The 576,716-nt window shown below is 43.4% G+C and overlaps 2 protein-coding genes across 12 annotated transcripts; one reads left to right on the forward strand and one right to left on the reverse strand.

The window, feature by feature from the left end:
- Positions 1-19,636: 19,636 nt before the first annotated feature.
- On the reverse strand, positions 19,637-368,460 carry LOC117352366 (semaphorin-4D-like). Of its 11 annotated transcripts, XM_033928889.1 has the most exons (21): positions 368,029-368,460; positions 284,239-284,300; positions 209,282-209,382; positions 153,587-153,977; positions 149,641-149,786; positions 137,491-137,553; positions 135,339-135,437; positions 126,433-126,526; positions 123,462-123,575; positions 119,959-120,110; positions 118,695-118,870; positions 118,435-118,591; positions 93,760-93,982; positions 87,368-87,483; positions 84,661-84,833; positions 84,043-84,086; positions 65,067-65,402; positions 62,554-62,757; positions 38,589-38,792; positions 30,082-30,176; positions 19,637-20,275 (listed from the first exon to the last, which is right to left on the reverse strand). In XM_033928889.1, exons 4-21 carry the CDS (start codon positions 153,675-153,677, stop codon positions 20,246-20,248), a joined length of 2,517 nt encoding a protein of 838 aa, XP_033784780.1. In that variant the 5' UTR covers positions 153,678-153,977; positions 209,282-209,382; positions 284,239-284,300; positions 368,029-368,460; the 3' UTR covers positions 19,637-20,245. The 11 variants fall into 11 exon arrangements, with proteins under 11 accessions (XP_033784780.1, XP_033784789.1, XP_033784727.1 ...); XM_033928898.1 differs by lacking the exon at positions 62,554-62,757 and having other exon boundaries at positions 19,640-20,275; positions 368,029-368,459; XM_033928836.1 differs by lacking the exons at positions 19,637-20,275; positions 30,082-30,176; positions 38,589-38,792; positions 62,554-62,757 and adding an exon at positions 224,574-224,727 and having other exon boundaries at positions 63,000-65,402; positions 368,029-368,457.
- A 103,180-nt stretch (positions 368,461-471,640) lies between these two features.
- On the forward strand, positions 471,641-473,610 carry GADD45G (growth arrest and DNA damage inducible gamma). The gene is made up of 4 exons (XM_033958489.1): positions 471,641-471,808; positions 472,331-472,432; positions 472,564-472,777; positions 472,943-473,610. The coding sequence occupies exons 1-4, from the start codon at positions 471,756-471,758 to the stop codon at positions 473,051-473,053; spliced, it is 480 nt and encodes a 159-aa protein (XP_033814380.1). The 5' UTR covers positions 471,641-471,755; the 3' UTR covers positions 473,054-473,610.
- Positions 473,611-576,716: the final 103,106 nt, after the last annotated feature.

The following is a 576,716-nucleotide window of genomic DNA, read 5'->3' on the forward strand; positions in this document are numbered from 1 at the left end:
ATACCCCCTCCCTCCACACCACCCCTTGGGTCTAACTTCTCTCCCTTTCTTTTCCCTTCCCATTATCTCCCATCTCTCCCCCCTTTCCTCTGTTTACAGGCCCATTATTTCTTCCCTTTCACCTCTCCCCCACCCTCAGTTTAGCATATCCCTCTCTCCTATCTGTGTACTTCAAGAGCTTTAGGGTTTAGGGTAAACAGGGCAGTTGCCCTCGGCCCCATGGCTTTACGGGGTACCATGAAGGCTGGCATGCTTCCCTCTTGTCTCTACCCTTGTCCAGTGTCCCCCTGGCCTTTCCGGTCTAACTTTGAAAGTAATTATGGCCCGCAGAGGATCACCGACGCTGCAGGGATACTAACAAGCTGCCCAAGGCCTGCACTGCACTGCACTTTTCCTCTGTCACAGTCCCTCCTCTGACGTAACATTCTGTTTTGGACTGGGACGTACTGCGGCAGACGTAAAGTGCAATGGAGGACGCGGGCAGCTTATTAATATCCCTGCAGCGCCGGCAATTCTCTGCGGGCCATAATTACTTCTCAAATTTAGACCGGGAAGGCCAGGGAGATACCAGACAAGAGTGGAGACAAGGGGGGAAGCATGCTTTCCTTCGGGTTGCCTCTGAAAGCTGTGGGGCTGAGGGCAACTGCCCTGTATGCCCCCCCCAACACCATCCCTGTGGTCTTGTGATATCCCCAAAATATTGAGGGTGCTCAGGCACCCACAGCACCCAGAGAGCTGTGCCTATGCTGGGAACTTCTGCTGCAAAACTGCCAGTTTATCCAGTACTAGTAAGGACATTTAGTCAAGAACTGGTTTTCTGCCCACGTACAATGCGATATTTTTATTCCTTGATTCTACCCATTAAAATCAGCACTGCAGGACCCATAACACATCAGGACAAATTCTCATAATCCAAACCTGTCCTGAATTGTTCCTATTGGAAATGAGTAGGTTAGCAGCTTTGTTGCTGCTCACCGAGTTTATATCTGTCCGATCTACTCCTTTGCTATTCAGTTTAGTTAACACTTTATTTAACCCCTCCTTTACAAAGCTGTGCTAGCGTTTTTAGTGCCGGCTGCCGCGGTAACAGCTGAGACGCTCCTAGGAATTCTATGAGCATCCGCGGCAGTGGGCGCTAAAAATGCTAGCGTGGCTTTGTAAAGGAGGGCCTTATTTAATTTATTTAAAAATGTATTACTCGAAACCATCAAATTCTGAGCACGGTACAAACATACATTAAAACAATGTCACAGACAACTAATAAACATCAAACCAAATCATTTCATCAACAATAAAATTCTTCCTGACTCTTATTTACCAAAAAAGAAAAAAACACCCCACAGAATAAAAAGGATTTACCTAAATAATTCTTAAGTCAATCGATTATGGGAAGCATTTCTGAAAAATCCAAGTTTTGACCATTTTCCTGAATTGATATAAACTGGTAGCATTCTTTATATCCAATCTTCTACGAGTATTCAGAACAGTCATAAAAGCCTCACTTTAGTCACTAACCCCCCACCCCCACCCCTTTTACAAAACCACAATAGCGTTTTTTAGCGCAGGCCGGCATGCTGAATGCTCAGTGCTGCTCCTGACACTGATAGAATTCCTATGAGCATCAAGAGCAGCGCACCAGCCTGTGCTAATAACAGCTATTGCGGTTTTGTAAAAGGGGGGTAACTCTGGCTTTTAGAAAACTAAAGTAGAGATTTCTATTGTGAACCAGTGAGGTAAATGCTCTGATACTCATAGGACTTCTATGAGTGTTGGATCACTTACCTCTTCTGTCCAGAGTAGAAACATCTACCATGGCTTTGTAAAAAGAGCCCTAAGACATCTAAAACCCTCTTTAAAAAAAAAAATAAAAAAAAATTATTCCTTCAGTCATGCATTGACGTTTCTGGTAAGACATAAAGGCCCTGATTCTCCAAAAGTGCGTCCCGATTTTAGGCAGCTGTAGGCGTCCTACAGCTGTCTAATCAGCCAATCGGGATGCACGTTTTTTAAAAAAAATGCTCCCCAGGCAGGCCTGAAGGCGCCTCCGGGAGCCAAGGGAGACCCGCAAGACGCCTATGCTCGCCTAAGGGCCTTAGGCGGGCCTTAGGCGAACCTAGGTGGCCCTACGTGTCTCCCTAGTAGAGGAAGAAACCTTAAAATATAGGCCAGCAAAATGCTAGTCTACATTGTAAGTAGACGCAGCCGCTATACTTATCACGACAAGGGATCTCTCTGCCGCTATAAGTATAGCGGGCCGCGGCCTGTCCGATCAGATGCCCCCCCCCTCCGACACTACCGACTGCCCCTCCCCCAACATTACCGATCTCCCTCCCACCCCGACACTACCGATTGCTGGCAGGAGGGTGTCCAATCCCTCCTGCCCGAAGATGCACTCCCCCAGGCCCCCCCGGCGCTAACAACCCCCAAACCTCCAAACTAACCTGTTCTTCAGGCCAGATGGTTCTTGGCCGTCCAGCCTGTAGGCCCGCCTGGTCGAAATGAGGCGGGCTCGCCCCTTCCCGGCCCATCCCACCGAAGCCTAAGGCCTGATTGGCCCAGGTTCTAGAAGCCTGGACCAATCAGGCCTTAGGCATAGCGGGTCCGCCCATCCCCACTAAGTCTAAGGTCTGATTGGCCAAACGTGCATCCCGATTGGCTGATTAGACAGCTGTAGGACGCCTACAGCTGCCTAAAATCGGGACGCACTTTTGGAGAATCAGGGCCAAAATGCCTCCCCTTCTTTGCCATACATACCTCCAAAAATGCCACTATCTTTGACAGGTGCTTAATACATACCCTTTATTTTCTTCAGTTCTTCTTATATTATGCTGGCTTAGTTCCTTGACCAATCAAATTTCCCTATGTGGGCTGTGGCATTAATTTCACTTATCGATGACTTATTTGCAAGGGAACACCTACAAACCTTTGTCAAAAAAGTCAGAGAACATAAATTAAAAATTTCACCAAGCTCAGGGAGAACATGCCCCACTGCCCACAGTAAATCAGTTTTGTTTTTTAAGTCTTTATTTATTTTTAAAACTTTCAACAAGTGTAACATAAGATATAATCATTTTATACTTTTAACATCACTTAATATACCATCAAAGTTTAACTCACATCAAATACCCCTTCCCCTCTTATACTCAAAATTGTACTTAAGCATAATAAATCATAAAATATTCCCTCCCCCCTTCCCCATCCTGGATATCTATATAATAAAACCGTAGGCGGCGCATGCGCATTCTTATCGGCGTGCTTCCATGATCCGTAGGTCCGTGGCCGCCAACAGTGCAGCATGCCCCGCGCTTACTACGGCCCCACGCGCAGCTGAGAAATTTTACAACGCATTGCTCTCCTGCAATACCATTTTCGGAACGGCGGTTTCCCCAGATAGGGGAAGTCGAACAGCTCACTCCCGGCTCTCCTCGGCACGGCGGTTTCCCCAGATAGGGGAAGCCGAACAGCTCACTCCCGCCTCATGGTCCTGCCGCCGCTCCTGTTCACAGCGGCCTGCACGTCGACGACTCCCCCCCCCCCCATCCTCCCGCAATAGCCACTACCGCTCATGTTCAAAGCGGCCTGCTGAAGTTCACGGCCGGCTGTAGCGAACCTCTCAGGCCACTCTCCACATGGTAGCACGTTCCCTCTGACGCGATCGTGTCAGAGGGAACATGCTACTGAGGTGGACAGCGGCCTGCGAGATTCGCTACAGCCGGCCATGAACCTCAGCAGGCCGCTTTAAATAGGAGTGGCAGCGGTGGCAGAAACCATGGATGCAGGGAGGGGAAGAGGAAAAAGAAGGGCATGGAGCAGACAGGAAAGGGGGCTGTTTTGGTGGGAGGGTTGTGATGAGTGCAGACAGCAATCATGGGGGGGGAACAGAAAGGGACCATGGAGAAGGTAAGCATTGCAGAATAGGGGGAGAGGGAAAGGGGCTGCTTTGGGGGGAAGGGTGTGCTGGGGGCAGATAGTAATCAGGTGGGGGAGGAACAGAAGGGGGCCACGGAGCAGGTAGGCATTGCAGAACAGGGGGAGAGGGAAAGGGGGCTGTTTTGACAAGCAGGGGGGCTAGGGAGACAGACAGAAAGAAAGACGGACAGACAGAGGACCAGGGAGACACACAGACACAAAGAATGACAGACAGACAGCGTCCAGGGAGAGAGAGACAAATTAAAAAAAAACAAAAAACATACAGACATCTACTCTGGGCGGCGGGAGGAAGGCAGTACGGAGTGCTGCTGGAAGTGGCTGCTGGGAGGAGGGCTTCGAGCCGCAGAAGACTGTTCACAAAGCCCCTGAGTTGGGCCAACCTCTCCTTCCTCACCGACGCTGAAGAAGTTGCAGGCCCCCGCTCCCTCTCGCGCTCTGAGCACTCACGATTGGCTGAAGGGTGTCGTGCCGATGCTGCAGGTACAGGGGGATGCTTTTGTTGGAGAGGTTTGCTGGGGGCCAGACAGCTTTGCTCGGAGGGGGGGGGGGGGAAGGGGAAGACAGAAGGGGGCCATGGAGAGACAGTCAGGGAGAGGGGAAGGGGTATGCTGGGGGCAGACAACTTTGCTCTGGGGGGGTGGGGCAATGATACAAGGACACAGACACAAAGAATAACACACAGGGGGCCAGTGAGACAGACAGAAAGGAAGACATTCAGGCAGCGTCCAAGGAGAGACAGCCAGCGTCTAAGGAGAGACAGCCAGTGTCCAAGGAGAGAAAAACAAATAAACATAGACAGACAGACAACGGTCAAGGGGAGAGAGAGAAAGAAAGAAAAACAGACACACACATCTATTCTAGCACCCGTTAATCTAACGGGCTTAAACACTAGTGTATGAATAAAGGGGAAAAAAAATAATATTCATTCTGTACAATATTTTGTTAATGGCTCCCAAACATCCCTAAATTTCTCAAAATGCCCCTGCTGTATGGCTAGTACCCGTTCCATTTTAAAGATTTGGCATAACGAATTCCACTCAAAATTATAATTCAGCCGATCCCAATTTTTCCAGTTTTTCATAATTTGCTGTTTGGCAACCCCTGAATGATGAGCAAAAGTTTATTATTATTAGAAGAGATTAGACTCTTGGATCTTATGGAAGTACCAAATAACACAGTGTCACATGATGATGCCACCGGATTTTCCAGTAGATTATTCACTTGCCCACAGTAAATCAGAAGAAATAGCAAACAGTTTAGAAATTTCTAACTAACATTTCAAAATGTTTCAGGCCTAATTTTAAATATGTTATAAAATCTCAGGCCTTTTACTCTTTGGTGACCAACTTTATGCTTAATGCTAAATACCACGCATAAAAGACAACACAAAGAGTCAAAGTACACTAAACAAGTCTAGCAAAAACAGCACAACGGGCTTCAATGAACCAACCTGTGCAGTGTTTCGGCATATGTCGTCTGCATCAGGGGTTGGCCAAGTTCCTCAAATGTCTAAAAGAACTGCAAAACACGGTGGTCAGCAATTGTTGTACCACAGACTGGAGCACAAAACCTTAGAGCAAATGTTGTCTCCCCAACAAAAATGTCAGTAAACTATTTACAGCAAGACTAGTTATTTGAAGCCCTTTGTGCTTTTCTTTGCTTGTAGTGTTAAACACCAATATTTGCACTAGCACTAGCATGCGCTTCCCATAGCTTAAAATGGCTTACTGCAGAAAGCCTGTGTACATCCTGTCAGTGGCATAGTAAGGTGGGGTGGACTGCCCTGGGCACCATTCTGGTAGGGGTGCCAACACTTCTCTGCCTTCCCCCCCCCCCCCCCGGCACATACTTCTAAATCTTCTCCAGTATGAGCAGCTTCTCAGGTCTGCTGCTCGTGCTAGCCTGGATCCCCTTTGAAATCACTTCTGGATCGTGAGGCCAGGAAGTGACATCAGAGGGAAAGTCAACGCCAGTGTTAGCAGCAGGCAGGAAAAGCTGCTCACGCTAGAGAAGATTTAAAGAGGTATTGGAGGAAGGAGGGTGCGTGTGTGGCGTGGGGGGCAGGGAAGGAGCAGGGGAAGGAGAGGAGGGGGCGGGGGGCACCACTGCCCCAGGTTTCTCCTATTTTTGCTACGCCAGTACATCATAAGAACATAAGCAGTGCCTCCGCCGGGTCAGACCATAGGTCCATCCTGCCCGGCAGTCCGCTCCCGCGGCGGCCCAAACAGGTCACGACCTGTCTGAATCACCAGAAGGGGCTCCCTTGCCACCTTGGTTTCTCATTGAAGTCCTATCTTCCCATCGTAGTCCTAACCCTCCGGTCTTGCACATGCACGACCTGTTGGGTTTCTATACTTATTACCTGGTTAGCTTTCTATACCTGTGCTACATCCCAGCACCTCTCTCAGTATCCCACAATCCCTTTATCCCTAAGGAATCCGTCCAATCCCTGTACCGTACTCTGCCTGATCACTTCCTCCGGTAGCGCATTCCAAGTGTCCACGACCCTTTGGGTGAAAAAAAACTTCCTTGCATTTGTTTTGAACCTATCTCCCTTCAGTTTCTCCGAATGCCCCCTTGTACTTGTTGTCCCCTTCAGTCTGAAGAATCTGTCCCTATCCACCCTCTCTATGCCCCTCATGATCTTGAAGGTCTCTATCATATCTCCCCTGAGCCTCCTTTTTTCCAGAGAGAAGAGCCCCAGCCTATCCAACCTCTCGGCGTATGGGCAGTGTTCCAGCCCTCTTACCAGTTTCGTTGCTCTCCTTTGGACTCTCTCAAGTACCGCCATGTCCTTCTTGAGGTACGGCGACCAATACTGAACGCAGTATTCCAGATGTGGACGCACCATCGCTCGATACAATGGCATGATGACTTCCCGCGTCCTGGTTTTTATGCCCCTCTTTATGATGCCCAGCATCCTGTTGGCTTTTTTCGAGGCTGCTGCGCACTGTGCAGATGGCTTCAGTGATGCATCCACCAGCACACCTAAGTCCCTCTCAAGACCGCTGTCTCCCAACAATGCACCCCCCCAATTTGTAGTTGAACAACGGATTCTTTTTCCCTATATGCATGACCTTACATTTTTCCATGTTAAAGCGCATTTGCCATTTGTTTGCCCAGTCTTCCAGCTTGTCCAGGTCCCTTTGCAGGTCCTCACACTCCTCCCTGGACCTAACTCTGCCGCACAGTTTGGTATCGTCTGCAAATTTTATAACCTCGCACTTTGCCTCCTTTTCTAGGTCATTGATGAATATGTTGAAAAGTAACGGCCCCAGCACCGATCCCTTGGCACACCGCTCGTGACTCCCCGCCAGTCAGAATATTGGCCCTTTACTCCGACCCTCTGCAGTCTACCCGACAACCAGTGCTTGATCCATCTGTGCACATCCCCTCCCACCCCGTGGTTCCACAGCTTCCTAAGCAGCCTTTCATGTGGCACCTTGTCGAAAGCCTTTTGAAAATCGAGGTAAATGATGTCTATGGGTTCCCCATTGTCCACCCGACTGCTTATTCCCTCAAAGAAGTACAGAAGGTTCGTTAGGCATGACCTTCCCTTACAGAATCCGTGCTGGCTTGTTCTCAGTAGGCCATTTCTCTCGATGTGATATCTTAGAGATTTGCATGGGCAAATCACATATTAAAAACAATTTTAATTATTTCTATGGAAAGGGAATTCTGGGGTGGAGAATGGACATCAGAGTAGCTACATTATTGCACGCTGATGAGCACAGGATTGGCATATGGGCCCAGATTCTATAAACGGCACCTGAATTTAGGCACCTAGATTGGCGTGCCTAGCCAATCTAGATGCCTAACTTAATTTTTTAATTAGCTTAATTGGTGCTGTTAATGAGCAATAATGAGCTCGTAATTAGCAAAAATTATGGATTAATTGGATGGTAGGCGCCTATTGCTTGTGGGGAAGTGCCTAGCTCGAGGTGCCTACCAGAAAGTGAGCATGGTCAGGGGTGGATCATGGGTAGAACTTGGGCAGGTTAGTGTCTAGGCACTGAAACTGAATTAAGGCACCAGTATTTAGGCCAAAAAGCCCTGGCATAAATAGGAGGTGCCTAAGATTTTGATACTTACCGGCACCCCATACCACTTAGGAAATCGCTAGGCATGATTCTATAAATAGTGCCTAACTGAAGATTGACAAGCGCTTTGTGCCACATTCCTCAGGCACCGTTTATAGAATCAGGACCATGAACCCTTAGCATCTACAAAATAAGTGTCGGTAAATACTTGCATGCTAATTTTTTTAAAATGGCAGGTGTGAATGGCAACATTAGTGTTTTAGCACATAGGAAAACCTGCAAAAAGCTAAGACCACTTTCTACTGCAGTTTAGTGACAGGACCCCTAAATGCACCTGAGAGAGAGACGTCAATGTAAAGGGATCGTTCTGGGCATTTGTTGGGTTTTGAGGCATCGCATTTATGCAATTGATTTTTTTTCTTGGAAGTGGATGGAGAGGATTTTGCTGTCCAGGTTGGTTTGTAGGATTTTTTGGTTTCCTTGTGAGGCAGTGAGCACGTTTATTGTCTGTGAGAATAGGTTTCTTGATCTATTTGGAGCTTTCTGTAGGAGATTAGTATAGTAAGTTGTTTTTGCATCATGGATGGATAGTTTGTACTCATCTAGCAGTTTTTTCCAGCAGGCTTTGTACTTTTTGTCTTTGGTTCTGCACCAGTTTCTATTGGCTTTTCATAGTTCTCTCTTATTTTTTCCCCGAGGTCATCCGTAAACCAGGGAAAGGAGAAGTTGTGAGTGTTGTTTTATTTTCTTGGTTTCCACTAGCTTTTCGTACAGGGTCTTCACTTCCGTGTGCCAGTTTGATGCAGCTTCTTCAATGGGTATCGGTTCGGGCCCAGTTGTTTTGGCTATTTTAGAGATGCAGGATGATAGCTTTCTTAGATCGACCGAGTTAGGGTTGAGCATATTCTTGGGTGGAGTGGTGTCCTTATCAGGGGTTCTGTAGCTGAGTTCACAAGATGGAACGTGGTGGTGGTCAGACCAGGGTAACTTGTATAATCCTTCAAAAGCAATCCTTTCACATCTCACAGCTCCTCAGCTTCATTCAAAATGGTGGCCACATGAAAAGAATGTGAGACATTGAAATGTTTTAGTGGAGTTTAAAAATTTTTTTTTTTTTTATTACCAATGGAGTTTTAATACCAGTGGAGTATTTATGACAAATGACGATAAGAGCTCTTGAAGATTGATAGCTTGAGAAATGTGTGCGATGAATGCAGGTCTGTCCTAGTAAGATTTTACTAGCAGAGCATTGTTTTGTTGGTTTGTGAAATATTGTCGTCTGCATCCAAAATTTAAGTGGCAAGTATGCAGTCAATCAATAATTGTGCCTGGTATTGTACTCTTTTAAATAGCACCTTATAAATTAAGCAAAAATTGAGCAGAGGGGATCTTTATTTGTGAAAGATGAAAAGAAGAGAAAGATTAACTATGGTTTTAGGAATTGCAATCTTTTGTACACTGTGAAGACGTTCTGTTTTAAGCATATTATACAAATATGTTGGTATGTTTTCAAATTATATAAAATTTTTCAAAATGATTTGCTCTTTACTAAAGGAAAGAATTTAGAACTGATTACATCTGCAGTCTGGAGAAGGTAGAATGATGTGTCTGGCATTTAACGCGGATGAGTGGCCATCATCCAGGTGGAAAATGTTCTGCTTGTTCTTTGCCTTTGATCATAAAAGATTTTGACCTCGCCATAGATATCATATTCCATCCCTTTAGGTATAGTGTTAGTACAATTTGTTATTATTTATCTGACTGTGCAGGCTAGGACAGATGTGAAAAGCCAGCGTGTTCCATGAAAATTAGAATGAAAAAACAGGAGAAATTGGACCCTAGAGGTTCCAAAAGTGCCGAACTAGATTAGGAATGATCAGAATATAAATGGTATGAAATTCTTGGAGAGATAATGTTATAAAGAACTTGAACATTTAGAAGAGTGTTTTATACAATCAAGTAGATGCTTATAAAATTGCTCTAGGGTGTGCAGGCCACTGGAAAGCAGTACCTGTTTTTGTGAGACAAACATATGGGCATTCCAAGAGGCATTGAATAGAAGGCATTGGGAGAGGTTCAGCACCTAAAGGGCAAGTGAGCAAAATAGATGCTGACATTTATGCATGCATTATGTATGTAAATATTTAGAATACTAATATATTAACATGTATGAGAGGCATTCAATAATTTATCTACCCAAGTATGAAAGAAAGTAGTAAGTGTTTTGATGTCTGTGCATGTTGTGAAATGTCTCAATGTTACTCATACAAAGATGTGCCCTTTTACTTTAGCTGTTTCCTTATAGGGACCCAGCCTTGAAAAAGCGTTTGTCGCAAAACATGTTGGCAAAAGCAGTCCCTAAACAGTGACCACAAAAATAAAGCTATGTATTTATAAATTAGAATAAATTAAGTAAGAAATAATATTTATAGAGTTAAAACAAGTATTTAAAATTAAAAATGAAATTGATCCAGGGAAGATTCTGCACATCAAGCTTAGCGTGATGAAATTGTTTGAACGTGGAGTAGTGCATCTGAGGATTAAAGTTAGCATTCAGTTGGCTTAATTCTGAGGGGGATCTGGTCTATGTGATGCTTCTATAGAACAAATGCTTACGAAGTACAGTGGAACCTTGGTTTACGAGCATAATTCGTTCCAGAAGCATGCTCGTAAACCAAATTGCTCGTATATCAAAGCAAGTTTCCCCATAGGAAGTAAGGGAAACTGCTTTGATTGGTTTCACCTCCCCCCCCCCCACGAGGCTACTGGCGCTGCTCCATTCTCCCCCCCCCCTTGAAGAATCCGACGCTGTTCCAAACTCCTCCCCGCGATCCAGCTTTCCCCCCACTCGCGTTGCCCCCCCTCCACCGCGATCCTACTTTCCCCCCTCCCGAGCAGTCAATGACACCCTTTATCTGACTTGGCACCAGTGCCGGTGCCCGAAGATCCTCCCTCTTCTGGCGTGGCTGGGCGGTGCGTCGGAGATCCTCCTTCTTCTGGGCTTGGCTGGGCTGGACTGGCTTTGAGCATTTGCGCATGCTCAAAGCCTTCTGGTCTCGCTCTCAATCTCGGAGAGAGCGAGACCAGAAGGCTTTGAGCATGCGCAAATGCTCAAAGCCAGTCCAGCCCAGCCCAGCCCAGCCCAGAAGAAGGAGGATCTCCGACGCACTGCCCAGCCCAGGCCGCGCCAGAAGAGGGAGGATCTTCGGGCACCGGCACTGGTGCCAAGTTGGGTAAAGGGTGTCATTGACTGCTCGGGGGGGAGGGGGGAAAGTAGGATCGCGGTGGAGGGGGGGCAACGAGAGTGGGGGGGGATGCCGGATCGTGGGTGGGGGGCACTCGTATAGCAAGGCAAGCTTGGTTTACGAGGCACCAAGTTTGCAAATGTTTTGCTCGTCTTGCAAAACACTCGCAAACTGGTGCACTCGTAAACCGAGGTACCACTGTATACAAATTTTGAATAGTGCGGTATTATTGATCAAATATATTAATAAGGCATATTTATATAAAGTGGTTTTTGAGAAAGTATGCAGGCACACTTTCTCTCTTTTCCTTTTTTTTTTTTTTTTTGCCTTTTTCTGTCCTCTTTGTATGATTGTATAGGAGTTTCCTATATATTATGGAGTTCTTTTCTTTTGTTACATGTGTTTTTAATGTTAGACACTGAGAACTGTTGTAAGCTTCAGTGGATATCAAATTTTAATAATCATTAACATATAGGTGACACCTGCAGGCATAAGGACTACTGGAGTAGAAGACAGGTGGTTCTAGAAGGTTTTGGAGGGCACCCCATATAATGTAAGGGGGGGTTATGGTGAAATGTGGACCTGGGACCCTTTATGTGAAGTTCACTGCATGCCCCCTAGGGTGCCCTACTGCTGTGCTGGGATGTCTGTGTGGCCAGTCTACTAAAAATGTTGGCCCTTTTCTACATCCCAGTGGCTTGTTTTGTGCGCTTTGCATTTGGACGTTTTGTTTTAAAAAAAATGATAGATGCACTAAGGATGAACATGTCTACAGGTCATTTTTGAAAAAACAAGGTAGACTCTTTGCAGTTTCGAAAATGGCCATTTTCTCTACTTAATTTTTGGATGTAATTCTCAAAACAACCAAACTCGGATTTAGGCATCATATCAAAAATGACCCTCTCTCTATATATATACATACATGTAAAGCAACTTTTTATGGTTTAGTAATTTAAAAAGTTTGAAATCACAATTTTTTTTAAACTTTAACTTTTGAGTAATTTTTTTTTAATCTTTATTCATTTTCAAACTTACAATAAGTGTGTCAATATGTTAAAACAGTTTAACAATAAATATATCACTTAATAATCATCAATAATACAAATGATATGCTCTTATCTCCCACCCTTTCCTATCATATAATCAAATATCTTGTACAATATGTAATAATAAAATTACCCCTCCCCCTCTCATAATTGAACCTGTAAATTTAAGGGAAAAAATGTCATCTAATCAGTACAATATTTTGGTAATGGCTCCAACACGTCTTGAAATTTCCTAAAACATCCTCGCTGTAGTGCAATAAATCTTTCCATTTTATAAATATGACACAAGGAATTCCACCAGAAATTATAATTTAATCTACTCCAGTTTTTCCAGTAATTTGTTGAATGGCAACCCCAATCATTAAGAGTAATAATTTGTTATTATTTGAAGAAATCTGACTTTTTGCTCTCATTGCCATACCAAACACCACAGTATCATATGACAATGCCACTGGGTTGTCTAATAAACAATTAATTTGGCCATTTTTATACAAAAATGGTACAGTATTTTGTACAGAAAATCTACTCTTTGTAGCAAACAAATATTATCTATAACATCCCTGCAGAGTACAGCAGAGTAGTTGCTTTATGCTTAGAACAAGAGGCTAACTAACAGTTAAGCCAGGATTATTTCTCCAGCTACTATAATCCCTGCCGACAACCACTGAGAATCAGGATTAGGGATGGAGCCTTGAAAAAGCGGTTTACGCGAAACATGTCGGCTGTGACATCCCCAACGGCATTGACATCTCTAGTAGAGACTACTTAATTAAAAGCTAAGTACCAGCTTATTGAATTAACTGTTTAAATAGAATGAAAAAGTTATGTAGCTAAACACAAAGTTCTTGATAAGAGATAAGTAAACAGACCCAGTGACGAGCTGGCACGTAAAGCTTAGAACTGTGAGAAGTTTGAGTTCTGAGTGGTGGTGCTGAGGGCCTGATAAGCTATAGTAGCTGGAGAAATAATCCTGGCTTAACTTTAGTTTGAATGGTGTAGCTACCTTGAATAGTAAATAGTGCATTTATCTGATTGATAGAACAAGAGACTAAGCATCAGGAAAATCAGAATTTAAATCCTGTTTCTTCCACTCATGCTCCATATGAGCTTGGGAAAGTAATTTCCATCTTTATTGAAATAAATTTATTTAATTCATTTTCTATCCCATTCTCCCCAATGAACTCAGAATGGGTTACAGGTTAAACCTACATAATATACTAGTCCTTTTACTAAGGTGTGGTAGCCGTTTTAGCGCATGCTAAATGTTAAGGCGTGCTAAGGTATGCTAACACACCCATAGGATATAATGGACATGTTAGCATGCCTTAGCGTGCCTTAACATTTAGCGTGCACTAAAACGGCTAGCACACCTTAATAAAAGGACCTGTTAGTGTCAAAATGGGTTACAATTTGTCACGTTTACTTATAGTTTCATTTACTAACCTATGGCACCTATTTACTATAAAGAGGTAATTTAATAAAATATTTTTCACGCACCAGTATACGTATGCTGTTATACAAACATAAAAGCCCTTTTCTAAATTAAAATTACCTCATGTGTAAAAGTATTCTTACTATGATTAGGCATGAGTTACATGTAACATTAAAGAATAGGCGTGTTGTAGGGAGGACTTTGGGTGGGAAGCATGAGCAGTCATGATTTATACATGTATTTTATAAAAGATATGTGCATTCTTTTCATTCTTGCATTTATGTCTGCTCCTGAGCAGGTTTGAATATAGTAGCAATTTCTCCAGGATTTATGCAAGTATTTTATTACAGAAAAAAGCAGATGGATCAGTATTTTAGAAACGGCATACAAATGGGACTTGAGATGCTTAGGTCAAGATATCTCAAATTCTGCCAAACTTAGAACATAATCCACATCCGTTGTAGAAAATTGAACATCTAAAATTCAACGGGGCAACACAGGAAAATAAGTTTTGCTGTGGCAGTATATGAATGTCTATGCTATGAAATGATAAATGTTTATGGCCTGAAAGATAACATATATGTCAGCCATTTTGGAATCATAGTTGTTTATTTTTCCCAAAGCTGTCACAGAGCTGTTATCTCTTACCAGATTTGTTTTTGAGGGGAATACCAACTCCTGGGGATAAAACTCTTTCCAGTACAACACCTCTTGCCCTTGGGAGGGGCCTTAGGTATCTGACCCAATTGGGGCCTTAAGCTCTTCCCCGTGCATCACATGATGCACCAGGAAGGGGAAGGCCTTCCATTTTGGAGTGGCGGGCCTCATAGCAGGAGTGACTAGCATCCCTCCTGCTCTCAACTTCTGAACAGGTATGAGGGGAGGTTTTGGGGTAGGGGTGGGGAGGTGTTAGGAGGGAATGGGCATCGCAACTGTCAATTTTCGCTGGTACAAGGAGGGGTTCCCAGTGCCAATTCATCAGGGGGTTGTTTGGGAGGGCTGTCATCAGTGTATGTGTGTGAGGGGGGAGGGGGCCGGCACGGCATTATTTTTTTATGGGTCAGATAATGTGCATGTGTATCACATGCACAATATCTATGCCATAAAAAAAGAACCCCCCCCAACAGCTTTGGGGCTTTCCCTGCCATTCAAATCCCCCCACTAAACCAGCTCTGTGCATGTGTCAGTCGCTCTCACAGTGACTGATCAGACGGGGATTACCACAAACCTTCATGCAAATAATTTGCATGGAGGTTTGTTGAAACATCAATCACTGTTCCAGAGTTGGCCAAAAAAAATGGCCAAGAGCGATTCACATGATCTTAAAGACTGTGTTTTATGCATCTAGCCCCTAGTGGCAGAAATCATCTAAATTGCAGGCACAGACATTTACACCTGCCCTGGAGTACGTTAAATATCTACACCTTTAATTTTTTAAGTACATAAGAACATAAGAAATGGCTTTGCCGGATCAGACCCTAGGTCCATCCAGCCCAGCGACCCGCACTCGCGGAGGCCAAGCAAGGTGTTGCCTGCTGAGAAACCTTGTTTACTCGTATCCCTCAATGTGATTTGCGAGAAGGTGTGCATCCAACTTGCCCTTGAATCCCGGAATGGATGACCAAGCTTTGTTTGGGAGAGTGAGTTGTTAAGTATGATAGGATTGTTGTTTGGGTTATGAGAGATCAATATTTAGGGCTCCTTTTACAAAGCCGCGTTAGCGGCTTTAGTGCGTGTGACTTTTAATCACGCACTACCCCCGCGCTAGCCGAAAAACTACCGCCTGCTCAAGAGGAGGCGGTAGCGGCTAGTGCATCTGGCGGTTTAGTAAGCGCCATTATGCACGTTAAACCGCTAATGCGGCTTCGTAAAAGTTCTTAGTCCTGGTTTTCCCTTTAGCTTATTGATTGACTACGTTTCCTTAGAAATGTCTGATTAATGGGCTGCAGGGCAGGGGGAGGCAGGATCACTAGCTATAGAGAAAATGCCTTAGCAACTTTGAGTCTTGTTTGTGTTCCTTCTGCCTATTGGCTGGCTAAGCTTTATTAAGTGTCTGACCAATGGGCAGCAGATACCTTTGTATCAGTTTTAATTTCAGCTGTGTTCTCCCTTTTACATTTCATATTTCTTCCCTTAGCCTCTGTTTCCCTCAGAACCCCTTAGCTACAGATCCCTGCAGCCTATAGGCTGGCTAAGTTTCTTTGTCTGACCAATAGGCTGCAGCTGGAGGCAGGATCAGAAAAATCCATTTGACCACCCAAATGAATTTTACCGAACTTCAGACCTAGCTAAATTGCTTTCGTGCACAAAAAAAGCAGATTGATCAAATTTCATCAAAATCCTTAAGAGCTGTTTTCCAGATCACAGTCAGAGCTACAGAGGAGGCCACACTTGGAATATTGTGCTCCATTTTGGAGGTCCTATTTGGTGAAGGATATAAGACAACTTGAAATGGTCCAAAGGAAGGTGACAAAAATGTTAGGGGTTTTGCACCAAAAGATGTACTGTATAAGAAGAAACTATTAGTGTGGATAGAACACTTTTTTCTAGCAAAAAAGGTGCTGATATTCAAATACTAATTCATTCTCCAGGAATGGGCTAATCACTGAGGGACCCACCCCACAGTAGCCAGACCCCACAGTAGCCAGACCCCCTGCAACCAGCCAACAGGCAGATTGATAAGCTTAAAATCAATAAATCCCCGGGACCGGATGGCATCCATCCAAGGGTAATCAAGGAACTGAAAGGGGCTATAGCTGAACTGCTCCAACTAATAGCCAATCTGTCAATCAAATCAGGAAGGATTCCGGAAGACTGGAAAGTGGCGAATGTTACGCCAATCTTCAAGAAAGGTTCGAGGGGAGAACTGGGAAACTACAGACTGGTTAGTCTGACCTCAATACCGGGAAAGATGGTAGAGGCGCTGATAAAGGACCACATCATTGATCACCTAGACGGACACAATCTGATGAAGACCAGCCAGCACGGCTTCAGCAAAGGAAGATCTTGCTTGACGAACTTGCTGCACTTCTTCAAGGGAGTAAACAAGCAGATAGACAAGGGTGACTCGGTTGCCATTGTATATCTGGATTTTCAGAAGGCGTTTGACAAGGTCCCGCATGAAAGACTACTTCAAAAAATTGCAAGCCTTGGAATCGAGGGTGAAATACTCACATGGATTAAAAACTGGTTGGCAGATAGGAAACAGAGAGTGGGGGTAAATGGATAATACTCAGACTGGAAAAGTGTCACGAGTGGAGTGCCACAGGATTCGATGCTTGGACCCCCTGCTCTTCATTTATAAACGACCTGAAAATTGGTACAACGAGCTAGGTGATTAAATTTGCAGATGATACAAAGTTATTCAGAGTAGTGAGGACGCAGGATTGCGAAGATCTTCAATGTGACATAAACATGCTCGAGAAATGGGCTGCGACATGGCAAATGAGGTTTAACATGGATAAGTGTAAGGTGTTGCATGTCGGTAACAAAAGTCTTATACACGAATACAGGATGCTGGTGCAGTACTTGGAGAGACCCCCAGGAAAGAGACATGGGAGTACTGGTCGACAAGTCAATGAAGCTGTCTACACAATGTGCGGTGGCGGCAAAAAGGGTGAACAGAATGCTAGGAATGATTAAGAAGGGTTTCACAAACAGATCAGAGAAAGTTATCATGCCGCTGTACCGGGCCATGGTATGCCCCCACCTGGAATACTGCGTCCAGCACTGGTCGCCGTATATGAAGAAGGACACGGTACTACTCGAGAGGGTCCAGAGAAAACTGCCAAACAGTAAGAGATTAGAGAAACTGGGCCTCTTCTCCCTTGAAAAGAGGAGACAGAGGGGGCATGATTGAAACATTCAAGATAATGAAGGGAATAGACTTAGTTGATATAGACAGGTTGTTCACCCTCTTCAAGGTAGAGAGAATGAGAGGGCCCTCTCTAAAGCTAAAAGGGGATAGATTCCTTACAAACGTAAGGAAGTTCTTCTTCATACCAAGGGAGTGGTAGAAACCTGGAACGCTCTTCCGGAGGCTTTTATAGGGGAAAATACCCTCCAGGGATTCAAGACAAAGTTAGACAAGTTCCTGCTGAACCAGAACATACACAAGTAAGGTCTTTGAACTAAGGGCCGCCGCGTGAGCGGACTGCTGGGCATGATGGACCATTGGTCTGACCCAATTATTATGTTCTTATATTCATATAATCCAAGATAAGGCATGAGGGAGAATAAGGCGACAACCTTCATGAGAGACATTGGGTTAACTGAATTAAACTTACCCAAGCCTTATGAACAATGCAAAAAGTGAATATTTTTCTGTCAGTACAAATAATACTTTTGCAAGAGAACTTTATCTTTGCTCTAGAAACTAGCAAACACCTGCTGACTGACCGCATTAGATGTTCTGGGACTTTCCAAGAAAGTGCTTGGGTCACAGGCAGCACCAAGTTTACAGAACCTAAGCTCTTTTTATTAATACAGTCAAACCTTGGTTTGCGAGTAATCCAGTTTGCGAGTGTTTTGCAAGACGAGCAAAACATTCTCGCAAATCTTGTCTCGCAAACCGAGTGTTGACTCGATTTGCGAGCACCCCCCCCCGATAACCGGCATCGTTCCCCCTCTGCTCACACAGGCCCCCCGCATGAACCGGCACCCCCCGCCTGAACAACTTCAAACTTACCCCCTGTCTGGCACCGGCACGCAGCCCACAGGATGTGCCGGTGCCGCTTGAATAAGTTCCTGCCTCTGCTGGGCCTTGAGCATGCATCTGCGCATGCTCAAGGCCATCTAGTTCTCCCTCTCGCCGAGAATCTCAGCGAGAGGGAGAACTAGATGGCTTTGAGCATGCGCAGATGCATGCTCAAAGCCCAGCAGAGGCAGGAACTTCTTCAAGCGGCACCGGCATGTCCTGTAGGCTGCGTGCCGGTGTCAGACATGGGGTAAGTCTGAAGTTGTTCGGGCGGGGGGTGCATGCCGATGCCAGACAGGGGGTAAGTCTGAAGTTGTTTGGGTGGGGAGTGCCGGTTCGCGCAGGGGGGGAGCGATGGCAGTTCTTGGGAGGGGGGGAGCAGCACCGCTGGCCTCAGGGGGGTGGGAGTAGGAATGTATCAAGCGAGTTTCCCTTAGTTCCTATGGTGAAACTTGCTTTGATATACGAGTATTTTGGTTTACGAGCATGCTTCTGGAATGAATTATGCTCGTAAATCAAGGTTCCACTGTACTTGGGGGTCCATGTGTCATTTTTATCAAGCAACGGAAAAGGTGTCAGTATGTAGTACCCCCGAGTACCTCCTCAGTAAAAAAGCCCTGGTTCTGACCAAGCTGGAGATGCAAAAGGAAAAGAAAGACACTTTTGAACATTATCCTATGTACCGCATGTTAATTGCACTATGCATACAGTTTTCTTCAAACTTTGTCAGCTTTGAATTGTTCGCCATTTGTATAGACTCAAACACTTTTCAATTCTGGTTCAAGTTCTCATTTTTTAAAATCTCACTTAGAGGCATATTTTCAAAGCATTTAGACTTACAAGTTACATAGGAACCTATAGAACTTTGTAAGTCTAAGTGCCCCTTTTTTGCCACTTATGCCTGTTTTGACTTGGTCTAAGTCAAAACGTATAAATGCTGACTAGGCAACCTGTTCAAACTTTTGGTTATACCTGCTGTACGATTATGTCTAGGTCGGCCCACCTTCCGCTCCAACCTCCTCTAAAAATGCCTCTATTTCGCTCTATGCGTTTAGAGGCAGAGGAAAGGCCTAAGCTGGTTTTAGATACATCCAACACCATCTTTGATTATCGGTACTTGGCCGATATGGCTTTTTGATCGTCCAAGTACCGATTTAGGTCACTTTTTAGATGTTTTTTTGTTTTGATTATGAGCCCCTTACTGTATTTGTTTTGAAAATTCTTATTATGATCTTTTTTGCTATTTATATATATATATATATATATATATACATATATATTTTAATTGTTGTCCATTTGAACCTTCTTTTGGGAGCTGGCAGAATACAAAAGCTATGTTACATTACATAAAAATAGTCCAACAGGCTAAAGGAAATGCAAGCAGCAACATTTACTGAGCCAGCCTTTTACAAATGTTCAATCCTCATTTAATCCACTCTAACAGTGTTCCTTTAAATTATCCATATAGCAGTTACAATAAGCATAAATAATTCCAATACCCACTGTTGGGACATGTACACAGCTTTACTGTCATAAACACAACACACTAAGGCTATTTTCTAAAGTGGAACTTGCACCAACTTGATTCTTAAAAAAGCATTTTTAAAGCATATTCCTCAGGGGTGATGGGAAAGGGAGGAGAAATCTTGTGGCGACTCTTGTGGCGATGACAGAAACCTCTCTTCATGCCCCTTCCAATGTCGGTGAGCTTGCCAGATCGAGCACCTAGGCTGCCAGACTTCCAACTGCAGATCCACTGCATCCGTCTGCTCATGGGCTGTCTTCGGAATCCAGACCAGTGTTCAAGTAACTCCGACGTTAATTCTTCCTTCAAATGTACTCTTAGCCATCCTCTCCTAGTGAACGTTCTTCTTCTTGCAGCTCTCCTGAGAAGTAAGGGGCGGGGAAGAAAGAGAAAATGGTAGCCCATGAAGATTTCATTATTATGATGACAATTCTATAAATTGACTCCAAGATTTAGGTATCTCAGTGTTATATGTTTAGTGCCAATTCTATGCCAGCATCTGAACACATTTTGTTGTAGAGTGCACCAAATCGGTTAGTGCCCCTTTGTAAATTTCCCTCTAAATATTCTATGAAGTGCTCATAACTTATAATATTCTATTAAGTTGTGTGTGTACCTCACACATACCCATGACCCTTTCAGTCTCTTCACATGTGTGCACTCCCCCCTCCCTCCCTTAAAACATAGTAACATAGTAGATGACGGCAGATAAAGACCCGAATGATCCATCCAGTCTGCCCAACCTGATTCAATTTAAATTTTTTTAAAATTTTTTCTTCTTAGCTATTTCTGGGCAAGAATCCAAAGCTCTACCCGGTACTGTGCTTGGGTTCCTACTGCCAAAATCTATGCACTAAATGATTTTTTTCCACATATTTTATAGAATAGCACCTAACACTTATTCATGTAAATGTCAATTTGTGGCACCAATCACACATGTAATTGCTATTACTCTATTACTTAGGCACCAATTGATAAAACTGAATGTCTTTACGCTATTGAGAAGGAGTTGGTAAATTGCATTTGTTTATTGCTAACACCCAATCTAGCCGTGTAGCCAGATTATCTTGTTTTGAGGGGGCCTGAGTCCACAGTGGGAGCGGAGGCATAAAAGTTTACTCCGCCCACTGATCTCTGTGCTCCCCCTCCCTTCCATAACCTCAAATTCCTTTCACTGATGGCAGAGATCCCCAAGATCTGCCAGTCAAAGAGGTTCTCCACCAGTGTTCTGTCTGTCGGTGGTGCTTTCTATGGGCCCAGTAACCAAACTGGCAAGCAGTCCACAATTTCCAAAAGGAATAAAGACATTGGAGCAGACACAGCAATAAAAGGAAGCAGGAAACTTTTTAAATAAATAAATTACAAAGTGTGGCCTTAGCCAGAACCAGAAACTTATAATATTCAAAAGATTGGTTTCTTGGATAACAAGTATTGCACCAGAGATTTTCCTGCATTTGATTACACTTCTGTGTTTAATTGATCTTTTATTGAATTGCCTTATAGTTTTCCCAAATATATACAAGTCCATATGAACAGATGTCTGCATAATCATTGCAAACTGCATAAAACTTCACTGTCCTGCGATATATAATCTGATATTATTATTATTACATTACTCAAGCACTTCTACAATTTGAAAATTGTCTCAATATAAACTCATATCCAGATTGTGGGTCTACAAAGGATTTGCATTGCATGTTTACTCCACATAGCGAACAGCCTCTACATCTGTAGTGTCCTTAAGATATTTGTCATTGTGTCTTTCTTGGTCAATGGCAATGCACAGGGGACCAAGTTACATCCTAATCTAATCTAATCTTCCATTTGTGAGTCACACATTAATCTTGTTGCTGAAGTGATCAAGGTGCTGTATAATGTGCTAGTTTCAAGTTAATTCATGGCTTGAAATACCGACCATCACATGTATCTGGGCGGTTTACAATATTACAAATTAAAAAGATTTAATATAAATAGGTAAAATAAAATAATATGGGGTAAACCTAAAACTATGACAATTGAAACTGATTAGAAATGAGAGGATTTTGGGGGGGATAGGAAAGTATTAATTGAAATGATAAAAGTAGTGCTAGTGCTTCCTAAGGATCCTAGCAATGTCACTTAAAAGGCACCACTTTGCATTTGTCCAAATTTAATGTAAAGTGAGGCACATTGGGAAGAATAATCCAAATCACAGTTACTGGATGCTAGGGTCCAGCTTGGGGGTCAGCACTCAAGAAAAAGATCTAGGTGTCATCATGGACAGTACGCTGAAATGTGCGGCGGCAGCCAAGAAAGCAAACAAGATGCTAGGAATTATTAGAAAAAGGATGATAAACAAGAATAAGAATGTTATAATGCCTGTGTATATAGCTCAATTGTGTGACCTCACAGTATTGCGTTCAGTTCTGGTCTCCTTATCTAAAAAAAATATATAGTGCAAGGTTCAAAGAAGAGCGACAAAGATGATAAAGGGGATGGAACTCCTCTCATATGAGAAAAGACTAAAGAGGTTAGGTTTCTTCAGCTTGGAAAAGAGATGGCTGAGGGGAGATCTGAAGTCTATAAAATCCTGAGTGGTGTAGAATGGGTATAAGTGGATTGATTTTTTACTGCATCAAGATTTACAAAGACTAGGGTTTGCCATTGCAGCAAGAGGAACTGGGCACTCCTTCAGCGGACAGTTGGGGTGGGGCTTCAGGGGTTCCAAAAGAAGGGTTTGGGCATCTCTCCTGCTAGTTGACTTTACATGGGGGACGGGTTCCCTGATGTGGCCGCTAAACTTATCGCGGCAGGTAGATTCCCTTGCCGTGATTAGATCAGCGGCAATGCGATTCTCTACTTGGCACCTGTGAAATGGACGCCGGTTAGAAAATTGGGGTGGTTATATGGGGTTAAGCGTCTGTCTGTCAGGACAGACGTGATTCTATATAGGATGCCCGTGTGTGATTCTCAAAAGCTGCTTAGGTGGCTGCAGAGACTGGGCATCCTATATAGAATCAGGCCCCGAATGTCTCCAGTTCAGACCTTGATCAAGGATCAATCAGAATTAAGAGCAAATATACTGGATTCCAGGGTGTTCCACTGAAAGACAGAATATCTGGATCCACTGGAGGGTTATGGGAAATTTTGGGTTGATGTCAATGACCTCCATGCATCCAGTTTCTTAAGAAGATTCTTTGCAAGATAGCCTATAAGACATTTGGAAAGCATCCCAAAGTGGGGTGAAGGACATTGCTATAAGGCAGTTTTGTCTCACACCAGTAGAGGCCACTGTGGGGCCAGCAGGGGCAAGCTCATAAATGTAATATTTGCATGCTAGCTGCATGCCCAGGGGTATTTTAAAATAAGGGTAAGCAAATCACAACTGGATTCTATAAATGGCAACCTAGCGACACCTAACTTTGAATCGGTGCACAACATTTTTTTAAAATTGGCTTAATTGGTGTGGTAAATGACCATGCCAGTTTTTAGTCAATAAAAATTAAAAATTACTAATTAAGAGTTCCGCGTAGAACTCTTAGACTGCCTAGTGACATCTAAGTGGAGGTGCCCTCCAAAGCTTAACAATGCCTACCTGAAAAGTAGGCGTGGTTATGGTTGGAGAATAGGCATGGTTTACTTAGGCGTCGCTAAATATCAGAAATAGGTGCCAGTAAATTAGACCTGGTAAAATGTGGCCTAATATACCAGCACCTACATCACGAAAGCTTAGCGACGCCTAAGTCTACTTAGGTGCTGCTAGGTATAATTCAATAAATTGTACCATGTGATTGACAAACGCCTACAATGTAGGCGATGCCAGGCGCTGTTTATAGAATCCAGCCCCATAGTGCATAAATGTAAAGGAGTGTGAACACGGCGAGCTGCAAAGGTAGGGAATAGGCCCGTCACACATTTACATGGCTTGGGTATGTACAATTCTTGCATTTATGAACAACAGTGCTACAATATTGCTATTGAAATGGCTTAAGTGGACAAGACTAAATGTTAGCGCGTAAAAGCCAACTTATGCCAGTATTCTATAATGGAATCAGGGAACTGACCCTTATGTGTGGACCCACATAAAGGAGAATTCAATACATGGTACGGAATGTTATGAGGCTACTTCCCACACTGAATTTTTGGTGCGGGAAAGAGTTCATTTCAGTGCAAGGCATTGAAAATGGGGCAGAAACGGCAGATCCACACAAAAACACACTTTGAGGGAAATTCTATAAATGGTGCCTAATGGTGTTTAAGTTAATTGGGAACAATTAAACATTAAATTTAAAGTGTCTACCAGTGCCTAAACAAAAGGCATCGGAATCATGCCTCCAGTGGGCGTGGCTAACACTGGAAGTGGCATTAGGTGCCATAAAGTACCTATGTAGGCACAATTCACTGGAAAGATAGGCGCCAGAAATGTAGGCATTGAAAACCCTGGCTTACATGCCAGGTGCACATCTCTCCCGGAGGTGCGATTCTTTATACGGCGCCATCGTGTGATTGACACGAGATTGGCAGCCGCTGATATTGGTGCCATATAGAGAATCCAGGCTTGGTACCCATTTATAGGATAGTGCCTAAATGTTTCCACATGGATCTGCAAAGGGCAGTGGCGTGGCCATGGGTGGTGCTTAGGCAGGTCAGGGGCATTCCCTTAAAATGTACACAGTGTTATAGAATAGAGTATATCTGCTCCCAGTTTGCGCACGGGGATTTACCTCTGTTTCAGTTGGTGCAACTTCTCATGCCCAAAGTTGACTGAAGAGACCTCAGAGCTACATGCTGTTTTATGAAGAGTGCCTATGCCCGAACGACCATTATAGAATACTGTTCAGTGTTGATTTTTGAGCGCCGTTTACTGAATCGAGCCTATAGTTTATAAAATACTCACATACATCACAATTTCACACAAACTGTAGCCCTGAAACTGCCTATACACACATCATATACAAATAAATGCACTCTTTCCTTGCGTCAGCCATTCAGAAAGAGGCATGGGCCCAGGCAGCAGCACAGAAAGCATGCTCCTGCCGGCCCATACACCGCTGGACCACCAGGCTTAAGGGGCATTTAAAAAGGTACTGTGGGGAAGATTGTATACAATTGCTGCTGTAAGGAGGAACATGAGGATGGGGAAGAGCAGGAGGAGAGGAAAGAAAGGGACTGCATTGGAGGAAGGAAAGAGGAAAAAAGATGCAAGCATCAGGGGGGGGGGAGAGGCAGGCCGGGAAGATATGTGGCTTTGAGGTGAGGTGAGATGGGGTGGGGGGAGGAGATCTTTAGAAGAAGGGAAGAGACAGGGGAGAAGCTGAACATGGGGAAAGATAAGAACATAGAAGAGAGATGCTGGGTGAGAAGGGACCGCAGGGTCAGGGATGCAGACTGTCAATGGGGTAGGAACAGTGGAACATAGAGGCAATGCTGGAAAATGGAGGAGATTAGGACACTGAGGGACAATGCTGGAAAAGGGGCAGATGGGGACACAGGGAAAATGCTGAACACAGAGGTAGGATAGGGATAGGGATAGGGACAGAGAAGGAAGATGCTGAGTAGGGCAAATAGGGGTGCAGAAGGGACAAGGATGGTGGATCTGGAAATAGAAGAAATGTCAGAGGGACAGACAGAAGAAACAGATAAAAACAGAAAAGAGACACATGGAATCAAAGTAAATTGCAAAAAAAAAATATGTTCAAACAACAAAGGTAGAAAAAATATTTTATTTTGCAATTATTAATTTAAATGTTAGCTTTTTGAAATAAACATCTCTGATATCTTACATAAAAAAGGTACTGCTGGGCAGGGGTGTTTTAAAAGGGCGGGTGGGGATGTTTTAAAAAGGTACTGGGGTGAGGGGGGCAGGTTACATTTCAGGGCAGTGGAACAGGGTACAGAGCCTAGCAGGGAAGGGGGGACAGGGTGTAGAGCCTGGCAGGGAGGAGGTGGACAGGGTACAGAGCCTGGCAGGGAAATGGGACAGGGTGCTTAGCCTGGCAGGGAAGGGGGAACAGGGTGCAGAGCCTGGCAGGGAAGAGGGGGCCAGGGTGCAGAGTGCAGAGCCTGGCAGGGAGGAGAGCCTGACAGGGAGGGGGATTGGGTGCAAAGCCTGGGAGGGAGGACAGGGTGCAGAGCCTGACAAGGAGGGGGAAGACAGGGTGCAGAGCCTGACAAGGAGGGGGAAGACAGTGTACAGAGCCTGGCAGGGAAGGGGGACAGGGTATAGAGCCTGGCAAGGAGTGTGGGGTTGAGTGCAGAGCCTGGCAGGGAGTGAGGGAGGCTGGGTGCACAATTTGGTTCAGAATGTTTTTTTTCTTGTTTTCCTCCTCTAAATCTAGGGTGTCTCTTATAGTTAGGTGCGTCTTATGCGAAAAATATGGTAATTTTATAAGAGCTCTTTTATTTGTTTAGTTAGTTTTCTATCCCGTCCTCCCCATGGAGCACAAAATGCGTTACAAGCTAACGTACGTACATAATATACAGTGCAAGATTTTTCAATACAAGTTTTTATCCTAACGCGATACATACGAAGGATCTTATATCAATATGCATTTAGTTGTGGGTGGGTGAGCTAGGTGAACAGGTGTGTTTTTATTGCTTTTCTAAAGTTGAGGAATCCTTCGAGGGATCTAATCTGTGGGGGCAGTAGATTGCAGTGGGTTGGTATGAAGTGGGAGTAGGAACGTCGTTTGGCAGTTTGTAGTTGAAGGGCATGACCGGGGGCGTTTTGAGGCGTATTTCATCTTGGGAGCGCAGGGACCTGTTAGGCATGTGCTTTTTAAAAAAATTATAAGCTGTTTAGTTAAACGATTTGTGGGATATCAAAAATTAACAAACTTTAAACTTTTCCACATTGAATACATTTTTTTCATGTATAAGATACTTAATAAAATTACCACCTAACAGTATGAAATTCTGAGTTTCTATAGTCTCAGAAAATTACATTCAAAATAGCTTACTATTTCTTTATAAAGATGAAAAATATGACATTTGCACTTTTGGAAGGTTATGAATATACTTCATCAATAACTATATAATAATTTTTGATGGGAAAATGTGTTGATCTTTATATAGTCTAAGGATTTTAAGTGATGTATAAAATGTATTTTTCTTGTATTCACTTAATGAAAGTATTAAAAATGAATAAAGATATTTAAAAAAAAGAAAATCACATTCAAAAGAGCACCAACTAAGCTAATGAAGATAATGAAGGATTTGATCTGTGCTGGAAGCCTTTACACTTGTTTTATTTTCTTTATAGACTGAGAAGGATTCATTATTGATGCTGTGGATTCTAAATGGATCCTGCAAAGATCCGGCATGTTTTTAAATTTTTTTTTTTTAAGTTCCTGGAAAAACAAGTGAATGAGAGACAGCCTAAATCCTTAATAGAAAATAACGTACACATTTCTCCTAGTCAAAGATGTAGGGAAACTACGAAACATTATATCAGCAGAAAAAAAAAAATCAATGCTTACATAAATCAATAACATTAAAACAATTGACTGGTCTTTGGAGGAAATTAATATGATGTACAGTATTGCACACAATACTAATCTTTGAACTCTATATATGGTGCTCAAAGTTAGGCAAGGCTTTCTGAATGTGGTTTCCATTTCTTATGTAACTAATTGTGTCTTAATTGGCACTAAGGATCAATGAATTGACCTTAGCTAATGTTAATTGGAGTTAATTCATGGTTACATGTGGAAATGCCTTAAGCCTTGTTCTATAACCCCATGTCTAATTTCCATCACACTTAATTCCAAAGTGGACTTGACCATGGCAGAAGTGGTTATGGCCATGGGAGAGAGGCATGGGCGAATTAGGCACATGCCTGGAAATTAGGCGCAGGAGTTATAGAATACCTACAGTTCCACATCTACCTGCTATTAGCTGGGTGTGAACATTTATGCCTGCCAAAGTTAGGCACGACGTGTGCCATGGGCATCGGAATAGGGGAAGCCACAGCCTCACCAAGGATTGGCGGTCACCAGTCGGCTCCCTCCCACCCACTCCCCCCCCCTTCCTGGCGCTGTAATTTTAAATCTTTAGGCAGCCACCATGCAGCATCAATGAGCAGGCCTGCCCCGGAACCCTTCATTCTACTTCCGGAGGCAGGCCTGCTCACTGACGCTACGCAGCGACTGCCCAAATATTTAAAAGTACAGCGCCAAGAGGAGGTGGGTGGGAGAATCAGGAGCTGGTGAGAGGCTGTGCCGCAGGATTCTGCTGGCTAGGGCGGAGCCCTTGGCCCCTCCCCCTTCCAACAAAACAGCATTCTGCTGCTTATGACTTGTGCACTAAACTAGTTTTCTGTAAAGGCAATTCTGCAAGAAACTATCATTGTAGAATGTATGCTTACCCCTTAATTCTATAAAATGCACAAAAAAATTGGCACACAATTTTGGTCATGTTCCCAAATTGAGTGCGCCATTTAACTGAATAACAAGCTAATTAGCACCAATAACACTGGTCAACAAAAAAAAAAGTTTTTCTTTGCTACTGAGAACTTAAGAAGTGTTCTTAATTTAATGACGCTGATTTTAGATCTGTAATTGAAATTCAGCTAGCACGTCAGGTTTCTGAGATACACGTTACTGATTTTTTTAGACAGTTTGCCATATCGGCACAATATTGCTAGTATGAACTGTGTCCCACCAAACTTGCGTTAAGGAGTTTACTCTGAAAACAAACACGAAAACAACAAGGAGACATGTTACAGCATCTAGTTACACCTCTCTTAACTCACACAATTCTGCTTTCTCCTTTGACAGTGACAAGTCTCTAACCAGATCATTAAGATCTTCTTGAGTTAGCAGGTGAAGTTGTTTTTCATCCACTTCAGGTTCATCCAACTCCTCCACAGCAGCAGAGGCACATTCTTTATCTGAACTTTTGGCACATTGTGCTACAGATGTGGAAGGAGGAATTTGAACTGGATTCTCCGAGTCATGAGGGTTTAATTGCTGACGGGCAATCAGGATACACCAATTTTTGATTTATTCCTCTTTGTGAATCCAGCAATTTTTGTCATGCAAAAATAACAGTCTGAGTAATGATTTGGTGGTTCACGCCACACCATGGGTACAGCGAAAGGCATCTTTTTCCGTTTCCCATTCAGCCACTGTGTTAATCCGGAATAGCAGACAGTGCAGCAGACATGAGGTGCCCACGCTTTATCTCGGTCGCCCACTTTACAACCAAAATAATGCTTGTATGCACTTTGAAGTCTGCTTGATAGACTACGAGTATTTCGCTGACCTTGTGCAGTAAATTGTCCGCAGACATAACAGAAATTATCAGGATGGTTAACACAACCTCGTCTGTTCATAATAATTATAATATCTTAGACAAAAACAAACAAAATATAAAAATTCACAGGTAGAAAAAGCAGCACAATCACTTTTCAGTATAAACTTTCAAATTACTGGTATATGTGATCAATGAGTTGTCCTAAACTGCAATATTTTGTTACAGAAACAGTAAAATATCAATGCTTCACGGTTGCGTTATTGACGAAAATGATATAAACACAAACTGACGCATAACTTAAAAACAGGATGTGATAAATGAAAACTGTTTTCAGATTTAGAGTCAGCATGTGGCCCTTGTTAAGGTACAGGTGACGGAACTCCAGTAGCAAAATGCTTGGTGACCAGTGTAATTGCTATTTTAACAAACAAGTTTAAAAAAAGAGGGGAGGGGCGGAAATGGGAAGATCGGGGGCATTCCTTTATATTACACATGTAATTGCAGGATTAGGGGCATTTGTACCACATTTTCATGTTTCTTGTGTGCAAACACTATTCTATAAACTGCGCTTAATAAGTGCCGCTTACAGAAAAGCACTTTTTCAGCCCTGATTTTTTGGCCACTATATATAGAATTCAACCCTTAGTGGGCATTACCCAGTGCCTAATTCTGGCTGACCTTTACTGAATTCTCCCTTAAACATCTGAGGTAGACACTCGTGTCAACAACCATATTTGGGATCAGAGAGAAATCTTCTTACCCTGGGCAGCTGAACTGACTACTGATTCACTATATTTTAGCAACCATCCTCTGTATACTACATACAGTTTTACAGCAGATAAGGCAGACAGAAGAATGATAGGCAGCACAGGACTGTCTTCCAAACTAATTGTATAAGTACAAATGGTTTGACTAAATAAAAAGGTTCCATACCCAAGTTTTCTTCCAGCCTTGCATCACGGTGTCATGTTCGCTAACTGCACTCTTCCAGTTTGCAAAGTCCTTTGTCCAGTCTGTCCTGCTAACATCTGAAAATGTAAAACAAATGCGATACATGTCAGCATGGGATACGGCTACAACGCTGCTGGATGGAGGGCTACCTTCTACTGGAGAAAGGGATAGTGAGAATTTGGCTGTGGTAGGGGCAGGGGCTCGGGCCCAGATGCACTAAAGTCAGCGATCGTCTAACGATCGTCGTTACACTGGTTTAGCGACGATCAGATTTGCCGACCCGATGCACAAAACGGCTCACCACGTGGTTTTCTGCACAATTGCTCATTCTCTGATCTGGCCATGCAAATAAGGTCATTAATATTGAAATGCCATGTAAGCTAGAAGAGCGATTGATGCTCTAACATTGCTTCGCGATGCACAAAAGTGATAACTTTTAGCGATCTGAAAAAAGCCTGTCATACTGATAGTTCAGACCTGAAATTAATATATTTATAACATTTACCATACCTTTTTTATTTTTATTTAAATGGGCATATATGCTGTGCGTGTGTTACACATACACAATATCTGCCCCATTAAAAAAAAATGCGAGATGAGATGCCCCCCGATGACAACCGCTGGTCCACAAACCCCTGACGATGACTACCTCCCCCGTGACAGTGATGCACCCAAAGAGACAGGAGGGATGTCCACTCCCTCCTACCTCTGCAACCTGATTGTTCATCTGGGCCACCTGGATGCCCCCCCCCCACGACTCTACCCCCTGACTCTTCCCCCAGCACTCCCCCACACTCCCCCCAGTATCCTCTCACCCTACACAGAGATCCACCTTCCCACCACCCCACCAATACCCCAAAAGACAGCCCTGGTGAGCTGGTGGGGTCAGCTCATCTCCCCCCCCAGCTCAAGCCATTTTGAAGCTGGGAGGGGAGTGAGCATTCCTCTTTCTGGCTTTTACAATGAGGTACAAGGAAGGGGCTGAAGTGTTTGCTTTAGTGGGGGGTGGGGTCTGTGCTGACTCCCTTATGGGGTCTTGTTGGTGGGGTGGTAGGAGGGGGTATCTTTGTGTAGGGGGGGAGAGCATGGGGATATGCCGGGAGGAGGAGGAGAGTTGTGGGGAGTGCTGGGGGGGTCCAGGTGGCCCAGATGCACACTCGGGTTGCTGAGGTAGGAGGGAGTGGGCATCCCTCCTGTCTCTCTGGGTGCTTCGCTGTGGTATGGGTGGCTGTCATCGGGGGGGAGGGGGGGTCAGGGACCCACAATTGTCATCGGGTGGGGGTGTGCGTGTGTAACGGCTGTGGTTGGGAGCTGGGCTGGTAAGACTTTTTTTAATGGGAACAGATATATACGTGTGTAACATGCATAACATCTGTGTCCATTAACAAAAAAAGGTTTCTTGCTCCAAACAGCTGAGTGGCAGGAGGCTGCTTCAGGGCTTCCCCTGCCGGCTCTGCGCATGTGTGAGTGTCACTCTCGCAGCAATTCATCGGCGGGATCAGACGGGGATTATAATAATACTAACTTCGATCTCACAGAGCAAAGGAACTGGGCTTCTGGCTCCGCGGAAAACGAAGAACTGAGGCCACGAGGAGGAGACGCGCCCCCTAGTCTGCACAGGAAGGCACCCATGCATGCGCGGAACTCTCACAAGCTTGAAGATCTTCAAGCAAGTTTGCTTGCGAGAGTGTCCGATCGGGGTTCCGTAGATGACATCACCCACATGTGGAGAATATCTGCCTGCTGTCCCTGGATAACACCTGTTACGGTAAATAACTGTGCTTATTCTTTTATACCGCCATAACCAAAAGTTCTAGGCGGTTTACACTAAAGAGAGCTGGACAATCAACGAAATACAATCATGCAGTAAAAATACAAACATTCAGTAAAAATACATTTGCATGCAGTAAAACACTTATTAGGTAATAAATTTATCGAACAAAGTGGTCTTAATTAATTTCCGAAAAGAGCAGTAAGACATAGCTTGGTAAATACATTTACCTATCGTGCATGCAAACTTGTTTGAGCATCAGCCGCTCTTCTGGAATTGGCCAAAAATCTGACCGCAGCGGACCCACATGGTCTTACCGACCCTGTTTAGTGCATCTAGGCCTCAGGGACTATTGAGTGCAGACTTGGATATTGAGTTGGAAGGGGAGGAGAGATCAGGGACTTGTTGATTGGTTGGGGGAGACTGAAGATTGGGTGCAATGAAAGACAGCCCAAGCATGCCAGTTTGTCCAGGAGACTTCCGGGTTGCCTCTTCTGCATTCTGAATTACAAGATCTGTAGGGCAGGGAAATATCTTTACCTGATTGTAACTTCCTAGAGTTTGGATTTGAAAAGGTCAGATAATAAATCTAATACCCACATTACAGAGACAGCTCATAACCCCATCATTTCTTCTCCCAGTCTCTGAAGGACAGCCACAGTTCTTTGGATTTGGGAATAGAGAATGTGTACAAGTGCTTGCTGTATCCACAAGTACCTTCTGCCCTCTCTTCCAAGTGCACTTCTAGATTGAATGAAAGCAACAAGGAGAGGAGGGGTGAGCAAATACAGGGACAGTGAGCATTGTGTACATTCTCTACTCTTGTCCTTAAGGAGACACAACATAACTTGACTTGTGCAGTGCTGTTTTCTCATAGGAAGGTAAGCCAGGATTGAAACGTCTAAATTGCCAAGTCATCCATCTGGCATGGGGGCATGTTTGAGTAGGATGGAGTCCTGGAAGTTAATGCTGTTTTTGTTTGACAAGTTTTCTACATATGTGCCGAGTGTGTTTTTTGCAGGGCGCCAAATTATTTCACAATGTGTCTGGCAGCAGGGGGAAATGTGTTCTATAGTTAATGAGTGATAGTAGCTATAAGAAGGGTTTTTTATTTTTTTTATTAATAAATTAGATTTTCAAAGTTTCAATAAAGAAACACACACACAAAAATAATTATTAAAAATAGACTAAAATCAAAAGGATACGCCCTAATGAAAAATATTGTAGATACTGGTGTCTCAACTCCAAGCCCTCATTAAGGGCATAAAAATGACTAAAAAAGAGAAAGGCAAAAACAAACAAGGGCACCCCCCTCCACCCCAGTTCAAAGCTGCTGAGCTCAAGAAATGTACCTTGTTTCATTGGAAGCTACCAGATGAAAACCTAAGCTAAGTGCTGTGTTTTTGGGGGCGACGGCTGGGGGGTTCCCACAGCAGGGATCTCTGCTGTTCTTTAAACACACTTGAGTGATTTGAAAATTTGTATCACATATATTTAATATTTCACTATTATTTATTATTTGATATATCACTTTTGGTTGTTTTGAGCAAATGCGACATGTCCAGTGACGGTGTGCAGGTGAAGTGCGTCAATGCTCACTTCCCGGTCGCGTTAAGCGCTGGAGAAATTTCTCCCTTCGCTGGCTCCTCACACTGAGAACACGTCATTCTCACATTATAAAATTATTTGGGTTAGTAGCCTTTTGTGCGTTGCAGAGCCCCTGCTGCGAGAACCTATTGACTTTCACTGTTTTAATATTATATCTGTTGCAGTTCTTTTGGAGATTTTTTGGTGGATTGGTATTATATTAACCAGTATAGAAGGTCACTGATATAAGAAAGTAATTATACATCGACAGGGAAACATCTTGCGCTACAAATGAGTGACCCTAGCCACATCAGGGAATATTTATTAGGGTATTCAGCCACAGTGGCCAGTGGGATTTAAGCTGCTTAGAGACACAGGCCAAATTAATTTATATATTCCATGCAGGGCCAAGTCCAGGCTCTGTCATTGAATGTTTGGGTAGGTGCAGTCATCTAGAAGTTAACTGGGCATCAGCCAATATTCAGACTGGTGCCTGGTTAGCTTGGCAGATAAAAAGCTAAGAAGTCTTTTTTTTGCTGTCCTAACTTTGGGTTTCTTTTACTAAGGTATGCTAATGGATTTCATGCGTACTACGACAGACATGGGGGAAGCCACTGCTTGCCCTGGATCAGTAGCATGGAATGTTGCTACTATTTTGGTTTTTGCCAGGTACTTCTGACCGAGATTGGCCACTATTGGAAACAGGAGACTGGGCTAGATGGACCATTGGTCTGACCTAGTAGGTGTCAGGTCAAAAGTGCGCCGGGACAAAGGCGCGAGCAGACAACTGAGCGCAGCGTGGAGGCACGCGCCGAAGAAAAAGAATGTTTTTAGGGGCTACGACGGGGGGTGTGGGGGGGAACCCCCCACTTTACTTTATATAGATCGCGCCGCGTTGTGGGGTTTTTGGGGGGTTGTAACCCCCCACATTTTACTGAAAACTTAACTTTTTCCCTGTTTTTAGGGAAAAAGTTACGTTTTCACTACAATGTGGGGGGTTACAACTCCCCAAACCCCCCACAACACCGCCGCGATCTGTATTAAGTAAAGTGGGGGGGGGGCTCCCCAACAAAAACCCCTGTCGCAGCCCTTAATAACAGTCTTTTTCTTCGGCGCGCGCCTCCGTCTTGCGCTCAGTTGTCGGCGCGCGCCTTTGTCTTCCGCGTTACCGTCTATGAACCGACCTAGTATGTAGGGTTGCCAGACGTCCAGATTTACCTGAACATGTCCTCTTTTTAAAGGACTGTCCAGGCATCTGGACGGCTTTTCAACACCTGACACTTTGAAAAGCTTCCAGCTTGGGTTCACATCAAAAGGGCATCTGCATATGCGCAGATGCAACATGGTGACGCACGCCATGCGCGCCTGAATGCGATATCATCACGTCACATCTAAGCATGCGCAGATGCTCTCTGTTGCGGCTCCGAGCACAAGAAGAGGTCAGGGATAGGGATGGCGCTGGGGGGCGGAACGAGGCATGACTTGTGCAGAAAAGGGCAGGGCTGGGGGCGAAACTGGGCGTGTCTGTGGGTCCGGATTATACAATCTTAAAATCTGGTAACATAAGAACATAAGCAGTGCCTCCGCCGGGTCAGACCATAGGTCCATCCTGCCCAGCAGTCCGCTCCCGCGGCGGCCCAAACAGGTCACGACCTGTCTGAATCACCAGAAGGGGCCCCTTGCCACCTTGGTTTCTCAATAAAGTCCTATCTTCCCATCAAAGTCCTCACCCTCTGGTCTTGCCCATGCACGACCTGGTTGGCTTTCTATACTTGTGTTACATCCCAGCTCCTCCCTCAGTATCCCACGATCCCTTTATCCCTCAGGAATCCGTCCAATCCCTGTTTGAATCCCTGTACCGTACTCTGCCTGATCACTTCCTCCGGTAACCCTACTAGTATGGCTGCTCTTATGTTCTTATAAGGATTAGCATGGGGGAACCACGTGAAACCTTGAGCTGACAGGATGCAGGTCTTAGCTGCTCTGGGGCCCCACACTTTGTTTTGTCTCCTTGTATAATATTCTGACTTTATCTCCGGCAGTTATTGGTTGCTGGCTACTCCGAACACATTTTATGGACAGATTTGTGCCCAAAGTTGGTGCTGAAAGTCTAGAAAATTGAATAAAAAGGAAAGAAGAAAGTCACAGGGAAGAGAAGATAAAATGGTCCTCTGTTACTCGACAAAACATCAATTCTGCTCAAAATGCTTTCCCGCTCTTTCATGCAATCAGTTTGCTCTGTGCAGAACTGATGTTTTGTTGAGGACCAGATGTTTTCAGTTTGATGATGACAGACTCCTGATGAAGGCGCATTACTGTCAAAATACGGATAGTGTCGAGTCTACGCATGTCAATATTTTTCACAAATAATTTGGTTTTTGTCTAAGTTTTGATTCCCATGTGAAGGTCATCTTTCAATCCTCACTTTCTGTGGATTTGCTGTTTGCATTCTGGGGATTTCTCTTCTGCTTTTTGCTCATTTTATTCAATTGTGGAAGTCATATCTTGCTAAGGATACCAAAAGTGGTTCAGGGAAAGGTGACAAAAATGATATAGGCCTTGGGTCAAAGATATATTAGAAGAGACTTGAAGATCTCAATATGTATAGCCTAGAGGAAAGGAGGGATGGAGGATAAGATACAGAAATTTAAATACTTAAAAGGTATTAATCTGAAAACTAATCTTTTTCAGTCACAGAGAAATGGCAGAAATGGAGGTCATGAGTTGAGATTGTAGGGTAGGAGACTTAGCAGCAACATATAGAAATTGTTTTTCATAGAAAGGGTGGTGAATGCCTGGAATGTTTTCCCGTGGGAGCAGTGGTATAGTAAGGGGGGGGGGCAGACTGCCCCAGATGTCTAATTGTGGAGGCTTCGACAACTCTCTGTCCCCCATGCCATATTCACGCCCTCCCCTTTAAATCTTTGTTAGAGCGAATAACTTCTCTGGCCTGCTGTTTACGCCGGCCTGGCTCCCATCTGAAATCACTTCCTGGTCACGGGGTCAGGAAGTCATGTCAGAGGGAAAGCCTACGCTGGTGCTCGCACTGGCGAAGATTTAAAGAGGTATGTGGAAGGGAGGATGCGAGTGTGGCATGGTGGGTGAATAAGGAGCGGGAGGGGGGTATAGAAGAGGGCACAGGGGGATGCCACCACCCTGGGCTCCTCCTACCCTCGCTATAACACTGTTTGGGAGGTTGTGAAGACAAAAACAGTGATAGGAATTCAAGAATGCCTGGGATAAACACAGTAACACTTTATAGAAAAAGGATGGAATCCAATTCAATCAAAACTTAAATGACCTCATAGCTGGCATGAGCTTTGACAGAAGCTTCAAAGGTTGGGAAAGCCATTGTTGAACAGACTTTTATGTCTGGGTCCCATAAATGGAAAAAACAAAACAGATCAGTATCAAGGCTGGAGTGGACTTTGATGGCAATTCCAGTAAGCTGGGAGGTAGGACCGGTGCTGGGCAGACTTCCATGGTCTGTGCCTTAATATTAGCAGGGAGAGACGGAGATTAAGTATATCAGTGCTTAAACATGAAAAAGTGGCCACCTTTGCTGGGCAGACTGGATGAACCTTGCAGGTCTTATCTGCTCAGGATGAAATCAAGTCTTCAAGATGTCTCAGAGTGAATGTATATTACAGGAGCTACAACTTGGAAGATGGATCTGTATACGAGTTGGAAAGTAAGGAATAAGCCAGTTGTAAAAAGTGGAGGGAGACCAAAATAGGTTTGATGAGTAAAAATAAGAGTTTTGAAAGGTATACTGTTTGCTATGTTTATTCAAGCTTATATATTGTTATTAATGACTGGAACCAGTCAAATCCGAGTGGTTTACTTGAACTTTTACAATGGTGTCACAAAGCATGAGATTCTGTAGTGGTATAACAATATGGGGAGTTAATGTTCATTGTAGAGGAAGGGAGACAACCTATCAAATATATTAGCTCTAAAAGTGCAGTTTGATAAGAGGTGTTGCAAACAATTTGTAGACTGTGAAGTTGCAAATGTGGGAGACATGAAATGGGGAATTACAATAATCCAAATAACATATGATTAGAGAGTACAGTAAGAGTCATAAGACATTCCTGCCAATTACTACTACTAATACTATTAATTATTTCTATAATGCTACCAGACACACGCAGCGCTGCACAGAGTCACTAAGAGTAAGAAAACAGTCCCTGCTCGAAAGAGCTTACAATCTAAACAGGCAAGACAGACAAACAGGATGTTATGGATACAGTTAAGGGGAACGGTTAATCAGCGGGCTGAGTTGGAGGGCAGAGGAGTAGGCATGTTGTAAGTAGGCATGCCTAACATTTTCCACACCAATGCGGCTTTGTACTAATGTTCTATAACAGCTTAGTGTTGCTTCAAATGAGATGCCAGCCACCTTACAGAACTACCACTATCAACGGATCTATTCCTTTCAATGCAGAGAAATGTCAGAAGCCTTCACTTAGTTGCTGACCTCCCCGACTGCATCAATTCTTTGGGGGAAAAAACACACCCAGACCAACTGGAGCCAATATATTTTTCAGCCAGTCAGAAGATGTAAGCTGCAGGAGGCAGGCTCAGGACATCAGACTGGATTAATCAAACCAGTTTTGCAGTATGGACCTGATTGTATAAACACTGCCTAGCTCAGTAGGCACCTACCAAGTCATTCAAAAGTTAGGTGTCATTTATAGACTTGCACCTAGCAGAGTCTAAATCAAATTAGGCTGCAGTAGGTATCTACAACTTAGGTGCTAGTAAATTAGGCCAGGGGTTTCTTGGCCTAAAATACCGGCAACTAACTCAATTCACACCCAAACTCTGCCCCCAACCACACCTATTTTCCAGGTAAGTGCCTCAGAGTAGATGCCTACATCAAAGTTGTATGCACCTACTGAGTTAGGTGCCTACTGGCTAATTATTTTTTTAATTGGTCTTTTAATCAGTTTTTAATGGCGCTTTCAATCATCAGCACAATAAATTAAATAAAAAAATTAATTAAGCTAGGTGCCCACATCGGTAGGTGCTGTTTATAGAATCAGGGCCCATGTATTTAAATTCTCAACAAAATACGAGAAGGGGAAAACAAGGAAAAAGATACATTTAGCCATAATACTAATTTTACCTTCTACTGTGATGATGACTTTGGAGGTCTGATTTCCAGATTTGGAGGTGACAGAACAATGATACTCCGCATCTACTGTTGCAATGTCTTTCAGCCAACTAAGGACATGCACATTACCACCAGCCAGCATGTGCGATTGCTCAGTGACACAGTGAGCTATTTTTTTTCCATTCTTTTCCCAGACAAAATGAGCATCTTTAGGACCTGTTGGAATAAATTATTATTCCATATGTAGATATATATATATGCTGTATATTAACATTTTTTTACAATGTGAAAAATAGCTTTAATATGGAATTGCAGTTTTTGTTTGCAACCATTAAAACTGCCAAGAAAAGCTTAAAGTACTTGTACTTAAGTATTTTTCAAATTCAAAAGGCATATCATTTCCATGTTTTCTTATTTTTTTTTTATCCAAGTAACATAACATAACATAACATAACATAACAGTAATCTTATATACCGCTACAACCTCACAGCTCAGCGCAGTTTACAAGAAAGAGAACTGCGAATACGAAGGGAAATGACAATCACTAATAATAAAACCCTAAGCGCGCATGCGCACTTCAAACTTTGTGTTCCCTGCGTCTGTGATCTGTAACTCCGTGCCAGAAGAACGCTACTGCATTCAGAGTTTGGCGACCACGGACGCGGAGAACACACCAGCGACACCCCCCTCCTGCCCTCACTCACTCGCTCATGCCCGCCAGACAACAAGCTGCTGCTGCTCTTCGTTGCGTCTGCCCTTCTCTTCAAGGCAGCCTGCTGAGGATCACTGGCCAGCTGAAGCGAACCTCGCAGGCTGTTCTCCACCTCGGTAGCATGTTCCCTCTGATGCGATCCCATACTAAAACTTCTTGGAGTTCTGATCAGCAGAGGCCGTACCATGCAACCACAAATCAACAAAGTAATAAAAACATCATTCGTGATTATGGGAAACCTAAAACAAATCTTTAAATTCTTCGACAGGAAACAATTCCAACTTTTGGTACAATCTCTTATCCTTAGACTAATAGACTACTGCAACCTGCATCCCCTGCCCAGCAACCATAATAAAGCAATTACAAACAATACAAAATACAGCCCTAAGACTCATCTACTCATTAAAAAAATATGATCACATCACAGAAGCATACCACGACTCACACTGGCTCCCAATACAAGCAAGAGTACACTTCAAATTCTACTGCCTACTATACAAAGCTATTAATGTAGAAAGCCCAACCTACAGAAACAACCGACTAACCCAATCCACCTCAACCAGTCACAGGAGAACCCACTCACTATTCACACACTCACCAACCAAAAATGTCAAAAGAGGAAAACTTTATGACAACCTAATGGCCACCAAAGCAGCTAAACTAGAGAGACAAATCACCAATCTGCTATCTACGACCACAGACTACAAAACCTTCAAAAAAGAAACTAAAACCCTACTCTTCAAAAAAAAAAACATAAAACCTGTTTAACATGACCAGTTCCTTCCATAACTCCACCTACCACACACTCCACCCATATCCCATCTAAAATGTTTCAAATTACCCAACATGGTGCTCCTTAAGTTCTCGACAATTCTTATGTAATTCTTAAGTTCGACAATTCTTAGGTAAATCCTTAAGTTCTCAACAATTCTTATGTAATTCTTATGTAATGCTTACAACAATTTTTATGTAATGTTACAACTCTTGTAACCTCCTGACGACTCTTTTGTAATCCGCCTTGACCCGCAAGGTAATGGCGGAATAGAAAACACTAATGTAATGTAATGTAATACGTCAGAGGAGGTGCAGGATTGCGTCAGAGGGAACGTGCTACCAAGGTGGAGAGCGGCCTGTGAGGTTCGTTACAGCCGGCCGGCGATCCTCAGCAGGCTGCTTTGAAGAGGAGGGCAGACGCAACGAAGAGCAGCAGCTGTGGCAGCGGTTCGTGCCGGTGGGCCAGAAGAGACCAGGAAGCTGGGGTGGAGAGAGGATAAGAACGGCGGTTTGGGAGCAATACAGGCAGGCAGGGAGCCAGGGGGAGAGGGAAAAGGGGCTGCTTTGGGGGGGAGGGGTGTGCTGGGGGGGGGGGCAGTCAGCAATCATGCTTTGCTCTGGGAGGGGTGGAACAGAAGGAGGCCACAGAACAGGCAGGCATGGCACATCAGGAGGCCAGGGGGAGAGGGAAAGGGGGCTGCTTTGGGGGGGGAGGGGTGTGCTGGGGCAGACAGCAATCATGCTTTGCTCTGGGAGGAAGGAAACATAAGGGGGCCACGAAGCAGGCAGGCATGGCACAACAGGGGGCTGCTTTGGGGGGAGGATTGTGCTGGGGGGCAGACAGCAATTATGTTTTGCTCTGGGAGGGGTGGGGGGAACAGAAGGAGGCCACGGAGCAGGCAGGCATGGCACAACAGAGAAATACAGGCTGGCAGGGGGCCAGGGAGAGACACAGACAGAAAGAATAACAGACAGGGGCCAAGGAGAGATAGACAAAGAAAAAAATATAGACAGCGGCCAAGGAGAGAGAGAGACAAATAAAAAAAAGAGACAGACAGCGACCAAGGAGAGAGAGAGACAAATAAAAAAAGACAGACAGACAGACAGCGGCTAAGGAGAGAGAGAGAAAGAAAGAAAGACACACACACACACATTTATTCTAGCACCCGTTAATGTAACGGGCTTAAAGACTAGTTCTATATAAAGAATTCAAAGGGAAAAAAAATGGAAATATGAGATACTAAGAATTTTACATGAGTTTTTAATAATTTCCTGAAGTTAATGTAAGATTGAGAACTGGAGATCAACTTACCAAAGATCTTATCCCAAAGGGCAGCTTGGTAAGCTAAACTTCAGCTGAAAAATCTTTTAAATCGGCAACTCCTAACCACAGGAATTGATGTGTGCATATGTTAGTGCAGGCATTTAGGCCTGGTTATAATTGATTTAAAAACTTAGGCACCATTTATAGAATCAGGTCCTTAGGCCGATTCTCAAAATGACACTATTCGGAAGGTGAACAGCGCTTAAGTGTTTTAATTGGCCATTAACGATGCAGTAATTGACCACACCATTAAAAAAATTAAAATCTAATTAGGGGAAAAAAAAGTAGGTGCCTGAATCTTACTGGCACCAAATGTCAAAAAAGGTGTGGTTATAGGCAGGGCTGACGTTTGGCACCACTAAGCCTACCCTGGCCTACATTTCTGGCACCTATCTTCAACGCAGACTGCAATTCTCAAAATGGCACCACAGTTTGAGTGACGTGCGAGCGGTGCCATTTTTTCAGGCATTGGATGATTCTGGCACCATTTTGGGAATGTGGGCCTAAGTGCCTCCTTAATAGGAGGTGATAAGTGTTCTTGTGTTAATTTTTTGTGGGTAGCGTGTGATAATGCAAACAGCACATGACTTGCAAAATAGATTTGAAAAAGCTTTAAAAATTGGCCACAGAAAATTTGCTTAGTACATGGGAAAGGCCTTGTTAGAACGTGCTAAGCCCAGGTTTCAGCACACCTTAGATATACATTACTTGCAGTATATCAAATTTAATTGAACCAAGAAAATGAAATGTGATATACTGCTTTTCCTTTTTTTTTGGGTTACAAGTCAGCAGAGAAATCCTCCTGGACAAGTAAGAATTGTTCCAGCAGAAATATTCTGTTTGGGAGAAACTAGGCTGTTTTGGCAATTAGTATAATGACAATACTTAGAGAAACTAAAAGGTTACCGAACAAATGTATTTCAAAGAGCCCTTATTTTACACTTAGTGACTCTACAGCCAAAGAGAGATGCAATGTCTACATATTCAGTAGGACAACTGCCACTATAAGATGTCTCCATAAGTTCAGGAGGCACCTTCAGCCTCATTCCTTCCCTTCCACCCCCCCCCCAATTAACTTTCAGACCTCTAATCTGTGCTTCTGCCCCCCTTCCCTCCCCCCTCAGACACATACTTGACAAGTTTACCTAAACTGTGATCCCCTGTTCTAAACTTGGTGGAGGTCTGTGTTTTGCATGTGAAGTTATTTAAAGTTGCTTTATGTGTGGTAGTAATGGTAGTTTGGAAGAAAGTACATGGAGGGAACCCCTCCATAATTTCTGACTTGGGCTCCATCATATCTTAACACCAGCCCTGACATTATGCACAGCCTAACTGTACGTAGTGCTACATAAATCCTGGCTTGGTTTCAGGCAGGACCCAAGAAACATGGTCAGTACACACCCCTGCACCCAATAAGGATCATGATATAAAACAAACTAGCAATTGCCTTCTAAAACAGCTGTTGACGCCTGGTATTTTCTCCTGCAGAACTTCCCGCATTTGCTTCTGGACACTGGTTGGATAGTCCTTGAGGCTTATTGATCTGTGAACTGCTCAATTCCAACAACTTTACATCATGAGCAGTCAAATATACTTAGACTGCAAACTGCCTATAACTTAAGTCAGATCCTGGCACCCCAATGAGGCTTGTCTTCATTATTAATGAAAACAATTCTCTCTAGTTCAGTCCAATTGGCATATTAAAATCTAGAGTCTTGGAAAATGACAAATGCTTTTAGTTTGCCTACATAAAATGCCACTGCCTTTCCAGGCTAATTCATGTTAATAAGATGACATTTAGTTTCAGCCTTTTCCATATGAATGTGTTTAAAGCTCCATGACAGATCACACTGGCTGCATATGGCTTAAAATCAATCCCTTAGAATATATGAAGCAATCTATAAAGCATGTCTCTCTCAGCTACACATTTTTATTATACTGCCTTTCATTAGCCCATGATATCAAGCTAAGTATTTTATTATACAAAGTACTGCCCACATATCTAGTGCTGTATTAGATAATTCACATGGTTAACAGTTCTTGAACCAAAGAACTTACAATCTAAATAATAAGTTTGAAAAAGGCAAGAATGAGTGACTTTAGGTCACACCATGAGAGGTGGAAAGGGGAAGTGAAAGATGGCCCACAACTCTACACTCTAGCTATCACTAACTCTCTAGCCAGTAGAGAAACTAAATGAACTTTTGCAAGAGCTCAAGTGGCCACCAAGGTTTTGTCAGCTATTTTTGCTTTTGGCCATCCCTACTTCATTTCTGAAGCAGTGAATCAAATATTTCACATATTCCCATTCCCCCCAGTTTCCTGATTTTGGTGGGAAGGAAGCAGCGGTTGGCAACAGCTCTGTGGTTTCATACACTGAACTTCCTTGAAAAAAAAATCTTATCTCTGTGAAAAACACAGTATTTAAGTAATCTGCTTGGAGGAAAAAAAAAATACCGTAAGTAACTTTTATCAAAGGACTCACAGATTATCAGTCCTTTTATCAGTGGTTCAGAGTTCTAGTGGTTCTGGAGTGTATTCTACACAGGCTGATAGATTTATTGGAACAACAAAGTTATTACCTGGAGAGAATGATGTATATGACCTTCTAAACCATACAGGGGACAATTCTACGACCGAGTACCTCCATTTAGAAGCTACAAAGATACACAGTAGAAGCCTATTCTATAAAGAAACCTAGATGCCTAGGTTCCATTATAGAATTCTAGCATTGTCCAATATTGGCACACCTAACATTTAGGTGCCTGCATGTATGCCAGACAGAGTGCCTAAATACAGCAGGTAACCCCATACTTAGAGAAGCATGTAATTTATGCATATAAATGAGAGTACTTCCTATGTTCTGCCCATGCTCTACCCCTTGTTATGTTCCCCCTTGCAAATACACAGTATGCAAGTTAAGTGGGTATTTGCAGAACAGTGAATAGGCAGAAGTTTTGCATTTATGGGCAACTGTATGTGCCATTAATCTAACGGCCTCTTTTACAAAGCTGCACTAGCGGCTGCCCTGCGCTAACAGCCCCGAAGCCATATAGATTTAAAGGGCTTCAAGGCTGTTGCCACGCGGCTTTGTAAAAGAGGCCGTAAGTTTTATGCATGTGACATGTGTAAATGTGGGCACCTAAGTTAGAGTTGCCTTTATAGGGTCTATCATTGTTGGCAATGCTAACCATTTTAGTGTTACAGAATGGAGACTTGACTTGCCGACAACTATTTTAGCCCAAAAGCCTTAGAGGTGACACAGTGAGATAAAAGTAAAGTTGCTTACCTGTAAAAGGTGTTCTCCGTAGACAGTAGGGGAATGCAGCCACACTTATTCACCCTCCATTCCCTCAATACAATTTGTTAACTAAGCTAAAGACATAACTGACAGCTAAGGGGTGGAGCTTGAGAGGCAAGGTGCCTGCACATGCTCAGTAGAAAAAAAAAACAAACCAAAAAAATCTACTGAGAGCACCGGAAAGCAGCTCAGTAAGAGGACTTCACCAGCAAGTGTGCCTTCATTTCCCTTGCTTGTCTCCAGAGAAAGCACAGTTACTTACCGTAACAGGTGTTATCCAGGGACAGCAGGCAGATATTCTTAACACATGGGTGACATCACCGACGGAGCCCTCGGTACGGACCTTTTTAACTAGAAGTTTCTAGTTGGCCGCACCGCGCGTGCGCGAGTGCCTTCCCGCCCGATGGAGGAGTGCGTGGTCCCCAGTTAGTATAAGCCAGCTAAGAAGCCAACCCGGGGAGGTGGGTGGGACGTAAGAATATCTGCCTGCTGTCCCTGGATAACACCTGTTACGGTAAGTAACTGTGCTTTATCCCAGGACAAGCAGGCAGCATATTCTTAACACATGGGTGACCTCCAAGCTAACAAAGAGGGAGGTGGGGTGGTTGGCCATTAGGAAAATAAATTTTGTAACACAGATTGGCCGAAGTGTCCATCCCGTCTGGAGAACGCATCCAGACAGTAGTGAGTAGTGAACGTGTGAACTGAGGACCAAGTGGCCGCCTTGCAGATTTCCTCGATGGGCGTGGAGCGGAGGAAAGCTACAGAAGCAGCCATAGCTCGGACTCTGTGGGCCGTGACAGTTCCTTCCAGTGAGAGACCGGCCCGAGCGTAGCAGAAAGCAATACAGGCAGCAAGCCAATTTGAAAGTGTCCGTTTGGAGACAGGACGACCCAAACGGTTGGGGTCGAAAGACAAAAAGAGCTGAGGGGCTGTTCGGTGAGCTCTGGTACGATCAAGGTAGTAAGCGAGGGCACGCTTACAATCCAGCGTGTGCAACGCCTGTTCCCCAGGATGCGAGTGAGGCTTAGGGAAGAAGACGGGCAGCACAATGGACTGGTTGAGGTGAAAAGCTGAGACCACCTTGGGAAGGAATTTAGGGTGGGTACGCAGAACAACCTTGTCATGGTGAAAAACAGTGAAAGGTGGGTCGGCAACCAGTGCATGCAGTTCGCTAACCCTCCTGGCAGAGGTGATGGCAATTAGGAAAAGCACCTTCCAGGTAAGAAGTCTGAGCGAAGTTGTGGCAAGAGGCTCAAACGGAGGTTTCATGAGAGCTGAGAGAACCACATTCAGGTCCCAGACGACAGGAGGAGGCTTGAGAGGCGGTTTGATATTGAAGAGTCCTCTCATGAATCTGGAAACCAGAGGATGAGCCGTGAGGGGTTTTCCGAGAATAGGCTCATGAAACGCAGTGATGGCACTGAGGTGGACTCTGATGGAGGTAGTTTTGAGGCCAGCATTGGACAGTGAGAGCAAATATTCCAAGACAGTTTCCACCGCTAAGGAGGTGGGTTCCTGATGATGCCGGAGACACCAGGAGGAAAATCTGGTCCACTTCTGATGGTAACATTGGAGAGTGGCCGGTTTCCTGGAAGCGTCCAAAATGAGGCGGACCGGTTGAGATAGATTCTCCGGAGAGGTCAGCCCGAGAGAAACCAAGCTGTCAGGTGGAGCGAAGACAGATTGGGATGTAGTAGAGACTGATGCTGTTGCGTAAGTAGAGTAGGAAACACAGGAAGTAGAATGGGTTCCCTGGAGCTGAGCTGGAGCAGGAGTGAGAACCAGTGTTGGCGAGGCCACCGAGGTGCGATAAGAATCATGGTGGCGTGGTCTTTGCGGAGTTTGGACAAGGTCCGCAACATCAGAGGAAGTGGAGGGAAGGCATACAGGAACCGATCCCTCCAATCGAGCAGGAATGCATCCGGGGCCAGACGGTGAGGAGAGAAGAGTCTGGAGCAGAATTGGGGCAGCTGATGATTGTGAGGTGCTGCAAAGAGGTCCACCTGCGGAGTGCCCCATCGAGCAAAGATGGAGAGCAGAGTCGGAGGGTCCAACGTCCACTCGTGAGGTTGAAGGATGCGGCTGAGATTGTCGGCCAGAGAGTTCTGTTCGCCCTGGATATAGACCGCCCTGAGAAAGAGATTGCGGTCCGTGGCCCAGGTCCAGATGCGCAGAGCCTCCAAACAAAGGGGGCGAGATCCGGTGCCGCCTTGCTTGTTTATGTAGTACATGGCGACTTGATTGTCTGTGCACAGGAGGAGGACTTGAGGGCAGAGAAGATGTTGGAAAGCTTTGAGGGCATAGAACATGGCTCTGAGTTCCAGGAAATTGATGTGATGACGACGCTCCTGTGGGGTCCAAAGTCCCTGGGTGCGTAGATCTCCTAGGTGAGCTCCCCACGCATAGGGGGACGCATCCGTGGTGATGATCATAGAGTGAGGGGGTAGATGGAAAAGTAGACCCCTGGAAAGATTTGAGGAGTTCAACCACCATTGGAGAGATTGCTGAAGAGATGATGTCACAGAGATGGGATGAGAAAGAAGATCCGTAGTCTGTGACCATTGGTTGGCGAGAGTCCACTGAGGCGTGCGAAGGTGGAGACGTGCCAGAGGAAGGACATGCACCGTCGAGGCCATGTGACCTAGGAGGACAATCATCTGTCGGGCAGGAATGGAGGGATGCATGAGCACCTGACGACAGAGGTGGAGCAGGGTCCGCTGACGATCGGAGGGGAGAAAAGCCCTCATTAGTGTGGTGTCCAGAACTGCTCCAATGAATTGAAGTCGCTGGGTTGGAAGCAGATGCGATTTGGGGTAGTTGATCTCGAACCCCAGGAGGTGGAGGAGAGAGATGGTGTGATGAGTGGCTTGTAGCACGAGTTGAGATGAAGGTGCTTTCACCAACCAATCGTCCAAGTAGGGGAACACCTGGAGGTTGTGAGACCTGAGGAAGGCCGCTACCACTATAAGGCACTTGGTGAAGACCCTGGGTGAGGAAGCTAGGCCGAACGGTAGCACCTTGTACTGATAGTGGTGGTGCAGTACCTGGAACCGTAGGTAGCGGCGAGAATTCTGATTGATGGAGATGTGAGTGTAGGCCTCTTTGAGGTCCAGGGAACATAGCCAGTCGTGTTGAGAAAGAAGAGGGTAAAGCGTGGCAAGGGAGAGCATTCTGAACTTCTCCTTGACCAGACACTTGTTGAGGTCCCTTAGATCGAGAATGGGACGGAGGTCTCCCGTCTTTTTGGGAACCAGAAAGTAGCGGGAGTAGAATCCCTGACCCCTTTGATCTGGAGGTACTTCTTCGATGGCATTGAGAAGGAGGAGGGATTGAACCTCCCTCAGGAGGAGGGGGGTTTGAGATGAGTGTGAAGCAGACTCTACGGGAAGGTTGTCCGGAGGCAGAGTCTGGAAGTTGAGAGAGTAGCCGTGGCGGATGATGTTGAGGACCCACTGGTCCGACGTGATGACTTCCCAACGGCTGGAGAAAATGGTGAGACGACCTCCGATGGGCTGTGGAAGAGGTAGCAAGGGTGGATGACTGGCTATGCCCTGGAGAGAAGAGTCAAAAGGGCTGAGATTGTTTAGCAGGCTGAGGAGGCTTAGAGGGTTGAGTGGCCTGAGATCTAGCCTGGGCATGATGTTGCTGTTGACGGGGTCGCCGAGATTGCTGGGGAGGCGGGTTGAGTGGTCTGGCTGAGAACCTCCGTTGATAAGATGTTTGAGGCCGATAGGGTCGGGCAGGCGGAGCCTTCTTTTTCGGCTTGATCAGGGTGTCCCACCTGGTCTCATGGGCAGAGAGTTTCTGGGTGGTGGAGTCCAGCGACTCTCCAAAAAGTTCATCCCCGAGACAGGGAGCGTTGGCCAGACGATCCTGGTGGTTGATGTCCAGGTCGGAGACTCTGAGCCAGGCCAAGCGACGCATGGCTACGGCCATGGCAGAGGCCCGAGAGGTGAGCTCGAAGGAGTCGTATATCGAGCGGACCATATACTTGCGCATTTGGAGAAGGCCAGAGATGTGTTGTTGGAATAGCGGGACCTTGCGCTCAGGAAGGTACTTCTGGAGGGCAGACAGTTGTTGGACCAAATGTTTCAGATAGAAGGAAAAATGGAAGGAATAGTTGTTTGCCCTGTTTGCAAGCATGGCATTCTGGTAAAGCCTCTTGCCAAACTTGTCCATGGTCTTACCTTCTCTGCCAGGAGGGGTAGAGGCATAGACACTGGAGCCCTGAGTCTTTTTTAAGGTGGATTCGACCAGAAGGGACTCATGGGGCAATTGAGATTTGTCGAATCCAGGAATAGGGATGACACGGTAAAGGTTGTCCAGCAGGATGTCATGCACGGGAAGCTTGAGGAACTCCTTAGGAGGCTGCTCAAAGTCTAAAGCCTCTTTGAGTCCGATTCTAGTGGAAGGGACAGGGCAGCAGACATTTCTCTTAGAAATTTAGAAAATGAGGACTGCTCTGGTTTAGAGGTAGCATCGGGTGCCGATGGTTCCTCATTAGATGAGGAGGGATCCTCCTCGGTACCGAGAGGAGTTTCCTCCCATAAGTCAGGGTCCCGGACCTCTGGTGCATGTCGAGACACCGGGGTGGAGGGCGCGGTATGGCGAGTCTTGGACAAAGACTTTCCAGAGCGCACCGAAACGGTACCAGGGGAGGACGACCGGCGTCGATCTCGGTCCCGAGAAGAATGCCGTACCGCCTGGTGCCGGGGAGGATCCAGTGTGGCCTGAGAATGAACCACCGGATCGCCATGAAGTTGTTGGGCCGAAAGGATCGGCATGGAGGTGTTCACCGGTACCGAAGGGGTGGACACCGGGGGCTCGGTACGGGGCTCGGGCCGGTCTGGTACCGGAAGGAGCGGTGCCAGGATAGTGGGCAACAGTTGTTCAAGTTGTTTCTTCAACTGCTCCTGGAGTTGAGCCTTTAAGATGGCCGAGATACGGTCATCTAGGGGTGGCATCGGAACCGCTTTCTTTTTCTTCGGTTCCTTGGATGCCGCTCCACGCCCCGGCGATGAGGAGGCCGATGACGAGGCACTCACCGAGATCGGGGCGGAGCGTTTGCGGGACCGGTGCGATGCCGGTAGGGACGGTGTCGCCACCGTAGCTGGAGGGCGCTCGAGGGAAGAGGAAGGCTTCTTAGCCGGCTTACCTGGCGCCAGCGACGCCGATGTGGGGTCGGCCGGTGTCGAGGTCGACGGTGCCGATTTTTGAGGTACCGCCGTTGAAGGTGAGGAGTCCATCGCCGACTCGGTGCCGAAGAGAAGAGTTTGTTGAATTCTTCGGTTTTTAAGTTTCAAGTTTCAAGTTTATTAAAAGTTTGATTAATCGCTTAATCTACATTCTAAGCGATGTACATGTTATTAAAATTACAATAAAAAAAGGGGAATCATATACTAAATAAGACTGAACACATTATTGACAGAAAAAATACAAAACGGGACAAAACATGATACATAAGGAAAAGGGGGGGTAAAAGTTACAATATATATTAAAGATAGAAAAAAACAAGTAAGGAAAATACATGAGGAAGGGAAAAAAAACTGAGTATTTCAGTAAAAGATTAGAGGTAAAAGAATTGTTGTTAATTTGTGTAGAGAGGATTAAATAGAAAAGGCATCTTTAAAGAGAAAACTCTTCAGGTTACCTTTGAATTTTTCAATGTTTGTTTCTTCCCTTAGATAGATAGGGAGAGAATTCCAGATTTGGGGTGCTGAAACAGAAAAGGGTTCTCTTTTGAAGAGTGGCACAGCGGGTGCAGGAGTCCGCCCGATGCTCCGGACCCAGACACTGCAAACACCAATTGTGTGGGTCAGTTATGGAGATCGGGCGTGCACACCGCTGGCACTTCTTAAAACCGACCTGCGGGGGCATGAAGGGGAAGATAGCCTCCGCAAAATCGAAGCCCGAGGCCTGTATACTGGCAACAGGCCCCGCCGGGGCAAAAACGAAAGAAAAAAGGGAAAAAAGCAAAGTTTTTTTTTTTTTTTTTTTGCAAATCAAAGAAAAATAAACCCGAAGGTAAAGAGAGGAAAAATAAGGAAAAAAGCGCGAGCGGGAAGGCAAAAAAGTGGTTTCAACGGCCGTTGAAAAAACACACGCGTCTTCTTCGCTCCGCGGAAACGAAGAAACTGGGGACCACGCACTCCTCCGTCGGGCGGGAAGGCACTCGCGCACGCGCGGTGCGGCCAACTAGAAACTTCTAGTTAAAAAGGTCCGTACCGAGGGCTCCGTCGGTGACGTCACCCATGTGTTAAGAATATGCTGCCTGCTTGTCCTGGGATAAACATGTTTATAGCAAGGAACTGAACTCAAGATTTTCATAGGAACTTTGTCTACCCCAGCTCAGTCTGTGATGCTCATGTACATAATAACGCTATATGCATTTATCTTAAAGATTCTGCAAACTGTTAGAACATGTGGAGGCGTATTTTCACATCAATTAGATACACAGAGTTCCATAGGTTACATAACAATCACAAAGAAAATGAATCTAACAACTGAAATTAAGAAAGGAGAGAATTAAAAAGGTATTTCTATATTGTGCAACATGTCAACAAGATTGTACCCTTAAAGGGGACCATGAAATAATACTTACACTTTGACACTATTCACTCCTTTTGAATGCTTGTGTGAGTGAAAAAGAAATAAGGTTAATGAAGAAACTCACACAGTGTTGTTAATAACACATTGAAAGTGGCTACAAGTCTTCAAACCCTCACACAGTTTTCACATTGTGCTTTCTAAAATACATCATTCAAAACGCACTGAAGAAGGAATAGCTTTGGCCATCACCTTTTCAATCTGTTTGGCTACCTTAAGATCATCAAAAACTAAATCACCCCAAGTCCTACTCTTCTTTCATGAACAGATGTACTTCACCCCCTATATTTTTTTAAATGTATTTTTATTATTTTTTATATATACCACTTATCTGCTAAGCAAATTACATTTAATAATAATCAGGTACTCTAAGGCAGTGATTCCCAACCCTGTCCTGGAGGAACACCAGGCCAATCAGGTTTTCAGGCTAGCCCTAATGAATATGCATGAGAGAGATTTGCATATGATGGAAGTGATAGGCATGCAAATTTGCTTCATGCAAATTCATTAGGGCTAGCCTGAAAACCCAATTGGCCTGGTGTTCCTCCAGGACAGGGTTGGGAACCACTGCTCTAAGGGCTCCTTTTATCAAACCGCACTAGCGGGGTTAACGCGCGTGACTTTTCATCACGCGCTAACCCCCGCGCTGGCTAAAAACTACCGCCTGCTCAAGAGGAGGCGGCAGTGGCTAGCGCGGCTGGCGGTTTAACGTGCATTAAACCGCTAGCGCAGCTTGATAAAAGGAGCCTTAAGTATTTTCTCTATCTGCCTGGCGGGATCACAATCTAACTATGATACTACTTCCTAAGGTTTCTGCAGCCCAAGTGCATGATTGCATTTTTTAGCATTAAATCTTGCTAATTTCTGGACAAATCTAGCTTCACTAGATCCTTCCTCATGCTATGCACACCATTAGGAATGTCTATCCTATTACAAAGTTTGGTATCAAGAGGCATAGAGCTAGGGTTCCAATCGGAAAATCCAGACCCACCCCCAGGCCTGCCCAGTTCTGCCCATCCCCGCCCTGTAATGCCCTAATCCTGCCCCCGGTCCCACCCTAGCCCCACCCCCTGCTGCCTGCTCTTGTCATTGAGTGGCATCCGCACATGCACGCACTTCCTCCCTGCCTGATGCAAATTGAGGCTTTTCAAAACCCAGACAAAGTGCTGGGTTTTGAAAAGCCATCTAGACCCCCGCACATGTCTTCAAAAGGAAGACATGTTTGGGAAAATTTGGCCGTCTGGTAACCCTACATAGAGCCCTTTCACAATATCACTCACAAAGTTAAAAAGAACCAGACGGTCAAAGGACCGAGCCCTGTAGCATGCCACTGGTAACATCTTTTTCCTCAGAGTGAACTCCATTTACCACTTCTCTCTCTTCTCCTTCCACTTAACTAGTTTCTAACCCAGTCAGTCACTTTACAGCCCAGACCCCAGGCACTCAGTTATTTATGTCTACATGAAATTACATCAAAAGCTTTGCAAAAATCTAAATACATATACCAAAATCACACAGACATGTATCCCTTTAAACCCAGCAAACAATGGCGGAGATGTAACCACCTGTAATAATATGACAATCCTAAATCATACTCCACAGAAGGCTTAAACTTACCACTACTCATGAGTTGAGTAGTATACCATATGCTCTTATCCTGCCAATCAGCCCAACTTATCATAGCTGCCTGAATTATTATGTCAGAATTGTGCCAGATAGATATAAAATCTGAATCAAGCCACAAGAGACATAAGCCTTCTGCCAAGTATCTAAATACTCATGGTACTGCCTGCATTACTAAAGAAAAAGGCACTACCCTTGAAACCTGCATAGTACACACACAAATAGGAACACTAAAGCCCACTCCAACTGCAACTACTGAGGGCTTTCCATGTCCCCTTCCGGCATAAACCATTTTTACTTCCCTGGCCCGAGGCTGCTGCCCGCGTCATCGGTGCTCTCTTCAACGTCTTCCAGGACCCTCGCCTAGGAAGTGACGTCAAAGGGCAAACCGACACTGACGTGGGCATGCTGCTCATGCTGGAGAAGTTAAAAGGTTGGGGGGGGGGGGGTTGGATGTTGAATGGGGTGATCTCCTGAAGAAACAACAGGGGGTCCTCTCTTGGAGTGCTCAGGTTTCTGGGGTTTGGGGAAGGGCTGTGGGGTTTTGTTTGAGAGCGGGTATCGGGTTTATTGTTGCGCTGTTGGTCAGCGCTTTTTGAGCTTTCTTGGTATGCTGATTGTATTTTGGTCTCATCACTGTTTTGTATTTCTGCTGTTACTGATATCCATGTTTGCTGTTTTATATTTCAAATTTTTCAATAAAAATCTAATAATTTAAAAAAAAGGTGCGGGGGAAAGGGAAGGGGGTGCAAGGGGCACCACTCTCCCCTACATCACTGCTTGTTGTCTAGAGGTGAGAACTTTTAAACATGCTATATACTTGCATCAATGTGCAATAGTTTTGGAGGTCTGTATAGGTAAGAATCAAAACTATTTTTCATTTTAGGGTGGCACTTACTTATAAGCTTATAGTTTTGTGGTCTGCGGCTTTGCCCCCAATTTTGCATAAAGCTGAGGCAAAGTTGTTTGATATATTAATGGGGCTAGCAATACAACATATTTCATCTGAATGAAAGAATAATTTGTTTTATCTGAGTATGCATGGTGGAATACTGTTTGTTTAGTACAGAAGTATGAGGAAGTGGCTGCAGTAATACGCTTACTTCACTTTAAAAGGGTTTGGGGTTTAATAGATCTGTATTTTCAGTCTGATGTATGAGTTTGTTAGGGACCTGGCTATAAGGGTGTTATGTTACTGCTGTTGTTTATTACTCTAAAATTAATAAAAAGTGAACTGAAAATTTTTTTTACAACATTTTTAGTGGCATAACATAGTAAAATCTATAGGAAATGAATGAAACATAAATACATTTTCTGAGATCCGAGTATTATTCCTAAAAGCCGGAATACCCTTAATGAGGGCAATATTATTTGTCTGCAAAGATGTATTATTAGCCTTACATCTTTGGAAATACTCATCATGCTCCCCCCAGTTGTTACAGGCTTTTGGGAAGACAAACATAGGTGGGTCTACGAAAGGGCTGGGGTGGGCTAGCAGGGACTGTGCCAAACTATCCCCACTTTTACAAAACCAGTGTTTTTTAAGAGCCTTTTTTTTTTTAGCATCAGAGCTGTTACTGCCATGGCTAGCACTAAAAATTATGCTATGGCTTTGTAAAAAAAAAAAAAAAAAAAAGGGGGGGGGGAGTTGGCCCTGTCTGACTTGCCTACTGGTGCCCCCTTGCCCTTATTTTTCCACTGCCAATGGGAGGGGATAGTGGGCTAGGAGCAATTTTTATGCCTCACTTGCATTGCTCTTGGTGCAGTGCTGGGGGCTAGATTACGGTGGGATGGGATATGGCGAGGCAAATCTTAGTGTGTGTATAGGGGGGGGGGGGGGAGCAATACTCATTTCAGCAATAGAAAGATGGGTGAGCACTGTTGAATACAGCAGAGAAAGACCACTTCATGGTGATGTTCCTTTTCAAAGCAAATGGACATCTTATAATGGCCAAAAAAGGTCCATCTGCTAAAAACATCCAAATTGCAATTTTTGAAAGGCAAAATGTGGACATTTTACACTGTACTTCGTCACAATAGCAAGGGAGTGGGTTGAAGATGTGTTTTGGTTAGGACTAAGTTGGGCCCAAAATTAGGACATCTAACAGCAATAATAAAATGGGAAGAAGTGTCCAAGGCAAAAAAAAAAAAAAAAACCTGCAAAATCCTGTTTTTCTCTAGAACTATTTGTCATGTCCAGCGTACAAAAAGGTGTCCTGATTGAGTAGCTGATCACTGGAGGGATGAAAGCATGACCCCCCTCCTTAACCTCCCGTGAAGTGAAAGTGACAATGGATACCAGGTTCTATGACAGCTTAGGTATTACGGCCATTCCTAACAGAGCATCAAGAGTAAGAAGTGGCCTAGTGGTCAATAGATTATGAACAAAAGGACCCAGGTGCGACTCCCACTTTAACTCTTATTTTTGTAAAAATGTGAGCTCTGCTTTGGAAAACACATGAGAAATGATAAAGGGGAAACTTGGGGGTGGGGAAGAGGAATGGGTGGTCTTCTGGATAACAGATTGCAGACCTACTTCTCTCTGCTTCTGCGACTCGCCTTTTTTATGTGACTCATTGGGCTCTTTGGACACCATATAAGGTGTCTAAGGATAGGACTAATGAGTGTTGGTCTTGTCATCAGTGGTGTAGTAAGAGGGGTACCGGGGGAGGCAGTTTACTCCGAGCGCGGAACCCCTCCTTCTCTCCTTGCCGTGCACATGCACTCCCTTGTTTCTCCTATACCTTTTTAACTTCCCTGGCCCGAGGTTGCTGCCCACATTGGCATCGGTGCTCTCTCCAATGCCACTTCCAGGACCCACGCTTAGGAACATGAAAATACCTACTCTACCTGAATATATAAATATGCAAATGTGATGGCTATTGTAGTGGTGTACCGTTAGGTACAGTAGATTTTTATCTGTTCCAGGAGGATTCACAATAGCATATAACAGAATTAATATAGGATTTGTATTTCAGTCGTTTTAAGTCCACTGTACTGACCACTAGGCTGCCTCGGCTCTGCAGGGACATCTGTGTGGTCATTTTTGTACAAATGACACCAGATACACATTTCTGTGCCTGTTTTTTTGCTGTTCCTATTTTTGATGTTTCATTTTGGAAAACAGCTGTTCATTTTGGAAGTTTTCAGCGCAAAAATATCCTCTTCATGTATTTTTGAACAGGAAACATAGAAACATGACAGCAGATAAAGGCCAAATGACCTATCTAGTCTGCCCATCCGTAGCATCCACTATCCCCTTTCCTCTCCCTAAGAGATCTCACATGCCTGTCCCAAGCTTTCTTGAAATCAGTCTTTGTCTCCACTACCTTTACTGGAAGACTATTCTACGCATCTACCACCTTTCAGTAAAAAAAAGTATTCCCTTAGATTACTCCCGAGACTATCACCTCTTAACTTCATCCTATGCCCTCTCACTCTGGAGTTTCCTTTCAATTGAGACTTGCATCATGTATTTATGCCAGAAGATATTTAAACATCTCTATCATATCTCCCCTCTCCTGTCTTTCCTCCAAAGTATACATAGTGAGATTTTAAGTCTGGACCAACTCCATGCTGTTTATGTCTTTTTGAAGGTACGGCCTCCAGAATTGTACCCAATATTCTAAATGAGGTCTCACCAAAGTCTTATACAGGGGCACCAATACCTCCTTTTTCCTACTGACCATTCCAGTGCATCCAAACATCCTTCTAGCTTTCACAGTTGCGTTTTCAACCTGTTTGGTCACCTTAAGATCATCACATGCTATCCCAATGTTTTCATTGTTTGAAAATGACTGAGAAATTGACTTTTTTTTGACATTATGAGCAGGATATACCAATTCTGACTTGGATGTTCTTTCAAAAATGCCCTTGTGTCTCTGGTACAGCTGAACCAGTTGCTTCCTCTAGTATTTCTCTTATTGGTGACAATATGCAAACCTAGAGAGCAGCATGAGAACAGAGCAGACGGGAATCCTGTGGAATTGGTGGGGAACCTGCAGGGTTCCCCCTGGGTCCATGGGGATCCTGTGGGGATGGAAGCACCTGTTGAGTGGCTCCCACGAGTGTGTTACTTTGCTCGTCCAAGCAGTGCCTCCTTCTTCCTGCCATACTTGCTTCTTCACAAACTCGCAAACAGCGTTTCCTGTATGCTGTCCAGGTCAGTCACATGCAACATGTAAGAACCATTGCCTGCGACTTTGTGAAGAAGTGCGGATGGAAGGCAGGAAGGAGGCTTATTTGGACAGTTCTGGTACATACCCATGGGAGGTGGCATGAACTTGGGACACAGGAGTGTATCTGGACAACAGAAGGGAGGAGCCACAAACTTGGGAAACAGGAGGGAGAAAGGGGGCATAAACCTGGGACATAGGATGGAGGGAGGGAAAGAGATGCTGAGGTGGGGAGTGAACAGAAAGGGAGAATTGTTGGGCATGGGTGTGTAACAGGGAAAAAGACGGTACACATGGGGAAAGGAAGAAAGAGGAGATTATTGGACATGGTGGTGGAAGAGAAGGAGGAATGCTGGACATGGTGGTGGAGGGATTGATATGGAATGGTGCTAGAGAGGGGTAATAGAAGAAATGTTGGGCATGGGGCTAGTTTGCAGGGGTGAAAGATGCTGCACATGGTCTGGGAGATAAGAGAGGGTGAAATGTTGGATGTGGCAGTAGAGAGGGTGGGATACACCCTAGATCCCTCTCTTTGCCCCCCACTCCCTTTGCAGCAAGGGAGGGAGTGAGAAAGAGAGATGATGGACAGCGAGAGGGTGGAGGAAAGAGGAAGAAATGCTGTGCAAGGGTGAGGAGGGCAAAAAGGAGAAGAATGATCCAGGATGGAAGGGAGTGAGGATGCTGCACAATGGATGGGAGAGAAGAGAGAAATGCTGGATCATGGTAGGAGGAACCAATGGACAGTTAACTGCTTGAAGAAAAATTTGCAGAAGACAGGAACGCAGAAAAAAAGAGAAAATGGAAGCAACTTGATGTATAAATAAATCTCCAGACAACAAAGGTGAAAATGGAATTTATTGACTGAATTATTTTAGCTTTGGGAAATTTATATAGCAGATTTATTTATTTATTTATTTAAAACATTTATATTCTGCTTTTAGCCAAAGTGGCTCACAATTCAACATATATAATCTTTAAAACACAGAAATGTCTTTGTATTGTGTTGAACAGAAAAAGAAATGCATTTCTGGATTTATTTCTCCAGTGTTGAAGTACTTGCTGACCCTTGCTGTAGCTGGTGGGGATCCCCAAGCACTGCCAGCTGAGGACCTCCTCCAAAGGTAGCCAGAACTCCTTTCTACAAAGTGTAGAAATCACTGGCATCAACCTTGAGCCACTGGGGTGTCAACATCTGTGGCTTAGGAGTGCTGCTGCTGATGCTGCCTGCCAAGCTTGGTAAAAAGGATTTTTGGCCATCTTCACTTCAGCTGGACTATTTATATTTACATTAGAGGCTCTGGCAGAGACCCATTTACAAAGTATATATCCTTCCCTATTGATATTTCCAAATTAATAAAGTGTCTTTGCTCATTTGTAAATGGGTCTCTATTAGAGTCTTCAATTTAGTAGCATAATTAAATTACTATTTCTGAAGTTTATGGGGATGGAAAAGAATACTTGCGGGGACAGGTTTGATTTCTATCCCCATGCAACTCTCTAATGCAAGCTGAATACGCTGCAATGAACTATATGCCAAAAAAGGGTAAAAAGGGTACAGGATTCTAGAAATAAATATGGTACGTATTGATGACTTCAACTGGAGAAGGGAGGGGGTGGATCTTCCCAGTCAACCCTAGTGCAACAGAGGACACAGTTAGATATTAGAGCACTTTGAAGAAAACAGGCTTCTTGTTATTGAGTGGTGTTGGGATGCACTATGGGGTTTATTTCCTGGCTCTGCAAAACAAATTGTTTAGGATGGTTTGAGAATTGTCTGCTGATAAATTTGGGGAACTGGGTGAAACAGATGAGCTACAGCTGGAGGATTTTGCAGAATTGTTGGTTTTTTGTTTTTCAAAATAAGGTCCAGGTTATAGATTCAATAATTCAGGATGTGGGTTTGAGGAGGGGCAGGACCGCAACAGAGGAAACAGCTCCAAAGAAGTACAAAGATCGCTAGCACCGCAATCTTGTTTGCAGGCTGTTCCTGAAAGGTAAACAGTGCGGAGAGGCCAGGGAGGTGGAAGCCGGACGTCGGGGGGGAAGCCGACAGCAGCACTTCCCGACTGATCCTCCCCCCTCGCCCTCTAAAGCAGGTGCGGCAACTGCCGGCCAGCAAGAGCAGCGCTGTCGCTCCTGCTTTAGGGGGTGAGGGTTAGGCGAATCGGGAAGCTGATTTTTTTTGTTTTGAATCGATTCGAATCGATTCACCTGAAGTGAATCGATGAACCGATTCGAATCATGAATCGGGCAGCACTACTGCTCACTTCCTGTTCTTTCAGGTGTTCTTGCCAGGGCTTGCCCATTAGAGGGAGAGAGAGAGCTTTCTGGCTAGGCAAAGGATTTGCCACTAGAGGGACAGATAGCAGTGGTGTCAAACTTCATCACATAAGGGGCCGAAATCTGGAAAAAAAAAAAAAAAGGCTAAATTGCGGGCCGAATTTTAATTAAGATAATTAGGGGTCCTTTAATTAAGGTACGCTAACCGATTTGAGGGCACGCTAAAAGCACACCTTAATAAAAGGACCCCTAAGTGACTAAGGCTTACCCCCTCTTCTACGAAACTCTGCTAGCAGTTTCTAGCACGGGGAGCTGGGCTGAATGGCCTGCACTGCCCCTGACACTCATAGCCAACTCAGTGAGCCTTGGGATCAGCACGGGCCATTCAGTGCGGCTCTCTGTGCTCTCTTTGTGCTACAAAACAGCTATCGCGGTTTCGTAGAAGATGGGGTTAGTCTTAGCAGAAGTATAGGATTACAACGTCTCCAACCCCACACCGGCTTTGTGGTGTACATAAAATACTGTAATCACAAAACAGAAAATAAAATGATTTATTTTCTACCTTTTGTTGTTTCATGCAGCATCTCTCCCTCCTTCCTCACTACCACAGGATCCACCATCTCTCCATTTCTCTTCCCAACTACCCTCCTATTCAGTATCTCTATCCCCCTCTCCCTTGTGTCCAACTTCTTTCTGTTCCTTCCCTCCCTTCCGTTGCCCACCATCTGTCTCCCTCTCCTCTGTTTTATTTCTTATCCACTGAACTTCACCCAACCCTCCACTCAGTCTGGCATATGCACATCTGATTCTAGACCCCTCCTTCTCTCCCTCCAGGTACTTCTAGACCAGGGCCCTCCCCCGTCCCGAAGGCCTGCATGTTTTTCTCCCTTCTTCCCAGTCTCACCTTCAGATTTGGCCTGCCGTTCCTACTCTCAGTCCATCCCGGCTTCCTGGTCTCCTCTGGCCTGCCGGCATGAACCGCTGCTGCTCTTTACTTGCATCTGCCTTCGCCTAATTTCCTCTTCAAAGCAGCCTGTTGAGGATCGCCGGCTGGCTGTAGCAAACCTCGCTGTCGATCTTGATAGCACGTTCCCTCTGACGCGATCCCGTATGTCAGAGGAGGAGCAGGACTGCGGCAGAGGGAACGTGCTACCGAGATCGACAGCAGCCTGCAAGGTTCGCTACAGCCAGCTGGTGATACTCAGCAGGCTGCTTTGAAGAGGAGACCAGGCGAAGGCAGACGCGAATGAAGAGCAGCAGCAGCAGTTCATGCCGGTGGGCCAGATTTAGTATAAAATGTAAAATGTCTGCCGGGCCAATTTTTAACACACCGCAGGACAGATTTGGCCCGTGGGCCAGAGTTTGACATGTCTGTCCTATTGGGAATTGGCCACCAGAGGGAGATCTGCACAATGTGCTACGGCGGCGAAAAGGGCGAACAGAATGCTAGGAATGATCAAGAAGGGGATCACGAACAGATCCGAGAAGGTTATCATGCCAATGTACCGGGCCATGGTGCGCCCTCACCTGGAGTACTGCGTACAGCACTGGTCACCGTACGTGAAGAAGGATACTGTACTATTAGAAAGGGTCCAGAGAAGGGCGACTAAAATGGTTAAGGGGCTGGAGGAGTTGCCGTACAGCGAGAGATTAGAGAAACTGGGCCTCTTCTCCCTTGAAAAGAGGAGACTGCGAGGGGACATGATCGAAACATTCAAAATACTGAAGGGAATAGACTTAGTAGAGAAAGACAGACTGTTCACCCTGTCCAAGGTAGGGAGAACGAGAGGACACTCTCTAAAGTTGAAAGGGGATAGATTCCATACAAACGTAAGGAAATTCTTCTTCACCCAGAGAGTGGTAGAAAACTGGAACGCTCTTCCGGAGTCTGTTATAGGGGAAAACACCCTCCAGGGTTTCAAGACAAAGTTGGACAAGTTCATGCTAAACTGGTGAGACTGGACTCATTTGGAGCACTGGTCTTGATCTTGGAGCCGCCACGTGAGCGGACTGCTGGGCAGGATGGACCATTGGTCTGACCCAGCAGCGACAATTCTTATGTTCTGTCACAGCCGTATATCATGTTGTGTGATTTTTTTTTTTTTAATGGATGTTTCATTGCAAACTGCTTTGAATGATTTAAATCAGTTTTACAGTACATAAGCTTGATTAAATAAAAATTTCCATGACTTGATTACAAACTCTTAGATGGCACATACTAGTCAAAATGTGATCAAACGAGCAGGCCCAAGCCCTTCAGCCCTCAACTTAAAGTGCTAAATTTTAATTTAATAAAAAATACCACAATTAACTAATATTTGGGAATTAAAGGTATATCCTATTCCAATTGCCTTTTACCTACAATCATTCTAGTGGCCATGTTGTGTGTGACTGGCAACTTCCTAGAATATTTTTTCTGAAGTTTACATAGATGATGTTACAAATAAACTTGATTACTAAGCACTAAGATTTAGATGATCATCTTGAAATCTGATGTCTGTAATAGTTGCTGCGGCCTATTTATCATCTTCAGTTAAATGTTCTTGCTTGTTATTAAAAGAATCCAGCAGTATCCCTAGACTTCATCATGTCGAAGGATAACTGATATTGTGAATCTGCCACTACAAAAGGAGAACAGACTTCTGGATAAGGATTAAAACCTACCCACAGTTCATCAGTCTTTTTCTTATTTAAGTATATAGGTTCTAATTCTGTTTGTTACCATCTCCATACAATTTTCCAAACAATTCTAATGTATCTATTTAAAACTGAGCCTTCAGGACCAGGATTTGCATATCATCTGCACAAATATATACTTTTTATACCCATGGCCTGAATAACTTAGGACCCGGAGATGAAGGTATGCATTCAAACAGATAGAGACGGGGGATCACTGTGGAACCACACAATATAAACCCAGCAATTTACAAAATAGCCCTGCCTTAGCAAAGTGGCTTTGGACTGAACAAATGGGGGAGAATAGAACCCCATTTCAATACCTAAATGCAATCCTGCCATAGCAAGCCACTGAGAAAGAAGGTTGGGAAAGTGTCTATTTCTGTTGTGCTACAACCTTGAAACACTTCATTCAGTATGAAAGGTCATCTGGTTTCTTCGTATTTACCAGAGGCATTTACACAAATACATGCTACAACTCTATGCAACTCCTGCTACCCACCTGTGGCTTGACAGAAGAGGTGAAATGTTCCTTGGAAACTGACCATCAGAGCCTGGTCTACTAGAAAAGGTGGCAGCATCGTGACCAAGGTGCCCTCTGCATTATTCAGAATCTCAGGCTCTATGTTGATGAATGAAGGTTGAGAATTACATCCCACAGAGCAGATAGAGGAACCGGTAGGAGGGAAAGGTAGAGGAGATGAGGCTGTGTGACAGAAGAGGACAGAAAAGAAGAGAAGGCACTAAGGAAAAAGCCTCAACGAACACAAAGCTTATGGAACAATACAGAAAGGACAAAGGTGTCTTTGGAAGGATTATTGGCATGTGAGATTTATTTCAGAGAACCGCCTAGAAACATAGCAGCACTCAATTGTCTTTTTCTTTGCACTACCTTGTTACAAAAGGTTCAACACTGATCCACTAAATGAGATTTCTCAAAGTCGGGAATATTAACATATTTTGTTTAATTCTCTCATTTTTATTTTCACGTAACTTGTATATAGTTAAAAATAGAAAAATAAACCAAGACTGATTTTCATATGATATAAATTGATTGATTACATGAAGATGGTCCACATACAGATTTCTTACCTGAATGCAAATTCAAACCTAGAAAAACAATCTGGGCCTTTATTGCTCTGTGTTCTCTTTCAGGAAGTATTATTTTTTAAGGATTAAAGAATTCTTAACATTGTCCTAAGCAAGAAAAACTTAAAGGATAGTTGCTGCCATGAACAAAGTTGCAAAATGAATTCCAGTCCATGGCTCACAGGGTAGCAGAACAGTTCCATTCGCTGTCGAAAACTCGAAGTTAATCTTCCAGCCACATAACAGATTCTCAAGAAGTCACTCAAAATCACGCAAATGTTCACAGAGGGCTTAAAAGTTTCCTGCTCTTAGCTACTGAAGAAGTGTCCATTCTAGTTGCTTCAGTTAACAATCCTTTCCACTTCTTGGGGTTTTAAATTTTTTTTTTATTTGTGTGTGTGAACATATATAAAATAGACGAGTTCACTTCAGTTTATCTTTCCTCCCCAGTGCAAGATCCTCTGTGGCAGCACAACTCAGCATTAGCTGTTTGCATGCTCAAATTCTACATTTAACCTTATAATACAATCTTAAATAAAATCAACATTTGATAATCTCCTGCATATGCACATTACATTAATTTTTTTTTAAACTAAAGCTGTGGTTCTCATTTTTTTTTACATCCATTTTTATACTCTACCTCCCCCCCCAAAAAACGATCAGTGCTCAATAAATGGCTTATGTACCTATATTTATAAAACCTAGTAACAACAATTTATCCCTGAGATAATGATAAAAGCTAAGTTCAATTTCTCTCAACATACAACTATACAAACAGCTAACAGAAACAAAGTATTTCAGAAACTCAAATACCACCAATTAAAACATGACACTAATAACAAACATGAAAAAGCAAATGTCCTCAGCGGGACAATAAACTATTATTACTTACCAATCTGATAAACTAAACTTTCCAATTTGGAATTAAGCTGAAATTAGATTTCTTTACTGACTGAATGTAAAAATTGGACGAGTTATACAATTAAAGAGAACAATTTTGTGACTGAAAATCCACACAAAATAAACAGTAGTAGGATTTCCACAAATCTAGACCATCAGGAAATTTCTCTCCATGAAATAAAAGCATGATGGTAGTTTGGAACAGTGCACTTTTAAAATAATATGAAGGGACTGCGGAAAAAGAAACAAAAACAATTTTTTTTTTTTACTATTTCCAGATAAGATTTCAAATAAGTTTTCAATCTCTCATGGATTGAGCAGCAAACTGCCCACGCTTATGGCTCAGCTCAGAAACTGTCCCACTCGCAACATGTGCCTCATAGTTCTCTGAAATGTTCAAAGGAATGTAACTAAAAAAGGGCTAGAGCCTTCCTCAGTCGCCCTCTGCATCTGAATCTGCATATTTAATGTCGCACATGACATCAAAAGGTTTATCTTTGTCAAGGTCATCCTCTGTTTTCTGCAACTCTTCTTGATGGGGGATTCTGCCATTGCCATAGTCTGGCTCAGTCTCATAGCCAGTATCTTGGGAGGGCTTTAGGTGCTCTCCATTCTGGTTCTGTGCATTGATTTGCTCCACCAAGGTCTCTTTCAGTCCTTGTTCACTGTCAGAAAAATCTGTTGCAGGTTTGTTGGGCAATACAGTAGAGCGGAACTTCAAGCATGGCTTTGGGAGAAAGCCTTGGTAGCAATTGTAGGCAAACAGACAACAAAAGAGAACAAAAAATATCAAGAAAAGGAACAAGAAAAGAGAGCGGTCATTTGGCTTGATCAAGTAGGAAGTCTTTTCTAAATATATTTCAGGAACTGCACTAAGATCTTTTGGGTTGAAAGCCACGCTCATCCAGGTGACACTGGTTGGCTCCGTTTCCTCTGTTGGTGTAGTCTCTACAACCTGGGTAGATGCTATTTGAACCGCAGACCCTTCTGTTATTACAGGTGACAGTTTCGGTGTCATGCTATTACCTTCTCTCTGTGTAGCTGGCGAGTTTGGGCTCATGGTAGTATGAACAACGGGTCTCTGTAGTTCCACAACATGCTTAGCTACCACTTGAGAAAATATATTGTTCAGCCCTTTCTCCTCCGACAGACACTGGTAAATTCCAGTGTCCTCATTCTTGACATTGACGATGAGCAGTGAATCTTTTAGAAGGCGATACTTGAGATTCTTCAAGTTCAGGTAATGGCTCTCCAATTTCCAAACTACTTTGGCAAGGTTTGGTTTGGGAGAACACTTCAGTTCCACTGTACCTCCAAGGTTCACCTTATGATGCGTAGCCATAATAACTCTTTTAACTTGTTCTAGAATAACAAAGTAAAAAAAAAATGTCAGGATAGATAAAATGTTATTTTTCCTTATTTATTATCAATGTATGAAATTCATCTAAATAATTCTAAGTTATGCAGAATCTTTTAGTGCAATTTGATTGTTTAAGTAGTTTGCAGTCTTCTACAGATGATTGTGAAAAAGCTCATTTACTCCACAAAAAACAGGAAAACTCAACCCCACGCAAAGCAGAACACAAAAACAAGTGGAGGAAGGGACTTGCACATCATCCTTTGGGCGATTATAATTTATTGAAAATATATCACATATATAAAATATATAAGACACCAAGCCTTAAAAACATATCACATATATAAAATATGTAAGACACCAAGCCTTAAATAGTCCTTTCACTGGACCCAACATGGTTTATGTTTTGGCTTCCACTTGAAAGCCCTCCTCAGGGGTAGACTGTGAAGTGTAGACAGGTGATCCAGTAGATGGTGCTGATAAGGTTTATGTGAATGAATGGTTCAGGCTTGTGTTACTACACTAAAAGATTCAATCTAAACGCTGTATAGAAAAATTGTCATTGTCTTAACTGAAAGTGAAAAAGCTCACGTCCCATTTTTACAATATAGTTTGTTGAATATATCCAGATCTCAGGGTTATAGAAAATAATTATTCCTTCTGAGTCTGTACCATATTGTCTTCAGTCATTTTTATCCTGCTACTTGCATGAAGATAGTTACAACTTTGATGGGCTTAAATCCATCTTTGAATATTCTGGCACTTGGCCTCACTTAATTACGGTTTCTAAATTTTGGCTGTTGGACTGTGTTATATTCGTTGTTGACTCACTGTTAATTTATCACTGAGTGGCCATTTTTCTCAAATTCAATGAGTTTTTGCCTAGTGGTTAGAGCTACAGCCTTAGCACCCTGAAGTTGTGAGTTCAAGTCCCACACTGCTCCTTGTGACCCTGAGCAAGTCACTCAATCTTCCATTGCTCCAGGTATGTGAGATAGATTGTGAGCCCACTGGGACAGATAGGGACAAATGTCTGAGTACCTGAATGTAAACCACTTAGGGCTCCTTTTACTAAGGTATGCTAGCGCTTTTAGTGCACGCAGGATTTTAGCACGTGCTGCGCTTCTAGAACTAACGCCAGCTCAATGCTGGTGTTAAGGTCTAGCGCGCGGGGCAATTCAGTGCGCGCTATTCTGCATGTTAAAGCCCTAACGCACCTTTGTGAAAGGAGCCCTTAGACAATTAATAGTCAGTATATAGATAACTAAAATAAATAATAATAAAAATTATCTGTGGTAAATGCAAAAGTTGTGTTCTAAACTGTTAGGAGGAGGTGTGCTCAGTATGTTCAATGAAGTTAAATTAGAGAAATTTTCTTTACTGTGCATTATAATTAACAGTAAAATTAGCACTGATGCATGCGGAAGGTAATTCTATAACTGGACTCCTAGGGTAAGAGGGTAAGCAAGTGCCTAATTCAAGTCTGTTTAAAGTAAGCTCCAACTTTTCTTTATAGAACACTAGCACGGTTCATAAACAATGGCGCGAAAGACAAAAGCGCGTGCCGACAATTGAGCGCAGTGCGCGCCGCCGCTCTAAATTACAGTTTTTAGGGGCTCCGACGGGGGGTTTTGTTGGGGAACCCCCCCCAGTTTACTTAATAGACATCGCGCCGGCGTTATGGGGGGTTGTAACCCTCCACATTTTACTGTAAACTGAACTTTTTCCCAAAAACAGGGAAAAAGTGAAGTTTTCAGTAAAATGTGTGTGTGGGGGGGTTACAACCCCCCACACCCCCACAACGCGGCGCGATGTCTATTAAGTAAAATGGGGGGGGTTCCCCCCCCACACACACACCCCCGTCGGAGCGCTAAAAACAGTAATTTAGAGCGGCCGACGCGCTTTTGACCTGACACCCACTAGCACTAGTGGCAGAGAATGCACTTACGTTTAAAGCATGATCACTTCCAACAGCCCTGTAGCTAACGTAAAGGCTTGAACATAGATGTTAGCAGAATGCACATACACTATAGTAATCTATAATCTACAAATGTTTGCAAACTTTATCCACGTGCACGCCCACATGTCATCAAAACACGGTGCATACTTTTCTGCTATTTGGTATTCTATGAATAAATGACATAAACACCACAATTTAAATGTGTTCCTGATGCCAAAAACTAGGCCACTCTTTATAGAATTACTTTTCTCACGGCGGTGTTATGTTTTAAAATAAGAGGCACAGGGTACAGCAAACACAATATTCAAAAAACTCACAAAAGGCCTCAATGAACAAGGACTTGTCTTTACTGACCTAACACGAGTCGTGTTTTGGAGTACAATGCCGGCATCAGGAGTCAGCCAATGAACAAAATGCAATAAACTCCGGGATCAAAATCAGTCCTTAAGCCAGAGCATAGCATTTTTATTTATTTTTTTTTTTTTCCCCATTATTTTTTATTTTCAAATTTTTCATAAAGTGAACAAACAATTAAAATACAATTGATGAATATACAATATCACTTTTATATCTAATACATTATGTTCTAAATATATTTTTCTCCCTCTCCCTCCCCCCACCCTTCTATTACTTTTCAATCATATATTACATATTATATATCATATTATATCATATTATGTATACATTATTTTCACTACCTCCCCTTTATGTGTGTCACTAAAAATTATTAAAAAGAAGAAAAGAAGAAGAAAAATTCTATTGTTTATTCATTGCAATATTTTGTCAATGGCCCCCATATTTTTATAAATTTAATATATGTCCCTCTTTGTATTGCTATTGTTCTTTCCATTTTGAATATATGACAAATTGTATTCCACCAAAATGTATAATTTAGGTTATTATAATTCTTCCAGTTATTGGTTATATGCTGAATGGCAACTCCTGTCATAATTAATAAAAGCTTGTTATTTTCTGGTGAAATTTGACTTTTTTTTCTCATCATCATTCCAAATAATATTGTATCATATGATATTGAAATATGATTTTCCATCAATTTATTAATTTGTGGCCAAATTGAATTCCAAAAAGTTTTAATGTAGGGACAATGATATAATAAGTGATCTAATGTCCCTGGTTCCAGATTACAGTGCCAGCATTTATTGGACTTAGAACTGTCTAATTTTTGCAAACGTGTAGGGGTCCAAAAAGCTCTATGTAATAAAAAGAACCAAGTTTGTCTCATAGATGCTGACACTGTACATCTTATTCTCCAAGACCAAATTAGTGGCCATTGAGATGCATTAATTTGATGCTTAATCTCAATGCTCCAAATATCTCTTAGACCATTTTTTGGTTTTTTATTCAAATATCCAGATACTAATTTATACCACAATGCGGCTTGATGTCCTAGGAAGTCTGCTTGAAAACATAAGAACTTTAAACTATATTGATTATTTAAAGTTTTCCATTCAGGGAACCCAACCTGAATGGCCTGCTTCAATTGCAACCATTTAAAACTTTGTGTTTTATTAAGACCAAATCTATGTTGCAATTGTGAAAAATCCAGCAGTTTACCTTCTGAAATAACATCGTCTAGAGATCTAATGCCTGCAATAATCCAGTTCTTCCAAAGGATTTGAGCTCCGCCAATTTTGATCTTGGAGTTTATCCATATAGATTGATTAGTTGATTTGTTTATTGGGATAGGTGTTAATTTATCAATAAACCTCAACGTTTTCCAAGTATCCATTAATATTTTATTTTCTCTGTATCTTCTAGGTATGTTAATACTTGGCAAATGAACTAAATTTAGGGGAAACATAAGGCGCCATTCTAAATATAACCAATCCGGTGCATTATCCATAAGTTCTGGGAGGATCCAATACATACCCTGACGTATAATATAGGCTTGATGGTACCTATAGAAATTTGGAAAATTTACCCCTCCCTCCTTAATTGATTTTTGCAAAGTTACTAAAGCTATTCTAGGTGTTTTACCAAGCCAAAGAAATTTTGTTAAAATGCTATTAAGCTTTTTATAAAAGGACCCCTGAAAATAGATAGGTATCATACTCATTTGGTAGCAAACTACAGGTAACATCATCATTTTAATAGTTTGAACTCTTCCCCACCAAGAAATATGTAATGGGTTCCATTGCTCACATAACTCCGTAACTTTTTTTAATACATATTTTTCATTCTCTTTTACAGTATCTTCAATTGTATTTTTAACTTGAATGCCAATATATTTAAATCCTTCTTCTTTCCATATGAATGGAAAAGTGTCAAATAATCCTTTTACACAATGAATATTTAAAGGTATAATTTCAGATTTATTCCAATTAATTTTATAACCTGAAAATTTGCCAAACTTATCAATTAATTCCAATAAAAAAGATAAGGTAGACTCTGGATTTCTCAAATAAAATAAAATATCGTCAGCATAAGCCGAAATTTTATATTCCATATCTGAATATGGAATACCTTGTATCTCCCTCGTTTGCTGTATTACTAACAATAAGGGTTCTAATACAACATCAAATAACAAAGGAGATAAAGGACAACCCTGTCTAACTCCCCTCTGCAATTGAAAACCATCAGATATCTTATTATTAATATTTAGTCTTGCAATCGGGAAGCTATACAAAGTTTTTACCATTTGTATAAATCCAGAACCTATACCAAACCATTCTAAAGCCTGATACATAAAATTCCATTCTACCCTATCAAACGCTTTTTCTGCATCCAATGAAACTGTAAAAGTCGGTTCATCCATTTTTTTTGATAAATTTAACATGTGAAACAATAATCTAGAGTTATTAGAGGAATGTCTTTTAGCAACGAAACCCGTTTGATGCATATCTATAATATGTGGGAGAGCTTTGGCTAATCTCAAAGCCAAAATTTTCGCCAAAAGTTTATTATCTACATTTATCAAAGATATAGGCCTGTAGTTTGAAACCAAAGTAGGATCTTTATTTGGCTTAGGCAAAACAATTATTATTGATTCAGCCATAGTACCTTTAATATTACCTTTTATAAGTTGTGTCTGATATAAATTTAGTAAATATGGGGAAAGGACATTTTGAAATGTTTTGTAAAATTCTACTGTATATCCATCACCACCTGGAGCGGATCCAACTCTAAGAGATCTCAATGCTGTTTCTAATTCTTTTAATGATATAGGTTCATCTAAACTCCGTTTTATATGATCAGGGATCTTAGGTCCATTAATAAAATCTAAAAAATTTTTACCATCTTTTTGTCTCTCAAAATAAGGCTCGGAAGAATACAGGTCCTTATAAAATTTCAAAAATTGTTTTAAAATTATATTTGTTTGATTTGTTATTATGCCATTTTCATCTTTTATTCCATTTATATTAGTTCTTCTTTTTTTTGCTTTAAGATAATTTGCCAATAATCTTCCCGCCTTATTAGAATTTCCATAATACACTGTTTGCTTGGAAAACAAATCTCTTCTTATCATTTTTGAAGTTAATTCATTATATTTACCTTTTGCTTTCAAAAGAGCTTGCAAAACTTCATATTCCCATTTACTTACCAATTTAGCTTCTAATATTTTTATTTCTTTTTCTAATTCTATATATTGTATTTTAATCTGTTTCCTAAGAAAAGCTGAATATGATATAATATTACCCCTCATAGTTGCTTTAAATGCATCCCATACATTCTCAATAGATGTATCTTCCACTAAATTTATTTGAAAGAAATCGTTAATTTGTTTTTTGAAATTTTCCAAAAATTTGTCATCCACAAGCAATGCATTATCAAATCTCCAAAGAGGTCTACCATTCTCTAATTGATCTAATTGTAATTCTATCCATACTCCCGCATGATCCGATATAATAATAGGATCTATGGAAGCTTTAATCACCTGTTGCACTTTATTTGTTGAAACAAAAATATAATCTATTCTTGAAAATGATTTATGAACCTGTGAACAAAATGAAAATTCCTGATCATTAAAATGAAGAATACGCCATATATCCTTCAAATCACATGATTGAGCTAAATTATCTAAACCTAAAGATTTTATACTTTTACCTGGTTTTTTATCCAATAATGGATCCATTACAGCATTAAAATCTCCAGCCACCACTAAATTAGAAGTAGCCAGTGGTAATAACATATTCTGTAATTTTTTAAAAAATTCTGATTGATTCGAATTAGGGGCATATATATTAAACAACGTCAGGGCATTATTTCCCATACCTATATCAATATGTATCCATCTTCCATGTGGATCTGAATTTATTACCTTAATCTTGGCCATACATTTTTTATTTATAAGAATTGCTACCCCTGCTTTTTTACCCTCTGCTGGAGCAAAAAAACATTCTTTTACCCACCCACCCGTTAGTTTCTGTGATTCCTTTGTATTAAGATGGGTCTCTTGCAGACAGTAAATATCTGCATTTTGCTTTTTTAAAAATGCTAATACTTTTTTCCTTTTAATTACATGATTCAGGCCATTGACATTAATAGAATATATCTTAAAAGACATTATATATTCTAATACTTATCATTATAATCTTTTTCCCTTCTTCTTTCATATTTAAAATCCAAAAAATATTCTCAATGACACACATATTTACCCCTAAAGTATCCAATCCCTTATTAATCTTTTTTTTAATCATTCTAATAAATCTCATCTTTTTCCCTCCCTTTCCCACCCAATATAATGACTGCTTAAGGACACACATTGGAACAGCAACCCGAACATTCCCCTCCCCCTAGGCAACCAATATTCAATCAATATCCCCTTCAATCTATCTATATTAATCTTTACTATCTTTAATCATTTTTTATTTTTAACATTTCATTAGTATATCTTTGTTCTTTCATCAATTTTAATTTATATTTCCTAGTATTATAGTTTACATCATACATTTATATCTTAAACATATATTTAATATGGTATTGATATTTTTCTTATATCTTATACTTTTCTCTTTACATTTTTATTGTCTTTTCTTTAGTTCATGTTTTCCTTTCTTCAGTATTTCAATGTCTCATATTTTTATAATTTTTCACAAAGTCATCGAAACCAATTTTGATGTTTATATGTTAAAATACCATAGGTTCTGATTTTGAAAGAAAGGCTTTTAGTTTTTCTGGATCTTCAAAATACAAAGATTTGTCTCCAGATGAAACTCTCATTTTTGCCGGATAATATAATCCGTATTTATATCCCTTTTCTTTTAGTTGAGGTCTCATGTCTAATAATCTCTTTCTTTTATTTGCTGTGTTTTTTGCAAAATCCGGTAAAAACCATATTCTGGATCCTTTGTAGTTAAGATTTTTGTCTTTCTTGGCAGCATTTAATATTTCTAACGCTTGTTGGTATCTAAGCATTTTGAATATTAGTGGTCTTGGCCTGCCTCTATTTTCTACATTTTTTACTGGGATCCTATACGCTCTTTCTATTTCTAGTGGTTGTTTCAAGTCCAGCTGTAATATTTTTGGGATTTTTAAAGCATTTTTAAAACAGAAACCAACTTTTTAGTCATCAATGCCCAGCATTAATCCAATTCAGTCTTAAACCAGTTACAAGTTTACGTTTCCAGATATTATTAGCTATTATCCATAGCTGAAGTACTCAGGTATTTTAGCTGACTCATTCCCTTTCAGATTAAGAATAGCATCAAGAGAGCCTTCTTTAAATTAAAAAACTTATCGGAAGGCTTAAAGATTTTGACCTATGAATGGCACCTAAAACAGGCACCGAGGAACATGTCAATCTTAATTTAGGCGCTGTTTACAGAAGCACACCTAAAGTGGACTTAGGCGCCAGTAAACATCCTCTTAGGTGCTCCCTATTTATGCCAGGGTTTTCTTGGCCTAAATACTGGCACCAAAGTCCAAAACAGTTGTCTACCAAGCTAAACACATCCATGATCCACCCTAACTACGCTTACTTTCTGGTAGTTTCCCTGGACTAGACGATTACCAAGTTAGGAGCTTGCCAGCCAATTAATTTTAATTTAAGCCAATTATAAGGTTCTAATTGCTTATTATTGGTGCCAATTAAGCTAGGTGCCTTGAATGGATGAGCACGCCAATCTAGGTGCCTAACTTTAGGTGTCCTTTATAGAATCTGGGCCTTACTGCTGTTCGATTTTCTATATTGAGGGTGCTAATTTGTGGAATACTGTAACAGGGTGAAGATCCTGTCTCTGGCCAGCAAAGGGCAGTCTGAGCAGTGGAAAAGAGCTCATTTGCATACAAGCAGCTGCAAAAGCACCTGGGAGCTGTCCACTCACCTTGAGTGGAAAAGGGTGCTAAAATGAACAGCTCCTGAGCAAAGAGCTGGGAAGGAGCTTCTTCGGGAGCTCAGGTGACCCTTAAAGGGAGGAATGCTGGTTTCGGCCTAACCCTTGGTAAGCCTGTACATCAACTTGTCCGGTAGAGCTTAGAGCATAGAGGGGGCTCAAGCTTGATGATAGCCAGAGGGCCTGGTGGGGAGGAGAAGGAGACTGAGCAACTGGGAGAGTGTGGAGTGTGGAGATCGAGCGACTGTTAAAAGACCACAAAAGATATTGTCTTATATCTCATGACATTTTAATTTCCTCAGGAGCCTCTCCATCACCATATCCAACATTTCTCCCTCTCATCCTTCCCTTTCCTATGCATCTCTACCTCAATTTTCCTCTTTCTTCGTTCCCCTATGTGCACCCTCTCATTCACACACTCATGCCCAACAATTCTCCCAAGTTAGTGCTTCCTTCCTCTCTTCCTTCTGTGTCCCAAGTTTGTGCCCCCTCCCTTCCTTCTGTGTCCCAAGTTTGTGCCCACTTCCTTGCCTTTCAGCCTGTGTCCTAAATTACCCCCCCCTCCTTTGCCCCACGATCATATCCCCTCTTTCCCTTACTTGCTACAACACATTCGCTTCCTTCAGCAGCACAGGGATGTGTCGTGGGCAGCGGCTCTTACACGCTGCATGTGGCTGACCCAAAAGCCTTCCCTCTGATATCAGCTCTGATGTTGGAGAGAAGGCTTCTGGGTCAGCCATTTGCAGCACACATAAGCCGCTGCCTGCGACGCGCCCCTGTGTGGTTGAAGGCCAGAAGGAGCAGCCTTGAAAGAGGTAACTGGGATCTCCACTGACCCGGAAAGCTTCCCTCTGACATCAGAGGGAGGCCTTTTCGGGTCGGCTTCGGTGGAGGGGGAATGCAGGAAAGAGGACCTGGGATCTCTGTTGGCAGCGGTGCTTTGGAGGAGGGGGGCGGGTAGGAAGGAGGGCATGGGATTCCCGGTGGCGGCAATTAAAGAGGAAGGGGGGGCAGGAGACCCATGCAGTGCTGCATACCGCATATTGAGAAACTCTGCAGTACACTATGGGGTTCATTTTCAAAAGCACTTAAGACTTACAAAGTTCTATATCAACCACCGTGACATAATCAGCTCGAGGAATGGGCATCAACATGGCAGATGAGGTTCAACGTGGATAAGTGTAAAGTGGTGCATGTAGGTAACAAAAATCTCATGCACGAATACAGGATGTCCGGGGCAGTACTTGGAGAGACCTCCCAGGAAAGAGATTTGGGAGTTCTGATCACAAGTTGATGAAGCAGTCCGCGCAATGTGTGGCGGCGGCGAAAAGGGTGAACAGAATGCTAGGAATGATAAAGAAGGGGATCACGAACAGATCCGAGAAGGTTATCATGCCACTGTACTGGGCCATGGTGCGCCCTCACCTGGAGTACTGCGTACAGCACTGGTCGCCGTACATGAAGAAGGACATGGTACTACTCGAAAGGGTCCAGAGAAGAGCAACTAAGATGGTTAAAGGGTTGGAGGAGCTGCCGTACAGCAAAAGATTAGAGAAACTGGGCCTCTTCTCCCTCGAACAGAGGAGATTGAGAGGGGACATGATCGAAACATTTAAGGTACTGAAGGGGATAGACTTAGTAGACAAGGACAGGTTGTTCACCCTCTCCAAGGTAGGGAGAACGAGAGGGCACTCTCTAAAGTTGAAAGGGGATCGATTCCGTACAAACGTAAGGAAGTTCTTCCCCACCCAGAGAGTGGTGGAGAGCTGGAATGTTCTTCCGGAGTCTGTCATAGGGGAAAACACCCTCCAGGGATTCAAGGCAAAGCTAGATAAGTTCCTGCTGAACACGGACATACGCAGGTAGGGCTGATCTCAGTTAGGGCGCTGGTCTTTGACCGGAGGGCTACCGCATGAGCGGACTGCTGGGCATGATGGACCACTGGTCTGACCCAGCAGCGGCAATACTTAGGTTCTTATGTTCACTCTTATCCGCATATTTATTAAGTCCTTTAAAAAGCAATACATTTCTCTGCTAAATCTGTGTTGGTTCTAAACCGTTAAGCTATTTGTTTGGTAAATTTATGCGATGATTTTACATTATATTACATTGTACTGCATCATATTGTATTCCACTGAATTCTACTGTATTTTGTGTCTTCGCTGATATGTCTCAGTTCTCTTGCTGTGAACCGCCCGGAACTTCCAGCTGGGCGGTATATAAGAAATAAATTATTATTATCCATATGCTCATATTTTTTCAGAATGGTTTTTATAATTTTGCCTGGCACTGATGTTACATTTAATGGTTTATAATTGATTAGATTCCCCAGATCTCTTTTTAAAAATTATCATTATATTGGCCACATATCAATCGTGTACTATAGCCAATATGAATGTAGCTAACATATTAGCATCAACCTGTAACCTATTTTATTTCTTTCAAAATGCTACAGGGTATGTATGTCATGTAGTCCACAACAATTTAGCTCATCAATTTACATCATCCGAGATAACCATGATTTCTTTCAACTCCTCCATATCAGTGTCATCAAATATTGCTTCGGCCTTTCCCAAGAAGGAAGTTGGAAAAGATGACCCTTTTAGAGGAAAATAATTCATTTTTCCTTTGCTATGGCCTTATCCTCCTTAAGCACCACTTTTACCCCTTTGTCATCGAATGGTCCAACTGTCTCTCTCATTAACTTCCTGCTTATAGTGTACTTGAAAAAGCTTTTTTACTGTGAGTTCCTGCCTCTATGGCAAGTTTCTTTTCAAAATTTATTTATATGAACATAAGAATTGCTTTACTGGGTCAGACCAATGGTCCATCAAGCCCGGTAGCCCGTTCTCATGGTGGCCAATCCAGGTCAGTAGTACCTGGACAAAACCCAAGGAGTAGCAACATTCTATGCTACCGATCCAGGCCAACAATGGCTTGCCCCATATCTTTCTCAATAACAGACTATAGACTTTACCTCCAGGAAATTGTCCAAATCTTTATTAAAACCAGCTACACTATCGGCTCTTACCACAACCTCAGGCAATGTGTTCCAGAGCTTAATTATTCTCTGAATGAAAAAATATTTCCTCCTATTGGTTTTAAAAGTATTTCCCTGTAACTTCATTGAGTGTCCTCTAGTCTTTGTAATTTTTGATGGAGTGAAAAATCGATCCACTTGTACCTATTCTACACCACTCAGGATTCTGTAGACTTCAATGATATCTCCCCTCAGCCGCCTCTTTTCCAAGCTGAAGAGCCCTAACCATTTTAGTCTTTTCTCATACCAGAGGAGTTCCATCCCCTTTACCATCTTGTTGCTCTTCTTTAAACCTTTTCTATTCCTGCTGTATTTTTCTTGAGATAAGGAGACCAGAATTGAATGCAATATTCCAGGAGAAGTTGCACCATGGAGCGATACAGAGGCATTATAACATTCTTAGTCTTGTTAACCATCCCTTTTAAAATAATTCCTAGCATCTTGTTTGCTTTTTTGGGCGGCCTTATTAACATTTGCAGCTAACTTACCGGGGCTCATGCTCTTTTCTATTTTCATCACTTGGAACCACTTTCCATAATTTGAAAGCTGACTTTTTAGTTTTAATAGCCACTTTACCAGGTCAGCATTGATTTGGTCTTGCATTGACCTTTCCTAATGCATGAAATATATCTAGTAAACTTTTGACCTTTGCAACTGTTCCTTTTATTTATTTTTTTTTTCAAAATTGATTTCCTCATTTTATCATGCTACTAATTAATCTAATGGAGAGTCCTCCAGAACTGTTTGATAGAATAAAAACCATTCCCTATTAACTTGTTCCACATCACATATAATTTTATAAATCTCTGTATCTCTTCTCAGTCACTTATTATCCAAAATGAAAAGCCCTAATTTGTTTAGTCTTTTTTTTTTTTTTTTAGAACAGAGCTGCTCCACCTCTAATCATAGTAGCAGTAATCATTTTTGTACTCTTTTCTGCACTTTGTCTAGTTTTGCTCATACATCTTATCATTTTGGAGAGGATGGAAAGACTATAACTGCACACAATACTCAAGGTATGGTTGTAGAATAATATTCCCAGTTTTTGTGAGGGAAATTCTCTATTAGCCACGTGCACATTACACACCCCTAGTCAAAATGTATGTTTCCAAGAATCCTTAAATAAATAAAAGCTGACTAAGGGCTCCTTTTACTTAGCCGCGTTAGGGCTTTAATGTGTGGAATAGCGAACGCTAAATTGCCAGGCGTTAGACCTTAACACCAGCATTGAGCTGGCGTTAGTTCTAGCCGCGTAGCGCGGGTTTAGCGCGCGCTAAAATGCTGCATGCGCTAAAAACGCTAACGCAGCTTAGTAAAAGGAGCCCTTAGTCTATCAGCTTCTATTCACTTGAGACTTCAATGAAATATATGGTTTGACCATGCACAATACCTTGTATTGTATTTTTGAACCCCCCCCAATAAAAACTGATCCATGGGAGAAGGTTGGGGGAGGCTAGATGGATTCTGTCCCTCAAACAGACCCTGCTGTATCAATTCAATATCTAAACAATACTACGATGCAAATGTCTGGACAGAAGCCCACATTGCAGACTTGCTACACACTTTGCTGAAGGCCAAAGTAAGATAGGACACTTTACAGCAACGGCTCTAACATTATGGGGGTAACTTTATAAGATGCTTTTGTTAGGTTCCAAGAATTTACATAAATAGCAGTATTTTAATCATTTACACATTTAAATGGATACTTATACACATATAACCTGTTATAATAAATATGCCAGCTCTCCTGAGAGTGTCTTAGAAGCCAGGCGAACAGGAAGTTGTATCAGAAAAGTGGGAAAGGGACAGTGTAGGGAAGGTCAGAGGGAAAGGCCCAGTGCAAGCCAGAGGCAGCCTGGAACTCTGTGGCTGGCGCTTCAGCACAGAAAACATGTTGGGCTGAGGAGTGACAGAGCTACCGGACTGTGGGGGGGGGGGGAAAGGGGGAAAGAGAGCAAAGCCACAATGAGGGCTTTAGGGACCTAGGTAGGGTTACCATATGGCTCCAGAAAAGGAGTCTATTTAATTGACAGATATTAATCTGTAGATTTTTACATATAGTGATCACCTTCAGTTATTTTACTTCCCCAATTTAATACTCTTTAGGGGAAAAGGGCCTCAGAGTTTCGAGTCATAACTCATAGGGTCACAAGAAGTGACAAGTTTACCCAGCTCACATTTCAGTCATAGGCAGAAAAACTCTACTTTTTTTCTTTTCACTCCAGTCATAATCTTGCACCCTTGTTTGTATCCTATCAATAAATATTTTCAATGGTTTCACTTTGTTGCTAAATAAATAGTTCAAAAGTCAAGAGCAGTAGTTCTGTCGCTACTATTACTCACAGTTCAGTCATATCCTTTACGTAGACAAAATATAAGACGTTCAACTTATCTTTAGCTGTTTTGGTAAAGTACTACATAAAGGATATGACTGAACTGTGAGTAATAGTAGCGACAGAACTACTGCTCTTGACTTTTGTACTATTTATTTAGCAGCGAAGTGAAACTATTGAAGATATTTTTTTGATAGGATACAAATACGGGTGCAAGATTATGACTGGGTTTTTAAACTAATAGAAAATGAAAGAAATAAAAGATTAAAAGTAAAAAGATAAATAGTGAAAAGAATAAAAGAAAAAAAAAGTCATTAAGAGGTTTTTCTGCCTATGACTGAAATGTGAGCTGGATGACCTTGTGACCCGTATGGGTTAATGGCTCGAAACTCTGAGGCCCTTTTCCCCTAAAGAGTGTTAGATTGGGGAAGTAAAATAACTGAAGGTGATCACTATATATAAAAATCTACAGATTAATATCTGCTAATTAAATAGACTAGTATAGTGGATTAATGTGATTATTTTAGGATTTGGACCACTAAATCTTATATATATATATTATTCCAGAAAAAGGACATCTGGGTTTTACTTCCATTGCTTTTTTTTTTTTCTTAACCATTTTTATTAAAAAGCAAGCAAACAAACAAATCAAAAACATCCAAACAATATCCAGAAACAATGCAAAGAAAAATATATTACACAATCCAAATTCCAGAGCAGAAAGATGGAGGTAACGAAAAGAACAGCCAATTGGGAACCCCTCCCAGGCACCGGATACAGCAATAGCCCAACAATATGTGGGAGTAAACTAATAGACGGTATTTCTTTCCATTGCTTTTAATGGAAGTAAAACCTGGATGTATCAACTGTCCTCCTTTTTCTGGAGTCATATGGAAACCCTAGACCTGAGCTCCCTCCTTTGGGCTCAGCCATTTTCTTAAGCTGATGGATGAGGTAGAGAGAGATAGAGAGAGAGGTAGATAGAGAGATAGAGAGAGAGATAGATAGATAGCTAGAGGGATAGAGATAGAGAGAGAGGTAGAGAGGTAGATAGAGAGAGATAGATAGAGAGAGGTAGAGATAGATAGATAGAGAGAGGTAGAGATAGATAGATAGAGAGAGGTAGAGATAGATAGATAGAGAGAGGTAGAGATAGATAGATAACGAGAAGTAGAGATAGATAGATAGTGAGAGGTAGATAGAGAGAGATAGGTAGAGAGAGGTAGATAGAGAGAGGTAGAGAGAGAGAGGTAGATAGAGAGAGAGATAGATAGAGAGAGGGAGAGAGAGGTAGAGAGAGATAGATAGAGAGGTAGAGAGAGAGAGGTAGAGAGATAGAGAGGTGGAGAGATAGATAGAGAGGTAGAGAGAGATAGAGAGAGGTAGAGATAGAGAGAGGTATAGAGAGAGAGAGATAGAGAGATAGAGAGAGGTAGAGAGAGAGGTGGGGGGGGGGGGGGGGGGGAGGATAGAGAGAGACTGGAATGTAAGTGAATTCAGAAAATCTGGACTTACTCAATCCCTGAGCAGGTTGGATTTTTGGACTTGTACTGTAGATATTAATTTGCATTCACTTTTGTCACACTTTGTTCTACACATTCTGTCAATGTCTGAAATACACTCCTCCCCCCAGGCTGTCTCTAAAGATGTTTCATTGTATGTTATTGGCACTATTCGCATCATATCTATGCTATCTGAATGCTCCAATGTGTGACTATTAAGGTGTTTTATTTGTATTGTGCTGATATTGTAAGCCTTGTATCTATGTTATAATTTTCTTTCATGCTGCCTACTGAGGTGTATCACTTTTGTTCTGCTGAGGTCATAAATGACTGTTTCTTGGAGCAACTGGTCTAGGAACCAACAAGAGGAGAAGCTATTTTAGATTTGGTTCTTAGTGGAATGCAGAGGATAGTACAGGAGATAACTGTGTTGGGTCTGCTGGGAAACAGTATCATAATGTAATCAAATCTGAGCTGATATTTGGAGTGACATCACTAAATAAATCTACTGCAACAGCATTTAATTTTCAAAAGGGTGACTACAATAAAATGAGAAAAATGGTTAAGCTAAAAGGATCAGTGGCAGATGCTAAGACTGTAAACCAGGCATGGACATTATTTAAAAATGCCATTATGGAAGCTCAGACCAGATGTATTCCACATATTAACAAAGGTGGAACAAAGAGGAAATGAGAGCTGGTATGGCTAAAAGATGACGTGAAATAGCCCCCAAAAAACCACAAAAAACTTTAAAGAATGAAAAAAAGAGTACAAATGAAGAAACTAAGAAGAGACATAAGCACTGGCAAGTTAGATGCAAAGCAATAATAAAGAAAGCTAAAAAAATAATATGAAGAGAAACTTGTTAAAGAGGCAAAAACTCTTAGTAACAATTTTTTAGGTACATCAGAAGCAGAAAAACTGGGAGGGAATCTGGGGGACTATTGGATGATCAAGGAGCAAAAGGGTGCTCAGGGAGGATAAGGCCATAGTGGAGAGACAATGAGTTCTTTGCTTCGGTCTTTACGGAACAAGATGTAAGAGATCTACCCAAACTGTAAATGATTTTTAAAAGCGATGATGCGGAGGAACTGAAAGAAATCTCTGTGAATCTGGAAGACATATTACGCCAAATTGACAAGTTAAAGAGTGAAAAATCACCTGGACCAGATGGTATAGATCCCAAGGTACTGAAAGAATTCAAATATGAAATTGCTGATCTAATCTTAGTGAACTGTAAACTGTCACTAAAATTTTTTGTAGTACCTGAAGATTGGAGAGTGGCCAATGTTACGCTGATTTTTAAAAAGGGTTCCAGGGGAGATCTGGGAAATTATAGACTGGTAAGTCTGACTTCAGTGTCAGGCAAAATAGTAGAAACAATTATAAAAAGTAAAATTGTAGAACACATAGACAAGCATAATTTAATGGGAGAGAGTCAGCATGGGTTCAACCAAGGGAGGTCTTGCCTTACCAATTTGCTTGACTTTTTTGAAGGTGTGAATAAACATGTGGATAAAGGTGAGCCATTTGTTGTAATGTATCTAGATTTTCAGAAAGCTTTTGACAAAGTTCCTCATGAAAGTCTGCTGGGAAAATTAAAGAATCATGGATAGGAGGCAGTGTTCGGTTGTGGATTAGGAATTGGTTATTAGACAGAAACAGAGAGTAAGTTAAATGGCCATTTTTTTTAATGGAGGAAGGTAAATAGTGGAGTGTTGCAGTGATCTGTACTGTGACCAGTGCAATTTAACTTATTTATAAATGATCTGGCAATTGGAACGATGAATGAGGTGATTACATTTGCAGATGACACAAACACATGCAGATTTAAAAATTGCAGGCAGACCTTTGGAAACTGGAACACTGGGCATCCAAATAGCAGATTAAATTTAATGTGAACAAATGCAAAGTGATGCACATTGGGAACATAAGAATAGCTTTACTGGGTCAGACCAATGGTCCATCAAGCCCAGTAGCCCGTTCTCACAGTGGCCAATCCAGGTCACTAGTATAAGTGAATCCTTTAAAAAGAAACCTAAAAATGGTCTTAGAGATATTTGGAGCATTGAGATTAAGCATCAAATTTCAGCATCTCAATGGCCACAAATTTGGTCTTGGAGGATGAGATGTACAATGTCTGCATCTATGAGACAAACTTGTTTTTTTCTTCTGCATAGAGCGTTTTGGACCCGTTAGATTACAAAAGTTAAATAGTTCAAAGTCTAATAGATGCTGGCACTGTAATCTTGAAGTAGGGACTTTAGATCATCTTTTGTTTTATTGTCCCTTTATCTTAGCCTTTTGGAACTCAATTTGGGATCAAGTAAATTTTTTATTGGAAAAGCATGTGGCATTATCTTACGATACAGTACTATTCGGTACGTCAATGAGGAAAAAGAGCCAAATATCATCAAATAACAATAAACTTTTATTAATAATGACAGGAGTCGCCATTCAGCATAACACAAATAATTGGAAAAACTACAGTAGACTCAATTATAATTTCTGGTGGAACTCATTATGTCACATATATAAAATGGAAAGAACAATAGCTATACAACAAGGGAACTATAAGAATTTTAATAAAATTTGGGAGCCCTTAACTTCTTATTGTAATGAGTAAATACCATTTTCTATTGAAATATACACTGTCTAATGTTAGGAAGGGAGAGGTTTTATATTTTATTATTTGTATTGGGGAAATAATAGAGAGAATGATGGGAGGGGAGGGTGGTAATTTTATGTATTATAAGATAAAATAGAAAGATTGTCAAGTGTTTAACATGTTTATTTATGAGTTAGCAGCCTACAGACACAACAAGCAGTAGAACATTTCTTCTCATTTCAGATGAAGGAACTTTGCACAAGGCTATGAGTTCTGAGCACGGAATGCACGGAGTGTTTAACTGTATTGTTTTAATGTTTGTACACTTGATGTAAGATCGAAAATGAATAAAGAATTAAAAAAAACAAAAAAAACTAGTACCTGGCCAATACCCAAGGAGTAGCAATATTCCATGATATACCGATCCAGAGCAAGCAATGGAAGAATAACCCAAATCATAGTTATCAGATGCTAGGGTCCACCTTGAGGGGCCAGCATCCAAGAAACAGATCTGGGTGTCATTTAGAGCAGTGGTTCCCAACCCTGTCCTGGAGGACCACCAGGCCAATTGGGTTTTCAGGCTAGCCCTAATGAATAGGCATGAGAGAGATTTGCAGACAATGGAAGTGACAGGCATGCAAATCTGCTCCATGCACATTCATTAGGGCTAGCCTGAAAACCCGACTGGCCTGGTGGTCCTCCAGGACAGGGTTAGGAACCACTGATTTAGACAATACGCTGAACCCTTCTACCCAATGTGTGGTGGCGGCGGCCATAAAAGCAAACAAGCTTGCATTCATGAACACCGTAATGAACATGTAAACGGAGATACCTAGGTTATAGCATTATCCTTCCCATTTATAAATGGGAAATCAGTTTCATACTAAAATATGCATACAGATATCTTACCAAAACAAGGAGAAGCATCACCATTTATGTGCTGAATCAAATCCCTGCAAAAAGAAAAAAAATTGTAATATAAGTTGTAAGGGATTTACTTAGAAGAAAGTATAGTAAGAATTATAACAACCTAAATTATACATTTTGGTGGAATACAATATGTCATATATTCAAAATGGAAAGAGCAATAGCAATACAAAGAGGGACATATACTAAATTTATAAAAATATGGGGGCCATTGACAAAATATTGCAATGAATAAATAGTAGGATTTTTCTTCTTCTTTTCTTCTTTTCAATATCTTCTTTGTGACACACATAGAGGGGAGGTAGTGAAAATAATATTTACATAATATGCTATAATATGATATATAATATGTAATGTATGATTGAAAAGTAATAGAAGGGTGGGGGGAGGGAGAGGGGGAAAAATATATTTAGAATATGATGTATTAGATATAAAAGTGATATTGTGTATTCATCAATTGTATTTTAATATTTTGTACACTTTATGAAAAATTTGAAAATAAAAAATGGGAAAAAAAAAAAGAAGAAAGTATAGTATTTTGATTCTGAAAATATTAACAACTCGGTGTTTTATAGATAGAGATGACTAAAGCTGCATTACCATTCGGTGATTCCTTTCTGAAGAATGTTAACACAGGTGAGTTCTTGTGGATTCCATGCACAGTAGGGATCTCTGGCTAACACACAGTCTATGCAGGTTGAGTACTTGGCACAGAATGCAACTGGAGCTTGCACCACCCCAGAGTTGGAACCTGCGTAGATATATCTCTGGTTCTATGGACAAGACAGAACAGTAATTTTCTATACTTTATGCGTGATACAGAAATTGAAAATTGAATAGAAAAAAATAGCATAGCAATCAGAATAGACTCAAACCTATTTTAATTTAATCTAATACAAGATTTCTGAATTGCTCTAATACCATTTAGTTAAAGGCGATTTACATCAAAAAGAAGCTATAATAATTCTATGGGAAAATACAATTCTTTGGATAAGAAAGATGTCCTTACAATTGTTTAACTAAAAGTACTAACTGTAAAAGAAGAACTGACGTCTAAAATGTTTACCTCTATAAGGGGGAAAATGCAATAAAAATGTATTACTCAGTCTATTAGATGAATAATGCAAACGTGAAAAGAACAAAGTGAGATGATTGGAAGCCTCTGCCTGTATAATATGGCGAATCAGACAGTTTTAAACTCTATGGGGGTAATAATCAAAAAAAACCCAAAAAACATCTAAAAAGTGTCCTAAATGGCTACTTGGACGATCAAAAAGCCTGATCGTCCAAGTACCCATAACCAAAGCTGGTTTTTAGACGTATCTAAAACCAACTTAGGCCTTTCCCCTGCCTCTAAACGCACAGAGAGAAAAGAGGTGTGTTTAGAGGAGGGGAAAGGGCGGGCAGTGGGCGGGAGGTGGGCCGACCTACACCTAGCCGTACAACAGGTATAACCAATACAGTTTAGTCGGCACTTAGACCTTTTTCACTTAGACGAAATAAAACCAGGTCTAAGTGCCGAAAAACGGGCCGCTGAGCTGATGGCCACTGGCGCCATCAGTTCAGCGGCCTGGCAACCTAACCATCGCGGCAGGAGAGATGCCTCATATAAAAAAGAAGAAATGGAATACCAAGTAGCGCAATCTTGTGATGGAAGAGAGAGAGAAACCTCATCATAAGACAATGAAGCAATGCTAAAGGAAAATTAGAATTTACATGAACAATTTTCCAAGTGCATTCTATAAAGTGGTGTGCCTAAATTCTAGTACTTGGATCTCAAAGGGCATGTGGCCCGTGAAGGAGCATGCACAGGTTATGGGCATTCCTAAAAGTTGGGCACACTGTTACAGAATATACCCGATCTGTGCACAACTTCGTTGCAGGCATTTAGGCCTGGTTTTCATCCTATGCCTGTTAGTCAGGCGGACGGGCGCTAGGTGTGATTCTATAAACCATTGTCTAACTCCAGAGGCGGTTTATAGAATCACACTAAGCACCAACCTTTCTGCCTCTGATTTTTGGGCGACATATACAGAATTTACTCCAGGGCGCATAAAAATAGGCACAATCTTGCAAAGCATCCATTTTCTTTATGTGTATACCCGCACACAATTTTATAACAGCTACTTTCCAAGTCTAACATGCTTTACATAGAAAAAATGTTTTATTAAAATAACTCCATACATAGATGTAATTGATCAAAGGTCTTACTTGTGTGAATACAAATACAGTTGAACAGGAAAGAATTACGAGTTAATGTAACTTCTTAAATAATCCCCTTCTCCCACAAAGGAGCTGGCTCACATTGGTCATAAAGAGCAAGCTCTGCTACTTATTCCACAATCCACAGCAGTTGCTCTTGCACTGCTCACTGAGGGCTCCTTTTACTAAATTGCGTTAGGGCTTTAACACGCGGAATAGTGCACGCTACAATGCCGCGGACGCTAGACACTAACGCCAGCATTGAGCTGACATTAGTTCTAGCCACGTAGCGTAAGGTTTGCCGCGCTAATCTGCTGCGTGCGCTAAAAATGCTAGCGCACCTTAGTAAAAGAAGCCCTGAGTCATTGTTATGCAATATTTTTCTTCTGCCCCCTCAAGATTAGACAGCAATATTTAGCTTCTCTCCCTCCCGCTTTGAACTAGCTCATTTCAAATGAACATCTGAAAATAGGAAGGGTGGACATGGGTAACTTTCATAAATTATTTTACTTTAAATATTAAAGGTATGTCTGTGTGTGTCTGTGCATGCATGTTTGTATGTTGGTGTGTGTAGAGGAGATACACCTGTTTATGTATGCCTGTACATGTGTGTCTGTGCTTTCTGTGTGTCTGATCAGGAGAGATGAGAAGGGCGTTTGAAAGGTGAAATTCTTTAATCACTATATTACAATGTACTGGGGCATTTTTTGTTGGAGGCACTTTTCTTCTGCCCTCCCATCATATGCAGGAACTTATAAGCACAAAAAAATCCCTCCAGATCATCTCCTCCCCATTCATTGTGCCTTTTTACCAGGTTTTTCTCTCATGCCATATTTTATCCCACTTGGTTAACTGTTTAGAAAGTTATTTTGCCCCCAAACAGACATTCTCAGCCCCTTCTGAATATTTCTTTCCAACTTCTGTGGAAATTGCAGAGTTTAGCACTAAAAATCATGTACATTCCACTGGGATGGAATTTTTTTTTAAAAAAAGTTTGATTAATCACACACATATCAATACTTTCATGGGTATACACCAGCTAAGCCAAGTCACCCACCACCTAATTAGGATGCTGAAATCTTTTATTTCTCCAGGTGCATCTTACCTCTTTAGAGGATAGCAGCAGTGTCTGAATGGGCTCAGAATCTGGGAAAAGCTTTACTTCCTCTATTATATGCATTCCGTGCTCAGAACTCATAGCCTTGTGCAAAGTTCCTTCATCTGAAATGAGAAGAAATGTTCTACTGCTTGTTGTGTCTGTAGGCTGCTAACTCATAAATAAACATGATATTGGACTCTGCAAGCCCAAATGAGGTACAGGTGTGTCATCAACACAAAGATACAATTAACATGTTGCAGGATTGTCCTGCTGCTAAGGGCTAGAGCTAAGCATAAAATTAGGCTATTTTCCCAGTAAACTGTGTGTAGTTCTGCTCACCACATTTCAAAGAAGATATAGCGGAACTAGAAAAGGTACAGAGAAGAGTGACAAATGATGGGACAACTTCCCTAAACAGCTAGGGCTCCAGCTTGGAGAAAGAGATGGCTCAAGGGAGATATGACAAAGGTCTATAAAATACTGAGAGGACTGGAATGATTAGATGTGAATCACTTGTTTACTCATTCCAAAAATACTAGACGTAGGGGGCATGCAATGATGCTACTAAGTAGCAGATTTAAAACAAACTGGAAAAAATATTTCTTCACTCAAAGTGTGATTAAATTCTGGAATTCATTGCCAGAGAATGTAGTGAAAGCAGTTAGCTTAGCAGGGTTTGAAAAAAGGTTTGGATAATTTCCTAAAAGAAGAGTCCATAAGCCATTATTAAGATGAACTTGGGAAAATCCACTGCTTATCGCTAGGATAAGTAGCATAAAATTTGTTTTACTCTTTCGGTTCTTGCCAGGAACTTGTCACCTGGGTTGGCCACGGTTGGAAACAGGATATTGGGCTTGATAAACTTTCAGTCTGTCCCACTTTGGCAATTCTTATGTTCTTATGGGTTTCTCAGAAGCCTGAAAAGAAATTTGCTTTAATCATTCAACCCTCTGCTGGATGCACATCCAGCCAGTGGGGTTTTCAGCATTATTATAATCAATATACATGAGGTAAATCTGACAAGGTGTTTCTCTAGACAAGGGCTGAGAGGCACTGTGCTAAGAATCTATATGGATTAGTCTCATAGTGCTGTGCTGATTCCTGGCTTCTGATGGAATAAGAGCAGAAGAATTGCTACAGTATATTGGGTCCATCCAACCCAGCATCCTGTTTCCAACACTGACCAGTCCAGTCACAAGTATCTGGGGGGAATCCCAAAAAGTATCTGCTGCTTCCCCAGAGATAAGTGGCTTTTCTCTGGGGAAAACAGAATGGATGTCTTCAGTGAATGGAAATGAAAATCAAAAAATTAAATTATAGTAATGAATAAGTTACACTTTTCCCAATCTTAATACACATGTGGATTTGAGGGGGGGGATTTCTTGTTTTTCCATTAAGAATATATAGATGATTGTCGTAAGATATTATTTTCATGTGGTATATATTAGTTGTATATGAATTTGGGAGGGGGGTGGGGTTAAATCTTCTTGGTGTATGATATTGAAAATTTTTCAAGTGATGTTGTATTATATTTGGTTGATATTTACTGTACACTTGATGTAAGTTTAAAAATGAATAAAGAAATTATTAAAAAAAAAAAAAAAAAATTGTTTCATCAGGCAAAACGCCATGGCCTTTTACAGGTTATCAACTGTCACCCAACTTTTCAGTTTCCTTTTAAAAGAAGAGAACATTTCAGGTTTACCTCAGTATTTATCAATGTACTCGTATATTCTCCTGTGAAGCAGAGATACTGTGGATTGCCAAAATACATTATGTGGAATCTGTAACAGTGAGTTTTTCTCAGGGAATTTAAGATCAGAAAACTCAGTTCTATATTTTCTTACGAGATTTGATGTATAGGGTTTTATTTAACTTTGTGCCTAATGGTATAGGGATTCAAGAAGTTGTTACACTAACCAAGAAATACAGTAGTTAAGGTGGTCTTAATGATATTATTTATTGTTTATAGTCTTTTGTAAACCGCGTTGAACTTACTGTTATGCAGTTAATAAGAACGATGCTATGTTATGTTAAGACTGATGGCCGAATCAAGATTATGATTGCCACTAGCCAGCTAAATTATCCTACAGATCCTTTGAAACTTGGCAAATGAGTTTTAAAAAAGTACCACAGTCCATTTTTCTCACACAGTTTTTGTGTCCGAATGTGTGTTGTAAATTGTCATCAATCACAGCATTCATTTTTTGAATTTCTGTAAATGGATTTGAACAACTTTAGTACATAGTGATTGACTGTTTCCATACATCATACAGGAGGGGAGGGGGGGGGGGGGTTCTGTGATCCTTGTGTTTTTAGGTTGAGAGAGAGATGGATTTTTCTTTAAATTCAAATCAACATCTTGTTTAATTGCTGAAATATGAGGTCTGCACAAAAAGTTCCAGGATGATTTTATAAAAATGTATTAAACAATCTTACAACTTATTCCATTGGGTCCCCCTTCTAAGTACTCCTCTTCCCTATGTATACACTTTTCCCAATGTCGTTTCCACTTCTGGAAACAGTCCTTAAACGCATCTTCAGGAATCACCAAAAGTTGCTGCTTCTAATTTTGCTTTATGTCTTCAGTGGTATCAAATGGCTTTCCTTTCAGCGTGGATTTACATTTAGGAAACAAAAGAAGTCAGCATGGGCCAAGTCAGGAAGAGAAAGGTAGCTGGGGAAGAACTGTCATCATGTTTTTTGTGCATAATTCATGGATTTTTCCGGCAGTATGAGTGGATGCGTTCTCATGATGCAGAAACCATGACTACTCCTTCCAAACTTCAGGCCGCTTCCTCCCGATTCTCTCACGGAGTCGTTTCAAGACTTTCAGATAGTAATTTTAGTTGATAGTTTGTCCTTGTGGCAGAAATTCATAGTGAACAACACCGCGACTGTCCAAAAAAACCTGTTAACATCACTTTGATGTCTTCCACCGATTTATGACCACGTTTAAAGTATGAGTAACATTCAAAATACCTTCCACGAATCATGACATGTTCTCCATAAGCCATTTTCAACATTTCATAAGTTTCTATAGCAGTCTTACCCAATTTAAAACAGAACTTCACGCTGTAGCAATGCTCATTGAGGTCACACATGATGAAAAATAGCCGATCATGAAAACACACTTTCACAAAATCTGCTGTAGCTTGGAGATGAAAACAGATATTAACAAACGGAATAAAGGAGGTTACTTGTGAGGTTTCAAGCTATTCAACGCCACCTAGAATGTCTCAAAAGAACTTCGCGTTGGTGCGTGGATCACATAGATCCTTATTAGGAGGTTCCTCTTCCTCAAGAGACTCTATCAGAAGCTCTGCCAGGGTCCCCAAGTGTCCCTCCAGAGGGTTCAGTAAATTTGCTAAGCCCGAGTCCTCTGATACAAGTCTATATCTCTTTGCTATCAAGAGACTCTTCTTTACTTGATAAACCCCATTGGGGTTTCTTTTCCCAAGTCTTTCTAGAGGTAGATGGTCTAGTCCATTAACAACACAAATTCTGGGCTAAAGTCCATTCCTGGTACCTAGTCCCTAGTCCTGAGATATAAGACTGAACGGTTGGGCCTCTTCTGGACTTCATCTGAGCTTAGCGCCAGAGCCATCCATCTGGTAATTCTCTATTGCAGCTCTTGACAAAATAGTGGCCATTCCCTCCAAAACCATAGCCTCACCCAAACATGGATTTCCGTTAGAAGTGAAAGTACCTTCAGGTCCACATGAGATCGCTGCTGTTGTCGCAACCATACTCTTTCTCTGCACGAGTGGCAACAGGTGCTAACACCAATGCTGCAGAAGCAGCTGTCGCAGGCCCACTGACTTGAGCCACCATGCTGTGTGCTGTACAACCTCTCTCAGCATGCTCAATAGCAGCAAAATCCTCCTTTTACCCAGGAATTTCCGAGCTACTGCACCTCCTGCTCCTGAGAGAATCTGAGTACCTCAGGTCACCCCTCCCGAGAGCAGAGGATGAGGACAGAAAGAACAGCAGAAATGCACCTACAAACAGTAGCAGACTGGAGGCGGGAAGGGTCCCCTGCCTCACTGCATTTAGCTCTATTGCGCTGTATGGGGCTACTCCAGCTGATCATAGCCCTCTTATTTCACCTTCATCTCCCTATTTTACTTTAGTTTATTTATTTCTTGTGAGCCTAACCAGCTCCAACACTGGGCACCTTCTCCAAGGAAGGAAATTCCCTCTTACTATCTCTGGCCAGTCCTCTTACTACATATAGGTCTCCCTTGCTTACCATCTTATTGGAGACTGAGAGATACTAGTTGGTTGTGGACTGCACAAGTGAAATCATCAAACTAGTGGTTTCAGTCTCCACATGGTGGTAGGAAAGCAAAAACCCAATGAAGAAGCATGCAGCCTGCATCTGCATTGTTAGAGATACCATGAAAATAAGTGAGGGCAAATTTACAGGAGGAATAAAGACAGCATCAGTTAGTTACAGTACATTCTTATACAGTGGTACCTTGGTTTACGAGCATAATTTGTTCCAGAAGCATGCTCGTAAACTATAATACTCGTATATCAAAGCGAGTTTCCCTATAGGAGCTAAGGTAAACTCGCTTAATTCGTTCCCACCCAACCCCATCCCCCAGGCCAGCGGTGCTGCTCTACCCCTCCAAGAACCGGCATTGCTCCCCCCGCTCATGAAGGCCCCACCCACGTGATCCGCCATCCCCCCCCACTCGTGGCGCTCCCCCCTGCGAACCGGCACCCTCTGCTTGCGTCGCACCCCCTCCCCACCACGATCCGGCATCAAAAAGGCACCCAACCACCCACCTGATCACATTTCTTACCCCCCATTTGGCACCTGCACCAACGCACAGGACTTGCCGGTGCCCGAAGATCTGCCTCCTTCGCGCTGGGCCTTAAGCATCTGCGCATGCTCAAGGCCTTCGTGTTCCCGTTCTCTTCTTTTGGCCACACAAGTCCTCTCAGTGCCTGAATGAACTTGGTGCACTCTGCAAAGGCCGGCCTGTCACACATTTTTGTTACTATTAGTGTGGCCTGGGCTTCAGCAGACAGAAAGTTCCTGAAAGTTTATTGAGAGATGAACTAATACAAAGTACAGTGGTACCTTGGTTTACGAGCATAATTCGTTCCAGAAGCATGCTCGTAAACCAAAACACTCGTATATCAAAGCAACTTTTCCCATAAGAGTTAGTGTAAACTAGAACAATTCGTTCCACATCCCCAAAAACTTAATTACCATTAGCGACGCCTCCACCGTTGCCTCTGCCACAGACCTATGCACACGGTTCCTCCAGTTCTCCTCCTCTGCTGCTGTTCGCTGCCTCACTAATGTTCGCTGCCTCTCTCTGCGGGTTGTGTGGGTGGTGATGGTGCGCCCCGGTCCAGGGTGCTGGCTGTAAGCAAACTGCTGCCGCCAACGAGCCCGACTAGGCACTGTTGGCCCTGCCACTCCCGGATGCTGCCCCTCCCCCCCTGGATGCCACTACCCTCTCTGCCGGGACTCTCAGGTGCTGGCTCACTCCTGCTGGACGCACCCCGACTCCCATGCTCCACCCGAGGCCACCGGCGCTGCTATCGCCTCCTCCCACCCCTCCCCGACTGGCCCTGTCCTTACCCCTGGTGCCGCCGGTGATAGAAAGTGCCTGCCGCCAGTCTGCTTCTGAGCCTTAAGCATCTGCGCATGCTCAGGCCTTCTGGATCTCACCCTCTCCGAGATTCTCATGAGAATCTCGGTGAGGGTGAGATCCAGAAGGCCTTGAGCATGCGCTGATGCTCAAGGCTCAGCAGCAGACTGGCGGCAGGCCATTTCTAACTCCGTCGGCACATGGGTAAGGACAGGGCTGGTCAGTAGATGGGGAGGAGACGATCGTGAAGGGAGGGAGCAGCGCCGGTGGCCTTGGGGGGAGCAATACTGCCGGTTACCGCGGTCGGGTCGGGGCTCGCAAATCGAGTCAAGGCTCGGTTTGCGAGTTACAGTTTGCTCGAGTGTTTTGCTCGTCTTGCAAAACACTCGCAAACTGCATTACTCGTAAACCGAGGTTTGACTATATTTTATAAACTGTGGCTGCTATCTTGTAGCATTTCACACAAGTCAGTGCTTTTGAAAGCTGAAGTGGGCTAGTTATTTATTTTCCTTTGTTTTGCCTTTATTCATTGTTTTCTCCTCAGTGGTCTCCGATGCTCCCAGAGAAAAAGCCCAGGTGGCTCCGTGTGTGACTGCTGGCCCAAAGGATGTAAGGGATGGTGCCCTCCCTCTTCCTCTACTCTATGCCCAGACCCAATTGGCTTTGATAATAATAATACTTTAATTACAATTCTGTTCCTTATTCTCTTTCTCAGAACACAGTTACATACCCAAGTACACTCATGCACGAATGGAAAATATTAAAATCTAATTTTTGGCACCATACCTGTACTGATGAACATGACATTGTATGTATTGCTGTCCAGAGCTTTCACCCTGTCCACGACGATCTGTGTGTAGTTCACATCTCGTTTGACTAACTGGGGTTTATTCCCCAGAGGAGTCACAGAGTCGTACATCAGAGGATGGTCTTTAATAAACTGCAGAGTTTTGTCTGGTAGGCTGAGGGAGCTGTTGTAATTCATTGCTCTGTCAAAACTATTCATGCACTGTCATAACAACAAAAGACAGAAGAGATTGCATTAAATATGCAACACACATCACATTATTTTCTTTACTGAATCTGAAAAGCTTCAAAGGAGGAAAGTCAGGAACGATGTCAGAAAATACAGTCAAACCTCGGTTTGCGAGTAACGCGGTTTGCGAGTGTTTTGCAAGACGAGCAAAACATTCTCGCAAACCGAACATTGATTCGATTTGCGAGCACCCCCCGAGAACTGGCATTGCCCCACCCTCCCACTCGCGAATGCCCCCCCTCCCCCCCGCGCGAGATTCTCGGCCAGAAGTCCTTGAGCATGTGCAGATGCTCAAGGCCCAGGCAAGAGGTAGGAACTTCTGGCACCGGCACGTCCTGTGGGCTGCGTGCCGGTGCCAGATGGGGTGTGTGTGTAAGATTGAATGTTGTTTGCGAGCGGGTGGGGGAGCGATGCCGGTTCTCGGGGGGAAGAGGGGTGGAGCAGCGCCGCTGACCTTGGGGGTAGGGGTGGGTGGGAACGTATCAAGCGAGTTTCCCTTACTTCCTATGGGGAAACTCGCTTTGATATATGAGTAATTTGGTTTCGAGCATGCTTCTGGAACGAAGTATGCTCGTAAACCAAGGTTCCACTGTAGTGGTACCTTGGATTACGAGCATAATCCATTCCAGGAGCATGCTCGTAATCCAAAATGCTCGTTTATCAAAGCAAGTTTCCCCATAGGAAATAATGGAAACTCGCTTTGATACGTTCCCCCCCACGAGAACCGGCATTGCTCCCCCCGAAGGCCCTCCCTGCGATCCGGCACCCTCCCCTCCCTTGATCCGGACTCCCCCACCCGCGATTGGGCCCACCCCAGCTGCGATCCGGCCCCCCCCGACGCGATTGGGCACCCCCCCCGACGCGATTGGGCACCCCCCGCCGCTTCTTACTGTCATCTGGGCACCGGCATGTCCTGTGCGTTGGTGCCAGTTCCCGAAGATCGGCCTCCTCTTCTGCTGGGCCTTGAGCATCTGTGCATGCTCAAGGCCCAGCAGAAGAGGAGGCCGATCTTCGGGAACTGGCACCAACGTACAAGACATACCGGTGCCGGTGCCCAGATGACGGTAAGAAGCAGCGGGGGAGGGGGGTGCCCAATCGCGGCGGGGGGTGGGGGGTGCCGGATCGCGGGGGGAGGGTGCCGAATCGCAGGGGAGGGGCGCTTGTAAATCAAGCCATGCTCGGTTTCTGAGGCGCCGATTTTGCAAATGTTTTGCTCATCTTGCAAAACACTCGCAAACCAGTGCACTCGTAAACCGAGGTACCACTGTATTTTGTTTCATGGGAATGATGATGGATGCCTGGAATGCCCTTCTGGAAAGGGTAGTAGAGACAAGAATAACAGAATTCACAAAATACTGAGTTGTCCTGGAGAAAGTGGGAGAATGCAACTCCCTTTGCTGATGCAGCACGTTTAATATTATTACAGGTATGACACTAACCTAGGTAAGCACTGCTGTAGAAGTTTGTATGCTTAGATGTTTTACATGGGCATTAAGTGGTTGTAAGTTTGAAGCTCTTTCAATAGAGGATTATACGAGATTGACTTATACAAAGTTGAGAACCCTGCAAAGAAGAAATCCTTTCTTTTGGTATAAGTTGCCTCTTGACTGGAAAGTAATTTGTTTTCCTTCCATAAGCATTGAAAACTTGCCCATTTGATATTATTAGGTGTTAAATGTTACTGGATTGCTATGGAATTAATTTTGTCTTGTAATATGAAAAACAGGGGTGCTGTTAGGATGGATGCATCTAAGGGCAATGTTGTATTTTATTTTATGCTTGTACTTTCAGTTTTGTGTGTTGTGTTGATTTCTTCTGTTATCTAGTTTGCACTGATTTGGTAACGCAGAATCTTAAGTTCGTGCGCAACTGGACGGCGCTCTAGGGAAGAAACAGGTACTACAGAAAAGACGGATTACACCTCACCAAGGAAGGAGCAAGAGTATTGGCAGGCAACATGAAGAGGGCCATTGAGAAGGCTTTAAACTAAAGGTCAGGGGAAAGCCGACAGTCGACCATCAGTCGATAGCCCGGGCAACGAAATGCCCCGAAGAAGGAACTACGGATAACTACTCAGACATAGAGGGAGAAGAGCACAAAGCAAACGAGGGAGACAACGTAGGAGCACAGACAGATATCATGAAAGACACAGTAGGGGCGGCAAAGCTCAGAAAGCCCAAGAAGAAATCACAAAGGAAACTTAAATGTATGTACACGAATGCTAGGAGCTTGAGAAACAAAATGGGAGAGTTAGAGACAATAGCAAGACTTGATGAACTAGAAATCATTGGCATAACAGAAACATGGTGGAATGATGAAAATGAATGGGATACAGTACTGCAAGGATACAAGCTATACAGAAGGGACAGAACAGGGCAGAAAGGAGGAGGTATTGCCCTATATGTTCAAGAAGGAATAGAATCTGTTAGAGAGATGAAGACAGAGGGGAAGGAGAAGTTGGAGTCCCTCTGGATTAAGATTCCTAGACACAATGGTACGGACACAAAAATTGGCCTTTATTATCGACCCCCAGGACAGTCGGAGGAGACAGACTCAGAAATGATAGAGGAAATCAAAAAAGGATGTAAGACAGGCAATGTAATGATCATGGGAGACTTTAACTTTCCAGGGATAGACTGGAACCTGGGAATCTCAAACTGCAGCAAAGAAACAAAGTTCCTAGAAACGATAAGGGACTGCTTCCTAGATCAAATGGTGGGAGAGCCGACGAGAGGGAATGCCACCGTGGACTTGGTCCTAATTGGCATTACTGGTCAGACTAAAGAAGTAGAAGTCACGGACCTGCTAGGGACGAGTGATCACAACATGATCAACTTTAAACCTGACATCGGGAAGGGGAAATGTATCAAAACCTTAACCATGACCCTCAACTTTAAGAAACGAAGATATGATAGCATGAGAGCCAAGGTAAAAAAACCTCTCAAGAAAAGGATATACACAATTAAAACGGTAGATCAGGCATGGTCCCTACTGAAAAATACAATCACGGAAGCACAAAATCTCTACATTCCGCGGATATCCAAAGGACGGAAAAATAAAAGCAAAGGAGAACCAGCATGGCTTACTAAAGAGGTGAAGGATGCCGTAAGAGAAAAGAAGAACTCCTTTAAAAAATGGAAACGCGAAAGAACTACTGAAGCTTGGAACAGCCACAAAGACAATCAGAAGAAATGTCACAAGGCGGTGAGGGATGCCAAAAAGGTCTATGAGGAGAAAATAGCGTAAGAGGCCAAAATCTTCAAGCTCTTTTTTAGATACGTAAAGGGGAAAAAACCTGCAAAAGAGGCAGTGGGTCCGCTGGACAACCAGGGAAGACAAGGGTGCATCAAAGAAGACAAATAAATTGTAGACAGACTAAACTCCTTCTTTGCATCTGTCTTTACGAAGGAGGACATTATATCAATACCTGAAACAGTGAAAGTGTTCAAGGGAGAAATAGAGGACAGCCTCACCACATTAGAAGTGGATCTGGACCAGATATACTACCAGATCGACAAACTTAAAAGTGACAAATCCCCTGGACTGGATGGAATTCACCTGAGAGTATTAAAGGAACTGAAGGTAGAAATCGGAGAACTACTGCAAAACCTTGCTAACCTGTCAATTAGAACTGGACAGATACCGGACGACTGGAAGATAGCGAACGTCACCCCAATTTTCAAAAAAGGATCAAGAGGAGAACCGGGCAACTACAGACTGGTGAGTCTTACGTCTGTCCCTGGAAAGATGGTTGAGGCACTGATTAAAGATAGCATAGTCCGGCACTTGGATACACACGACCTGATGAGAGCCAGTCAACATGGCTTCAGGAAAGGAAAATCATGCTTGATGAATTTACTACAATTCTTTGAAACAGTAAACAAACAAATTGATAACGGGGAACCATTGGACATAATATACTTGGACTTCTAGAAGGCATTCGACAAAGTTCCACACGAAAGACTTCTCAAGAAATTACAAAGCCACGGAATAAAGGGAGACATACTAAGGTGGATAGGAAAATGGCTGGAAAACAGAATGCAGAGGGTGGGCATAAATGGGAAGCTCTCAGACTGGGAAAAAGTGACTAGCAGTGTGCCCCAGGGCTCAGTTCTTGGGCCCATCTTATTTACCGTATTTTCACGTAGATAACGCGCACCCGTGTAAAACGCGCACACGGGTATAGCGCGTGGGAAACCAAAATATATGTTAAAAAAATTTTGTATACCGCGCACACCCGTATACCGCGCATGCTGCCCCGACTCTCCCGTCGCCGCCCGACTCTCCTTTCGCCCGCCCCAACTCTCCTCTGGCCACCCCGACTCTCCTTTCGCCCGCCCCGACTCTCCTCACCCCCTTGAAGTCCTGTCCCCACCCTGAAAGCCTGATGCCCCCCCCGATGTCCGATTCACCCCCCCCGCAGGACCGCTCGCACCCCCACCCTGAAGGACCGCTCGCACGCACCCGCACCCCCACCCCAAAGGACCGCTTGCATGCACTTCCACCCGCACCCGCACCCCCACCCTGAAGGACCACTCGCACCCCCACAGCCTCCCGACCCCCCCTGCCCCCATCATGTAGAAGCTCCTACCGGTGTCCTGCTGCTTCCTCTTGGCGGTCCCGGCCCTTCTGTGAGCCCTGCGCTGCTTCCTCTTCCGGCGGTCCTGCCCTTTCTCTGATGTCAGAGAAAGGGCGGGACCGCTGGAAGAGGAAGCAGCGCAGGCGCAGGGCTCACAGAAGGGCCGGGACCGCCAAGAGGAAGCAGCAGGACACCGGTAGGAGCTTCTACATGATGGGGGCAGAGGGGGGGGGTCAGGAGGCTGTGGGGGGGTGAGCGGTCCTTCAGGGTGGGGGTGCGGGTGGGAGTGCGTGCGAGCGGTCCTTCGGGGTGGGGGTGCGGGTGCATGCGAGCGGTCCTTCGGGATGGGGGTGTGAGCGGTCCTGCGGGGTGAATCGGACGTCGGGGGGGGGGGACGATGTAAAAAAAAATGTATACAACGCGCTCACGGTTTGTAAAATCGTGTATAACGCGCACATTATATGCGTGAAAATACGGTAATATTTTCATCAACGACCTAGAAGAAGGAATGTCCAGTGAAATCATCAAGTTTGCAGATGACACGAAGCTATGTCAGGCAATCAGATCAGAAAAGGACAGCGAGGAACGACAGAGAGATTTGAGCCAGTTAGAGAGATGGGCAGAGAAATGGCAGATGAAGTTTAATGTGGAAAAATGCAAGGTAATGCATTTGGGCAGAAAGAACAAGGAGCACGAGTATAGCATGTCAGGTGCAACTCTGGGTAAGAGCGAACAAGAAAAAGACCTGGGGGTACTGATAAATAGGACCCTGAAACCATCAGCACAATGTGCGGCGGCAGCAAAGAAAGCAAATAGAATGTTGGCATGATAAAGAAGGAATCACGAGTAGATCGGAGAGGGTCATAATGCCGCTTTATAGAGCAATGGTCAGACCACACTTGGAATACTGTGTCCAACACTGGTCTCCCCTACCTAAACAAGGATATAAAACTGCTGGAGAGGGTGCAGAGGCAAGCAACGAAGCTGGTAAAAGGTATGGAGAACTTGAACTACAAAGAACGACTTAGAAAACTGGGACTGTTCTCTCTTGAGAAGAGGTGACTGCGAGGGGATCTGATTGAGACGTTTAAAATAATAAAAGAAATCGATAAGATAGAGCAGGAGAAAAAGTTATTTACGATGTCAAATGTGACTAGGACAAGAGGTCATGGACTGAAGCTGAGGGGGGACAAGCCCAGGACAAATGCCAGGAAGTTCTGCTTCACACAGCGAGTGGTGGACACCTGGAATGCTCTCCCGGTGGAGGTTGCTGCGGAACTCACCGTTCTAGGATTTAAGGGCAAGTTAGATGCACATCTCCTCGTAAGACGCTTAGAAGGATACGGGTGACTAAGTTTTCGCCAGGTCACACCTGGCTGAGCCTCCGCGTGAGCGGATCACCGGACTTGATGGATCTTGGGTCTGATCCGGAAATGGCAGTTCTTATGTTCTTATTAAATTAACACAGATGATCCCCCTATGTCTGTCTCAATAACTAAAAATCCCCCTGCCGAGTTGATACACAAGATGAGTATTAATTTATTTCACTTATAATTTATTGAAAAAATTTAAAAACTAATAAAGTATTAAAACTAAAATTAAATAAGAAAGACCGGTGACGATTTGGGTGCCCAAAGTCTGTGCATGAAAAAATGAATTTCGCACAGCAGTGCTGCTGAGGTCTTGGGAGATTCAATATACCATGTTTCCCCAAAAATAAGACTGTCTTATATTCATTTGGGGCCCAAAAAAGGCACTAGGTCGTATTTTCGGGATATGCACATGATTATCTATCCCTTCCTCTCCTTTACCCCAAATTCTTCCTCTTTCCTTTCTTTCTCTCCCTCCCATCCCCCTGTGCAGCAGAAGTTTGCCCAGCTTTTATCTTTCCCTCCCTCCCATCCCTCATGCAGCATAACCCTTGCCCAACTTCTATCCTTCCTTCCCTCCCTTGTGCAGCAGAACCCTTGAGCATCCCCCTGCCCAGCCGAACCCCTGCTGACCCTCCATTCCTCCCCGTCGATTGCGAGTGAGCCCTTCCTTCATCCGAAGCAGAATTGGGCCAGCAGCACTCTAAATAGGCTGCTTGGCCTTGGCCGTTGGATATTTCACTCTGGCGTGTTACGAAAAGAGGAGCAGGCCTTGGGTAATGAGTTTGGAAAAGGAGAGATGATGTGCAGATTCCTCTTCTGGGATTTTAGAAAGGGAAGAAAGGTTGGCAAGGGGGTTGAAGGAAGACTGTAAGAATGAAGTGGGGGAAGGGGAGAAGGTGACCTGGTGAAGAATTCAAGATTAATCTTGTAAACCTTGTCATGGAAGTACTTGGCCATAATCTGGGCAGAAAGTAAGGGGCACAGGGGGGGGGGGTTAGGGAGTGATAGAAGGTGGAGATACTCAGAAGGAATTTACTGTAACAAAGAGATAGTGAGAGCTGGAGGCAAGACAGTTTGTCAGATGGATATAATAGAGTGAACCGGCTAGGAAGTGAAGATGGCGTTGGGTTGTATAAGAAATTCTATAGATGTATCTACCCAAAGTATATGACTCTCTACTGGGCAGACTTGATGGACCATTTTGATCTTTATTTGACATCATTTACTGTGTTGCTCTGTATCTTTAAGCCTCAAGGGTCAGCAGGATAAGTTAACTGGCACATAGATTTCACATAAGGCATTCTCTTAAAGTTTGCTTCCACATTTCATTCATGCAGCTGGTTTTGTTGTGCAAACATTTTGCAACAGGTCATTTCTAAAACACCCCCCTTCCCCCATTACTCAATTCCTTTCTTTTGACACACAATTTTGTCGAGGTCCCAAGACCATATTTTACAATAAAAGCAACAACAGTGAGCCTGTGTTCAACTCAATACTACTTTCTGAAAACTGGTGGGCAAAGCAGTAAAGACTAACCTCTGGTGTTCTTGCCCTCATCATACATCCGAGATCTAGAAAGCTCCCAGTTTCTATTAATAGTTGATATTTAGTAATATATTTTCAGACAGCGCCACACCACAATAAAACCATGAAATTATTACATGGGCCAAGGGATCATAGGGTTGTTAAATGTACACATGAATCTATATTTATTATTAAATGAAAAATGTCTTTATTTTTCATGGGGTTTTGGTTTTTTTTTAGTTCTTTACAGCCTTTTATTAAAAAACATTTCTATTTTTTATTTTACATAGAGCTTTATGGACCCCCACACGTTTACATAGAATAGATAGCTCTAAGTCTAATAGATGCTGGCATTGTCATCTTGAAGCAGGGACATTAGATCATCTTTTATTCTATTGTCCATTCATATTAATATTTTGGAAATCAATTTGGCCTCAAATTAATAGGATGTTAGAAAATCCGGTAGCCTTGACATATGATACGATTCTGTTTGGTACTGCAATGAGAGCTCGAAGTCAAATTTCATCAAATAACAATAAACTTTTATTTATATTGACTGGAGTAGCAGTACAGCAAATTACACATAATTGGAAAAATTATGACAGATTAAACTATAATTTTTGGTGGAACTCAGTTTGCCATATATATAAGATGGAGCGTACATTTGCAACACAAAAAGGATATATGGATAAGTTCAAGAAAATTTGGGGACCATTAACAGATTTTTGCAATGACTGATTTTAATTTTTTCCCATAATAAGATAATGGTTAAAGAAGGGAGGGAGGGAAGGGGTAAAGAATTTATTCTCTTTATTATACATTATAAAAAATATATCATAATGAATGAATGATAGTCCTATGAGAAATTAATGTGATAAAGGGAGAGAAAAGGGTTCATAATTAAATAATAATTGATAAAATCATTACAATATATATGTTATATAAATTCATAAGAAAAATAATATAAAATATGGTTTATATAAAATACATTATAGAGATATCAAGTGTATTGTTAAGATAAATGTATGGAAAATTTATAACACTTGTTGATATGTGAAAAAATCAATAAAAAACTTTAAACAAAGGTTCTTCTAATCTTTGCTACACAAACATAACTTCTGTTTTCCTGTAAGCAGCCTTTTTTCCTGTGCTGTGGTGTAGCTAGAAAATGCAGGACTGATCTTGATATTGAATTTCAGAATATAGATTTGCCTCTCATACTATATTGTGATCTTTTATACTCTATTGGGTTGTTGTATAAATCAAACATTTAAGTTTTTTAATGAGTTAAGCAAGAAACTGCTGTTATTTAAATTATAAACTAAACTTGTATCATACTTTTGACCAATTGTGTGAAGCTTGGGAAATGTCACATAGTCATTTAACATAATAGTATATAGGAAGATGAAGCTGGACTAGGTTGAGGATTCTACAGCTAAAACTCTGTGAGACTATTCCTTTGTACAATTATATTATTATCATTGGATCTTTATTGAAAGGCTGCATTTGTAATTAGTTGGCTTTTGATATTGAATAAATATTTTCAATTGGAAATACAAAAAAAAAACAAAAAAACATTTCTATTGGGTCAGGCTTTCTGAAGAAAACTGCACTAAATTGTATTTTAGGAACAATTAAAATTCTACATTAAGCACAGTTACTTACCGTAACAGGTGTTATCCAGGGACAGCAGGCAGATATTCTTGACTGATGGGTGACGGCACCGACGGAGCCCCGGTACGGACAATTTTAGAGTGATTGCACTCTAAGAACTTTTTAGAAAGTTCTAGCTCGGCCGCACCGCGCACGCGCGAGTGCCTTCCCGCCCGACAGAGGCGCGCGGTCCCTCAGTTAGTATAAGCCAGCTAAGAAGCCAACCCGGGGAGGTGGGTGGGACGCAAGAATATCTGCCTGCTGTCCCTGGATAACACCTGTTACGGTAAGTAACTGTGCTTTATCCCAGGACAAGCAGGCAGCTATTCTTGACTGATGGGTGACCTCTAAGCTAACAAAAAGAGGGATGGAGGGAAGGTTGGCCATTAAGAAAACAAATTTTGTAATACAGATTGGCCGAAGTGACCATCCCTTCTGGAGAATGCATCCAGACAATAATGAGATGTAAAAGTGTGAACTGAGGACCAAGTAGCAGCTTTGCAGATTTCCTCAATAGGAGTGGAACGGAGGAAAGCTACAGATGCTGCCATTGCTCTGACTCGATGGGCCGTGACAGAACCTTCCAGTGTCAGTCCGGTCTGAGCATAACAGAAAGAAATGCACGCTGCTAGCCAATTAGACAACGTGCGTTTAGAAACAGGACGTCCCAATTTGTTCGGATCAAAGGACAGAAAAAGTTGGGGAACTGATCTGTGGGGTTTCGTACGCTGCAGATAGTAAGCAAGAGCCCTTTTACAATCCAAAGTATGCAGAGCTTGTTCCCCAGAATGAGAATGAGGTTTTGGAAAGAAAACCGGTAGGACAATGGATTGGTTGAGATGAAATTCCGAGACAACCTTGGGGAGAAACTTTGGATGTGTACGCAGAACCACCTTGTCATGATGAAAGACCGTAAAAGGTGGATCTGCAACCAGTGCATGAAGCTCACTGACTCTCCTGGCAGAGGTAAGAGCAATAAGGAAAAGTACCTTCCAAGTGAGAAATTTGAAAGGAGAAGTAGCTAAAGGTTCAAATGGAGGCTTCATTAAAGCTGAAAGAACCACATTGAGATCCCAGATAACCGGAGGGGCTTTAAGAGGTGGTTTCACATTGAAAAGCCCACGCATGAACCTGGATACCAGGGGATGAGCTGAAAGAAGTTTTCCATGGACTGGCTCATGAAAAGCTGCAATGGCACTGAGGTGGACCCTGATGGAAGAGGACTTCAGGCCAGAATCAGACAAAGAAAGAAGATAATCCAACAACGTCTCCACCGCTAGGGAAGTGGGATCAAGATGATGAAGAAGACACCAGGAAGAAAACCTCGTCCACTTTTGATGGTAACATTGTAGAGTGGCTGGTTTCCTGGAGGCATCCAGAATGGAACGAACGGGCTGAGATAAAAGAGTATCAGTCGAGTTCAGCCCGAGAGATACCAAGCCATCAGGTGTAGAGACTGGAGGTTGGGATGCAGAAGGGTTCCCTGCTGTTGCGTAAGCAGCGAAGGAAACAGAGGAAGAAGAAAAGGTTCCCTGGAACTGAGTTGAAGTAGAAGGGAGAACCAATGTTGCCTGGGCCACCTTGGAGCAATCAGAATCATGGTGGCTCGTTCCCTCTTGAGCTTGAACAAGGTTCTCAACATGAGAGGCAGAGGAGGGAAGGCGTACAGGAACAGATTCGACCAGTCGAGGAGAAAAGCATCTGCTGTTAGACGGTGTGGAGAGTAAAGTCTGGAGCAGAATAGGGGCAGCTGATGATTGTGAGGAGCTGCAAAGAGGTCTATCTGAGGAGTGCCCCATTGATTGAAGATAGAGTGCAGAGTTACGGGATCGAGTGTCCACTCGTGAGGTTGGAGAATTCTGCTGAGTTTGTCTGCTAAGGAATTCTGTTTCCCTTGAATGTATATAGCTTTCAGGAAGAGATGATGATCTATGGCCCAAGTCCAGATCTTCTGGGCTTCCTGGCATAAAAGGCGAGAGCCTGTCCCACCCTGTTTGTTGATGTAGTACATCGCAACCTGATTGTCTGTGCACAACAGAAGGACCTGAGGAAAGAGAAGGTGTTGGAAGGCCTTGAGGGCGTAAAACATCGCTCTGAGTTCCAGGAAATTGATTTGATGTTTCCTCTCCTGGGCTGACCAAAGACCTTGAGTCTGGAACTCGTTCAAGTGAGCTCCCCATGCATACAGAGAGGCGTCGGTGGTGATGACTAGTTGATGAAGAGGCTGATGGAACAGAAGACCTCTGGATAGATTTGAGGATACCAACCACCATTGCAGAGACTGACGAAGAGATGATGTCACAGATATGTGTCGTGAGCAAGGGTCCGACGCTTGGGACCACTGGGTCGCAAGGGTCCATTGAGGAGTGCGCAGGTGAAGACGGGCATGAGGTGTGACATGAACTGTGGATGCCATGTGTCCCAAGAGCACCATCATTTGCCTTGCTGAGATGGACGGCAGAGGAAGTACCTGGTGACATAGAGACTGAAGGGTCTGAAGACGATTGGATGGCAGGAAAGCTCTCATGAGGAGTGTATCTAGGATCGCTCCAATGAATTGAAGTCTCTGAGTGGGAATGATATGGGATTTGGGTAGATTGATCTCGAATCCCAGAAGTTGTAGAAACTGGATGGTTTGGTTGGTGGCCAGAAGGACCGCTTGGGCAGAAGTGTCTTTGATCAACCAATCGTCCAGGTAAGGAAATACATGCAGGTGGTGAGAGCGTAGAAAAGCCGCCACCACAATGAGACATTTGGTGAATACCCTTGGAGATGAGGCAAGACCGAAGGGCAGCACCTTGTACTGGTAATGACAATGATTGATCATGAATCGGAGATATGGTCTTGAGGTTACATTGATCGGTATGTGAGTGTAAGCCTCTTTGAGATCGAGGGAGCATAGCCAGTCGTTTTGATTTAGAAGGGGATAAAGGATGGCTAAAGAAAGCATCTTGAATTTTTCTTTTACTAGATGAATGTTGAGATCGCGAAGATCCAGGATGGGTCTGAGATCTCCTGTCTTTTTGGGAACTAGAAAGTAGCGGGAGTAGAATCCCTGCCCCTTTTGATCTAGAGGAACTTCCTCTATAGCGTTCAGAAGGAGGAGGGATTGGACCTCCTGAATAAGGAGGGCTGATTGAGGACTGTTCAAAGCAGACTCTTTTGGCAGGCTTTGAGGTGGGAGAGTCTGAAAGTTGAGAGAGTAGCCGTGGCGGATGATGTGGAGGACCCATTGGTCCGAAGTGATTACTTCCCAACGGCTGAGGAACAGAGAAAGTCGACCTCCTATTGGTTGAGGCAGGAGAGCAGGAATAGGGATACTGGCTATACTGCGGAGAATGAAGTCAAAAGGGCTGTGACTTTTGCTGAGGAGGTTGTTTTACAGCTTGTTGCTGTTGCTGTTGTCTGGGAGGCTGACGTTGCTGTTGTCTCTGACGCCTAGGTTGTTGAGCAGTGGTAGGCAATGGACGGGCTGTGAAACGGCGTTGATAGGCCGATTGCTGCCTGTATGGTCTTGGCGGAGGAGGCTTCTTTTTATTTTTGAGCAGGGTATCCCAGCGCGTCTCATGAGCAGAGAGCTTTTGTGTGGTTGAGTCCATGGAATCCCCAAAGAGCTCATCCCCTAGACATGGGGCATTGGCTAACCGATCTTGATGGTTAACATCAAGCTCGGATACCCGAAGCCAGGCCAAACGACGCATAGCTACTGACATTGCTGTCGCTCTGGATGTAAGTTCAAAAGTGTCATATATGGATCTCACCATAAACTTACGTAATTGGAGAAGAGACGACAAGCATGTGTGAAAAGCGGAATGCTTTCGTGAAGGAAGATATTTCTCGAAAGAAGCCATGGTGGTAAGGAGATGCTTTAAATAAAAAGAAAAATGAAAAGCATAATTACTAGCCCTATTAGCTAACATAGCATTTTGGTAGAGCCTCTTACCAAATTTATCCATGGCCCTTCCTTCTCTGCCAGGAGGGACAGATGCATATACACTGGCTCCTGAAGTCTTTTTAAGGGTGGATTCGACAAATAAGGATTCATGTGGTAGTTGAGGTTTGTCGAACCCAGGAATGGGAATTACCTTATATAGAGAATCCAGTTTACGTGGGGCCCCTGGGACAGTTAAAGGAGTCTCTAAATTCTTATAGAAAGTTTCCCTCAGGATGTCATGAAGGGGAAGTTTCAAAAATTCCTTTGGAGGCTGATCAAAATCAAGGGCATCCAAAAAAGCTTTAGACTTTTTGGATTCAGCCTCCAAAGGAATGGACAAGGACTCACACATCTCTTTCAAAAAACTAGAGAAAGAGGAAGTGGCCTGTTTGGAGGATGGGTCAGGGACAGCCGAATCCTCCTCCTCTGAGGAACATTCTCCTTCAGAAAGAAAGGGTTCCTCTGAGTCTCCCCACAGATCAGGGTCCCTTACATGGGAAGAATGGTCCCGAGACTCAGGTGTCGACGTTTGCATGTGTCGGGTTTTGCGCATCGACTTACCCGACCTCATCGATACCGTGTCCGGAGAAGTTATCGGACGCACCGGTGCCGAAGTCTGCACCGATTGATGGTGAGCTCTCGGCTCCGGTGCAAGGACTGGCATCGATACCGATGAGGTTAGGTGAAGCGGTACCGAAACAGTGGAAGCGGTTAAAACGGGTTCCACAATCGGTACCGATACAGGTTGTTCAACAACCGGTACCGATGGCTCGGTGCGAACTGGCACCGGAAGGTTCGGTGTCATGATAGCAGGAAGGAGTCGTTCTAATTGCTCCTTCAGCTGCACCTGAAGGATGGCCGTAATGCGGTCATCGAGGGATGGCACCGGTACCGCTTTTTTCTTCTGCGGTACCTGCGGTGCCGCTCGACGCCCCGGAGATGAGGAGCCCGATGTCGAGGGACTCACCTCTATAGGGGCGGAGCGCTTCCGCTGGCGTCGAACCGGCGGCAGGATTGGGCTCACTGCACTCGAGGCCGGAAGACGTTCCAGCGGGGAAGGCTTCTTAGCCGGCTTACCTGACTGTTGGGATGCCGGTGTGGAATCACGCGGTGTCGAAGACGAGGGTGCCGACTGAATCGGTGCCGAAGCCGGAGTCGAAGGAACGGGGTCGGACATCTCGGCACCGAACAACAATCGCTGTTGAATTAAGCGATTTTTTAAAGTTCGTTTTTTCAAAGTAGCACAGCGGGTGCAAGAAGAGGCCTGATGCTCAGGACCCAAACACTGTAAACACCAGTTGTGTGGGTCCGTGAGAGATATAGGCCTAGCACACCGCTGGCACTTTTTAAAACCCGGTTGAGGGGGCATGAAAGGAAAAACGGCTTCCGCCAAATCGAAGGCCGAGGCTTCGATGGTGGCAGAAGGCCCCGCCGGGGAAAACCGAAAATTGAAGAAAAAAATGAAAGATTTTTTTTTTTTTTTTTTTAACAAAATAAAAGAAAGAAAAAAGGCAAATTAAGCCAAACGTTTACGCGAGCGGGAAGGCAAGTTAGGAAAAAATTTCAACAGCCGTTGAAAACGCGTCTTCTTAGCTCCGCGGAAACTAAGAAACTGAGGGACCGCGCGCCTCTGTCGGGCGGGAAGGCACTCGCGCGTGCGCGGTGCGGCCGAGCTAGAACTTTCTAAAAAGTTCTTAGAGTGCAATCACTCTAAAATTGTCCGTACCGGGGCTCCGTCGGTGCCGTCACCCATCAGTCAAGAATAGCTGCCTGCTTGTCCTGGGATAATAAGATATTTCAACAGTAAAAATATATAAATACATTAAATACTAAATATTTTTTACAAAGACAATAAAAAAATATAATCTATTCCAACAAAATTAACCCCCTCTTTTACTAAGGTGTGCTAAACCGATTAGCGCACCTTAGTAAAAGAGGGCCTAACTGTCCATCTCACTAATTGGCTTTCTATTTCATCTCAACCAGACATAGGAGAACCCACAAACTGTTCACGCATCCCCCAATCAGAGGCGTCAAACGAAAAAAACTGTACGATGGCCTTCTAACCACACAGGCAGCAAAACTAGACCACCAACTCTCCAATTTACTGATGACCCCAGACTACAAATCGTTCAGAAAAGAAATAAAAACCATCCTATTCAAGAAATCCTTGAAGACAAACTAGCACCGCAATTGTCTGAAGCAACTTGCTCTACTCTTCAATTCCTCTGGAAATGGCCAGATAACTCCTTTTGTAATCCGCCTTGAACCACAAGGTAATGGCAGAATAGAAATCACTAAAGTACCGTATTTTCACATAGATAACGCGCACCCGTGTAAAACGTGCACACAGGTATAGCGCGCGAAAAACACAACTTTATGTACCCTTATACCGCGCATGCTGCCCGACTCTCCTTTCGCCCGCCCTGACTCTCCTCTGGAGACCCCGACTCTCTTTTCGCCCGCCCCGACTCTCCTTTCCCCCTTGAAGTCCTGTCCCTACCCTGAAAGCCTGATGCCCCCCCCGACGTCCGATTCACCCCCCCGCAGGACCGCTCGCACCCCCACCCCGAAGGACCGCTCGCACCCCCACCCCGAAGGACCGCTCGCACGCACCCGCACCCCCACCCTGAAGGACCGCTCGCACCCCCACCCTGAAGGACCGCTCGCACTCCCACCCCGAAGGACCGCTCGCACCCCCACAGCCTCCCCCCCCTCCCCCATGGAGAAGCTGTCTACCTTGTTTCCGGATGCCAGCGAGCCCAGCTGTTTCCTCTGCCGGCGGTCCCGCCCCTTTTCTGAGCCCTGCTGCGCTTTTTCTTCCGGCGGTCCCGCCCTTTCTCTGACATCAGAGAAAGGGCGGGACCGCCTGAAGAGGAAGCAGCGCTGCACAGGACTCTGAGAAGGGGCAGGACCGCCGGCAGAGGAAGCAACTGGGCTGGCATCCGGAAACAAGGTAGACAGCTTCTCTATGGGGGAGGGGGGGGAGGCTGTGGGGGTGCGAGCGGTCCTTCCGGGTGATGAATCGGGCGTCGGGGGGGAGGGAACTATATAAAAAAAATTTTGTACAACACACTCACGCGTATAACGCGCAAGGGTATGCGCGGTATGTAAAAACAACATATAATGTGCGCGTTATATGCGAGAAAATACGGTAATGTAATGTAATCTCCTGGCCCTAAAACCTGCCATTAACGATTCACCCTCATCCTTCTTCCAGTGTTCCATTTGGCTCTAGCAGCTTTTTCCCCTCCTACTCTATCACTACTATGCTTTTTAGCTTCAGCTCTTTCCGTGTAGGTAGCAAACACAAAATTGTAGACATCCAGAGACAGCATCTTCAACTTCTCCCTCCAAAAGTGTGTCTCCCAAATAGGGGGACATCCATTAACCTAACAAAGACATCATAGGAAGCTTGACGCCTTTAATCATGCTATGATTTGGGGTTTTGCCAGGTACCTGTGACATAGATTGGCCACTGTGGAAATTGGGCTAGATGGACCTTTGATCTGACCCAGTATGGCTATTATTATATTCTTCTCCTGTGTGGCATGTGGCTATGGATGCTGCTCTAAAAGATCAGAAAAGGTGAAGAAAGGCATCCTTAAAAGTTCTGCTGAAAATTTGCTATTTGGTCTGGTGAAAAACTGCTGGAGTATAGTATGCTGGTTCTGCAACATAGGTAGCTGATGAGTTGTGATATTCAATATCAATAGGGAATCTTTGGTACATTTTTTTCCCAAAAGAATCTAAGAGTTTGTTATCCTTCCCAGTGTGTGATATTGCGTCGATATCCACACATTTCCGGGTGCCCTCCATCTGCAGCACCAAGATTAGTGTACCAGCTGCTTAAAAAATTTGTGACACACTGATTTATAGGATAAGCAGCATAAAATCTGTTTTACTCTAATAGGATCTTGCCAGGCACTTGTGATTTGAATTGGTTGCTGCTGGAAAACAGGATACTGGGCTTGATGAACCTCTCAGAATGGCAACACATATTTTTATGTTCTCAGATTGCGTCTCACTTGGTTGTTCCTGTTATACAATGTACAAGGGGACTTATCAGGTTTACTAGTTTTAGGGATAATGTCCCAGGTCTGAGAGCACTGAAAATTTTGCTGTAAGTACTCCCACACAGACAAATGAGGCCACCCTGCAGGCAAAGAAACAGGAGATGAGTCAGGGAAGTTCTGCAAGTGAACTGTTTGAATCAGGGGAAAATGCCGTGTGTGAGATGGCAGAGTTTCCATGAACAAAAAACACTTAAGTGCCAAAGCGGATCTAAGAGAGAAGAATTTACCAAGCTTTGCTGTGGTGAAAGAGAAACCAGCACATCAGATGAGGCTGCCTACAAGAATTGCTACCTGCTTTTTAAAGAATTAGAAAAGAAACTCTTAATTTGACTAGAGGAAGGTTTTTTTTCCCTGGGATTAGAGCCTGACTTGCCTAGCACGTTTCTTTACTTCTTTTAGTTTCAAAGGCTGCCTACTCACTGTGCTGCATAAAGAAAGATCAGGTCTTGGACAGAAATGACAGGAAGTACTGTAGAAAATGTGTGTGTGGAGGGGGGGAGGGGGGTAGAGAATGTATCACAATTCAGCAGAACTTGAGCTCCAGAGCCCCCAGCCATATGCTGGAAAACAGAGGTTTGCTTTTTTGGCAGTTTTGTGGCTGGTTGAAATGAGAACTTATTGTCTCCTGAGAAAGAGACAGACCTAGCCACTGAGAGGGAAACTGCGGATGGGGATGTAGCCATGACTGGAACAGAAGTAAAAGTGAAAGTAAACAGTGACCTCTGAGAGACACCCTCCCCCCCCACCGAGTTTTGGGGAGAGAGAAAAAAATGTGAGGAGATTCGGAGGTGAGAGGAAAGTGACTGGTGTGATCTTGTGCTGCCCAATTCAGAGAAAAAATTTTCAATTTGATTCAATTAAGCCTATTGAATTTATGTTTTGATTCAATTTCCCCACCCAATTAGGATTTTTTTTTTTCAAACAGCCTGATGGGTTTATTTGTAGCCTTTCCACCCACCCCACCCCTTTTGCACTCTCCAACCCCGCACCGGCGCTGTGATGTAAACAAAATAAAAAAAATACTTTTCTTCTCTCTGTTAGGTCCTAGCTCACGCTCACTGTCTAACACCAGCTCTGGCAGGATACACATTTCAAATCTGACATACAGTGTTCCCCTGCGAATTCGCAGTCCGCAGTCCCGGTCATTCACAGTATTTTCCAACCGCAAAGGGGAGGCAGGCGAGGGCAGCTGGAGAGGCAGGAGAGAGCAGCCGGAGCGCCACCGAGTGAAGGAATGGAACCCCCACAAATATAAGGGGAGTATTGTATTGTAATCACAAAATAGAAAATAAAATTATTTTTCTACATTCCACTGTTATATCCAACGTTTGTTTCTTTCCCACTGTCTATCATCTCTCTCTCTCTCTCCCCCCCCCTGCTTTGTGCCCTGAGTCAAACCTATTTTCCTCCATGCAGCATATCTCCCTTAAGAACATAAGAAATGCCGCTGCGGGTCAGACCTGTGACCCATCGTGCCCAGCAGTCCGCTTACGCGGCAGCCCTTAGGTCAAAGACCAGTGCCCTAACTGAAACTAGCCTTACCTGCGTACGTTCTGGTTCAGCAGGAACTTGTCTAACTTTGCCTTGAATCCCTGGAGGGTGTTTTCCCCTACAACAGCCTCCAGAAGAGGGTTCCAGTTTTCTACCACTCTGGGTGAAGAAGAACTTCCTTACATTTGTACGGAATCTATCCCCTTTTATTTTAGAGAGTGCCCTCTCGTTCTCTCCACCTCTTCCTGCAGATTTTTTTTTTTTTTTTTTTAAATACAAGGGTCGGGGGTACTGCCACAACTTTTTCTTTTTTTAAATGGGCACATATGTGTGTGTTTAACACACACACACCAGCTGCACACATTAAAAATAAAAAAGCTGCACTCCCCAATAGCAGGACTCCCCAAGGCCACTGGTGACTTCAGGGCTTCCCCTGCCACTCAGCTGTTTGAGGCTTCCCCTGCCGAACAAGCAGTAGGGGAAGCTCCAAAGCTGCTAGCAGCTTTGGAGAGTCCTGTGGCTCAGTTGATCAAAGCAAGGAGAACAGCCAAAAAGAAGGGAAGAGCTCTTCTGAGCAAACGCCAGGCATAGTTCCTCCCCCTTTTACCGGTGATTCCCCGCACGAATAGCATGCATATAATTTGCCAGTGAAAAAAAAAAAATTGCTCCCACCATGGTGTCAGAGCTTTGTGCATCTGGGCCTATCCTTTTTTTCTTTTACATAGCTATGACCAAAACTCCAACTCACATAATGAGAGAAGCCATCTCTAGGCCTATTAACAGTCTGGACACAAGGAAGTGCTAAATCTGTCAAAGACAGTGTTTAATCCAGTGTATTGCAAACTGTGTGCCTCGCGGCGAGAGGCACGTCCTGTAAGAAATCAGCCGGCATGGATGACTCTCCTCCTGGCTGGCATCTCTCTCTTCTCCCTGTACCTCCCGGATCCCTGCCGCATGCGCGTGATGTCATCGCATCGACTTCCGGGTGCCTTCTGGCCGGGGCACTGCATTTAGTGCTCCTTTTACAAAAGTGCGCTAAACTAAACTAAACCTTAAGTTTGTATACCGCATCCTCTCCACAATCGTAGAGCTCGGCACGGTTTACAAGAGTTGGGAGAGAAAGGAACTCCAATGAAGGTTAAAGGATAAAGTGAGAAGAATATTAGGAGGGCTTAGTATGCCAGAAAAGGAGTAAGTATTACATTTTTGAGAATAGCCAGGTTTTCAGATGTTTGCGGAAGAGTTGGAGAGAGCTCAGGTTCCAAAGAGGGGAGGTAAGGTTGTTCCAGAGCTCAATGATTCTGAAGGGGAGGGAGATCACTAGTTTTCCTGCACGGGAAATGTTTTTTTTTTTTTTTTAATTCTTTATTCATTTTTACATATTACAACAAGTGTATCAGATGAAATCATTCGAATTTGTATATATACACTTGATTAACTTTCATGTAACACTTTAAATATAACATTTCAGTCAATACCCATGTTCTATAATATCTTGAATATTATATACTACATCTAATATCTAAAGAATTAATATTAGGATAGAAAACCCTCCCATCCCCTCCCTTCCTCTATAGAAATTTCATCTACAATATATCAAAATTATTAATACATTCATATACATTATAGTATTAATAAATATTACCCACCCACAACCCCTCATGTCGAATATCTTACTTTGGGAAAATGTTATTACCGTATTTTCACGCATATAACGCGCGCGTTATACGCGTTTTTACCTACCGCGCATACCCCTCGCGCGTTATATGCGTGAGCGCGGTATACAAAAGTTTTAAAACATAGTTCCCACCCCGCCCGACGCCCGATTCACCCCCCCAGCAGGACCACTCGCACCCCCACCCCGAACGACCACTCGCACGCGCTCCCACCCGCACCCGCATCCACGATCGGAGCAAGAGGGAGCCCAAGCCCTCTTGCCCGGCCGACTCCCCGACGTCCGATACATCCCCCCCCCGGCAGGACCACTCGCACCCCCACCCCGAACGACCGCTCGCACGCGCTCCCACCCGCACCCACGATCGGAGCAAGAGGGAGCCCAAGCCCTCTTGCCCGGCCGACTCACCGACGTCCGATACATCCCCCCCCCCCGGCAGGACCACTCGCACCCCCACCCCGAACGACCGCTCGCACGCGCTCCCACCCGCACCCGCATCCACGATCGGAGCAAGAGGGAGCCCAAGCCCTCTTGCCCGGCCGACTCCCCGACGTCCGATACATCCCCCCCCCCGGCAGGACCACTCGCATCCCCACCCCGAACGACCGCTCGCACGCGCTCCCACCCGCACCCGCATCCACGATCGGAGCAAGAGGGAGCCCAAGCCCTCTTGCCCGGCCGACTCCCCGACGTCCGATACATCCCCCCCCCCCGGCAGGACCACTCGCACCCCCACCCCGAAGGACCGCCGACTTCCCGACAATATCGGGCCAGAAGGGAGCCCAAACCCTCCTGGCCACGGCGACCCCCTAACCCCACCCCGCACTACATTACGGGCAGGAGGGATCCCAGGCCCTCCTGCCCTCGACGCAAACCCCCCTCCCCCCCAACGACCGTCCCCCCCCAAGAACCTCCGACCGCCCCCCAGCCGACCCGCGATCCCCCTGGCGACCCCCACGACCCCCCCACCCCCCTTCCCCGTACCTTTGGTAGTTGGCCGGACAGACGGGAGCCAAACCCGCCTGTCCGGCAGGCAGCCAACGAAGGAATGAGGCCGGATTGGCCCATCCATCCTAAAGCTCCGCCTACTGGTGGGGCCTAAGGCGCGTGGGCCAATCAGAATAGGCCCTGGAGCCTTAGGTCCCACCTGGGGGCGCGGCCTGAGGCACATGGGCCCAACCCGACCATGTGCCTCAGGCCGCGCCCCCAGGTGGGACCTAAGGCTCCAGGGCCTATTCTGATTGGCCCACGCGCCTTAGGCCCCACCAGTAGGCGGAGCTTTAGGATGGATGGGCCAATCCGGCCTCATTCCTTCGTTGGCTGCCTGCCGGACAGGCGGGTTTGGCTCCCGTCTGTCCGGCCAACTACCAAAGGTACGGGGAAGGGGGGTGGGGGGGTCGTGGGGGTCGCCAGGGGGGTCGCGGGTCGGCTGGGGGGGCGGTCGGAGGTTCTTGGGGGGGGCGGTCGTTGGGGGGGAGGGGGGTTTGCGTCGAGGGCAGGAGGGCCTGGGATCCCTCCTGCCCGTAATGTAGTGCGGGGTGGGGTTAGGGGGTCGCCGTGGCCAGGAGGGTTTGGGCTCCCTTCTGTCCCAACTACCAAAGGTACGGGGAAGGGGGGTGGGGGGGTCGTGGGGGTCGCCAGGGTGGTCGCGGGTCGGCTGGGGGGGCGGTCGTTGGGGGGAGGGGGGTTTGCGTCGAGGGCAGGAGGGCCTGGGATCCCTCCTGCCCGTAATGTAGTGCGGGGTGGGGTTAGGGGGTCGCCGTGGCCAGGAGGATTTGGGCTCCCTCCTGGCCCGATATTGTTGGGGAATCGGCGGTCCTTCGGGGGGAGGGATGTATCGGACGTCGGGGGGGGGCATCAGGCTTTCAGGATGGGGACAGACCTTCAAGGGGGGAAGTGCACGGAAGTCAGGGGGGGTGAACGGAGAGTCGGGACAGCGCACGGAAAGTCAGGGCGGGCGAAAGGAGCGTCGGGCAGCATGCGCGGTATACCCGTGAGCGCGGTATACCAAAGTTTTTGTACATATCATCGTGATTTCTGCGCGCTATACCCGTGTGCGCGTTTTATACGGGTGCGCGTTATTTGCGTGAAAATACGGTACTCATTGCAAAAATCTGTTAGTGGGAAATGCCTTTTAACGAAGGGAAGGATAGTTTTAGTTTGTGGGTGGGTCTGGTGGTATTAGGATTTGGGGAGTTCCAAGAAAGTGGGATAAAGGGAGGGAGGATGCCGTGAAGGATTTTGAAGGTTAGACAGGCGCATTTAAAGTGGACCCTGGCGTTTATCGGAAGCCAGTGAAACTTGGACAGGAGCGGTGAGACATGGTCGAATTTACTTTTTGCAAAGATAAGCTTAGCCGCGGCCGCTAAACCGCTGTACGCGCTAGCCGCAACCGCCTCCTTTTGAGCAGGCGGTAGGTTTTTTTAAATTATTTTTTTGTTTTAAATTCTTTATTCATTTTTGCATGTTACAAGTGTAGCAGATAAACTCATACTAACGTAAAATACACACTTGATTAACTCTCATAAAATACATTAAGTATAACATTTCATTACAAATTAATATTCTATAATATTTTAAATATTATGTAATAAACCTAATATTTAAATTATTCTTATTAAATAGAAAATCCTCTCCTCCCCTCCCCTACCTCCCATCACAATATTACATACAAATGTCATTACATTGAAACTATTGATATAATCATATATTATGAAATAACAAAAATAAAACCCACCCATTTCCCCTATAATCAAATATCTTATCTTGGGAAAAGTTAATCATTCGTTACAAAAATCTGTTAATGGTCCCCAGATCTTCTGAAATTTACCAAAATAACCTTTTTGCGTTGCTATTGTACGTTCCATTTTGTATATATGACATACAGAATTCCACCGTAGTTTTTGGTTAGCGCGTGATGAAAAGTCACGCACGTTAACCCCGCTAGCGCGCCTTTGTAAAAGGAGCCCTTAGTGTGCCGCCGGCTGCGTGACACTGGTTTAATCTGTCAAAGGAATTTGTTTGTGTAATACAACTTTAAGTATTTCTTATGCAAAGCCTTTCACATGTATCTCAGAAGCCAGCCTAAGTTGTTGAGGGATATCCACTGTTCTGATAGATATACTTAGGCTCAGACTCAGCCAAACACAAACCTGGCAGTTTCTGAAAAATAGATTATGGTCTACTGCTGTACCATGGTTTGATGTAACATAGTAACATAGTAGATGACGGCAGATAAAGACCTGAATGGTCCATCCAGTCTGCCCAACCTGTTTCAATTTAAAAAATTTTTTTTTCTTCTTAGCTATTTCTGGGCGAGAATCCAAAGCTTTACCCGGTACTGTGCTTGGGTTCCAACTGCCGAAATCTCTGTTAAGACTTATTCCAGCCCATCTACACCCTCCCAGCCATTGAAGCCCTCCCCTGCCCATCCTCCTCCAAACGGCCATACACAGACACAGACCGTACAAGTCTGCCCAGTAACTGGCCTAGTTCAATCTTTAATATTATTTTCTGATTCTAAATCTTCTGTGTTCATCCCACGCTTCTTTGAACTCAGTCACAGTTTTACTCTCCACCACCTCTCTCGGGTGCGCATTCCAGGCATCCACCACCCTCTCCGTAAAGTAGAATTTCCTAACATTGCCCCTGAATCTACCACCCCTCAACCTCAAATTATGTCCTCTGGTTTTCATGTGTTTAATGTGTGTTCATTAACTAGAAGCCATTTATACATTTGCCACAATTAAATATTTCTTTAGCAAAGAAAAATAACTGTGATAAATAACAAAATAGTCTTGCTTTTTCTATATAGTTTTTCTTAGGCTTACCATATTTATGGATACAAAAAGGGGACACAAAAATAAAAATGCAGATCTATTTATTTATTTATATATTTCCCTAAACTTGCTATATACTGCTCAGTCTATAGACAAGCAGCTGAGGTGTATCTTGACCATGCTCCAATTGGCCAGTCAACAACAATATAATAGTCAAACAAAGACCGTGCAGAATGAAGAAAAATCCAAATCCAGTCACTCCTGTAACCCAAAAAACCTGAGTATCTCAAACATGCCCCCTCCCTTTGCGAGAGTAACACATGAGCACCTGTCCCACTTACCGCTCCTGGTCGAGGTTTAGGGATTTCTCCATTGTATCTCACCCACTTGGTGTCCGACTGCTCCACAGTGGCACTCTGCATGTACTTTCCTTTAGCAAAAACCTCTTCCACTGAAGACATATTGTATGCACACACAGCTGACACACCAATATTATTCCTTAATGGAGGAAAGAAAGGATTGCATTTCTTTTTATTATTTTTTTTAAATTTAGGTCAAATTAGATGAATATGAAGTTGTTCAAAGTAAAAATGCTACTTACAACTGTGCAGTGAAAACCCCATAAATCAAAGGTTCTTTCAAGTTTGGAGATTTCAAAATAAAGACATCGTTAACCACATTGAAAATATAATTCCACTCTGGCATGCGACATAACAATGTAGCTTTAAGAAAAGTTGTCCATTTTTTCTGAAGAATCCTTAACCCTCCTTGGTCTCCCTAGAAAACAGTAAACCAAAGAGTCAACAACAAAATGATAATGATAATAATTCATAGAGAACGCAGCTCCCAGTGAAAACAAGTATCATGAAGGACTTCAGATTTATACGTATAAAAAAGGTGATATGTTCTTAACTGCTAATTTCTTCCCTTTGATTCATGGTAGAACAGTCCAGACAAGTGGATTATGCTCCCTAATACCCAGATAAAGCTAGAGAACACTGATTTCAGCCCTGTAAGTCACCAGAATAGTACTGACAAAGAACTGTAAGACTAAAAGAGATATGTGAATCCAAACACACATAGACAACCCCAATATAGTTGAAAAACTTTTTGCCTGAATCCTCCACAAGAATAAATGGAAACCAAGCCCAAATCACTAAAAGAAATTGAAGGGCATAGCCTTGAGTGCCTTAGTCTTCATGGGCAGGTCCTGGACTGGTCTGGCAGGAATCAAGGACAGAAAATTAGCAGTTAAGAACAAATTTCACTTCCCTTATCATTCTATTATACCAGCCCAGAGAAGTGGGACATGCCAAAGTTTTAAGTTCCTGGTATGAAAAAAATCAACCTCCCTAGCCCAAATATCCAATCTGCCAAGATTGTCCAGAGGGACAGCAACAAGCATGACCCCCATCTTGCAAAGGGACTCTGAGGCAACTACCTTGCCCAGAATGTCACCTCTTCCCCTACACATAATGTTTAAGCTGCTGGCCCAAATTAACTCATATTCACATAAATGACAGGATGAGTTAGGACTGCCATCAGCTCATATGCATCAAAAATAACCTGTTTTCTTCCAAATGCTTTTGCAAAGTAATGTTCAACAGCAGAAAGAAAATACACGAGGAAAAGATCATCTATGAAATTTCTTCCTTTAACCGCTTCATCAGTCAATAATTGACTGCCTAAAGCAGTGTACCTAAGCCAAACTAGCTGTAACAATCCAGAAATTACCTTAAAATAATAAAACAATGAATGCCATAAATTAAAAGTCAATCAGAATAATCTCCAGCAGCTTGATCATTAGGGAAGTTTATTAAAGCAGACCTTTTACTAACTGAAAGGGAATTCTAGGCATCTCTCACCTTGCACACTCTGGCTACTCTTGGGACCATCACTTTGCCGACAAACTCAAACTCCACAGAGACCTCGGTGAAGAAAAAGTACACTTTATCATCATCTCCCTTGGGCACGTTTTGACTGTGTCTTATCACGTCGGCAGAAACAAAATAGGGGTCTGTGTACCAAAAGAAATAAAATTATCACACACTGGATATAGCAATTATAGAGCAGCATTCCAGTTCTCATACTGATCTAAGATAACAATTATGGGCCCCTTTTACAAAGGCACGCTAGCGGTTTTAGCGCGCACTTAAATGCCGCACGTGCTAGCCACTACCGCCTCCTCTTGAGCAGGCGGTCGTTTTTCGGTTAGCACGCGCTAATCCGGTGCATGCGCTAAAAACGCTAGCGCACCTTTGTAAAAGGAGCCCTATGTTTCTGTATTGTGATTTTTGGGGGCTTGGCATACCTCCCTTCAAAAAATACTGTAACAAGAGATGATGTCAGACAAATACTGTAATACAATATGTCAGAATGATTTCTGAAGATTATAAGTCATTTCTCTAGCTATAGCATATGAATTTTCTTAAGTTTCATTAGCTAAAGACAAATACAGCATAAATGAAAAGTGGAGCAAGAAAAGACATACTATGAAGAGGCTTTTCAAATGTCCAGAGTAAAACTCTGCCTTTCAGAGGCGAGAGAATGAAGAGAAACTGAAGCTGGGACCATGAGTCCTTTTGGTTGTATAATGTAAGAAATTACTGGTTTTAAGTTTCTTTGAACTTCTTGGAAAACATAATTTTCTTTTTTTTTTAATTTTTTATTTATAAATTTTCCATTCTTACAATATTTGAATCATACAATATATATTAATTATTACATATCCAAAATATTATCATTAATAATTCATAGTATTTAAAATATAATATGATAAAGATTATACAATAACATATAAAATATAATTCCCTCTCCCTTTTTATATAATATATTTCCATTAATTAATCAAATCCCACCCCATTCATATATAATTTTTATCATTGTGCTAAGAAACTAATCATTAGAATAATTTGTCAATGGTTGCCAAATTTTCTTGAAATTAAGAAGATTTCCCTGTTGTAACGCTAATATTTTTTCCATTTTATAAATATGACAGACAGAATTCCACCAGAATGTATAATTTAATTTGGTATAATCTTTCCAATTTTGAGTAATTTGTTGCATGGCGACTCCTGTTAGTATTAGTAATAGCTTATTATTATTTGCTGAAATCGGACTCTTAGTTCTCATTGCAGTACCAAATAATATGGTGTCATATGAGAGTCCTACGTGATTCTCTAGTAACTTATTAATTTGGGGCCAAATTGAATTCCAAAATGCGTTTACATAGGGACAGAAAAAGATTAAATGATCTAACGTCCCTATTTCCAATTTACAATGCCAGCATCTATTAGATCTAGTACTATCTATTTTTTGCAGGCGCGTTGGGGTCCAGAATACTCTATGTAATAAGAATAACCATGTTTGATTCATAGATGCTGACCTTGTAGATCTTAATCTCCAGGACCAAAATCGTGGCCATTGAGATTCAGAAATTGTCTGACCAATCTCAATACTCCAAATATCCCTAAGACCTGTTTTCTTTTTTTTATTTAAAAATCCGTATATCAATTTGTACCATTTTGCGGCTTGGTGACCCAAAAAATCCGTCTGGAAACATAGAACCTGTAGACTATATTGATTATTTAGATTTTTCCATTCAGGAGGAAAACATAATTTTCTACCATGGCTCATATCAGGAATCATTCTGCATAGTACTAGTTTGTTTTGCATTCTGCAGTCTACATCCATGGCAAATAAATTGCAAGAATATCACACACAAGTTCGGTGTGGATGTCATGATCTTGAGCAAAAAAAAGACATCCTTTGAAGAAGGCCGATGAGTTAAACAGAGACTTCATTGGGACTTTTTGAATAATCCAATAAGGTAAGTGCTCATTTTTTATTGATGTATTCATGGAGCATAGCACTGTTAAAAACTACGTTTGATACAGGATAGTTCAGTAAAAATAGATTAATTGCACTTTATTAAGGGAGGTTTTTAAACCAATGCTTAAGAGCAGAATCTAATTGTGGTACAACATGGTGAGAAATTCAAAGTGTTGCCATAGACTTCTGAGAACCAGCAGACTTCTATGGTCTAGTGCCTAGAAATGTCAAAGAAAGACAACTTAATCATGAGCACAATGGACAGTCCTATGTTACAATATAGTCTCAAGTAGTTACTTGCATCTTAGTCCAATTTGAACTTGGCCTACATGACTGAAGCAGTTGCAGGTCACCTGTAGGTAGTAGGAGCAAATGCAGTGGGGCATCGCTGCTTCCTACTGGGCCTCCTTAACCTACCTATGGCCTTAGCTTTTATAATTTCTGGATCATGCTCTCCCGGCTCCACTCTTCCCGTGTCACTTCCTCACTGGACAGGGCCGCAAAGTTGCTCTGACACTATGAGGGAATGCTATCAAGGAAGTCAGGCAGTGTCCTATGGACTCCCTCACAGTGAGTTTAGTTAAATTGGCAGACTTGCATCTAAACCCTGTACAGAGTCAGCAAATGTAATGAAACTACAGTTGAATTGCTCCAATATGCACTTTAGGCCACCTCCCATGGAACATTTTCAAACTGGGAAAAAGAATTATACCTTTTTGAAGAAGAATAGTATTCTAAAGCATCCAGAAATGTAATAGTTTGTTTTAATAGTATGCTGATAGAATTGATGGGCATGCCCAGCAGGTCTGATTGCTTGTCTAAAAATTAGAAAGATGACTGAGCAGAGTTATTGAACCATTTGTTATTAAACTTTCTGTGCTGTTATTTAACATTTTGTTAGAAATTGTATATTATATGTTATTATTGGATTGTTTATTTTGTAATTTCAATAAATCTTTATTCGTTTTCAAAAATTACAACAAATGTACAATAATCCATCATAAATATATTAATTAATTACTTGACAATCTTATTTGTAATCTTCCAATACATAAATATAAAAGAATCCCACTCCTCCCTCCCATATACTAATAATTAACAATTATCAATTCTTATCACCTTAAACACCTCAGTATTGGAAAAGATAGAGGGAGGGTGGGAATATTTTGTAATTTCAAATAATTTCAAACTTGTCATTGTATATATTTTTATAAATTTTATGTATGCACATTTTTAAACTGCTTAGATATACTGAAGGTGGTATAAAAGTCAATAAACCATAACCATTCTTTGTTGCTAGTCTGTCCCACAGTTCCCATGGGCCAAACCATTGTATAACAGAAATCTGAAACAGCAAGACATACCAGCAGGAGCACCTGTTAACCGCTTATTAAATATTGCTAGAAAGAGTAAGTTGTGTTTCAAGACAAAGAAAATAAATCAGAATAAATTAAAATGATACCACTTGTGCCTTTGACAACAGAATCCCTCTTTTATATAAATCCATTTTGTTACCCTCCCACCCAGCTCCACTCACCATTAAGCCACAGTACACTGTATTCAGTTCTCAGCTGATTCTGTTGTGATTGTCTGAAAATAATGGGCTCATTTCCCAGGAAGGTAAAGGATGTTCCCGAGTAAAGTTCCCCATCTTCAGAACACAGGAAGAGAGAAGAAATATAGGTTAACTGTGCTATGGCTGTAGAAGAGGGAGAAAAAACATTAAATGGAACGCAAAAAACCGTTTACCAAATTTAAATTATGTTTCAAGCAAGTTTGTGAAATTCTTGCTTTATTTATTTATTTATTTATACTGTATACATTTCTTATATACCACTTTTTTTCAAAGTGCTTTACATTCAGGTACTCTAAGTATTTCTCTCTATCTGTCCCAGTGGGCTTACAATCTATCTGGTCCTCACTTTCTTTTCAAAACATGCTAATTTACAAGATGGGTTTTTTTTGGTTATTTTTGTTTTTATTATACACCATCTTGTTGCTTAACTTTAAAAGGAAGTAAAATCAATATATTTTGTTGTATTATATGCAGTTGCATAAGGAAGGGGAGGGGATGGGTTTATAATTGAGAAATAGTTGGTATACTTATTAAATATTATATACTGCTTCAAGATTATAGTAAAAGATTATATGATATGTTATATATATAGTAATTTATGAAGGAATATCAAGTGTGTACGTAATGAAATTGTATAAATTTAAGTGATACACTTGTTATGTGAAAAATGAATAAAAAAAAAACTTAAAAAAACAAAAAGATTTTTTTTTTGGGTTATTTTTGTTTTTATTATACACCATCTTGTTGCTTAACTTTAAAAGGAAGTAAAATCAAGTTTTTAAATAAACATAAGAAAATACAGAATGAAATACAAGTAAAATGATATCTAATTCATTTAAAAGGAAGAGAACACCCTTGTCATTTCATATTTGGCAGCAGGCCATACCATCACTGTTTAATTATCATAAGTTTCCTTCCAAGACACAAGTCTGGCAAACTGTATTCATCTGAATGCTTTCCAGTCATTAAGAATGATTCAGTTTGTCTGTTGCTATCTTTTCCTGTCAAGCAAGCAATCTATCTTCTGTTCAGGCATGTGATAATATCAGAGTGGAAACAGCAGCTCGGTCATATCCAGCTTGCATTTGGTATTAAAAGTACCATCTATTTAGCCTGTCCTCTCCCTCAAGATCCAATGCAGGTGTCCCTGTCAATTGCTTGTTTAACCAAAGTCTAGTATAACTAAGGACAAGATTCTGTGACACTATGGGGCATCAGAAATAAGGGGTGCCAAGTGCTAATTTCTTCAATGGCAATTTTGTGTGAGATTGCAATTACAGAATAGAGCAGTGTGTCGCAAACTTTTTAAGCTGCTGGCCCAAGTTTGCCAGCTGGAGGGCACCCGGAAATGAGTGGATGTTGACGTGATGACATCATGTGCGGATGTCCTTCAGCCACAGCCCTGAGCCTACTATTACCACCAGTGGAGGGTGCTGCAGAAGGAGAGGCGAGGAGAAGGAGCTGGTGACGAGGAGAGGCATAGATGCCAGCTGACTGACTACAGGACGTGCTTCTTGCCGCGAGAGGTATGTCCTGTAAGCAGTCAGCCTGCACCGGTGCCTCTCCGCTTCACCAGCATCTCGGCGCACACCTTGCATCCTCCGGGACACACAGTTTGCAATTCACTGGAATAGGGCATAAGTGGGCATGCATGCACCTAACTTTAGGAACAAGCATTTAAGTCAAAGGTTGGTGGGGCCCAGTAGTATAGTAGGGGATGAGCAGGGGGCATCATGATGGTGGAGGCACCGGCACCCCTCTTCTTCATCCCACCCACCTCTTCCTATTCCTCCCCTCCATGTGCGTGCCCCTCTTCTCTTCCCTCATACCTCTAGTTGAAGTTGTTTGCGGTGGTCAATTATGTGCTCTTTGCAACCCCGTTGGATCTCCCGCTGATGTCACTTCCAGATGCCGTGCATAGGAAGTGATGGCAGAGGAAGAAGCAACAGGCAGGCGGTATCGGGGAAGGAGTGTGGGGCGGGGTGCCTCTCACCCTTGCTACACCACTGGTGGGACCTAAAGTTGGCAGTTGTGAGCCTAAATAATAATAATTTACATATGTAACTGCGAGGTACACACCCTTTGCAGCTGTGTGCTACAGTATATACGCACTACCCCCCCTGGATTCTACACATGGCAACAAGATTTGCATGAAGAAATTTGGGCATGCTCCCAAGATGCGTGCACAAATTAATTAGCTAACAGGCCAATTAAAATCAGCAATTGGGTGCTAAAAAAAAATTGACGCCAATTGGCATGCATTAAAATCTGCACATGTATCTGGCTGCGTGCTATTCTATAAGGCATGGCGCCTAACGCTAATAGTGCATAACTCAAAAGGGGGCGTGGCCACTGACATTTCAAGGGCTTTTTCAAATCGTTATATGCGTTGTTACAGAAAACAGCCTCAACGCACCTAACTTGGACACCAGCATTTATGCCAATTTTCACCAGGTGTAAGTCTGGCATACAAAGTTTGGTGCAGAAATCAGCCCCAAGCATGATTCTACAAAGGGCCCATGTCCTTTACAGAATCGCGCCTAATGTAGATTTTTCTTGGTGCCTAAATTTGAGCGCCATTTACTGAATCTGACCCTATATTTATAGAATACTGCCTAAGTGCAGTTGCACACATAACTACAAATTTGCACCAATGAACACGACTTAAGGGCTTTTATTGATACTTAATGCCAACTAGTACCTAATTTACTCCTCCTCTTTCAAAACCATAGTGCAGTTTTTAGTGCCGGCTGCGGCAAGCAACTGATATCAATCTGTTAATTGCATGCTCAAATTTGCTTGCTAGTCAGAAATTTGGGCAACTATCTTTATAGAATCTGGGGGTATACACCTCTATCACTCGACAATTTATTTCCAACAGAGCAGAACTCATTCGCTATTCATAAATCATTAGAGTAAAATGCACACTTACCAACCATGACAGATGTATAGCTCTGCATAGGATCGAATGGACTTCTCCCTTTGCCATCCTCATTTCTGCCCATCAGTTTAAATGGAGGTAAATCCTGTGACATGAGTTTAGCAAAACAAAGATCACTAAAATTAAGCTTTCCTAGCAATAACAGTAGACTAGACACCTGTGCTAATGATGTAAGCCTCCTAGGGGAGATGAAAAGCCTGTGTTACATGTGCCTAATTCATGTCTCACTTTAAGAGAATAGAACGATGGAATGACCTTCAAAAGTACAGTCTCCAGCCCCAATGACCACAGCAAATCAATGTTTCATTTTACAGTAGATCTCCCATGCAAGACTTCAGTTAATGTTAATTTGGAAGTTTTTGCACATCTCCTAGAACTGACAACCCCAACCAATAAAAGAACAAACGTAATTAGCTTCTGAACTGTATTGACTTTCTCTAAATACATGTTAGTTCCTAACAGTTTTCAGTTAATCTATACCGCAAGTCTTAGAGCAAGCAGATGCTCATACAGTTGGGTCTGTTTGGCAGGCGGCACACATTTTGTGTGTCTAAAGAACGTGTAATAAATTGACTTTACTCCCACAAAGCCACTGAATAGAACAGAAAATTGATTTATATGCATTAAATTTTTACACTTATCAAATCTGACATGCGTTAAATGTCTGAAAACAGAAAATATCTGAAAAGCAGCCAAAATTCTATACATGATCCAAAAATGAACTACCGTATTTTCACGCAAATAACACGCACCCGTATAAAACGCGCACACGTGTATAGCGCGCAGAAATCACGATGATAAGCACAAAAACTTTGGTATAACGCGCTCACGATTATACCGCGCATGCTGCCCGACTCTCCGTTCACCCCCCTGACTTCCGTGCACTGCCCCGCCTCTCCGTGCGCTGTCCCGACTCTCCGTTCACCCCCCCCTGACTTCCGTGCACTGCCCCGCCTCTCCGTGCGCTGTCCCGACTCTCCGTTCACCCCCCCTGACTTCCGTGCACTGCCCCGCCTCTCCGTGCGCTGTCCCGACTCTCCGTTCACCCCCCCCTGACTTCCGTGCACTGCCCTGACTTTCCGTGCGCTGTCCCGACTCTCCGTTCACCCCCCCTGACTTCCGTGCACTGCCCCGCCTCTCCGTGCGCTGTCCCGACTCTCCGTTCACCCCCCCTGACTTCCGTGCACTGCCCCGCCTCTCCGTGCGCTGTCCCGACTCTCCGTTCACCCCCCCCTGACTTCCATGCACTGCCCTGACTTTCCGTGCGCTGTCCCGACTCTCCGTTCACCCCCCCTGACTTCCGTGCACTGCCCTGACTTTCCGTGCGCTGTCCCGACTCTCCGTTCACCCCCCTGACTTCCGTGTACTGCCCCGCCTCTCCGTGCGCTGTCCCGACTCTCCGTTCACCCCCCCCTGACTTCCATGCACTGCCCTGACTTTCCGTGCGCTGTCCCGACTCTCCGTTCACCCCCCCTGACTTCCGTGCACTGCCCTGACTTTCCGTGCGCTGTCCCGACTCTCCGTTCACCCCCCTGACTTCCGTGCACTGCCCCGCCTCTCCGTGCGCTGTCCCGACTCTCCGTTCACCCCCCCCCCGACGTCCGATTCATCCCCCCCCCCGGCAGGACCATTCGCACCCCCACCCCGAAGGACCGCCGACTCCCCGACAATATCGGGCCAGGAGGGAGCCCAAACCCTCCTGGCCACGGCGACCCCCTACCCCCACCCCGCACTACATTACGGGCAGGAGGGATCCCAGGCCCTCCTGCCCTCGACGCAAACTCCCCTCCCCCCCAACGACCGCCCCCCCCAAGAACCTCCGACCGCCCCCCCAGCCGACCCGCGACCCCCCTGGCGACCCCCACGACGCCCCCACCCCCCTTCCCCGTACCTTTGGTAGTTGGGCCAGAAGGGAGCCCAAACCCTCCTGGCCACGGCGACCCCCTAACCCCACCCCGCACTACATTACGGGCAGGAGGGATCCCAGGCCCTCCTGCCCTCGACGCAAACCCCCCTCCCCCCCAACGACCGCCCCCCCCAAGAACCTCCGACCGCCCCCCCAGCCGACCCGCGACCCCCCTGGCGACCCCCACGACCCCCCCACCCCCCTTCCCCGTACCTTTGGTAGTTGGCCGGACAGACGGGAGCCAAACCCGCCTGTCCGGCAGGCAGCCAACGAAGGAATGAGGCCGGATTGGCCCATCCGTCCTAAAGCTCCGCCTACTGGTGGGGCCTAAGGCGCGTGGGCCAATCAGAATAGGCCCTGGAGCCTTAGGTCCCACCTGGGGGCGCGGCCTGAGGCACATGGGCCCAACCCGACCATGTGCCTCAGGCCGCGCCCCCAGGTGGGACCTAAGGCTCCAGGGCCTATTCTGATTGGCCCACGCGCCTTAGGCCCCACCAGTAGGCGGAGCTTTAGGACGGATGGGCCAATCCGGCCTCATTCCTTCGTTGGCTGCCTGCCGGACAGGCGGGTTTGGCTCCCGTCTGTCCGGCCAACTTCCAAAGGTACGGGGAAGGGGGGTGGGGGGGTCGTGGGGGTCGGCCAGGGGGGTCGCGGGTCGGCTGGGGGGGCGGTCGGAGGTTCTTGGGGGGGGACGGTCGTTGGGGGGGAGGGGGGTTTGCGTCGAGGGCAGGAGGGCCTGGGATCCCTCCTGCCCGTAATGTAGTGCGGGGTGGGGTTAGGGGGTCGCCGTGGCCAGGAGGGTTTGGGCTCCCTTCTGGCCCGATATTGTCGGGAAGTCGGCGGTCCTTCGGGGTGGGGGTGCGAGTGGTCCTGCCGGGGGGGGGGGGATGTATCGGACGTCGAGGAGTCGGCCGGGCAAGAGGGCTTGGGCTCCCTCTTGCTCCGATCGTGGATGCGGGTGCGGGTGGGAGCGCGTGCGAGTGGTCGTTCGGGGTGGGGGTGCGAGTGGTCCTGCTGGGGGGGTGAATCGGGCGTCGGGCGGGGTGGGAACTATGTTTTAAAACTTTCGTATACCGCGCTCACGCATATAATGCGCGAGGGGTATGCGCGGTAGGTAAAAACGCGTATAACGCGCGCGTTATATGCGTGAAAATACGGTAAATGCTTTGCCATGTGCAACCTCAAAAGGCCTGCAGTGCCTACTGAAGCCCTCATTATAGACCCCCTAGATAGGGGGTTGATCATGGCAGGGTACAAGGATCTAGCAGACCAGGACGCCGGTTACAGAATCGGGGTTTAGTGTAGGACCGATTCTGTATAGGGCACCTCTCCTGGGCGTCCTATACAGAATCAGGGCCTTAGTGTAAAAAGGTGTCTAATCATTATAATATGTTATCTTCAATATATATATTAATCCCCTCCCCCACCCTCCTTTTCCACAAATATTGTAAATCAAGCATATCATACATGTAATATATTCAAAATATTGATTAAACCAATAATATAGCAATATATCCCCCCTTTCCCATTATAATTATACTTTTAGTGTAAAAAGGTGTCTAAACATTATAATATGTTATCAATGGCCCCCCAATTTTTTAAAAATTATTATAATTATTATGAAATCAAGTTTGATAATATATCAAACCATCACATGTCAGATTTCATTAGCCTGGATTTTACAGTTTAATCACAGGATTTCATTACCCCACAGCCAACAGGTTAACTACTGGGCTTGCCCCCTAGTACACATAGCAATGAGTAGTAAACTACACAGTTCAGTCATGAAGTGTCACTGTACACAACAATCATTACGAAGCAATATGGCTCAGTCATTAGGTTTCATAATAGAACAATGACAATGAAAATTAAATATATATCTAAATCACTAATTGCCAGCCCAGCACAGAGAGAGGGATGTGGAAGCAGGATTGGGGGGGATTTTGTTCCTCTGGAACTTTTGGTCCAATCTGCCTCTTATTCAAACTAAAAGGTGCTATTCTGTTAAATTTTCAGAGAGCTATTTTGCTGCCAGTCATTCTTGACTCCTTATGAATAATTTCTGCCTAATATTCTGTTGTGTTGGGAGGAACAGAAAGGGGATTTTGCATGCAAGGGGGTAGAGTATAACAGAGGAAGACGACAAATGCTCTCTTTTGACAATATGCAAGAGCTTACAATGATCATGCTTTATGACTAGCAGACTGAATATATTCCTGATTGCACATCCTGGGGAGTGTGTGGTAGAGAGCTGCACGGGAACAGGGATGATGGGAATCCCGTGGGGACGCCCCCTAGGGTCACGGGGATCCCGTGGGGACGCCTCCTAAGGTCACGGGGATCCTGCGGGGTTCAATACAACTCGAGCTGTGAGGTTCATCTTCTTTTTCCTACCTGCCCTGTCGCAGCACACATAGCCGACCGGAAGTCTTCCCCGATGTCAGCGCTGACGTCAGAGGGAGGGCTTAAGCAAAGCCCTCATTGCCTCAGGTACATTAGACGGAGTGTGAGCCCACAAGGACAGATAGGGAAACATGCTTGATTACCTGAATGTAAACCATTTAGGCTATAAATGGTATATAAATATTATAAATAAATAAATAACTGTCCAGACTGGATGGATCTATTGGACATTTTAAGCCAGATTTTGCTGCATTATATACTTTAGCACAGTATTCTTTACTAAAGGACTCAAGAGCCAGTTGTGCCTCTTATCTACCCTTAGCCCTAACTGTTCCACAGTGCAAACATTTCTCCTCCCTTTGCTTGCTGCTGGCACTGCCCTTTACAGCTGTCCTGGTTTCTACTTACACTGGCTCTAAGTGAGTCTCTGTTATGAAAACCAAAGTCCCGTGCTATTCTCGTAAAGACCATGAGGACAGCATGGGAGTTTTGGCATTGCACAGGTAAAACAGATCCACTCAGTTCTCCCAGAAGCAAGCTTCTAAGGAATACAAGGGGTGGATTAACCATTTAGGGGCCAGGGGAAAGCCGCTTTGAAAGCATGAAGTAGAAATAGGAGGCTGACTGGTGGGAGAGGTATGTTTTGGAGGAAGACAATGTGTGGTAGAAAGTAGAGAATGACACGGTGGCGGTTTACCTGCGGCTACTGCGTTTAGCCACGGGTAACCCGCCAAAAACGGGGAATGAAAATTAGCAGCCTCTGCGGAGACGGGGACAAGGCCATCACCGCCCCGTGGAGCGGTGAATGGTCTTGTCACCGCAGTAAGGCATAAAGGATCGTGCGGTCCCCGCAACCCCCACCCGCCCGTCGGCTCGATCGTTTAACCAGCTTCCTCTCTCCACCTCACCTTAGTTTGCCGACTTTCTTTTTCGGCGACCGGAATGCTTTCAAAAGAGCTGCGCACGCGCGGCTGCTCAGTATTCAATCTTCTGCTCTGACCCAACCGGAAACAGGAAGTTACAGCAGAGCAGAAGATTGAACTTTGAGCAGCCGCGCGTGCGCGGCTCTTTGAAAGCGTGCCGGTCGCCGAAAAAGAAAACCGGCAAACTAAGGAGAGCTGGAGAGCAGTAGCGTACCAAGGGGGGGGGGGGGGCGGGAGGGGCAAAAAAGGTAATGGCGCCAGGCCTTGGAGCACCGAGGCAGACCGCTTCTCCCCCTCCCAGCCGAACCTCCGCTGACCCTCCTATCTCTTCCCCCCAAGTGAACCTTTCCGACCCTCCCAGCGAAAGCAGCAAACCTCCCTCCAGTAGTGTCGGCTTTCTCCTCCCTCTGCCGCATCACTGATGACATCATCAGTGATGCGGCAGAGGGAGGAGAAAGCCGCGAAGGAGGTTTGCTGCTCTCGCTGGGAGGGTCGGAAAGGTTCACGGGGGGGGGAGATAGGAGGGTCAACAGGGGTTCGGCTGGGAGGGTGGAGAAGCGGTCTGCCTCGTGCTCCATTACCTTCTTCGGGCAGCAGCAGCGTTTACAATTCGCTGCTGTTGCCGGCTTCAGGCCTTGTTCTCTGCCGGGTCCTGCCTACTTCCTGTTTTCATGAAGACAGGACCCGACAGAGAGGAAGGCCTGAAGCGGGCAACAGCAGTGAATTGTGAATGCTGCTGCTGCCCGATGAAGTTCAGGACATCAGGACATCGGGGAAGGAGCAGGGAGAAATCGGCTGCTGGCTTGGGGGTGAGGGTAGGGAAAGAATCGTGGAAGTGGAGAAATTGGCACGATGGCTTTGTGGGGACTAGGGGGAGAGATAAAGAAAGGAAAAAATAAAGAGGGGGGGGCAAGGGGAGAGAGAAAGAAAGGCAGAAATAAAGAGGGGTCAGGGGGAGAGAGAAAGAAAGGCAGAAAGAAAGAGGGGGACCAAGGGGAGAGAGAAAGAAAGGCAGAAATAAAGAGGGGGTCAAGAGGGAGAGAAAGAAAGGCAGAAAGAAAGGCAGAAAGAAAGAGGAGGGCCAGGGGGAGAGAGAAAGAAAGGCAGAAATAAAGAGGGGAGCCAGGGGGAGAGAGAAAGAAAGAAGGGGGGGCAGGAGAAGAAAGAAGAAGGACCAGAGACTCATGAAATCACCAGACAAAAAGGTAGGAAAAATGATTTTATTTTCAACTTAGTGATCAAAATGTGTCCGTTTTGAGAATTTATATCTGCTGTCTATATTTTGCACTATGACCCCCTTTTACTAAAATGCAATAGCGGTTTTTAGCGCAGGGAGCCTATGAGCGTCGAGAGCAGCGTGGGGCATTCAGCGCAGCTCCCTGCGCTAAAAACCGCTATCGCAGTTTAGTAAAAAGGGAGGGGGAATATTTGTCTATTTTTGTATAGTTGTTACTGAGGTGACATTGCATAAAGTCATCTGCCTTGACCTCTTTGAAAACCCGCGGAATATAAATGATAATTAACATTTTCTCTGCGTACAGCGTGCTTTGTATTTTTAAAATTTTATTGTTGGTAGATCATTTTGACTTGGCCACAAAGGTAAGGGGGAGGGAGGGAGGGGAGCTGCTGAAAGACATCTAGTAATCCTTGCAGGCTTGACTGTGCAGGGAATTATTTTTGTAAAATCATGTTTTGTTATGTGACTGGCATTATCTAGACTTTAATTTCTATGAATGAATAGAATGAAAATGATATAAAATTACTTGCTTGTGGGGACCGCGTGTTCCGGCTCACACAAGGAAGGAGGGGGTGAAAGGGAAAAAGTTTCTCTTCCTTGGAAATAGATTCTGAAGTGACCTCATCAAAGAAGACCAGCACCAAATGTACAAGAAATCCCTTAAACAATGTCAAAAAAGCCCAAAATAGAAAACTGCTACTGCCTTGAGACTCCATTATTGAAAGAATCAACTTGAAATCACAGAAGAGACAGGAAAAGGTTAAATACCTCATGGAATCCTCAGGTACAGAACACAAACCAAATTATGAATGAAATCAGAGCAGACAGTAAGAATTATAAAATTGATGTCATTATCCATCTGGAAAAAAAGGCGTACTAGAAATAATGCCTCAGCAATACAATTTTCAGAAGTTCTATTTGCTCATGGTAAGGGAGAAGAGAGACTGTTAGTGATGGTGGGGGGACTGATAGAAGATATGAAAGAAGGGTGGTAGAAAGGAACAGATGGTAAAGGAGGGAGGGAAGGGTGATGGTGGAAAGGAATAGAACAGACATTGAAAGAGGGTAGAGAGGAACAGACCCTGAAAGGAAATGTGGAAGGCAGAGTGGGGAGAAGACGCTGGATGGGAAGAAGACAGATGCCAGACTATGGGGGAGCGGAGGGAAGAAGATGGGTGCTAGACGGGGACGGTGACGGAGCGGTGAATGGGATGGCAGTGGTGGTGACGGGGCGGTGAAAGGGATGGCGGTGACGGTGACGGGGTGGTGAAAGGAACGGCGGTGACGGGGCGGTACAGAGGATGGTGGGCCGGGGACGGTGCAGTGACGGGGACAGATTTTTTCCCCATGTCATTCTCTAGTAGAAAGGACTTAGGGATACAATATAGAAGTTGATAACCTGTGGAAGAGAGAGAAAGTGAGATAGAGATGGGCTGAAGGAGAAAGAAAATATGGAATAGAGAAGACTGACTAAGGGAGAGAGAGAGAGAGAGACAATGGTGAAGCAGCTCTGAGAGCACCTGAGCAACCAGGCTTCTGCATAACCACAGGGGACCTGCCCCACAGGCCCAAAACATCCCTGTGATTTGGACACCCTCCATCCCAGTCCGGGGAACCAGCTGCTTTGTTCTGTAATATTTATTTGCCAGAATGTCCCCACTTGAAAAATCAAATACAGTTGCAATGTCAGAGAGAAGGCTTCCAGTTCAGGCGCAGGACGCGCGTAGGAGCCACTGCCCATGGCTTTGTGCACTGAATCAGTGAGGAAGATGGAGCTGGCTTGAAGATATAGCCACATCAGTCGCACCATGGATCGGCAGTTGAAGAACACTGTTTTGGGCATGCACGTGCTGGCCCTGTGGACCGTCAGGAAATGTCTGTGGACCGGCACCGGTCCATGGACCGGTGGTTGAAGAACAATGCCCTATAGCACAGGTCCACAACATGTGGTACACAAGATATCAGCAAGTGGTATGTAGCACCCACTATCCAACCTCTACCTTCCCAATCACTTGCTCGCCTGTGGAGCCACTGCCATCCAATGTCTGCAGAAGTAATAAGAAATTGAAAATGTCAACCTTCCCCTGCCTGCCAGTAAATCAGAGGCAGATGCAGGGCTATAACCTTATAAACACCACTGGTAGCTCTTGTCGGTCCTGCCCCTATGAGGGAGAAGTAAGTAGTGGGTAGGTGGTGATGTCAATGAGCGGATGAGTGGCAAGGAGTAGAAAAGAGAGGATGATAATGGTAGGACACAGAGGTACAAATATGAATTTAGCATTCAGGTGTTAGCCAAACAAGTGACATTTATCCTACATTCTTCACCACCTCAGGTAAGTGTGAAGAACTCAATAATATGTTATTCTCACTGAGCCTCAAGGTTAAATCGCTGCTTTAGCATTCCATTTACTTGTAGAAAGTCACTTACCAGATGGTCACAGGTAGGCTGAAAAGCATTTGTCCCACATACATACAGAACATTGTTGCTTAGTGGTTGTAACACACGAACATAGTTGAAGCATTCAGTCTGGAATGAAATATGCAGAAACAGAAGATTAATAGATCATCATCAACTAGGTCTCCAACACTAGAATACCTTACTGTAAATAAACTTAGCAAAACCACAATTTTAGCCACTTCCTAGAATTTTCACAAATTTGAAGAAGCAGATGAGCAAGTGGGTTCTTTCCAATCATTTCGAAAACATCTGAAAACTTGGCTATTTTCAAAGTTGTAAATTCCGCTCCTCTTCATACTATTCCAAATCCATATTGTATCCGTTCTCCTTTCTAATTTTCTTGTAAATCGTGCTGAGCTCTACTGTTATAGAGAAGATGCGGTATATAAGCTTAAGATTTAGTTTAGTTTAGTTAAGTGTGCTCATATTGTTCAAAATCTCAGCATTTAAAGGGTTAACCCCTTCATCCTATGATCTTTTGCACACTAAGAATAAAATTGTGAGCATACTTGCACACACAGGTTATAGAATAAGTTATAGAGTGCCAATTAGCAGCTAATTTGAAAATCATCAATTACTGATGTTAATTGGCCCTAGTTTGCAAAATCTATAGCACGTAATTGCAAGGGGGATTGGATGAGGGAGGGGCATGAGTGGGTAAGGAGCATGCCCAGAACTTATCCATTAAGGTTACAGAATACTGACAGTTATACATGCAATTATGACATTTAGTCGTGGATATTTACAACATCCACAGACAGCCACACTTAAATGTTGGGACATAAATGCTATATTCAAGAATTGATGATTTTCAAATTAGCTGCTAATTGGCACTGTATAACTTATTCTATAACCTGTGTGTGCAAGTAAGCTCACAATTTTATGCTTAGTGTGCAAAAGATCATAGAATGAAGGGGTTTGATATACTGCTCCAGCTTTCAATAGATCTAAGCAGTTAATAAAATTATAAACAATTAAAGCACGAAAAGAACTCCATATGATTAAAGAAAATACCTAATCCGCTCATACATAGTACCTATATATAAAAACAATAACTTGCCATTTCTAGATTTCAAATCTGGCAAAATGTGGCCTCAGGTACACCTCCTCCACCCTTAGTAATGTTCAATAGAGGTAGGGGATCCTTGATAAAGCAAATTGTTGCGAAACATGTCGGATCATGTAACCCAGTAGCATACTAAGTTAAGTATACAGTTTATTTGAATATGTTTAAATAGAATAATCTCAAGGAAACTTCTAAAACTTCTAAAAAGATTATGGTGGATAAAAAAGTTAAAAAGTTTTTTAAAAAGTTTACCTAAATAACTGCAATAAAAGAATGTGGGCCAATGAGGATTAAAAACACCAGTATCCCTACCTCTATTGAACATTACTAAGGGTGGAGGAGGTGTACCTGAGGCCACATTTTGCCAGATTTGAAATATATGAAAGCATGTGGAACAACTTGTAATTTTGTGGAGAGGGATGTTGGATATTGTGGAGGTTGGGTGAAGTATTGGAGACTTGTGTTGTATAACTCCCAACCATCATTAATGAAACAGAATTACATAGTGCCATCTTTAGTATGAATGCACTATGTTAAAAAGAAGGCATGGCTATGGCCAGAGGATAGACATGGTTGACTTAGGCATTGTTAGGTGTCTGACATAGTCGCTGCAAAATTAGGTGAGTGAAAAGCTGACTTAATGGAGCGGCACCTAGTGATGCCCAAGTCTGCTTAGGCGCCACTAGACATGATTGTATAAACTATGCCTTTTTTTGATTGATAACCATGCCAAGCGGCATGAATAGAATCTAGCTCTTAGAGCAGCCACTGAAGACAAGTGTGTGATCACTGAAAGCTACTCCATTGTGTATGTTTATTTGTAGACCGTTCTGAGCTACTGGGAGGACGGGATAAAAATCTAAATAAATAAATAAATAAAATAAAAATACTTTTCTCTGCAAATAACACTGCTTTGTGTAATCTCCATAAGAGAATGATGTGTATGCTGATGGCATTTCACAAATACTATTGGTTAGAACAGGTTTCTAGTCTGACGTTAGAGTATATTCCTGGCTTATCAACGTTTAAGTGGAAACCACACCAAAGTTATATTACCTGTTTGGATTTGCCCTTTTTGACACATTCGGTTTTTTGGTCTTCACTGGCCTTCCAGTACATCTAGAATAAAGGAAAATGGTTAATTTCATCAGAGGTCACTGTGATACTCTCTTGCATTTCCACATACGAGGTCTAACAATTAGGTTTGCAAACTTGTCTCTTTACGTTGGCAGCACTGTACAAACAACTGAGTAAGGTTTCATAACCTTAGTATATCAGTGTCTCACAGCTGTGTTCATGTCGACATTTGGTGGTGTCTTCCTGAGTGACCTTCATTATTGTTGTTACGCGTTTTTGTGTGCTATTGCAAGAATCTTGGAGCTTGAATTAAAGCAACGATATTACATTTCTTTTTAAACTTGGCAAGAGTGGAAGTGAAATCGGCCACATGTTAGTCTCCAAGTTTATAGGGATAATTCCATGAAGAAAACGGCAGTGTACAAATGGATTAAACATTTTTCTGAGAGAAGAGAAAGTGTCACTGTTGAAGAAAGGTAGAATTTCCTAACATTGCCTTTGAATCTACCACCCCTCAACCTCAAATTATGTCCTCTGGTTTTACTATTTTCCTTTCTCTGGAAAAGATTTTGTTCTACGTTAATACCCTTCAAGTATTTGAATGTCTGAATCATATCTCCCCCTGTCTCTCCTTTCCTCTAGGATATACATATTCAGGGCTTCCAGTCTCTCCTCATACGTCTTCTGGCGCAAGCCTCCTATCATTTTCGTCGCCCTCCTCTGGACGGCTTCAAGTTTTCTTACATCTTTCGCCAGCTACGGTCTCCAAAACTGAACACAAGTGGGGCATCAACACCTTCTTCCTTCTACTGGCTACACCTCTCTTTATACAGCCCAGCATCCTTCTGGCAGCAGCCACTGCCTTGTCACACTGGTTTTTTGCCTTTAGATCCCCAAGGTCCCTCTCCCCGTCCGTGCATATCAGATTCTCTCCTCCCAGCATATACAGTTCCTTCTAATTATTACTCTGCATTTCTTTGCATTTAATTTTAGTTGCCAGGCATTAGACCATTCCTCTAACTTTTGCAGATCCTTTTTCATATTTTCCACTCCCTCTTCGGTGTCTACTCTGTTACAAATCTTGGTATCATCTGCAAAAAGGCACACTTTTCCTTCTAACCCTTCAGCAATGTCACTCACAAACATATTGAACAGGATTGGCCCCAGCACCGAACCCTGAGGGACTCCACTACTCACCTTTCCTTCCTCCGAGCGACATCCATTACCGTATTTTCACGCAAATAACGCGCACCCGTATAAAACGCGCACACGGGTATAGCGCGCAGAAATCACGATGATATGTACAAAAACTTTGGTATACCGCGCTCACGGGTATACCGCGCATGCTGCCCGACGCTCCTTTCACCCGCCCTGACTTTCCGTGCGCTGTCCCGACTCTCCGTTCACCCCCCCTGACTTCCGTGCACTGTCCCCCCTTGAAGGTCTGTCCCCATCCTGAAAGCCTGATGCCCCCCCCGACGTCCGATACATCCCTCCCCCCGAAGGACCGCCGACTCCCCAACAATATCGGGCCAGGAGGGAGCCCAAATCCTCCTGGCCACGGCGACCCCCTAACCCCACCCCGCACTACATTACGGGCAGGAGGGATCCCAGGCCCTCCTGCCCTCGACGCAAACCCCCCTCCCCCCCAACGCCCGCCCCCCCCCCAAGAACCTCCGACCGCCCCCCCAGCCGACCCGCGATCCCCCTGGCGACCCCCCCACCCCCCTTCCCCGTACCTTTGGTAGTTGGCCGGACAGACGGGAGCCAAACCCGCCTGTCCGGCAGGCAGCCAATGAAGGAATGAGGCCGGATTGGCCCATCCATCCTAAAGCTCCGCCTACTGGTGGGGCCTAAGGCGCGTGGGCCAATCAGAATAGGCCCTGGAGCCTTAGGTCCCACCTGGGGGCGCGGCCTGAGGCACATGGGCCCAACCCGACCATGTGCCTCAGGCCGCGCCCCCAGGTGGGACCTAAGGCTCCAGGGCCTATTCTGATTGGCCCACGCGCCTTAGGCCCCACCAGTAGGCGGAGCTTTAGGATGGATGGGCCAATCCGGCCTCATTCCTTCGTTGGCTGCCTGCCGGACAGGCGGGTTTGGCTCCCGTCTGTCCGGCCAACTACCAAAGGTACGGGGAAGGGGGGTGGGGGGGTCGTGGGGGTCGCCAGGGGGATCGCGGGTCGGCTGGGGGGGCGGTCGGAGGTTCTTGGGGGGGGCGGTCGTTGGGGGGGAGGGGGGTTTGCGTCGAGGGCAGGAGGGCCTGGGATCCCTCCTGCCCGTAATGTAGTGCGGGGTGGGGTTAGGGGGTCGCCGTGGCCAGGAGGGTTTGGGCTCCCTTCTGGCCCAACTACCAAAGGTACGGGGAAGGGGGGTGGGGGGGTCGTGGGGGTCGCCAGGGGGGTCGCGGGTCGGCTGGGGGGGCGGTCGGAGGTTCTTGGGGGGGGGCGGTCGTTGGAGGGAGGGGGGTTTGCGTCGAGGGCAGGAGGGCCTGGGATCCCTCCTGCCCGTAATGTAGTGCGGGGTGGGGTTAGGGGGTCGCCGTGGCCAGGAGGGTTTGGGCTCCCTTCTGGCCCGATATTGTCGGGAAGTCGGCGGTCCTTCGGGGTGGGGGTGCGAGTGGTCCTGCCGGGGGGGGGGGATGTATCGGACGTCCGGGAGTCGGCCGGGCAAGAGGGCTTGGGCTCCCTCTTGCTCCGTTCGTGGATGCGGGTGCGGGTGGGAGCGCGTGCGAGCGGTCGTTCGGGGTGGTGGTGCGAGCGGTCCTGCTGGGGGGGTGAGTCGGGCGGGGTGGGAACTATGTTTTAAAACTTTTGTATACCGCGCTCACGCATATAACACGCGAGGGGTATGCGCGGTAGGTAAAAACGCGTATAACGCACGCGTTATATGCGTGAAAATACTGTAATCACCACCCTCTGCGTCTGTCCGACAGCCAGTTTCTAACCCAGTTCACCACTTTGGGTCCTAACTTCAGCCCTTCAAGTTTGTTCAACAGCCTCCTATGAGGAACTGTATCAAAGGCTTTGCTGAAATCTAAGTAAATTACATCTAGCATATGTCCTCGATCCAGCTCTCTGGCCACCCAATCAAAAAATTCAATCAGGTTCGTTTGGCACGATTTACCTTTTGTAAAGCCATGTTGCCTCGGATCCTGTAACCCATTAGATTCAAGGAAGTACACTATCCTTTCTTTCAGCAACACTTCCATTATTTTTCCAACAACTGAAGTGAGGCTCACCAGCCTGTAGTTTCCTGCTTCATCCCTGTGACCACTTTTATGAATAGGGACCACATCCGCTCTCCTCCAATCTCCAGGAATCACTCCTGTCTCCAGAGATTTGTTGAACAAGTCTTTAATAGGACTCGCCAGAACCTCTCTGAGCTCCCTTAGTATCCTGGAATGGATCCCGTCTGGTCCCATCGCTTTGTCCACCTTCAGTTTTTCAAGTTGCTCATAAACACTCTCCTCCATGAACGGCACAGAATCTACTCTATTTTCTCGTGTAACTTTGCCAGACAATCTCGGTCCTTCTCCAGGATTTTCTTCTGTGAACACAGAACAGAAGTAATTGTTTAGCACGTTTGCTTTTTCCTCACCACTCTCCATATATCGGTTCCCAGCATTTTTTAGTTTAGCAATTCCATTTTTCATCTTTCTCCTTTCACTAATATATCAGAAAAAATTTTTGTCTCCCTTTTTTACATTTTTAGCCATTTGTTCTTCCGCCTGTGCTTTCGCCAGATGTATCTCTCTCTTGGCTTCTTTCAGTTTCACCCTGTAGTCCTTTCTGCACTCCTCTTCTTGGTTTTTTTAATATTTCACGAACGCCAACTCTTTCGCCTTTATTTTCTCCACCACTAGTTTGGAGAATCATATCAGCTTCCTTTTTCTCTTGTTTTTATTGATTTTCTTCACATAAAGGTCCATAGCCATTTTTATCGCTCCTTTCAGCTTAGACTACTCTCCATTTCTCTTATGTCCTCCCATCCTAACAGCTCTTTCTTCAGGTACTCTCCCATTGCATTAAAGTCCGTACGTTTGAAATCTAGGACTTTAAGTATCGTGCGGCCGCTCTCCACTTTAGCTGTTATATCTGATGATCACTACTTCCCAGGTGAGCACCCACTCGAACATTAGAGATAACTCTCTCCATTTGTGAGGACCAGATCCAATATCACTTTTTCCCTTGTGGGTTCCGTCATTATTTGTCTGAGCAGAGCCTCTTGAAAGGCATCCACAATCTCCCTACTTCTTTCCAATTCCACAGACGGAACATTCCAGTCCGCATCCGGCAGATTGTTATCTCCCAACAGCAGAACCTCCTCTTTCCTTCCAAACTTTTGGATATCCACAATCAGATCCTTATCAATTTGCTGCGATTGAGTCGGAGGTCTGTAGACTACACCCATGTAGATAGAAGTTCCATCTTTTCTTTTCAGAGCGATCCATATCGCTTCTTCCTCTCACCAGGTCCTTTGCATTTCAGTCGCTCGGACCACACACTTCTAGTTATAAAAAAAAATCTCTTTTGCTTTATTTCATTTTATGTCTTCCTTTTTCTTCAGCACTCCTGAAGACCTGGATGTATCACTCAACCTTTGGATAATTCTCGTCCCTTCCCCTCCATTGCACTGATTCTCCCCTCCTCACTCCCCCCACTTTCACTATTATTTGCCTCCATTCTTCCCCCCCCCCTCTCTCCTCCTTAATGAAGTGCCTTTGTGTAACTTCTTCTGGGATTGTTAACTTTTCTCTATCTAAATTCACTTTATTGTAAAACACCTATGGACACTTGTATGATCTGGGAGTATATAAAGTTCACTTAAATAAATAAATAAATTTAGCTTTCCACAGTAAAGTGGGCTGGATTCTGTAAATGGTACCTAGAAAATGGCACCAGCCGAACGTCAATCATGTTTAGGTGCCGTTTACAGAATTGCACCTAACAAAAAACTTAGGCACTGGTAATGTGGGCCAGGGTTTTACTGGTATACATTGCAAAGTACCTAAGTTCTTTGGAAAATTGCACCTAGGGGCACCTATATCTGTCTCCTCCCCCCAAACACGCCCACTTAGGCATTAGGTACCACTAAGCACCATGCAATAGGCACCTATCTTTTTTTAGAATCGGGTAGGTGGCTATTGGCCAATTCAATTTTTTTTTCAATTAATTTTTTTCAATAAATATTTTTTCATAATTGAAGCTATTAAGGTCATTTTGGCAATTAAGTTAGGCGCCTAACTTTTGGCGCTTCTTACAGAATCTGGCCCAGAATTTGTCTTGCCTGAAGTGGGAAATGTCCATGTGGCAGAGGGTCTTTAAGACAAAGTGCTTTATAATCATTACAACAAAATATACTTTCTCCAAAGGAAATCCAAAGCATATGTGTTTTGAAATGCATAAGCACACAAAGAAAGGGATCAACAAATATAATAGTCAAGTTTTGTTTTTGGTGTTATTTGCTTATGTAGGCTTGTACACTTTTTTTTGGTGTTATTTGAAATGTATGAGCAAAATCCTAAAATAACTCAACCTGAAATAGAACCAACAACCTATCATTGTAAAACTCTTGGCATCATGTTAACCCCCCAGTACAACATGAAAGCATCTTGCTGATTATAGCCAAGGAATCTTTTTAATTCCTTTTACAAAAAAAGCTTCCTACTTTCCTTCTATATGATGACTGGGGGGCAGGGGGGAGGGGAGGGTGGAGGATAGAACCCCTAGATTCTGTCATGTAACTTTTGTGTACAGCAGCATAATGTAGGCAAATTTGGGTACAGTTAGGTTCCTCACTAAATTTCATCTACCCCTCTTATAGCGCCATCTCGGCAATATTATCACAGAACTGAGAACTTGACGGTATCTTGTATATTCTCTTTTAAGAAAACTCAGCAGAGCAACTACATAATTCAACAAGTGTGTCCAGCTTACTCTGTTAATTATTTGAGAAATGTAGTTTACTGTCAAAATTATCTCCTTCAATCTGCTCAAACTCTGACCAGTCATGTGTGACCAGAACAAAAGAACAAATTTTGAGCTTTTTGTGGCCTGGTCTTAAACTTTTTTATTGTTGGCTGCTTTGGCTTTATAGCCAACACTGCTCACTTAAGTTTCTTGTTTCAAGCTCGTAAGTTTCTTTGATAGCTATGTTGCTGAACTTTTCAACTTCACATTACTTTCTTCCTCTAGTGCAATCTCCTATAAAACTATTCCCATTTCCTCATTCCATAACTCTACCAACCTTTATCCTGAAACTGTGATAGAATTAAGTCTCAATTAAGACATAAGAATAGCCTTACTGGAGCAGACCAATGGTCCATCTAGCCCAGTATCTCGTCTTCAGAAGCCAAAGTCACAAGTACCTGGCAAAAACCCAAACAGTAGCAGCATTCCGTGGCACCAATCCAGGGCAAGCAGTGGCTTCTCCCATGTCTGTCTCAACAGTACTTTATAGGCTTTTCCTCCAGGAACATGTCCAAACCTATTTTAAAATCAGTTACATTAACCGCTCTTACCACATCCTCTGGCAACGTACTCCAGAGCTTAACTATTCTCCGAGTGAAAAAAATATTTATTCCTATTGGTTTTAAAAGTATTACTCTGGAACTTCATCGAGTGTCCCCTAGTCTGTTACAAGCGTTATGCTAGTTTTAGCTATTATATGTGAAGAATAGGATAAGGTGCATATATTATAATATGTTTAAGTATGTCCTGAATATGTATGTTTTCTACTGTAACACGCTTAGGCGTTAAGCAGGGAAGAATTTTTTTAAATAAATAAATAAAACTTCAGTTGGCATCACTTTGCTTTTTGGATAAAAAATCTTAGCTTGTTGCATGTGGCTGTGCTCTAGCTTCTGCCTACATATTTCAAATTTAAAACTTTCTAAAATACTAAAAATTGACTCGATGCACATTCACTTGTAACTATTACATGTTAAAATTTATTCTGTGCACACTTCGTTGGAGCTTAAATGAGCCAAATGTGCACTAATATATGCATAAACCTAATTTAAGCAATGAGTTACCAAATATAGGGGTCATTTTACTATACTGCGATAAGAGATAGTGCACACTTACCACAGCTTAAAATAGCTTGCTGCAGGATGTGCTCAAGCATTCTGTAGTAATTTTATGATCTCTGCATACAAACTGTGTGCTAAAATTATATGCTTTATTGTAGAGGGGGTGCATCTGGGGCAGAGAGTCGCCATTTCTGCATTTGATCAGTGCCCCCATATTGCCATGTCCTAACTGATTAGCACAAGTTTAGCGTGTAAGCCCTTACCACCCACAAAAGAGGTATCAGTAAATGCTTACGTGCTAATTTTTTTAAATGGCCACATGCCAGTGGCATCATAAGTGCATGGGCATTAATTGAAAAAATAGAAAATTGGCCATTTTACTGAAGTAGTAAAAATGGCCTTGCTATGTGGGAAAAACCCATATAGGGGTGCGCTAAGGCCACTTTCTACCGCAGCTTAGTAAAGAGACCTCATAGTGATTCAATCAAAAACAGAGAAACACAAATACCAATTCTCATATAATGTGCATGGATTATTTTTGGTTAATTGCCAATTTGTTCTCAGACAGGTTGAAAAGATGATGGCGGAAGCTAGAAGGATGCTAGGTTGCATAGGGAGAGGTATGGCCAGTAGGAAAAAGGAGGTATTGATGCCTCTATATAAGACTCTGGTGAGACCTCATTTAGAATACTGTGTACAATTCTGGAGGCTGCACCACACATTTCAATCCGATTTAGGTCTTATTGATTTGAAATGGTCTCCTGATCAGCTAAAATATCTTGGTATCTTATTTCACAAGCATAGAGATACTCTCATGTCCCTAAATTTGAAAGCTCTTGAATCTAAAATTTCTGCCTTGAATCTAAAATTTCTGCCTTGACTTCTAAGTGGTCTCCATTGGTAGGATTGAAGCAGTTAAAATGACTTACTCCTATCATCAATTATATCTTGGGAATGCTTCCTAGACTTGCCAGTCGTTCTTTTTATAAAGATCTTGAAGCCCTACTTTCTAAATTTGTTTGGCGCAACAAATCTCCACACATTGCTCTCTCTATGTTAAAGCTACCTAAAGTACATGGGGGATTGGGTTTTCTGGATTTTTATAAATACCATCTTGCTATGGTCTTGAGATATGGTACTCTATGGTCAGTTGATGCTCCACCTCCTTGATATTCTATTGAGACACAACTAACTTCTCCAATTCCGCTGAAATGTATTCCCAGCCAGGAAAATATTAAACATTTATCATCATATGATACCATCAAATTCACTAACTATGCCATACAAGCACTTGAAAAGGTTTCTCCTACACTTCTGCGGAATAAATCTTCTCTCTCTGCTACTCTTTGGCATAATCCTAATATTAAAATTGGTGGTAAGCCAATATGTTGGTCTATATGGAAGGATATTTGGTATATTAACCAACTGATAGACAATAAGGGCTCCTTTTACAAAGGCGCATTTGGGCCTCAACGCGTGGAATAGCACGCACTAGCCGCTACCACCTCCTCTTGAGCAGGCGGTAGTTTTTTGGCTAGCACGCTCTAATCAGGTGCGTGTGCTAAAAACGCTAGCACACCTTCGTAAAAGGAGCCCTAAGTCTTTACTCACCTTCCAACAATTGCAAACTAAATTTGATCTCCCCTCTACGGAATTCTATAAATGGTTTCAACTACAGCACTGCTTAAAGAATTTAAAATGGCCTCTATATCCTAATGTCCCTTTAATATCAAAATTTTTATAATTCTGTCATGTAGGAATTACTCAAGGTCACACGACTTCACTTTATTATAAATTTTTTTATATCATTATCTATAACTACTAGTACATGTATTAAACATATTTGGACATCTGAATCTACTTGGTCAGGATCTGATGACCAATGGATAATTTTTTTAAAGTATACACAACGTCCTACACTATCATTGGACTCCTAGCAAGCTGCATAGGGCCCATTTAACGAATTCAAATAAATGCTGGCATTGTAATGGAAATTTAGGTGACCTTAAGCATATGATTTATGACTACCCAAATATTCAACCATTTTGGAGATCAGTATGGAAAACCATATGCACTATACTTCCTATTTCTTCTCAGTTATCTTTTTTTTATTTATCATTTCAAATTATCATTACATACACAATGATAAGGAAATACTGAAATACAATATTATCCGTACAAGCTGATCTAAGCAAAAAAGGCACAAAAGTAATATTTCATCTCATTTAGTCCACAATAGGAGAGGGTGACAAGGAAAGAAAGAAGAAAAAAAAAGACCGCCTGGGGCGGGGAAATATCATACAGAACTTTAAGAAAAAGAGCAGTTAATATCCTTCCAATCTTTTAATACCACAAAACATCATGATTCAATCTGGATGTGTAGAGATCCCTTTACCTTCTAAAAAGAAACCTAGTTGGGCAGGTTCAAAAAATAGATATTTATTTCCCTGAATGGACACAAAACACTTACAGGGAAATCTTAACTGAAAGACTGCCCCTAAAGAAATCACTTTTGTACAGTATGATAGAAATTATTTTCTTCTGGATTGCGTCCATTTTGAGACATCAGGGAACATGTACAATTTCAGCAACATTTCCTTATCTTGAAGAAACACAAGAAAGCCTAATAATGTAGCCCGACCCTCTATTCCAATATCAGATGATTGTAATATATCAGATATATCCATCTGATCTCTACCTCCTCCTAATTCTCCTTCTTTATTTCAAATTTTCTTTAAGTAATACATTTTTTGTAGTGGGGGAGATCAGATTCTAATATCTTTAAAATTATTAACATAAAATTTCTAAAGAGTTCCCAAGGTGTCATAAACTTGGCTACTGGAAAATCTGAGTCTCAAATTCAAACTTTTCTGTTGATTCTCCAAGCTTTCAATCTTCCTTAGGAACATCATTTTATATGAAACTTGTTTAGCAATCAAATTCTTAGTCTCAATCATTTTCTCCAAATTCTTCAATTCTAATTGCTACTGCTGAAATGATGTCTCTAACAGAGCTATCTTAGAAGCTGAATTTAGAGTTATTGCTACAAAGTTGGCACATACCGAGTGCAGGTTCTCCAACGCCGTCCAGATAGAGTCAAGTGTAACAACCTGAGGTCTCTCAAGCGGTTTGAGGAGGGAAAATAACTGCCAGCTTTTCTTCAGTGTTTACTCCAGGTGCCAAAGCCTGGATTCCCTCCCCCTTCCCACTGCTTGCTCCCAGAGGAGTAGTGCTCCCAATTCACTGTGACTCCACACCAAGAGTCGGCGTCGATGTCAGAACTACTGGGTCAACTTCAGGTCTCGGAAGTGTCTCACCCGATGCACTCGGGGGATCCCTCCAACAGCATCCAGACCTCCGAAGTTCTTCTGGGCATTGGGGGCATGTATGGTCCTCTCGGGCTCAGCATCAAGTTGCCGTCTAAGCTGCAGATCCGCCCGAACTGGTAGGATAGATTGTAAATGATGTCATTAAAGTCTGACGCATAGTAGAGCTAACAGAGGCAGGCGGAGGTAATCCTCCCTGTTTCCCACATCTTTTGGGCATCGAATTAAGCTAGGAAACTTTATTTATTCCAGAAAAATTGTCCCATAGATGGAGAGCACTCATCTAAGCATACTACTCAGGATGCCATGTTGTCTCCCCCCTCTTCTCAGTTATCTTTTGATATTGTTCTCTTTCGTTTTTTTGCTTTGCCTGATGTACTGGACAAATGGCATTCTAAGTTACTCGATATTCTTATGGCTCTTACTCTGCAAATGAGTTTCTCACACTGGAAGTCAGCTCAATTATTAAACACCTCTTTTTGGTGGGCTACGATCATGATGATTCATAAATAAGAATGCAAAGCGAATTCCCTTACTAATAGTAGCTTTAAACTAACAAAATATGGTTTCCAATAACAAATGTCTCTTCTCATTTTTGAGGTTGCATTTCAGCTGGTAACTTTGAGTATAATTTCTTATCCTAATGTTTTACTTATTGTTTGTGATGCTTAATTTACTAAAATGAGTTCTAATCGAATCTTATCTAATCTTTGGTCTATACCTAATCGTATGGTTACAAATGCATATTTAAAATTGTCTATACAGATGCTTTTAGTCTTCTCTGCATCTATGTTTTACATTTATAAATCATTTCATTTGTTCTGTAAAATCTCATTGTATTTTATTTAATCACTTGTTATATGTTAAACTTCAATTAAAAAAAATATTTTTAAATGAAAAGAAATTTCCAAGATCAAACCAAGCAGCTCATTCAGTGTCTCGCTTGTACCATTGGAAGCACATTATGTTAAAAAGATTCCTAAATTTAATTCTTTTCCAGTTTTCACAAGGAGGCACTTTGATCTTTTAGCTTGGCATCATGGTAATTTAATTATAGTCGTGACATTTCTATATCATGCAGTTACTCCTCTCCTCTATTGAATTCATTTATACATGAAAACCCCCACAAAAGCAAAGCACGTCCTTGACTAAAGATAACCTGATCCTGATCTTGTAGCCAGCACTCAGTGATGAAGAGAAAACCTAAGTTAGAATCCAATATTCGCAGAGTGTAAGTTAGTGATCTAATTTTCAGTAACACAGTAAGCCACACCCAACATTCTGTGCAGGTTATAATTCTGGATTTTTATTTGCAAGAAGGCACTTAAGGACTTCTGTTATTACTGGGTCAATTTTCTGCCATAGGTTTCACAGGAAAAGATCCTCATGGACCATTGTTTAGTAGACCATCTTATGATCCCAGCCCACAATACCAGAATACTTCAACTGCAAACTAATGGTACCATAATCATATATTTAGCCCTCTTTGCGCTGCTTTTAGGGTCTGGAACTATTTTTCTAACATGCTGTGTACCCAAAATTACAGAAGAAAATATGAGGAAGACGAAGATATTTGAAGTCAAATAGCACCTCTTTCTCCTAATAGTAGGTATAAAGGATTCACCATCCTGTAGTATATGAAATGAAATTAGAGCTAGAGTTTAAACTAAAGCAGAACCGAACATATGGCTCTTGGTCGCTTCGTTTTCTTGTTCTATTCCCAGTTCAGTTTGTAAAGCAGAGATTTCTGACTATTAGAATGAATGCGCTTACCTCGTGCTGCTTTTCAGAAATATCCATTGAATTTAAAGCAAAGATTGCTTCTCGAGCTCCTACATATAAAACATTTTCATCTTCACTTAGTAGTAAAACTGAATAGTTGAAAACTTCCGGCTCCTTAAAATGTCTAAGATCTACTTCTGCAGAAGAAAACAAGAAATAAACAAGCAAGAATGGAGAAATGATCATTTATTGTAAATCAACCTATATAACTGACATTTACGGCCTCTTTTACAAAGCCGTGCGCTAAGGACCCCAAAGCCCATAGAGATTTAAAGGGCTTAGGAGCTGTTGCTGCGCGGCTTTGTAAAAGAGGCCGTTATTCTATTAGTTTAAGAACAAATCACCACCAATACAGAAAGCCCTTTGAATTAATTAAAGGGCGCATAATATGGGACGAGCCCTGCATGAGTTCAGGATAAAGGTAAAGGGGAGGGGGGGAAGGGGTTAGGAGTGAGGTACAGAGGAGCTAATAAGAATTAATGGGGAGTTTTGAAGTTTTTGATTGGTTTAAATTTATAGGTTTTGAGTTAGTGATTAAGTGTAGGTGAATGGTGATTGGTTGAGAAGGAATGATTGTGTGTGGTGGATTACGGCGGGAGAATTGTTGGAAGTTTTGTCTGTGGGAGGTGGGGGTGTGAGGAGGGTAGGCAGGAAAGAAGTGTGTGGGAAATTAGGATTTTGAGGGTAGGAGTCAATCCCTCCCTCCCTTCCCTATTTGGGTGAGGTTAATTGGAAAAGTGTTGGGAGTATATAATCTAATTTGTGATGTTTAGATGGTGGGTGGTTTCATGGTTGGTTCTAATGATGGTGCTGGGCAAGCAAGGGGTGGGGGGTAGGTAGTCGCAGCTGGCGAAAAATGAATTGGAGTTCCTTCCAGGCGGCCAGGGATTGTGGGGAAATATAAGTTCAAGATATGATAAATGTTGTATGCTGTGTGCGGTACCGCCACAGACAGGTGAGGCCGGGCGACACCACAGGTCTTGCAGATGGGATACTTGGAATGTAATCTAATGTGGGGATGTTGGGGAGAAGCAGCTAGGTCGGGACCGACTAGCTGTTGGGAAAGAAAGGGAAGGCTGCCTAGGAAGAGAGGGAGATGAAATAAGTTAAATACATTGTTATGTAATTTGAAAATTAATAAAGCTGCGGCCAAATTTATGCCATAATAATGATGTGTTAGTGTTTAATTTCTGTTCAAATTTTGAATTGTTTGAATGCAGAGTGCGAGTTCCTAATATTATGAACTGCTCCCATGAAGGGCCATAATACCACTAATAATAAACCTACGGCTCTTTGAAACCAGTCTAAATCATGAATATTTTTCAGCAATTTTTGAAGCAAAGAGAAACTCCAGACACACAAGATAGAGGACCATCAACAAGAAGAATTTTAGTCAATGTGTTTTATATGTAATATACAGTAAAACCTTGAATTGCAAGCAACTTGGTATGCAAGTGTTTTGCAAGACAAGCAAAACATTTTATTCAATTTTAACTTTATATACAAGTAATGTCTTGCAATACAAGTACATACAATATACACATATCACAACTGAGCCGATGGTTCTTCTCTCTCTCTATCCGACACTGCAGGAGTGTAGTGACTGTTCTTTTTTTTTTTTTTTTTTCCAATTCTTTATTCATTTTTTCATCTTACATCAAGTGTACAATAATACATCAATTGAATCATAAACATCACTTGAAATTCTTTAACTATTATCTTCTTAAATACATAAATTAAGCCCCTCCCCCACACTCCCTTTCCACAAACATTGTAAATCAAGCATATCATACATGTATTATATTCAAAAATATTGATTAAAAACAATAATATAACTATATATCCCCCTTTCCCAATATTATAATTATACTGTTTTAAATAAGCAAGGTTTTGCAATACGAGTACATACAGTATTTTGTATTAAAGTTTTTGGGTTATGGAGCTTCCATTATTTCTTATGGGGAAATTCGCTTTGATATACGAGTGTTTTGGATTACAAGCATGTTTTCGGAACGAATTATGCTCGCAAACCAAGGTTTTACTGTATGTTATTTTCTCTTCTAAGGTGCTCAGCACCCTTTAGTTTCAATATAAATTCATTATTAAAGTGTAGTAACACAGATAGACCTGTATATCCCTGAATCCTATTCCATTCTGTACTGTTTTCTTGAGTGGCCAATTCCACTGTATTGTTTTGTTTGTTTTTAATTTGTAAACCGGGAAAGACAAATTTAAAGTAAAAAAAAAATAATCTGTTTTTCATCAGGATCCTGTAGAATAAGTGATGATCAAATTCACAAACAAAAGTGTTGATAAAGAAGAAACGAAATCGTGCCTCAGATTTCTCCTGTATTCTACTTAGAGGTCCTTTTACAAAGCTGTGGTAGAAAGCGCCCTTCACACACCCTTTTGTGGGTCTTTTCCCCATGCGAAGGCCATTTCTATCACAGCCGGAAAATGGCCCATTTTCCATATCAATGGCCTGATTTTGTCAAGTTAAGCAAAAAGAGCTCTTTCATATTTTTCCACATTATTCATGTTTTGGAGATTTTGCTATGATTGAATGTAAGAAAACCTTGTGTGCAATGATTATACCTTGAGCCTAAATATGAGACAAGTAACACTTTTGCTGTCTCTGGGTACACTTAAAATTCCTCTTTATATTTAAATGTTTAATTCTTTTTGATACACTTTAGAAATTGTAGGCATTAACCACCCCTTTTACGAAGCTGCTTTATGCTTTTTTGTCACTGGCTGCAGCGGTGTTAGCTCTGACGCTCATGGAATTCCTAGGAGTGTCAGAGCTAATACCGCCACAGCCGACGATTAAAAAGACTAATGCAACTTCATAAAGGGGGAGGGGTAAATGTGCTGAACACTGTGTTGTTCACATATTCATATATCTCATGTGCAAACGTTGCCATTAACAAAAATGTCCATTCTCCACCTCCCAAACACCCTCCCTCTGCCAAAAAACAAAATAAATATTTTTAAACATGTGAATAGTGCGCACACACTTGAAATTTATCAGAGGACACCCCAGCACACCAGGCAAGTGCATTTAAGACGTGGTAAGCATGCGTTAGTGCTTTCTGCGGCTTTTTAAAAAGCGATTTACATCAAGAATAAACTGCACAATATGCAGCGAGAGTACATCAACACTTAGTAAGAAAATACACCAGCGTAGATAAAGATAATCAATCAGTAAATATAGGAGATATTAGGGTCAGCATTTCAAGTGAAAAGTCTTTGGACATTTCTGTGTTAATGGCATATGAAATTTTCACCTTTAAGCAAATCAGGGCTAAATCTCCATGAACCAGAATTGGTATATTCTCGGTCTAGGTGGAATACAATAAAAACTATTTATAAAAATAATCATATACTGCAAAATCATAACACAAACATCCCTTCTACTGGACTGCATTATCTGCCATAGGTAAAGATCCTCATGGACCATTGTTTACTTATTTAAGTAATGATACTTAAATAAGTAATTATATAATGATCCCACCCCACATCTAGCTCAATACCCAAACCATTTGAACATCAGGAGAAGCATGTAAAAAAATGTTATTTTTCCAGATAGTTCTTAAATTGGTGGCCCTTATAAGAAATATCAACAATGAAAATTCTGAACTATAGGAATTACTATCATTAATCACAACACTACTCTTTGCACAAAATGCTCCATAAGGCATAGTGAAATTGAACCAGGGAGCTTTGCTTTAGTAGCATTTTTCTTTATTCTGACAAAAAGCAAGCATTTTCTTGCAACATATTTCTCCTGATTTCAGAGGAAAAAGGGTTACCAAAGTCTTGGCAAACCCCTTGTAAAACCAAGGCACTGACTTAAAAATGAATGATCACAAATTATTACCACCAGAAGAAGCAGAAGACAACCCGATCCCTTTTCCATCCAAGTCATGACACTTACCTGAAAGTTCCCATGTAATCCTTGGTACTGGGCTGAATACTGCTACCGTGTGTAATAAACCAAATACCAGACACAGAATGCTCAGAGCCATCTTAAAATATCCTTGATCTCAGGCAGCGGTGTGACAGTTACCAACCAGAAATCTGTTCAGCAGAGGAAATGAGTTCACTCCCACTGAGCCATTTACAACGTGGGTACTCCAGTTCTTGAAGAATTCTGCAACAGACACCTTGTGATGAGGGCTCCTAAGCATGTGCTTTCAAGCATCAGAATGGCACTTCCTGGCTAGCAAACAGGCACATGTCGCTGGGGCATTTCATGCTTGCCACAGGTTCTCTCATGAATTGCTTATGTGTCTTCCGAAATCTTCCTTTTTCGCACAGTGGGTTCACTGAAAGAGGAAGTAATATCAAGTCCTTTAAGTACATCAGAGATTATTTTGCATGAAAGAAGCAGAGAGACTTCTGGGAATCTACATCCTGTCTATAGCTTGCTAAGGGTTCTTAAGCCAACTGTGTTAGAGGACACTGAAAGCTGCTGAACTGTAGACTTTGTGACACGGGTCCCCCAAACCTTTCATTAAATTATATTTTGAACATTTCAAATCAGTGAGAGGACTGGAGGGCAGTTCCCTTAACATAAGCATTGAAACAGGAGGAGTCACAAGTGTTATGGCAACACCCCTCCCCCCCCCCCCCCAAAAAAAAAAAAAAATCTCACCAAACCTTGCTATCACTGCTGCTGTTTCAATGTTCCATTCATCCACACTGCTGCCGGTTCAGCTCAAGAACTAGAAATGATTTTGGAAGGGAGTGGGGCCAGCAGCCACGGGGATGAATGAAATGGCCCCACAATGTCTTTATTTTTGTTTTGCTGCCACTGCTACTGCTGTTTATCCAGACCAACAGTGGCAGCGGTGGCTAGGATAGATGCTGAAGATAGAGAGGCAGACTCGGGCTAGAAGACAAAGAGGAGAAGAGAAATGCTGGATGGTATGGGGGTAGAGAGAAGAGAGATGCTGTATGTTAAGAGCAGGAAAAGGGGGCAGATGCTGGATAGAAGAGGGAGAGGAAGCAGAAGCAGGATGAAAGGGGGGGGGGGCGGGGAAAGAGAGGTGCAATCGCTGGATGGAGGAGGAGTAGAGAGAGGATAGAAAGAGGGCACACACCGGATGGAAGTGAGAGATGCTGCTCAGTTCTGGTGGCATTTTAGAAAAGGATCTAGAAAACATAGAGCCTATTCTGAAAAACCTGTAGGAGTGCTAGTTTATTTGCCAACACATACAGTGAGAGCATCCCATTTACAAATATACATGTGTAAAAAAATAATGGAGAAATGCAGCAACTTACTGCTACTATTTAGCATTTCTATAGTGCTGATAGGCATACGCAGCACTGTACAATAACATATTTAAGAGGCGGTCCCTGCTCAGTAGAGCTTACAATCTTAATTAAAAGACAACAGGACAAGTAGGGGCTTAGGGAGTTTCTCAAGGTGCTTAGTATGAGGGGATTATGAGTTAAATGCATTCTCAAAGAGGTGGGCTTTTACTCTGAATTTGAATAGTTTCAGAGACGGAACTTGACATACTGACACAGGCAGTTTCTTCCAGGCGTATGGTGCAACAAGAGAGAAAGGGCGCAGTCTGGAGTTGGTTTAAGTATAACTTGATGTATTTATCAGCTATTCTGTAAACTTATATATGTGAATACTTCTTATTAACTACAGAGGCTTCAATCTTTATTTAGTTTCAGTTTGAAGTGGGAAATTAATGAGAGAACGAGGAGGACAGAACACTGTACGTGTCAGGAATTATCCCTTTGCCAAATGACACTTAAAAATCTGCACCGTATGCCTGGAACGAACTGCCTGACTCGATACGTCAAGCTCCGTCTCTGGCAGTATTCAAATCCAGATTCTAAGCCCACTTCTTTGAAGATGTTTTCAATTCCAAACTCCAACCCACCTTCTAACACCAATATCTGTCTTATCATGCCCTCTGTAATTTTCCCACCTGAGCACAATGTATCGATTGCACCTTCTTGTCCAGTTTCTCTGTCTTGACTATATTTTAAGCTCTTTTGAGCAGGGACTCTCTCTTCTGTGGTGTGATGTACACTTCTCCCTCCGTATTCGCGGGGAATGCGGGCAGACCATAGGCATGAATATGGAAAAACCGCAAATAACTTTTTTAATGTTATTTGCGGTTTTTAGAAAAAGCCTTCCGTTTTTATTATTTGGAACCGTGAATAACTTTTCTACAGCGATTTCTGGCCAGGCATGCTGGGAAGAAGCCTTTCTCTCTATGGATGCTGAGAAGCAGCGTTTTTCTCAGTGCACACTGGGAAGCATGGAGGTAGCAAATTTGTGGGAGAAAGCATGGTAGTAGCAATTTGCAGAGTGACTGGTAAGCAATACACTTTATCGGTAGAGTAAAAGGAAAAAATAACTTTAATGATGATGTAATTTGGGGGGGCGGAGTCAGCTTCCGAAAAATCGTGAATAAGCGAATCCGCAGATACGGAAACCGCAGATATGGAGGGAGAAGTGTACAGCACTGCATATGTCTAGTAGCACTACAGAAATGTTAAACAGTAGTAAAAATCAGCACCAAGCATTATTCTATAAAGGACACTCCAGAATGAACGCCCTTTAAAGAGCCAATTCCCATGCCTAAAAGCTGAGCACCAGTATTTACACCAGCAGAAACCACATATAAATGCTGGCACCCAACTCGTGGTATTATGGCGCATAAATGGCCAACTCTAACATCAGATAACACAGTAACGGTAGGACCAAGCCAACAAAGATTCAAGGACTTATATTTCTAGAACTTAAAGATATACATTCTAGAAACTTAAGTCCTTGAAACCTTTGTTGGTTTGGTCCTACTGTTACTGTGTTATCTGAGGATATTGCTGCGGGTGGATCTTTCTATTCTATTGTTTTGTTTTGCATAGTTGCTACTCTATAACACTGCATGCAAATTTTCAGCACGCCCCTTCCCTGGCCATAACCTTTTCAGTTAGACACTACAGAATTCAGGCGCTTGAGGGCTGACGTTGCAGGCACCTAGTCTGTACACTTACAGAATCGTGGCTAGCAAGGACCCTAGGCGCCGGAAACGTAGGCCGGGGTTTTACAGGTCTACATTTCCAGCGCCTAGGGTCCTTGTAGAATTGCAGCCAGCAGTGCCTAGTGATGCCAAAGTCTGGCGTCATCCTTAAACATGTCTGCTTCAGGCTTCGGCATCACTAGGCACTGCTAGGCACCATGGACTCAGGCGACATCACTAGGCACTGCTAGGCACCATGGACTCAGGCGCCGGTCCCGGAGGCTGCATAGAGGTGCCTAATTTTTGTTTTAAAAAAAATCTGTGTTTAATTGGTTTTTTAATAGCACGATCAATTATCGCGACACTTAAAACCAATTAAAACATTTAACTTAGATACTGGTAGGCGCAACCTAGGCGCCTGCCCCTAACTTTTGACAAGTTTTTTTGAGAATCCGGCCCCTAGTGTTTTTAGAATAGCATGTCGGCAGATAGGCATGCAAATCCAAATTATTGCCAATTCAATAATTAAGAATATAAGAATTGCCATAAGGGACAGACCGAAGGTCCATCAAGCCCAGTATCCCATTTCAAACGGTAACCAACCCAGGTCCCAAGTACCAAGCTAGATCCCAAGTAGTAAAACAGATTTTATGCTGCTTATCCTAAGAATTGTTAAGGCCAATTAATTCACAGTTAATGGCTCATTAACTAATTTAGTTGCATGCACATCTTAGAACTACATCAAGATTTCACACCATATATAGAATCCAGGGCTAACTGATCTGCAGGCTTCTCCTGCTGTGGCTTATGAGGGAGCTCATAGTAACTGTGAGGTAAAAGCTGAATGGGAGCAGAATTTATGAGAGAATAGCTATGAGAAATATTGCTGCCTACACAGAACACTGCTGCCCACCCCAGGTTTCCCAAAATGACTCTTAAAGACCTACAAGATGGACAGAAGAATCAAAAACTGGACTTTTCGGTCACAAAACCAAATTATTTGGATGAAGTTCTTACTTTTTTTTTTCTCAGACAAAATTGAGCATACTGGTGTAGGATGTTTTGTGAATCAAAACTTGAACAGCTTGCCATCATTTAAGAAGCTATGAATTCTGTTTTATATCAAACATTTTAAAGGAGAATATCAAACTATTTGTGAACAAAAGCCAAACCAAAAGAGGGTCATGCGGAAAGAAGACTCCAAACATTCAAATTAATCTACTAAGACTGACTGAGGAATTATTTGTACGTTTAAGACTGGCCAAGTCCAAGTCCTGACCTATATCATATTGAAATATTGCAAAGAAAGCTGCTCATGTGAGGAAGTCTACAAATGTCAGAGCTAGAACAGTTCTGTATGGGAGAACAGGCTAAAATTTCTCAAAGGCAATGTGAGAGACTGACCAACTATTGCATGAATTATTTCTTTTACATTATTGCCACTTAAAGGTTCACATACTATTTTCACATAAGATCCTTATTGTTGAATCTTTTTCTTGAAGAAATAATCAAAATATATCTTCTCAGTATTTATTCAATAGGTTTTTCTCTCTCTCATCACATCACAGTTAGTATGATACCTAATCATGTTTTAAGCATAAATTGTGCTAAAATACAAACCATCTGAGTAGTCCACTAACTTTCTCTCAGCACTGAATTTAGGAATGTGATTTTAACTCCTTACTAGTGGCAACTTTAGTTTATCCTTACTTTACTCAATTCTGTTCACTTCTGTTTCTCAAGGGTGCAGGTAAGAACACAAAAATAAGGTTGACAGTTTCTGACTTATGACCTCTACTCAACATTTGAAGTCACAGGTGAAAAATGTTTTCATCCATTATGCTTTGCCTGATGAACACATTTAGAGTATCTAATGAGATGCAAGATAAACTAAACTAAACTAAACCTTATGTTTGTATACCGCACCATCTCCGCATGCGCAGAGCTCGGCACGGTTTACAGAGGTTGAGAGGAAAGGAACTACAAAGAAGGGATATAGGAGAGGGACTGAGAAGATAGAGAGGGGCAGGGTACTAGAGAACGGGAGGTGATTAGATTTTTGAGAAGAGCCAAGTTTTCAAGTGTTTACGGAAGGATTGGAAGGAGCTAGAATTTCTGAGCGGAGATGAGAGATTGTTCCAGAGTTCTGTGGTTCTAAAGGGGAGGGATGTACCAAGTTTTCCTGCGCGGGATATACCGTATTTTCACGCATGGTCGGGTTGGGCCCATGTGCCTCAGGCCGCGCCCCCAGGTGGGACCTAAGGCTCCAGGGCCTATTCTGATTGGCCCACGCGCCTTAGGCCCCACCAGTAGGCGGAGCTTTGGGACGGATGGGCCAATCCGGCCTCATTCCGTCGTTGGCTGCCTGCCGGACAGGCGGGTTTGGCTCCCGTCTGTCCGGCCAACTACCAAAGGTACGGGGAAGGGAGGTGGGGGTGTCGTGGGGGGTCGGCCAGGGGGGTCGCGGGTCGGCTGGGGGGGCGGTCGGAGGTTCTTGGGGGGGGGCGGTCGGTGGAGGGAGGGGGGTTTGCGTCGAGGGCAGGAGGGCCTGGGATCCCTCCTGCCCGTAATGTAGTGCGGGGTGGGGGTAGGGGGTCGCCGTGGCCAGGAGGGTTTGGGCTCCCTTCTGGCCCGATATTGTCGGGGAGTCGGTGGTCCTTCGGGGTGGGGGTGCGAGTGGTCCTGCCGGGGGGGGGGATGTATCGGACGTCGGGGGGGGCATCAGGCTTTCAGGGTGGGGACAGGACTTCAAGGGGGAGAGGAGAGTCAGGGCGGGCGAAAGGAGAGTCGGGGTGGCCAGAGGAGAGTCGGGCGGGCGAAAGGAGAGTCGGGCAGCATGCGCGGTATATAAAAATTTCTGTACATAAAGTTGTGTTTTTCGCGCGCTATACCAGTGTGCGCGTTTTACACGGGTGCGCGTTATCTATGTGAAAATACGGTACCTTTTATAGATGGGAAAGATAGTTTCAGTTTTTTGGGGGGTCTAGAAGAGAGCGGGTTTGAGGAATTCCAGAAGAGTGGGATAACGGGAGGAAGGACGCCATGTAGAATCTTGAAGGCTATGCAGGCACATTTATAGAGGACTCTGGAGTATACTGGGAGCCAGTGAAGCTTGGAGAGGAGTGGGGAAACGTGATCGAACTTGCCTTTTGCGAAAATAAGCTTGGCTGCGGCGTTCTGAATTAGCTGAAGTCTATGGAGGTTTTTCTTAGTTAGGCTTATATAGATGGAGTTGCAGTAGTCCAGTCTAGCGAGGATGGTGGATTGAACGAGGATGGCGAAATGAGAATGATGAAAGCAAGATCTTACTTTCCTCAACATATGGAGGCTAAAGAAGCATTTTTTTTACCAGGGAGTTGAGGTGATCATTGAAGGAGAGAGAGGAGTCTAAGATCATATTCCTTTGCCCACATACTTCAATGTCAGGTCTCTCTTTATGAATGCCAAAGTTATTGAACCAGATTTTAATAATTACAAGTCTTGTTTGTTGATTTATCATTTGAATACATGTGTGTTTTATGTAAGCATCAGACTGGAAGAGTTATACTAGTATCAGTACCTGGGGAGTGATATGTTCTGACCTGAGCTCAACTTGCATAATTATACTTAAGCTGCTAGCATAATTATTATTGCTTTTATAACACCACAGAAAGTGTCACATTCCAGATTAGCCTCACTTCCATTCGTATATAACCTTTAGTAACAGATGTAAAACAATATCGATCAAGACGTGTTGGAAGGTTTTGATGTGCAACAGATTTTGAAGCACATTCTAGACAACAGAACAGCAATCATCCTGAAAAACATACCACCTCTGACTTTTATTGGCATTCAAGTTTCCAAGTTTTATTAAAATTTTATATCCTGCCTATCATAAAAGTCTAAGCAGCTTACAATAAAATATATTTTTTAAAAAGCTAAAGGGGAGAATGTGCAAAGACAAAACATGATTGTGAGGTAATTGGGGAGAAAAGTGGGAATGGGAAACACATGCGGAGAGTCTCAGGCCCTGATTCTATAAAGGGCACATAAGGCATGCCTAAACTTAGGCGTGCTTTAGGCGTCCAATCTAATGAGTCTATTAAGGGTCTTAACAAGCGATAATTGGTACTTAGGCATCCAAAGGACGTAGATGCCACTTTGTAGACGCAGCCACAATTTCATGGCCGCCCATGTTTAAAACTCACGCCTAACTCAACAGGCGGGGGCATGGAATGGGTGCAGTTTGGGTAATAACTCAATTTGGGCGTCCTTTGATTCATTTACATAACACTTAGCAACCTAGGGTGTCCATATGATGCCTATATTGTAGGCAAATGAAAACCAAGTCTACTTTTGAGCTTAGTTTGGGCTTCAAATAGATCTGAGTTCTATGGACGGATTTAGGCACTCTTTGGACGTTCTTCCGGAACATAGGCACAGTTTGAATGTCCTTAATGCGATCTGTTAAATAGCTCTCTGGGTTTTTAATTTTGCTTTATCAAGCTCAAAATACATCTAATAAGGCACCACATAAACGGGGCACATCAAAACAGATATATTGCATGCAAAACCTTTTTTTGTGGACAAACAGCAATGTTATTTGCTAATTAGAGGAAAAGATCCATTAACTGAAGCACAGCACATGAAAAACATAGCTTTAGTTTTCTTGCTAAAAAGCTACCCTTTTTTCTGATTATTTTCATGGTAGTATTTTGAATGAGCTGGATCTGTTTGAGATCCTTAAACTGAATGCCTTTATATCACAAAAGAGTGGAATAAAATTAGGTGAAGTTTAAAAAATGAGTTTTTAACAACCGAAGAGATCTGGGAAGTAAAAGAGAGAGAGGAATCTAAGACAACCCCTAGTATGCACGTGGTGGCAACCTGTGGAACTGGTATATCATTTAATAGAATCAGGGAAGACAAGGATATGTTTTGAATTTTACTAAAAAGTAATGTTTTTGATTTTCCAGGGCTAAAAATCAATCTGTTGTTTGAAAGTTAGGTGGTTAGATAAGATAACTTATTGTTGATGGTAGAAATATGTATGTGATCAGATGGATCCAAGGTACACAGAATCTGAATGTCATCAGCATATACAAAAGTGGTGAAATCTAATGATTGCAGAATGGTAAAGAGGGGAGAGAGAAATCCTGAGAGGTGTCTGAACCAATACATGCAATATATGAGCGATGAGCGGTTGGAAAAAAAAAAAAAGATGTAAACCAGTCTAATAATTTGTCTTTAATCAAATTTCTTGCAGACGATGGAGAAGAATGAAATGATCTGCCAGATCAAATGCTGCAGATAAATCAAGTGATATGAGGAGAACTGCTTTAGTTGATCTAAATCAGTGGTCTCAAACTCACACCCTTTGCAGGGACAGCAGGCAGCTATTCTCACTAGTGGGTGACGTCATCCGACGGAGCCCCGATGCGGACGTCTCACAAGCATACTTGCTTGTAGAAACTTTAGAAGTTTCGAGTCGCCCGCACCGCGCATGCGCGAGTGCCTTCCCGCCCAATGCACTGGGCGCGTCTCCTCAGTTCAGATAGCTAGCAGAGAAGCCAACCCAGGGGAGATGGGTGGGACGTGAGAATAGCTGCCTGCTGTCCCTGGATAACAACTGTTACGGTAAGTAACATTGCTTTATCCCAGGACAAGCAGGCAGGTATTCTCACTAATGGGTGACCTCCAAGCTAACCACAATGGGATGGAGGGAGAGTTGACAACTTAGGAGAATAAATTCTGTAATACAGTTTGGCCAAACTGTCCATCCTGTCTGGAAAAAGTATCCAGACAATAATGAGAAGTGAATGTATGAACCGAGGACCAAGTGGCAGCTTTACAAATTTCCTCAATCGGTGTCGATCTGAGGAAAGCAACAGAGGCTGCCATTGCTCTGACCTTATGGGCTGTGACTTTACTGTGAAGGGGTAATCCAGCCTGGGCATAGCAGAAAGAGATACAAGCCGCCATCCAGTTGGAGATGGTACGCTTAGAGATAGGACGTCCCAACTTGTTTGGATCGAAGGAGATGAAAAGTTGAGGAGCAGTTCTGTGTGGCTTGGTGCGTTCCAGGTAGAAAGCCAAAGCACGTTTACAGTCCAGAGTGTGAAGAGCTGATTCTCCAGGATCAGGATGAGGCTTTGGAAAAAACACTGGAAGAACAAAGGATTGATTCAGATGAAATTCCGAGACCACTTTAAGAAGGAATTTAGGATGAGTGTGAACCACCACCTTGTCATGATGGAACACTGTGAAAGGTGGATCCGCAACCAATGTTTGAAGCTCACTAACTCGACAAGCAGAAGTGAGGCCAATGAGAAACACCACTTTCCAAGAGAGATACTTGAGATGAGCCTTGTTAAGAAGCTCAAATGGAGGTTTCATAAGCTGAGAAAGAACAACATTGAGGTTCCAAACCACTGGAGGAGGTTTGAGGGGAGGATTGACATGGAAAAGTCCTTTCATGAATCTGGAAACCACAGGATGAGCGGAAAGAGGCTTCCCTTGAAGAGGCTGCATGCCTCGATGAATGCCCCGAGCGATGGCCAGAACTGTGCCTGGAAGTAGGCCTCGATCGTCGAGGCCCCCAGCGAGTGGATAGGGCTGGGGGCAGTGGATCGAAGCAGAAGTGGTTGGGTAGAAGCACCTCGAGGCACCCGCCAAGCCTCGAGGCTCGGCATCGAGGGCATCGGGTCCGGAGAAGGCCCTCACAAAGACTCTGCTCCTTGCATCGAGGGTATCGGTTCCAACGGAAGCCCTCGCAAAGACTCTGCTCCTTGCATCGAGTGAATCGGTTCCAATGGAGGCATGGGCAAAGACTATGCTCCTTGCGATGCATGCATCGATGCCAGACCAGACACTCGCAGAGACTCGGCTCCCTGCAGCGAGAAGCTGAGCAGGTGTCCTCCAGCTGCATTGCTACCACTAGGGGGTGGAATATTTTCAGTCGCTAAGGACAGGTATGTTCCCTGGAGTCCTGCAGAACTTGCATGTCCCTCACAATTGAAAAATGTGACAGTAAAACAGCACCCTCTATTGGTGAGACTGTGGGTGGAGGACTCCTGCTCAGCTTAGAGGGAACAGTGCGTCATGGAGGCACTGGAGGCGGCTCGACCTCGCGGGAGGCCTCCGCGTGTCCAGGCTGGATTTGGGATAGAAGCTTCGGCCCCATCGTAGTAAAGAGCTCGATGAACTGCTTCTCCAACAAGGTCTGGAACGAAGCCAGCAAGGAGGGATCCGCATCTGCAATGGGGTCTCCTGCATGGGCTTCGCGCTCCCTGGTGCCCGGGTGCTTGGCCTTAGAAGCCTTGGGCACCTTGAGCACCACGGGGGGAATGGGCTGCTGTGCTACCTGACCTGAAGAGACAGAGGAAGGCACCGCAGCGTCGGAGACGGAGCCAGCACGAACGAAGCAGGCTTGAGGAGACTCGAGGCTGAGGAGGTGGAAGCCGGAAGAGTCGAGGCAGAAGTCGAAGGCGTGGCGTTCTTCGAGGAGGACAGTTCCGTCAAAGCCTCCATGCTGAACAGCGACTCCCACAAGCAGCAGCGACGCTTGAATGCACGTGCTGTAAGTGTGGAGCAAGGCCGGCACGATTTCGGAAGGTGTTGAGGCCCGAGACACTGAAGATAGCGTCGATGAGGGTCTGCCAGCGAAATCGCGCGCTGGCACTTGACACACTTTTTAAAACCAGTGATAGGCCGGGACATAGGCCGAAAAAGCTCCGCCGCAAGATCGAAGCCGCAGTTGCCCGGTCGAACGGATGGAAGAAATTTTTTTTTTTTTTTTTTTAAAACAAGAAAACACGACAAAAACCAACGATTATGAGTAAGAAGAACCCAAAACCGCGGACTTAGAAGGCACAAGTGAAGGTACTTCGCGCAGAGAGTCGAAGACGGATTTCTCGGCTCCGCAGAAAAGTAAGAACTGAGGAGACGCACCCGGTGCATCAGGCGGGAAGGCACTCGCACATGCGCGGTGCGGGCGACTCTAAACTTCTAAAGTTTCTACAAGCAAGTATGCTTGTGAGACGTCCACATCGGGGCTCCTTCGGATGACGTCACCCACTAGTGAGAATACCTGCCTGCTTGTCCTGGGATAAGTGATCTATCTGACAGACTTAGCAAGCAAGACAAGTATGTTAGCACTGGTAGATATTTTAATCAGGCTGCAATGACAGAACTGATGTAGCAGCTGTGTCCGTCTGGCAAGGTTGCACATACAGTAAAAAAAATAGGGACGCACACAGGCAGGTTTGTCTGGAAGACTATATGCTTCTTGAATAGGCTAGTGCAGCAGCCACCAGAGGTCACCCATGAGATAGAACTCCTTCCTCATAATGAGGAAGGATCAACTGGGAATGGAACCAGGGAAAGTTTGCTTTAAAAGCATGACAATGTCAACCAGAAACCCTATAATCAACTTAGTACTTAAGAAACAATTATGTTTGTTTTACTAGAGGGTGAAGGGAATATGTTTTCAGCTTAATGCGTCAGGTAATACCATGCAGAGAAGCAACTGATCAACCATAAAAAAAAAATAAACCACATAATTTCCAATCCACTGCTTCACAACAAAAGATAATAGGAGCTTCCAGCAGAAAGACAAGAAACCCAAGATCTGTGAGAAATGAAAATAAACAAAATAAAGAATAAAAACTAAGGGCCAGAAATGGAAGGAATTCACCCAAGAGTATTAAAGGAGCTGAAGGTGGAAATCGGTGAACTACTGCAAAACCTTGCCAACCTGTCAATTAAAACTGGACAGATACCGGACGACTGGAAGATAGCGAACGTCACCCCAATTTTCAAAAAAGGGTCAAGAGGAGAACCGGGCCAACTACAGACCGGTGAGTCTTACAGCATAGTTCGGCACTTGGATACACACGACCTGATGAGAGCCAGTCAACATGGCTTCAGGAAAGGAAGTCATGTTTGACGAATTTACTTCAATTCTTTGAAACAGTAAACAAATCTATCGATAACGGAGAACCAGTGGACATAATATACCTGGACTTCCAGAAAGCGTTTGATAAAGTTCCACACGAAAGACTTCTCAGGAAATTATAAAGTCACGGAATAGAGGGAGACATACTAAGGTGGATAGGCAAATGGCTGGAAAACAGAATGCAGAGGGTAGGCATAAATGGGAAGCTCTCAGACTGGGAGAAAGTGACTAGCGGTGTGTCCCAGAGCTCGGTTCTTGGGCCCATCTTATTTAATATTTTCATGTCCAGTGATATCATCAAGTATGCAGACGATGCAAAGCTATGTCGGACAATCAGATCACAAAAGGACAGCGAGGAACTACAGAGAGACTTGAGCCAGTTAGAGAGATGGGCAGAGAAATGGCAGATGAAGTTTAATGTGGAAAAGTACAAAGTGGAGATTGCTGCTGAACGGTGTCAGGTCAAAAGCGCGCCGCGACAAAGGCGCGCCCAGACAATTGAGCACAGTGCGGAGGTGCGCGCCGTTTTTAGGGCTCTGACGGGAGGGCGTGGGGGGAACCCCCCCACTTTACTTAATAGACATCGCGCCGCGTTGTGGGGGCGTTGTGGGGGGTTGTAACCCCCCACATTTTACTGAAAACTTAACTTTTTCCCTGTTTTTAAGGAAAAACTTCAGTTTACAGTAAAATGTGGAGGGTTACAACCCCCCATAACACCGGCGCGATGTCTATTAAGTAAACTGGGGGGGTTCCCCAACAAAACCCCCCCGTCGGAGCCTAAAAACTGTAATTTTGTGCGGCGTGCGCCTCCGTGCTGCGCTCAATTGTCGGCGCGCGCTTTTGTCTTTCGCGCCGTTGTCTATGAACCCTGCGGAACCCACCATTTAGGATTTAAGGGCAAGTTAGATGCACATCTCCTCGGAAGGCACATAGAGGGTTACGGGTGACTAAGTTTTTCACCAGGTTATACCTGGCTGGGCCTCCGCGTGAGCGGATCACCGAACTTGATGGACCCAGGGTCTGATCCGGTGATGGCAGTTCTTATGTGGGAAAGGAGGATGGGAAGGCGATGCCCTCTAGGCCTCAGTCTGAAATATTTCCCAAGTACCTTGGGAAAACTCTGCCAAATCATGTTAACATAGCTCAGACAGTCACCATGTTAAACTCTGATATTCCCTTAGGCTCAGATTCTATAAACAGCACCCATCAGCGGTTATCAACCAACCACTAGGTGCCATTTAGAGAATCAGATCTACTGCCACTTCTTGTGCTCTTAGTCAAGGTACATAACCCCCCATTACTTCAGATACAAAATTCGGGGCCTATTTACTAAAGAGTGTTAAGCCTTAATTCATGCTTCAAGTGCAAAACAATACTTACTGCAAAACAAGTTAAATGTTTTGCAGTAATATACCCTTTTCTACACACAAACAGGAGGCTATTTTTTATCCTCTATAATAAAACCCTAAGCGCGCATGCGCACTTAGGATACCGTGATCCCTGCCACCATGGTGTGTGCTTCTGTGGCCATATTCTATTTCTGGCACGTGCAATGGCTTGTGGCGCATGCAGCGATTTCAGCGGCGGTGGCGGTTTGACTCCTGCATTGCCGCTGCCGCGACGCCTCTTCTCATGCGCAGATCAGCAAACGCAGCAGCCGCAGGGCATTTGCTAGGCCGGCCCACTTCGATAATGTGAGGTGGGCCGGCATAGCAAAAGCCCTGAGGCTGCCCGGGCTAGCGGATGCTGGACAGGGGGATCAGGTAAGGGGTGCTGCTGGACAGAGGGGAGGTAAAACGAAGAGAGAAAGCCTACTGCTGGACAGGGGGGAGCAGGGAAGAGGTGCTACTGGACAGGGGGGAGGTAAAAGGAAGGGAGAAGGGCTACTGCTGGACAGGGGGAGCAGGCAAGGGGTGGTGGTGGACAGCCAAGGAAAGAGAGAGACAGAAAGAAAGAAAGAAAGAAAGAAAGACACACATCTATTCTAGCACCTGTTTATGACTTAAAGATTAGTTATATATATTAAAGACTAGTTATATATATTTTTGGAGGGGTGTGTCATGAACAAAGAATGGGCATGGAAGCATTAACTAACTAGCAAATTTGTATTAGTGTACACTAGTGCTGCCAGATTCACCGATTCATTTCGGGTGAATCGATTCAAAACGATTTACCCCGCCAAAAAATCAGCCTCCCGATTCATTGACAGACACTCCCCACTGGCCCTTTAAAGCAGGAGTGGCATCGTTGCCTTTTGCTGGCTTGCCGCTCCTGCTTTAGAGGGCGAGTGGGGAGGGTCAGTTGGGAAGTGGCTTACCTGCTGCTGTGCTCTCCGTCTTCCCCCTGGCCTCCCGAATTAATCTAACTTCAGCAGCCTGCAATAAGATCGCTGGCGCTAGCGATCTTTGCAAGCTGATGAACGGCTTCAGAGTGTCTTCTTTCTGCCACGGTCTTGCCCCTTCTCTAACGTCCCTCTGTATTCGTGGGGGATAGGGGCAAAGCTGGCCCGCAAATACAAAAAAAATGGGAATAACTTTTCAATTTTATTTGCAGTATTTTGGTTAAATCCCTCGTGAATACCGTGAAAACGCTGAACGTTTCTCTACACACATGCTGAAGCGCTGAAATTTTCTCCCTTCACCGTCCATGCTGAAAAAAAAAGCGCCAAGCTTTTTCATGGCACTCCAGGATGAATTCATTTGAAGGGTGGAGCCAGCAACATAAAAACCACAAATAATTGAAGCTGCGATTGCTGAACCCATGAATACAGAAGGGGCCTGTATTTACATGCAAGAATTTACACTTGGTTTTAGTTGGTATAAATCAGTGGTCTCAAACTCAAACCCTTTGCAGGGCCACATTTTGGATTTGTAAGTACTTGGAGGGCCTCAGAAAAAGGTAGTTAATGTCTTATTAAAGAAATGACAATTTTGCATGAGGTAAACTTTATAAATCTTTCCTTTTGGCTAAGTCTTAATAATACTATTGTAATTTATAACTAAAGAGATATATGATTAAGAAACTGTTTTATTTTACTTTTGTGATTATGATAAACATACAGAGGGCCTCAAAATAGTACCTGGTGGGCCGCATGTGGCCCCCGGGCCACAAGTTTGAGACCACTGGTATAAATTCTCATGACCAAAGTTTGATGCAGAAATCAGCTCTAAGTGCTATTCTATAAACGGCACACAACTTGGAGTCCTGTTTACAGAATACCACTCCACATAGATCATTTTGGTGCCCAATTACTGAACCCAGTAATAGCCCACTGCAAAGTTCTGCATTAAGACATGCTAAGCCCAGTTTCTAACACCTTTAGTAAAAGGGCCCCTACGACTGTAAGCTCTCTGGGGACAAGAAATACCCATGGTACCTGAATGTAACTCACAAGGAAGGAGCCGAAAGGTGCAATGTAAAATTCAAAGTTATACATAAATAAATGCAACCACCACTGTACAGTACACTATGCTTAACATTTCACTAATGTGGAGCTAACAAAAAGTCTCCTGTTTATCTCTCAGCTCACAAATTGCAAATAATAGCCCATTTCAAAATTTGTAGACTCAACAGGAGGAGGGGGAGTAGGGAAATCTGCACCAATGCACATAGAACAGGAAGGATTCATTATTCTGAAACTCTGCAAAGAAAAACTGTGCCACAGCAAAGAACAAACAGGGGGAGAACATAGAATCTGAAGAAGTAAAAGAAAACCAGAGTCTGAAAAGGGCCTGCCAGGTCAAGCCTTTAAGCTGTCTCAAAAACAAAAGAGAGAGGCAGGTGTGCCACAAATGGCAAGGGTATGGGGCCTAGTGGATAGAGCTGCTGCCACAGCACCATGAAGTTGTAAGTTCAATCCCAGCCTACTTCTTGTGACTCTGGGCAAGTCACTTAACTCGCTAATGCCCCAGGCACAGTTAAATTGCGAGCCTGCCAGATAGGGAAAAAGGCTTGATTACTATCCTGTAGTCCATCTAGAAAATGACTGATAGTTTGAAATATAAATCCTATAAATAAAGAAAGCCAAGAAAAAAAAGAATGTACACAAAATAAAAACAAACAGAACAGGTATCATCTATTGAATGTTAAATGTACGGTGCTGCATATGCCTTTCAGCGTTATAGAAATGATAAATAGTAGTAGTAGAGCTGTGTTTAAAATTTTATTATGCAACCTGTTTCTCCAACAGGCTGCATTTGGGAGTTAATAATAATAATAATAATTTTTATTCTTATATACCGCCAAAGCAAAACGGTTCTAGGCGGTTCACAAGTAAAACTAATACATACAATGCAAATAAAATACATCAAATTATTAAATGAAAAAACTATAGAGAATTAATACCGAATGCTTTAAGATACCAACCTATCAAATAGTTGTGTCTTTAACAATTTTCTAAACTCAAAATAAGAAGAGACCTCTAACATAATTTTTCCTAGCCATACATTCAGTTTGGCGGCCTGAAACGAGAGGGTTCTCTCAAGGAACTTCTTATAACGACAGAATTTTGTGGAGGGATATGTAAACAAATGCATAGAGTGCAAGAACACCAAGCACTAGATTTTGCCTTTGAAAACCGACAAACGCCCAGATGCACTAAAGCCAGCGATCGTCACTAAACCTGTTTTAAAAGCTTTAATGACGGTCATATTTGCCAACCCGAGCAGAAAACGGCTCACTGCCTGGTTTTCAGAACGATCGCTCATTCCTCAATCCGACTGTGCAAATAAGCTAATTAATATTAAAATGCCATATAAACTAGCAGCACGATTGATGCTTTAACATGGCTTCCCGATGCACTAAAAAAAGTGATCGCTTTTAGTGATCCAAAAAAAGCGACTGGTCAAGACCATTCGCTTATCTGTCTAACCTCTTTTTTTTTAATGGGAACAGATGCTGTGCATGTTACACATGTATAATATTAGAGAATGATACGGGAACATATTTTTCCCCGTCCCCGCAAAAACTCATTTTCCTGTCCCGTCCTTGGCTCCATTCTTGCAAGCTCTGAACTCATCTGCTGCACAAGCCTCAAATACTTTAAAACCATAAGTGTTCGAGTTTGTGCAGTTAAGGCAGAACTTACAGGAATGGGATAGGGATAGCAACAGCAACAAAACTCACGAGAACGGGACGGGGAAATTAAATTCCTGCAGGGTTAGGGACAGATTTGTCCACGTGTCATTCTCTACACAATATCTACCCCTTTAGAAAAAAAGAGAAAAAAGCAAGCACCCCTTGCTGATGATGGCCCTCCCAGATGAACCGGCACCACAAACCAGCCCCACCTCACACTTGCGATCACTTCCTCCTGCCATGCTGAATCCACCCTTCTGCGAAAGAAAATTGGCAGGAGGGATGCCCACTCCCGTGCGCCTGGCGCCCACCTCCCCAAACATCCCCTATCTTCCCCCTGAAAAAAAAGGCAGGAGGGATGCATACTCCCACTTGCCACCAGAGGTCCCCCGAACTTCCTGTACCTTTTCATTGAAGTTAGAGCAGGATGGAAGCTCAGTCCATCCTGCTCGTAGGCCTGCCAGTCCAGAATGGTGCATCATGATGGCATATAAAGGCCAAATGGCCCATCCAGTCTGCCCATCCACAGTAACCATTATGCACGGGAAGGGGCCTATGGTCCTGATTGGCTCAGATACCTATGGCCCTTCCCCTTGGGGCAGAAAGGAGTGGGCATCCCTCCTGTCTTTTTTTGGCGAGGAAAGGATGAGAATAAGGGATTTTGGGGGTGTCTTGGGGGGGGGGTAGTTGCCATGGCAGGAGGAAGTGGGCATCCTTCTTGCCAATTTTCTTTCGCAAGGGAGGGGATTTGGCATGGCATGAGAAAGTGGGCATTTCTCCTGCCATTTCATGGCTGTCGGGGGGGGGGGGGGTGGAAGGTGGTCGGACAGCATGGCAACAGAAAGTGGGCATCCTTCTTGCCATTTTTGTCTTGCAAGGGGAGGGCCAAATGACAGGAGGCAATGGCTATCCCTCCTCCCAATTTTCGCTAGCACGGGGAGGGGGGGGGGGCAGGTCTTTCCAGTGCTGCATTTGTCAGGGGGTCACTGGGGAGTGCTGTCCATGGGGAGAGGGGGGAATTTTTTTTAATGGGTCAGATATTGTGCATAACACACAGCATCTGTGCCCATTTAAAAAAAAAAATAAAAAAAAAAGGTTTCTTGCCCCGAACAGATGAGTGGCAGGAGGATGCTTTCAGGGCTTCCCCTGCTGGCTCTGTGCATGAGTGAGAGCCGCTCTCACAGCAATCAACTGGACGGCAGAATCAGGGATTAAGACGAACATCCGCATGAATCATTTGCATGCAAACTTTTTAGTGCATCAATAGCTCTTTCTGAATCAGCTCCCCCCCAAAAAAAATCAGATCGTGCAGACTCGCACGGTCTTATCAATCCTCTTAGCGTATCAAGGTCAGTGGTCTCAAACTCGCGGCCCACCAGGTACTATTTTGAGGCCCTCAGTATTATAAAGAATGATCCTTTAATAATAATAATAATAATAATAATAACAGCTTATATACCGCAATACCGTGAAGTTCTATGCGGTTTACAAAGATTAAGCAAAGGTACAAATCGATTGACTTTAAGAGGGGAGGAAGAAAGAGGGTTAATAGGACAGGAAATCCATTTTTGAGGAGAGAGTGATCAATAGAAATGGAAATCTTGTGCCTTAAGTGTCCAGCGGTCATGTTCTAAAACATTGTCCGCCTCACTGCTGTAACCTTATGCAAGCGCTTTCCTGCGTCTGTACACGATTGTGAGGTGGAGTGGAGAGGACAACTGCAAATTTTACCATGGTTTACTAAAAGGGTCCCTAAGTTAGGACTATAAATTCTTTGAATATTGGGTCTGTTGAGTTCAACGCCATATATATTTTAAATTCTTTATTTATTAATTTTATAATTTTTGACATTCTCGTCAGTCAAAAAACAGGAAAAAATACAATGTAAAGAAAAATAAAACAATACAGAGTAAATCAATATTTCAAATCATATATATCAGGTAAATATTATATTACAAAATGTAGTTAGTCCATAATCTATATGGAGACGGAGCTGAAAATTAGCTGAAATTTACCATCAAAGAAATAACAGGAAACTAATAGATGAGGCTTGAGTGCTCTCAAACTATTCCTCTCTAAACGGATTAAGAGAGACTGAAATATGATTTGAAACAGTGATCCACTCAGAGTTCAACTCCATATTAATGTTGACTGGTAGGCAGCACTCTTCCCTTCTGTGCCCCCTCCCCCATATGTTGCAGGTGCTAATGCTGAAATAGTCCTCCTTTCTCTGCCAATATGACTTTCTTATTCTTTGCCTCCCCAAAGTAAGCAGGCAAATTACATCAGTGGTAAAAAGATATGAGCTCTTTGCAAAGAATTGATGTAACAGGATCAATAATGCCTTTTTGAATAAGCAACCATGATTCCTGGGTGCCTGAACATCCTGAGCAATGGGTCAGAGAGACACATTACACAAATACAGGAGACTCTACCTCCTCAAGGTAGAACAAAAGAAGACAAGAGGCAACCTGGGTGAGATTGTTGCCAGTATAGTGATCAGGCTTCTAACAGTGTCTTAATTACTATCTTTTTAGATAACAGGCATATGCGATAAATTGTATTCCACTGGAAACAAGACCTCCTGAAGCAGGCCTTGAGGCCGAAACACATACATGTCGGGTCTTAACAGTGAATAAACAGATTGAGCATCACAGGTCGCCTCTTTTGTCTTCTTTTGTTCAGAGAGACATATTGCCAGTCTTGCTGTAGGTTCTGGAGAGAAAAACACCATAAGAACATAAGAATTGCCGCTGCTGGGTCAGACCAGCGGTCCATCGTGCTTAGTAGTCTGCTCACACGGCGACCCCTAGGTCAAAGACCAGTGCCCTAAGTGAGACTAGCCCTACTAGCATACGTTCCAGTTTAGCAGGAACTTGTCTAACTTTGTCTTGAATCCCAGGAGGATGTTTTTCACTATAACAGCCTCAGGAAGAGCATTCCAACTTTCTAGCACTCTGGGTGAAGAAGAACTTCCTTACATTTGTATGGAATCTATCCCCTTTTAACTTTAGAGAGTGTCCTCTCATTCTCTCTATCTTGGAGAGAGTGAACAACCTGTCTTTATCTACTAAGTCTATTCCCTTCATTATCTTGAAAGTTTCGAACATGTCCCCTCTCAGTCTCCTCTTTTCAACTCCTCCAGCCCCTTAACCATTTTAGTCGCTCTTCTCTGGACCCTTTTGAGTAGTACCATGTCCTTCTTCATGTACGGCGACCAGTGTTGGAAGCAGTATTCCAGGTGAGGGCATACCATGGCCCAGTACAGTGGCATGATAACCTTCTCCGATCTGTTCGTGATCCCCTTCTTAATCATTACTAGCATTCTGTTTGCCCTTTTCACCACCGCCGCGCATTGCGCGGACAGCTTCATAGACTTGTCGACCAGTACTCCCAAGTCTCTTTCCTGGGAGGTCTTTCCAAGTACCGCACCGGACATCCTGTAGGCATGTATAAGATTTTTGTTACCGACATGCATCACCTTACACTTATCCACGTCAAACCTCATTTGCCCTGTCGCGGCCCATTTCTCGAGCGTGTTTATGTCACATTGCAGGTCTTTGCAATCCCACTGCGTCTTCATCTGCAAATTTAATCACCTCACTCGTCGTACCAATTTCCAGGTCGTATATAAATATGTTGAAGAGCACGGGTCCAAGTACCGAAACCTGCGGAACTCCACTCGTGATGTTTTTTCCAGTCCGAGTATTGTCCATTCACCCCCACTCTCTGTTTCCTACCTGCCAGTCAGTTTTTAATCCACATGAGTATTTCACCCTTGATTCCATGGCTCACAATTTTCCGAAGTAGTCGTTCATGCGGAACCTTGTCGAACGCCTTCTGAAAATCCAAATATACAATGTCGACTGGGTCACCCTTATCTATCTGCTTGTTTACTCCCTCAAAGAAGTGCATCAAGTTTGTCAAGCAAGATCTTCCCTTGCTGAAGCCGTGCTGGCTGGTCCTCATCAGATCGTGTCCATCAAGGTGATTAATGATGTGGTCTTTTATCAGCGTCTCTACCATCTTTCCGGGTACCCAGGTCAGACTCGCCGGTCTGTAGTTTCCCGGATCTCCCCTTTCTTGAAGATCGGCGTAACATTTGCCACTTTCCAGTCTTCCGGAATCCTTCCTGATTTGATCGACTGATTGGCTATTAGTTGAAGCAGTTCAACTATAGCCCCTTTTAATTCCTTGATTACCCTCGGATGGATGTCATCCGGTCCCGGGGATTTATCGTTTTTAAGTCTATCAATCTGCCTACATAGCTCTTCTAGACTGATCGTCAACCCAGTCAGTTTCCCATCTTCGTTTCCCGCGTATAGCCTGTCGGCTTCCTGTATGTTGTGTATATCCTCTTTGGTAAATACAAATGCAAAAAATGTGTTCAGTTTATCGGTGATGGCTTTGTCTTCCTTTAGCACTACCTTTATTCCATGGTCATCCAACGGCCCCACCGTTTCCTTCGTGGGTCGTTTCCCCTTGATATATCGAAAGAATGCCTTGAAGTTTTTCGCCTCCTTGGCTATTTTTTCCTCGTACCCCCCCTGCAGGCCCAGCTTGAGGAGAGACATTACCACCAATTTTAACACTGCAGGAATAGGCAAGATAGTGGTGCTTCTGCAAACTAAGGAAGAGCCAAAGAAGCTGAAGAGAGGTGGGGACACTGAAGAGAAACACAGATATACAAAAATAAATGCCCAAATATACCTACAAAATTTTGTCTGACACCCAGATTTTTAGAAATGTTTCCTTCCCTTATGACAGGTTATACCAAGAGACAGATTTTGTAATTGGCACCTAAAAAGATAGGTGCTAAAAATTAGGCGTTTATTGCTTGTCAATTACACTTAGGCACCCTTTACAAAATCAAGCTTAGTGGTGTTTAACTTAAAAGTTAGATGCCTGTCATGTAGGCCAGAATTTTAAAGGCTTACATTATAGGCACCTAAATCCATTAGAGAATCGTACCTAGTGGCGCCTAAGTCTCTCCACACCTACACACACCTACTTTGGTGATAGGCGCCTATCTTTTGTAGAATCACACCTAAGAAGATAGGCGCCTATCTCCCAATTAAATTGTATTTTTTTCCAATTGTGAACTTGTTAAAGCTCATTATTGAAACCAATTTACTAATTAACCCCCACTTTCACTAAACCGTAATAGCGGGTATTAGCGCAGGGAGCCACGCTGAATGTGCCACGCTGCTCCTGACGCTCATAGGAACCATATGAGCGTTGGGAGCAGCGCAGGGCATTCAGCGTAGCTCCCTGCACTAATAACCGCTATTGCAGTTTAATAAAAGGGAGGGTAAGTTAGTTTATTTGTGCACCCAACTTCAGGCTTCTCTTATAGAACCCTCCCCCCCGAAAACCAGCCTTATGCAATCTAGTAAAACATATTTATTTTTAAGAAGTGTAAATACAAAAAAACAATATGTTCAGTCTTTGAGATCTGAGAGCAACAAGAAAAACACAGTACAGTATATGCAAGCATAGACTTCTGTTCACCACTTCTGCTTTTGTACATTTCCTTCTGTGCTTTTCTCAGTCCCAGTTCATATCATGACTCTTTGTCCTTGAAATTCTTCCAGTTCACTAATGCATGTAAAATACGTGACTATTTTTTTCTTTTCCCTCATTCTTCCAGTAACTCCAAAACATGTCAATTGTGCTGTTCTGCAATGGCAGAAGGAAAAGTTCATTCTGGCTGATTTGTGAGATATCTTTTGTTTCATATCTCTGCAACGAGTTTAGCTGCCTTTTGTCTGTGAAATATTGGAGTTCCTGGAGGGGATCTGTAGAAGTCCAATGTAAATTATGGTGGCACACTTTCTAGATCACAAGTAGGCACTTTATTTTTGAGCATGTGGGCTTACTTCCTCCTGCCACTGCAGGGTACTATAATCGAACAGCTACCTAGCTATTCCAGTTGAAGTTTTCAAAGATGGCATGAGAGTAAGCAGAAAGACTGCCTAACCAAAATATTGCATGCATATTAAATACCAAGCTAAAGAGCAGAACATTTGTCTGCAGCTGTGAACAGGTCAGTTATTCACATTTTACCCACTTCCTTTTGGCAGAACATTTATCATTCTGCAGCCTAAACAACTGCCTTCAATCACCAACCAATACCAAGAAAAGAAAGTGGGGTCAGCCCTGGGAGTCCATGTCTGGCAGCACTTGTTTCTAGGCAACCTTTCATCCCCACAGCCTGTAAGTTGATACACATCAATAGTAAAGTGAGAAATGACCAAAGATTATTTTACATGTTCTGGTTTCTAATCACCAAGAACATGGTTCTTTAGAAAAAATACACAAACACTTCCTCTAATGATAAAGCTGTTGTTTTTTTTTAAATTATAAAGGCAGCAAATGATTTATATTGTGATTAGACACAAAGTTGTCTGTTAAACCATATCCTGTTTAGAAAAAGCCCATACCTTCAATTAATATTAAGGACCCCTACAGAACAGATAAATTATCAACATACTGCTTACAGGAAATAATTTTGTATGGATGAGGAAGGAGAGATGGAAAGTGGAAGAATATTTTCATGAAGTAAAAAAAAAAAAAAAAAAAGCAGAATTCATTCACTGGTATGTGGTTTGAAACAGTCTAGCCATAAAAGTATAAAATGAGTCATCCAGTCAACCTGACAGAGCTCATCTGAGTCAGAAAGATTCAGGATGGCATTTGCATGTACTGTAATGTGTTTCTATGAAGAGACATCTTGGGTTCAGTGGATGGCTGGAAGGATGAAACAAAATAATATTCCATCAAGAGGTTGGAAATACAGAAACCAGGGCCAAGGGTCAGGAACCAGGCAAGATGATCCAGGAGTTATAAACCTGCAGGGCCAAAGTTAAAATACGCAAAGCCCAAAGCCCATCTGTAAGTTATGCCTTCTTTGGTTTCCAGCAAGCTTGCTCTGCTTGCCTCCATCTAACGCCAGCCCTGCAAACCAGGACAGGGAATTTACAAGCCAGGTGCTAGGTAAAGAGCTACTGAACCAGCAAAGGTTCACTTGTTCCTTCTGGGCTAAGATCCTACAACTGAGTGTGTACATCAGGGGCTCTTGGCCTTATCAAATCATTGATGGTGCATCTCAAGGAAGAAATACAAACTTATTGGTTCTTATGCCTTTTTTAATGCTTCATGTTCCCTAAACTCCAATTTAAACTCACATTAGATCAGTGTTTGTCGGGGCGTGGCTTGGACGCGAATGTTGACGGTCGGGTGAAGGCGAAGCTCCGCACAAACGAGCTTATTTTAAGAAATTTACTACAAAAAAAAAACATTTCCCATAATCTTGATAGTATAATAAATTGAAATCGGCATCCTCAACAAAGACGGAGAGACGTTTGAAGACGAAATCAAAAGTGAAAGTGCCGTTTTTAAGTCAGAGAAGCGAGGTATAAAAAGCAGGAGATTGACGAAATTTGAAACTGCTGGTGAGCTACCTAACAACAAGATTTATAAATAATAAATGAGGAGGTTGAGCCTGTCGTGCTGAGGAGACAAGCTGTTTTGAAATAGCTCTCCTCTGCCGAAGATGAAGTAAGGTTTGTTATAAAACCTACTTGACAACGGTTTATTAACTATTTCCTTGCTGCCAATTTCAAAAAAAAAAAGTTGTGAATGACTAATATAATATAATATCAATCTCCTCTCCTCTTCTGAAATTGAAAAGAGTCTGATATAAAAGATTGTTTGTTTTTTATTGGGCTGTGAGAAAGATGACAAAATAAAAGACCAACGGTTTTAACCTGAAAAATAATATCAAAGTAATTGAGAGGCGTTGGAAACTGATAAAAACATATACTTATACATATATTTCAAAAATACTGGAAGGAATACTGCTCTCTTCAGTAGGAGCTGCGATTGGGCTCATAAGAAGAAAGCAAGAAAAAGGATTACTGAATTTTTCAGCGCTGATGCAAAGTATTAACAATAAAAAGTGACCAACAGATTTAACAAAATAAATCTGTAAAAGATTAAACAACAATATCTAAAAATTTAAAGAAAAGAAAGGTTGCTAATTTGAATGTTATTGCCTTCATAAAAGCTGAGATAAGGCTTGAAGAAAAAGAAACAGAGAGAAGGACTACTGACAATTTTTACTCACAGCAATAGAACTTGAGACAAATAACTGACAGTTGCTTTAAGAATATTGAAATAAAAAATTTTGAGCCTGTTCTAATAAAAGATTGGGATAGATAATCAAGAAAAGAGGAAAAAAAAAAAAAAAAAAAAAAAAAAAAAGGAAAAGGGCTGGAAAAGAAAAATTTTTAAAAATATAGAAACAAATCCTGAAAGAAAACCACTCATCATAAATTGAATACTCAAAACAAAAAAGATAAGAGATAAAATATTGAAACTGATACCAAGAGACAGTGAAGATAAGCTGAAATAAAGAAAAGAAAAGAATAACAGAAGATGACATCTAAAAAACAAAACAAAAGTGATTCAGAAGCAAGTGGTTCCGGTATTAGTAGCAGCAATAAAAGATCAAAACCAGAGCCAAATAACACACCCTCAAAAGTTCCGTTGCCATCAGATGAAAGCCCTGACGTCATGGAAGAATTGAGACAAATTAAAGAAATAGTATTAGACAGCAATAAAAAACTAAAAAAAGCAATTGAAGATGCTGCAATTCTCACCAAAAGAGTTGATATAGTTGAAAATAAAATAAATGATCTAGAAAACAATACAGAACAACTAAATACAGACATGAGAAAATCTAAAATAATATGGAAAGAAGTTGAAGAAATTAAAAGAGACTTGGAGGACAGCCGAAATCGAGAAAGAAGGAACAATTTAAGGATCATCGGGATTCCGGAAGGGGTAGAAAAAAATGACCCTATAACATTCCTGGAACAATTTCTACCTAAAATACTACCTTTAAAATTCAAATCTGCATTAGAAATAGAAAGAGCACACAGAATACCAACACAGAATAAAAACCTTCAATCAAGACCAAGAACTTTAATATTTAAACTTTTGAGACACCAACAAGCAGTAGAAATCTGCCAGCTAGCAAAGGAAAACAAAAACCTAAAATGTCAGGATGCAAGAATCCACATTGTTCCTGACTTTGCAAAAGAGACTGCACTACGAAGAAAACAATTCCTGGACATGAGACCCCAACTGCGAGCTCTAGGGGCTAGATATGGCCTTCTGTATCCAGCAATAATGAAAATTACCATTGCTAACAAGACTCAAAATTTTTCAGATCCTACAAAACTTCAAGATTTCCTCGATCAATGTGAACAGCCAATGTCCTCTTAAACAAGAACTTATTATCGAATAATATATTTGTGTTTATATTTATAATTATGTTTAAATTAATAAAACATAAAGATTAAATATGAAATACAAATGTAGAGTTCGATACAGAAACAGATCTTTCACATCCAACTAAAAGGAAAAAGAAAACACAAAACTGTGATTTAAACTACAGGAATATTCTAAACAACGAAATTGATTCCATATCAAAAGGATCCAACATGCAGTCTTACCATGCTGATGAGAGATAAGATATGAACGAACTTGAGACAAACGAAGGATTGGATCAAAGACAAAGAAATGAAATGGATATAGATTGAAAATTGACTGAGATAACAATGGACATGAAAAACTTGAGACGCAAAATAAGACTGGAGGTTTGTGAAAACTGAGAATAATTTCCTGATATTATCGGAATGTCATTTGTTTGTTAAGCCCTTTTTACAAAACCAAGATATGATTTGTGGCAAAGACCAAGACAGTAACAGACACTCAGAGATGTTATTACCGCAGCTTGCTCTGAAAAGAAAAGAAAAGGAATGCTCTTCTGGGCATAATAGTTACCTATTCTTTGATTTGATATTCTAAAATATAACTAATAACTATTCAGAAGGGAAAAGGTTAAAGATAATCTCCTGAAGGTTGGACTGAGGAGAAATCTATTCATCCTTTGTGACTGCCTTCAAACATATACCTAAGCCTTAAAAATATAAGTTATAATATTTCAACTACAATTATATATCATTTGAATTAATTCATATATAACTGAATTTGTGATATACATTGTTGTCATATGTAATAATTTCCTTAAAGAAAAGGGAAATAATATAATTTATATTTATTATTTAAAAATGAAAACATTTCTTGACACCACTTAGAATTTATTGTTAGAAAACAATTACTTTATTATACAATACAAACCAAAACATTATAATAAAAAACTTAAAAATAAATTATACATTGGGAATTCATAATAGAATAAAATAATTAAAACATCTCTAAAGGGAGAAATATAATTAAAAAAAATAAAAATAAAAATAAAAATAAAATAAAATAAATAATAATGGTAGTAAATAAAGATATATATTTTAATAGCTTGTAGGAGTTATATACACCTAACCTCAAAATGCGTATCCAAGTGGTCATATTAAAATGGGGAGGGAAGGGAGGGAAGGGAGGGAAAGGAAGGGGAAAATATAATGGAAAATGGGGGGAAAAAAAAGAAAAAGTGTATATTCTAAAATATTTTAAATACTGGGGGGAAAAATTAAGAAAAACAATTCATATAATTTTAAAGAAAATATATCAAAAATACATAAATGGATCTTAAAATAATATCCTTAAATGTTAATGGTCTAAATCATATGATAAAAAGGAAAAAAGCTCTATTATTTTTAAAAAGGCAAAATGCGGATTTATGCTTTATACAAGAGACCCACCTCTCAAATATTGAATCTAGTAAACTACAAGGAGGTTGGGTCAAACATTGTTTTTTCTCACCAGCTACAAGGAAAAAAGCAGGTGTTGCTATTCTGGTAAATAAAAAATGTACTGCTACATTCAAATTAAAGGCAACAGATAATAATGGAAGATGGATAATTGTGGAAATGAATCTGGGAAATACTACCATGACGTTGATTAATATATACGCCCCTAATTCGAACCAAAATGAATTTTTTAAAACTCTTCAACAACTGATATTGCCACTGGCTACTTCAAATCTAATAGTAGCTGGGGATTTTAATGCTGTTATGGATCCTCTATTGGACAAAAACCCAAGTAGATATATGAAATCAATGGGATTAGATAATTTAATACAAACTTGTGATTTAATAGATATTTGGCGAATACTTCATTTTAATGGACGGGAATTTTCATTCTGTTCTCATGTTCACAATTCCTTTTCAAGAATAGATTATATTTTTATATCAAAACACCTAGCACATCAAGTAACAAAAGCTGCCATTGATCCAATTATTTTATCTGATCATGGTGGGGTATGGATTGAAATTAAGATCACAGATCAAAATACAAATAGACCAATATGGAAGTTTGATAATACATTGCTTGCTGATCCAATATTTTGTGAAAATTTTCAAATAAAAATGAAAGATTTTTTTCAAATAAATGATAAAGATGAGATCTCTAGAGAAATATTATGGGATGCATTTAAAGCATCAATAAGAGGACAAATCATTTCTTATTCGGCTTATCTTAACAAACAAAATAAAAAACAATACTCTAATTTAGAAAAAGAAATTAAAAATTTAGAATTAAAACTAATAGAAAAATGGGAATATTCTATACAACAAGAACTGTTAAAACTCAAATGTAAATACAATGAAATATCATCAAAAATGATAAGAAAAGATTTATTTGCACAGCAGGCACTGTATTATGGAAACTCAAATAAGTCGGGAAGAATACTGGCAAATTATCTAAAAGTGAAAAAAAAGAAAACAAAAATAATTGCTATAAAAGATGAAAATGGCGAAACACTTACACAAATTGATCCAATCTTAAAACAATTTCTAAAATTCTATAAATCTCTTTATTCTTCCGAGACTTATTCAAATAAAGAAAAGGAAGGTTTAGAATTCTTAAATTTATTAGAGGGTCCAAAAGTTCCTGAACATATAAAACGAAGTATGGAAGAACCAATATCACTAAAAGAATTAGAAACAGCTTTGAAATCCCTTAGAGTTGGATCCGCTCCAGGTGGTGATGGATATACAGTTGAATTTTATAAAACATTTCAAAAATTTTTATTACCCTATTTATTAAATCTTATTCAATATCAACTTAATAAAGGATGTACAAATGGCACTATGGCAGAATCATTAACAATAGTTTTGCCAAAGCCAAATAAAGATCCCACTTTGGTATCGAACTATAGACCAATCTCTTTAATAAATGTAGATGGAAAATTATTAGCAAAAATCCTTGCGTTAAGATTGGCTAAAGCTCTCCCACATATTATAAGTATGTCTCAAACAGGATTTGTTGCTCAAAGACATTCATCTCATAACACTAGACTAGCATTCCATATGTTATACTTAACAAAGAAAATGAATGAGCCCACTTTTGCTGTATCTTTAGATGCAGAAAAGGCTTTTGATAGAATAGAATGGACATTTATGTATCAAGCAATGGAATGGTTTGGTATAGGTCCTGGATTCACACAAATGATACAAACATTATATAGCTCCCCTTCTGCTAGATTATACATTAATAATATGTTTTCAGAAAAATTCAATCTACAAAGAGGAGTTAGACAAGGTTGTCCTTTGTCTCCTTTACTGTTTGATATAGTTTTAGAACCCTTAATATTAGCAATCCAACAAATAAAGGAGATACAAGGTATACCTCATTCAGATAAAGAATATAAAATATCAGCTTATGCTGATGATTTATTATTATATTTGAGGAACCCAGAATCTACCATTCCACATTTACTTGAACTGATTGAAAAATTTGGAAAATTTTCAGGATATAAGATAAACTGGAACAAATCAGAAGTACTTCCATTAAATATACATTGTACAAAAGGTTTATTTAAATCATTCTCTTTTGTTTGGAAGGAGGATGCTATTAAATATCTTGGAATTTGGATTACAAAAAATATAGACGACACAATGAAAATTAATGAAAAAAATTTATTACAAAAAATAACAGAGATGTGTGAGCAATGGAACCCTTTACACTTATCTTGGTGGGGAAGAATACAAACTGTAAAAATGATGATATTACCTGTAGTCTGTTACCAAATGGGAATGATACCAATTTTCTTCCAAAATTCTTTTTATAAAAAATTAAATAAAATATTGACAAAGTTTATTTGGCTTGGGAAAAATCCCAGAGTTGCTTTAGTGTCATTACAAAGACCAATTGCGGAGGGAGGGGTAAATTTTCCCAACTTCTATAGGTATCATCAAGCCTATATTTTACGTCAAGGTATGTATTGGATCCTCCCAGAGCCCACTGTAAATATCCCAGAATGGTTTTGGCTAGAATGGAGACTTATGTTTCCATTACGTCTTAGTCATGTAGTTAGTATCAAAATGCCAAGGCTATACAAAGAACATAAAATATTCATGGATACATGGAAAACTTTAAGATATATAAGTAATCTAACTCCTATTCCAATTAGTAAATCAACAACTCAAACAATTTGGTTAAACCCCAAGATCAAAATAGGCGGTTTCAAAATAATCTGGAAAAACTGGATGACAGCAGGTATTCGTATTCTAGACGACATAATAAAAAATGGTAAAATGCTGGAGTTTTCACAATTGCAACATAAATTTGATCTTAATAAAACACAATATTTTAGATGGTTGCAATTGAAGCAATCCATTCAAGAAGGGTTCCCTGAATGGAAAAATCTTACTAATTATCACAGCTTGGAATTCTTGTGTTTCCAGATAAATTCAATAGGACATGAAGCTGCACAGTGGTATAAATTAATATCCGGATATATAAATAAAAAACCAAAAAATGGTCTTAGAGACATTTGGAGCATTGAGATAAAGCACCAAATTAGTGCATCTCAATGGCCACGACTTTGGTCTTGGAGGTTAAAATGTACGATGTCAGCATCTATGAAACAAACTTGGTTTTTTCTTTTACATAGAGCTTTATGGACCCCTACACGTTTACATAGAATTGATAGCTCTAAATCTAATAGATGCTGGCACTGTCATATTGAAATTGGGACATTAGACCATCTTCTATTCTTTTGTCCATTCATCTTAACATTCTGGAAATCAATTTGGCCTCAAATTAATAGGATGTTAGAAAACCCAGTAGCCTTGACATATGATACTATATTATTTGGAACAACAATGAGAACAAAAAGTCAAATAACATCAAATAATAACAAATTATTGTACATTTTAACTGGAATAGCAATACAACAAATCACATTGAATTGGAAAAATCATGACAGATTAAATTACACTTTCTGGTGGAATTCTGTTTGTCATATATATAAAATGGAACTTACCATAGCAACACAAAAAGGTTATATTAATAAATTTCAAAAGATATGGAGACCATTAACAGAATTTTGTAATGAATGATTAATTTTTCCCAAGATAAAATTGATTAGAGGGAAATGAGATGGGATTTTATTTCTGATTTACACACTATATCAATGTTAAATGAATTTACAATAAAGTTGTTTGAAATATTATTGATTGAACGGGAGGGAGGGAGGGAGGGGGAATACTACATTCAAAAGAAATTATATAAATCTAGATTTACTGCATAATATTATAAAATTTGTATAAAATTAATTTTCTTAAAAAATGTTAAACTTGAAGATGATAAGTATGTATATCAAGTGTATATATTTAAATATCTAATAAGTTTATATGAAACACTTGTTGTAACAAAAGAAAATGAATAAAGATTATAAAACAAGATCAGTGTTTGTCATTAATTTTTCTTCTGGGGCCTCTTTGGATTCTAATGAGTTGAAGGTGAGCCACCCAATATCTTCTCATGCGGGGCCATAACACATAATAACAAAAGAATAGCCTTACTGGATCAGACCAATGGTCCATCAAGCCCAGTAGCCTGTCCTCATGGTAGCCAATCCAGATCACTAGTACCTGGCAAAAACCCAGAGAGAAGCAACATTCCATGCTACTGATTCAGGGCAAGCAGTAACTTCCCCATTGTCTTTCTCAATAACAGACTATGGACTTTTTCTCCTGGAACTTGTCCAAACCTTTCTTAAAACCAGCTACACTATCTGCATTTACCACAACCTCTAGCAATGCGTTCCAGTGCTTAACTATTCTCTGAGTATAAAAATATTTCCTCCTATTGGTTTTAAAAGTATTTCCTTGTAACTTCGAGTGTCCCCTAGTCTTTTTAATTTTTGATGGAGTGAAAAATCAATCCACTTGTACCTGTTCTACTCCACTCAAGATTTTGTAGACTTCAATCATATCTCTCCTCAGCTGTCTCTTTTCCAAGATGAAGAGCCCTAACCTTTTTAGTCTTTCCTCAAACGAGGGGAGTTCAATCCCCTTTTATCATCTTGGTCGCTCTTCTTTGAACCTTTTCTAGTGCCTCTATATCAGCGGTCTCAAACACGTGGCCCGTGGGCCACATGTGGCTCTCCAGGTGTTATTTGCGGCCTGTGGTCTGGACGCGATCAACAGCATTTCTCTTCCCCTTTCCCTTCCTTTTGGAGCAGCAGCATGTCTGGCCGGCTCGTTCCGTTCAAAGCTGCGGGTTGGCGGCTCCTCACGCTATCCACTCCTGCATCGGAAACCTCTCTGACGTCACAACATCAGAGAGGCTTCAGACGCAGGTGCGGATCTCCCAAGGAGCCGCCACCCACGGCTTTGAACGGAACGAGCTGGCCAGACACGTTGCTGCTCCACAAGGAAGAGAACGGAAGGGGAGGGGAAGAGAAATGCTTCTGCTACATAGGAAAGGGGGAAGGGAAATGCTGCTTCTGTTGCTGCTGCACCCAATTGGGGAAAGAGAGGGAAGGAAGGAGAAGGGAGAGGAGAGGAACAAGAGAAGAAGCCAAGTTCATGGGAGGGAGGGAAGGAAAGGAGATATCAGACCATGGAGGGGGAGGGAGAGATGCCAGGGCATGGGGGAAGGGAAGGAGACAGATGCCAGACCAGGGGAAAGGAAGGAAGGAGGGAGGGAGGGAGAGAAAGGAAGGAAAGAGATGCCAGACCATGGAAATAGGACGGAAGAAGAGAGAGATAGGAAGGGAAGGTAAGACATGGAAACGTAGATTTTGAAAAGAAAGCAGAAAAATTGAACATTAAGTTAATGCCAAAGATGGATGCAAGGCAGAAAGTGAAGACGGAGAGAAAAACAATCAAAGGACAAGAAGGCCCTGGAAACATAGTTGAAAGCACAGAAAAATAAAGTCACCAGACAACAAAGGTAGGGAAAATGATTTTATTTTCAATATAGTGATTGAAATGTGGCAGTTTTGAGAAAGAAAAGATATTAAACTTTAAATGTGAGGGCTGCAGAAAAAATAGAGTACTTGGAGGGCCGCAGAAAAAATAGTTAATGTCTTATTAAAGAAATGACAATTTTGCATGAGGTAAAACTCTTTATAGTTTATATATCTTTCCTTTTAACTGTTAAAGGAAAGTTTTATAAACTATAAAGAGTTTTACCTCATGCAAAATTGTCATTTCTTTAATAAGACATTGACTATTTTTTCTGCGGCCCTCCAAGTACCTACAAATCCAAAATGTGGCCCCACAAAGGGTTTGAGTTGGAGACCACTGCTCTATATCATTCTTGAGATAAGGAGACCAGAATTGAATGCAATACTCCATCTCCACCATCCCACCTTCAAACTTCACTGGAGGTATCTTTAAGGTTTGGAGCATTTCCAAATGTATTATCTTTTGTTTACTGAGAAATGCCTTTTCCTTTCAAGTATGCTTTTACCCCCCCCCCCCCCCCCAATCCATGTTCCTCTTTCTGAAATGAGCCTGGGTGGAGAGGTAGAATAGCAGGAAAGAAAAAACCAAAGACAATGGGAGTCACCCCAGATATCTTGGGGGGAGGGGGCACCATTGGCTCCCAGGTCTTGCACTGAAGAAGACCAAAGAGAAGGGATTAGTTGAAACTGGTGACCATTGAAATAGAATGCTGAACTGGAACCCAGGGCTGGACTCTCTAAAATCACCATTAAAATCCTGTGGGTCGCTGTGGTACTGATAAATTGTCTGATTTGAAAATGGCAATCGATGTTGAAACAATTTTGCATTCAAACAAGTTTCATGGAGGTCCTATCTGTAAACCGATCCGATCAGTCGTTGGAAAAGCAACTGACATATGCAGAGCCAGTAGGGGAAGCCCCGAAGAAGCCTCCTGCTGCTCAGCTGCCTGGGGCAGGAAAACTTTTTTTCTTTTAATGGGCACAGATGTGTGTGTTTTACACACGCAGATTAGCTGTACCTATTTAAAAAAGTTGCATTGCCCCTTCCAACAGCCCCTGAACAAAAAAATAAATAAATAAAATCAGCAGGAGGGATGCCCACTCCCTCCTGCCTTGGTCTCCCGGACCTTCATCCCGTCGACAGGAGGGATGCCCATTCTGCCTTGACCACCCAGACCCTCCCCCACCCCTCCGGCCCACTCTTTATTCAGATAAGGCCTGTCTTCCAAATGGCAGGCCTTATCTTTCCCAGTGCACCTTGGAATGCACAGGCAGAGGCCTAAGACTTGAATACTTGAATAAATTGAATACTTGAATAAATTCATGTAAACCAAATTGAATGAATAATTGGTTCAGATACCTAAGGACACTTCTATGGGCCTTAGGTCTTAGGCCTCTCCCAGTGAATCCCAGGATGTACTGGGATGAGGCCTAAGGCCTTGATTAGCCCATGTGCCATAGGATGGGGCCTTAAGTATCTGATGCCATAGCAGATTCTTAGGATGCACCAGAAAGCAGAATGCCCACCATTTTGAAGAGGCGGACCTGCTGGCAGGAGGAAGTGAGAATCGCTCCTTCCAATTTTTACATGGGGAGGGATGGTTGGAGATGAGGAGGGGGGCCAACAGGTCCTGCCAGACCTGTCGGTAAGGCACTTACTGGCATCTCCAGACCTGTCAGTAATTTTGGGTCATTAGTCAGGCTTACCAAGTGTCTGAGTAGGGGATAAATTTTATTTTAATGAAAATTTTGTGGAATTTCAAGTGATGTATTAAATTAATTTGTTGTTATTTCTGTGCACTTGATGTAAAGTATAAAATGAATAAAGAATTAGGAAAAAAAAAAATTGGGGGGTCATTAGAAGTTGTCGCTATATTTTGTGCATTACAAAGTGATGTTAGGGCATCGGTTGGAGTGCTCATTTTACTATCAATGACCTTGTTTTAGTACTAATGACCGTGTTATACTACATTTACTTAGCAGAGTCGGAGGCTGCAATGAACCCAAGGAAAAGCCCACATTGATGTGCATCAGTTGGTAAATTACTTCAACGCTAAATCGGTTCTAACTTGTTTAGTGTTGATCATTACAGGCACAGTGAGTTTAGTGCAGAATGGTTAGCAGATATCATTTAAACCTGTGACCACCTATACTGTACTTGAGGAGCAATGCATAAATATTTTGCTTCTAAATAAAAGTTCAGGTCTTCACTAACAAATCAGTGCAATCAAAGAGGATTTGATCACCCCTGTTTTTACCTCATGATGTACTAAGCTATTTGCAACTCTGCAATTTAAAGAACCTATCAGGACCTCTCCTCCCTAAGTCATCAGTTACTTATATGTGAATCAAACAGCCAGCCTGAAGAAATGCATAAGGGTACTGCGAGGCTGGAGTATAGTATAGGTTTAGAATATGCTGCTTGGTAAGACTGGGAACACACTTTCAAGGAGGTAACACTGATTTTCAGGGTTATTCTTACTGGATATTGTACTTGGGCCAGGTTGGAACCAGTATAACAAGGTGAGCTGTTGGCAAATTAATCCACTCTCCAGCAATAAGTAATTTAATCTAGGCCAGACAAAAAGACAGACTCATAACAGTAACAATACAAAGAAAGCAAAAAAAAAAAAAAACCCCAACACTCCAAAAACCCACCCAAAACCTCAGCACCCAGCTGCTTAACTCTCTCAGGACACTCTTCTTTTACTTAAATTTATTTAATTCGTTTTCTATCCTGTTATCCCCAAACAGCTCAGAATGGGTTACAGGTTAAACATACATAATTTTAGTACCAGATTACAATACAAGTTTTTATCCTAACTTGGCACATACTAGGGGTCTAATATTAATATACCATATATACTCGAATATAAGTCAATCCAAATATGTTGAGACCTCCATTTTTCCCCAGAAAGGAGGAAAAATGTTTGACTCGAATATAAGTCGGGTGGCTTAATATTCAAGTGCTCCTGTGAGAATTCACGGGAGCTATTCAGAAAGCCGCTTAGCGCCGTGCAGCAGTGGCAGTGCCAATGTGCATTCCTGCTCGGTACCGTTCAGTGGATGAAGCCAGAACCTGCATCAGCGAGCGACTGACTGGGTTAGCAGCAGGGCAGGAAGCTCGGAAAGCTTACTCCTGCTCATTACACCTCTGAACCACCAGGGATTACAGCAGCAGAGGAGGTATGATGCATAGGGCAGGGAAAAGGGACAGGGTGCAGAATCTGGCAGCCCAGTGGAGGCCTGCAATAATAAGTCTGAGAGGTGACTGGGTGGGTGCTGGGCCGAATATAAACCAGGACCCTCATTTTTGGGCCAACTTTTTGGGCCAAAAATCCCGGTTTATATTCGAGTATATATAATACATAATATGCAGTTTACTTGTTACGATTTGCCATAGATATCTTACCTCTCATACCTGATCTGTATTCAGATAATTTTCATAGGTGCAGTTCTTCCTGGATGTCTGGCACTCCTCCATCAGATCCACAGAATATCTGTTATCTCCTGTTGTTCTTTTCCAGGAGCAGTGGTTCAAAACTACTCCCCTGCACTGTAGAACTGCTCTACTCCTTTCTCCGTGGAAGCAGTGGTGTGCTGGTGCCAGAAATGTAGTAAAGGGGGGGGGTGCGGACCGCCCCAGGTGCCATACTGGTGGGAGCGCCGTCACCTCTTCGCTCCCCCATGCCACACTCCCTTCCCTGCCCCCCCTGTACCTTTTTAAAAATCTTCGCCAGCATAAGCAATTACTCTAGCCTGCAGCGCGTGCTGGCCTGGTTCCCTCTGAAATCACGTCCGATTCGTGGGGCAGGAAGTGATGTCAGAGGAAAAGCCAGTGCCAGTGCAAGCAGCAGGCTGGAGAAGCTGCTTGCGCTGGCCAGGATTTAAAGAGGTACAGGAGGTGGGAAAGGAGGGCATGAGGGAGCTAAAACTTGGGACGCTGAAAAAATTCAGCAATAAGCAATAAAGGGCACACACTATATATAGAATAGTGTTTAGTGTGGATTCCATTCCTAATTTGGGGGCATTGGACTTACACCTGCTAAAACCTGGTATAAATGTCGGCACCCAAGTTAAGTGCAGAAGGCAGTATTCAGCAAGTCCAAGAGCAACTCTTTGGAATGCCCTGACATGCCCCTGGCCACTCCCCCTTTTCAGATACAGGAACTGAGTTAGGTGCTGAGCCTTATAGAATAATGTGCAGACAACAGCATGCACAAATCCAAACTGATGTCAATTAATGCCAATAATTGGTTTTTAGCACCCCTATTGCTGCTAGTTAAGGGCTTGTTAATCAATTATGTTGTGCGTGCAACTTAAGTACATGGAGAGGAGAATAGAGTGTGGCGTAGTGGTTACAGCTACAGCCTCAACACACTGAGGTTGTGGGTTCAAACCCCGTGCTGCTCCTTGTGATCCTGGGCAAGTCACTTAATCCTCCACTGACACATGGACAGACAGAGAAAATGCCTGAAGTACCTGTATGTAAAACCACTTTGAGTGTGGTTGTAAAACTACAAATATTGCTATATACAAATCCCAATCCCTTTCCCCATATACAGTATAGAATCTAGGGAGAACATAAGAACAGCCTTACTGGGTCAGACCAATGGTCCATCAAGCCCAGTAGCCCGTTTTCACGGTGGACAATCCAGGTCACTAGTACCTGGCTAAAATCCAAGGAGTAGCAACATTCCATATTACCAATATAGGGCAAGAAGTGGCTTCCCCATGTCTTTCTCAATAACAGACTATGGACTTTTTTTCCTGGAACTTGACCAAACCTTTCTTAAAACCAGCTACGCCATCCATTCTTCTTAGTATTTATATATCAAATAAAGCCTAAGTCAGACATGTCAAACACTGGCCCAAATCTGCCCGCGGTGTAGTAAAATTTGGCCCACCATACATTTTTCAACTTTCCACTTAAGCTGGCCCACCGGTACAAGCGCCGCATCAGCAGCCTGCAGAGTATCTTTGGTCAGCTGTAGCAATCCTTGCAGGCTGCTATAGCCTCAGCAGCACGTTCAATCTGCTGCTGTCCAATACGTCAGAGGAAGGGCAGGACCGCAGCAGAGGGAACGTGCTGCGGAGGCCAACTCTAAAACCTTTGCTGGGCATTCTCTCCCCCAGTGCCGCAATCATCTCATGCCCTTCCCCCTGCGCCCCACGATACAGGAAAACGTTAAGAGTCCTGAGAAGGGGCTCGCTTGCAAGCCTTTTTGATTGGATGGCATTGGAAAAGGAGGAGCAGAGAACACTCTGGCATGCAGCCAGCAGGTATGTTTCGGGAGATCAGGGTGTGCAAACCTCAGGATGCAGTTCCTGTCCTCCGATGGCGATTATAAAGAGGCTCCTGTGGGCGGTGTCCGGACCTAGGCAGCAGATCGTTGAAGTTTGCTGAGTGTGAAACTTGAAGGAAATGGAAAGCATGTGGAATTTGAATTATTATTATTAATGGCTAGGAAGCTTGTTGAATATATTCTCACTGCAAACCAAAAGGAAAAAATATATATTTATAACCCTCCTAAGCTGGTGTTAGACAGCAAGTGTGAATTAGGACCTAAAAGAGAGATGAAAAGTTTTTAAAATTTCTTTTGTTTATTTCACCAGAGCTGGTGTAGGGTTGGAGAAGTGGTAACCCTATACTTCTAAGACTAAGGGGTCCTTTTATTAAGGAGCGCATTTAGCGTGCGCTAAATCAGTTAGCGTACCTTAATAAAAGGACCCCTAAGTATCTTAATAAAAAAGGCTCATGACTTAGCCCAGTGTTTTTCAACCTTTTTTGGGCAAAGGCACACTTGTTTCATGAAAAAAATCACGAGGCACACCACCATTAGAAAATGTTAAAAAATTTAACTCTGTGCCTATATTGACTATATATAAAGTAATTCTCTTGAATAGGAATCAAATAAACACAAAGAAAGTATTTTATAATTACTTTATTATGAAATATTAAGTAAACAGAATAGTGAAAAATTATAAAATACTTTATTCAGTGCGAAACCTGGGCCTGTTTGGCTGAACACAAAGCTGATATTCTGGCTGGAATCGAAGAAAGACACACACGTAGCTCTTCGTCAACAGCTCTCAGTCTCTCTCTGTATTTGGTTTTTATAGCATACAAAAATAGACAAATATACCCTCCATCCTTTTTATTAAACCACAATAGCAGTTTTTAGCGCAGGAATCTGCGCTGAATGCCCAGCGCTACTCTTGACGCTCATAGGCTCCCTGCGCTAAAAACCACTATTGTGGTTTAGTAAAAGGTGACCATATTGTAAAATATAGACAGCAGATATAAATTCAGAACTGTGCATAGTAAGTGAAGGGAAGTTTTCATCTCTGGGAATTTACCCAGTTAACTATTAAGTTATTTGGGCAAATTCCTTTGAAAACTGTGGTAATACTGCCTCCACTTTGCTAAATTTAAAATAAAATCATTTTTCCTACCTTGTCTGGTGATTTCTGGTTGCACTTTCTTCTTCTGATTGTGCATCCAATCTTTCTTCCCTTCTATCAGCCTGTATGCTTTTTCTCCTCCACACCTCATTCCCTCCCCCAACTTTTTCTTCCTCTCTCCCTGACCTTTCTTTCTTTTTTTCTGTTTCTCTTCTTTCCTTCTGTTTCCCTGCCTGCCCCCTTTCTTTCTTTCTCCCTGCCGTTCCCCAAGCCACTGCCACTGCCGCTGCCATCGGGGAACAGGACCCACCAATGGATAACAGGCCCCAAAGCCGACGCCGATGCATGCTCTCCCTGACGTCAATTCTGCAATCGGAGAGGAAGTTCCGCCCAGCCAGGCAGCGATTGGCTGGTCCGAACTTCCTCTCCAACTGCAGAATTGACATCGGGGAGAAGAAGACTTATCGGCTCGATAGATTAGATCGCCAAGACAAAGTGAGTCCTGGGTGATCGACTCACTTTGCCTTGGCGAGCTACTGGCGCCCCTGCCTCGGGCCCCCTGTCAGCTCCGGACCCCTGAATGCAGGACTGGTAGTACTGCCCTGATGGCGGCCCTGCGGCACACCAGGCAACATCTCGCGGCACACTAGTGTGCCGCGGAACAGCGGTTGAAAAACACTGACTTAGCCTATGTTTTAGAATTTGGCCCCTTATGTGATTGAGTTTGACATACCTGGTCTAAGTGGTTTACATTCAGATATTCAAGCATTTTGCTCTCTGTTCTGGTGAGCTCACACTATACCTAATGTACCTGGGGCAATGGGGGATTAAGGGTTCCTTTTATGAAGCGGCGTTAGCGGTTTAACGCGCATAATAGCGCGTGCTAATTTGCCAGCTGCGCTAGCCGCTACCGCCTCCTCTTGAGCAGGCAGTAGTTTTTCGACTAGCGGGGGGGGGTTAGCGCACGCTAAAAAGTTGCGTGTGATAAAGCCGCTAACACGGCTTCGTAAAAGGAGCCCTAAGTGACTTGTCCAGGATCACAAGGAGCAGTGTGGAATTTGAACCCACTTCCTCAGGGTGCCGAGACTGTAGAAATGAAATCATGTAAGCAAGAGGTGGACATAACACACACCTAATATTCTGTTAGCATGCAGACAGATATCTCATGTATATTCACTGCAGATAACCTGAAAATCTGACTGGCTGGATGTCTTAAAATCAGAAGTGAGACTTTTAAAACGATGCTATACTGATTGTTTAAGCTTGAAAAACATGATTTTTGTAATATTTTAGATAAAAAAAATGATTTCTGGCTGCCTATATACCTACTACATTAACAATATCAACATAAAAATGCAAACCTAGTTCCCTTTTGATATTTCTATTTTGTGTCCCTGGCTTGGAAGAATGTCTATCTGTCATGAACTTAAAATATAATTCTATGTCCCAGTTTATTTTACTAACACTTTTCTGTTCATTATTTTTGTTCCCTAACTTGCGGCCTCTTTTACAAATCTCTATGGGCTTCGAGGCCATTAGCGCAGCGCAGACGCTAGTGCGGCTTTGTAAAAGAGGCAATTGGGCTACCCTATTATACAACCTCCGGAAAGAGAGGACATAGGATGTAATTAAGAGGTGATAGGTTTAGGAATAATCTAAGGAAATACTTTTTTACAGAAAGGGTGGTAGATGAGCAGCGACCCCCACGACCACCACCGCCACCACGAGGGGGAGGCCATGGTTGGCGCCGCAAACGGTCAGAGAGACGCGAGCGGTGCCTGTCCTGAAAGGAGACAGATTCAGCGAATTTGACATGCAGGAGGAGAGAGTGAATATCTTGACGAGTTGATGACCGGAGACACTGGATTTGGGGCTTCCGGTTTGCTGACAAGGATCGGATGACATCTGGAGAAGTTTTGCAGCCAAAACAGTGAAGTCATTTCAAGCTGGACTTCAGTCTTGACTGTTTTGTTTTTATTTTTCACTTTCTTTTTAGTTTATGATATTTTATTTTTAAACCTCATTCATTGTTTTGCCACTTGGTTTTTGTTTCCTACTTTATTATTTAAATTTCCCAAGAATTCTATAGTTTCAACGGTTCTCCCTTCTGCTTCTATTTGCTATCTCCCCTCTTTTTTCAACCTTTCAAAGTCCTTTAGACCATTGTAATCTTATTAGAATGTTTATTTTCTTATTTTTTCTCATCTATCTCTATTTTATTTTTTCACTACTCTACTAATTGCCATTTTTCTAGGTACTTTAGTTAGATTGTGAGCCTTCGGGACAGTAAGGGAATATCTAAGTACCTATTTTACTTATAATTTTAATGCACCCTATTGTCTATTTTTCTGTAAACCGCTTAGAATCCTAACGGAGTTTAGCGGTATATAAGAAATAAATTACATTACATTACATGAACAGAATAGTCTCCCGGTAGAGGTGGTGGAGACGAAAACTGTATCTGAATTTAGGATAGCGTGGGACAAGCTTGTGGGATCTCTTAGGGAGAAGGGGAGATAGTGGATGTTGTGGTTGGGCAGACTGGATGGGTAATTTATCTGCCATCATGTTTCTAAGTTTCTAACCTTTGTATAGTTCATGTCAGTACAGCACTTCCATTTTTTGTCACATTCAAACACCAGTACTTGAATACCTCAGCTAAAATCTAAAAGAAGAAAATCAGCTCCTTTCCGAGTCAGATTGATTTAATTAGTTGTAGGCTGGTAAATAATATAACGTCAGGGCCAACAACAGCTTTTCACAGGAGTTTCCTCAGACCCAGCTTTCCTTTTCAACAGCCTGCACCCCAACTGCCAATATTGCACAACATAAACAAACTGTTCCCAATGTTTTCCTGCCAGTAGCAGCCAGCCAGCAACAAGCTTTTCCGCACTCATTCTTTTACAATGTCAACTAATAATCTGCTTGCACAAAGAATCTTCATAATAGTCTCACATTCATTTATAATCCATGCCTTGTCTTTTATATTTTAAATAAAATCACTTTTTGGGTTTTTTTCTATATTCACTGAGCCCAATTTTTTTCTCTGACCCTCAACATTCATCCCAATACATAAATCACACATACATCTCACAGCACCCTGTATAGATCCCTCGATGACGGCTCACCCCACCGGTCCCATTAATATTTTGCCATTCTCCAGGTCCTACACTGAACTTCGCTTCCTGAATAGCCTTACCGGTCAGCCCGACTCAGGCCCAGCCTGAATCCAAATTGTTTCCTATACATGTGTGAACAGTGTAGATACTCGCAAAATCCCTTGTATTCACAACCAAACTGGGACTGGACTCTCCTCTTCAGGTACAATGGCACCTAACTGGAAAAAAAAAAATTACCAGGCCCTTTACAACTTGCTTAAACTTCTGCCAGGAATAAAGGGCCATCATGTTTGCATTTCAGTGCATGCACAAGCTTTGTTGCAGCGAGAGGCACATCCTGCAGGCAGTCAGCCGGCACCAGAGCTTCTCCTCCTCTCCGCACTCTCTCTTCCACTGGTGGCTCAGGGCATCGTCTGGAGGGTCTTCATGTATGCACAGACGTCAAGGGAAAATGCTTGAGTACCTGATTGTAAACCACTTAGATAACTTTAATAGTTGGTATATAAAATACTTAAAATATGATGTCACAGACTTCCGGATGCCTTCGAGCCATGGCCACCAGTTTAGTGTGCCACATCTTTGCAAAGTTTGCAAAGACACTGCCCTAAATTATACCCTCTCACACTTTGTTAGAAAAAGTTCCTCTTTTCAAAAAAAATAAAAATAAAAACCAACAAAAAAATCACTGAATTCCACCACAGCAAAATGCGGAACCTCAAAACCACCAGGTAAACTACATAAGGATTAAACCAAAAAAGGACTTAGGCCCACAGAGCTTAAGTGAAATCTCAGTTCAAGCTAGCAATTTTAAACTAAGATAAGCCCTTCAGAATCAGTTAAATATTTTTTTAAGGTCCTGAAGTCACCTCAGTGCCTGAAATTAATTTTAATGACTGCAGGAAAGTAGTGCTAGTATAATAAATCAGACAATTAAATAGCCAGTGCTAAGGTTTAGGACTATTACTTTCATTTAATCCTGAAGTAACATTACCCACTGCAATCACTTGACATTTGCAGAAGGAAACATTTGCAGTAATAAACTCAATTACTTTACTACATATGGACAATACTAAATGGTTCAAGGCAGCAACTGCCAGACTCTAATTTTCAATTTTTTATATGTCCCAAAATGCCAGCTGACATGTTAAAGTTTAATAAAATCTTTATTCTTCACACACACACAGATTTGGGCCAATAACAACCGCGGACACAATCAATAAACTATCACCATAGACCCTCTGTACAGGGTCTAACCCTCAATCAATCAATTAACACAGACATTCTGTATAGAATTTACTCAAAAATACCAAATTTGTACCAGAGACAGCTAAAATCACTACTGTCTCTCATCAGAAAACCCTCCCAACTGTCAAATTGACAGTTTAGAATTTTCCCAGTAACTGCTGATTTCTGCCACAAGGCTTTACATGTCCATGACAGAAATCAACAGCTCCTGTCACTAAACCACCAATTCCCATTTAAAATAAAGCTGAACTTCAGGTTCCTACCGTTGAGAGTCTTTGTTCTTTTCTTATTTTTTCCAAACTCTGCGATCCGGGCACAAGACAGGGACCTTCACATGCCTGCTGCCCTGGCTCTGTTCCTCGAGCCATTTTTATGGCAGCAGGGACGCTTTCTCACACCTGGCTCAGCCCGATGTTAAGGCTCTTTAAAAAAACAAACCATAAGCCCAGAAATCTTCGGGGAGCTTTCCAGAGCTTACCCTTTTTAAGTGGCACCACCACTGCCTCTGGCGCTAAACAAAAAAACTTTTAATTTGGGCCGATAAGGCCCAGTCAGCTCCCACACCCTGCATGCGCTGCCCAAGTGATGTCATCACCACCTCTGCAGTATGAACTCACGTGCATACGCGGGACCAACACGAGCCAGTCTGACATTGCTGGCATTTGCCCCTCACTTCTGATGGCTCAAAAATATCTGGCGACCTGTCTTGGCCACAAACTAGGCCTCCAGAGCTCCAAATTCTTCTTCCGGGCCCTCCTTTCTCTTCAGGCCGAAAACTGGCCCATCACGCATAAGTGTGGGCGTGACATCATCATGTACGTACATGCATTGACATCACACACACGCGTCTGTATCAGGCCAGGTCTCTCTGCTTCTTCGGACCCACCAGAGACAAGACCCAGCTACTATCAGCACCACCATGCCTCAAGAAAGGCTCGAAGGGTACTGGAGAGACCCAACATGCCCCTCTCTGCCCTCAAAATTAGCCCTGCAATCGTGAACCACGACGACGCCACTACCAGACCCAGAGTCGACTACCCCAGTCATACAGGTATTTTATTTTTCCTTTTAATTTTAACCTTGGTTACACTAAAATTCTTAATCATGATTAAAAAAATTAATCAGAATGCAGCACTATAAAAAAAAACCCTTAAAACTCATTTGCATTCCATTGTTCTTGATAATTTTACCACAAGCACCTAAAACAAAATAGCATCTTTCCTCTAACAGAGAATTTAGGGCTTGATTACTAGTGTGTGTTATTAGTAAATAGGTCCCACAGAATAAAATGCAAATTGGTGGTAAAAGAAAAATACATATTAATGTATATGAGCATGCTTTTAGTAAAACTAATCCTCCGTGTCCCCAGAAGATTAGCACATAGAAGATATCCAAAACTTAAAATCTCCATCTTTATGACAATAAATATTTCCCCTCAAATTCTGTATATGGCATCTAAAGTTGGGCATGCATATTGGGGCAAGTAGCCGATATATGTGAACAACTTAATTAATAGGCCTAATTGGCATCGATAATTAACACCTCAAGTTAATTGAAGCTACATGCACAACTTGGTAGGTGTAAAGCAGAAAGTGTTATGTGTCATATCCAGTGCGTGTATCTAAAAGAGGGGCATGGTTAGGGGCATGGGTGTTCTTTTCAGTTATGTGCAAGCTTTTCACCTATGTGCCGATGTGTGCAAAACTTAGGCGCAGGCATTTAAGCCACGTTTTCCTTGACTTAAAACAGGTGCGCCTAAAATTTATGACGCTTACCAGCACATAATGGCACTAAGCGTGATTCTATAAGATGCTGATAAGTTTTACAGAATCACATTTAGTGCAGCCCTAGTTGGCATAGATTTTTTTAGGAGTAATATAGAGCACATGGCCCTTCATTTACAAAATACACAAAAGACTTAAATCGGTACAAGTCTGAAGCCTGTGACTAGTAGCATCAATCCTTGTAGCCAGAGGTGTCAAACCCATGCAAATACAATCCCTATGTGACATGACATAGTAAGGAGGAGCGGTCCACCCCATACGCTGTCTTGGTGGGAGCGCTGGCATGCAACCCTCCTCCTCTCTGCCCCCTTCTTCCCACTCCTTCCTCTACTGTGCGCATGTCTTCACCCCCCCCCCAACCACCGTACCTTAGCTCTTCGCTGGCATGAGCAGGAACTCCAACCTGCCGCTCGTGCCAGCTGCTCTTCCTCCGTCATCAATTCCGGGTCCTGCGCCTAGGAAGCAACGTCAGAGGGAGAGCTGACTTTGACGTAGGCAGCTAATGCCGACGTGGTTGATGCTTCTCATCAGTGTTCCCGCTAAGCTGCGCTGGCGTGCGCTGGCGCACAAAATATTACATCGCAGCGCACAAGTTTCTCGTCACAGCGCACGGCGTACGGCAGATGGCAGGGCGGCGAGAGGAGAATCGGGCGAGTTGGCTCATAACTTGCTGGCGCCCGATATTTTTAGCTCACAGCGAAAAAAGTTTGCTCACAACACCCGCCCGCTTAGAGGGAGCACTGCTTCTCATGCCGGCAAACTTAAAGAGGTATGGGGAAGGGAAGGGGACACGTGCGCGCAGCACGGGGGGTGAGGAAGGAGTGGGGGAGGGTGGGAAAGAGGGTGGGGGAGGGGCACCACCATCCTGGGTGCCTCTCACCCTCACTACATCACTGCCCATGTGTGTCTGTTACGCGTATCCAATTTAAGTGTATGTACTTTCCTGCCCATATAAAACCATTGAAGAGTCTAGCTGAACTCTAAATGATGTCACTAAAGACGGTAGAGCCAGTCTCCTCATCTCAGCAGACTATTTGCTCAAAACCATATATCTGGGTTTGAATCTAATTACTGGGATAAGCAGCATTCCTTTCATCTTCCTCAGACTGTGTGCCACTAAAATGTCTGTGAAACCTCTTTAAGTAAAGGCAGAGAGACAGGCAAACACTTGTCTGCTCCTCCTCCTCAGTAACACATGCATTGCCTTTGTCTCCTTTTAAGCTAATTTTGGCTTTTATAACCAGCCAAACTGCTGCATTCACCTTCAATTTAAATGAAGAGCAGAGCAAAATACAAGAAATATGTAAAATGAAAATGTGGAAGGGCTGCTCTCAGAAGACTGACAAGTTGTCAAGGAAAGAAAAGGATGTGTGCTCTTGACAATAAAGCAAGGGGAAGGGGAGCTAACTTATCGGGCACAAAGCTTGTGTTTGTCTTTTAGACATCTCTATCCTAAAAGAATAGCCTTCAGCCTATGAAAGTAGAATGTTTCTGTGTTCACTGCAAAGTTTTTTTTTAAACTAGAATAAGTTTTATCTATTACTTCCTGGATAAAATACTGTAGTCGCCATATTTGTCCACTTAAATGCAAAGAAATGAAAGATAATAACCGCCTTCCATAAAAAGGGTTACACTTCCCCCTCCCCATTTGCGGTTTCCACACTCGCGGTTTCACAAATTCGCGATTTTTTTTTTGGGGGGGGGGAACCCATATTTTATCACGTTCCCGCCTCTCTCCCGGCATCCCGGCCTTACCTGGTGGTCTAGCAGGCTTTTGGGGCAGGAGCATTCTTCCTACGCTCCTGCCCTGTGTAGATTGCCAATAGGAAATGGCTGCCTTGAGCTTCCGCCGTAGTCTCAAGAGGATGAAAGTACTCAAGCTTGTACCCCTCCTGAATAATGTCCAGCACCCAGAGGTCTGCGATGACTTTCACCCATTCCTACCAATAATCCATTAACCTCTCTCCTATCCAGGAGGTTACGGCTGCTGTCTTGGCATCATAGTTGCTTTTTGGGAGCCTCTGTGGCATGGGCGCTGGAAGACTGGGGATCTTTAGCTCCCCCGAATCTCTGCCTTCATTTCTAGAAAGATCTCTGGGCCAAAGATCCCGCTGAGTACTGACAAAAACATCTGGAGCCACAAAAATTACCTCGAGCAGACCCCCTTGGAGTCTTTGGTCTGCTATCTAGAAGAGACTTGGATTTGCGATCCTGTATACTAGCTATCAGATCATCCAGCCCCTTACCAAAGAGCAATTGACCTTTGAATGGCAATTTGATCAGCATTGCTTTAGAGGCAGATTCTCTTGCCCACTGTCTAATCCACAGCATTCTACAGGAGATAGCGTATGGAGAGACTTTGCTGAGTACTATGAACAGATCATATAGCGCATCTGCCATATAAGCCACTCACTCCATGAAGAACTGAGTGTCTGTGTCGTTTTCCCCTTTCGGGGACCTATGTAGTTTCAAGTGACAAGCCCATGCGATGTAGGACGCTGCTGCTGCTGCCTTTAATCCCAATGCTGCGGCTTCAAATTGTCTCTTATGAACAAAATCCAGCCTGCGATCTTGTATATCCTCCAAGAGTACTGAGGGCATGAAAAGCCTGCACACTGTTGGGTCCTCTCCCAAATCCAGGGCTACTAAATAGGTCGGCCTCTGGTATCTCCAAGTGTGAGGCTGCAAAGCCTGCTAATGAGGACCTCAACTGAGAGAAAAATGGCATAGAAACCAAATCCTCCCTCCTCCAGTCTTCAAACTGAGCTCCTGTCACTTGGGCATGGCTTTGCTGGGGGACACATGTGCTCTGAGCGGGCGAAAACCACAAGCTGCCAAGACCCCCAAGAGGTTAATGCGGCTGCTGTAATTCAAGTATGCTTTGTACATCATGCTAATAAATTCCAGAGCAAACCCAGATCAGGATTCTGCTAAGACCTCTACAAGCACCCGTGTCTCCTCCTGGGGTTTCCCAGTTGTTACATGGCTGCGCTTCACCGGGTCACACTATCGGCATTTTCCAGCTCTGACCCGGCTTTCTGACTTGAGATTCAGACAATCTGGGACTCCAAACTACCAGAGAACTAAGGAAGGCTAAGCCTGTGACTCCCACCCCCTCACAATAGCGATTTTAGGATTTTAGGGGAGGGGAGACCCTGGCCCCAGAACCCAAAATTAACCACTTCTGGACAACCCCCAATTTTGTTTTATGGGCTGTCAGCCCTATACTCACTATGCCATGCTTGTGTTGGGAGCTGCATAGGCTGACACTGCAGCCAGCTGAAGGGGAGAACTGATGGCAGCCATTCAGGGAGCAACACGGGACCAGGCAGGAGTGCGAAAAGCTTGCGCCTGCACTGTGCGCCGCTCTGCCGCAAGAGGAGGAGGCAGCCGACCAGCGAGAGAGGGGCAGGAGCGCAGAAAGCTTCTGCTGATACAACGCTGGACTGACAGAATTTTTAAAAAGGTATCACCCGGGGGAGGGGGGCTGCCTACCATTAGGCCTGTCTACCAGCGCTGGACCGACAGAATTTTAAAAAGATACCGGTGGAGGGGGGGATATATTTGCTCCATAAGACGCACCTACATTTCTACCTACATTTTGGGGGAGCATAGATAAGAAAACCACAATAAGCGCCTGGTTTGGATACATGTCCTGAAGAGCTAGTCGGTACCCAAAGACTTTAGTAAGCAGGACCAAAGTTACACATTTATAGGGAAACTTCAAAAAGTATAACGCATCTATCTGCAGAACTTCAAGTTTTAAAAGAAATTGTTTTCTTTTCCTTTGTGTCTCTTGCAAGTTTTCCTGGACTATGGGATGATTTTCCAAGGGCTGCTGAGCAGAGATGGTGTTCATTTATCAAAAATGGGAAGAAGTGTCTTCAGCTGTAAACTGGCTAACCTATTGAAGAGGGCTTTAACTTTTTCCTATCGTGTGTCCCGGATGACGGGACATTCCAAAAATGTCGTTGCCATCGTGGATAAACAGTCTATGGACTAATAAAGAGCCAGGAACACAAATATTTGAATTTACAGACTTATGACTTATTTACATTATGTTTACAATAGCTGTAAATGATAACGGTGAATAATACAAAACTTTGCTAAAATAATTATAATTGGAACCAGCGTAATGTAAAATTTATTACGATAGGAAAAGGTTAAACTAGAATTGTTGGAGCAAGGTGATCAAAGCCCCCAGGTGAGTTTAAGCCCTCAGGTAAGTAAATCACTAATTACCTCTACACAAATGGGAAAAGGGGGTAATGTTTGGAAAGCAGTATATACTAATGCTCAAAGTATGGGAAACGAGGTTCTGGATTTATAGTAGAGGCTGTGATGGAAGAGGCTGAGTTGGATTTAATGGTGATCATGGAGATGTGGTTCACAGAGAACCATAACTGTGATATAGGTATACTGGGCTATAATTTCAGGAAAAACAGGGTAGGAAGAAAAGGAAGGGGAGTGGTATTATATGTTAAAGATCCTATTAAAGCCATACAATTGCAGGATCTGCAGGGTAAGAAAGAGGTACTGTGGCTCAGTCTGAATATAGACCTCCTTCACAGGCAGAAGTAGAAGACAGTTATTTAATAGTAGACATTCAGAATATAGTTGTAAAAGGGGAAGTATTATAATAATTATTAATAGGTGATTTTAACATTTTAGATGTTGACTGGGGTATCCCAATTGCGGAGTCTTCTAGTTGTAGGGAAATACTGGATTCTCTACAAGGAGAATTGTTCCAAAGTTTGGTAATGGAAAACATGCAGGTTGGGGCCATATTGGACTTAGTACTTACAGACAGGGAAAGTGTTTCTGATGTTACAGTAGATGATCATCTGGCATCCAGTGACCACTACATGATATGGTTTAATATTAAAGACAGGTGTAGAGAGGGCTCATTCAAAAGTAAAAAGTTCTAGACTTTGTTCAGATAGGGGATTATGTCATGGAATTGTTGTCTAGATGGGAACATCTGGAAGAAGGAGGAAAGCAGTGGGCAAAACTGAAAGGAGCTATTGTAAGAACAACAAAATATTTTGTAAGGAAAGTAAGCAAAAGTAAGAGGAAAAAAAGACTACTTTGGTTCTCAAAAGTAGTAGCTGAAAAGGTAAGGAAAAAGAGGTTAGCTTTCATGAACTACAAAAGAGGAAGACATACATACATAATATAGAATAATTACATAAGACCAATACAAAAAAAAAACACAAACAACCAAAATAATTTGCTCAGAGTGCTTTAAATACAGTAAAATCTTTTTTTATCTGACCTTCCAGTTTATCCATAGGTGACATCATAGCCATATCACATAATCATCACTGAAATGCATGCAGGTTTCTCTCTCTTTCCTGGTGTTACATTTAGTTAAAAAGCAGCAGTGCTAGGTTATGTTCTTGGCCAAAGTTTGTAATCTCTTCCTCTTTTATTTGTATTCTTTTATTATATTTTAATTTTATTCTTAGATCACTTTTAATTTGGCAACCAGAGTAGCACTGAGTCAGCTGTTTGTGCATCCTACCACTTTTTCTACAATGGGAAGTGAAAAGAAAAAGAGGTGGTTCTTTCTATTGAACAGAAATTGAAGCTTTAAAAAGACTAGACAAGGGTGAGTCCAAAGAAAAAACTGCTACCGAACTTGGAGTGAAGAGAGTAACTGTTAGCAATTGGAAGCAAAGAAGTGAGTCAGGAGATATGGAGCTCTGATCATGTCTCTAATTATGGATTAAACACTAAGAAATCTATGAAAAATGTGACTATGAAAAAGTGAGGCTTTGCTCCTATTGTTCACACAGGAAAGAGACAAAGGCATACAAATATCAGGTACAATACTGCAAGAGAAAGACTTTTTTTCCCCAAAAGGAATATAACGAAGGAGATCCTGATTTCACTACTACTGTGGGCTGGCTTGATTATTGGAAATTTTTTTTAAAAAAGAAAAAATTGGAAATTTTTTTAAAAAGAAAAAAAAGTTATGGAATATAAAACAGCTCAAATTTTCTGGGGTAAAATTATCAGCAGATTCTGAAGAATTTATAGGATTTCATCTTATTAAAAAAAGAAGGAATATGAAGGGAGTAGAGGCATAACTATATTAAAACTGGATTTAAATGTTGCCAGAAAATATTTTAGCTTCCTGGTTTGAAGCTAGAGAATGACATAGTCACAAAATTCATCCCTGTTCATTGCGGGAAACCAGCTCCATATCATTCTTTAAGGAGAGAAGGAAGAATCAGAGTATACATGGGCATAACTACTCACCCTCAAGCCTTGCATTGAAGAATGCTGGTGTAGAAGGATAGAAGTTGAGATAGACATTGAAGAATGACACGGGATGGTTTCCTGTGGTTATCCACGGGGACCATGATGAATTTTGTCACCGTGTCATTCTCTATTTGAAGCTTCATCTCCTGGTTGTAAATAAAGAGTGACTGTTCTTGCCTCTAGTAATACAAGTAATGCAAGAGCTCAAACATTTATTGGAAAGTTAAAAAAAAAAAAAAAAAAAAAGAATCCTTTTAAAAACCTGGTTCCCTTCTAAGAACCAGAAAAGTGCCTGGATGGACAAAGCCATTTTTCTGAAGTTGAGTGGGTTTTTTTTCCAAATGAATTTGTTCCATCTGTAGAACAGTTTTTTGTTGTTGTTTTTTTTAACTTGCTAAACCTGCCCTAGGAAGGCAATCCTTCTCATTGACAAGGTACAATCTTATCCTGAAGAGGATGAACTGAGAACTGTTGACATTAGAACGATTTATCTTCCTCCTAATATCACATCATTGTGTCAGCCAATGAACCAGGATGATCTTGAATCATTAAAGACAAAATATCAATGTAAGCTTCTAACAATATTTGTTTATGCATTTAATGATGGAAAAGGAAATCTAGAAATGGTAAAGAAAGTATTACTACTGAAAATGCTATCAATCCATATTTTTACTCCAGGATTAAGGACCTAAGGGCAAGAAAACCAAGGAAAAGATGTATTTTTACACATAATGGGGAGAATTTTAAAAAGCCTTTTCTGCAGGTAAAGCCTGTTTCAGAGGCTGAGAGGACACAAGTGAAAATTACATACAGGAATGGATGCAGAAAGACGACTAAGAAGAACTAACAGTAAAGATGATGCTGATGACAACTGTGCATGGACTAGGTAAAACAGAGAAAATGAGTCAGTGAAGTTGATCAAGGCAGCACCGGCTTTTCTGGAACAAGAGGAAGTGACTGTTACTGATATTATGCTACACTTTCTCCCTCCATATTTGCTGTGATAAGGGGATTAACAGAATCCAAATACAGAAAAACCCGCAAATAACTTTTTCATATGTTATTCGCTGTTTTCTATTAAAAACCATTGTGAATATGGTGAAACCGTAAATAACATGGTGGGAGACCTGGACTGTTCCTGAAGGAGAGGCAAAACACGGTGAAGAAAGTGCTGGGAATCAGTGATTTTCTCTGTAAATGCATAGAACCAGTTATTTCTCTATGCAATCTGATGTAATCTGGGAGGAGGAGCCAGCAAGCTAAAAACCGTGAATAATCAAAACCATGAATTCTGAAACCGTGAATACAGAGGGAGAAATGTATTGAGACACTGGTGCAACCTCACCACAAGGAAGAGAAGTAAAATATGAAAATAAACTTTTAATACAAAATGGTCAATCAAACATTTTGTGATTTGATCTATTTGTTCTAACTGTGTTGCTCAAATTACTCTGCTTGGCTTTATTACAGTATACTATTTTATACAGTATTGGTTTTCTTTGTGAATCTAGTTCTGCAAAGATGTCATTACAGTGCATGTATGCACAATATAATTGTTAATAAAATGTGAAATTCACATTCATATCTGTTATTCATTTTTTCTGTATTATCTGACATTTATCTGACTACCAGTTGTCCCATTTGAGTCAGATAATCAAGACTCTACTAAATATTTAGAGCTTCATTCTCCAAACCCACTGAATGAGAAAAATGACCTAGCAATTTTATTTTTTGCATCTACGATTGACTGATATGCTAGCCAAGACACCAGGTTTGAAGCCCTAAATCTAATTGTAACAAGTGTTTGCAGATAGATGTACAAGACAACTAAGGGCTCCTTTTACAAAGCCGTACTAGGGCCTTAACGCGCAGAATAGCGCATGCTAAATTGCCGCGCGCTAGCCACTACCGCCTCCTTTTGAGCAGGCGGTAGATTTCCGGATAGCGCACACTAATCCAGTGCATGAGTTAAAACCGCTAGCGCAGCTTTGTAAAAGGAGCCCTAAGTTTGAAAATCAGTGCTAACCAGTTAAATTACTTCCTCCATCCCAGCCATGCCTCAGATCCTTTTTTAATTGGCTAAATTTATGTACCTTGAGCATGTACCTGGCTAGACTGAGGAATTTTTAACCAGGTACATTAAAACTGTAATGAGACAGTTAAAGCTTTTGAAAATCTACTCATTACACACGATCTAAATTTGAAATGTGCCCATTTGACTTCTTCTATTAAAAACATTTCTGACAAAACATATGCGCTCAGGTGATTGACAAAGTCATAGCAAAGGCAATTGTTTGAGTAGCAATAAAAAATATGACCATACCCGTCAGTGAACCTTCTCAAGAATCCCCCATCTTCTGGAACTCTCTCCCAGAGGAGCTACACCTAACTCAACTACCTCAAAGTAGAAGAAAGTCTAGCTCTTCTTCCAAGCTTTCAATGCCTTTGGGGGGGTCTGTCCACTTAACCACATTTGGACTAAGTTACCACATATCTTTTTCCTAAGACCAGTTCCATTTACCATATTCAAATGTACATGTAATTTTGGCTTCAATTCAGCTACCCATTTATTTATTTTCAAATTTATTACCTGCCTAAGCAGTTTACAAAAAAACATCCATATTAAGTTAAAACAATACACTCATAACACAAACCAAAAACAATACTCTGGTACTAAAATGTTCTGCCCCTTAATATAACAGCACTGATCCATTCTAAAAAAAATAATTCAAAGGAAATCCTGCACAAAAAGTCATTTATCCTGACTTTGTCCTACTCAGCCTGTCTGTTGCCCCTTGGCTATCTATTGAGATGTTTCATTGTATTGTATCAACATCATGAGCATCATATCTATTTTACTAGAATATTCTACTGCTTATGTATTAATGTATGTATTCTGAAACTGTATCATGCCATCACTATTACTAAGGTTTATTTGCCTATTTTATTGATTGTATTTCATGCTTAATTTGGTTATTTTAACATGTAAAAATGGAGGTTGTTTGGATCAAGCCATACCTGCTATACACCTTTTTGTAAGACTCTGTTCATAAAATCAATCAATAAAATAAAAGCACTAAGGTCCAGATTCACAAACAAGTTGCCTTACATTAGGCACCAGCAGGCGACTTGATCGCATCTTCCAAGCCTAATGTAAGTGGTTTAAATGGCGTGATAATTGAAACCCAATTAAACTATGTAACAGATGGTTCAAGTCATAAACCCTGCACAAGTTAATGTCTGCTTTTGCATGGAAGTAGGACAAAATTATCAGCTAATCTCATTTCTTCTTAGGCCCAAATGATATATTTCAAAATTAAATTTTCCAGTGAACAAGTTACATCTGAGCAGCAGAACCTCTGTTGTCTAACTCATCAGCTATTTTTACTTATAGCAGATAGCTTTGAGTTCAGCAGAAAGAAATGTGAAGTCGCTCTACACCACCACTTGCAATTAAGTCTATGTACGGAAATAACCCCAGTGTTCTCTGTCCTGTGGTTTATGAAGTCAATAGAAATATCTGCTATGAATCTTGGTTATACCTTTGGCGTAAAACACTATGAACTATTTTAAGCATTACTGACCTCTCTGCAGTCTTGCACTCAGAACAGGAAGGCCCACACTTCCATTTTCAAAAGGATGATCACTGCAGCACTATAAATTCCCCTCACAAACGTCTCCTCAACTGCAAACAAGAGAAAGATGAAAAGTAAACATAAATATTTCTTTTGATATAAAAAATAGTCACCTTGTTAATAAATAAGTATTTTTAGCTACATTGGAAAATATCTTGCTGTTGCTAATACATATGGATCGGCAAACCAGTTTATTCACTGACAGCTGAACAAAATGGCAGCTCAGAGAAAGAAATCTGTTAATGAATCAGTGTCTGCACAGAAATGGAGCATTCTCTTCATGTAGTATAAAAAGTTACTTTGCCAGGTAATTGGTACAGGGGCTGCCAAAAAAAAACAGATCTAGGGAGCAACAAAAAAAAGGAACTTACTTTATAAAAGGTAACTCGGGTACCTCTATACAGTAGCCCCCTTTCACATAGTGGCTCAAAGTTTAATTTTACCTCATCCTTAGATTACTGTAATGCACTGTATTTTATGTATTTAATTTTCTTTTAAAAATATTTTTTATTGAAAGAGTAGCCAGCACCATAACAAGGAACCATAGGCTACAGCACAACAGTAGGAATGAACAAATAACAAATAAAAAAAACAGGCAACATAAATATGGTCTTAATAAATCACAAAGTTTCAGATGGTTGCAACTGAAGCAGGCTATTCAGGCAGGGTTCCCTGAATGGAAAAATCTTAACAATCAATATAGTTTGGAATTTTTATGCTTTCAGGTGGACTTCCTGGGACACCAGGCCACGCAGTGGTATAAACTGATAAACGGATTTGTAAACAAGAAGCCTAAAACTGGTCTAAGGGATATTTGGAGCATTGAAATTAAGCAAATTTCTGCGTCTCAATGGCCACGTATTTGGTCTTGGAGGATGAGATGTACAGTATCCGCATCTAAGAGACAAACTTGTTTTTTTCTTCTGCATAGAGCATTTTGGACCCCAGTTAGATTACAAAAGTTAAATAGCTCTAAGTCTAATAGATGCTGGCATTGTAATCTTGAAGCAGGGATTCTAGATCACTTATTATTCTATTGTCCATTTATCTTGGCCTTTTGGAAATCAATATGGGGCCAAATAAATTGTTTATTGGAAAATCCTGTGGCATTATCGTATGATACGGTTCTATTTGGCATGTCAACGAGAGCAAAGAGCCAAATTTCATCTAAAAATAACAGGCTTCCTTTGATTATGACAGGGATCGCCATACAACATATCACAAATAATTGGAAGAGACTCAATTACAGTTTTTGGTGGAAGTCGTCGTGTCACATTTATAAAATGGAAAGAACAATAGCCATACAAAAAAGAAATTATAATAAATTTAAAGAGATTTGGGAGCCATTGATGAATTATTGTAATGAATAGATACCATTTTTCCTTAATTAGTACAATTGCAAATGAGGGGGTGAGGGTGGGGGGGATTTCTGATCTTTTATTAAATGTTTAGATCAGTAGGAAAGGATATTTTGTAGGATATATGTGATTGCATATGATATGGTATTGGTGGGAGGGAGGGGGTTAAATTTTATTAATTAATGTTGAATATGATAGAAAATCAAGTGATGTATTCAATTTCAAATGATACACTTGTTGTAAGTTGTAAAAATGAATAAAGATTAAAAATAAATAAAAATAAAAAAACAGGCAGTCACGGGAGGACGGCAGTAACGCTCAACCATGAAAAGACAAATACAGTAACCCCAGCGAATATATTTTGTTTTCTATCCTGTCCTCCCCATACAGCTCAGAACTGGCTATAGGCTAACATACAGTTAACAGGTTACAGTTTGTCATAGTTACAGTACAAGTTATTTTTTCCAGTAAAAGTTTTTATCCTAACTCGACACATATTAGGGATCTAATACCAACATACATAATATACAGTTTACAAGTTGCAATTTGCCATAGTTACAGTGCAAAGTTTTTCATACAAGTTCTTCCTCTTGCTGTGACTCAACAATGAAGACTATAGCAGTCCAACTGCAGGTCCAGAAACATTGATGCATGAGCCCCACAAGAACCAGCACAGCGCTGCTGCCACATCCACTTTCTGGAAAGAATTTTGAGCTTTCTCCACACTAGGAGTCCTATAGGAAGTGGCATAGCCATGGACAGGGTCTGGGCCTCCACCCACTTTGGGCTTAGGCCCCTGTAGAACTTCAGCACCCCTTTAAATGGCTGGTTGGGATGTCAATGTCCCGCCAGTTAGTACCTGAACCACTCTCCTCCTCCTGGTGCTGATTCTTGAATATAGAGGAATGCCTCCAAACAGCAGGATTTCTTGCACAAGCTCAGTTTGTGAATTGAGAATGCACTAGAGGAGGGGAGCAGCTCAAAAAAGGAAAAAGACAGTAACATTATAAAATACTTCACCCTAAAGATTTCACTGGGTGAAAAATTACACTTATGGATCATATACTCTGTGAATAGTAATTTAAAATTTATTTGCACAAAATTGAATAAAGGCATCAATATTTCAACAAATTATCAGTTTTTTTACATTAACAATCCTTAACTCTTTTTCCACAGATGCAAATGTTTCACCTCTAAAACCTCAACAATGCATTTATTACATCAGCCACTAAGCACAGTTACTTACCGTAACAGGTGTTATCCAGGGACAGCAGGCAGATATTCTTGACTGATGGGTGACGGCACCGACGGAGCCCCGGTACGGACAATTTTAGAGTGATCTCACTCTAAGAACTTTTAGAAAGTTCTAGCTCGGCCGCACCGCGCACGCGCGAGTGCCTTCCCGCCCGACAGAGGCGCGCGGTCCCTCAGTTAGTATAAGCCAGCTAAGAAGCCAACCCGGGGAGGTGGGTGGGACGCAAGAATATCTGCCTGCTGTCCCTGGATAACACCTGTTACGGTAAGTAACTGTGCTTTATCCCAGGACAAGCAGGCAGCTATTCTTGACTGATGGGTGACCTCCAAGCTAACAAAAAGAGGGATGGAGGGAAGGTTGGCCATTAGGAAAACAAATTTTGCAAAACAGATTGGCCGAAGTGACCATCCCTTCTGGAGAACGTATCCAGACAATAATGAGATGTAAAAGTGTGAACTGAGGACCAAGTAGCAGCCTTGCAGATTTCCTCAATAGGAGTGGAACGGAGGAAAGCTACAGATGCTGCCATTGCTCTGACTTTATGGGCTGTGACAGAACCTTCCAGTGTCAGTCCGGTCTGAGCATAACAGAATGAAATGCACGCTGCAAGCCAATTAGACAACGTACGTTTAGAAACAGGACGTCCCAATTTATTCGGATCAAAGGACAGAAAGAGTTGGGGAACTGATCTGTGGGGTTTCGTACGCTCCAGATAGTAAGCAAGAGCCCTTTTACAATCCAAAGTATGCAGAGCTTGTTCCCCAGAATGAGAATGAGGTTTTGGAAAGAAAACAGGTAAAACAATGGATTGGTTGAGATGAAATTCAGAAACAACCTTGGGGAGAAACTTTGGATGTGTACGCAGAACCACCTTGTCATGGTGAAAAACCGTAAAAGGTGGATCTGCAACCAGTGCATGAAGCTCACTGACCCTCCTGGCAGAGGTAATGGCAATAAGAAAAAGCACCTTCCAAGTGAGAAATTTGAAAGGAGAGGTAGCTAAAGGTTCAAATGGAGGTTTCATTAAAGCGGAAAGAACCACATTGAGATCCCAGATAACCGGAGGGGCTTTAAGAGGTGGTTTCACATTGAAAAGCCCACGCATGAACCTGGATACCAGGGGATGAGCTGAAAGAAGTTTTCCATGGACTGGCTCATGAAAAGCTGCAATGGCACTGAGGTGGACCCTGATGGAAGAGGACTTCAGGCCAGAATCAGACAAAGAAAGAAGATAATCCAACAACGTCTCCACCGCTAGGGAAGTGGGATCAAGATGATGAAGAAGACACCAGGAAGAAAACCTCGTCCACTTTTGATGGTAACATTGTAGAGTGGCTGGTTTCCTGGAGGCATCCAGAATGGAACGAACGGGCTGAGACAAAAGAGTATCAGTCGAGTTCAGCCCGAGAGATACCAAGCCATCAGGTGTAGAGACTGGAGGTTGGGATGCAGAAGGGTTCCCTGCTGTTGCGTAAGCAGAGAAGGAAACAGAGGAAGAAGAAAAGGTTCCCTGGAACTGAGTTGAAGTAGAAGGGAGAACCAATGTTGCCTGGGCCACCTCGGAGCAATCAGAATCATGGTGGCTCGTTCCCTCTTGAGCTTGAACAAGGTTCTCAACATGAGAGGTAGAGGAGGGAAGGCGTACAGGAACAGATTCGACCAGTCGAGGAGAAAAGCATCTGCTGTGAGACGGTGTGGAGAGTAAAGTCTTGAGCAGAAACGGGGCAGCTGGTGATTGGGAGGAGCTGCAAAGAGGTCTATCTGAGGAGTGCCCCATTGAGTGAAGATAGACTGTAGAGTTACAGGGTCGAGTGTCCACTCGTGAGGCTGGAGAATTCTGCTGAGTTTGTCCGCTAATGAATTCTGTTTCCCCTGAATGTAAATAGCTTTCAGGAAGAGATGATGATCTATGGCCCAATTCCAGATCTTCTGGGCTTCCTGGCATAACAGGCGAGAGCCTGTCCCACCCTGTTTGTTGATGTAGTACATCGCAACCTGATTGTCTGTGCACAACAGAAGGACCTGAGGAAAGAGAAGGTGTTGAAAGGCCTTGAGGGCGTAAAACATCGCTCTGAGTTCCAGGAAATTGATTTGATGCTTCTTTTCCTGGGCTGACCAAAGACCCTGAGTCTGGAACTCGTTCAAGTGAGCTCCCCATGCGTACAGAGAGGCGTCGGTGGTGATGACTAGTTGATGAGGAGGCTGATGGAACAGAAGACCTCTGGATAGATTTGAGGATACCAACCACCATTGCAGAGACTGACGAAGAGATGATGTCACAGATATGTGTCGAGAGCAAGAGTCCGACGCTTGGGACCACTGGGTCGCAAGGGTCCATTGAGGAGTGCGCAGGTGAAGACGGGCATGAGGTGTGACATGAACTGTGGATGCCATGTGTCCCAAGAGCACCATCATTTGTCTTGCTGAGATGGACGGCAGAGGAAGTACCTGGTGACATAGAGACTGAAGGGTCTGAAGCCGATTGGATGGCAGGAAAGCTCTCATGAGGAGTGTGTCCAGGATCGCTCCAATGAATTGAAGTCTCTGAGTGGGAATGATATGAGATTTGGGTAGATTGATCTCGAATCCCAGAAGTTGCAGAAACTGGATGGTTTGGTTGGTGGCCAGAAGGACCGCTTGGGCAGAAGTGTCTTTGATCAACCAATCGTCCAGGTAAGGAAATACCTGCAGGTGGTGAGAGCGCAGAAAAGCCGCCACCACAATGAGACATTTGGTGAATACCCTTGGAGATGAGGCAAGACCGAAGGGCAGCACCTTGTACTGGTAATGACAATGATTGATCATGAATCGGAGATATGGTCTTGAGGTTACATTGATCGGTATGTGAGTGTAAGCCTCTTTGAGATCGAGGGAGCATAGCCAGTCGTTTTGATTTAGAAGGGGATAAAGTATGGCTAAAGAAAGCATCTTGAATTTTTCTTTTACTAGATGAATGTTGAGATCGCGAAGGTCCAGGATGGGTCTGAGATCTCCTGTCTTTTTGGGAACTAGAAAGTAACGGGAGTAGAATCCCTGCCCCTTTTGATCTAGAGGAACTTCCTCTATAGCGTTCAGAAGGAGGAGGGATTGGACCTCCTGAATAAGGAGGGCTGATTGAGGACTGTTCAAAGCAGACTCTTTTGGCAGGCTTTGAGGTGGGAGAGTCTGAAAGTTGAGAGAGTAGCCGTGGCGGATGATGTTGAGGACCCATTGGTCCGAAGTGATTACTTCCCACCGGCTGAAGAACAGAGAAAGTCGACCTCCTATTGGTTGAGGCAGGAGAACAGGAACAGGGATACTGGCTATACTGCGGAGAAAGAAGTCAAAAGGGCTGTGACTTCTGCTGAGGAGGTTGTTTCGCAGGTTGCTGCTGTTGCTGCTGTCGGGGAGGCTGACGTTGCTGTTGCCTCTGACGTCGAGGTTGTTGAGCAGTGGTAGGCAATGGACGGGCTGTGAAACGGCGTTGATAAGCCGATTGCTGCCTGTATGGTCTCGGTGGAGGAGGCTTCTTTTTATTCTTGAGCAGGGTATCCCAGCGCGTCTCATGAGCCGAGAGCTTTTGGGTGGTAGAGTCCATGGAATCCCCAAAGAGCTCATCCCCTAGGCATGGGGCGTTGGCTAACCGATCTTGATGGTTAACATCAAGCTCGGATACCCGAAGCCAGGCCAAACGGCGCATAGCCACCGACATAGCTGTCGCTCTGGATGTAAGTTCAAAGGTGTCATATATGGACCTAACCATAAACTTACGAAGTTGGAATAGAGACGACAAGCAGGAGTGAAAAGATGGATGTTTTCTTGAAGGAAGATACTTCTCGAAGGAAGCCATGGTGGTAAGGAGATGCTTTAAATAAAAAGAAAAATGAAAAGCATAATTACTAGCTCTATTTGCTAACATAGCGTTTTGGTAGAGCCTCTTACCGAATTTATCCATGGCCCTTCCTTCTCTGCCAGGAGGGACAGATGCATATACACTGGCTCCTGAAGTCTTTTTAAGGGTGGATTCGACAAATAAGGATTCGTGTGGAAGTTGAGGCTTGTCGAACCCAGGAATGGGAATTACCTTGTATAGAGAATCCAGTTTACGTGGGGCCCCTGGAACAGTTAAAGGAGTCTCTAAATTTTTATAGAAAGTTTCCCTCAAGATGTCATGAAGGGGAAGCTTCAAAAATTCCTTTGGAGGCTGATCAAAATCAAGGGCATCCAAAAAAGCTTTAGACTTTTTGGATTCAGCCTCCAAAGGAATGGACAAAGACTCACACATCTCTTTCAAGAAATTGGAGAAAGAGGAAGTAGTCTGCTTGGAGGATGGGTCAGGGAGAGCCGAATCCTCCTCCTCTGAGGAACATTCTCCTTCAGAAAGAAAGGGTTCCTCTGAGTCCCCCCACAGATCAGGGTCTCTGACATGGGAAGAATGGTCCCGAGACTCAGGTGTCGATGTTTGCATGTGTCGGGTTTTGCGTACCGACTTACCCGACCTCATCGATACCGAGTCAGGCGATGTTATCGGTCGCACCGGTGCCGAAGTCTGTACCGATTGATGGTGAGCTGTCGGCTCCGGTGCAAGGACTGGCATCGATACCGATGAAGTTAGGTGAAGCGGTACCGAGACAGTAGAAGCAGGTAAGACAGGTTCGACAACCGGTACCGACACGGGTTGATGTACAACCGGTACCGATGGCTCGGTGCGGACTGGCACCGGAAGGTTCGGTGTCATTATAGCAGGAAGGAGTCGTTCTAATTGCTCCTTAAGCTGCACATGAAGGATGGCCGTAATGCGGTCATCGAGGGATGGCACCGGTACCGCTTTTTTCTTCTGCGGTACCTGCGGTGCCGCTCTACGCCCCGGAGATGAGGAGCCCGATGTCGAGGGACTCACCTCAATAGGGGCGGAGCGCTTCCGCTGGCGTCTAACCGGCGGCAGGACTGGGCTCACTGCACTCGAGGCCGGAAGACGTTCCAGCGGGGAAGGCTTCTTAGCCGGCTTACCTGACTGTTGGGATGCCGGTGTGGAATCACGCGGCGTCGAAGACGAGGGTGCCGACTGAAGCGGTGCCGAAGCCGGAGTCGAAGGAACGGGGTCGGACATCTCGGCACCGAATAACAAACGCTGTTGAATTAAGCGATTTTTTAATGTTCTTTTCTTTAAAGTAGCACAGCGGGTGCAAGAAGAGGCCTGATGCTCAGGACCCAAACACTGCAAGCACCAGTTGTGTGGGTCCGTGAGAGATATAGGCCTAGCACACCGCTGGCACTTTTTAAAACCCGGTTGAGGGGGCATGAAAGGGAAAACGGCTTCCGCCAAATCGAAGGCCGAGGCTTCGATGGTGGCAGAAGGCCCCGCCGGGGAAAAACCGAAATTGAAGAAAAAAGAAGTTTTTTTTTTTTTTTTTTTTTTTACCAAAATAAAAGTAAAGTAATAAAAGAAAGTAATAAAGTCAAAAGTTTACGCGAGCGGGAAGGCAAGTTATAAAAAAATTTCAACAGCCGTTGAAAACGCGTCTTCTTAGCTCCGCGGAAACTAAGAAACTGAGGGACCGCGCGCCTCTGTCGGGCGGGAAGGCACTCGCGCGTGCGCGGTGCGGCCGAGCTAGAACTTTCTAAAAGTTCTTAGAGTGAGATCACTCTAAAATTGTCCGTACCGGGGCTCCGTCGGTGCCGTCACCCATCAGTCAAGAATAGCTGCCTGCTTGTCCTGGGATAATAGTACTATCCTTGAATGTTATTTCTTTAATTTTCTTGTGTCAAGCAGGAAGTTGTGTGAAAGTTCTGATTCTTTCTGTATTATTTTTCTCTTACAGGCTTTATAGCTGAATTCACTCCATGGATCCATGTAATAGGTAAGTAGATTTTCTTTTCTTTTTTCCTCCTCTTCTTCTTGCTTGTGTTGGCTAGCGGTTGATTGATGCTCCAGATGTTAGCTACTACTCTAACTTGTAATAAATCATTAAGGAAAAACCTTAACTATGCTATAAGATTCCGACTTACAATAATCCCTATAAATTTGTTTTCTTTAAACTAACTATAAAAGAAATGGATAATTGAAATATCCCTAAACTATAATCCACCCATACAATTTTATCTTGGAATGCTTACACACTTTCTTTTGCAAGAGGCAACCAACAATTTTAATTATCTCTTCCTTCCAAAAAAGGGATTAAAGGAGTCAAGATTTTTAGTCAATCTCTGATCTTTAAGTTTTCTCAACTTTGGAATGATCTTCCATTTCTTTTAAGGATTTCCGGCTCATTTCAACTTTTTCACAAATCTTTAAAAACTACTTTATTTGCTAAACACTTTGAAAATTAATTTCCCGAAATTTAGTCTTATTTTTTATGGTTTTTATTTGTTAAGTTAATTATTGTAAACCGAGTTGAGCTTTCTTAGAATGATGACTCGGTATAAAAAACCAAGCCTTAAATTAGATTAGAAACCACAAATATTTTCAATATTCTAAAACTAAACTCCACCACAGTTAATAGATAAGTGTTATAGGAATTAAACTAGAATTTAGACCAACAGAGTTTTTAGGTTAAGTCCCAGAACAAGTTAGCAAAGTTAAAACTCTCAGGAAAGTACTGCTAAAAAGATAAGCCAGACCATTAAATAGCTGAGTGGTAAGGTTTACGACTTAATTTTTATTTAATTCTGAAATACCTTTACCCACTGCAATCACTTTAACTTTTGCAGAAAGAAACTTTGAAGAAATAAACTCAAATTATTTCACTAAATGTAAACAATGAAGTAATATTAAATGGTCTCCATTATATGCAATTTTTTTTCATGCATATTCATTGTGGTTATCCTGAAAACCAAACTGGAAAGGGGGGACTCCAGGACTGAGTTGATAAACACTGGTCTAAGGCAGTGTTTCTCAACTTCTTCAAGCCAAGTACCCCCTAAGTCTAACAAATATCCACCGAGTACCCCCGCCCAAGCTCCACCATAGACCCCACCCCCATAATAATAGTACTAATTGTAATGCAATTTCTTCCATTCATTTTTCATATACACACAATATAATCTTATTAAAACATAATGATAACCACAAAATTAAAAAAACACAAAGCACACTATGCAGAGAAAATATTATCATTTATATTAGGGAGGTTTTTCAACGAGGTCAAGGCAGATGACTTTAAAATATACAATGACACCTCAGTAACAACTATAGAGAAACTGACAAATATAGTGCAAAATATAGACAGCAGATATAAATTATCAAAATTGACATTTTGATCAGTAAATTATCCTTACTGATTGCAGGAAAGTACTGCTAAAAAATAAGCCAAACAGTTGAATAGCTAGTGGTAAGGTTTAGGACTATTAATTTTTATTTAATCCTAAAATATCTTTACCCACTGCAATCACTTTTAACTTTTGCAGAACAAAACTTTGAAAGAAATAAACTCAATTACTTTACTAAATATGAATAATGAAGTCATAATAAATTGTCTAAGGTAGGCTCTATCTTTCAATTTTTTATATATGTCCTTAAATATCAGCTGTTATGCTAAAGCCAAATAAAACCTTTTTTATTTCTCACTTTGGGCAGATAACTACCATGGACCCAATCAATAAATTAATACAGACTCTCTGTACAAAGTCTAACTCTCAATCAATCAATTAATCAATTAACTAAAACATTCTTTACAGAAATTACCCAATACACCAGAGACAGCTCAAATACGCCTCTGTCTCCCACCAGAAAAGCCCTTCCAACTCACCTGGCAGTTTAGAATCCTCTTAGAGAGAGAGCTGTGCTGTCCAGGATTCCTTGTGCATGCTTTGAATTCTTAAAGTTACAAAGGCAAGCTAGTCTCCCCTCAGATAACTCTAAACATTTTTTTTTCTGACAACTTTTAATTACCTTTTAATTAGTGGTACCTTGGTTTATGAGCATAATTCGTTCCAAGTATGCTCGTAATTCAAAGTGCTCGTATATCAAAGCAACTTTCCCCATAGAAGATAATGGAAACAAAAACTTTTCGTTCCACAACCCAATATAAGGCTAACTGCGCCTACCACTCTGTCTTGGGTCATCATTTCCTCTGTAATCCTTGCACACCATTTCTTAGTCTGGCCCCCCCCCCCCCCCAAGTCCTGCTCCATCACGCTCTGGTATGATTTCCTCTGGAATGAAACCCACATTCTGCATGCCCGTTCTCTGCCTCTGCTCACAACGCCCAACTTCACCCCCCAGCCTGTGGGAGCAGTGCAGATCATCTCGTGCACTTACTGTCTTTATTAGCCATTCTCTCACGCGCCATCTCAGGCCTTTGTTCCCTCTCATTCAGCGCAGGATCCATCCGACGCCAGCGGCTGGGGAACGATAAGCCAGCCCCAGTCGGTCTTCTTCCCGGCAGGATCCATCCGACGCCAGCGGCTGGGGAACGACAAGCCAGCCCCAACTGGTTTTCTTCCTGGCTCAAACGTAGATTGGTCCGGCGTCCCCTTCCCAGATCCCTGAGCTGATTTGTGCCAGTTTCAACCCGCACCGCCGTCTGGTACACCTCAACTGCGCATGCACCCGCAGAGCCAGCATCCAGAGACAGACGCTCTCTACCAGTCAGAGGCCACCGAAAAGAAGGGCGTGAGAATTTGAAGGCGGGCTTCAAAGGGAAGGTGAGGGGAAAGCACGCATGTGACTTTTCTTTAGTTTACTTTACCACGCTGGGAAATTCGGTGCATGCGTCTTTTAACTCTTCTCTGGTTTGGAGGACTCGTTTATCGAGGCAATGCTTGTTTTGCGAGTCACAGTTTGCTGAAGTGTTTTGCTCGTCTTGCAAAACACTCACAAACCTCGTTACTCGCAAACTGAGGTTTGACTGTATTTGTAACCACTGGTTACATTTACATCTTACTTATCTGTTTAATAGCCATGTTTCAGTCATGAGAACATAAGAATTGCCGTTGCTGGGTCAGACCAATGGGCCATTGTGCCCAGCACTCCGCTCACGCGATGGCCCTTAGGTCAAAGACCAGTGCTCTAAATGAGTCCAGCCTCACCTGCGTACATTCCAGTTCAGCAGTAACTTATCTAACTTTGTCTTGAATCCCTGGAGGGCGTTTTCCCCTACAACAGACTGGAAGAGCATTCCAGTTTTCCACTTCCTTACGTTTGTATGGAATCTAACCCCCTTCTATCCCCTATTAGCCAATTTTTGAGAGTTCACCGTCTCTGTTCCTCTATGGATGACTACAAAATACAGGCTAAACATTTGTGGCAACGTTTTTCCCAGAGGGGTTATCCCAAACATATTATAAGAAGGGCATATCTAAGAGCAAAATATGCCAACCGTGATCTACTGCTACTGCCAAGAAGACAAAGTGCAGTAATTGATTTGATCTATGTACAGAAATATACCACACTGTCTATGAAAATAAAACAAATATTACGTAGGCACTGGCATGTGATTCAGTTGTTAGAAGGTATGCCTGAAAGCCCTATGTTTGCATTTCAGAGACACCGCAACATAGGTGAAATACTCCACAGTACCATAACATCTAGTCAACGTGGTTACCATACGGGATGTGACAACTGTCAATGGTGCCCGTTGACAATTTCAGGGGACACATGGATACATCCAACCACGGGAATTTGAAGTTATATCCAAGGAAGTTACTAATTGTGCCACCACAAATCTATATATATAAAATCGGAGGTATGTATGTGTGTATGTATGTGTGTGTATATGTGCCGCGATCACGCAAAAACGGCTTGACCGATTTGAACGAAACTTGGTATGCAGATCCCTCACTACCTGGGATGATATGTTCTGGGGGTCTCGTGGCCCACCTGCACACATGGGCGGAGCTACAAACATAAATTCAGATTTCACCCATTCATGTCAATGGAAAAAATGTAAAAAGCTGCCATTCTCACAGTTATTCAAAAACGGCTTGACCGATTTGAACGAAACTTGGTATGCAGATCCCTCACTACCTGGGGTGATATGTTCTGGGGGTCTCGCGTCCCACCTGCACACATGGGCGGAGCTACAAACAGAAAATCAGATTTCACCCATTCATGTCAATGGAAAAAATGTAAAAAGCTGCCATTCTCACAGTAATTCAAAAACGGCTTGACCGATTTGAACGAAACTTGGTATGCAGATCCCTCACTACCTGGGGTGATATGTTTTGGGGGTCTCGCGGCCCACCTGCACACATGGGCGGAGCTACAAACAGTAAATCAGATTTCGCCCATTCATGTCAATGGAAAAAATGTAAAAAGCTGCCATTCTCACTGTAATTCAAAAACGGCTTGACCGATTTGAACGAAACTTGGTATGCAGATCCCTCACTACCTGGGGTGATATGTTCTGGGGGTCTCGCATCCCACCTGCACACATGGGCGGAGCTACAAACAGTAAATCAGATTTCGCTCATTCATGTCAATGGAAAAAATGTAAAAAGCTGCCATTCTCACAGTAATTCAAAAATGGCTTGACCGATTTGAACGAAACTTGGTATGCAGATCCCTCACTACCTGGGGTGATATGTTCTGGGGGTCTCGCGGCCCACCTGCACACGTGGGCGGAGCTACAAACAGAAAATCAGATTTCACCCATTCATGTCAATGGAAAAAATGTAAAAAGCTGCCATTCTCACAGTAATTCAAAAATGGCTTGACCGATTTGAACGAAACTTGGTATGCAGATCCCTCACTACCTGGGGTGATATGTTCTGGGGGTCTCACGGCCCACCTGCACACATGGGCGGAGCTACAAACAGAAAATCAGATTTCACCCATTCATGTCAATGGAAAAAATGTAAAAAGCTGCCTTTCTCCCTGTAATTCAAAAACGGCTTGACCGATTTGAACAAAACTTGGTATGCAGATCCCTCACTACCTGGGGTGATATGTTCTGGGGGTCTCACGGCCCACCTGCACACATGGGCGGAGCTACAAACAGAAAATCAGATTTCACCCATTCATGTCAATGGAAAAAATGTAAAAAGCTGCCATTCTCACTGTAATTCAAAAACGGCTTGACCGATTTGAACGAAACTTGGTATGCAGATCCCTCATACCTGGGGTGATATGTTCTGGGGGTCTCGCAGCCCACAACTCTATGTTGCTTGCTCAAGGGTGGGTTCACCCAAGAATTTATATGTTCTTGCTCCAGGAGGTGAAACTAAAAATGTTGTTTATAATCACGTTTTGCGTTAGCTGTATTGTATTCATTTTGTCAAATATTTCACATTATAATTTGAATATTGTACTTTTTATTAAGCTGTAAAAAAATAATTTCATTCACCACTATAAAGTATCTTTATTTGAATCCATTTACAGTGTTATTGCTATAATTAAATACCCGTGCAATGCCGGGGCATCAGCTAGTGCTATATATATCATTCAATGCCCTTGTGATAAAGTCTATGTGGGGAAGGACCCAGAGATCAATCAAGACGCGCCTAAATGAGCATGAGTCCACACAGAGACAGATACAGCACCTATAGTTAACCATTGGATAACTGAGAAGCATACATGGCAGGATATAAAATGGCGTATAACAGACATAGTAAAAATAGGGATGGAGGGTGGGAACTATAAAAAAAGCTCTTAATATTAAAGAACAAAAATGGATTTATTTACTAAATACCTTATCACCAAATGGATTAAATGAGGAAATTGACTGGATGTCTCCAATTTGAAGTTGAATTTGTCATTAAGGAGGTTTCTAACAACGTAGTAGCTATAGTATTGGTCACTTCCGGTTTAGCATATGACGATCTGCCCCAGCTGATTTTAACTAAGGGGTTTAAAACCAGAACTGACGAAAGAAGCTTTCAAACAACATGAAAGCTTAACGAGAGGAGCGGTTTCTGTAAAGCATGATAGTAAGTTGAAAAATTGTTTGATTTAGTTTATGACTATAAGATTTATATCTTGACTAGCAGTAGAAAAAGGTTTATAATATATAATAAGATATTCTCTTTGGGTAACATTTTGTATTTATGTGCTTTTTAGATCTATTAGGGAGCCTCGACCCTGAGGAAACATGGACATGCTGGTGGAGGCGCTCCCCTAAAAATTATCTAAGTTAAGTAATAAATTTCAATGATATATAGTAGGTTAAAATTAAAACAGTATATATAAAAAAACACGTCTGATCCCATGAAGATTGGGTTTGGTGATTTTTGTCACATGAACCATTCGGTAACTTAACCCTCCGAGGATCGGGTATATCCTTCAAATGAGAGTAAGGATTGCTCTAAATGTGATTTCATAAATAATATTGGAAGTTTGGATTGATGTGAAAAATAAGATTGAATTCCAGTACCTAATTTTAGGATCAGCATTAGAATGTAGCTTTCTCCTTGCATGGTGTACATTTGCCAGTGTGGTCATGCATCTGCTGCTGGATCTGCTTCCATCCCACCATTACCTCCCTCCTTTCCTTCTCTATCTGAAACGCTGCAGTCCTCCATCCTGTAGCATCTGCTCACCTAACATTCCCATCCACCTCCTTCTCCTCCAACATACACCTATCCTGATTTTCACCTCACATGCCTTTTCCATGCTCACACAAAGTTGAATAGTCCCTTTACTCATTCACAAACCACATCTTCATACTCCACTGCTTGAAGATACTTAAAACTAACAGAAACATGAACTCACCTGCTCACCCACAAACCTAGAATAGTTGAAATGCTATACACAAACATGAGGACAAGATACCACATAAACCACAGGGATTTCTGGGGTACTCCCCCATTTTCTTGACCTCTCTGGTTCTTCCCTCAACCTTTCCAGCTTTCTCTTTATCAGGTTTCTGAAGCAAAGAAAAAAAAAAAAAGCAATGAGGAAGTGAGGACTGAGTTTGCTCAGTTCAGAATGTGTGCAATATTTTGTGCAGTTATCCTTGTGCCATTTCACTGTCAAGTAGATTTTAGTGCAACGACCAGCACCTTCTCTGGTCAGTATGCACATTAATAACATGAAAAACCAAAGCATGTGCTAAAAAATGGAGTGCATTTCAAATTAAGGTTCTTATTAAGTTATTGTGGTGATTTTAGTTCATACAGTTCCTAATGTTCTAGTACCTCAGTTCTACATAGGGGTGGTAGATTCAAGAGCAATGTTAGGAAATTCTACTTTACGGAGAGGATGGTGGATGCCTGGAATGCGCTCCTGAGAGAGATGATGGAGAGGAAAACTGTGACTGAGTTCAAAGAAACATGGGATGAACACATAAGATCTAGAATCAGAAAATAATATTAAATATTGAACTAAGGTCAGTACTGGGCAGACTTGCACGGTCTGTGTCTATATATGGCCATTTGGGGGAAAATGGGCTGAAGAGGGCTTCAATGGCTGGGAGGGTGTAGATGGGCTGGAGTAGGTTTTGACGGAGATTTCAGCTGTTGAAACTCAAGCACAGTACTGGGTAGAGCTTTGGATTCTTGCCCAGAAATAGATAAGAAGAAAAAATTTAAAAAGTTTAAATTGAATCAGGTTGGGCAGACTGGATGGACCATTTGGGTCTTTATCTGCCGTCATCTACTATGTTACTATGTTATATGACCCTTTGCTATGGTTTTCTCAAAGACTATCTTTACTTTTATCTTTATTAAATGCCAAGGTATCTGAGAAATGTGTACTGCTTCTTTTTTTAAATATTTTGCACAGTACAGGAAATGCATATCTATTTCTACAGTGTTGCACTGCAGGCACAGACCAGCTTCTTGTGGGGTTTCTATTGGTGCATTTCTGTTTCTCATTTGTGGTCACTCACTTTGTATTTGATGAGAATCTGTTTGCATTTTGCATGTATGACCCAGATGAGCTATTTGGCAAGTGTGTAATTTCTGTCCTCCCAGAATTCCAGAGGGTGCTACAACTAAGATATACCTGGTGGGAAACTGCAAGGTGGACTTACACAATCACATCATATTTGTTTATTCAACCATAACTTGTACGAGGACCACATGAAAGGCAAGCTGCCATCTCCTTTCTCGTCAATTCTAAACAGTATTTCATTACTCATAATTAACTTTCTGTGAACAAGAAAGGAATGTGAAGATAAAGAAAATTTCCAGTTATTGTACTTTGAAGGGCAATACAGCTAACTAGAAAGTGCATTATGGCAAGTTTTATCTCACCTAGTCTTGCATGTTTGATATAAGAGGTGTATGCAGGGTGTGTGTGTGTGTCAGCTGTCTCATTTCTGGAATTGCATAGAGTCAACAGCTTCCATCCTATGAGACTACCACCCCATCTCACTCAAAAGCCAAGATGGCAGACTCCTACGCAATTCTGAAGGACAACTCATGGTGGCTTCTAAAGCCAACACTGACAGCAAGCCTCAGAACAGGCACCTTCTCTAGTTCTTGGGCTGGTGAGTGTTCCTAGAGTCAAACAGCATATGGGGAGAAAGTTGGGAATCAAAAAAGGAGAAGAAATAGAAAATGAAGTGGCACTCTTTGGTCCATATCATTGTGAATAGACTAGCCAGGCCTACAGATCCCATAGTGGCATACCCAATACTGATGAACAATCTGCTGTAGGAGTTATGACAGGAATATTCGGCACGCAAGATATAGCAAAGCAGTAGTTCATAGGGTGGTTCTCAAAGGAACTCGAAGAATCTCACAAAATGGCACATGAGATAATACAAATTTGTCTACTTCTCTAAATAAATAAATACTGTATTCCACAACAGTACACATGGAAGCTCAAGTTGCTGCTTTACATCTCTTCCACAGAGGCACATCTTGTCCACGTAAGTAGATATTGCATTGCGTGAGTATACTGGGTGTTCTTTTTCCTTATTATATTACTTAGAAATATAGATCTTAATCCATCTTCACATGTAAGTCTGAATAGCTGGCAAACCCTTCTTACTACTATGCACGATAAATGAATTATTCAGATTAGCTGACAAGCTTTCTTTTTTTTTTCCAAATACAGTATAAAGCATTCTTGAGACCTATTGTATGAAATTTCATTTCTTCAGTGTTCTGAATACACAACGGGCATAAAAATAACAAAGGAGAATTGGCAAAATTTGTCCTAAGATTTGCTCCTGTAAATATCAGCTTGTCCGTGCATTTGTCCAGAACCAACTTTTGTGAAATTCAAGGCTTTGTTAAAAACTCACCTGTTCAGAGAAGCATTTGATTCCACAGACTCTTGATACCATTCTTGCAGGGGGGGTTTCTTACCTTTTCCTCGACTTGTACTCTGATGGAGACTTGTGGGAAGAGACAAATTTGTGATGTTCTTCCTTGTGGTGACTGGTGGGACTCCATATACTATTCTGTCAATTATTATAGAATTATTTTCCTTTCTATTTTCATATTCTATGTACACCGCTCTGATCCATTTGCTGGAAAAGGCGGCTAATCAAGAATAAATAGACCATAAAACAAAAACACCCTTTCAATTTGATCTTTCTTCCATATCAGCCAGCTGCAACTTGATCAGTAAATACAGAAGTGTTGATCCTTCAGCTTCCCATAGAGTTTTAAGAAAGCATGCCAGATACCGGTAATATTCAGAATCAAAGAAGAGAACAAACTGCCTCAACAGCATAACCCTGTGCAGATTTGCTGCTCTGAAAAATCCCACTGCATTCAATAGGAAAAACACATATACCTGGTATTAGAAACTGAAGCCAAATCAACTATCAATGTACTCGCATTCATGCATAGACCTTTAAACAAAAACAATCTAACACTTGATTTGAGGCCTTTAAATCAGAGAGCAAAAGTATTTCCAGAGGGCATAATAGGCTTTGATGGCAGAAGTGAAGAGAAGGGAATCTAGACTCACTGTCCTTTTCCAGCAGAAACCTTTCTTGCACTGAAATTACTATACAATATCTAGAGCAAACTCACTGGAAGCTCTTTTACTCTTGGGTTATCTGCCTGCTTGGCCAGAAAAGAACCTTCAGAACAGTGGCAGAGCGAGGGTGAGAGGCGGCCCCCCCCCCCCCTGCTCCTACCCCAATCCCCCCTGCCCAATGCACGCCCCCTCTTCCCTTCTCCCGTACCTCTAGTTGTTCATTGCTGTGAGCAAACTTCAACATGTGCCTGACATCACTTACTATGCGCGACACCCAGAAGTGATATCAGTAGGAAAGACGACACGGTCGCGAGGAGAATGTTAGTTGTTGCTCATGGAAGTGAACAGCTAGAGGGAAGGGGACAGCAGGCAGATATTCTCGCAACCCACCCACCTCCCCGGGTTGGCTTCTTTGCTAGCTATCTGAACTGAGGCCACGCTGAGGAGACGCATGCCCTAGGTCGGGCGGAGGGGCACTTGCGCATGCGCGGTCTATTCGCAAGCTTGAAGATCTTCAAGCAAGTTTGCTTGTGAGAACATCCGCTAGGGGGCTCCGTAGATGATGTCACCCACACGTAGAGAATATCTGCCTGTCTCCATTCAAGCCCAGATTTCCAAAGGAAAGCTTTAATTATATGACGCTGTCCTCACCAGAGACACAAACATTCATAAGTCCATAAACTCTCTAACTCAGAGGTGTCCAACCCGCGGCCCGGTAAGGTGTTTCGTGTGGCCCGGCTTGAAATTAGTGGTGCTCGATTCACCAATTTGAATCGATTCATTTCCTATTAAAAAAAAAAAATCGGACTCACCGATTCAGTGAGTCCTGAGTCAACTCTCCTAAAGCAACAGCGGTGGTGAAAAGGCTGCTCCTGGCCTGCCCGCCTGTGTCTTCCCTCTGCCGCGACATTAATGACATCACTAATGATGCAGCAGAGGGAAGCCCTGATGGGCAGGTCAAGAGCAGCCTGTTTACCGCTGCTGTTTTAGGAGACCCAAAAGTTGCGGTCTCATGGGGGGGGGGAGTCGGTCGGGAAGTGCTGCACAGGGGGGATGGGAGGGAGAGATGAAAACTTCTGCACAGGGAGATAGGAGGGAGGAAGGAATGGAATTCCCTTTTCACCCGCTGAATCTCGCTGTGCTGGCTGTGTCAGAATCAAATCTTGTCGCGGTCTCGTCATCCTTTCACCTCTTCCCTGTGCCATCAACTTTTCTTCCTCTCCTCCCCTGTACTCCAAGATTTGCTTCTTCAGGACACGATATTGGCAGCAATTACCACACACTGCATGCCGCTGAAGAGGGAAGACTTCCAGATTAGCGGCAGGCAGCATGTGAGAGTCACTGCTGATATTATGACCCGAAGAAGCAAACCTTGGAGTACAGGAGAGGAGATGAAATAAAGCTAGTGGCACAGGGGAAGGGAAGAGGAGAAAGGAACTTCAGGAAGGAAAGTTGGTGGCAAAGGGAGAGGGAGACATGCATGGTAAGGTGAAGAGGATAAAATTGTAAATAATAGAGGGGAGGAAGGGAGAGATGGTGCGTGGGGGGGGGGATAGAGAGATTTGACACAGGGCACAAAGGAAGGGAGAGGGAGAGAGAGAGAGAGAGAGAAAGAGAGAGATGGTAGACAGTGGGAAAGATAAAGAAATGGCAGATATGGCAGTGGAAGGGAAGGTACAGAGACACAAGAAGCATGGTGAGCACAGAAAAAGAAGAAACATCAAATCAGCAAGAGACCCCGCTCTGATGAAGCTCGCCTCTGCAATAAAAGTGACTGGGAGAACCAGGCTTCCGCTGTCAGTGGCACACGTGGAGGATCACTCAGTCAGGGTAAGTATTATTGCATTTTTGGGTTCCTCTCCATAGTGTCCTTTTAATGAAGGTTTATTATTAGATACGTACATCTTCTATTCTACTGACTGCAAATTTGGGACCTGCTCGACCTTTTATTTGCTCACCAGTTAGCGTTAGCGCTTGAGCAGCCCCAGACAATTTTTTTTTCTTCCAATGCATCCCAGGGAAGCCAAAATGTTTGACACTCCTGCTCTAGCTTTTCTACTGATGCCCTGCTGCTGGTTCTGGCAGTGGCCCCACTCTCACCAGATCTACCCACCATCATGTAAATTTCTTGCATTTGCTACCAGGTCTGTTCCTCAGCTGACAGGAGACCCGTCACACTGTCCCCCATTCTTCAGTCCTAATCCTTTTCAATAATCTCCCCTACTTACCCTCAACACTCACTAGTTCCACTGATTCTTTCCAGAGACCCTGTGCAGAGCTCAGCTTCCTCCACAGCTCTTGCAGCTCAGCCCCTCCTTCCTGTGACTAGAAACCTTCTGATTAGCTGGATCCTACCACAGCCTCTGCACTGGAAGGGGAGAGACATTAGAGCTGTAGTGGGATAAACTCCAAAAAAATATCCACTTCTGGCTTTCAGACAGGCAGGTCACACATTTTTTGAATTCTGAAAAATCCAGACAGTTGGCAATTCTAGCCTCCTGAATCCTGAGTACATCTGATAGGGATCCCCTAAACTTCTGGACCCTAGACACATGCCTAGTTTGCATATGGTTTAATCTGGCTCTGATTGCACCCTGTAGTTAAAACTATAAAATCAAGTAGCATAACAAGGGCGGGGCAGCGGGGGTGGTCTGCCCATGGTTTACGAAATTGGGAGGTGTTGGAGCATTCATGGGGCTAGGGTCCACTGGCCTAGGTTACCAGATGTCCAGATTTTCCTGGACATGTCCTCCTTTTCAAGGACATGTCCGGGCTTTGAAAGCTTCCTGTAAAAATTGCATCAAGAGGGAGCATCCGCATATGCGCGGATGCTGTCTGGGGGCAGGGCTGCAGGGGAAGGTGGAATGGGGGCAGGGCAGGGGGTGAAACATGGCATGGCGCAGGCGAAACAGGGGGGGGGGGGGCCTGTGGGCATGGCCATAGGTCCAGATTTTCCTTTGGGAAAATCTGGTAACCCTACACGGGCCTAACAGCTATATGTAGGCAGACCACGGCCCTGCAATTACTCCACGCTAGTGCTGCCAGATTTGTTGATTTGAATGGATTCACTGATTCACTTTGGTGAATCTATTCGCATCAATTTGTTGTCTGAGAAAATTGGACTCACCGATTCAGTGACCAACACCCCCCATCCACACTACCCTGATGAGACCTGACATACCTACGAAGCTTACTAAAGCAGCAGTAGCAGCACTCTGAATGGACTGCTTCGCAGCCTTCCCCACCTGTGCTTTCAGTGATGTGGCAGAGGGAAATCCTAGCGGGGCAGGCCGCGAAGCAGCCTGTTCAGAGCGCTGCCACTGCTACTGCTTTAGGAGTATGTCAGGTCTCATCAGGGGGCAGAGCAAAAGAGGCACAGGGTGGGGAAGGATGCAAAACCAAAAGTTGGTCCAGGGCACCACAATCTCTTGAGCCGTGCCTGGATTCAAGGAAAGCTTTATTAGCCACTGGAGGCTAGGAGGCTCTGAGAAGATTTTGTAACTTTTTTTGTTGATTTATTGAATAAATTGCCTCTGGACTGAACTTGATTATGTTTAACTAAACTTTAAACCCTCAAATAAAGAAATGATTTCTGTTTAGTCCAGATCCTATATATGCTTAATTTAACTGTCAATTTGAATAAAACCTAGATGAACCATGAATCATAGGTGCACCCCCAATATTCTTTTCAACACTGCTTGAGATCAAAGCTGAAATCTTAGGGATTTAATGATGAAGAGCAAAGCAGGAAGAAAGGCTGTTTGTCCTCAGCTACTGCTTCCACCTCCCTCTGCAGTCCAGCGGTTAGATATTCCTTAGCCAGCCACACCTTATAGCCAGCATTTTTCTACCCACCCTCCCCCAGCCCGGTATGACATATTTCCCTCCTCTCTTTCTCCTTTCCCCAAGTGCATCTGGCCCTCACCCTTGCACCTACACCCATTTCACGTTCCCCACGGTGCTATTCAGTGACTTAGTAGCAGAGAATAAAACAGGCTGCAGGTGTAGGGGCCTTTCCTCTGTGAATCCCACCTGTTTCCATGTAGGCGGGACTCGCAGAGGGAAGGTAAAATTATGTCCTTACCTGATAATTTTCTTTCCTTTAGTCACAGCAGATGAATCCAGAGATTAGTGGGATTACATCCATCAACCAGCAGGTGGCGATAGAGAGCACAGCCTCCCGACCAACCAGTATAGGTCTTCTCAGAGCAGTTGAAATAAAGCACATAAAAGGCATGAAACATATGAGATATATGAAACATAAGAAACTCATCTTCCCTCACATGTGCTACCCGAACCTCTGATGCTTTAAAATTGAGAATGCAAATTCAGCCGAAACGCAAGCTCAAACCGTGCCTGAGAGTGACAAACCCCACAATAGGGTAGGGCTCTGGATTCAGCTGCTGTGACTAAAGGAAATAAAATTATCAGATAAGGACATAATTTTACCTTCCTTGTCATCAACAGCAGATTAATCCAGAGACTAATGGGATATACAAAAAAGCAGTCCAAAAGTGGGGAGGGAAATAAACAAGTTAACCTTCATAACACATGTGAGCAGGAGCAATCCGCACCATGCTGCGGAATTCACAGCTACAGTGCCCCTCCACAAATAGTATGAGTGCAAAGCAGAATCCTATCGTGACAAGAGATGACTCCTCATCCAACTAGAGCCCTCTCAAAAAACAAAGTCCATAGGACTCCCAAAGGAGGCAAACTGCTGACCAAAGTCAAGAAGAATGCCAGAGGAGAGGTAAGGCACCCCCTTGTACCCGGGCAGCGAAGTGTCAAGTGGCTTTCCCAGAGTCCCAAGGAGATACAGTGGCAACCTCAGGGCACTGAGGTAGCTGGTCCAACCTCTAGTCCACTCCTCCACATGGAAGAACCAAGAACGAGTGGAAAGAACAAACTCTGAGCAAGAGAGAAAAAGCTGAAAAAAACACTCACCCGCCAGTTGAGTAGGAACAGCCAACAGAAATAGCCAGACCACATACCTCCATAAGTGAAGGATATCCAACTTCCTAAGGAGTGACCGGCTAGTGAAAACCAGTACTCCTATACCTTCAATCTTCCTCTTGCTTTCTTCATGGAAAAGGAGAATATTACAGAAGGCACCATATCAGTTCGGGTAAGGGACCTGGTAGGGCCCAGGTGTTACCCTGAAGAGGGTGAGGTAGGGAGCTGGTTGGACCCAGATGTAACCTCAAAAGCTGGCACCATGTGCCAGAACACCCCTCTTTCCACACAGCCAGGACTTGCTCAAAATCTACCCGTAGAATCCAGGAGCTGTGAGAAACACATCCATCAGTCTGCTGGAGATAAAGTATACTGGTTGGTGCATCCAAGATATACCTGAGGACAACTCAGTGCTCTATCTCCACCTACTGGTTGATGGATGTAATCCCACTAGTCTCTAGATTCATCTGCTGTTGATGACAAGGAAGGCCCTGATGCCGGCAGCCTGTCTTAATCGCTGCCATTGCTGAATCGCTGAAAAGAGCCATGGAGAAGGGAAAGTTGAAGGGGGTGCAGGTGCAAGGGAGAGGGCCAGATGCAAAGGCTGACAGAAGAGGAAAGAGTTCCCAGAGCACATTGTTGACCTCGGGAGCCCCCCAGCATCCCACTCCAGCAGAGGGAAAGCCTGAATTAGTGAGTCTGATCATTTTTCAAAAACAAATCAATTCAGCAAAACTGAATTGATGAATTGATTTGAATTGTGAATCAGGCAGCACTAGTTCTGAGTAAAGAGAGGATAAGTTGGAGGGAAGAGGCACTAAGGGTTAAAGAAAAGGTTGAAAAGTGGTAGGACGGTTGAGACTAGGAAGAAAAAAAAAAGCAATAACAAGCAAAGAAAATATAATTTTCAGATTTGTGTGTGCATAATTCATATCTTATCAGCTGTTTCCCACAACTGAGCAAGTCCAAGAATCACTGGTCAGCTTTGGGTAGATGCTGAAATCTGCTCTTTTATTCCAACCTTGCAGTCATTGGGGTAAATAAGGTACTTTTTCTCTGGACAGTTCTGATATTCAGAGGGGTTATAGTAAGGGACTGAATCCAAATGGGAATGGAAAGTAACACTGTTCCAATGCCACACAAATATTAAAAATATTACTCCCCCATTATGTCCCACAGGAGGTAGAAATATGTGTGTGTGTGTGGAGGGGGGTGTCAGTTTTGCTAGTGGTCCCCCCAATATTAGGTGGTAGGGGTTAAGTTCGAGGCATACTGACAAACGCCGGTCCCAGATTCAGTTCCCTCACTGAAGTTTCACCAGGAAGTAGAATCAAATAATAGGCACAGCCAGAGATGATTGCATAAAGAATATATTATAGAAATAGGCTTACAGAAAAGCAATATTTATAAGCATTACAATTAAGCATTACAATTAAGTAGAGAGCAAAGCAGTTTCCCTGCCTTACATAGTCCAGAAGGAAGTGTGAAGTTCCAGGGAAAGGCAGAGAGGGAGAAAAGGGGGATGGTCTAAGCTTCGTGTTCCATAGATAAAGGGAAGGATAGACAGAGAAAGAGAGGGAGAGCCAAGACCCCTCTCCTCCAGAGATAGAAAGATAGATTGATAGATAGGTTGATAGAACAGAGAGGAGGCTTTTATACTTTGGAATCTTATTCTGTGTATAGAAAACTATTGAGCTTCAATAGAAGTTAAATCTTTCCCTCCTTAGTAAACAGCCGAAGAATAGGCTATGGGCATATATGTATTTCCAGTCTGTCTCGGACAATAGTTTCTGATTAAGTTATCTGTGCACCATTGTCCTAAGCACCCTCTTAATCAGACATTAACACCTTTTAGCTAGTCATGATTCAATCAGGGCTACCAGGGATACTTAAAACATATCAATCAGGGCTACTTAAAACCGTCTTCCTGCCCTCAGGGTCTATCTGCATTCCCATGCCAGAGTCAGATTGATATAATTTCCCATAGGCCTCGCTGACATAAGTAATGCCAACTAAAAATACTGAATGGTAGCGATAGCTAGGCTGACAGGGGGGAGGTAGGGACACTTGATTATGTGAACCTAAAGAAGTAGCACAGCAGCAGCAGGAAAAGATGACAGGAGACTGTATGTTCTTGGTTTTGCTCTCTGGCATTCCCCTCCTGTTTAATTGCTGAATCCTTGCTCCCTTCTTTACTCTTGGCAAAACCCTGCAGCCATCTCCTAGGTCTCAACTCAGCATCCTGAGCTGGACGCTTGTTCCTTGGCCATTGGAGCAATATCCTACAGGCAACCCAGAACATAGTGGCTTAGTATGAGTATATGCCCCTATGCCCTGGGCTGCTGGTATATGTTTTCCTACTTGGCATGTAATCTTTGAGGTTTCAAACTATGATCCTTGCTGAAGTGAGCATGTGGCAAAGAATCTAATGTGAACTCTGCAGGCAGAGGGGGGGGGGGGGCCACCATTGGCCTGGAATCTGTGAGTACCACGGGAAGCGCTGCAGTGCAAAAGGGGATGGGGAACCAGTCCCAGAAAACAGGAATGTGCCTGGAGCCAGGGAGAGCAGAGCAGGGAAACGATCTAAGCCTGTGGCCAATAAGGGGGGGGTCACAAATTGAAAATAAGCTAAACCAATCAGAGGAATTCCTCGCCGGTAGAGGAGAGTGAGAAGTAAGCAGCAGTGAAGGAATGGGTGAGCTAAACCTGCATGAACAGCAACTGGCTAGGGAAAACTGTTTTGGAGCTTGCAGGGAAGTGGAGGGAAATAAAAGTCTGGGTCAAGGGGAGATGAGAAGCAGAACAGAGTAAAAAGATGTAAGGAATGGAGCAGTAAGAGAGCTAAATATAACACATCACATTATGCCTACGGAGGAGAAAAATTAAAAAGTATAGAGGGAGGGGCAGGAGGACAAGGAGGAGAGATGAAGAAGAAATTAGCGGAAAGTGAAAAATTGGGGGAAGAGTGTGGTGTAGATGGACTGAGGGAAGAGAAGTACTGGTTGGAGAAAAGTGCTGTGGATGACCTGAACAGAGAGAGAATGATGCTGACAAGCTGCGAAAGGCAGGAGAGTGTGGCAAGACCCTAGCTTTTGATTTGTCCATATTACCTGCTCTGCTCTTGTCATTTAGATACAGGCTGGTTGTTCACTACTTGTATTTTGGTTTTCCTTTGCAGGGTGAGGGGAAATTTGTTGTGAGTTATGAGTTATGAGTTTAGCACCCCCAATCATTTTCAAAAATTGGCTCCTATGCCCTGAACCAAATGTGACTTGTATATGCAGGAGACCACAAAATTACAGCTCACATATAAATACAGCTCACATATTTTTATAAAGCCTTAGAGCCTACTAGTAAGCTAATGTATGTATTCCTTTAGAAATTTTATTTATTTCATTTCCTCCCCAATGAGCTCAGAACGGGTTACGGACTAACATATATATTATATACAGTTTACAGGTTGCAATTTGCCATAGTTTTAGTGCAAGGTTTTTCATACAAGTTCTTCCTCTTGCTATGACCCAGCAATGAAGATTGATATGATATTATTTAACATTATCCATATAGAAAACATCAAAATTTGGAGCTAAATTGACAAAAGATAAACAGGGGGAAGTTTGTCTTATAAAAACGAATGAGACACATAGGTAGAATCAAGGACATGAATGACATCAACTGTTTGTTCCTTGAGTATCAACAAAAGGGCTCCAATCCTCAAGATCTGTGTCCTTCAGCACAGAATAAGAGACAAATCTTGGTGAAACCCTGCCCCTCTGGGTCTTTCCTGGTGGTTCTACACTGCTAGTCAGAGTGACGTGGGTTCTGTTCCCAGCTTAGATCTTCATCTTGCTATACAAGCTGAAAAGGCAGCACATGTAGCTTTTATGATGGACAAAATCATGGTTATTGCACTTTGCAGGGTTGCCCAAGTCTGGCCCTCGAGATTTACTGGCAGGCAAGGTTTTCAGAATATCCGCAATGAACATGCATGAGGGAGATTTGCATACCAAGAAGGCAGTGCAGGCAAATCTCTCTCATGCATATTCATTGTAGATAGCCTGAAAACCTGGCCTGCCAGTAATCTCGCGGACCGGACTTGGGCAGCCCTGCACTAAAGCAACACCCAATGAGTACATTTATTACTGCATGAGTCCTGATTCAAGGCCCAAAGCCAAAGATTTTCACTGCCAAAACTAAGCTAAAGTGGGGAGGAAAATCCTCCAGGTATTTGCAAATAAGGAGCAACAGAAACTCCAGCGACATAACTACCTGATTTGCACAGAGCATTTTCACTTGTTTTGTGCTGAAGGAGCCATAGTTTCCATTTTCATAACTTGGTTTCACTAAGCAGCAGGTATGCCAAACCCACAGGCCTCCACAAACATCACTCCAACAAACTGTATATAGCTTTCGGAAAGCATGCTTTTATGTTCAATTACTGCATTAAGCAAAGCTCCATAACAAATACTTATGTATAAAAATTATGTGGTGCACTGCAATGAACAAACCTCCAAAATGTCAGTGATAGCTGCCAGAAACCACACAATTTCTTCTAGGGAAACTCAGCATCCTGCTATAACCTCAGTGGTGGATAGACCGATAGTTGCATATAGACGGGGTAGAAACATAGGGGAATTAATCAATCACAGTGTTCTGAAGGATCCACCCTTGAGAACCCAGGGATATCATTCTCAATGCGGATACTGTCAATGGTGCCCATTCATTCTGCCAGGTGAAACTTTGAAGCACCCTAAGACAGACAAGCTATATTATTTAAATAAGAGAACGGATTGTGACACAGCTAATGTGATTTATGTAATACAATGCTCTTTTTAAAGTTATACCTAGGGCATACAACTAGATCCATCAAAACAAGGTTGAATGAACATAAATCTAGAGTGCAAATCCAAAATGAATCTGCTCCACTGGTCCACCACTGGAAACTTATGCACCACACTTTGCAAGATCTGAAATGGAGAATTCTTGACTTCATTATAGTAGGGTGGGAAGAAGGTAATATAGAACAAATTTATAAATACTAAAGAACTGTGATAGATGTTTGAGCTCGGCTCTATGATGCCAGATCTTAATGAAACATCGGACTAGATGGCTTTAGCGGACTAAATGTACTTGGATGTCTATAGTGGTAATTGTCAGTGTAAAGTGGCGGGGTGAATGAGGGTTGCTGTGCACCTCATTGGATAATTCAGCTAGTGACGTTCAAGGGATTCCCTATTTCTATTCAACGGAAGAACGTCACGGCCATTTTGAATTGGCAACGGCAGTCACACAGAGTTATAGCAGCACAAATATTTGATAAGAGAGATATAAATGCAACTTTTGAATATTTTTTGCTCACTGTGTGAAGAAAATTATAGAAGAATTATTTGCTTTATTCTTAGTATCTTCCCAACCCTGAGGAAGAATAATGAAACGCGTCAGTGAGGACTGAATGCAAAGCTAAGTGAAGAATTTCGTATTGATATTCACCTTACAATAGTATTTATTATTTTATTAAGAATTTGAATGCACAGTGAAGATAAAAGTAAAAGAAAAAATCATACATGCCAAGAAGATAGTATCCAGATCGATGAGGAACAATACCACATGAAGTTATATTACTCAAGTGGTAGTCTGAGGATCCGAGAGATACCTTTAATATGATGTAAAAGAATGAAAGAGTGAGTGTAAAGTTGTATTGAATTGGATGGTATATGATTGAGGATACTCTAGTCAAGTTTATGATACACCGATGAATTAGTTTTCGGCATACTTTAGCAAGGCATGTTTATCCACTCCTACCTTTTCTAAGATCATTTTCAAGCACTTTTTTGATCTCAAGTGCAAACTTCTTTAAATCAGTCCCCTTATATCTTACTCCTGTTACTGTGTCTTACCTATCTTTGCTTATACCCTAAGCTGTCTATTAAAATGTTTTATCACATATTGTGTTGACATTGTCACGTAGCATACTATGCCATACTTTGTATTGTAATTTGAATATTTTTACTGCTGTTACTGGCTAGTGTTTATGTTTGACTTGTTCTTCCTGTACACCAGTGGTTCTCAACCCTGTCCTAGGGACCCCCCCAGCCAGTCGGGTTTACAGGATATCCTTAATGAATATGCATGAGAGAGATTTGCATATAATGGAAGTGACAGGTATGCAAATCTCTCTCATGCATATTCATTAGGGATAGCTTGAAAACCTGACTGGCTGGGTGGTCCCCAGGATAGGGTTGAGAACCACTGCTGTACACCACCTTGAATGAATTCCTTCAAAAGGGCAGTAAATAAATAAATAAATAGAACTAATTCCTTCCCATACAGACTAGAAAAGTCATTCAGGAACCAAGATTTGGTAGGTTTTCTAAAAATGCATCCCAGTTGTGAAAGAGACCTAATCCACAGCATTCTGTACAGTGCTGCTGAAAGCATAACTGAAGTCAGTGCATAGTGTCATTCATCTTAGCCACCAAGTCATAGGCCTCCTCTTTATGCAAAGCACAGTGTCAGATGGCATGCATTGAAACTCAATATTCTTGAAAACCCATTTTCTAGCAATATTATATATTTCTAGCAGATCTTAGCCAAATGGAACTTTTCAGAACCCCTGTGTTCTTTTCACACATTGCAGAATATTCTAAATAGCACAAAACAATCTATAGTTTATGGTTAGATTGGAAAGTTCAAACGAATATGGACTCTTAACATGCTACTCATTGCTCAAAGCATCTTACAGAGCTTTGAGCATCTTACTGAGCAATCAGGGTTCAGTAACACTCTGGTAATGTTTATGGGATTCAAGGAGACCGGCACTTGGCAGAATATGGAGTCAGACAGCATGAATTGATTATTTCAATGGGTGGGGAAAGATGATGGGGCCAAGAAACAACCCAGTTGGAAGAGTTAGGGCAAATGCTCTGAACCTCTGCTGTGGATATGTGATGTTTCTATGGTTACCAAAAAACTGAGACAGAGGGAGACTAGGAACAAAATGCTTCTCTTTTAAAGATTAACAGCCATGCAAACCCTCTTCATTGTCCCAGTGATGAAAAGTTACAAGGACACCAAAACATGAGCAATCAGAAAGTTGGTGGGATGTAAAAGAGGGGAAAAATTAGCTTAGTTTTCCTCATATTTATTTTTGCAGCATTTTATCTTGGCTAGAACTTTGTCCTCTTAGGACCAGCACCTTCCCACAAAGAAAACTAGAGTAATACTTTAATGTATTTTAATAACCAAACTGTTTCAAAACTTTTTATTGAATAAATCAATTACAGCATGCATAAGGATAGTCTGAGAGGGATGCAGGGCCATGTGCAAAGCTCATTGTGGGGCCTCGTTTGCATAAGTCAGAAGGGGCTGAAAAGCAAGACTCAAAAGCAGGGTCATGTGTGAAGAAACACAGCCGCACAATGGTAGGGCCAGTTCCAAATACACATCAAGCTCACAAATATTGAAAAGATGACTGAACACAGCAGAACATCTGGGCATACAGATATACTTATGCACAAACAGTTTCATCAAGCAGGGGGAGTCAGCCAATTCTATGTCAATCAACATTTACCCTTCCCTGCTAAAGACATAATAGGCACTTGACAAACACAAAAAAAGCTACAAGGAAGAAAAAGAGAATCCCCAAATTTCAAAGTCAAATTTCATACAGTTATCCCCCAAATCTCTCCCACCTATCCCCTCCCACTACAAATAGAGAGAACTCTGTTAACACAGATGATACATATCAGAGGTTCAAAAGCTTCTAATCGGTAAATACCCCATTCTTAACCTATGAAAATTCCAAGAAACTAGACAACAACATCCACAAGAGTGGGAAGCAGAAATTTAAAAAAAGTTTGAAAAGGCTAAATTTTCAATTGCATTTCAAACCACAAAATTATGCATGAAACTCATTTTCAAATACAAGTAGCTGTCAAAATTGAATTTTAAATCAAATTATGTAGAAAAATATACATATATACATTCACATGATACAGAACTAGATGTTGGTGGCACATTAATTATATTCTGCCCCTACATTGGGAGAACCAGTGATAATCAATACATATAATTTAAGGCATAAGGCAGTTCCTGAGTTATAGACGCCCGACTTAAGTACGACTCGTAATTAAGAACACGGTTTCAGCTTCATTTGATTTCACTGAGCAGTATTTCCAGTAGCATAGACTCCTACACATCTACTGTAGCAGATTCATTAAAAATAGTGTGTGGTTGTGCATGCTGTACCTTAGAAGGAAGACTGGTAGCAACAGTTGACCACTTCATCAGCTGGGAACAGAGGTTAGCAGCAAGAATCTTAAAATCTACAAGTTCCAAGATACATACAAATCCGACTTAAGAACAGCTTTAAAAATGTAACTCATTCTTAACCCAGGGACTGAATGTATATTCTGCAGATTGTCTCTTTTTTAATGTATATTACATTGTTGATACAGTATTATGAAAATATGTGCATAGATTTTGGCTGCCAAAAATCTGCTTAGCCACAGTCAGACAGACAATGTAGAAAAGTGCAGGAGAGAGTTTCTAGAAGCCAAAATTTAGGCTTTTAGGCAAAAAGCTGAAATCCAGAACCTTTAGGGTATCAGTCTCAGAAATATTCCCCATATGATGCTCAGAAACCAAGAAGCAGGCAGTGCTCTAGAGCAATGGTTTCCAACCCTGTCCTGGAGGACCACCAGACCAATCGGGTTTTCAGGCCAGCCCTAATGAATATGCATGGAACAGATTTTAATGCTTGTCACTTCCATTATATGAAAATCTCATATTCATTAGGGATAGCCTGAAAACCCGAATGGCCAGGTGGTCCTCCAGGACAGGGTTGGGAACCACTGCTCTAGAGTTTTGATGTGTGGATTAAACAGTAGACTGAGGAGGGATTTTGGAATTAGGTAACATTCTGGGAATAGAGAGGGAGGCTATTCCAAAAAAAGACAACTTTCACCTTATCCAGGGTAGAACCAGGTTGCTAGAACTGATGATTAAAAATGAGAAACAGCAGCTTTCATTACAGAACCCGAGGGAAAACTGATCGACACTCAGGAGCACATGGTTCAGCATAAGGTATCTTTTGAAGTATACTATCAAAATAGGGAAATTAGGGCATCCCTAAAGAGCAGTTGCAATAAAGGTAAAAGTACCTCAAGTGCCTTTAAATAAAAAGCAGAGACACTTGAACAACTATAAATACAAATCAACATTTTTTTAAAGGTCATGCACTTGGGCTACAGAAAACCAAGGGAGCAGTATTATATACGAGAAATACTTTTGTGCTCGAAAGATGAGCAAAGCTTAGGGGTAATCTCAAGGTAGTCAAACAGGTACAAAGGGTGACAGCCAAATCCACAAGGATGCTTGGGTGCGGGCAAAAGAAAGAAAAGTAATAGTAAGTCTCTGGTGAGGCCCCATTTAGAGTACCGAATACAATTCTGGAGACCACACCTTCAAAAAGACACCAGCAGAATGGAGTCAGTCCAGAGGGCAGCTACTAAAATGGTCAGTGATCTTCATCATAAAGAATACAGAGACAGACTCATAGGCCTCAATATGTATACTTTGGAAGAAAGTTGAGAGACGATATGATTGAGACATTTAAATATATCTGAAGCATAATTGCACAGGAGGCAAGTCTCCTTCAACTGAAAGAAGGATCTGGCATGAGAGGGCATAAAATGAAATTGAAGGAGGATAGATTCAAAAGTAATCAAAGGAAATACTTCTTAAAGGAAAGGGTGGTGGATGCATAGAATGACCAGTTGTGGAGGTGAAAATGAGGAATATAATTGTATTCAAGAAAGCATAGGGCAGGCATGCGGGATCTCTTAGGGAGAGGAAGAGATAGCAATGAGGTGGGTGGCCTTTACCTGCCATAATTTTCTTTGTGAATATATCTTGCTGGAAACAAAAAAATAAGAGGGTGAGCTAAGAGTACATTAGGCGTGAAACTGTTGAGAACAAACACCCAGCAACTATTGTTGGATGTACACAAGTTGATGACGGCAGTGTTATAGATTGGGAAATGTTTTCTTGGTATGGTCTGAGTCTCAAATATATCTCTAGAATGCACGCTCAACCGATATGGGTATCTCTCCATCCTTGCCGATCAAATACACCCATATTGACAGTCTTCCCTATGGCTGATGGGATCTTTCAGCAGGACAATGCAACATGTCATACCGCCAAAATTTTTCACATGTGGTTCACAGAGCACAACCAAGACTTCCAGCTACTTTCCTGGCCTCCAAATTCCCCAGACCTTAACCCAATTGAGCACATTTGAGACCACCTCAATCAACATGTTCAATGACAGGATCCACCACCACACGCTCATCAGCAACTGTCAGACACAGTGCAGTCTGCATGACCCCAGATACCTCTAACAACCACTAAGCATCTTATTGAGTCACTCTCACTAGGTCTGGCTGCTGTCCAAGCTGCCAAAGGCAGTTATTCTGGATATTAGCAGGTGGTCATGATAATGTGACTCAAACATGTATATTAATGAATGCATGTTTCATGGGAGTGAAGACAGAAGAAATTGATTTCTGAAGCTCTTCAAAGTGGCATCTCTAGAAAATCATCTAGGTATTTCAAGAGTTTTAAGTCAGATCTAGTCTCAGAGCCAATCTAAATTTAGCTAAATAGCGAAGATTAAGTGAAGATTTAGGGCTCCTTTTACGAAGGTGCGCTAGCGTTTTAAGCGCGCGCTACAATGCTGCGTGTGCTAACCCCGCGCTACATGGAAAATACTAACGCCAACTCTATGGAGGCATTAGCATCTAGCACGCGCGACATTGTTGCGCACGCTAAAACCGTTGGCGCATCTTCGGAAAAGATTAGTTTGAGAAAATCCTTCACAGTTCTAAACATAGTGATAAAAAAGTAGAAAAACCTGTGATTGGAGAACACAAACAAATGTAGAAAGTGTAGGTTCTTATTTACTATAAGATAGGTGTGAACTTACGGAATAGCACATAAGAGTAGTAGGTGCCTGCACCAGAGAGCTTGGAACTTAAGAATCAGTAGACTACCACCCACCACAAGAAAGAAGTGACCTTTGCAAGAAGAAAGTAGGCTTTTATTTTCCTTTATAGAATACTGGTGTAAATAGGTATATGTGGGCATATCTGTTTAGGCATGAGAACTTAAACCAGCCATACAGCACAAGTATGCACTCTGCCCAGACTCCACTTATGTGAACACCCATCTACAAAGTATGGAAGATAGGCATGAACTTACAAAACAGCAAACAGCCAGATTGACATTTATGCACCTGTGTATTTACAAACGCATGTACCGGTACTTGGCAAATTAAACCTACAAAACTTCTAATAGAATTCCCTGCAAGAGATAGAACCACACCCCCCCTATGGTTAGAGTGCACTTACACTATTTTAACTGCCAAAAGGTATGAAATAGATAATGACACGGGGGGAAAAATCTGTCCCTGTCACTGCCCTGTCCCCGGCTCACCATCCCTTTCACCGCCCTGCCACCATCATTGCCATCCCATTCACCGCCCTGTCCCCGCAGCATCCATACAAGCCTCAGTACTGCAATATTTAGCTTATTCCTTCCTTATAAATCAAAGTTCTGGCTGCTGAACTAGAGAAAGAGATGTTCAGCTAGCAGGGCTTTGTTTATAAATTTTTATCAACACAACTAATATACTACTTTATCCTAAAGCAAAAAAAAAGAAAAAAAATAAATAGAATTTTTTTTTCTACCTTTGTTGGCTGGTTTCTGCTTTCCTCATCTTCTCATTCCATCCACTGTGTGTCTTCTCTCTGCGTCTTTCATTTGCTCTGTTACTGTGCCTCTCCCTTCACCCCCCCCCCAATTGATCTGGCACCCATCTTCTTCCCTCCGCTCCCCCATAGTCTGGCATCTGTCTTTTTCCCTTCCAGCATCTTCTCCCTACTCTGTCTTCCACATTTCCCTTCAGGATCTGTTCCTCTCCACCCTCCTTCAATGTCTGTTCTATTCCTTTCCACCACCACCCTTCCCTCCCTCCTTCCCCATCTGTTCCTTTCTACCACCCTTCAGCTCCTCTCGTGCTACCTACCTACCTCCCTCCCTCTTACTTTCGTGGCACGTTACAATGTAATTTGTGCAAGCTGCTGAAGCCTGTGAGCTCGGTCCCCAAACAATTTTGCTTCTGTGTTCCTATTTTCCCCATCTCCCTTATGCATCTGGCATTGCCCCCCCCCATGTCCATATACCATCCCCATGGCATGCATGTCCCCTTTATGTCTCTGTCCCTATGCCCCCATGCACATAATTTTCTCTCTGCTTCTGTTACCTTCCTGCGTCCAGATTTCCCCTCTCTTCCTCTTCTACACCAATGTGTCTCTTCTCTTCAAGCCCATCTAGCTTCTTTCCCTCTTTCCCCTCCCCCCCCCTGCTTCCAGCATCTGGCTCACCTGCCTGCCCTCCCCTTTCTTTCCTGCTGTGGGTTTCTTTCTCTCCCTCTTCATCCCCTTGGCCCAGAATCTCTTTCCCTTTCACTCCCTCCTTCCTAGTGTGAGCTGGGAACACGTGTGATCTTGCGGTCCAGCAGCCCCCTTCCGCCCGATTGCAGCGTTCCGCCATCTCCCTCCCTCCATGTCACCTTAGATGATGAGTTTGCCGGCTTTCTATTTTGCCCAGCCGCATGCGCGGCTGCTCAGTTGTTCAATCTTCTCCTCTGACGCAACCGGAAACAGGAAGTTGCAGCAGAGGAGAAGATTGAACAACTTGAGCAGCCGCGCTTGCAGCTGAGCAAAAAAGAAAGCCAGCAAACTCTGCATCTAAGGTGAGGTGGAGGGAGGGAGATGGCAGAACGCTGCGATCGGGCGGGTGGGGGCTGCTGGACCGCGCAATCCTTAATTGCTTCACTGTGGAGACAAGACCATTCACCGCTCCACGGGGCGGTGAATGGCCTTGTCCCCGTCCTCGCAGCGACCACTATTTTTTCTTTCCCCTTTTCGGCGGGTTACCCGCGGCTAGCCGCAGGTAACAACCACCGTGTCATTCTCTAGTATGAAACATAATAGTAATGTTTTCTCAAACTTACCTGTAAAATTAATTGTAGCATTACTTCTTGCAAAATAAAGGAAAATTGAAAAAGGTGTATAGAACCTGAGTAATTTATGCTTACACAAAGAGAATACTGTAAGGAAAGGGTTGTGTCAGAAGTGTGTTTAAAATTTCTGGAACTCACTAGACAAGGTTCTTGGTGGATGGTGGTCTAGGTAATATGCTGGAAGTTTGCTCCACTAACCTTTAGCTTTTTCTTTATTTACCAGGTTAGCGCACTACTACCATGCTGAAAACAGAAGGGCACTATTTAGAGATCCCCACCCATATCAATTTCTTTGCCTCAAAACGGAGCATTTTCAGTACCATTCAGGTGACAGATGCATCGGTTTTACTGGGCCAGGAGAGTGTGGGAAAGTGAGGTGCATGTGGTGGTGGTAGGGCGGAGAAGAGGGCGAGGGGGATTGCCACTGCTCCAGAAACCTCCCATCCTCACTATGCCAGTGCCTGGAGGTCTCAACTCCACCCTTGAGATACAGCTGTCAGTCAGGTTTTAGAATAATCAACAACAATGAATATGCATAAGACAGATTAGCATATAGTGGATGTAGTGCATGCAAATTTATCTCATGCGTATTCATTATAGATACCAGTATTCTGATAACTTGACTAGCTACAGTTAAGTGTGTCCCACTGGAATAAGAACCACTACTATAGGAGAACTTCCCTCCGTAAGGGTGGGTTCAGGATTGTATACTGCCTCCCCCAATAACAGGTCCTCATTAAAGCCCTGCACAAATCGTGTGTCTGCAGGGGCAGGGTATATCAGGCTTTCAGCAAAACTAAATGATGAAAGTCCTATCACCACACTGAAAGCAACATTTTAAGTGCTGCTCTCCTGCTTTGTAGGCACCACATCACCCCACCAAAATGTAATGCCCAGACATCTAGTCACCTTGTGCTGGGTCATCACTGAAGAAACTTGCAGTCATAGGACATAAATTCAGCAACAAGATGTTGCTGTTGCATGTTGAGTGGGATAGACTCCTCTCAAAATTATGTATCATGCCTATCATCATCAGCCCCACCTGACCATGGGAGCATAAGACCTGACCCAGAAATCAATCAAACCTGGTTACTTTGCATGATGGCATACAACACTTCCAGTGGCTGTCCCTAGCAAGAATTATTTAGTAACTTAAGATCAATTCATAATTAGGATACTGGCTAGTGCCATCTAAGGGCTAGATTCACAAAGGACACTGATCGTTTCCCGACCTGATTCACTAACATTGGTGCCGAGCAACCTCCGATCTGCACATGCAAATAAGGGGGAACAGCATGCAAATGTAGGTAGGCAGGCAGCGATTCACTAAAGAAATCTGGAACACCGACTGGGCTGACTGATCAACAAAAGAAGTGACTGCTGGGGAACAGTCGCTCAAGTGCTTTCTGACTGCATCTCCTGCTCTCTGCCTGAATTCTCCTGCCCCAACTCTCCTCTTGCCACCCTGCTCTCTGTCCCGACTCGCCGCCCTCTGCCCCGATCGCCATCCTACTTCTGCCCCGACTCACCTTGCCTTCCCCCACAGCGCAAGCCCGTGATTTTAACTCGCGGGTTTAAAGCGGATTAAAACCACGGGCTCACGAAAAAGTAAAAAACAAGAAAAAGTTTTCTTTGCAGGTCTGCCTGCCACGGAGGGCCAGTGCATGCGCAGACTATCTACAGATGGTCTGTGCATGCGTTGGGATCGCTGGAGAGTGATCCATGCAGTCGGTTGGGGGCGCGATTCCAATCGTCCTCATTTGCATGAGGGCGATTCGTGAATCAGCCCCCTGGCCACGGATTGGATCAGATCGCTCATGGCCTTAGTGAATCTGATCCATGGCCTTAGTGAATCTAGCCCTAACAGTCTTAAGAAAACATGCCAGCTGCTCATGTCATTCCAGGGAGCCTCTGGGTTTAGCTATTCTTAATGGTGATGTTTTATGTCCTGACCTGGTTGTAGTTTCTTTGACATCCAGATTAACTGCAGGTCTTAAAGCACCACAAACAATATGAAAATAGTCCCCAAATGAGTAAAAGTGCCCTGTGGGGGCAATATCCTCATGCATTTTGTTATAAAGTGCAAGACGGGGTAAAGCTGTAAAATCTTTTAGCCTTTGATGGTTTTCCTGTGTTTATGTTAGCTCTTTCCTTGGGGTACATTTGTCACCTTGACTAGCCAAATTCTTGTGGCTCCTTTTATCTTTCTAAATTACCAGTAAGTGCTCTGTCTTTCTGGTTTAGATGGAGGCAGTGGGGGAAGGGCACCAGCAAACCCTGCCTGTAACATGCTGGGTGCAACTTATACTCTCCAGCAGTCAGAAAAAAATTCAATTTTTAATTTGAGTTGCTGTTTTCTAAAAGCTAGTGCTCTTGTATTTGAGTTTAAATAGAAATTGGCCTAGAAACCAGCTGATGTGATAAACAAGACTTTTTTTTAAATCTGAAAAGCAATCATTATTATGCTGACTGTAGCTTTTACTGAACAGTTTACAGCTTTACTGAACAGTCTTTACCATAGATTTCCTCAGGCTTTGTAATGAAAAATAAGGACTCCTCTGAATGGCCAAGCACTGTTGATCTCACTCTGAGTTATATTGGCTATTATATGAGGCTCCTATTGAGTTAACCCTTACTTCTATAATCTTAGTGTTATCAGCCAGACTCGGTAGTTGAACAACTTTAATAACATGAAGTATCCTCTACATCGTCGTTCCTCTACATCGTCGTTCCTCTACATAAAAAGGGTTGCAAGGCTGAGGCTGCGAACTATAGACCGGTAAGCCTCACCTCAATAGTGTGTAAACTCATGGAGACACTGGTTAAGTATAGATTGGATACGATCCTAAACGAGGAAAATCTCCGGGATCCCAGTCAACATGGATTCACCAAGGGTAGGTCATGCCAGTCCAATCTTATCAGCTTCTTTGACTGGGTAACAAAAAGACTGGACTCAGGCGAGTCCTTAAACGTCGTGTACCTGGACTTCAGCAAAGCGTTTGACAGCGTCCCACACCGCAGGCTGCTGAACAAGATGAAATCAATGGGGTTGGGAGAGACTCTAACTACATGGGTCAAAGATTGGCTTAGTGGCAGACTTCAGAGGGTAGTGGTTAATGGTACTCTCTCTAAAATGTCGGAAGTGACTAGCGGAGTGCCACAGGGTTCAGTCCTGGGCCCTCTCCTCTTCAACATATTCATTAGGGATCTGACTCAAGGGCTTCAAGGCAAGGTAACCTTATTCGCTGAAGATGCCAAACTATGCAATATAGTAAACGACTATAATCTAAAGGATGCTATGGAGCAAGACCTGCGTACTCTAGAAAGCTGGTCCTCGATCTGGCAGCTGGGCTTCAACGCCAAGAAATGTAAGGTCATGCATCTCGGAAACAGAAACCCTTGCAGAACTTACACCCTGAATGGAGAAACTTTAACCAGAACTACGGCAGAACGAGACTTAGGAGTAATCATCAGTGCTGATATGAAAGCTGCCACTCAAGTGGAGAAGGCTTCATCTAAAGCACGGCAGATGATAGGTTGTATCAGGAGAAGCTTCGTCAGCAGGAAGCCTGAAGTCATGATGCCATTGTACAGAGCCATGGTGAGACCTCATCTGGAATACTGTGTGCAATTTTGGAGGCCACACTACTGTAAAGATGTGCTCAGAGTTGAATCGGTTCAGCGGATGGCCACCAGGATGGTCTCGGGGCTAAAGGGTCTCCCGTATGAGGAAAGACTGAGCAAGTTACAGCTCTACTCTCTCGAGGAGCGTAGGGAGAGGGGCGACATGATTGAGACATTTAAGTACATCACGGGACGGGTCGAGGTGGAAGATGATATCTTTCTCCTGAAGGGACCCTCGACCACAAGAGGTCATCCGCTCAAACTCAGGGGAGGGAAGTTTCGTGGAGATGCCAGGAAGTACTTCTTCACGGAGAGAGTGATTGAGCATTGGAACAAGCTTCCAATGCAGGTGATAGAGGCACACAGCGTCCCAGACTTTAAGAATAAATGGGATACCTATGTAGGATCCCTACGAGGGTCAGCCAAAGGATAGGATCACTAGGGTATAGACTTGAAAAAGCGGGGCAGTAGAATGGCATTCTTACAAATCTACTTAAATGGGACATTAGACTTAAAAGGGAGGGTCGATGGTGTGGGCAGACTTGATGGGCTGTAGCCCTTATCTGCCGTCATCTTTCTATGTTTCTATGTTTCTATGAAGTAAAAAACATTAACACACGATTTCAAGGCAGTTCAACTTTCACAGAATCTTCTCACTTTACCAGCTCATCCTATTCAAGGGGAAGCTGGAAGTGTGTCCATACACCTAGTGAAAATAATATTGTGCTCGAGTCTAGACTAAGCTGTATTAGATTAGTGGAAATCCAGGATGAAAACCTGGTGGTAGAACAATGCTAGCTAGACTCAGGTTCTCATGCAGTTATGTGGTCTACAAATATGGCAACTGTTCTCTCTCAAACAGCAGGGCTTAAGTCTCTGGGAAAGGCAAAGCTTTCTGGGGATTTAAGTCCACAGAGCACACTTTACTTATACATCTTAGCATAAACACTTATACACATCTCCATCGGTATTCTTGGGGGTTAGGTGAAGAGCCGAACCGCAAAGTGTGAAAAATTGTGAATAACTTCTTGGCCGGCTCTGACCCATCCCTGCCTCCCTCCTGCGTCCCTGGAACTTTACCTGGTGGTCTAGCGGTGAAGCGGGGCAAGAGCGATCTTCCTATGCTCCTGCCCCGTGCAGAGCCGTCATCAGAATGGCTGCCGGGAGTTCCCGTTGTAGACGGCTCTGCACGGGGCAGGAGCATAGGAAGATCACTCCTGCCCCGCTTCACCGCTAGACCATCAGATAAGGTTCTGGGGAGGCTTGGACGGCTTAAAAATTGCCAAAAAATAAAAATAGTTTTTTTTGTTTAAAAAAAAAAAAAAAAATCACGAATAACCGAATCCGCAGATACTGAAACTGCGGATTCAGAGGGAGAAGTGTACTTGTTCTTATACAAGAAACTGAGCAAATGCCCACATAAAAGGTATATCTTCCTTTATAGGTCAGCGAGCACCAAGAAATATGCTCAGTCTCTTCCACCAACAGCTTCCAGTCTAAGTTAAAGCGAACAATTCAGTGTCTTGCTTTTAACAGTTCTGTACATGGACCTTTACTACTACTTCTACTTACATTACATTACATTAGTGATTTCTATTCCGCCAATACCTTGAGGTTCAAGGTGGATTACAAAAGAAGTTATCTGGCCATTTCCAGAGGAATTGAAGAGAAGAGCGAGTTGTTTCAGAGAATCGGGAAGAGTCTTGCGGTGTTAGTTTGTCTTCAAGGATTTCTTGAATAGCATGGTTTTTATTTCTTCACTGAACAATTTGTAGTCTGGGGTCGTTATGAGTAAAATGGAGAGTTGGTGGTCCAGTTTTGCTGCTTGTGTGGCTAGAAGGCTATGCAGCACTAAACAAATTACATATAAGCACTTTATCCCTAATGGACTCACAATCTAAGTTTTATACCTGAGGCAATGAAGGGTTAGATGATTTGCCCAGGGTCAGAGGGAGCTACACTGGAAATCAAACCTAGTTCCCCAGGATCTCAGCTCACTGCAATACCCAGTTTTGAGTGGGCCTGGACCCAAGTCAGGTAGGCATATCTCTCCCTCTCCCACCCAGGCAATCCAGTACTTGGCACTCTAGTATCTCAGGCCACCCCTCTCCCATCTAGGCAATTCAGTCCCTTGGCACTCATGTGTCTCAAGCCTGCCACTGCATACCTTTTAGAGAATTGATCTTTGCCAGCAGCAAGCAGCGTGATTGATGCATGCTGCTCACACCGATACCACAGTCTTCCTTCAGATGTACTCCACCTACACAAATTGTTACAGAACAAGAAGTTTCATCAGAAGGAAGACTATGGGGTCAGTGTGAGTAGTATGTATTTGTCACACTGCTCGCTGCCGGCAAAGATCAGCTATCTATAAGGTGGCAGGAGAGATTTGGGGAGTTTTTAGCTGGTGGGGCTTGGGGATCCGCACCATCTATATGTAGATATGCTGCTACTGGGTGGAGCCTTAGGTATCTGAACCAATCAGGTCCTTAGGTCCTCGAAGGGGAAGGCCCACCATTTTGGAAGAGGCGGGCCTGTCGGCAGGAGAGAGTTGGCATCCCTTTTGCCGGCCATCTTCTAAATGTAGCGGAGGGAGGATGGGGGGTGTCAGGGTGTGGGGCTGTTGGGGAGTGTCAGAGTGTTGGGTGGGGTGTCGGCGAGTGTTAAAGTGTCAGGGGTTCGGCCCCTTTGTATTTACTGTGGAATAATGACAATTACCAGTCATCATTGAATACTGAATAATGCATAATAAATCATTAGGCCAACAAAACTATTTTCAGCTGTAAGTAACATAGTATTTTAACTTCTTTCCATGTGCATTTGCTCACAGTTCAGAACTGAACTCGAGGAGTGAAGAGAGGGGACAGACCAATTTGTTTTTTTGAATGCTGAAGCTTCTGCTATGTGGGTGTTCTGAAGCAGTGTGGTGAGGTGGTTGAAGCTACAGCCTCAGCACCCTGGGGTTGTGGGTTCAAACCCCGCACTGCTCCTTGTGACCCTGGGCAAGTCACTTAATCTTCCATAGCCCCAGGTACGTTAGATAGATTGTGAGCCCACCAGGACAGAAAGGGAAAATGCTTGAGTACCTGATTGTAAAAAACCGCTTAGAAAACCTTGATAGGCGGTATATAAAATCCTAATAAACTTAAACTTAAGCAGCCATTGCATTCTCTTTCACTTCAGATAAGTGTTGAAATCTTTAGAAAGAAATTTATTAGTGTTTTTAGACTGTGCAAATATAAGATTATATTAATAATTCCAGCGCGATGATAGAAGTTTAAGATACAGACAGTTTTATACCTTCAGGCTTGTCCCGTGTGTCTGGTCTGACGACTAAGGATATTCTGAGCATTGTTGAAGAGGGGAAACGTGTGATTAACAGCATATTTAGTTAAATAGTCACTTCGACATGTTTTTTGCACTATATAGTTTTTGTACTTGAAGTGGGCTGTTAGGTGATATACTTCCTATTTTTGTGGAGAAAAAGAAAAACAAACATAACGCAAAAAAATGTATCATAAACATGGATTTTTCTCTTTAGTGTTGATCGTCAAAACAGTATTTTGTATTTAGCATTCTAAATACTTTTTCTCACTTAGGCCCCTTTTACAAAGCCATGGTAAATGTACCGAAGCCCATTCAATCCCTATAAGCTCTGGTTTATTTACACCCTCCTTTTTACAGAACCGTAGCACAATTTCTAGGGCCGGCTGCGGCGGTAACAGCTCCAACGCTCACAGAATTCCTATGAGCGTCAGAGCTGTGGCCCCATGGCCGGTGCTAAAAACTGCTATGGTTTTGTAAAAAGAGGGAGGGGTACCGCGACAGCATCACTACTGCAGCATTGTAAAAGAGGCCCTTAGTACTCATAATATTTGTATTTTAAGTACTTCATCAATAAAACAATTATACTTATATATTAAATACTTTGGCGGGGCTGTATTTGTACTTGCAGTTTAAATACTTAAAAAAAGTATTTTCACCAACACTGTTGAAAAGGCAGTAAAGCTGTTTACAATATGATAATTAATTTTAAAAAAACAACAACAATCAACCCAAGTTGAGACAGGCTCATTGTAGCAGATTACTACAACCCTACCTTTGCTAAAGCATGAGATATCTAGGCTATGAGTTAGTGACCAATCTCTGACATCTAGGTCGACTCTACTCTGTCCTTCATATTCCTAATCTCAGCACTTTATCTGAGTTTAGGGATGGCTCAAAAGAAAAGAAAGATAATACCTTGTCTTTAGTATAATCAAACAACACATTGGAAGAAATCATTTTGATCTACTGGATCTATAGCTCTGCTGGGTTCACCTCGTAATAGGAGCTATATTTCACTCTGTTTTACACCTGTACAATTTTCTAAAGCTAAGTATACTTTAAGATTAAAAGACTGGTAAAATAGAAAAAGCAAGGAGGCTTTAAAACAAAAACATGTATTCAGCTATGCTCTAGCACTGAAGAATTACATGCAAATTGCTCTAAGGCATGGAGATCTTTTTTTCTCCTTGCAGTGTTTCTGCCTATATTGTGTTTTTGTTTTAGGAAAACATCCAGGATTGCCTGAACTATTATAAGAAACTCTCCTTCATATGCAGAAAAGTTTGTTCTAGAAGTGCCATTCCTTTCATTGTTACAAGCATTACAAAAAAATTCTGCATCTAATGATTACCATCATTTCAGGTAGATGTTACAGGATTTTCTGTCTTTATATATTGCACTCCCTGTTCCCTCTAAGCTGAGCAGGAATCCTCCAACTGCATTGCTGCAAGTGGGGGCTGGTGCTTTAATATTAGGACAGGTAGGTTTCCTGGCGTCTTGTAGAGCTTCCCTGTCCCTCACTTCTTAAAATGTGGTGTAGTAAGGGGAGGAGGCTCCCTCTGAGATCATTTCCGGGTCGTGGGGCCAGGAAGTGATGTCAGAGGGAAATCCAACACTAGCATGAGCAGCAGCCAGAGAAGCTTTTCGCACTGGCAAAGATTGAAAAAGGTACAGGGGTGGGAAAGGAGGGTGTAAGTTTGCCATGGGGGTGCGGAAGAAGTGGGGAGGGGCAGAGAGGAGGGGGGTGGCGCGGAACAAGCAGGGGGGCGGAGATGAGGTGTCCCAGGTGCCTCCTATCCTCGCTATGCCACTGAATCAACACTCCCACTCAGCATAGAAGGGAACAATGATTGCACTACACAAATTTAAGTTAAAAAGTTTTTCTTGGACATCAAATCCACTCCTCTTAGAGAAAGTTTAGAGAAGTTCACAGAATCACTGCTGTCCATCTACCATGTCATCCTCTCACAGACAACAGATAAAACAGCTCACTCAAAAATAAAAGTTACCGTCAATTATTTTCCTTTTAACATGGTAAGAAGTTTATACCTGCTTGCTGAACAAGTTAGACATTATTATCAGCATAAAGATATCCAATACCACTTAAAGAGCTGGATAGGCATGTCTATATAGCCTACCCAACCACCACCACATGAATCTACAATTGTGAAAACACTCTAATGATCAACAGTAGAATGTTGTACATGGAATCACCACCATTCATTATCTGTGAAGCACCTAAATCTCTTAGGTATCAGAGACCTGTTCTTTCTGACCAAAGAAATCATTTTTCTCACACTATGTCCTCAATTCTACAGAAAACATTTTTTTAATTCTATACACACATAACACTTTTGTCCGCTGAGCATCAGACGGGTTACTTTTAGTAAATTTCAGTTTTGGGTTTGTTTGATTTTTTTCAGGACATCATGTTTGGGAAGATCGAAGGAAGTAGGTAAAGAGGGTGACCTGCAATCAGACAGCTAAACACGTTGAAAACAACCATGGGGATGAGGCTGGAGGGTCTTTCTGGACTAACACAAAACCAATTTCTTTTTAGATCTGCAATTCATCAAGCCTCTAGGACTTGAGCACGAGTCAATGGCACCTAACAACAACAAAAGAACCAAGACCAGCTTGAGCTGGGAGGCCAATGGCACAGGTAAATTAGAGCCTATTCTGAGTGAGTGGACTAAGTTTTAAATTACAAGGTTTACTTTGGATTCTTCAGGCACAAACATAGACAATGTTCAACATTAATTGTATGCAGACAGAGGTAAAGTACAAAAAATAGCTTCAGAACTTAAAGTCTTCAGCAGGTTTCCTTATAAATATTCTCTCCTTGCTAGATGTCATTGGTAAAAGTTCTAATACAGCTTTACTCTCTCTGGAGTCCCTTTCCCTAGAGGGCAAAGTCTCTATTAGTCCTTCTGTTAAGTAGGGCTCCCTGAGCCTACAGCATTAAGTCCTCAGTAAATTGTTCCTTCCTGATGTGAACTCAACTACTGGGGTTATTTATCCTTGTGGCTATTCAGGAACTTTCCTCTGATCCCTTCCTGTTCCTTCACGGTTGATCTTTTGACTCTTTTTCTCTTCTTCTTGGAATGACATGGAGGTGCCCCAACTCCCCAATCCAGCAATCACCTGTGACCAGTGTAGCAGCCTTACAGGCTCTTTTCAGTTTTCCAAACTCTCTCTTTATAGGTGCAGTGGCTGTGTTAGCCAGGATCCCTCTTCCCTTAGTGTAATGATGCAAAGGCCAGGAAGAAGCAGCCAAAGACACAGAAACTCCCTTTACCTACTGTAGGCATTTATAACACTAGTTTCACTTCAAGAGGTATACCATTGTAGGAGAACCATCTCGTATTGAACTTCACGATGTATAGCAGTATGCAAATAAAAGTTTATGTTATGTTATGTTGTTCCAGAACTGTTAGAGTAAACAAAAGGTTAAAATTTATTATCCAGATAAGGAACTTTAGAGACCTCTGGTGGCTCTAAGGAAGCACAGTCTAAGGGACTATTGATTTCTTTGTCTGTATTTAGAGTAATTGTGGGCTACACAGCAGTTTCAAAAGAGATGTATGTGTCTTGTGAATTTCCTGCTGAGACAATGCATATTGCACATTGCAAAAGGCAGGAAGAACCAATTATTGAAAAAGCCAAGTCTAAATCCAGATCTCTAACTCAGCTCCTGCTATTTTAAACATCAAATGAAAGTGCATAGTAAATTGTTTCTGGATTTGTAATGTTTTTCAGTTTCCAAAATTCTATATGCATCTTTTCCTTTTTAATTTCTTTTAATATTTAAGAGGCATTTTTTTAAGGGCTCCTTTTACTAAGCTGTGCTAGTGGTTTTAGCGCGAACTAGATGCTAATGCCAGCATTGAGCTGGCATTAGTTTTGGTGTGTAGCACGGGGTTAGCACGCACGGCAACACAGCATGCGCTAAAAATGCTAGCGCACCTTAATAAAAGGAGCCCTAAGTATTGGGAACTTTTTGCTCTCTCCCACCCCCTTTTTTCCCTATGTCTCCCTTGCTCTCCCTCCCCATTACTTCTAGTGCAATTTAGCACAGCACTACAGTCACAAGAGAAAAGCAGGAAGGGAGAAATTCTGTAAATGGTAGTGCTGCCCGATTCACAATTCGAATCGGTTCACAGATTCACTTCGGGTGAATCGATTTGAATCGGTTCAAAACAACAAAAAAAATTGCCTGACCCTCCCTCCTCGCCCCCTAAAGCAGGAGCAGCAGCGCTGTTCTTGCTGGCTGGCAGCTGCCGCACCTGCTTTAGAGGGCGAGGGGGAAGTGTCAGTCGAGAAGTGCTGCTGTCAGCTTCCCCCCCCCGGCATACGGCTTCCACCCCCCTGGCCTTCCGCTTCCCCCCTGGCCTCCCCACACTGTTTACCTTCCAGGAACAGCCTGCAAACAAGATTGCGGTGCTAGCGATCTTAGTACCTCTTCAGAGCTGTTTCCTCCGTCGCAGTCCCGCCCCTCCTCTGACATCAGAGGTGGAGGGGAAGGAAGGAGAGATGCAGGATGAAGGGGTAATTAAGAAAAGGTGGAGGGTGGATCTGTGGAGGGAGATGAAAAAAAGGAAAGATGCCAGACCTCCTGGGGAGGGAAGAGAAACGGAAGGGGAGGACAGAGATGGAAGATGGATGGTTAGCAGGGAGAAAGAAGGATACCCTGGCAAGCAAGTTATCAGAAGACAACCAGAGCCTGAGACCAACAAAATTTGAATAATGACCAGACAACAAAAGGTAGAAAAACTAATTTTATTTTCTGTTTTGTGATTACAATATGTCAGATTTGAAATGTGTATCCTGCCAGAGCTGGTGTTAAATCGCAAACGTGAGCTAGGATTTAACAGTGAGAGAGGAAAAGTCTTTTTTGTTTGTTTATTTTGTTTACACCACAGCGCCAGTGTGTTTAGGAGAAGGCAAAGGGGGTAAAGAGGCTGTAAAATAAACCCACCAGAATGTTTGAAAAAAAGACAAAAAACAAAACACCCAATTGGGCAGGAAAATCAAATCAAATCAAATCAAAAAACCAATTCAATAGGCTGAATCGAATCAAAATTTTTTTTCCTGAATCGGGCAGCACTAGTAAATGGCATCTAAAAAGATAGGTACCTATCTCTTGTCAATCACACTTAGGCACCTAAATCCTAACTTAAAACTTAGGTGCCTCTAATGTTAAGCCAGAGTTTAAAAAATCTACATTATAGGCGCCTATGCCCTGTAGAGCAGTGTTTCTCAACTTATTCAAGCCAAGTACCCCCTAAGTCTAACAAAGAGCAACCCCTGCCCAAGCTCCACCTCTAACCCCACCCCCAGTACTAATTGTAATGCAATTTTTCCATTCATTTTTCATACATACAGCTTATTAATACATAATGGTAACTGCATAATAAAAAAAATTTACAAAGCACACTGTACACAGAGAAAATGTTAATCATCATTTATATTAATTTATTTTTCAGAGGTCAAGGCAGACGACTTTAAAATATGTAATGTCACCTCAGTAACAACTACAGATAGACAAATATAGTGCAAAATATAGACAGCACGTATAAATTCTCAAAACTGACACATTTAGATCACTAAACTGAAAATAAAATCATTTTCCCACTTTTGTTGTCTAGTGATTTCATGAGTCTCTGATTGCACTTCCTTCTGACTGTGCATCCAATATTTCTTTCTTTCTTGTCTCCTGCATGCTTCCTCTCCTCCAGACTTCATTCCCTTTCCCAACCAACATCTCTCTTTGTCCCTCCATGAGTCCAACTTTTCTTTCTCTTTCCTCCACCCCTATTGGCAATATCTCTCTCTCTCTCTGTCCATCTGTCTTTCTTTCATTCTCTCCATTGTTGCAAAGGGAGTGCTGAGAGAGAGAGATCCAGGGTACATCTCTCCCACCCGCTCTACTGCCACATCCAACATTTCTCTCTCTCTTATCCCCTGGATCATGTGCAGCATTTTTCACCACTGTCCACCAGCCCCATTTTTCCTTCTATCACCCCTCTCCAGCACCAAACCACATCTCTCCCTCCAACACAATGTTCAACATTCCTCTCCCTTGCAACCCCTTCACTCTGTCCCTCTGTTCCCTCTCCACCACCATATCCAACATTTTTCCCTCTCATCCTTCTCTTCCTCATGCATCTCTACCTCATGCCTCTCTCAATGCCCAACAATTTTCCTCATGTGCACATCTCTTTCCCTCTCACTCACACATTCATGCTCAACAATTCTCTCTTTCTATTCCCTCCCTCTCTCCTATGTCTCAAATTAGTGTCCTATTTGAGTCTAGCCTTACCTGCGTACATTCTGGTTCAGCAGGAACTTGTCTAACCTTGTCTTGAATCCCCGCCTTTCCTTCTATGCCCAGAGTTCATGCCCTCTTCCTGCCTTCCAGTTTCTGTCCTAAATTTGTGCCCCTCCCACATCCCAACACACTCCTTCCCCCACCGATTCTTTCTCCCTTTGACCAACAATCATGTCCCCTCTCTCCTTTTCTTGTTATAACATACTCACTCCCTTCAGAGCCGTCCAGCTGAGCTGTTCCTTCCTGCCTTCAGCAGCATTTGTTTGCAGGGCATGGGCAGTAGCTCTTAACAAACTGCATGTGGCTGACCCATAAGCCTTCCTTATGATGTCAACTCTGATGTCGAAGAGAAGGCTTCCGGGTTAGCCACATGCAGTGTGCAGGCGGTGAGCGGTGGCGGCGGACTAGGGGGGAGGAGTAATCGGCAGCGGGTCGGCTTGGGGGCAAGCAGGCTTCAGCGCGGCGGGAGGTAATTAAATGGAGCAGGTTGGTGATGGGTGGTAGGCAGGTTTCAGCACGGCTTCGGAGGAAGGAGGGAGTAAGGGGGCACTAGCTTGGGACATAGGAAGGAGGGAGGGAGGGAATAAAAAGGGACAATTGTTGGGCCTGAGTGCAGAAAGAAAGGATGCACAGTCAGAAGGAAGTGCAACCAGAGACTCATGAAATCACCAAAGGTAGGAAAAATGATTTTATTTTCAATTTAGTGATCAAAATGTGTCAGTTTTGAGAATTTATAGCTGCTGTCTATATTTTGCACTATATTTGTCCATTTTTCTATAGTTGTTACTGAAGTGACATTGCATATTTTAAATAGACACTTTCAAAATTGAATAAGAAGATGTCCAAAGATGCAAAGATGTACCGATCAGTGAAGATAAGTGGAATATTTCCTCTATCATTTAATTTTCGTTGGCACACTACAGCACAGCATAAGGCTTTGTCACATAATGAAGGTTTTTTGCCAGTGAGATGGGAGGGCCCTATCTGTTTTGCATCTTTGGACAGTGTATCTTATCATACATTGTTTTTTCATTACATCTGGGTCACTAATTGCATATTTTAAAGTCATCTGCCTTGACATCTTTGAAAAAAAAAGAAACCCAAATATAAATGATAATTAACATTTTCTTTGTGTACAGTGTGCTTTGTGTTTTTTAAATTTTGTGGTTACCATTATGTATTAATAAGATTATATTGTGTGTATATGAAAAATGGATGGAAGAAATTGCATTACAATTAGCATTATTATTATGGGGGTGGAGTCAGCGGCGGGTGTACTCGTTGGTATTTGTTAGGCTTGGGGGGTACTTGGCTTGAGAAGATTGAGAAACACTGTACTACATCAACTGGCTCACCTTTATCCACATGTTTATTCACACCTTCAAAGAAGTTAAGCAAATTAGTTAAGCAAGATCTCCCTTGGCTGAACCCATGCTGACTCTGTCTCATTGAATCATATCTACGAGGATGGGGACGGTGATAAATTCTGTCACCATGTCATTCTCTAATTTGGGATCTCTTGACAAATAATAGTGATATACATTTGAAATTACACATACTACCAGCTAGCAGAGCAAATTGTATCACCATTGTATGTCCATTTTGCTATCTGCTAGTAACAAGAAAATAGGCAAAAATAAAGGATTTCTCTGTGCAGAACAGCTGGTCAAAACTATGCTGTGGTGTGAGTATTACACATATTTACTTAAAGTATCTTAAATATACATTTTATCAACCCCAAAAGGGCTAGCCACTTCTTCAGTACACCACAAACATGGGGTTTCAGGCTGCCTGACAATTTAGTCAATGTCTGGCAGTTCTGAGACCTGAAATGCCATTAAAAACAGTACAGACTCCTGCTTGCCAGTGTATCATCCAATTTAATTAGGTCTTCCCTCATCACTTATTCACCATATATAGATTTCCAGGTCATGTTATCCCTTGCATATCAGGTCTGAAGAGCTACATTTCATTCATTCATTAAGGGTTGGGGGATGGAGACAGATGCTCAGTTTATACTTATTTCCCTGAAGGCCTGGCTAAAAGGGCAAGATGAACCTGCAATTCTTTCTCTGAGAAATTCTTCGTAAACTGCATAATATAAAAAACTAAAACAAAAACCAAAGGATATAAGATGATATCTTTTTTTATTGGACTAACTCAATGCATTTTATGATGAGCTTTTGAAGGTAACCCTTCTTCTTCAGATCAGAAAAAAGCAAATGTTGACAAATAACAGTATATATGAGGAAAACATGAAAGCATTTCAGGATAGGAAGAGGGAGGGGTGGGTGGGAGGGCAGGAGACAAAGGTGGCAGAGCAGGTTTAAATGTCTTTATAGGAAGAGATACTTGGAAAAACTTATGAACCAAATATTTGGAATAAACAACTAGGTTCTTTGTTATGTATATCTATTTCGAGTAATATGGTGGAGAATGGATATAAAATGCTATACCAATGTTATTATACTCCTGAACGTTTAAGTTATGTTTGGTAAAGGCTCAGATGAATGTTGGAGAATGTGTGGAGCTCAAGGCTCTTTTATTCATATCTGGTAAAATTGTCCCAAGGTGCAAATTTTAATGAGTTTTATATCAATGGTGCTGGGCTACCAGTGGTATCAAACTAAAGAATGTTGTCTATTAAATATGTTATCTCTGGAAATACTTGATCATCCTAGGAAATGGATTGGGTTAGTTATGACATCAGCATGAATGGTATTAGCTTCATATTGGAAGAAAAGAGATATGCCATCAATTAATATATTACAATACAAGCTAAAATTTGTTTATAATATGTCTAAACTAACTGCAATGAAAAGAAATCAGATATCTTCTTTTCAAAAAGTATGGTTAAAATATAAAACTTGGGAAAATTCTGCTATACCAGAATAAATCATAAAGGTTTGAAGCTATATCAGCTGTGTTGCCTTCTGGCCTCGTGGGTGGTTTGGGGTTTGGAGGGGGTTGGGGGAGGGGGGCTTTGGATAATCATGTTAATAATGAATATGATTTAGATTAATTATACTTTTTGTTTTTTCTTTTTGGATATTCTTAATGGTTAATATTATAATAATGTATCAGCTGGAAAGCTTAGAAGTGTTAATTATTGTTATTATAATAATGTATAGGAATGTTTTGAAATAATAATAATAGTAATAATTTTATTTTTATATACCACCCTACTATATAGTTTTAGGCGGTTCACATATAGTACTAAAAATATACAAACAGTAAATAAAAGTACAAAATCTAAAATGACTAAAATTATACAATAATTGAATAAAATTATACGATCTAGGTGTCATTGTGGAGAATAAGCTGAAACCTTCCACCCAATGTGCGGCAGCGGCCAAAAAAGCAAAAAAACAAAACCAAGATTCTCGGAATTATTAGAAAAGGGATGGTAAACAAGACTTAAGAATGTTAAAATGCCTCTGTATTGCTCAATGGTGCAATCTCACATTGAGTATTGTGTTCAGTTCTGGTATCCTTATCTTAAAAAAATATATATATTGCGGCACCAGAAAAGATTCAAAAGTAGAGCGACCAAGAAGATAAAGGGGATGGAAGTCCTCTGGTATGAGGAAAGACTAAAGAAGTTATTGCTCTGCAGCTTGGAAAAGAGATGGCATGCCCTTCCTTTTTTTAAAAAATCCTCCCGTGCCCGTCTGCCCTTCCTTTTAAAACACCCCCTGCTCCACAGTACCTTTTTAAATGCCCCTTAAGCCAAGGGAGGAGCCCGAGGCGCCTCAGCCAATCAGGGCCTTAAGCCCTTCCCCGTGCATCAGAATCTGGACTCAGGAGAAAGTAATGCAACTGAAAGCTGTACTTATGATTCCAGAAAGGCTGTCAGGCACTAAAATATACTGTAAACCTCTATTAGTTACTGCAATGTCAAACCAAACTCATACATCACCACCCCATGTAATATAAGGTCTTGTCCTATCACAACCTATTAAGAACTGTCATGCTTTTGACTACAATCATGCTCCCCTATGTATTGTCCTATCATGTCATGACCTAAAAATGTACCATCATGCTCTACATTAAAATATCCTGTTCTACTTTATTATATAAACCCTGTTATACCTTATTATGTACAGTATAACCTGCTATGTTTTATTACGCATGTAAACTTGTAACCCGTTCTGAGCTCTTCTGGGATATAAATCCAAATAAATAAATTTTCAGAGCCTGATTTAGCTAGAAAACAAAAATAAAGTCCACATCCAACTGTACAGGGGTAAGGGGGGGGGGGGGGCTAAAAATTGTCATAAGTGCCTATTTTATAGAGGCGTTTAATCGCCTGGACTCTATGTTGTTAACATCACTAGTAAATCTCAAAGGGAAGCCTCAGCCCCACCACTCCACCGCAAAGCCACTTTTCAAATTGCGGGGAGCTTTACGTGGCGCCTCATCGTTGGCTGTCTACTTTTAATAGTAAACTTTTCTTTGTTCTGCTTTTTATGTGGTGAAATTATAAAAAAAAATTTTTGTTGCATATTAGCATTTCCTCTAATAAATATATATAAATATAAAGTGCTTAAATAGTGCATTTGTACTTAGCTTATATCACAGCCAAAACCTAGGAGTCTGACCCGACATGTTTCGCATACATTGCTGTATCAAGGGTCCCCAGAGGTCGCTGTTGTCATCCGACTCCAAAATTGTGAGAGGCAACATAAATAGTTGTGTGTTTTGTAAAACAGGCTCTCAAGCTCTCTCTAATAACACATGTAGCAGACTGCCAAAATTTACTTTCCTATGCAGTTGAGAGTAGAACCTTCTGGGCCATTCCTCCGAAAAGATGTTTCTGGAATCCAGTGGATTACAGGATCTGAGGCAATATGGATTCATTAGAAGCAGATCTTGTAGGACAAATCTGATCAATTTTTCTTTGACTGGGTGACCAGTGCGCTAGATGTGGTGTATTTTGATTTCAGCAAAGCCTTCCACAGTGTTCTACACCAGCGTCTAATAAATAAACTGAGTGTACTCCGTATCGGCCTCAAAGTGACAGACTGGGTCAGGAACTGGTTGAGTGCAAAGTGACATAGGATAGTGATTAATGGAGATTGCTCTGCGGAAAGGAATGTTATTAGTGGTGTGCCTCAAGATTTGGTTATTGGACTTGTTCTTTTTAGCATTTTTATAAGTAATATTACTGAAGGGATGCCAGGTAAGATTTGTCTCTTTGTGGATGATACCAAAATCTTAAATAGAGTAGACACCCCTGATGGTGTGGATAATATGAAGAAGGACCTAGTGAAGCTTGAGGAATGGCCTGAAATTTTGCAGCTAAGATTTAATGCTAAAAAAAAAAATGCAAGGTCATGCATTTGGGCTGCAAAAACCTAAGGAAATGGTACATTTTAGGGGGGTGAAGAGCTTATGTGCACAAAAGAGAAGCAGGATTTGGATGTGATAGTATGTGATGATCTTAAGGTTGGCCAGACCGGTTGAAAAGGCAATGGTGAAAGCTAGAAGGATATTTTGGTGCACAGGGAGAAGAATGGCAAGTAGGTAAAAGGAGGTATTGATGCCCCTGTATAAGACTTTGATGAGACCTCATTTAGAATGTGGTGTACAATTTTGGAGACTGCACTTTCAAAAAGATATAAACATGATGAAGTCAGTACAGAGGAAGGCTACTAAAATGGCCAGGGGTCTACATCATAAGGCATACAGGGACAGACTCAAAGATATCAATATGTATGCTTTGGTGAAAAGGCGGGAGGAGGAGATATGATAGAGACATTTAAATATCTACGTGGCATAAATACGCATGCGGTGAATCTCTTTCATTTGAAAGAAATCTGTGGAATGAGAAGTCATATGATGAAGTTAAGAGGTGATAGGCTCAGGAGCAGGAGTGATCTATGGAAATACTTTTTTACAGAAATGGGTGGTAGATGTGTGGAATAGTCTCCCGGTACAGGTGATAGAGACAAAGATGGTGACTGAATTCAAGAAAGCGTAAAACATGCACATGGAATCTCTTAAGGAGAGGAAGAAATAGTGGATGCTGTGGATGGGCAGACCGGATGGGCCATTTGGATTTTATCTGCCATCATGGACCAAGGTCTAACCATGAAAGACAATGTGGACTCCCTAGTCAGAAAGGGGTTTTTTACTCTCTGGAAACTTAGGTCCATTAGAGCATACTTCGACACTTCAGCATTCAGAATTCTGCTACAATCCCTAATACTAAACCACCTTGATTATTGTAACATTGCCCATCTGGCAATCTCCCGGAAGCAAATGCAGAGACTACAACTGATACAAAATGCAGCAGTCAGGTTGATCTTCGGGTTGAAGAAGTCCGATCACATAACCCCTTCCTACCGACTCCTGCACTGGCTGCCAATGGAGGCACGTGCGAAGTTCAAGCTGGGATGTCTCTGCTTCAAGGTACTATCTGGTCTAGCCCCTAAATATATAACTGACCTCTTCTCCTTCTCAACCAATAGACATAAGAGAAGAACACACCTGAAGTTCGTTTCCCCACCGGCTAGAGGATGCAAATTTAAGAGACACCATCAACAACTTCTATCGTATCAAGCAGCCTTATGGGGCAATGACCTGGAAAAACTAATTACACACACAAACAACTATGGTGAATTTAGGAAACACCTAAAAACATACCTGTTCTCGAAATACCTAGGTAACGAATCTGGACAATAGACCCCATCACAATCCCATCCCCAAATCTGATCTTGTAAACTGTTAACCACTAATCTCTAACTATGAATGTTCCATTCAATTTGTAGAATCTTTCTAATTCATTGTAAACCGCATAGAACTTCACGGTCCTACGGTATATAAACTGTTGTTATTATTATTATTATCATGTTTCTATGTGTAACTGGCCTTATTCTATAACTGCACGCCCAACTGTGTTCCTAAAACTTTGGCCACCATTTATAGAATTCGGAGATGTGTCTACATTGCAATTCTGCCTCCAGCACACACAGCACAATTCACATAAACTTACATGGATCTACTTTATGCACGTAAATACCCACACAATTCTTGATTACTTGATGCTTACGATTGGATATATTCTGTATGAAAGAATATTAGTGTTTGAAAATATTTTTTTCTTCTATTATTCTTTTTTTTGTTTGGGGGTTTTTTTCCCCTGATTTTGTAAACCATTTTAAATGATATTCTAGTCAGGAAATGGAATACGTGAGTAACTAAATAATGAATATTAAAGCCATTTTCTACATGTAAAACCCACTTTACCTGCAAATTGTTTTACTGTTAGAAGATTCTAGAATGATAACTTACCAAATAATTTTGGGTCTATGTTCTACATAATTGCATTATTAGTTTTCTTTTAATGAAATTGGCCAATATAAATGGTTCCGGGAACGCCGCTCATCAGATATATCTGTCCTCTCTGTACCCTTCTCTTCTACCGCCAACTCCCATCCCTGTCCTTTATACCTTGCTGTGCTGCATGCTTGGAACAACCTGCCTGGCTCGCGATGTCAGGCTCTGTCTCTGGCAGTATTCAAAGCCAGACTAAAAATCTACTTATTTGAAGCTGCATTTAAACACTGACCCAACCAACATATCTGTCTGTCATTCCCTTAATAGTTCCCTACATCCTTTTAGCCCCCTCTGTGTGTCTGTCATAATTAGATTGTAAGCTCTTCTGAGAACGGACTGTCTCTTGCATGAACAATGTACAGCGCTGCATGCGCTGGTAGCACTATCTAATATAATAAAATGCTAGGTCGCGCATGCGCACTCAAAAGTCGTGTTCCCTGATCCGTCGCGGAAACACGACTGCGCATGCGCGCAAGACAAGCTTCCCTGCTCTCCACCTCACAATACGGAAGTTTCTTTACACACTGATGATCGCCTCCACAAGCCTGCTCCCAGGCAGCCAACGATCGCCTCCACAAGCCGGGACTGGGGTACAAAGAGCGCCTCCTTTCCCCCCCGGGACGAACCGAAAAACTGACCCCGCCGCCCGGGACACAAGTCCTTTGCCACCCCACCCTTCCCTTCCCGCGGACCCGACTACCAACCTTGCGATTCCAGCGTGTGCAGCAGTCTTCACACGCTGCTTCAGGCCCTTCTACTGCCCTGATTTGCTCTGCCGCGTCTCTGATGATGTCATCAGGGACGTGCCAGAGTAAATCAGGACAGTAGAAGGGCCCGAAGCAGCGTGTGAAGACTGCTGCACACGCTGCTGGAATCACCAGCTTTGTAGTCGGGACCGCGGGAAGGGAAAGGGGGTAGAGGAAACGCTAATGCTGCTGCACAGGGCACCCATTAATGTAACGGCCTTACTTTCGAGAGGGGGTAGGGAGTCAGAAGGGGGTCACGGAGAGTCAGTCAGGCATGGAACAACAGATAAATACAGGTAGGCAGGAGGGCCAGGGAGAAAAACGTACAGAGAGACATACAGAAAGAAAGACAGGGGGCCAGGGAGAGAGACAGACATAAAGAAAGACAAACAGACAGGGGGCCAGAGAGACAACAGATAAATACAGGTAGGCAGGAGGGCCAGGGAGAAAGACGTACAGAGAGACATACAGAAAGAAAGACAGGGGGCCAGGGAGACAGATGGAATAAACACAGACAGACAGCAGAGAAAGAGAGAAAGAAACCTCCCTCTCCCCAGACAAACACTAGCCAAGGATTGAGAGAGAGAAAGAATGACAGACAAGGGGCCAGAGAGACCGACAGAAAGAAAGACAGACAGACATCTATTCTAGCACCCGTTAATTTAACGAGCTTAAAGACTAGTAGAAATAATAAATTGTTGTTGCGTGTTTCCCTCATGGTACAAAAAGCCATTTGAAGATATCTGGCATTGTCCCACTAAGATTTACTCTTGTGTGTAAGTTTTGCATATTAGAATAGTTAAATAGGTCTCTCTTCTCTATTACTGAATTCTATTAAAAATGCACTCTACTCAAGTATCTAAAATTCAAATAAGATAATTGCCATAAAAAGTGCATATAACCACAATGAAAGTGGGAAATGTCCATATGGCAGAAACCACTCAGACAGCATAGCTCAAAATAAATTAGTGACATTTAGAGGCATAACCATAAGAGAGAAAATTTAATTATTCAACACTGATACTAAACAGACATCTAACTATGAAAAATAAGGCTAATTAGGCACCATATTCAATAAGGCTTTCCTGCCAATTTGGCAAAATATTTGTTATTTAGGAGCCCAACAGCTTAAACTCAAATCAGAAAAAGTTCACGAAGCATGGTGATTTTTAAAGGCAAAACTGCCTTCCTATGCTGTCTAAATCCTGACCTGACAAATCCTGGGTGACCAGAAATGTCCCCATGGTACTTGTGATTTCCATACCCCAATTTTAATTTAACAGTGTATATGAATTGCCTTTGTTGCTAAGACACTCCATTTTCTTCTCCACACTGCATGCCTGAAAGTGCGTGTCAGTCTTTTGTTGCAAAAACTCTAGTCTTGTCTCTTGCAGCAAATGGTTCAAACTTGTGCAGTGCAGAGGAAAGCAGAATTTCTTTTGAGATAGCAGTATAGCTTTTCGTATGCTGCAGTGCAAGCAGCTAGTTGAGAAGCACAACCAGCTAGATGCTAATGTTAGAGACTGGCTTATTTCTGGGTGGTGAGGAAAGAAAAAGAGACATGAGCGGAGGCTGCTGGCTGTGCACTTTTGCCAGTGCCCTGCATAGATGCATTGAGGGACTGATTTACTGAGATTCCTTTTCCCTTAGACACAAAATGGGAATAAAGCCTTTGTACATCAATCCTTTAAAGAACTGTGGTAGACCTCAGAGAGGATCTCTTCCCCTCCCTTCCCACCCAACTCTCCAATTTGGGGGAGGGGGAGGGACAAGCAGTCTCAGCCAGTGGCTCCCAAGGTTTGGCCTAGTTCCTTAACTGAAAGCAAAGTTTGTCAATGCCTAGCTTGCAAAAATGCTCATAGCATTTCAACCACTTCACTTCTGTTTGATCTCTTCACCGCATCTAACACAGGCTGGGGATACGGGTCTAAATTTTTTAAAAGAAAAATAACAAAAGTTCAAAACAGGACTGCTACTATTATTATTTAACATTTCTATAGCACTGAAAAGCATATGCTACAAAATCATCTATGGCCAAGCCACACTTTATTTAGCTGACAGATTTTCAATTGCATCCCATAATATTAGAAAATTACATGCTCTGTTTGTATTTCCCTCTATTAAAGGCTGCAAAGGCAAGAAATGCCATGATCATAAGAACATAAGAATTGCCGCTGCTAGGTCAGACCAATGGTCCATTCTGCCCAGTAGTCCGCTCACGTGGTGGCCCCAAGGTCAAGACCAGTGCACCAAATGAGTCCAGTCTCACCAGTTTAGCATGAACTTGTCCAACTTTGTCTTGAAACCCTGGAGAGTGTTTTCCCCTATAACAGACTCCGGAAGAGCATTCCAGTTTTCTACCACTCTCTGGGTGAAGAAGAATTTCCTTACGTTTGTACGGAATCTGTCCCCTTTCAACTTTAGAGAGTGTCCTCTCATTCTCCCTACCTTGGAGAGGTTGAACAATCTGTCTTTCTCTACTAAGTCTATTCTCTTCAGTATTTTGAATGTTTCGATCATGTCCCCTCACAGTCCCCTCTTTTCAAAGGGAGAAGAGGCCCAGTTTCTCTAATTTCTCGCTGTACGGTGTGACAGGGATCTGGCTAGTCCTAATAAAGCCCGGGGAAAAGCCCAGGGAAAAGAGCAGGGAAGCATTAATAATGTGCCAGGGACTAAGGAGAAGAAATATCCTGAGTTTAGGGAAAATCCTGAGCACAAGGTTAAGAGGGAGCCTGTCCCTTTAATAGCTCACAGAGCTCAGGCTGGAACGGAAAGGACAGGGCTCTTTAAGGAATTAGCTAAAGCTGCTGTGAGGGGGCGTGGTTATGTGCCGAGTCTCCCTTTTTCTGAAACTCCCTCGTCAGTGAGAGAGGAGGGACAGCTGGGACTGGAAGCTCAGGGGAAGCTGAGAAGGAAACCAGCTACAGCAGCTAACTTTTGGCCAGCCTTCAGAAGTTCTCACCAGGATAGGGAAATGCAAAACCCTGAAACACAATCTGAGGTTTGTGACATGGACTGGTTAGAGAGTAATGCTATGTCTGGGGAAGAACACCCTATGGAATGGGAATAGGTTTAGGAAAACCTGAATGTCCTTTTCCCTTGGTAAAAGGGTTTTTGTTTTTGTTTCTTCCTTTTTGAGTTTTATGTTTTGTGAAGGATTTTGTATCCTGTTTTCAACCTGGGCTGGAAGCTGCTGAATTTACTGTTGGGTTAGATAAGTGGAACAGTGGCCACACCTGTGGGAGTACAAGTCCCTCTGCTCCTAGGAAAAGGGAACTGCCACTCAAATCTACCAGAAGCCTAATTAGTGCTTAGAACCGGGTAGCCTAACTATTGCCAAGGCAGGTATGGTTCTAGCACTGCTTGTGGAAATAATACCTAACAGGAACTGTATTTTATGTTCTTAATTTGTGAACTTAAATTGGCCAACACTAAAGGGTGCAGTGATAAGAACTGGCACATAGGAGGAAGAAAGCAGAACAAGAGAAAATTGGAATGTTTTGGGTTTTTACTGTGAATGCCAAATTTTGACCTTTTTTGTTTGAAACTTTTCTTGAGGATAAATAAAAGTGATATATTTGGACAAAAACCCGGCCAGTGTGGTGTGCAGTTTATGGGAGGCACCAGGCCAGTTGTGGCCCACCACGGTTACGCTCGAGCCAAGACTGGGATTCTGTGGAGTTACTAGGCCTCGCCAGGATCCCGGTCCCACAACGGCAATTCCTCCAGCCCCTTAACCATTTTAGTCGCCCTGCTCTGGACCCTTTCAAGTAGTATCGTGTCCTTCTTCATGTACGGTGACCAGTGCTGGATGCAGTACTCCAGGTGAGGGCGCACCATGGCCAGGTACAGCAGCATGTAACCTTCTCAGATCTGTTCGTGATCCCCTTCTTGATCATTCCTAGCATTCCGTTCGCCCTTTTCGCGATGCAGAGATATTATAACATTCTTAGTCTTATTAACCATCCCTTTTTTAATAATTCCTAGCATCTTGTTTGCTTTTTTGGCAACCGCCACACATTGGGCAGAAAGTTTCATTGTATTGTCTACAATGACAACCAGATCTTTTTCTTGAGCGCTAACCCCCAAGGTGGACCCTAGCATCTGGTAATTGTGATTTGGGTTATTCTTCCTAATGTGTATCACTTTGCATTTGTCCATATTAAATTTCATCTGCCACTTGGACGCGCCATCTTCCAATTTTTCACAATCTGCATGCGTTTGAACAACTTTAAACAGTTCAGTGTCATATGCAAATTTAATCATCTCTCTCGTCATTCCAATTTCCAGATCATTTATAAATAAGTTAAATAGCACCAGTACCAGAACACATCCCTGTACCCGGGGCAGAGCAACCCCCTCCAGACACTTTGGGGATGCTGGAGTGGTCATCAGAGGGGACAGGGACAGGCAGAGCCAACGGCCGCGCATAGGCAGACCGTAGACCTGGGACCGCTCCAGCACCCCTGAGCTCCCTACACCCAGGGCAGACTGCCTCTCTCGCCATTTGTACGCCACTGTTAGTGCCAGTTAATTAGGCAAGAGGCTCTCTTACCTGGTTAACTGCCTTTGAGTGTCAACTCCAGTGATTTCTTGTCATGGCCAACTAAATAACCGTTAAGATGGAGTGGAAAAAGCACAGCAACACTTTCACACTGCAGCCAAACACTGGAGAGAGGGAAGATCCTCAAGTACCAAGAAATTGTAGCAGAAAGATACAGACATATTTCCCGTTGTTTGGGGTGCCACAGATTTGATTAAAATGAGCTTCCAAGCACACCTGGATATTTTGCCTATACAAGTTACATCTTATGAACTCCAGGAAGAAGCTCTCTTTGGCACAATACAAGTACTAAGGTGAGCGTTAGAAGTAAATTTGTGAGACCGAGATCAGAGTCCACATACCCTGGCTTTAAGAGTGAGGTTCAATCCTGCCATGGTTTGAACAAAACTAACCGACTTGGAGAAACTGTCTCCAGCTAAACACAACCTGATGCTCACACACGGTAGCTTTCAAATACAGACATTTACACTAGATAGCAAGAGCACATGGGACAGGTATGCTCCTATAAGAATTATTATTTTTATGTACTGTTTAAGAGAACGGAAACAGCAGACATAAGCACACCAAACTAAATGTCTGAGGTTTAAGTAGGGCAAACCTTCAAAATGCTGAGTAACGATGTTCTAATCATGTGCACCTGATGTGATACATCTGTGTGTGATTTGAGCCACTTTAAGTGTGAGGATATGTGGGGAGTGTCCTAATTTATTCCTCAGTTAAAATGCACATTTTTGTGGATATCTTTTGTTTCATGAGTAAATCACTTTCTTTTCCAGAGATAAATAAAAAATATATATATTTGACATCGATAAGTGAACATTTCTTAAGAAAAAAACTGAATATTTCAAGTTTTTTCATATGACTTTATATATTCTTTCTTTATTAGATTTTAAGAGCCAAAAACCCCTTTCTCAAGGCAAGATAATAAGAACAAAAGTTCATACAAGCTATAATATAAATCATAAAAGCATCCTACTGATAATCTGAAGAGGGAAAGGCACAGGGGGAGGGTAATTTGTAACAGGAGCAAACAGGAGCAGAGCTGCTATCATAGGTCTCCAGGCCTACTTAACAGCTTCAGCAGATCCAGAACATGCAAAGGAAAAATTATGTTCTTACCTGTTAATTTTCTTTCCTTTAGTAGCAGCAGATGAATCCAGAGACCAGTGGGATAGCACACATCGACCAGCAGGTGGAGATAGAGAAACTGATTAACAGGTGGTCTTATAGGTTGGCATTCCTCCTGTCCACCCAGTATGCTCTATCTCCCAGCAGGTTTGGAAGCTATCCTTCTAGCTCCTGGATTCTGGCTACGTTCTGAGGATTTCTTTATTTCTACTGTTGAGATTATTTCTCTTCAGCTAGACAGGGGTGACTGGCTGAGCGGTGCCAGCTTTGGGAGTTACACCTGGGCCCCCCCAGGTCCCTGCTCCACCCTCCCCTCCATTGGTTTGAGGGGTTTCTTTGGGCTCTCAAATTTTTCTTCTTTCCATTAAAAAAAAAAAAAAAAAAGAGAGAGCCTCACTGTGTGGAGCTGTGCTGTTCTTCTGATCAGCTTACAGCTTACAACTGCCAGCCATAACTTCATTGCTTTGGTTTTGGGTTCAGTGTTGGTGAGTAGATTTTTCTGCTTCTGTGTGTTTGGTGTGGTTAGAGTAGTCCGTTGCGGGGAGTCGTGGTGTATTTGGCGGGATTCCTCTGGGCTGATTTGTGGTGTTTTGATTTCAAAAACAAAAAAACAAAAACCCGCAAAAGAAATTTGATCGATGGCGGCAGAGGCAGTTAAGCGGTGTTCATGCTGTGGGAAGCGCAGAACACCATCGGGTCTATGCATGGCCGGGTGCTCGGACACGCTGAACGAGGAGTCCATGCTGCCGGCGGGTGACTTACAATTTTCAGTGATTAACAGGTGGTCTTATAGGTTGGCATTCCTCCTGTCCACCCAGTATCGCTCCTTGCCCAAGCATCCGGAACCAGGAAACAATGAGCATGTCAAAAAACTTCTTTCCATTAAGCAAATGCAATAGAGAAAATACAGAAAACAACTACCAACAATAACCAAACCGAAACTGGCAACCAACCAACGAACCGAGTATCAGCAGAAAGGGTGGGACTCTGGATTCATCTGCTGCTACTAAAGGAAAGAAAATTAACAGGTAAGAACATAATTTTTCCTTCCTTATCACAGCAGCAGATAAATCCAGAGACGAGTGGGATGTAGCAAAGCACCACTCAAACTGGGTGGGAAGCAAACGCAGCCTCCGCAATAACTGAAGCACCAAATGTAGCCTCCGCCCGAGCGGCCACATCTAACCGGTAATGCTTAGAAAAAGTATTCTTAGAAGACCAAGTAGCCGCCCGACAAATCTCGTCCAAAGAAAGACCCCTGGACTCCGCCCAAGACGTAGCCATGGCTCGCGTGGAATGAGCACGAAGCAGTTCCGGCAACGGTTTCCCGGCCGTCAAGTAAGTCGAAGCAATGGCCTCCTTGACCCAACAAGCGATGGAAGCCTTGGACGCCGCCATACCCCTGTTGCGGCCTGCGAACAACACAAAGAGGTGGTCGGAACTATGAAAGCAGTTCGTTACCTGCAAATAATGAAGAATAATCCTGCGCATGTCAAGGCAACGCAAGGAAGAGAAGCGCTCCCCCCAATCTTCCCGCCGAAAAGCCGGAAGGAAGAGGTATTGGTTCACATGAAAGGAAGACACCACCTTAGGAAGAAAGGAGGGGACCTGTCGAACAGACACACCGGTCTCAGAAATGCGCAAAAAAGGATCCCTGCACGACAAGGCCTGCAATTCCGAAACCCGTCGGGCCGACGCCATTGCGACCAAAAACACAGTCTTCAACGTGACATCCTTCAGCGTCGCCTGAGACAATGGCTCGAACGGTGCCCTCTGTAGCCCCCGAAGTACCACCTTAAGGCTCCACTCTGGACAGATTCTCTTAACAGGCGGCCGAATATGTTGCACCCCTTTCAGGAAACGAACAACATCAGGTTGAGACGCCAGCGGCGAGTGGGACACTCGGCCTCTGTAACAAGCAAGAGCCGCCACCTGGACCTTAAGAGAATTATAGGCCAATCCCTTGGCGACACCATCCTGCAAAAAGGAAAGAATCTGAGACAGAGAAGCCTGAAAGGGCGAAAGACCCTGAGCAGCACACCAAGACTCGAAGACCCGCCAGACTCGAGCATAGGAGGCAGAGGTAGATCTCTTTTTGGCTTGAAGAAGAGTGGAGATGACCTGTTCTGAAAAACCCTTATGCCTCAGCCGCGACCGTTCAAGAGCCAGGCCGTAAGACCAAAGTGGGACGGATTTTCCATGAGGATCAGACCCTGAACAAGTAAGTCCGGAGTCACCGGAAACGTCAACCGCTCGCCCGTCGACAGCCGGATCAGGTCCGCATACCAAGGACGACGTGGCCAATCCGGAGCCACTAGGATCACCCTGCCCGGGAAGAGAGAGATGCGATGTAACACCCGACCTATCATCGGCCAAGGAGGAAACACATAAAGAAGACAGTCCAGAGGCCATGGAAGAGCCAACGCGTCCACGCCCTCCGACCCCATCTCTCTGCGTCTGCTGAAGAATCGAGGTAGCTTCGCATTGCGAGACGACGCCATGAGATCCATCTCCAGACGACCCCACTTTCTTACTAGCAGATCGAACACCTGAGCGGACAGTTCCCACTCTCCGGGATCTAGAAGATTTCTGCTGAGGAAGTCTGCTTGAACATTTGCCTGACCCGCAATGTGCGCTGCCGAGAGAAGAGGAACATGAACCTCCGCCCATTGAAACAGGACCTGCGCCTCGCTCGCTAATTGGGGACTTCGGGTACCTCCCTGCCTGTTTATGTACGCCACCGCCGTGACACTGTCCGAGAAGATCCTCGTTGGTCGGTCCCGAACCATGGTCTGAAACTCCAGAAGCGCAAGCCTGATCGCCCTCAATTCCAGCATATTGATTGACCACTGGGCCTCTTCTTGAGACCAAACCCCCTGTGCTGAGGATTGAAGGCACTGAGCCCCCCATCCCAGAAGACTGGCATCCGTCGTAATCACGACCCAGGCCGGAGTCGCAAGCGGCATGCCCTTGAACAGATTGGTCTCGTCGAGCCACCAATGCATGCTGAGTGAGGGCAGCCTGAGAGTCCCATCGAAGACGTCGGGTGTAGTCCTGAGACACCGGGGACCATCGGGACAGAAGAGACTTCTGCAATGGCCGCATGTGGAAGCGAGCCCACGGCACTACCTCCAGCGCCGCCACCATCGATCCCAGAACTTGCACATAGTCCCAAACCCTTGGTCTGGGCGACTGAAGAATTCGGCGAATCTGAGACTGCAACTTCACCCCGCGGTCCCTGGGGAGAAACACCTTCCCCAGACAAGTGTCGAACCGCACCCCCAGATGTTCCAACGATTGGGATGGGGCAAGAGAGCTCTTTGGAAAGTTGACGATCCACCCCAAAGACTGAAGAAGAGCAATGACCCTCTGTGTTACCACCACACTCTCCTGCTTGGAAGATGCACGGATCAACCAATCGTCCAAGTAAGGATGCACTCGAATCCCCTCTTTGCGAAGAAACGCCGCCACCACCACCATCACCTTTGAAAAGGTGCGCGGCACCGTGGCGAGACCAAAGGGCATCGCTCGAAACTGATAATGCTGACCTAGGACTGCAAACCGAAGAAACCTCTGATGCGGAGGCCAGATTGGAATATGCAAGTAAGCCTCTTTCAGATCGAGGGACGTAAGGAACTCTCCTGGTTGAACCGCGGCAATGACGGAGCGTATCGTCTCCATACGAAAATGACGGACCTTGAGAAACTTGTTGACCCTCTTGAGATCCAGCACCGGCCTGACTGATCCCCCCTTCTTGGGCACCACGAAGTAAATGGAATACCTGCCGAGGCCCACCTCCTCCGGGGGAACCGGAACCACCGCCCCCAGATCCAGAAGGACCTGAAGGGTGAGCCGCACCGAGTCTCGCTTGGTGGCCCCGGTGCATGGGGACACCAAGAAAGAATCGGCGACGGGAGAGGAAAATTCTAATTTGTAACCTTCTCGAATAATGTCCAATACCCACTGATCGGACGTTATCTTGGTCCACTCCACCAGAAAGGAAGACAGCCGCCCTCCTAAAGAAATGGCGGAGGGGGCCGAGACCCCGTCATTGTTGACTGCGAGGAGCGGGAGCACGGGCTGGCTGAGTTGCTGGAGATTTCGCTCCACGAAAGGAAGTCCTCTGAGAAAAGCGAGGCCTAGGATTAGAGAAAGAGCCGTAAGAGGGCTGAAAAGACGGCTTTCCCGGTCTATACTTCCGAACCTCACTGAAACGAGGTCGGGCAGAGGAGGACTTCAAAGGCGGTCTAGGTCTATCCTCCGGCAACCGCTGAGTTTTGGAATCACCAAAATCCTTCACCAGCTTATCCAAATCCTCACCAAATAAAAGACGACCTTTAAAAGGGAGTTTCACGAGCCTAAGCTTGGACGCCGCATCCGCCGCCCAATTTCGGAGCCACAAAGATCTGCGAGAAACCACGGAAAGAGACATTTGTTTCGCAGAAGCCCAAATAATATCATACAAGGCATCCGCCAAATATGCAAGGCCTGATTCCATATCCGCCAATTCGGAGGGAACCGAAACTCCGGACTCCAACATATTATCCGCCATCAGTTGCGACCATTGCAGACAAGCACGCGCAGCATAAGAACTACAAACCACGGTCTGTAAGGTAACCGCTGCCACCTCAAAGGACACCTTAAGTGAAGACTCAATCTTCCTATCCTGGACATCCTTCAGCGCAACACCACCTTCAACCGGCAAAGTAGTCTTTTTCGTGACCGCGGCCACCAACGCGTCTACTTTAGGCTGTTTAAACTTTTCCAGTTCAGTTGGAGCAAGAGGGTATAACTGCCGCATGGCTTTTGACACCCGGAGACTGGCCTCCGGCGTGTCCCATTGCGTCGTAATAAGCTCTTGCATAGCCTCATGAACCGGAAATGATCTAGGCGGTTTCCGTGTACTAGCCATAAGCGGATTTGAGGATCCAGACACCAGTGGATCCTCCTGTGAGATGTTCAAGCCTTGTAATGCTTTTGAAATCAATGAGGAAAGTTCCTCCCTGTGAAAAAGACGGAGCGCAGTAGGATCATCCACATCCCTACCCAGCGTCTCATCCGCATCCACATCCGCCACCTCCCCCTCTTCCAATGAGTCAGAAATAGGCAGAGACAAGGGGGAGACTGAGGAAGAGTCCCCGTCATCTGCAGCAGCCAGCCTGCGACGCTTCGCTGCTTGAGACTGCCCCTGAGGCAAAAGACTCACCGAAGTAGCAGGAGGGAGAAAAGAATTAGCCAAATTCGGGGACAGTGCTGCCTGAGAGCCCTGCAACAAAAATGCATGGTGCATCAGCATCACAAACTCAGGGGAAAAAGTGCCCTGCAATAATCCTGGCGGTTCAGCCTGCAACGTTGGCTGAAAAGACCCAGCATCTGCCACGAGGTCTCCCGAAGCGCCAGAAGCCGCAGAACACCCCCCCGACGCGCTCAAATTTGTGGTGGGCCCGACCACGAGTGAAGAAGCGCTCGCCCGCGCTTCCTCAGCGCGGGAAAATTGTAAGTCACCCGCCGGCAGCATGGACTCCTCGTTCAGCGTGTCCGAGCACCCGGCCATGCATAGACCCGATGGTGTTCTGCGCTTCCCACAGCATGAACACCGCTTAACTGCCTCTGCCGCCATCGATCAAATTTCTTTTGCGGGTTTTTGTTTTTTTGTTTTTGAAATCAAAACACCACAAATCAGCCCAGAGGAATCCCGCCAAATACACCACGACTCCCCGCAACGGACTACTCTAACCACACCAAACACACAGAAGCAGAAAAATCTACTCACCAACACTGAACCCAAAACCAAAGCAATGAAGTTATGGCTGGCAGTTGTAAGCTGTAAGCTGATCAGAAGAACAGCACAGCTCCACACAGTGAGGCTCTCTCTTTTTTTTTTTTTTTTTAATGGAAAGAAGAAAAATTTGAGAGCCCAAAGAAACCCCTCAAACCAATGGAGGGGAGGGTGGAGCAGGGACCTGGGGGGGCCCAGGTGTAACTCCCAAAGCTGGCACCGCTCAGCCAGTCACCCCTGTCTAGCTGAAGAGAAATAATCTCAACAGTAGAAATGAAGAAATCCTCAGAACGTAGCCAGAATCCAGGAGCTAGAAGGATAGCTTCCAAACCTGCTGGGAGATAGAGCATACTGGGTGGACAGGAGGAATGCCAACCTATAAGACCACCTGTTAATCAGTTTCTCTATCTCCACCTGCTGGTCGATGTGTGCTATCCCACTGGTCTCTGGATTCATCTGCTGCTGTGATAAGGAAACATATTTAGAGAATGGCATGGGGACAAAACTCATCTCCAATCAGAAAATAATGGTATATATTGAAGAACTAAGGCCAGTACTGGGCAGATTTGCACAGTCTGTGTCCAGTATATGGCCATTCATTTGAGGATGGGCTGGGGATGGTTTAGATGGGCTGATGTAAGCTTTGATGGAGACTCCAATAGATGGAACCTAAGCAAATACCGGGCAGAACTCTAGGTTTCTGGCCCAGAAATAATTAAGAAAAAGCATAATTTAAATTAAATCATTAATTTATAGAGAGTGTATGGTTGGGCAGATTGGATGGACCATTCAGGTCTTTAATTTTATTTTGTACTATGTTACTATGGTTTTTTCTACCCTCACCCTGCCCTTGCAAACTCCACTGCACTAGTCCCATCATTTTTTATAAGAATGAGAACTTGTACTGTGACAGGGTAGGGAAAGAGTTTTGTGGAGAAGTGGTGGGCACAGGGACAAACTTTGTCCCCATTTCATTCTTTTATTGAAATATGAAAGTAAACATTCAGAATCTGTCTCCATCTTTAAACTGGCTCAAGCTTTCTGACAAGCAGAAGAAAGAGTGATCCTGCACTACACACAAGGAAGGAAACAGCTTAATTTGAAAAAGAGAGAATAACTCTTCAAAAGAATTAGACTGGCATCAAGGAAAAGCATGTGGCAAATGTACAAGTGCAGCAGGAAATATAAAGTGTTACTTCAGGAAGCATTCATTCATCAAACTCAGACATATGTATGGTTAAGGAAAGGTGAACTGAAAGCAAAGGATGAGAGACGTGATAATTGCTTCCCAGGACAGTGGCTTACAGACAAGCTATGGTTTACAGCAGTGGTCTCAAACTCAAACCCTTTGCAGGGCCACATTTTGGATTCGTAGGTACTTGGAGGGCCTCAGAAAAAAATAGTTAATGTCTTATTAAAGAAACAACAATTTTGCACGAGGTAAATCTTTATATTTTATAAATCTTCCCTTTTGGCTAAGTCTTAATAATAATATTGTAATTTTTAGCTAAAGAGACACATGATCAAGAAATTGTTTTCTTTTACTTTTGCGATTATGATAAACATATTCAGGGCCTCAAAATAGTTCCTGGCGGGCCGCATGTGGCCCCCGGGCCGCGAGTTTAAGGCCACTGATTTACAAGGAGCATAGAAAAGAATCTTAGACGCTTTAGAAGTTAAACATAAACGGAAAGGGGAAGGAACTTGATATACCACCTTTCTGTGGTTACAATCAATGTGGTTTACATATTTTATACAGGTACTTATTTCCTGGGGCAATGGAAGATTAAGTGACTTGCCCATAGACACAAGGAGCTGCAGTGAGAATCAAACCCACTCACTCCCACCGCTGACATAAAGCAACCCCCCCAGAAGTGGGAGAGATGCCCACTCCCTCCCACCACCAAGCAACAGCCCCCAACACCCACCCAGGCCTCCGGACGAGCCCCCCCCCCCCCACCTTACCTTGTTTACAAAGGCCAGCCAGAGGGATGACATGATAGAGACGTTCAAGTATCTCACGGGTCGCATCGAAGTGGAAGAAGATATCTTCCTTCTCATGGGTCCCACAGCAACCAGGGGGCACCCGTGGAAAATCAGGGGAGGGAAACTGCACAGTGACACCAGGAAATTCTTTTTCACTGAGAGAGTGGTTGACCGCTGGAATAATCTTCCACTTCAGGTCACTGAGGCCAGCAGCGTGCCTGATTTTAAGGCCAAATGGGATAGATACGTGGGATCTATTCACTGAGTTAGGTGGGGAAGGGTCATTGCGGTGGGCAGACTGGATGGGCCGTGGCCCTTATCTGCCGTCTATTTCTATGTTTCTATGTTACTCCCTCCGGCCAGTAGGCCCGCCTCTTCAAAATGGTGGGCCTTCCCCTCCTTGGTGCATTCTAGGATGTGCCAGGAAGGGGCTTAAGGCTCTGAGTGGCCCAGGTTGCTTAAGGCCTCCCCAAAAGTTTTGAAAATCTTCCCCTCAGTGGCAGCTAACATTCAGATAATAACATCAGGGATTAATCTGCAGATGAAAAGGAAGTGGAACTGTAAAGTGTGGAAAAGCTTGGGTGGGTCAGGAGGAGCACCAGGAGAAGAGGGATAGACTACAAACTGTTCTCTGCTCTGCTCCAAGCTCAAACCCTACACTCATCTTTCCTGCACTTAACTTTGAATTGAGGACTAGAGCAGAATACACTTGTTTCTTAGAGTCTGAAAAAAAAGAGTGGTGGGATTCCAATTCCAGGTCATTCCCCCAAAAAAATTAAGCCCTGGATAATATACAGATGGTGACTTGCCCCTGTTAGACTTAGCCATTACTTTCCTCAAGCAACAAAATAATGTTGGAGGCAATGTGGAAGAAAACTACTATGTTACTACTAAATTTCAGATGCAGACCAAGTTATAAGTTCCCTGGAACCCAGGAAGCTTTGTATTCAATAGGCAATTTGACCATAGCCCAGAGTAATTTGATTAGACATTGGAGTGTTCTTGGAAAGAGGTGGATGTTCCTCTCTCCATAAATGAGTAGTCAAACATGGTACAAAATTGTAACCTGTTAACTTAATATTATGTATGTAGTCTTGTAAACCGTCCTGGGCTCTTTGGGGAGGGCGGGATACAAAATGAATTAAATAAATAAATACAATACATAAATACAATAAATACAATACATAAACAATACAGTAGAATCTCAGTTATCGGGCACTCATGGGGATTGGTGATTGCTGGATAACTGTAGTTTCTGATTATTTGACAGTTAATGTAAAAATAGTTGTGTCTCCCTTTCCACCTCACTATCATCCCCCACCCCCACTTCTAAATTCCAGCATCTTCTTCCCTGGTCACTTTTCCTTCCCCCTTCTCCCCCTACTCCCTCCTTCCCTACCTGAAGCAGAAGAGCTGGTCCTGACAAACCCTCCCTCCATTCTCAAAGCAGCAGAGCCAGTCCTGACAACCCTCCCTCATCCGACGATGTAGTGGCAGCCAGCAAGCAGGGAAAGCACCGGTAAACAGGCAAATTCTGGCCAGCTCCGGCAGGGCTTTTACTCTGCAGCATCAGAAGTAATGCAGCAGAGGAAAGGCTTTTCTTATTTTTCACCTTTCAACATTTTATATTTCCCACATGTATATCATATACACATTCTAGGATCCTCGAAAAAGGCTATTTTCAGCCAAGACACGGCTATTTTCAGCCATATCATTTGCACTTTTTGGCCTAGCAGCTATATTGACTGCATTTTGTATGGAATAATCATATATTGACTTTATTTTGTATGGTATAACAGCAATTTGTCTGAAAAAAAAACTATTTATTGTGCAGAGACTATAAAGTTCACCTTGGTCTTGATTTTTGGTAAATAAACTTTTTAATTCAGAACAGTTCCACTACTCTTTTTGGCCCTCTTCTTTCAAGTGTTAGGTTTTGCTTTTTTTTTTAAAATCACCAGCCACTGCGGTAAAAGCTCCAATGCTGATAGGAATTCTATGCTCATCAGAGCTTTTACTGCAGCGGCTGGCGATAAAAAACCCTAATGCAGCTTGATAAAAGGGAGCCATTGTTTTGGGGGGTTTCCCCTTTTTTGTGAAACCCTTGGGTATTTTTTCCTTGTGGTTACCCATCAGGTTGTGTGCCATCAGACTCATGAATACTAAAAATGTTGGACAGACTCAAATTCCATATAGAAATTTTGCATTATTTTTATAAGATTTGTGCATTTTGTTTAGCTCTGTGCATTGCCTTCAACATTTTACAGAACAAAAAGTAGTTGATACAAGGGTTCTTCAAAAAGTTTCCGCTTTCATATTTTAGTGGGCTCAACCAAAAACATTATTTTCCGATGGAATTAAAACATTAGTAGGACACTAGGGAAAATGTATCACAAAGCAGGGTGATTATGTGGAAAAGTGATGTAATTTGCTTTTGAGATATTTAAATTGAGGGGCAAAATCAAAAGACACGTCCAAGTCCGTTTTGGGCCTAATTTGCTAGTCGCCCAAAGTCGGACATGGAAAAAGTTCATTTTCAGAAAAATACGTCCCAAAATTTTTTTTTCCCCGAAAATCATCTAACTGTACATCCAGCCATCTGATCATCCAGATCATTTCGTCCAAAAATTTGTCCAAGTCAAAAACACCTAGAAAAAGACCTTTTGGACGTGGGCAGGTCAGCAAAATGATAGACTGGACACCCAAACATTGCACCAGAGTAGTGGGGTACTTTACAGGGCACTGCTGTGAACTTCACAAAAAGGGTACCACATACACATCTCACCACAACAACCTTATAGGTCATGGTGAGCCCCCCCCCAAAACACCCCCCAGAACCTACTAGATCCATCTGTCTACCAACCCAATAGGCCTTATGGCTGCAGGTGCCACTTATATGGCTGTACATAAGGGTTTGGGGGAGGGATGGGTTTGGGGAGTGCACATATTTCACCATGAATGCAGTGGTTAGAGTGGCATCTGGGTCCTCCTCTCCATGGGTCACTAGCCCATCCCCCAGACCACTTAAGCCACCTTTGTGCAGCTCTACTAGACTTTCCTATGCCAGGCTGCCAGGTGCTGATGTTCTGGAGGCAGATATGTGACGTTTTTATTACGAATTATATGGCGGTGGGGTCAGTGATCACTGGGGAAGTGTGTAGGGGTCTGTACTTTGTCCCTGCAGTGGTCATCTGGTCACGTTGGATACCTTCTTGTGACTTAGACCTGGTTTTAGATGGCCTAAGTCACAATGTCCAAGTTCCGTCTAGGCAGTAATGTTAAACTTTCGGTTATACATGCAGTATGACTTAAGTCTAGGACGGCCCATGTCCCGCTCAAATCCCGCCCTCACCATTCCTTCTAAAACGCCCCTTTTAGCTCTGGGCGTTCTGCAGCACTGTGAAGGCCTAAGTCATTTTTAGTTACGTCTAAAACCCGGTTCGATTATCTGCACTTGGACGACTTGTCTCACTGATTATCTAAGTGCCGATTTAGGCCGGTTTCTAGATGTATTTCCGTTTCGATTATGAGCCCCATAGTGTTTAAAAAAATAAAAGTGCGAAAACTTTTTGAAGATCCCTTGCATTTACCTCCAAGTAAAACAGACTACTGCTACAAGAATAATACTGACCTTGATTTGCTGTCATTTACTGTAACTTCTTTACATTTCACATGTAGATTTACAGTATTTATCTAAAAAATATTTTAAAAATAAAAGAAGAAATCAGAAATAGAGTGCTGTGATTTTATTACAAATTACATTATGCACAAGCATATACATTTCAGTGGATTTATGGTGCTGATTGTACATAAGTCTTTCCACAGGTAAATGAAGTCATGTCTGCTCTAGATATTAAGACTTAACTGTCATGAACAGCACATCTCCATTTCACATGCCAAGCCAAAGTTCATACGACAGCAGTTTCTCTTAACCACCACATCTGTTTTTCAATTATTCAGCACAAAACAGAGATAATTTACAGGAGGCTGGTCACAGTAAATCTTTGTATTGCCCACAATAAGAGTTTTATTGCAACTGCAGACATAAAGCTTACTAGCATTACTAGATAACAAAAATACCGACTTGTCACCTGAAAACCATAGAGTTTGGCTGTAGCACAACCATGCTGAATGAGCAAGAATGAGCACAAGTTAGTTTTTTTGTATTTATATCTATCTTTTCCTCACATTTGACTTTTTAAAGACACTTTTCCTGTTATTTTTTGTGTATGTATATAAAGGATGGAACATGTTTTTACAATCACTGACCAGAGCAGAATGACAGATTACGTTCTTACCTCTGGGCCCTGTTAGGATACACAGGAGTCCATACTTAGCTGTTGATTCCCATTTCCTGTGAACTGCAGAAAGATATCCCTTTGAGAACTCCTCTCCTTCTGCAGTGGAGCACAACACCCTTTTCAGTTGGTACCAAAGCAATCAAATTTCACTTAAACAAAAGTGAAGGAGAGGAATGGGGAACTTCCCCAGCAACAAACACATTCTGCTATGATCTGAAACTTAGAAAATTAGAACAATTAACAATAAACATTTAACATGTTAACAGAGAACAGCAAACACTCGCATGAGTAACTCAGAACCAACCTGCTTAGTGTAACAAGCAGGAGCTATGAGAGAAAGAAAGGGAAACTCCCAATACCTGCAAACACATCAGTTCTTTATCTTAGGTATAACAGCAGAGGTCCCGAGATGGACACTGGCAGTATTTGAGGCAAAAATCAAGCAAATCAAAACAAGTCCACATAGGGAGGACAGTATGGACTCCTGTGTATCCTAACAGAACCCAGATTACCGAGGTAAGAACCTAATCTGTTGTTCTGTTGCGGATACACAGGAGTCCACACTTGAGCCAACATATCAATGCAGTGCCATATGTCTAGAGAGGGATAGATGAGCCTGCCCACAGTACTGAGAACCCAAAGGCAGCATCCTCTCAAGCCACCACATCTACTCTGTAGAACTTTGAAAGTGTGATGAATAGCCCAAGTAGCAGCTCTGCAGATTTCATCAGGTGAAACCACCTGGGATTCCGCCCAAGAGGTTGCAGGACCTGTGGTAGAATGTGCTGCCAGGGAAAGAAGTGGCTGTTTCTCAGCGGAAATGTAGGAAGATGAGATTGCCATGTGGATCCATCTGGCAATGGTTGCTTTGGAGACTCTCTTGCCCTGCCTCAAGTGACTGGTCAATACAAAAAGAGAATCAGAAACCCTGGAGTCATTAGTCCTATCCAGGTAGATGAGCAGGGCCTTGCGTACATTCAGCTTGTGTAAAAATTTGTCCTGTTTGGCAGAACCCGTAGGCTGAAAAGTGGCAAACAGAATTCTTGATTGACATGGAAGGTGAAAACCACCTTCAGAAGAAAGGAAGGAACAGTGTGCAGAGAAACACCTGACTCCATGAAATGGTCCCTTGCAGGACAGAGCCTGCAATTCAAAGATCCAAAAGAGGATTGTAAGGAACAGGGGCAGGCCTTTCAAAACCACATTGAGGTCCCAAGATGGGAATGGTCTGCACAAAGGGGCGGGGAGGGGAGGTGAGAAGCCAGAAGACCAAAGACCAGTCTGAGCCCAAACGTATGAGATACCAGCTATCTGCCCTCTGAAGGATGAAACCACAAGTCCCTTTTAAAGGCCAGCTTGCAGGAAGGCAAGGATCATCAGCACGGAAGCTCTCTCTGGTTCCATCTGCTCCTTGCCACATTATAACTGGAAGGTCTTCCAGGTTTAGCATAAGCCGCAACTGTCCCTGGCTTCTTGGCCCTAAGGAGAGTCATAACCTCAACCTCCGAATAACCCTTCCGAATCAAGGCTGAGCACTCAAGAGCCATGCCGTAAGACCAAAGTGTTCCAAGCTTCTCCATCTGAACCAGGCCTTGACTGAGAAGCCCTGAATGAAAAGGCAAATTCAGGGGTCTGCCTCTATGTAGACGCACCAGGTTCATGTACCAAGGTCTTCGGGGCCAGTCTGGTGCCAAAAATATCACCAGGCCCTGATGGGTGGCTATCCTTTAGATTATCTAACCCACCATAGCCCTCGGTGGAAACACATAGAGAAGCAGATCTATGGGCCAAGGTTGGACCAGGGCATCCTGTCCTGTGCTTCCTCGCTCGACTCTGCGACTGTAGTAGCAGGCTACTTTCGTATTCTTTGCAATGGTCATAAGATCCATGACCAGTTTGCCCCAAATTTGGATTATGAGGAAGAACACCTTTTATTATTATTTTTTTTTAATTCAATTTTTTCTATATCGTTCTCCCAGGAGAGCTCAGAATGGTTTACATGGGTTTATTCAGGTACTCAAGTATTTTTCCCCATCTATCCCGGTGGGCTCACAATCTATCTAATCCAGGATCCAGGGTCTGCCGGCTGAGAAAGTAGACTTGGGCGTTCTCTACTCCTGCCACACAGGCCACTGAGAAGGCCTGCAAGTGATGTTCTGGCCACAGGAAAAGCATCCAAGCCTCCAATAGAGGGCCGCGCTTCTGGTGCCCCCATTTGCTTACATAAACCACTGCAGTGGCAATGTCCAAAAACACCCTGACTGCTTTTCTGGACAGGAAAGACTAACTGTAGCAAGGCCAACCGAATGGCTCTCAGTTCCAGACGGTTAATGGCCTTGGAGAGGGTGATTGCAACAAAGAGCCCCCAGCCACTGAGGTTGGCATCTGTTGTGAGGGTCACCCAAGCTTCAATTGGGGGTGGCATGCCCCTCGCCTAGTTCTCCCCTTGGAGCCACCAATACAGGCTGCGTTTTGCCTCCGCTGTCCAGAAGAGCCACTTCTGCAGAGAGTGCTGTTGCGGGGACCATCTAGACAGAAGGGAGTACTGGAAAGGGCACATCCGAGCTCTCACCCATGGCACCACTTCCAAGGAGGCCGCCATCAAAAGCACAGCACCCGCAGATACTGATAGGCTGTGGGGCTCATAAGGGCCAAGATCACAAGGTTCTGCATCCTGAGCTTCTGTCTTGAGAAGAAAAACCCGGCCCTTTGCTGTTTTGAAGAGGACTCCCAGATATTCCAAACACTGAGTCGGCTGAAGATGACTTTTCCGAAAGCTGACTATCCAGCCCAGGTCCTGTAAGAGGCTCACCACCTGCTGGTCTGCACGCTCACAATCCGCCAAAGAGGAGGCTCTGATCAGCCAATTGTCCAGGTAAGCATGCACCTGGACCCCTGGCAAAGGTAGGCTGCTGCAACCACATCACCTTGGTAAAGTGCGGGGAGTCATGGCCAAACCAAAAGGGTATGCCACAAACTGGAAGTGGTGCTAAAGCATGTGAAATCTCAGATATCTCCGATGAGCCAGAAAGATGGGGATGTGAAAATATATCCACCGCCACCATGATGGAGTGGACAATTTCCATGAGAAAGTGGGCTACTTTCAGAGTCTCATTTACAGATTTTAAATTCAGAATGGGCCTCCAATCTTCTGTGCCTTTCTTGGGCACTATGAAGTATAAAAAGTATCTGCCCGAGCCCACTTCTTCAAGAAAGCGTAGGATAGGCACATGGAATCTCAGAGAGAGGAAGAGATAATGGTTACTGTGAATGGGCAGACTGGATGGGCCATTTGGTCTTTATCTGTCATCATGTTTCTATGTTTCTTCGGGAACTGGTTCTATGGTATGAATGTCTAAGAGTCATTGCACTGTCGCTTGGACTCTGACCTGCTTCTCTGGCCGTCCAGCTGGGGAGTCAAGGAGATCAATGAGTAGATCTGGAGGGGGGCAGATAAAATGCAATCCTGTGCCCCTTCTTCATAATGTCCAGCACCCAGTGGTCAGACAAGATCTGTTTCCATTTGTCCCTGAATGCCGACAGTCGCCTTCCAATATGAGGAGGACTGGCTCTCCTCCTGACATCATTGCTGCTTCTTGGAGGTCGAACTACTGCAGGAACCTGTGAATTGTTGGTGCCAATAACCGACAAATCTCTGCCTGGATCCCTGAAAAGGCTTCAGAGAGGAGTAGCCAGAGGAAAAATTGGCAAGCTCTCCTGGAGGAACAAAAATTGTTTCTATTGCCTCTGCACTCAATGTGACTTCAGGTTTGTCTGAATCAGCCTGGCTGCAGGGAAAATATTTCTGCCTCAGAAATTTCAGAGATCCTCAGCCATCAAAGAAAATCTTTTGGCTGCCGGCTGGATGGACCACAGCTACCAAATCCCACTCCCAGGATTCCTCATGCACCAATGGGGGGAGAAATTATGCAGTCAGCTCCCTGATACTTCTAGGGTTCTTACACAGGGGCTACAAGGCCTGCGCTCAAGCCTCTGACCGAATCAGCAGGCAAGCCGCTCCCAGGGGGATGGACCCTGAGCTACTGAAGGGACCCAAAGCTGGCTGGCTCTGCAGGAACTTGAGAGACTAAACTGGGAGCAGCAGTCCTTCCATGAGGGACTACATACTTTCCCTGGTGGCCTGAGCAGGGGACCTCCAAGCACCGAGCCACGAAGAACTTCAAATATCCGGTGAAAAAAAAATTAACAATAAAGAAAAAAAAAACAAAGCACCTTCTGAGTTCGCTTGCAGAAGGAATACTGTAACTGAAGAGGGTGCACCCAATGCAGAAGAAGAGGACTACTCAAGTTCTTAAAGAGATATCCTTCTGCAGTTCGCGTGACATGGGAATCAACAGCTCAAGTATGGACATCTGTATATACGCTAACAGAAACTGAACTTAGAAAGATGTTGAATGACATCAAAATCATCTATTTGTAAAAACATATTCCATACTATAAATGGATCTAGACATTTATACGGAGTTGGATTTAAAAAAAATGCATCACATCAGAAATCATAAAAACAACAAACCTTGTACATTTTATTTTCAATTTCTCAATATCCCACTCATGGTCAATAAAGACCCTCAGGCAACACCTACAATTCAATAAAATCACATACATTAATGTTACCATCACAATCAAATCCAAATGGTTCTTAATATACGTTATCTATCCCAGAATGTCAAGCTGTGAGTTTATTCTTGAAATGAATTTAAAAAGGCATACAGTCCAAGTGCTAGGTATTATTAGGAAAGGAATAGAGAATAAAAAAAAAAAAATTATCATAATGCTTCTGTACTGCAATATAGTGCAACTATAACTTGAGTACTTCAATTCTGGTCACCACATCTAAAATATTATATATACATATACACACACATACATATAGTGGAATTGTCAAAGGTATCATAATTAAGGGGCCGAAACAACTCGCATGAGGAAAAGCTATAGAGATATTGGGACTCTTCAACTTTTCTCCTCTCCTGGGCATAGGGACCCCGGGTCATTTCCTTGGTCACTCTCCTTACCTGCTCTCTCACCAAATGTATATGTACAAATATGGCAGCATAAAACAAACAAGGACTTGGTTTTTTGTGCTGCCACATATACATAGTTTAAGGAGATATGTGGGGGCTGGGGGAATAAAATTAATGGGGTTAATATTCAAAGGGGCAGATTCTTAAAACTAAAATGTGCCTTTAGCGTGCTCAATGAACCGGTTCCAGCTGCTTTAGCGTGCATGTATTTAAGTGATGGATTATCAAAACGGTTTACCGAGGTCTTTTCTGAGTTTTCTAGCAGTCTGCGATACTGCCATGCAAATGTAGTACAACGAGGTCACTTCGAGCAATTCTCTATAAATCGCCCAAGTTATTCTTTAACCTCGTTGTGTCACATTTGCAGCCTGTCATTTGCAGTCTGAGCTGTCATTGCCTTACTTTTTGATGAGTGCCTGAGTGCAGATTGGCTCAGGCACTGACTGGAAAGTAAAGTTTGACAACTCAGAACTCCATATGCAAATTGAAATTTTAAAAAAATCAAATTGAAGGTCGGCAGGAGAGATGCCCATTCTCTCCTGCTGTGTCAAAGAAACACCCGATACTGAAGCAGGAGAGATGCCTACTCCCTTCTGCTGCCACGCTACCCCCTCCCCCCGTACCTTACTTACAATGGCTGTCCAGAGGGATGACTACTCCTGCTGCCAGGAGGGGGGGATCGCTTGACGACAGTGGGAGGGAGTGGGCATCTCTCCCTCTGCAGGGGGCGGAGGGGGGGGGCAGTTTGCTTGACTGTGGTGGCTCAATTTTTTTTTTTTGCATTTATTCTGGGCTTGTGCCATCACTATCACCAGCAATGAGCACATGCAAATTTAGCAAACCTTCGCTATTCTCCATCAACCTCATTTGGAGAATGACTCGCATTAATTGCTACAATAATGGCTGCGACAGCAGCCCATCGGTTTTTTAACGTGAATTTTTGAGAATCTAGACCAAAGTGATTTAAGTGGCCAAAAATGGATCCTGGCTAGTTAAATAGCCTGTTCGGAGCTTACCACAAATTTTCAGCGGCATTTAATCACTTGGTACCACTGAAAATAACTGATAAGTGCCAAACTACAAAGCACAGTTACTTACCGTAACAGGTGTTATCCAGGGACAGCAGGCATATATTCTCACATGTGGGTGACGTCATCTACGGAGCCCCGATGCGGAAGCATTTTCAAGCAAACTTGATTGAAGATTTAAGTTTGCTCTGCTGCTCCACGCATGCGTGCCTTCCTGCTCCACTAGGGGGTGCATCCCCTCGTGGTCTCCAGTTCAAAATTTTCCGCGAGCCTAGAAGCCGTGTTTTTCAGGCTCTGCCCCAACTGCCTTCTAGCACCGCGATTTTTTCACGATTAAGTCGCTGTGCGCGAATTCTTTACCTTTTTATTTGATTCCTGCTTCGTTTTCGACGACCCGGAGGCTTCCGGGTCCCCGTGGCCGCGTGGCTAATCGAGCCGCGGCTACTTTCGATTTAATCTTCAATCAAGTTTGCTTGAAAATGCTTCCGCATCGGGGCTCCGTAGATGACGTCACCCACATGTGAGAATATCATGCCTGCTTGTCCTGGGATAATTTCTCTTTTCTTATTCCCTGTTTTAAAGGACTTTTTGTAATTGTACACTGCTTAGACAGTTTGATGGGCAGTAAATCAAGACCGTAATAAATTTGAACTGAATACTGGCTATTTTGAGGGTGTTCCAAGGCAGAGTCAACACTTGATCAATTAAGTATGGTATTCAGCACTTAACTGGCCACGTTAACCACATAAAAGTCAGTTCTCTATGCGGTAACCCATACCCATTTTAGTGTCTCTAATTATTGGCTTTTACCTTTTTTAGTTCTATTCAACTTCTTTTATTGTTTTTATTTAACTACTGTAAACCGCATAGAACTTTACAGCCTTGTGTAGGTGTATAAATTGATTATTATTATTACTACTATTAATAATTTCTAGAGCGCTACCAGACATACGCAGCACTGTAGTCAGTTAAGTGCTGAATATCACACTTGTTATGCATTAGCCGATTCCAGCTATGTGTTAACCCTAACCCTCTGGAAACACAGAAATTCAGAGACAGTGCCCAGACATTGCCCAGCATTGAATTTCTGGATTGAACTCTGATCGCTGCTGACTGCATATCGGGCTCAGCGTTTATTACAGAACTTTATACACAGCCCTTCATTAAAAACATCAGAGCAGTTTACAATCAAACCCTCAAAATCAATGGAAAGGAAAAACAAAATAATTTTGCTGAAAAATCACGTTTTCTTTTCAGGAAAACAAATGCATTTGTCTAAAAGGAAAACTGTTTGTAACAGCCATAGGAGTTGCCACTCTAAAAATGGCCATTGTGCTTCATAGCCAGTCAGTCTCATCAAATGACTATGGAGCAATAGTCCAGGAGCAGCTGGCACACTGCCCACCCCTGTTCTATCTTGTAAGACTCTCAAAGAACAGATCTCACTGTACCATTTCTCATATTCTATTTTATAGCTCGCTTTCTTGATTTATTTTGTTAGCAATACATTTTCAGGCTCTCCTTATCTCTTGCCAAGTACATACAGCTGGATCTCTAAGGGAGAGGAAGGGATAGTAGATTGCATGGTTAGGCAGACCAACTAGGCCAGGGGTAGGCAATTCCGGTCCTCGAGAACCAGAGCCAGGTCAGGTTTTCAGGATTTCCACAATAAATATACATGAGATAGATTTGCATCTCAAGGAGGCAGTGCATGCAAATCCATCTCATACATATTCATTGTGGATATCCTGAAAACTTGACCTGGCTCCGGCTCTTGAGGACCAGTATTCCCTAACCCTGAACTAGGCCATATGGTTTTTATCTGCCTTCATTTTTCTCTGTTTCTATATGCAAATGCTGGTTCCTTCAACAGGTACTCCAGTGCAAACAAACACTGTAGTCACAAAAGCAGGACTTGAGGCAACCATCTTAAAACTAAATGGTACATCTGTTTTGTTTGATGCTAACACAGGGGTCTCAAAGTCCCTCCTTGAGGGCCGCAATCCAGTCGGGTTTTCAGGATTTCCCCAATGAATATGCATGAGATCTATGTGCATGCACTGCTTTCAATGCATATTCATTGGGCAAACCTTGAAAACCCGACTGGATTGCGGCCTTCAAGGAGGGACTTTGAGATCCCTGTCAAAATTTTCATTTGAAAAAAAGAAAAATCCCTTGTCATTTCCAGGAAAATCTCAGCATCGACATGATGATAAAGCACTCTCCAAATAATCTTTTTCCAGTCAGCAATCTTGTCTTTCAATTCTATTTTGTAATACAGGTACAAAGATCCTTTATCTGAAATACCAAAAAACTCCAAAAACTGAAATTTGGCACTTCATTTATGTTTGAAGGTATTGCTCCAGTCCCATTGTTTGGAACATTTTGGGCCTGTTTTACAAAGCCGTGCAGCAACAGCCCCGAAGCCCTTTAAATCTCTATGAGCTTCGGGGCCGCTAGTGCGGCTTTGTAAAACAGGCCCTTTGTGTATAAAGAGCTTGAAGTATTTAATGGTTGCCTTATTTTGAAATAAAAAGTCTGGTGGCAATTTTGTGGTCTTATGGTCTTGTCTTTTTCTGACTTTGCATTACCATTCTGAAATCCAAAATATGCTTGGTCCCAAGGATTTGGGACAAAGGATCTTGTACCTTTACTATGAACACGTCAAACTCAGGTTCTACGGCAACACGACGGATTGATACTCCTATACATTTTTTTTTTTTATCTCATTCAATAAGCTCCCAAAACCTGGAACCATTCAATATCAAGGCATCACTTTTTGATGCAAAATATATATATGATCTTTTTGGGTTTTTATATAAAATACAAGTAATGTAAAAGTGATTTTAGTGTTAACAATTTTCTTTTTGAAGTGATTACTGTAAGGATTATTTTGGGGACTGAAGTCTGAATTTTAGCTTCTCCCAAAAGTAAAACATGTCAGAGTAAGTATCAACATGTTAAATTTCTATTTTATATGGAAACTTGAGTGTTACTAAAAGGTGATAAATTAAGTGTTTTTATATACTTTATGCTGCATACAGTCTTCAAAGTTTTAAGCCTAAAGAATCCACCACTAATTACATAGCAACAAATTCACCGTCAAGAAAATAAAAGCAGCACCAGTATCATAATTATATAACTGCTGACACCATTTACCACACAATGTCCTGAGCTGCAGTTTTATTTCACTGTGGAAGAGCTGTAGGCACTTCCATTGATTGGGGTAAATCTGTTACATACGCAATATTTCTAAAGGGCCAGACAATGAGATAGCTTTGTATGCAGTGACTCCACTGTAGGCAAATCTTTCTCATGCATATTCACTGTGGATATCCTGAAAAACCTGACTGACTTGGTATGTCCTGAGGACTGGGTTGAGAACCCCTGTCTTTGGCTGACAAGAGTCTATCCCCCATTCCTCATGAACTACTAGAAGGTCTGCTTTCAACATAACTAATACATACAAATTAGCCTGGTCCACAGACCAAAAATCATACCTAATGAATATTCATTATAGCTAATTTAATATAGGTATGATACTTGCTGAACCATCAGCTCACAATTATTTGACACAGGATATGAAACTATATCAGCCATCTAGATCTTTGAGGTCTGAAGGAATGATGCAATTATGTACAAATGAATTCCTTCGTTTTCATTATGAAAATACAAGAACATCTGATGTCGGGGGAAGGCTTGTGGGCCGGTGACGTGCAATCGCTGCATGCTGGCCCTTCCCTTCCTGGAGTTGCAGCGAGTAGGAAGCGGCGGCGGTGGCAGGCAGGTGGGGAGCCGCGGCGGGGAGTGGGCGGCATTCAGCCTGCACATCCCCAATGAGTGGGACATTTAAAAAGGTATGATGGGGTGGGTAGGGGTGTTTAAAAAAAAGTTATCTTCACTGCAAAAGACGTACCAACATTTCCACGCACTTTGGGGTGGAAAAAAGTGTGTCTTACGGAGAAAAAAATACGGTGTAGATAAATAGATAGTGCTTACTAAACCTCATAGTAACATAGTAAATGACAGCAGATAACGACCTGAACGGTCCATACAGTCTGCCCATTAGATATACCTCATTTCCAAAAGGTTAAGAAAATAAAAAGAGAAACCCTACTCACAATGACTGTGGTTCAGAGTAAGTGGACATGTCTGATGCACAATCTTGACATCACTGTGACATCATCAGTATGCACCTAGATTGCAGAATGTCACTAAAAAAATAATTGGAACCCTTGCATAAAAGGAAACACCTGTGGCTCAGTAGTTAAAGGCACTTCTTCCATCTTCCAGAGGTTATGGGTTCAAATCCTCATAACCCCCCTCCCCCCCAGTACCTTAACAGCTTCTTTTTGATCTCATAAGATAGAATGGGTTGTGAACTCTGCCATTTACATTTGCACTCTGCCCTTTCTAGGGTCCAGAGGGAAACTTATTTTTACCCTGAGATGGCTATGAAACTTACCCAAACAGAATGCGAGAACTTTCGCAATGATTTTTACATCCACGTTCAAAAGGGAAATAGGCCGATATGAACAACAATTCAAAGGGTCCCTCCCCGGTTTCAAAAGGATCACGATACCTGCCTCACCCATAGTTCCTGACAACCGACCCCCCCAACCCCCGCCTGAACCCCATTCACAATACGCACTAAGAATGGAGCCACCTGAGCACCAAATTTCTTTAAAAAACAGCTTGTGTAACCATTTAATCCTGGGGATTTGCCAGGCTTCGCTTCCCGAATGATTCCCCAAATTTCCCCCAGTGTAACCGGTTCATTGAGCTGTGCCCTTTCATCAGAAGACAATGCAGGTAAACAGATCTTATCCAAAAAGCTATGCACTCCCTCAGTCCTCACACCTCCCTCTGCACTGTATAATTGCCGATAATATTCCAAAAAAGTATGACCAATATCGTTTCCGTAACCTGCACTGTTCCAGCACCACCACGAATTACTGTGATAGATGTCTTCACCTGCTTTATTTAATGTAATGAGCCAGCTGCGCACTACACTTATTACTATGCTCATACAGATAGGATTGAAAGCATTTTCGCAGATGATCATACTCTTCCATTTGAAGCTGTGATAAGTCCCCCTGCACCTGGCGCAATCGCGCCAGGGTCTGTGGGACCAGGAAGCGCTTATGCTGCAACTCCAAAGAAAGGAGGCGTTTACGTAAACATAACTGAGCTCGAGTTCGCCGATGCTTAAATCGAGCTCCCCACTTAATGAAGACCCCCCTCAACACAGATTTCAAAGCGTCCCAAAGAATTCCATCAGACACCTCCCCTGTGTCATTAAACTCCAAATAAGTAGCTATACTTTGAAGGATCTCCGCTTCTACCTCAGGTGCATTAAGTAATGAGTCATTCAGTCTCCAATATCGGATACCACCCCCCTGGCACCACTCCATCACACTCCGACACCGGGGCATGATCCAACACCTGAATGCTCCCAATCTTGGCCCCCTTTATCTTTCCCCATTGATTCCTATGAACCCAAATTCCATCAATCCTGGTGTACGTTTGTTGAGCATAAGAGTAATGAATATAGTTACGTTGAGTCCCATGCAGAAGGCGCCAACAGTCCACCAACCCCAAAGCATGCATGAATACCCGAAAAGTCCGAGTGTTCCCCCGGGTAGAACTGCTGCCCCCTTTAGAATGATCTAAGCGCCCATCCGGAAGCACATTAAAATCCCCCCCCCCCCCCCAGGAATACCACTCCCTGAAGGAAAGAGATCAATTCACTCTGCAAATTACGATAAAACTTTGCCTGAACATTAGGGTCATATATATTCACTATCGTCACTCTCTGCCCCTGTAGGGTCCCTTCTCTACGCAAGGCATCTCCCCTGAGGATCCCTATATACCTGCTCAATAACCAATCCCAAGGTCCTTCTAACCAAAATCGCAATCCCTCCCTTTTTTTTGGCAGAATCCTGACCCTGATGTGTCCAAACATGTTCAAATGCCAGATTATCTAAGAAAGCTACATCCCTGGGCCTTAAATAAGTCTCCTGCAGAAGGCAAATATCCCAACCCATTCTCTTCAATTCTCGAAAAACAATACTCCTCTTCCGCGGACTGTTCATCCCATTAATGTTCCAAGTGTCTCTCGTGCAGACCCCCGTCCTATTACTCCCCCCCACCACCCCCATTTTTACCTAAAGTCCCCTTCCCCTCCTCCCCCCCACATCTGCTGATCCAGCATCCGACAGATCAGCCAACGAGAAAGAATGAAGTCTCCCCCCAAAGGCAACTGCCACCCCACACTTCTCAATCATACCCAACCCCCAACAACATCAGCATCTCCCCACCTCCAATGATTTAACTCCTAATTCTCCATCCTGCCCACCATCCCATCCTTTGTCATCCCATCCTGCTCCTCCTTGGTCCCCTGCACAAGGTATTATCCCCACATATGTCCCATAACGCACATCCACACACTCACTGCATTAATTTACCTACACCTTTAATCCAATCCTCTATATAACCAGAAACACACATCCACACACTCACCGCATTAATTTACCTACACCCTTAATCCAATCCTCTATATAACCAGAAACGCACTCCAAACATACTGAACATGCAACCAAGTCCTCAAGGATAGAGTCCCCCAAAGTACAATGGAGCTCCCCCAATAGCACCATCCAATTCTACGCTCCAGGACTCCATCAAGCACTCAGGTCTCCAACAGAGGCATCTTTTTAGTCGACCGGGTAACTGTGCGCCAGCCCTCCACTGTTCTCCCCATTTTCTTCAGCGTCGCCCCAACTGCAACATTAGGGAGGTTGTTGCAACCCAGGTCTTTCAAGGCAAGCCACGTGTCTCCCACAGTATCCACTCTGCGTGACTTTCCATTCACCGTCAGCCAAAGTCCAAAAGGGAACAGCCAGCGATAATGATGACCCTCTGCACGAAGGACCTGGGTCACCTCTCGAAAAGCCCTTCGCTTCTGCAGGGTCATGAAAGCCAGATCTTGAAAAACTCCCATGATAATTCCATTCCATTGGAATTGTGGTCGTCTCCGAACTGCCTGGAGAATTTTTTCTTTAAAGAGATAATCCCCAAAGCAGGCTATAATGTCCTTCGGGATGTCCGTTCTGCCTGCCCCCAGGCTGCGGTGTGCCCTCAAAAGTACAATAGACAATCACACTCACATTCTCCTCGGGCCCCAGGAGCTGACTAAATAGTCCTTCACCACTGCCATACTGTCTCGATGTTGATCATTTTCCGGTATACCTTTGAAGCGCAAATTACTTCTTCTGGACCTGTTTTCCAAGTCCTCAATTTGCGCTTGGAGTTCTGCAAGCTCCTGAACTTGTTGGGCCATCACAGTCTTAATATCCGCCATCTCCTCCTCTAATTTTGACACGTGTTGTTTGGAGGCCTCAACCCAACTGCCCAAGTCTCCTACTTACACCCTGATCTTGGCCAGCGCCGTTTTGAGATCCTCCCGAATCCCTTTCATTTCAGCTTTTAAATCCTGGAACCAGGTTTCCAATGTTTTTTGCAAAGCGGCAGTACAATCAATCCTGCACATTGGAAGCCGGCGGCTGCAGAGACTGACCTGGAGATGCCATCTTGGATTTTGCAGCTGGCGACTCCGGCGCTTTCGCTATCAGTTTACTACTCACAGCCTCACTAAAACAGAACTTTTCCAACCGACGGCAACTCACCATGCATTCCAACCACCAATGTACTTGCAATAGGGTGCAATGCCGTGCTCGGGAAGCTGTTTAATCAACTTTGTCAGCAAGCCCCATCGGAGCTCAAAATTTACTCTGCCATTCAGTAGTGACATCACTTCCTCCTTGATTTCATTTTATTATTCTTTCCAAGCCAAACAGAATTTTTTGTTACTGCTCCATTCTAATTGCCACTTTCTTCGCCCCTATATATCAGAAACACATATAACCAAGATATTGGAAAGAATTCCATGAGTCAAGTTTCAAGTTTATTAAAATTTTGATTAATCGCCTATCGTAGTTTCTAGGCAATGTACAATAAAAACGGGGAGTACATGTAATCTTTTAAGGACAAACATAGCAACGACTCATAGAAACAATAAACAGACGTATTGTAAACAAAATGGGACAAGGTTGAAGTAAAAAGGGTAAAAACAAAAGGAGGGGGGAAGAAAGTTCCTATGAGCGTCAAGAGCAGCGCCACTCCCGGTGCTAAAAACCGCTAGCGTTTAAGGCGCAAATCGGAAGCAAACTAAAATTAGGATGCACGAATCTGAATAGGATTATAGCTCAAAGACATCTTTAAAAGGGTAACTTTTCAAAGCTCCTTTGAACTTGTCTAAGTTTTTTTTCCTCCCTTAGGTGGGCTGGTAAGGAATTCCAGATTAGAGAAGCAGTCACCAAAAATATGGATGCATGACAAGTGTTAATAACTTTTACAGAGGGCATGAATAATAGATTTTGTGCAGTCATATTCCAAATGCTTTCCCTACTTGTTTGCCTTGCTTCCCTTAATTTCTTGCTAAATTTTTATTAACGCTAAAATAAAACTGTAAAATAAGTGCCAGTCACTGCAATATAACACCACAAGACTAACGCCTTTTAGTGTTCCAAAAAAATTAAGGCAAAATCCAAGCACATAAAGTATTAGCTAAGTGGCATAAATAGAATTACATAATTCTCTCCAACTAGCTCTGAAAGTAAAAAAAAATTGCTGGCTATATTTCCAACAGAATTATATAACACGCTTCAACTAACAATTAAATGTAATAGTTACTGAATTGCTACTGTTAGAGGTGGAAAAATCGTATGTGACAGTTTGGCACCTGGTGACTACTGCTGGATTGTGTGAAACTCAAGGCAGATTTTATTAATTTATTTATTCAATTTTCTATACCATTCTCCTAGGGGAGCTCAGAACAGTTATGTGAATTTATTCAGGTACTCAAGCTTTTTTCCCTGTCTGTCCCGGTGAGCTCACAGCAATGGGGGATTAAGGCCTAGATTCACTAAGCAAACCGATCGTGTACCGATTGGATCGCGAGCCCTTTGCAACCCGATTTCCCTCCAACCCGATTCACTAACCTGTGTACCGATCCGATTCCGATCTGTGCATGCAAATGAGGGAAACGGCATGCAAAGTAGGCAGGGATGCAATTCACTAAACAAAAATCTTGAATACCGACTGAGCCTGCTGGGAACCAGAAGCGCCTGCTGGCAACCAGTTGCTCACCTCCTTTCTGACTGTCTTGCCAGCCCTGCAGCCCTGAAATAAACCCGCTCTCTCTGCCGCGACCTGCTCTCTGCCTCCCCAACTCTCTCTCTGCCTCTCCCGGTTCTCCTGCTCTCTGCCATGATTTCCTGCCCTGTTCAGCCCCCGACTTTCCAGCTGATCGCCTACCCTGCTCAGCCCCTGATTTTCCAGCTGATCTGCCCTGTTCATCCCCAGACTTTCCAGCTGATCTCCTGCCTCATTCAGCCTCGACTCGCCTGCCCTTCCCCACAGTGCGAGCCCGTGGTTTTAACCCGCGGGTTAAAACCACAGGCTCGCGAAGTAGAAAAAGCAGTTAAAAAAGTTTTTTTAAAAAAGCTTTGCTGGGCACAAAGGGCTTGCAAAAAAGTCAACAACAAAAAACCCAATAAAAATTGCAGAGAGCATGCACAGACCATCTACAGGCAAGGAAGATGGTCTGCGCACGCTCAAAGATCGCTCTCCAGCGATCTGTGCGGTGGGTGGGAGACGTGCCAACGATCATCCCCATTTGCATGCAGGCCTTTAATGAATTCGTCGGCCTGCATGCAAACAGACAAGGATCGGAGATTAGTGAATCTAGCCCTAAGTGACTTGCTCAGGGTCACAAGGAGCAGTGTGGGTTTGAACCCACAACCACTGCGCCACTCTCCCTAAGGGTGTCCACTATCCTTGAATTAGCTCTGCAGATCACAAGACAGTAACCACTTAAGAGGTATCAGATGAAAAAGTTCCAAGAGGTATGCAATTTAACTAGCCTGGTGAAAAAGTGCTAAGAACTGAGACTTTGCATTCTCTGTACTGGCATCTGATTTTTCAGCATGGCAACTCATTCCTTTGACATCCCCTGTGCATGCAACAAAATCAGGGGGTGGTTCTTTACTGGCAAACCAAGCTCATTTATTACTATATTTTGAGTCACTAATTGCAGTAGTCAGGAAGCGTTTTTGCTTGTTGTTTGGACAGGATGCACACATGGGCAGCAAGAACAGCAGTGCTGTAGATATATTAGCACTAATATAGTCCTTGAAGGCAAGCTTGATCAGGAAATCCATGTTTACTGTATCACCGGAACATAATTTGCTATATCGAGCCAGCCTACTCAGATAGAAGTTTCCAGGACTGCAGCAGTCCTACTCCATAAAATAATGCGCAGGAAACATTAAAAAGTGTAAGTTTGAAGAAAAAAAACAAACATTTCATAGCTTGGTAAAAGGGACCCCCCCCCAACCACAATTAGCAATCACTGAACCTATTCCCCCACATCTGATGCTAGAATTCTCCTTTGGGTGAGGTTCAATGGCTGCTCCTGCCCCCGGTCAAACTTTGAACAGAAAAAAATGGTTGGGGGGGGGGTGGTAGAATTACAGTATATTTCAATTCAATGCCCTGTATCATATTTTCACAGTACAATAAAACTTTAGCATGGATGAAAGCCCACATTAGATGCAGGGTTTAGTATCATAGCTATTTAGCCAAAATCTAACTTCTAAATAACATCTATTTTCCACCAAAGACTTCATTGCCCCTCTGCTACTAATACAACAATTTCCTGTAATTGTAGCACAGAATTGTTCCATACTCACCAGTGATACAAGATCACATGTCAATGACTGTGTCTTCTGGGTCAGCATGCAGGCTGTCTAACTCATAGCACAGGGGTAGGCGACCAAGGTCCAAGGGTCACAACCCAGACAGATTTTCAAGATTTCCATAATGAATAAAAATTAGATCTCATATTCATTGAGGAAAACTTGACTGAGTTGTGGCCCTCTAGGACTGTTTGCCACTGTCTTAGCATAATCTCTAGTATCTGATCTTCTCACTGAGAGGAAATCTCTGCCCTTAGGCTGCTGCCTTGATTACAGGTGTGTCTTCATTTCAAACACAAGCAGGGAAACCAGAATGACAGGCTCCCTATGGGGAAAGGCTTCTCTCAGCTAAGTCCTGCTGTGCACCATCTGTCAGATGTCAACCTAAGGAGGACGCCAAGAACTTTGAACAATTTATTCAGGCAAGTGTATGAAGATGTCTGCGGACAAAGCAAAGTTTAGATTTAAGAAAGATCCTGCGTGCCCAGAGCTGCTTGGCGATACTGCATCACATGGACATTTCATCAGGTATCCAAGCTAAATAATGTGTGCAGAAAAGCTAGTCAGGAGGCACGTGCCAGCACACCTCCATGCCTGCTCTTTTGCATCTAAATACGAGCCTTGCAAAAATATTATATATAAGAAGATTTAGCAAGGCTCATTATTTAGGCAAACGGATGTGTGCTGGCATGCCCCCCCCCCCCTCATTTGCCCCAATTTTTCTGTGTGTATATTTTGAATACATTTAGCTTGAATATATGATGAAGTGCCATGTTATGAAATGTCCATGGGGATGAAGTGGCGTAGAGATGAAGCATCAGGTAATGCAATATCCATACACCGTCCAGAACACAGATGCTATAGTTGTTAACATTATTATTCCATAATAATGTTACCATACGTCCGGATTTATCTGGACATGTCCTCTTTTAGGTGACAAACAGATGTTGCTGCTATACCATCAATACAATCATATAACAGTTGTTTAGCTTATCACCCTCTAGGAAAAGGTTAACTATTAGCGTCTCATCTCCTTCCTACTGTGTCTTCATTATTAGTGCTTTGTTCTAACAAATGCTTTATTTTTTTCATTTTTGTATGGACCTTCGGGTAGCAATCAGGCAAACAGTGCCAGTTGCTTAAACTCTACACGAGTCCAATCTTTATTCATATTTTATTAAATCATTTAATTTATATTTATTTTTTTATTTATAATGAAAGGAACCTCACTTAACTTATAGTGAAGTGCTCCTGTATTCTCACTATAAGTTAAGTGAGGTTCCTTTCATTTTAAATAAAAAGATAAATATAAATTAAATGATTTAATAAAATATGAATAAAGATTGGACTCGTGTAGAGTTTAAGCAACTGGCACTGTTTGCCTGATTGCTACCCGAAGGTCCATACAAAAATGACTTGAAAAAAATAAAGCATTTGTTAGAACAAAGCACTAATAATGAAGACACAGTAGGAAGGAGATGAGAAGCTAATAGCTAACCTTTTCCTAGATGGTGAGAAGCTAAACAACTGTTATATGATTCTCTTTTTAGGTGAGGCATGACATCAGTCAGCCCACCCATCATAATTGCCTCTAAGTCATTCATTCATTCTGGACAGTTTTCTAAACCTGGCAGTTTGTCCGGGTTTTGAACTCTCTCTCAGTCCAGCCTAAATTTTGTTTTTAACTTTAGGTGTCATCGCAGGTGGGAGCTGCATCAGTCGTGATCCCACCACAGGTACCGGTGGTCTGGGACAAGAGTTCATATTGCAAGCTGCTGGAGGATCACTTGGTGCTGGCTGGAAGTAGCAAGAAATGCCCCAGCTCTGCCTGAGCTTGGGTCATATCTGGAGGACATCTATGCATGCGTGTAACATCGCATCTGCGCATGCTTAGAGGTCCTCCAGATGCGGCCCTGAGCTCAGGCCGAGCCGGGACCTTTCCTGATGCCTCCAGCCAGTGCTAAATGAGCCTCTAGCAGCTTGCAACAAGAGCTTTTGCCCCTGTACCACCAGTACCCGCTATGGGTACTTGCTGATGACCTATGCTGCCACCAAAGAGGTACCTATCCTAAGGGAGGGCAGGAGAAGAGAGGAGAGGAGACAAAGTGTCTCAATTTGTGTGAGGATGGGGCTGGGGGCGGGGCCATGTATCCTGGGTTGTTGTTTTTTAACTTTAAAAATAAGGTGACCCTAATCATTCTAATATTCACGTACAACAGTGGCTATTTACGGTACTATAGTGATAGTGCTAAATGGCCTTTACTGCATTTCACTGGGATGAAAAGCTTTACGATCACACTGTCATCATAGCTTATTTGCATGAACAGCACAAGAGAAAGATTGTTCAGGCCCTGTTTCTATCTTGGACTATTGCAATGTAGTCCTTCTTGGGAGAATGGACTACCAATTCTCTGGTTTACAAATACTACAAAATGTCTCTAGAATTAGTAAGAAACTCCTTATCCATAATTTATGCACTACCACCAATTAAGGCTGGGGTTGATTTTAAATTATTGTTTTGTTCTGTTTAAGACACTACAAGGCTTGGGGCTTCTGCTTATATACACAAACTTTTGTGTGGGGAAGATGAATTTTAAGAAAATGCTGAAAACTCAATTATTCGCCAATACCTTCTTATGCTAAGGTATATTTCGGTTGATACCTGCCTTTTAGAACTCTTTTGACAGCAATGTACGATTTAAAGTTTGATTGTATTTCTGAATTGATTGAATTTGTGCTCTATTCCTGTTTATAACAGGGATGATTAATGATGTGGTTTAGACATGTCTATGTTATATGTGGTAATTGCAGGAAAACAAAATTTTATGAATGTGATATGGAAACTGCATAGTTATATGCGGTATATAAATTTTTAAATAAATACCGTATTTGCCGGCGTATAGGACGACTGGGCATATAAGACGACCCCCCAACTTTCAGTTAAAAAATAGAGTTTTGTGTTATACTCGCCGTATAAGACGACCCCTTCTTCCGCACACCTTCTCTACCGCCCCGGGTGCAGCACAGCCGGCCAGGTTCCCTTACTTTTGTGGCACTTCCCCGACCGACCGACAACAGCCCCGGTCCGACAAACCTCCCTGCCCTTAACCGCGAATCTAAATTACCTTCTTACAGCTGCTGTAAGAAGGTATTTAGATTCGCGGCTACAGGGCAGGGAGGATTGTCGGACCCGGGCTGTTATCAGTCGGTCGGGGAAGTGCCACAAAAGTAAGGGAACCTGGCCGGCTGTGCTGCAACCGGGGCGGGGCGGGCGCCCCTCTCTCTTGGTACCGCGAGGCTACTCTCCTTCTCCTTACCTGTCATGCCTGCAGCACAGAGCCGAACGGAAGTCTTCCCGACGTCAGCGCTGACGTCGGAGGGAGGGAGGGCTTTGTTTAAGCTTTGTTTAAGCCCTCCCTCCCCTCCGACGTCAGCGCTGACGTCGGGAAGACTTCCGTTCGGCTCTGTGCTGCAAGCAGAGAAGGTAGGGAGAAGAAGAGCCGCGCGACTGAGTACATCCAGCCCCGCAAGTAAGGGCATGTAAACTGTACCCGGCGTATAAGACGACCCCCGACTTTGGGGATGATTTTAAGGTACTAAAAAGTCGTCTTATACGCCGGCAAATACGGTAAATATAAACCTACTTGTTCCTCTCAAAAGAGAGTTTCTTAGTTTTCCCAAGTGGATTAAAATTACACTCCACATGTAAAATGTGCTTTTGGAGATGTAGGCTCTTGGTTACAGAATAGTCTTCCTTTGGAACTGAGGTCCTTACAAAGCTATACAACATTCAGAAGACTTTAAAAAAAAAAAAAAAAAAACCCAACCAAAACGGTTCTAGATTAGAATGAATTTATTTGAGGCAATCATGATGAAGCAAAGTTTAGATTTAAGAAAGATCCTGTATGCCCAGAGTTGTCTGGAAATCATGGATGAAGGACTAGCCTAGTGGTTAGAGCTACAGCCTCAGCACCCTGAGGTTGTGGGTTCAAACCCCATGCTGCTCCTTGTGACCCTGGGCAAGTCACTTAGTTCTCCACTGCCTCAGATAAGATTATGAACCCACTGGGACAGATAGGGACAAATGAATGAGTACCTGAATATAAACCGCTTAGACAATTAATGAGCGATATATGTTCAAATATATTTTATTGAGCAATCATGAAAGACAACAGAATGTTACAACAAGAGCAAGACTAGCTCAAAAAAGTTTAAAGTATGCCCCCCAAATAGCCCCCCTCCCTACCACCCAACCCAAGCCACCCTCCCCCACCCAATCCCACCCCTGGGTCCTCCTTCCAATTACCAAAGGTACAGAAAGAATAAACTCCACACAAAAGTAAGCACAGAATTATCAGTACAAAAGACCTCAATTGAGTATCCGGCTACGAGCCAGAGGGGTCAAAGTAGTCCAGAAGGGTTCCCAAGTAGCCTGGAAAATGCGGCCCTGACGAGAGGACAAATCAGTCACATCCCGTCGCTCCCACATCAAGAGAGCAATCATGCGGCTCCTCCAAAGGGAATAGTCCGGAGCTTCAACTTCCAGCCATTTCAGCAAGATGCATTTCAAAGCAATCAGGATAGACCACTTGAGGAAAGCTGCAACCCCTTTGGAACGTGGAAAGTAGTGAGGAATAGTCCCAAACAAAAGCAAAGGGGAACTACGGATGTTAACATGCCAAAGAGTCTCAACAAAAGCAAAGATAGCTGTCCAAAAATGCTGTACCTGAGGACAAGTCCAAAACATGTGTCCCAAACTGGCTTCCGGAGCCTGACAACGAAGGCAGGCAGCGGTTAAACGAAAATGAGCCAAATAAGCTCTTTTAGGAGAGATAAATAAACGAAAAATCAACTTAAAATGTTGCTCCCAAAAGGTGGTATATTTTCGAAATGCTGGCAGACGTCGGACAGCCTGCAGGAGTATGTCCGAAGGCAAGTCTACAGCAAGATCGCAAGACCAAGCATCTCGCAGCCGAGAATGGTCAAACAAAGGGCATTCATCTTTCAAGTGGCGATGATGGAACCTGAGAGGGACCGGCTCCTGCGAACCAATGGTAAAGGCCGTAGACAACGACTCCTGGCACGAGGCTTGTAAGGAACTAGGAGGTAAGGAAGAGATGTAATGATGGATTTGCATGTAAGCAAAAAAATCGGAAGGGGGAATATCAAATTCTGTTCGCAATTGAGCAAAAGATTTAGGTGTACCATCATCATTAACCAAATGAAATAGATAGTGAATGCCCTTTGCTTCCCACCGAACAAAGCTCGGCCCATCAATCCCAGGCAGAAAAGAACCATTAAAGCGAAGAGGTAGAAAGGGAGAGACAGAGGAAGAAAGAGTGTGAAATTTACAGACCCAACGCCAAACCTTCTTCAAGGGTCGATGCAATACTTTCATAGAAAGAGATTCAGGTAGAAGAGAAGGGACAGAATGCAGATAGGCACTAAAGTGAGCAGAAGAAAAACAAGAAAGTTCTAGAGAAGTGTTAGTGAAAGCTGAAGTACCCCGAAAGAGGTCATTAATATGTCGCATGCCACAACCAATCGTCAAATAACGAAGATTTAATAAGCCCAAACCCCCTCTATACCAGGGAGTCGCCGCCCTCTTATAAGATAAACGAGGTCTCTTACCCGCCCAAAGAAATTTTTGCACCAGGCGCTCTATTCTACGCTCATCTTGGTAAGTCAAATAAAGGGGAAGGACTTGAAACACATAAAGCCAACAGGGAACCAAGAGCATGTTATATAAGTGTACCCGGCCCAAGAGCGAGAAAGGAAGAGATTCCCAGAGGTGCAACTTATTGTGTAAAGCTTGAAACAGCGGCGTGACATTTAACCTGTACAAATCAGCTAAATCTAACGGAATCGTAACCCCTAGATACCTTAAGGCGGCACCAGCCCAACGGAGAGGAAACGCGCCCCGCCAGGAAGTGCGCAAATCCGGCGGAAAAGGCAAGGCCATGGATTTATCCAAATTAAGAGACAGCCCGGAATAAAACCCAAACTCAGAAATGAGATCCAGAGCTGCCGGGAGAGAATCTTCCGGGTGGGTGAGAATGAGGAACAGATCATCCGCATACGCCAGAGTCTTAAGTTCCAAATCGCCAACCGAGAGACCTCGAACCTCCGCGAATCCCCGAAGAGTGCATAACAAGGGTTCCAAAGAAAGAAGAAACAGAAGAGGGGAAAGAGGGCAACCCTGTCGGGTCCCACGAAGAATAGGGAAAGAATCCGAGCGGGTCCCATTAACCAGCAAAGAGGCATGCGGATTAGAGTAAAGGGAACGTATCGCATCTAAAAAGAATCCCCCGAGCCCCACATACTCCAAGGTACGAAACATAAACGACCAATGAATACTATCAAACGCCTTGGAGGCATCTAGGCTAACAAATAAGGTCGGAATTTGGCGAGATTGGCACTGGGCAAGAGCAAGAAGGACCTTACGGACATTGTGTACAGACTGACGGCCCCTAACAAAGCCAACCTGATCCTCATGTATAAGCAGTGGTAAGTGAGGAGCAAGACGATCAGCCAGCATACGTGCAAAGAGCTTGAGGTCAACGTTTATTAAAGAAATGGGGCGGTAGGACCCCGGCAAGTCCGCTTCTTTACCCGGCTTCAAGAGTAAGGTAATAAGTGCCTCATTCGCAAAGCGCGGAAACGAACCCCGGGCAACAGCTTCATTAAAATATGCCAACAAGGGTCCAGAAAGAGAAGGAGAAAGGATCCGATAGAAATCACCTGAGAACCCATCAGGGCCAGGCGCCCGATCAGAACGAAGTGATTTAATAGCTGATTCCAATTCAGCTGCCCGGAATGGACTATTAAGCGAAGAAATCAAGGACTCCGACAAACGAGGGAGCCCAGAAGAGTGAAGATAGTCTGTCACCATCTCCAAAGAAGCATCTTCCGGAGCGTCATATAACTGACGAAAAAAAATCAAATAAAACCCCGGAGACTGCAGAAGTCTGGGACACCACTCCACCACCCTCGGTCCGTAAAGTCAAAATTGGTTTCCTCCCAGTCTTAGCGTTAACCAAACGAGCCATGAGGCGGCCAGGTTTATTCCCATAACGATGAAAACGATGCTGGTAAAAAGCTTTACATTTTTGGAAACGGGAATGAAGGAGGGAGTTCAAGGCCACCTGGGTAGACAGATAACAGTCACGAGTCTCTTGGGAAGGGTGAAGAGAAAAGGACCGCTTCGCCAAGCGCAAGGCCCGTTCGAGAGTAACAATCCCCTGATTAATACACTTGGAACGGGCACACAAAAAAGAGATGATATGGCCTCGAATCACCGTCTTCCCAGCCTCCCAGAACAAAATAGGATCATCCAAATGGGAAGCATTATTCTCGGAATAGTCATCCCATTGGGCCTGCAAAAAGGTACGAAATTCAGTGTCCTGTGCAAGATAAAAGGGAAACCGCCAGAACGACGCTCGAAGGTATGAAGAATCCAAGAAAACATCTATCCATATAGGGGCATGATCCGATATAGACAGAGGTCCGATCTCAGCCGATTGAACGGAAGGAAACAAAGAGGAAGACAAGAAAATATAATCCAAGCGAGACCAAGAGCCATGGGCACGAGAAAGATGAGTGTAATCACGGACTTCCGGATGTAGGAGGCGCCAAGGGTCTACAACCGAAAGAGAGTCACAAAAATCCGACAGAAGGTGACCCTTAGAACCCAAGGAAGAAACAGGAGATCCGGATTTATCCTGATCAGGAGCCATGACCAAGTTAAAATCACCCAGAAGAAATAGAGGATCACCAGGGAAACGAGAACAAAGTTGGAGCAACCGCTGCAAGAAGGCTGATTCACCAGAATTGGGGCCGTAGACCACTAACAAAAGATACGAGCGCCCACCCAAGGTAAGACGTAAGAGCAGGGATCTGCCATCAGGCTCCTTATCCAGAACCTGGACACCAATGGGAGAAGACTTGCGGACCAACACAGCAATGCCCCCATGACGGCCCGATGAGGAAGCAAAATGCACCTCTCCCACCCAGGACCGACGCAACTTAAGATGTTCAGCATCGGTTAGTCTAGTTTCTTGAAGACATGCAATATCTGAATGATATCGCTGTAGAGCTGCCAGTATTTTAGATCTCTTAACAGGCGACGTAATCCCCCCTACGTTCCAAGATGTAAGTCTAAAAGGGGTACTCACAGCGGAAAGGCAGGAAAGAAGCAAGAAAAGAAAAAGGAATTCAAAAGAACACTACCCCAAGGGCCCAGCCCCCCCCAGAGTAGCAGTGACCACCAAAGAAAAACAAGGCAACACATATGAAGCAAAGGAGCACAGCAAAATTGAGGCAAACCCTGTGAAGGAGGACCCCCCACCCCCAAATACCAAGCCCCACCCTCCCCAACCCACCCCCCGGTCCCCAAACCCCCCCCACCCCCCAGAAACAAACCCTCCAAGAACCCTTCCAGAAAGAAACCCTCGTCCCACACTCGTGGAACAAAGATAGAGTCACAAAGATGTAGGTAGGGCCCCAAATCCCTCAAACCCATCCCTATCATAGACAAGCAGAACATCCCATCCATCCAGCACATACTCCAAAGGAGCCAGAGGAGAGCAAATCAAGAAACAAAAGAACCCCCAAACCCAGGGAGTAACACAGTCCAATGCCAGCTGGCCTAAAGGAGCACCAAGAAGCTGCCCAAGGGGCGTGCAATCCAAACAATCAGAATACGGTCAACCCCACTGGCACAATGCTAAAGTGAACAAACATCAACCCCCAGGCACACAAACACTCCCCCCCAGCACACATACCCAGCAATACTCTCACTTGTCCACCCCAAACAAAGTAAGCTCCCACAAACAGACGTCTATCCCCCCAAAAGAAACAGACCCACAACTCAGGCAGGAAACCAACTCCCCCTCATTCACACAATACCCTGTTACCCTTTAAACACATCCACACCTACCAAGGACACCTAAAAATGCCCTAAACAGAAACAGGAAAAGTACAAAACAGCAAATCCAGGCACACACCTCCAGAGTGACCAGGTGCAGTAAAAGCAAAAAATACAACAAGAATGGGCTAAAAACCAGCCCAAACTCTGGGCGCCAAAGAACAGTCAAGTCCAAGAGGCCAAAAGGCCAAAAGGAAGTAATCTGGAACAATGCCCAAGGGGCTAACAAGAGCTCCAACAGAGGAAAGCCACTCAAATGTGGGAGAATAGCACCAATCAACCAGTCTGCTGCAGAACTCAGGTGGCCGAAGAGGGTCCCGCTTCTCCCGGTAGAGAATCCAGGTAGTGCTGTGCCTCCTCTGCGGTAGCATAAACCTTCCATCCTGTAGAAGTCCAAACTTTTAATTGCGCCGGGTAGAGGAGTTGAAATCGATGCTTCCGATCAAACAAAGCTGAGCACACTCGGGAGAAGCGCCGCCTGCGCTCCTGCAGCGCCGGAGAGTAATCTTGGAACAGGCGAACCGGTACTCCATCATACTGCAGCGTATTCCTCTTTTGCCGGTATTGCTTCATCAACTCAGCCTTCACGGCTGAGTTGTGGATCTTAAAGATGGTGACCCGAGCTCGATCACTGCCATCAAATCGCCGGCCCAGGCGGTGCGCCCGATCAAGTTGCAGAGGGCCCACACCAGCCGGGAGAGGGAACTCCGTCCGGAGCCAGGACTCCAAAGCAGCGAGCAGGCGGGACTCAGGAACCGTTTCCGGGAGGCCAATCATGCGCAAGTTGTCTCTTCTTGAGCGGTTTTCAAGATCTTCCAGCTTGTCCTCTTGCCGCTTTAATTGCGCCTGCATCGCCGCCAGATCCACAGAAGAAGCAGAGTGGGCATCCTCTACCTGTGAGACCCGGTGCTCCAGCTCGCCTGTGCGCCGCGTGGTCTCCCCCAAAAGAGTCTCCAACGATGTCAATTGACCAGATAATTGGTCAAAGCGGGAATCCAAGGCCCGCACGACCGAAGCAGACAGTGCAGCTATATGGGCCTCCGACAAGGGGAGCGCGGAACCGGAATCACCCGCCGCCATCTTGAGGTCCGGCCGCGCCGATCTGGTCTCCCTGTCTCTGGTAGAACGGCACGATTTGCTGCTCATGGCCGGGCTAGACACAAGGGGAGACCTGTCCATGCACTCCCCCGACCGGGCAGGTAAGATCCGAGCCTGGAAAATCACCGGAACAGGTTCAAAGGGACCCGGGGCCCCGGAGCACGAGCAAGGCACGTCCCGCTCGGCTCAGCACATCACGTGACCCCCCCATTCTAATGAGCGATATATAAATAACTTAAATAAATGATGGATGGGCTGACTGATGTCATGCCGCACCATAGTAAGATTAAGATATGCAATAAATGGTATATAAAGTAATATAAACACACAGATAACTAGAGGCTAGATTCACTAAGCACAAGGATCCTATCTGATCCGTGGGTGATCCGAGGCCGGGCGACCAATTCAGAACGCGCCTGCATGCAAAGCAGGCCGATCCGAGGCACGCCCCCAACCAACCACACGCATGCGCAGCCACAGACCATTTACTTTGCCTGTACATGGTCTGTGCATGTGTTTACAATCTGTGCTTTTTTAAAACAAAATTTTTTACTCACAAGGCCGTGGATTTAACCTACAGGTTTAAAGTAGGTTAAAACCACAGGCTCGCGCTGCAGGGAAGGGAGGCAGCGCAGGAGAGTATAGGGGCAGCAAAAAACAGGAGAATCGGGGCCGAGAACAGGAGAATCGAGACAGAGAGTAAGGTTTTAAAACAAGGGACTGGTCCTCACCAGTTGCTAGTTTTTTGATCGGCCAGCCAGTCAGTGTGCCAGAAGAAAGTTTAGTGAATCACGTCCTTCCTGCTTTGCATGCCAATTCCCCTCATTTGCATGCACGGATCGGGATCGGATCGGTACACAGGTTAGTGAATTGGGTCGCAAAGGGCTCACAAACCGATCAGTACACGATCGATTTGCTTAATGAATCTAGCCCTTGGTATGTTGCACAAATTTACCTCCCCCCACCCCTTTTTACTAAGCCGTGGTAGAGGTTTCTACCACAGCCTGGAACACTAAATGCTCCAATGGTGCTCTGATGCTCATAGAATTCTACGAGCATCGGAGCACTGTCAGGGCATTTAGCGCCCTGGGACACAGTAGAAACCTCTATTGTGGCTTAGTAAAAAGGACAGTTAGATTACAATTTTAAAGAAATGATGTATAGATGGAATCAGTCCAAAAATATGGCCATCCCAGCCTTTAGACCTACTATGACAAACCAATTATGTACAATTTTCACTGTATGTTAAAAACTTGGCTATTGAGGAAGTGTTTTAATATTGATTGGTTTTGTTAGAACATAAGAACATAAGAAATGCTTTCACAGGATCAGACCCTAGGTCCATCTAGTCCGGCGACCCGCACACGTGGAGGCCAATCCAGGTGTTCCCTGCTGAAGATCTTGTTTATCCGTATCCCTCAATGTGTTTTGCAAGAAGGTGTGCATCCAACTTGCCCTTGAATCCTGGAATGGTGGTCTCCGACACAACCTCCTCTGGGAGAGCATTGCAAGCGTCCACCACTCGCTGTGTGAAACAGAACTTCCTGATATTTGTTCTGAGCCTGTTGCCTCTCAGTTTCAGTCCATGACCCCTTGTCCGAGTCACATTTGACAATGTGAATAACGATGTTTCTTGCTCTATTTTGTCGAATCCTTTTAGTATTTTGAAAGTCTCTATCATATCCCCTCGCAGCCTTCTCTTCTCGAGGGTGAACAATCCTAGTTTTCCGAGGTGTTCTTTGTAGCTCAAATTCTCGATGCCTTTTACTAGCTTTCTTGGCTCGCCTCTGCACCCTCTCCAGCAGGGTTATATCCTTCTTTAGGTAGGGAGACCATTGTTGGATACAGTATTCCAAGTGTGGTCTGACCATAGCTCTGTAAAGCGGCATTATGACGTCCGCCGATCTATTCGTGATTCCCTTCTTTATCATGCCCAACATCCTGTTTGCTTTCTTTGCCGCCGCTGCGCATTGAGCCGACGGCTTCAGTGTCTTGTCAATCAGTACCCCGAGATCCCTTTCTTGTTCGCTCTTGCTGAGCCGACAGCTTCAGTGTCTTGTCAATCAGTACCCCAAGATCCCTTTCTTGTTCGCTCTTGCCCAATGCCGCCGATCTATTCGTGATTCCCTTCTTTATCATGCCCACCATCCTGTTTGCTTTCTTTGCCGCCGCTGCGCATTGAGCCGACGGCTTCAGTGTCTTGTCAATCAGTACCCCGAGATCCCTTTCTTGTTCGCTCTTGCTGAGCCGACGGCTTCAGTGTCTTGTCAATCAGTACCCCAAGATCCCTTTCTTGTTCGCTCTTGCCCAATGCCGCCGATCTATTCGTGATTCCCTTCTTTATCATGCCCAACATCCTGTTTGCTTTCTTTGCCGCCGCTGCGCATTGAGCCGACGGCTTCAGTGTCTTGTCAATCAGTACCCCGAGATCCCTTTCTTGTTCGCTCTTGCCCAATGCCGCACCTAACATTTTGTATTCATGTTCCTTGTTTTTCTTACCCAGGTGCATCACTTTGCATTTTTCTGTATTAAACTTCATCTGTTTGCTTTTTTTATTTTTTAACATTTTCTGATTTTATTCTCCATAGTTTTGTAATCCACTTTAAGCCATTATTATTGGTTAAGCGGAAAAGAAATGCACAAATTAAATTATCATCAGCTGCACTACCAGGCTGTAGAGATTCAGCGATACCTTGGACACTGGATGCACTTAGAACAGAATCAGGCATAATTTATCACGAGAGATCAGGGTACACTGCTTGAAAAGCTTTTTTCTCCAGAATGCACACATTACAAAGATGTTATTTATAGTTGTATTTTGTTTTAGCTTTGTTCTGCATGTAATGTTCTGCATCTTGTTCTATATATTTCTTCTTGTTTTACTGTACATCACTTAAAGATTGATTGGAAGATAAATATTTTTAAATAAACTGCTAAATAAGCAGAACCAAAAGTACCTCAAATCGATCTCAGTAAAAAGCTCTAACCTTCCGCCAAGTTGCTAAAATATACCTCATGACTGCTCAAGGTTAACATTCTTTGTACCTAGCTTAAAACTAATTATGTTGTTTTTCTTCTTTGTTCTCTTCCTAACTGTGCTTTCTATTGCTAGACAATAAAAAAATAGAAAGCCGGATAAAACGGTATTTACTGGGTGGTTCTTGAATGAGGAGGACTGAATTTGTGACCACCACATTACGAACAGTCAGAAAAACAGTAGAGGAAAGAGCTAATGAGCACAGTGTGACAAACGTTTCTTCCTCAGCAATATTTATTTATTTGGATATACAGTAAAACCTTGGTTTGCAAGTGTTTTGCGAGACAAGCAAAACATTTTATTAAATTTTAACTTGATATACAAGCAATGTCTTGCAATACGAGTACATACAGTATACACATATCACAACTGAGCCGATGGTTCTTCTCTCTCTGACGCTGAAAGAGCATAGTGACTGTTCTAAACAAGCAAAGTCTTGCAATACGAGTACATACAGTATACACACGTGTCACATCATCACAACGATGGCTCTTCTCACTCTGACGCTGCAGGAGTGTAGTGACTGTTCTAAATAAGCGAGCTCTTGCAATACAAGTACGTATAGTATTTTGTATTAAAGTGTTTTGGGTTGTGGAATGATTCGTCTGAGTTTCTATTATTTCCTTTGGGGAAATTTGCTTTAATATAAAAGTACTTTGGATTACAAGCATGCTTCCGGAACGAATTATACTCGCAAACCAAGGTTTTACTGTATATCCCGTCCTCCCAGAAGAGCTCAGAATGGGTTATAAGTTTACATAAATAACAAAACATGACGGGGTATAGTATTGTGGAGCATAACAGTACATTTTTAATCACAACATGAAAGGACAATACATAGGGTGTCACCTCCCAAAAAGAGAACACTTTTCTCTATCGTATATCAGAGAAAGGCATTTCCAAGTAACTCTTCAAGGACCCCAAGCTCTTCAAATGTTTAAACATTCTACACAATGAAATTTTTTTCGACCCTGATGGATTCATCCCTAGCAACAGACCTCTCTGAATTTTATCAGAAAAGGGAGGGGCGCTTTTGGCGTCAGGAAACAATGAAAGCTTAAGGACTGAAAGTTTAATAAAAAGGAGACATTTTTTATACTCACTCCAGCCTCTCTAACAGAGAACACAGGCTGATCATCACTCAAAAAGAATTCTTGAGAAAATGAACATGGTGTGTCAATTGGAGAAATGCTTCCAAACTATCCTTTAAAAGAGGCCTGCAAACATTAACTTTGCAGTTCCAATTTATATGTTTTCCTTTAATTTAGTAGGCACAAAGGCTAGTTTCAACTACTGTACAATCTCGTTACCCAAATCCTGTTCAAAAGAAGAGGAAGTGTGGATAGTTTACAGGAATGTTGGGGTTGGACATGAAGGGTTTGTACTATACAGAACAAACTGTGCTTTCAAAAATCCTATAGTAGTATCCCAACTACTCAGAAAGAAGGCTGACAAACTGACCGGATCTCTTGCCACATAGTTAAGCTGACTGAGGGGATGTGTGTCTAGTGATGGAGAGATATACTGCAATGCCTACTAGAAGAGACATTATCCTGGCAGGCATATTAACATACAAGTGGTGCCTCACACAACGAACTTAATCCGTTCCAGGAGCAAGTTTGTTATGTGAAACGTTCGTTGTGTGAAACGCGTTTTCCCATAAGAATACATTTAAAATACAATAATTCGTTCTGCAGCCCTGTTTTCCCATAAGAATACATTTAAAACACAATAATTCGTTCTGCAGCAACTACATTTCCCTCCCTCCACCTCACCTTGTATGCGGAGTCTGCCGGCCCTCTCCCTCACCCAGCCGCACGCTTCCAGAAAGCTGTGCACGCGCAGCTGCTGGAGTTGGTCAATGTTCTACTCTCCTGCAACTTCCGGTTTCCGGTTGCGTCAGAGGAGAAGATTGAGCAACAGAGCATGTGCGCGTGCGCTGCTCCCTGAAAGCGTGCGGCTGGCCGAGAAAGAGGGCCGGAGAACTCGGCATCCAGGGTAAGGTGGAGGGAGATGATGGAACAGTATTTCATGGTACAGTATTACTATTTGTTAAAAAGGAAATAATCTTTTGATGTTTTCTGGATTTTTTTTCGTTAGCTTAAACATGGCTTAACTTGCTGTAAATGGGTCAGGTCTCGTAAGATAGGACCAGAGAATCGGGTCTGGGTAAAACCAGGATTTGCAGGATCTCCAGGATCCTCATGGACTTGTATTGAGATCCTGGTAATATTGCAGGATTTCACGAATTTTCCAGGACCCTGGTCCACCTTAACAGCAGACCTCCTCTTTTTTTGATTGCCACAGCTGCTGCTCTGCATTTACTGGAGTCCCCTACACGCCGTCTTCTCCTTCTCTGCATGGGTGCTGCTGTTCCCGGCTTCGGCGAGAGTAGTTCCGCCCCCCCCCCCCGGGCCCCTCGGGCGACTTCGTTGTGTGAAACGAAGTTCGTTGTGGGGAGCACGACAAAAAGTTCGTTGTGCGCAGCGTTCGCTGTGCGAGGCGTCCGTTATGCGAGGCACCACTGTACTTCTAATGCAACCTGGCATGGATTCTTTGCTCTACCATGTGACAATAGCAAGATGCTTCACTTCCACCAGTCTGGAGAACTATGATATCCAGAAGTTCTAAAAGGGCCTTTGGTATTTTAGGGGTAACTCACTGCAATTTTGATCTACTGCCATTAAGAGAGCCAGTTTACTTCTACCACTGCCAAATTTAAAATAAAATTGTGTCTTACCTAATCATTTTCTTTCCCTTAGTCGCAGCAGATGAATCCAGATACATGGGTTAAGTCCATCCACTAGCAGGCAGAGATAGAAAACACCAAAGCTGTGATCCACCTCTTTGGATGGCATGCTCCCTGATTCTCCACTATCACTTTATCCAAGCATAAAAGGAGTTAACACAAATGGAACATACTCTTCAGCATGTACTCACTAACTCACAACTGGAACTCCTGCAGAAAACTAGAGCCAAGAGAACAAGCACGGAGAGAGACAGCAAACCACCATACTCAGGGCAGGGCTCTGGATTCATCTGCTGTGACTAAACAAAAGAAAATTATCAGGTAAGACATAATTTTACCTTCCCTATCATCATCATCATCAGACAAATCTAGACACATGGGATGTAGCAAAGCAATCCTCAAACAGGGTGGGCTGACACCCGGAAATCACTAATGCCCCAAAGGAGGGCTCCAACCGTGACGCCACATCCACTCGATAAGTGTCTGACAAAAGGTATGCACCGAGAACCAAGTAGCCACCTGGAAAAAAATTTCTTCCAAAGAAAAAGAGCAAGACTCGTCCCAGGACGCAGCTAGCGCCCTGGTAGAATAAGACAAAAGCAAAGGCTTGCATGCAAAAACAGATTGAAGACACGGCCTCTCAAAGCCAACGTGCCACAGTCGCCTTAGAGGCCATTGCGCCTCTGTTAGGGACACCAAACAGAACAAACAAATAGATCGACAGAATTCATTGAGACCTGGAAGTAACGCATCAAGATCTGACAAACATGTAAACACATGCAGCTGCTGAAAACTGTCTGGATAGTCTTCTTCTCTAAAGGCCAGCAGGAATACAGGCTGGCTAACATAGAAGGTGGAAATCATCTAAGACAAAAAAAACAGAACTGTACGGACCATTACATTACATTACGGATTTCTATTCCGCCTATACCTTGCAGTTCAAGGCGGATTACAAAAGATTTGACTGGACATTTTCCAGTGAAGATCACATTACAGAAGATTTGACTGGACATTTTCCAGTGAAGATACAATTTTTTTTTTTTTTTTTTTTTAGGGGAGTAGCTGGATAGAATTCTAGGGGAACTTACGGGTTGGATAGTAAACTGACAGTGCCGAACTGTGTGATATTAGCAAATGGAATACAGTTAGAGTAGGTAAGATTACAATCTATTTTAGGGGTCTGTTTACTTGGAAGGTGCTGAGGTGGGATATTTGGGGGAGAATTATCTGGAGGTAGGTGAATTCTCTGGAGGTAGGTGAATTATCTGGAGGTAGGTGAAAAGGGATTAAGATATTTGGATGAATTTTTTGAAAAGCAGGGTTTTGATTTTTTTTCGGAATGTTTTGAAGTCGTCCGATGTTGTCAGCAGATTGGAGATGGAATGGTTGAGTTTTGCTGCTTGTGTTGCCAGAAGGTTGTCAAACATTTTCTTGCGTTGTGTGCCTTTGAGTGGGGGGAAGGCAAAAGGGTTTGGGGTTCTTCTGTGTCTTGAGGTGGAGATCTTGTTTAAGCGGTTGTTTAGGTAGGAGGGGGAAGAGCCGTGTAACGCTTTGAATAATAGGCAGTGGAATTTGAATTGAATTCGTGCTTGTATGGGTAGCCAGTGAGAGTCTAAGAAGGCAGTTGTTATGTGATCATATTTTCTAAGTGAGTAGATCAGTCTGAGGGCGGTGTTTTGTATGGTCTGGAGTTGCTTTATCATAGTGGCTGGACAAGGAAGATATAGGGAGTTGCAATAGTCCAGCAGACCTAAGACTAGGGATTGTACAATTAGTCTGAATTGTGTTTGGTTGAAGAATTTTCTGATTCGTAGGTTTCTCATGGTTAGAAAAGCTTTCTGGGTAGTCTTGTTGATTTGGGACTGCATTGTGCAGCATCTGTCTATTGTAACTCCTAGGAGTTTTAGTTTGGGTTGTATTGGGTATTTGGTATTTTTGATTATCAGTTCTGTGATGGTAGGAGTTTTGGCCTTTTCGAGCCTTCGAAAAATGCAGGAAGGGGGGTCACTGCAGGAAAGAACCTGTAGCTTGGACACCCATCTCGCTAATGCGATGACCACAAGAAAAGATGTCTTCAAAGTTAGATCCTTGACTGTAGCTAGATGAAGGGGCTCGAAAAGAGTTTTCTGCAAGGCCCACAGCACCAAATTTAGCTTCCTCAGGGAAGGCTGAAGGCAACCCAACCCTTTTAGGAAACACACCACATCTGGATGAGCCACTAAGGATGAATTCTGTATCTTCCCTCAAAAACATGCTAGCTCTGCTACTTGTATGCACAAGGAACTGGCCGCTAACCCTCTTTGGCATCCTTCCTGTAAGAAGGAAAGAATTTGCAGCAAAGTAGACTGCAATGGTGAAAGTCCTCTTTGAGAGCACCGAGACTCAAACAAATGCCACACCCTATCATAGGCCCCTGACATAAAATGCTTACGAGCCTGAAGTAATATAACTGACTCAGAAAAACTCTATTTTCTTAACTGCGCTCATTTAAGAGCCAGTCCTTAAGACCAAAGTGGGATGGGTTTTCTATGAGAACCAAACCCTGATGAGGAAGGTCTGGAGACACTGGAAGTCTTAAGGGCTCGTCCACCAACAGGTGCATCGGGTTTGCGTACCACGGCCTGCACGGCCAATCCAGGGAAAGGAGGATCACCTATCCCCAATGACACCCAATTCTGAATAGGACCCTGCCGATCAGCAGCCAGGGTGAAAACACATACCGAAGCATCTCCAGGGGCCAGAAGTGAGATAGCGCATCTATCCCTTTGGATCCCAGCTCCCACCTCATGCTGAAAAAACAAGGGACCTTGGCATTGTGGTGGGGCGCCATCATATCCACTTCTAAGAGATCAACTGAAAGGTCAAGGTGGACAGCTCCCATGCCAACTGATCCAGAGCATTCCAGCTGAGAAAGTTCACTATAACGTTTGTTGTCCCCACAATGTAAGCTGCTGACACCAGAGAAACATTCTGCTGTGCCCATGGAAAAAGGAGCCCAGCCTCCTCAGACAGTCTCACGTTGCACATACTACCACCAACAGAACACAGACTGGCTTTTCTTTGATCACCTCTTGAAAGGATAAGAGGGCCAGACGCACCACCCTGAGCTCCAGGCAATTGATGGGCCAGCTCCCCTCCATCTGGCTCCATTTCCCCTAAGCTGAAAGGTGCCAATAATGAGCTCCCCAGTCCAACAGGCTGGCGTTCATCGATACTACCTCCCATGCAGGAGAAGTCAACCCTGAAATGTCCTGTCTAAATTAGATTGTAAGCTCTTCTGAGCAGGGACTATCTACTGTATGTTAAAATGTACAGCGCTGCGTTTGCCTTTCAGCGTTATAGAAATAATAAATAGTAGTAGTAGTAATGTTGCACCTGAGATTGACTGGGCTGAGCTACCATGCCATGCTGGCTCTGGCATCCAAGGTCCAACAAAGTCGGACCTCATAGTCCTGTGACACTGGGATCCATTGTGAGAGAACTGACAATTGTAACGGTCTCATGTGAGACCCCCCCCCCCCAGCACCGCCGCCATTGAGCCAAGTACGTGAGCATAGTACCCAGCACATGGCTGTGGTTCTCTCAATAACCGATGAATTTGAGACTGAAGCTTGACCTTTCTTGCTTCCGGAAGGAAAACCCGTTTTCTGATTGTCAAATACTGCTCCATTCCAGACATTGCATCGGCTCTAGGTGCTTTTGGCAGCAAGGAGGTTCATGGCTCAGGACTGCCCCCTGCTTCTGCCGATTCAGGGCTTGAGGGAGGGAGGGGAGGACTTTGCGGCTCAGGACCACTGCCCCGCTGGTGCTTCAGGGTGGCAGGGAAGGGAGTTTGCAGCACAGCTGCTTCGGGGCTGGAGGGAGGGAGGGTGAATTTGCGGCTCAGGACTGTTGCTGCGCTGGTGCTTCGAGTTGGGAAGGAAGTGGGGTTTGTGGCTCAGGACTACTGTCACTTCTACTGCTTTGGGGCTTGAGGGAAGAAGGGGGGGGGGGGTTCGTGGCTCAGGACCATTGCCATTGGTGCTTCAGGGATGGGTTTTTTTTCCCAGCGATTTATTTTGCCAGTTGGGTGAGTGTCGGATAACCGAATACCGGCTAACTGAGATTCTACTGTAAATTTCCGATTCTAGTGCAATCTCGGTAATAGCAATATAAACCCTCTCAGTATCAGGCATATTATGAAGTAATACAAAACTCCAACACAGATAGACCCTCCTGAAATGCAGAAGATGAGATCATAAGCTAAAAAAAGAAATATGTAAGTAACAAGTTTAAAACTCTAAGAAGCCAGATTCTGCCTACAGACATCACCAGAGATATAGAAAGAGTTGCATTAATTTATTGGTATTTATTAACTGAGATTCACCCAAAGTGAGTAATAATCAAGTACTCTTAGGTATTTTCCTGTCTTGGCAGGCTCATAATCTGTGGTACCTGGGGCAATGGAGGTTTAAGTGACTTGCCCGGAGTCACAGGAAACAGTCTCAGGGTGCTAAGGCAGCAGCATTAACCACTGGCCACTCCTCCCCCTCCCTCATTATTGTATATGTGCATGTGTGTGTGTGTGTGTATGACCAATATGCAGTATTCTGCAAGTATTTTCTTTCTCTGAAGGAATATGTAGCTGTCTGTACAAATTCTGTATTATAAATACGTTAGATATCTTCACTATTTTTCAAGTGGGGGCCGGTGTGTTTAAAAAAAACTAACAAAAAAACCCTCAGTGCAACAGCCTTGACCATCACTGGAAAAAGTGGAAGATACCCTATAAACCTCCACCATCCTGTCTCCATCCCCTTCAAGCTGGCTTGTCCCCTTTCCAGGTTTTAATCTCCCCTTATACCAGTGCTTTGCAATCTTTTTCTGGCTGCGATTCCACAATTGCAGTCAAATAAAATTGTGTGACCCCCTGGAGGTGCCATTATTGTATTGTATTGTGACCTTGTTATTCGCTGAATGTCCAGCCTTCTTACAGTGTAAACCGCCTAGAAGTCACCTGACTATGGCGGTATAGAAAAATAAAGTTATTATTATTATTAAGTAATGTTGTAACCCCAGAGGCAGATTTTGTGACTCCATTTGGGGTCCCAACCCACAGTTTGGAACGATCTGCCCTATATTTTCTCCAGAAGCTTGTCTGGATAATTTCCTAAAAGAGAAGTCCATAGGCCATTATTGAGATGGCTTGGGGAAATCTACTGCTTATTCTTAGGATAAGCCTGCATAAAATCTGTTTCACTACTTGGGGATCTAGCTAGGTACTTAGGACCTCGGTTGGCCACTGTTGAAAACAGGATGATAGACTTGACGGACCTTCGGTCTGTCCCAGTATGGTAATTCTTATGTTCTTATGTGGTTCCAGCTTTTCAAAAGCTCTTCTGTTTTTTTGCGGCACAATGTACGTAGTTTGCTATGAGTTAGAACTGCCCAGTACACTTCTCACTGTTATAAGAATAGAGTATTAGAATAACTGCTATGGAGGTAATGTAATGTAATGTAATGTAATTTATTTCTTATATACCGCTACATCCGTTAGGTTCTAAGCGGTTTACAGAAAATATACATTAAGATTAGAAATAAGAAAGGTACTTGAAAAATTCCCTTACTGTCCCGAAGGCTCACAATCTAACTAAAGTACCTGGAGGGTAATAGAGAAGTGAAAAGTAGAGTTAGAGGAAAAATAAAAATAAAATAAACATTTTAACAAGACAGCATTGATCTAAATACTTTGGAAGGTAGAAGAGAGGAGAGAAAGGAATAGAAGCAGAAGGGGGAGCCGTTGAACAGTAGAATTCTGGAGAAATTTAAATGATAGAAATAGAACAAAACAAAGACAAAAGGCAAAACAATAGATAAGATTAAAGATAAATCATAAGCAGGAAAGAGGTATGCCAGTGATGAGACTAAGGAAAAGGTGAAAGGAAATTGTGTACTGGGAAAAAAAAAAAAAAAAAAAAATCTGAAAACCACAGAGGCTCTCGGCCTTGCAATAAAGAACACTACAATTGTTGGTATATTGGGATTCGAGGACCTGGCACAATATTTGCAATATTTCCTTATCAAAGGCCCAGAGGGAAGCAGCAAAGCCCATAGCATATGCATTTACCACATACAGCATATGTAAAATGCAACCACAACAGTCAGGTAAGCCATGGTCAACTTTGCAGAACAACTTTGACCCAGCCGGCATATGTTATTTACCAGAGATTGTACTGGTAACTCTGAGAACCCAGAGAGACAGTAGTGGCCCAGTAGGGGCAGGCCACTAGAGGAGGTTCCTTCATCTAATAACTAGTTAGTGATCTCACTGTTAAGAAAAGCTTGGAGTCCATTATGTACAGACTATAGTAGACACCCTAAGAGTACTGCGGGAAAAATAACTGTCAGATTAACAGCAGAGGGAATAGAATGCTACTCTTGTGTACACGCAGTAGGAATGTATTCTAAACTTGTTTCACCTCTCACACGGGCATTACATCATTGCAAAACCAGCTTGCTATAGGCCCTATTTCCTCAGAGATCAAACCCCTAAACTATTCTACCTCTACAGACCAAATGGTATGAAAGATGCAAGTCCACTATATAAGTCGCTGACAATGTTCCTCATTTGACCACTGAAAAAACAAAAAAAAAACCAACAAGACAAAATTTAACCCCTTATATACAATTTCTGAATTTTCCCTGGCATTTTTAATAGCCGATACAGTGAATTTTTTTTTTAAATAGGAAAGCAAATCTCACAGGAATAATTCACTTTAGCCAACACTTATCACAGATAAAATGATGTTTAGTCAAAGTATCTTGAAAAATGGGTCTCTTCCTCTGTGCTCTAGCCAATTTTTTTATGTTAAAATTTAGAACACCGTAACAGTATAGCCATTCCCTCTTTTCCTCCCCTACCTTATACATCTAATGCCCTGAACTTGTGTCTTGACTCAACCTAGGTTATATCTCCTCTTCTGTGGTTTAATTCAGATGTCAACTTCTGCCTCCCTCCCCCCAACCCCTTCATCATTCTCAGAACAGTGGCAGTGGTTCTGCCCTCGATTGCTCAGTTGTGATTTTGAGTCCAAAATAAAAAAAGAAGTTAGAAAAACAAACTCCTTTGAGAGCTGTGTGATCTCCTTGTGTCCTTGGACTGATCTCTGCCGTACAGCAGGGAATGCAAGCCAGCCAAAAGAGCCCTTGAATTTGGATCCAAAAAACACGGCCTTGGAGAAGATGAAACCAAGCCATGTGTCCTCTAAGAGCCTGAAGTGCTGGCTTTGATCTTTCTTTAGCAACTACAGCACGGCTAGGAACCAGCTGGAAGAAGAGTCAAATGGACAAGCTAACATTAAGCTGCCAAAAATAAACAAAACCAAAAAAAAAAAAAAGCCCTGACCACATCAAAAGCCGAGGTCATGCTAAGAGAAGTAGCCCTCACTACTCCGGTGCTTGCAGCATGAGTGACGGAAAGGATCCTCAGTGCTTTTACTCTACAACACAAGCACTGCTTTGTTTTTGAGAAGAAAGGGGAATTCAGCTTCTTATTCACACTCATTTCAACTCTGCTGCTGTTCATTTATTCTCAGTCCAAAGAATAGTTAGATAACCTTAACTTTAATCTGCTTTGTAGCCAAGCCACTACATTAGAACAAGCAACATCAGAGCTGAGAAAATTCTAGTAACGTCCTATCTACCGCTCTATACAACCAGTTCCCAGAATCCCTTCGCAAAAGATGCATATCAATATTAATTCAAATTAATGTTCAGTTTCACAAGTCATTTTTGGACTTCTTTGAGCAGTGTTATCTCCTTCCCCAGGCAAAAAAAAAAAAATTCTGAATTTGACAGTGAGCAGTATGTGTTGCACCACATATAGCAGTTAAAAATATATTTTTTTAATGGTTGGCTATATGAGTGTTTACAAAATGTCAAGAGGGTCAAGTGTTTCCTGTCAGTATCAACAGCTAGGTATCACACTCTCCAATTCCCCCCTGATAAAGGCAAAACCTTCCAGCACCATATACAGTGAAAATGGCTCCAAACTTTCTGCTTATTCTTCTTCCTTCTATATCTTTGGTCTTTACTCCTAGTCCCTGAGGGCTGCCAATAGCTCAGGTTTTCAAGATAAACCTAATGAATATGCATATAAGAGATTTACATACAATAAATGTAGGGGCATGTAAATCTGCCATATACACTCCTATTTATTAAGCTGCACAGTGAGTAACTTGGGGAAAAGTTGTGAATAATTATGTGTTAGATAACAGAAGTTTAACATGTATTATTTTTTTATGTTTGTAGCTAAAATTGAATTTGCCCCCTGAAGAAGCCTTTAAAATGGCGAAACGGGTCCCGTAGGGCGTTAAGTCATAAGAAGCTACCGACATCTAGCAGAAGAACCGGCAAGGAACAATAAGATAAGTGCTGGGCTTCTAGTTCTAGGGTTGCAACACAGAATAAGCACTTTAAAATTAATCTTTTGCACAAAGCATGAAGCACTTTAAAATTTTTTTAATGTAACTCAGAGCTCGATGAAAGACACCATATATCTGCATATACTTTTTCAAAAAAACCTGTGATTGAACAGAGCAGGTCTCTGAGAGCTCATGAGAAAAAAAAGGAAAAAAAAACCCCAATTATTCATATAAGTCCTGTTTATACAGTTGACTGTGCTAAACTGGCCATGAAGAACTTTCTTAAAACTGATTTTTCCCCATTCTGTGCCTATGAAAGCAATACTCATTTAATCAACTCCAACTAAGTACAATGGAGTGCCTCAGGGACAGTACTGTGGCCGATTCTATTCAACGGATTTGTGAACGACTTTGCTGAAGGTTTAGAAGGAAAAGTTTGCCTTTTGCGGATTGACACCAAAATCTGCAACAGAGCAGACACTCCAGAGGGAATGGACGATATGAGAAGGGATCCCCAAAGATTAGAAGAATGGTCTAATGTTTGCCAGTTACATTTTAATGGGAAGAAGTGCAACGTGATGCATTTGAGGTGCAAAAATCCAAAACAGCAGTACACACTAGAAAGTGACAGACTGATGTGCACAGATCAGGAGAGGGCTTGGGGTAACCATGTTTGAGGACCTTAAGATGGCAAAACAATGTTACAAGGCAGTGCCTGTAACCAGAATTCTAGGCTGCAGAAAGAGAGAGGAATAACCAGCATTAGAAAAGAGGTGTACAAGGCACTGGTGAGGCCCCACTTGGAGTATTGTGTTCCTTTTTGGAGGCTGTATTTCTCCAAGAACACAGAAATACTTGAGCTGGGCCAGACCATAAAATCAGTCATGCCCCTTTGCAGGCAGGTCACATGCAGGCTGGGCAGCCTCTGGAGTTGGCCTGCTTGCTGCAATACCCTGTCCTGTGGACTCTACCTGCTATAGCACGATTCAGAATCAGGCTGCAGTTTAGCCATTGCAGCAAGGAGTTGCCAAGTCGGCGAGACACGCAGCCTGACACCAAGCTAACAATAATCTGACTTTTGGGGTGACAATAGGGAAGGAAGCCAGATACTGGGGAGGGAGGGAATAAGCCATAGTGGCATTTCCATAGGTCATAATCATCCGTCCCCTCAACACACCCCTTTAAATAAGCCATAAAAGACACTATGGGCTGATTCAGTAAGGGGCGCCTGCCATTGTCAATCACAGACAGGCACCTCTTACAGAACTGTGGTTACCAAGGACCCGGAAACATTGGCCAGGGATTTATGGGCCTACATTTTCGGCATCTAAGATCCTTGCAGAATTGCAGCCAGAGGTGCCTAGTGACGTCAAAGTCTGGTGCCACCCCTAAACATGCCCACTTCCAGGCTTCAGCATCACTAGGCGCAGCTAGGCACCATGGACCCAGGTGTCGGTTCAGGAGGCCACCTAGCGGCATCTAATTTTCTTTCTTTTAGACTCTCCAGACCAGTACAGTTCACTGATGGGTAATAGCTCACCATGGCCAGATGGTGGAGACAAAGACAAAACTTTGGCTGTAATACTAATAGCTGTGCTTCCCTCTAGTCTAACCAGTCTCCCGAATAGCCAAGCAGAACTAAGAAGTGCTAATTATAACAGTAACAACACTCTTAACAGGAGTAACAACTAACATTGAGCAATACTGTTGGAAATTGCATAGAAGAAACCCCTTCAGCAAAACATCCCCACAGCTCGCCAGCTATGCCAGCTGAACCAAAACCGCTGTTCTTTCGATCTCCCCGACCCTATAAAAATACTAGAACCCGCAGAAAATCAAACAAACATTCTTCACGCGAACCCCGTAAGAACAACAGACAGGGTGGGGACTTTAATTTTTTTAACAAGTGTTTAATTGGTTTTTAATGTCGTGACCAATTATCACTCCACTTAAGCCAATTAAAATACTTATGTTAGGTGCGATCTAGGCAACTTCTTTCAGAATCTGTCTCTAAGAGACTTTTAAGAATCTCCTCAGAAAGTTTCAGATACCCAGGAAAACTACCACTGTAACTTACAGCAAAATCTGGATTCCACACAATAATGGATAGAATCCAGAGATGACAAATTACCCTGTTCCATGAGGGAGACAAAACCTTTTGGTTTTGAACACACACCTCACAGCAGTGTTGGAGTTACAGTCCCTGATTCTATCCATTGAGATCCATGCTGCAGGTCCCACAATGCACCAAGACAGTTATCAGAATGCAAGAACTGGTTTAAAATCTTCCAGTTGGAGAAATGTAACTTGGCAGCTCCGAGAATCTCGGTAAAAACCCTGAACGTCTGATTTTGTAACACACTACACGATGCCCAACAATAGAGCTAGGACCTTTCCCTATACAAAAATATTATTCAAACTGGTATAATCTGAGAGAGAGCTACAGAGACTCTCCTTCCACTGCCAGATACTTTGTGAGACTCAGGATCTACACAGTAAACTTATCAAACCACAACAGTCCTAATTACCAGAACTGAAAGTGCAACAACCCTACCTATGAAAAGAATGTACTGTAAATATTGCACCAGGTCCTTGATTACCAAACACACCTGATATAGAGAAACTAGAACAAGCTGGTTTGCTATCGATCTCTAGCTCAAAACTACACATTAACATAACTTGCTACACCTGCAAAACAAAGCCAGAGTGACCCTAACCTAACACAGAGTAAGGAACCAGAAATCAGACATGGAAAGTGCAGACAGCACATCAAGCAAGCCAGACTCTATAAGCAATGCACTGCTAGAGAAATACAACAGACAAGATATAAATTTCCTAAAGCTGACTCATTCCAGTCCTTAACAAAGTCAAGTAACACTTTCTTCTACCTTTGGGAATTTTATTGCTCTAATCAGATTGGTTCCAGTTTTCTTTCTGCTTTCATTATGTTGATCTGCTCCTCCCATAGTCTCATTTCCATTTCTTCTGCTTCTACATCTGCTGCCTTCTCTTCCTCCTCTACATCTGTCAACACTGAGCTTCCATTTTGTCTTTTTTCCATCCATATTTTTTACCCCTCATTCTCCCCTTCTCTAACTCTCCAGTCCTCAGCTTTCTGTTTTTCATTCTCACCTCTTCCCCAGCTCACCCATTTTTCAATGTCTTTCCTTTCCCAGCTTTCCATTCCCTCGTCTTTCATTTACTCCCTAGTCCCCTCACTTCCATCCTCATACTCACTGCTTCCTACATCATCATCTACCTTCCCCTGGCCACTCCCTCACCAACCTCAGCTCCTTTCCTGCCACTCAATCACCCCTCACATTAGCTCCTTTCTTCTTTCTCTTACCACCAATCTAGCTTCCCATTCCTTCTTTTTCAGCTCCTCTCCAGTCTCATTTCCATATTCTCTCACCTCTTCCATAGTCCCCCTACCTCCTTCCACTCCCGAGATACCCCTTGGCCCCTCCAGATCCTTTTATACTCTCTCCATCCCGCCCTCCAGATATTCTTCCCCATCCTTCCTGGGTCTAGGACGATTTATTGTGGCTGATTCAGTGTGCAACAAACAAAAAAAAGGGGGGATACTGCAGCAATAATGTACAAGATGCCAAGTTCTTGATAAGAAGCAAAACTTTAATTGCAATTATTAAAACATAAAACAGTTTGTATCCTGATATGATCCAATTGTGTGGAAAACCGGGACCCGACACGATCCGTGTTTCGAAAACACACTCCTTCCTCAGGGGTCTAAATTGGAGTAAAACCCACTCTCAAGAGAGCCATAAGGATAACAACTGGAAAACTGGAGTAAGCAAAACAATGAGACTGGAGAACTGCCTCACAGCAGCTGTTTCAGTGCTGAATCGGCCGCAATGCATGGGTCCTATCATCTGTGCCTCTCTTCCATTGTCCCCAATCCAGCATGTCTCCTTCCGAGGTCACCCACCATTAATCCAGCAGCTTAACTTCTCTCCCATTAATTGCAGGCAAACATGCCCCGAACTGCAGACACTCAACCCTCCCATCTCCTTATGAGCGATTCAGCATTTGGGGGTCGATGCCCCCCCACACCCCCAAAATGTGATGCCCCACACACATACAAAATTCAACCTTCCCCCCTCTTCTCCCTGAGCCCCATCCCTTCTCAGAATAGCACGCTACTGCAGCTTTCCTTCTCCAGTGCCCATCACCTCTTGGAATGGGATGATTCATCACAGCCAGTTCATTGCAGCTGAAATGAAATGCCCCACAATGAATCATCCCATTCGGCCCTTCATCTATAGACTACACTTGCTCATTTCAGATGCTACAACCCCCCTCCCCATCCCCTTGATACCTGCACCCTTCCTTCATTTAGACAATTCCTCCTCCTTCTCACTCACTCAGTCCTTCTAGAATCTCTTCCCTCAAATGGCTAGAGAAATGGGCTAAGAACCAGGGACCACCCACCAGCTGCTCAGGTGCAGCAGAAAAGCCGAATATGTTTTCAAACTTTCTTACTTCTCAATCTCTTATTTTTCTTTTCTGAGCATTCTTCAGTTTCTTTCCTGTTCTAGGCTTCCAGTTTTCACCTCTAGCTTTTTCTTGTTTCTCTTCTTCCACTTTCATTTTCAGATTTTCTTTTTCTATTTTAACATACCACCAGCAACCCACTTTCCAGTAAGAGCCAAGCTGCAGGTGGTTGAAGTATAGGCGATAGGGGTGATTTTTATAAAGTCTCTTTTATGCTTATATGCACTAGGCTTAAAAGTACATGTGATGGCATTTTATGCATGTACTTTTACTGAAGGTCTGAGTAGAGTTCACAAGGACACTGATTGAAAAGCACACTAATCTATGCATGCTGTTTTGCCCACATTTCACGTGTGCAATTTCTTGTATAAGATAAGTATACATATACAGTGTGTGATCTTAGAAATGTAATCAGTTTGTGTTCTGTGGACTCAAATTCCCAGAGAGCCAAGCTGCAGCCAGAGGACTTTAACCCACCCTTCTTTAGCTTCTTTTAGAGAACAGTTGCCATTTTGTGAGACCACATGGCTGCATGAAAACTTAGGACAAGCATTGTCTCCTCACCAAGTTTTCACTCTATGTCTGTTCTGAGCCTAATACATCTTAGGTCCTGTATTTAAGTCTGGAACACAGTGTTATTCACCACAAGGTATGTGGGTACACTCCCAGCTTTTCTCTGGTTGAGTGTGAAGATTCTGTAAAAACTGAACTGTCTTGAAATCATCAGACTGTAAGTGGTTTGTTCTTTACTTCAAGATATTAAGAAAGTTGTTCAAAAAACTACAGTCTTGAGCCTGATTACACTAAGGTTACAGAAGTAGTGGTTGAACTGACTGAGATCCCCTGGGAAATTGCCAGCCTAATGCAGTGGGAATCTGTTAGCAGTTCCTGGCCATTAAGAGGGTGCCCAGCTTTAACAGTGAAAACTTGTCAGTACTCGCGTGTACTCAGGAACTTTACAAACAAACATTTCTACTGTATACATGTAAATTCATAATTTGTCTATGCATTATGTATGTCAACCTTGTTACCCGTTCTGAGCTTGTTGGGGAAGATGGGATATAAAACTAACCAAATAAATAAATCTATTCTTTCATCCTGTCACTAGTTTTTTTTTCTACCTTGTTCCCATCTTTCTTATTATGCTTATTTCATTCTTCTTTTTTTCGTTTCACTTTGGTTCTTCATCCTTCTCATACTCTTTCATTCTTCTCACCCCAAACACATCTCTCCTCTCCCAGCACTCATTCTTCCCTTCACATGCTGTCTTCTCTTTTCTCCCATCATATATCTTTTTCCTCTTTCCATCACTCTCTTCCACTCTTCCTCTCACCACCCTCCTTGCCCTTTTATCTCTTTATCTTCCCTCTTTTTCCCATATAACCCTTTCTCCTTTCCTTCAAACATCTTTGCCCCACTTTAGTTTCCTTCTACTTGTGCCTTCTTTCCTCCTCATGCTCTCTTTTTCCATTTCTTCCTTTCCCATCCTCTCCTTTTCTCATATCTCCCATCTTGATGGCTCTTCCTCACTGCTCCTTCTTTCTCTCTCACCTTCTCCTTCCTTTTTTTCTGCCTCCCCACTCCTCTCATCCCTACTTCACTTTCCACTATCTTTCACCTCTCCTTTTCATACTATGCCCATTCTTCCTTAGTCCCCTCTCTTCCCCGTGCCTGCATGCCCTCAACACCCTGGTCCTCTCTTCCCCATCTGCTCTCAATGTCCACCTAACCCAGTGGCTCCCCCACACCTGTGCTGGGGGAAACTCTTGCCTGTCATGTTTTCAGGATATCCACAATGGATATTCATGAGCAAGGTTTGCATACAGTGGAGGCACTACATTCAAATCTCTCTCTTTCATAAATATTCACTGTAGATATCCTGAAACCTCGACTGGCTGGCTGGGGTTTTCCCCAGGACAAGGCTGGGAATCACTAACTTAACTTCACTCTTGTTCAGCTCACTAATCCTATGGCCAGCCTCCATACTCCATTCTCTGTGTTCCATGCATCATGCCTTCCTTTCAGTTTCTTCAATTTATTTTTCTGCCTCTCCAACTTCTCAGATTTAATTCATTTTTACTACCCAGTCTTCAATTTTTCTTTTTCTATTCCATCTCTACCGCCTTCTTAGCTGCATGTACATACAGCTTTCCACAGGGCTGGCATTAGGAGTGGGTAAACAGGGCAATTTCCTGGGTCCCAAGTCACTGAAGGCCTCAAACCTGCCAGCCTGCCTAAAGTTGAAAGAGAAACAGTCTGCAAGCAAGCTTTGGGGTTCCCTCCCTAGCATGATGTCTAGCACCAGCCCTGGCTTTCCATCTCCCTCACTCCAGCCCTCCCATTCCTTTTATTCCTCAGTTTTTCAGTAACTTCCTTCCTTCCAACACCCCCTCTCCCTTTCTCCCCTTCACTTTATACTGTACTCCATCTCTTCTCTTTCTCCCTACCAATCTTCTTCCAGCATTTCCCATTATGCTGCTACTCCCTCTCCCTGTGTCCATTGTCGTCTGTGTCCCTCTCCCTACTTCCATGTCACCATCTCTAGCTCTATTCCTCCTCCCTCTTCTTTGCCCTTTGTCCAATACCTAGCACCTTTCTTTTGTTTTCTTACTCTCTCCCATTTCCATTATCTCCCTTCTTCCTACTCATCCTATTTCCAATATTTTCCTACAAACTTCAATGTTCTTTTTTCCTCCATGTCCTTTTCCCCCTCTTTAAATAGGCATCCTCTTCCCAACCCATTTGAGTACCTCTCCTCTTCCCCTATATGTTTATTAAAATTTGATAAAATCTTTTTGAAATTTCCTCTAGTCTAATAAATTTGAGAAGTTGATTCCATAATGCTGGTGCTAAGTAATAAAAAGCTTTGGATCTTTTTGATTCCTATTTACCTTTTTTTTTTTTTTTTTTTTACTACGAGCATCTGATCTTGCAGAGATTTAAGTGTCCCCGTTAGGGTATACTTACCCAGCATCTCGTTCTATCACTCCACTCCCCCATCTCCCCTTGAGCAAGCATATTCCCTTGCTTTCAATCCTTTTCCGATTCCTTTCTCTTCCCCACAACCTGTTACCAAGTCTCCCCTTTCTCTCCCTTCTCCATCCAATATCTTTCCCTTATCTCTCTCCCCTTGTCCAGTATATCCACCCCTTCACCATCTCCATCTTCCCTATATCCAAAATCTCCTCTTTGTCTTTCTACTCCCCAACCCAGGTAAAAGACATGAAAATTATATAAACTTTTTAAAACAGATATGTCTTCAAAGTCCTATAAAACAGCATAGCTGATGTTGGATAGACTTCTACAATCTGTGTCCGTATGCGGCAAGGCGGATCAGGAACAATTTTACGTATTTTATACTACATTCATATCGCCCGAGTACAGGTCTTGTCTATCTTGAGGGGAGGGGAAGACAATCTTATAGTGCAGGGGTAGGCAATTCCAGTCCTCGAGAGCCGGAGCCAGGCCAGGTTTTCAGGATATCCACAATAAAATATGCATGAGATGGATTTGCAACTCAAGGAGGCAGTGCATGCAAATCCATCTCATACATATTCATTGTGGATATCCTGAAAACCTGACCTGACTCCGGCTCTCGAGGACCGGAATTGCCTACCCCTGTTATAGTGGAATATAGCAAGTAAAATGAATAATCACTTTATTGGTTCAAGATTGCCTTGATAATGAATGTGATTGTTGGGCAGAGACTATCCCCCTCTTAATGGCTGGGAGGGTTTAGATGGGATGGAGTAGGATTTAACGGAGATTTCGGCAGTTGGAACCCAAGCACAGTACTGGGTAGAGCTTTGGATTCTTGCCCAGAAATAGCTAAGAATAAAAAATTTTAATTGAATCAGGTTGGGCAGACTGGATGGACCATTCGGGTCTTTATCTGCCATCATCTACTATGTTATGTTTATGTTTTTACTAAACTATGCTAGCGGTTTTAGCTCCCGATGCCCATAGAGTTCCTATGAGTGTCGGGAGCAGCACGGGCCATTCAGCGCGGCTCTCTGCGCTAAAACCGCTAGCGCGATTTAGTAGAAGAGGGGGAATGTTACTACGACGATTCAGTTTTCAAGTCTCTAGGAAGAGAGTTCCAAAACTGTACTGGTACTGATAACCAACAAATAGAATTTGATTTTAAAAAATGTAAAACACTTTGAAAGAAGGCGTAATCAAACAAGAAACAACAGCAAAAGAAACTCTCAAACTATTAGATAAAGAAAATAAGTGAAGAGCCTCTTCTATTAAACTGCGCTAGCAGTTTCTAGCGCGGGGAGCTGCGCTGAATGGCCCGCGCTGCTCCCGACACTCATAGAGTTCCTATGAGCGTCGGGAGCAGCACAGGCCATTCAGCACGGCTCTCTGCGCCAAAAACTGCAAACGCAATTTAATAGAAGAGGGGGTAAGTATGTCAGAGATAACCCGTCAAAAAATCTTAAAAATTACACAAGCCAATTTAAAAAGTAGAGTATACAGGCCTGAACTGTTACATGAGTCTATTTGATATAATGTGAACCAAAATCCATAAGACACATAATTCAGAGTCTGGATAACAGGAGAAAAAAATAAGAGCTGTGTGGTACAACAAATGATTCATAGAAAAGGAAAAAGAGAGAAGCATAGAGAAAAGAGGCACAAGGGTAAACTCCTGTGGAAACTGCAATCTACCCAAATGACGAGGAAAGGCCCTGTTGGGGTTGGCCAGAAGCTGCCTGTTTACTGGTGCTTCTTCTGCTCCCCGGCTGCCGCTACATAATCAGGTGAGGGAAGGAGGAGAGAGGTAGGAGGTTGTCAAGGCCAGCTGTGCTGCTTCGGGAATGAAGGGAGGGGAGAAGGCTCTACTGCTTTGGGAACGGAGGGAGATTGATGGCTGCCACGATGATTAAGGAGCTGGAGGGTGTGAGGGAGATTTGTGGCTGTTGGTGATGCCTCTGGGGCGGGAGGGAGGGGAGGTTATTGGGTCAGGAGCACCATTTTAGACATTGTCTTAGGAGAACGGGAGACTTTTTTTTTTTTTTTGCTGACAATTTATTTGACCAGAGAGTGCCAGTTATTTGAATGCTGGTTAGCTGAGATTCTATTGTATTTCCATACATTGGAAGCAGTGCATGCAAACAGATCTCATGCAAATCCACTGGGGAAATCCTGAAAACCCAACTGGATTACGGCCCTCAAGGACCAAAATTGGACAACCCTGGTATAGACTCAATGCTATGTGGATACCATGTGTGATAAAAAGTATCCACAACTGTCTCCTTAGCATCTAATTTTCCAACTAGCGTTAACCCTCCATTTCTGTTATAGAAGGTGTTACATAGCGGGAGGGAGGGGGCGTTGTTCAGTTCTACCAATGATTTAACCTAGGAACAAAGATATAGCAGCAATTTAATTAACAATTTATTTCATGAAAATGCAAAAGGTAACACTTACTCCACTGGTAAATCTCTGAAAAAAACCACCCCCCCCCAAAAAAAAACAAAACAGAAAGGATAGCAAGCAGGGCCAGAAGAAGCTTTTACCTGTTATTTTAGCTATGCTACAGTAAGGGGGGGAAAAAAGCAAGTTAAAAAATGCTTAAAGTCAGCAACAGCAGGCTAGCTATTTTATGGATAACCTAAGCTTTTCGCATATTTGATATCTGTATTAACTTAATTAGACTATATTCAAATTAATGACATACTGTATATTTGGCCTAAGTGGCGCTTGCTGTGCAGAGACCCCCCCCCCCCATCCTAGAAGGATAGATGAAAATTAAGCCAGTGCTAGGCAGACTTATATGGTCTGTGCCCTGAAAATAGCAAGGACAAATCAAGAATGGATATGTTATATCAAATACTATGATATTATCTTAGGCAGAATGGACTGATCATGCAAGTCTTTATCTATCATCATCTTCTGTTAATATGTTATATTGCAACTACCTTGTTATTGCAACTACTTAGTATAGCATCATAAAAATAGAATTAAAAAATAATATTTGTCTTAAAATAATAGCAAATTACATCTTTAGGCTGCCTTAGCATTCAGCCAGTTGGTGAACTAGCATGGAAGCTCTATTGCTTAGTAGGTGAAAGCAACCATTTTGTAACTTCCACAAATAGTGGCAGAAAGCTTGAGGCTAGTCTTAAAAGAGGCTCTTCCAACTAGATGTAACAGTTATAAAATGCTAGTATCAATATGTAAAAGGAGCGCATCTTAGACAACTGGCAATTGAATTCAATTATTTTTTAAAAAAAACAAACAACCCTGCAGAATCTGCTTTTGGATTTAAATGAAGCACTGTTAAATGACATCATTTGTGTCTTGTCTGCCTTTGATGTGGCAACAAGAGTCTTGTCCCCTGACTAGAATCTTTACCACCTGGGCTCCCTCCTGCCCAAATATTAGTGGGGGGAGGTAGTGGTGGGGTCGCATGGGCAGGAGGGCTTGGGCTCCCTCCTGCCCGGATCATTGTCGGAGGGGGGGGGTGGATCCTAAAAGCCCTTGCTTTGGGCGTTTGGGACTTAGGCTTTTTTTAGGTTGATTATATTATATAAATTTAGACTTAGTGGTGGTCTGGGCATTTAAACAGCTGAACAGAGGCAGGCCATTATAAAAAAAAACAACCCTCCTTTTGGATGTTTTTTTTTTTAAATATGGACATTTTCCCTGCTTCTATTTTCAACGTTTAGGGCCTTAGGCCAAAAGGGGACTTAAGACGTTTGTTTTTTTTATTATGCCCCTCCACACATTTAGGGCTCCTTTTACTAAGCTAGATAGTGTTTTTAGCGCACACAGGATTTTAGCGCGCACTAAACCCGTGCTACACGGCCAGAACTAACGCCAGCTCAATGCTGGCATTAAGATCTAGCGCTCGCAGCAATTCAGCGCACGCAAAGCACGTGCTAAAACCGCTATCAGAGCTTAGTAAAAGGAGCCCTTAAAGTATAAGTTTATTTATAGATGTTTTGAGCATTTCTTCTGCTCCCCACCTGTGTCCCTTTAAGCAGTATAGAAATATATAGAAATATAGAAATAGACGGCAGATAAACCCCAGGCTTTTAAAAGATAATGTGGACAAGTTTGTACTAGATCGGTGGTTTTGAAACATTATTTCTTGGGATCAGATAAAAGGAAAACACTCTCATAAGGGCTGGCTGTGCCTCAATTTAATTATTTATTTTTATTGTGGAGCCTGTGGGAGGCAGGAACAATGTCAGCAGCGCCATTTCCTGAGAGCTGCACAGAGCCTTGAATGTTGCCAACATCACACTTTTCACTTTCTCCCTCCCCAGCAGAGCAGTAAGCATGGGGATAGGATCCGGAACAGGGCTGTGGTTGTGACCCAACCACTGATATGCCTAGACCCAACACAGGATTGTGAACCCATCTTTGGAAGCACCGTATTAAGAGGATGCATGCATCACTACATCCAAAGTGGAAAAAGGTTTTAGAAAGCTTAGCTTAGATACAAGCTAGAGAAATGGCATTTTTAGTTTTATAGGTTCTTTCCGTTTTCTCTGTTTGCTATCTACTTTCTTCTCACTTCTTTCTGTAATCCGGCTCATTGTCTCCCACTCCTTTCCAACCCTGACACACTTTTTCTCCTGGCTTGGGCCAATCATCTCTCCTCCATCTCCAACTGCCACCTTGGGCTTCAAGTATCAGCTGCACTATGGCACTAATGATAGTATGCCAAGCATTTCTGATAAATAAGCTGATTCATCTGCCTAGTGGCAGATACTAAAATTTAGCGGCTGTCTGGCATGCGCATCTTCCCGCACACTGTTCTATAACCCTGTGTACCTAAATCTCCTAACGTACAACTCCAAAGGGGAGCACGGTCAAACATTTATAGGCAGAGTTATAGAAAACTGTATCCCACAACAAAAAGGATAAAACAACCCCAGTACAAAAAGCATTAAAGGACTATATATTTTTTGTATATGTTATACAGTCAAACCTCGGTTTGCGAGTGTTTTGCAAGACGAGCAAAACATTTTCGCAAATCGTGACTTGCAAACCGAGCATTGACTTGATTTGCGAGTCCCCCCACCTGTGAACCGGCTTCATCACCCCCCCCACCCGCAAACACCGCCTGCCATCCCTACGGGCGGGCATCGCCCCCCCTCATGCCTGCCTGCCTGCCCCCCCCCCTGCACAAACCGGCATCCTCCGCCCGCCCAAACTAAAGGCTTACCCCCAAACTGGCACCGGCATGCAGCACCAACCCACAGGAGGTGCGCCCAAAGATCCTGCCTCTTGCCGGACTGGGCCTTGAGCATCTGTGCATCTTGAGCATCTGTGCATCAGCTCTCCGAGATTCTTACTGATTTTTTTTCCCAGCGACCAAATCTCTGGGCACCATTTACTGAATCCAGGCCTTAAGAACATAAGAAGTTGCCTCCACTGGGTCAGACCAGAGGTCCATCGTGCCCAGCGGTCCGCTCCTGTGGCGGCCCATCAGGTCTAAGAACATAAGAACATAAGAACTGCCTTCTCCGGATCAGACCTTCGGTCCATCAAGTCCGGCGATCCGCACACGCGGAGGCCCTGCCAGGTGTACACCTGGCGTAATTTATATTCCACCATATCCTTATATGCCTCTCTTAAGGAGATATGCATCTAGTTTGCTCTTGAAGCCTAGGACGGTAGATTCCGCAATAATCTCCTCTGGGAGAGCATTCCAGGTGTCAACCACTCTCTGAGTGAAGCAGAACTTCCTGACATTAGTCCTGAACCTGTCCCCCCTTAGCTTCATTACATGTCCTCTAGTCCGTGTCAAATTGGACAATGTAAATAATCTTCTCTGCTCTATTTTGTCGATTCCTTTCAGTATTTTGAAGGTCTCGATCATATCCCCACGCAGTCTCCTTTTCTCAAGGGAGAACAATCCTAGTGTTATAAGTCTGTCCTCGTATTCCAGTTTCTCCATACCCTTCACCAGTTTTGTTGCTCGTCTCTGCACCCTCTCCAGCAGTTTTATATCCTTCTTTAGGTAGGGAGACCAATGTTGGACGCAGTATTCCAAGTGTGGTCTGACCATTGCCCTATAAAGCGGCATTATAACTTTCTCCGATCTACTCGAGATTCCTTTCTTTATCATGCCCAACATTCTATTTGCCTTCTTTGCCGCTGCCGCGCATTGTGCCGACGGCTTCAGGGTTCTGTCTATCAGCACACCCAGGTCCTTTTCTTGTTCACTCTTCCCCAGAGTTGCACCTGACATTGTATACTCGTATTCCTTATTTTTATTGCCTAAATGCATTACCTTGCATTTCTCCACATTGAATTTCATCTGCCATTTCTCCGCCCATGTTTCTAACTGACACAAGTCGCTCTGGAGTTTCTCTCTATCATCCTGCGATCTGATTGCCCGGCATAGTTTTGTATCGTCTGCAAACTTGATGATCTCACTGGATGTTCCTTCCTCTAGGTCATTGATATAAATATTAAAAAGGATCGGCCCAAGTACCGAGCCCTGGGGCACACCACTAGTCACTTTCTCCCAGTCGGAGAACTTCCCATTTATGCCCACTCTCTGCTTTCGGTTTTCCAGCCATTTGCCTATCCATCTTTGTATATCCCCCTCTATGCCATGGCTATGTAGTTTCCTGAGAAGTCTTTCGTGTGGAACTTTGTCAAACGCTTTCTGGAAGTCTATGACCTGTGAAGTTGTTCCTGACCATTTCTATAACCTACCTCTGCTTCTATCTGTACCCCTCAATCCCCTTATCCTTTAGGAACCTATCTAAACCTTCCTTGAACCCCTGTACTGTGCTCTGGCCTATCACAACCTCTGGAAGTGCGTTCCATGTGTCCACCACCCTCTGGGTAAAAAAGAACTTCCTAGCATTTGTTCTAAACCTGTCCCCTCTTAGTTTCTCCGAGTGACCCCTTGTACTTGTGGTTCCCCACAGTCTGAAGAATCTGTCCCTGTCTACCTTCTCTATGCCCCTCAGGATTTTGAAGGTTTCTATCATGTCTCCTCTAAGTCTCCACTTTTCTAGGAAGAACAGGCCCAGCATTTTCAACCTGTCAGCGTATGAAAAGTTTTCCATACCTTTTATCAGTTTAGTCGCTCTTCTCGCCTTAAAGTCTAATATCTCTGCATCTACAGATCTTGAACCCTGCCCCTTTCTACCCAGTGCACATGTGCACACACTCTGGCCTTGCCTTATTTTCCTTTTCCTCCTGAGCCTATAGAGGAGGAGAAAGGCTGCGCTCTGGGCTGCATACTCTTTCTCCTCTGCTGTGCTGAAGACTGCTGCCTTGAAACTGCACAGAACACCCTGCTGAAGACGAGAGGCAGAGGAGGCCCAATGGAGTTACTCCTCTTCTTGTACCGATCAGCACTGAAGCAAGCCACGTGATTTGCAGCTGTCGCCTTCGGATCCATGTGCAGGAGTAACGGGGAGCACTTTTTTCCAGTGGAACTTTATGGACCGAAAACACCGTAAAAAGTACAGCAGACAGAAGCTGTACCAAGGCAAAAATATTTGTTTATACTAGCTTTGTGTAGTGGCTGAACTTACTGGGTGACAGGGGTCAATTCTGCTTCTGGTAAGTGGTTTCTCCAGAGCTTCAACGCCTATCGTATATATAGTCTCAGTATCTGGAATTACTATATACTCTTGCTTCAAGCTTTATAATAACATATAATTAGAGCCTAGAGGTGGGGGTAACGCTGTGGAATCTGTTATCTACCCTGTGTGCTTCAAGTTTCAAGTGTAAGATTTAAAAAGTATATTAAAACTGGCAACTGACCCAACTCTGCTTTCTTCTGTTGAATTGCAATGAATGTCAGGCATTTCCCTTTTTACAGATTCCTTATACATCCGTGGGGGGGGGGGGAGAAAGGTATTTGGGTTTGTTAAAGGTATTTATCTAGAATATTGCAATAATATATGCATATGCAGTGTAATAGTTATGTGAGGAAGGGAGAAAAGAATTGGTAATGTATTAATTTTGTGTATTTTAAGTGCATTATGTATAATGCTCATGTTTAATATACAGTGGTGCCTCACACAACGAACTTAATTGGTTCCAGGAGCAAGTTTGTTATGCGAAAAGTTCGTTATGTGAAACGCGTTTTCCCATAACAATACATGTTAAAAAAAATAATTCGTTCTGTAGCATAAAATATGCTAAGATGACATAAAAAAAGATAAATTTTTTGTTATTATTTTTATTTAGATACATCTAAAAACATAATTGTTTTTTAAAACAACACACATTTTTTAAATTTAAAGACAGACTAAGTAGAGTCTAATTTTACAGTGAGAGAGGGCAGAGTCTCAGCGGCAAAAACTGGGACTTAACTGTTCATTTTTTTTTTTTTTTTCTAGCATCGGGGAAGCGGCGAGAGTAGCTCCGCCCCCCCAACGCATCAGCAGTAGGCGCCGGGCCCCTGCGAGCCGACGGTCCGCCACTGCACAGGGAGCCAGGCGGAGAGAGGGCAGTAAAGCGCAGTGCCTGCGCGGAAGGATGCAGCTCGGGCGACTTCGTTGTGTGAAACGAAGTTCGTTCTAGGAAGCAAGACATGAAGTTCGTTGTGCGCAGCGTTCGCTGTGCGAGGCGTTCGTTATGCGAGGCACCACTGTATTTGTATTGCACTGTCAAAATTTGAAAATCAATAAAGAATTTTTTTTTTAAATCAAAAAAACCTGGCAACTGATCCAACTCTGCTTTCTTATGCTGAAGCATCCTTGTCAAACCTCAGCCTCTGAGAGCAGTCGAAAGACTGCCAGTTTGGTTTCCTTTTAGCCGTTAAGAGTCCCGATACAGTCTTGCGGGTTGTGCAGAGGATGGGGCCCATCTTTCAAGGATAAGAAAAGCTCACATCCTATGTGGCAGGTTATTTGAAGCGCCACGCTTAAGTATGTAAAGAGTTTACTTTTAAAGTTCACTCTTTGAAGGCTGTATGGGTTGGCTTGAAACATGTACTTGTGGCAGCACAGCTTAATCTAGGCAAAAATCATTTGCTGTTGTTCACTTGCCACAGCCGATGAATATGCTGAACCAGCGCCAGACCAATAGTCAGGCTGCAAAAGGAAACATTGTTAAATGGGTTTTGCAAGGATCAGCAGCATAGCCGAGACTGAATGGGTCCCAGGCAGAAAAATCAAGGTGGGCTCCCTATAACACTGTCTCTCTCTAAATGGTAGGGAATTGGGGAGAGGGGTGGGTAGGAGGATGCACATTTCCCAAAGCTGACATATTGCCATTAATAAATTAAGACAACAAAATTCTTCTCTAGCTTTTGGTCCTAGTGTCTTTTTTTTTTTTTTTTCTTGTCTCTCTCTATATCCACCATCCATCTTATGTGTGTCCCTATTGATCCTGTCTGGCATCTCCCTTCTGTATCAGTATCCCTATCCTCCCCCCATTTTCAGCATCTCTCCTGTGTCCCTATCCTCACCCCCCTGCCCCCCCATTTTCAGCATCTTTTCTGTGTCTCTATCTCTCTCCTTGTGTCCAGTATTGCCCTTCTGTATCCCTATCCATTTGCTTCCACCACTTCAAGCATCCGCTCTGTGTTCCTGCATCTCTCCTCTGTCTATTGGTCCAGCATCTCTCTCTCTTCCACTTGTTCCACCCCCCCACCTCAAGGTCCAGCATAACTTCTTCTCCCCTTATGTATTCTCCTCTGCTCTCCCAGCATCTCTCTTGCCTTTCCCTGATGCTGCTCTGGCCGACAGAGGCAGCACTGAAAAGTTATGCTCTCCGGCCGCAATGTCTTTCCTCTACTGCAGGAAGTTGCATTAGAAAGGCGGGATGCAGCAGAAGAAAAGGTTTTGCTGGCTGGAGGCAACCAATTTTCAGTGTTACCTCTGCCTGCCTGCCAGTCACTGCAGCACTGGGGAGATGTTCTGTAACTGAACATCCAAAATATGTATTTGAAATTTATCACAAGTCATTTCAAATTTAACAGTTGGGCGATATGAATTCAATTTCTTTACAAATAATAGAAGCTCTTCAAGAGTCCCCAACCAAATTTTTTTTTTAAAATGTCATCTATGAAACTCCACCAGCGATGCACATAGCTGAATTCTTCTAGCAGGTATATAAACATCTCCTCAAACCAGGACATAAATAAATTAGCAATTGTGGGGGCAAATGAAGTACCCATTGCAATCCCAGACAATTGCTGGAAAAAATTATTCCAGCAAAGAGCAGAACATAGTTGAATAATGAAATCCGAAGGGATCAAATGAGGTCTAAGTCTCTGATCTAATATCTCAGTTAATACAAAGCTTATTCCTGTGGTATGCTTGTGTAGAAAGAGCAAACATCCAAAGATGCCAAACAAAATTCAAAGTTGCCAAACAAACACAGCAAAATTCTGGACTCCCATTTTCAGTTTCATTCAGTAACTGCACAAAATGAGCGGTATCACATAAACAAGAACATACGAATTGCCATACTGGGGCAGATCGAATGTCCATCAAGACCAGTATCCTTTTTCCAACAGTGGCCATCCCAGGTCCCAAGAATCTAGCAAGATTCCAAGTAGTAAAACAGATTTTATGCTACTTATCATAGGAATAAGCAATGATTTTCCCAAGCCATCTCAATAGTGGCCTATGGACTTCTCTTTTAGGAAATTATCCAAACCTTTTTTAAATTCTGCTAAGCTAACTGATTTCATTACATTCTACAGCAACAAATACCAGCATTTAATTACACATTGTGTGAAGAAATATTTTCACCTGATTCGAATCGGTGAACTGATTTGAATCGTGAATCAGGCAGCACCAGTTACAGCTACAGCCTCAGCACCCTGAGGTTGTGGGTTCAAACCCTGCACTGTTCCTTGCAACCCTGGGCAAGTGGTGACGGGACAAAAGCGCGACGGACAAAGCTGCACCAACATTTGAGAGCAGACAATTGCGTGCAAGACTCCAACATGCTGCCGTAAAAGTTTATTTTAAAGTGCTCAGATGGGGGGGGAGGGGTGTGGGGGGAACCCCCCCACTTAATAGTGTTCGCGCTGCTGTTGGGGGTGAAACCCCCCACATTATACAGAAAACAACTTTTCCCCTAAAAAATAGGGAAAAAGTTAAGTTTCCTCTATAATGGGGGGTTACAACCCCCCAAAACCACCCACAACGCCAGCACGAACGCTACTAAGTAAACTGGGGGGTTCCCCCCTCACACACCCTTGTCGGAGCTCTTTAAAATATACTTTTACAGCAGCGCACTTGAGTCTTGCGCTCAATTGTCTGCTCTCAAATGTTGGCACGGATTTGTACCGCGCGCTTATGACTGTGAATCGGGCAAGTTACTCAATCCTCCACTGCCCCAGGTACATTAAATTGATTGTGAGCCCACCGGGACAGATAAGGAAAATGCTTGAAGTGCCTGTAAACCGCTTTGAATGTGGTTGTAGAACTACAAAAGGCAGTACACAAGTCCCAATCCAAATTGATTTTTGATACACACTTGTTTCGATTTTCTAGAAGTGGCAGACTGTGGAACAATTGCCTGATTTTGAACATATGAAAGATAGTGTAATTAATGTTACTGATGGAGGTTTTTTTTAATGACCAATGATAAGAGCTCCAGAAGAGTGACAAGTGATCGCTGGGAGCTAAGTTATTGAGGTCTTTTTTCTCCACTAAAGATTAAGAGCATAATCTAAAGCAGTGATTCCCAACCCTGTCCTGGAGGAACACCAGGCCAATCGGGTTTTCAGGCTAGCCCTAATGAATATGCATGAGAGAGATTTGCATATGATGGAAGTGATAGGCATGCAAATTTGCTTCATGCATATTCATTAGGGCTAGCCTGAAAACCCAATTGGCCTGTTCTTCCAGGACAGGGTTGGGAATCACTGATCTAAAGAAACACCTAAGTCCGATTTGGACGTAGGGCACTAGTCGCCAAAGTCGGCTGTAGCAAAATGTCCATTCACGAAAAGTACATCCAAAATCTAAGACTTGGCAACAGAGCAGTGGGGCGCCTTACAGCGCAATGCTATGAACTTCACAAAAAGGGTGCCAGTCGCTCTACTTTTGAATCTTTTCTGGTGCCGCAATATATATATATTTTTTAAGATAAGGATACCAGAACTGAGCACAATACTCAAGGTGAGGTTGCACCATTGAGCAATATAGAGGCATTTTAACATTCTTAGTCTTGTTTACCATCCCTTTTCTAATAATTCCGACAATCTTGGTTTTGTTTTGTTTTTTTGATTTTTTGGCCGCTGCCGCACATTGGGTGGAAGGTTTCAGCTTATTCTCCACGATGACACCTAGATCGTTTAATTTTATTCAATTATTTTATAATTTTAGTCATTTTTAGATTTTGTACTTTTATTTACTGTTTGTATATTTTTAGTACTGTATGTGAACCGCCTAGAATTATATGGTAGGGCGGTATATAAAAATAAAATTATTACTATTATTATATAAACAACCCCCCACAACTCCCTTATAGGTAATGGTGAGCCCCCCAAAACCCACTATACCTACCTGTCTACAACCCCAATAGCCCTTATCATTGCAGGTGGCACCTATATGGCAGTAGAGTAGTGTTGGGGGGGGGGGTGAGGCTCACATTCTCCACCATTGATGTAGTGGTTAGAGTGGCTTATGGGCTTGGGTCCTCCTCTAGCCCACTCCTCAGACTATCTAAGCCAACTCTGTGCAGCTCTACTAGGCTTTCCTATACCAGGTGCTGATGTTCCAGAGGCAGGTATATACGTTTTTAATCTGTACTTTGTGGGGATGTGATGGCGCTCCGGCTGCCCTCTCCTATCTCCCCTGCTAAAATCCGTATTCGCGGTTTTTCAATATTCACGGGGGTTCCTGGAACGGAACCCCCACGAATATGGGGTGAGTAGTGTATCATAATTTCAAAGCGATTTACAAATAAAACAAGGGGTTTATATTGTTTAAAATACATTGAAGAGAAAGACATTACAAACTTTCACGTGAGGGAAGCAGGAAGAACTACAATAAATATAGGAAAGAAAGACAAAAAAGGTCAATACATAAGTGGGGGGGAAAGTTTTTGTTTTTAGAAAGAAGCAGTGAATTGTCTTGCGTAAGTCAAAACATTAGGGGGGGTATAAGGTTTCTTTGTTTTTAAAGAGAAGCATTGAATTGTCTTGCATATGTCAAGTCCCGTTTAGGTCAATGACAAATCAAATAATGAGAATCAAATCCGTGAAGATACAGCGTTGAAAATACCGCACCGTTTAGGAACACTAAAAAGTGATATTTTCAACGCTGTTATCTAGCCAAAACACAGGCTGTGTCGAGTCCTTGCTTTAATACATGCGTTCATGATCTATAAGACTGCTTTGTGCATGGTTTTCACTATTGGTTGCTAATGAAAGTGGGTTTTGAAGACCAGGCGCGCTCTGCTCTTTTTCCATTGGACTTGCTGTTATTTGTGCAGAGGTGATCATCTCTACCGTGGTTGCTCTCTTTTAAAGCAGCACTCACGAGGTGGTCATCTCACGGACCGATACACAGACATCGCGACATCCTCGGTTTTATCCTCTATTCCTTTCCAAACAAAAATTCCCATGTTCCACTTGCTGTTTTGGCTGTCAAGCTACGATGAACTTAGGACTTGAAATCTGACACACGGTACAGTTAGAATTATTCTCCCCATTTAAATGCTCAGTTTCACCAGTCTTACAAGGTCCTCCAGCAATTCCTCACAGATTTCTAGTGTTTTGAACAACTGTCACCTGCAGCTTTGATTTCCTCACTAATTGTCCCTTTTCCAGATCATTAGAATACTTGCACAGCTCCCCAGGGCACTCTGCTATTTACCTCTCTCCACTGGGAAAACTGATCATTTGGTTCTATGCTTTTGTTTCCTATCCTTTAACGAGCTCCTAGTTTACAATACGACATTGACTCCTCTCCTGTGATTTCTCAAATTTTCTTGAGTCACTCATGAGGGACTTTATTAGGATGTTTTCTAAAAAAAAAACCACACAACATACAAGTGAATCAGTTGATCCAGTGTATTTGCACACATATCTAAACAATATTCTAAACTGCTCAAGGCATCACTTCAGTTTGCTAAATTCATCTTAGCTCTTCCCCATTAAGTAATCTTTATCTATAAAGCTATATATTGTTTTTAACAACAGCTTCCACCATGTTAACTAGTACCGTGTTATGTTATGTTATATTAATTCATACTTATATTCCACAACCACCAACTGGTTCTACAGTAAGTGGATTAAAAAACGATCTGCTTACACATTTTGACCAGGCGCTACAATATCAAAGGTCACATTTAAGCTACCAAAGGCTATAGGCTAACAAAACAGAGCGACACAGGGAAAGGGATTGGGACATGTATATCGCCATTTTGTAGTTTTACATCCACAGTCAAAGTGGTTGACATACAGGTACTTCAAGCATTTTCCCTATTTATCTAATGTACCTGGGGCAGTGGAGGATTAAAGTGACTTGCCCAGGGTCACAGGGAGCAGAGCAGGCTTTGAACCCACAACCTCAGGGTGCCGAGGCTGTAGCTCTAACCACTGTGCTACACTCCAACTACTATCATTCTGTCTGAAATACATATTTTCTGAGTACGAAAGTTTTGAGTGCTTTATGAAACATTCTTATAACTGTTGGTAAGGAATTCCAAAGTCTGTTTTTTGTTTTACTTGTAACAGATGGAAAACATAATAACTGATCAAACATATTGATTACCTCTGCGAAGAAGAGATATCAAATTGGTCATATATAAGGGTGCAACAACATACAGAATTTTAAGAATTGTAGGTATACACTTTGAACTGAATTTTTGCCTCAACAGGAAGCCAGTGTTAATTCTAAATAGAAGGCAGTCACAGCATCCCCTATAGGCCAAATAGATCAATCAAACTTTGTTCTGTACTAAAGAAGTTATTTAAATGCAAATTCTTGGGCAATCTACATAAGTGATAATCAAAACTTGAAAGAATCAAGGCCTGAACTAATGATAAATCTGCAAATTTTTTAAAACTATAAAAGGCACTCATTGCTACAAACTTTGCTTGGGATTTTAAGGCAATCCACCACCACTCCCAAAACTTTTGAGAAATGGTCAAATATAAAAATTTATACTAGTCCGATAGTGAAAAATTAAGAATACCAGGGATGGTCTATCGGGCCTATTTACAGAAATGCTATTTTATCACAATTTCATTTAAGCCAATGAGATGATATCCAGTCTTCAGTGTTCCACATTGAGATTTTATCCAGTTAGAGACCAATTCTCTTTAACTGCTAATATAAAAAATATTCAACTCTAAAACTATCCAATGCTATACCCAGTGATCTGAGCAAGACATTAAATAGAGAGAGAGATAGTGAAGAACCCTAAGGTACCCAGAGCTGGCTCACCAATATGAAGAAAAGATTTTATCCTTCTGAACACTGAACCCTGCTCGCAAATGTGAATGCTTTTGTTTCTCTCACACATACAATAATCTGCCCTCCCCACCATCAATCAGTGGCCTCAAGTTTTCCAACTCGATCAAGATTCTTGGTGTAACCCAGAACGACATACTTAATTTTAAACTACAAATCAACTCAGTCATCTGTTCCTCAGTTTTTTGCATTACAGCGCTTCAGAGCTGTACAACTCTTACCCCCAGCTCTTCTATGTTCACCTATTCAGACCTTAGTCATTTCTTTTATAGACTACTTAACTCTTTATATGCTGGACTCCCCCCCTCCCCCCGACTTCCTTAAAGAGGTTATAACTCATCCAATCCACAGCAGACTCCTTTACTCAGCACATCATTTTGACCATCTCATTCCTTCATTTAAACAGGAACATTGGCTTCCGATCTCTGCCTGCATTATGTTTACGTTTATTAAGGTACTTATATACCACCCTTTGCAATACCGTTAAGGTAGTTTTTACATTCAGGTACTAAGTATTTTTAAAACTTAGAATGCTGGTCTATAAATCAGGGTCCCCTACTGCTACTCTGGGGTAAAGGCCTCAGTGTGCAACTCTCCTTGCCCCTTAGGGCAGAGAAAAAGCACAGTTACTTACCGTAACAGGTGTTATCCAGGGACAGCAGGCAGATATTCTTAACGTATGGGTGACATCACCGACGGAGCCCCGGTACGGACACTTTTAACTAGAAAGTTCTAGTTGACCGCACCGCGCATGCGCGGGTGCCTTCCCGCTCGACGGAGGAGAGCGTGGTCCCCAGTTAAGATAAGCCAGCTAAGAAGCCAACCCGGGGAGGAGGGCGGGTCCTAAGAATATCTGCCTGCTGTCCCTGGATAACACCTGTTACGGTAAGTAACTGTGCTTTATCCCAGGACAAGCAGGCAGCATATTCTTAACGTATGGGTGACCTCCAAGCTAACAGAGAGGGAGGAGGGATGGTTGGCCATTAGGAAAATAAATTTTGTAACACAGATCGGCCGAAGAGTCCATCCCGTCTGGAGAAGGCATCCAGACAGTAATGAGTAGTGAACGTGTGAACTGAGGACCAAGTGGCAGCCTTGCAGATTTCCTCGATGGGCGTGGAACGGAGGAAAGCCACAGAAGCAGCCATAGCTCTGACCCTGTGGGCCGTGACAGCACCTTCCAGTGAGAGACCGGCCCGAGCATAACAGAAAGCAATGCAGGCAGCAAGCCAGTTGGAAAGTGTGCGTTTAGAGACAGGACGACCTATACGGTTAGGGTCGAAAGAGAGAAAGAGCTGAGGGGATGAGCGGTGAGCCCTGGTGCGATCAAGATAGTAAGCAAGGGCACGCTTACAGTCTAGCGTATGTAGAGCCTGTTCCCCAGGATGAGAGTGGGGTTTGGGAAAAAAGACAGGCAAAACAATGGACTGGTTGAGGTGAAAGTCCGAGACCACCTTGGGAAGGAACTTAGGATGGGTGCGCAGAACCACCTTGTCATGGTGAAAAACAGTGAAAGGTGGGTCGGCAACCAGTGCATGCAGCTCACTAACCCTCCTGGCAGAGGTGATGGCAATGAGGAAAAGCACCTTCCAGGTAAGAAATTTGAGCGAAATGGAGGCAAGAGGCTCAAACGGAGGTTTCATGAGGGCAGACAAAACCACATTCAGGTCCCAGACAACTGGAGGAGGCTTCAGAGGTGGTTTGACATTGAAGAGGCCTCTCATGAACCGGGAAACCAGGGGATGAGCCGTGAGAGGTTTTCCGAGTACTGGCTCATGAAACGCATTGATGGCACTGAGGTGAACTCTGATGGAGGTGGACTTGAGGCCAGCGTCAGATAAAGAGAGCAAATAGTCAAGTACAAGTTCCACCGCCAAAGAGGTGGGATTGTGGTGATGCAGTAGACACCAAGAGGAGAACCGGGTCCACTTCTGGTGGTAACATTGGAGGGTGGCCGGTTTCCTGGAGGCATTCAAAATATGATGGACAGGCTGAGACAGATTCTCTGGAGAGGTCAGCCCGAGAGAAACCAAGCTGTCAGGTGGAGCGAAGGCAGATTGAGATGTAGTAGAGACTGATGCTGCTGTGTAAGTAGAGTAGGAAACACAGGAAGAGGAATGGGTTCCCTGGAGCTGAGCTGGAGCAGGAGAGAGAACCAGTGTTGGCGAGGCCACCGAGAAGCGATGAGAATCATGGTGGCATTGTCTCTGCGGAGTTTGAACAATGTCCGCAACATCAGTGGAAGTGGAGGGAAGGCATAGAGAAACCGACCCATCCAGTTGAGCAGGAACGCATCTGGAGTCAGACGATGAGGAGAGTAGAGTCTGGAACAGAAAAGGGGCAGTTGATGGTTGTGAGGAGCTGCAAAGAGGTCCACCTGAGGAGTGCCCCACCGATCGAATATGGAGTGGAGTGTAGTCGGATCCAGAGTCCACTCGTGAGGTTGAAGGATGCGGCTGAGATTGTCGGCCAGGGAGTTCTGTTCACCCTGGATGTAGACAGCCTTGAGGAAGAGATTGCGGGCCATGGCCCAGGTCCAGATGCGGAGGGCCTCCTGACAGAGGAGGGGAGAACCGGTGCCGCCTTGCTTGTTTATGTAATACATGGTGACTTGGTTGTCCGTGCACAGGAGAAGAACCTGAGGGTAGAGAAGGTGTTGGAAAGCCTTGAGTGCATAGAACATGGCCCTGAGTTCCAGGAAGTTGATATGATGTTGACGCTCCTGAGGGGTCCAGACCCTGAGTGCGAAGTTCTCCAAGGTGGGCTCCCCATGTGTAGGGGGAAGCATCCGTGGTAATGACCATGGAGTGAGGGGGTAGATGGAAAAGCAGACCCCTGGAAAGATTGGAGGAGTTCAACCACCATTGAAGAGACTGTTGAAGAGACGATGTCACACAGATGGGATGAGAAAGAAGGTCCGTGGTCTGAGACCATTGGTTGGCTAGAGTCCACTGAGGTGTTCTGAGGTGGAGTCGTGCCAGAGGGAGCACATGGACTGTGGAAGCCATGTGGCCCAGGAGGACCATCATCTGGCGAGCTGGAATGGAGTGATGAAGGAGGACCTGACGGCAAAGATGAAGCAGGGTCCATTGACGGTCGGAGGGGAGGAACGCCCTCATCAGAGTGGTGTCGAGAATGGCTCCAATGAACTGAAGTCGCTGTGTGGGAAGCAGATGCGACTTGGGGTAGTTGATCTTGAATCCCAGGAGATGGAGGAAGGAGATGGTGTGATGAGTGGCTTGTAGCACAAGTGGAGACGTAGGTGCTTTGATCAACCAGTCGTCCAAATAGGGGAACACCTGGAGGTTGTGAGATCTGAGAAAAGCTGCCACTACAATAAGGCACTTGGTGAACACCCTGGGTGATGATGCGAGGCCAAAGGGTAGCACTTTGTACTGATAGTGGCGGTGCTGAATCTGAAAGCAGAGGTAGCGACGTGAAGTCAGATGGATTGGAATGTGAGTGTAGGCCTCTTTGAGGTCTAGGGAACATAGCCAGTCGTGTTGAGAGAGAAGAGGGTAAAGCGTGGCAAGGGAGAGCATTCTGAACTTTTCCTTGACCAAACACTTGTTGAGGTCCCTGAGATCGAGGATGGGACGTAGGTCTCCTGTCTTCTTGGGTACCAGGAAGTAGCGGGAGTAGAATCTCTGACCTCTTTGGTCTTGGGGGACTTCTTCGATGGCATTGAGAAGAAGGAGGGATTGGACCTCCTTGAGGAGGAGGAGGGTTGAGAGGAGTGAGAAGCAGACTCTACGGGAGGATTGTCTGGTGGAAGAGTCTGGAAGTTGAGAGAGTAGCCGTGGCAAATGATGGTGAGGACCCACTGGTCTGATGTGATGACCTCCCAACGGCTGAGAAAAAGTTGAAGGCGTCCTCCGATAGGTTGAAGAAGAGGTAACGCTGGTGAGAGACTGGCTATGCCCTGGAGAAAGGAGTCAAAAGGGCTGAGCAGGTTTTGACTGAGGAAGAGGCTTGGCAGGTTGATGAGATTGGGAGCGAGCCTGAGATTGTTGTTGCTGACGAGGTCGGCGAGGTTGTTGCGGAGGTGGGTGAAGAGGTCTGGCTGAGAATCTACATTGGTAGGAAGACTGCTGTCGATAGGGGCGAGCAGGCGGAGTCTTCTTCTTCGGTTTGATGAGAGTGTCCCACCTGGTCTCATGAGCCGAGAGTTTCTGGGTGGTGGAGTCTAGGGACTCTCCGAAAAGTTCATCACCAAGACAAGGTGCGTTAGCTAGGCGGTCTTGGTGGTTAACGTCGAGGTCGGAAACTCTCAGCCAGGCCAGACGTCTCATGGCGACCGCCATGGCAGATGCTCGAGAGGTGAGTTCGAAAGAATCATAAATGGAGCGCACCATGAATTTGCGGAGTTGGAGCAGACTGGAAATGTGTTGTTGGAAAAGAGGGACCTTACGTTCAGGAAGATACTTTTGTAATGAAGAGAGTTGTTGAACCAAATGCTTCATGTAGAAGGAGAAGTGAAAGGTGTAATTATTAGCTCCATTTGCAAGCATTGCATTTTGATAAAGGCGCTTGCCAAATTTATCCATCGTTTTGCCCTCTCTGCCAGGATGGGTAGAAGCATAAACACTGGATCCCTGGGTTTTCTTCAAGGTGGACTCGACAAGAAGAGATTCATGGGGCAGTTGGGGTTTGTCAAACCCTGGGATAGGGATGACCCTGTAGAGACTATCCAGTTTTCTAGGGGCCCCCGGTACCGAGAGAGGGTTCTCCCAATTCTTGTAGAAAGTTTCCCGTAAGATGTCGTAGACGGGTAACTTTAAAAATTCTTTGGGGGGTTGCTTGAAGTCTAGGGCATCCAAGAAAGCCTATGACTTCTTAGAATCAGATTCTAACGGGATAAAGAGAGCTGCTGACATTTCCCGAAGAAATTTGGTGAACGAGGATTGTTCAGGCTTGGAGCCGGTATCGATTGTGGAGGGTTCCTCGTCGGAGGAAGAAGCCTCATCGTCGGTACCGGGTTGGGATTCTTCCCAGAGGTCCGGGTCCCTGACGTCGGTGTGTATAGGACGGGATGGCGGTGTGGATGGTTCTGTGTGGCGAGTCTTAGAAAGAGATTTGCCCGAACGCATGGAGACGGTACCGGGGGAAGAAGAGCGGTGCCGGTCCCGGTCTCGGGGGGCTTGGTGCCGGTCCCGATGTCGGAGAGGATCGACATCAGAATGTAGTGGCACGAGAGGATTAATTGGTTCCGCCGAGAGCACCGGCATAGACGTGTTTAATGGTACCAATGGAGTCGATTCCGGTGGTACGGTGCGAGGCTCGGGCCAATCCGGTACCGGAAGGAGCGGGGCCAATATTGTGGGCAACAGGTGTTGTAGTTGTTGCTGTAGTTGCTCTTGTAATTGAGTCTGGAGGATGGCCGCTATGCGGTCGTCCAGAGGAGGCACCGGTACCGCTTTTTTCTTTTTCAGTACCATATGTGCTGCTCTACGCCCCGGCAATGAGGAGGCCGATGACGAGGCACTCACCGAAATCGGGGTGGAGCGTTTACGGGGTCGGCTTGATGCCGGGAGGACCGGTGTCGCCGCTGTGGCAGGAGGGCGCTCAAAGGAAGAGGGAGGCTTCTTAGCTGGCTTACCTGACGCTATCGACCCCGAGGAAGGATCAGGCGGTGTCGAGGTAGTCGGTGCCGATTTTAACGGCGCCATCGATGGTGTGGCAGACTCCATGGCAGATCCGGTACCGAAAAGGATGTTCTGCTGGATCTGCCTATTTTTTAACGTATGTTTTTTAAGAGTGGCACATCGGGTGCAGGTGTCAGCCCGATGCTCTGGACCCAGGCACTGCAAGCACCAATTGTGCGGGTCAGTGAGAGAGATTGGGCGTGCACACCGCTGGCACTTCTTAAAACCCGGCTGAGGTGGCATGAATGGAAACACGGCCTCCGCAAAATCAAAACCGGAGGCCTGTATGTTGGCAACAGGCCCCGCCGGGGCCGGCCAGAAAAACAAAGGAAAAAACAAATTTAAGATTTTTTTTTTTTTTTTAAAGATGAAATAAAAACCCGAAGGGAAAAAAGCAAAAAAGGAAGAAAATTACGCGAGCGGGAAGGCAAAGTAGGATATTTCAACAGCCGTTGAAAGCACATGCGTCTTCGCTCCGCGGAAACGAAGAAACTAGGGACCACGCTCTCCTCCGTCGAGCGGGAAGGCACCCGCGCATGCGCGGTGCGGTCAACTAGAACTTTCTAGTTAAAAGTGTCCGTACCGGGGCTCCGTCGGTGACGTCACCCATACGTTAAGAATATGCTGCCTGCTTGTCCTGGGATAACACCTTTTCTTGGGCTGTGAAGCATCTACCTCTTTACAGTGCACAGAAACACTGTCCTGGGGCTCCAGAGGGTGTTTCATTCCCCCCAACTGGACTATCTGTCATTCTCTAGCCCTAGAGGACTGTGGAGGGGCTAAGCTCAAAGCTCCCACCCCTCTATCCTATGCCGAGTAGAATGTGGTGCAAGGACGCTCTTCAGCCACCCATCTTGAGTCCTTTGGTGTCAAGGATTCAAGAATTCCAAATTAAGAACTATTTTACGCAGATGACATCTTATTAGTGGTTCCCCAAATATTGAATAAACTTGATCTAGCACCTAAACAATCTTGCCTTGACAAGAATGATAAGTGGACTATAGACAATAAGCTTGTCTTGAATCCTCAAAAAACTATCAGGATCTGGATTACAGGTACTTCCAGTTCACCTACTATAGCTCCCACACTTCACGATCAGCCAATTAGACTACTAGAAAATATGAGATATTTGGGCGTACAATTAGATGTTTCTCTATCATTTAAATTTCAATTAACTTCTGTCGTTAGGTCTTGCTTTGCATCATTACATCAAATTGGACTAATATGTCCTTACATAGACAAAACTTGTTGCGAGTATTTGATACACACTTTGGTTATCTCAAAGTTGGATTATTTCAACATTATTTAGACTAGTCTTCCAAAAATAGTTCTAAAAAAATTGCAGACTATCCAAAATACTGCCATTAGGGTACTAGCAAACACCCGTAGATACGACCATGTTTCTCCGCTTTTGAAAGATTTTCATTGGCTTTCAATAAGATCAAGATTAATGCACAAAGCTTTGACTCTAACTTTCAAAGCATTTCAGATAGGGCAACCAGACTATTTAGCTAATCTCTTGATCCCATATAGACCAGTTAGAAACTTGCATTCCACTAATGGTCAAGTATCCCTACCTTCAGTCCACTTAGTGAGATTGACCTCTACACGTAATTCTTCTTTTTTAGCTTCTGCACCCTATCTATGGAATTCTGTAATGAACTTTCATATATTAAATTTAGAGGTCTGTTAAAAACTTTCCTTTTTGGATTAGCATATCCTCGATTGCTCTTTTTCCATCAGAGGAGATTTAGGGCTCCTTTTACGAAGTTGCACTAGAGGGCTTAGTGCGCGCTACAATGCCACGCACGTTAGACGCTAATGCCTCCATAGAGCTGGCATTAGTATTTCCTGTGTAGCGCGGGGTTAGCGCATGTGGCATTGTAGCGCACGCTAAAAACACTAGCGCACCTTTGTAAAAGGATAGTATCATATTGGTATGAACATTGTGGGAGAGATTTGCAGTTGCTGTTTTTATAATTATATTTTAAGTTTTTATTTTCTATGTTTTTTATTTTAATTAGAATTTTTCTTTTTTTCTTTTTTACTTTCCTGTTAATGATGGAGTTCTTTTCTTTATTGTTTAGTATTATGTAAACCATTATGATGATGTATTGAACAGCGGTCTATAAATATCAATAAACATAAACATCCAGTGTAGATAAGGCATGACACGGTCCCATCCCTATCCGTTTTGAGACAAAATTAAGTGTTTTGAAGAAGTTAAGAATTTAAGGGGGAAAAAAAGGTCGGGAAATCCAAGGTGACCGCTGCGTCAACATTTTGGCGCCCCAAAAAAGTGGCTTCAAAATGCTTCAAGGCTGACCAAATAAATAGGATTTTAGAGGAAGGGACTAAAGACCTAACAGCAAAAACAGTTAAAAAAACACTTTTTAAGACAGACCTTCCCCCTCCCCCCCAAATTTTTCCCATAGGTTGTTACTGCCTGTACTCATAGTCCATGTGCTGGGGAAACGGAGCTGCAGCCTGCTTCAGCTCCCTTAAGATGTAGCTTGATCTGGAGGGGTAGAATTCTGCCTCAAGCCACCGGTCAGCTGCCACACCGAGATTTTTGGGCTGCCAATCAGACTTTAGTCAGAATGATCTTCTACTCACCGAACCATGACCAAATGCAGAAAAAGGGTTGGGAAGCAAAGTCACAGACAGCACCCTGAGCGCCCCAAAGGACACTATTGATGCATAACAGCCTGTGCTCCAGTTCCTGTCCAAGTCAAGGAAGCAAGCAAATGCTGAGGGTCCAGAACCATAAGCTCCACCAATCTTCAGCAGCCTGGCTGTACAGGTCCCTGAAGGATATACCTGCCAGCTGCAGACTTAAAATATTTGTTCATGCTCGCCTGCAGAAGGAAGAACTGAAGGGGGTAGCAGAGACCATGGAGAAGAAAGAAGTTGAAAAGCTGTGATTGACATCTTCTGCAGTATGTTCACAAGCACAGATGGATGCATTAGAATAATCATTTCTACAGCACTACTAAGTGTATGCAGCACTGTACATATTATATGCAGGTACTATCTGTCTCTAGCAGGCTCACAACGTAAGATTTTTATACCTGGGGCAAAGGAGTACCAAGCAACCTGCCCAGTGTCGCAAGGAGGCTAAAGTGGGTGCTTTAGGGTGAGGGGGGTATGAGTTAAAAGCAAGACTGTACTGGCAAGGAACCAGCTATACCAATGACATTAAAAAATGCTGTAGTGAATTCTAGAAACCAAATTTAGGATTTTAGGTAGGAAGTTGAAATCCACAACCTCCAGGGTAGTGTTTTCAGAAGTGCTCCCCGTTCCATGTGCAGTACCTAAAAGACAGGCAGAGAGCTCCAGGACCTCAATGCATGGATGAGGAAATGGTATAGGGAGAAGAGATCAAAATTTGTTAGGAAATGGGGGCCATTAACAATTTACTGTAATGAGTAGATACCATTTTCTACTGAAAGTATATCTGCAAATGGGGGGAGGAGGGTGAATTAAAGTTTACTGTAGGTTTAATCAGTAAAAAAGAATATTTATATTTGTATATTTCTGATTAAATGCTAAAGGAAAGGGTGGGAAGGGAATAAATTTATTTATTTGATGTTATACTAGAAAGAAATTCAAGTGATGTATTTAATTTTAAATGTTTTATTATTTGTAATCTTGTAAGATTAAAAAATGAATAAAGAATTTAAAAAAAAAAAAAAAAAAAAGGAAATGGGCAACATTCTGGGAAAGGGCGAGACTATTTTGGAAAGATGAGCTCCACCTTGAACAGGGTGAAATCAGGCTGCTGGAATCAACATTTAAAAAGGTAATAAAGCAGCTTTTAAATTAGAAACTGAGGGAAGGTCGTCACTCAAAAGAGCATGGTTCGGAATAAATTTATGGAATACCCTACCAGGCAGTTTGCATTTATGTAAGAACATTGAACAGTTTCATCATTGCTTAAAATGCATCTGTTTGCACATGTGCTGAATATGCGGCTGAAAAAGATTCTTAGTAGATGGCAATGCTGTTGTATGTGAATTTGTTTGTTGATAAATTTATCTATGCTTAAGCTGTAACCCGCCTAGGTTTTAGGTGGGAATGAAATGTTAAAATTAATTAATTAAAGATACCACCAAAACAGGGAAGATGGGGCATCCCAATAGCGAGGCTACAATAAAGATCATAGGGGGGGGGGGGCATTTTTTTACATGAAGCCCAAATCAGAGTTTGGACATTTTGCAGAACACACACAAAAATTCAGTAGCAAACATGGCCAATTTCTAAACAAAATTTTTTTTTTGTTTCAAAAATGACCATGTCTCAGATATGCTTGTCTTCAGTTTGTCTATCTTTTTAAACCATTAAAAAAAGGAAAAAAAAACCCCACACAAAACCACACACAAATCTCGTCCAAAAGAAAAATGCACAAAATAAGCCATTGGGGTGTAGGGGGGGTGTCAGCATTTTTAGTAGACTAACCACACAGACATCTCAGCAGAGCACTGAGGCACCTTAGGGGGTACTGCAGTGAACTTCACATAGAAAGGTACCATAACCACCTTATAGTGAATGGCGAATCCTCCAAAACCCACCCAAAACCTATTGGACTCAACTGTACACCACCAATAGATTTTATGCGTGCAGGTTATACTATATATTAGTCCAGTAGGTTTTGGAGGAGTCACATTTTGCACCATAAGTGTAGCAGTTGGAGTGGGATATGGGTCCGAGTCCCCTTCTCCGATAGACTACACTGCCCACTAGGCTACTCCAGGAACCAGTTTGCTGCTCTACTCGGACTGGCCACAACATCTGAAGCTCTCATATAGGGTCATGAAATGGTTAACTGTTGTTTAAAATATTGCTCTGGCCTACATAGTTGAAAACAGTGTATAAACTATTGACTTCATCTGCTTGAAATGTATGTCCCTGCCTTACCATATTGTAAGCTGAATAGATAAGAGTTTGAGCCATGATTGCCCTGCCCTTCTGTACATGTACCATTTAGACCTGTAAGATTTAGATAAGCAGAGAAATGAGCTAGTTTCCTATAGGACTATAAGTTGTATCCCTGAACCTATGATAAGTGCTGGCTTAGGACCAATAATAATTGTAGAAAGTTATAGAAGTAACAAATGAAAATTGTAGTTTTTGCATATATTAGTTTGCGAAAAGGGCATAAAAGTCTGTGTATTTCCTGTTTCTGACACTCTAGTAGGCAGGCTATTAACTGCACTAGAGTCCCGGCATGCTGTGAATAAAACTCTTGTACTTTCTTCACGCCTCTGACTTTGTGTATCCAAGTGACTTTTCAGTTTCACTGAGGGAGGGACCACTGAAGAGTGAGGCGAGGTCATGCCTTCATCCCTCCAGTGGTTATCTAGTCAGTTTGGGCACATTTTTGGCACTTATTCATTGTTAAAACAAGACTAGCCCCATATGTCCAAACTGTGCCCTGGACGTTTTCTAAAATGTTTAAGAACATAAGAATAGCCATACTGGGTCAGATCAATGGTCCATCTAGACCAGTATCCTGCTTCCACAGTGGCCAATCCAGGTCACAAGTACCTGGCAGAAACAGGGCTGTGGAGTCGGTAGATAAATGTTCCGACTCCGACTCCAGGTACCCGAAATTTCTTCCAATTCCTCGACTCCGACTCCACAGCACTGGTTAATTTTCAGATCGTTAAAATGGAATGTCAAGTTGAGAGAAATGAGCATTTTCGACACCACCTTCTTTTTGCTTTTAATCAAGGTTCTAAGGCCGCAGAAGCTGCTCGCAACATTTGTGCTGTGTATATAGTGGGTGCTATAGCTGAAAGAATCGCTCGTGATTGGTATGCCAAGTTCAAAAATGGAGTCGGTAGATAAATGTTCCGACTCCGACTCCTCGGTTTTTTGTACTTCTGACTCCGACTCCAGGTACCCGAAATTTCCTCCGACTCCGACTCCACACCTTGGGCAGAAACCCAAATAGTAGCAACAATCCAGCTACAAATCCCAGAGCAAGCAGTCCAAATCATAAGCCCGCCCTAGTCCCGGCCCCCTTAAGATTTAGATGCATTGCATAGAAATTTGCCATCTACAAAACTAGTAAATTGGAAAGGTTTGGCAAGAAAAATGTACATCTGCCCCTTTATACCACATTTTGGATGTTTTTCTTCTTTTTTTTAATGAGCTCCCAAGTATCTTTAGAGAGCAGACAGATTTTAAAGACTGCAAATTATCACTGTTAATTGCTGAGCAAGTTGTAAATAGGAGTAAATCATTGTTTGAAATGACTGTATGCAAATGACTGAAACCTGAGATACAAGATGGAAGAGTTAGCTATAATAGGTATTTCCGAGATCTGGTGGAAGGAAGATAACCAGTGGGACACTGTCATACCAGGGTACAATTTCCTGAGGAAATCAGAAAGTCATGGAATAGGAGGTAATGTCCTGTTGTAGATTAAGAACTGCTTAAAAAGATTTATTGCAATACAGCGAGGATGTTTTAGGAAATTTTAAGATGTGTGGGAGCCATTAACAAAATATTGTACTGATTAGATGAGGGGGGTAATTTTATGATTACATATTGTACAAGGGATTGATTATATAATAGGAAGGGGTGGGAAAGGTGGGAAATAAGAATATATCATTTGTACTATTGATGATTATTAAGTGATATACTTATTGTTAATCTGTGTTAACATATTGACACACTTATTGTAAGTTTGAAAATGAATAAAGATTTTACAAAAAAAAAAAAAGAACTGCTTAAAAGACAGAAAACATAGTAGGGTTAATAGTCAGTGTTCTCAATAGAGAAAGATAGATAAGTAGTAGGACTTTCTAGTAGTGCTGCCCAATTCAGATAAAAAAATTTTGATTTGGTTTTGTTCTATTGAATCAATTTTTCGATTCAATTCGCTTTCCACACCCAATCAGGAGGTTTTTCTTGGGGGGGGTTTAACGTTCTGGAGGGTTTATTTGGTAGCTTTCCCACCCCCAAACCCTCTTTGCCCTCTCCAACCCCATGCCGGCACTGTGGTATAATCAAAATAAACAAACAAAACAAAAACAAACAAACAAAAAAAAGACCTTTCCTCTCTCTGTTAGGTCCTAGCTCATGCTCACTGTCTAACACATTTCAAATCTGACATACTGTAATCACAAAATAGAAAGTGAAAAAAAAAAATTTCTACCTTCCATGCCATATCCAATATTTGTTTCTTCCCCATTGTCCCCCATATCTCTCTCTCTGCCTTGTATCCTGGGTCAAATCTCTCTATTCCCCTCCATGCAGCATCTCTCCCTTCCTCCCCTCCATTATCATGTGCAACATTTCTTTCTCTCTCGCCGTGCACCATCCCTCCCTGCCCGCCACCCTATGTCCATTTCTCCCTCTCTCTTCTCCATGCATGTCTCCCTCTCCTCCACATATGCAGGATTTCTCCCTCACACCCCTTTCTACTTCTTTGTTTCATCTCTCCCTTCCTCTCCTCCACCCCATTCTTGTTCTCTCCTCCCCCCCTATGTGCATCTTTCCTCCCTACCCATCCCCCTGTGCAGCAGCTCTCCATCCCTCCCTCTCATCCCCCTGTGCAGCAGTTTTCCATTCTTCCCTCCCATCCCCCTGTGAAGCAGTTTTCCATCCTTCCCTCCCATCCCCCTGTGCAGCAGTTTTCCATCCTTTCCTCCCACCCCCCTGTGCAGCCAACACCCCACTGACCCTCCCACCATGAGACCTGACATACCTCTGGGCCTCCAAAAGAAGCAGCAACGCAACAGTGGCCGGCCTTAGAGGCAGCGCTGTAAACAGGCTGATTGTGGCCTGCCCGCCAGGGATTCTTTCTGCCGTATCCTCAGTGAAGTGGCAGAGGGAATACCCCAGCAGGGCAGACCACAAGCAGTCCGTTCAGAGTGCTGCCTCTGCTGATCAGACCCAGCTGCCACTGCTGCTGCTTTAGGAGGCCCAGAGACATGTCAGGTCTCACCGGGGGAAGAGGGGGTTGTTTTTGTTGAATCAGTGCGTCTGATTTTTTCAGACAACGAATCGATTCAAATCGGGCAGCATTACTCTCTAGGGGTTTGTGCTGTGACCACTGCTTTATAACACACTTATAAATGATCTTGAGATGGGAACAATTAGTGAGGGAATCAAATTTGCTGATGACACAAAGTTGTTAAATCGCAAGAGGATTGTGAAAAATTACAAAAGGATCTTGCGAGACTGGAAGACTAGGTATCAAAATGGCAGAATACAGTATTTAAAAAGTGATGCAGGTGTAAAAGAGGAACCAGAACTATAACTATATGATGCAAGGTTCCACATTAAAAATCATGGCCCAGAAAAAGGGATTTAGATGTCACTGTTGGTGGCTAAAATGCAAATAGAATATTAGGTTTTGTTAGGAAGGAATAAAAATAAAATTATTATAATGCCTTTGAATTATAATAATGGCGCAACTGTACCTCAAATACTGTGACCAGAATGGTATACCGCATCTGAAAATATACATATACCAGAATTAGAAAAGGCATAGAGAAGACAGACAAAAATGATAAAAGGAGATGGGATGACATCCCTATAAGGAAAGGCTAAAGAGGCTAGGGCTTTTCAGCTTGGAGAAGAAACAGTTGAGGGGATATATAATAGAAGTCTATAAAATGCTCAGTGGAGTGAATGAGTAGATGCAAAATAATTGTTTAAAGTTTCCAAAAATATAAGGACTAGGGGGCAAACAATGAAGCTACTAAATAGTAAATTTAAAACAAATTGGAGAAAAATATTTCTTCCCTCAATTTTCAATTAAACTCGGAAATTTGTTGACAGGCAAAAGCAGTTAGCTTAGCAAAGTTTAAAAAAAGATTTGGATAATTTCCTAATTGTTTATGAACTTATATTAAGATGAACTTGGGAAAATCCACTGCTTATTCCTGGGTTATGCAGCATAAAATCTGTTTTACTCTTCTGGGACCTTGCCAGGTATTTATGACTTGGATTGGCTACTGTTGAAAACAAGACACTGGGCTTGATGGACATTTGGTCTGTCCCAATATGGCGATGCAAAAAAAAAAAATTTTTTATCATTCATGAAAAATAAGTACAAAAGCATCAGAATTATTTATTTAATGGGATTATTCTGCTCTTATTGGAGTTCAGATAGAATTCAGTCAGGTTTTGAACATTAATCAAGCCAAAATGCAGATCATCGAAATCATTTTCATCAATATCTTATTTATTTAAAATTTTTTTATACCGTTTACAGAAAACTAAACAATTTACATCAATAAAAACATACATAAAGAGACAAACTAAAACCTTAAAATCTACATATCATATATACTTGAATATAAACTGAGATTTTTGGGCCCAAAAATGGAGGTCTTGGCTTATATTCGGGCCATCGCCTACCCACCCCCCTCCCAGACCTATTGCAGGCTTCCACAGGGCCTGCTGCAAGACCTGGTGGTCCAGTGGTAGGCTGGGACATAAGGATTCCCCCCCCCAACCGGCAGAATCCAATCCCCCGTTCCCGTCCCCACCCGACTCCTTGGAGGCCTTGCAGTGGCAGGGACAGGAAGAATCCCTTCTGCCTCCTGTGACGGCCGTAATTGACAAGCACAGCTCCCTCTCACCTCCCCCACGTATCTTTCAAGTCCCTGGTAGCCAGCCGGTGCACGGAGCAGGAGCGACTTTCCTGCCCTCCTGCTCCATTCAAGCAGGGCTGTGAAGTCGGAGTCGGGGAGTCGGAGTCGGAGGAAATTTCGGGTACCTGGAGTCGGAGTCAGAAGTACAAAAAACTGAGGAGTCTGAGTCGGAACATTTATCTACCGACTCCATTTTTGAACTTGGCATACCAATCACGAGCGATTCTTTCAGCTATAGCACCCACTATATACACAGCACAAATGTTGCGAGCAGCTTCTGCAGCCTTAGAACCTTGATTAAAAGCAAAAAGAAGGTGGTGTCGAAAATGCTCATTTCTCTCAACTTGACATTCCATTTTAACAATCTGAAAATTAACCAGTGCTGCGGAGTCGGAGGAAATTTCTGGTACCTGGAGTCGGAGTCTGAAGTACAAAAAACTGAGGAGTCGGAGTCGGAACATTTATCTACCGACTCCACAGCCCTGCATTCAAGGCCGCTGGCTGATTGGCTGCTGCGAGTTCTCCTGTCCCACCACAGTGAGGCTGCCGAGGAGGGAGGTGCGGATTTAGCTGGGATGGGAGACAGGATATCCTTCATATCTTGGCCCACCAATGGCCTACCGGGTCCCGCAGCAGGCCTGGTGGAGGCCTGCAAGACATCGGGTTAGAAGGAGATGGTACAGGGCAGTGAGGGAAGGAGGACAGGGTGCAGAGCCTGGTAGAGAGTGATTGGGCTGGGTGCAGAGCCTGGTAGGGCAGGGCACTTGAATCTTAACACCCCCCCGGCCCCCCCCACCTTATATTCGAGTCAACCATTTTTCCTCCTTTTTGGGGGGAAATGGGAGTCTTGACATATTTGGATCGATTTATATTCGAGTAATATGGTAATTAAACAATTTCTTCTCTTCAAGTATCAGCTAATAATTCTCAAGAATACAGTGACAGACATAGTTAAAACAGTTTCTTCAAATGCCGGCTAACAATTCACAGAAATGCAGTAACAAATAAGTGAGATTTTGTTTCTTAAATTGAAACCAGTTTACACACAGGTGCACTTGGCCCACCAGAAATGTTCCACATCTTACCACCAGCAATACAGAACGTCATCACTCTAGTACCTGCATAATTTCCCTGCACTATCGGATTTAATAGCCTTTGATTTTCAGATCATAATGATCTATTAGGCTTATAAAGCACCATCACTTGTCAAAAATACCATGGTGTTTGATGGTAAACAATCCAATGGACCACAAAAACAACTTTATGTTGCACCCAAAATAGAACTGGTAACCTCTTTATGAAGGTGGTCTTCCAAACAAAGCATCAGAAAGGTAAAGGGTTATGGAATTGACATAGTACTGCCTTTCTGTGATGCCAATCAAAGCAGTTTACATATATTACATACAGGTTCTTTCTTTGTCTCTTGTGGGCTCACAATTTAAGTACTGTACATGGGGCAAGGGAATTAACCCTTGCCCAGTGTTACAAGAAGCTGCAATGGGAATCAACCCCAGTTCCCCAGTTTCTCAGTCCACTGCACTAACCATTAGGCTACTCCTCATATCTCACAAGCACCCCCATCCTTCAAAACTTAAAATCTGTTGCAGTGAACAAACACCCTGCACACAGCATAAACGCGAACAAAGTCCATCAAATTTCCAATTGCTGTTAGCTTGAGGGCAAACCACACTTGACAGGCACCTCTGCCATCACTTTACCCTGGACTTGTAACTCTAGAACCACCACTGAATTAAATAGATTTAAGACCAAACGTGCTGAAAGGAGGAATTTTTGTTTAAAAAGGTAATGGTGACACCCTCGGAGAACACACTTAGGTTTCTGTAGCTGGGTGGGCCTGAAATTTGATTACTTAAGAAAGAGGCTTTAAAAAGAAACCATAGCAAGCAAAAAGGGATGGTGTTAAATCTGAACTAGTTTATCCGAGCCTCAACATACAACAGCATAACTAGGATCTACTAACAGCTCCTAAGACTTCATTGCTGTCTTAAGTCTATTAGAGCCCCATGTATTTTTCCTCATAATTGCCATCTTACCCAGTTTTCACATACTTATGCAGGGTTTAAAAAATTCATCCCAGGTGGATGGATTTTCAAGGTTGGTGAGCAGACATGCAAGGAATCAGATGGCAACAAAAGGAAGGGAAGTGGTAAGCAGTACTATACCAGGGGTGTTAAAAGTCCCTCCTTGAGGGCCGCAATCCAGTCGGGTTTTCAGGATTTTCCCAATGAATATGCACGAGATCACTGCTTTCATTGTATGCTAATAGATCTCATGCATATTCATTGGGGAAATTCTGAAAACCCGAGTGGATTGCGGCCCTCAAAAAGGGACTTTGAGATCCCTGGGATATACAGAGGGAAAGAGACAGCTGCATGGAGGCAAAAAGGAAAGAGAGTGGGAAGTACTGCAAATCACCTGGGAGGGTGGAGATTTTTTTTGACCAATCCTGATTTTGAGCTTGCATCTTAAAGCAGTATGGTATTTGTAGTCCCCGATTCTATTTGATCAGTGCTGAAGGTCCAATAATGCACCAGGATAGAACTGCCTGAAATCCAGGACTGGTCCAAAGATTCCTTCTTGGAGCTATGTAACATAGCAGCTCTGAATCCAAGAAGACAAGTAATCCATAAGAGGCATTTTGAACCTACATTATAAATTTGCTTCAGATAGGCCACCTTTACTTCTGGTTTGTTTACTAGCCAGGGGTGGGCAACTCTGGTCCTCGAGGGCCAGAATCCAGTCGGGTTTTCAGGATTTCCCCAATGAATATGCATAAGATCGCATATTCATTGGGGAAATCCTGAAAACCCGACTGGATTGTGGCCCTCAAGGAGGGACTTTGACACCCCTGGCTATATAGCTTTTCCACTAGTTACAAAATGGGAGAAACCCTTCAGCCATACCTTTGTTTCTCTGTTATAATGTCACAGCAATGATCCAGTATTTCATTTGACTTGGACTGCAAGATCTTGTGCTATATATTTATTAAGAAGTGGCTGACTGATCCCTATCCTTCCTACCACAACCTGGCTAGGCATCAACCTTCCTCCTGTGCAAGAGGGAATCAGCAGCAATCCTGCAGATAGATCGAGCCTGACTTTCAAACCCCACAGTCCCCTGGGCCGGATTTAGCTCTATTACACTTCAAATAGCTTTTACACGTTTATACTGGCAAGGCACCAAAAGACTGAAGACAGCCATACTTAACAGGTGCAGATGGGGGGGGGGAGGGGGCTGAGCAGGACTACTCTTTCACTTCCTCCCGGGAGCTCCACAAAACAAGCCGCCAGGAGAGAAAGAGGAGAAGCCCGAGACGCTCCAGTCCCGGGACGGCGCTACCTTGCACACCCCAGTCCCGTTGATTCAGCAATGACTCTCGGTTGCACAAGAATACCAGCTCAGGGGAAGATCACGTTTCGATGACTATGGTGCATGGAAAGGGGGGGGGGCAGGTACCCTCGACTCCTGCTCCATTGTCTTCCCCCTTCCCAACGAATCTGAAAATTGAACGCAAGCCCGAGCTCTGCGATCAAACTCCAAACTAAAAGCAGGTGCAAAACGATCAGTTCAGCCGCAACACCGCAGGAGAGTAAAAATGCTCTCACTGAACCTTCAGAGAACCGACAGACGACTGAAACACCCCCCCCCCCCTCTCCCCCCACTTCCCAAGAAAATCTCCCGTAGGATCCCAAGCAGTTCCTTGCACACAGGCAAACCTCTCTTCCAGCCCCCCCCCCCCTCCCGCCTAATCGCCTGGTCCGAGATCCACCTTAAAAGCTGAGAATCCCTGAGTCCCTCCGAGCGTCCCCGGGAGAGCAGAGCGCGTGCGCCCCCCTCCCCCGCGCTTACCTGCACCCCGGACAAAGAAGCGCCGCTCGCCGCCAACCCCCGGACTTTGCTTAGCTTTCGCTTTAGGTAAAAAAAAATAAAATAAAATCCACTTTCTGCCACAGCGACAGAAAAGCAGGAGGAAGACGAAGGAGGTTGCTTGGAGCCGACGTGCCAGGGCACAAGAACTGCAAGTTCAGTCGTGCAGAATGGCGGAGAGCTGCCTTCGCGGGAGGGGGGGGGGAAGGAGGAGGAGGAGTCGCTGCAGAAAGTGCAAACGAGGAGGGTGGAGGGGAAGTGCCTTGAGAGGCTTGTCCTGGGATTCATTTCCACACGCAGCTAAGGCTGCTCTTTCCCATCCATTGCTGTTAAAGAGCGATCAAATCCAATTTCGCCCTTAACAAAACGTGCATATGTCGTCAGAAAGCATGCAAGTGTCTCTAGGCTCATTGTTATGCATAAGTTATTTGGTGATTGTTTGCTGCAGATTTATAGTCAAGCAAAAAAAAAAAAAAAAGGACAAGGGTGGTGTGGGACTTTTTAATTGTTTAATAAAAAAAAAAATTTCACCGGTTGGAAAGACCGCCCTTGCCTTTTTTGTTTGATTGTTCTTTTTTTTAAAGGCGAGGTGTGTTCTTCTGTTTTGCCTGCTTGCTGTAAATTTATGTCGTGATTGTATAGTATGGTGAGGTGAAATTTCCACAGTTTAAATCTGATGCTCCGGTATGCTAATAAAGTTGAATAAGCATGTTAGTGCAAGATAACATATTTTATTTAGACTATAGGGCCCTTTTACTAAAGCTTGGCGCACACTTGTCACACAGCTTGTACTAAGGGCTGCACTGCTCATTTGGGGTCCCTTATACAAAGCCGTGAGCAAATCAAAACGACTCTTCGAGTCTACTTTCGATTCGAATTCTAAGGTCCTACGATTTGCTGCTTGCGACAGAACCCTTCCTAGATTCAGTGCAGGAAGTCACTAAAGACAGCTATACTCATTGTAATCCAGGACCAGAACTTGATATTACCAGGATCCTTGATATTACTGCTATGAGTACCCATTAAACTTATTGTAAGCCACAATGATGCCTTGCTGATATATGTGGGGAATAAGAGACTGGCACAGCCCAGCTTCTTTGGGCTGTACCCCAAGGCTTGCTAACCCAAGCTTTGTAAAAGGGACCCTTTATATCTATGGGTCAAGTCCATTAGCATGGGCTAAGCTGTAGCAAAAGGGCCCCTATAGTTCTTGACTGGCTTTTAGGATTCGGTCCTGATCCGAGGGAGGGAATGTAAGCTTCTGGAAGATTTTATTTATTTAGATTTTTTTTTTTTATCCCATCCTCCCAAAAGCTCAAAAACAGGTTACAATAAGACATTCACAAAGCAAGAAGGACATGAAGGGTACAAACAGGAGTATATAAAGGGAGTCTATCCGCTGGATGTGTTTAGCGGAAGAGGAAGGTTTTCACCACTCTTCAGGAGGCCATCAGTGAGTCCAGTGACCTGATCTGAGTAGGTAATTGGTTCCATAGTCGTGGAAGAAAGAGGCTATAGGAGCGTTTGGTCAAGAAATATATAAAGTCTAATAAAATTACATGACCTGTATTACTGTGAATTTAGAAAGAGTAACATAGTAAATGTTGGCAGATATGACCTGAATGGTCCATCCTGTCTGCCCATTAGTTATACCCATTAAAAATACATGATTAAATTAACTTGCCTCTTCTTTGATATTTCTGGGTCATAGACTGTAAAGTCCACCTGGTATTGTCCTAGGTTCCAAATGCTATCCCACAATCCTGTTTGCAGGATATCCACCATAAAGTCTGGCCAGTAACATCCACATAAGAATAGCTTTACTGGGTCAGACCAATGGTACATGAAGCCCAGTAGCCCGTTCTCACGGTGGCCAATCCTGGTCACTAGTACTTGGCCAAAACCCAAGGAGTAGCAATATTTCATGCAGAGGCTTCCATATGTCTTAATAACAGACTATGGACTTTTCCTCCAGGAATTTGTCCAAACCTTTCTTAAAACCAGCTACGCTATCCGCTTATACCACAACCTCTGGCAACACGGTCCAGATCTTAACTATTCTCTGAGTGAAAAAATATTTCCTCCTATTGGTTTTAGAAGTATTTACCTGCAGTTTCATCGAGTGTCCCCTAGTCTTTGTAATTTTTGACGGAGTGAAAAATCAATCCACTTGTACACGTTCTACTCCACTCAGGATTTTGAACAATTCAATCATATCTCCCCTCAGCCTTCTCTTCTCCAAGTTGAAGAGCCCTAACTGTTTTAGTCTTTCCTCATACGAGAGGAGTTCCATCCCCTTTATCATCATGGTCGCTCTTCTTTGAACCTTTTCTAATGCTGCTATATCTTGAAATAAGGAGATCAGAATTTAATGCAATACTCCAGGTGAAGTCGCACCATGGAGTGATACATAGGCATTATAATATTTTTAGTTTTATTAACCATCCCTTATTTTAAATATGGTGAAACCTTGGTTTACGAGTATAATTTGTTCCAGAAGCATGCTCGTAAACCAAATTCCCCATAGAAAGTAAGGGAAACTCGCTTTGATTCGTTCCACCTCCTCCTCCCCCCCCTGAGGCTACCGGCACTGCTCCATCACCCCCCCCCCCCCACACACACACACACACACACACACTCAAACCAGAGAGAACGAGAGCCAGAAGGCCTTGAGCATGCGCAGATGCTCAAGGCAAAGCCCAGGCAAGAGGCGGGATCTTTGCTTAAATGGCACCGGCACGCAGCAGATGGGGTAAGGAGCTTGTTTGGATGGGTGGGCGAATGCCGCTTCCAGCACGGGGGTGTGATGCAATTCTTGCAGGGGGGGGCGGCATTCATGGGCGGGGGGTGCGATGCCGGTTCGAGCAGGGGGGTGTGCTCATTTAGCAGAACAGTGCTTGTTTTGCGAGTTAAGGTTTGCGGGAGTGTTTTGCTTGCCTTGCAAAACACTCGCAAACCGGGTTACTTGCAAACCAAGGTTCCACTGTAATTCCTAGCATCTTGTTTGCTTTTTTTGGCTGTTAATGGAGTTCCCATTGATGCCCTTCCCAGCCCATCCAACACCAAATCACCACATATGGGACTCAGACCGTGCAAGTCTGTCCAGTACCTTATTTTATGTGTACCCTAGGGAGATGATTACATTTTCATTTTTGCCTGAGCTGATGGTTAATGAACTCACAAAAGGCTTGACTTAACAAGAGTTTTGTTTCTACAGACAGACTCTGAATAACCGCCTCATCCACAACACCGCAACCAGATATAGGAAAACTCACACCCCATTCTCTTACCCCCCAATTAAGGAGGTCAAACGGAAAAAACTATATGATGGCCTCCTGGCCACTCAAGCAGTCAAACTAGACAACCAAATCGCCAATCTACTGATGGCATCCCTCGACTACAAGACTTTTAGAAAAGAAATAAAGACCATACTCTTCAAGAAAACTCTGAAAAAAGAAATAATACCGCAAGTCTCAAACTCCACCTCTCACTAAAGCCAACTACCCCAAACCTACCCTAACCTTACCCATTTCTCACTCTTTTTGAAAATGACCAATTTTTTTTTTTAAGTTCTTGTAATACATCTTGGATAATTCTTTTGTAATCCGCCTTGAACTGCAAGGTAATGGCGGAATAGAAATCCCTAATGTAATATAATGTAATGATTTACTAAGGTGCACTAATGATTAGTGTGTGCTAAATGGTAAGAAGCCTCGGGTGCCATCTTGGTGGGGGCGCTGGCACCTCTCCTTCTCTCCACCCCCAAGGTACCTCTTTGGCTCTTCACCGGTGTGAGCAACCTGCTACTCGCGCCAGCCTCAGCTCTCCCTCTGTCTGAAGTCACTCAATAGTCAGAAAATGACATCAGAGGGAAAGCCAAGGCTGTTGTAGGCAGCAGGATGGAGAGGTACGGTGGAGGGAAGGCACGCGTGCAGCAGGAAGGAGCGGGGGTGGAGAAGAGGGTAAGGGGTTCCACTGTAAAACTGGAGAGATTCCGGAGGACTGGAAAATAGCAAATGTCACACCCATCTTCAAGAAAGGCTCAAGGGGAGACCCAGGAAACTACAGGCCGGTGAGCTTGACCTCGGTCCTGGGAAAGATGATGGAAGCGCTGATTAAAGACAGCATCTGGGAACACATCGAAAACAATGGGCAGCTAAAGTCGAGTCAGCATGGCTTCTGCAAGGGCAGGTCATGCCTCACGAACTTATTATACTTCTTTGAGGGGGTAAACAGCCAGGTGGATAAAGGGGAATCCATAGACATCATTTACCTTGACTTCCAAAAAGCCTTCGACAAGGTACTACACGAAAGACTGCTAAGGAAGCTATGGAAACACGGGGTGCAAGGGGTGGTCCACCGATGGATCAAAAACTGGCTGGCGGACAGGAAACAGAGGGTTGGAGTAAAGGGCCATTACTCAGATTGGCAATGGGTCACGAGCGGAGTTCCACAGGGGTCGGTGCTGGGACCGCTCCTGTTCAATATATTTATTAACGACCTGGAGGCAGTAACAAAATGTGAGGTTATTAAATTTACGGATGACACTAAACTATACAGCAGGGTCAAAAACATGGAGGACTGCGAAGATCTCCAAAAAGATCTGACAACGCTGGAAGAGTGGGCCAAAAAGTGGCAAATGAGCTTCAACATAGGGAAATGCAAGGTCATGCATGTAGGGAAAAAGAACCCGATGTTCACTTACAAGATGGGGGGATCACCGCTAGGGGTGAGCAACCTTGAAAGAGACCTGGGAGTGATGGTAGACACAACATTGAAGGCGTCGGCGCAGTGCGCCACAGCCTCAAGGAAAGCAAACAAAATGTTGGGTATCATTAAGAAAGGTATCACGACCAGGACGAAGGAAGTCATCCTGCCATCCTGCAATGGTGCGCCCGCACCTGGAGTACTGTATCCAGTACTGGTCGCCGTACCTCAAGAAGGACATGGCTGTACTTGAGAGAGTCCAGAGAAGAGCAACTAAGCTAATAAAGGGAATGGGGGACCTCTTATATACTGACAGACTGAAAAAGCTAGGGCTTTTCTCCCTGGAAAAGCGGCGACTTAGAGGAGACATGATAGAAACCTTCAAGATCATGAAGGGCATAGAAAAAGTGGACAGGGACAGATTTTTCAAATTATGGGGGACCACAAGTACAAGGGGGCACTCAGAGAAATTGAAAGGGGAAAGGTTTAGAACAAACACCAGTAAGTTCTTTTTCACCCAAAGGGTGGTGGAAACATGGAATGCGCTACCAGAGGATGTGATAAGCAGAAGCACGCTACAGGGCTTCAAAGAAGGTCTGGACAGGTACCTGGAGGACAAAGGGATTGAGGGGTACAGATAGGAGTAGAGGTAGGTTATAGGGATAGGATTAGAGGTAATTTATAAAATTAGTCAGAGATCACTGTTCAGGCAATAGGCCTAATGGGCCGCCGCGGGAGCGGACCGCTGGGCAAGATGGACCTCTGGTCTGCCTCAGCGGAGGCAACTTCTTATGTTCTTACCCGTGCGCCTCTTACCCCTGCTACGCCACTGCATAAGAAAATGAATCAGAGCACACCTTAATAAATGAATCTGATTTGCTAAGGCTTCATTTAGGCTTAACAGACCCAGTGTAATAAAGTATGAGTTAAAATGTGTATTAAAATTTATATTGCTAGGGGGTATTTTTGTGTTCTAAATTTTATGAGGATAGTTATGGGGGTGGAGTAGTTTATGGTATGGTGGTGCATTCGTAGGGTTGCTTTTGACTGTGAGGCAGTTTTTAGAGTGATGGAGACATTTTTTTGTGGTGTGGTAAGGCAGTTGAGAGGAGGGTGCAGGACGATGGGGCAGTAGAGGGGCGGTTTTAAAGGTGGGTAGTGGGGAAGTTGAAGGGGTAAATTTGGGGTGGGGCCCTTTTCTGGGTGCTAGGGCATTTATGTGGAGCAAATATGGGGGGTGGGGCAATTTGCAAGGTGGTAGAACAGTTAAAGAGAGTAGGTTGGGGGTTAGGGCAGTTTACAAATTAATTGCATAGTTGTGGGGGTCTAGTTTTTGAAAACCGGACAGTTAACAGGGAATATTATTGGGGTGGAGCAGTTGCTAGGGTAGTTCTGAGATGTGTAACAGTAAGCAGCGTAGTGGCGGGTAGTTTTGGGGTTTTTTGGGGGGAGGCAGTATGCAGAGAGTAGTTTTTGGGGTGAGACTTTCATAGTGGTGGGGCAATTTGCTGAGGGTGGTTTTGGGGAGAGGAACAGTTTGTGGGGTGTTGGTAATTGTGTGTCAGGATAGCTTTTGGAGTAGGGAGGTTTCCTGGGTGATGGTGCGTTTGCAGGTGTACTTTTTGTGGGTAAGGCAGGATGTGAGATGGTGGCATAGATGCAGGGGTGGTTTTGAGGGTGGACCAGTGTGCAGGGTAGTGGGGTAGTTTGCTGGGGATAGCTTTGAAGGGTTGTAGAGTTTGTAGGGTGATGATGCAGTTGCCAGGGGAGTAGGTTTTGGTGGGAGCAGCTGCAGGGTGGAAGTTTGGGGGGATTGGCCAGTTTGTACTGTGGTGTGGTGTAGTTACACAGGAGTTAGTTATAGAATCGGGGGCAATTTGCAGAGTGGTGGGACAAGGGGATCAGTTTGTAGATTAGGGATGAAGTTTGGAGGGTGAGGGCAGCGAAGAACAGAGGAGAGGCAATTTAAAAGAGCAATTCCCTAAGTGCTATGCTTCACCGCATGTAAGTGTCTATACTCCAGAATCTAAATTTACTTCTGCTGTAGAACAGCTTTGGACTTTTTTTGGGGTGGAGCTTACTGCATTTCCCTGGAACCCCTGGTCTGATCAGGCCCAAGTTTCCAAGTTTTTTTGACTATTTGGTATGCCGCTCAGGGCGAAAGCTATCGAACCGGTTTATGAAAAATAGCATCCCACAGCGGGTACATTATTGGGGTAATAATAAAAAAAAAAAAAAAGTCTAAAAAGTGTCCTAAGTGGCTACTTGGACGATCAAAAAGCCTGATCGTCCAAGTACCCATAACCAAAGCTGGTTTTTAGACGTATCTAAAACCAACTTAGGCCTTTTCCCTGCCTCTAAACGCACAGAGAGAAAAGAGGTGTGTTTAGAGGAGGGGAAAGGGCGGGCAGTGGGCGGGAGGTGGGCCGACCTGCACCTTGGCGTATAACCAATACAGTTTAGTCGGCACTTAGACCTTTTTCACTTAGACGAAATAAAACCAGGTCTAAGTGCCTAAAAACGGGCCACTGAGCTGATGGCCGTTGGCGCCATCAGTTTAGCGGCCCGGCAACCTAACTATCGCGGCAGGAGAGATGCCTCATCTCCCCTACCGCAATGCCATCACTCTTCTACCCGAACTGCCGCGACCCGCGGCAGTTCGGGTAGAGGAGTGATGGCATCGCGGTAGGGGAGATGAGGCATCTCTCCTGCCGCGATGCATCACTCCCCCCCCCACACAACATCGGGGCAAGAGGGAGCTCAAGCCCTCTTGCCCCAGCCATCTGCGGCACCCCTGACATATCGGGGCAAGAAGGAGCCCAAGCCCTCTTGCCCCCCCGACTCTAGGTTGGGCCCATGTGCCTAAGGCATGTGCCTAAGGCTCCCGGGCCTATTCTGATTGGCCCAGGCGCCTTAGGCCCCACCAGTAGGCGGGGCTTTGGTTAGGCTGGGCCAATCCGGCCTCATTCGTCGGAGGACTGCCTGCCAGACAGACGGGGTTGGCACCCTTTCTGTCCGGCCAACTTACCTAAAGGTACGGGGAAGGAGGGTGGGGGTGGGGGGTCGGGGGGTCGGCCGGGGGGGTCGGCCGGGGGGTCGCGAGTCGACTGGGAGGGGGGCTGATCGGGGGTTCTGGGGGGCAGACGTTGGGGGGAGGGGGGTTCGTCGAGGGCAGGAGGGCCTGGGATCCCTCCTGCCCGTAATGTAGTGGGGGTGGGGGTAGAGGATCGGCTGGACCAGGGTTCCCTCCTGGCCTGAATGAGTCGGGAGGGGGGCACGATCGACGGGGCAAGAGGGCTTGGGCTCCCTCTTGCCCCGATGGAGTCGGGGGGGGCAAGAGGGCTTGGGCTCCCTCTTGCCCCGATATGTCGGGGGTGCCGCGGTTGGCTGGGGCAAGAGGGCTTGAGCTCCCTCTTGCCCCGATGGAGTCGGGGCGTCTGGGGGGGGGCAAGAGGGCTTGAGCTCCCTCTTGCCCCGATGTTGTCAGGAGGGGGGGTCGCGGTTTAACATGGCAGGAGGGCTTGGGCACCCTCCTGCCTGGATCGTTGGGGGGGATTCTGTAACCGGTGTTGTTTTTGACAGACACCGGTTACAGAATCCAGCTTTTAGGCGAAGGACTGGCTCCTCCTTCGCCTAAAAGCCCTTTTGTTGGACGTTTTTGGCCTAGGCGTGTTTTTGTTTCATTATGGCTAAAAAGTGTAGATGTGCGGTGGGGGTACTTTTAGACGTAGGGGAGATTGGGCGTTTAGGCAGAGGAAGGCCATAATCAATACATGAACGTTTGTTTTGGTTATGGACACTTTCCCTACTTCTGGGTTGAACGTTGAGGGACTTAGGCCAAAAGGGGACTTAGATGCTTTTTTTGATTTTGCCCCTCCACGAATTTAAAAAGAGATAGGGGTTATGGAAAGAAAGGACAAGTGTAAGGTAAATAGGGAGAGGAACTCCATTGTTTATAGGAAAGAGTAGGTAAAGTGAGAGGAGTCAGTTGTAGAACAGGAACCAGTGTTGATATTCTGAGATTCAGGCCTGTCGCCGCTTTTATACCAGTTTTCCCCATATCAAGTCTTGGTCCATTCTTTGTTTGGAGAATTAGAGAATGACATGGTGACAAAATTCATCACCGTTCCCGTCCCCGCGGATAACCGCGGGAAACCATCTTCATGTCATTCTTTAAGGAGAGAGGGAAGAATTAGAGTCTGAATGGCCACAACCACTGACCCTCAAGCTTTGCTTTGAAGAATGCTGGTGTAGAAGGACTGAGGTTGAAATAGACACTAGAAAATGACAAGGGATTATTTCCCGCGGTTATCCGCGGGGATGGGAACGGTGATGAATTTTGTCACCGTGTCATTCTCAATTGGAGATCCACAATAACCTGGTTCAGCCTCAAAATATCAGTATGTATTGCTTAAATTATTTTTGTAATGGAATTTGCAGTTCTATAATACTACATAATGTCAGTTTGGGTATAACTCTAAATCAGGGATAGGGAACTCCGGTCCTCGAGAGCCGTATTCCAATCGGGTTTTCAGGATTTCCCCAATGAATATGCATTGAAATTAGTGCATGCAAATCGATCTCATGTATATTCATTGGGGAAATCCTGAAAACCCGACTGGAATACGGCTCTTGAGGACCGGAGTTCCCTACCCCTGCTCTAAATGATAGATTTTGGAAAGGTGGTAGTGATACAGAACTTGGGTTTCTTCAAATCAATACAGAAGTCAAAAAGAAAAGTAACGGATGTTATAGGTGATGTCATAGTCTCTTTCTGTGACATTTTTCAGCACAAACAGTGAGCACTTTACCCTTGGTTAAGGGTACGTATTAAGCTAATGTTTAGCAAAGGAGTGTCCAACCTTGGTCCTTGAGAGCCTCAAGGATTCTTTTAATGAATATGCATTAGATTATTTGCATGTACTGCCGTCATTGTATGCAAATAGATCTCATGCATATTCATTGTGAAAATCCTGAAAACCTGACTTGTTGAGGGCCGAGATTGGTCACCCCTGATTTAGCTCATCTACTGCAGTGATTCCCAACCCTGTCCTGGAGGAACACCAGGCCAATCGGGTTTTCAGGCTAGCCCTAATGAATATGCATGAGAGAGATTTGCATATGATGGAAGTGATAGGCATGCAAATTTGCTTCATGCATATTCATTAGGGCTAGCCTGAAAACCCAATTGACCTGGTGTTCCTCCAGGACAGGGTTGGGAACCACTGATCTACTGAATCCCCAGCTATAAATATCACCGTACGCCACTGGGAGCACCTCAACATAAATCATACAATACAAAACAAAAAAAAAAAAGAACAAAAAAGCCACAGAATATGGGCCTTAATCTTCCAGTGCCCACTGCTTTGAATGTCAGCTTTAAAATGCTAAAGCAACAAAAAGGTGGTATAATAAGTCCCCTTTCCCCTAATTAGTGGCAAAGATCACTCATGCTGCCAGTTGCAGGAAATTTAGGGCTCCTTGTACAAAGGTGCGCTAAGTGTTTTAGCGCATGCACTGGATTAGCGTGCACTAGCCAAAATTCTACCGCCTGCTCAAAAGGAAGCGGTAGCGGCTAGCACGCACAGCAATTTAGCGCACGTTAAGGCCCTAACATGCCTTCGTAAAAGGAGCCTGTAGTAACTTTATTTAGCCATCTATTCATGGGGCACTCTGGATATCCTAATAGCATTAATGAATAATTTAGTGGCAGAAGAATAGTGTGTTTTTTTTTCCCTGTGTTTCCTTTTATTTCAGGACAATCCCATCATATAGCTTAAAGTTTTCTCTTTCTCCACAATCTCTCCAGTACACATCTGAGATTTCTTTAGAGTAATTATGCAGCTTAACTTGGGTTGTATGAGATATCTTGTACAAATCAACACTTTTGGCATATGTTCCCAAACCCCCTTCCACTGCTTTTTTATCCAAGTTAGCCCATATCCACTTCTCATTTTGATTTCTAGAGAATTGAGACCCTGTTTGATTGACAGAAAAATGGTTACCCACTGCCTTATACACTTGATCAAAAGATTTCTTATTGCCTTTCAAGTCATAAAAATGTATCTCTAGCCCATTCAGTTCTCTCAAAGGGCCTTTCTTTTCTCTGGTAATCCCAGCTTTACTGCTTTGAGCCATATTTTGTAATATTGGCCCAATAATCGGGTGATGTTTCCACTTTGCCACCACCTTATCTTTTCTTTTTATAGTAATGTTTTGAATTGTGGTCCCTCTGTTATCCCCTTTTGGAACTGCAACCAACATTGTTCTGGGTTATTCAAAGACCAGTTGAAAGCTGACCCTAGTTGGGCCAACCAAAAATACAACTGAAACCCCCCTTCATCCCACCTTATTTTTAGAAGCTTCAGGGTCATCTGAGGACACGTGACTGTTCCATATCAATACAGATATACTACTGTCTGCTTCCATAAATTACTCAACTGGCACATTACATGGCAGCATCATGAACAAAAATAACAACATGGGTAAAACAGTTATCTTTTTAACATTAATCCTTCTCAACAATGATGGCATTATATTAGCCCATCTGCTCAAAATTCTTTTAATTAGTTCTAACATTTGGGGGGGAGAGGGTAATGCCATATCAATAAGAACTATAAATTGTTATAAGAACTCCTAGGTATTTGAGATTGTCCCATTGCCATAGGAATAGATAATAAGTTTGAGCCTGTCTTACGATGGTTCAGAGATATTAAGGGACAAAACGTTTAATTTACCCTTATTTGGTGCATATGATTTTTTTTTTTTAAACCCACAATCTGCCACTGCCCAATTTTTCGCTCCATACCCCAAAAAAACCTTACCCACAATTTTTCTTTCATAAAATAATGCCCAGAGTAATACAAATTATGTTGCCTGCTGTTTAAAATTCTGTATGGATTGATTCTGCAATATGGGGCTGATTCTATAAAGGACGCCTAACTTAATTGGCAAAATACCCTTAACAGCCTCAATAATTGGTAAAAATATATATATAAATAATTAATTGGGAAATAGGCACCTATCCAGTTCTCTAAAAGATATTACTAGGCGCCACAAAGGGCATTGCAATAGACGTCTAACGCCTATGTGGGTGGCTTTATGGGCAGAGCACGAGTTAAGTGCTAAACACAATTCTCCAAAAATGTAGACACCTGAAATGTAGGCCTTTAAAACCCTCATCTACATTTCACTTGCCTAAGTTTTTACATAGGTGCTGCTAGCCACAATTCTGTAAATGGCACCAAAGCGTGATTAACACACGGCCATTGCTTTTTTTTTAGGCACCAGCTGATTTAGGTGCCGTTTATAGAATCAGCCCTTATATGAATAATTTAATTTGTAGATTGTTGATTAGTCATCATTATAGTGTACGTAATACATTGGCAATTTCCAAGCTCAAAGGGAATTATATCTAGAAGATCATTTACCAATTTCTTTTCTTATGAGGCTACGTTAGAAGAAGCAAACAGCACAAAAGGAAGAAAGGCAAAGCTGAAGTCCTATTCCAACCAAGGCAAATTTTATTTATATACAAATCATCATATATAGTCCCAACAGGGATCCAAGTTTCGGTAGAAAGCCTGCCTTCTTCAGGGGACAAAGAACAACTGGTAAGCATAAGAACATAAGAATAGCCTTACTGGATCAGACCAATTGTCCATCAAGCCCAGTAGCCCATTCTCAAGGTGGCCAATCCAGGTCACTAGTACCTGGCCAAAACCCAAGGAGTAGCAATATTCCATGCTTCTGATCCAGGACATAAATATAGTGGCTTCCCCCATGACTTTCTCAATAACAGACTATGGACTTTTCCTTCAGGAAATTGTCCAAACCATTCTTAAAACCAGCTACGCTATCCGCTCTTACCACAACATCGGGCAATGCGTTCCAGAGCTTAACTATTCTCTGAGTGAAAAAAAATTTTCTCCTATTGGTTTTAAAAGTATTTCCCTGTAACTTCATTGAGTGTCTCCTAGTCTTTGTAATTTTTAACGGAGTGAAATATCGATCCACTTGTACCCGTTCTACTCCATTCAAGGTGTAATATGATTTGAGATTATGAAATCGTAAATTAGTGAAAAAACCTTTGTAGAACCATACAAATTGGTAATGCCTACTGCACTCTAAAAGCACATTGTCATCTCTATGAATGAACACAGATTCAACCAAAAAAACTGCGGAAACTTGGATCCCTGTTGGGACTATATGTGATGATTTGTATATAAATAAAATTTGCCTTGGCTGGAATAGGACCTCAGCCTTATCTTTCTTCCTTTGTGCTGTTTGCTACATCAGTTTGGTCAAGTTTGGCAATTCCAATTTGATCTATAACTAATTTCAATATTTAAAATAAAGCGCTAAAAACTTATTCATTTAAAAAGTTTAATCTTAAAAGTAAATAATGGGATAATGTTTGTTTTTTTTCTTTCCTTCCTGTGAATTTTATATCGTATCCTAGATCTATTAATCTAGTTTCTTAATATGTAATCCGCTATGAACTAATTGCTGGCAATAGCAGAATACAAGTGATCTAAATGTAACTGTCCTGTGATTTTCAGCAATCTAATTTGCTTTTCATTTGTTTTGATCTAATAGCACACCAACATCTGCCCCCATTTTCCTCCGCTCCTTAAGGGCTAGATTCACTAAGCTTACCAATCGTGTCCCGACTAGTTTGCGAGCCTTTTCCGACCCCGACCCAATTCACTAACCTTCTTCCCGATCTGCACCCGATCCAATCCGCACATGCAAATGAGGGGAAACGGCATGCATAAGTGGGAAGGCAACGATTCACTAAACAGAAGATGGAACACCGATTGGGCTTGCCAATCCAAAATTTAGTGACTGCTGAGGACCAGTCGCTCAGGTCTTTGCCGACCGTCCTGCTCTTTGCCAACCTGAAATCCCACTATCAAAAGGTAAAACCCAAGATGTGTCTGTGCATGGCCGTTTGGAGGAGGATGGGCAGGGGAGGACTTCAATGGCTGGGAGGGTGTAGATGGGCTGGAGTAAGTCTTAACAGAGATTTCGGCAGTTGGAACCAAGCACAGTACCGGGTAAAGCTTTGGATTCTCGCCCAGAAATAGCTAAGAAGAAAAAAAAAATAAAATAATAATTTAAATTGAATCAGGTTGGGCAGACTGGATGGACCATTCGGGTCTTTATCTGCCGTCATCTACTATGTTACTATGTTACTAAGATGTTTGTAAAAGTCTTGTTTGTTCTATTTTGTGCATGTTATTATTGTAATGCCACCTAGATATAGGCGGTTGATAAATTTTTTAAAAAAAAATACAGTTAAATAAAACCATCAAAATAAAACATCTCCCTTGTGTAAAATGCGCCTTGCTCTCTGCTACCCTGTTCTCTGCCGCCCTGTCTCTCTTCGAGCCCGTGGTTTTAACCCGTAGGTTTAAAGCGGGGCTGAACTATTAAGGCATGTTCTGTTTTGTTCCCCTGCAAAGCATGTTCTGTTCCAGTGATTTTTGTGGGGCCAGCGAGTGCAGCCAACCCTCCTCCCCCTTTCGTTTTGACCTCAAGCTTGTGCAGAGAGCAGGTGCATGCATGGATAATAATAATAATAGCTTTATTTATATCCCGTCATACCTTTTCAGTTCTAGACGGTATACAACAAGAACAACAAGAGATGTTGTAAGGGCAGCGAAGTTACATCAGTTAGATTTGGGAAGGTGTGGAAGACAGTTGAGTAAACGGGGTGGTAGGGTAGGAAGAAGGAGCATATTAGAAGAGGTAAAAGATGAGCGGAATAGAATGATCAGATAAATTTGTCGAATAAGTGGGTTTTTAGTGATTTTCTGAAAGAATGATATGATTTTTACAGGCAAAGAGGATGGTCTGCGCATGCATCTTGATCGCTTTGCAGTGATCCGTAGGGTCGGTAAGGGGCGTGTGTCCAGTCACTTCATTTGCATGAGAACGTTGAAGTGAATTGGTCACCCGCCGAGACTCGGCCACGGATTGCCCATGGATCGCAAAGATCGATGAGCTTTAGTGAATCTAGGCTTTAGTGCCTTGCTCCTTTTTCTGGCAGATTTTGGAAAGAACGTATAAATTGGAATTGAGACGTACAGATCAGGAAGTGCCAAATTCCAGCAGTTTGTTATACACAAGATCTGGTTGAAATAGAGTGTTTTCTAAAATACTTGCAAGAATGGATGTGTAGTACTGGCTGAGTATGGGATAAAACCACTTTAGAAATTTCAACATCTTAAACAACAGTTGAAGCAACATGTCACTACACACATCTAAATGTTGGCACTTCCACATGTAGGTTTGGTACTTCGGAATATTAGGGGCTCCTTTTATCAAGCCGCGCTAGCAGGGTTAGCACGCGCGACTTTTAATCACATGCAAACCCCCGCGCTGGCCAAAAAACTACCGCCTGCTCAAGGCAGGTGTTAACGGCTAGCGTGTCCGGTGGTTTAACATGCGCTATTTTGCATGTTAAACCGCTAGCGTGGCTTGATAAAAGGAGCTCTAAGTGCTGACATTTAGACAGGTACATTGGTAATTTTGGAAACCTAGATATCTGAGCTTTACCAATTAGGTACAGAACCTGCAATTATGCATTCCTATCAATTCTGTGTGTGTGGTAGGAAGGAGCAGGGTGATCATGGGGGCAATGTCCTCTAATCCGTTCTGTAGAGCATTCTCCAAAACAAGCATTTTTATACTGTAAAACCAGACATGCCCAGGTGTAAATCTCCATGTTGGTCTTGGTGCTCACAGATGTCCATTCCCCTTCTGGAATAGGGAATACAGATGTGACTATTTTGACTGTCCTTATCACATCTAATCAAGTTTCAAGTTTTTATTAGTATTTGATGGATCGCTTATTTAATTTATTAAGCGATGTACAACTTTATAAAAATAGGGTTGTGGATACAAAAAAGTAACTTCAGACTTACAAAATAAGACTAACATGAATCGTGGAGGATAGGGGGGAAAAGTTACAATTCCTTGTTAGAGCGAAAAAACAGGAGGGGAGTAAACGAGAGGGAGGGTAAAATAGAAAAACCTAAGACTTCTGGTTATTGGTCAATAAGTGAAAGGTTGAATGCATCTTTAAAAAGATAAGTTTTTAAGATTTTTTTTAAAGGGTGAAAGGTCCATTCTCTCTTGCCATTTGCACGTATTCATGGTTTACATTCCATCTAAAATTGGGGTGTCTGTGTTTATTCAATATGCCTGTGTTTATGCCAGGATTTACACAGCAAATAGCAAATCACAAATACCGAGCTTCCCCGAAAATAAGCCCTACCCTGAAAATAAGCCCTAGCATGATTTTTAAATATGCTCCTAATATAAGCCCTACCCCCCAAAATAAGCCCTAGTTAAGATCGACCCCACATCCCTGATGACATCAATGATGCGGTAGAAGGAAGGCCGTTCAGAGTGCTGCTGCCACTGCTGTTTTTGGAGGCCTCGGAGGTATGTCAGTCTTACGGTGGGAGGGTCAGTGGGGTTCTACTGCACATGGGGATGGGAGGGAGTGATAGAAAGATGCTGCAGACCCAGGGGGATTGCCCTACTTATACCCCTCTAACACCAGCTCTGTGTGAATGCCTCTCTCTCAACCCAACTGTGCTGGAATTGAATTTTAGTTTTTTTCTTTGTTGTTGTTGTTTGTGTGACTTATAATGGCATTCCCCTCTTTGATTATATTTAAAATCTACTCAGTATTTTTTGCTCTTGCAGAGTTCATTTCCAGACCTGAGAGAGGATCTGCCATTGGCGACATATCATTTGTAAGCTAAGTAAGACCGTGCCCAAGATAAGTGTTCCACCATCTTGCATTGGCAAGCTTTCCTGTATGGTTAGTTTTCATGCAATTTGCTGGATTTTGGTGTCTGCACTGGTGTCATTGCAGCTTTTCTCTGTTCATGCCTCATGTAAACTTCTTCTAGAGCCCTGAGGGTAATATTTATATCATTGTTCGTTGCTCTCAGCTCAGTTTTATATGACCCTGCATATAATTTTATTGTATTTATTTATTTTGCATAGAATTCCCTCTGAAATAGTTTTTCCGCTCCTTTGTAGTCACAGCCACGAATCCATAAGAAAACCTGAAAATGTGTTTACACTCCTCCTTTAGTCTTCTATGCACTGCCATCTACTGGTGGAATAACATGATTACTCTGCTAAGTCTCCCATTGATGGGATCAAACTATCATAGGGCTCCTTTTACAAAGGTGCGCTAGCGTTTTTAGCGCACGCACAAGATTAGTGTACGCTAGCCCATAAATTACCGTCTGCTTAAAAGGAGGCGGTAGTGGCTAGCGCGCGCTAAAACCACTAGCGCACCTTTGTAAAAGGAGCTCATAGTGTCCTTATAGCAGGGGCAGAGTTTGTTCTGCAGGAACATAAATTATATTTAACACATCTACATTCCAAGTACATTTGACATAAGTGTAAGTTTATTTAAAAAAAATTTTATACCGCCTAATCAAACTTCTAGGCAGTGTACATCAATAAAGAGGATTATACAATCAGGATCTGCATGTCAAAGCAGCTCCTGATTGGTGAGGCCCGACTTTAGTACAGGAAGAGGTGGTCAGAGCATACAGCGAGTGATTTCCTTCACTCGCCAGTGCTCCGGCTGCCCTCTCCTGCCTCTCCAGCTACCCTCTCCTGCCTCCCCTTCACGGTCGGAAAATACTGCAAATAACCGGGACCGCGAATTTGCGGGGGAGAACTGTAATATGTTTTAAAGAAGGAATGGTGAGGAGATCATGTGTGACCAAGTGAAGGGATTTGAGTGGAGTATAAGGAATGAGAAGCCTGTTGATGAATTCTGGCTGGTTGCTAGAGCGAGTTTTAAACGTTAGTAGTAAGATTTTATAAGTGATTCTATGATCTACTGGTAACCAGTGAGCTTTGATTAATAGGGTGTGTGTGTGGGGGCGGGGGGGCGGGGAGTGACATGATCATACTTTATAGCATTGAAGATAATTGTAATCGATGTGTTCAGAACAATCTGTAGCCGCCTTATTTCTTATTTTTTTCAATTTTTATAAATTTTCAAAACTAATACAAAGTGCCAAGATTTGTACAGACATTAATAATCAACATAAGCACTTAAATTCCATCAATAACAATGCAGAAGGAAAATATCCCTCCCCTCCCATCCAACAATTTCCTCCGTCCCCCCCCCCCCCCACCTGCCCCATCCTGGATATGTATAAATTAAACAAAAATTAAATAAAAGACAACTATGCTGAAGTAACAAAGAATGTCAACAGACCCCAAAAATTGTTATGCCCCAATATATCAGGATTCATCTTTTCATATTTGTAACCTAAACATAAACTAGTCCATCAAAAAGCAAAGTTAAGGCGGTTGCAACTTTTCCAATTGTGGGTTATCATTTGCATAGCTATCCCAGTCATAAATTATTTCTTTTTTCTGTTATGCCTTTTATAAAGGGCATTGCAGTAGTCGATGCGAGAGATCACCAGTGAGTGAATCAAGGTATTCATGGATGAAGGTTCGAGAAATTTAGAAAGAGAGCGAATCATTCCTTGAACATGTGTTATAATTGTAAAGAAGAAAAAGTCTGGTGTTTTTATGGTTTAGTTTCAATTTTCAAAGGGATGACAAGCCCCAGTGCAAGGTTCCCAGGCCAATATGTCTGACGTGGGAGCCCTGGGCTTGGACTTGACATGTCTGACTGTAAGGGGGTCACAGACCTGAAAGGCTAGAGTTCAAAGTTCCTTGGCTTAGTGTGTAGAATCGTATGTAACCTGTCTGACTGTTGGGCAAAGAATTCCAAATGATCAATATTACAATTTAAAAAAAACACCAAAACTCGATTCCATGTAATTGTCTGCCTGGCACGAGCGAGTAAGTTTCTAATAAGATGCTGCTGCACTGAATTAATCAAAGGAAGAGATTGTACAGGTTAAATCAGTTGCAGAGCCCTTAACACAGAATCGGGCAAACCTAGATGCAGGGCATTGCATTAGTCTTTAGCAGAATGCACCAACTGTTGCAACACAGTACAAAACTCATCAACAAGGAATTTCCTTAGACCTCACTGTGACCTCTGATCTAGTTGATCATTCATTATTCATGGCACGGCTAGCAAACCTTGGTATCACTGGGACAGTCCTTGCCTGATTTTTCTATCACATCGATCATTTAAGGTTATCACTTCATTGGCCAAGGAGCAGGAGACATCTTGTGGTGTTTCTCAGGGATCTGCTCTTCCTCCTTTTCAATCTGTTCCTCAGTCCTTTTGTTGCCATTATTCAGTCTGCAGGGACGTATGTGTATACAGATGACATTCTTTTTATCCAAATTATCCATTCACCCCCCTGTCTCGCTCCTCTTCAAAAATTGTCTAGGTCAAGTTGAGAAATGACTACAAGAACATAAGTTAACCAAATAAATAAATAAACCATTCTAACCTAAAAGAAACACCAATTCATTCATGAACATACAGACTACGACCAGTTAAAAGGCCTAAATGAAAGCCATGCCTTTAGAGAATGACACGGTGACAAAATTCATCACCGTCCCCGTCCCCGCGGATAACCGCGGGAAATAATCCCATGTCATTTTCTAGTGTCTATTTCAACCTCAGTCCTTCTACACCAGCATTCTTCAAAGCAAAGCTTGAGGGTCAGTGGTTGTGGCCATTCATATTCTGATTCTTCCCTCTCTCCTTAAAGAATGACATGAAGATGGTTTCACGCGGTTTTCCACGGGGACGGGAACGGTGATGAATTTTGTCACCGTGTCATTCTCTACCTTGTACTAGTTTTGAAGTCTGCAAGCAGATAGTTTGGGCTATCAATGCCATAGCTAACCTGTTAGCAGAGGTTGATATGTGGTGAATTTATTGTTTGTAGGGAGTGAGTGGAGTTTGTTACTCAATCTTGGAGTGAATGGAAGTTTGTAAATGCTTACGTTTTGATTTGTAATATATGTATGTTTATTTTATGGAAACCGCTTAGAATATAGGTGGTATATAAATTTTTAAATAAATATTTGTGAAATAACAGCAGATCCTGAATAGACTGTAACCTCTTAGGGTGAAAGTTGCAAAGAGAGAGGCCAATTGTGGAGAACGCTTTGTTACCTGTAGTAGAAAATCCATAACTCTTCAAGGAAGGGAACACAAAGCCTGATTGAAAGCATAAAAAAAAGAGCTGCCGGATGGACCGTGCATTCAGTTAAATCAGTGTGACAAAATATGATTGGTGTTTGTTTAATATGTTTTCAGTTTTGATATATCTGTTATTACTGATGTACATTATAGAAATGATGACCCAGGGATCAGATGTGATGCCTGGATATGCACAGGTTGTGAGTGATCCTGCTAAGCCAAGTTTAGTGTAGAAGCACAGACATTGGGCTTTGTTTCAGCTTGGGTCTTGCCACAGAGTTATCTTTTGTGCTTTTGTTTTCAGCAACAAAGGATATGCTGTTGGACTTTTCATATATGCTAACTGCCCCAAGGGTGTTCTGTGCTCTTTAGCTATGTTTTCCTCTCAGAGACCTCTCCAGTCTCTCTTGGCAGGATTAATTCACACTTAAAATGCAGTTGATATTTGTTTTTGCTGTGGGCAAGTGTCATAAATTTGTGCTTTAGTAAGTGTTTTTTTGGCTACAAGGATAAGACTCTTCCTACTGTAACAATTGTTCATAGCATTTGTCATGTGGAAATTTATTATCCCTCAACCCCCCCCCCCAACCTGCCACCCTCCCAACCTCTCTTTATAAGCCCTCTTTCTGTTTTTTTTTGGAACTCTTTATTTAAACACTGCGAGGCAAGTACAACATGTACCATGTTGGCACAACCACACACTCTGAAATACAGTGTATACATTAATATACTCCCCTCCCCCCCACATAACATGTCCCCTTCACGTCCCACCCCTCCCCTTCCCCCCCTCACCCCCCCCACGACCCTCTAATTTACTCAACCCCCGGTATCTTCTATAACCCCCCACACACATGAATTATCAGAAAGGAAGAAGTAACAGGGCATAATCCTAAGATGAAAACAAGGCAAGGGATACCCCACATCAGAAAAGCACCGTCAGAGAGTGCAATACAAATTACTCAGTGTTTCCCTCCATCTCTAGGAACCTTCCCCATAGGTCCTCAAATTGTTGCCTTTGGCGTGTAAGTAGAGCAGAAAGCCTAAATTTCTCACAGACCCATCCCAATTTCACTCGCATCATCGCCACCGTAGGTATCGTGTGGCTCTTCCAAAGAGATGCCAGTACAAGTCTAGCAGCTGTAAAAGCCAGTCTAGCCAACCTGTCCTGCGTAGCCTCCACTGTCCCAGGGAGTACCCCCAGCAAAGCCACCCCCGCTCCAAACGGTAATCGACATTGCAAGAGACACCCCACATACCGGAACACCTGAGTCCAATAGTCTACAAGACGAGGACACTCCCACCACATATGAAAGAATGTACCCCTCAGACCACACCCTCTCCAACACTCCCCTGTACATGAGGCATTCATCTTTGCAAGCACCACAGGAGTAACATACCATCTCACAAGGAGCTTAAGAGCATTTTCAACCAATTGTGGAGCCACCGCCACATGATGTATGCGCAATGCTATTTGTTCCCATTCCTCATTCGTATAGGTAATCCCCAAATCTACCTCCCAAGCCCGCATATAGGAAGTCTTCCGATCCGGGTCAGCAAGCAGTAAGCGATATAATTGAGAAATGCAGCCCCGACGCACTGGGTCCCCCAACATTAACTCAAATTTCGAGCGCTTATATGCGGTCGGGTCCCCCGCTTTAATTCGCATAACATAATCCTTCACCTGCAGATAAGGGAATATATCACGCTGCTCCAAATGGAAAGAGGCCTGGACCTCAGGAAACCCACGAATACGCTCCCCCTCCAGCAGCTGGCCAAACCATTTCAGCCCACCTCGCTCCCATCTACAAAATACTCCACCCTCCCTACCCGGAACAAAATCCTCCGCATACCGAATAGGCACAAAATGGAGTCCCCGCATCTTACCCACCAGTTTTCTACACGCCCCCTTCCAGGTCCGAAGCGTCCATCGTATAAAAGGATTAGAGATAGAAGCAACATCCGTCTCCCGCAAACCCACCCACGGTAGGTAAGACATATCCGGTATGCCCCTAGGATCCCCCAATAGGCCCAGTTCCACCTGAACCCACAATTTAGCTGGGTTCGCATGCCAGTCCACAACCGCCCTAAGCTGCGCCGCCCTATAGTATAGTTCCAAATTGGGTAAACCCAGTCCCCCCTCCTCCTTAAATTTGAACATGGCATATCTCGCAACCCGAGGGCGCCTGCCCCTCCATATAAAATGCAAAAGCGTCCTATGCCAGCGAATAAAATAGGCTGTAGGAACTTCAACCGGAAGCACTTGAAAGAGGTAAAGAAATCTGGGTAGGACCATCATACGTACCACCTCCATTCTGCCCATCCAGGAAAGGTACAGAGGGTCCCATCTATCAAGATCCCGTCGTATTGTCTCTCCCAAAGGGAGATAATTAAGGCGGAACAGGGTATCCCACTCCACCCCAAGCCATATCCCCAGGTATTTAATAGGGCCCGTCACCCACCGGAAGGGTACCCCCTTTTGCAGTTCCAGGGCCTCCGCCGCTGGTACCGAAATATTCAAGATCTCCGTCTTTGACAAATTAGCTTTAAAGCCTGAAATCCGCCCATAATCTCGCATCAAATCCCGCAAAGCCAAAAGCGACCTCTCCGACCCCTCCACTATGGCCAAAATATCATCCGCGAAAAGGGACAGTTTATGTTCCTCCCCCTGCACCCGCACCCCCTTCACAAGCCTAGACAGTCGGATACTTTGAGCCAAAGGCTCGATCACCAAAGCAAACAACAGAGGAGAAAGCGGGCACCCCTGCCTCGTCCCTCGATGCAATTCAAAGGGCTTGGAATAGACCCCATTAACTTTGACACAAGCCATCAGGTTGTGGTAAAGCGTAAGAATCCAAGAAATAAAACGCGACCCGAATCCCATCTGGCGTAGAACCGCCTCCATAAACGCCCAATCCACCCGATCGAACGCCTTTTCGGCATCCACCGCCACCGCCACCCACGGAGACCCTGATCTACGAGCCGCCCACACCAAGTTCAACACCCGCCTAATGCCATCAGCCGCCTGCCGCCCCCCAATGAACCCCACCTGATCCGGGTGGATCAGGTCCGGCATATGAGTCGCCATCCTATCAGCCAGAATACGGGCCAGGATTTTGGTATCTATTCCTAATAGAGAGATAGGTCTATAGCTGCCACACAAAGACACATCTTTCCCTGGCTTAGGAAGTATCGTAATCCCTGCCAAGCGCATATAGAAAGGCAAACGCTCTCCCTCTTTCAGAGAATTAAATAATCTAGTTAGCAAGGGTGCAACCAATGGAGAAAGTTTCTTATAGAACAGCCCTGTGAACCCGTCTAGTCCGGGAGACTTTCCCGGCTTCAAATGTCTAATAACATGTAACACCTCCTCCACCGTGATATCCCCCTCCAGCCCCAGTGCATCCGAGCTAGATAGGGTAGGCAACCCCAAATCCCTCAAATATGCTTGGCTCTCCACCTCCGAGCCCTTAAGCTCTGCGGTATAGAGCTCCTGGTAAAACTCCCGAAACCGCCGCTGAATGCCTACCTCGTCAGTAATTACCGTGCCATCGCGCTCCTTAATAGCCAGAATATTACTCCTAGACTGCTTCAATTTGACCCTTTGAGCCAAAAGTTTGCTAGCCCGATTTCCTGATTCAAAATATTTAAGCCTCAACTTCTCAAGATTAAACTTAATCACCTCATCTTCCAACTTCCCAAGGGCCATTCGGGTTTCCTGAAGCCGGAGCCTCAACTGCGGACCCCCCTGTCCCCTCTTATGTTGATCCACCAATGTGCGGAGCGTCTCCCGGAGCTGCAATTCCTCCTGCTGCCGGGACTTTTTCTTATAGGCAGCTATAGATATCAATTCCCCCCTTAACACCCCTTTTAAACTTTCCCATATCGTCATGGGGGAGAACAGATCCACATTGTTAAACTCTAAGAAATCATAAATCCCCGTTTCCAATTTTTGCACTATTTTCGGATCTCCCAGCAGGGCATCGTTCAATCTCCAATACGTATCTCCCCCCCGAGGTCCTCCCCATTTCAGATCCACCCATAGCGGGGCATGGTCTGACCATCCAATGGTATCAATCTTGGTATCCAGCACTCTACCCCCCCACCCTTTATCCACACATACCAGATCAATGCGAGTGTATACCTCATGCACAGGGGAGTAGAACGTGTAGTCCCGACCCATCCAATGTTGAACCCGCCACCCATCCTCCACATTAAGGACTTCCAGAAATCTCTCCAGACATTTTCTATCCTTCTTAAGTCTATCACCCCCCTTGCCCGTGGAATCCCACTCTGGGTTAAGAACCAAATTAAAATCCCCCCCCACCACCACAGGCCCCACCTTAACCGACAAGATTTTAGATAGGAGGAGGTCAAAAAAGTGACCCTGTTGAGAGTTAGGTGCATACAAATTAACCAACGTTACCCGAGTTCCATCAACAGTACCAGTCCAGATAAGCCACCTCCCACCTTCATCCCTCCATTCCCTGTCTGGGACCACCTTCAACTTATGGGAGAACAAGATCCCCACCCCCGCCTTTTTCCGCTCCACCCTATTGGAAGCCCAAACCCTCACGGGATACTCCCGAAACTGTACCAGCTTTTCCCCAGCTTTTACAAAATGAGTTTCTTGAACAAAACAGATATCAAAACGTAGGCGCTTAACTTCTTTCAACAACAATTGCCTTTTACGTGGCATGTTAAGCCCCTTAACATTCAAACTGCCCAATCTAAGCACATTATCCCCCCCATCCCCCACTAAAGACAGCACACCCATCACCCCTGCACCTCCCCCCACCTTCTCTCTTCGTAACCCAGTCCCCCCCCCTCCCAGTCCCACCCTCCCTCCATCCTCCCCCCTCCTCCCCAACTCTCCCCACCCCCCCTCCCCACCAAACCCACACTCCCATTCTCCCCACTCCCTCCAAGACTTCAAGTGACTTCACCCCCCCCCCATGTCACCTTTGTGATACCTCCCGTCCCCACATCCACACCTCATATTCGCCATGTCCCCCCCCCAAGCACTCCCCAGACCATCACCCATACATGCCCAGTCACACTCCCAAAGTCACCACTAGATCAGCAGCAAAGTCCAGGACCCAGTAACGGTTAAGCACAACCGCCCTCAGCCAGCCGCTCAGGTGTCCGGGGCCGCAGCTGCCCTCTGCTCGTCTGCTTCTCCCTCCTGTCGGGCGCTCTGCCGTCCTCTCCGTCTCTGGGGCACCGCTTTCCACTGATACCGCTCCAACTTCTGCGCCGCCACTCTGCTCAACACAGAATCTCCCGTTTTCACCAGGCCCTCCTTCAGAAGCAACGCCTGCAGCTCCGCCACGGTCGTCACCCGCTTATGCACTCCATTGAAAGTAACCAGTAGACCAAACGGGAACAGCCATCTATATCTCAAGTTATTCTGCTTTAACACCTCCAGCAACGGGTGAAACTCCCTCCTCTTCTGCAAAGTGATACTCGAGAGATCCTGAAATATCTCCACTTTCAAATTCTTCCAAGAGATAACGCCCAAATCTCTAGCTTTCTTCACCAGACGATCCTTATCGGGGAAGTGGTGGATGCAAGCAATAATATCTCTCGGGTAATCCCCAGTCTTCGGACCCAGGGTTCGGTGCGCTCTATCCACTCTCAGGTCCCCGGTATTGTTGTCAGGGGTCCCACCATCCGCCAGCAGGAACCGGCTGAGCTCCTGCACCACAGCCGCAGCGTCCCCATATTCAGCTGTTTCTGGAACTCCCCGGATCCGGACATTATTCCTTCGGGACCTATTTTCCAGGTCCTCCACTTGGGCACAGCAGTCTAGAAGATCTTTTTGGACTGCCTTCACCTGAGTCGTGAGTCCCTGAACCGTCTCTTCTTGCTCCCCCAAGCGCTTTTCAGTTTCCTCCACTCTGCCCAGCAAGTCTGCAAAGTCCTGCCTTATCTCCTTTACGGCCTCTTTAATTTTGCCTTTTACAGCCGCCACCTCCTCTTTAATTTCAGTGGCCCACAGTTTCAGGTCGGCTTTTGTAACAGCCGCCGCCGACCCTGCACGCCGTAGCCTCGGGGAAGCACCGCGCTCTGATTCCTCTTCCGACGCGCTGTCTCCCGACTCGCGCGCGGACATGCCCGAGGTCCCGCGCACGTGGCGGAGGCCTCCCTGCTCACCTCCACGCTCCGTCGATCTGCCGGGCTCCACTCGCTTTTTGGTCGGCATCTCGTAAGTGCCCCGGGCTTCCCCCACACTCGTCCGACCTCGGGCGCTCTGAAATCAGCGTCCCGCAACGGGAAAGTTTTGCACTGAAGAGGGGAGAGTCAGAGCAAAGTCCCTAACCCTCCATCTTGGATCGTAACGTCACCGGAAGTCTTAAGCCCTCTTTCTTACTGTCAAACCATTGCTGGTGTATAGAGATTAACTGTCAGTGCAGAGGAAAGCAGAAGACTCACTTCTCTGTCTAAGGGCTACTTTCTCAAAAATTTATGTTAAAACCCGATGGACAGCTGTCGCAGCCGCTATTGTAGCAATTTTTTAAAAAACGAGTCATTCTCAAAAAAACACTCATGCAAATGAGGTTGGCAGAGAATAGTGAAGGTTCACTAAATTTGCACGTGCCCATCGCTGGTGATAGCGATGACCACATGTGCATAATAAACACCCCAAAAAACAAAACATCAAATTGAGCTGCCAAAGTCAAGCACACCCTCCCTCCCTGCCACCACCCTTGCAATAGAAGAGATGCCCACTCCCTCCCCTCGCTGCGGTGGGGGGGGGGGGGTACCAGTTTCAGGTCAGTGATTGTGTGCCATGGCAGGAGAGAGTGGGCATATCTCCTGCTGATCTTCAATTTTTAAAAAAATTATTTTAATTTGCATGGGGGGGTGGAGGTCTGAGCTGTCAAACCTTACTTTCCTGTCAGTGCTTGAGCCAATCAACGCTCAGGCACTGATCAGAAAGTAAGGTAATGACAGCTCAGACCTCCTATTGCTATCACCTTGGGAGGGGCCTGAGGCACCTGAGCCAATCAGTGCCTTAGGCTCCTCCCTGTGCATCACATAATGCACCGGGGCGGGGCCTAAGACCCAGCCAGACGCGTCGCTGGAGTTGGAGGAGCAGGAGGGACTGAGCACTTATGGACTGAGTACTGGGGTGCTGGGCTGGGCCAGGGGTGAGAGGCCTACGGAGCAGGAGGGACTGAGCATCCCTCCTGCTCCCTACTTTTTGGTGCCGGGGTGGGCTGTGCCGGTTAGGGGTGAGGGGGGTGAGGGCGAGGGCCATGCTGGTCATGGGGAGGGAGGGCGAGGCCTGTGCCGGTCTGGGGGGGAGGGGTGGTGAGTGCCATTCTGGTTGGGGGGTGACGGTTGGTGGCAGGAGGGAGAGTTGGCATCTATCCTGCCATATTCGCATGGGATGGGGGAATGATGGGGGGTGGGGCAGCATCGGGAATGTGGCTTTTTTTTTTTTTTTTTTAAATGCCGATGGCAGGAGGGAGTTGGCATCCCTCCTGCTTTTTTCTTTGGGGGGGGGGGGAAGACACATTTTTTAACAGGCTTGCCTGTCTTTTATTAATTTTTTTTAATGGAGCAGATATTTTGCATTATGTAACATACGCAAAATATCTATGCCATGGAAAAAAAATGAATAAAAAAGAAAGGCAGGCCTGTCAAAAAAAATCTGCAGACCTGTCGGTAACTCAGTTACCGATAGGTCTACAACATTCGGGTTTGCCAATAGTAAAACCCGATTCAAAATAGCCAAGCAATTGTTAGTGAATCAATCGCTTGGCTATTTTGCATGGGATTTTACTGGTTTGTATGGGAGGATCGGATTACTGCAGGTGTTAGTGAATGGGGTTGGAGAGAAATCTGGTCGTAAAGGGCTCGCAAACCAATCGGTACATGATCGGTTTGCTTTGTGAATCTAGCCCTTAGGCCTGTATGATCCCATCCCGCATGGGTTCCATTACCAACTGCTGGAACAGTTCTCCTTGTAGAGCATACAGGATCTCCCTACTTATTTATTTATTTAATTCATTAATTTTGTATCTCATTTTCCCCAAAGAGCTCAGAATGGGTTACAGGTAAACATATATAATATACAGTTAAGAAGTTACAATTTGGCATATTTACAGTCCAAGTCTGTGATACAAGGTTGTATCCTAATTTCATACATACTAGCGGATCTAATACCAATGAACATAATATAGAGTTTACAGGTTACAGTTTGCTATAGTTATCCTTAGAGTACAAGTTTTTTTTTTAAACATAAGCCTTTATCCTAGCTTGGCACACTCTAGGGATACCCCAATCAACATCCAGCATGTTAAAATCACCTATTAGTAAAACTTCCCCTTTTTGTAGATATATTCTGAATGTCTACTATTAAATCTCTGTCCACTTCTTCCATCTGTGAAGGAGGCCTGTATATCACACCAGTGTAAATATATTTATCATTCAATCTTTCCAAATTGATCCACAGTGCCTCTTCCTTGCCCTGTAGATCCTGCAATTGTGTGGCTTTAATATGATCTTTAACATATAACATATAACTCCGCTATATGTCAAAGAGGGAATTGAGTCTACCGGAGAGAACACGAAGAATAAGTTAGAGTCTCTATGGGTCAAAATCCTGGGAACAAATGGAATGGAAATGAAGATCAGCATCTACTACCGACCCCCAGGGCAGTCTGAAGAAATTGATGGAGAAATGATGGACAAGATTAAACGCAACTGCAAGGGAGGCAACGCAGTTATCATGGGTGACTTCAATTATCCGGGGATAAACTGGAACCTAGGCACCTCTGACTGCGGTAGGGAGACCAAGTTCCTGGATGCTGTAGGCGATTGCTTCCTGGAACAACTTGGCAAAGAAAATACGAGAGGAAACGCAATTCTGGACATAATTCTAAATGGACTATGAGGACTGGCGCAAGGTGTAGAAGTAGAGGGGACGCTGGGAACCAGTGACCACAATATGATCCGCTTCACCTTGGACACATGGGCGAAACATCGATCCAGAATGATGGGCATGGTGCTGAACTTCCGAAAAGGGAATTACGAAGGGATGAGATTCATGGTGGGGAAGAAGATTAAGAAGAGGATAAGCACTGTAAAGACTCTAGAACACGTATGGTCCCTTTTTGGAAAAGGTCTAAAATAGACGAAAACTGGAAAAAGCACAAACAGCATCAAAGCAGATTCCATAAGGTGGTAAGAGGGGCCAAAAGAGACTACGAGGAAAAAATAGCCAAGGAGGCAAAAAACTTCAAGTCATTCTTTCGATATATTAAGGGGAAACAATCCACAAAGGAAGGATTCTGAAAGACTGGAAGGATTCCGGAATCATGAAGGATTCTGGAAGACTGGAAGGTGGCAAATGTTACGCCGATCTTCAAGAAAGGTTCGAGGGGTGATCTGGGAAACTACAGATCGGTGAGTTTGACCTCGGTACTGGGAAAGATGGTAGAAGCGCTGATAAAGGACTGCATCATTGAGCACCTTAACGGACACAATCTGATGAGGCTTCAGCAAAGGAAGATCTTGCTTGACAAACTTGCTGCACTTCATCGAGGGAGTAAACAGGCAGATAGACAAAGGCGACCCAGTCAACACTGTATATCTGGATTTTCAGAAGGTGTTCAACAAGGTTCCGCATGAAAGACTACTTAGAAAAATTGCAAGCCATGGAATTGAGGGTGAAATACTCACGTGGATTAAAAAATGGCTGGTGGATAGGAAACAGAGAGTGGTGGGTAAATGGACAATACTCGGACTGGAAAAGCCACAGGAGTGCCACAGGGTTCGGTGCTTGGACCTGTGCTGTTCAACATATTTATAAACAATCTGGAAATTGGTACGACGAGTGAGATGATTAAATTTGCAGATGATACAAAGTTATTCAGAGTAGTGAAGATGCAGAAGGATTGCGAAAATCTGCAAAGTGACATAAACATGCTCGAGAAATGGGCTGCAACATGGCAAATGAGGTTCAATGTGGATATGTGTAAGGTGATGCATGTCGGTAACAAAAATCTTATACACAAATACAGGATGTCCGGGGCGGTACTTTAAGAGTCCCCCAGGAAAGAGACTTGGGAGTGCAGGTCAACAAGTTGATGAAGCCGCCGTGCAATATGCGGTGGTGGTGAAAAGGGTGAACAGAATGCTAGGAATGATTAAGAACGGGATCACGAATAGATCGGAGAAGGTTATCATGCCACTGTACCGGCCATGGTATGCCCATGGTACATCCTCACCTGGAATACTGCATCCAGCACTGGTCGCCATACATGAGGAAGGACACGGTACTACTTGAAAGGGTCCAGAGAAGAGCGACTAAAATGGTTAAAGGGCTGGAGGAGTTGCCGTACAACAAGAGATTAGAGAAACTGGGCCTCTTCTCCGTTGAAAAGAGGAGACTGAGAGAGAACATGATTGAAACATTCAAGATACTGAAGGGAATAGACTTAATAGATAAAGACAGGTTGTTCACCCTCTCCAAGGTAGGGAGAATGAGAGGGCATTCTCTAAAGTTAAAAGGGGATGGATTCCGAACAAATGTAAAGAAATTCTTGTTCATCCAGAGAGTGGTGGAAAACTGGAACGCTCTTTCGAAGGCTGTTATAGGGGAAAACTCCCTCCAGGGATTCAAGACAAAGTTAGACAAGTTCCTGCTGAACCGGATCGTATGCAGGTAGGGCTGGTCTCAGTTAGGGCACTGGTCTTTGACCTAGGGGCCACCGTGGGAGCAGACTGCTGGATATGATGGACCACTAGTCTGACCCAGCAGCGGCAATTCATATGTTCTTATGTTCTCCTTTTCTTCCTACCCTGTCTTTCCTGGACAGATTATAGCCCAGTATAACTATACCCCAGTCATGGTATACTGCTTTCCAGAGATTGACCTCTTTTCCCATCCATGTAGAGGCATTTATTGATTTACTTACCTGAGAGCTTATACTCACCCGGTGCTTTTGATCACCCTGTCTCATCACTTCTAGTTTAAAGTCCTCTTCAGTAGATTAGCCAGCCTGCCACCGAAGACACTTCTTCCCTTCTTTGATAGATAGATACATCCCTGCTCAGCAGCCCTTGGAAATTCAATCTCATAGTCCAGGAAGCCAAAACGCTCTTAATGACACCATCCACGAAGCCACATATTCATCTCCAGGATGCGTGTTTCTCTGACCTGGCCCTTACCCTCAACAGGAAGGATGGACAAGAATGACACCTGTATACCTCACTGCTTCACCTTCTCTCCCAGAGCCACAAAGTCACTTTGATACATTTGCAAGGATACCTGGCAATATCATTAGTGCCAACATGGATGAGCAGCATCAGATAATAGTCATCAGGCTTGATGAGTCTTGGCAATCTTTCTGTAACATTTTGGCACCAGGCAGACAACATTTTGGCACCAGGCAGACAACATACCTCCCAGGACATCATGTCTGGTCTGCAGATGGATGCTTCTGTACCCCTCAGAAGGGAATTGTCAACCACTACTACCTTACGCCTCCTAGTGGTCATGAATCCATCAATTTTTGGAATTTCAAGCTTTGGTCCTTCTCCCTGGGATGCTCTCATCTCCTCCATTTCCAGGGCAGCATACTGGTTATTCAGTTCAAGGGCGGGTGGTGTCGCTACCAGTTTTGCAGGGTTCCATAATCTGAGTCCAGCTGTCGTCCCTCAGCACAACCTCTTCTTCCCTACTGCTGGAAATCTTTGATGCCTAATGAACCATTTCATCGATGCAATGCAGTGAAATCACATGCATGCATGCATGCGTACGTGTGATGCCATCATGTCACACCTATGCATGCTTGGAGGCCCTCCAAATGTAGCTCTGAGCTCGAGAAGAAAAGGTTTGGGAGGCGTGACTTGGGTGGAACAGGGCAGGGCTGAGCAGAACAGGGTGGGGCTGGGGACAGGGCTATATATCTGGATTTTACTCTTGTAAAATCTGTTAACCATAAGTAAGGGCTAGTAGCTTACCTCCGTAGCAGCCACAGAGAAAGAGTATATACGGTAAACATATTCTAACTTTTTCAAATGCCTATTACTGAAACAGCCACTGCAAGGGTACTCGGCACCCTAGACAAACCTTCAATCTTGCACCTCAGCCTCCTATTAACTTTTAGATCTCTATTTCTACCTTCTTCAGTTTTTGTAATTAATCTCAGCTACCTGTGGGACTGTGCCAGCATAAGAATTTGGTATAATTCAAGCATTTGTTGACAAGGCATCTACTATTATTACTATTTATTATTTCTATAGCTTGTTACCATCATTTTGATACCGTTGTTAAGAAGAAATAAAGAGTTAAAACAAATATTCTTTTTTCGTCAGAACTGAGTAGCAGTGAAAACAATGAGTAAACCATGATTTAAATCAAGTCTTTCTGACTAGTGATTTATAATTGAAACACTTAAGTTAGTTGCCTGCTGGTGTCTAACTTCTGGCAACTTTGTGAGAATCCAGCCCAAAGGGCCTTTAAGCTCCAGGTAATTCTACTTTAATGTTGGACCCATCAAAGGCTGTTCTTTGGCATCTCTCCCTGCGTCAGGGGTCAGAAAGCCTTGTAGTTCAGTATAAACTGGCAGAAAAGAAACACACATGCTTTTTTGTGAAATTGAGTGTATAAGGGAAACCTGCCCCCCCATGCATGTGGAAAGCCGAACATGTGCAGGAGGTGGGCCTCTCCCATGTATGCTCAGTTTTGCAAAAACCAAGCAAGCGCCATAGTGGAAGCCTTGCATGGTGGTGGTGGTACAAGAAAAGCACCAGGCTTCAACTAGAGGAGGACTTTTGCTGGCGAGGCTTGGGGCCCCTGTCATCTTAATTATGTGGTGTCATGATGCCCATCTCCCCACTTTGTGATCAGTCCCCCCCCAAAAAAATCTGAGATCTGGCCACACTCCTGCTCCATCCTTATAAAAGCAGTGCTGGAACTTTGAAAATGTTCCCCCAGTCATAGATTCTCACACATACACACTCAGTCATACATTAGAAATACTTTTTAAAAATTACTGTTCATTTTCTCCATGCACATTAACATTCCATACCTGCCAGCCCCATGTTGCATACATATCCCCATTAAAGTTAATTTTTGAAAAAATACTGCCCCACGTAATCAGGGATGCTAAGATAGAAATCCAGGCCCTTTTACTAAACCGCAGAAGAGTTTCTTACCACAGGCCAGTGAGGTAAATGCTCCAAAGCTCATTCAATTCCTATGAACGTCAGAACATTTACCTCACCGGCCCGCATTAAGAAGCTCTTCTGCAGTTTAGTAAAACCTAAGGTTACCATATGGCTCCAGAAAAAGGAGGATGGATTGAGAAATCCAGGTTTTAATTCCATTGAAAGCAATCCATCCTCCTTTTTCTGGAGCCATATGGTAAACTTAGTAAAACCCAGCAACAGTCCTCCTAAACCAGTGGTCTTCACTAATTTCTAAGCGTGGGCCATTGTGGGTCCAAAAGGGCTGAAGAGCCAACAAATATCTTTCAACTTGGGGCCATGATAGCAATAACACTTCACAATATTAATTCCTACTAGAACACCTGGCCTTGGTCACACATGCAGAACATAGGTAAACCTTATATAAATACAGGACCACAAACTAAAAGTACTAATATACACAAATGAAACCCTAAGATGCCAGACCCTGCCTGCAGTACAACACCAGAGAAATAGAAAGAAATGCATTTCTTCCTGAACAGTGCAAAATATTGATAGCAGATGTAAATTCTCAAAAATGACATATTTCAATCACTAAATTGAAAATAAAACCGTTTCCTACCTTTGTTGCCTTACAATTTTATTTTTTCTAATCATCTTTTCCCAGTCTCTGTTTGCATTTCCTTTTGTCTGTGTTCTTAACTCTGTTCCAAGGGCCTTCTTATCCATTTGCTGTTTTTCTCTCCTTCACTTTCTGCCCTACATCCTTCTTTCACTCCAAAACCTACCAGGAATTTATATTATATTATCCCTACAAATATATACTCCACTATAACTCTTTGGCATTAACTTTTAACATTCAACTTTCTTCTATTTTTGTGCTTCCTTCTCAAATCTATCTACCTTTCCATGTCTCCCCTTACCTTCCTATCTATCTGTATGCATCCTCTCCTCCCTCTCTCTCTCTCTTCCCTTCCCCTTCAAACATGTGTGCCATCTCCTCCCTTTTTCTTCTCCCCTATTCCCATCTATCCATAAACAGCATTTCTTCCATCTCTCTTCACTTTCCCACCCCTTCTATCCCTGTGTACCATATCCTCCCTCTCTCCCCTTCTCCTCCATCCCTGTGTACCATTTACTCCCTCTCTTTCACTCTCCCATGATCTTACTCTTCTCCCTTCCTATGGTATAGGATCTCTCTCCTCTTCTTCCCATAGTCTGGCATCTCTTTGCCCCCTTTCCCTTCCCTCATCCCCCCTTTGTGGTCTGGAATCTCTCTTGTCTTTCTCTTCCCCCTCCCCCTACCTTAGTCTGGAATCTCCCTCCTCCTTCCCTTCCTTTCCTTTGTCTAGCATCTCTCCCCCTCTCCCATCCAGTGGTCTGACATCTTTCTCCTTTCCTTCCCCCTTTTCTGTGGTCTGGTATGTCTCTTCCCTCCTTCCCTTTCATCTCCTTCCCTGGCATTTCTCTTTCCTTTCCTTTCCTCCCCCTCCCATAGTCTGGCATCTCTATCTGCTCCTTCCCTTTCTTCCCCTGGAGGTCTTTCCCTTTATTCCCCATCACCACAGTCCAACATCTCTCTAGTACCCTCCCCGTATTTTGCTCCCCTCCATCCCCTTGTCTTGCACTTCTTTCTCCTTCTGTCCCCCCTCCTGTGCTCTGGCATCTCTATCTTCCCCTTCTCTTTCTTTTCTTCCCCTGGAAGTCTGACATCTTTCTCTCCCTTTCCTCCCAATCTCTGTGATCCAGCATCACTCTATTACCCTCCTCATTCAATTCCACCCCCTTCCCTATGCACAGGATTGCTCACCATTCTCATTCCCAGTAGTGCTGCTCTTATTCTTTCGACCACAACAGTGTGAGTAAAGTAAACACGTTTCCTTTGGCGCCCTGAAAGCTTTTTCTCTACTAGTGCTTTCCACCTATGCAGGGACAGGAAGCAGTAGCAGAGAGAAAGTTTCCAGGCCACTGAAGGCAGCGTGTTTACTTTACTCATGCTGCAGGCACCCTGAAGAGTAACTGCTGGGAACAAGAATGGTGAGCAAGAATTGGATCTCACCCAGGGAGGGGGACTCTGGATAGGTGCAAAGGCCACCCAGAAGTTCTCCTCAGGCTCACCATTGGCTCGTGGGCCTTCTGTTGAAGACCACTGTCCTAATCCAACTCAGATCTGGTCAGCTGGTGAACCTTGTCAAAAGACAAATCTCCTGCACAAGTCCAGTCCTTAAATTTCCTCTGGAGTGAGGTCATAAACTGAGACCACCTTCCAGGAAGATCAAGAGTTGGTTGGGCTTCTCAGTGGGGTTTCATAGGCTTCTGGAAACTGCTGGAACATATGTTCTGAGCCCTAGCCATTTGCAGAGGTGCCTGCCTGTCTGCACGTAGTCTGTGGTTCCCATTGAGACCCAGGTGCAGGAACTTTTTTCAAATCCCCTGGGTCACAAGTTCACAAACTAGATGTTATCCATTATCACTTAGGACCAAACTAGTTTTAACTTGTTTAACATCTAAATATTTCAGCTATCGATGCCCAAAATGGCTAGTCATTTTCTTTTCTGTGGTTTGTAGCAGCCTTCGATAATCATATGTAAATGGGTTAAACAAGCTCATCAATATTAAAATGAGCACTTCGATCAATGCCCAGATGATGCACAAAATTAAGCGCCGGTTTTTAACGCTCCAAAATCTTTGATAGATCTGGAAGTGCCCGTAGTGTTAAAAAGCACTGAACAGCAGCTTTTTTTTTTTTTTTTTAATGTGCACAGATATTGGCTTAGGCCCCACCCAGTGCATCCCAGGATGCACTGGAAAGGGAAAGACCCACCATTTTGAAGAGGCGGTCCTGCCAGCAGGAGGGAATGGGCATCCCACCTGCCGGTCTTCATTTAGGTAGGGGGTTTGGGCAATGGTGGCTGGGGCAGGAGGGAGTGGGCATCCCTCATGCCGATCTTGAAAAAAATGCAAGGGGGCTTGGGGGGCAGCTTCGGGGGGGGGAAGGTGCTCTGCAGGAAGGATATTTTTTTTTAAATGGTTGGGGCTGTCATTGCCTTACTTTCCTGTCGATGCCTGAGCCAATCAGCGTTCAGGTACTGACAGGACAGTAAGACTACGACAGCTCAGACCCTGTCAGTAAAGTTTGCATGGGAAACAATGCATTTCCTTGCTGTGCATTACATGGAGTGCTAATTCGAATACTAATATAAATAAATAAATAGATAAATAATGAATTCCTAGTACTGCATTAGCAAAGGATTCTTGGTGGTTGCTACCAACGATCAGTAACAGCTACAGAGAACCCTTTTGTGCATCGGCAGGAGAGTTTCCTTGCAAGTAAGACTGATTAAAACCAGTCTTACTTGCAAGGAAACCTTTTGTGCATCGGGCCTAAGCTCGCAGCTCTGGGAACTAGATGCACCCCTAACACCTCACATTAGTGCATACTATTTGTCAAGGCTATACTCTCCCCCCCCCCTCGGAAATGAACAAAAACTCCTTCATTATTTAACTGTAACAATCAGTACCAGATGAACAGAAAAAAATAGGCTGAACTCTCAATTTTAAATGACATGTGTGGCCAGCCCATGGCACAGCATGTGGAGATCAGTAGATGACACACATAATTTAATCACACACCTCCTGTCTCCCTAAAGTAGGAGAGATCCCTCTTTAACACATCCCAAGGATGTTACTGTTCTTACCTGTGGCCGCAGGTTGCAGACCGTGTACTTTCTGTGGTGGTGCACTCACCACAAAAAGAAAATTCCCAGTGCAGCTGAACTAAGTTTCAAGCGCAAAACTCACAAAAATCGGGTCAGATTAGAAAACCCAACAATTTTACCTTTTATTGAACACACAACTGTAAAACAGAAACATGTATTTTTCTACCTTCTTTCCCCAGAATCTATGAATAATTGTATCAATCCAAACATGGTACTATCACATTTCAAACCAGGTACCACTTCAGAGAACATATAGAATACCATACCATTGTGTACCCTACTAAGGGAACACAATTCTAATAATGCTTTTAAAGTAACACATCAGAATAGCAATTAAGAGTCAAGGGACCATTAGCCCTTTAGGTAGTATACTGCTTTGGATCGGGCTTGCGGGTGCTGATCTTTCCATGAGCAACTCTGTAATGTAATAGTAATGTGGCTTTTTCTTGGGACTTACTAGGCGGACTGCATTTTTTAAATACAATTCTCTCCAAGTCCCACAATGGATTTCTGAACAGTTTCATGATCCCTTGTATATCCCTTGGACCCCAAGCTGATGGGCAGGTATCTACAAATTTTGGCCCTCACCCACATTTCTCGATTGAAATTTACCATGGTTATTACTGGGAGGGGCACATAAGGATAATTTAGCCCCAATACTTGGTGGACCAACTGCTTGATGTATTTATCTGACTGGGGTCATACTCCCTGACCAGGCTGTACCTATGGGTCCCGTAAATAAATCTGTGACATGCTTGTGTTTAGAATATGTTTACGTTTATTGTACATTTGATATCCTACTTAAAGCAAAAGGTCAAAGCGGTTTTACATATTTAAAAAAGAATAAAATATATATATACAGAAAAGAACACCAATAATAATAGGAGTGATAAAACAATCAATCATAAAATTGATACAATTAAAACATGCAATAAATATATAAAAACTAAGATTATACATAGTAGCGCCTGGTAGTCTATTCAGCCTTCCCTAGCATAGGAAATGCTTTCTGGAAAAAATAGGTTTTCAATAATGACTTAGGGCTCTTTTTACTAAGATGCACTAATGTTTTTAGCACACACACAAGATTAGCGTGCGCTAGTTGAAAAATTACCGCCTGCTTAAAAGGAGGCGGTAGTGGCTAGCACGCGTGCGCTAAAACTGCTAGTGCGGCTTTGTAAAAGGAGCCCTTAAACTTAACCCCCTCTTCTACGAAACTGTGCTAGCAGTTTCTAGCGTGGGGAGCCACGCTGAATGGCCCGCGCTGCTCCTGATGCTCATAGGAACGCAATGAGCGTCGGGAGCATCACGGGCCATTCAGCGTGGCTCTCTGTGCTAAAAACCGCTAGCGCAGTTTCGTAGAAGAGGGGGGTTAGGAAAAGATTGCTCAGCATGAATAGTAGGTGGAAGATCATTCCAAAATAAGGGGCAATGAAAAAATATGCGGAAGATTTAGTAGATTCATAATGAGCCATTTTTAGTGATAGAAGAACAAGCTTGTTGGAATCAAGGGACCTTAATGTGCGTGAGGAGGTATAGGGTACTGTTACATAGGCTAAGGAAGTTGGTTGTAATAAATGAAGGGCTATGAATGCTAAGCTTAAAATTTTGAATTGACATCTGTATTGTACAGGGAGCTAATGCAAATGTATCAACAGCGAGGTAACATGGTCGTATAATTTTGTCTTGCAAAGTATTCGTGCTGCAGAGTTCTGAAGTGTTTGAAGATGACGTTGATTAGATGACGATATCCCACAGTATATTGAATTGCAAAAAGCATGAATAAAGGTATGTTGGGCTTCAAAATCTAAAAAGAATTTATAAATCTAATTCTCCGTAACCAGTAAAAGCCTTTTTTTAATACATAAGAACAAAAGGATCGTCGCTGCTGGGTCAGACAGTTTTCCACCACTCTCTGGATACGCTTGTACGGAATCTATCCCCTTTTAACTTTAGAGAGTGCCCTCTCGTTCTCTCTACCTTAGAGAGGGTGAACAACCTGTCTCTTTCATTTTTTTTTTTCCCAATTCTTTATTCATTTTCATATCTCATAACAAGTATACAATAATCATTCAATATTCACACAATTCACTTGTATACTTCATATAATATTAAATCTTATATTATCCCCCCTCTCCCCTTCCCTTCCACACATATCAACATTTTATTTGAATCTCACACATTATACCCTCCCATTCCCATATCATATTATTCTTCTATAAAAAAAAAGTGTCTAATCATTCGACTATTCAATCAATGGCCCCCAAATTTTTTTAAACTTGTTATAATTTCCTTTTTGCATAGCAAGAATTCGTTCCATTTTATAAATATAACATATAGAATTCCACCAAAAAGTATAGTTAAGTCTTGTATAATCTTTCCAATTTCTAGTTATATTTTGAATGGCAACCCCTGTCATAATCATTAGTAATTTATTATTATTTGCTGAAATTTGACTCTTTGCTCTCATCATTGTTCCAAACAAAATTGTATCATATGACATAGCAACTGGATTTTCTAGAAAATAATTAATTTGAGACCAAATTGACTTCCAGAAGGCGTTAATACAAGGACAATAAAAAATTAGATGATCCAAAGTCCCTGCTTCTAGATTACAGTGCCAACATTTATTAGATCTAGAGCTATCAAACTTTTGTAAACGTACTGGGGTCAAAAGAGCTCTATGCAACAAAAAGAACCAAGTCTGTCTCATAGATGCCGACACTGTACATCTAATTCTCCAAGACCAAATTCGTGGCCATTGAGAAGCAGAAATTTGATGCTTAATCTCAATGCTCCAAATGTCTCTTAGACCCGTTTTTTGTTTTTTATTTGTAAAACCATATATCAATTTATACCACTTAGCGGCTTGGTGACCCAAGAAATGTCTCTTTCAACTAAGTCTATTCCCTTCATTATCTTGATTGTTTCGATCATGTCCCATCTCAGTCTCCTCTTTTCAAGGGAGAAGAGGCCCAGTTTCTCTAATCTCTCACTGTATGGCAGATCCTCCAGCCCTTTAACCATTTTAGTCGCTTTTCTCTGGACCCTTTCGAGTAGTACCGTGTCCTTCTTCATGTATGGTAACCAGTGCTGGACGCAGTATTCCAGGTGGGGGCGTACCATGGCTCATACAGCGGCATGATAACCTTCTCTGATCTGCTCGTGATCCCCTTCTTAATCATTCCTAGCATTCTGTTTACCCTTTTCACTGCCCTGACGGTTTCATCGACTTAGTGACCAGTACTCCCAGGTCTCTTTCCTGGGAGGTCTCTCCGAGTACCAAACCAGACATCCTGTATTCGTGAATAAGATTTTTGTTACCGTCATGCATCACCTTACACTTATCTTCATTAAACCTCATTTGCCATGTGGCGGCCCATTTTTCGAGCATGTTTATGTCATGTTGCAGGTCTTCACAATCCTTCTGCGTCTTCACCACTCTGAATAACTTCGTATCATCCACAAATTTAATCACTTCGCTTGTTGTACGAGTTTCCAGGTCATTTATAAATAGGTTGAAGAGCACGGGCCCAAGCACTGAACACTGCGGCACTCCATATGTGACACTTTTCCAGTCCAAATATTGTCCATTTACCCCCACTCTCTGTTTCTTATACATCAACCAGTTTTTAATCCACATGAGGATTTCACCCTCGATTCCATGGCTTGCAATTTTTTGAAGTAGTCATTCATGCGGGACCTTGTCAAACGCCTTCTGAAAATCCAGATATACAATGTCGACTGGCTCACCCTTGTCTATCTGCCTGTTTACTCCCTCAAAGAAATTCAGCAAATTCGTCAAGCAAGATCTTCCCTTGCTGAAGCCGTACTGGCTGGTCCTCATCAGCTCGTGTCTGTCAAGGTGATCAATGATGCGGTCCTTTATTAGCGCCTCTACCATCTTTCCCGATACAGAGGTCAGACTCACCGGTCTGTAGTTTTCTGGATCTCCCCTCAAACCTTTCTTGACATTCACCACTTTCCAGTTTTCCGGAATCCTTCCCGATTTGATCTGCCTCTTCTAGACCGACCATCATCCTGACAGTTTCCCATCCTTGTTTCCTGTCGGCTTCTGGTATGTTGCGTATATTCTCTTCGGTAAAGACAGGCGCAAAAAAATGTGTTCAGTTTATCAGCGATGGCTTTGTCCTCCTTTAGCACTCCCTTTATTCCATGGTCATCCAACGGCCCCACCACTTCCTTCTCTGGTCGTTTCCCCTTAACATATCGAAAGAACGACTTGAAGTTTTTCACCTCCTTGGGTATTTTTTCCTCGTAGTCTTTTATGGACCTTCTTACCGCCATGTGGCACCTGCTTTGATGTTGTTTGTTCTTTTTCCAGTTTTCATCCATTTTTGACCTTTTCCATTCCTTAAACGAGGTCTTCTTGTCTCTGATTGCTTCCTTCACTGCTATAGTGAGCCACGTTGGTTCCCTGTTCTTTTTCCTCTTGGATCCCTTGGTGAGAAATATGACAGTCAAAGGTCAATGCTGAGTCAAAGGTCAATGCTGAGTCAAAGATTACTCCCAAATAATGAAATGAGTTTACAATCTGCAAATCAATTCGAAAAAGGCAAATCTTAGCCTTTGGAAGAGATAATAGACCAGTAATCCAGCGAACAGTTGTTTTTGAGGGATTAAGAATCATCCAAATCAACAAAATAGATCTTGCTGTTCAAAGCATAAGCTATGAATTGGGAAGGAAAAGGATCCCAGAAACCTGCTTGGTAATATGGAACAAGCCTCAACCAATACTGACAAGGTTTAACGTTTCATTCATTGATCCTGAAAAACCTCCCCCTCCCTATTTTCTGAATTGTAATAAACTTTATTTATCTTCATTTTTTTAGAAACTTATACTTTTCTGTTTATAGTTTTCTAAAAAATTGCATATAAATTTTTCTTCATAAATTACTTAGCTTCAATGATGCAGCCAGCCCGCGCCTGACGGGACCTGTTTCACCAAAGTTATCGGCTTTATCAAGGGTTCATAATAGCTGTTGCGTAATTTCAGGCTTTACCGTTCGTGATTACACCGACAATCAGCATTCAGCTTTCAGCAGTAATCACCTCAGAGTAGACAACTACCTCGAAGTGGTAGGCACCTACCAGCTAATTCATTTTTTATTTTTATTTTTTTAATGGCACTTTTCAATTAATGGCACCAATTAGGCCTATTTGGACAATTAAGTTAGGCGCCTAGATGGGTTAAACGTGCCAATCTAGGTGCCTAATTGCAGGCAATATTTATAGAATCTAAGCCTGAATGTCTACCCAGTGAAGTGAATGCAGGGCACATTTTGGATATCTCCCTGACATTTGTATCTAATGTGTGGTAAGTGTCAAAATTTATTGTTCTTTAGTAAACAGGCCTCCAAGTCACTTTAACTATATTGTCATGTCTACTGGCAATCAGTGGGACTTCCTGACGACAGGTAATAAATATCTTGTCCCTCATCCTTTTTCTCAGTAAATTTTGCTGTTGCATTCTGCACCCTTTAAATGAAGGATAATGTACAGTACAATACCATAATTCAAAGTTAGAAATACATTTACTCAAGTTGGAAACAAGAAGTAATGGCATCACTGTTCCTACAGTGAATTATCTTAATCCAGCAGAGGGCGCAGTTGTCTTAGCAATCATAATTTAAAGCATGCATGCTTTGTAATGTCTCAAACATACAACAGAAAATTAAAAGTAAAGTGTGGGCCGTTCTCAAATGGCTCTCTATAATGTGTAGTTTTTGCGGGTAGTTCTGGTTACTCATCCAAGAGGAAGATGCAGCAGAGGAAGATACAGAGCAAACAGAAAAAGAATAATGAGCTGTGCAAATAGAACTAGAGGAAGCCCCATAAAACTAGTTACAGATTTAAAACAAATGTAAGAAATTAATTATGCACTGACTGAAAAATAAACTGTAGAATTTGTTGTTAGAAGAGGTGGTGAAGTTCAATATTGCAGCCCAGTTTAAAAAAAGCTTGGACAAGTTCCTGAAAAACAAATCCATTAACAATTGTACCTATGCAGAAGTGTCTCATTGCTGAAAATGTGCACTGGGAATCTTCTGAACATGTCATCACTGGAGACAGGATGATGAGTTTGGTGGACCACTGATGTGACATTTTTATTTCATTTTGGGGCCCTTTTACTAACGCGTGCTTAATGCTTCTTAAAAAGGCATTAGTGGCTCATACCTTTGTTGTCTGGTGATTTCATGAGTCTCTAGTTGCACTTCTTTCTGACTGTGCATCCACTATTTCTTTCATTCTTTCTGCCTCTTGCACTCTTCCTCTCATTCGGACCTCATTCCCTTCTCCAACCAACATCTTTCTCTGACCCTCCATGAGTCCAAGTTTTCTTCCTCTCTCCTCCACCCCTATAGGCAGCATGTCTCCCTCTCTCTCACTGTCCATCTGTCTTTCTCTCATTCCCTCCCTTGCTGCAAAGGGAATGGGAAAAAAGAGAGAGAGAGAGATATCCAGGGTGCATCTCTCCCACCCGCTGTACTGCCACATCCAACATTTCTCCCTCTCTCAGCCCCCGGATCATGTGCAGCATTTTTCATCTCTCCCCACCAGCCCCATACCCATTTCTCTTTCTATCACCCCTCTCCAGCACCATGCCACATCTCTCCTTCCATCACTATGTCTAACATTCCTCCCCCTTGCATCCCCTTCAATCTGTCCCTCTGTTCCCTCTCCACCACATCCCCTTCAATCTGTCCTTCTGTTCCCTCTCCACCGCATCCAGCATATCTAAGGTGACCATACGTCCCGTTTTGAACGGGACAGTCCTGTTTTCGGATCCCCTGTCCCATTGTCCCCACACACAGCTTCGGGATGCCAAAGTGTCCCGTTTTCAGGGACAGTGTCCCGAAGCTGTGCGCGGGGACAACGGGACTGACGATTGCTTCCTGTCCCTCCCCTGTCGCACCAAAAAAAAAAAAAAAAGCCTCCCTCCAGGCCCGATTTAAACTTCCTCCGGTCCACTGCCACTGTTCCTCTGCTTACCTCCCTGCCACTACTCGCACCCGGAAGCCTTCTTCCTGATGTCAATTCTGACATCGGAGAATATGTTCCGGGCCAACCAGGCACCGATTGTTTCTCCCCTGTGTCCAGATCAAAGCGGATCATATTGTGATCGCTGCTTCCCAGCGTCCCTTCTACTTTTACATCTTGCACTGGTCCTCGCAGGCCATTTAGAATTAAGTCCAGAATTGCATTTCCTCTAGTATTTTCCTTGACAAGTTGTTCCAGGAAGCAATCGCCTACAGCATCCAAGAACTTGGTCTCTCTAATGCAGCCGGAGGTGCCTAGGTTCCAGTCTATTCCCGGATAGTTGAAGTCACTCATGATAACTGTGTTGCCTCCCTTGCAGTTGCGTTTAATCTCGTCTGTCATTTCTCCATCAATTTCTTTGGACTGCCCTGGGGGTCGGTAGTAGATGCCGATCTTCGTTTCCAGGCCATTTGTTCCTGGAATTTTGACCCATAGAGACTCCTAACTTATCTCTCAGTTGTGGCATGTTCTCTCCAGCAGATTAAATTTCCTCTTTGACGTATATGGCAACGCCCCCACCTTTTTGAGCCACTCTGTCTCTGCGGTATAGTTTGTATCCCGGTAGCACAGTGTCCCAGACGTTTTCCTCAGTCCACCATGTTTCCGTGATGCCTATGATGTCAACGTTATCTTTTTGTGCTATGGCTTCTAATTCACAAATCTTATTTGTAAGGCTCCTTACGTTTGTGTACATACACTTGAGTTTGCAGCTTTTTCCTTTCTTACATTTCCTTCCCTCTTGTGTCCTTTTCGATCTCTTTTGCCTGTAATCCGGTGAGTCTTTCCCTCTATCTTCTTGCACTGTATCCTCTGGGTATACCAGTTCCCGAACCATCGACTCTCTCTCTCTCTCTCTCTGTCGACTGTCGGCTTTCCCCTTCTTCCTAGTTTAAAAACTTGTCCACTTCTCTCTTGATGTTACTTGCAAGTAACCTCGTTCCGTCTCTGCTGAGGTAGAGTCCATCCTTCCTGTAGAGCTTGCTCTTCCCCCAGAACGTTGTCCAGTTGCGCACGAAGTGGAATCCTTCTTCCTCACACCAGCGCCACATCCACGCGTTGACTGCTTGCAGCTCCATCTGCCTCTTCTCATCTGCCCTGGGTACTGGCAGGATCTCCGAGAATGCTATCCTCTGCGTTCTGGTCTTCAGCTTCCTTCCTAGCATCCGGAACTGGTCCTTCAGTACTTCCCTGTTGTAGTTCCTATTGCTCACGTTGTTTGTCCCCACATGGATCACCACCGCCGTATCTTCTTCTTCCACACTGTTGAGGATCCTGTCGATGCGGCTCACTATGTCTTCTACCTTGGCTCCCGGTAGGCAGGTCACCAGCCGATCAAGTCTTCCTCCCGCTTTATATATTGCTTTCGCAAATTGGCACGTGTATACAAATTTCATTCCAATAAGTTTCTTGAAACATTTCTATTCAGAGGAAGAAATGTTCAGTTTAGCCACTGGGTGTCTCTGTGGTCCACCATTTTAAGTTTCACATAGCAGATTTCATTGAGGGCCGGATTTGAGTTTCAAGCAAAGAGCCAAACTAAAAAGCTTGCAAAGGCTGTTTTGTAGCACAGTTGTGAACCAGCATGAATTATGCACATGGGTTTAAATTTCCTGCCACTTCTGGAAGATATAAATAAATAAAAAATTCTAGTCAAAAAAGACCCAGCAAGCAAAATCTTACATAAAAAGTGCTGTGACTAAAAACCATGAGACACAACTTCTGTGGACAAATTATGTTCTGCTTGAAAGTAGTGCAAGGAAGCTGCTTTTGTATCTTTGTGCACTTTCAGAGGGTAATTTTTTTAATAATAGTTTATAAAATTACCTCAGGATAGGGTTGCTAGATTTTCTCTATTAAAAAAGAGGACACCTGGTCCCACCTTTTTTTACCCCAATCCCGCCCTGTTCCACCTCAAGTTCCACCCCAGTCCCGTAGCCACATGAACCTCCCCAAGCTCTGGACTGTGTCTGGAGGGTGTCTGCGTATGCACGGATGCTGAAATGATGATGTCACGCACATGCATATGACATCATGCATGCACACGCATGCATAGGACTTCATGCGCAGATGCCCTCCAGATGCAGCCCTGAGGTCGGGAACTTCCAAAACCCGGACAAACTACTGGGTTTTGGAAATCCCTCTGGGCAATCGGGCAGTCCTCTAAAAAGAGGACATGTTTGGGGTTTCCGGGACGTGTGGTAACCCTACCTCAGGAGTTATGCATGCAAAAGTAACTGTGGTGACAGGAATGCATCTACTTTTATGCAATCTGCATGTAGGCATGTTCTGGAGTGAAGTCTGGCTGGAGCGTGCAAACATTTATATCTGCTTGGGAACAGGAATACATTTCTGAAGCTTCAGGTTATCTGTGATACCCTTAATAGAAGCCTATCATGTCTTTATAAAATGTGACCAATTCTGGGAAAAGGTGATTAACACTGGGTTTTGCTAAGACACAGTAGAGGTTTCTAACGTGGCCTGGAGCGCTAAATGGAGCGCATAGAATTCTTATGAGCGTCAGAGCATTTAGCGCTCCGTTCTGTGGTAGAAACCTCTACTGCAGCTTAGTAAAAGGAGCCCAAAGTCTCCAAAAACAAAACAAAATAAAGCTTTAATGAATTCTGTTAGAACAGTTTTTAATACAACGATCCAAACCCCCATCCTTTTAAGTGAAAAAATAAAAAAAGAGTTCAAACATGCAACTTTTTCAGACTGTTTATGGGACCATAACATGAAAAATTAGTCATTCTCAGCATTTTGGATCTACTACCTTAGTCAGAGATGGTCACAAATAGGTGTCTGCAAGGCTTTCACACATGGGCAACTTGTTAAAAATTTAGCTTCATATTACCTACTTAAAACTTTAAAATTTAAAGGGCCCCTTTTGCAAAGCTGCGACAGTAAATGCACCAAAAGCCCATTCAAATCCCTATGGACTTTGGTGCAGTTACTGTGGCAGCATCGTTACCTTGGCTTTGTAAAAGGGGTCCTAAATTTGGTACCCAGGCATGAACCTTTGAAGTTTCTGACAGGGAGAATGGATATTTTCAAAAGCTTCCAGAAGACTTCATTTCTAAATCTACTGAAAAGAGTGTGAACAAAATTCAAAATTATTTCCCTACTTATCATGTCTAAAGTGTTACTCATGTACCACTACACAGACACATATAAGCAACAGTCCCTGTTATACAGTCCTTATAATCTGCCCAGACTTTGGGTTCTTATGTCCCTGTGGGGTATAAGTGGATCCCATCCCCCCAGAAGACTGAACTATGAAAGAGAACCACGGTATAAAAATAGGGAGAAAGCAAGGCAGAGCTGCAAATGATGGCTTTTGGTACTGTAGCCCAAAAAGAGGTTGGATTTGATTAAGCTAGACGTTCAAAGGAGCAGATAAAAGCTGCCATATAAAAATATAAATAAGAATTCACAAACTGGCTAAGATATTAGTTCTTATATTCCATTAAACTGCAATACTTAAACATGAAAAGTCTCTGTTAGTAAATACCAATATAGTTGTATAGCAAATAAAGACCAATAAGGCCCATCCAGTCTGCCCAGTAAAGTAGTTAGGGTCATAACTGGTGTTCTGTGAAGGCAATGCCACCCCTCCACCCCCACGTCCAATCTTCTTAAGAAGTACAAAGCCATTTCACTCTTTTGAGCTGAGACACTCAATGCTTTTTTTTTTTTTTTTATAAATCTTTATTGATTTTCAATTAGTAACAGTGCATTACATATGAAGCTGAACTTATAAGAAATCAAGAAAAGCACTTTGAACTTGCATATAATTGAAAGTAATATTTCCCCCACCCCTTTATTTAATCAATAATAAAAATGCAATGCTTGAAAAGAAGAGTAGACAAAAACACCCTATATAATATGTTTAGCATTCAGGTCGGCTGACTACCATGCACACACTATGCGGTATTCAGTTCAGCTTAAGGGAAAGGCACCCACAACACAACCCACCATTCAGCCAAGTGTTGTGCTCTGAATTGGTGCCTGGCATAGCAGTATTTTGTGGGGCCAATACGTGGAGGGGCATAATCACAAAAAACGTCTAAGTCCCCTTGCGGCCTAAGGCCCTAAACGTTGAAAGTAGAAGCAGGGAAAATGTCTATTCTCAAAAAAAACCCAAAACGTCCAAAAGGAGGGTTTTTTTTTTTTTTTATAAAGGCCTGCCTCTCTATTCAGCTGTTTAAATGCCCAGACCACCACTACGTCTATACTTAAGACATATAATAAACCAAAAAAAAAGCCTAAGTCCCAAACGCCCAAAGCAATGCCTTTTAGGCGAAGGAGGAAGCAAAAACCCGAGGTATAATTATGTGATGGGAGGGATGTTATTGAAAGAGAGTACCCAAGAAAGGGACTTGGGGGTGATGGTGGACATGACAATGAAGCCGACAGCACAGTGCGCAGCTGCCGCTAAGAGAGCGAATAGAATGCTAGGTAAATCAAGAAGGGTATTACAACCAGAACGAAAGAAGTTATCCTGCCGCTGTATCGGGCAATGCTGCGTCCACATCTTGAGTACTGCGTCCAGTATTGGTCACCGTACCTTAAGAAGGATATGGCATTACTCGAGAGAGTTCAGAGGAGAGCGACACGACTGATTAAGGGGATGGAAAGCCTTTCATACGCTGAGAGATTGGAAAAACTGGGACTCTTTTCCCTGGAAAAGAGAAGATTAAGAGGGGATATGATAGAGACTTACAAGATCATGAAGGGCATAGAGAGAGTAGAGAGGGACAGATTCTTCAAACTTTCAGAAAATAAAAAAACAAGAGGGCATTCGGAAAAGTTGAAAGGGGGCAAATTCAAAACAAATGCTAGGAAGTTCTTCTTTACACAACGTGTGGTGGACACCTGGAATACAATTCTAGAGGACGTTATAGGGCAGAGTACGGTGCTGGGGTTTAAGAAAGGATTAGACAAATTCCTGCTGGAAAAGGGGATAGAGGGGTATAGATAGAAATTTACTGCACAGGTCCTGGACCTGATGGGCCGCCGTGTGAGCGGACTGCTGGGCGCGATGGACCTCAGGTCTGACCCAGCGGAGGCATTTCTTATGTTCTTATGTTCTTATGAGGAGCCAGTCCTTCACCTAAAAGCTGGATTCTGTAACTGGTGTCTGTCAAAAACAACACTGGTTACAGAATCCACCCCCCCACCCCCACCCCTCAGCAACAATTGCAGCAGGAGAGATGGCTCATCTCCCCTGCCGCGGTAGCGATACCACCAAGTGCCGCCAAATGCGGCACTTGGGATCGTTATTGCAGCAGGAGAGATGAGTCATCTCTGCTGCCACGATCCACCCCCCCAGTTGGATCAGGCAGGAGGGAGGCCAAGTCCTCCTGCCCCACGGAAACTTCACTCGCCCAACATGATCGGGGAAGGAGGGAGCCCAAGCCCTCCTGCCCCGCGGAAACCCCCCCTATCTCCCACCCCACTAAGATACGGGCAGGAGGGATCCCAGGCCCTTCTGCCCTCGGTGCACCCCCCTCCCACGATCACCCCCTGAACCCCCGATGGTCCCCAATACAATATTGTTATTGTGTATTTTATTGACACTACAAAATACACAATGTAGCATTTTAATTCTGAAACAATTTTATCGAACACATAGCAAGCCAGCTACAATGAAGCCATTAGTGCAAATTGTGTTGATCAATTTGACATATGTAAACCTTTCATTAACACCTCTCTCATCCCACCCCCTTCTCACAACTGATAGACTAATAGGCCCAGATTCACTAAAGACAGCGACTCAATCGCTGTTAGCTGATTCTCTGGCCGATTTTCAAACAGCGATTGATTCACTATCAAGTTGGCATGCAAATGATTTGCATGGAGGTACAAATCATTAGCATGCAAATCCATTGACTCAATCACTCAGTGAGCGATTGAGACATGTGCAGAGCCCTGATAGTAGTGACAGGAGAAGCAGCCTCCTGTCACTGCTGTCAGGGCTTCTGGCGGTTGTTTTTTTTTTTTTTTTTTTAATGGCACAGAAATTGTGCGTGTATTGTATTACACATGCAAAATATCTGCCCAATACAAAAAGTCTTCCCACACTGCCCCCCCAAGGGGCCTGAGCCAAGTCCCTGATTGGCCATTGTTTTGGCCAATTAGGGACTTCCTTAGGCTCCTCCCTCAGGAAGTCCATGATTGGCTCAGACACTTCAGGCACCTCCCAAGGGAAGAGCCTGAGGCACCTGAGCCAGTCAGGGCCTTAGGGCCCTCCCTGTGCATCACATGATGCACTGGGGAGGGGCCTAGACCCGCATTGTGCAGAAGCCAGCTGGAGGAGGAGGAGGGTCTGACTGGGCAACCGTCCTGCTCCCAACTTAAAGGTACAAGGGGCCAATGGGGGGGGGGGGGGCATTGGCAGGAGGGAGTGGGCATCCCTCCTGCCATATTCGTGCAGGGGGGAGTGTCGGAGGGAACATCTGGTGGCAGTTACTGACAGGTCTACAGCAGTCGGTTTTTAGAATCGTAAAACCCGATGCAAAATAGCCAAACAAATGTAAGTGAATCAATTGCTTGGCTATTTTGCATAGGGTTTAACTAATTTGCATGGCTGGATTGGAAAATGGGTGATCAAGGGGAAAAACATGCGGTGGGATGTTTTGTGAATCGGATTGGTTAGCAGTGATCATTGTTAAACATGTGAAAACAGGTTTAGCGACAATCGCTGACATAGTATCCCCAAACAAACCTAATTAACAATACACCCCCAAGAACATATCCAAACGGAACCTCTGAAATAGTCCTTCCTACCAATTTCTCTCCTTCCCTAACCTCCCCAGCTTCCATATGGGAATACTAAAACCCTAAAACTCATAAAATGCTACATCCTCAACAGATGATATGACAAGAAAGAAAAAAAGGCTGGATTCTTATTCCCCTCCTTCTCTGCAATCTGGAAAAAGACCCCCCACCCCACACACACACACAATCACACATTAACTGTTCAAACATACAGTCTGAGTCAAGAAGAGAATCCACCTCCACCTCCTCCATCCCCATGTCTATAGGGAATTAAAAAGAAAAGCCTGTACATAATCTCCCCAAACCAAAAACTGTTTCTTATGTCTAGGGGAGCTCTTTGCTCTGGCATGTTTCATTACAAGTAATTGGTGTAATTTATCAACCTCAATGAGAAGGATCTGGCAATGTCCAAACTGCAAGGATTGATTTTTCCCCCCACTATCCTTACCTTTAGGCTAAATAACCATTCCCCTCTATTTTGAATTTAAAAAAAAATTCAAATTTGTCTAGCGAAAAAACCTGTAAAATCCTCTAAATATCCAACAATGGATCTCCAGAATCACTAAACCTTTGGGCAGTCCCAAAATGCATGGAAAAAGGATTTGGGGACTTCGGTACACTTCTGGCACAAAGGAAATTTGATGCCCCCCCCATAGAAAATCATTGTGTTTGTATCATATATGCTCAATGAAGCATATGAAACTGACACTCCTGTAGCTCTGCTGACAGAGCCAAACCCAGTATCCTGGAAATCAACAAGACAAATCCAGATGCTCTGCCAACCCTGGGAGATCCGTGTGCCAACACTCTAACAACCCCGTCATGTCTCTCCTAGGGGAAATTTCTACCAGAACCTTATGAAGCTAAGATACAGTAAGTGAATCCCTCCTAAACCGTTGCCACAAATTGGCCAAATGTGTCATGTTGTGCAGCTAATGCCTTGGATTTCAGTCCAAAAATAAAATGTCGTAATTGCTGGTAGGCAAACACATCCCCCATACTATTAAAAGAACCAGCAGGTGTAAGAGAAGAATCTCACCTCCCATTTCAAGAACGTGTTCTAAGCGGGATATACCTTCCTGTTTCCATAACTGAAAAACCTTATTCTCTCTACCAGGAGAAAACATACCATTGCCCCTTATAGGCAGCAGAATGGAGAACTCAGAATCAACTTTCCAATGGTTAGTGAGCTCTCGCCACAATCCTGGAAGAGGTTTCAAAAATACTCTGTTCCAAAGATATCTGGGGAGTAGCCTCCGTGGTGCATGCAACAAGAAATTAAAATGCCAAGGAGCAAAGTATTCCTGCTTGAGCTGTACAGGAGTGTAGTCTACCAATCTAAAACCCAGTCTCCCAAATGGTGGCACAAACATGCCAAATTATACTTATGTATGTCTGGTAATCCCATACCCCCAGTGGCCCAAAAGCCCATGAACACTTTCAAACAAACTTTGGGTTTTCTCCCTCCCTGGCAGTACTTAGTCAACAAAGGGCCTAGGGCTTTAATATCCATTTGAAACAATCAAATGGGTATCATCGGCATTACTTATAGCCAATGAGGGAATTCTACCATTTTAAATAACTGTATTCTGACATGCAGACTAAGAGGAAGGTGACTCCATTTAGATAAAGTCTGAGCCGTAGATATCGGTTCACAGTCATAAGCGCACCGGACAAACAGGCGCCCGCAAATTGGAGCGGACAATTGAGCGCAAGACATCAGCATGCCACATAAAAACCTTATTTTAAAGGGCTCCGATGTGGTGTGTGGGGGGAACCCCCCCACTTTACTAAATACTGTTCGCGCTGCCGTTGGGGGGTGGTTTTGGGGGTTTGTAACCCCCCATTATAGAGGAAATTTAACTTTTTTCCTATTTTTTAGGGGAAAAGTTAAGTTTTCTGTATATTGTGGGGGGTTGCACCCTCCACACCCCCCAACACGGCAGCGTGAACAGTATTCAGTAAAGTGGGGGGATTCCCCCACACACACCCCTGTCGGAGCCCTTTAAAATAAGATTTTTGTGTGGCGCACTGATGTCTTGCGCTCAATTGTCCGCTCCAATTTGTCGGCACCCGTTTGTCTGGCGCGCTTATGACCCGTCACCGTAGATATCAATAAGTGAGAGATATTAAGTTTATAAAAGTCTGCCATAGATATAGACAATTGAATACTCAAGTAGCAAACGGAGTTCTTGGCCCACTGTAATGGAAAATTGGACCCTCAAACCCAGCACCAGGGATTTAGTAAGGCTGAACTTAAAACCTGAAAAGTCACCATATTCATCAAACAGCACCAGCAGGGTGGTAAGAGACCCCTTGGGATTCATCAAATGAACCAAGAGATCATCTACAAAGGCAGAAAGCTTAAACTCTTTGTTCTGGAAACGAATCCTAGTGATCCATGAATTAAGAATAATCTCCCGGATGAGAGGATCTAGAGACATGACAAATAGCAGAGGGGACAATAGACGTCCCTAGCATGTGCCTTGACAAATTGCAAAAGGTCTCAACTGAAATCTATAACCCATAGAATTGCTCTCAGATCTGAGTATAAAACTTGCACCACTTGATAGTAAAAACCCTTTATTCCAGACCTCCTCAACCCCCCACAAAAAAAGATAATACTAAAGGACCTGATTGAATGCCTTCTCTGCTTCACAACTGACCAACAGAAAAAGTATTCCTCTTTGCTTAACCTGCTCTAAAGAGATCAGAATTTTTTGAATATTTTTTACTGTGGTCCTCCCTCAAACAAAATCCATCTGGAACTCATCAACCAAATGAGGCAGTACTCTGGCTAATCTCTTCGCCAGTACTTTTGCAAACAATTTGGGAAATGGGATGATATGAACCTGGATTACTTGGATCCCTCCCTGGTTTAGGCAGTATTATGATTTTGACTATCTTCAGGGATTCTGGCAAGATCAGTGTTTGTACCATTTCAGTAAACATGCACCCTAAAGGTTGTTTAATGCGGTCTGGGGAATTTTGTAAAAATCAGCCCTATATCCATTGGAGCAAGGCGCTTTAAATAGCCCAGAGCACCACATCCTCTTAGAATGGGGAGTTCAACCAAGTATGTTTTATCTGATTGATTTTCAACAAGGTGATATTATCAAGATAGAGAAAACTATCCTCAGAGAGAGTGGCTGGGAAGGGCCTGGAAGAAGGAGTAACCGGATGGCTCGATAGAATCTAGAGTCCAGGGGGACTTAGGCTTGACGATCAGCGGTGGGACTGGTGAAGTATCCAGGACCCATGGGGACCCAAGAGGCCGGGGATTAAGAGACCGGCCGTAGCCCCACAAGAAGAGTCAGCAGAATGGAGGTCCAAGGCTGAGGGCATCTGGCAAGTAACTGGTGGAGGGACTGGCAGGACCAGTGGCGACCGGCAGAGAGACAGGTAATGGCATCAGAAGCTGCCATAGGAGCCCAAGGAAGTTGTCTGATAAACCTGGGAGAATGTTGGCCAAAGGTCTGGCGAGTGACTGATAAAGGGACTGGTGGCGACTGGCGGAGAGACTGGTAAATGGCAAAGGAATCTGTCTGAGGACCCGGAGGGCCAGCAGAGGGTCAGGGGAGACCTGGAGGGCAAGTGAGGGTCAAGGAGGACCCAGAGAAGACCTGGAGGACCAGTGAGGGTCAGGGAGGACCTAGAGAAGATCCAGTGGGGACCAGGAGGAGCCTGGAGGGACCTGTTTAGGGATTTTAACAGAGTATGTGAATAAAGTGTTGAATTGTTTTTGCAGAACCTAGAGAAGACCAGAAGTACCTGGGGATGGTGTGAGATAGATGTTGACCTCTCGGCCCAATCACATGATCACACTGACCCAGTATGGCTATTCTTATTGCAAAAATAATTAATGATACAAAACACAAAAAGACATGCCTATATATAACCTTAACACACCAAATTCCTAATTTGCTTAACTTATGGGCTTTGTTAGTGTGTTCACTTGTGCCCAGTCAAAGCAGTTGAGCTCATTTGAATACTCCTAGATGAAGAATCAAACTCTTTCAGCTGTGTCAAGTGAATTTGAAGGTCCAAGAGTGCTGAACACCTAGCTGCCAAAAGAAGTCCAGGAAGATAATTGTGCAGGAAAATTTTCATATATTTGAATAACATTCTGGGTATCAGATCCATTGCTGTAAGTTGTAAATAGTTTGGTAGCACTAAAACACTGCTTTATTCAGACTGTCTCTCCACTGCTGAGGACGGTCACGTGAGATGTAAGGTTAGTTCGAAAGAGCTACAGGGTTCTCTGGCTAAAACTAAGGAAAATGTTGACTGTTCAGCAATTTAAAGATTACTCCACAAACATAGCCTGTGTGGGAGAGAGAGAAAAGACAAGCCTCTTTTGAAGAAAAGCCATGATGTGCCTCATAGCGTTTGCTAATATCAATCCTTCTTTGTATTCACAGTACAAACTGAACAGGATTGAGGGCTTCATTTGCTAAGAGACCATGACCACACTCTAACACCCACTAATGTGCATTATTTATAGCTGATCCCATTGTATGCAGTGAGACTTATTTAGTGATAATTTGTGTTAACGACGTTAGCATATCTTTAGTAAATCTAGCTCTAGAAGCACATTAATACAACATTAGCTAGTTCTTGGGGGTGGGGGGGAGTAGTTTTGCTCTCAAATTTGTTGATACCTAGGCCTAGATTCACTAAGCTTTGTGAGCCTTCTCCGACCCCGACCTGATTCACTAACCTCCTGGCCGATCAACCTCCCACCCGATCTGATCTGCCCATGCAAATGAGGGGAAATGGCATGCAAAGTAGGAAATCAAAAACAAGGAACAGACTGCAGAATAGAATGTACAAGGTACAGGAATTGTAATCCATAAAAATGGCGGGTGATTCACTAAACAGAAGAAGGAACACTGATTGGGCTGGCCGATCCAAAAGAAGTGACTGCCGAGGACCAGTCGTTGCCGACTCTCCTGCTCTCTGCCGCCTTGTCCCTGCCGACTCTCCTGCTCTCTGCTGCCCCGACTCTCCTGCTCTCTGCTACCCTGTCCTTGCTGTCTCTCCTGCTTTCTGCCACCCTGTCCCTGTCCCTGCAGTGCGAGCCTATGGTTTTAACCTGTGGGTTAAAAGCGTGTTTTGTTCCATCTTCAGCGTGTTCTGTCCTGGCTAAAGCATGTTTTGTTCCATCTGGCTGCAATGTGTTATGGCTAAAGCGTGTTCTGTCCACTCAAAACTGCAGCCACCTCCTCTCCCCTTTGTTTGTGCAGTCTACGCATGCATCTGGATTGCTCTGCAGCGATCCATGGGGTCGCTGTGTGCCATGCCTCTGATCAAATTAATATGCATGAGGACGCATAGTGAATTGGTCGCCTGGCAAGACTCGGCCACTGATTGCCCACGGATCAGATCGGAAAGGCGAGTTTAGTGAATCTAGGCCATAAAGCTTTGCAGTAGAGCCTGCATTCTACTGCAAAATTACTGGCCCCCTCCCCACCAAAAAAAATACAGACACATGCTGTGATAAATGAGGATGCAAATTACTCCCATGTTAAAATCACGGCAGTGATCCACAGCTGATTGATAAATGTCAACTTTCCTGTCAGTGCCTCAGCAGTGCCTGGTCAGCTTGGAATCCAAGGGGGGCTCAGGCTTGATGACTGGCTGGGGGTCTGGTGAATGTATAGTGATCAGATAAGTGAGTGATGGGTCCATCCTCCCAGGAGCAGCTGAGGGACTGGAAGGAGTCCTCGGGGAGAGCCCTCAGAAAGAGAGGCAGACAAGAAAGGTGACAATGAAGAAAAAAAAAATGTTGAGTTACACTGGTGGAGGGGCATTTTCAATAGTGTGTCTAAGTCCAATTTGGACATCTTGAGAAGTGCATCCAAAAATCATGTGGAAAAAATATCCATTTTCAAAACTGCAAGATGTCTACTATTTTTTTTTTTTTAAATGATCTTCTAGACGTCTTGCACCCTCAGTGTGTCTATCTTTTTGGGCTATTTTCGACTAATGAGACATAAGAACATAAGAATAGCCTTAGTGGGTCAGGCCAATGGTCCATCAAGACCAGTAGCCCGTTCACATGGTGGCCAATCCAGGTCCCTGGCCAAAACAAGGAGTAGCAATATTCCATGCTACCGATCCAGGGCAAGCAGAGGCTTCCCCAATGTATTTCTCAATAACAGACTATGGACTTCTCCTCCAGGAAATTGTCCAAACCTTTCTAAAACTAGCTACGCTATCCGCTCTTACCACAACCAAATGAAAAATGCACAAAACAAGCCATTTGGACATAGGAAAGACCAGCATTTTTAGTAGACTGGCCATACAGACATGCCAGCAGAGCAGTGGGGCACCTTAGAGGGCGCTGCTGTGAACTTTACATAAAGGGTACCAAAGTACATCTCATCATAATCTCCTTATAATTTATGGTGAGTCCTCCAAAACTCGCAGAAAACCTGCTATACCCACCTGTCTACACCCCAGTAGCCCTTATGGCTGTAGGTGGCACCTATATGGCAGCACAGTAGGATTTTGGTGTTTTTTGGTGAGCTCACACTTTCAACCATAGATGTGGTTAGACTAGGATATGAGCCTGGGTCCCCCTTTCTATGATTCACTACACCACCCACCAAGTTACTTCAGACACCTGCTTGCTTCTTTACTAGGATTTCCCATAATATGTGCTGCTTTTAAAGAGACAGGTATGTACTGTTTAATTCAGATGTTTGGGGGTTGGAAGGGGGTCAGTAACCACTGGAAGTGAGTGGACTCATGAATTAATTCCTCCAGTGGTCACTAGTCTGTTTGGGTAACTTTTTGGCTTTTATGTACTCTTAAAACAGGTCTAGTTCTGAACATCTACATAGCACCCTGGACACCTTGGAAAATGTTTATTGCCACAAGGCATCCAAGTGTTAAGCCTGTCTATAATGTGCCTCCAACATGCCCCCTTGAACTTTGGATGAACTGCAGACAAAAAGCCTAGCAAAACATCTAGGAAGTAAGTTTTGAAAATGACAATTTGGATGTATTGACGATTAACATGTTCAAATGCCACGTTATGCCATTTTTTGGATGTCTTTCTGTTTTGAAAATAAGCCCCACAATATATAATAATAATAACTTTATTCTTCTATACCACCACAGTCGAATGACTTCTAGGCAGTTCACATCAAAGAAGGCTGGACATTCAGTAAATTACAGAACCAAATGTGATATAAAATGCAAATACCTGTTCTTGATCTGTCCTTGCTATTTTCAGGTCACAGTTTGTAGAGGTCTGGCCAGCACTGTCCTTAGTTCCAACTGCTAGAGTTGTCGATGAAACCTACTTTAGCCCATCCAAATAAACAAGACACAGACAATAGAAGTCTACCCTTCTTGCCATATTTTGCAAGGGGAAAGGAGACACTGTAAGGTTGATAGAGAGTAAAAGGTTGTTTGCAACTCTGCCTATCTTGTTGGGCAAACTGGATGGGCCTTGCGACTTTTTATCTGTCGTCATTAACTATGTTACTATTAGGGGCTTTTTCAAAACTTTAAGATGTCCCCCAAAATTGCATAACATGGCACTTGAACATCCAGGACATCCAAGTGTCGATTTTTGAAACTGTCTTTCTGGATGTCTTGTGAACTGTTCCACCCACTGTACATCCAAGAGTAAATGGGGTCGTGCTCTGGATGGGCTTGAGCAAGCTTAGCCTGAATGTCTTGTGCCGATAATCGAACCTTTCCTAGGATGTCCTGGACAGAACTTAGACGTTCAGAGCTAGACATGTTTTACAAGCCTCTAAGTGACATAAGGTTTCCCAAACTGACCAGATGACCATTGGAAAGATTATGTAATGACCTCCACATATTCCCCCAGTGGTCACTGACCCCTCCTACCACCTCCCAAAAAATTTGAATGAAGATACCCAAATATCACTATCAATATTTATTCCCCTCCCTCCAACCCCCCACCCCCCTGGATGTGTAAAGATAAATAAACCAAAGAAAAGAAGATATATGATGAAAATACATTATTATGTTTTTACAAATTTAGTCAATGGGCTCCAAATTTTATTAAATACCTCACTAAAACCCTTACTTTATTCTTTATTTGTATTGTATATTAGGATATATTATGATATTATTATATGCAGGAAAATGAAATTATTGAATGATATTTATGTTACCTGTATAGATAATAGTGTAATATGTGGAATATCTTTTGTTCTTTCATTTGTATGACACTACTTTTGATTAAAAATCAATAAAGAATTAAAAAAATAAAAATAAAAAATTGAATGAAACAGTACATACCTGTCTCTAGAACAGCAGCACCTGCTATAGGAAATCCTATCACACAGGTGTCTTAAGTAGCCTGGTGAGTGGGCTAGTGAGCAATAGAGATGAGGAACAAGGCTCATAAGCCACTCTAACTACTACATTTATGGTGAAAAGTGTGAAGGACCTTAGGCATCTGAGTCAATCAGGGCCTTAGGCTCCTCCCAGTGTATCCCAGAATGCACCGATCAGGAGATCTATGGCCCTGAATGGCTCAGACACCCCTTGGTAGGGTCCTTAAATGTCTGAGTCAATCAGGGCCTTAGGCCCCCTGTTCAGTGCATCCTGGGATACACTGGGAGGAGCCTAAGGCCCTGATTGGCTTAAACACCTAAGGGCCCTCCCAGGGGAAGGGGTCTTAGGCATCTGAGCCAATCAGGGCCTTAGGCCTATCCCCGTGCATCACAGTTTGCATCGGGAAGGGGAAGGCCCACCATTTTTAAGAGGCGGGCCTGCCAGCAGGAGGGACTAGGCATCCATCCTGCTGTCTTCTTCATATAAGGTAAGGTGGTGGGGGGGAGCCAGGGCGGTCCATGGGGGGGAGCCAGGGCGGTCCATGGGGGGGAGCCAGGGCGGTCCAGGTGACTGAGGTAGGAGCAAGTGGACATCCCTCCTGTTGATTTTTTTTTTTAATATGGGGGTCGGGTGGGGGAGGAGAGTCATGGCATGGGGAGTAGTGGCATAGTGAGGTTGCGATATCGATGGGGCTCATGGCATCAGGGTGGGATCAATTCCATGGGGGATCACCTGGCAGCAGGAAGGAGTGAACATCCCTCCTGCAGCTCTGTAATTTAAAGGTGGGGGGGTCCAGGTGGCCGAATTAAAAGGGAGTGGGCATCCCTTCTGCCAACAATCTTCACAGGTGGAGGGGTCAGGGGTGTGATGGAGTCCAGGTTTTTGAGGCAGGAGGGAGTGGGCATCCCTCCTACCTCTCTTTTTTCTCGGGGGCCATCATGGCAATATGGTAGGCCTGTAAGTAATTTTGGGTCATTTGTAGCGGTCACTAGATTTAGTGCATGCCTAAGTGATGTTAGAGCATCGATCAGAGTGCTCATTTTAATATTAAAGCCCTCGTTTTAATATTAATGAGGTCGTTTGCATGGAAGGGTTGGAGGCTGCAACGAATGCACAGAAAAGCCTAAATAATATGCATTTGATTGATCTTCATACAATTTGAGCATTTAAATCCATCTCATACATATTCTATTGGGACACGCTGAAAACCTGGGGGAATTCATCAAGCAGCGTTTGGGCCTTAGCATACCTTAAAGCGCTTTAAGGAAATTAGCTTGTACTAAGGCCTGGATTCTTTAAATGGTGCCGGTTTATTTAGGCACCGACAGTAGACACCCAAGTTTAGTAAAAAACACAATCTAAACACAATTTTAATTGAGTTTCAAGGCACCTACCAGTTCCGGAATCACACCTCTGTAGGTGCTTTAGGCTGCCTAATGCCACTGAGGGCGTGGCTAATAATGGAAGTGGTGTTAGGCAATCCAAAGCACCTACAGAAGTGTGATTCACATCAAAGGTAGGCGTAGGAAATGTAGACCTGGAAAACCCTGGCCTGCATTTCTGGCACCTACCTTTGCCAGAGTCGTGATTCTGTAACCGGCTCTGTTGCATGATTGACGTGCGATTGGAAGCCACCCACAACGGCGCTGGTTAGAGAATCTGGGCCTAAATTCTAAAAGTCCATAGGTATACCATTTAGGCGTACTCATGTCTTTAACAAGCACTAAGGCCACAACGTCGCTTGATGAATTCCCCGCTGAATATCCACAAAGACTGTCTAGCTCTGTGGATTGATTTTCTTTCTTTCTTTGGCAAGTCAAGTAGTGAGAGGCCTTGGGGCATGATGTCTCGTTACCAGCCACAAAGATCCTTACGTTCTGTAGGTGCGGCATTGTTGAAAACAAAAGCCAACCCTAAACATGTAGATACGAATGCCATGACTTTTACGTGTGCAGGAGTCAAGTTATGGAATGGCCTTGTTGGCCAGATTAGACAATGTAGAGAGAGGAATTCCTTTAGGAAAATGTTGAAGACTCAACTCTTTGTCGAAGCATTTTTTTGAGCAAATGATTTTATGTTAGACTGAATACGTATGTTTTGATGGTATTGATACACTTTCTAGGCAATCGATTTTATGTTAGACTAAATATGTCTGTTTTATCTTCTTATTTTTTGTATGCATTCTTAACTTTTTATGTATGTAATAAACCGTTTTGGATAAAAACGGTATATAAATTTTAACAATCAATCAATAAACTTCTTTTACCCATCAGGACCCAGCATTTTAGAACCAAAATGACTGCACGGGGTGATCCTGAACCCCATTTCTGGACCCTGGTTTACATACTCAGAGCTGGCCCAAGATCAACACAATAACTGTGCATCTGTAATTGCACATGTTTATAGTTTGACACAGAACAGTGCAGAGAGCTAGTTTTTATTTTACATGGCAACAAACATCTGCATGAGTCCAGCTCCCCTGCACATTTCTCAATAGAAGAGACAAACAGCTCTCACTGAACACAGAAGATGAAATGTACACAGCACTTAAAAGAAATTCATTCAAAGCAAGAAAAATTCCAGCAGAATCCCACAATAAAAGTTGTTTGTTTTTAAATCATTTTCCCCCCAAAATATTTGCTATATATGCTTCTCATGTCACAGTACTGAGGGATGGTGCCAGGCTGTGGGAGAGAAAACCTAGGGCTGATGCCAGTGCAGGTGCTGAGGCGTGGGGAAAGTGTGAAGGCCTGTAGCAGTAAGCATCTCGCCGTGCCAAATACAGAATTTGGGGGTTAGTTTCTCCTACTTCAGATACTGGCATCTAACATGTATATAATTGATGATGTCATATCACAGTGATGCTGATGGCCCAGTGCAGCATTAGACCACTGACATTGCCACAATGTGACATCATAAGTTATGTACACGTAGGACTTTATAAATGCTTTTTACCCTGTAAAGCTTGTTTTAAATGCAGAAATGGGCTTTTATAAAATTGTGTGACTGTGTAGGTCCATAAAAATTATGCACACAGGAGAGAATTCTGTAAATTAGACACTGGAAAAAAAAATCTGCACTTATGATTCTTATAAAGGTTGGGCGCCCTTTATAGAAGCGTACTTAGCACTGATTCGCGAACTACCTTTAAGAACATAAGAATTGTTGTTGCTGGGTCAGACCAGTGGTCCATCGTGCCCAGCAGTCCACTCAAGCGGCGGCCCGTAGGTCAAAGACCAGTGCCCTATTTGAGGCTAGCCTTACCTGCGTACGTTCTGGTTCAGCAGGAACTTGTCTAACCTTGTCCTGAATCCCTGGAGGGTGCTTTCCCCTATAACAGCCTCTGAAAGAGCGTTCCAAATTTCTACCACCCTCTGGGTGAAGAAGAACTTCCTTATGTTTGTACAGAATCTATCCCCTTTTAGCTTTAGAGAGTGCCCTCTCGTTCTCTCCACCTTGGAGAGGGTGAACAACCTGTCTTTCTCTACTACGTCTGTTCCCTTCATTATCTTGAATGTTTCGATCATGTCCCCTCTCAGTCTCCTCTTTTCAAGGGAGAAGAGGCCCAGTTTCTCTAGCCTCTCATTGTACAGCAACTCCTCCAGTTCCTTAGTGGATCACAGCTTTACATATTTGGGGTGTGTATTCCAGATCAACTTTATACTCTTTAAATGTGTTACCTCTTTTGCAAGACACTGCCATGAAATACCCTCTTATGCCTGATGAAACCCGGTGTAAATGCTGGCACCCAAGTTAGGGGCATGACATTCCCGTGGTCAAGTCCCCTTTTACAATATGAGCTTCATAGGGAGCTTCAAGGGAGTTAGGCGCCCAGCCTTATAGAATAGTGTGCAGCCAGATTCGTGTGCAAGATACTGAGATTGAGAAATGTAAAGTAGAGAATAACACAGGGACAAATGTGTCCCCGTCCCTGCAGGAACTCAATTTCCCCGTCCCTATGAGTTTTGTCGCTGTCTCTGGCTCTGCCCCATTCCTGTAAGCTCTGCCTTAACCTCACAAGCCTCAAACACTTATGATTTAATTTCATTTTAAAAATTTGTTTATTGAAGTTTTAGAAAAAAACAAGTAACACGAGAAACAAAAATAAAGAAGGAATTTATGATTTTAAAGTGTTTGAGGCTTGGGCAGATGAAAACAGAGCTTGCAGGAATGGGGTAGGGATAGGAAAATAACTTGCTGGGATGGGACAGGAAAATGAGTTCCCGTGGGGACAGGGAAAAATTTGTCCCCATGTCATTCTCTAATGTAAAGGAATTCTACTGTCTATTATTCAAAGCATTAGACGGCTCTGCCCCCTCCTACCTAAACAACCGCTTAAACCAGATCCTCACCTCAAGACAAAGAAGAACTCCGAACCCTTTTGCCTTCCCTCCACTCAAGGGCACTCAGCGCAAGAAGATGTTTGACAACCTTCTGGCGACGCAAGCAGCAAAACTTAACCACTCCATCTCCAACCTGCTGACGGTAACGGGCGACCTCAAAACATTTCGAAAAGAAATCAAAACCCTGCTTTACAAAAAATTTATCCAGATATCTTAACCCCCCCTTCCCCCTCCTCCCAGATAAATTCTCCCCCAAAACCTCCACTTAGGTAATCTCTTCCTCCCCAAAACACCAACCAAGTATACAGATCCCCGAAATGTAATGTAAGCTCTGCCTTAACCTCAGAAGCCTCAAACACTTATGATTTAATTTCATTTTTACTCTAACTGTAATCTATTTGTTATATCATACAGTAACGTACAGTCAATTTACTATCCAATTTGCAAGTCCTTCCGGAATTTATCCAGCTATCTCTCCTCTTTTGTAACCAAAAAAAAAAATTGTTGTAACTTCACTGGAAATGTCCAGTCAGCTCTTTTGTAATCCGCCTTGAACTGCAAGGTATAGGCAGAATAGAAGTCCCTAATGTAATGTAATGTAATGTAAATTTATAGAATCAATATTAACCATCCCAGAAACACCCAACTCTGTACTAAAGATCATATATCGTAGCTCATATGTTGTAACACCATTACTGAAGCTTGTGTATCGTTACATCGTTATAAAACCTCATAAATAGTAGCTCATGCATTGTAACACCATTACTGAAGCTCGTGTATCGTAACACCATTATAGAAACTCATGTAAACTGCTCTGAATTGACCACCTAGTCCAGTGGTTCCCAACCCTGTCCTGGAGGAACACCAGGCCAATTGGGTTTTCAGGCTAGCCCTAATGAATATGCATGAAGCAAATTTGCATGCCTATCACTTCCATCATATGCAAATCTCTCTCATGCATATTCATTAGGGCTAGCCTGAAAACCCGATTGGCCTGGTGTTCCTCCAGGACAGGGTTGGGAATCACTGACCTAGTCATTAGTAGCAGTATAGAAGCTCTCCATAAAGAAATTAAAGTTCAATTTATTTAATATACTGCAACTATAAAACCAGAAGGCAAGTCTAAGCGGTCTACAATAAAAAATTAAAATAAGAAAAACCAAATTAAACAAAGTAAAAAGGAAGACAAAATGAAAAGAAAAACAATTGAGAACATGGGGAAAGAGGGAATCGGGGTTTACAATAAAAATAAAAAGGTTGGGGAAAGCGATGAACAATGTGGTAAAGGAGGGAACAAAGAATTTAATTCTGCCCACACAGAAGAAATGTTGCCATCAAGAGGAACGTTTAACATCCAGTCTGAACAAGCAGATTAAGGCAGTTTGCAAAATTAGCTTGAAATCTTTTGGTGGCCCTCAAAACGTTCTCGTATTCACACTGAGGCCCCCACTTACCTCGGCTTCAGAAAAATACTCAAAACTTACCTATTCAACAAACAAGACCCGTAACCGCCCCCTTCCGGCATTACCTGCCCCACGTTCGACCCCCCCCCCACGTTCCTAAACGCTTTCTTCCCTCTCTTCTACCCACTCCCTTCTTCATCAGCCAAGTTCAGCTAAATTGTGTTATCAATCTAATAAATTGTTGTAAATCGGCATGCCAATGCGGATCCTAATGTAATTGTTGTGAACCGCCTAGAACTCGAAGGGTATGGCGGTATATAAGAATAAAATTATTATTATTATTTCCATGAAAAAGATTGGAGACCACTGTCCTATGTTATTACATATCTGCCACTGAGGTATGGCTGTCCTAGACATTGCAGAGTGGTGTTCACCAATCTTCCTGTGGCTGTCACCCTAATTTGCATACAAGACGATAGCATCCTATGAAATAACCCCACCCAGCTTACTACCCCAAACAGAGGCTTCACGACCCCATTGGGGTCACAAGCTGCAGTTTGGGAAGCTCTGGCATGGAGTATCCATGAGTAAGTCACTATCGATAATGAGATGTCAGATGCCAGCTTTTAACGACGGACTTTTTTAATGAAATCCCAAACGTTCTGTTCTACACTCAGATGACACTTTTCTTAAAAACTACTTCACCCCCCTATAGACATCTTCTTCACCATTCCCTACTGCTTAAGTTTAGCAGTGCTGTTGATTCATCAGCGTAAATGTGACCAGAATATATAGAGCTCTTCCGTACAACGACTTTCTTTGTATTATAATCTCTCTCTTCCTTTCTCCTCACTTGTTCATTCATGTCAAGCTCTCACAATAATTTTTTGTTGAAACACTAGACAGCAGTGACAGAATGGCACAATAAAACTACAAGTTTTCATTTTGTTCCCAGTGGCATCATAACATCCGTGATGAGTAAGAGTCCTGATCAATGAAAGACAGAATCAGTAATTTTACTTAAGTGTTACTGTTTCATTATGACATTGGTGTGAGCAGGCCGTGCATAAGCATCAGGGTGAAAGAATCAAAAAGTAAGGAAAGCACTTTTACCCATCCTTGGGACACACCTAACTAGTCCGGTTTTCAGGATATCCACAGTGAATATGCATGAGCTAGATTTGTATGTATTGCATTCGTTATATGTAAATCTAGTTCATGCATATTCATTATGGATACCAACCAAACAGCAACAGAAAAAATACCTGTGTTCTACTAAAACTGAAAATACTCAAGAGCAAAACAACAAAGAGTGGAACGGTGGTTTCTGTATGTTACAGGAAAAAAATGCAATGTTTATTAATTATAAATCATTTTTCCCATATTGGTACAATATGTGTGTGGGGGGGAGGGATCTCGGATCTGTTATTAAAAGTTTAGGCAAACAAAAAAGATTATATAATATGTTATGAGATATATGAAATTACTTTTGAAATAGTGGGGTTGGGAGGGTAGGTTTAAATATTATAACTTAAGTTGTATATGAAAGTTAATCAAGTGATATTGTATAAGTTTAATTGATATTGTCTGATACACTTGTTGTAAGATGTAACATGAATAAAGAATTTAAAAAAAAATCGTATTAAAAACATTTAAAATCATTTTATAAAAACCACACATATACATAATAAAAGCTAAGGTCAATACCAAAAGCAGTCCAAAATTTAGTTCAATTGGCTTAAAAAGGTAAACACCAAGAGGTCTTTTTGCTAAGGCACGCTAGCGCACCCCACATAGAATATAATGGACGCGTTAGCATTTAGCGCGTGCTAAAACTATATCGCCTTAGTAAAAGGACCCCCTAGTGTGGTTTTATAGGCTTAAAGTGATGAATGCCCAATACAACCTATAGGACCAGTCTTCGCATTTACCTTTTTAAGCCAATCAGACTGTATTTTGGACTGCTTTTGGTATTACATTACATTAGTGATTTCTATTCCGCCTTTACCTTGCGGTTCAAGGAGGATTACATAAGAAATGTTAAGATATTAAGAAGTACTTAAGGAATAGTTTGAACATTTTCAATTTGCTAAGGAGTAGTTGATAATTGCAGGAGGAGTTCGGAACATGTTTGGTTGTGTTATATTGGTTTTATGTATTTTTTGAAGAGTAGGGTTTTGGTTTCTTTTTTGAAGGTTTTGTAGCCTGTGGTCGAAGTCAGCAGAATGGTGAGTTGACCTTAGCCTTTATTATATATATGTGTAGTTTTTATCAAATGATTTTAAATGTTTTTAATATGATTTATAATTAATAAACTTTTCATTTTTTCCTATTACATCTAGAAACCACCGTTCCACTCTTTGTTACTTTATTCATTTACTAGTTTTATAGCCCGTTACATTAACGGGTGCTAGAATATATGTGTGTGTCTGTCTTTATTTCTTTCTCTCTCTGTCTCCTTAGCCGCTTTCTGTATTTCTGTCTTTCTTTCTTTTGGTTGTCCACCACCACCCCTTGCGTGCTCCCCCTGTCCATTCTCTCTTCCTTTTACCTCCCCTGTGTCACCACCACCCCTTCACTGCTCCCCTTATCCAGCAGCAGCCCTTCTCCCTCTGTTTTACCTCCCCCCTGTCCATCAGCACCTCTTCCTGCTCCCCCTGTCCAGCAGTAGGCCTCCCTTCCTTTTTCCCCCCTGTCCATCAGCACCTCTTCCTGCTCCCCCTGTCCAGCAGTAGGCCTCCCTTCCTTTTTTCCCCCCTGTCCATCAGCACCTCTTCCTGATCCCCCTGTCCAGCAGTAGGCCTCCCTTCCTTTTCCCCCCCTGTCAATCAGCACCTCTTCCTTCTCCCCCTGTCCATCAGTAGGCCTCCCTTCCTTCCTCCCCCGATCCATCAGCACCTCTTCCTGCTCCCCCTATCCAGCAGTAGGCATCCCTTCCTTTTTCCCCCCCTGTCCATCAGCACCTCTTCCTGCTCCCCCTGTCCAGAAGTAGGCCTCCCTTCCTTCCCCCCCACCAGACCAGAATCTCCCCTCTGTCTATCCCCCCATCAGTCTAGCATCTCCACTTTCTCTATCCCCCCAACAGTGCAGCATCTCCCTTCTCTCTATCTCCCATCAATCCAGCATCTCCCCTCTGTCTCCTCCTGTCAACCGCTGCCGTTTGCTGCTGATAGGCGGGCTCCAGCTCCGACGCGTCGCTCGTGCACAGCAGCGGGAGCAGCGCCACCAGCAGCAGCGCCGCCATCACCGCTTCCGGACACCTGCGCATCACCCTGGCACGGGTAGGTGAGCGGCAGTTGATTGCAGAGGGCGCGAGGCCAGCTTTTCAGCCCTTCTCGAGGGGGCGGGACAGGCTGTTGAGGAGCTTCGGGGGCTGCTGCTGTTAGCCCCGGCAGAGACAGAGCAGCCGAGCTGAGCTGGCGGCAGAGCCCTCGTGTGTGTCCCCCTCTCCCCGGTGCCAGCGCTGCTCTCCCTCTCAGCGGGCTGGGCTGGACCGCGACTTCTTCGCTCCGGACCTCGACAGTGGGGTGGTGAGCGGGCGCAGGGGGATCGGGGCCATGCTGCCAGTGGGACAGCCCCAGCCCTCTCCCTCCTCCCCTCGCGGAGCCTGGTGTGGTTCGAGAGAGTAGCCGCGGCGGCGGCTTTGAGCTTAAAAATAAAGTTTGACAGGTAATTTCCCATGCGTGGTAAGCGCGCATGCGCACTCTCGCCGCGGGCACAGCGTGACAGGTCAGATCTCAGGGAACATGCAGCGAAAGTGTGCATGTGTGGCTAGCATTTTATTATTATAGATGGGTATCCTGAAAACCTTGACTGGCTAGGTGTGTCCCAAGGATGGGATTGAGAAACCCTGTTACAGAGTGTTTCTCAAGCAGGTCCTGGACTACACCCCTTGCCAGTCAGGTTTTCAGGATATCCACACTGAATATGCATGAAGGAGATTTGCATATAATGGAGGCAGTGTGTGCGCTTAAATTTCATGCATATTCATTGTGGATATCCTGAAAACCTGACAACTGGCAAGGAGGTATTCCAGGATTGACTTGGGAATCACTGGGTTAAACTGTATGGAAGTGGTTCTTAACAGAAAGAATGCTCAATTCATGGAACAGTCTCCCTTTAATGCTGTTAGAGGGAAAAATTGCACTGGAATTCAAGATAGCATAAGACTAGCACAGGTGATTCTTACTTTGAAGGAAAAAAGGGATTTAATCAATGATCTTGCAGCATTAGGTTACCATATTTTTCTCCGGGTATCCCATTCTGCCCCAGCCCCACCCAGTTCTGCCTCCTGTCCCACCCCAACTCTGCCCCCACAAAGCCTCTTCTCTTCTTCCGGACGAGCTCCAGCTGCATCTGGAGGGCCTGGAGCATGTGCAGATGTGTGTGACATCATCCTTGCATGCTCAGAGGCCCTCCAGACATGGCTCCAGACCCGGACAAATGCCGAGTCTTGGAAAGTCCATCCAGGAGCCCAGACAGTACTCTAAAAAGAGGACATATCTGGGTTTCCTTGGACGTCTGGTAACCCTATGTAGCATCCATATGTTGAGACCCCCAAAGTTCTACCATGTTGGATGTTGGAGCAGTGGCCTGCTCCTACCCATCTGAGAAAGGGGTTTCCTGTGCAAATGGCGGAGTTCACAGCATCTCTTTCCCTGCTCCTCTGGGGCTGGCTTTCCTGTGCAAAGGGTGGAGCCTGAGGCTGCAGCACTGAGTTCAGATTGAGTAGGTATTGCTTGGTATTGGAGCAGCATGAAAGAGGTCTCTGGATCAGGACTAAGGGAAGGCCAAGATTCAAGCAGGGCTGATTTTAAGAGGCACATACCTATGAAGAACATCATGGCTGGTGGACTGAGTTATTTGTTCAGTCCCTTCTTCTACCTGGCACTAGCAGCCAATCAGCTCCTGAATCTTGCTTCTTGCCTTGAGATGTAAGGTACCATTTGGTTGTCTCATAGAAACATAGAAAAAAGCAGCAGAAAAGGGCTATAGCCCACCAAGTCTGCCCATTCCAAGTATCCCCTCCCCTGAATTTACTCCCTTAAAGATCCCACGTGAGTATCCCATTTTCTCTTAAAATCCGTCACGCTGCTGGCCTTTATCACCTGGAGTGGGAGTCTGTTCCAATGATCCACTACTCGTTCGGCGAAGAAGTACTTCCTGGAGTCGCCATGAAACTTCCCTCCCCTGATCTTCAGCGGATGCCCTCTGGTGGTCGAGGGTCTCATGAGCCAGAAGATATCATCTTCTGACTCGATGCGTCCCGTGATGTACTTATATGTTTCAATCATATCTCCCCGTTCTCTTCTTTCCTCAAGTGAGTACAGCCGCAATTTTTTAAATCTTTCTTCATACGTGAGATCCTTGAGCCCCAAGACCATCCTGGTGGCCGTTCGCTGAACCGACTCGATCCTCAGCACGTCCTTTCGGTAGTGTGTTCTCCAAAACTGAACACAGTACTCCAAGTGAGGCCTCACCATGGCTCTGTACAACGGCATCATAACTTCAGGACTCCTGCTGACGAAACCTCTGCGGATACACCCCCATCATTTGTCTTGCCCTGGAGGAAGCCTTCTCCACTTGATTGGCAACCTTCATGTCCTCACTAATGATCACCCCTAGGTCGCGTTCCGCCGTGGTCCTAACCAAGGTCTCACCATTTAGTACATAAGTTCTACGCGGGTTTCTCTTACCCAGGTGCATTATCTTGGATTTTTTAGCATTGAAGCCTAGCTGCCAAGTAGTTGACCATTGTTCCAGCAACAGTAGGTCATGTGTCATATTATCAGGTAATAAGCTTTTGCCTACAATGTTGCAAAGTTTGGCGTCGTCGGCGAACAGTGATAGGACTTCCTCTAAGTCCTTGCGTCATATCTCTTATGAATAAGTTAAATAGAATCGGGCCCAGGACTGAGCCCTGCAGCACTCCACTGATCACGTCCGATGCTTCGGATGGGGTACCGTTCACCACCACCTTCTGAAGCCTACCGCTCAGCCAATCCCCAACCCATGTAGTTAGAGTGTCTCCTAATCCTATCGATTTCAGCTTGTTCAGTAATCTTTGATGAGGGACGCTATCAAATGCTTTACTGAAGTCCAAATATACCACGTCCAGTGACTCTCCGGCGTCCAGTTGTCTAGTAACCCAGTCAAAAAAGCTAATCAGATTAGATTGGCAGAATCTAACCTGGGTGAACCCATGTTGGTGTGGATCACGCAGTTTTTCTTCATCTAGGATTCGTCTAGGATTGTGTCAAGAACTCACCACTCCCACAGTGCAAAGCATTTCCCTAATACTCTAGTGGCCTTCTCCCTAACATGCCACATATTTTCCCTGGTAGTTTAATGGTCCCCCTCCCTTAAGTATAAAATATTAGATCTCTGGTGTCTAGTGGCACCCTCCCTCGTCAAGCTCACCCTTTGTACCTTTATGAGAGGCAGAAGCAAAGCCCACTTGCTCCTACCTCCAGCTCCTTGCCCCGCATGGTGCATCTTGAGCAAGGGTGTCAAAGTCCCTCCTCAAGGGCCACATTCCAGTTGGGTTTTCAGGATTTCCCCAATGAATATGCATGAGATCTATTTGCATGCCCTGCTTTCATTGTATGCTAATAGATCTCATGCATATTCATTGAGGAAATCCCGACTGGATTACGGCCCTCGAGGAGGGACTTTGACACCCCTGATCTTGAGGAAGCATTGGGTGGGGGCTTGTCTGCCGTATAAGGGAATTTCACTAACCATTAGTAATATGCAGAAATAAAACAAAAACATTTTTGTTTTATTTCTACAAATGACCTTGAAGAGCGGACTAACACGGCCATCACACCATTTCACTAACCATTAGTGAACATATAACTCCATTCAAATATCGGCCTGAGTGTGGGACTCTGTCTTATCTTTGTAGCGTTGTTATAATGCTTAACCCTTATTTGCCAAACTGATTTTAGGCATGAGACTATGGAAATTGTTCTTTAAGCTACGATGGATCTGGTTCATCAGGAGTGCTGTGGGAAGTCGGTCAGAGTTCACAGGAAGGAAAGTGACTCATCTGCTAGCATGTGAACTGGCACTTGAAAATATGGGAGTGCTTCTTCCCGGATAATCAAAACAGAAATGTAACCCAATACGTCAGGCTCACAAGCTCTGGAGTGAAAGGTTACCAATGTGACTATTGCTCACGCAATACAGCAAGTCTTCCTAGTTTCTTTGGCAAGGAAACCAGTGATCTTGGAGGGCACACAAGAAGCCTGTGCTATTTCTTAGGGTTACCAGACACCCAGATTTACTTGGACACGTCTGGGCATCCGGACGGCTTTTCAAAACCCAGCACTTTGTCCGGGACTCTTCGGGACCGCGTCGGGAGGGCATGCGTGCATGCAACACGGTGATGTCACATGCACACGCGTGTATGACATCATCGCGTTGCATCCGCAGATGGCCTCCAACTGACGAGAACAGATTGAGGGGGCGGGGCTGGGGGGGTGAGGTTGGGGCGTGATGTGGGCATAACGGGGCAGAGCTGGGGACGGGGCTATGGGTCCAGGTTTTACGTGAGTAACCCTACTATTTCTTGATTATTTAACGTCAACCCTGCGCTGCCTGACTGAACAGATCACTAAACAAGAAACAGACCCATGAGAAGTTACTGGAAACAAAATAGAAGGAGCTGCCGAAGAGTGCGCTGACCATAATTTTGCTATTGCTTTTGTGAATGCTCTGTCCTTCCTCTTGCGTTTTCTCTGATTAGCGCCATTGAAGAGGGGGGAAGCAGACTGTCCCAACACACAGAACACCATTTAGTCCAAAGGACAGACAACAGTTTGAGTACACTGTGTGAGAAAAAAAATGTTTCCCCACCAGAGGCTAATGATATTTAATAGCCATCCTCAGCTTCTCTTGATGAAAAACTGGGACTCTAAACCAAAGAAATTAAAAAGGGACAAAAAGGTAGTTTAATCTCTTGGTAATTAGCAAAAGAACATTTGTAATTGCTTGACTGGTCACATCAGACAGGAAATCAACTGTATCCAACATTTTATGAGATTTCACTTTTCATAGGCCACAGATTTCCTGGAAGTCTAGTTACGAGAACGGGGACTTATTTTGGTCTCGGACAAACTCCTCTGCAGTGGTTAGATGTCACATGAGAGTACTCTGAGCTAGAGAGTTGCATGGGGACAGAAATCCCACCCATCCCCGCCAGGATCCTCTCCGTTCCCACCCGTCCCCGCCAGGATCCTCTCCGTCCCCACCCGTCCTCGCCAGGATCCTCTCCTTCCCCACCTATCCCCGTCAGGATCCTTTCCGTTCCCACCCGTCCCCGCCAGGATCCTCTCCGTCCCCACCCGTCCTCGCCAGGATCCTCTCCGTCCCCACCCGTCCTCGCCAGGATCCTCTCCGTCCCCACCTATCCCCGTCAGGATCCTTTCCGTCCCCACCCATCCCCGCAAGGAATTACCTCCATCCCCGCCCGTCCCCATGAAAAGCATCATTACTTCTGACAGGATCATCAATTCCACAGTTTTTTTTGTGTATGCGCTGCTATTTTCCTTGTGGAATCTCTTTGGTGGAGCCCTTTTTTTGTTTTCTGTTCAGGTAATTAACTTATAAACCCCCTCTTTTACTAAGGCTGATGTGTCCATTATATTATATGGATGACCCCTGCTTCCAAAGCCTTCCATCCCCGTGGGAGTCCCATTGGCTAGAGGGGGGTCCCCGTGGGAGTCCCGTGGGTTAGGGGGGATTCCCGCGGGACCCGCGGGATTCCCGTGATCCCCGTTCCCATGCAGACCTCTACTCTGAGCTCTTTAGTGATTGTTCAGATGGGTGACATCATCCAGGAATGGCAGCCATCTGGGTCTTAGTCCACTTTCCAAGGAAGGAGAAAATTTAAAAAGATATTGTGTGCAACGTGAGTATGAATTTATTTATTTGGATTTATTACGATTACGATTTCAAATATTTTTATTGAGTTTCAAATACCAAATAGAGAAACAAATAATGGATCAGAATCATCAAATAACAAGTGAACAATGGGGTTCAACAGAACCATCAGGAAATCCAAAATGTTAATATTCAAAATACCACAAATAGAACCTTAGGGGAGAACCAGATGGTTTTCATGAAGAGATTCACCTAAAGTGGTTTACAATACATTGATTAATCTTAAGAATTGCCCCTATGTGTGCTGGCAGGCTCATAACCTAACTCTGGTACCTGGGGCGATGGAGGGTTAAGTGGCTTGCTCAGGGTCACAGGTAGCATGCTGGGACTGAACTCACAACCTCAGGGTGCTGAGGCAAGTCCTCCCTCAAATAGAATATTAACAGTTATGTTTTTATTTGAAGATTTTTTTTCCCCCCCACTGGTTTTTACGATAAAATTCAAACAGTCTTTGATACAGAGTTTATGCTGGAAATAGTTATATCGGAATTTTGTAAATTTTGCATCTTGGTGAATATCTGGAGTTTGGCCAGGATAGGCACATCCTTAGCTGAAACTGTGCCCTGTGCAACATGCCTCCTAATGCCCTCGGCACAGTCACTGTGCCACAACCATCACGGGAGGGACAACAGACAGTGTATAAATGTTGCACCCCGTCCACCCTGTGTCCTGTGCAGCTGCAGTGCTTGAACAGTTCTCAAGATTTGTTTGTTTGTTTATTTCTCACCCGCCCTTAACATATAAAATAAAAGATTTACATTTATCGTACAAAAAACTTCAGAGACACACTATAGCAAATGACATACCGTATATACTTGAATATAAGTCGATCCGAATATAAGTCGAGACCCCATTTTCCCCCCAAAAGGAGGAAAAATGGTCGACTCGAATATAAGTCGGACGGCTTAATATTGGACTGCCCTGTTAGGCTCTGCACCCAGCTCCCTTTCTGCCAGGCACTGCACCCAGCATCCTTCCCTCCCTCCCCTGTCAGGCATTGCACCCAGCCCCTTTCCTTCCTTCCAGCCCCTCCCCGGTCAGACTCTGCAACCAGCACCCTTCCTTCCCTCCCTCCTTACCCTGTCAGGTACTGCACCCAGCTTCCTTCCTGTCAGGCACTGCACACAGCCCCTTTCCTTCCTTCCCTCCCTCCCCTGTCAGACTCTACACCCAGCATCTTTCCTTCCCTCTCCCATCAGATTCTGCACCCTCCCTACCTCCCAGGCTCTGCACCTTGCTGCCCTCCCTGTCTCCACCACCGTGCACCCTGCCGCCCTCCCTGTCCTAGACTCAGGCTCATACCTCTACTGATGATCGTCGGTGGAGGTGCAGCGGGCAGGATTGAACTTTCCAAGTTCCTGCCCCGCTGTTAACTGGCTACAGTGTCTTTGGCCGCTGAGAAGAAGCACGAGCAGGCGTGCAAATTTGTGCTGCTGCTCAGTGCTGAGCGGCTTCCTTAATGGTTCCCGCAAGAATTTACTGCCCAATTATTGAAATAGTTGACTGTAATTTTTTCCATGCTTTCTAGCAGCTTCTGATTGTACTATGCAAATGTAGTTCAATGAGGTCATTAATATTAAAACTGTAGTCTAACGAGGTCATGTATATTAAAATGACCTCTCTGGATGATTCTTAAAAAGGAACACCCCTCCGTTTAGGAGGAATCGGGGCTGATATTTAATGGCAGGGACTGAGCTGTTGTAGCTTTACTTTCTTGTCAGTGCCTGAGTGCTGATTAGCTCAGGCACTGACAGAAAAATAATGCAGCTTTCAGGCCCCGATTCCTTAAAAATGCAACTCCCCCAAAAGCCTGGTTGTCTAGTGCCCCCCCAATGCCCCCCCCCCGCTGATGCCCCCCTCCATGTTGAAGATTGGCAGGGGGGATTCCTACTGTGTCCTGCCGCAGGCTTTTATTTTAATGGGCGCAGCTGTTGTGTGTGCACTGGGAGGCTCGCCATTTTGAAGAGGCAGGCCTGCTGGTGGAAGGGAGTGAGCGCCCCTCCTGCCAGTCTTCTAAAAAATGTATGAGGGGGGGGATTGGAGAGGGGACCGGAGGTGGGACGGCCCACTAGATCACCAGGCTTGTGTGGTGGGGGGCCGTGGGAGGCTATTGGGGGTGGCTTGCTGCCAGTGGTGGTGGGGGGGTCAGAGGGGGGTGGCCTACTAGACCACCAGGCTTGTATGGTGGGGGCTGTGGGAGCCTGTTGGGGGGGAGGCTTGCTGCCAGTGGTGGTATGGGGGGGGGGGGTCAGAGGGGATGGCCTACTAGACCACCAGGCTTGTGTGGTGGGGGCTGTTGAGGGGGAAGCTTGCTGTTGGGGGGAGGGGTTAAAGGTGCGACTCTTGTGTATATACTGCGCACATACAACAGCTGCACCCATAAAAAAAAGCAGCTCCTGCTCTCCCTGCTTTCCAGTTCAGGCACTGACAGGAAAATAAAGCAGCTCTCAGACCTGCCACCAGCCCCGATTCCTTAAAAATATAGCCCAATATGTTGACTGATTTATTAATATACTTCCGGTTATAACTTACACATCCAAGGGGTGGATGGGCTGGGGATATCTTAGATTTTCATGGTGTCAGGTCAAAAGCGCGCTGGGACAAAGGCGCGCCCAGACAATTGAGCGCAGCGCGCACCACCGCGCTGCTCTAAATTACTGTTTTTAGCACTCCGACGGGGAGGGGACGAGGGGGGAACCCCCCCACTTTACTTAATAGACATCGCGCTGCGTTGTGGGGGCATTGTGGGGGATGTGGGGGGTTCTAACCCCCCACATTTTACTGAAAACTTCACTTTTTCCCTGTTTTTAGGGAAAAAGTTCAGTTTACAGTAAAATGTGGAGGGTTACAACCCCCCAAGCCCCCCATAACGCCGGCGCGATGTCTATTAAGTAAACTGGGGGGGGGGTTACCCAACAAAATGCCCCGTCGGAGCCCCTAGAAACTGTAATTTAGAGCGGCATGGTGGCGCGCGCTGCGCTCAATTGTCGGCACGCGCTTTTGTCTTTTGCGCCGTTGTCTATGAACCGATTTTCATAGATGTTAACTTGGGAATGAATATTGAAGGAATCTTTGTATAAATATTTATGGTTTTTTGTTCAGTCAATTGGGTGGGTGGGAGGGATGGGTAAAGTGATCATGTTTTTCTGAAAGATAAATGTGCTTTTTCTTGTTTTATTATATGTACATCTAATTGTTTATTGCACTGTTGGTTTGGAAAATCAATAAAGATTAAAAAAACAAAAAAAATGTAGCCCAAAAGTGCTGTAGTCTAGGGGCTGCATTTTCTGTGACAGGCAGGCAGGAGGAGGACCTGAGCTAGCAACTTTTCTTCTAAGCACGGCTCTTCCTCTCCCTTTACCAGCGGTTTTCCGCACATATAGAGAAGCATAGAAACATAGAGTATGACGGCAGATAAGGGCCGGCGGCCCAACAAGTCTGCCCACTCAAGACTAGCCCTCCCTCCCTGGGGTATCCATTTTTAAGCATAACCTGTTTGTCCCATCGATTCTTGAAGTCGATCACCTCTGTTGCACTATATTTGAATTTAAAATAAAAGAAAAAAAGAAATACAAATGGAAATAAAGAAATAGTTTAAAGTTTATTAAAATTTTGATTGCCTATCGCAATTTCTAGGTAATGTACAATTAAAAAAAAGGATATATATATAATAATTTAATAAAAAGCATAAAAACAAAACAGGTAGATAAATGGGAGTGGGGTAGGTGGGGCATGGGGTGTGGGCGGGGCATTTCCAAGGGGCCCATTGTACTTGTGTGCCTAGGAGCCCTCAAAGAATTAATCCTGCCCTGGCTATTGCCTCATCTGAAGATTTAGAATGGAAAAGGTACTTTAAAAAAAAAAGCCCATTGCAGAGTATTACACTGGTGAATGACTGTAGTTTAAGAGCTTTGATAGCTAGTGACGCAATAAATAGTGCAAACAGGTCAATGGGGATTTCCCATAGAGACTTCCGGCCTGAGCAAACTGCTCAGAACAGATAATACTCCTACCTGAGGTTTTATCACAATCTCAGTGATATATGTAAATTAAACTAGGGCAGAGTTGTATAATCACAACCTCTACACATCCTGATCACATGCTCCACACACTCGAGAATCCTTCCTGCAGGAACATAAAGGATTTCTTTCATTTAGCAAATGCAAATTTTTAAACAGCTCAGAACTGTAAAGTTTGTAATACTCAGCACCATAAATCATGGTGGTTTTGTATTGTTAATTGTTCCATGGTTGAGAGTCCTTTAATAACCCAGGCTCTGTTTTGTCAGTAAATTCAATATGCCACTGCATTTTTATTTTTGCAGGATTAGCAGTGTTAGCCTGGAGTCTCTGGTAGCTTCATTCCTCCCCTCCCTCCCCCCATTTTATACTTGCATGGAAAAAGAATCAGTGCTTTGTTCTTTTCAATGTAGTAGGAGGTATACAGCATGTGAATACCCCTTGTATAAACCAGAACCTCTGACTAGAGCAGGGATAGGGAACTCCAGTCCTTGAGAGCTGTATTCCAGTCGGGTTTTCATGATTTCCCCAATGAATATGCATGAGATCTATTTGCATGTACTGCTTTCAATGCATATTCATTGGGGAAATCCTGAAAACCCGACTGGAATACAGCTCTCAAGGACTGGAGTTCCCTATCCCTGAACTAGAGGGAAGATTCTCAAAACTTTAACATGGTCACTAAACTGGTTCCAAACAGTTTAGCGTTCATGTATTTTAGCAGCAGATTATCAAAACGGCTTACCATGGTCTTTTCCGAGCTTCCTAGCAGTTTCTGACTGTGCCATGCAAATCTATTATAACAAAGTCATTCATATTTAAAGAAGCACTCCGAGTGATTCTCTATTATCGCCGAGTGATCTCTAACCGCGCTGTCCTACATGTGTGAACAAACTTTTCTGGCAGGTCTGAGCTGTTGTAGCCTTACTTTCTGATCAGTGCTTGAACCCTGATTGGATCAGGCATTGACAGGAAAGTAAGGCTTAACAGCTCAGACCTGCCAGAAAATGTTGCCGCCGTTGCCAAGCAACACCCCCCCCCCCACACACACACATCCCCTGGCAGCAGGAGAGATGCCCACTCTCTCCCCCATTTCATCCCCTCCCCTCTTTCTCTCTTCCAATTTTCCCCCCTTCTTCTCTCCCTTTCTCCCTTTCACACCCTCTACCATTTCTCCCTGACCCCCTTTCACCCATTTTGCCATCTCTCCCTTTCCTGAACCCTCCGTCTTTCTCCAAGGCCATCTCTCCTTCTTCTGCCCCCTCTGTCCTCCCTGAAGTCTATCTCTCCCTATCCCCCTTCTACCCACTTCTGCCATCTCTCCCTGTCCCCCTCCTAGCCCCTCTGTCCTCCCAACTCGGACATCTCTCCCTCCCTTCCTTACCCCATTCCTGAATCTATCATTCTCTCCTTTCCTCACTTGAGTCCAACATCTCTCCCTTCTCCCACTTATCCCTTCTCTGCCATCTCTCCCTTCTCCTCACCCGAGTCCTATATCTATCTTCAGGCAGCCCTCTCTGCCGCTCCCCTTCCTGACATCTAAGGCTTTCACCCTTCTCCCCACAATCGCACAATTGGCATTTTTCCCATTCTACACCCCCCTTCACCGCCGCAGCTGCCTTTACCTTTAGTTTTTTGTAAAAGTTGCTGGGTGGAGGTAGCAATTCCCTGTCTCCAGACCCTGTTTATTCTCTCTACTGTGGCCTGCCCCAATGGAAACAGGAAGTTGTCAGAGAGGGTGGGCCACAGTAGAGAGAAGATCGCTACTGCTACCCAGCGACTTTTACTGAAAATTAAAGGTTGATGTGGCGACAGAGGTAGAATGGAAAAAATGCAGATTGTGGGGAGAAGGGTGAAAGCCTTAGATGCCAGGAAGGGGAGCGGCAGAGAGGGCCGGCAGCAAGATGTCACTTACTAAAAAGTGCCGCCTGAGGCTACCGCCTCAGGTGGCCTCATTCTAGGGCCACCCCTGACTAGGAGGGAGATGAGAGAAAAGACTGGGGCATGCCTGGGTGTGCATTGCTTTGGGTGACTATATTTAGTGATGTAAAAACCTGGACACATGACTTGCCACATTTTGCCCCAACCTTGCCCTGTTCTGCTTCCAGCTCCACCTCATTATGCCCCCAAACCTGCCCCCACAAAACCTCGTCTCTTCTTCGTTGACATTTGGGCTCGGTCTGGAGGGCCTTCAAGCATGCGCGGATGCGTGTGTTGTCTTCCGCATATGCTCATAGGCCCTCCAGACGCAGCTGGAGCTCAAGGCTGTACAAAACCGGGACATACTGCTGGGTTTTGGAAAGCCCATCCGGGCACCCGGACAGTCCTCTAAAAAGAGGACATGTCTAGGTTTTACCAGACATCTGGTAACCCTAGCATTGCTCTTGCACAGTTACACTCTAGTAGACCAATACTCAAAACCAAATACAGGCGCCAGATGGATTAGCATTAGATTAGCACCTGCGTTAATGAGCACCGGATGCTCAGAGGGTTATGGGATATAATGTGTGTGCCAAAAATGAGCACACATAGCACGCAAATATTATCAAATGGATGTTTATGAATTGATTTCCGAATGCTCAGAAGACAGCGCACAAAACAGGGCTGCATTACTACTGAAAAAAATAATGCCAGCTTGGAGTAGGCATTAGGTTGTTTGAAGAGAGGCCTCTGTGGAGTGACGATGTTCCCAAATGGACTTTATTTGAAAGTATCAAAGTTCCAAAGGTACACTAAAATCATCCACATAAAATAATTCCATCCACATAAAAGTAAATCATCCACATTAAGAGCCTTAAAGGACCTAGTCCGCTAGGGATACAGGACCCTTTGGAACTTTGATACTTTCAAATAAAGTCCATTTGGGAACATCGTCACTCCACAGAGTTTTTTTGGTTTTCTCTGGATTTTCTTCTTTGTGGATATTTTGGGGTCAATTCCTTTTGTTTTTTGAAGAGAGGCCTCCCCACAATTGTTTCTTTAAAATTTGCCGGGTTTTATTTTATTTGGAAGCAGAAGGAAATCTATGCAAGCACCTAAGCACCGGTAGTAAGGGCTAGATGCACAAACCACGGTCACTATGACTGTGCGGGTCACTTTAGGCCAATTCTGAAACAGCTCCTGATGTTCCAAGAAGATTGCATGGAAATGAATTGTGCAAAGGTTTACCGTAATCCCGTCCGATAGGTCGCTGTGAGAGCGACTTTGACACACATAAAGAGGCGGTTTGGGGAAGCCCCAAAGCAACCTCCTGCCAGTCAGCTGTTTGGGCTTTTTTTTTTAATGGCACAGATGTTGTACGTGTGTTACAGTTACAGCTAGGTCTAGTAGACCTGTCAGTTTTTTTCGGATCAGTAGTACCAATTCGATTCTGGCATGCAATGTTAGGCCATTGATCAGATGGCTGGTTTTAATATTAATGACCTAATTTGCATGCCAGAATTGGAAATTAAACAACTGCACGGAAAACCACATGGTGATCCGTTTTTAGCATCGGGTTGGCAAATTCCGTCGGTCCCTACATCAGTCAAACTGGTTTGATGACCATCAGTACATGATCGGAGAGTTTTGTGCATCTAGCCCTAAGAGACGAATATGTGCGAGTCAAAGCAAACCTGAAGTGAAAGCACACATTGGCGCCTGTTTTCTGCAATTGAAAAAAAGTTGAAAAGCTTATATTTTAAGGTATAGAAGAGCAGTGCCATTGTGTACTTCACTTTCTGGTTTTCCTGGGCGTGCGTGCAAGAGCTGTGCTTACCACAAAGCTGTTTTGTGCTTACGCCATGCACGTTACCCCCCCCCCCTGAATTCTCAATATTCAACACTACAGCCCCATTTTACAAAGCTGCAGTAGCAAGTCCTGGCATGGCAAATTCAACGCAGCCCAAAGCTCTGTAAAAAGGGCAGTAACAGGTCATATAAAATTTGCATGCTCTTAGTTTTGAGAATTGGGAATTTTTTTTCTGCACTGTTCCCATGGCATTTTCTGGTGCTTGTGTTTGGTTCTGAGCATTGGCCCATCAGAGTCGGATTCCTCCTCCTGCCCAGGATGCAATTTAACCTGATGATGGTCTGGCTGACTGATTCCTCTCTGTGCTAGCATTCATAGCTGGGGCCAGTACCAGAAATATTTGTGGTTCTAGCTGGCCAGACTTTTATTTCCATGGAAAAATGTTCACAGTGCTTCTCCTCAAAAACAATTTGAGAGACTGATGTAAAAAAAAAAGTACAGGGGACTTAGTGCTGAGTTCTGCTCACAGTTTTCTGTGTTCTTAAGAGTCTAGTGCACACATAGGCTCTTTTATACTTCATAAAGTTATTGTAAGACTGGCGTCATCACTTTTATTTAGAGCCCATTTTATCAAGCTGTGCTAGAAGTTTTTAACATAAGCCGGTATGGTAAATGCTCCAACGCTCATAGAATTCCTATGAGCATTGGAACACTTATCTTGCTGGCCTGCATAAACACCTCTAGCGCAGCTTGATAAAAGGGGGATTTAATTATTTGGGAATAATGTCAGTATGCTGCCTCTGGTCCACCTGCACAGTTCAGATAAGCAGCTGGTCCCATTTTTTGTCCAGTTTTCTAACTGAAGAAGGCTCTCCAAAACAGGGTGCTTTATTGGACAAAGCTGAGGAATTCAGATCAATTTAACCTTATCGAATGATATTCTACTAGTGTTTAACCCCATTACATTAACGGGTGCTAGAATAGATGTGTAGACTTTTAGCACAATGGGGCGCTGAGGCATTTCTTTCTCTCTTAATATCTGTCTTTCATTCTCTCTCCCTGCCCCCCCTTTCTTTCTTTCAGTCTGTCTCTCTCCCTGGTTCCCTGCCTTTCTTTCATTCTGTCTCTTCTCCCTCCCTTTTACATCTCGTGTCCAGCAGTACCCCTTCCCTGCTCCCCCTGTCCAGCAGTAGCCCTTCTCCCTTCCTTTTACCTCCCCCTGTTCAGTAGTACCCTTTCCCTGCTCCCCCTGTCCAGCAGTAGCCCTTCTCCCTTCCTTTTACATCCCCCTTGTCCAGTAGTACCCCTTCCCTGCTCCCCTTGTCCAGCAGTAGTCCTTCTCCCTTCTTTTTACCTACCCATATTCAGGCTCCCATTTTCCCTTTTCCCTTCCCTATTTCCACCTTTTCTCTCCATCCAGCATCATTCCATCTTCTTTTCTCTCTCTGCTATCCCATTCAGCATGCTGCTGTCTCTGTCCTTCCCCCCATCAAGAATCAACCCATTTTTCTTCCCTCATCCATCACCAACTTATTTGTCAATCCCTTGTATCCCTTCCCCCTCATCCAACATGGCTCCCTTTGTCTCTGTTTCCCCTTTCCAACATCCAGTGCCATCCCCTTTCTCTCCATCAACCTCGTACAGCATTTCAAGTTTGGTGACAGAGCAGCAGCAGTATCAGCTGTAAAAAGAAAGTCCACTTGCTGCAACTGGAAGTGGCCCTTTCCCCCTTCTCAGTTCCTTCAGCTGTACTGCTCCCAGCGATCATCTTTGCTGCTTTGCCCAAGCCCGCTGTCCCAGTGCAGCAGTAACCGCACCCTCTGCCCGGGTTTATGCAGCGCCTGCACCCGGGTGCCCACACCACCCTCCATTTTCTCTCCCCTATCACCCAGATCCCCAGGCCCTCTCCTCCCCCTCCCATTGCCAGGGTGCCTGCAGCGCCCCCTTCTGTCCAGCTCTCCCCAACGCTTGCACCCTCTCCCTGTCCTCCTGCTCCAGGGTGCTCAAATCCCTCTCCCCCCCCCCTGGTGCCCCTCTTCCTTCCTCAGGTTTTTCATTCTGTTTCAGCGCCAGCTCAGTGCATGCGGGGAATCAGTCACACTCCTCCCCCGCGGGCTTTTCCTGGGTCCTAAACCTTGTGTACCTGGTGCTTCCTTTCTCGCTCTCTCACAGGCTCCAGGCTCGCAGCGTCGCCAAGGGAAGGTGGTGGGGAAACCGCCGCAGGCAGAGTTCTACTCTACTGCGCATGCGGAGGCACAGCTGCGTGGAGGCATGGAGTTTGAAGTGCGCATGCGCGCTAAGGGTTTAATTATTATAGATGCTTTAAAATTGGCAGATAGTGGACAATTTTATTTTAAATTTGGTTTCACAAGAGTCTCATTTATATCAATTTAAGAAACCACACATTTAAGATTTATTCACTACAGGCAGAAGATTAATGGATAATTGCTCTGGCACATTCATAAACCACTGCACTTCTGGGACCATGGGTTGGTTCTTTTGAGTGAATATTTCTTCCCCTCCCCTCTTTCCTTCAGCCTGTCTTGCCCTCAAGGAAAGAAAGGGGCAAGACTTGGCTGAAGGAAGGCCTCTGGGATTGGCTAAAGCACCCTGGTATTGCTGAAGGTGCCGGCATTGCATAAACTGATGGTAGCCTGGGCAAATAGTATTCACTGAAGTGAGGAGTTAAGGGGTGCATTTATTTCCCAGAAAGGCAAGCTTAGCGTTTTAAAATTATCAGTGCTGTCTATTGATGTGTGAAGGGCAGCACTAGCATTTGGAACTGCACAGTTTGGCAGTTGGAGTAAAACAATAGGTGCTAATTGGTAACAATTAGAGGGTGTGAATTTGTGACTTAAGGAGTTAACATAAGAACATAAGAACATAAGCAATGCCTCTGCTGGGTCAGACCTGAGGTCCATCATGCCCAGCAGTCCGCTCACGCGGCAGCCCAACAGGTCCAGGACCTGTGCAGTAATCTGCCCTATTACTCCCTCTGGAAGCGCATTCCAGGTGTCCACCACTCGTTGGGTAAAGAAGAACTTCCTAGCATTCGTTTTAAATCTGTCCCCTTTCAACTTTTCCAAGTGTCCTCTTGTTCTTTTATTTTTCGAAAGTTTGAAGAATCTGTCCTTCTCTACTCTCTCTATGCCCTTCATGATTTTATAAGTCTCTATCATATCCCCTCTAAGTCTCCTCTTCTCCAGGGAAAAGAGACCCAGTTTCTCCAATCTCTCAGTATGAGAGGTTTTCCATCCCTTTTATCAAGCGTGTCGCTCTCCTCTGAACCCTCTCGAGTAACGCCATATCCTTCCTAAGGTACGGAGACCAATATTGGACGCAGTATTCCAGATGCGGGCGCACCATCACCCGATACAATGGCAGGATAACTTCTTTTGTCCTTGTTGTAATACCCTTCTTGATTATGCCTAGCATTCTATTTGCTTTCTTAGCGGCTGTTGCGCACTGTGCCGTCGGCTTCATTGTCATGTCCACCATTACCCCCAAGTCCCTTTCTTGGTTGCTCTCATTCAATAATATCCCTCCCATCGTATAGTTGTACCTCGGGTTTCTGTTTCCAACATGCAATACTTTACATTTCTCAACGTTGAACTTCATCTGCCATCTCGCCGCCCATTCCCCCAATTTGTTCAAGTCCCTTTGCAATTCTTCGCATTCCTCTTTAGTCCCAGCTCCACTAAATAGTTTTGTATCGTCCGCAAATTTTATTATCTCACACTTCGTGCCTGTTTCTAGATCATTTATGAATATATTAAATAGCAGCGGCCCTAGCACTGAGCCCTGCGGAACACCACTCGTGACCCCCATCCAGTCCGAGTAGTGGCCCTTCACCCCTACCCTCTGTTTCCTACCCGCCAACCAGTTTCTGATCCATCTATGTACGTCTCCGTCCACTCCATGGTTCTTCAGTTTCCGGAGTAGACGTTCGTGAGGCACCTTGTCAAAGGCTTTTTGGAAATCAAGGTATATGATGTCTATGGGGTCTCCTCTGTCCATCCGTTTGTTAATTCCTTCGAAGAAGTGCAATAAGTTCGTTAGGCACGATCTCCCCCTGCAGAAACCATGTTGGGTTGTTTTCAAAAGTTCGTTTCTTTCCAGATGTTCATCGATGTGTTCTTTAATCAGTGCTTCCGTCAGTTTGAAAAATGCTCTTGCACTTGGGTCTCTATGGGAACCACAGACTATGGCCCAAATTCACTATGCAAACTGATCGTGTACCGATCGGTTTGTGACCCCTTACTGACCCCGGCCCGATTCACTTACCACTCTTCCGACCATCCTCCGATCCGCGCATGCACATGAGGGCAATGGCAGGCAAAGTAGGCAGGGACGCAATTCACTAAAGAAAACCCTGCAGCACTGACTGGGCTGGCCGATCAAAAAAAAAGCGACTGCTGAGGACCAGTCGCTGAAGCCCTTTCCAGCTGCCCTGCCTTCTGCCGCCCTGCTCTCTGCCCTGTCAGCCCCTATCCTGCAGCCCCGAACACGCTGCCTGCCTGTCCCGAATGCGCTGCCTGCCTGCCCCGAACGCGCTGCCTGCCTCCCTTCCCCGCACTGCAAGTCCATGGTTTTAACCCGCAGGTTTAAGCGGGTTGAATACAATGGGCTCCATTAAAACGATCGCCTTTAAAAAAAATTAAAAATCTATGGCGGCCCTGACGTCTAGCGCATGTGCAGACCATCTACAGATGGTCTGTGCATGCGCGGGGATCGCTATCGAGCGATCAGGGAAGGCAGATGGGGGCGTTCCTCCGATCGCACCATTGCATACTGGGGCTTCGTGAATTCATCGGACCTGCTCGGATCGGGCCTGATTGGGCAGGTTCGTGAATCTAGCCCTATGTGCAGACAGGCAGGCTTATCTGAAACTGCCATGGACTCAGGACAGGAGTTCCAGCAGTTTTCAGAAGCCTAAGAAAACCTATAGAGAAGCCAAGATAGGGTTGCCAGATTTTCCTTTCTAGAAAATCCGGACCCCCCCTAGCCACGCCCCACTGCCTACTGTTGTTGGGCAGGGAGGAAGTCCATGAATGCGCGGACGCTACATGATATCACGCGCACGTGATGTCATCGTGTGACGGACACACATGCAAGGACTTCCTGCCCGACACAGCTTTTGAAAACCCAAAGTACTAGGTTTTGAAAAGCTGCCCGGACCCCCGGACTTGTCCTCAAAAGGAGGACATGTCCGGAGAAAATCCGGACGTTTAGTAACCCTAAGCCAAGCCAGTTCTTGGTCTTCCTGGAAGGTGGTCTCAAGTTGTGTGACCTCACTCCAGAGGTGATTTAAGATATGGATTTGGGAGGGAAATTTGACCAGTGTGAATTCTGATTATAACGTTTGGCTTCTGTTAGTCTGAGCCCACCGTCCGGGCTTTGGAAATCCTGAGCTCGGAGGCCACATCTGGAAGTCTTTGCGCATGCGCAGCCGGCACCGTGATGACATCATACGCACGCGCGCATGTGTGGGATGTCATTGCGTTGATGTCCGCGCATGTGCAAAGGCTCTAAATGTGGCCTTCAAGCTCGGGGAGGTGTGTGTGTGGAGTGGGGGGGGGGGTGGGACTGGGGGAGGAATGTGGCAGAGCAGGAGGCGGAACGGGGCAGGGCCAGGCGTCATTGTTTTTTCAAAGAGGAAATCTGGCAACCCTATGCCAAGGGATGGCAGGATACAGGACACAGGTGCTAACTTTTTGAATACTTCCATAATTGTTCTTTTACAATGAAAGTGTAAGTCTGTGAAATAAACAGTTGCTTTAATGCATTTTGAATTGTTAGACAACAGAATGTGAAAAATGTACAAGGGCTTGAAGCCCTCCAGACACTGTCTGCTTGAGAAATTTTTCATAGCTGTTTTTCTACCAGGCTGTTCTGTGTACATCAGGGGGTGTCCAACCTGCGGCCCAAAGGCCGCATGTGGCCCCGTGAAGTTTTTTGTGCGGCCCCGGTCGAGGGCGACGCAGTGTTTTCCTCTGCTGCCCCCGGGTGTTTACCGTCTTGCTGGCTCCCTCCTCTGTCTTGCTGCAGCGTTTGTGCGGCCCCCCCGAAACATTTTTTTCGGCCAATGCGGCCCAGGGAAGCCAAAAAGTTGGACACCCCTGGTGTACATGGAAAAACAGCATGGATGTATATGGCCTGAGCACCTGCACAGATCTGAACAGGTAGCAACATGGCAATGAAAGAGATGCAGAGTAGAGAATGACACGGTGACAAAATTCATCACCGTCCCCGTCCCCGCGGATAACCGCGGGAAATAATCCCATGTCATTTTCTAGTGTCTATTTCAACCTCAGTCCTTCTACACCAGCATTCTTCAAAGCAAAGCTTGTGGGTCAGTGGTTGTGGCCATTCATACTCTGATTCTTCCCTCTCTCCTTAAAGAATGACATGAAGATGGTTTCCCACGGTTATCCACGGGGATGGGAACGGTGATGAATTTTGTCACCGTGTCATTCTCTAATGCAGAGCAATCTATGTGACCCAGATATGGCAATACACTATCCTTTATTTCAAGCATCCTGTCCTGCATCTAAGCTATAAATAGAGTTCTGTTCAAGCTCCCCACCCACTGCTGATTTTTCTGTCAAGATGTGGAATGTAATTACCTATTTCTGTGGCATGTGTTGTAAGCCATTCTCTCCTTCAGCTCCTGTTACATGACTTCTGCTTCTGGCTGACACGGGAGAAAGTGTCCAGCAATTTCAGGTTGCTCCACAAACGTGGCCTGTACGGGAAGGTGCAAGAAGGTAGCCACCGCTGATGAAATGTATGTATTACATTTACCAATAAATGCTCGTATAGGGAGAAGGTTTGGTGGCCCCAGATTCATCCAACAAGGTTGATCCAGACACCATTGCAGTTCTGATTTCCAAACTGGATTCTCTTGGTAAAAGCAAGAATACAAGTCCCTCCATGCAATGAGTAAACCCAGGGCTGGATGAACCCTACCAGGTGAATCTGGAGTCAGGTGGCAACCCTAGATGAGACCAAAGTGGAACGATGTTAAGCGATTTGGGGATTATTCTATAAGGCAGTAGTTGTAATCCCAATCCTTGGGGAACATCTAGCCAGCTGGGTTGTCAGAGTTCCCACAATAAATATGCATGATCTATCAAATGCATATTCATTATGGATATCCTGAAAATCCAACCAGCAGGGTGCGCCCCAGAGACCAGGTTGAAGTACCCTTGCTGCCAAGATTTAGGCGGCAAGTATGTGATCATATAAGCCTGTAAATAAGAACAATCTGGCTAACCTGTATGTATGTGCCAATTTCCACTGGAAGAGTTTACAATGGACAGAAAAAGAAAATTATGCCAACGGGAGATCCGTTGGATTCACGGATTAAACAGTTTAAAACCTGGGGGACTAAATACACTGATAGATTGGAGCTCTTTCTTTTAAGTTGTTTTTCAATTTTTTCCTTTTAGGCTTCGTTCAAGTAATCCATAATAAAGTTAGTATGACGCATGCGCGTAATAAGAGTAAGTTGGTTTGATTAGACTATTTAAGAGCATGCGCCGGCGTCTGTTAATTGACAGCGCCATTTTTGATTCTAAGTTGAATCTAGCTGCGCAGTGAGTACTACCCGTTATTATCTTTAAGATTATCTTTAAGCTTATAACAATGAGTATATGATTCTAGTTACATATATCTTTATTTATTTTTTCATAGCAACGACACAAACCCCTGATGAAGCCATAATATGGTGAAACGGGGCTCCCTTTGGGCTATGTCTGGTGTCAGCAGTTACAGACCGGCGTACTAACAGCTTTAAGATAAGTGCTGGGTTCTTGCTGTCACTTGATTATATTTATTTCTTTTGTTTGGTTTCATATCTTATACCTTACAAATTGAAAAAAGAAAAAGTATATTTATTCTCATATCAAAAAAAGCATAGCTCGATGAAAGATACCACTCTAACCCTGCTAATACCGCATAGAATTCTATAGTGATTCTGTGGTGCAGGCATCTGAGAGCTCAGCTTTGGTTCAGTTTGATAATCATTTTCACAAGTCTTTTTCCTGATTTGATAGAACCAATTTCCACTGGCACATACTTTGCAATTTCATAAAAACGTGAAAGTGTTTTTGTTTTATAAATTCAGTCTATCGGATTATGATTCAAATGGATAGTTTTAGTTAAGTTTTGCTAGCTTTGAATGTCTTTTTATTTCTGATGTAATTCTCAGATATATTAATCTGGTCTCTTGTTTATGGACTCCTCCCTGAATTATGAAGGCAGTGGCAGAATAGAAGACCTGGTATAACATACATGGAGTTTGGGCCAATCAGAGCCTTAGGCCCCTCCCTGACACATCCCAGGATGCACCGGGAAAGGATTCGGTATTTAAATTGAAGACTATAATATATAAGATTAGTGTCGGGAGATTGTGCAATGTGGCAGGAGTGAGTTAGCATATCTTCCGCTGTGGAGGGCGGGGGGTAGGGGGGTAGTGGTGTTTGGGGATTGTGTGACATGGTGGGAGAGAGTGGACATCTCTCCCGCTGTGGGGGGCAGGGAAGTAGTAGTGTTGGGGGATTATGCAATGTGGCAGGAGGAAGAGGGCATCTCTCCCATTGCCAGGGGTGGGTGTCTGGAGGTTGTGCGAGTGTGGCAGGAGAGAGTGGGCATCCCTCCTGCTGATCTTTAATTTGGGGATGATTTATTTTTTAATTTGTGTGGGGAGATGTGAGCTGTCAAACCTTACTTTCCTGTCAGTGCCTGAGCCAATCAGCGCTCAGGCATTGATCAGAAAGTAAGTCTATGACAACTCAGACCTGTCGACAAATTTTGGCTGCAAATGTGGCACAGTGAGGTTAGGGAATCACTGGGCGATAATAGAGAATCTCTCAGAATGCTCATTTTAATATTAATGACCTAAATGTACTACATTTGCATGGCAAAATCGGAGACTCCTAGGAAACTCGGAAAAGACCACGGTAAGCCATTTTGATAACCCACCCATGCTAAACCGGCTGGAACCAGTTTAGTGAGCATGTTAAAGGCACATTTAACTTTTGAGAATCTTCCCTGATCTGTGGGAGCGGTGAAAGCGTCCTTTAAGGAACACCCTCCCGATTTGGCTCTATCCTGCCCCCTGCATCGGACAGCATTCTCAGCCATTGGTCGACCTTGCCCCTACCAAGTACACACCCATACACGGTGCAAATATACATTCTCTCTACATACATTGCTGAGCAAACTTTCCTTTCTGCTCACATCTCCAATATAAACACACACACGCTTTCCACCTGTTACAAAGAGAGTACCTCTACAGATGCAATGCTCCACCACACAAATGCTACTCCCACACCCACAGACATGTACATATTTCTCACACAAATATGGTACATAATCATACAGTTCTGCGGAACTTTCCCAAGACTGGAGCAAACTGCAATAGCAGAAGAAATATGGGGTTTTCGCTTTTCTTTTCTTTTTCAGACCATGAAAAAGAGGTTAAGGGGCTCATAATCGAAAGAGAAAAACGTCCAAAAACCGGCCTAAGTCGGCACTTGGATGAACATTTCTCAAAAACGTCCAAGTGCCGATAATAAAAACGGGTTTTGGACGTATTTCTAAATGACCTAGGCCTTCATAGTGCCGCTGAATGACCAAAGCTAAACGGGGCGTTTCGGGAGGAGTGTCGAGGGCGGGAGTTGGGTGGGACATGGGCTGGCTTAGACTTAGTCGTACAGCATGTATAACCGAAAGTTTTACAACAGAGCCTAGGCAGAACTTGGACGTTGTGACTTGTCTTAGACCATGTAAAACATGGTCTAAGTCACAAAAACCCACCTAAAATCACCAGATAAGCACTGAAAACACATAAAACAGACCCCCATACACTACCCCAGTGATCACCGACCCCCCTCCCCCATAAAAATTTTAATCACAACTAAATTCAGCCTCCAGACCATCATCACCTGGCCGCCTGGCATAGGAAAGCCTAGTCGTCCAGTATAGAGGCGGCTTAAGTTGACTTGGGGGTGGGTTAAAGACCCATAGAGAGGAGGACCCATAAGCCCATAAGCCCTTGTAATCACTGCATTGATATTGAAACATGTGCACTCCCATATACACTCCCAAAACCCTTTTGTACTGGCATATAAGTGGCTCCTGCAGCCATAAGGGCTATTGGGGTGGTAGATAAGTGGGTCTAGGGGATTCTGGAGGTGGTTTGGGGGGCTCACCATAACCTATAAGGGAGCTGTAGGGAGGAGAAGACATGTCACCCTTTTTGTGAAGTTCACAGAAGTGCCCTGTAAGGTACCCCACTATTTAGGTGGCATGTCTGGGTGTGCAGTCCATCACTTTGCAGACCCCTCCCACATCCAACAGGGCTTGTTCTAGGCGTTTTGGACTTGGACGGAAAGTTGGACGAAAATGTGGTATAAAGATGGATGATTTAGTGGCATGGACGATCAGATCGGCAGGACGTATAATTAAACGATTTTCGAAAAAAAAAAAAAAAAAATGTTGGACGTATCTTTCGAAAATGTGTCTTAAGCTCTTTTTAATTTTGGACGTCTTGCGAGATGGACGTAAACGGACTTAGATGTCCCTTTCGATTATGCCCCTCCACGGGTGTCTGGGTATTACAACCGGCATGACAATATGAGTTATATGTGGATTTTGATGCTCAATGGTGTGTTTGAAGCCACTGAAAATACTGGGTGGAAAGAAGGTGATTTCTTCTGCAATACTTGCAGTTAAAATTTGTCAAATGGACCATTAGCAGCTTTACCAACAGCATCAGCTATTTTCTTACCCATATCTGTCTTATCATTCCCTCTGTACTTTTCCCACCTGAGCACTGTGTAAAGATGCACCTTTTTATCTAGTTTGTCTGTCATAACTAGATTGTAAGCTCTTTTGAGCAGGGACTATCTCTTCCTTGTTTGGTGTGCAGAAGTGATAAATAGTAGTAGTACTCTGTTTCCCTGAAAATAAACCCTACCCCCAAAATAAGCCCTAGTTATGATTGACCCCCGAAGCCCCCCCCAAATGTCCCCGACACTCCCTGATGCCATCCTTGAACCTTGTGCTGCCTGATTTACTGAAAAAATTGGACTCGTAGATTCAGCAACCTCCACCCCTGCTGCTTTAGGAGGCCTTGGAGCAGAGGTATGTCAGTTTCACAGTGGAAGGGTCGGTGGGGTTCTGCTTCACAGGGGGATGGGAGGGAGGGATAGATAGATGCTGCACAAGGGGATGGGTGAGAAGGGAGGAAAGATGCTGCATATGGGGGGGGGGAGAAAATAAAGAGGAAGAATGGGGTGGAGGAGAGGAAGGGAGAGCTGATTGTTGTACTTAAAAAAAAGAAGACATCCCTGAAAGTAAGCCCTAGTGCATTTTTTGGACCCAAAATTAATATAAGACAGTGTCTTATTTTCGGGGAAACACGGTAGTAGCACTGCATAAACCTGGAAGCATTATAGAAATGATATGCAGTGGCAGTAGAAGGGCAGAAGGTGGCAGTGTTACTGCAGCGGAAAGGCAAGGAAGCAAACCCTCTGGCTGATGTGTACTATTCCATCCCCACTATTGTATTTTCTGATAGTGTCACTGCAGCTGCATTAAGACAGTACAACACCACTACATTCAGAAGCTGAGCTTTCCCGGTAATAGAGAGAACGTCCCCCTACTCATTTCCTGAAACATTACTCAGCAATTTCCAACTTCTCAGGCGGAGCAGCACAGGAGAGTCTGAATAGTGCTCAGAGAGGTGCATGAAACTTTAAACTGCATCTTTCCCTAGTTGTGAAAGGAGTGGACCAGCTGTTGCTCTGCTCTACTACACTAGCTCCCTAAGACTGAGGGCTAGATGCACTAAGGCAGAGATCTCAAAGTCCCTTCTTGAGGGCCGCAATCTAGTCGGGTTTTCAGGATTTCCTCAATGAATATGCATTGAAAGCAGCGCATACACAAAGATCTCATGCATATTCATTGGGGAAATCCTGAAAACCCGACTGGATTGCGGCCCTCAAGGAGGGACTTTGAGACCCCTGCACTAAGGCCTCCGATTGTATTTGCCAACCCGAAGCTCTATATGGCTCACCGCGTGGTTTTCCATGCGGTCATACATTCTCCGATTCTGTCATGCAAGGCTCATTTGCATGCCAGAATTGGGTCGGTAGGATCGAACTGGAAAACCTGACAGGTGTCAGTAACTGCGTTACTGACAGGTCTGTCTATTGTTTTCATTTTTTCCTATGGACACAGATGTTGTGTGTGTGTAACACACACACAATATTTGGCCCATAAAAAAAATGCTGTGCCACCCTCCCCCAATGACAGCCCTCCCTGATGAACCCCCCCCGGAACCAGAATGGAGGCAGGAATGATGCCCACTCCCCCCTACCACCACAAAGCACCCTGCACTGACCCAGCCTGCAAGGCCCCACCAACCGACCTCTCCCCTTCCTCGATCCCCTTTCTTAAAAAAAAAATTTAAAAAAAGGCAGGAGGGATGCCCATTCCTTCCTACCACCGGATGCCACTTGGCCCCCCCTAACACCCACCCCTCCCCGCAACCTCCCTCGTACCGGGAAATTAGGCTGCCAGCAGGAGGGATGCCCAGTCCCTCCTGCTCCTCAGATCCACCATTCCAAAATGGCGGACCTTCCCTTTCCTAGTGTTTCTGGTAGCAGGAGGGAGTGAGGCATCCCTCCTGCCAATTTTTTTTTTTTTTTTTTAGGAAGGGGAGTGGGGGAGTGGAAAGGTCAGTTTGCTGGGGCCTTGTTGGAGGGGGCAGGGGGTGTGGGCATCCCTCCTGATTTTGGCTGGCATGGGGGGGTTTTGTGATGGCAGGAGGGAGTGAGCATCCCTCTTGCTAATTTTGGCTTGTATGAGGGGTTGGTTCACAGTTACAGAAGGGAGTAGGCATCCCTCCTGCCTTCATTCTGGTTCCAGGGTGGGTCGTTGGGGGTGCATTGTCAGGGAGGGCCATCAATGATGGAGGGAGGGGGTGTACAGAACAGCATTTCTTTTTTAATGGGACAGATATTATGTATGTGTAACAAATGCACATCTGTGCCATGAAAAAAAGAAGGCATGAAGCTCCAACAGCTGAGTAGCCGGAGGCTGCTTTGGGCCTTCCCCTGCCGTTCAGCTGTTCGGGCTTTCCCAAACCGGCTCTGCGCATGTGTCGAAGTCGCTCTCAGAATGACTGATGGAACAGGATTACAGTAAACCTACGTGCAAATCATTTGCATGGAAACTTGTTGGAACATCAGTTGCTGTTCCACAATCGGCCAAAAAAATTGATCTTAGCGAGTGTGTTTAGTGTGTCTAGTTCTGAATTTCAGTGATGGATCATTTGCTAATCTCCAGTAAATTCCACTGTTGGAGAATCAACGGGGCACTGCCTAGCCAGCAACTTGGGCATTTTGAAGAACTGGTACGCTCCTATACTGCATACCATGTCAGGGAGTAGTGGCTGGAAGCAACAAGCAGGGACCCTCCCTGATTTTGACCTCAAATCCTTTGTGGCGCTTTGTGCCACACTGCCTCCCTGACCCATCTTGCTAAGAACTGGAACAAACTTAGCTAAGGTTGTTCCTATTTTTGACCTGCTTTTGGTGACTCATTAAGGTAAAGATGTTGGAAAGGCGAGACTCCAGAGACATTCACAGTCTGACTGCCACAGGAGCTGACTTCCTAGCAAGTATTTGTGTAGGAGGCTGTTTGGGCTAATGCACATGAGACTGAGTAAAAGGTCATGAACTTTTATGGAGGATTATGGCAGGAGATAAGACACGTCACGCTAAAACTTCACAGAAAGTGGTGCAAGTTTGCTTTTGGTGTTTCTCTTAACCAGAGAAAGACAAGGCTGAGCTGGTGGCTCACTGCGTGTGATTTCCAGCATAGGTCCTCAGCTCCCTGGGTCAGCCAGGGCTGGGGATACTGTGTGGGACAGTTTGCATGAGGATAGTGGCTGGATTTGGTGCCCATGATTGCACAGATCCTAGAGCACGGGTGCATTTCCCCTGGTTTGTTTTTTGTTTAAATTGTATTTTAATTGGCGCATTGTTTTGGCGTTTTTGTACACCGCCTAGAAGGCTTGATTGGGCGGTATAAGAAATTTTAAATAAACTTGAAACTTGCACAAGTTCAATCTTCAAGGGCTACAAACAAGTCAGGTTTTCAGGGTATCCCTAATGAAGAAATATGAGATAGCTTTGCAAATAATTGGGGTGGCAGGCTATTTCACTGTTTCCTCTAAGTTAAGAAGGAGTGTCTTCCACCTACAGTCCTGCCAGTGGTGGTGGGGGGTGTTTTTATACTATCACATTTTCAATAGTGAGGGACAGGCAAGTTCTGTGGGACTCTAGAGAATCTGCCCATAGCGATAGAAAACATACCGCCCCCTACTGGTAGCAATGCAGATGGGCTCCTGCTCAGCTTAGAGGAAACAGTAAGCATGCAGATGAAAAGCAGACCTGTTTGCAGCCCTTGAGGACTGAACTTGTACACGACTGTAAGCAGAGAGAGACCTGGTGTGTGGACCCCGGTCAAACTGTGACTTTAGTGGCTGGGCTAAAAGTAAAGGATAGGGCAGAGGTCTGCAACCTTTTTAAAGCCGAAGAGCCATTTTATCCTAAATGTTTGATCCAAAATTTACAAAGAGCCGCAATAGGTAGAGAAGGGGGTTTGAGATACGATTTTAATGCGATATGGGTATATATGCATTTAGCATAAAAACAATCTTTAAGTACTTATAGAAAATAAAGAAAAGCAATTTAATGAGCCTTTAACACTATTTCTGCACAGAGTTGTGTCACATCCAACATTACTTCCTCTCTCATCCCCGGGATCCTGTGCAGCGTCTTTCACCCCTGCCCACTAGCCCCATGTCCAACATTTCTCCTTCTATCACCCCTCTCCAACACCATGCTGCATCTCTCCCTCCTTTCCCTCCACCACCATGTCCAACACGCCTCCCTCTTGCATCTATTTCCATCTGTCCTTCTGTTCCCTCTTCACATCCACATCCAATATTTTTCCTCTCATCTCTCTCGTCCCCATGCATCTCTACCTCACTCCTCTCCCACCACCTCTCCCACCATGTCCAATAATTCTCCCTTTCTATGCCCAACAATTCTCCTCTTTCTTCTTTTCTTCATCTGCACCATCTCTCCCTCTCATTCAGACACTCGTGTCCAAAAATTCTCCCTATTTCTTCCCCCACCTCAGCATCTCTTTCCCTCCCATCCTCTGTCCTTCCATTCTATGTCCTAAGTTCATGCTCCCTCCCTCCCTTATGTGCCCTAAATTTGTGCCCCCCCCCTCCCGCAGTATGTACCTGTCTCCTGGAGACTCCTCCTCCTTCCTTTCAGGCAGGTGCATGTGTTTCTTCATAAAGCCACGAGCAGTGGTTTCTCTGATGTCAGCCCTCGAATAGCTATTGTTGGTCAGATGGAAGCCTTGTGGGTCAGCTGCGATTAGCGTATTCGAACTGCTGCCTGTGTTTTCTGAAGAAACATGTGTAGCTGCCTGAAAGGTACACATCACGGGATCCCCACAAGAGAAGAGCTATAGCCATGTGGTCAAAGAGCCACATGTGGCTCACGAGCCACAGATTGCCGACCCCTGGGATAGGGATAAGGAGAGAGCAGGATGTAGTATAGGGAAAAATAGCCAGATAGTAATGAAGACTAAGAGTGCCAGAGCCCAACCCTGCAGAGTCCAACTAAATTTTCAGCTCAGAGGAACAAGAGGAAGCCAGTAAGTCTAAAAAGAGAAAAAGAATAATACCAGAAACCTTGTCTTATTTAGGGGCTTGCTGCTGAGATGAGCAGTGATTTGGTGTTCTGGGTTAAAAGTTGGATGAACCCTTTGGGAAACTCCTGGAGCTTCTATTCTGAGTTCAGTCAAAAGCAACTAGAATCTTCTATTCAAAAAAATTCTTATATCCAAACTGGATCATCATTGACCTTTCTTTCAAATCATGTTCAGAATTAGATGTGGGCCTAGATTTTGCATTCCTGACCGGAAATGCTCAGAGAAAACTAAATAGTGAAAGCACAACTACTTTCTAAAAATGTTGCATGCTTCTATTCAGACTTTCTTCCAGAAACGCCCATGAACTGCACCTGGCTGGCTACAAGGATCATTGAGTTAGTGCTTGACCTGTGTCTTCTGTCTTGTATTCTTTTGCAGACAGTAGCTTCTGAGTGTTTGTTTTTCTACCTCCACTAGAGGGCACTCTAAGCGTTTGAAAAGTGAAATAAAGAGGCTGACAAGATGCAAAACCAAGACAGCGTTTTCTTTCAATGAATCACTATACAGTATATGTGTTCATTGTATATTTATGGCTGTATGTGACCATCCTATACTTATGTGTTGCATACACATATACACACAGAGAAGTCTGTTTTCTGAACCACAGTGACTCTCAAACCCAACGAAAGAAAACAAAAAAGTCCAGATGGAGAAACTTAAATGGGAATGCAAAGGCTTTCAGGGACTGATGCTCAGAAACTAGCACCAGAGTTAAAAGGTGTTAGTGCTGGATTTGCTTGTATAGTATACAGCACTGAATTAGAGAATGACACGGTAACAAAATTCATCACCATTCCCATCCCCGCGGATAACCGCGGGAAATAATCCCATGTCATTGTCTATTTCAACCTCAGTCCTTCTACACCAGCATTCTTCAAAGCAAAGCTTGAGGGTCAGTGGTTGAGGCCATTCATACTCTGATTCTTATGTGAGCCAAGGATAATGAAGCCATTGTGACATCACTGATGTGATTGGCTCTTAGGCACTGGTGGAATGAGGCATTATGACATCACAATAGCTGCTCTGGATACCAGAGACTGTCATTCTGTAGTGTCTGTTTCAACCTCAGTCCTTCTACACCAGCATTCTTCAAAGCAAAGTTTGCGGGTCAGTGGTTGTGCCCAATTATACTCTGATTCTTTCCTCTCTCCTTAAAGAATGACATGAAGATGGTTTCCCGCGGTTATCCGCGGGGACGGGAACGGTGATGAATTTTTTCACCGTGTCATTTTTTACACTGAATGCTCAGGAGGCTCGGGTGCGCAGCTAACAAGTGTGCATGAAAGATGGCTACAAATTGCATTCTAATGTATTTAAATGGTGCTTAGATAGATTGTGGGTCCACCGGGACAGACAGGGAAAAATGCTTGAGTACCTGATTAAATTCATGGAAACTGTTCTGAGCTCCCCTGGGAGAAAGGTATAGAAAACTGAATACATAAATAAATAATGACGTCAGTAGTAACTATTCCTTCCTAATGCTCAGAGGGTAGCACTGCAATGCCCAGAAGCCAAAAACCTACCACCAGTTCAAAGACAGTGTTGAGAGCTTTGGAGGGGAAGGGGTGGGGGTGGGGGGAGAGGATTTTTTTCCCCTCACATTAAACTGCAGGGTTTGCCTTCTTTTGGAAGCGGAAGGAAGCCTGTGCACGGTGATGCCAGATACTTTAAAAAAAAAAAAAATCCCGCCCATTTACCTTGAAAAAGTAGCCCAATGTATTTCTTCATATTCCCAAGAGTATATAAGGTTAAAAAATTACCTGTACTAGATGGAGGCCCTTTCTTTCTTTCTTTTTTTTTTTAAGTTGTTTATTCATTTTTATAACTTACATCAAGTGCATCAAAAAGTAACCACGTTTTATCTTAAATACATCACTTGAAATTCTACATTTCTTCATATTAAATAAAATTTACCCCCTTCCCTCCCATCCTTACAATACCTCATACCGTATAATAAAATTCCCCTCCCCCACCCCCATTCTTTCATTTGTACAAATCAGGGAAAATAATACCAGTTCATTGCAATAATTTGTTAATGGCCGCCACACATCTTGAAATGTAGGCCCTTTCTTATTAAGGTGCGCTAGGCGTTTTAGTGCACGTTTATCGCGTGCTAAATCAACGCATGCGCTAAACGCATGTGTCCAGAGGAAAACATGCACACTTTAGCGTTTAGCGCATGCTAAAAAGCATAGCGCACCTTAGTAAAAGAGGGGTGTGAGTATTCCTGAGAGTATCATAAAGATAAACTTTTCCAATGTCAGGATTTACACTACTCAGGATGTCTGTTTCAGAAAAGTGCTCTATTTGGGCATCACTCCACTGGAAAGATTAGGGTGATTCATCTTCTTAATTCACCCCTTGAATGTGAAACTGGCAAGGGATATCAGACTCTGTGCCAACTTAGGAAAAAGAAATGTTTATGTTTCTATATTGTAGACATTTATCATTCAAAAAGGGGTTGCTCCTGCTACATGAACAGTGGCGTACTAAGGGGGGAGAGATTGTGAGGAGGCAGTCCGTCCTGGGTGCCATGTTAGTGGGGGCGCTGGCACCCCTTCTCCTTTCCACCCACTCTGCCTCTTGCCTTCCTCCCCTCACCACGCACACCCCCTTCCCTTTCCCCCCAACAACTTCAGCGTGTTCCTCGCAACTGCGTCAGCTCTCCTGTTGATGTCACTTCTGGGTGCCTTGCATAGGAAGTGACATCAGAGGGAGACTCGCCGTGGGTCGCAAGGAGCATGTTGAAGTCATTACCCGCAGCGATGAGTAAAGGGGAAGTGAACAGAGGCTGTGTGCGGCAGAGGGGATCGGGGAAGGCGCGAGGGGGGGCACCTCTCCCCCTCGCTATACCGCTGCACATGTAACCAGTGCTATTTGAGCATGTATTTTAGGAACAGGCTCTACTTCGGCAGATCTTGTTCTAAAATATAGCAGGACATGAGACATTCCACCCTGGATGTGCTTTCTAAAATGTCAGGTACACTACTAAAGCTGCAGTGTCTCAGTTCTGGATGTGCTTTTCCAACATAGAAAAATGAAGTCAGATAAAGACCATATGGCCTCTATGCAGGTCTGCCTATCCACGCCATCTATTTTCTCTTTCACTTCTTTAGAGATCCTATGTACTTGTCCCATGCTTTCGTGAATTCAAATACATATTTCATCTCCACCAACTCCACCAGGAGGCCGTTCCATGCATTCACCCCTCTTTCTGTGGAAAAGTATTTTCTGAGGTTTTTCTTTAATTCTTTATTGATTTTCAAATTTTGACAGTGCAATATAACTATATTAAACATAAGCATTATACATACATTACCAATCCTTTTCTCCCTCCCTTCCTCACATGACTATTACACTGCATATGCATATATTATTGCAATATTATAGATAAATACCTTTAGCAATCCCAACCCACTAGGCCACTCCTCCACCAGAGAAAAGCCTAGTGAGGACCTTAAGAGAGTGGAGACTACACCCAAGCTGTGGGTTCAAATGCACACTGCTCCCTGGTCAAGTTGCTTAATCCCTCCATTGCTCCAGGTACACTAGACAGTTTGTAAGCCTGCCAGGACAGGGAAAAATATTTGAGTACCTGAACAAATTCATGTAACCTGTTCTGAGCTCCCTGAGGAGAACAGTGTAGGAAACTGAATAAATAAATTTACAGCACCAAGAGGAGGAAAAAATGAAGAACGTAAGAGTTGTGTACTAGGTCAGACCTAGAGTCCATCTAGCCCAGTATCCTAATTCCATCTTTAGCAAGTCCAGGTTATAAATTCCAAAAGGTACCAAAACCCCACGCTACCAATCCCAGGACAAGCAGTGGCTTTCCCCAATTGTCTACCTTAATAACAATTCAAACTTTTTTTTTTTAAACCCGGATACTTTAACTATCACTTCCTCTAGCAATTAGTTTTACAGTTTAACCAGAGCTTCACCTTTAACCAAGCCATGGTAGAGGTTTGTACCGTGGCCTGGAACGCTAAATGCTCTGATGCGCATAGAATTCCCATGAACATCAGAGCATTTAGCGCTTTGGGGCACAGTAGAAACCTCTACTGAGGCTTAGTAAAAGTGGGCCTATATGTTGAGTGAAAAAAAACAACAACACATTGTTCCTATGCAACTTCATGAAGTGCTCCTTAGTCTTTTTCCTTTAATAAACAATTTATTTATTAACCATCTTTTCATGAAGATTGCAATACATTGAATATTAATCAGCTACTCTTCAGCATTTTCCTGCCAGGCTCTCAATCTATCTTTGGTACCTGAGGCTATGGAGGGTTAGGTGACTTGCCCAGAGCCATAGGGAGAAGGCCGGGATTGAACTTGTAACTAAAGGGTGCTAAGCAGGAGTTCTAAGCACTAGGGCCAACTCCCATTTCACTCCATTCAATATTTCGTAGACCCCTATCATAGGGAGAAATGGAAGGCCTCAGATGGAGAGGTGTGTGTAAGAAACAGAAAGGAGAGAATGACAAAAGAGGTTCAGAGGATCATAAGTCACACCACCATCTGTGTTGTGCCCCACCCCCAGTTTAAAAAACCTAAAAAAAAAAAATCCTCACTAGCTATGTAGGCCATCTGTGAAAATCACCCAAATTTCTTTACCCAAATATGCCAGATTGAAAAAGTGTTCAATGTTTCACCCTGCCTGACATAAGAATTTTTTTTTAAGGACTGCCCTGTATTAAAGTTGCCAAACCATTAAAGTTTTGGTAAAACCGAAATAACTGAATGTTAAAATAAAAAAAACAACCAAGCTACACACATCCAGATTTTACAATATTTTCATAAATTTGGAGGTCAAAAGAGTGCAAGGCCAATTTAACATCCATTATATCCCCCCCCTCACATTCATCCAGGATGTTTACACAGGTAATGAAACGATTTTGCAGAAATCAGGTTTAACTGAAGTCCTGAAAGACAGCGCCAAGCTCATCAAAAATTCTAGTTAGAATTGCGAGGTAGCGTTCATCCAGTAGATGGCGCTACCGATCAGTCAGGCTGACAGCTGCTGTGGCACCTTAGATAAGATACAAAGACACTCTGCAGAGAATCTGGGAATTAAACACCCTGTATTACAGCAAGATCACGGGTTAAAGTTACCGGGCCTGCATGGCTGGCATGTGAATCATCCTTCATTCCGAGCATTGCCTTTAGCTTACAGTGTGCAGTAAAAATAAAAAGTAATCTCTGCACTCCTCAATAGCCAACGACAGGCTGCATTTCAGGCGTGAAGCTCGATCAACCGGTTTTATTTTCTTGCGAAAATATTTAAACTTTCTCCCTCCCCGAGTAATCCAGATGCCTCCTCAAATTGTAATTCCATGACAATTCTATTATTTTAGCAGCGATCGTGTGTAAAGCTTTAACCCCCCTCCCCCTCTGCCATAAAGAACATCGAAGTCGGGGGTTGGGGGTTGGGGGGGGGGGGTGCAGTGTCACATAATGGCTTGAAGTTGCACTTTGTAAGCGTGTGCCAGTGCAGACATTCATTTGTAACAGATTGCAAGGGGCGATGCGTTTGTCTTTCCCCTCTAACAATCCCTACCCCAGCGGCAGGTGGACAGTGTTGCTATGAGGAGAAAAAAGGATCAATTGTCTTGACTCCAAACTGCCACACGCCAGATCTCCCCCCATTGTCTCCTTTCTCCTATACAAATGCAAAGTAGAAGCGTGTGCCATGCACAATCTGCTCCGAGCAGAAGCTCATTGCGTATGCAGGCTTGCGTCCTGCACGAAAATGTGCCTGGATGTCTGTGTGGATTCTCAACTTTTTGTTGGGGGTGGAAGAGATGAGAGATGTATTTTTTTTTTTTCCAAAAAAAGAACGTTCCATCTGTCTTTTAATCCATATATGGTTCTTAAGCTTGCACTTTTACTACACTTCACGATAAAGCTACCACTTATTGATCCCCTGAGTTCTGGGCAACTCTTAGCACTTCTGTCACACTTTCCTCCATTTAGGATAGTGCATTTGCATAAGCTTGCAGGCTGCCCTGTGATCGCCTTTGCACAAATTTATCATGCCAGGATTTGCAACAGTATGATGAAAGCAATTGCAACTTTCTAGTCTTTTATATATATAAATATATAATTCTCTCTCTCTTGTCTAGATTAAAACTGCAGGCTCAGGCTCGGGCTCCAGTCTGCCCGGTAACACCATAACAAAAGCAGCAGACTTCAGGCTTTGTAATTCCCCCTCCTCCCCCGCCTCCTCCTCCCCCCCCCCCCCAGCTCACAACCCATCGCCTGCTCTCCCTCCCCCCTCCCCCTGCCGCCCCCACGTGGCTTTCCGGCACGAGCCAGAACACTCTTCTTATGTCACATTATCATACTGACTGATCCGCCCCTGCAGTCTTGGCCAATCAGCTGCCAGGGGTTCCACCCCCTCGGGAAAGCGAGCCGAACAGGGTATAAATACCGGCACTGTCGGTTCAGTCCCAGTACACCGGGAACTTCTCTTAAGGATTTGTCTGTTTGTGGATCTTAAAGCCTCTGTTGTGTTGGTTTTTTTTTTGCCTCTTTGGTTTTTGTGGATTACTTTGCTGTTATTCAAAACATCATGACTCTGGAAGAAGTTCACGGACAAGAAAGCAACGTGGAAAGCATTGAAAGGTGAATGTCTCTGAAGGGCTCAGGAGGCAGGTGTTGTAAAAAGGGATCGTGCAGGATCTTCTAGTGGAAAATTTGGGTGGTATCTATCGGTGGCCGTGCAGCCTCTGTAAAATTTGGATAATGTGGACGCTGCAGGATTTGCTTCTTGTGGAAAAAAAATTTGAGGAGAGCATGGATGGGGTAATGTGTAGGATCTGCTTTTTAGGGTGAAATTTGAGGGATCATTGGGGTACCCTTCAGGATGCGCTCCCTGATGCAGGGGTGCTGGTGTTTCACTGTATCTGACCGAAATGCTGGGAATTTCTGCATTAGAGGATAGGGGAAGCGATGCACAGAGTATTTTTTTTCTTCTCTGCAAGGGGGGGGGGGGAGGAGTAAATAGTAAATGTCGGGCAAAGTTTGGCAATAGCTGACGGTAGGAGAGTGCTTTCGCAAGGTCTTTTATAGTTTGTGACGTTCTTGATCTGTGGGTCGGGACATCCTGGTCTGAGACTTTTTTTTTCTCTACTTTCTGCCTTGCAGGATGCACAGCGCTGGCAAAGCCCTGCACGAGCTGCTGGTTTCTGCTCAGAGACAGGACTGCATGACCGTGGGAGTCTACGAGTCTGCCAAAGTGATGAATATGTAAGTATCAATTCTCACCGATTCTCCTACTCCCACCGCTTTCACATGCCTTTTATCTGCAAGCTTTAAAGAAACCGAGCATGGGATACTAATGATTTTTTTTTCTGTTATTTTTTTTTTTTTCATTGCAGTGATCCAGACAATGTCACTTTCTGCGTGCTGGCTGCAGACGAGGAAGACGAGGGCGACATTGCTTTGCAGATTCACTTCACTCTTATTCAAGCCTTCTGTTGTGAGAATGACATTAACATCGTGAGGCTGCATGACATGCAGAAGCTGGCCCAGCTGTTGGGCAGTAGCGATGAGTCTGGAGAGCCCCGGGACCTGCACTGCATCCTCATCACGGTGAGCGTTTGGGTCGCTTCGGGTAGTGAGGGGGAGGGAACTGGCTTGCTGCCCAGACTGCTAGAGCTCAGTAAATAGCAACTTTTTTTTTTTTCCTTTGAAAGATCTTTGTTGGCAGGAGCTTGCACTCATGAACTCTCTTCTTTTTTTTTTTTCTTTTCTCAGAATCCTAATGCAGATGCCTGGAAGGACCCTGCCCTGGAAAAGCTCGGCCTCTTTTGTGAAGAAAGCCGCAGTGTGAATGACTGGGTGCCTGCGCTAACCCTCCCCGAGTGAAAAAAACCCAGTGCGGGCGCACTAGGCGGGCTGAATCTTGCTGCGGTGTAGCTGCGGCACTTGTACGGAGGGGAGGAGAGGATCCATCGCCTCCTCGACTGGAATAAAAAGCTGGCTGAGATCAGATTGAAGTTGATTTCTGATGGGGCTGCCTGTTGGCTCTTGTGGAGCAAGGGAAGGAGTACTCGGAGGCAGGAGGGATGGTGCGTGCCGGCATGCTAAAGTGTGCTGATAAGAGAGGACTCTTGGACTGGGTGCTGGCGGATAGAAGTGAATCCAGTGACGGAAGAGCTTGCAGAGGAGACTTGGAAGGCGAAACAACTGTTTGGAAGCTATTCTGCACACTCACAAGCTGACTGGAGAAATTGGAAGAGCATTTTATGAACTTTTAAGAGACTTTTTGTAGACTCAAAATACCGAACATTTACATGTCTTACAAACTGAAATGAGAATTTTTTTTATTGCTGGAATAACTTTGCAGTTATCTGTATTGCACTTATTTGAAGGCAAAAAAAAAAAAAGCTTCACATCAAGTATTGCAATAAATATCTTTAAAATGTGAACACTGTTTCTTGCTTTCACTTGGTGGGGGTTATGCTGTTTGACCTGACATGTTTTGAGCAGAATCCTCTGCCCGTCTAACAAATGGAAAGTAACAGGCTTAGGGCTGCAGTGTTCAGTGGCTACACTTTTTTTTTAACAAAAAAACTGCAGGTCACAAGTTAGACAGGGGGGGGTGCTGTTGGTTCTGAAGGCCAGGCAAAATTACAGCTCTTGGAGATGCAGTAGCCTTGCAGAGGTTAGTGGCACAGAAGCTGCTGCCTGCCATTCAGCTTGATTTGACCTTTTACCTTCTTAATTGCGGCAGCTGTTGATTGTGGCAGCTTGCAAGATGGAGGCACTGCATGCTTAATGAGCTCCTTTAAGGCTGTAGGTGGCCTTTGTATAATTTTATAAGTTCAGTCCCTTAAAAAAAATCCAACTACTAGGGGAAAAGGCAGAATTTTAATACAGTATAATCTAGTCTTTTTCCCATTAGTTGTACCTATTTAAATATCAGTTGCACAAGAAAAAAGCAAATTACTACTTTTGAAAGTGCCTTAAAACTAACAGAAACCTCCATACTCTTAAATGCAATCTAGGACAGTTTTATAGCCGCACTGTAGCTCCAAACTATGCACCTGTTACAACTTTTAGGGAAAATATTTTACATACAAATAGCATGCATTTCCAGTAATTATGCATGTTTTATTAGTTGAGCTGCTTGACTTTCTGGCCACCATATGGTGCCACAATGGAAGCTGTCAGTGACTCAAAGAACAATATTGATTTTCTAGAAGCATAATTGGAAAAAATAAAAGGTAGATTTTCACAATAAGAATCTGTGAAAAAATTTGTACATTTAGGGCTCTTTTTACAAAGGTGCGCTAGCGTTTTTAGAGCGCGCTAGCCGAAAAATTGCCGCCTGCTTAAAAGGAGGCAGTATCGGCTAGTGTGTGCGGCACTTTAGCGCGTGCTAAAACCACTAGCGCATCTTTGTAAAAGGAGCCCTTAATATCATAATTTCAAATAGGGAAGCAATGGCAGTAAATATAGACTTTTAAGTACCAATTTGTTATTGGTTAAATATGTTCCTTGCTATTGATGGAATCTGGGTGGATTATGCTCTGGAAAAAATTCAAGTTCTTGGATTACAAGGATACGTGTTTTCCTAGGCAGTTCTATGTCTGCACTTGTTTGACGGCAGAGGAGGGGAGGAACAGTGACTGTTTGCATCAGAGTTTGCAGAGCGAACTGCTTTGGGAGAACTTCATTTCCTTGGGAAACCTGAACGCCAGGGTTCAACAAAATGTCATGCACATTTGATCCTGACAGGGAGGGAGAATCTGGTCACAAAATGTTTTTGGTCGATGAAGAGCTAAATCCATCATCTCATTTAAGACTCAATTCATACAAATTCATGAATTTGGAAGATTCTCAACTGTTGTTAACTTGAAGTACACGTGTGTGCACTTGTATCCCATGTTTCACAGAAGATTACCTCAGAGCTCCTTATTTCAGAGGGGGGGGGGAAAAAAAAAAGCTAAAAGATGGATTTTTAATCCAGATCAAAATCATACAATTCATTTTCAGTTGAATAGAGAGGGTCAAGCATATTCTAATGCCTTTCCAGATAACCCACTGCTCTTATGAGGCTTGAAAGCCTTCTGTTTACCCTAAGTGGCATCCCTGTCTCGTTTCTCCTCCTCCAGAGATCCGGTGCTGTCCCTTCACTTACTTCTATTTGCTGTCTGCAGCAATCTTCCAGTGACTGAGCCATTGTTCCCAAACGCCTTAAGAGATGGCACGGCTCAAACTCGCCAAGTGCCATGCAGGTGCTGGAAGTAAACAGATCAGCTGTGTTTGTGGGCTGTGCCAAGTGCAGGTTTCCCCCCCCCCCCCGAGAGGGAGAGAGTTAAAAAAAAAACCCCAGTGAGAATGTGCAGGAGAGAAAGCGTCGCGGGTGATAAGCTGGGAGAAGGGTGTGTGGGAAACAGGTTGAGAGGGATAGAACGTGTATGAGGGAGAGAGGCTTGGGGATGGGATTATGAGGGAGTTTAGTTCTGAGTCACTCTTGAGTTCATTGAGTGCCAGGGCTGGCCACATCATCAAAGCCCCCCCCCCTCCAACCCACACACCATTAGAGAGGGACCACCTACTACCTGGAGTACTAGTCAATGCTCTTGTCTTATACTGAAGGGTTTTTTATTTTTTTTTATTTTGCCAAAGTGATCTCTGTGGGGATAGGTGAACACTAATAGAACCTGAAAATGTATCAGCATACTTCATACTGGTATTTGTTTATATACCAGCTTACTAAGACCTTTGCTATGGAACCCAACCCAGAGTGTCTCACTAAGGATGATTAAACAGAGATGTTAAAAATAAAAAAACAACAACAACACAATTACATGAGAAGTGACTTATGGACAACGTGCTACACCGAGGATTTCAGCTTTGGCACAAACCAGCTCTCAGGAGTACTGTAATAAAAACAACCCTGAGTGATTGATTATAAACCCAAAACAAAGTATAGGACCTTGTTTTGTGATTGCAAACCAACTGATGCCAGTTGAACCCGAGAGCAAGAAGCACAAAATCCTTGCCCACACTTCAATTACCACACTGCCTCATTCGACTGGTGTGCAGCCGATCAGTGGGGTAAGTAGATAATGAAAGGGAAACTTTGAGATACGGTTATTTTATGTATTAAAAACTTTATATACCACATATAACTGCGGTTTCCATATCACAACCACAAAAAAAACAGGGAGGAATGGAGGGAAGCATAGTGCAAAAATTCAAAAATATCACTCCAAAACAAAAGCACCACACAAGCCAAGAAAGCTAGCTTATTACTTAAGCGAAAGAAAAGCTTCAGACAAACGGAGAGGTGGACTCACACTCTTCCACCAAAGCATCATAGGCACAAAACTTTTGCACAAGTTTAAAGTTAGCAGGTGGGAGCAAAAAAAAAAATAGCCGAGAATGATTAATGGTAAAAACCACTGAACACAAACAGGCCAGGCCTGTTTTGGAGTGATATTTTTGAATTTTTGTTTCCATATCACATACATGAATAGGAATAGAGCACAAGTTCAATTAATTCAGAAATACAATCAAACTTTAAATCATACATTGCTATCAAAAGGGTTCTAAAAGGCAGTTATCAACTGAAATATACCTTAGCATACGAAGGCATTGGTAAATAATTGAGTTTTCAGCATTTTCTTAAAATTCATTCTCCCCATACAAAACCGCAGGATATCAGGCATAAGAACATAAGAAGTTGAACATAAGAAGTTGCCTCCGCTGAGGCAGACCAGAGGTCCATCTTGCCCAGCGGTCCGCTCCCGCGGGGCCCATCAGGCCTATTGCCTGAACAGTGGTCTCTGACTAAATTTATAAATTACCTCTAATCCTATCCCTACGCCAGCCACAAATATTGATACTCCGAGCCTAGTCGACATTCTACCCTCCAAACTTAATTTCATCCCATTTTTACAGAACTTAAGACTGACCCGCTTATAGCAGTGCCAGACTGGATTGCTATTATCATTACTGCACCTTTTGCTTTCCCTTAGCTAGTTTGTGACCTGTAGTGAATGTGACAGAGGAAGAATAAGATGTGAAACAGCACATTTTCCACAGCTCTACATAGAAACAGAAACACTATGGCAGATAAAAGGCCAAATGGACCATCCACAGCATCCACTATCTCCTCCTCTCCATAACCTATCCCATATTTGAATTCAGAAAGAGTCTTTGTCTCCACCACCTCTACCGGGAGACTATTCCATGCATCTACCACCCTTTGTAAAAAAGTATTTCCTTACATTACTCCTGAGCCTATCACCGCTTAACTTCATCCTGTGCCCTCTCACTCTGGAGCTTCCTTTCAACTGAAAGAGACTGGTCTCATGCCTATTTATGCCACATAGGTATTTAAAGATCTCTATCATATCTCCCCTCTCCTGCCTTTCCTTCAAAGTATACATATTGAGATCTTTTAAGTCTTCCCCATAAACCTTATGACAAATCACTAGCCATTTTAGTAGCCTTCCTCTGGACTGACTCCGTCCTGTTTCTATCTTTGTACCACCCCATCACTAAACTGCAGAACACAAAGCACACTCACCAAAGGTTGGGGGGTGCAGAAAGGAAGGGGGGCATGGGGAAAGAGTGCACTTTTCACTTGCATAGTACAGCCATCCTTTGGTTGACATCTCATTGGAGCAGTGACCAATCTCACCAGTGGTATAAGATCAGATTCTGGGCCCCCCAGCAAAAATGTTGCATATAACCCTAGAGAGCAGTAGGGTAATGCCCCTATGATTTGGGAGTAGGTGGACGGGGATCCCCTCTGAAGATTCTTTTTTTTTATCCATGAAACTTTATTAAATTTTCAAAAAAAAGGTGAACAAAACAGAAAAATAAATTATGCAGGCACATTGCAAAGGATAAAAGTCACAAAATGATATACAGCACAATATAAAATACACTAGTCTTTAAGCCCGTTACATTAACGGGTGCTAGAATAAGAGTTTTTACTGACACATTTTAATCACTGTATGGAAAATAAAATCATTTCCCCTACCTTTGTTATCTGGTGACTTTATTTTTCTGTGCTTTTAACTATGTTTCCAGGGCCTCCTGCATGCTTTTCCTTTGGTCCTCCTTCGTTCCCCCAACCAACATCTATCTCTCTCTCCCTCCATGAGTCCAACTTTTCACTCTCTGCCCTCTCCCCCTTCCCCAGTGTAACATTTCTCCTTCCCTCCTTTCTGCCCTCCCTATCCATCTCACCCTCTCCATGTCTAACACTTTCTGCCTCCTGCACACTTTCTCGCTCTGTCATTGCCTCTTCCCTCAGTGGCATCCCTCTTTCCAACCCCCCAACCCAACATGCTATCTCCCCATGCACATCTCACCCTCACCTCCAGTGTGTTGCATCTTTCCCTCCCTTTCTGCCAGGTCCAGCAGCACCTCTTCTCTCTTCCTTTTATCTCCCCCCTGTCTAGCAGTACCCCTTCCCTGCTCCCCCTGTCCATCAATACCCCTTCTCCCTTCCTTTTACCTCCGGCTACTTGATGAAACAGCGGCTAAAGCTAAACTAAAGCTAGCTGCCGTTGCTGGTTCAGGGGTGAGAAAAAGAGGAGTCCCGGCAGAAGGCAGGAAGTCAGTCGGCAATTGGGGCAGAAGGCAGGAAATCAAGATTATTAAACCGCCGCACGTGCACGCTCCTACTGCGCATGCGGCAGCATGGTAGCACAAAACACAGACGCACAGAGGCAGGAGTTTCAAGTGCACATGCGTGCTAAGGGTTTTATTATGATAGATATCAATGGCCAGGCATTTCCTAAATGTGTTAGACATATTAGAATCAAACCAGTGTGGATTAGGGGAGGCCATTGTTTATCCACCGAGTGTAATTGGCCTCTGTGTTGTGCCAATGCTAACTCATATTTATGGTGCTGAAGTACCAGATTCCACCAGTGTTGAATATTAATCGAAGTACAGGACTTCCAATTAGATAAAATTAATTTTTGTGCTATAGTCAGTAAGATATCAAAAAGTTTTCTATCTGAAGCTAGTATAGAAATATTTGGAGATTGTGATTTAAATATCACTATCGATAATGAAATGTTACAATCCACCTGAAAGATCTCCTTCAGGACAGACCATACATCTAACCAAAAAGAATGAACTAATGAGCATTCAAATATCATATGTAGTAAGGATCCTTGCTGGGTATTACAGTTCCAGCATACATATGTGGGTAAAAGGCCTGCAACTGAAAGCTTATGCGGAGTCCATAATGCTTTGTGGGATAAAAAAAAAATACATGGACTGCAATGTATTAACGGATGAAAGAGATCATAATGATTTTGACCAAAGAAATGCCCAGGCTTTATCGTCCAATTGGTGTCCACAATCCTTTTCCCAGACATCTTTGAGTACAGTAATAGTAGTGTTATTACATGCAACATATTTTTTATATAAATTAGAAGCAACATGATCATTTACCAATAATGCTGTACCTATTTTATGTATAGTAGGAGGATGAGAATGGTAGAATTTGAGGGATGGTGTATGTGTTATACAGTGAGAAAGTTGCATCCATTTAAAATATGCAGAGCCTGACAGCGTATACTTGCTTTGTATTATCGAGACTGGATGCAATAAGTTACATGAATCGAACAAGTCACTAAGTAAATACACATCCTTGTCTATCCATTCTTTCCAGAAGAAAGGCTTGTCTATCCATTCTTTCCAGAAGAAAGGCTTCTTGTCAATAAGGATATTAGAATTAAACCAAAGAGAAGTGTGTATCGACTGAGTATATGGAAACTCCAGAGATTTATCAGGTTCCAATAAACATTTAATTGTTATATGTATTAAGGGATTATCAGAGATTGTGAGGCAGACAGGTAGGCCTGAGACGAGAGTGGAGATATGGATTGGTGTTCTATTTCAAACCAAACAGGTAAGTATTCACCTGGTTCTGCGAACTAATATAAGCTTTGATGAGTGATAAATGCTTTATGATAGGTGTAGAAGTCTGAGAATAAGACACCTCCATTTTCCTTAGTCAATTTTATTTTCTTTAGGGCTATTCAGGGTTGTTTATTTTTCCATAGAAAGGAAGACAGAAGCGCATCTATTTTTTTTATAGAATGAGTGGGGGAATAGAATTGGGATCATGAGTAAGATATAATTTATTATGGGCATGAACATCATTTTAATTGTTTCAAGCCTTCCCCACCAAGAAAGGTATAGAGGATGCTAAGAGTGTATAAGATCTTTGACAATCTGTTGTATTTTCTTCATGTTAATATCTATTGTTTCTGTGAGGGATTTAGTAAGTATAATACCTAAATATTTTAGTTATTCTGGAGCCCAAACAAAATTATATGGTTTGACGAAATCAATATGAGCGTAGTGATTCGGGGGTAGATTTTCCATTTTTTCTTGATTAAGTTTATAGCCTGAGACATGAGAATATACCGCAATTGTGTGTAAAATCTCTGGGATTGATTTACTCGGATTCGAAACATAAAGGAGAACATCGTCCGCATAAGTGGAGAGTTTAATTTCAAGAGATTTATGTGTATATGCAATACCAGAAATATTTGGATTATTCCGAAGAGTGATGAGGAGTGGTTCTAGAGCCAGATTAAATAGGTATGGTGAGAGGGGACACCCTTGCCTGGTTCCCCTTTGTAGATTGAATGAAGGGGAGAAAGAGTTGTTTGCTATGATTCTAGCTGAGGGACTGGAATATAGAACCTTAATCATTGAATAATTGGGGATTGAGCTCCAAACCATTCTAATATTTGGAAAAGATAGCTCTTTTCGATTCTATCAAAAACCTCGGCATCAATAGATAAAGCTATGATGGGATCTAGGGAAGTTTCAGCAATATGAGTTAAGTAAAAGAACAGTCTGGAATTATCAGAGATGAGGCGTTTTGGCATGAAGCCTATTTGATTGGGATGTATGACTTTACAAATGACTTTTTTAATCCTATTCGCCACAATTTTAGCATATAATTTATAGTCTACAATCAGGAGTGAAATTGGCCTCTAGTTCTGTACAAAGAGTGGGTGTCTATTGGGCTTTGGGAGGACTGTGATTATTGCTTCTGCAAAGCAACTTTGCTTAACAGTAGAAGGAGTTAGATAGTTGAATAGGTCTAGAAGGTGTTTCAGTAGGTCTGCTTTGAATATTTTATAAAATTTTGTCAGAAGTCCATTTAAAGCTTTTAGAGCTCCTTTTACTAAGCTACGATAGCTTTTCACAATAAAAATACAAATAAAAGTCTGAATTTGTAATACACGTATGATTGTCCTGCCGGTCCCTACACGGTTCGTGTTTCGGTGAGACCACCTTCCTCAGTGGTCCAGGTGATGTAGGGTGCACAGATAAAAATATGAGCTAAAAACAATGTACGTGTCTTTGAGCAGAAAAATGAAGATGGCTTGAAACAAGCAGAGTGGCCTTAATTTTTCTTATTTTTTTTATCAGAAAGAATAAAAATAAATATAAATTATTTATTTTCATGCCTTGCCTTTTGGCCTCAGGATACCAGTACACAATAAATAACAAATAAAATATGCATACAATTTAAAATAAAAGCTCATATATATTAAATATGCCAACAAGGGAGGGGTCCACAATGGGAAAAGTGCCTAGGCCCACAAAAATCATAATTCAGTCCTGCCACCATGGGTTTCCCTTCTACCCCATGCTGCCCTCACGTAGTGAGAGAGGGGATGGGGTATCAGAAGTGTGGGATCCCTGGACACAAGTCTTGCCAGCCAGGCTATTCTGACGGCTCCATGATTTTGTCAGAGTTACAGAAGATGTCGGTGGATGCACCTTTCAAAAGCCACCTTCCAGTATCATTCTGTTATTAAGTACAAAGGCCAAAACCCTTCCTGTGTGATCACGTCATGCTTAAGGTATGGCTGTGATTTATTAATTCTTTAGGATTTCCTCAGTAGCTGGAGCAGTTTCAGCTTTGCAGGTATCTTATCTTTTGCAACTCAAAGACATGTAGTTTTACCCCTTAAGCAAATTTCCTAACCTGTCAACGGGCTGAATGGCTAATGGTGTGAATGGCAGACTCTCTCATCATCCCCCTACCCATGTTTTCAATAATCTTCCAGGAGATGTTTCCAGGAACAAGTTATTTCCAGCCTTTGCCCAGACACCTAATCAGTGCATGTCCTAGAACAACCTCAAAGAATCTGTAAGTTAAAAAAAAAAAGCTGGCGTGGTGATCGAGGATTGGCAGAAGTATGATGAAACAGGTTTAATCAGGTGCCTACAGCTTGCGCATGCAGATTCGGTGGCATTGGGTGGCAGATTCAGGTAGGACGTGCTCTTGGCGCCCAAGCACTGTGGCTGACACTTACATACTGATCTGAACACACAACAAGAGCTAGCTGAAAACAAGCTTTTGGAGAGGAATTGCCTATTACTGCTTGCAGGCATTGGAGCTTAAATAAACTGCAGTGCTCTGCATGCTAGGACAGAGGAAGATACTGGAGGAGGCACAGGTTTTGCAAAAAATGACCTGGGCTGTCATTACATTTTACAGGTGCTCATATCCAAGGTGGCAATGTAGAGAGGTGCAAGTTCAATCTTTTTCTACCATCATCCTTAGTTCCTCTATAATAAAACCCTTACCCGCGCATGCACAGTTGAAACAGCGTGATCCCTGCCACCATAATTTGTGCTTCTGTGCCGTGTTCCATATGCGGCATGCGATGGCTTAGGCACGTGCGGCGGTGAGAGCAATGGCAGGAGGGTGTCCTTCGAGGAGCTGCGAGGCGTCCAGCTGCTACTGCTGCACAGGGAAGTGGAGGGGGAGAGGGAAAAGGGGCTGCTTTTGGGGGAGGGGTGTGCTGGGGGGCAGGCAGCAATCATGGTTTGCTCGGGAGGCCAGAGAGAGATAGGCAGGGCTCCAGGGAGAGAGACAGAGAGACAGACAAAAAAAAGTGGATGGGGAGAGGGAAAAGAGGTTTCTTTGAGGGGAGGGGTGTGCTGGGGGGCAGGCAGCAATCATGGTTTGCAAGGGGGGCCAGAGAGACAGACAGACAGAAAGAAAGACAGACAGACAAGGGGCCAGGGAGAGAGAGAGAAAGAATGACAAACAGACAGGGAGACAGACAGACAGCCAGCAACCAATGAGTGAGAAAGAAGGGCAGACAGACAGCCAGCAGCCAAGGAGAGAGAGAGACAAAGAAAAAAAGACAGACAGACAGCAGCTAAGGAGACAGAGAGACAGAAAGAAAGACAGACAGACAGACACATCTATTCTAGCACCCGTTAATGTAATGGACCTAAAGACTAGTATATATATATATATATTACCATCACATAATAAGAAAGAGAAGCTAGCAGAGAAGGGGCTACGCCAGTGCTTCATAAACCTCAGCCAGTCCGGTTTCAGAGACATTTGCATGCACTACCCCCACATCTGTCTCATGAATATTTATTTTGGCTATCCTGAAAACCAGACCGGCTGAGGTGTCTAGAGAATGACATGGTGACAGAATTTGTCACTGTCCCCGCAGATAACCATGGGAAACCATCCTGTGTCATTCTTTAATGTCTCTCTCAACCTTGATCCTTCTACACTAGCATTCTTCAATGCAAGGCTTGAGGGTCAATGGTTGTGCCCATTCATACTCTGAGTCTTCCCTCTCTCCTTAAAGAATGATATGGGGATGGTTTCCCACGGTTATCTGCGGGGACAGTACCAGGTTCGGGAACCACTGGACTAAACCCAATTCGCCTCCTAAAATCACAGAGCAGACATTAGGAGTCTGTTGCACATCCCGGTCTGCTTACGTATTCTTTCCCTGTTACAATTCAAGTCTTGGTGCGTGCCTAGCATTAGGCACACCGTGCCGTCTCATTCTGTGACCCATTAAAAACAAACTGCCTTACTGAAAAGAACATTCTGAAAAGGAACATTTGAAGAATGCAGCTCAAGCACGGCACCCTGAGCTTCTAATGAAAATGGTCTGTGATTATCAGCTGCTGTCATGTGTCAAAGGAGGAGTGCAGAAAATTCTACAAAGTGCAATCCTACTGCACAAGCAATTGCGCAGCCAGCTCAAAATTATGCTCAGATCAGCATAAGGAGAATGCTTGTGGGAGCAGGAAATGATTCCATGGGCAGGAAGCGGCTGAGACTTAGGAAAAAAAGATGTTCTCTCTTTAATCAGATTGTTTTCGCGTTTGTAGTTCTGCTAAGGGCTGTAAGCATTTCTGAGAGTGGGAAAGCTTTGGCACAGCACAGCTTCCAGCAAATGTTTGGCCTGCAGCAGGCGGACACACGAGGGCGAGCGCCTGATTCTGGGTCAGAAGTAACAGGTGGTCAAGTGCTGGCTTTCTCGCTTCTGCCAGGCTGCCTGGAAGCTTTGAAAGCAGGCTGCTTCGCCTAGTCCTATGGGATCAGCCCTTTGCAAACATTGCAAGCCTTGTAAAGCATAATAGACTTACAAGCCCTTGGTGCTACACATGTCAGCAGAAATAGCGTAGGGCAGTGGTCTCAAACTTGCGGCCCACGGGCTGCATGTGGCCCGCCAGGTACTATTTTGAAGCCCTCGGTATGTTACCATTTTTCTGGAACGTTGGCCGCCTCTCTGCTGTAACCTCACGCGAGCGCTTTCCTGCGTCAGTGCGCGATTGTGAAATGGAGTGGAGAGGGAAATCGCGTATAGACGCAGGAAAGCGCTCGCGCGAGGTTACAGCAGTGAGGTGGGCAACGTTCCAAAATGTAAGTAAGGCAGTGCAGCTTGTGTGTGTGTACGCAATCTCTTGAACTCTTGCGAAATTCGGCACCTCTCCTGGCAGTGACTGCTTAATGTAAGATGGCGGTTGTGTCCGGTGCTGGAGGAGGTGAGAGCTGAGAGCTGAAAGCGGTTGCGGACGTGAGCACCCGGATACTTAAGGCACAAGTTTTCCAGGCACAAGTCGGATATTGATTCTCCCTTCTCCAAAAAAGCCTAGAGGACTACACCAAAATCTTGTCTCTTGCAGTTGATACTTTAGAATCTAAGGGGCTCATAATTGAAAGAGAAAAATGTCTAAAAACCGGCCTAAATCGGCACTTCAACGATCAGTAACAAAAAAGTCCAAGTGCCGGTAATCGAACGGGGTTTTAGACGTATTTAAAAATGACTTAGACCTTCAAAGTGCTGCTGAATGACCAGAGCTAAAAGGGGCATTTTAGGAGGAGTGGTGAGGGCGGGATTTGGGTGGGACATGAGCTGTCCTAGACTTAGTTGTACTGCATGTATAACCGAAGGTTTTACAACACTGCCTAGACGGAACTTGGCCTTAGGACTTATATGGCCTAAGTCACTTGTTGTGACTTAGGCCATATAAAATCAGGTCTAAGTCCACAAAAGGTATCCAAAGTGACCAGATAAGCAATGCAGACACAAAGTACAGATCCCCATACACAGCCCCAGTGATCACTGACCCACCCCCACCCCCATAATAAACATAATAAATACTTTACATATCTGCCTCCAGAACATCAGCACCTGGCAGCCTGGCATAGGAAAGCCTAGTAGAGCTGCACAGAGGTGGCTTAAGTGGTCTTGGGGTAGATTAGTGAACCATGGCCCATAAGCCACTCTAATCACTGCATTCATGGAGAAACATGTGCACCCCCCAAAAAACCCCAAACCCTTTTGTACTGCCATATAAGTGGCTCCTGCAGCCATAAGGGCTATTGGGGTGGTACATAGGTGGGTCTAATAGATTCTAGGGGTGTTATGGGGGGGGGGCTCACCATGACCTATAAGGGAGCTGTTGTGAGATATTTATGTGGTACCCTTTTTGTGAAGTTCACAGCAGTGCCCTGTAAGGTGCTCCACTACTCTGTTGTCATGTCTGGGTGTCCAGTCCCTTACTTTTGAAGCCCCTCTCAAGGTCTTTTTGTAGGCATTTTTGACTTGGATGAATTTTTGGATGAAAATGGGGTATAAAGATGGACAACTTAGCGGTCTGGACGATCAGACAGCTGGACGTACAGTTGGACGATTTTTGAAAAAAAAAAAAAAATGCTGGATGTATTTTTTGAAAATGGACCTTTTCCTATGTCCGACTTTGGATGACTTGTGAGTTAGGCCAAAACGGACTTAGCCATTTCTTTGGATTATGCCCTACCACATCACAATTTTGCATGAGGTAAAACTCTTTAAAGTTTATTAATTTTTCCTTAATTGCTTCTGATAATTTCAGCTATACACAGCGACTTTCCTCCCCTCTCCTTTTTGTTCTCTCCCTTCCTCTTCTCGACTCCCTTTTATTTTGATTTAGATGTAATTTTGAATTGTCCCCTCCCCCAGTGTCTATTGTATCTACTTTGTCCATATCTTTGTTTTTGTCTGGTTTTTATGTTCCCCTATTTTTATTTTTATTATTGCATTTTTTAAACTCTAATTTTAGGAATTGTAAACCGTCCAGATATTTGTTTGATGGTCGGTATATCAAATTGTAAAGAAACTTGGAAAGCAGTGCAACATGCAGAAAGTGAAAAACTATCTAAACTTTATTTTCTGCATGTTGCACTGCTTTCAGCCGAGGATAGCTGAAATTATCAGAAGCAATTAAGGAAAGATTTATAAACTATAATGAGTTTTACCTTTCTTTAATAAGACATTAACTATTTTTTCTGCAGCCCTTCAAGTACTTGCAAATCCAAAATGTGGCCCTGCAAAGGGTTTAAGTTTGAGACCGCTGACCTAGTCCTATGAGATCAGCCCTTTGCAAACACTGCAGGCCTTGTAAAGCAGAGTAGACTTACATGCCCTTGGTGCTACATCAGCAGAAATAGCATAGGGACAGTGGTGTAGTAAGGGGGGACGACAGACCACCCCAGGTGCTGTCTTGGTGGAGGCTCTGGCACCTCTCCCACCCCCCCACCCCCGATTCCACACTCGCGCCCTCCCTTCCCCACCCCCGTGCCTCTTTGGGAAGATATGTGCAACTGGTCTCAGAAGGCGTCTGGCAAGCTAGTCCTGATATGGTGTGGTAAATAGTGGCTTGTGAGGAGAACCAGACTTTCAACAGCCCCCTGAAGTAGACGCAATCTGGAGTTGTTGCCTGTGAGATCCAGACAAAGGGGGACTACGCTTTGCAAGGCTCGCTGGCAAATGTCACGCTGCATTATTTCCTTTGGTGAAGACAGAGTTAATAGCACCTGTTGTCAAAGATGCGTCCACCTGTTTGTTCATCCGTATGCACGCATACATTTGCAGATGGGCAGACATGATTATGGAGGCAAGGGGGAGGGGTTGGTGGTGGTAGTACATGGATCTTCATTGCCACCCCTAAATAGCAGAGATGAGAGGTGCAGTGGGGAGGCAAAGAAGTGGCCAGATTGCGCATTTTGAATGTACTCTGAATTTGAAGGCATTGCGCTGGACGTTTGAATTGAACACCACATGGCCAACAGGCTTGAACGAATTGAGGAGCATGTCCGCCTTGGGCTGTGTAAGATGAAAGGGGAACTCTGGTCTGCAGACAACCTCAGTGCACTCAGAGCCACTCTCCATCCCTCCCGTGCTCTCACTGTAGCATGACATAATTTTATAATTCTAGGCCCTGCGGCCTCAGCTCCATTTCAAGGACTACACTTTCCCCTCCCCATTTGTGGTTTCTGCACTCGCGGTTTCACATAATCACGATTTTTTTCTGGGGAGGGGGAAAATTTTTTTAAAAACACATATTTTTTACCTCCTTGCCGCCTTCCCGGCCTTACCTGGTGGTCTAGCGGGCTTTCGGGGCAGGAGCGATCTTCCTACGCTCCTGCCCCGTGCAGATCGCCATGAGGAAATGGCTGCTGTGAGTTCCCGTAGTCTCTCGAGACTATGACGGGAACTCCCTACAGCCATTTCCTCATGGCGATCTGCACGGCGCAGGAGCGTAGGAAGATCGCTCCTGCCCCGAAAGCCCTCTAGACCACCAGGTAAGGCCGGGAAGGCGGCAGGGAGGTGGGGGTGGGTCAGAGCCGGATATTCGCGGTCCGGCTTTGTCCGTATTCCCCGCGAATAACGAGGGAGAAGTGTATTTACATTGTGAGTATCTTTTTGAATCCAGATAAATGATTTGTCTTGTGCAATCTTATTGTCTTTGCTCAAAAGGTCCTATCTGTAACAACTGCCTACCTGCCAATAACTATGAACACAGACTCGTGCTCACGCACCCTACCTACCCACTTGGTGAAATTTGCTTTTGTGTAGTGCTTACAGCATACAATTTACAACTTGTTAAAAATGGCTAAGGGACTGGAGGAGTTGCCGTACAGTGAGAGATTAGAGAAACTGGGCCTCTTCTTCCTTGAAAAGAAGAGACTGAGAGGGGACATGATCGAAACATTCAAGATAAGGAAGGGAATAGACTTAGTAGATAAAGACAGGTTGTTCACTCTCTCCAAGGTAGAGAGAATGAGAGGACACTCTCTAAAGTTAAAAGGGGATAGATTCTGTATAAATGTAAGGGATTCAAGACAAAGTTAGACAAGTTCCTGCTGAACCGGAACTTGCGCAGGTAGGGCTGGTCTCAGTTAGGGCACTGGTCTTTGACCTAGGGGCCGCCGTGTGAGCGGACTGCTGGGCATGATGGACCACTAGTCTGACCCAGCAGCGGCAATTCTTATGTTCTTCTTGCTTTGCATTCCCTGTATCATATCTGCTGCTGTTGGCGGCTATTGTATTATTCTTGTTCGTATATTTAATTGCGTTATTCCTGTTCTCTTGTTGACTCCTTAATAAAAACGATATTAAAAAAAAAAATAATAATCAATGGGCAGAGTGGCATAGTGAGGGGAGGGAGAGGGGCTGTACGTCATCGGCACCATGTTGGTGGGGGTGCTGGCACCTCTCCTCCTCTCCGCCCCCTGCCTCTTCCCATTCCTCCCCTCCATACACGTGCCCCCTACCTCCACACCTCTAGTTGAAGCTGTTGTTTGTGGTGGTCAACAATGTGGTTTTCATGACCCCATCGGGTGCCACATGTAGGAAGTGACACCAGAGGGAGAAACGACGGGGTTGTGAGGAGCGCGTTGACCGCTGCGGGCAACAACTTCAACTAGAGCTACGGGAGAAGGGAATGGAAGAAGGGGGCGCATGCGGAAGGCAGGAACGGAGGGGGGGAATCGTGGAAGAAGCAGGGGGCAGAGATGAGGGTGGGGGAGGGGTTTCTTTCACCCTTGCCCAGTACCTGGCTGGCCAATAATAGCTTATACGAGGGTGGTCTTAAAAGTTTGGTTGTTAAGTCATCAATGCCGTCAATGAGTATTTTGCAGAGTTTGACAACACCCATTTTTCCGACAGAACGAAAAACCGGGAAGGCGCTGGACCAAGTGAAGAGCCATCGATGGAGCCTATATTGTTTAACCAGAACGGTGTCACGCTTTACAGCTATAGAACAGCATCTGGCCGGCTCATGCATTTGTGGCATCATTTGAAAAAATAGCAAGAATGAAACAGATTTAGCCAGTGCAAGTTAAATCTCTTGCTATCATGACTGTTTCCAGGGCTGTAAGGAAATTGAAGACCAGTTGCTTAAAAAAGACACAACAAAAATTATCCTTTGAATCTGCAGTTGACACAAGATAAATCAGTTGACTCAAACTCAAACCCTTTGCAGGGCCATATTTTGGATTTGTAGGTACTTGGAGGGCCGCAGAAAAATAGTTAATGTCTTATTAAAGAAATGACAATTTTGCATGAGGTAAAACTCTTTATAGTTTATAAATCTTTCCTTTTGGCTAAGTCTTAATAATAATATTGTAATTTATAGCTAAAAAGACATATGATCAAGAAACTGTTTTATTTTATTTTTGTGATTATGATAAACATACCAAGGGCCTCAAAATAGTACCTGGCGGGCCGCATGTGGCCCCCGGGCTGCAAGTATGAGACCACTGAGATAAATGTAACTGCTTGTTGTGCATACTTATGAAATACTGTGCAGTACACGGAGACCATAACTTTGTTCATTTAAAGTAAACAACAGTAATTGGCACTCTAAAGTTCTCAAGCGATTTATTTTAAGGTTTTCCTGAAACCTCCTGCCTGTTTCTTCTGAATCCAAGAAAAATTGTATGGTACACTGACCGTTATTTCTACTGTTATCCTAGTGGCACTGCTTAGCTTCACCTCATACCTCTGTGTCTACTTGGAGCCTGTATCAATACTCTGGTCTGGTCTTTTTGCATACTAGCCCTGGCTTTTAGAAAGCTGCGGTGGAGGTTTCTACCATGGGCCATCGAGGTAAATGATCTGACATTCACAGAATTCCTATGAGTGTCAGAGCAACCTCGCCGGCCCATGGTAGAAACCTCTACTGTGGCTTTGTAAAAGGAACCCTAAATAATTAATCTTATTTTTATATATGCAATTGCTCAAGTAATAGCAACATTCTATACACGTGTGCATGTTCTTGCTTAGCTGCCATGGCAGGTTTCTGAATTCATCCTTGAGTTGGGTGTTTCTGTCTCCCTAGTTGGCTAGGGCTGAGAATACTATAGAGATATTGTTCAAAGCCCCTGGAGTTGGGGAACAGAAGGAAGTTTCATGAAGAGTGATAGTAGCAGTTCAGAAGGAGCTCTATATGACTCTTGGCCTTGGCCCATCACTACTGACTAGGTATGTTGGGATGAGTGAGGAATGATAAAATAGGGGAAAAATCTGCAGGGGTAGTAGAAAATACAGTTTCATGCTATCAAATCTCAGACCTGATTTTAATTCTACAGTGGTACCTCAGAACCCGAACACTCCAGAATTCGAACAACTTGGAATCCAAACTATTTTTTAAAATAAAATTTGCCCCAGAATCCGAACACTGCTTTGGAATATGAATGTACGGGAACTGCAAGCGTTGCTCAGACCAAAGCTTTCCCTCTGACGCAGCTTCCTGTTTCCGCCTGGGCGGTTTGCATCAGAGGGAAACTTTGGGCTGAGCACTGCTTTCAGTTGCCGTTGACGATCTTTCTGCCTATGCTGGTGGGGGCCCGATCTTGCTGTCTCTGCCAGGGGGGCCCGATCTTGCTGTCTATGCTGGGGGGGGGGGGCGATCTTGTTGTCTATGCCAGTGGGGGCCCAATCTTGCTGTCTCTGCCAGGGGGGCTCGATCTTTCTGTCTATGCCGGAGACAGATTGGCAAACATTCAACAAGTTCTACAACAAATATGCCAAATCATATTGCAGATTGGACCCCTACCCCCCAAATGTGATGAAAACGGCCCCTATCAACTTCAAAGCCAAACTACTAAACTGGATCAGCCTACAACTATCCTTTGGCAAGTTCCCAGAAGACTTGGGTCAAATTGTAATAACTCCTATTAAAAAGAACACAAAAGAAACATCCAACAACATATACAATTTTAGACCTGTCGCAAACATCCCTCTGGCTGCCAAATTAATGGAAGACCTGGTAAATGCTGAACTAAATACCTATCTAGACAAATTCAACTTACTGCATAATAACCAATCAGGTTTCATACCCGGCTTCAGCACCGAAACAATAATGGCCTCACTCCTAAACTACCTACATTCCCTTCTCAGTCAAGGCTCCAGTGCAATGATTCTGCAACTGGACCTAAGCTGTACCTTCAACCTAGTTGACCACACCATCTTGTTGAACTGTTTAGAATCCTTAGGCATCACAGGAAATACTTACAACTGGTTCCAGGGATTCCTCGAGCTCAGATCCTATCAGGTATTCAAAGAAGACAAATTCTCCTTCAGCTGGAATAACAACTGCGGGCTACCCCAGGACTCCCCGCTATCTCCGATCCTATTCAACATCTACCTTATTACATTGGGACACCTGCTACAAAGCCTAAATCTCAACTTTTACATTTACGCTGACGATATCATTGTAGTGCTACCACTAACTGGTCTGTCGTCAGACTTTATTAATCTCCTAACCAATACCCTAAATCAAATAGAGCTTTGGATGAAGGCCTTCAAACTAAAACTGAACACAGAAAAAACTAAATTTTTCCTGGCATCTCCCAATGAAAAGATAAAAGACAACACGATTCATGTGAATGGCCGAGATTACAAAATTGACCAAACTATAAAAATACTAGGAGTTACCCTTGACAAACACCTAACCCTGGAAAAACATACAGATCTAATGTTCAAAAAAAGTATATCAGCCCTATGGAAGCTCCGCACCATCAAAAAATTTTTCGATGAATCATCCTTTCGATTACTTGTACAATCATCCATCTTGAGTACGCTGGATTACTGTAACATTATATATCTGGGAGCTTATAAGAAGACACTTCACAAGCTAAGATTAATTCAAAACACTGCAGTCCGACTTATCTTTGGATTAAAAAAATGGGAACATATCACCCCATACTTCCAGATAATCCACTGGTTGCTGGTGGAATCCAGAATACTCTTCAAGTTTGCCTGCATCAGCTACAAAGCGGTCTTTGGGATGCTACCAACTTACCTCGCCTCTCAATTCATCCTCAACTGCTCTAATAAGAGCTCTCGCAGAATAAATCTCTTTAATTACCCATCTCTGAAATCATGTCACTACAAGAAGTTCCTTGACAGAATGTTATCATTCCAGGCAGCCAAACTGAACACATGGCTCGTAAAACCCATACTCGAAGCCGCTTCATACGCTGACTTCAGAAAATCACTGAAGACCCATCTCTTTAACACATACTAATCCCTATTCTTATCCTATCCGCTCAGCCATCTAACCCTTTCACCAATTTTCTCTTGATCTTAGATTAACTCATGCTCTTCCCATTTATAATTGTATTCCATCCAAATTGTTTTCTCCTGCACCCCTATCTCTGACAGACATCCTTTTGATTCAAACCAATTTGAATCTCTTCCATTTGTAATTTTGTGTTCCTGAAAGTTCTTTTCTCTTCCCATTACTCCTCTTACCCTCATCGCATGTATCTTGTTGTAAACCTCTCTTACTCTCATTGAATGTATCTTCTTGTAAACCGCTCTGAACTTATGTATCTTGGTGTAAACATATGTATCTTGTTGTATACATATGTTTCTTGTTGCAAACATCTCTTACTCTCATTGCATGTATCTTCTTGTAAACCGCTCTGAACTTATGTGTCTTGTTGTAAACATATGTTTCTTGTAAACATCGCATACTCTCATTGCATGTATCTTATTGTAAACTGCTTTGCACTTATGGTATAGCGGTATATAAGAAATAAAATTATTATTATTATTATTATTTTATGCATGCTTATCCTAAGAATAAGCAGTCGATTTCCCCAAGCCAACTTAATAATGACTCATAAACTTCTCTTTTAGGAAATAAGCCCAACTTTTTTTTTTAAAACCCTGCTAAGCTAACTGCTTTCACTACATTCTCCAGCAATGAATTCCAGAGTTTAATTACAGGTTGAGCAAAGAAATATTTTCTCCAGTTTGTATTAAATCTACTGCTTAGTAGTTTCGTCGCATGCCCCCTAGTCCTATTATTTTTGGAAAGAGTAAACAAGCGATTGAAATCTACTTGTTCCACTCCACAAAGTATTTTATAGACCTCTTATCATATCTCCCCTGAGCCATCTCTTCTCCAAACTGAAGAGCCTCAGCTGCTTTAGCCTTTCCTCATAGGGAAGTTGTCCCATCCCTTTTACCATTTTTGTCACCCTTCTCTGTACCTTTTCTAATTCCACTATATCTTTTTTGAGATGCAGCAACCAGAATTGCACATGGTATCTAAGGAGCGGCTGCACCATAGAGCAATAGAAAGGCATTTTAATATTTTCAGTTTTGTTTTCCATTCTTTTCCTGATAATTCCTAACATTCTATTTGCTTTCTTAGCCGCTGACATGCTGAGGGTTTCAACATATCCTCAATTATGTTATGTTATGTTGGCAATCTTATATCCTGCCATATCCTCATTAATTAGAGTTCTAGGTGGGTTACAAGCAGGCACCTAGATCCTTTTCTTAGGAAGTGACTCCTGAAGTGTAACCCTGCTTCATGTAGCTATACAGTATTTTGGGTTCCTCTTTCCCACATGCATCACTTTGCACTTGCTCACATTAAACGCCACCTGCCATTTTGATGCCCAGTCTCACAAGGTCCACTTGCAATTTTTCACAATCTTGTGATTTAACAACTTTGTGACATCAGGAAATTTAATTATCTCACTAGTTATTCCCAATCTCTAGATCATCGATTAATATCTTAAAAAGCAGCGTTCCCAGAGGATAACTGCAAAGGCAGAGCAACCATATCAGGATGTTTTTTTTTTCCTGGGGTGAGGTACATATTATCTCCAACACACAAAACAGAATCTCAATCCCAATGCTGCCAGAACACAGTTAGTAGCACTGCAAGACTGCTTAAAAGAGAACTAGACTGCTTAAAAACTCTGCTAGGACCGAAGAGGCAGAAGAACTTTCATAGCGGAGGAATGGATTGCCCCCCAAAGAATTGATCCCAATGAACCGAATATATATATATAAGGCAGAGGGGGTCATTTTTCAAAGCTTTAAGCACTGTTCATGCTAGTATGTATATCATGTTAAAGAGAGCTTCCTTCTGGGGTTCATAAAATGTAGTGTGTGGCATAGTGGTTAGAGTTACAACCTCAGCACCCAGAGGCTGAGGGTTTAAATCCCATGCTACTCCATGTGACCCTGGGCAAGTCACTTAATCCCCCATTGATCCAGGTACATTAGATAGATTGTGAGCCTGTGAGGACAGACAGGGATAAATTCCTCAGTACCTGAATGTAAACCATAGGCTATAAGTAGTGTATATATATATATTTATATATTCAGTTCTTTGGGGGCAATCCATTCCTCTGCTGTGACAAGAGTGAACTCACGCGGAGAAAGTTCTACAGCCTTTTTAGTTCTAGCAGATATATAGATATAAAATAGAGTCCTTTCATCTCCTCATAGGCGGTGTATGGGTTGTCTATATATGCTACGCGCGTTTTCGATTATTCACGTTTTTTAGCTTGCTGGCTCCTCCCCCCCCCCAATTGCATCAGCTTGCGTAGAGAAATCGCTGATTCCAAGCGTTTACAGAGAAAATCGCTGATTCCCAGCACTTTCTTCACCGTGTTTTGCCTCTCCTTCAGGAACAGGCCAGGTCTCCCTCCATGTTATTCGCGGTTTCACCATATTCACGATGGTTTTTTAAATAGAACACAGCGAATAACATATGAAAAGTTTTTCTGTATTCACAGAGAATATGGAGGGAGAAATGTAATCAGCCTCCTTTGTTTCCAGTCTTCCACATTTCAAGTCGTGGTTCCTAAACTGTGGAACTCATTACTATTTGAACTCCTTAAAATAGACTCATTTATATCAGTCAGAAAACAACTTGCATCAGAAAGCCTTTTTTAAAATTTTGTACAGTTTGGGGGTAACTGTGTATTCGATTGCTCTGATGCTCACATTGGAAATCGGCTCTCATATTTTTGTTTTATTGTACTGTTATTTCGTGACTTTTTTTTAAATTCTTTATTCATTTTTAATCTTACATCAAGTGTACAAATAATAAAACATTTGAAATTAAATACATCACTTGAATTTCTTTGTAATATAACATCAAATATATAAATTTATTCCCTTCCCACCCTCCCTTTCCTTTAACATTTAATCAAAAATATACAATATAAATATTCTTTTTTTTTTTTTATTAAACCCACAGCAAACTATAAACCACCCTCCTCCCCCCATTTGCAAATATACTTTCACTGGAAAATGGTGTCTATTCATTACAATAAGTTGTCAATGGCTCCCAGATCTTTTTAAATTTATTATAATATCCTTTTTGAGTAGCAATTATGCTTTCCATTTTATAAATGTGACACAACAAATTCCTCCAGAAGGTATAATTTAATCTACTAGTTTTTCCAATTACTTGTGATATTTTGAATGGCAACCCCTGTCATAATCAATAAAAGTTTATTATTGTTTGATGAAATCTGACTCCTTGTTCTCATTGATGTACCAAATAGAATCGTATCATATGATAATGCTACATGATTCTCTAATAAACAATTAATTTGGGACCAAATTGATTTCCAAAAGGCCGTGATAATGGGACAATAGAATAATAAATGATCTAGAGTCCCTACTTTTGATTATGTACATTGACATTTGTGATCTACTAAGAATTGTGTAATATAAATATTTTAAATACATCAATAAATAAGTTCTCCACATACCCTGCCTTAGGAGTGAAGTTCATTGCTGCCACGGTTATATGTGAAAACTAACCCATTCAGAGATGTTGAGGACTATAGTGATGTTGATGTTTTAATATCTTTATTCATTTTAAAGGCCAAAATAAGTGCAACATATTTTACAGACATTTTACACTTTAACAACACTTAGGGCTCCTTTTACAAAGCCGCGCTAGGGCCTTAACGCGCGGAATAGCACGCGCTAAATTGCCACACGCGCTAGCCGCTACCGCCTCCTTTTGAGCAGGCGATAGATTTCCGGCTAGCGCGCGCTAATCCGATGCGTGCGATAAAACCGCTAGCCCGGCTTTGTAAAAGGAGCCCTTAAATTCTATCAAATTATATTTATGACAAATACATATATCAACCTCCCCCTTTATACATTACCAACAATTGCACTCTAAATAAAAATAACTCCCCAACCCCCTCCCACCCACCCTCCCTAGGCGTGCATGATCAAAGGGCAAAATCAACAATCACTCCTTGCAGAATTCTGTCAATGGCTCCCAAACATCCATAAATTTCTTATAATGTCCCTGTTGTATGGCCATCACACACTCCATTTTAAAAGTATAACAAAGAGATTCCCACCAGAAAGCATAATTTAATCTATCACAGTTCTTCCAATTCCTCAAAATAAGTTGTTTGGCAACTCCTGTCATTATAAAGAGAAGTTTGTTATTTTGAGCAGATATTTGGCTTTTAGCTCCCATTAACGTACCAAATAGGATGGTATCGTACGTCAATGATGTTGAGAAATTGCAGTGGATGGCTCAGGGGGAGGTAACAGGCAGAGAGAAGAACACCTCGCCTTGGAGTATAGTCTGAGGAAGTATGACCACGTAACCTCCTATTACTGTGAGCTGCACTGGCTTCCAGTTGAATTAGATGTTTATATTATAAGTTATATTGTAAAGTTGCTTTTGGTGTTGCCCTATTATATCTTGCCGACAGATGTGTTATTGTGGCGCATGAGAATAGTAGAAAATCTCATGCCCTATTTACGTTCCCTTCAGCCAAGGGCTGTAAAAGTAAGAAACATCATGGGCATTGTCTTTCCTACCAAGCAGCTTGCGATGACAAAGATTTCCGTCCATTATTAATTAGATCTACGTCTTATGAACATTTCAGAAAACCATTGAAAACTTTTCTTTTTTCTAAATTTCTGATCAACTAGATTTCTGTATATCATATTATTTCTGTATTTTTTCATAGCATAAATATTTTGCTAACCGCATTGAACTTATGGCTATGCAGTCTAGAAATCTACTATTATGCTATGACATCAGAGGGAGAGCTGAGGCTGGCACAAGCATCAGGTAGGAGATGCTGCTCACTGCCGGCAAAGATTTGAAGAGGTGGATAGGCACTGAGGAGGAGGGGTGCCAGCACCCCTGCCATGATGGCACCCGGGGAGGTCTGCCCCCCACACCCATCCTTGCTACGCCAATTTATGAGTCTCACATTGAAAAATGGTTTAACATAGTAACATAGTAATATAGTAGATGACGGCAGATAAAGACCATCCAGTTTGCCCAATCTGATTAAATTTAAATTTTTTTCTTCTTAGCTATTTCTAAGCAAGAATCCAAAGCTCTACCCAGTACCCAGTACTGTGCTTGGATTCCAAATGCCGAAATCTCCGTTAAAACTTACTCAATCCCATCTAAACCCTCCCAGCCATTGAAGCCCTCTCCAGCCCATCCTCCCCCAAACGGCCATATACAGACACAGACCATGCAAGTCTGCCCAGTACTGGCCTTAGTTCAATATTTACTATTATTTTCTGATTCTAGATCCTCTGTGTTCATCCCATGCTTCTTTGAACTCAGTCAGCGTTTTCCTCTCCACCACCTCTCTCGGGAGCACATTCCAGGCATCCACCACCCTCTCCGTAAAGTGGAATTTCCCTAACATTTCCCCTGAATCTACCACCCCTCAACCTCAAATTATGTCCTCTGGTTTTACCATTTTCTTTTCTCTGGAAAAGATTTTGTTCTACGTTAATACTCTTCAAGTATTTGAACGTCTGAATCATATCTCCCCTGTCCCTCCTTTCCTCTAGGGTATACATATTCAGGGCTTCCAGTCTCTCCTCATACGTCTTCTAGCGCAAGCCTCCTATCATTTTCGTCGCCCTCCTCTGGACCGCTTCAGGTCTTCTTACATCCTTCGCCAGATACGGTCTCCAAAATTGAACACAATACTCATGGAATAAGATACAACCTATCAGTTAGCCTGCAATCTTCTCACTCTCCTACAGTTTTGGAACTGGCACACAATGGTCTTGACCAGCTGGTTGTAGCACCAAGAAGAATCCTCTGCCCTCTGGAATGAGAGGGCTTAGGATGAAGTTAAGAGGTGATAGGCTCCGGAGTAATCTAAGGAAATACTTTTTTACAGAAAGGGTAGTAGATGCATGGAAGAGGTGGAGACAGTGACTGTGTCTGGATTCAAGAGGGCCTGGGATAAGCACGTGGGATCTCTTAGAGAGAGGATGAGATAATGATAACTGCGGATGGGCAGACTGGGTGGGACATTTGGCCTTTATCTGCCATCATGTTTCTATGATGAGATTGTATGAGCGTTAATGAAATTGATTACACAAATACAACTGTTATTATAAGGCTCCAGGCATACCAATCAGATTCGATAGGGGTACATTCAATATAGAATCCTAAAGTAAGTCTGCAGTTGCACGCCAAACATTAGGCGTGACCACATACACCATGTCCATGGCTGGCGTAAATGGTGGCACCTTAATGTAGCAGTTGGGTGTGTAAATGCAAATATTACATCAAATATGTGCAAGAATAGTCAGAATTCCCCTACCACAACACCCCTTTGCATTTGCATACAAGAGAAGTTAGACATGCTGTTTAAAGAACAGGGGCTTAAATCTGTCATGCAAAGCAAGGCAAAAAAACAACAACAAACAAACCTCTGAAGAGTTGGACCAGGAAACAAAACCAAATTGGCTAAGGCAATAACACATCAGGAAACATAGAGAGTTATTTCAGAAATCACTAGTAGATGAAAACATGCTACAGAGGAATGATTAAAGAAAGGTGAACGTAAACCTAAAGATAAAAGATGGATAATTGTAGTGTAGCACAGTGGACTACAGACAAGTATAAAAATGTATGCTCTAAGTACTGCACAAAGGCACGTTTCACAGAGTAGGAGGGTGCTATATATAGATGTGGCTATAGGACTCCATGGATAATTGCTGAATTGCTGCAAGAGTCAGGGCCAGGAGATGTAGGAGCATGCAGGGGAATTTAGGGAAGGAGCACAGCTTCTATTAGTGCAAAGAATAAGAGGGAGGGGGTGTGTGAAAATATGGCAGAGTGTGGTTGTGAGTGCAAAAGGGAGGCATCAACAGTACCTGATTGCTGGGAGGGGCTTAATTTCTGGAGGAATAGCCTGGAAGACACTTTTTTGTCAGATTCCAGACCAGCAGGGTGCTGAGCCTGGAGTAGAACAGAAATAGTCCTCTATTTCCCAAATCAGCTCCTTCTCTGCTGCTACTCATGCTTCTGGCCCATCTTTTTTTCACCCCTTGCTCTACAGGTCAACTTCACTTTTGCCTACAGATTAAGCTCTGGGGCTGGGAGTAGGTGTTGGGTGTACCTGAGTGCTGGGGAGTGCATAGGGGTTGTGAGTGCACAGGAGGAAGGAGTACACTTCTCCCTCTGTATTTGCAGTTTCAGCATTCACGGTTTCGATTATTCACAGTTTTTAGCTTGCTGGCTCCTTCCCCAAATTACATCAGCTTGCATAAAGAAATCACTGATTCCCAGCACTTTCTTCACCGTGATTTGCTTCTCCTTCAGGTACAGGCAAGGTCTCCCACCATGTTATTCATGGTTTTTAATAGAAAACAGCGAATAACATATGAAAAAGTTATTCACGGTTTTTCTGTATTTGCGGTTCTGTTAATCCCCTATCACAGCGAATACGGAGGGAGAAGTGTAAATGTGGACAGCTGATGGTAGGAAGGTGTGGAAGGGACAAGTGTTGGGGGAAGGATGTAAGGTGAGGGTTAGCGTGGAAGGGAGTGAATGAGTGCTAGGGAAGGTGTTTCTGAGGAGGAATGAGTGCACGCACAAACAAGCATGTATACAAATGGACAGACAGAAAGATGCAAAAAAAAAAAAAAAGAAAAGATCCTAAAATCTGATAAAACAGGTGAATGCATATTCTATAGCACTGAACTGAAAATAGTTATGAATCTGGTGGCTGGCTGAGCCATACAGGTATTAGATCAGACCACAGAAAGGCACACTGAGTCTGCATGACTCATCCTCTAGAAACTGTAAACACCACGCCACTGCTGAATCAGAAAAACACTGGGATCCCAACCCTGACAGAATTGTAGAAAATGGAAGAAGTTCTGATTCCCCAGGATATTCCCATTTCCACCAATTAAAAAACTCACGATAGGAGACCGAGAAATTGTGGTAAAGGAGAAAACTACAAGAAAGGCGCTAGTGATAACAGCGTTAGTATCAAGGGCCTATGGAGAGAGAAAAGATCCTCAAGTATAAAACAAAATGTAATCGGAGACACTCAATGAAAAACCAATAGGAGGACATATCTTTTCACTCAGAGAATAGTTAAGCTCTGGAACGCGTTGCCAGAGGTTGTTTTAAGAGTAGATAGCGTAGCTGGTTTTAAGAAAGGTGTGGACAAGTTCCTGTTATTAAGACATGGGGACAAATTCCTGTTATTAAGACATGGGGGAAGCCTCTGCTCGCCCTGGATCGGTAGCATGGAATGTTGCTACTCTATGGGTTTTGACCAGGCATTAGTGACCTGGATTGGCCACCGTGAAAACGGCCTACTGGGCTTAATGGATCATTGGGCTGACGCCATAAGGCTATTCTTATGTTCTTATATTCTAATATGTGGCAGGAAGAAGATACAGAAATTTTCCCTCTTGTATTAGAGGCCATCAACTTGACTGAACTTCCAAGGGTAGTAGTTGGCGCCAGCAAGAGCGGTGCTGATGTTCTAAGCTCCCCATATTACAAGTAGCTGAGCTTCACTTCAGGACACAACCTCTCTTCCTGGGAGAGGCACAGCAAAGACCGCCTCCCTCCCCCCCCCCCCATGCTGTGATTATTACTAATCGTGCACCTGTTTCCCTGGAGGGAGGGTCAAGGGAAATAATAAAAAGGGTACACGTGTTTCTCTTGGGAAATGGGAAAGGTAAATAAAAACAGGATAGGGAAAAAAAAATAACACAAACACATTTCACAATCTTTAGCAATAATTCTAACCAATATATCATTTTAAATATTTTTTTTTAATGAAGATAAATAGGCTAAAAGAACTCTTACACCAACATGGAAAGTCAACTGGAACTTTAAGTAGGTTTTTATTCATTTATGAACTGTTCTTAAACTATGCTAGGCCTTCCAAGGATCCCAATTCTTTTCAGTATCCTTTGTGCATCACAGATGTCCTTTCCAAGGCTTTTGCAGCAGGGCTGAGCAAACTCAAGAAGATTTTTCAGCCCTGGTAAGCAGTGTTCCTCTTTGGTGTGAGCGTCAAGAGCAGTACACAAGTTCACCCTCCTAACCAGGTAATTGAGCTCAAATGCTAACAGCCTTGTGTGGGTACACGGGGCTAGATTCACTAACCTTCCAATCCGTGTCCGATTGGAGGCAGGCCGACCGATTGCCAACCATCTTCATGCAAATGGGGGCATTCGGAGGCACGCTCCTATCCGACGACATGGATCGCTGGGTAGCAATCCCAACCACAGGCTCGTGAGCAAAAAAGTAAAATAAAAAAAGCACGGACTGCAAGTGGATGGTCTGCTCATGCGTTTGCAGTCTGTGCATTTTTTATTTTACTTTTTTACTCGCAAGCCTGTGGTTTTAACCCGCGGGTTTAAACCACGGGCTCGCGCTGCAGGGAAGGGAGGCAGAGCAGGAGAGTATAGGGGTGGCAAAAGGCAGGAGAATCGGGGTTGAGAGCAGGGTTTTTGCACAAGTGACTGGTCCTCAGCAGTCGCTTGTTTTTGGATCAGCCAGCCTAGTCGGTGTGCCTGCTTTTTGTTAGTGAATCGCAGCCCTTCCTACTTTGCATGCCGTTTCCCCTCATTTGCATGCACGGATCGGCACAGAGGTTAGTGAATCAGGTCGGTGGAAAATCGGGTCGCAAACCGATCGGTACACGATCGGTTTGCTTAGTGAATCTAGCCCACAGAGAGGTCTCCCTGATGGGTCTGTCCTCAGCTGAGAAGTAGACGTCTCAGGGTGCAGGATGCAGCTGAGTGGCTTCTCTCTCATGTGACTGGCAAAGAAATCCTTTCTGTTTCTGGCTCCAAGTCACACAGATTTTCAAAACGCCTCAGCCGCAAATATGCCTATTCCGTGTGCGTACTGGTTTGCAGAGCTACAGATAGTACAAAGTTCCTATCAAACCAGACTCTTACAGTCCTAGCAATCTGCTGGTCCTCTCAAGTGGGTGTCTGCCTTGGCTGTGGTCAGAGACTTGAACTGTCATTCTGCAGCTCACAGTGGCTCTTTCTCGTTGCATGTGATTTTATGTCTACAGTATACATCCTCATAGCATCATTTCAGTGGCTGTCAGCTGTTGTTCTACAGGGATCCTCCCATGTTTCCTGAGCAGGCTCTCTTCAGCCTCTCTTAGACTCACTCCAGCAAGTCTCTCTCACTGTTGGGTACCTGCGACTTTGAGAGTCCTTTCCTGGCTGTTTGCATCAGCTGTTCCCTTGGCTCTTATTTTTCACCTCATCTCCAGCCTCTGCATCTCGCTTCCCACCACCCAGCCCATGCAGCATTCCTTTAACCCTCCCTTCCTCCCCAGCCCATGCAGTTACCTACTTTTTTGTAAGTAAAATGCATTTCAAATTGGGGACAATATTTTGTATTTTTGAATTCAGGAGTACTCATAAAAGAAGGCCAATAAGTAATTTCCTAAAGTCCACTGCGTACAAAACATAGTCGTAAGGAAAGAATGCAGGACCACATGATCCGCTGTGGGCAGAAGACTGCAGTTTCAGAGCTCTAGAAAACAAATTAGGCATTAATAATGGGGAAAAAGTGACGGCAACCTCTCGGACCTGTAAAAAATAAAGGGTCTATCTCACATCATACAATAAACAAGCATGCTAGGACGTCCAGTCATTCACTCAACATTCATTACAATTTCTTCTTTTTTGTGACTATGCAAACTGATTTTACTCATCAACGTACGCTATCCTATCTTCAACCTCCGGAAACCCCCTTGCGTCGTTAGATTCCTGATTGCAAACGTGCGCCCAACCTAAACATTTTATTTCTCCCTCATAAACACGTGACGCTATCAAGACCTCTGCATCTTTTTTTCACCTATTTTCTCGCTATTCCGTTATGTACAAAAACAGTGGTGGTTTAAATCCGCCTACCCATAAAGTTATACTCTGAATTTCCCAATTCACTCGTTGGCACCGGGACATAGCCAGGACAGGCTTTATTGTATGTAGAAATGCTCTCCTTTATGGAGAAGAGAGGCTTAGGGCTCCTTTTATGAAGCTGCGTTAGCGGCTTTATCGCACGCAACTTTTTAGCGTGCGCTAACCCCCACGCTAGCCGAAAAACTACCGCCTGCTCAAGAGGAGGCGGTAGCGGCTAGCGCGACCGGCAAATTAGCACGCGCTATTACTCGCGTTAAACCACTAACGCGGCTTCATAAACGGAGCCCTTAGAAAGATAGCAGGAGAACATAAATTTCGGGGGTGTTCAGTACAGATTACTGGCATGAAGACCACCCTCGAAAATATGCTTGAACACAAAGGTATGAAGTTTCAGGAGGAAAATATAGGCTAAGGAGAAAAAAGAAGTCAGGCATCAATTCCCATATATTTTTTTAAAAAATATACTTTCACCAAGATACATGCTGACCGAAAAAGGGATATAAATAGTTAACAGTGATAGATCAGATCAGAGTTTGGTTACCAGGGAAAGATGTGTAAGTGACTGTTTACACATAGTACCAAGGGTGATGATTCACAAGAACAGAACAATGCAATTTCAAAAAACTTCTAATTACCTGCAAAAGCCGCTCTTTTTACTTCATTCATTTAGTTCTCATTTTTAGTAAACCACAAAAGAACAGGAGACAAGCCTAGTGTCCCTGAATTGAGCGATAACAGCAGCAAACACTAAAGAATTCATGGGCACAAATTCTAACATAGAAAAGCCTCAAGAATCATAAGGGCAAACTTATCAGACGAAGCTAGCATGGAAACAAATGCACACCCTCCATAGCAACAATAACACCGAGATGCACAAATTCCCATAGGACAAGCAAAACAAGGACGGCAAACATAAAAAGACCGGCCATATAGAAATCCTCCCCACCATAGTAGTTTCCAGGAAGACAATTGGCCCCTTGGAAACAAAGAAAGCTGTGCAAGTCTAGCTTGTATCACACACAAAATGTGTTCAAGTTCCCTGCAGGCTATCTCCTCCGGAATTGTTCCAGAGTAATTATTCAAGCTGGTGGAAGGAGGCACGCCACGGCCTCGCCAACCATCTCCTCCGCCCCTGTTAGTATCTTTAGACCAACAGTCAGATGCAAAATGACCATATTTTTGACAGGCCCAGCATTGCACCCGCGATTTATCTCTAATATTCCCAGAGTCTCTACCTCTGGGATAACCCCGTTATGCCTTAATAACGGGGTCCAAATCTGCAAAAAAAAAATAATAAAATAAAATAAAATAAGAAACAACTTACAATAAACAAATGAGCTCAATTCATTTAGTCAAACAGCTGGCTCTGCTCTTGGTTGTCGGCTATACCCACCAGTCACATCTGGCTCTGCTCCAGTATCTGGGCCTACCCACCAGTCATAGCTAGCTCTGCTCTGGTATCAGAGCCTACCCACCAGTCACCAAATCCCCTGTTTTCATGGTCGGGGGTCACCAAATGATAAGGTGGGTTGCGGACCCTATCATAAAACTGACCTCGCAACAACCCAATTGCTGTAAATAATTCAGGTTTATTAGCAATAGACAAAAGCCAGCTTTCATGGAACAATACAACATATTGAGCCAATGGATACATACAGAGTGGCCACCTTCTGTCTATGGATCCATCCTAAAATTAAGACAGGCGGTATGCCACTTTTATACTTTTAGTCTAGTAGCCTAGCCTGGTTACAGATTACATACTCACTTTCTATTGGGTTGACACATTTATCATATCTACAAATTGTATATTTATCTCGGAGCCATATTGAAGCATGATATCACTTAGTATCAAAATCTAATTCCTCTCTATTTCCCTGACAATGCATTTTTAATACTAATGTCAATAATTTTTGATAGTAGGCCCTCTCCCCTTCTGAGCTTGATTGTCCTTCATTAGTAGTTTAAATAACTTTTGGTAGAACATCTTATCTTGCAGTAATGGTGCCTAGGGTTTTCTTCTTGTTCTTGTATATAAGAACATAAGAATAGTCTTACCGGCTTAGACAAATGGTCCATCTAGCCCAGTATCCTGTCTTCACGGAGGCCAATTCAAGTCACAAGCACCAGGCAAAAACCCAAATAGTACATCATACCTGCCTGCAACATCAAAACATGTTAACCTCCTAACCAATCTATAAAAATCTATAGGAGGTGTGTCTTTTTCAATTGAGAGGAAGGTCTGGAATGAGAGGACATAGGATTAAAGTGAAAGAGAATGCTTCTTCACAGACAGGGTGGTGAATTTGTGGAATGGTCTCCTGGTGGAATTCAAAAAAACCTGGAACAAGTAGAGTGTGGTGCAGTGGTTAAAGCTATAGCCTCAGCACCCTGAGGTTTTGGGTTCAAACTCATGCTGTTCCTTGTGATCCTGGGCAAGTCACATAATCCCCCCATTGCCCCAGGGGCATTAGACAGACTGTGAGCCCAACAGGACAGAGAGGGAAAAGTGCTTTAATACCTGAATAAATTCATGTAGATTGTTCTGAGCTTCCTTGGCAGAATGGTATGGAAAACTGAATAAATAAAAAAGTACATAGGCTCTCTAAGGAGAAGAAAGGGTTATAGATGGCATGGATGGATAGACTGCAAATAGAGCAAGGCCACAGAACCACTTGTGCTAGCCTAATTTTTCTCCAACTGATTGGGTTGAACAATTTAACTTGCGTTGGAATATTTAACTAGCTGATCCCTGATGCAGGCACATTGCCAAAACAGCACCTGTGCTGGGTCCTCTAGTACATTTCATTCTTTCACATTACTTCTTGGGGCTTATTGTGCCTTCTTCTGGGCAGACTGGATGGCCATATGCTCTTAATCTGCCTTCATTTTTCTCTGGAAGCATCAAGCAGAACCACATTTCTATCAAAAGATCTTCTAATACTATATTAAAACCCTATGCAAGAGCATGATTACCCTTGGGCTAAAATATTGCTTTCTACACACTCCTTTAACTGATGATACTGCCTTTTCATCATCCTATGAATTCCAGAAAGCATTAAGGCAAGCACTAACAGTAAATTTGAGAACCTGAGATCATTCTGGCACTGACTTGAACAGCGTGAAGTAGGCTCAGCCGGAATACAAAATATCAGTATTATGTGAAGGAAATCATAGGGGAATCATTAACTCAAGTACAATGGTAAAATGCAGGCTACAATAAAGATTGCAACACTTAATAAAGAAAAGGATATTCTGGAGATTTTTTGGCAGGATGAATTACACAAAATTTGTTACTAATCTTTTTTGAAAAAATAAAGTCTAAGCTCTATCCACAACAGACTGATAGTGGGTTCTAACATGCCAGGTAGACTTTTCAGCTTTTAAAGAGGTAAAAAAGCATAAACTGGAGAGACCAACCTTGGTCCTCAAGAGCCACAAACATAATCAATTATGTATGAGATAGAACTGTAAGGTAACAACAAGCAAAGAATCCAATAACACTGTAGTAGGATATTGAATCGAAGAATCGAAGAACAAAAGCAAAAACTGCAGGGATGGTGTACAAGACACCAAGGGCTCCTTTTACAAAGCTGCACTAGCAGTTTTAGCGCGTGATTAGCGCACGCAGAATTGCCGCACGCTAGACACTAGCGCCACCATTGAGCTGGTGTTAGTTCATGGCGTGTAGTGCGAGGGGCAGCATGTGCTAAAAACGCTAGCGCACCTTAATAAAGAGGGGGTAAGTCTTTAATGAACGAATGTAAATATAAAAATAGTCATGAAACAGCTTGTATCCAAAAGGGGTTGATGAACTGGGACCCGACATAGTCCGTTTTTCAAAGAAACACTCCTTTCTCAGGGGTCCAAAAGTATATCATATACAAGGAAACCTTATGGATAACATCTGGAAAGCAGCAGTGTGGTGAACAACTTAACAAGCTGTGTAAGCTCCTACAGGATGCAGGATGAAAAGTTGGCATGAATATTGAAGGGGGATTAGAACTCATAAGTAAAACCCAAAGCCTAGATATGCTTGAAACACATGATAGTGGGAACTCGGGAGGGATTTGGATCACCAAAAATATAAAGGGTAGAACAGTTCCCTCCACACCTACCCCAGGGTTTAGAAACAAGTCAGTGGGGGTTTATGTGATTTAGAAAGTCAGGGGAGAGCTTCCTAGACTAGTGCCTAACAGTTTTCCTAGGAGCACTGAAGAGGAAAAGAGTGAAGGCATAAGTTGCTTGGAGGTAAAACAAGTGAACTTTAAACTGGAAATAAATGTTCTGAACTGAATTATACTGTAGCTCATTGATTGCCATTACCCCGTGGCCCTCCAGGGAGTGCTGTTTCATACACGTGTGGCAGGAGTTGGGCCTCCTGCTCTGTTGGCAGATCCTGGCCCCATCACAATATTTATTGTGAATATTCTGCACATCAGACCTACCTGTGTCTCTATAGGCTCAGAACTGGCTGCCTTTTGCATAATCACCTGTTAAAATGGCACAAAATCTCAGGAATGATGGGATGAAGGAGGAGGCTTGTGACATAGCTAGAAAAGGAGTGTTAAAAGCCCTGTCTGAATCCAGAGGGAGATTTATCTTAATGGGGAGGAGGGGAAGTAGAATCCTATTCAGGGCCTGATAGGCCTTGTGCAGGTGAAGGAATTCCATTAGGCTCGTTAGGCCTACAGCTAAGAAGGAGCCAAGACAGGGTTTCAGTCTGTGAGGAGCTAGAGAAATAAGACCAGAGACCAAGGGTTTAAAGATAAGAGAACAAACTAATCTATGTCTCCCCCGGGTACATTTCTGAGTATCAGAGGAAAAGTAATTCTGTGCCTTCCCAGGAACACTTCAAAACCAAATACATGAGGGGAAGATTGAAGGAACCAGGTAAAGAGGGCGACCTGCAATCAGATGGCTGGACACGTTGAAAACAACCATGGGGATGATGCTGGAAGATATTACCGGACTAGCACCAATTTCTTTTTAGATCTGTAATTCATCAAGTCGCTAGGACTCGAACATGAGTTGATGGCACCTAACACATACCTCAGGGTTAAATACAGGACAAGGTACTTAGGCCTGAATTCTATAAACAGTGCCATTATTATAAACATCATAAAATGTACCAGGTGAAGAGGGCGTCCTGCATTCAGATGGCTGGACACGTTGAAAACAACCATGGGGTTGATGCTGGAGATGATCCTTTGGAGGATCTTACCAGACTAGCACCAATTTCTTTTTAGATCTGTAATTCATCAAGTCGCTAGGACTCGAACATGAGTTGATGGCACTTAACACATACCTCAGGGTTAAATACAGGACAAGGTACCGAGGCCTGGATTCTATAAACAGTGCCATTTTTGCGGCTGCCTTAAAAACAGACGCTGATTGCGCGTCAATCACACAATGGCACCATAAAGGTGCCATAAATGTAGGCCAAGGCTTTCAAGGCCTATATTTCCAGCACATACCTTTTACGTGAACCATGCCTACGGAGGTGCTTTATGATGCTTAATATCACTACCAGCATTAGCCACACCTACAGTGACGTTAGGTATCATAAAGCACCTCCTTAGGTGCTGCACAGGTATTGTTTTCTTAGGTGCCGGTAAGCGCATACATTTTTGCTTTTAAATGAATTTTTTTTCCTTTTTATAAATGGTGTTTTCAACTTAAGTTAGGCGCCAGTAGGGTGCCCACCGGTGCCTAACTTAAGGTACCGTTTATAGAATCTGGGCCTGAATGCCTTTCTAGGTAGCTGAACACAGGATTACAGGAAAGTGTGTGCCCTCACAGCTACAGACTCTGGGAGAAGAAGGCTGCCAATGACCTGAGTCTTTAGGGTGTAAATATGGAGAATAAAGAAAGCCAGCTAGGTTGGGCATTGAGAATGGGTCTCCCCCACCCATCAGGATCCAAGAACAGGAGCCAGCGTCTGCCTCTGCCCCAGCTTGCAACACTGAGCTGTGGCCAAGGCCAACTAGCCTTAGAACCCTTTTCACAAAAGGGCCGATATTGAGGAAGCCATAAGTACCTGCAACACCTGCCAGAATGTAGTATCAAATGGCCTAAAGAAAAAATGCTAAAACTGTTGATCTGCTATAATTGGACATTGATTTATTTATCTTTAATTTTAATTTAAAAAGTCTCTTATATACCACAAATCTGCAAATCTAAATGATTTATGGGGGAACCAGGATGTGACGTCAAAAGGGAGCCGAGGCTGGCGCATGCAACGGGTGGAAGATGTTGCTCACGCCAGTCAATATTTCAAGAGGTATGCAGGGGTGGGGTGGGGCACAAGGCTCAGCAGGGAAGAGTAAGGAGTGTATGGCACAGTGAAGCCAGGCGCCACTGCCCCAAGCACCAACCTCCCTCACTACGCCACTGGAAATAACATTATAGAAAATGTACCTTTCATATGCATAAGGATAAGATCTTGTATGTTGTCTTTTTGTACAACCACATTCGAAACGATAAGTGCTAGGCACATGCTCTGTGGTATTCCATAATATAACTGGGCAAGTTGCATAGTGCATAACTGCAAGGGATCATGCATGGGAAGAAGCGCATTGGCGCGGCACAGGTGTGTTAAACATTTGTAGGAATAGATTATATAATACTGTCATTTATGCACTTAAGACCAAATTTGATACATAGCCCCCCAAAAAAATTGGTGCTGATCAGAACAGCACTTAATACAATTCTATAAAAGGTTGTGTACAGAGGAGGAGGCCCAACTCCCGCCACAGGCTATATAAAAAATTGTGCTAGCACCCATTTAGGCCAAGGAAAACCAGGCCTAAATACCTAAGAATATAAGAATTGCCCTACTGGGACAGACCAAAGATCCATCAAGCACAGTATCTTGTTTCCAACAGTGGCCAACCCAGGTCCCAAGCTAGATCCCAAGTAGTACCTAGCTAGATCCCAAGTAGTAAAACAGATTTTATGCTGCTTATCCTAGAATAAGCAGTGGATTTCACCAAGCCATCTCAATAAAGGCCTATAAACTTCTCTTTAAGGAAATTATCCCAACCTTTTTTAAACCCCGCTAAGCTGATTTCACCACATTCTCTGGCAACAAACTGCAGAATTTAATAACATGTTGTGTGAAGAAATATTTTCTCCAGTTTGTTTTAAATCTAAGAACATAAGAAGTTGCCACCACTGGGTCAGACCAGAGGTCCATCACGCCCAGCGGTCCGCTCCCGCGGCGGCCCATCAGGTCTGTGACCTGTGAAATGGTTCCTGACCATTTCTGTAACCTACCTCTACATCTATCTGTAACCCTCAATCCCCTCATCCTTTAGGAACCTATCTAAACCTTCCTTGAAACCCTGTAGTGTGCTCTGGCCTATCACAACCTCCGGAAGTGCGTTCCATGTGTCCACCACCCTCTGGGTAAAAAAGAACTTCCTCGCATTTGTTCTAAACCTGTCTCCTCTCAATTTCTCCGAGTGACCCCTTGTACTTGTGGTTCCCCACAGTCTGAAGAATCTGTCCCTGTCTACCTTCTCTATGCCCCTCAGGATTTTGAAGGTTTCTATCATGTCTCCTCTAAGTCTCCGCTTTTCCAGGGAGAACAGCCCCAGCATTTTCAACCTGTCAGCGTATGAAAAGTTTTCCATACCATTTACCAGTTTAGTTGCTCTCCTCTGGACCCCCTCAAGTACTGCCATGTCCTTCTTGAGGTACGGCGACCAGTACTGGACACAGTACTCCAGATGTGGGCGCACCATTGCACGATATAGCGGCATGATGACTTCCTTCGTCCTGGTCGTGATACCCTTTTTAGTGATACCCAACATTCTGTTCACTTTCTTTGAGGCTGTCGCACATTGTGCTGATGCTTTCAATGTTGTGTCCACCATCACCCTCAGGTCTCTTTCAAGGTTGCTCACCTCTAGCAGTGATCCTCCCATTTTGTAGCTAAACATCGGGTTCTTTTTGCCTACATGCATGACCTTGCATTTCTCTATGTTAAAACTCATCTGCCACTTTTTTGCCCACTCTTCCAGTCTCGTTAGGTCTCTTTGCAGGTCTTCGCAGTCTTCCGTGTTTCTAACCCTGCTGCAGAGTTTGGTGTCATCAGCAAATTTAATAACCTCACATTTCGTCCCCGTCTCCAGGTCGTTGATAAATATATTGAACAGGAGCGGTCCCAGCACCGACCCCTGTGGAACTCCGCTCGTGACCCATTGCCAGTCTGAGTAATGGCCCTTTACTCCAACCCTCTGTTTCCTGCCTGCCAGCCAGTGTTTGATCCATCGGTGGACATCCCCCTGCACCCCGTGGCTCCACAGCTTCCTAAACAGTCTTTCATGAGGTACCTTGTCGAAGGCCTTTTGAAAGTCAAGGTAAATGATGTCTATGGATTCCCCTTTATCCACCTGGCTGTTTATTCCCTCAAAGAAATACAGTAAGTTCGTGAGGCATGACCTTCCCTTGCAGAAGCTGTGCTGGCTCGCCTTCAGTTGTCCATTGTTTTCTATGTGTTGGTAGATTGTGTCCTTGACCAGTGCTTCCATCATCTTTCCCGGAACCGAGGTCAAGCTCACCGGCCTGTAGTTTCCCGGGTCACCCCTTGATCCCTTCTTAAAGATGGGCGTGACATTGGCTATTTTCCAATCCTCTGGGATCTCCCCAGTTTTCAAGGATAGGTTACAAATTTGGCATAGTGTTTCCGCTATTTTGTTTCTCAGTTCCTTTAATACCCTTGGGTGGATGCCGTCCGGACCTGGTGATTTGTCGCTCTTCAGTCTGTCTATCTGTCTGAGAAAATCCTCTTTGCTTACTTCTAGTTGGACCAGCTTTTCATCATGGTCTCCGTTTATGTTCTCCTTGGGTTCTGGGATATTGGATGTGTCCTCTCTCGTGAAGACTGACGAGAAGAACTTGTTTAACCTGTTAGCTATCTCTTTTTCCTCCTTAACCACTCCCTTCCTGTCTCCATCGTCCAAAGGTCCCACTTCCTCCCTGGCTGGTTGTTTCCCTTTCACATACCTGAAGAATGGTTTGAAGTTTTGTGCTTCCCCCGCCAGTCTCTCCTCATATTCTCTTTTTGCTTTCCTAACCACTCGGTGACAGTCCTTTTGGTTCCTTTTGTGTTCCTTCTGGTTGTCCTTAGTTTGGTCCTTTTTCCATTTTCTAAATGATGTTTTCTTGTCACTTATCGCCTTTCTCACTGAATTTGTTATCCACGCCGGGTTTTTGGTTCGATTTTTTTTGCACCCTTTCCTAAACCTGGGGACATACAGGTTTTGTGCTTCGTGCACCGTGCCCTTGAATAGGGCCCAGGCTTCCTCTACGGTCTCCATCTTCCCTGAGCTTTTGCTGAGTTTCTTTCCCACCATTTTCCTCATGGCCTCGTAATTTCCTTTTCTAAAATTGAGTGCTGTTGTTATAGTTCTTTTCACTTTTGATGTTCCCATTTCTAGCTTGCACTGGATCATGTTGTGATCGCTGTTTCCTAGTGGCTCTAGTACTACCACCTCCTTTGCGGGTCCCCCTAGCTTCATCGCATGTCCCCTAGTCCTAGCATTTTTGGAAAGAGTGAACAAGCGATTCACATCTGCCCTTTCCACTCCACTCATTTTATAGACCTCTTATCATATCACCCCTGAGCTGTCTCTTCTCCAAGCTGAACAGCCCTAGTCTGTACTCTATAACAGTAAGCCTAACTTTTAGGAATGCTCTCAATTTGCCTTTGCTCTTCCCCTAGCCATGGCCTCTTGTGAGATTTGTGCACTAGAAGAGACGTGCGCTACTTTATAGAATGTGCCTACAAATTTGTGCATGTAACTTCTAATGAGAGCCAATTAACATCAATTATTATGTGTTATTTAGCAATTATTGACACTGGTTTGTTAAACAATTATGTTGTACGTGCAGATTGGCTATGGGCACTGATTTGGGTGTGCAGCTTAGGACATCATATACAAAATTTGGGCCTAAAGGGTTATATTTAGGTTCACGCCTTTATGCCTGCTATTGACATGTCATAAATTGTCCCGGCGAAATGCAGGCACATAAATGCTGACCAACACTAATATTCTATAATGGAATCTGGATGCCCAGATACTATTCTAGATTTTGCACTCAGTGCTTTGGCATTGTGGTGCATTTTATAGACTTACCCCCCTACTTTGCATCCTAAGCTTGGCCATTGAAGGTGTTGCTGTTACTTGATGGCTAGCAGTCTCTGGATAAGTATCCTAATGGTTTATGTTTATTTAAAATTTGATAACCCCCCATTACTGCACGTAGATCAAGGCAGTTTACAATAAAATCAAAATTACATAACAATTATACAGGATAAAAATGCCAAATTTTGATAGGACAGAAAAGATCTCACTCATTCAAAGATCATTTGATACGAGACAGAAACAGATAACAGTAGACAATACTTCTTCCAAAACAGTTCCCCGCTCTAGGAACTGTCTATACCCGCAGACCAAGCCTATTCAATGCAGTATTTTCCTGGGTTAGTTAGAATATCAAATGCTAACACAAATAAATAGGTTTTCAATAACGTCTTGAATTTAAGAAAGTTAAGTTCAGAATGGAGATTGTGAGGAAAAGTATTCCAGAGAGAAGGGGTGAAAAAATAGTAAGTTGCCGACCAAGGGCTAGATTCACAAAGCAAACTGATCGTGTACTGATCGGTTTGCGATCTCTTTACTATCAAATTTCCATCTGGCCTGATTCACTTACCTCTCTTCGAATCTGTGCATGCAAATGAGGTGAAACGCATGCAAAGTAGGCTGGGACGCGATTCACAACACCAAATTTCCGATCCAACTGGGCTGGCCGATCACCTGAAGAAGCGACTGCTGGGGACCAGTTGAAAACATCTTTCCGACTGGAAGCCCTGCTCTCTGCCCTGCAATCTTTCCTGCCTGCTTGCCCCGAATGCTGCCCTGCTCTGCCTCAATCTTCCCCAAATCTCTCCTGCTGCATCGTCGTTCTCCTGCCCTTCCCTGAAGCTCTCCTGCTGCATCGCCGTTCTCCTGCCCTTCCCCCGCCCAGCGAGCCCGTGGTTTAATCCACAGGTTTAAAGCGGGTTAAAACCACAGGCTCGCAGGGCTAAAATCTAACAAAAAAAAGTTTGCGAGTTAAAAAAAAAAAGATCGCGTCTCATACGGGCATGCGCAGACCATCTACAGATGGTCTGCGCATGCATGGGAATCGCTATAGAGCAATCCGTGCAGGCAGATGGGGGCGTTCCTCCGATCACCCCCATCTGTATACTTTTCATTCCTGAATTCATCGGATCTGCCCGGATTCATCGGATCGGACCCGATCAGGCAGATTAGTGAATCCCGCCCAAGTTGTTTCATAGTGAGCCTATTTGGGTGATGGTAAAACTAGATGGCTGGAGTCCATAGTCGAGAATGACACGGGGACAAATTTATCCCCATCCCCACAGGAACTCAATTTCCCTGTCCCATCTCCGCGAGTTTTGTCGCTGTCCCTGTCCTTGCCCTATTCCTGTAAGCTCTGCCTTAACCCCATAAGCCTCAAACACTTATGATTTTAAAGTGTTTGAGGCTTGTGCAGTTGAGGACAGAGCTTGCAGGAATGAGGCAAGGACAGGAAATAATTCATGGGGACAGGGACAGGAAAATAATTCATGGGGATGGGAAAATGAGTTCCCAGGGGGGGGGGGGGGATGGGGAAAAATTTGTCCCATATCATTCTCTAGTCCTTAGATCATGAAGCCTATGATGGAGTGTACAGAATTGTAACAGAAGATATAACGGTGTACCGGTGTGTAATGCCTTATGAGCCAGGCAGAGTAATTCAAATCGACATCTATACTGTACAGCAGTGGTTCCCAAACCTGTCCTGGGGGCTCCCCAGCCAGTCAGATTTTCAGGGTACCCAAAATTTATTTTTTATTTTAAAAATTTCTATACTGTTTAAAACTAAACGGTTTACATGAGATTTGCATGCAAATCTCTCCCATGAAAATCCATTGTGAATATCCTGAAAACCTGCCTGGCTGGGGAGCCACCCAGGACAGTTTTTGGGAATCACTGCTATACAAGGAGCCAGTGAAGGCGAATAAGCAGTGGTGTCACATGATCCCACTTCTTTGCCTCATACAAAAATCTTGTCCCGAAGTTTATGAAGTGACTTTAAGCAATGAACAAGTGACGTGGAAAGCCCATAATAGAAAGGATTGCAGTAATTAAAATGATAGATTACGAAGGCACGAAGAAGGGCATGTAATTAAGTTTAAGTTTAAGTTTATTAGGATTTTATATACCGCCTATCAAGGTTATCTAAGCGGTTTTTACAATCAGGTACTCAAGCATTGAGTTAAAGTCCAGAAAATGACTGTACGGAGTTGTCTAAGCCAACAGAAACCAGTGTTTATCACCTGACCAATCTGATTGGCAAAAGTAAGTTTAGAATAAAAAATGATCCCCAACTAATGGAGTGATATCTAAGTCGAAAAAGCTTAATTGACAATGTGTTTAAATCCTACACTGCTGCTTGTGATCTTGGGTGAGTCGCTTAAACCTCCATTGCCTCGAGTACAAACCTAGATTTTAAACATCCATGACAGGAAAATACTGACTGAATCTGAATGTAGTTTAGCTTGAGCTGTTACTGAACAGGAATGAGGTAAATCCAAAATCCCCCTCTTCCTCACAGGGGCTGTGATTACTCTCTTTCATCCCCCTACTGGGCTGAGGAAAAGGAATCAGATCTAAGTCTTTCACATTGCAATACTATTCACTGAACCATAGGCAGGCCAAAAATTCCTTTATTTTGTAAACATTTAAGAAATTTGCTTCTGACTTCTCATCTACAAAACCTCACCGCTCTTTTCCCCTCCCCCATCCAACATCTTCCTCTTCATTGCCACCACCATCCACCATCCAGCTTTCTGCTGGTCCAGTGCCCGACTCATGGTCCAAATCTCTGCTATGTGAGAGGCACTCTGAGAATTTGGGGACTAAATAACTTACATATCTGTGGTGTGGATGTTCACTTTTAAATTATTTGGCTTACACTGTGCCAAGCTATTGTGCTTCTTTACTGGATGTTGAAGAAAGAAATTTGGCAAGTATACAGTCTGTACATTCCTTTCACATATTAGGGTGTTTTTTTTTTTTTTTTTCAAATATTAACTAGAAAAGTCTAATAATAGTTGTAATAAGGTCAGTCCAGAGATTCAGTGGCGGTACTTGTGCACTGTGATGGGGAAAGTACCTGGTTCCATCTTTGCCAAGTGTGGATTCTTGCCAAGGGAAGGAGACATGCTCATTTCTGAAAGATGATATCTGGGGGCTGCAGTCAGGGCACATGGTCACAGAAAACTGTGATATTGGCATTCGGAATAGGGAATGCAAGGGGGGAGGTGAGGATGTGGATCAGTGGTCTCAAACTCGCGGCCCGGGGCCCACATGCGGCCTGCCAGGTACTATTTTGAGGCCCTCGATATGTTTATCATAATCACAAAAGTAAAATAAAACAGTTTCTTGATCATATGTGTCTTTAGCTATAAATGACAATATTATTATTAAAGACTTAGCCAAAAGGAAAGATTTATAAACTATAAAGAGTTTTACCTCATGCAAAATTGTCATTATTTTAATAAGATATTAACTATTTTTTTCTGAGGCCCTCCAAGGACCTACAAATCCAAAATGTGGCCCTGCAAAGGGTTTGAGTTTGAGACCACTGATGTGGATGGCAGGAAATTTAGGAAAGAAATTCCCAGGTTGTTGCAAATGAAGACTTCAGTCTCCAAGGTCTCAGGTGTGTTTCTGGCTGATATAGAGGCCATTAAGAGCAGGAGATCCTTAGGAAGGGGACTTTATACTGCCTTTTCTCTGTGTGGTTAGAGTCAAAGCAGTTTTACATATTTTAGACAGGTATCTGGGGCAATGAAGTGTGAAGTGACTTGCCCAGCATCACCACAGAATTGCAGTGGGAAGCAAACTCATAACCTCAGGGTGCTGCTCTAACCACTAGGCCGCTCCTCCACAACGCACATGACTTGCTCCTAAGAATGCTCATTTTAAAACTGCACAGCCCTTTCTGTATTTTAACAAAGGAGTGATCTCTTGCGGGCGAATCCACATCCCAGAGTGCTAAGGTCAGTGGCACTTCCTTGGTCCAGTGGCACCCTGTGCAACTGCATTGAAAGCGGCCCTCCTAACGACTACACCACCTAGAGTTCTAACAGACCTCGAGCTGTTTGTTGAACAGAACTGCACTGTAAGGAAGGTTTGGGATTTTCCGGCTGCTTCCTGAGGAAAAACGTGGTGGGGTGGGAGCTCTGAGTCTCCTGCCAGTATTCCGATCTGTGCAGAGAATGACAAGAAACACATATTTGCCCCGTGAATCATGCTGTCCACATTAAATTGCAGCTATTACACTAGACTCCTAGGTCGTTTACAAGGAAAACAAATTATATCTAAAAAAAAAAAAGGCAAGAGGAGCCTAGAAAGAACCAACTAATTCCCTACCCCGTTATCAGTCAGTCTCTGCAGTGTGACTGGACATTGTCTGGGAGCCAGATCCTACCCTGTCCTGGGAAGGACAAACTTTAATTAACCCATTGTCCTTTGTGAATGCCACCTCAAGTTAGGTTTTAAGCTAGACAACAATAAAGCTGATTTTGCCTTACATGTACATCAAACATCCCCTCAAAGCCTTTTTAAGAGACAAGGATTCCTGGCAGCGTTCAGAGCAGACATCATACGTGATAGGAATGAAATGTACGACAGGAATGTGGGAAGGCATTCTTAAGTCTAGGGCTCTCTACTGCAAGCAGATGGCTGCACTTGGAGGCATTCGAACACTCCTATCAGAATAGAGACAGCTCCGTAGTGTTTGTGTGACTGGTCATCACATGGTGGCTGAACCCACTGGCATGGTGCCTTAGTAGTGCTTTAATAACAAAGAGCGGTGTGGCAGCCTGCCTCTGCTAAAGAATATTCAGCACCTGGGAATGCTCAATTGTATAACATGTCAACCAATGGTAGGGAATATTACCTAGATCGGAGGTATTCATCATGGGCTGGAAAGGGACTGGGTTTTCAGCCTATTTGTAATGAATATACGAGGGTTTCTTCAAAAAGTTTCCACACTTTCAAATTTTCATGGGAAATGGTTGGGGGCGGGGGAAGTGATAAGAGGGTGGGTCGTAGAATGTCATGTGACCAGTCAGTTGGGCAAGCCGGCTCACCTTGTAGGTAGTGATGTAATTTGCTTTTGAGATCTTTAGGGCTCCTTTTACTAAGCCGCGTTAGGGCATTAACACGCGGAATAGCGCGCGCTAGACGCTGACACCAGCATTGAGCTGGCGTTCGTTCTAGCCGCGTAGCGTGGGGGGTTAGTGCGTGCTAATCTGCTGCGTGCTCTAAAAATGCTAGCGCACCTTAGTAAAAGGAGCCCTTAATAAATAGGGTTTTTAGAAAAAAGTATGGAAACTTTTTGAAGATCCCTCATTTGCATGATGGAGGGAAGGTGTATGCAGATTTATCTCATGCATATTCATTGTGAATATCCTGAAAATCTGACTGGCTAGGGGTCGTCCGGGACAGGTTTTGGAATGACTACATTAGGAATATTGTGAAAACCTGATATGTTTGCAGGCCTCAAGGACAGTGAATATCTCTAGTCCAGACCATAAAGCATCACTGTGGCATCCATGCTTTGCAGACCTTTTTGCAGAAGTGTTACCTCAGCAGATGAGGTGAGGGATTAACTAACCAACCACAATATTTCTTGACAGCACAGCAGTGGGGCAGTGCTATTTCCAGGAATAGGAAAGTCTCATATAATATACAGTAACATCAGTCATTGTGCAAGAGAGCAGCTCTGCATAGAAATACCAGACGTGTGTTTGATGAATTAACATTTTGAGCAAGCTCTGAAACATTCGGACATATTTTATTGTTGTTAATCTCTTCAGTCTGGGGAAAATCTCTTGTGGTCTGCCAAATGTTCACGTGAAACTTTTGTCTACAGTAGTCTCGGAAGCATTTTTATTTTGCTCACAGTCACTATTTGCTAGCAACTTGTCTTCTTTGAGAATTTTGATTCATATTTTTTAATATAACTTTATTTTATTTTATAATTCTTTATTCATTTTTATAACTTATATCAAGTGGAATAAAAAGTAACATCATTTTAACTTAAAAACATCACTTGAAATTCTATAATTATTCATATTCAATATAATTTACCCCATTCCCTCCCTACTCTTCAATATATCATAATATTTAAATCATATAATAAAGATTATCCTTTCCTTTCATAACAAACAATGAAACTTCAAAAAATTCCCCCTCCCCCATTACTTCATTTATACAAACCAGGGAAATGATAATTATTCATTGGAATAATTTGTTAATGGCCCCCACACATCTTGAAAGTTATTAAAATTCCCTTTCTGAATAGCTAATGTTCTTTCCATTTTATAAATATGACACAATGAATTCCACCAAAAACTGTTAATATAATTTTAAATGTAGCTTCAGAAGCTTTGGCAGCCTCATCTCCAGGCAATCATATGTTCCCTTCCTACATTTTAGCCACTAATATGGGCCTTTTGCCTTGAAGATCAATTTTGTTATTTATATGTAACTCTGAACAGGCTTTCAGGAGCAAAGAAATCAATTTGCTGCTGGTTAGAAGGTGGTTTTGCCCTTTTGAGGTCAAACTGCTGCTGCAAATTAATGGAATGACTTTAATGGGTGTTATGATACCTTCCAAAAAACAATAAAAAGAAAATACAAGTTAATCACAGGAAATTCTAGTACAGGCACACCACTGATTTTTTTGAGGAATGAGTCCTCTATCCCTCCTCCCGCCCCCCCTACACACACACAATTTACAAATTTCCAGCATGGGTCTTGTGGATAAAAAACAATTTTTTTTCACTGAATATCTGGGGCTGCTGATATTAGTGAGAAAATGGAGGAGGAGCTGACTGAGGGAACGATGCAGAAAGCTGCGTATTAGAGCCATGCGTCTAAGGCTGAGTACACAGCTTCTAATGCAAACTCATCTCCCCACTCCCTTTTTACAAAACGGTAGCATATTTTTTAGCGCCAGCCACTTTGAGGTGTTACTGTCATGCCCAGCGCTAAATACCCCATTATGGTTTTGTAAAAGGGGTGGGTTAATGAGAATGTTTTGCCCACTGCTGCAGTAAGCTGATCATATGCAAATTTGACATACACAGGTCTTGTGTGCTAATTGAGGTAAACCTACCAGATGCATGCGCATAAGGCTCTGTGCCAAGGACAGCTAGTGGCTGTCTATCCTGCTGTCCATGGAGAACCTACGTTACAGGTAAGTAACTACACTTTATGCTGTGACCAAGCAGATGTAAGCCCGACCCAAGCTTTATCTGAAATAAAAACCCCCAGGGTTAAACTAGAAACCCGGCAGAGAAAGTCCAGGATCTGGGAAGATGAAGCTGAGGAAAATAATAGGAATCACCACCAGGGGAGCTCTAGAGGTCCCTGGTCGTCAGCTGACACTGCTAGGTCAGGACACTCCCCAAGAGTAGAAAAGCCAACAGTGGCTTTCAAACAAGGCAACAGGTTAGGGAGGAAGTTTGTGCCTTGCCTCCCCAGGGTGCTTCCCAAGCCAAACAGGGTCAATGGTCCTGTCCCTATGGAATGGAGTGAAGTTGAGCCAGCAGAGGACTTGTCCAGGCTCAGGGAAGAGCCTATGGATTTTGAAGAAACCTGTGCTGCTGTGGGAGTTGATTACCCTGAAAGAATGCAGGTGGACTTAGCTTGTTGCCACAAACTGTGAGTGGAATTTCCAGTAAAATGTTTGGGTAGTGTTTTGATTTTTTTCCATATAACACACGAGTTGAGAATTATTGTGAAAAGCTTGGAGAGGCGGGGAGAGGTTTGCTTCCAGCTGGGAGGGAATTTTGTAAAGCTGTTTTTGGCTTTCAATTGCAAACCTAGAGCTATCTCCTTCTTCCTGGCATTTATCTCAATCCTGCCAGAGGCTTGTTTTTCCTTTGTTTGAAGCACTGTTGTTTTGCAAAGCAGTGCACTGGACTGTGTGTTGTGCTGCTACCCAAATGACTTGAAAGTTTTGGACTGACAAAGAGAAGCTGAGTTTTCAGCCTGAGTTTGTGTTGAACTTTATTTTTCCTTGTTTTGGATATGTTTTGGGACTGTTAGTTTGGCCATTGCCATTGATATCACTACTGATGAACGACTTACCTGTATATTGATCCAAAGTAAAGCTGAAAGATATTTTCAACCATTTGATTAAGTTTTTTTTTGTGTTTTGTATTTGAACTCCAATCCAGCCTGCAGGGTGACTCCGGTCCGGGTCACACGCGAAAAGTACTGTGTTTGTAGTCACCTGTATCTTGGCCTTGCCTGTGTTAAGCCAAGTGGTGACCACAATGCGTAGAACAACATTCCAGTTCGAGTGTGGATGCAATTTTTTTTTCTGCTCGGAACTGTGCACAGAACCGTCACCTCCCAGTGTCTCTTAAAAGCTGAGGGTACTGTTATGCCATTCAACAGCAAATTAGGTACACGCTAATGTTTCACGTTGTTGCTATATGCTGCACTTTTGTATTTAATGGTGTTTTCTTAAACAGTGAAGCAACATCTTTTTAATATCCACATTTCCCCAGTCAGACCCCTGAGGCAGGTGTTTTCTGCCGAAACATGGCCCGTGTCAGGTTCAACAATAAACATTTGCTTGATTGTCCCTAACCTGGAGAGTCCTTGGTGCATTTTGCTGCATACACAGCAAAAATAAAGCACTGGCATTAAATCTTCTCAACTAACCCTTCTACACTTCCTCAGCATTGGCATTCAAGTTTTAGCATCAATTTTTTATACCGTTCTCCCAGGAGAGCTCAGAACGGTTTATATTCAGGTACTCAAGCATGTTTCCCTGTCTGTTCCAGTGGGCTCAAAATCTATCTAGTATACCTGGGGCATTGGGGAGATTAAAGTGACTTGTCCAGGGTCACAAGGTGCAGTGTGGGTTTGAGCCCACAACCCCAGGGTGCTGAGGCTGTAGCTTTAACCACTGCACCACACTTTCCCCCTTGCTTGCCTTAAAGTCTTCTGCGTACTTCCTGCACTGAGGATCAAAAGCTAATAGCATTAGCATTCATTGTGTTACCAGTGTTTTATGTGTAGATTTGTGCAGTGTTAGTTTATGTGTGAAGCACTTCCCTCCATCGTGGGGGTCCTAAAAATTCATGCAGACAATTCGCTAACTACTTGCTTCTGTCTATGCTTGCTTCCTTTCTGTTAAAATGGCCCTATAATGCCATGTCAAAGGGAGAGGCTGAACCAGCCCTGTCAATTTTCCCACTCAATCGAAGGACTTCCAATTTCCTAAATCCATAGTTACAAATAGGAGCAAATCCAGGATTGGCTGGGCCTGGCACTTTCAACATAAGTTCTCAAAATCAATGCTTCCCAGTCCAGGTCTGGAAGCACACCGAACTGGTCTGGTTTATGAAGTATCCATAATGAATTATGCATGAGATATGTTTAAAGTCATTGGGAACCAATGTAGGCATATTTATCTCATGCACATTCATTTTGGCTCTCTTGAAAACCAGACACCAAGTTACCCAGTGCTAGAAAGACTAGCTGACATTAGTTTCTGATCAGGTTCTCAGTTGAAGTCATATGATCGTTCTTTTTCTAAGTGTGAAGGAGTAGCCTAGAGCAGCTTGAGGCCCTGTGGAGCTGGGTCCAATTCCCATTGTAACTCCTTGTGACTCTGATCAAGCCACTTAACCCTCCATTGCCCTAGGTACAAAATAAGTATCTGTATATAATATGTAAACCTCTTGTAGACATATAAAGGTACTATATCAAGTCCTAGTCTCTTTTCAGTTAAGCCCGCATCTTCCACTTCATTCTTTGACCTATGGAATTCCACGAGACTCAATTTTGTCTCCTCTGTTATTGAATGTATTTCTCAGTCTACTAACCACTAACACCCAGGATTTTGATATTAGTTTTTAATTCTGTGCAGATGACATTTTATTAATCTGCACATTGTTCCAAAACTCAGATCTCTCTCCTTTACAGGACTGTTTGACCTCAGCGGCCTATTGGCTGGATGGCCATTGTCTTAAATTAAATCTTAGACAACTGCCTGTTGCCTTACTGGCCAGAAGGAGTGTCCTCCAGTCATTCCTTTCTAATTTGACTCATTTGTTCAGCCTGTGCCTTTATGTAAATACCTAGGAGTCATAATTGACACAGAGCTTATTTTAGCAACACAGATATCCAAAGTTTTGCAATTAGGCTTTTATTCACTGTCAAATCAGGGCAGTGCCTAACTATTTTGATTCAGTAACCTTGTGTGTATTATTATTACATTTGCTTGTTTTTTTCCAAAGATTGGATTTATTCTAATGTTCCACTGTCTCACCTAAGGCATCTACAGAGTTTATGAAATATAACTGCTTGCTTTTCTATCCAATGCTTGAAGATTTGACCGTATCAGTCCACTTTTGATTTGCATTCATTGACTAGTTTAAGATTCTATTACTAGCTTTCAGAGCTTTGAATGATGGCTCCCACAATTATTTGGCTTCATTTGATATTTGTCCCCTCATATCCTTTTGTGTTCACTTATTGACCATCATCTGGTACTACCTCCATCAATCATTGGCCATCTAGAGTCTACGAGACATGCTTCTTTCTTCTTAATAGCTCCCTCAGGTTGGAACAATCTCTCTCTGGAGCTGAAATTTGAACTGTCTATGAATATATTTAAAGATAAATAAATACATATAGGGATAATACTAGTATTTAATTGTGTTATATTAAATCACTATAAATATGAAAATCACAATATAACCTATATTACATAAAGTTAAGTAAATGAATAGTGCTCAGACCCACAACCATCAGTGTTTAAGTGTAATGATATACACAACACCAGCTGCCATTAGACCATCATGGCACTATTCTTGCCTATACCACCAATCAAACTTGTCATATATCTTATTTATAGAATGAACTTATATTTTTTGGTGGTTAGCTCTCTGGTGATGGTCAATAAATAGACAACTTGGAGTTGTAAAGTGCTCGTGCTTAGTATAAAAAACTTTTAGAAGCCGTGAAACACAAGCCCTCCCTCCGACTCGAGTTTTGCATTACGTGTGCTTCCTCAGGAAGGGATTATCTACCAAATCATGAATTATTGCCTAAATATCATCATAAAATCATTTAAACACTGATATTTGTTATGCATATTTTACATACTTCTAAAAATATCTACCATATAATACCTTAACTCAGCTTCCATGGAAAAAATACATCCAACCTGCTCCATCAGAGCAACTCACTGTCTGACCTCGCGATGTCGGTTCACCACATAGTTATATAGGAAATCGTTGCAAACTCCTCCCTTTATCGCATGAGGCATCCAACTTACTACCACCACTCAGAGGGGAGAATTGATAAACCTACAACTGAAACCAATCGATTTCATTATTGAGTCCTTTAGGGCTCAAAGTTTGCCAATTAAAAATAAATCGGTGTTCTTTTTCCATTAAAATTGGAGTAACATCCCCTCTATACCCAAATCTATGTAGTAACACAGTATATCGCAGCTCCTCACTCATATGTCCCTGGTCCATCCAATGAGACACAAGAGGGGCAGATATAAGGCCACACCGGATGTTGCTCAGATATTCAGCTATTCTGATCTTAATACTCCTTTTAGTATGCCCAATATAGTATTTACCATAAGGGCATATAATACAATATACCTCTGCTGTTGAGGAAGAATCGGTATTCGTAAGTAATTTAAATCTTTTATTACCACTGGTAGGGATCTCCAACTCGTGACCTTGTTTAATAAATTTACAGTACACACATCGTCCATAAGGACTATGACCCCTACTTAAAGTATCACCCTCTCTGCTCTCACTGGAATTTCTTTGCGATGCAATATCTCACCTACATTGCATCCGTGGCGATATGCAAATCTGGGAAGGTCTTTTAAATTAGGAACCACTTGTAGCACCGACCAATGCTGTTTAATTATTTGGCAGATCTTAAAGCTATCTGTGGCATATGGAAGGACACATACCGCAGATTTATCGACTCTCCCCCTTCGTGGCTGTAATAACCACTCTCGATGACAATTACTAGCCCGTTTCCATGCTTTTTTAACTACACTATGGGAATAACCCCTTTGCATGAACCTATTATACATTTTTTTAGCCTGTATATGGAATTCCTGATCTGAGCAAATCCGCTGTAAGCGGAGAAACTGTCCCACAGGTATCCCTTGACGGAGGGGTTTTGGATGGAAACTTTGAAATTGCAACTGCTTGCTAAACAAAGTGGTTTTTATAACTACTTGTTGTTTGATCAACTTAAGGTCCAAAAAAGATATATTACATTCGTTGCTATTAAAAAAAACCTTAATATTGTTGTCAAACTCATTTAGCTCATGCATAAATAAACATAAATTATCCCAGGATCCAGTTCAGAAAAATATCATGTCGTCAATATAACTTTTCCATAATAAACCCCCCCCCCCCCCCCGTACAAGGTAGACCTGTATACATGCTTGATTTCGAATTGGGTCATATGCAAACAGGCAATAGAAGGGGCAGCCACAGACCCCATAGCTACCCTCTTTATTTGTGCATAATAGTGCTGTTCAAAACTGAAATAATTGCTACAGATTACAATATCCAATAGCTGTTTAATGAATGATATTTTCTCCTTAGATATATCAAGCTTATCCAGATAGTGGCTAGCCACCTCAATGGCCGCCTGCTGGGGAATATTTGTATATAATGTAGCCACATCTGCTGTCACCATTATAATATCTTCTCCTATTTTCCCCAATTCCTGATGGTTGCGGGTCTGAGCACTATTCATTTACTTAACTTTATGTAATATAGGTTATATTGTGATTCTCATATTTATAGTGATATATTTAAAGATAACCTTAAGGATAGTGTTTTGACACCATGGATTGGGAACTATTGACCAATGTCTTTGTCGTTGATGTCCTATTCTTTTCTTCCCTATTCTTTCCCTCTCCTCTGTATGATTTTTTCCCCCTTTTCTGAATCTCTTTTATGATTGAGATACTGTCCTATTATATAATAAGGTATATAGGAATGGGGTTTATGGTAGGTTTTCTTGAATTTAAAGAATGTTATTGATTAGGGGGAGGGGGAATAAATTCTGATATGGATTTTAACAGAATATTAAGTGTTGTATTTGAGTTTAAAATGTTATAAATGCTGTTACACTTATTGTAAATTTTTTAAAAATGAATAAAGAATTGGGGGTGGGGGGTGGGGAAGAGATACTGTCCTATTTGAATTATAGTTCTTTCCAGATCAATAATCTTGATTTTGTCTTGTTTTGTAAATCACATAGATCTGTGAATTAGCAATGGCGGTATACTGAATATAAATAAAGTTACCTGAACTGACCTTGTTGTTGAACTGGTGAACTACTCTGTTTTCGTATATGCAGTATTTCATCCAAACATAATAGACAGTCATTGATTCTTGAAGTTTACCATCTAATAAAACAGACAGACAGACAGATAAGAAACACAGATAAGGCACTGAGCCTTTAGGTTACACCCCAAAGCAGTGTGAGATTTATAGTTCCTGACTCTATCCATTGAAATCAGCACTGCAGGTCCTATAATAAAGCATTAGGGTAAGATTGTTAGAAATCAGGGAATGACCTAAAATCTTCCTTCTAGAACTGGGTAACTTGACAGCTCTAGGTTTGGAACCAGCAATATTGCCCTCAAGCATTCATATCCATAAAAACATAAGAATAGTTGCACTGAGTTTAACCAGTGGTCCATTTAGCTCAGTATCATGCTTCTAAAAGTGGCCAATACTGGTCACCAGTACCTGGAAGAAACCCAAAGACTAGTAAGATTTCATGCTACCAATCCCATGTCTGTCTTAATACAGATTATAGACTTTTCCTCCAGGAACTTGTTTTAAAGCCAGATACACTAACTGCTATTACCAGAGCTTAACTAGTCATTGAATCAAAAATATTTTCTTCTATTTGTTTTAAATGTATTACCATGTAACTTCATGGAGTAAACAATTGAAGGTTGTTTACCTATTCTATTCCATTTAGGGTTTTGTAGACTTCAATCATATGTCTTGTATGAGAAGAGTTCCATTCTCTTAATAATTTTGGTCACTTTTTTGAACCTTTTCTAATTCTGCCATACTTTTTTTTAAATAGATACAGCGTAGCATGGAATGTTGTTACTATTTGGGTTTTTACCAAGTACTTGTGACCTGGCAGAAACAGGATACTAGGCTTGATGAACTTTTGATCTGACCCAGTATGGCTATTCTTATTTTCTTATAACCAGATTGCACACAATATTCAAGGTGAGATCTATACCCTTTTTCTCTATTGCCAACTTCCTCCAGACTCCACCCCTTCTATCTTGCTGCACCATATGCCTGGAACAGACTACCTGCATCGGTTTGTCAGGTTCCGCTTCTGGTAGTGTTCAAACCTAGGCTAAAGGTCCACTATTTTGAGACTGCTTTTAATTCATAACTCTTATCAATGTCTATTTTATCATTCCTTAACCCCAATTTCTCTCATTTACATAAAAACATGATGGCAGATAAAGGCCAAATGGCCCATCCAATCTGCCCATTTGCAGTAACAATTATCTCTTCCTCTCTGTAAGAGATCTCATGTGTCCATCCCAGGCTTTCTTGAAATCAGACACAGTATCTGTCTCCACCACCTCTTCTGGGAGATTGTTCCATGCATTTACCACCTTTTCTGTAAAAAAGTATTTCCTTAGATTACGCCTGAGCCTATCACCACTAACTTCATCCTATGTCCTCTCATTCCATAACTTCTTTTAAAATGAAAGAGATTTGACTCATGTGCATTTACATCACATAGGTATTTAAACATCTCTATCAAATCTCCCCTCTCCTGCCTTTCCTCAAAAGTATACAGATTGAGATCTTTAAGTCTTTCCCCATGTGCCTTATGACGAAGACCACACACCATTTTAGTAGGTGTGGCCTCCAGAATTGTACACAGTATTCTAAATGACGTCTCACCAAAATCGTCATCAGGTCTTTCTTCATGTTATTCACACCATCCTGGGTGTCTACTCTATTGCAGATTTTGGTATCATCCGCAAAAAGGCAAATCTTACCTGACAGCCCTTCAGCAATATCATTTATAAAAATGTTAAAAAGAACAGGCCCAAGAACAGAACCTTGAGGCACACCACTGGTAACATCCCTTTCCTCAGAGCGCTCTTCATTGATCACTCCCCTTTGTCACCTTTCACTCAATCAGTTCTTGACCCAGCCCATCACTTTGGGACCCATGCCAAGGGCACAGTGTGGAACACTGTCAAAGGCTTTGCTAAAATCTAAGTACACCACATCTAGTACACTCCCTCTATCCAATTCTCCGGTCACCCAGTCAAAGAAATTGATCAGATTTGTCTGACAAGACCTACCTCTAGTGAATCCATGTTGCCTCCGGTCCTGTAATCCACAGGATTCCAGAAACTTGACCATTCTCTGTTTTAAAAGAGTTTCCATTCATTTGGTTACCACAGAAGTCAGACTTACCAGCCTGTAATTCCTTACTTCTTCCTTACTTCCACTTTTGTGGAGAGGGACCACATCTGCCTCTCTCCAGTCCTCCGGTACCACTCCCGACTCTAGAGACTCATTGAAAAGTTCAGTCAGTGGAGCCACCATAACTTCCCTAAGTTCTTTCAGCACCCTTGGATGTACACCATCTGACCCCATCGCTTTGTTTACCTTTATTTTAGCTAGCTCCTCACAAATACAACCCTCTGAAAATCGATCAATATGATTTTACCTTCAGCAACCCTTCATACTGTTTATTTCCCTCTCCGTTCCCTTTTATTTTGAATATTGTAGTTCTTGCCTTCTTACCTTCTGTTCCTGTTTGTCAAGGTTTTAATGTCTTTGAATGTAGTAGTCATCCCTAGAGATACCTTGTAATTTTAAGTTTGTGTTTTAGCCAATGTATGTATACCACTTAGAAGTTTGATTAGGCAGTATAAGAATTTTTAAATAAACTTGAAACTTATCTACCACTCTTCCATCCCTATTCACGTTTGCCTTCTGCGGTCCCGCTCCTGGTGCTTCAGCCGTGAACACAGAACAGAAATATATGTGTTAAGCAAATCAGCCTTTTCTTTATCAGCTTCTACATATTCCTTCCCTTCAACTTTGAGTCTCACAATGCCACTTTTGCACATCTGTTTTGATTAGATTGTAAGCTCTATGGAGCAGAATTAGAAACATAGAAACATGTCGGCAGATAAGGGCCAAATGGCCCATCTAGTCTGCCCATCCACAGTAACCATTATCTCTTTCTCTCGCTGAGAGATCCCACATGCCTATCCCAGGTGCTCTTGAATTTAGAAACAGTCTCTGTCTCCACCAACTCTTTTGGGAGGCATGTTTAATGTACAGCACTGCCTAAGTCTGACAGTGCTATAGAAATGATAAGTAGTAGTAATAGTTTTATTTTATATCCCTTTCCTAATAATTCCTGGCATTCTGTTTGCTTTTCTGGCCGCATCCTCATACACTGAATCTCTCACTAAAGCCAACTGCCCCAAACAAATAACCATACTCATTTCTTACTTTCTTTGAAAATGACCAAAAATTCTTTTTTTTTTGGTAAGATCTTGTAATACTTCCTTGATAATTCTTTTGTAATCCGCCTTGAACTGCAAGGCAATGGCGGAATAGAAATCCCTAATGTAATGTAATATTGTTCACAGTGACACCTAGATCTTTTTCTTGGGTGCTAATTCCTAAGGTAACAATGATTTGTACTATGCTTCCCAATATGCATCGCTTTGCATTTATCCATGTTAAATTTCATTTGCCATTTCGATGCCCAATCGTAGGGGTGTAGCCAGACATCCAATTTTGGGCAGGGCTGAGCCGAAAGAATGTGGTCACGACAACTACAAATACCCAACAAATCCCACTGCAGGGTATTAAATAAGATAGTGGAGAGGAGAATGGTCTCAGAAACCTGCTTGGATAAGGATATATTCAATCCAATACCAAGCTGTTAGCGGTTGGTACTTTCCATCACTGACCAAAATTGCCTCCACCTCCTTTATGTTATGTGACTAATTTCTATTGTGTCATATATTAATTATTTTTTTAAACAGCAAAAAACTTATCTTAAAGTGTGCAGAATGCTGACAAGCCCGACGGGGACCCGTTTTGCCACAGGTGTGGCTTTATCAAGGGTTTTCAGGACTCTTCCTTATAGTGTCCTACCTCACTTAGAACTGTTTAAGGGAATTTTTTTAAGTACCTTCTTACTTCTCATTTATAATCTTAATGTATATTTTCTTCAAACCGCTTAGAACCCAACGGATGTAGCGGTATATAAGAAATAAATTACATTACATTACATTTATTTCTTCCCTAAGTGAGGCAGGACGCTATAAGGAAGAGTCCTGAAAACCCTTGATAAAGCCACATCTGTGGCAAAACGGAAAGTACAAACCGCTAACAGCTTGGTATTGGATTGAATATATCTTTATCCAAGCAGGTTTCTGAGCCCATTCGCCCCACCACTATCTTATTTAATATCCTGCAGTGGGATTTGTTGTGTATTTGTGGATTGCTCCTTAGGAATCCCACACACCATCTTCTTGGTTCTATTTAGTAGTTCACGACAACTACAACCCTACCCGTAATCTCTCCCTACCCCCTAGACAATGGGGAGGGGGGATTAATTTAACTCTACTTCCTGACAACCCTGGTACTTTAAATCTTATAGGCCTTCACCAGCAGTGAGCAGCAACTTATTCCCCTAGCTTATGCCTTCTTGTTTCTTCCCTCTGATGCAATGTCCTGTTTGTAGGTTCAGAGTTGCTGCTCACTGCTGATGAAAAATGAAAAGATTTAAAGGTACTGGGGGGGGGGTGTCAATGTGGTGTAGTTAAATGACTTCCAGATTGCCTGGAAGGAGAGATGCTGGGAATCTTAAGTAGTAGGGCTTGGGGGATCACCAGCCATATCGCTGCTGTGTCACTACTGGGTGATCCTGATTCCAAAGTGGGTGGGCCTGTGCCCATCTGGACCCTCCCACGGCTATGCTACTGCCCAGTCTTTCAATTTCCTAAGTTCTTCCTACAATTTCTCACAGTCCAAATACATTTTAACAACTTTGAACAGTTTTGTGTCATCTGCAGATTTAATCATCTCACTCATTTTTCACCTTTCCAGATAGTGGCGTAGTAAGGGGTGACTGGGGAGGTAGATCGCCCCGGCACCATCTTCACGGGGGGAGCACTGGCACCTCTCTGCCCCCCATGTACATCTTTAAATGTTCACCAGTGCGAGCAGCATCTTCCACCTGCTGCTCGCACTGGCTTCTGCTCTGTTCTGATGTCACTTCCTGGTCACGGGACCAGGATATGATGTTAGAAGGGAGCCAAGGAAGGCACGAGCAGTGGGTGGAAGATGCAGCTTGCGCCGGTGAACATTTCAAGAGGTATGCTGGGGGCAGGGGGCGTCCAAGCTTCAGGGGAAAGTGGGGGGGGGGGGAGGGCGGGCATACAGCTAGGTGATGCTAGTCGCCACCGCCTTGGGTGCCAACCTTTCTTGCTACACCACATTTTCCAGCTCAGATTCTTGTAGTACTCCACTGTTCACCTTTTTCCATTTTGAAAAATAGCCATTTAACCCTACCCTCAGATTTCTATTAACTAGTTCCTAATCCACAATAGAACATTGCCTCCTATCCTATAGTTTTGCAATTTCTCAGGAGTATCTCACCAGGGACCCAGTATTCTCATCTTTTTTAAAAAAAATTTTAAATTTTTATTTATTTATATGTTTTCAAAATACAATTCAAGATTACACTTGTACAGAAAGCAATTTAAGACAAGAAAATCTAAAAGGAAAACACATCAATGTACACAATTTAGCTTAAATCAGCTCAAGTCCACAAAAGATCCAAAAATGTAATATATAAATAGAAATTTAAGGAAAAACTAACATAGGAAAAATGATGCAGATTGACTGAACTATGGGCGTCTAATACATTCTATAGCCTTCATTTCTTTTCCTTCTCAAGTCGGGATAAGGAGAGGAAAGCCGTCAGCTGGAAAGGTTCAAAGAAAACATATTTTTGAGAATTATACTGAACAATACACTTGCAAGGGTAACGAAGATAAAAAGTTGCTCCAAGAGCTATAATTCCTGGTTTTAGTATAAGAAATTCTTTTCTACGTCTTTGTGTATCCCTAGCCAAGTCAGGGAACATTTGTATCTTAAAGCCCAAAAATTATTTTGCTCTATTCTTAAAGAAAAGTCTCAATATCCAATTTTTATCCAGCGTTAGAGCTAAAGTCCCCACCAACGTTGCAGAAATTGCCATTTCTTTATCTGATAATTCCAATAAAGCTGAAACATTTATTGGTCCTTGACTATTTCCCTGTTGCTGGTTCTGGATTTTGTTTGGTAAATAGTAAACCTGCATAAATGGAGGCATCAAGTCTTCAGGCACTTCCAATATTTCCATCAAATAGCATTTTAACATTTCTCGAGGGGTGGTTGTTGTAATTCAAGGAAAATTAATCAATCTAATATTATTACCCCTTGAGAAATTTTCAAATGTCTCTATCTTCCTTCTTAAGTTCACATTATCTTTCATTAGTATATCTTGAAGTTGTTTGGAAGATTTTAATTTGTTTTTAATACTCTCTAAAGATGTCTTAGAGTCATCAATGTCTTGTTTTATCTGGATAATTTTCTTTTCTTGCTCTTTTTCCCATCCATTTGCACATGTTGAATATTCACTGTTTTCACTAAATTGGCCACCAGATCCCACAAGACATCCAAAGTAACTTCTTGGGGCTTTACTATAGTAGCGTGTATATACAGAGTTTTGCTCACCACCTGGTAGCTCTCCTCCATTTCCACTAGCTTGGGAAGGTCCAGATCCTGTTGTAACGACATCTTCCTCCATACTCAGGCTCTCTTGCAAGACCTGAGAGCCTGAGTCGGCACTCGCTATACCACTCCCAGTAGCCTCTGGGAGAGAACACATCCTGACTTCCGGTAGGTTCTCAGCCTCTGCGGAGCTGGTGACTCGAGGATGCAGGGGAGGCGAACTAACGTCGGGACTCAGCATGGTCTCAATGCCTCATAGAGACGTCTCCATTCCGTTTGCTTGGAGTGTCTCAAGCGGCGGTATCACCAACTGTACCATGGCGCCCTGCATTCGCATTAAAAGTTCTTTGATATTGCCGGGGGTTGCTGTTCTGGGGCGCCGCAAGGCTCCAGCAGCGTTACTACCTCTCCTTTTTGGCATGTCGAGGTAAGAGTAAGAAAACAAATGCACCTAAAGGGTGCTTTCAGGAAAAAGCATACAGGCGTTTGCATCAGTGGCCATGTTGGATCAGCCTTCTCATCTTAAGGCATTGCTTTTTATACCGATTTGAACTCAAGCTTTTTAGTCTTCATATTCATGCGTATACATGGATTGTAGCTATATTCATATCCAAGAAAGTGTGTAGGGTGGAATGTCTTGTGGTGTTCCAAAAATATTATTTAAAATATGTCTGAGAACTGTATAATATGTATTGCCAGAAGAATGAGGCCTTTACTAAACCAATTATGCCGTGAACAGTGTTATTCAACCCTCAGAGTACAATTGCTTTGTGAATGATGTTTAGGGTCCAATTAAAAACTTCATGGCAACACGTGCTCCCTTCTCATAGTGGATGCTAGCCCATAAGATTTACAATGATTGTTAATGAAGGTGTTGCTGCATAATAGTGTCAATGAGAGCTTTTTTCAATTAACACCGTGGATTGAGTAGTTTTTGTATTTTGTGAATAAGAGCAATTTTTCTGTTTCTCAGTGATTTCAAATTTTGTAAAACAATGTGGCATGGTTGCAGTATTTGTCCAGCTGAATGAATGAAAAGAAAAGTCAGTAACTGAGCTGACAAAGGGAATTGAATCCCTATGAGGAAAAGGTAACACGGCTAGGGCTTTTCAGCTCAGGGGAGATACAATAGAGGTGTATAAAATACTGTGGAGAGGAACGGGTAGACATGAATCGCTTGTGTACTCTTTCCAAAAATACTAGGACTAGGGGAAATACAATGAAGTTACAAAGTAGTAAATTTAAAACTTTATAATTTGTTGCCATTGAATGTGGTGAAAGCAGTTAACTTAGCAGGGTTTCAAAAAAAGGTTTTGATAATTTTCTAAAAAGAAAAGTCCATATGTTATTATTAAGGCCAAAACTAGCCCAAAATTCAAATTCGGCCATGCTTCAGTTTTATCCAAAAATGCAAGTGCATTGTCGACTGAAACTAAAATCCCTGCCCTCGCCCACATGACTATTTTGTGCCGATCTCCCCAGACCTGCCTTCAAAAGTCTTGGTGGTCTAATGGCCTCTTTGAAGCAGGATAATTCTGAGTCACTCCTGCCATTATTGGCTCGGCAGTCAAAATGGCTGCTGCAACATCCTACAGTATCCTTGCGAGAAGGTTGCATCAGCCATTTTTAGACTGGAACTGGCATGGGCAGGAGCCTTCTCCCTTCACTCCTGTCCTTGCTGATTTCAATCTCAAAATGGCTGCCCCACTTTCCTGCCACAGAAAGTCATGGTAGCCGTTTTGAATGTGAAGCCAGTGTGGGCAGGAGCTTCAATGGTAGGCCTGAAGAGGGCCTATGAGTGGGGGAAAGATAGAGTTGGTAGGCAACCCAGGAGGGATGGGTTTTCTGCAAGGGGCAGGGGGTGAGGTGATGGTTTTGGTTTCAGCCAAAACTGAATAGCAAATTTCAGCCATAGATACGGTTTTGGCCGAAAGCAAAAGCCCTGGTTTTAGTTGCCCTCTAATGCTAATGTCTGTTAGTGCATGCTAAGCTATATAGTAAAAGAGCCCTGAAGGGTTTTTTTTGTACCAGGGGAAATGGAGGGTTAAGGTGTCAGCTGGAGGTCACTAGTGCCCAGTGACATAGTAAGAGGGGGGGCAAGGAGGCGATCTGCCCCTGACGCCATGTTGGTGGAGGCATCGGCACCCTACCTCCTCTCCATCCCTGCCTTGAAATTTATCAACCCAAGTGGCATAAATATTCAATATAACACAATGTAATATAGTCCACTCTATCAGGAAAGTGCATATACTATTCCTATATTAGCTTCACCAGCTCTTCCCCTGCCTCCCCTCGCCACGCGCGCGCACCCTTCCCTTCCCTGTACCTCTAGTTCTTCACCACCGTGAGCAACAACTTTAACGTGCTCCTCGCAACCGCATTGTCTCTTCCGCTGACGTCACTTCTGGGTGCCGCTCATAGGAAGTGACGTCAGCAGGAGAGACGACGGGGTCGCAAGGAGCACGTCAACGTTCTTGCTTCTCATGGTGGTGAACAGCTAGAGGAACGGGGAAGGAGGGACATGCTTGTGGCGGGGGGATTGGCGAAGGAGCGGGAGGGGGTGGAGACGAGAGCAGGGGATGAGCACCACCGCCCCGGATGCATCCCATCCTCACTACGCTAGTGCCCTGTGTACTCACTGCACAAAGCTAGATCTGCAGGTGGCAAGTCAAATACGCGTAAGACAAATGTGCGCAGACATTTGCAACCAGACAATACCGCGCAGTCCTGCGCGCTATTATCTAGTGCGATATAGACCTGCGCTCGTATGTCCATGCCCATTTGTCTTGCGCGCTATTGTCTAGCGCGATACAGACCTGTGTGCATATGTCCTGCGCTTTATTGCCCTTTGCCAAAATGTCTGCGCACATTTGACTATGCGCATTTGTCTATGAACCGATCTGCAACACAGGTCAGAAATGACAAGTGCAGTTTTTATCCTGTGACTTCTTCAGCTTTATGGGCTGTCACATGCCCCTCACAGACGGGGGCACGATTTCCATCAGCCAAACTCTATGCACCTGTCATATGTTCAGATCCTGCTTGTGAACGTGGCGGGTCTGAAATCAGAATCCTGCCTGGAACAGTTTTAAGGAAGCAGGATATCGTTTACTTTTCTGAGAGCACAGGCAGTACCAGGAACTTTGTGCAAAAGTTAAGCAAGTCTTTTCACTGTGGCAGTGTGCTTTTATGAAATCACATTGCCATAGAACAGCACTGAGGATACAGGTTTTGCAGAAGTCGTACAGCTCGATAGAAGAATGTACAACCTTCCAGAGCAGTGATAGCAGGAAAAATAGACTCTTCTTTCACACTATATTCTCTTCTCGACTGGCCATCTAACTTGTCTGCAGATGAGCCATTCAGGGCTGGATTAAAGGGTAGGCCAAATAGGCATGTGCCTCAGGCTCAAAGAGCTCAGGGGGCCCCAGTGCGCTGCCTGCTCCAATGACATCAGTGTATGCGCCTCCGGGCCCGGCTCCAGATGTCCAAGTACTGCCTCCTCCTGCCTTCGTCATTGTTCAGTGCAACCAAACTTGCAGTCTTCAAAATGCTGCGGGCACCGGTTCCTACAATCTGTCTGCGGCTGACCTGGAAGCCTTTCCTCTGATGCTGGGATTTTGCGTCAGAGGGAAGGCTTCTGGGTCAGACGCTGCTTTCGGCCTTTTGAAGACTGTGAGTTCTGCTGCACTGAATAATGAAGAAGGAGGTGCTACTTGAGTGTCTGGAGCTGGACTCAGAGGTACACTCTTGTGGGAGGGGGAGACATGAGAGGCAGGGGCGGGGCAGGGTCATTGAGGGAAAGGGCGGGATGGGGGCAGGGCCAGGGTCCCAGTGCACTTGGGTGCTTAGGGCCTACTGAAGAATTAATCCTGCCCTGAAGCCACTTAATGCTTGACTGGGGACAAACTCAGGTTTCTAAGAAAGGATTTATATAAAGATATTATATTTTATAAGGATTTTCTTTTTAGGACGCTGTGTACACATGAATCAAGATTCTACTAGCAAGAACTGACCTTGTGTCCTGCCCTGTTATGCAGCGCTAAAGTGGGGCCAGGGAATCAGATTTGGAGGAAAAAAAAAAAAAAGAAAAAGACAAAAAACTCAGAAAAGAAACACTCAGAAAACCTACAGCTGAGCTCCACTTGTTTCTATGGGAATAGACTGGTTATCATCTCACCTTAGCAAATAGGGTGAGATTCAAGCTGTTCCCAGGACTGTTTTTTGTTTTCCAGTTCTGCGAGCCCAGTCCAGTCCTACCACATCAGTGACAACTGCCCTTAGCTGAAATGATCGTTGGTGCTTTCCCTTCTGTGACTCAGGCTCGGTCACTCTCATGTGACTCACGGCCAGCAGGACAAACACCCACAGATGAAAACCAAAGGCAGACAGAGAAAAGCAAATCCAACGTATATAATGTCACATTTAAAAGCATTTTATGGAGTCTTACAAGCCTTTTTTGTGTCTGTACAATAGTATATTGTTTTTATGTTTTTAAATCTCTCTGGCTATCGAAGTGACAGAGCCCGGTTTCAGAGAGCAGAAATAAGGAAATTGCTCAGGAAGCCAACTGCCTGCCCAGTGTAAAGAGAGGGACAGCAGAACAGGCCAATATTCATTAAATTTTCTATACTGTTCTCCCAAGAGAGCTCGGAATGGTTTACATGAGTTTAGTCAGGTACTTGAGCATTTTTCCCTGTCTGTCCTGGTGGGCTCACAATCTATCTAATGTACCTGGGGCAATGGGAAGATTAAGTGACTCACCTAGGGGTCACAAGGAACAGTGTAGGTTTGAACGCACCACCTCAGAGTGCTGAGGCTGGAGCTTTAACTACTGCGCCACACTCTCCCACATGGTGGGAGGGAACAGGGAACCTGTGGTCCGATCTATATTTGAAAAATGTTGCGTATTCGGCAGGATGAATCCTTTGCACAAAGATTTTGGGAGGTGCCTTGACCTGCACATGGAAGTTAAGTTTATATGAAGCTGTAAACTGTCACTTCTAGAAAGGACGGGGTTTATCTGACTGTCTGGATTGGCCGGCTTTTTGTGACACTTGAGTTTTTTGTTTTTTTTTTAATCTCACTTATAAGATGTGACCAGAAATACAGAAGAAAGTGCACACAGCTCTGGTGTCTGGAAAGGACTTTTATTTTAGTATTGTTTTACAAGGGCCTTCTTGTAATATCTTGTACATAGAGCAGCCTGTGTATACAAGAATCAACATGATACTAGTGAGGGTTGACCTTGTATCCTGTCACTATTAAGCAGTGCTTACATGGAGTGAAAGAATCAGAGTTGAGGGTCCACCAGTTTTTTTTTTCTTCAAGGAGTACTTAAGTATTTGTATCAATGAACGTACTGTACTAGGGGTATGTGTAACGTGACCATTTATTTATTTTCATCAAAAAGGGACTGATTTTCAATCCCACCCCTAATCATGCCCTAGCCCCGCCCCCAATTTCTTCCATTCAGTTTTCATATACATACAATATCTTATTAAATCATAATGGTAACCATAAAATAAAATAAAAAACCCACAAAGCACACTGTATGCAGAGAAAATTATGATTATCATTTATATTCGGGGTTTTTTCAGAGGTCAAGACAGATGACTTTAAAATATGCAATATCACGTCAGTAATAACTATAGAAAAATAAACAAAAATAGTGCAAAATATAGACAGCAACTATAAATTCTCAAAACTGACACATTTTGTTCACTAAATTGAAAATAAAATCATTTTTCCTACCTTTGCTGTCTGGTGAGTCTCTGGTTGCACTTCCTTCTAACTGTGCAACCTTTCTTTCTTTCATTTCTTTCTGTCTTTCTTTCTCTTTCCCTGCCCCCTTCTTTCTTTCTTTCTCTCTCCATGTCCCCCAAGCCATCACCACCATACTTCCCTAACTTTTTCTTTCTTTCTTTCTCTTTCCCTGCCTCCCCCCACGCCACCGCCGCTACTGTCGCTGCCAAGTTCTCCCTGCTTTACCGCCGCCACAGCAACAGGGCCAGGCCAGGCGAGTGCAGTGACTGCACAACGGCCGGCCCAGAAACCTTCCCACAACATCAATTTTGATGTCAGAGAGGAAGTTCCAGGCCAGCTAGGCAGCGATTGTCTGTCCCGGAACTTCCTCTCCGACATCAGAATTGACGTCGGGGAGAAGGTTTCTGGGCCGGCCGTTGTGCAGTCGCTGCACTCGCCCTGTTGCTGCATCGGTGGCGGGAAAACAGGGAGAGAGCCCAGGCTCTGTGATCGCTTGTCCCGTTATCCCAACGCACAGCTTCAGGATGCTCTCTCTGAAAATGGGACATTTTGGCGTCCCGAAGCTGTGTGTGGGGACAATGGGACAGGGGATCTAAAAACGGGACGTATGGTCATATTAGGTATGTGTGTCAAATCTGACATAGTGCTGGATAGAGCTAATGGGACTCCCTTGTTAATTATTTTAAGAAAACAATTAGGTTGTGTCAGCCCATTGAGCAAAGCTGAGTGAAACATGAAGAAGGGGAACAGCAGATGTGATGTGGTTAATGGGGATTATAGCAATCCCTGGCTCAAAAAGTTCATTTTCATCCCATTTAGACTTGTATTTTGTACTGGTTAGTGCAGGATGAATGGCATGGGACTTGAGGCATACAGGCCTGCAGTTAGGACTTGGGCAGTGCTGGTCTTGCATGTGAAAGAGGGATAGCAGGCTAAAAATTTCCCTGGAAGTCTTTTACTTGTAACTCTCAGGATGGCCCATGAGGTGACTGGGTGAGCAATACCCATCTCTCCTCCTGGTACAGAATAGAGAACTGGGGGTTTAGCAGAAGAGCGGGTGGAAGGGGATCACACTTAGTCATTAAAAGGGGCTGGACTGGAAGAAGTGGTGATGCAGGGAGGAATTCTGGCTGCAGATTCTGTAATAGAAGATAACAGAGCTGCAGTTTTTAGAGTGCAAAGGAAGGATGAGAGATCCTGGAGGGGCATCTGAGGTACTCTTGTATCTCTCTCATACTGAGGCTCTATGTTCAGTTAGGCATGGCTGTGTTGAAAGGAAATACTCAAGGTATGGATTTAAAAAAGCATCATTGGATTTTGTTTTTGAGGAAAGAATGTCTGCAACTCTTTCCTGTGTGTTAAAAAAATAGTAGCAACAGTGGAGAAAACCTGCATTATAACGCTCATTTATAATACAGTATTAAGACATTTTCAAGAGAGCAGATAAGTTTCATTATGAATTATAATTCTTTTCAAGCAAGAGTCACTTGATAGAAAACTAGCATCATGTTACTGCATTCAGTGTAGTCATTTGCTGAGAGAGAGGTGTCCAATAGAAAGTCCTATTTCCTTTACTTACTTAAATGCAAGCAACCTCTTGAAATAATATTTAACCTGCAGAAGGAACTTGGCATGGTGGGACTTGTGATTGATGGCGATAAAGTTAAGCATTTGATGCAGAGAGGAAAGACACAAGGAAGAAGAGTAAAAAGAGAAGGAGCAGGGGAGAAGGACAAAAGAAAGAGAAAAAATATAAACAAATGGGAGAAGTAAAGGATGAATTGGAACAGAGAAGGAGAGAGAGAGAGAGAGAGAGAGAGACCTAAAACTGAGATCTGGACGGAAGAGGGAAACAGAATGTTGGAGTACAGAAAAGAAGAGAATGTAGAAAGGAGGTGAGCCAAGAGAAAAGCTGAGTAGGAGCACCAAATAAAACTTTGTAGGTCTGTCGCATTAGGAAACGTCCCTAGACTTGCCTGCTGCAATCCTGAGCTCAGTGGCTGTCCTGTAAAGCCCTCTGGCAGCAATGGGGGCAAATACAAAGGGAAAGCGACCCAAAGCTGAACATAGGCCGCCTTCAAATCTGGGGGATTTTCTGCTGAGAAGGAAAAGCAACTAATATTGTTTTCACTCAGCCACCACTTGGTACAGAGTTTACCCTAACATTTTAAATTCCCAGCACCACTTAGCAAAATTAAAGGATGTGAACTAGCTGCTTTGGAGGAGACATAGAGCACGTACTGCAAAGTGCTGAGGGAAAGCTCTGCATTCATCTATCCAGCTGCTCACTTCCTTACCAAAAAGTAGAGGATTCTTCCTTCCCTGCTCCTGCCTGCTAGTCTTCTGTACAAATTATTTCTCCTGCAAGTGTTCAGTTGACAATAAGTATTGTGGTTGTTTACAAATATAGGATTACCATATGGCTCCAGAAAAAGGAGGATGGATTGAGACATCCGGGTTTTACTTCCACTGAAAGTAATGGAAATAAAATCCGGATGTCTCAATCCGCCCTCCTTTTTCTGGAGCCATATGGTAACCCTAAATGAATAAATATCAGAGTGGTAGGGTGCCTTACAAAAATCATAATATTCAGTAAATGACTACCAAATGGTGCCATTTTGGCATCAGAAAAATTGACTGATTCAACAAATGTTGCTTTCTGCATATTCCATGCAGTCATCAAAACTATACTTTCATGATCTCCCTCAGGAAAAAAAGAGTTTGGTGGATTCAGTCTAAATTTGGTTAAGTATGGGCCTGGATTTCTGTTAGGAATCCTTAGTCATAGTAACATAGTAAACGATGGCAGATAAAGACCCGAATGGTTCATCCAGTCTGCCCAACCGTACCCTCTCTTTAAATTCCTGATTTAATTTAAATTGTCCTTTTTCCTAGCTATTTCTGGGCTAGAAACCCAAAGCTCTGCCTACTGAAGTCTCTGTCAAAGCTCACTCCAGCCCATCTAAACTATCACAGCCATTGAAGCCATCCCCAGCCCATCCTCAACAAAATGGCCATATACAGACACAGTACTGGTCTTAGTTCTTCAATATATACCATTATTTTATGATTAGAGATCCTCTGTGTTAATCCCACACTTTTTAAAAACTCTGTCCTGGATCCATTGATTCGTGAAATTCTTGCTAATCCAGATATTTGTGGAGTAGATATCAGATCTTCTTCTTTTAAAATTGCGGCTTTTGCAGATGATATTTTGGTGCATTTAACTAACCCCAGGATTTCTTTAAGATCTTTATTGAAAGCTTTGTTGAATTTGGTGATTTTTCTGGTTTTAAATTAAATATGGATAAGTCTGAAGCTTTACCTACTAATGATAATTTACGTATACATTGGGGGTTCTAATTTTCCGCTTTGATGGATGAAAGATAAATTTAAATATTTGGGAATTTATATTTCAGCAAATTCTAATTCTCTATATAAATTTAATATTCCAGATTTGATGAGTTATACAAAACAAAAATTGCTAAAATGGCAATCATTACCATTATCCCTAGGTGGGCGTATTGCTCTTTTTAAAATGGTTCTTTTCCCAAAATTGTTATACACTTTTCAGATGCTTCCCTTGGATTTGACAAATAGAGATTGGCGGAAATTAAGAAGTGCTATTACTAAATTTTGTTGGGCTGGGAAAAAACCAAAATTATCCTTTGATTTTTTATTAGGATCTGGGATACGGGGTGGAATGGGTCTTCCAGATCTTCGTATTTATGGGCAGGCTTGTTTATTAAGACATATTAGGGATTGGGTGTTGGATGATGTTTTATTTACCCCTATAGGTTATGAGAAAGCTTTTTATCATCCTTATCATTTATTATTTCTTCTTCAAGTACATCATTCTAAATTGCCGGGTTATTTAAGAGGTAATTCTATTCTATCTTCTATGAGGACAGTTTGGGGTAATTTACTTAAATTATGGGGTTGCAATCCTCGTATTTCAGATATGTTGCCTATTCAGGGAAATGGAGATTTTCAACCTGGAATGATGTCTAGGGTTTTTAGGAATTGGGGATTTAAAGGTATTTCTTATTTAGCATAGATTTTAGATGGGACAGGGAAGATAAGGAGTTTTCCTGATCTTTCTGCTACAGTATGGGGGGGGGGGGGGGTTCCTGGGTCTTTATATGCCTACATGTAGTTGGTAAATTATTTAAATTAATTAAAGAGAATGGAATTTTCAAGTGGAGTTCATGATAGAATCCTTTCTCTTTTTTTTAAATCAATGTGAAGATGTACCTATTTCTTTTTCCTTATTACACAAATGGTGGTGGGATTTATTACCTGTTCGTACATATGGAAAAATTTTACAAAATTGGAATGAGGAATTGGGAATTCAGATTTCATTTTTGGATTTTACGCAAAAGTCATTACTGGTTCTGTTTGGAGGGAATGTTCTTTTAGAGTTTTACATAGAGCTTATTTTTCCCAAATTCAAGCTTTTCATGCGGGTTTGATAAATTCCCCAATTTGTATTAAGTGTGATAAAGATCCTGGTGCTTTAGCTCATGCTTTTTGGTTATGCCCATTAATTAGATCTTTCTGGTCTGCCATCCTATTATATTTGGGTTCTTTATGGGGTAGTCCTGTTGTGGATACTCCAAGGGGAGTAATTTTTGGTAAAGCAGCGACCTGTGAGGTTTTTGGTAAAAATAAGAGTCTTTTATTTCAGAAGGCATGTATGATTGGACAAAAATGTATAATGCAATTTAGGTTATTGAAAGAAACTCTTAGTTTCTGGCATTGGAGGAACCAGTTTCATCGTTTATTGTTATTTGAGACTTGGGAGGTTAGGCGTTCGTCTAGGAAAATTTGTCTTTGTATGGAAATTTGGGATCCGTACATTCAAAATCTTTCACCTAATGCAAGAAGTTTAATTCTCAATGATTTACATTGAAGCTTTGATTATTTATATAACTTTCCAGTTCTTTATTTTTATTATTCTTTATTTTTGTCAACTTTCATCTGGGTTGGGGGGATTAGTTTTTGGGTTACTTTATTTCTTTAATAAAATGTTTTAACATTAATAAATTGGGGGGGGGGCAAGGAAAGAAGTGAGGAGGGAATGAGATTGAAAATATATTGAGGTTTGAGGTGGATAATATGGAAATGTATTTTGGAGGAATAATATAAATCTGTTTGACAAATTATTTTATGAATTTAATTGTTATGAGAATATTGTGTATTATACTACTGTATACTTGTACTTTTGTTTGATTCCTTCAATAAAATGTTACAAACTAAAAACTCTGTCACCATTTTCCTCTCCACCACTTCCCTCAAGAGCACATTCCAGGCATCAACTACCCTCTCAGTAAAGAAGAATTTCCTAATATTACTCTTGAATCTATCACCCCTCAACCTCAAATTATGCCCTCTGATTTTACCATTTTCCTTTCTCGGAAAAATATTTTGTCTACGTTAATACATTTCAAGTATCTGAATCATATCTCCCCTGTCCCTCCTTTTCTCTAGGGCAGGGGTAGGCAATTCCAGTCCTCGAGAGCCACAGGCAGCTCAGTTTTTCAGGATATCCACAATAAATATGCATGAGATAGATTTGCATCCCAAGGAGACAATGCATATTCATTGTGGATATCCTGAAAACCTGACCTGTTTGTGGCTCTTGAGGACCGGAATTGCCTACCCCTGCTCTAGGGTATAAATATTCAGGGCTACCAGTCTCTCCTCATATGTCTTTTGGTGCAAACCTCTACTATTTTTGTCGCCTTCCTCTGGACTGCTTCAAGTCTTCTTATGTCCTTTGCCAGATACGGTCTCCAAAACTGAACACAATACTCCAGGGGTGTCAAAGTCCTTCCCGAGGGCCACAATCCAGTCAGGTTTTCAGGATTTCCCCAAAGAAAATGCATGAGATCTATTAACATACAATGAAAACAGTGCATGCAAATAAATCTCATGCATATTCATTGGGGAAATCCTGAAAACCCAACTGGATTACAGCCCTCAAGGAGGGACTTTGACACCCCTGCAATACTCCAAGTGGGGCTTCACCAAGAACCTGTACAGGGGCATCAACACCTTCTTTCTTCTACAGGTTACGCCTCTCTCTATACAGCCTAGCATCCTTCTGGCAACAGCCACCGCCTTGTCACACTGTTTTTTTTGCCTTTAGGTCTTTGGACACTATCACCCCGAGGTCCCTCTCCCCATCCGGGCATATCAGCCTCTCACCTCCCAGCACATAAGGCACCTTCCGATTTCTAATCTCCAAATGCATTACTCTGTATTTCTTTGCATTAAATAATTGTTGCCAGATATTGGACCATTGCTCTAACTTTTGCAGATCCTTTTTCATGTTTTCCACTCCCTCCTTGGAGTCTACTCTGTTACAAATCTCGGTATTATCCACAAAAAGGCAAACCTTTCCTTCTAGTCTGTGCCTAGTCTTGGAGAGAAGGTAGGAGGAACGTTTGGAGGGTCAGAGCTGATCCATGCTGCAGCACTCAGTTGTCCATCTTATGAATTGACAGTTATATGTCCCTTGGAGGGAAGCAGAGTTCTGTAAAACCGGGGACGCTTTTAGCTACAGCACAGGGTCTGCGCTCCAGGCCAGAGTAGGGTGCAGAGCAGGAGGTGGCAGCAATGACCTTGTTTAGAGAAAGCAATAATCAGGATCAATTGCTGTTTGACTAGTCCAGGGGTAGGCAATTCCGGTCCTTGAGAGCTGGAGCCAGGTCAGGTTTTCAGGATATCCACAATAAATATGCATGAGATAGATTTTCATCTCAAGGAGGTAGTGCATGCAAATCCATCTCATACATATTCATTGTAGATATCCTGAAAACTTGACCTGGCTCCGGCTCTCGAGGACCGGAATTGCCTACCCCTGGACTAGTCAACCATATATTACAAAATGACCAACAATGACTGTCTGTGCTCCAGAGTTGTCCCTGTAGGGTGACCAGTGGTTCAGCCTGGGACTGGTACTCACTGTGTTTGAGCTGTGTATTAGTTTCAGCCAGTACACTTAGCTGCTCTCACAAATGAACAGCAAAAGCCGAGGTTTGTTTTTAGATGAGTTTTCTGGAGATGTTGGGGGGGGGGGGTGTGTGTGTGTGTGTGCAGCTAGACCTCCTATATTCTTTGTTAATCTCCACTCCCAACCAATACTGTTTGTGAGACCACACACCAACACTAGTAGCTATTCACTAAAAATTAGTGATCAGATGGCACCAGAAATGGAGGTGGTGGTGGGAAGAGGTCACGAGCAGTGGTCCACATAGTATATAGTTGCCATACTTCTTTGTCCTGCCTACTTCTTACTGTTTCTTCTCCTCCTCATTCCTCAGCTTTAGCCTACTCATCCTCATGCCCTCCCTCTATTCTCCTCTCCCTTTTGTTCTTTGTGCCTGCTGACACCTCATTTCACTGCTGGAGCTGAATCTCTCTCCCACCTTTTTTTACTTCACTTCTGTTCCTTCTGCCATCCTTCTCCCCTCTCTCTTTCTTCTGCCACACAGCCTTGCTTTAGCCCTGCAATTTCAGTCTCCCTGTTCTCCCCCTCTTTACTCCTTCGGTGCATGATGTCCGCCAAAGGCCCCTGCTGTGAACCTCTCTGCCCACCACTGCTGGAGATGCTCAGTTTCGTATCAGCTGCAGTAAGGTGAACTCATCCAACTGGTTTTACGAACAAACTCTAAACAAATTTTTGAGAAAAAGGCTTTCATATCTGTTATGTAACCTGGATTTTTGAGCTATAGCTCTTATTGGCAAAACTGGCTTAGAAAAGGTATCATGTTACCTAAGTGTTCAGAGTTTGGTATGAAGAAAATAATATGTTTGTGCAGACTCCATCATTAAAAGCCGATGATGCTGAGCAGACTCATTAAAGGATGACTGTTGAACTTGCTGCACAAGGAAAGGGCTCACTATTTTTAAAATTCTGTTTGGCATACCTTAGAGCCTAGACTGTATCTAAATCAGGATTCTCCCCCTCTCTTACGTTTCTTCACCTACTGGGCTTTTTCTGCATTTGACTGCTCTGTTGTGGTTTGTTTTGACAGTACCCTAAATCGTGCTAGGCACAACTTCAGGCAGCTCTAGAGCAGTATTCTAGGGTAGGAGTGGAAGAGTAGCCTAAGGCAGTAGCCAATACAGAGAGCTGAGATCCTGGAAGACAGAGTTTAATTCCTACTGCAGCTCTTTGTGACCTTGGGTAAGCCACTTAACTAGGATTACCATATGGCTCCAGAAAAAAGAGGACTGTTCAAAGTTGTTAAAATGCATGCAGATTGTGAAAAATTGCCTTAGGAAATTGGAAGACTGGGTATCCAAGCGGCAGATGAAATTTAATGTGGATAAATGCAAAGTGATGCACATTGGGAAGAATAACCCAAATCACAGTTACCGGATGCTAGGGTCCACCTTGGGGGTTAGCGCCGATGAAAAGAAGCTGGTTGTCATTGTAAACATTACGATGAAACCTTTCGCCCAATGTGCGGCAGCGGCCAAAAAGCAAACAGGATGCTAGGAATTATTAAAAAAGGGATGGTTAACAAGACTTTTCTAATCAAATCTCACTGGCTTCCTATTAATCACCGCATCACTTTTAAAATTTTATTACTACTATTCAAAACTCTTGTCACTAACGAACCCCAATTTATCAATAAATCACTTATTCCTTATAGTACGTCGCGTTCCATTCGGTCTACTAACCAAAAGCTCTTAGTAGTTCCCTCCCTGAAAATTATTGGAACTCGACGACAAGATATGTTCTCGGTGATGGCTCCACAACTTTGGAACACTTTACCTCAGCAATTGAGAGAGGAAAGTAATTTGAGTCATTTTAAAAGTAACTTAAAAAGTTTTCTTTTTAAAGATGCTTTTAATCTTTAAATTTCATTAAAAATTTTTACATTACCTTCTTCCAGGTTCCCACCTCTCCCCCCCCTAATGTTTTTCCATTTATGGTTCTCTCCTGCACTCTAAAAATATTGAATTGTAGTTCTGCCCTTTTTTTACCTAGTGTATCGGTTGGTCTGTAAGTCTGTTGGTCTTAACTATTGTTTTAAAATTTATAAACATTATGGGGCTCATAATCGAAAGAGAAAAATGTCCAAAACCGGCCTAAGTCGGCACTAAGATGAACATTTCTCAAAAACGTCCAAGCGCTGATAATAAAACTGGGTTTTGGACGTTTTTCTAAATGACTTAGGCCTTTATAGTGCCGCTCAACGTCCAAAGCTAAACGGGGCGTTTCAGGAGGCGTGTCGAGGGTAGGAATTGGGCGGGACGTGGGCCGGCTTAGTCGTACAGCATGTATAACCGAAAGTTATACAGCCCACGATCGACGGAACTTAGACGTTGTGACTTAGACCATGTAAAACATGGTCTAAGTCACAAAAACCCACCTAAACTCACCAGATAAGCACTGCAAACACACTACCTCAGTGATCACCGACCGTCCCCCCATAAAAATTTTATTCACAACTTTAAATTTCAGCCTCCAGACCATCATCACCTCGCAGCCTGGCATAGGAAAGCCTAGTCTTGGTGGTGGGTTAGGACCCATGAAGAGGAGGACCCATGCCCATAAGCCCCTGTAATCACTGCATTGATACTTAAACATGCGCACTCCTCTGTATACCCCCAAAACCCTTTTTTACTGGCATATAAGTGACTCCTGCAGCCATAAGGGCTAATGGGGTGGTAGATATGTGGGTCTAGGGGATTCTGGAGGTGGTTTGGGGGGCTCACCGTCACCTATAAGGGAGCTGTAGTGAGATGATGACATGGCACCCTTTTTATGAAGTTCACAGCAGTGCCCTGTAAGGTACCCCACTATTTAGGTGCCATGTCTGGGTGAGCAGTCCATCACTTTGCAGACCCCTCCCACGTCCAACAGGGCTTGTTCTAGGTGTTTTGGACTTGGATGGAAAGTTGGACGGAAATGTGGTATAAAGATGGACGATTTAGCGGCTTGGACGATCAGATCGGCAGGACGTATAATTAGACGATTTTCAAAAGTAAAAAAAAGTTGGACGTATCTTTCGAAAATCTTTTTAACTTTGGACGACTTCCGAGATGGATGTAAATGGACTTAGACGTCCCTTTCGATTATGCCCCTCCACGTTAAAATAAATGTTGTAACTTGCTTAGTAAAAATTAAATTAAGTGACTCATCATATTAAAATAAACTTGAAACTAATCACTCCATGGTGTGTCCTCATCTGGAGTATTGCGTTCAATTCTGGTCTCCTTATCTCAAGAAATATATGGTGGCACTAAAAAAGGTTCAAAGAAGAGCGACCAAGATGATAAAGGGGATGGAACTCCTCTCGTATGAGGAAAGACTACAAAGGATAGGGCTCTTCAGCTTGGAAAACTGAAGTAGAATGGGTACTAGTGGATTGATTTTTCACTGTCAAAAATTACAAAGACTAGGGGACACTTGATAAAGTGACAGGGAAATAGTTTTAAAATTAATAGGAGGAAATATTTTTCACTGAGAGAATAATTAAGCTCTGGAATGCGTTGACAGAGGTTGTGGTAAGAGTGGATAGCTGGTTTTAAGAAAGGTTTAGACAATTTCCTAGAGGAAAAGTCCATAGTCTGTTATTGAGAAAGACATGGGGGAAGCCACTGCTTGCCCTTGATCAGTAGCATGGAATGTTGCTACTCTTTGGGTTTTGGCCAGGTACTAGGGATCTGAATTGACCACCGTGAGAATGGGCTAATGGGCTTGATGGACCATTGGTTTGACCCAGTAAGGCTATTCTTATTATGTACTGAGACATCCAGGTTTTACTTCCATTGAGAGCAATGGAAGTATGAAGGACAGATTGATACATCTGGGTTGTACTTCCCTTGAAAGCAATGGAAGTAAAACCCGGATGTCTCAATCCATCCTCCTTTTTCTGGAGCCATATGATAACCCTGCATTTAACCCTCCACTATTGCAGGTACAAATGTTAAGGGCTGTTTCACCAAACTGCAGTACAAAATGGCCCTAGCAAGTCCTTATGCAGCTCATTCCTGTGCACTAAGGCCATTTTTATTGCCAGGGTAAAATGCCTGAATTTTCAATTTTCTGTATTAATGGCCATGCACTAATTTTTCCATTAGCACGTAGCCATTAGCGCATGAGCCCCTGCTGCCACCCATTTTGTAGGCAGTAAGGGCTCATGTGCTAATCCATGACCATTTATTTTTTTAAAAATTCTTTATTTATTTTCAAACTTAGAATAAGTGTGACAAATGTTCAAACAAATTAACAATAAATACATCACTTAATAATCATCAATGATACAAATCATAAACTCTTATCGCCCCCCCTTTCCCATTTATTGATAATAATTTAAATTCATTGATAACATTCTAGAGCCAGAAGGACATTGATCCTTTACATACAAAATAATTCATTTCCACTACTGCCAGCAGTGAGGAAGCTTTTGCATTCTCAGTATTTCTGAACTTTGAAAATGATTTTCTTTCTAGTAAGTACCTACGATGCAGTCCAGAGCTTATTAAGACCTGGGTGGGTTCTCCAATTGGTGCATTGTTATCATTCTTACAATCTGATTTGTCAGTTGCATTTGATGTAGTTGATCACAAGGTTTTGATATCTCTTCTCTCACAATTAGGCAAAGGTGGTAATGTTTTGAAATGTTTTTTAATCTTTTAGATCTTATATAGTAAAGTGTGGAAGAAGAACATCTAACTCTTGGTTCCAAAGTTGCGATGTACCTCAGGGATCTCCTTTATCCCTTATATTGTTTAATGTCTATATGACATCATTAAGTACTTTACCTTTAAGTACAGATGAATCTCTTTTTACCTATGCTGATCACATTTTAATTCTGCAAGAAGTTAGTTCAGAGTTTAATAACTTTACATCCAAGATTCTTTCTTATATTTCTAGACATAAGAACATAAGAATAGCCTTACTGGGTCAGACCAATGGTCCATCAAGCCCAGTAGCCCGTTCTCACGGTGGCCAATCCAAGTCACTAGTACCTGGCCAAAACCAAAGAAATTACTTTTATCATGAAGTTTTTTGAGCGTTATGCCATTCGGATTTGAAGTCACATTGTTTGCTTGCTAGCTGCGATTTAAATTCAACTATAAGTACATGCACTGAAGATCGTACTACAGAGGCAGCTTATGTTTATTATCCCCCGAGGAAGACCCGCCGAGGGTTGAAACGCCCAATACATGAGAGGGCATCGGGAGTTGTTACAATAATAATGATGATGGTGGCAGGACCCACCGAATTTCAAAGCTAAGGGCTCATTTTATCAAGCCACGCTAGCGGGGTTAATGCGTGCGACTTTTCATCATGCGCTAACCCCTGCACTGGCTAAAAACTACCTCATGCTCAAGAGGAGGCGGTAGCGGCTAGCGCGGCTGGCGGTTTAACGCGTGCTATTACGCATGTTAAACCGCTAGCGCGGCTTGATTAAAGGAGCCCTAAGTGTTGCCTTTCCTTTAGAATTTGAAGTTTCATATGATTAATTATATTTATAAGGCTTTTAAGAAGATAAATTTATGGGTTTTGACATGTTATTTCATATTTATAAGATTTTTAAGAGGGTAAATTTAGGGCATCAAAAATGAATTAAGAAATTACAATTAAAAATGAACTAAGAGATTACATTTAAATAAGGTTTATGAATAATAAAGATTAATTAGTATTTAAATAGTTTGGTAGGAGGTGGTGGACATAAATGATTACAACAAAATACAAGACAGGAACCTGGAATGGTATATATCATAAGAGGTTCCAAAGACTGATGTCTATAATTTATGATATGTCCACCACAAATGTATTAAAACACTCAGAATGGAAATAAGTAACATTATATTTAAAGTAGATGAATTAATGCATATTAAAAATTCATTATTCATTTATATACAACTCATCTGTTATCATAGCAGTTAAAATTAATAAAGAATTAATTAAATTTGTTTCTTTGTTCATTTGAAAAATTGTTTCCCCCTCTTCTCTTTTTATGCTGAAAACATTTTGATATGGGGTTGATGTTTTTTAAGGCTTTCTTCTGCAAAACAATATTCCATGCCACCGATACAGGTCTTCTCAATCTTTGATGAAACTGAATCCTACTAAAACAAAGTTGTTATGGTTTGGGCCTGATTCTGCTGATCTTCCTGATAAAATTTTTTCTGGAGTCTAATGAATTGTCTATTGAGAAATCTTCCAGAATGTTAGGTATCATATTTGGACACGAGATTATCTTTTTAACAACAGATTAGTAATCTGATCAGGAAAAGTTTTTGTAGTTTACGTAGACTAAAATCTGATTGTCCATTTGTTTCGTCAAAGTTATTTTGCTACTCTTGTTATATCAGTTATACTGGCCCAATTAGACTATTATGGTGTTAGTAAAGCAAATTCAAAACCATTACAGTAGTTACAAAATACTGCAATTACTCAAAGACTAATATTTAATAAAATAATGTATGGTCAGTTAAGCAATCAAATTATTTCTTTGACATTCGATGCATCAGGACAAAGAAGCCGAAGATCTGTTTTTCTATATTCATTAGTCTTTCCAGTGGCTAAAGGTATTCAATCAAAGGGTTTTGTTTCTCGATCTATTCCATTTCTCTTTTCTGCTTTGTAGAATGGTCTACCATTATACCTAAGAAAATGGTGTTTCGAAAGCAGTTTCTGTTTAATGCATAATCAGATTAGTTCTAAATAGCTAATCTAATCTTATTGTAAACTGTATCGAGTTCCAAAGTAAATGGGGATGATATGGTATAAAAGAAGAAAGATTAGATTAGATTGATTTGTTAAGTATTGATGTAGTCATTCATTTCCAAGAGTTTGACCTTTCTGAGCTCCAATTACTGCATAAAAATATGTCCAAGCAGTACAAATGATGTCAAGTACCACAGTGCTGAAAAAAAACACATAAGAATGCCAGGCAGAAAAAGAGAACAATGTCATTGTTCTCTTTTTCTGCCTGGCATTCTTATGTGTGTTTTTTCAGCACTGTGGCACTTGACATCATTTGCACTGCTTCATGGTAATCTGAGGCTCTTAGTATGTAAAATGGCTGTTTTCCTGTCTATTTCAGCAAGCATTTTCAGTTGAAAGCATCTAAAACTTGTTTGTAGACCCTTATTTCCATATATCCAAAGTGGACTAACACAACAACCACAATGGAAAGTTTCTATATAGAAAGGAACAAAAAAAGTGGTATGAGGCATACCACTGGAAAACTGTAAACATTACGGTATTGCTGTATCAGAAAAGCACTTGGATCATGATCCAAAGAGAATTATGGAGCATGAAGAGGTTATGATCATTTGGGAAATTCCCATTCCAACAGATACAAAACACATACAATGGTGACGCAGGAAAACACATGAACTGCATTCATAATATAGGTGTCAGTTCAAAATGATTATTCTGTGAATCTTGTAGAGAAGGAGAAGATCCTTAAATACCAAGAAAATGCATTCAGATTCAAAGAAAATGTGGCAGAAAACGACAGAAATATTTTTGTCATTTTGGGCTTTACAAATAGGAATCTTCTAGCTTACACTATTAGGCTGTCAGTCATCATATTACATAGGGGAAGTGTGTTGGTTAGAGCTACAGCCTCAGCACCATGAGGCTGTGGGTTCAAATCCCATGCTGCTCCTTGTGACCCTTGGCAAGTCAATTAACCCGCTTTGAACCAGGTACATTAGATAGAATATAAGTCCACCAGGACAGATAGGGAAAAATGAATGTGAAACCACTTAGGTTATGAGTGGTATATAAATATTAAAAATAAATTACATCTTATAAACTATAGAAGGAAGCTCTCTTTGGCACAATGCAAGTACTATGGTGAGTATTAGTAGCAAATTTGAGAGACTGAGATCCTACTCCACATATCCTGGCTTAAGAACAAGGCTCATTATTGTCAGGGTATGTGATAAACTAAATTCAATATAAAAGATAACAAAAACTAATGTTACAGCTATATTTCAATTGTTACCAAGCCAGGCAGTAGAAGGAACTTAGAGAGTATCTAGCAGTCACAAACATGTGGAGAAAAAAGTCTCAAACTTAAATAGCAGCTATAAGATTTAAGACAGCTAGAAGTTTCTGTATTTATGCTGTTACTTAAGTCTGAAGTTAATTCCTGTAGGTATTCTGCTGATATTTTTTAAAATATACATAGGTGCCTACCTATCTTTATAAAATAGGCCCCAAATATGTTATTTGGCATTTGATATACAGTACTGCCTTTCATGGGACCTATCAAAGTGATTTTCTTAGGTGGCTACTTGGCCTCCAGATCTAGGCCACCTTTTATAAAATTGTCCTAAAAGAGTGGTGGATACGTGGAATTACTTCCCAAAATAGTGACACAATTCAAGAAAGTCTGGAATAAATGCACAGAATCCTCAGAGTCCTGTATTATTCTGAAAAATTGATTTATGCTTCTGTGTGCTACAGTGAAGAACTTTCTGGAGAGGGGAGATTCCCTACTCGATAAAGTTCCGAGTATGTCATCTCCAAAGATGGGGACATAGTATAAAAGGTGACTCAAGGTGACAAGAGGGAGGGCCACAGAATCAGAGGTAAAAGTAGCTGAGAAAGCAGTAAAAGGTTGCAGCTCTCCAGACTCCGGAAAACTGAAGAAAGTTGAAGGATTTCCTGGAGGGGACCATATGTTTTACAGAGACTTCAGCTAGTAGCTTTATAAAAACATAGGGCTCCTTTTACTAAGCAGTGGTAGCATTTTTAGCACGCGCTGCAGATTAGCGCATGCTAACCCCTGCGCTACGCGGAAAAACCCATGCCAGCTCTGTGGAGGCATTGGCGTCTAGCGCGTGCTAAAACTGCTAGCGCAGCTTAGTCAAAGGAGCCCAGTCTGTGAAGGTTGTATTTCATATGAAATGCCCTACAACAGGGGATTCAGACATGAGAACATAAAACAGGGCTTACCAAACTTTTTATTTTTTGCCAAAGTGACCTCTTTTAACACTTGATAATTCACACGACCTCAGGTCATGATTGGGAAGAAGGAAACCCCTTATCGACACACAGTGCATGCATGATGTCATCACGTCAATGTCCACGCATGTGCAAAGGCCCTCCTGATGGAGCTCTGAGCTGCCAGTGGGGATGGGGGAATACTAGATGGGAAGAGGCATGGAGAGAAGGAGATGTGTTGGTGCCGGCTGACTGCCTACAGGATGTGCCTCTCGCCGCGAGAGGCATGTCCTGTAGGCAGTCAGACGGCACTGGTGCTTCTCCTCCTCTCTGGCGTCTCACACCACACCTGGACTCTTGGGTGGCACACTAGTGTGTCTCGGCACGCAGTTAGCGATACACTGCTCTAAACCCTTTCCCTCCAGCTGATCCTCTCTTTCAACTCCAAACATATCCAGCTGATTTTTCTTTATAAACCTCTCTCCACCCCAAAATCTCCCCCTTCTAGTCCATCTTCTTTTATATTCCCCATTTTGTCTCACCATCTCATGGCTCACCTCTCTCTCTCTTTCATCCCCTTCATTCCTTCTCTCACATCTCTCCAGATACTCCCCTCTTTTATGCTCAAGATCATCTTACAGGCCCCCCATCTTACTATTTCTTAAGAACATAAGAATTTGCCACTGCTGGGTCAGACCAGTGGTCCATCGTGCCCAGCAGTCCAGTTCCGCAGTGGCCCCCAGTTCAAAGACCAGTGCCCTGAGACCAGCCCTACCTGCATACGTTCCAGTTCAACAGGAACCCGTCCAACTTTGTCTTGAATCCCTGGAGGGTGTTTTCCCCTATAACAGCCTCCGGAAGAGCGTTCCAGTTTTCCACCACTCTCTGGGTGAAGAAGAACTTCCTTACGTTTGTATGGAATCTATCCCCTTTTAACTTTAGAGAGTGCCCTCTCGTTCTCACTACCTTGGAGAGGGTGATCAACCTGTCTTTATCTACTAAGTTTATTCCCTTCATTATTTTGAATGTTTCGATCATGTCCCCTCGCAGTCTCCTCTTTTCAAGGGAGAAGAGGCCCAGTTTCTCTAATCTCTCACTGTACGGCAACTCTTCCAGCCCCTTTACCATTTTAGTCGCTCTTCTCTGGATCCTTTCAAGTAGTACCATGTCCTTCTTCATGTACAGCGACCAGTGCTGGACGCAGTATTCCAGGCGAGGGCCTAGTACAGCAGCATGATAACCTTCTCTGATCTTTCATCCCTTTTCATATCCATTCCAGCCCCTCATTCCCTGCAACTTTTCTGCATATCACTCCTAGCTCTTCCCTTCTTAGACCATCATATCCCCTCTTTCATCTAATGGAGTACTTCAATACTGATTGGGTAGAGACTTAATTGAGACATGCTAGGGAAGAAAAGTTTTTAAATGCCATAAATGGCTGTTTCATGGTTCTGGAACCAACAAGAGTACAACTACTTTAAGATGAATACAGGACCTGGTGTAAGGGGTAATGGTGGTGAAATCACGTGGGAATAGTAATTGCAATGTGATCAAATTTGTCATAATTACTGGAAGGAGGACACTAAAAATAAATCTGCTGCAGCATTTAATTTTAAAAAGGGAGATTAAGATAAAATGAAAAAAAAACCCCCAAAAACCTGGAAGAAGAAGTTGCCAGAGCCAACAGTTTGCAAGAAGTGAGAACATTATTTAACAATATCATTTTGGACAAATACTGCCATTATCGTTGATATAAGCAGATGCGTTGGTTCACTTATATGCTAAGCAGCCTAAAAGTGTGACCCCTGAAGAAGCTGGTTTTCTAGTGAAACGGGTCCAGTTGGGCTTGGCTGTGCATAATTATTAAGATAAGTGACCATTTTTCAATATAATAAGTCATAAGTTTTGGTTAACATTAAAGTGATTAGATAAACATATATGGGAGATTTTTCAGGGTTGATGATAGAAACTTGGAAACAATAATTCTCAGATCTTTGAGATAAGGTTGATCTTGAGTTGGTTTCTGAGACCTTTTCCCTCTCCATTATAAACAATGGCTTGCTGTTCTAAATAGAGTCTGTTAGTTTTTGTGATTGACAAATACAATATATCCCAGGCATAAAAAAACAACTGTCAACTTGGTTTAAAGGTGAGTAGAATATTTAATGAAAAGAAAGTTATAATGAGGAAAATATAGATGAATGCAAATATTGGTAAATTAGATCGTAACATAGTAATAAGTCAGGCTAAGATATAGTTTGAGAAAAAAGTTGCTCTAAAGGCAAGAACTAATACAAAATACTTTTTCAAGTTGGTTGGACTGCTAGATGACCTAGGGATAAAAAGGCTGCTCAGGAAGGACAAGAAATTAGCAGAAAAACTAACGCTGGGTTTTTAGTAAATGGAGTTAGAGGTGTATAGTGCGGGCCAGTGAGATAAATGCTCTGATGCTCTTAAGAATTATATGAGCATCCGAGCATTTACCTCACTGGCCCATGCTAAAAACTTCTAGCACTGTTTTGTAAAAGGATCCCTTAAATGAAAAGGATGCTGGCATCAAACACACACTACATATGTTCTTTGTTGATGATGATCTGAAGCCAACTGAAACAAGTCAAGGTAAATTTAGAAGATATAATAGAGAAAACTGACAAACTAAAGAGTACAAAATCACCAGGACTGGATGGTGTTTACCCCAGAGGTCTGAAAAAACTCAAACATGAAACTGCTAAGCTATTATTAGTAATCGGTAACCTATCATTTAAAATAACCATGCTACCTGAGGATAGAAGAATGACTAATGTAACACTGATTTTTTAAAAAGGCTCCAGGGTGATTTGGGTAACTATAGATTGATTAGCTTGACATGGGTGCCAAGAAAACGATTAGACACTATTCTAAAAAAAATACAATTACTCACCATATAGACATGGCTTAATGGGAATGAGTCAGTATGGGTTTAGCAAAGACAAGTCTTACAAATTTATTAGATTTTTTGAAGATGTAAGCAAATGTGGATAAAGGTGAGTCAGTTTACAGAGTATACTTGGATTTTCAAAATGCATTTGCAAAGTCCCTCATGAAAGACTCCTCAGGAAATTAAAAAGTCATGGGATAGAAAACATTGCCCTACTGTGAATCGGAAACTACCTAAAAGACAGGAAATAGAGAAGGGGTTTAATGTTCATTTTTCCACATGGAAAAAGATCAATAGTGGATTGCCCTGAGGGATCTCTTCTGGGGCCTGTACTGTTTTACATATTAAAAATAATCTGGAGATAGGAGAGACAGTTGAGGTATTTCTGAATGATAAGGTACAGTATCTTTTAGTTTGGATTGAGGTGTCTTTGAAGGATACTATCAAAATAGGGCATCCTGATGAAGAGATTGCAATATAAACAAATGTAGACCAGCTGCATTTAAATAAAAAACAGAGATTAAAGATTACAAATTATCCCTGTTGACTGCTAAACATGTTACAAATATAAACAAAAACATACTTTCTAGCAAATGCTAGAACCTAAAAAATAATATGAGTGAGTTAGATTATATAGCATTGAATGAAGAGGTAGATATAATAGGCATCTCAGCAGGCCTGGCCTTACCAGTAGGAAGACTAGTCAATTGCCTGAGTGGTAAAATTTGGGGACAGTACCAATGCAATAGTAAGTGTGTCTCTTTTTCATTCATCACAGCTGGCATGGGGCCTTGAGCATCCATCATGCTCAGGGACTTTCTGTGTCCACCCCTCTGAATTTTCTGGTTTGGAGGGGTTGGGACTGAGCAGGCCTGAACATATATTAGGGGTTCTTTAACTAGGCTGCGGTAAGCAATAATGCATGCTTACCACAGGTTAAACAGCACTACTGTGGAGCATGCTGAGGCATCCCGTGGTAGTTTTGTGATCATTGCACCCTTCACACCCAATTAAAAACACTTTTTAATACTGGGGTGTTTTGGGGGCAAAGAGTAAGTTTGTTATGCCCTAATCAGTTAGCGCAACTACACTGGCACACACCAAACCACACATGATCCCTTGCTGTCTAGAAAATTGGTGTTGATAAGTCCTCCCATGCTAATGGCTAAAGGGGAAATTAGTGCATGGCCTTTAAGGGAAAATGCAGTGTAGCCATTTACAACAAAATGGCCTCAGTACACAGGAAAGCCCCGAACTGGTGAGATGAGGAGCATTCAATAATTTATCTACCTCAGTAGGAAAGAAAAGAGTTTTCAAAACATTTTTGTTTTATTTTTCAGTATAGTCCCCTGATAGCACCATGTACTTCATCCACTTTTCCTGCAGTGACTTTAACCCCTTTGAAAATAATTCTGCTTAACCTTCAAACTAGGACGTCACAGTGTCTGCGTTGCCTTCATCACTTGAAAACTGTTGTCCATGGAGAGATTTCTTCAAAACTCGGGACAGGAAATTGTGCTAGTGTTAGGGTAAGGTAACACTAGATACCAAGTGAATATTTTAAGTGTAGGGGGGGGGGAGGGTTACTTTGTAACCCTCAAAAAGACAAAATAGTATCTGCTGTATGGAGCGCAAATGACGGTGCGCCATTGTCGTGTGCACACTGAGTGCGTGCATTTGACGGGGCGCGATTGACAGGACACAATTGTCCTGCGCGCCTTTGTCGGGTCGCCTTTTAGCACAACTTAGTAAATGGGCCTCCTAATTTGTTACAAATAAACAAAATAAAACACTTTTCATAGTTGCCCTTTTGAAAGTTAAATATGGCCACAGGTTACCGTAGAGCTCCTCTGACCAAGCCGCAGCAGTGATTCCCATGCAGCAAATGCAATACAACTCATTCAATTCTTATGAACTGCACCACATTTACCGCACCGAGACTCACTACTGCAGCTTGGTAAAAGGGGCCATCGGTGTCTTCTCTCCATTTACTAACTCAAATTTGATTGTGGTATGATCTCTGTTGCCAAGTGGACCCAACACTATTAGCTTTTGCACAAGTCCTGCATTCCATTAAGAATAGGATCTAAAATAGCTCTCCCTCTTGTTGGTCCCTGAACCAGCTGTTCCATGAAGCAGTCATTTATTTCATCTAGGAATTTTACCTAGCACTTTCTGACAAGACATTTATCCAGTCAATATTAGGACAACTGAAATCACAAATACACAGAAATCTTCCACAGAGTGATTGGAAAGCAAAACAGTTCTTCTGCTTCAAACACTATTGTTAATTCAGTAGAGGAAAAAAAAAAACACCACCACCTCAGTCAGCATACATAATAACCCAGGAAAAACCCATAAAAAAAAATCACCATCACGAGTCCTTAAAAAATGCCACATAATTTTCTTGTTCTTCTAATTATCTAACCCCACCCTGACTTTCATGAAGCCGCAATAGCATTTTTTTTTATTGCCGGCCAGAGCGTCGGAGCTTTTACCGCTGCAGATGGTGATAATAAAACACTAATTTGACTTCATAAAAAGTGTGTGTGTTTGTGTGTGGGTAAATATCAAAATGACCAAGAATTCTATAGAAAAAAATTGTAGTATAGCATTCAATTTATTCCATAGTCTTTGGCAAATTGTTAACAGGTTTCAGGTTTATTTAAAAATTTGATATACTGCCTTATCAAAATTCAAAGCGGTTTTACATAATATGAGAACAAAGAATAAAAAGGACAAGTTAAAAACAAATTACAATTAATATTACAAACAATCAAAACGCACTGACAAACATTAATATACCGATACAAGATGGAAAAGGGCAGAAATAAATTTTAAATAAAGACAAAGAAAGTTTTTGCACTTCTAACCATACATTGTAATCTAAAAAAAGATTAAATTGCAGAACAAGTGAGTTTATAAGCTCTGAGGCAGCTATCTGGGTAAAACAAAGTGCCCATGGATTACTATGTACTAATGCTACCTGATTCAGGAAAAAAATAGTTCGATTCGATTCAGCCTATTGAATCGATTTTTCGATTCAATTCGATTTTCCTGTCCAATTGGGTATTTTTTCAGACATCCTGGTGGGTTTATTTTATAGCCTCTTCACATCCTTTGCCTTCTCCTACCCACACTGGCACTGTGGTGTAAACAAAATAAACAAACAAAAAATACCTTTCCTTTCTCTGTTAAATCCTAGCTCACATTCGTGGTTCAAATCTGACATGTTGGTCCCAGGCTCTGGTTGTCTTCTGATAACTCACTTGCCAGGGTCTCCTGCTCTTTTGTTGTTTCTTTCTTCCATCTCTGTCCTTCCCTTCCCTCCCCCGGAGGTCTGGCATCTTTCCTTTTTCATCTCCATCCCTGCAGCTGCAGCGATGGATTCCCATCCCATCCCCAGATCCACCATCTCTCCTTTTCTCAACTACCCTTTCATCCAGCATCTCTCCCTCCTTCCCCACCACCCCAGGGTCCACCAGCTCTTCTTTTCTCTTCCAAAACTATCCTCCTATCCAGTATCTCTCCCTTTCTGTTCCTTCCCTCCCTAAATCCCATTGTTCACCATCTCTCTCCCAGTTGGATCCTTCATCATTTTCAAGGAAGCACGAGATCCAGATTTTTACCCAGTACTCTGCTCTTTATTCCCGTCCTGTTTTCACTAGCTTCTCTTGCTGTCTCTTTTTAACATTTCCTCTTCCCCCAACCAAACTCCAGCAGTTTCTCTGACTAGCTCCCCACAGTTCAATCTCTCTCCCTCCAACCTGTCCCACTCATCTGGGCCCAGCAGTTTCTCTGACTAGCTTCAGTACCCACATGTCAATCTCTCTCCCTCCAGCCTGTCCCACTCATCTGGGCCCGCTCACACATCCAGAACTCTATTCTTCCATTCCCTGCAGGATCCTTTACTTGCTTACTGCATTTTCACTCTTGGGGTCGCACGAGCAGCGCGAGTGATGCAAACATGATGCCTTCAGCGGCCCCGGAAGCCTATCACTCAGCTACAGTTTCCTATCCCTGCATAGGTGAGAATTCTTCCACAGATGCACAACATGGGAAGTCTTTCATCCATTCCGACCCCATGACAGTTGTCTGCGGAACACTGATCTCTCCATTAGCCACTGTTCTGCCCTACCTGAACATAGAAACATAGAAACATAGAAATAGACGGCAGATAAGGGCCATGGTCCATCTAGTCTGTCCACCCCAATGACCCTCCCCTACCTATCTACTTTGAATAGATCCCACATGTCTATCCCATTTGGCCTTAAAATCAGGCATGCTGCTGGCCTCAATAACCTGAAGTGGAAGACTATTCCAGCGATCAACCACCCTTTCAGTAAAAAAGAATTTCCTGGTGTCCCCGTGCAGTTTCCCGCCCCTGATTTTCCACGGACCGACTCAAGTCTCTGCACATCCTTGCGGTAATGCGGCATCCAGAACTGCACACAGTACTCCAGGTGGGGTCTCACCATGGATCTATACAATGGCATAATGACATCAGGCTTAAGGCTGACGAAACTCCTGCGAATACAACCTATGATTTGCCTTGCCTTGGATGAAGCTTGCTCCACTTGATTGGCAGTCTTCATGTTCTCACTTACGATCACCCCTAAGTCTAGTTCTGCTTCAGTTTTTGTTAGGATCTCACCATTAAGGGTGTAAGTCCTGCATGGATTTTGGCTGCCCAGGTGCATGACTTTGCATTTTTTGGCATTGAAGTTGCCAGGACCTAGACCAGCGCTCCAGTAGTAGTAGGTCGTGCATCATGTTGTCGGGCATTGAATCTATGTCCGTTGTGCTTTTGCCCACTACATTGCCCAGTTTGGCGTCATCGGTGAATAATGTTATTTTACCTCGCAGCCCTTCCGCTAAGTCTCTTATAAAGATGTTGAAAAGGATCGGGCCCAGGACCGAACCCTACGGCACCCCACTGATCACCTCCGTCATTTTGGAGGGGGTGCTGTTCACCACCACCCTCTGAAGCCTACCTCCAAGCCAGTTCCCAACCCATTTCGTCAAGGTATCACCCAATCCCATAGAACTCATCTTGCTCAGCAACCTGCGGTGTGGTACGCTATCGAATGCTTTGCTGAAGTCCAGGTATACAATGTCCAGGGACTCCCCAACATCCAGCTTCCTCGTCACCCAGTCAAAGAAGCTGATCAGGTTGGATTGGCAGGATCTCCCTTTAGTAAATCCGTGGTGATGGGAATCCCGTAGATTCTCCTCGTTCAGGATCATATCCAAATGGCGTTTGATTAGAGTCCTGCTCCTCGCTCTTCACAGCACACAAATTCTGACTTCCACAGCATGTAAACCGTGCCAGGAAGCCAAACCCCGCCCTAACATTTGAAAGACAGCCTTCTCTATGGTCAGACACTGTAGCTTCCAGGGCTCATGTAGGCAGTGTGTTTGTAACGCTGCCCGCGGTTCCGACGGTGAACATGTGCAGTGCTGTTGGGGAGCTAGCAGGGTAAATAAGTACCGGATCCCACAGGGGTGTGTGTGGGGAATAGAGTTCTGAATAGGTGCACGGGTCTTGCATTGAAGACAACTGGCATAGCCTCATGTACTTCCTGACTGACCCCACTAAATCAGCGAGGCCGATTTTTTAAAAAAATGAATCGATTCACCCAAAGTGAATCGGTAAATCGATTCGAATCGTGAATCAGGCAGCACTACTATGTACCGTTAGACTAATATAAAGGGCCTTAAAACATAAGAATAGCCTTACTGGGTCAGACCAATGGTCCATCTAGCCCAGTATCCCATCTTCATGGTGGCCAATCCAGCTCACATGTACCTGGCAAAAACCCAAATAGTAGCAACATTCCAGGGCAAATAGTGGCTTCCCCCATCTCTATCTCTTAAGATTATTTGGCGTATTTTATTCTATTATTTAATATTTGCTGTTCAGTAAAGTGAAAATAAATTGTTTAGATCTGGTCACTTATTGATGAAAACACCCTGTTATGACAGACTTCCTCTTTGTTCTCTGAACTATAAATTAAAAGATATCCCTGAGATGGCTAAGAGTTGAAGAGGGAGGGTAATAAAGAATACTGAACTGATCCTTTTAATGCTCTAGGCTCTAACAGTTACTTTTAAAGCTATGGGGGGAAAGAAGGGTTAGAAGGAAGGGTTTGCCTCTTTGCTGATGATACTAAGATTTGTAACAGAGTATGAAAAAGGATCTGCAAAAGTTAGAGGAATGGTCTAATATTTGGCAACTAAAATTCAATGCAAAGAACTGCAGAGTAATGCATTTGGGGAAGGTGAGTGGCATAGATAGGGAGAGGGACCTTGGAGTGAGTGTCCAAAGATATAAAGGCAAAAAAACAATTTGACAAGGCGGTGGCTGGTGCCAGAATGATGCTAGGCTGTATAGAAAGAGACGTAACCAGAAGAAATAAGGTGTTGATGCTCTTGTATAAGTCATTGGTGAGGCCCCACTTGGAGTATTGTGTTCAATTTTGGAGATGGTATCTGACAAAAAACATAAGAAGACTTGAAGCGGTCCAGAGAAAGGCAACAGAAATGGTAGGAGGTTTGCACAAAAAAAATGTATGAGGAGAGACTGGAAGCCCTGCATATATATACCCTAGAGCAGCGGTCTCAAACTCGCGGCCCCTCAGGTACTATTTTGTGGCCCGTGGTCTGGAGTCTGGATGCGATGATCGAGTGTCGGCTCCCTTGCTGTGGTCACTTCTCTGCTCAAAGCCGTGGGTGGCGGAAGCTCCTCGCTTGACCCACGCCCACATCAGAGAGAAGGCTTCCGACGCAGGTACGGATTTGCGCGGGGAGCCGCCATCCGTGGCTTTCAGCAGAGAAGTGACTTCAGCAGGGGAGCCGAGACTCAGTCATCATATCCAGGGAAGGCAAGGGAGAGAGGGGGAAGAGAAATGCTGCTGCTGCACAGGAAGGGAAGGGGAAGAGAAATTCTGCTGCTGCTGCACAGGGAAGGAGGGAGGGAAGGGGAGAGAACTATGGTGCTGCTGCTGCTGCTGCACAGGGAAGGAGGAAGGGGGAGAGAAATGCTGCTGCTGTTGCACAGGGAAGGAGGAGGGAAGGGGAGAGAAATGCTGCTGCTGCACAGGGAAGGGGTAGGGAAATACTGCGTTGCTGCACAGGGAAGGTGGGAATAAATGCTGCTGCTGCATGGGGGGGGAAGGGGAGAAATGCTGCTGCTGTACAGGGGAGAGAAGGGGAAAGAGAAATGCTGCTGCACCCAATTGGGGAGAGAGAGGGAAGGAGGGAGAAGGAAGACAAAGAAGAGGGGAGGAATGAGAGATGCCAAGTCCGAGGGAGGGAACGGAAAGAAGGAAAGGAGATACCAGACCATGGAGAGGGAAAGAGAGATGTCAGGGCATTTGGGGGGGGGGAAGGAAAGAGACAGATGCCAGACCAGGGGAAAAGAAGGAAGGAGGGAGAGAGAGAGAAAGGAAGGAGAGAGATGTCAGACCATGGAAATAGGGAGGGAAGGAGAGAGAGATAGGAAGGGAAGATGAGACATGGAAACGTAAATTTTGAAAGCTGCCGTACAGCAAAAGATTAGAGAAACTGGGCCTCTTCTCCCTCGATCAGAGGAGATTGAGAGGGGACATGATCGAAACATTCAAGGTACTGAAGGGGATAGACTTAGTAGATAAGGACAGGTTGTTCACTTTCTCCAAGGTAGGGAGAACAAGAGGGTGCTCTCTAAAGTTGAAAGGGGATACATTCCGTACAAATGTAAGGAAGTTCTTCTTCACCCAGAGAGTGGTAGAAAACTGGAATGCTCTTCTGGAGTCTGTCATAGGGGAAAACATCCTACAGGGATTCAAGACAAAGTTAGACAAGTTCCTGCTGAACAAGAACGTATGCTGGTAGGGCTAGTCTCAGTTAGGGCACTGGTCTTTGATCAAAAGGCCGCCGCGTGAGCGGACTGCTGAGCATGATGGACCACTGGTCTGACCCAGCAGCGGCAATTCTTATGTTCTTATGTTCAATGCTTCTGGGAAACAACCTAACCACTGGAGAATTAGATGCAAAGAATCGATAAAGGATACAAAAAAGAGAATTTAATAAGAAGCTTGTCACAGAGTCGGGTAAAATGGATGCTTCCAACACAGTACATAAATGTTCATTCCTGCATGTATTTTAGAACAGTCAACATTGGCAGATGCTGCTCTAAAATATTAGTGGAACTTGACATGTCCAGGCCTGAATGTCTAATGATTTTGTTTCATTGATAATTGAAAAGTGCTTTTTTTCTGTGCCATTCTAAATCAGAAAAGCATTATTTGTTGACAGGTTTTGTACACTGGACAGTCATCTTTGGTTCAAATTCATTATTTAATGGACCAGATCTCCTTTTTGGATGCCAGTATATATATATAAAACAGGGATCCATGTTGAACACAACAGTCTTTCATAAACCAGTGGATCACAGCACTGTTATGAGGTTTGTTATAGGTTTAAGAGTTCTTTAAAGATATGACATATTTGTATATCTGATGAGGAATTTAAACTCCCAAGCTAAACGTTTGAGTGCACATCTGTTGGTTAGAGGTTACTCTGCAACAGTGATCCATAGCACTTTTAAATAAGCTTGCTTTGCATAATGTACTCTGTTATTAATGGGCAAGCAACCTGAACTGATGGAGTGCTTTATAATGTGTGCTAAGCCAGTTTACTTTAGCAACCCAGCTGTTCCACGTTCTATTAAAGCTTTAAAGGATGATGTGGTAAAAGCACTCAGGCCTGGATTCTGTAAGTGGTGCCTGTCATGGCAAGCACCTACCAAATGAGCACCTGTTGTATGCCAATCACCGACAGACGCCGCTTCCAGAATCATGGCTCGCAAGCAGTGGCATAGTAAGGGGAAGGCAGGGGTGGGGGTGGTGGCAGTTCCGCCCTGGGTACCATGTTGGTAGGGGCACTGGCACCCCTCCTCCTCTCTGCCCTGCCTCTTCCTGCTCCGCCCCTTCTCCACGTGCAAACCCCCCTCTTCCCTTTTCCCTTACCTTTAGTTGTTCATCGCCACGAGCAACAACTTTAACATGCTCCTCATGACCACCTGTCTCTCCCGCTGATGTCACTTCTGGGTACCGCGCATATGAAGTGACATCAGCGGAAGAGATGATAGGGTCACAAGGAACACATTGAAGTTCTTGTTGCTCGTGGCGGTGACAACTAGAGAGAGAGGGGAAGGGAGAGCAGGGGGGATCGAGGAAGGAGCAGGGGGATGGAGACTAGGACAGGGGAGGGGCACTACCGCCCCGGGCATCCCTCACTTTTGCTGCACCACTGCTCGCAAGGACCCTAGGCACTAGAAATGTAGGCCAGAGTTTGACAGGCCTACATTTACAGCACCTAGAGAGAGATGGTTGGGTAAAGGGAATACAGTCTAGAGGAGAGGAAACATGCAGGAGGCAGAAAGAAAGAAATATTGGATGCACAGTCAGAAAGAAGTGCAACCAGTAATTCATGAAATCACCAGACAACAAAAGTAGGAAAAATTATTGTATTTTTAATTTAGTGATATTTGTTTATTTTTCTATAGTTGTTACTGAGGTGACAATGCATGTTTTAAAGTCATCTGCCCTGACCTCTTTGAAAAAAAAAAAAAAATGAATATAAATGATTAACATTTTCTCTATGTACAGTGTGCTTTGTGTTTTTTAAAATTTTGTGATTACCATTATGTATTAATAAGATTATATTGTGTGTATATGAAAAATGGATGGAAGAAATTGCATTACAATTAGTACTATTATTATGGGTGTGGGGTCAGGGGTGGAGCCTGGGTAGGTTTTAGGTGGAGCCTGGGTGGGGGTACTCAGTTGATATTTGTTAGACTTAGGGGGTACTTGGCTTGAAGAAGTTGAGAAACTCTGATATAGAGGAACAGAAAAGGGCAACAAAAATAAAGAGGCTGGAATGGCATCCCTATGAAGAAAAGCTAAAAAGGTGCTCCTCAGCTCACAGAAGAGATGACTGAGAAGGGTTACGATAGACATTTGAAAAATCTCCAGAAGGATGGCATGATTAAATTGAGGGCAGATTTATTTATTTTTCTATTTAGGACAGTTTGTAAAAACATATCATTGAAAATACACGTGAGAAACCAGACATAACAAATTTAACATCATTTAAACCCAAACACAGATATTAGATCATTCCAAAAATCAAAACCTCATATAACTAAAAAAAAACAAACACCTTTCCTATTTGAGAAACACTTGGGGTTCTTTTTACTAAGGTGCGCTAGCGTTTTTAGCGCACGCAGGAAATTACCGCACGCTAGGCTTCTAGAACTAACGCCGGCTCAATGCTGGCATTAAGGTCTAGCACGCATGGCAATGTAGCGTGCGCTATTTTACGCGTTAAAGCCCTAACGCACCTTAGTAAAAGGAGCCCTTGGTCAAAAGAACAGTTCCTACAGGTTCATCTAATTCAAGCAATATTTTTGGTAATGACACCATGACCAATTAGTTCCAGATTTTTATATTGGCAGCATTGATCAGGCCACAAGGAAGGGAGCAGATTATCATTACATTACATTACATTAGTGATTTCTATTCCGCCATTACCTTGCGGTTCAAGGCGGATTACATCCAAACTAAAACAAAATTACATTCAAAATTTGAAGGAATAGAATAAGCGATGACACAGAATTTTTAAGGTAATATATATTGGGTAAAGAGTTACCAAAGGGAAGTGGAGGTCTTTAGGAGATAAGAATAGGGTGAAATTATGGGTTTTAGATAACGTTTGGTAGATATAAGAGTATTAGAGAGATCTAAGGGTAAATAGAGTGTTGGATATTGGGTTGGGATTGGTTGTGCTGGATAGGTATTATGTGTTTTTTGAAGAGCACGGTTTTAATTATCCCGAGCTCCATATCTCTGAGCTGGTCAGGGAGCAATCCTTCAAGAAAGACATTTTCAAACCAAACTGTTTACAACTTGCAGGGATGAAGGCAGTGACAACATTTTTAAGATACTTGGCTCCCTGCCTTCTGCAAAGCGTTTTGCCTGCTACTAGGCTCGTTTGACACTTGAGGAAAGCACCTGCTTTGCTGTTTATGTCAGCAGGTCAGATGATCAAGTTTCAAGTTTATTATTGATTTGATATACTGTACCACCTTATCATTTATTTCAAGGTGGTTGTACCATTTAAAATAGGGTAAAAACAAGTAATACAATTAACATAACTTAACAAAAGATAAAGTACACTACTGGACAGAGGGGGAAAAACTACAATGGTTAAAGGAATGTGAGGTTCAAAGGGAAAAACAAAAGGACAGGGTCAAAAGCAAATAAATCCAATACAAATGGACTCGTAAAAGATAAAAGTTTTAAAAGCCTTAAAAGGACACTCAAACTTGAAAAGCATCTTTAAAAAAGAATGTCTGAAGAAAAGATTTAAATTTCTCGAGGTTAGTTATTTCTCTTAATGCATTCGGCGCCGAGTTCCAGAGGGATGGGGCAACTACTGAGAAAATAGTGTTTCTTCTAGTGTTTATATGGTTCAGGGATGGGATTTGCTAGTAGATTATGGTCCGAGGAACGAAGAAGATGCGAAGAAGCGTACGGTATCAAGAGTTTATTAATAAATTCTGGCTGTCCAGTTTTGCTTGTTTTAAAAGTTAATAATAGTGTTTTATAAGTGACACGGTGTTGAATGGGAAGCCAATGGGCTTTTATCAGGAGGGGAGTTACATGGTTGAAGTTTTTGGCTTTTATTGCGGTGTTCTGGACTATTTGTAGACATCTTAACTCTTTTTGGGTAATTCCGTGGTATAAGGCATTACTGTAATCCAGACAAGATATAACCAGTGAGTGAATTAAAGTATTTAGAGCAAGTTCCCTGCACTTTAGTCAGATAAGGATTTTTCTTATTTAATTAATTTGAATTATATATATTCTGCTCTTAATCATGGATCCAATAAATATTGAGGACTAGTGTGAGATCAGCTAGATTAGTATTTCCTTGTAGTAAAATTAATTTTGGAATTTTAGTTTAATATGTTGTTTGACCTCACTTTACTGTACAAGATGTATATGCTTGGAAATATTGTAAAATTCTATAAATAAATAAATTAAAAAAAAAAAAAAGTATTTAGAGCAGATATGTCGAGAAATTTAGCTAGTGAGCGAATCATTCGTAAACGATAAAAGCATTTACTTACAACTGTACTTAAATGATCCTGGAAAGTGAGAGTATCATCAAAAGTGATACCTAGGAGTATAATACTGCGTACTGTCTATATTGGAATTGATATGAGTTTAATAGGAGAGAGAAGACTACCTTTCTTAAATGGAAAAACCATTGTTTTGGTTTTGGTGATGTTCAGTGATAACTTGTTTGAATTTAACCAATCATGGATCTTATCAAGCTTTTTATTGATGGTAAGAATGTCATTTGGGTTATCCAAGTTGATGGGATGTATTAGTTGGATATTGTCTGCATAAGTGTAGACGGTAAAACAAATTGATTGTGCTAGCGTGATCAAGGGAGCCAGTTCTGCATGTGTTTTTTTAAAATGTTCCACAGGGATGCATGTGTGACTCCTGCTGATGCTTTTATAACCCCATTTGGGGTCATGATCCATTGTATGGAAACAACTGATGGGTAAACCCTGGCTTTGAGGTATTACAGTATAATTGACCCACATTAGATGAGCCCTGCAGCCTTATCTGTTCTTGTTTTTGTTTTCAAACAAGAAATGGCAGATTATCAAAAATACTTGCAACATGACACAGCAGGGAAAGATTTCGTTTGCCCTCTTTGTAAGACTGCTCCGTTCCATTTCCATAAATGATTCTCCTTGCCCAGCCATCTGAGGTGACAAAAGATACTCCAAGCTGCACTGCCTGTAGCTCAGCTCGGTCTGTGCCAGGCCTGAGTGCTCACAAGGCATTTATTCCTACACAAACGCAAACAAAGTGGTACAGGACTTGCCGGTAAGAGAACCTTCTGCTCATTCTCATAAATCAGCACCACCTAGCCAAAAAATAAAAATAAACAAAAAACCCCCAAAACATTTCTGAAGAAAAAACAGCTCCTTTGAAAAGAAGACTTTCTTAGAAATGAAGTCCAGATACTCACTGTTACTGGCAGTTTAAGGGGAAGGGCAGTATCCAAGAGTGTATGTTTTATATGAATTGCTCTTTTTTTTTCTCTCTCTGTCTCTGCACTGGATAGACTTCTTTGAGCTCCAAAATTAAAACAAGCAGCAGTGCTGAGTCGCAGGCGTGAAAGCTATTATCAGTTATCACCTTTCGAATGTTTGTGGCAGTGTGTGGTGTGTTCTAAGGTTACCTTTTTGTCCTTAGCTGGTGTCACTTAGCTCCAGCTGAGTTCTAGTGGAGGGCTGCTGCTGTGGGAGCTGCTTGCACTTAGGGTTATCAGACATCCGGATTTCTCCAGAGATGTCCTCCTTTTTCAGGACATGTCCGGGGGGGGGGGGGGGGTTGTCCGGATGGCTTTTCAAAACCCGGCACTTTGGGTTTGAAAAGCCTCTAGCAACGAGTGACATCGGGATGGAGTCTGCGCGGATGTAACGCAGTGATGTCACACGTGTGCGTCCGATGTCATTGCATAACACCAGATGCTGTCCTGAGAGGGGTGGGGCTGGAGGGGCAGAACAGGGCATGACTCAGGCAGAACGGGCCGGGCCTGGGGAGGGCAGGGCCGTGGGTCTGGATTTTTTGTTTACAGAAATCTGGCAACCCTGCTTGCACGGGCTCTGATGCTCATAACGCGGGCGCTAAAGTAAACAGGGCCCACCCAGTACTGTGGGAACAACGCAGAACCTTAGCTCCCGCATGCTCAGAGCCAAATGGTATTCAAATTGTATGTGTAAGATGAGACCGGAAGTAAGGAGAAGGAAAGTGCCTGATGCATTGCTGCTACTTCAATTTATTATTTCTAAAGTGCTACCAGGTGCACATAATGCTGTACATTAAACATGCAAGAGACAGTCGCTGCTTGAAAAATCCTACAATCATTACATTACATTACAGATTTCTATTCCGCCATTAACTTTCGGTTCAAAGCGGATTACAAAAAGAGTTATGGAAGAAGGGTTACAACGTTAGATCAGAGAAGGTTTCCAAGAGAGGGAAAAGTAGGATCTGGGGTTAGGGAGGGGATGGTAAGAGGGGGGTTAAACTTTATCATGGTATTAAGCTTTATTAAGGGATTTCTTGAAGAGTATAGTTTTTATTTCCTTTCTGAACATCTTGTAGTCTGGGGTTGTTATCAATAGGTTGGAGACTTGGTTGTCTATCTTCGCTGCCTGAGTGGCCAGACAAACAGGAGAAAAAGGGTGAATCTACACACTCTGCTCAGGTAGGGAATTACAAAGGGAATGATTAGGCAGATAGGGTAGGGGACTAAAGAAGGAATGATAACAGATATGGGTGTTTTACAAGTGGGCTTAAACGCAGCTTCAAAAAGGTGGGCTTTCAGCTTGGATTTGACAAACTCAGAGCTTGATGTACCGAGTCAGGCAGGTTGTTCTAGGCATACAGCATAAGAACATAAGAATAGCCTTACTGGGTCAGACCAATGGTCCATCAAGCCCAGTAGCCCATTCTCACGGTGGCCAATCCTGGCTAAAACCTAAGGAGTAGCAACATTCCATGCTACCAATCCAGGGCAATCAGTGTCTTTCTCAATAACAGACTATGGACTTTTCCTCCAGGAACGTGTCCAAACCTTCCTTAAAACCAGCTACGCTATCCGCTCTTACCACATCCTCTGGCAACACATTCCAGAGCTTAACAATTCTCTGAGTGAAAAAAATTTCCTCCTATTGGTTTTAAAAGTATGTCCCTGTAACTTCATCGAGTGTCCCCTGTGAAAGGGAAGGAGTCAGGAGTTGGCGGTAGAGGAGAAGGGTACAGACAAGAGTAGGGTTACCAGATGTCCGAGAAAACCTGGATATGTCCTCTTTTTAGAGGACTGTCCAGGTGCCCAGACGGACTTTCCAAAACCTGGCAGTTTGTCCAGGTTTTGGAAAGACCCCCAACGAGTTCCAGCCGCGTCTGGAGGGCCTCTGACAATGCATGGATGATGTCACACACATCCACGCATGCTGCAGGCCCTCCAGACACGGCCGGAGCTCATAGGGGAAGAAGAGGTGGGGGTGGAACTGGGGGGCGGAACCGGGATGGGTCAGAAGCGGAACAGGGTGGGGGCCATGTGTCCAGGGTTTTGCGGCCCAAAACCTGGTAACCCTAGATAAGAGAGACTTACCTGATGCACAGAATTCTTGGGGTGGAATATAGGGAGAGATAAGAGAGGAGAGATATTGAAAAGCTGCACACAAGAGGTTCACAGTAAGCACAGTTCTTGTACACATGCCCAGGCAAACCCATTCTACAAGCTGGCCACCATGGGCAGAATTAGGCCACAATATTCAATGCTTTGTGATGTCTGTGCTTCATCTTCCTTCCAGCATAGGTGGAAGAGGATCGCTGTAGGCAGTACAAACAGTGGAAGAGGAGAAACAGGTCTTGGATTAATTAAGGTGATGGAAGCCAGGCAGACAAGAATAAGTAAGACATATAGAAGAATGGCGTAGTGAGAGTGGGAGGAGCCCAGGGCAGTGGCACCCCCCCACACTCTAAGTCTCCCTGCTCCTTCTACACCATGCCTGCATCCTCCTCTCCACCCCTCTGCTCCTTGCGTGCCCCCATGCCACACTCGCACCATCCCTTCCCATCCCTGTACCTCTAAATCTTCACCAGCGTGAGTAGCTTCTCTGCCTGTTGCTCATGCTGGCTTTCTCTCTGACATCACTTCCTGGCCCCGTGACCTGGAAATGATTTCAGAGGGAGTCACGCCTACGTGAGCAACAGGCTAGAGTAGTTGCTTGCGCTGGTGAAAATTTTAAAGATGTAAGGGGAGGGGGCAGGGCAGGGAGGGCGTGAGTATGGTGTGTGGGGGGGGGAATGGAGAGGTGCCGGATCCCCACTGAGATGGTGCCTGGGGTGGTCTGCTGCCCCCACCCCCCTTACTATGCCACTGAATGGATAGTATATAAAAGACATCCAAGGAGAAGTCAACAAATCCAAAATGTGGAGTAGCTGAAAAAAGAGACCTCAAGAAAAAACTGAATGACTTATGGCAGCACTTGAACAAGCATTTCGAACAAATAGAATAAAGGCCAAAGTTGACAAAACATCCACTGACATCAAGCTGTTGTTGTTAGATTCCATTGACTTGTGTTCGAGTCCTAGCAACTTGATGAACATCATCAAGTTTTTGTGGCAGAATACAGAAGTAGATTGCCATGCCTTTCTTCTGCATAGTATAAACTCAATGTCACTGTTGTCGCATCAAACGCGATCTTCCGCCTCCAACACTGCGCATCTGCTGCCACCCAGATGGGTGCTACATCATTAGTCTGACATCTCCCCTGAAACCTGTCTGCTTTGGGATGCCCTGCTGGTGGTGAAACTACCAACAGCATAGCTTTCAGTTTCTCAGATATGCAGAAGTCCCAATGGCATGACAAGCCCATGTACTATGGCTGAAGGGACAGCAAGTACCACCTGTAAATTGAAGCCAAATAAATTGTGAACCATCTAGTCAATGTCTACAAAAAGATCACCCAGACTGACTACAAGGGAATATCAGTGGAGGTGAGCAGTGTCATACTTTAGGAATTGGTCCTGGGACTGATTTTATTCAGTATCTTTATGAGCAAAATTGCCAGTGTTAGAAGAAAAAGCTGGCCTTTTGGCAGATGACTTGAAGATTTGCAACAAAATAGACAACGTGATTACTGATCTACAAAATTTAGAAGAATGGTCTGTTTGGCAGTTAAAATTTAATGCAAAGAAGTTCAGATTGATGTACTTAGGGTGTAGAAATCCAAAGAAGCTGTTATGCATGGACCAAGCTGATATGCAGGACCTTTGGATGCTAGGAAGCCTCCAAGAATCAAAAGGCGGTGAAACAAAATGACAAGGTCATGGCCAAAGCCAAAGGAATGCTAGGTTGCTTAAAGAGAAGCATAACCAGCAACAGGAAGGAGGTTCAGTTTTGGAGGCCATATCTCACTAAGCATATAAAAAGACTTGAAGTTGTGCAGAGGAGGGTGACAGAAATGGTACTGGAATAGCACCAGAAGATATGCAAGAAGAGACTTGAAGATCTGAATATGAACTTCACATTCTAGAGCAGACATGTCAAACTCTGGGCTGCGGGCCAGTGTAATAAATTTTGGCCCACCAAACAATCACAAATTTCTACTTAAGCTGGCCCGCATGTCTATGCTTTCTATTCCTCTCACTGCTGCCGCTGCTCTTCACGAGCACCTTCCTCTCTGCCTTTGCCTGATCCTCCCTCCATCCTCTAACCCTAACCCTAACCCTAACTCCTCTTCAAAGCAGCCTACTGAGGATCGCCAGCTGTCTGTAGCGAACCTCGCAGGCTGCTGTCGACCTCCGCAGCATGTTTCCTCTGCCATGATCCCTTACATCAGAGGAGGGGCAGTACCGCAGCAGAGGGAACATGTTGTGGAGGCTGATGCAGCCTGCTAGGTTTGCTGCAGCCAACCGATGATCCTATCCTATGCAGGTTGCTTTGAAGATGAAGATACGTCGCTGCGGGCAGCAACCTTTATATCCCATACAGCTATGCTGCTTGCAATGTTCCTGTAATCGCAAAGCAGATTTTAAAAAAACAACAATCCGGGGTTGCTCTACTTGCCACTTTTGTTTTAAAAACTTCTCGGTTAGCAAATCCATTAAGAATCCATGGCATACTAAGGGTGGATCTATGGGTTGGTGTGATGGAGTTTATTATGGTATCGCTGGAAAAGCCTGTTTAAAAATGCGGAATTAGAATCCCCCTGCAAGCAGCCAGTTTACAGCTAGTTATGACTTGATTCAAACTGCTTAGAAGAGTTTGCTGGCAGGCCAGTTTAGCTCTGCGGGAGGAAGACAGAGCCTGGGACCAACATGACTTAAATAATGACCAGACAACAAAAGGTAGAAAAAATAATTTTAAAAATTTCCCTGCTGCATGGCAATTATCCTTTCCATTTTGAATATGTGACACAAAGAGTTCCACCAAAAGCTATAATTCAGCCTATCCCAATTTTTCCAATTATTCGTAATCTGTTGTATGGCAACCCCTGTCATAATGAGTAGAAGCTTATTGTTATTAGAGGATATTTGGCTTTTAGCCCTCATTGACATGCCAAACAATACGGTGTCATAAGACAATGCCACCGGATTATCTAAGAAATTATTTATTTGACCCCATATTGATTTCCAAAAAGCAAGTATTAATGGACAATAGAATAACAAGATGACAGTGCAGCATCTATTAGATTTAGAGCTATCTAA

The sequence above is a fragment of the Geotrypetes seraphini genome, chromosome 1 (assembly GCF_902459505.1).
Source record: "Geotrypetes seraphini chromosome 1, aGeoSer1.1, whole genome shotgun sequence".
NCBI classification, from domain to species: Eukaryota; Metazoa; Chordata; class Amphibia; order Gymnophiona; family Dermophiidae; genus Geotrypetes; species Geotrypetes seraphini.

Bases quoted from the DNA above. Each gene is read 5' to 3' on its own strand.
- LOC117352366 (XM_033928879.1), bottom strand. From the start codon at position 153,677: ATGGCTCTGAGCATTCTGTGTCTGGTATTTGGTTTATTACACACGGTA. The intron at 84,834-87,367 runs GTAAGATGCACC...TCTTGTCCATAG, and splicing joins TGCTGCTATCCTCTAAAGAG to AACCAGAGATATATCTACGC. The intron at 84,087-84,660 runs GTAATGCAGCTT...TTCTTTTTGCAG, and splicing joins CAGAAAGGAATCACCGAATG to GGATTTGATTCAGCACATAA.
- GADD45G (XM_033958489.1), top strand. From the start codon at position 471,756: ATGACTCTGGAAGAAGTTCACGGACAAGAAAGCAACGTGGAAAGCATT. The intron at 471,809-472,330 runs GTGAATGTCTCT...TCTGCCTTGCAG, and splicing joins AACGTGGAAAGCATTGAAAG to GATGCACAGCGCTGGCAAAG. The intron at 472,433-472,563 runs GTAAGTATCAAT...TTTTCATTGCAG, and splicing joins TCTGCCAAAGTGATGAATAT to TGATCCAGACAATGTCACTT.